We start from the raw sequence: 494531 nt of genomic DNA on the forward strand, positions 1-494531 counted from the left end.
AGCACAAGAGGAAACAATAGCTGCACTCGAAGGATGGACTCTGCCCTGACCCAGTGGTACTTCAGCCTGATTGCTGAGTGCAGAGTGGCAGGCACAGATATAGATACCTGGATAAAGGGGGCACAGAGTGGTCTAGAGAGACACTTGAGGAGTGGCTGGAAATGGAGACTTTGGGGAAAGAACTGAGAGAGTGGGCGACAGGATCCTGGTGCTGACTCCTTCCCCATACAACAGCAGCCATCTGGCTCAGGCAGGCCACTCTCCTGAGTGGCAGCAACATGACAGGACACAATAACCTGATGCCCAGGAGGGTCTCTATGGACCCTGTAGTGAATAAGCTTGATTTCTGAGTGCAGAGTAACTAGAGTAACAACTGAAGGTGATAGTCACGGACAGTAGATTCTTGGAATTTTCTAACAGACTGCCTAAGGTTAGACAAGATCAATGTCCGACATCATCAGAGGCAGACCCAGAAAGAAATACAAATGGTCTCCTACTATAGAAGTTCACAACACAAAGTCAAAAAGTCAAAACAGATCAAATTAAGAAGCAGAAGCAAAAAAAAGAAGAGTCTCACAAATAATGAGAAGAAAAAGAAACACTCCCCCCCAAAACGAAGGGAAAGGAGGAATCCTCAGAAAGAGAACTAAATGTCATAGAGGCAAGTAATCTATCAGATATTGAGTTCAAAACATTGGTTATAAGGAAACTTGGTGATATCGGTGAGCTCAGGGAGAATTACTCTGAGCTCAGAGTAATTCCAAAAACTATGGAGAAACTACAAGGAACTCATTGTAAACACTATCAGCATGAAAAAGGACATAAGAACTATCAACAAGAGGCAAGAAGAAATGAAGAATACAATTTCTGAATTGTAGAACACAGTAGAAGGAATCAAAAGCAGACCAGATGAAGCCCAGGATCGAATCAGTGACCTGGAGAACAAGGTAGGAAAAAAGCTCCCAAAGAGAGCAAGAACATGAAAAAAAAGACTGAAAAAGAATGCAGAGGTATTAAAGGAAACACAGGACAACATGAAACATAGTAATATCCATATAATGGGGATACCAGAAGGAGAAGAAGACAAGAAAGGGAGGGAAAACCTGTTTGAAAGAGTAATGATGGAAAACTTACCTAATTTGAGGAGAGAAGCATCACAAAACTCCAGGAAGTACAGAGGGTCCCATTCAAGAGGAACTCAAAGACATACACCTCAAGACACATCATAATTAAAATGACAAATATCAGAGACAAAGAGAGAATCTGAAAATCAGCAAGGGAGAAACACAAAATAATATACAAGGGAGCCCTAATAAGGCTAGCAGCTGACTTCTCAACAGAAACACTGCAAGCCAGAAGGGAATGGCAAGATATATTCCAAGTCATGAAAAGCAAAGACTACTCGAACCAGCAAGGCTCTCAGTTAAAATGGAAAGTGAAATAAGGAGTTTCCCAGTCTAAAGAAGGCTAAAAAAACACACCTTCACCAAACCAGCATTGTCAGGTATGCTAAAGGGACTGCTTTAAGATGATGAAGAAAAAGAGTGAGAAAGAGAGAAACACAGGTACAAAGGGAAAAAATGAATAAGTATCTATAAATAATAATTTTAAACGTAAATGGATTAAATGCTCCAAATATAAGACATAGAGTAGCTGAATGGATAAGAAAACATGACCCACACATATGCTGCCTACAAGAGACCTGACTCAAAACAAAGGACCCACACAGACTGAAAGTAAAGGGATGGAAAAAAAATATTCCAAGCAAATGGACAGGGGAAAAAAAAAGCTGGCATAGCAATACTTATATCAGACAAAATAGATTTCAAAAAAATGCCATAAAAAGAGACACAGAAGCACACTTCATAATACTCAAAGGAAGAATCCATCAAGAAGACATACACATTGTAAACTTATATGCACCCAACGTAAGAGCATCCAAACATACAAGGAAAATCTTGGAGGACTTCAAGAAAGATATAGAGAGCAGCACACTGATAGTAGGAATTTTAACACCCCACTGTCACAAATAGATAGATCATCCGAACAAAACATCAATAAGAATATTGTGGAACTGAATGACACAATAGATCAAATGCATGTAACTGACATATATAGAACCTTCCATTCCAAAGAAGCAAAATACACATTCTTTTCAAATGCACATGGAACATTTTCAAAGCTAGATCACATGATAAGACACAAAACAAGACTCAAAAATTCAGGACAATTGAAATCATAACAAGCATTTTCTCAGACCACAAGGGCTTGAAACTAGAAACCAACCTCAAGAAAAAAGCTCAAAAACATTCAAACTCATGGAGACTGAATGGCATGCTATTAAACAATGACTGGTTCAATAATGAGATCAAAAAAGAAAGCAAAAAGTTTCTGGAAACAAATGAAAATGAAAACACAACAGTCCAAAGCCTATGGGACCCAGCAAAGGCAGTCCTGAGAAGAAAGTTCATAGCAATATAGGCCAATCTAAAAAAGATAGAGACACTTCAAATAAACAACCTAACCCTAAATCTTCAAGAACCAGAGGAACAACAACAAGCAAAGCCCAGAGTGAATAGAAGGAAGGAAATAATAAAGATCAGAGAAGAATTAAACAACATAGAGACTAAAAGAACAATTCAAAGGATCAATAAATCCGGGAGCTGATTCTTTGAAAAGACAAACAAAATCAACAGCTTTTAAGCAGACTCATCAAGAGAAAAAGGGGAGAACCCTAATAAATAATATCAGAAATGAAAGAGGAAAAATTACAACTGATACCACAGAAATACAAAGGATCCTAAGAAATTACTATGAACAATTATATGTCCAGGAGTTTGAAAACCTGGATGAAAAAGACAAATTTCTAGAAAAATATCACCTTCCCACTCAGAATGAAGAAGCAGCAGAAAGCCTGAACAGACCAATAACAGCTGGTGAAATCGAAGCAGTAATCAAAAAAACTCCTGGCACACAAAAGCCCTGGACCAGACAGTTTCCCAGGAGAATTTTACAAAACATATAAGGAAGAGCTAACCCCTGTCCTTCTCAGACTAGTCCAAAAAATCCAAGAGGGAAGACTCCCAAACTCTTTTTATGAGGCCAGCATCATCCTAATCCCAAAACCAAATAAAGACACAACCAAGAAAGAAAACTACAGGCCAATATTGCTGTTGAAGATCGATGCTGAAATCCTCAACAAAATATTGGCAAACCGCAGCCAGCAATACATTAGAAAGATAATCCACCACGATCAAGTGAGTTTCATCCCAGGGATGCAAGGATGGTTCAACACTGGCAAATCAATAAATGTAAGACATCGCATAAATAAAAGGAAAGACAAAAATCACATGGTCATATCAATAGAGGCACAAAAAGAATTTGATAAGGTACCACACCCATTTGTGATAAAAACACTCAGCAATGTAGGAGAAAAGGGGGCATACCTCCACATAATAAAGGCCATGTATGAAAAACCTACAGCCAACATCCTACTCACCGGGCAAAAGCTAAAAGCTTTCCCCCTGAGATCGAGAACAAGACAAGGATGTCCACATTCACTGCTTCTATTCAACCTAGTATTGGAAGTCCTAGCCACAGTGATCAGACAATAAAAAGAATTAAAAGGTATCCAAATTGGAAAGGAGGAAGTAAAACTGCCATTGTTTGCAGATGACATGATAGTGTACCTAGAAAATCCCACAGACTCCAAAAAGAACTATTTGACCTAGTAAGTGAATTTGGCAAACAGCAGGATACAAAGTCAATATTCAGAAATTGAAGGCATTTCTGTACACCAAAAATGAAATATCAGAAGCAGAGATCAGGAAAAAAAAATCCTGTTTGCTATAGCAACAAGAAAAATAATGTACCTAAGAATAAACTTAACCTGGGAGGTAAAAGACCTGTACCCAGAAAACTATGCAACACTGAAAAAAGAAATAAAGGAAGACACAGATAAATGGAGGCATATACTGTGTTCACGAATTGGAAGAATTAACATCATCAAAATGTCCATACTACCCAAAATAATTTATAGATTCAATGCAATCCCTCTTAAAATACCAATGATGTATTTCATGGACACAGAAAAAAACTTTTAAAAAATTTATATGGAAACATAAATTACCCCAAGTGGCCACAGCAATTTTGAGAAAGAAAAACAAAGTAGGTGGGATCACAATACCTGACATCAAACTATATTACAAGGACACTGTAATCCAAGCAGTCTGGTACTGGCATAAGAACAGACACATAGATCAATGGAACAGAATAGAGAGTCCAGAAATAAACCCATGTTCCATGGTCAATTAATACTCGACAAAGGGGGCAGAAGCATAAAATGGAGTAAAAATAGCCTCTTCAACAGACAATGTTGGGAGAGCTGGACAGCTACATGAAAAAAAAATTGAAATTTGACCGTCAACTTACACCATACACAAATATAGACTCAAGATGGATAAAAGACTTAAATGTAAGTCACGACACCATAAAAGCCGTAGAGGAGAACATAGGCAGGAAATTCTCAAATATGCCAAGCAGTAATATTTTCACTGATATGTCCCCTAGAGCAAGGGACATAAAATAAAGAATAAACAATTGAGACTTCATCAAAATACAAAGCTTCTTCATGGCTAAAGAAAACATCAGCTATGAAAAGGGAGCCAACCGTATGGAAAAATATATTTGCCAATGATACTTCAGACAGGGGTTTGATCTCCAAAATATATAAAGACCTCACACATCTCCACTCCAGGAAGACAAATAGTCCAGTTAAAAAATGGGCAAAGGACCTGAACAGACACTTCTCCAAGGAGGACATACACAGGGCCCAGAGACACATGAAAGGATGATCATCATCACTAGCCATCAGAGAAATGCAAATTAAAACCACAATGAGATACTACTTCACACCAGTCAGAATGGCCATCATAAATAGATGAACAAACAACAGCAAGATTGTAGAGAAAAGGGAACCCTAGTACACTGTTGGTGGGAATGTAGACTGGTGCAGCCACTGTGGAAAACAGTGTGGGATTTCCTCAAAAAGCCAAAAATGGAACTGCCTTTTGACCCAGTGATTCAACTGCTGGGATTATACCCTAAGGATCCCAAAACACCAATGAAAAGAACCTATGCACCCCAATGTTCCTAGCAGCACAATTGGCAATGCCAAGTGCTAGAAACAACCTAAGTGTCCATCAATAAATGAATGCATCAAAAACCTATGGTACGTTTACACAATGGAATACTACGCAGCAGAAAGAAAGAGTGAGCTACTACCCTTCGCGACAGCATGGATGGAACTGGAGAGCACTATGCTAAGTGAAATAAGCCAGGCGGTGAAGGACAAATACCATATGATCTCGCCTATACGTGGAACCTAATCAGCAAAGCAAGCAGGCAAGGAAAATATGACCAGTAACATTGAAAGAAGAAACCAACAGGGATGGGAGGGAGGGAGGGAAGGAGGGTGGAGGGGAGAGGGGAGAGGAAAGGGAATGGGAAGGGTCATTTAAGGAACAGGTGTGAAGGACACATGGACGAATCAAGGTGGGGAAGGACTGAGTGGGGGGAGGTGGGGGTGGGTGGGGCAGGGGAGGTGGTGGTGGGTAAATGGAGACAAATGTATTGGAACAATAAAAAAATTTTTTTAATTACTTACATACAGTTATGCAGAGAAATCTCTTATAAGTTTTCAATTCCCTTATTTTCAAAGGGAATTTAAAGTCATTTTAAATTAATTTAACATAAAAACAAGTTATTCCCACTTGTCTTTCTTGTTTTGGATATGCGTGCTTTCTCATGCATGAGGCTCTCAACAGATAGATGTCAATGCTCAGGACAAGCTCAGAGATCACTTGCTGAAAATGACAGAGCTTTTTTCTTGGGTCTCTGGAAGACTGTGAGCAGCAAAATCCCCATGTCACTCCTTGCCCTCAAATTGAACTCCACATGAACAAAAAATAAACTATTGTGCTAAGCCACTGACATTTTTGGAGTTTACTTATTACTATACCTACTAATGTATGTATTTTCTTCTATTATTTTTATAATTTTATTTTTACAGTTAAAATCTATCTGGAGTTTGTTTTAAAATGAGAAGTGACATGGAAAGCCTTTTCTTTCTTTTTTTTTAGATATATGGTCAGTTATACCAAATCCTTTATTGAATGATAGTTTTTCTTTCTGATATAAAATACTATCTTTATCTTAAACTAAATTTTCATATTATTTGTCCATTCCTGAGGTTTTGATTTTTCTTCCTTTAGTTAGTCTGTTTATATACCAGAACCAAATGCTATTTGTCTTGATTGTTTTTTATCAAGTGTTTCGTGAGAGGTGTGTTTTTTCAGCCTATGATTTCAAGCCTCCCCTTACTTTGGGAATATTTTCTTCTAACTTTCTTGAGCTCTATTCTCTCTCCAGGTCCCTTTTTGCATTTCTAGCATTCTCTTTTTAGTTACTCTAAAGTGACCTTCATTTTTGCAGTGAAGTTTGTTAATTTCTGAGTTCTCTTTCTCTTTCATGATAGCCTGCTTCAGTTGTATCCAAGTGACATCCTGTCAGAAAATGAGGATTAGACTTTTGACAATGTTATTTCCTGAACTCCTTTCCACTGCAGGTCTTTTTTTTTCTGATTTCTCACCTTCATGTACTCTTTTGAGCTTCTCTTTCTTCTCATATTATGGTGATTTATTGTTGTAACGAATGTGTTGACTTCTATTCAAATGAAGGTCTAGTTTCTCACTCTCCAAAATGAATTCTACAGCACACTGCTTCCATGGCATATATAAAAGGATTATAAAGAAAAAAGTTCAGTGTTGTAATAAGTTTGGGAAATAATGAGTTAAAGGGAAAAAAAGCAAGTTACTACAGAAACACCAAATAAAAGATATTGAGCAATAGAAACTCTCATATATTTCAGGGGGTGGAGTGGCAAGTGTAAACTGGTTTTCTGGAAACTTTTTAGCAGTTTGCATACACCTGCAAATTCCACTTCTAGGTATAAATCCCTAGGAAAAATGCAAAACATATTTTCACAAAAAATCTAGTACAGAGGTGTTCACAGAAGCTTTGTTCAGGCAAAAACTGGAAACCCTAAATATTAATACTTAATAGAAGAAAAATAGGTAGGTTATAATAAGTATATTCTTACGTAAGAATACTCTTCAAGAATTAAAAGTAATGCACTACTGATACATGAACAAGAAGGATGAAATTTACAGCTGTATGCTTAGTGAAAGAAGCCATACACAAAAGATCACATGTTGTATAAGAATCCATTTATACGGAGCTTTAGAACAGGCACACTAACCTATTGTTACAGTCCTAAAGTAGTTCCTCTGGGTTGGGGAGATAATGGGAAAGTGCGGGGAACTTTCTGGGACAATGAAAATATCCTAAATTTTGATACAATTGTGGGTTATGAGTATTATCTCGTCATAATGCACTGAACTGCACACGTAAGATCTATAGTTACACTGAATGCAAATTACACAATAGAATTACTGCAAGACTTTTCAGAACCTTTAATAATCTATGACATATTATGAATGTCAAGAGGGGATGTAGCTCATAGGATTTCCTCACCTAATTTGAGCTTTTTTGGAGGGGATGTGGGCAGAGTGTGTTCACTTCCAAGTGCATGAACTAGAAGCAAAGGGCCATGTGAAGGCAGGAGCCACAGGATTCCTTGTGCCTCATGCCCTAGATCCCATGATTACTATGGAGCCAAGAGCCTGTGTCTTGCAGGGGCAGGTTCAGCCCATGCTGCTGGCTCCCTACCCACCCACTCCTCCAGCTTCTGCTAAGGCAACCTTAGGGTATCCATGAGCACAGTAGGCTATAATAGCCAAGAGCAGTAGAGAAGAAGATTCTGGCATGGCAGGAGCTGCCACTGCTAGGTCAAGACTCTCTCGTGCTTTCCCTCCATTCTGTGCAGGCCTCCTAGAGCCCTCACTAACTCAGCACACAGAGGCCATGTTAGATGCAGCTCCTGAGGCTGCTCAGAGCTGGGGACTCCCTAGGCTTTTGTGGGGAAACTAGTCCCCAGAATTGTCTGGGTGGGTCAAAGGCTATGCAGCACCAATGGGCTTCTAATTTTGCTTGTTTTCATCTGCTTCTTAGCTTCTAGAAACTTCTCAGAATGATTACTGTCAATGAAATGGTACCCTTTGCTGTTTTCCAGCACCGCTAAAGTGTTTTTATTTTCTCTTTCGTCTATGCAAATGGTGTAGAGCAGGTAATTTATGAATGAATCTGTGTGCGTGCGTGCGTGCGTGCGTGTGTGTGTGTGTGTGAGTGAGAGAGAGAGAGAGGTAGAGAGAGAGAGAGAGAGAGAGAGAGAGAGAGAAAGAATATCTGTGCAGCCTGAGCCAAGCAAAGGGAAGGGGCTGGAGAAGGTGGGTAGCAAGCATCCAGACAGGCAGTTGACAGTCTGCTCCATGAAAGGTGTTTGCTGCACACAACAATGACATTGCTGTGTGGTGGGGTTGACAGATGCTCTGTGGGAGATTAGGAAATAAGTCTGCAAATCCCCAGGGCTTTGATACCATCAGCAGCTAAGGGGCTTGTCTGATTTCCATTATAAATCTTCCATTCCTGGGGCTTAAAGTTCAGCTTCCAGAGGCACAGGTGTTGGAGGGCAGAGGGCCACAGCAAGGGCACTTTGCTTTACTTGTGGCCATTAATCTGACACCAATACCTGGTTTATCTTACAAGAGGAAGAGGGGTGATAGAAAACCCATCAAGTGGAAACCAGTTGACCCTGCTGTTTGCTCTCTAGCAAGTGGGAAGAGAAGAAAGAGCTTCTTAATCTTTCTTTTCAGTGCCCACATTTCTGGCCTCATTTGGAAGGATCTAGATTGTTTTCTCCTTGGACTTTGGGGGATTCTACTGGAGCCAGTAGATGACCAGCTTCCAGGCCATGTTTCTCTTATTTTCCCAGGAACAGTGCCAGCCTCTGCCCAAAAGTCAGGGCATGTTCCAGTGAGAAGAGTTAGTAGGGAATACTTAGCAGGGGTCAGGTAAGCATCTGGAAAAGCCCAGTGAGGACCAAGGCGGGATGGGTAGAAGTCCCAGAGACAGACCAGGCAGAGCTAGAGAGAAGGCCAGTGTGGACACAAAATGGAGAGATGGCCAGGTAGAGTGTGTGTTTGTGTGTGTGTGTGTGTGTGTGTGTGTGTGTGTGTGTGTGTGTGTGTATGTGTGTGTGAGAGAGAGAGAGAGAGAGAGAGAGAATGGAGGAGGAGTGGAATGAATTTTATCCAGCAAATTCCTTATCTCCATCCATCCACAACCCTAGCTGGAGCTGCAATGTTAATGTCTCTGGCAGGCCCTGGCTGTACTTCAGAGGCCTGTGGCAGCCATGGGAGTTTGCCAGTATACAACAAATTCCCAGTGGCAGATGGGGTAGAGTGGGGCAGAGAGCAGGTAGGGATATACTCCATGGTGTTGAGGTAGAGACGGGCAGACTGAAGCCTTGAAGGGTGAACAGAACCCTGACAGGCAGAGACAGAGTGGGCCTGTAAATGGGGAAGGCTATTCTGTCGGGGTGCCCAAGAGTTTGCTGAAGGGTGGGGACCTTACTAAAGAAAAGAGGCTCTACTAAACAGTGAGCTTGATTCCTGAGGGCAGGCCTGGAACCCAGTTTCTGGGGTTAGTGGCTCACCCTGTGAGGACACTTTTCTAAGAGTGGGCCTGTGTCCTCAAATCACCCCAGCTTGGGGAGAGCCAGAGGCAAGGCTAGGGAACCTATAGTCACAGCAATCATCAATGGCAGTGTGCCAGATGCCAGGTACACCACAGAAGCTCAGAGAGGGACCCATGCAGACACAGCTGGTCAGTTGCTGCAGCTTGGAGAGGAGAGGAACTAGCCCAGGATCACACAGGGAGTAAGTGTGTTTGAGGCCAGGTCCTTCTTGCTACATTATGGGGTCTTTAGGAAGGAAGCTCCTCCTGGACTCCTTAACAGGTAGGAGGGACCTAGGCACCAGTGCAGGAGGGAAAAAGATGTTGAGGTCTGGGGCCTGGTGCTCCTGAGGAATGTTGCTTAGTGCTGTTAATGAAGCTCTTTTCATTTCTCAAAGGAAAATCTAGACTCTTGTTGACTGTTACAGTAGTTCAGAGGAAAGAGTCATTTAAGCCCCATGTGAATGTGGAGCACACATCTATTTGGGGTAGGTCAGGGGCACCCTGGCTCAGCCTGGGAGAGCTGTCACTCTCCTACTTCCTAACCTTTGTGACCTTGGGCAAGTCATTGACCATCTCCATGCCCAAGTTTCCTCATTGGTGAAATGGGTAAAAGCTAGACCTGCTTCACAGGGTCTTCCTGAACATTGAATTCATTATGCAGATAAAGTACATGTAATGGTGTCTGGCTGAAGGAACGGGCTCACTGTGAGCTGTTCCTGCTATTGTAAGTAAGTATTATCAACCACAGTACATTCAGGGTAAGAAGAAACCATTCAGCTGTCAAGAAGTTTGTCCAAAATGGAGGGTGTCACCCTCCCTTTCTCTTTACCTGGTCCCTCCTGGGGCCTACTCGGGAGACCTGGGTGGCTGCCCAAGCCAGGAACTGTTAACTCTACCTCCTGAATATTTCTAGGATCTGGCCCTGCTCTTCCCTCTCCATGGCAATATGCCTCAGCCCCAGTTCAATTCCTCCCTACAAGTTTAAGGCAATATGCCTGGCCTCCCACATTGCCTTCTATGTTGTGCGCCCCGCTCTGCTCACCCAATTTACACAGCCATCACTGTGACTATTGTGCTACCTCCTTAGACCTACCTTCATCTCCACACCTAACCCAGGGGCTGGCTCATGTCAGCTTTGGTTGAACCAAAATGAATTTGTTACTAGTCAAAGGCTTCTTGGGCTGTAGATGTTAGGATGCCAGGGCCATGCTGTGTGAACTTGGGCTTGCTCCTTCCCTCTCTGGGTTGCAGTTTCCACATCTCTATAAGGAGGAAGCTGACAGGGTCTATAGCTATTCAGAGTTTCTGTAACTGCCTGACTGTCTGCACCAGGTATGGACAAAGAGCTTGGGGGTCTCAGCTGCCTTCAGACCACCTGCCTCTGCAGTCAGCTGTGACCACGAGAATCAGCAACTGTGCCCCCATGGACTAGACGACTGGTATTCTTGGGAAACAATGGAATGTTTGCAATTTAAAACTTCTTTCTTTTCCCAAGAGAAATGGAGAAACCTCATTAAGCCAAGACAAGAGAACTGGATTACGCCCCAGCAATGCCAAGTTGGGGCTGTCACTGGGCTCTGTGAGTGAAGCAGGCAGTTAAATTTCAGATATAAAAAAATAATCTTCTCCCTGCACTTTCCTGATCACTTTATTAGCACAAAAGAGAAATTTAAACCACAGATTCATGGCAAAAAAAAAAGTCCCCGTTTTCCTGCTAATTAAACCAAGAGAAGCCAGCTAGATCCAAGGACATCCAGCCCACTCAATTAATTGACATTTATAATAATCAGAAATGATCTCACTCAATTAAAATATTTCCACAAAATAGAATAAAGTACATTTGACTGGAAACTTTATTATGCCAAGGAATAGTGTTGCGAGGGGATCTGAAATGACAGCTGTAATACGGGCAACAGGCTCTGAGAAATGACAAGGACAGGGCAGGTGAAGCTCTGGCCCACGCCCCTTCTCAAGGGAGAGAGGGGATGCTTCTGGACACAGAGACCCCCTAATGAACATGCAGGTCCCACACCAGAGGTACTACCCACAGCTGCCTTCACCTTCGTCCCAATGCCCACTGCAGCATACTTCCCTGTCATCAGCTCATCATTGTGCCTGGCACTCCCTCAATAAAGCATCGAGATGGGATAGGGGTTTAAGGGGCAGGCTTGGATTCAGGGGCCTGAGCCCATTTCTGCCTCTGATGTGATGCATCACCTTGGGCAAGTAGGAGGTATTCGTCAGAGAAAAGACTGTTAGCAGGACTTTCTGAAATTTAGCTAGGAGATATTTGGAAAGCTAAAGTAACTGCCATTTTAAAAGCTACAGTTTCCTGACTCTCACGAGGTATTCAATAAATATTTGAATTCACAATGCCTCTTTCCAGCCAAAATCTCTTAATGGGTCCCTAGTTATGAAAACAAAAAGCAAATACTCACTTGGAGTTTGTTCTTTTGAGCTAACAATATTTGAGCACGTACTATTGCCAGGCAATGGGCTAAACACATTTGCTGCACTGTATTTTTTAATCTTTACAATGACTCTGTGAGGTGGAATCTTCATTAAAACCAAGGCTCAAAGAGTGCAGAAGACATAGTTACCTAGAGTTGGACCCTGAGTCCAAACCTGGGCAGTCAGACTTAGGCGGAGGGGCCCTTGGCAAGCTCAGAATAACTGGGAGACCCCGGGGAGGAGCCTTGATTGACTGAACTTGGGTGGTACTCCAGAGTCTGTCCTTTTGAAAAGCTCCCTTGTGAGTCTGGTGCTCTGACCTTGGATATCTAAAATCGCCACACCCACCCAGTCGACTGGGGTCACACCTTAGCCCACACCCCAGCTCTGCTGTGGCCTCAGAAAAAGAACATGATAAATTAAGCCCCTTTCCATTCAATTCAATGGCATCTATGATGTCTGAGATGTATACATTGAAACCAGCATTGAGTATAAGCTTTAAAAAGGCCTTGGTTAATTTGATAGGCATAAAACGAGTTGCCAACAATATGATCCTAATTTAAAAAGAAAAAAGACAGAGGAAAGTACACTTACAGACTATAGAGCAAGTGTTAGTTGTGCTCATTTCCAGATGGTGACCTAGTGGGTCAGTTTTATATTCCAGGCTTTCTACCATAAACATACATTACTTTTATAATCATAAAAAACTATTAAAATGGTTTTTAGATATGACATATTAGTTTTTCATTTCTCTTAAATATTTGGATTGTTTTGTGACTTGTCTCTTCCCATCTATCTATTGGCATTTTTTTACTTTTTTTTTTAAAAAGATTTTATTTATTTATTTATTTTTAGAGAGAAGGGAAGGGAGGGCAAAAGAGGGAGAGGAACATTGATATCTGAGAGAAACATCAATTGGTTGCCAGTTGCTCATGCCCAGCCAGGGATCAGCCCACAACCCAGGCAGGTTTCCTGACTGGGAATTGAACTAGTGACCTTTTGCTTTGCAGGATGATGCTCAATCAACTGAGCCATGCTGGTCAGGGCTTGGCATTTTATATTCTCAATGATTTATATAAGCTAACTAAGAATTTTAACCCTGTTATATTTGTTGAAATAATTTTCCTGGCTGATTTTTTATTTTCAATTTTGTTTTTAATGTTTTCAATGGACATTATTGTCCATATAATGTTTTCAATGACTATATTTATGTAGTCAGACGTAGCAATCTTTCCCTTTCAGGTGCCTTTCATTGCTTTTTAACCTAGAAAGTCCTTTATCAATGAGAGGTAAAACAGATACTGACTTAGCATCCTTTGTAGTTCTTAAGGTTTCTTTCCTTTTTTCTTTCCTTTGTGACATGTAGCTCTTTGACCTTGTTTGGATTTATTTTGTTTAACTGTGTGCAGATGAATTACTTTCTGAATAGCTAACCAATTTTACCAGCATATTTTATTGGCTAAGACTTTCTTAGTCATCCATACAGTGATGTCTTATCCCATATATTTATAGACATGTTTATAGATAATGTTTTGTTTTTAGCTTATGTTGAGCCCAAGAAAGAATACACCTGCCAAGAACTCCTTCAGGTTGATTGGGCCCAAAATCATAACCAGTGTCTAGTAGCCCTTGCTAACAAAGGCCTCTCATGCAGTGCATTTCAAAGAAAAGCTAAGGACTGAGCTGCCAGCCGCTTGTACTGTGCTTCAGCTGAGCCCACCCTGACAAAGGAGTTCCTGGTATTGTATTTTGACCAATGGGCTGAGACTTGCCCTGTCCAATGGAAACTGCAAAGCTAAGTGCTCCTTTGCATCTTACTGACCAATCAGAGCACCTCCATAATGACCAATCAAAATGTACAATTCCTACCAATCAGGACAGTACTATCTGCATTCCTCATTTACACAGAAATGAACCAATCAGGGACCAGGGTGGGACTTTATTAAAGCACACTTTCAGTTTCCACGGGAGGCTGCAGTCTCCCCAGTTTGCAAACTGTTCTCTTGAATAAACTTTCATCTTTTACTGTGCCCTTGACTGGGGACTCCTGCTGGCACTGGATGGAGAGAAGCGAGTTTTTGTTGACAGTCACTTACTCTGTTACAGAGATCATTTTTTCCCCTCATTCATGTATCACTGCTTTACTGATCACAGCTTTCTTGTATGTTTAAATAGCCTCTCAAGTTCAACAATGTCTGAGTTTCTTTTACATGCTCATTCTTCTAAGTGACTCTGAGAACCATTCTGTGAAGGTAAAAAAGAAAAAACAAAAAAAGACTCCACTGAGATTTTTAACTCAAATTTTATTAAAATATTTGAGAAGACATCATGGTCTTTCTATCCATGCTTGATGGCTCATCTCTCTATGCCTCTCCTTTTATAGTTTTTTGGAGAATTTTATAGTTTGTCACCTTTGTCTAGCCACACCTACAAGTATGTGATTGGATGCCCAGAGAAGTAGAAATAATAATAAATTTACATACATATATGTTACATAATACTATCATTGATAGTAGAGAAGCTGCCCTTTAAGAAGTGCTACAGCCATGATGTCTATGGGGTCAGCCTGTAGATGGGTTAAGTGCGAAGAGTATTTTCATAGCACTGCACATATGTACAGTTATATGTACAAGGTCTGTCCAGAAAGTACCCAGCCATGTACTATGAAAAATAGAAACATTTATTAAAGAAGATACAAGATACAAGAAACACTGTACATAGAACAATGATGACTCAGTCTCTTTCAAAGTAGGCACCTTGGGGCTTCACACAGTTCTCCTAGTCGCCACCAGCTGCCCCATCATATTTTTCTGAATCTCATCAATGTTCTGAAATCTCTACTCTTTCAAAGGTGATTTTTTTTTTGGGACAAGCCAGAATCACAGGGCACCAAATATGGGCTGTAGAGGGGCTGAGTCACCTGGGTGAGTTGATATTTCACCAAAAAACTGCACAAGATGTGATGCATGAGCGGTGTTGTCGTGATGAGGCTGCCAATCACCAGCTGCCCACAGCTTCAGCCTTCTGAATCATCTGAATAGTTTCTGTGGAGGAATGTTCAAGCTTAACACAAAATTTGATCCAGATTTGTTGCTCTACTCACTCGGTCACTGTGAATGCGATGGCCACACAATACACATGCTCACTCAATGGCGTCTACCGCCCCCACTGACTCATACAGTGAAGTGGTTACTGTTTATGCATGTGTATTTCAGTCCACTCTCCTTGGTTGCCAGGTTACATCAATGTTGCGCAAACTGTTCTCGTTATATTAACAATGGTTGGACTTTTTCCGGACAGACCTTGTATATGTTTTGTGTATACAAGGTGGGGTGGGAGGAGGCAAATCTGCTCTAGGGTCTCTTGAGTGGGAAGCTCCTGAAAGTGGCCAGTGCATCCCTTTCCTCAGCTGATGCCCTGTTCCTGGCCAGCTGGCCTCCAAGGAGCCTGGGCTCAGACTGCTCAGCTTTGCAAAACCCTCCCCCTCCCCACTCTGCCACCATCAGGAAGGCCTCCTTGACTGCCCTAGTCTGTCATGGTTGGAGGGAATATCTATAGGACATCTATTTATTGGCACAAAAATAGGCTAATAGACAAAAGCTTGTGAAGTGATGGGGAAGAATAAGCCAAACCAGGTTCAAACCTCAGCCCTGCCGCTTACTAGGTATGCAGTCTTGGGCAAGTTCATTATATATTCTGTTTCCATTTCCTCATCTGTAGAATGGGGGACATAGGGCTGTAGTAAGGATTAAATGTGGGGAAGCCTGCCCCAGGGCCTGGGTGCAGGAGCAGCCCTACTGTCCTTCTCTCCTGCTAATCTGAATGAGACTCCTAGGGGACAGAGGAGGACAGTGGGTGGAGCAACACAAGCCAAGACCTCCCTGACATGCTCACAGAACAGGGGCAGATAAGACACACACACCTGGCCAAGAACTGAATCTAAGAGGCACTAGGGATTTCAGATGGCTGAGGGAACATTTCCAGGCAAAGTCACACTCAAAATTTCTTTGCTGAATGGGGCCCTGAAGAACAGGGAGAAAAAAAATTCAGGATCAACATGGGCATAAAAAACTTTGAAGCATGTTTGAAGGGGCAGCAAGGAGGCCAGCTTGGTGGGTGGAGGCTGGCATGGAGGTCTGGTCAACAATGAACATGATCAGGGGGTGGGACTTAGGATCTGCAATTGGATTGTGTTCTCTGGTCACCAAGAAGCCACTGATGATATTGGGTAGCAGCAGGAGGGTGAGGAATGAAAGCTATGATCCTTAAGCCAGGAGGAGGAGCCAGACTGCCTAAGAACAAATCCTAGTTCCCTCACTAGGAATTTGGAGCAGACAAAACCTGCCTGGCTGTATTACTGTCAGTACAATGGGGATAATTCTAGAACCTACCTCATAGGATTGTTATGATGGTAAAATTAAGCTGATTCATGAGAAGCACCTCATGAAGCAGCCTGAGAAAGGGCTGGCTTTCTAGAGAAGACAATTCCTTCACTCTCCGTTATCCATGCATTCAACATTGCTCATTTTCCTGGGGCCTGGTGACTTGTCCTCCAGTAGATCCCTTGATGACTCACTCAGGCCCCTGATGAGCTTGCCCCACAGGGACACAGACATTCTGAGGGGATCCCTATGTCTCCAGCCCAGCTGGGACCCTCACTCATTCTGCAATTCTGCAAAAATTCTGGGCTGGCCTGAGGTTAGTTGGAGGTCTGGAGAGTAGGCAAAACCAGAGGTGCAAACACTGGACGGGGAGCCAGCAGGGCCTTGCCCTTCAAACATCATCCCTCCAAGACAACCTTTCCTTCAGAGGCCACTCTTCTCAGACTATGATCAGTTTTATCTGAACCCTCAAATGTTTTCTTCTTTCCCCACCTTCTCTCTGAATGTCTCAAGTGTGTTCTGCTTTTTTAACAACGCAGTCTAAAACATTTGCACAAACGTTACCTGATTCATCTTCCCAGCTGTCTACAAAGAGATTAGACAAGGCCTACATTCTACAGATTAGTGGAGTTCACAAAGGTTAAGAAATTTGCTCAAGATCCCTTCAAACCTGGTTTCTGGCTCCTGGAGGCAGGGAGTGGATGTGGCTAGCCCACACTGGTGGCCTTCCTGGCCCCGTGAGAGCTTCAGCATATGTAGAGTTATAGAGCATCCTTGGGCCCAGAGTGGGCTTCCAAAGAACGTAGCCTTTGTCTGCAGGATGTTTGTTTGGCGCAGCTGATGGGAAGACAATTTGTTCTAGACTTTGGCCTCATTTCTCTAAACCATTCCCCAGGCACTAGCAGTGGGCAGGAACCTTTGCTGCTTTCTCCCGTTCCAACTGGCAGCCTTTGTGTCCTCTCTGCCTGTCAGATTTGGGGCAGGGCTCCTGCTGGCTTTGACTATCACTGGGTTCCCAGCACATGGTACTTAAGACTGAAAGAACACACAGAAAAGGCCTTCTGTCCTTCATGGCTCTATAGCCACTTTAGAAAGCTCTTCCGTATTCTCCCCTGAGCTCCTACAGTACTCCCAGTATCCTGGCCACACATGGGTAGGTGGCATGGAGTGGAGGAAAGGCTAATGGATGAGAAGTCACACATGGTTCAAACTCTGGCTCTGATTATTTTGAGTGAAAAATGGGCATAATGGAGCCATCTTGTGGGTTGGTAGTGAGGATGAAGGGAGACCGTGGGGGAAATATGCACTGTTAGTGTTGCTCACTCAGCTATAGCCCAGGGGCTCTCTGGTGCAGTGCCCAGGCAGGCCACACACAGATGTTTGAGCAAGGCCAGCTTCTGGGACCTTCCAGAGCAGGCCCAGTGCAGAAAGGCTGAGGAGAAAGAAGAGTCTGAGGGGAAAGCTGAGCAACTCCAAGTACCAGGCGCAGCTGGAGGGAGCTCTGCAGAGTTGTGATGCTTCGAGATTGGGTTCTGTCCCCAGCATTAGGTGGCATCAGCAGGCCCAGGGGCATTGGGGCTGGAAAGACTGTGGCAGCAGGGCTGGGGTGGTTTCAAACATGCCTGTGGGTCTCTGGTAGAGTGTGGTGCAGGGAGAAAAGGCATTTGGGGTGAGGAGAGTGGAAAACGAGCCAGCCACAGGCTCAGAGAGTTTTATTGTCTTTGACTTCCTGTCCCTGGTTCCAGGACTCCTGCTCAAGTATAGGCTGGTGAGTGATAGGCAGAGAGCTGAGAGCTCTGCTCCCTTGATAAAGATGCAGAGTCCCTCTATTCCTGAGGCCTCTGGTAGCCTCCACTCTCTTACAGATTTCCCAGGAGTCCAGCACCTCTCCCAGCCCAGTTCTGATTTTCAAGCTGAGATGAGACTGGGGACCAGCACCACTATCTTCTGGTTGTTTCCATGAACCTTCCAGAGCATGTGCTGAGTCACATGGAATCTCCAGGAAGTCAGGCAACCTGTTTCCACTCAGAGGTTTGCAACTTTGAGAGAACTGGATTTTGGCAACTGACTCCTTCCTACCCCTGACCCAGTGTGAAATCCAATTTTATTTATTTATTTTTAGAGACAGGAAGAAGGGAGGGAGAAAGAGAGGAAGAGAAACATCAGTGTGAGGGAGAAATATCCATCGGTTGCTTCTCACATGCCTGCAACCCAGGCATGTGCCCTGACCAGGAATCGAACAGGCGACCTTTCAGTTTGCAGGCCTGCATTCAATCCACTGAACCACATTAGCCAGGGCTGAAATCCAATTTTTGTTTCAGCTGTAATTGCCTTTAGCCCCTCTTATTGACAGCTTGTGACCTGTCAACTGCAGTTCTTAGCTCGTAAGGCACCAATGATGTCCTTTCCCTCACAGAGCATAGGATCACATAAAAGGGAGAACTTTCTCAGCTTTGGAGAGCAGGCAAAGAGCTCCTGGAGCAGACAGTGAACACTCACGGCCTCAGGTTTGCGGATGGCTCCTCTTACCAGTTCATTACAGGTAGGAAAGAGCCACGTTCTCTGTGGCCTGGATTGGAAGAAGCCAGCCGCCAGGCACGGGGAAGCCAAAGGCCCTATCCAAATGTTAGTGGTCTATCACCTCTGGACCATCCAGAATCAAAGAGAAGCCACTGAGGGAATTTACAGGAATAGATCTCATGCTGGGTAAAATGATGGATGGGAAATAGGGTGATTTCTCTCCAGGCTTTCCAGTTATACCAAAGGACAAAGTGACCCTGCATTGGAAGAACTCAAACTGTCTTTCTGTGGTTTCTGATTAGAGCAACCTTGAACTGGTCTGATCAGGCAGGCCTATATCCCTTCAGGGCCCCAGGTTGGCTACTTGTGCCAACAGAGCCTTGGACAAGCCTATGGGACATGAGCAACCCAAGCCTAGTTTATCCCATCTCTGACTTGAGAACTCAGCCATGATTGCCTCTTTTTGGTTCCTTTCCCCCAGAAGCCAGTGTACTGTGCTCACAGCTAGGAAGGGCAAGTCCCCAGGCTCCTTCCCAGTGGGCAGGCTGAGGACCTGTGCAGGCAGAGCCTGTATCCCTGGGGGCTCTAAGGTTGTGTTGCTAACCTTTCCTCCCAGGCCCAAGCAACACAGAGAAAGCTTTGGAGCCCACACAGAAATGGGCTTTACTTCCTTATCAACACAGACCTCAAGTCTGGCTATCACTTTTCTGGAATGTGCCGTAAATAGCACGTCTGCCAAGTCCAGAGTGCTTGCTAGTGGAGAGGAGCAGAAACGCTGGGCTGGAGACAGTATCCACTGAAAGGGGCTTAGAACTCTATAGTCTGGTCTAAATTTAGAGTTTATATGTTTGCACTTTCATCCATTCTACTCTTAATAACGTGGCAGCTGTTGCTACCACTGCCAACTGCTGACTCTTCCTGAATAAGCCAGGTGGTCTCCTGTTACTGAAGTGTCTGCATTAATTAACTTGTCTGCCTTTTTGAGGACTCTGTGTATGACCATGTACTTTAAGCGTGTGAATTCTATAGCAGATTATGCTCAACAAGGCCCTGTTCATGCTCATACTGTCTGCACAGATTGGAGATTTCTACTGGGGTCAGCCACAGCCAGCTAACCAAGCCTCCAAACATACAATACAAATCCAGGAAGGCTGTATAGTTACTGGCCACCAGGGAGCAATCTCACACAGCAAACCTGCAGCCTTCTGAGCTCTGGGGAAAGCAGAAGGCTTTTATTTTTTCTTCTAGGACTAGTTTTCTCAGATTAGGGAAGGAATGAACAGAAAATATGTTTCAGATTAGCAGTTGATGAATATCCAAGAAGACATGAGTCCCGGGGGTAAGACATAACTGTCTGAAACTGAACCCGCCCCAGCATGTCAGTGTGGGAGAGGCACTGAAAGGACAAGTGCTAGTCTGGTTTTTGGAGTATTTTAAAATGAATTTATTTACACAGTAACATGCCACAGAGAACATAGCAAAGTACCACAGCAAACCAAAGGGTGGCGCTACCTGGTAAAAGAGGGGACCTTTCATTGGTAGATTTATACAACTCTAAAATACGCAAATAGAAAGGTGAGGCTTCAGGAAAGAGCAAGAGAAACAACATTTTCAAATATAAAGGGTGGTAGAGCCATCGAGAATCACAGAGATTGGAATGAGGAATGCCATGATTCAAAATAGTGAGACAGACATCTTGCTTCTGCCCTGATCTCACATAACAATGCCCTGCATATCAACAGAAAATCCCAACTCGGTGTGTCTGCACACAACACTCTTTAAACCTGGTAAGGGAAGGGATATACAAGTAGTATTTGGATCAAGTTGTCTGAAGCAGTGTGGTGTCTTTCAAAAATGCTACCCTAAAGCCTAGGGCTAGTTCAACATTCAAATTATCATGGCTGGAGACACACATACTTTCTACACACTATAAGGGCAAAGTGAATTTTCCGCAATATTTGTAGCAAAATATATGACTCTGTACTTCTGCTAGGTTAAAAAATTCCCAACCTCATTTGACTCCTGGAAACTTTCTTGATTTAAAGAAAACATGGGGGTGAGTGGGAACAATGTAATGAATGTCTGGAACGCAGGCCCCTGCAGCCCACCGGGGTGGTGAAAGCTTCTAGCAGGGGCTGATGCTAAAACCTACTCTAATTTCAAACAGCTGCAGAGAAGGTGTCTTTAGCAGCTGTATAGCACCTTGTACATTTTGGGCACTTAAAATACTAAATGATGGTCATGATGACTGGTAAACACCTCTGTAGGAAGGTTTATAAAAACTATTATAATTTGTTAAGAATTTTCCCCAGAGTTCTCTAAACAAACCCACTGAATCTACCACATCTTTTAAAAAATCCTCAGCCCTCAGTACCACATGGATATGATGTTTCCAAGCTGAAGTTTACACAATAGCCATAGTCATAACAAGGGGAGAGGAAATAGTTCCTTCTCCTTAAATACTGGGGAACTTGATAATTTGCCCAAAGACTTTCATCATCACATCTCCTTCTCCCTTTCCCCCCTCATACAAAAAAAAAATGGATTTGTTTAAAAAAAAAAAATACTTTTTTTGAGGTTGGATTATTTTATTAACCAAATACCTTGACATGGACTGTATATGAACTCCCCTCCATGGCTTCTGTTCTAGCCCAACATCGCCACTTCAGCAGCAGCAGGACAGAGGGCTTGCTTCCTTGGGTACAATCTCTGCCTGGGCTCCTGCACTGCAGCTCCTGTGCTTCTTGTGTGGCATCACTTAGGTCCATGGAGTGCCCACTTTTGGCACTGATATAAGCATGGACACCTGGACTTCTGTGCACACTTCAACGAGAGCAGCAATTCGATTTGCCTCAGCACAGCACTTTGGGCCTTTGAGAATATGAGCTACAATGAGGTTTTGTGGGTAGCCATCCTATTCACTCATTAAAGTGTACCAGAATTTTCAATCCTTATCAACTAGTGAGGGGAATAAAAACATGTCAGAGCTGGCCTAGGGAGTCAAGTTCCTCTTTCCCCTCTCCAAGTATATTCATACTTTAGTTACACATCTAGAATCATCTGGAATGTAGTGTAGTATCATAAGTCTATCCCAATTTCTAGGACTAGCCTGTATTTTTTCAGATCACTGCTGGTAAGATCTAGGGGAAAATCCTGGTTGCAGGTTGCCAGCAAAACCAAGTCAGGTTACTTCCCAGCACCAAAGTATTCTTAACAAAAATTTGGGAAGCTGAGTGGAATCTTTCTATGCCCTACTACTTAGTAGGTCCCAAAGATCTTTCGTGGAAATTTTGTAATGCTGAAAACTTGAAATACAATTTTAGGTAGCTCTACAAACAGAATTATGTTCACAAACTTATTGTGTGTGTGAAAGCAAAACTGACCTCCACTTAATTTGACAATGAAAAGCTACTCGGACTCTTAAAATCCCAACAAGAATATTTTACTTTTAGCCCCTCAATATCAGTAGTGTGGGCATTTGTGCCCCTTTCTGTACCTCACCTAGTTCATCTTCAGAGGGCAAAACTTGAAACCCACTGCCATACTCCTTCTTCCAATCTTAACTTAGCTTAGGGGCTGGTGGACCTCATTCATTATTCTTTTATTGTTGATTCCACAGGTTACAATTGTTCTTTTTCCCATCCTTCAGTTACTCTTCATGAGCTAGTGTGTGGGCTTTGCAGTACTATACCAAAGGGGCTCTTCTCAGGCAAGCATGGAAGAGATCTGGTAGTCCTAGTTCTCTTTGTGGAACATCTGATCCTCTTCCTTCCAAGACCAGATTATCACTCTACCAAGGCACTCCTATACATTCATTCTTGGTCTTGGCTACTCCAGCAATTGTCCTATTTCTCCAGCACCCAGATGAGTCAGAGAGATTGTTCTTGCTCATGTGGCTTAGGGAAAAGTTCCAACAGCAGCTTAATTGTTCAAACTCTCAAAATAAATGTAAGAAACCATAGTACAGACTTCAATAGAAAAGAAAAAAATTTCCAATCAATATTAAAAACAGTAACTCCAAGTTACTTGAGAAAACTTAAAGTGCTATACTAGTCACAGTCTAAACCCATACACACACACACACACGCCTGTCTTTGTCTAAGAATAGGGTTTCTTTTCAGTTGATGAATTCCAAGTTCCTACTACAATTAAAATAGAAATGTAATATATATATTTTTTTTTCTTGAGATATTAGATTGACTAAATTTCATTATTGTGGAAAGATATTCTTAGGACCACATGATGAGTACTTCTTGCCCAGACATAAGTTATTTTGTCTATTTATTTGGCTCTAACCTGTAACCCCACCTTCCCTCTCTCCCTCACATTCTTTGGCCAGAGAAAAATTAATGTAATCCCTGTCTCTGGAAAGCCTGAGGCCTATCTATGACTAGTTGGCATTTTTCTTTTACCCTTAACAAATCTGAATATAAAAACAGTACTAAACATACCTGATATGAAGGGGTGCTTGGTTTACCAGTGCTATATAATATATTGGTGGGAGTGGGTGCCCGTGCTTATAATATTACAGACTTAAAACGAAGAAGACTAGATCCAGGTCAAAAAGGAATGAAGGAAGGAAGGAAGGAAGGAGGGAGGGAGGGAGGAAGGAAAAGAATACCCAAGTAACAAATAGGGGGACCAGGAAACTTTCTTCATTAAGTGTAAAACCTCATTAAATAGTCAACATTCAAATTTACATGGGCAAGGCACAAGAGTGACATTGAGAAAGTGTCTCAATATGCAAACCATCAGGAAATGGGAGGGATGAGAGGGGGAGGCTGGTAAGGGAATGTGTTAGCTGACATGGTCAGTGGTCTGTGTGCTATTTCAGTGTATAATTAGGCAAGGAGTTATGTGCACATGGGCTATGCTAAGATGAACCAAACCAGTCTGTTAGGCAAGGCCCTGCCATGCCACAGAACACTGAGAGAAAGTGGGCTACTGGCCTGCAGTGCCATGCACACTCTGTGGCCATCCCTTGGGGCAGACCTCTGCACTCTGGCTAGAGGAGGCACTCTTTGTGGGCTACCCGGTTCTCTCCTTCTAGAGTCCTATATTGCTGGCCAGGAGGACAGGGACAGCCTCCAAATGAAGGCTCATATATCCCATTCTCAAAAAAAGAAAAAAAAAGGGACCATAAAATACATTCTTTTCTGTTCTTGATCCTCTTTGATACAGGTGAATCACATGAAAGGCTATTAACAATGTGAAAAACTAAGATATTTCCAAAGGCCACTTATGTGCTATCTAAGTAATACTGCAAAGCCAGTCCTGACTTTAAGAAACCCTGCATTGGGAGACGAGTCCCAAGGGCTTCCTTCCTGACTAGGTACAGAGAACATGTCTATCAACCCTGCCACGGATGGCTTCCCCGGAGGCCTGGACTCTCTGTACTTCCAGCACACATGTACACACACAGGCACAAATGTGTATGGACACTTACATTGTCCGAGTGACTTTTGGGATAGCAAGATTTAAGTAAACAGATACTCACAGTTTTGAATAAAATAAGCGCATACACACTCACACACCCCTATGGAAGGAACACTTGATTTTTAGCACAAATATGTGCCAAGGGAAGAAGGGGAGGATTTTTATAGATCTTGCTTCAGGTGAAGTTGCAACATAAACACTGTAATACACAGCTAAAAAATACATTAAAAAATTGCACATATATCCATAGGAAAGGAGCACAGACCTCACATATGGTGAAACAGCTTTCAGCCACTAACCTCAGCAATCAAAATTCTCTGTGAGCTGTCCTCCAGAGCTATTTCAGAGTCATAAGCAGCAATGTGCCAGGGCAGCTGAGAGGCAATTTCTCCAGCAAAGGTCAGCATCCTGAGGAGAAGGTCAGTAGTCTTATCCATGGCCTTCTCCCCTCTCCTGCCTCTGGCCATTATAATAGCCATCTGCGCCATGCCCTCCAAGGAGATCTTAAGAGCTCAACTGACAGCTGTTTCATTCAGGGCAGTTGTCTATAGCATTTGGTAGACTAGTTAATACTAGCTATTGATAGAAGAAAGCTGGCCAGTTATTGCTTGGGGGAAAAGTTGTCATCTGGGCACCACTATTCCTGGCTGCCAACTCTGACAGTAATCAAAGAATGGTACTTTAAATTTTGTTCCCCTGATGGTCCCTAGAGAACTGCACATGCAGGGAAAACAGCTCCTTCTGTACTGCCAGCTGTTTATAAGACCTAAACTGCATTCTGCCCCGGTGAGGCATGGGTGACACCACCTTGGGTCAGCTCTGCAATATGCCACAAGAGGCCAAGAAACACAGACTTCACTGGCAAGTGGGGACAGATTCAAGGTGAAGAAAAATTGGACAGTGGCAGCAGAGGGGAGACTGTTACAGCTACCATCCATGCAGTGCACCCAGTTATTGATAATTGAAATGAAAATGGGTCCATGACCCAAGGGATGGGATCTCTCCTTGTACTTCTACTATCTGCTGAAATAAGGAATATAGTCCCTGGAACCAAAACTGGGTGGACACTAAGGATAGCAGTTCTGCCTGGTAACAGGAAGAAAGCCTGTTGTGAGAGCTAAGTGGATGATGATAAGAATTGGTTAAATCTATCTCTGGCTAGTGAGAATAAGTACTTGGTGTGAAAAATCTGAAAATCAGAATTATGGAAGAACTGGACATAGGTCACAGAGTTCATACCGAAGAAGCTGTCCCTTCAAAAATGTTCATTTTCATTTTTTACCTGAATTTGTGGGACAGTTAGGGTGAAAGGTGTTCCAATGGAAGGCAACTGAATGTTTGTGCAGTCGAATTTCTGTGAAGTTAAGAGAGACTCAGCTTCTCACTTGATTTAGAGCTGTGGATAACCTTTCTGAGTAGACTTCTTTGTTCATGAACAGGGATGAACAGTTTGTCTCTCTTTTTTCCTTGAATTCTGTGTGAGTACTAGAATGGGGAAGTGTGTGGGTGACTTGAAGAAGGTGAAAATGAAGTAAAAGCAGGAACCAGGATACATTAACGGTGTTGCAGGATTTTCACAATAGAACTGAGGGAGTCTGGAGTAGCAAAAGCCAAATACTGAGCACAAAGCCAATCCTCAAGGCCGACCCTATCATCCCTGTCCAAGGACTTCTCAGCAAACTTGATCATCAGCAATGTTCGCTTGATGTCCAGCCAGTTTTGAAGCAGGGCATTCCTCTGCACTGGGCTGGGGGTGGTGCTAAAAGTCTGGAAGAGATCTTCCCGGGGACCCCAGAGCAGACACTGGAGGACACCTTTGGCATCTGAAATGAGGATCCGCTCAGAAGGGCTGGGGTTCAGGAGGCAGCTGGCCAGCTGCTGAAGGCCCCAGGAATAGGGGGAGCGGAGTGGGATTCGAGGCAGGTCTGCTCGAGTGTATTCTTTCTCCTTCAGCTCTGGGTTCTCATCAAAGGGGTTGGGCAGGTGTAGCATCTCATAGATGAGGATGCCTGTCTGGAACTCATCACACTTTTTGTACTGGGTGGCTGTTATGATCTCTGGGGCAAGGCGGGACTGGTCCCGGAGGATCTCAGAGTCCACCAGGTGGCTTTTCTGCTTGGCCTGAGAGAAGTTGCTTATTATCAGCTTCGTGAGATAAGATGAGGTGGGATTGGGTTCTGCAGGCCCAAGGCCATGGGTGGTTACCCTGGGCTGGTAGTGGACAAGCAGCAGATTCTCCAAACGCAGATCGCAGTGAGTAACGTGGTAGGGTTTGAGATGCTCAAGGCCGGAGCACAGCTGCAAGAGAAGCAGACACACTTGCCTCTCATATACATCGGGGCTTTTCCCATGCTGGGCCAGAGAGTCTTTCACAAAATCAGCCATGGTGAGATAGGGAACCTCTCTGGTGATGACCACAACGTGACTTCTCTGCTTCTTGCTAATAACTCCCTGACTTTCTTTCTGGGATGACTCTGCTTCAGAGCAGGGTTCTGGGCTTTTCCCATCACCTTCTTCTTTCATTTCTTCTTTCTCTTGCATTTCATCCTCTTCCTCTTCAGGGGCATCAGGATCCTCCCAGGGAAGCAGACGCTTAGGGACTTCAGCAAGGAAATGTCCACAGTCCTGCTGGATGTTAAAATGGACAGCCAGACTCTGCCGAACAGCCAAGCTGTGATAATACTGCTGAGATTCTTTAGCTTTGCTCTTACATATCTGAAAAAAGAAAACATATAACACAATTTAAAATACACACCCTTTTATAACCAGGCTTATGATGATGTGTAAAGAAGGACTGACGGGGAGGTGACTGGTTAGGAATAGAGTGTTATAATGAAGTCATCAGAAATGGTCTTGGTACTCTTGTGCTGAGTGACAGGAATAATGGCAGTAACCACTTCTTAAGGCTGTCTACATGCTAAGCACTTTAAGTGTATTATCTCTAGTTCTCACACTAACCCTTCAAAGAAGGCTGAGTATCTAAGAAATTTTTTTAAAAAGAGGGCAGGGCAGCCCAGGACTACCAGATAGTAAACCTAACTCTGTCCAACATCAAAGCTTGCTCTTTCCACTATACCCTGTCCCTCATCTAGAAAAGAAAACAACATAAGTAATTTTTTTTAACCGACTTTCTGTGGAGGTTTGCAGCCAAGGCTTAAAAAACAGCTCAATAAATGGCTCATAAAGTAGGCCAAGATACCTTATTTTATCACTTGTCAGGAGAGTGACATGCAATTGGCCAGGTAAACTGCAGGTTTACCTAACTTTTCAATGGATGCCATGTGATGGTTACAGCTTAGGCACTCATGATCATTGGCAAGATAGAGATAAAGGCTTCAGAGAATCACTGATCTGACCTAGAAAGAGCAAAACCAACATTTCAAAGACAGGATTCTGAGTTGTATCTTTTCTCTTAACAGACCCCATTTAAGGCCCAATATTCAGGCAATGAGGCCTTCTAAAACAAACTGTATTATGGGGTTATGGATCAAGGAAGAGTTTTCTGTTCAAAAACATTGGCTAGAGGTTCTACATACTAAATCAACTACTGTATTTCTAGTGTAAAGGGTTAAGAAAGCAAAAAATAAAATCACTGCTAAATGGATTATCCTCATGCTATGAGATAGAGAAGCTGACAATGGAGGACTCAGTCTGTAACACTAGGTTCATAGGTCATTGTAACCTAGTCAGGATGGCTCCTCTGCAACCTGTCCACTGAGGAACACATTTTCTACTCTCGCTCCTCAGCAGGAGTACATTACTTGCCATACTTCAGAGATAACAAGGCCTCCAGCAATAGGCACTCTGCAGGGCTTACACTGCTTGTTTATAGTAGTACTTTAGAAAAGAAGTAGATTTTTAAAAGATTCTCTAGTCATTTTTATTTAAAAAGAAAAAGGTACACATTCTTTGGAGGGTCCCCAGTTCTGAGAAGCAGCATACTCTTGTTTCCATTCAAACAGATACTAAAAAAAAACAAACCAACCCCAAAAACCCAAAGGCAAAGGAGTATCAGTGGATAGGAGCATCCCTCTATCACTTACTGTATTTATACACATTGATTATAGTTGGAGGCTTGAGCACTGACACAGAAATCCATCTTTTTCTCTCTCTCTTTGAAAACAAATTTTTTTCAAGTCTTCTACCATCTACCTAATCAGTTTTAGGGCATCATGAGCATTTCTTTTTTAAACAAACTTCTGAACTTGAAACAGAGATCTCCCCAGGCTGAATTCAAGTTCAAACACAATCTTGCAGAAAATATTATCTTTAGAAAGCTCTCAAAGCCTCAACATATGCAGTATAACATATAATCCTATATGTTCATCGGTCACAATGTGAATTCTTTCTGTACTGTACTACTGACAATATTTCATGATTTGTGTCACGAGGTATTTAAAAATCCTGTACTAGTCATTATTTCATTGTGTGGAGCTGGAGCTGGGGCACAGCACCATTAATTCCATTTATAGTTTTAATACTTTTCCCAATATCACATGGCCTGTTCAGCTCCTCAGTCCTGAAAAGTCAATCAAATAGCACTGAGTCTGGCTGAATAAAATTGTGTAGTTAAATTCTAGTTGTCACATGATAGAAAGGACACTCACCAAGGATTTAGGAAGCCTGGGATTTAGCTCTGCGACTAGCTGTGTAACCTTGGGCATTTCACTTAATTTCTCTGGGTTCCAGTCTCCCCAATAAAGGAGATAATATTAAGAATACTGAAACCTATTTCTTAGCGCAGTGGTGAGGATTAAATGAAATCAAGTATGTAGAGTATATCTGTAAATCTCAAAGCTATACAAATGTAAGACTGATAATGACAAAAACAAATAAGTTACAAACAAAAAGTACAAGACAGAAAAATGCATACTTCTTTTGAGTCCTGAGAGTCTCTTGCCCAGGCAGTGAGACCATGGGTTTGGTAGAAGGCAGCTAAAGTTCAACACCTGCATGCCAGGGTCAGCCCTGACAAACAAGTTAAGAACAGCAGTATGTTCTGATCTAAGACAGACCAATATAAGGCTTAGAGAGAAAGGACTATTTGCCAAATTTTAGTTTTCACTATGAAGTTACAGTTTGGGGGGTGGGGAACAAAACCCTGCCACATTGTGGTTTGGATTTAGAAACAAAGAAGATATTTTAATTGTGACTACTATTCAGTGATATTCTAACTGTATTTACACACACACACACACACACACACACACGTTTTTATAAGACTCCCCAGAGCTTTGTGAGTAGATAAGAACATGGATACTACAATAAGAATTCATGTTTAGCACCCCGGCTGGCATGGCTCAGAGGGTTGAGTGCTGGCCCGTGAACCAAAGGGTTGCCAGTTCAATTCCCAGCAGGGCACATGCCTGGGTTGCAGGCCAGATCCCCAGTAGAGAGTGTGCAAGAGGAAACCACACGTTGATGTTTCCCTCCCTCTCTCTCTAAAAATAAATAAATACATCTTTAAAAATAAAAGAACTTATGTTTAGTTTCACAGATCAACTTGAGATAAAGCTTCAGATAAAGACTTGAGATAAAGCTTCAAAGTCAGATAAAGCTTGAAAGCTTGAGATAAGGCTTCAAAGTCAGATAAAGACTTGAGATAAAGCTTCAGATAAAGATTTGAGATAAAGATAAAAGTGATTAATGAAGAAGGAATGATTAAACTGCTCAGCCATTGTGGATGCTCTAAAAGAAAATTAATCTGCCTAGAAAGCCAATCTGAGGAGATGACACTCCCTCATCTCTTCATTTTACAATATGTAGAAAGGCTGAAGAATAATGGGTCACTCTAGTTTTGAGGGCAATGGAAAAAGGGAGAAGACTGGAGTGTGAAAGTGGGAAACAAAATACTAGGGCTTTTAAGTGGCACATGATCATGAAAGCAGTTACAAGCAAAACACAGACCTATAGAGGGCTCCATAATAGGATTTCTCAATAGGATGTGGATCTCATCAATCTTTATTATGGAGCCTGCAATGATGTTAATTTAGGTAACAGTATTATATTATTCTATGAACTTTATAGAAGCTATTTTTCAAACATTAGTAACTTGACTCCTTTTGACTCAGGGGAGGGGGAATACACCTACCACCTTCCCTGAAGTCTGAAAGGCACCTGCCATGGGAGATGAAGTCATAGCCCTCTGTTTCTGCCCGGAGTCCTCTCAAAAATAGTCAGGTCAGTGAATAGTCTAAGATTGACAGCAGGACAGCGGGCAGAGGTAGGCAGAGGCAGATCCAGCAGTGACTTGGGAAGTCTGCTCACATACCCCAGGTCCCAGTGCTGATAAAAGCCAGTTTTGCAGAGCAGCTTGGCCCACCATGGGAGCAGCTAAGCATGAAGGAATCAGTCACAAGCTGCGTATCACGTGTAGCTTTGATAAAGCAGCTGAGGGCGAGACATGGACAGGACCTGACACTAGCTACCACCAGACTCAGACATCAGAGTAGTTTCCAAAGAGAGAAACCAGCAGGCAAGACATGAACTCTGCTGAGACAAATCCACTTGGTTCTTTTTTCATTATCTTAGCTATTTTTCTTTTTCATTATTTCTTTTTAAATTATTTTTCATGTATTTTTTTCCTTACTTTATTTTATTTTCTTTCTGGTGCTTTAATTTTTCTTTCATATCTCCTATTCTACCCTTATCTTTGATTCCTCCATTGTTCCCATCTTCTCTCCTTTTATTATTTTGTTACTTTTTCTGTTTTCCTCTTCCCTGTTTTTCTCTATCAGTTCTAGTATCACTGTATTTCGCCATGTATAATGCACACATTTTTTGCCCAAATTTTTGAGCGAAAAATAAGGATGCACATTATACATGGGCATAATGATTACTTACCATAGGCACAATAATACCATGTATAATGCACACAAAATGTAGGTGCATATTATACATGGCAAAATACAGTAGTTCTCTTCCTCTTCTCCTCTCACAATCACTTTGCTTTTCTTCAGTCTTCTCATACTGTTTTTCCTTTTCCCCTTTATCTACTATTCCATTTCTTTCCACTTTTATTATTCTCTGTCTTCTTGTTGTCAACATTGCTATTGTGGTTGAGGAGGGTTGCTTGTTTTAGTGTAGTTATTGTGTTGTTTTGCTTCATTCTACCAGTACCTATACAATGGCGTACAACATGCAGTCATGGTTGAGCCTCTTAGCCAGCCAGAGAGGAGTTCCCATCAACAAATGGACCAATAACAATCAGGACCCAAATACAAGAGGAGAGTCCACATAGCCCACACAAGGAACCTTCCCGGAGCATCCATATCAGGAGATTGAGGAGTCTGCACCACTCGGTCCCACAGGACTCCTAAGACATAAGGCCACTCCACAAGACATCAAAGCAGATTAATCTAATACACAGAAACAAACACAAAGAGACAACTAAAACAAGGCAATAATGAACCATCAAGTGAAAGAAAAGGAGGAATACCCAGAAAAAGAGCTATGAAATTGAGGCAAGCAATTTATCAGACATAGTATTGAAACTAATGGTTATAAGAATGCTCAAGGAACTTAATAGGAACATCAGAATGGAAAAAGGGACTTAGAAGCCTTGAATAAGAACTGGTTGGAAATGAAGAATGCAATATGAAGAATGGAGAACACCCTAGAAGGAATTAAAAGCAGGCTTGACAAAGCAGAGGACTAAATCAGCTAGCTGGAAAGCAAGGTAGAGCAACAAAATTAAAAAAGACTCAAAAGAACAAGAATAGTTTAAGGGAGCTTTGGGACAACATGGAATGTAAAACTGTCACCTTGTAGGGACACCAGAAGGAAAAGAGAAGGAGCACCAGCTAAAAAATCTGTTTGAAAAAATGACAGGAAACTTCCCTAACTTGGTGAAAGAAAAAGTCATGCAAGTCCAGGAAGCACAGAGGGTCACAATCAAGATGAATTCAAAGAGGCCCACTTCAAGACACATAAAAATCAAAATGGCAAAATTTACAGACAAAGAGAGAATCTTAAGGCAGCTAGTAACATACAAGGAAGCTCCAATAAGGCTATCAGCTGATTTCTCAACAGAAACATTACAAGCCCGAAGGGACTAACACAACATATTCCAAGTAATGAAAAACAAGGACTTACAACAAAACTACTCTAACCAGCAAGGCTCTCATTTAAAATGGGAGAAATTAGGAGCTTCCCAGAAAAAAAGAAGGCTAAAAAAATACATCGTCATCAAGCCAGCACTGCAAGAGATGTTAAAGGGACTGCTTTACGAAGAGAGAGAAATAGAGAGGAACACAGGTACAAGGGGAAATATGGCAATGAATAAGTACCTATCAATAATAACTTAAATATAAATGAATTAAATGCTCCAATCAAAAGACATAGGGTAGCTGAACGGATAAGAAAACATGACCTACATACATGCTGTCTACAAGGGACCTGCCCACCTCAAAACAAAAGATATACACAAGCTAAAAGTGAAGGGATGGAAAAAAAATATTCCATGCAAATGGACATGGAAAAAAGCTAGGGTAGCAATAGTTATATAAAACAAAATAGACTCCAAAACAAAGGACATAACAAGACAAAGAAGGTCACTACATAATACCTAAGGGAGTAGTCTAACAAGAGGATATAACTCTTGTAAACATATATGCACCCAATATAGGAGCAACTAAATCTATAAAGAAAGTATTGGAGGACTTTAAGAGAGAGATAATGCAACCCATTCATCATAGGGGATTTTACAACCTCACTGTCAACAAGGATAGGCCTACCAAACAAAAAATCAACAAGGATTTGAGCACTGAAGAACCCTCTACATCAAATGAACTTCATTGATATTTACAGAACATCTCACCCCAAAGAAGCAAAATATACATTCTTAAATGCACATAGATCATGTTAAAAGATAGACTACATGGCAGGTAACAAAACAAACTTAACAAATTCAAGAAAAATGAAATTATATCGAGCATCTTCTTGACTAACAATGGTTTGAAACTAGAGACCAATCTCAAGGAAAAAACTCAAAAACATTCAAATACTAGGAGGCTGTTATTAAATACTGAGTGGGTAAAAATGAGACCAAGGAAGAAATCAAAAAGTATCAGGAAACAAAGGAAAATGAACACACAACAACACAAAACCTATGAGACACAAGTGAAGGCAGTCCTGACAGGAAAATTCATAGCAATACAGGCCTACCGAAAAAAGACAGAAAAAAATCTCAAATAAACAACCTAACCCTACATCTAAAAGAACAGGAGGAACAATAAACCAGCAAAGCCCAGAGTGAGCAGAGAGGAAAGAAGTAATTAAGACCAGAGCAGAATCACATGACATAGAGACACCCTACTCCCCGACCCCAACAATTCAAAGGATTGATGTATCCAGGAGCTGGTTCTTTGAAAAGGTAAGCAAAACTGACAGACTATTAACCAGGCTCATCAAGAAAAAAAGGGAGAGGATCCAAATAAATAAAAGCAAAATGAAAGAGAAGTAACAACTGATACCACAGAAATACAAAGGATTGTAAGAAATTACTATGAACTAAATGCCAAGAAATTGGACACCCTGGGCAAAAATGGATAAATTTCTAGAAACATATAACCTTCCAAAACTGAATCAGGAAGATGCAGAAAACCTGAATAGACCAGTAACAACCACTGAAGTTGAAGCAGTAATCAAAAAACTCCTAGCACACAAAAGCCCTGGACCAGATAGCTTCACAGGTGAATTTTACCAAACACTCAAAGAAGAACTAACACTTATCCTTCTCAGACTATTCCAAAAAATTCAAGAAGAAGGAAGACTCCCAACTCTTTTTACAAGGCCAGTATTATCCTAAACCCTAAACCAGGTAAAGATGCAACAAAGAAAGAAAATTACAGACCAATATCTCTGATGAATATAGATGTTAAAATCCTCAACAAAATACTGGCAAACTGGATCTAGCAATATATTAACAAGATCATACATCATGTTCAAGCGAGATTTATTCCAGAGATGCAAGGATGGTACAATATTCACAAGTCAATAAATATGATACATCGCAAACATATGAAAGACAAAAATCACATGATCATATCAATAGATGCAGAAAAAGCATTTGATAAAATCCAGCACCCATTTATAATAAAAACACTAAGCAAAGTGGGACTACAGGGAGCATACTTCAGCATAATAAAGGCAATATAGGAAAAGCCTATGGCAACATATTCAATGGGCAAAAACTAAAAGCATTTTGCTTAAGATCAGGAACGAGACAAAAGTGTCTGCTTTCACCACTCTTATTCTACATAGCACTGGAATTTCCATCCACAGAGGTCAGACAAGAAGAAGAAATAAGAGGCATCCGAACTGGAAAGGAGGAAGTAAAACTGTCAGTTTTTCAAAGACAACATGATAACGTACACAGAGAACCCTACAGGTTCCACCAAAAAACTACTCGGCCTAGTAAGTGAATTTCACAAACTAGCAGGATATGAAGTCAATATTCAGAAATTGATGGCATTTTTGTATACTGACAATAAACTACCAAAAAGAGAAAGTAAGAAAAAAAAATCCCACTTACTATAGCAACAGCAACCAAAAAAAAATGAAGTTCCTGGGACTAAATTTAACCAAGGAGGCAAAAGACCTGTACTTGGAAAACTATGGAACACCAAAGAAAGAAACTGAGGAAGATACAAATAAATGGAAGCATATACCTGGTTCATGGAATGAAAGAATTAACATCATTAAAATGTTCATACTACCAAAGGAATCTACAGATTCAATGAAATTCCTACATAATACCAATGGCATACTTCACAGATCTAGAGCAAATATTCCAAAAATTTATATGGAACCAAAAGACTGCAAATAGCTCCAGCAATCTTGAGGAGAACAAAGTTGGAAGGCTCATGATACTGGATATCAAACTATACTACACGGCCACTGTAATCAAATCCGTCTGGTACTGGCATAAGAATATAGATCAATGGAACAGAATAGAGAGCCCAGAAATAAACCCATGTCTTTATGGTCTTTACTAAGTGGTACTGGGTGAACTGATCTGGTACATACAAAAAAATGAAACTAGACCACCAACTTGTACCATACACCAGAATAAACTCAAAATGGATAAAAGACTTAAGTATGATACATCAGATAGAGGTTTGATCTCCAAGATATATAAAGAACTCACTTGACTCCACTCCAAGAAGACAAACGATCCAATCAAAAAATGGGCAAAGGACCTGGGCAGATGCTTTTCCAAGGAAGAGATACAGAGGGCCCAGAGGCATTTGAAAGGATGCTCAGCATCACTAGCTATCAGAGAAATGCAGATCAAAACCACCATGAGGTACCACCTCATACCGGTCAGAATGGCCATCATAAACAGATCCACAAACAACAGGTGCTGGCGAGGCTGTGGACAAAAGGGAACCGTAGTACACTGTTGGTGGGAATGCAGACTGGTACAGCCACTGTGGAAGGCAGTGTGGAGTTTCCTCAAAAAGCTGAAAATGGAACTGCCTTTTGATCCAGTGATTCCCCTGCTGGGAATATACCCTAAGAAGACCAAAACGCCAATACAAAAGAACCTATGCACCCCAATGTTCATAGCAGCACAATTTACAATAGCCAAGTGTTGGAAGCAACCTAAGTGTCCATCAGTAGATGATTGGATCAAAAAAATTATGGTACATATACACAATGGAATACTACGCAGCAGAAAGGAAAAAAGAACTACTAAACTTCGCGACAGCATGGATGGAACTGGAGAACATTATGATAAGCGAAATAAGCCAGGGGGCGAAAGACAAATACCATATGATCTCACCTATAAGCGGAACCTAACCAACAATACAAAGATGCAAGGAAAATATGATCAGCAACACTGAAAGGAAAAGAAATCAACAGAGACAAGAGGGAAGGAGGGAGGGGCGGGCAGGGAAAGGGAAGGGAAGGGGAAAGTCAAGGAACATATAGCAAGAACTCATGGACAAAACCAAAGGGGAACAGCTGAGGGAGGGAAGGAGGAAGGGGGCAAGGGAAAGTGGTGGGGCGGAGGCAGAGACAAATGTATTTAAAAATAAAGAAAGAAAGAAAGAAAAAAAAAAAGACTTAAGTATAAGTTGGGATGCCATAAAAATCCTAGTGGAAAACATAGGCAGTAATATTTTAGGTATCTCACGTAGCAATATTTTTACCAATGGGCAAAATTTTTTTACTTAGGGCAAGGGAAATAAAGAAAAAAAAATAAACAAATGGGACTACATCAAATTAAAAAGCCTCTGCATGGCTAAAAAAACCATCATCAAAATGAAAAGGGCACCAACTGTATGAAAGAACATATTTGTCAACCATACACTGGACAAGGGTTTAATCTCCAAAATATATAAAGAAATCATACGACTCAACATCAGGAAGACAGACAATCCAATTAAAAAATGGGCAAAGGACCTGAATAGACAGACACTCCTCCAAGAAGGACATACAAAATCAGAGCAAAATTGCTCTCCCTTAGGCATAGGTTGAAGCACACAACACTGACACAGGCCTGATCTTAGTGGGTTAACAGAGCTTGACAATGATTCTTCACACAAAACCTGAAAAGTTTAATTTCAAATGTTCACTTCAGTACAGGGGCTTGTTTTCTGTGTTGTCAATGGCAACTATTCTACACTCCTTTGAGGCAAATTTGCCAACAGAAAACATTTATGTTTGTAATAATAATCTCAGCCTAGACAACTGATTTTACAAAGCTTTCATTATAAAGCCCTAACTCAAGCAACTGACAGGAGAAGATAGCACTATGTGTCCAATACTACTGACCATTTCAGAGTGCCCAGAATGCCCGGGACCTGAAAAGAAGATGCACATCTTATTATCCTTTCAGTACTGTGGAGAAGAACAGATACCCAGCAGTTTAAGGCAACAAAGTAGGAAGGTGTGGATGGAAAGGTAGACATTTGACAAAACAGGATACATGCCTATGAAATAAACCATTCATTGGAGTGGTACTGTCCATTTTCCTTTAGTTGACTTTCCTCCTAAAAGCTACTTGAAATGCTGGTGTTTGGAGAGAGTCTGCTCTCTGTCCTCTTTTCTCATTGATTCCCATCAGCAAGATCATGGCTTCCTTGATAATACTGCTGATTTCCACATCCATATCTGGGATTTAAACTCATAAATACAATGTTGGTACAGAATAAATTAAGTATTTAATACATAAATGTTGTCTGGGTCCATGTTGTAGGAATTTGCTATGAGATGTCAGATAGGCCAGGTAATTTATATATTGAACTGCTGCAAAAATGTTCACATGTCCAAGAAATCCATTTTAGAGTCTAAGAGAGAAACTCAAGCAGGCAGCTGTATAAGATTTTACTTGTGACTTGTACTTATCAAATCTTTTTACATTCCCACCCAGCATGTGGATTAAAAAAATAAGGTGTGTTCTTGAGCCAATAATTCAGGCTGACGTAATGACACCACAGATGCTCACACTAGACAAACTGAGGCACTGAGCAATTCAATAACTAGCTTAGGTCCCAGATTAGGAATTAAATTAATTTGAATCCCAATTTGTAATTCCCTGCTATGTCGTCTCACCTCATTAATAAAAGTAATGGCTCACTTTTCCCACTAGACAATTCATTTTGATTCCAGGTTTTCACGAGCACCCAAAGCTTCTCCTTTCTAAACAAGTTGAGACTCTTAAGTATTTCTATAGGCATTGAGCCCTGATATGAAATAGACATTGACCTAGAACCACTATGAGTATGTACAGTTGGCTGCTGATCAATTGCTTTCTGTGAAGTTTCAGTGTGAGCATATTTGTGTTGAATTATGAAAGTGGAAGTGGTTTTCCTTCTACATTTTTTTCCTTGTTACTAAGCCAATAATTGTCTGTGTCTATAGCTGAACTAGTTTTAAATTCCTACCAAATTCCTGCTAATGTTTCTTCATTTAGAATCTTGCTTTCTCAGTGTCCACCTAAGTAAGATAAGCAGAGTCAAATGCAATAAAAGGTGATGGTCTCCATATTTCACCTCTACTTCATTAAAAGCTTTTTAAAAGATTCTTGGCATAACTGGAAGAGAAGAAGCAACTGCTGTTATAGGAAAGTGTGTACCTTCACTGAGTTTCAAGTGCTCTAGCCTTGAGAACAAAGACCTGGACCACACTACCTCAAATTTGGAACTGCTGGAAAAATGTCAGGCCATGGCCATCTGGTTCAGTTGGTTAAAGCATTACCCTGCACACAAAAGGTTGCAGGTTGGATCCCTGGGTTGGGGTGTATATGGGAGGCAACTGATCAATGTTTCTCTCTCACATGGATGTTTCTCTCTTTCTCTCCTTGCCCCTTCCACTCTCTCAAAAATCAGTAAGCATATTCTTGGGTGAGAATTCAAAGTATATATACATATGAAAAAGTAAGTAAGAAATTTATACTTTTTGCTTATGTGAGATTTTCATCATCTCCTAAAAGTAATTCCATCCAAGTTTCTTACATGGTTCTATATAGCAATATTCGTTACATAATAATCTCATGAGAGCAGTGAAAAAAATAATGTCCCATTGAGACTAAGCCATAATTTTACCCACTATTCATCCTACTTATAGGCAAAAGAATGTCATTTGTCTAATTAGGGATAACACTGAAGCACAGTAGAGTCAGTTTACTGATGTAGTAGGACAGGTTCTATGTAGAAGTCAGGAGGCAGCCTGCTACGAAGTTAGGGATCCTATGCAGAAGTAATTGTTCCTCTCTGGCCCCAGTTTTCTCCTGTGTAGAATAAAGAAGGCCTGCCCTTCTAAAGTCTCTTTGAGGGTTATGTGCATGATTAGTGGCTACCCATATTCTTTAAAAGGGAGAAAAAGCAAGCTAAAGCAGGGAAGTAAATGGCTGCAGGCCAGCCAATATGTAGCACAGAAACAGATGGTCCTTTCTATTGGGTGGTGGCTCACCAAATAAAAGATATGAATAAGACAGAAATAGGAGGTGAAGGTTAAATATTGTCCGGGCATCAGTTTGGCCTTTTAAGTAGACTGCCCATTGCCTGCACAGCCTCCCCATTCCTTATTCCCACTATCTTGCTGCATCTAGTACGCTCTCCCACTATTACTGAGATTGTATTTTCTTAAAGCGTACCAGAGACTAAACTGTTACCCTCTCTTCATTCTGCTCAAGCCTTCTGCAACCTTGGACTCTCTGATCTGTGGGTCTTCAATTTTTGGTTCTTCCTTCCAAATTCTCCTAATTTAGGTCATTAGATGTGCAGGCCCTTCCCCAATTTGCAGGCTCTATGACTACAATCTCATACAGTCCCGCCTTTTGAACTAAATCAAGTCATGAGAGAACTGGGTAACTGTATTTCTAAACTTGACCTCTCTTCTCACACAAAACCTCTATTTCTATCTGGTTACAGTGCTTCTCTGGACTTGGCTGTCCCACTGCATGCTTCACAAAGAGCTCATCTTTCTAATGTGCATTTCAGTTAAATGGCATCATCACCCTCCTGGGCTTGTTCCTCCTTGAAATCTTAGCATTGCTGCCCTCATCTCACATCTAGCCACTCACCAGACGTGGTCTACCGCCTGCTTCAGCTCTTTCACCATCTGTCCCTTCTTTGCCGCTGTCCTATTTCAGGGTTTCATTATTATTTACCCAGATTATTCCAAGAGCATAATGACTGGCATTCCTGCTTCCAGTCTTTTTGGACTTTTCCACCATAGTTTTCTTCCAAAATCATGTTATAGCTCTTGTTTAAAAATTCCTAGTGGCTTCCCACAAAAAATAAAGTCTAACTTCTTAATGTTATCATTCAAGGCTTCTAAATTTGGTCCCAAATCTCTCCAGGGCCTATTTTCCAATATTCTCTACATAGACTGTATTCATCACATTGTGGAGTGAACACAAGAGCCCTAGCTGGTGTGGCTGAGTGGATTGAGTGCCAGCCTGTGGAACGAAAGGTTTCTGGTTGGATTCCTAGTCAGGGCAAATGCCTGGGTTGCGGGCCAGGTCTCCAGTTGGAGGCATAAGAAAGGCAACCGATCAATATTTCTCTTGTACATAGATGGTTTTCTCCCTCTTTTCCCCTCTCTCTAAAAATAAATAAATTCCTTAATAAAAAAAAGAAAAGTGGACACAAGAGATCCTTTTTTATTGGCCCGGAGATAAGTGCTAACAATGACTCCTTTCATTCATTACTTGTCATTCATCTTTATATCTCCGCATGCCTCTCTGAACCTTCATTATACTGTTTTAAGCGTATCCCTTATCCCTTTATGTTTCCCACTGTAATATAAGCTCATTACAAGGGCTGTGTACTATACATTTCTTTTTTTTAAAGTTTCATTTTTTTATTGTTCAAATACATTTGTTTCCACCTTCCCACCACCACTCCCCTCCCTCAATCTTTCCCCACTTTGGCTTTGTCCATGGATCCTTTATACATGTTTCTTGACTTGACCTTTCCCTTCCCTTTCCCCGCCTGCCCTTCCTCCTTCCCTCTTGACTCTGTTGGTTTCTTTTTCCTTGCAATGTTGCTGGTCATATTTTCCTTGCCTGCTTACTTTGCTGAATAGGTTCCACTGATAGGTGAGATCGTATGGTATTTGTCTTTCACCAGCTGGCTTATTTCACTTAGCATAATGCTCTCCAGTTCCATCCATGCTGTCGCGAAGGGTAGTAGCTCTTTCTTTTTCTTCTACTGCATTGTATTTCATTGTGTAAATGTACCGTAGTTTTTTGATCCACTCATTTACTGATGGGCACGCAGGTGGCTTCCAGCACTTGGCTATTGTAAATTGTGTTTCTATGAACATTGGGGTGCATAGGCTCTTCTGAATTGGTGTTTTGGGATTCTTAGGGTATAATCCTAGCAGTGGAATCACTGGGTCAAAAGGCAGTTCCATTTTTTAGCTTTTTTGAGGAAATCCCACACTGTTTTCCACAGTGGCTGCACCAGTCTGCATTCCCACCAACAGTGCACTAGGGTTCCCTTTTCTCCACAACCTCGCCAGCACCCGTTGTTTGTTGATTTATCTATCATGGCCATTCTGACCGGTGTGAAGTGGTATCTCATTGTGGTTTTAATTTGCATTTCTCTGATGGCTAGTGATGATGAGCATCCTTTCATGTGTCTCTGGGCCCTGTGTATGTCCTCCTTGGAGAAGTGTCTGTTCAGGTCCTTTGCCCATTTTTTAATTGGATTGTTTGTTTTCCACTCCATGGAGTCGTGTGAGCTCTTTATGTATTTTGGAGATCAAACCCCTGTCTGAGGTATCATTGGCAAATATATTTTCCCTTTTCATTTTGCTGATGTTTTCTCTAGCCATGAGGAAGATTCTTATTTTGATGACATCCCATTTGTTTATTCTTTACTTTATATCCCTTGCTCTAGGGGACGTATCTGTGAAAATATTGCTGCGTGGAATATCTGAATGTTTCCTGCCTGTGTTCTCCTCTAGTGGTCTTATGGTGCCGTGATTAATATTTAAGTCTTTTATTCATCTTGAGTTTATTTTTGTGTATGGTGTAAGTTCGTGGTCGAATTTCAATTTTTTGCATGTGGTTGACCAGCTCTCCCAACACCATTGTTAAAGAGGCTGTTTTTACTCCATTTTATGCTTCTGCCCCCTTTGTCGAGTATTAATTGACCATGGAACATGGGTTTATTTCTGGACTCTCTATTCTGTTCCATTGATCTATGCTCCTGTTCTTACGCCAGTACTAGACTGTTTTGATTACAGTGGCCTTGTAATATAGTTTGATGTCAAGTATTGTGATCCCACCTACTTTGTTTTTCTTTCTCAAAATTTTTGAGGCTATTCAGGGTCATTTATGGTTTCATATACATTTTTTAAATGTCTGTTCTATGTCTGTGAAATATGTCATTGGTGCTTTAAGAGGGATTGCATTGAATCTATAAATTATTTTGGGTAGTATGGACATTTTGATGATGATAATTCTTCCAACACATGAACACAGTATATGCCTCCATTTATTTGTGTCTTCCTTAATTTCTTTTCTCAGTGTTGTATAGTTTTCTGGGTACAGGTCTTTTACCTCCCAGGGTAAGTTTATTCCTAGGTACTTTATTTTTCTTGTTGGTATAGCAAAGGGGATGCTTTTTTCCTGATTTCTTCTTCTGATATTTCATTTTTGGTGTACAGAAATGCCTTCGATTTCTGAATATTGACTTTGTATCCTGCTGCTTTGCCAAATTCACTTATTTGGTCAAATAGTTTTTTGGTGGAGTCTGTGGGATTTTCTAGGTACACTATCATGTCATCTGCAAACAATGGCAGTTTTACTTCCTCCTTTCCGATTTGGATACCTTTTAATTCTTTTTATTGTCTGATCGCTGTGGCTAGGACTTCCAATACTAGGTTGAATAGAAGCGGTGAATGTGGACATCCTTGTCTTGTTCCCGATCTCAGGGGGGAAAGCTTTTAGCTTTTGCCCAGTGAGTAGGATGTTGGCTGTAGGTTTTTCATACATGGCCTTTATTATGTCGAGGTATGCCCCCTTTATTCCCACTCTACTGAGTGTTTTTATCATAAATGGGTGCTGTACCTTTTCAAATGCTTTTGCACATCTATTGATATGATTGTGTGGTTTTTGTCTTTCCTTTTGTTTATGTGATGTATTATGTTTATTGATTTGTCAATATTGAACGATCCTTGCATCCCTGGGATCAATCCCACTTGATCATGGTGGATTATCTTTTTAATGTATTGCTGGCTGCGGTTTGCCAATATGTTGTTGAGGGTTTTAGCTTCTATGTTCATCAGCGACATTGGCCTGTAGTTTTCCTTCTTTGTTGTGTCTTTATCTGTTTTAGGGATTAGGATGATGCTGGCCTCATGAAAAGTATTTGGGAGTCTTCCCTCCTCTTGGATTTTTGGAATAGTCTGAGAAGGACAGGGGTTAGCTCTTCCTTATATGTTTTGTAAAATTCTCCTCTGAAACCGTCTGGTCCAGGGCCTTTGTGTGCTGGGAGTTTTTTGATTACTGCTTCAATTTCACCAGCTGTTATCAGTCTATTCAGGGTTTCTGCTGCTTCTTATTCATTCAGTGTTGGGAGGATATATGTTTCTGGAAATTTGTCCATTTCATCGAGGTTTTGAAATTTCTTGGCACATAGCTGTTCATAGTAATTTCTTATAATCCTTTGAATTTCTGTGGTATCAGTTGTAATTTCTCCTGTTTCACTTCTGATATTATTTATTTGGGTCCTCTCCCTGTTTTTTCTTGATGCGTTTGCTTAAAGGCTTGTCAATTTTGCTTATCTTTTCAAAGAGCCAACTCCTGTCCTGGATTGGATGATCTTTGAATTGTTCTTTTAGTCTCTATGTCATGCATAGATCTGATCTGATTATTTCTTCTCTGATCTTGATTATTTTCTTTCTTCTGCTGGCTCTGGGCTTTGTTTGTTGTTGTTTCTCCAGTTCTTGAAGCTGTAGGGTTAGGTCATTTACTTGAAATGTTTTTATCTTTTTTAGGTAGGCCTGTAATGCTATGAACTTCCTTCTCAGGATTGCCTTTGCCATGTCCCATAGGTTTTGGAATGTTGTGTGTTTATTTTCATTTGTTTCCAGAAACATTTTGATTTCTTCTTTATCTCATCATTGAACCATTCATGGTTTAATAGCATGCTATTCAGTCTCCATGAGTTTGAATGTTTTTGAGTTTTTTTCATTGAGGTTAGTTTCTAGTTTCAAGCCCTTGTGGTCTGAGAAAATGCTTGTTATGATTTTGAGTTTCCTGAATTTGTTGAGGCTTGTTTTGTGTCCTATCACGTGGTCTGTCTTTGAGAATGTTCTGTGTACATTTGAAAAGAATGTGTATTTTTGCTTCTTTGGGATGAAAGGTTCTATAGATGCCAGTTACATGCATTCGACCTAATGCGTTGTTCAGTTTCACAATATCCTTGTTGATGTTTTGTTTGGACGATCTATCAATTTTTGACAGTGGGTTGTTAAAAGCCCCTGCTATCAGTGTGTTACTGTCTATATCTTTCTTGAAGTTCTCCAAGATTTTCCTTATATGTTTGGGTTCTCCTATGTTGAGTGCATATAGGTTTACAATGTGTATGTCTTCTTGATGGATTTTTCCTTTGAGTAGTATGAAGTGTCTCTTTTTATGGCCTTTGCTTTGGAATCTATTTTGTCTGATATAAGTATTACTATGCCAGCTTTTTTTTCCTGTCCATTTGCTTGGAATATTTTTTTCCATCCCTTTACTTTCAGTCTGTGTAGGTCTTTTTCTCTGATTCGGGTCTGTTGTAGGCAGAATATGTGTGGGCCATGTCTTCTTATCCATTCAGCTATCTTTTGTCTTTTGAAAGGGGCATATAATATATTTACATTTAAAGTTATTATTAATAGGTGCTTATTCATTTTTTCCCTTAGTACCTGTGATCCTCTCCTTTGTCACTCTTTTTTCTTCATCTTCTTAAATGAGTCCCTTTAGCGTATCTGGTCGTGCTGGTTTGGTGGAATTGTATTCTTTTAGCCATCTTTTGTCTAGGAGACTCTTTATTTTGCCCTTCATTTTAATTGAGAGCCTTGCTGGGTAGAGGAGTCTTGGTTGCAGGCCTTTGCTTTTCATGACTTGGAATATTTCTTGCCATTCCCTTCTGGCTTGTAGTGTTTCTTTTGAGAAGTCATGTGCTAGCCGTATCAGGGCTCCCTTGTTTGTTACTACCTTTTTCTCCTTGGCTTTCTTTAGGGTTCTCTGTTTGTCTTTGATAGTTGCCATTTTAATGATGATGTGTCTTGGAGTGGGCCTCATTGGGTTTCTCTTGAATGGGGCCCTGTGTGCTTCCTGGACTTGTGAGACTTTCTCTCTCCTCCAGTTGGGGAAGTTTTCCATCATTACTTTTTCAAACAGGTTCTCTAACCCTTGCTCCTCTTCTGGTATCCCTATTATATGGATATTATTACGTTTCAGGCTGTCCTGCATTTCCCTAAACGCCTCTGCATTCTTTTTGAGTCTTTTTTCCACTTCTTTCTCTTTCTGGGAGCTTTTTTCTACCTTGTCCTACAGCTCGCTGATTCGATCCTCTGCTTCATCGAGCCTGCTTTTGTTTCCTTCTACCGTGTTCTTCATTTCAGAAATTGTATTCTTCATTTCCTCTTGTCTCTTGTTGATGGTTTCTATGTCCTTTTTCTTGTTGATATAGTTTGCAGTAAGTTCCTCACCATTTCCCTGTAGTTTTTCATAATTCTCTTTGAGCTCACTGAGCTCATTGAGCCTCCTTAGAACCATTGCTTTGAATTTGATAGTTTACTTGACTCCTTTTCATTTAGTTGTCTCTGTAGGGATTCCTCCTTTCCCCTAGTTTGGGGGGTGTTTCTTTCCTTCCCGTTATTTGTGAGACTCTTCTTTTTGTGCTTCTGCTTCTTAAATTGATCTGCCTTGATTTCTTGACTCTGTGTTGTGAACTTCTATGTAGTAGGTGGGTCTTTTTTTCTTTTTCTTTTCTTTCTGAGTCTGCCTCTGATGATGTCAGATGTTGACCCTATCTGACCATATGCAGTCTGTTTGAGACTTCCAGGAATCTACTGTCTTTGTCTGTCTCCTGCAATTGTTAATCTAGTCATTCTGCCCTCAGCTGTCAGGCTTAGGCACCACATGGCGGAGCAGTGCCTCCTGAGAACAGAGCTATTGTTTCCTTTTGCTTGCTGCCTCTCTGGGCAAGATGGAGACTGAGGAATGGGGAAGGGTTCAGCACGGGGATCCCCCCAGCCACTCCCTCAGCTCTCTCCCCAATAGCCAGGGATCCATTATCTGCACCTGCTCCTCTGCACTTAACACCCAGGCCTGCATGCAGATCCTGGCCAGGGCAGAGTATCCTGAGGGCAGGGCTATTATTCCTTTTGCACTGCTTCCTCTCTGGGGCATGGCCTGCCTGACCAAGATGAAGACTGAGGAACGTGGAAGTCATCAGCACTGGGAACTCCCCCCGCCCCCACAACCCCGACTAACCCCTCAGTACTCTCCCCGATGCCTCCATCTCCAGTCTCTCCTCCAGCATCTCTAGGCAGCTCTGTGTCCCCTTTAGCTAGGGATCCACTATCTGTACCTCCCGTTCTGCACTCAGCACCCAGGCCTGCATGCAACTCCTGACCAGGGCATAGCTTCCTGAGGGCGAGGCTATTGTGTCCTTTATGCCTGAGCAAGACTGAAGCTGTGAGATGGGAAATGAGTCATCACCGGGGTCCCACTGGCCACCATCTCAATTCTCTCCTCAAAGCTCTCCTCACCAATCTTTCCTCAGGCTCCAGCCCACTCCATTCCCGGAGCCTCTGCCCAGAGACCAAGGAAGGTGACTGCCACTGCAAATTTTTGCGTTGGCCCTTTAAACATCTCTTTGTGTTTCCAGCTGCCTGTCTCTGGCAGAGAGCACCACTATGTTTTTGCACCTGTCTACTGTCTGTGTGCTTTTTTTCGGTTCTGATGCTGTAGGCTAGAGGTCCCTGCTTATGATTCAGACCCTGTTCTTCTTAGGGCGATCCAACTGGCTGTTTCATTATCCCTCTGGTGTTGGCACCTGTGGCCACCCAGCCCACCCTCTCGAGCCTCCACCGCACTTCTCATCCGTTAGGATGTGCAAAAGCCAATTTCATTGCCTGTCTGAGGCTCCAAGTCTCTTCTCTCACTATTGTTCTGTTGTTTTCCAGGTGTTTCATCCACAATTTAGCCACAATTCCAGTTTGGTCCTGGGAGGAGTTCAGTGTGACCTTCACTCATTCCTCTGCCATATTCCTCTGACTCCCTAGGCATTTCTGTAAACCTAAGAAGGCATAGGGACCAGGGTCTGGGATTCCAAGGATGCCAGATGGCCAGAGGAAATGCTGGACCAAAAAAAATGTGACCACCCCTTTACTCCTCATTCAAAAAGGCAGAGGTAACTGATCTAATCTCCTTTCTAACTGCCTGCTTAAACTACTGACCTGCTTGCACAGTTGACCAAGGTTTGACCTTCCTAGGGTGGGGCTAATGAGTAACACCACCTTCTTGGCCCCCACAGGGCAAGCCTGGACAGTTGCCAAGCAACCTTACAGAAAAAGAAGTAATGACCCCCACCCCATGAAAAATTCTACTCCCTGAACCTTTCACAAGCCTGTCCTTCTTTAAAAGCGCAACTTTTTGCAGAAGCCCACTTTGTCCCCAGCTTATAAAAGGGGCCAAGCAGAGCCATCCCCACAGCCAGTTGGAAGGATCTTCTTTTCCTGGGTGCTCCCTCCCTGTGCTGGAACATAAGCTTAATAAAATCTGTCTAGAAAATTTTTATGAGGTTTCCTCTAGATTTCTATCTTAAGGAACATTGCCAGTAATATTTCATGGTGACTCTGGTGGTACCCTTTATTTCCCTATAGCAGCAGAACACACAGGAAGAAGTTACAAGTTGGGCTCATCAAGCAGCCAAACCTGAACATTTGGTTCAGTATCAGTGTGATTGGTGAGTCTGTTTCTGACCCTCCCAGCCTCCTCCTCCTGCCCAGACAGATTTTGTTTCCTAGCCAGTGTGTTCTTTTCTGTCATATGATTGTTTTGTCTTGTTTTTCTGTCTGAAAGTGAGTTTGAGCCCCACTGCAGTTATAATGGTGGACAGACAGATTGCTTCCCTGTCTCACTCTGAATGTCTCAGGTTCAAATCCCATGGTTGGGCTTCAGTCCCGCCACAAAAGTTATGTTCTTTTGTGTTTTGTTTTGCTGGTAACAAAACTACACAGCTATCACAATGTTTTATACAGTAAACATCTGCTAAAAGGTCAAGAAATATTTATTGAATGTCCACCATGTACATATTAGATAGTATATAATGCTAAGAATATTAAATTAATAGTATAATAAGGATATAAAGATTAATAAGCTCGGTTCCTGCTATGGGGAAGCTCAAGTCTAATAGTGGGGAGAGGGTGCATGCTACTTTAATTGCATAATGGTAATACTGTATGACTATACAACTGTAGGATAATAGTGCAGTGATAGAGAAATCACTAGGTACTTAGTAGGTACACAGAAGGAGGTGCCAACATGTTCTCAGAATATCAGAGAAGAAATTCAGAGCTGGATTCTTTAAGAAAACATAGGAGCTTTCTAGGTACATGAAAAGAAAGTGGAGGAATAAATAACTACCACTTACTGAATGCTTACTTGGTGCCAAACTATGCTCTGAGCACTATATACATCACTATGTACACTGACTCCTGTGATATTTCACCACAGCTTTCAGAAGAATGAAGTATTTTCTCAATTTACAGATAAAGACACTGGGCTTAGAAAAGGCAAGTAACTGGGCCAATATAATAAAGCTAGTAAGTTGCTAAAGCACAAATTTAAACCCAGACCTTTCTGGATTAAAAACCCAAATTCTTAACCACTGTATTAAAAGTCCTCAATTTTTGTGTGCAGGAAGAACCTGGGGTTCTTATTAATAATGATGATACAGTTTCCTAGGCCTCACTTCCAGAGATGAGATGTAGCTGAGAAAACTACATTTTTAATGAGGACTCCTCAGGTGACTCTGAAATAGGTCACCTAGAGATGACAATGCTCTTCCCAGAAAAGCAGTCCAGATAGACGCTGAGTGTATGCAAAGCTGGGTAGCATGAAACAAAGCTATTTATAATTTGTGCTAGAGGATGGGACTACAGAGATGAATAACTAAGGATACCTGCTTTCACAAAGGTCAGTGTTAAATGGTTCAAAATCTCTAATTCTTTAGTTCTTTCATTTAAAAGATATCGTGGCATAATTTTTTAAAAACAAAAATCACCTATAATTAATCCCATTTTAACAAAGGAATTATTTGCATATTATCATTTTATAGGTCAATTTTTCCTAAAGTTATGCTTATACTATTCGGTTTTCTGCTATTTTCATGTGACATTTCACAAATTTCTTTTCATGATTCATATAGTCTTCATAATTACCATTTTTAATGGCTACAAAAATTCCTTGGGCTGATGAATCATGATTTATTAAATTGTTTCCTTAATATTAGTCACTTAGTTTGTATCCAATTTTTGGCAATGCTAAAATTCTTGAGAATGTTTAGTAGCTTTCTCTCATAATTGTAAGGAAAGGTGTTTACATTTTTGAAGTAATTAGAAAAAAATTTCTAAGTGCCAGTGCCTACTATTAAAGAAGAATAATAGTTAACGATCTAAAGAATGTTGAACAGTAATTTTCCATTATTGTTAAAAGCAATAACGCAGTATTTTATTATATTCTATGTGTAGTTAGAGATTACAAAAGCAGTTTCATTGCATAAACACATGCATTATAACAATCTTATAAGGGCAGGTAGGGCAGTTAGCATAATTCACATGAAAACTCAGAGAGGTTATATGATTTGCTTGGAAATACACAACAATAGATTCAGAATTTGGACCCATGTCAGCTGACTCCAAGTCTGCTTTTATTGATCTGTGTTGTCATATCTTCTGGTTAAAGATCAATAAAAATAATAAAGCTATTCTCACTGAACTAATGATTAAGTCATGGACAGAACTGTGTCTTCCCAAAAGTCGTGTGTGGAAGCCCTAACGCCTAATGTGATATAGTCTCTCCCCAACCCTAATCCTCAATCCCCTATATGAAGACACGGCTGTCTGCTAGCCAGTCTGTATATGAGCCAGGAAAAGATTCCTCTTTCCAGCCTGCAGAACTGGAAGAAAGTAAATTTCTGTTGTTTAAGCATTCTAGTCTATGGTATGTTGTTATGGCAGTCCAAGCAGACTAAGATTTGGTACTAAAAAGAGAGGTGCCACTGTGACAAATAACCAAGAATGCAGAAGAAGTAGCTTTGGAATTGAGTACAAGCTAGAAGTGTTTTGAGATGCATGACAGACTGTTGGTAGAAATATAAACATTAAGGATGATTCTGGAAACATCTCAAACAGAAGTGAGAAACATGTTATTAGAAACTGGAGAAAAGGTAACCTTTCTTATAAAATGACAAAGAATTTGGCTAAACTGTATTCTAGTATTTTGTGGAAGGTAGAACTTAGTGAGTGATTAAACTGGCTATTTAGCTGAAACATTTCTAAGCAAAGTATTGAAGGAGTGGCTTGTTTCCTCCTAACTGCTTATAGTAAAATGCAGGAGAGAGAAGAGTTAAAGCTTTAAGGAATTGTTAGGGAACCAGAACTTGAAGATTTGGGAAATTCTCAGCCCATCCATATTGCAGAAAATAAGAAAGCTGTTCTAAAGAGAACATTAAGGGTATGGCTGAACAATCATTTGATAAAGATTTCAGGGGTGTGACTCATGGACTCAATCAGCCGTATCAGCAGTCACGAATAGAGATGGAATTACACCAACAAAAGCACTGTCACTTTGAACTATAAGGACAGAGAAAGCAGAATGCAATGAAGGAAACTTGCAGGATTTCTTGGATCCTACAGGACTGGACTCTAGAGACATTCAGCTGTTAGAGTGCTTCCAGGAAAAGGAAGAATTACCTTGAAGGTGTTCCAGAGATCATCAGGGCTGAGCTACTGCCACCACAGGTCCAAGAGGCAAGCTTGTTTCCTCCTTGGTTTCAAAGGGTAGAGCTGCCTCTCTGGGTATGGAAGGACAGGATGACCCTGCCTAGTGCCTGAGGAGGCAAGCGGGTTAGGTCAGTCTGGCAGAGAGCCATGTGGACAGGGCCCTCATACAAGTAAAGAGTCAAAGGAGCAGGGTAGCCAGCAGAGCTATGGGGGTGATCTGCCAATTCCCTAAGTTCAGAATCAAAGAGAATTATTCTTAAACTTAATATCTGAAGGAATCTGCCTTGCTAAATTTTGGAAACATCACCCCTTCCTTTCTTGCAATTTCTCCCTTTTACAGAAGGATTGCCTGTCCTATGGCTGCCTACTATTGCATTTTGGAAGCACATACCTTGTTTAGTTTCAGGGATTCAAGCCAGAGAGAAAATTTGACTCAGGATGAATCATATTACTCAAAACAATCTACAGATTCAATGTTATCCCTATGAAAATATCAATAGCATTTTTCACATTTGAGAACAATCCTAAAATTTATATGAAACCACAAAAGACCCAGAACAACCAAAACGATCTTGAAGAAAGAGAAATAGTTGAAGGTATCACACGCCCTGATTTCAAATTATAGTATAAGGCAATAATAATCAAAACAGCAAGGTACTGGCATAAAAACAGACACATAAATCAATGGAACAGAATAGAGAGCCCGGAAATCAACCCATGCCTATATAAATTAATCTTTCTATGTCATAGTTCAATTAATCTATGACAAAGGAGGCAAGAATATATACAATGAAGTAAATATAATCCTTCAATAATTGGTGTTCAGAAAACTGAACAAATACATGAAAAAAACAAACATTGAAATGACCACTTTCTTAAACCATATACAAAAAAATAAAGCCAAAATGAATAAAAGATTTAAATTTTGAGACCTGAAACCATAAAACTCCAGAAGAAAACTCAGGTAATAAAGTCTTTGAATAAACTCTTTGACATTGGTCTTAGCAATATTTTTCTAGATATGTCTACTAGGTCAAAGACAACAAAAGCAAAAGTAAACAAATGTGACTGCATTAAACTAAAAAGATTTTGCACTGTAAAAAAGAAAGAAAGGAAGAAAGGAAGGAGAAAATCAAGGTGGCAGAGGAGTAAATGGAAGTCACAGTTACCTCCTCCCAGGATCTCTCTGGAATTACAATTAAATTGTGGAGGAATCACCTAGAACAAATAACTGAACAATAGTGAGAGAGGAGCCATATAACCTCGGACAGGCAGAGGAATCAGCTTTAGCACAACCTAACTGGTAAGGAGTGTGGCAGAAACTCGAGAAGGAGGGCAGGAAGCCCACAGGCAACAGCCCCAGAAGGATACTGAAACAGCCAGGTGGATCTTGCTGAGAAGAGCGGGATCTAAACCATAAGTGGGGATCTCCAGCCTACAGCCCCAGAGCCCAAAAAAGTACACAAATAACAGCCAGCTGTGAAAAGCAGCAAGGTTGCTTTCTCTAGAGACAGGCAGCTGGACGCCAAGAGTCTTTTAAAGGGCCATGCATAAATTTTTATTTGCAACCACTTACCCTGGTCTCCGGCAAAGGCGGGGGCAGAGTGGGCTAGAGATGCCTGAGGAGAGACTGGGGAAGGAGGCTTTGGGGAGAGAACTGAGAGAGTAGCCAGCTAGATCCTGCTGCTGACTCATCCCCCATACCGTAGCAGCCATCTTGCTCTGGCAGACCACTTCCCAGAGTGGCTGCAAGAGAGGATACAATAGCCCCATCCCAAGAAGGACTCTGCCCTGGCCTGGTGGTGCTAAAGCCTGACTGCTGAGTACAGAGTGGCAGCCACAGATAGTAGATCCCTGGCTAACGGGAGTGCAAGGTGGTCTAGAGACACTTGAGAACAGACTAGAGATGGAGGCTTTGGAGAGAGAAAGGAGAGAGCAGCCGGTGGGATCCCAGTGCTGACTCCTCCTAATATGGCAGCAGTCATCTTGCTCAGGCAGACCACTCCCCTGAGCAGCCGAGAGGATACAATAACCCAGCCCCCAGGAGGGTCTCTACCCCACCCTGTGGTAAATAAGCCTGACTGCTGTGTGCAGAATGACTAGATTAACAACTAAAGGAGACAGCCACAGACAGTAGATTTCTGAAAGTCTCAAACACAGTCTCAAACTGCCTAAGGTCAGACAGAGTCAACATCTAACATCATCAGAGGCAGATCCATAAAGAAAAAACAGCGGACTCCTACCATAGAAGTTCACACCACAAAGTCAGGAAGTCAAGACAGATCAATCTAAGAAGAGTCTCACAAATAATGGGAAGGTAAGAAACTGCCCCCAATCGAAAGGAACAGAGGAATCCCCAGAAAGAGAATTAAATGAAATAGAGGCAATTAAACTATCAGATACTGTGTTCAAAACAATGGTTCTAAGGAAGCTTAATGAGCTCAGTGCGCTCAGAGAGGATTACAAAAAACTACAGGGACACTAAGTGAAACTTACTGCAAACTATATCAGCATGGAAAAGGACATAGAAACTATTAGTGAGAGGCAGGAGGAAATGAAAAATACAATTTCTGAGTTGAAGAACACAATAGAAGGAATCGAAAGCAGGCTAGATGAAGCAGAGGAACAAATCTGCGAGCTGGAGGATAAGGTAAAAAAAAACTCCCAGAAAGAGCAAGAAAATGAAAAAAGACTCAGAAAGAATGAAGAGGCGTTTAGGGAAATGCAGGACATCCTGAAACGTAGTAACATCCATATAATAGGGATACCAGAAGGGGAAGAAGAAGGGATAGAAAACCTGTTTGAAAAAGTAATGATGGAAAACTTTCCCAATTGTAGGAGAGAAAAAGTCACACAAGTCCAGAAAGCACAGAGGGTCCCATTCAAGAGGAACCCAACGTGGACCACTCCAAGACACATCATTAAAATGGCAAATATCAAAGACAAAGAGAGAATCCTAAAGGCAGCAAAGGTGAAACAGGAAATATCATACAAGGGAGCCCCGGTATGCCTAGCAGCTGACTTCTCAACAGAAACACTGCAAGCCAGAAGGGAATGGCAAGAAATATTCCAACTAATGAAAAGCAAAGGCCTGCAACCAAGACTGCTCTACCCAGCAAAATAGAAGGCAAAATAAGGAGTTTCCCAGACTAAAGAAGGGCAAAAGAATACACCTCAACCAAATTAGCATTGCAAAATATGCTAAAGGGACTGCTTTAAGAAGATGAAGCAAAAGAGTCTATGAATACCCAGTTCCCTTTGCAGTCACCAATACTTGATATTACCAACATTTTTAATACTTATTAATCTGATTGTGACAATGATGTGTGAATTTAATTGTTACTTTATTATCTGTTAAAACTAAACCTGTTTTTGCATATTTCTTGCCTATTTCTATTATTTTTAAAAATCTTAAAATGACTTTTAGGTATTCTTTATCCATTTTTTAATTAAATGTTTGTAGAATTCCGCCCCCCCCCCCAAAAAAAAACAACTATTAACTCTTTTTTAAACATGTTGCAAATATTTTCCTATTCTATTACTTGTCCTTTAACTTATTTTTACTGTATAGTTTTAAATGTTTAATATATTCATATTGTCAATATTTTACTTTATATCTTCTGGGTTTGAAACATTTTACTTAAGGGTAAAAATCATATTATTTTGTATTTTCTCCTAAAACTCCTTAGATTTTACATACTGATTTTTAACCCGCCAGAATATTTTTTGTATAATGTGTGAAATAGGGCTCTCTATTTTTTTATTTCAAGTAATAGTGGTCCATGCACCTTATTTGTTGAATAAGCTTTATTTTCCAAATTGATTTGAAGTATCAATTTAATCATATATTACATTGTTAGGCAGATATATACGTTTGTTTCTAGAATGCTCATGTTATTTTATTGATCTACTTAATTATTTATGTGCTGGTGTCATGTTGTTTTAATGGCTGAGACTGTACAATGGATTTAAAATTTTTAGTATTTTATAATGGATTGACATTTAAAAAATAAATAAAATCCATCAGCATTTAAAAAAGAAAGGAAAAAAGAACTTTTACCTTTTGCAACAACATGGATGGAACTGGAGAATATTATGCTAAGTGAAATAAGCCAGCCAGTGAAAGATAAATACCATATGATCTTACCTACAAGTGGAATCTACTCAACAAAATAAACCACAGGCATGGAAACATGGAGCAAACTGAAAGTGACCAGAGTGGGGGGGAAGGAGGACAATGGTGGAAAGAAGGGGAAGGGGCTAAACAAAGTACATGTGTGAATGACCCATGGACATGGGGAACAGTGTGGGAATCGACTGTGGGAGTGGGGCAGGGATGTGTGGAAGAGGGAAAAGGGGGAAAAACTGAGACAACTGTAATAGAACAAACATGATTTTTAAAAAAAGGAAGAATGAAAGAAAAAAAGAGACAATCAACAAAACAAAAAGGTAACTCACTGAATGAAAGAAGATTATTTGCCAATGCTCTATCTGATAAAGGGTTGATATCTAAAATATATAAAGAGACCATACAGGTCAACACCAAAACAAACACACACACACACAAACAAACAAACTTGTTAAAAAGTGGGCCAAGGACCTGAATAAACATTTCTCCAAAGAGGACATACAGATGGCCAACAGACACATGAAAAGATGCTCCATAGCACTAATCATCAGGGAAATGCAAATCAAAACCACAATGAGATTCATCACTCTTATTCAGCACAGTACTTAAGCCCTAGCCACAGCAACCAGTGAAGAATGAAAGACATCCAAACTGGAAAATAAGAAGTAAAACTGTCATTTGTAGATGACATGATACTGTATATAGAGAAACCTAAAAATTCTACCAAAACCCTACTAGAACCAATAAATAAATTCAGTAAAGTAGGATACAAAATAAATATTCATAAATGGTTGTATTTTATATACCAATAATGAACTATCAGAAAGGGAAATTAAGAAAACTATTCCATTTACAAGTACATAAAAAAATAAATACCTCGGAATAAATTTAACAAAGGAGGCAATAAAAGACCTGTACTGAGAAAAATATATGACACTGAAGAAAAAAAAACTGAAAAAGATACAAATAAATGAAAGCATATACTGTGCTCATGGATCAGAAGAATTAACATCATTAAAATGTTCATATTATCCAAAGCAATCTATAGGTTCAGCACAATTCCTATCAAAATACCACTGGAGTTTTTCACAGAACTATAATAATCCAAAAATGTATACCTAACTATGAAGAACCCTGAACAGCCACAACAACGATGAGAAAGAAGAAAGAACAAAGCTGGAGGTAATACACTATCTGATATCAAACTATCCTACAAGGCTATTCATAACAGTATTCATAACAGCATGGTACTGGCATAAAAACAGACAAATAGATCAATGAAACAAATAGAGAGCTCAGAAGTAAACTCACACTTATGTGGTCAAGTAATCTACAACAAAGGAGGCAAGAATATAATGGGATAAAGACATTCTAATCAATAAATGGGGTCAGAGAAACTAGATAGATACATGCAAAAATGTTAAACTACACCACCTTCTTATACCATACACAAGAATAAACTCAACATGAATTAGAGACTTAAATATAAGACCAGAAACCATAAAACTCATAGGAGAAAATTAGGCAGTAAAGTTTTGACATTGGTCTTAGTAGTATTTTTCCTAATACATCTCCTGGGGCAAGGAAAACAAAAGAAAAAAATTTAAGAAATGGGACTATATCACACTGAAAATGAAAAGACGACCTACTGAATGGGATAACACATTGGCCAATAATACATCTGAAAAAGGATAAATATCCAAAGTCTATTAAAAACTCATACAACTCAACACCAAAAAAACAAACAATTCAATTAAAAAATGAGTCAAGGATCTCTTCTCCAAAAAGGCCAATATATGAGGTCTGTCTAGAATAAGTTCAACCATTGTTAATATAACAAGAATAATTTGTGCCACATCAATGTAAACTGGAAGCCAAGAAGAGTAGCCTGGAATGCCCATGCGTGAACACAGATGACTCTACTGTACTAGTCAGTGGGGGTGGGAGACTCCATTGAGAGAGCATGTATACTGTGTGGCTGTCACATTCACAATGACTGAGCGAGTAGAGCAATAAATCTGGATCAAATTTTGCATTAAGCTTGAACATTCCTCTGCAGAAACTATTCAGATGATTCAGATGCCACAGCTATGGCCAACTGGTGATTGGCAGCTTCATCATGACAATGTGCCCGTTCATCTACCACATCTCATGTAGAGTTTTTTGCAAAATATCAAATCACCCAGGTGACTCAGCCCCCCTACAGCCCAGATTTGGCACTCTGTAACTTCTGGCTTTTCCAAAAACTAAAATCACCTTTGAAATGGAAGAGATTTCAGACCACTGATGAGATTCAGGAAAATACAACAGGGCAGCTGATGGTGACTGGGAGAACTGTGTGAGGTCCCAAGGTGGCAACTTTGAAGGGGACTGAGGCATTATTGTCCTAGGTACAATGTTTCCTGTATCTTGTATCTTGTTCAATGTCTCTATTTTTCATAGTATACAGATGGATACTTTCTGGACAGACCTTGTATATATGAAAAGAAGCTCAATTGTCACTAATCATCAGAGAAATGCAAATTAGAACCACAATGAGACATTACCTCACACCTGTCAGAAAGGCTTTCATCAATAAATTAACAAAAAAACAAGTGTTAGTGGGGAAGTGGAGAAAAGAGACCCTCATGCACTGTTGGTGGAATTGTAAATTGGTATAGCCACTATGGGAAACAGTATGGAGGTTCCTAAAAAAATGAGAAACAGAACTACCCTACACAACCCAGCAATTCCACTTCTGGGTATATATCTGAAGAAATCTAAAACACTAATTCAAAAAAGACATATGCATCCCCGTGTTCACTGCAGCATTATTTGTAATTGCCAGGATAGAAGCAACCCAAGTGCTATCAATAGATGAATGGATAAAGAAGAAGTAGGACATAAATACAATGGATTATTACTCAGCCATAAAAAAGAATAACATACATGGACCTAGAGGGTATTATGCTAAGTGAAAAATCTCAGACAGAGAAAGACAACTACCCTATGATTTCACTTATATGTGGAATCAAAAAACAAAATACAAGAACAAACAAAACAGAAACAAACTCATAGGAAAACAAACTGATGGTTGACAGATGGGAGGGGAGTTGGGAGGATGGGCAAAATGGTGAAAGGGATTAAGAACTGCAAATTGCCAATTATAAAAAATAGTCACAGGGATATAAAATATAGCATAGGGAATATAATCAACACGACTACTAGAATATTGGTGTTATCACATCACTGAGTTGTGCCACCACATTAGTTAATCTTTAAACTTATACTTTCTTGTATTCTCATTAACATATCCCCTGACAACAGCAGACTGAACTCCTCTAGAAAAAGCAGAAATTCCAGGGCTAGCTAAGCCTGTAGGCAGAAATCAGTAAGAAACCCAAGGATCTTCACTGTGAAACCCATTTGTGCTGGAAAGATCCAAGATGGAGCCTAAAACTTCTTCAAGAGAACTTTGGATACCCTTCATTAGCATAGTAAAAATCACACCCATGGGTGGAGATTTAACATTAATATAGGACATGCAATGAGATGTTTGGCTAGGCATGTTCCAAGCATGTTTAGGAACTGCGCTTGTAAATCTCAAAACTCTCCACCCTTCTTCAGGAACCTGTACCCCTAAAACCACCTATCTCCCCGGCCCTACAACCTATAAGATTTTCCTAATTCCTCTGATTTGGGAAGAAGAGATCTTAGCTCAACCTTCTCTCTTCCTTGGCCAAAGAATAAAGTTTCTGACTTGCTTTATCAACTGTCTCATCCTATTGGTGTGAACACCACCAGGCAGAAGGACCAACTTTCGCAGTCTGTGATCCTCAGGAGTCAGTGAATATCACTTCATAAAGTATATAAAAGTCTAATCACTGTGTTTTACATCTGAAACTAGTATGATATTATATTTAACTATAACTAAAAAATAAATTTTAAAAAGAAAAACAGTTACCAGTTAGCCTATTGTAGATTCCATAGTATGGAAAGGATTATTTTTAAGAGGACAAGCAGTAAAAAGTTGTTTGTATGAGCCATCCACTAGCCTTTTGCTTAACTCTGCAAAAGAAGGGCACAGAGTGTCCTAGTATTTTCTTTCTCTATGGGTGTACTATCAGTTGGGTACTTTTAGAAAAGCCCAAGTGGTCTTCAAAGAGACATTTATGTTCACCATGTAGTGTAAAACACCTTTCCCAAATATGCCAACAACTCCCCATGTATAACCACTTCCACCTGTTGTTTGGAGATTATTTTTGCATCATTATAAACAAAGAAACCAATATCAGATGATTGACTTGGGAAAGAGACAAGATTGCATGGCAATAATACATAAAGTTAGTCAAGCCCTACTTTTCAATTGTTTTGAAATAACAGATTCCTCTTTCTGAAATAGGTACTTATCCTGCATTGGTAAGCTTGTATTGTAGCAATAAAGGCCCAAGATAGATGAAGCCCCATAACCCTAACTGACATAACAGCTCTTGAGTGCTATACAGACTCTCAAAATGCCTTTTCAGATTCAACAGTAATATATTAACTCAAATTCAGATTCTCTCTTTGTAGTTAACCCCTCAGTTTAATTTAAAAAGTGGAGGCTGGGGCACAGGGTTACTCTGCCAGTGCCACTAGACAGTTCCATGGTATAGGTGTGCAGATGACAGCAAGCTAAAGGTCTAATCCAAATATATGTTCTGTCCTGACAGGTAAAGCTAGTAATTTACCTTATCGGTTAACTTATTAAGACACCATCTGATGTTTCTAAGCCAAATTAACACATAGAAGTCATCTGGTATGTTAATTGCTTTTGAACAAGTGTATAGAATCAGTAAAAAGGGACTAAGGGAATGGAGAACCTTACCTAGAATATACATAGAGCTCTATGTGTTTTAAAAATCTCTCAATGCATTATTTCACTAGACCCTAACCTCAGTTCCACAAAGTAGATTATCACTGTAAACATCTGAAAGAGGGGAAAATTGAGGCTCACACACTATTTTTCTCTTAAAGTAACATTGGAAGAAAGCTAGGACAGTGAAAGAAATGAATACTTATCAGGGGCATTTTGTTCTCTTTAGCCAAATAGCATCATAGGTACTATTACTGTCCCTTTTTAAAGCTGAGGAAGTTGAGACTCAGAGTAGCAACTGGCGACAAAGCTAAGTGGCAGAGTCAAGATCTGAACCCAGATCCTTTGGACTGCAAAGACCATGTTTTATTTATTACATTTATGAAGTCTATAGCTTACTCTTATAGTAACTTGTAACTGGATAACTGGACAAGGATTCTTGATGCTGATTTTTAGCCCTCTTAAAGAAGCGGGTTGTTTGGGACGGGGAACATACACTTAAGAAATTAATACATGACATTATGAACAAAGTACAGGCTTTGGAGTCAGAGAGATTGGTATTTAAATACTGGCTCTACCAACTTCTAGCTGTGTGACCCTAAGCAAGTTAGCCTACCTCACTAAGCTTTATTTTCCTCATCTGCCAAATGGAGAAAAAAAGATCTTAACTTCACAAAGCTGATGTGAAAATTATGTTGTATAACAATAATATAGTTCCTGGACATTAACAAATATTGGTTAGCTTCCTATATAAACATATTTCTTGAGGAAGCAGAGGAGTTATAGAGCAGAGAAAGAAAAGAGTCTTATTTGCTAGGGAATACAGAAACATGGAGTGGAAGGCACATAGCAACAGACTTCATTTATACAGCGGTCTTTGCAAACAATCACGGCTCAAGGACTATCTACTTCAAGAAGATTTCTTTGACATTTCTTTCTTTCTTTCTTTTCTTTCTTTCTTTCTTTCTTTCTTTCTTTCTTTCTTTCTTTCTTTCTTTCTTTCTTTCCTTCCTTCCTTCCTTCCTTCCTTCCTTCCTTTCTTTTCTTCCTTCCTTCCTTCCTTCCTTCCTTCCTTCCTTCCTTCCTTCCTTCCTTCCTTCCTTCCTTCCTTCTCTCTCTCTCTCTCTCTCTCTTTCTTTCTTTCTTTTTAATTAATTTATTTTTAGAGAGAAGAGAGGGAAGGGGGGAGAGAGAGGGATAGAAACATCAATGTGCAATTGCCTCTCGCACACCCCCAACTGGGGACCTGGCCTGCAACCCAGGCACATGCCCTACACTGGGAATCAAACTGGCAAGTTTTTGGTTCACAGGCCAACACTCAATCCACTGAGCCACACCAGCCAGGGCTCTTTGACTTTTAGAGTCTGTCTTAAGGTCCTTCTAAATTCCCAAAGAATGGTGTTTACCTTTATCTTAGCATTCAGTAACATGTGGTATAAATCATTCTCTTTAAATGCCTGTTTCCTCCTCTGGATATAAGCAAGCCCCCTAGCTTATCACAGTATGTGGTATGAGGTAGATGCTCAATAATTTTTTTGCTGAATAAAAGAGTGAAGGAGAGAAGAACAACCCAATCCAAATAACAGTGTGCTCAGTAAGATTAAAATCAGATTTATAATATTTTCTTACCTTGACTGCATAGTTATTAAGTGGATCTTTTGCATATGAAGCTGTGTAGTAAACTGCATCACCTGCTTCACAACATGGCTTGTCACTGGTTAGTCTGAAGTCTGACCAGCTGTCAAGCCCAAAACGGAGCTTGTCTTTCTGCCCAGCCATGAAGAGGTCTTCACATTTAACAGTCAGTTTCTTTAAGGCGTCTGTATGGAGGCTTCGGATTTTTCCCACCACTTCTTCCCAATTCTCAAGTCCTCGATAAAGTGCATGTCGCTGTGGCTTCTGGATACCTCGTCCCTGTCTCCAAGAGGGAACACATCGACTGGACAGGGACTCCATGCTGCTGGAAAATCTATCCTTAATACTGAGAGTGGTTAAGCCGGAGATGCTGTTTGCTGCTGAGGGGATAGGTCGCTCCTTGTGCAAAGGTTTCTCCAAGGAGTCATAAGACTCAACGTCTAGTCCCTTGAGTTCATAACTGATGGAAGAGCCAGCACTGCTGGCATCCCAGTTGGGATCAATATCATAGGTGGGATTAGCCATGACACAAAGACTAGTTTCCAAGGATTTTTGCAGGTCTTTGGAGATTGGCTCGGTATTGGCTCTTATGATCATTTTCTTCGGCAGTGGTGGTGGTTTAATTTGGGAAGCATTAGGTGTTTCTTGGTCTGTTTTCCCACCACAGGTAATGCCATCATCCAAAGCCCCCTTTGTCTGCCGTGGATGCTTGGGAGGTATCATAGCTGCTCTAGATTGCCCTGAATTGTTTCAAAAGAAAGAAAGAAAAAAGAATAGGTAAAGTTTTCATTACTGTTATATAACTGAAACCTAAGCAAAAAGGAGTAAGGTGCCATAAGAATGTATTGGGTTGGCCAAAAAGTCTGTTTAGTTTTTTTTCTGTCAAATAAAAGATACATTTTTCATTTTCACCAGTAACTTTATTGATTTGAATATTTTGAGTATGTTGGCTACCTCCTGCTATTGGCTTCTAATGGGTAGAGGCCAGGGGTGCTGCTAAACATCTTCCAATGCATCAAACAGACCCACAGCAAAAAAGTATTTGGCCAAAATGTCAATAGTACCAAGACACTTCACAAACCACTTCTGACACTTTTGATAAGTCACAGCACCTTCTTCATATCCTGCACAAATCTTATTTCGTGTTTCAGTTATGTTTTTACCTTTCTTGAAATAATAAAGCATAATACACCAAAAATGCTGCGTATTTTCTTCCATCTTCAATATTAAAATGGATGCACAAAAATTCACCAATTTTGGTAAGTTTTTTTAAATGCATACATTGCATTTAAAAAATGATATGACAGCTGTCACAATACAATCTAACAAAGTTGTTTCAAATGAAGTTAGACAACTAAGCACTACTAGAACCATCATACGGAAAACAACTAAACAAACTTTTTGGCCAATTCATTAAGAAGTCAATGCCTTAATTCAAAATGATAGAAGAAAACATCCAGTGAACAAATAGTTAAATATTAAAGGTAGAACTCAATACTTGGTAGGAATAATAAATGTGAACAATGTCTCAGCATTTCTGTGCCAGAAGAACAGGGTGATGGGCTTTGTTTTCAAAAAGGAATCCAGATTCTCTACTCCCAACCCCAAGAGTACTGTATTTACCACACTAGAATACTAAGGAGTCACAGATACTAATATAATTGTGTTGTGACAGAGCAGAGATAACAGCATTTATGAGTAAAAAAACACTTGAGAGTATTACTAAAAACAATTAAAACTAGCAGTGAGTCCACTAGACAGGTGCTCAGAAGATACTATTCTGTTCTTTTAATTTTGTTCCAAAGTTACATTATATTCTAGATAGCACTTGTCATTTTCAACCTAACACACATGAATACAATTTCATAAACAATATTCTCTTATTTTACTACAGAGATGGATTTTGGTGCTGCTTAAACTGGTCTATGTATAAAATTCCTGTGATTGTAGTATATGTGAACAGACAACAGCTGTCCCAAATACCATTCACAAACTCTTATGTAATTGTTTTATTTTGTGGGGGCACATAGACTGTGATTTGAGAGATGGTACTTTTGAACATCTCTGACAAGCCCTACTTATAGAATCAATCACCTCTGCTTCCCTTCCAGTATTTATGCTTAGAAGAAGATAAAACACACATGTGTGTGATCAATGATAACTTTGGGACATATTGTATAATGGAGAAGGAGTATTTCTATTTTTTAAGACAAAAAAATACCATGAAACTTTTATAAAAGCTATTAAAATTAGTAATGTTACTGAGGCCCCCACTTAATAGCTCATCAGAGTTAGAGCATAGTGCTCTGCTATGGGTTGAATTATGTCCCCTCTCCCAAAATCCGTTGAGGTCCTAACACCTGTTACCTGTGAATGTGACCTTATTTGGAAGCAGTGTACTTTCCAAGGTAATCAAGTTAAAATGAGGTCCTTAGGGCGGGCCCTAATCCAATATGACTGGTGTCCTTATAAGAGCACAATGATACATGAAAGTGACAGACACACAGGGAGAACACCATGTGATGACAGAGTCATAGACTGGAGTAATGCAGCTGCAAACTAAGAATGCCAAGGGTTGATGGCCGCCACCAGATGCTAGGAAGAGATAAGGAAGCATTCTACATAGAGTCCCAGAGGGAACATGGTCTTGCTAACGTTATGATTTCAGACTCATGTGGAAGCATGAATTCTTCTTGTTCTAAGCCCCCCCAGTGTATTGTACTTTATATACTAATACCTGCTCCTGCTGATGGTCAGACAAAACAGAAGGCACTGATGGTCCTGAGGATGCTAATGAATAAAGATGGTGGTTGTTTTATTAAAAATATGTCCTTGTAGCAATGCCAAGGGTAAGCACCAATACAAACTGTGATTGTAATAACAACATATTCCACTTCCCATGTATACAACTTTGCTCAAGAATACCTAACAGTGTTTATTCTTGTATTATTAATTATTGTATTATTTTCCATACAAACAACTGTAAACTTACTTTTGCCCCACCCTGTATACAGCAAACCTTGGAACCTCATTTCTCCACCAATGACATGTAGCAATTTTTCAAAGAAGGATTAGAGCTACATTACACATAAATATAAACAAAAATATGTATATATAGACAGCATGTGAACAAGAGAAAGAATATGAGAATGCTAAGCTCTAAGAGGGCCTAGATGTTTGTTTTATTCATTGTTGTATTTTTATGTCAAGTGCAGGGCCTGAAGATAATAGAGGCTCAATAAATAGTTCTTCAGTGACTAAAGGAATAAATACTTAGGGCTTAAAAGAGAAAAAGTAGTAAATTTGTATAGGTACCTATAACAAGGGAAGATATTGAATTACTAATTTAAAAAATTCCCCAAAAGAAAAGTCCAGGCCATATGGCTTCGCTGAAGAATTCTACCAAACTTTAAAAGTATTAAAACCAATCCTTCACAAACTCTTCCAAAAAATAGAAGGGGAGGGAACATTTCCTAACTTGAAATCTATGCAGTCAATATCACTTACATACAAAAAACCAGACACCATTACAAGGAAACTAGAGACTAATATCCCTTACAAATACAGACACAAAAATCCTCATGAAATACTAGCAAAATGAATCCAGAAACATATAAAAAGGACTACATACCAGCAATTTTCAACCTTTTTCATTTCATGCCACACATGAACTTATTACTAAAATTCTGTGGCACACCAAAATATATATTTTGCAGATCTGACAAAACAAGGTATAATTCTGATTTTAAAAAATAATAATAGTAATTACCTATGATTTTTGCTCCAAAGTTACTTTTCAAAAGATCAGGTGTCTATATTTGTATTATATAAGGATTTCTGGTACCAAGAATTAACCAATCAGAAGCAACCTTATTATGCAACATGGCCAATAACATGAAACTTTATTATATGACCTATATATTTATGGTTCAAGACAGGGCATTCACACTGACTAGACCCATAATGTTGTGTTGGCTATTGCCATTTTTTTTTTTTTAATTTGACAGTCTAAGAGAAAAAAGTTCAGGGCCCCTGACTAAATAGTCAGTAATGTAGGTTTCAAAAATTATTGTGGCATACTAGCTGAAAATTGCTGCTATCCACAATGACAAAGTTGTATTTATCCTAGAAATGCAAGGTTGGTTTAACATCTGAAAATCAACATAATATACCATGTAAATGGAATAAAGGGAAAAAAGAATAACCCTCACAGGATCACTTCAATAGATGCAGAAAAAAACATTTGATAAAATCCAACATATTTTCACAATAGAAGATACTGAACAAACTGGGAAAATAAAGGAACACCCTCAATCTGATAAAGGGCACCTAGAAAAAAACCAAGAGCTAGTATCACAATTAATGGTAAAAGCCTGGATGTGTCCCATCTAAAATCAGGAACAAGACAAGGATTTCCATTCTTGTCACTTCTGTTCTACATTATATTAGAAGATCTAGTCAGGGAAATTAGGAAAGAAAAAATGGATAAACAGTGGAAAAAAGGAAAAACGATCTCTATTCACAGGTGACATAATCTTATATATATGAAAACTAAGAAATCCACAAAAAACTATCAGGATTAATATACCAGTTTAGCAAGGTTACAGGATACAGAATCAATATAAAAGTCAAGTGTATTTCTAAACACTAGCAAGGAGCAATATAATAATTAAATTAAGAAAACAATTCCATTTACAACATCATCAGAAAGAATAAAGTATTTAGAAATAAATTTAACAAAAAAAGTGTATAACTTTTATACCAAAAACTATCAAATGCTGCAAAAGAAAATTAAAGATCTAAAAAAACAGAAAGACATTTTAATGTTACAGATCAGAAACTTAATATGTTAAGATGATGAAAATACTAAGAAATTGACCTAAAAATTTATTGTAATCCCTATTAAAATCTCAGCTGGCTTTCTTGCAGAAATTGTCAGGATGATCCTAAAATTCACATGGAAATGCAAGAGCTCTAGAGTCACCCCTCCCTCCCCCCAAATCTTGAAATAAAGAACAAAGTTGAAGAACTCACATTTCCTGATTTCAAAACTTACCTCAAAACTAGAGTAATTAAGATTGAGAAGTGCTGGCATAAAAATAGAAACACGGTTGGATGAAACAAAATTCAGAGTCCAGAAATAAACCATTATGTTTATGGTCAGTCAATTTAGACCAGGACACCAAGACAATTTAGTAGGGAATAGTCTTTTCACCAAATTGTGCTGGGACAACTGGATATCTACATGCAAAAGAATAAAGCTAACCCTTATGACATGCTATACATAAAAATTAACTCAAAATGTATCAAAGATCTAAATATAAAGAACAAAAATTATAAAACTCTTAGAAGAAACAAATCTTTTTGACATTTAGGCAATTTTTTAGATAGGAACCTAAAAAGCACAAGCAAAAAAAAAAAAAAATTTAAACCAGAATTCATAAAATTAAAAACTTTTGTGCTTCAAAGGACAAGTTCAAGAAAGTCAAAAGACAACCCATACAATGGGAGAAAATATGTGTAAATTATATATCTGAAAAGACTTGTGTTCACAATTTATAAATAACTCTTACAATAAAAAAAAAAGAAACCCATTAAAAGTGGATAAAAGATTTGCATAAACATTTCTCCAAAGAAGACATACAAATGGCCAATAAACACACAGAAAAGATACTCGTCATTTCTCATTAGCATAAATGCAAACCAAAGCCATAAGACTCTGTTTCATATCTGCTAAACTAGTTATAATTAAAAAGATGAACAAATGCTGGCAAGGATATGGAGAAATTCAAACCTTCACACATTGCTAGTGGGAATCTGAAACTTGTAGACAAATGTTCATAGCAGCTTATTCATAACAGCCCAAAAGTGGAAACAACACAAATGTCTGTCAACTGATAGATAAACAAACTGTATAGTCATATAATCGAGTATTGTCCAGCCATAAAAGAAATGAAGTAGTGATACATGCTACTATCATCAGTATGAACCTTGTAAACATTAGGTAAAGTGAGAGAAGCCAGTCACAAAACACCATTTTTCATAAGACTCCACTTATATGAAATGTCCAGAAATATATAAATTCAGAGACCAAGAGTAGATTAGTGGTTGCCAGGGGCTAGGGGAAGGGGAGAAAAACGGAGAGTTGACTGCTGGTGAGTTTCAGGTGATCAAACGTTGTAGAATCAAATACAGGTAATGGTTTTAAAATTCTGTGAATATACTAAAACTCATTAAATTGTGCACTCTAAAAGGGTGTATTTTATGGTATATAAATTATATCTCGATTAAGCAAATCAACAATCCATTCTTAGAAACCACCATAAATTCCATTTTCAGTCACATCTTCCCATTCCTTTGTACCCTTAACATTCCAAGGATCTAACGGCTTAACTCCTGTGGTGGTGAGGGCTACCCCCAAGAGCCACCACAGCGCTAATTTGAACCAGCTACTGTGAGAAGTCAAAACTATAGCTTCTTTACAAATAACAGAAATATGCTTTGTAAGAAACTTTCATTTTCCAGTTGCTAAGATCTTTCAGATACGAAGTGCAATAAAGGTCAGAAGCAGTAAAATGCACCAGCACCTCTTTATTATCCTTGCCTGACTACTGTGCCAGCCTCCTGTTACCACTGTCTCCAGTTTTGCCTCCTTTGCCACAGTAGCCATTAGAAAGATTTTTCTTTTTCAAACACCAAAGTTGACCATGGCATCCCTTCATTTAAAAAAATTGTCCTTGACAATTTGAACTTGATCCCAAAGACAGAATTTTCTTTGCAAGGCTTTCATGACCTAGCCCTGGTTGTACCTATTTCTGTTGTAGCATTTCCCCTCCCACCTTAAAGTCAGAGCTAACAAACCACTTGCAGTTTCTTCAGTAGTTCTGGCTATTTCATGCTCCGTCTGTGTCTGTGCTCATGCTGACTTGCTCCCAGGAACGGCTTCCCTTTCCTCTTACCTTAAAATGTCCTGCCTCTGAAGAGTGTTTTTTTTAACTCCATTCCCCAAAATTGACCTCTCCTTCCTCAGCTATATCCTGTGAACACTAAACTCTTGGTTTGTGCCTCTGTCTTAATTCCCTATAGGATTGCTCATTGAGGGCAGAGATTTTCACTCATTTGTATACCCAGGACATCAAGCAAAAGTCTGGCTGAGGGAGGAATGGAGGGAGGGAAGTTAGAAGAAAGATGGAAGGAAGGAAGGGAGACAGGGAGGGAACAAACTAGAAACATGGACCTATTCTTCCCCCTTTCAATGTAGACATTAGAAGAGCCTTTATGGCGTGCCATTTTCTACCCATTTCTCCAAATTAGAACAAGAATAATCATGGACATGGAAAGAATGGAGGATTCCTAAAGTGTTTTTATTTTTATTACCTCAGAACTGGCAAGTGTCACAAGATCAAGGTCACTAGCAGCAGCTCTTTAATGCATATCAGAAGAAGTGGAAGAGGGCTGGTCATGCTCTTCCCACCACCTATAGAATAAAGTCCAAACTCTTCAGCAAGTCAGTCAAGGCTCTCAGTCTTATCTTCCATTATTTCTCATCAACCCTCCCACACAAATCACACCCTTCCTGTTCTTCTAATGTGCTTCATATTTTATTTATTTTTATATTTCTGCCTTAGTAAAGGGATTCAGCTCTAAGCCAAGCTCAAACAGCCCTTCTCCACTGAAGCCCTCCCTACTCTTTACTCCACAACTCTTGACTGGGAGCCATCACCTCTTCCCCTGTGTCCTCTCAACACTTTTTGTTCTATTATAGCATTTTTAGCCTTTGTAACATGTCTATGTAATTTTTTTAAAATATTTTTTCAGCACCTTGCATAGGGCAAGATATGTTGCAAGGATGGAATAAATGGCTGCTGGGCTAAAGGCTAAATAATGACCAGAGTTGGTCATTATTTCCAAACAAACACGGACAGCCAAGGAAATTCTAGTGCCAAGCAGCGGAATATGATCTCCTGGGAGGTAGGGAGGTTTCTACATGGGAATCAGACACTTCTGCATTCCAAATGATAGCATAAGCATTCCACAGTCCTTGCAAGTAGGTCAGGCCATTTTTCCAAAGCCTAAAAATGATTTGTGCTTTTATTTTTTCCCCTCCAAGAAAGACAAGTTCTACTAACTGAATTCCAATCATCTGGGTCAGTGTTTTAAAAGCTTGGTATTTTAGCTGTTTTTATTTTATACTTTTAATCCTGTACATTTCTCTCAAGCTTGGTTTTAAGCAGGCCTGATTTAACATCTCGTATTCTATATTTTCGTGGCATATCAGCTCTCTGAAAAGAAAAAACTAGACTGTGTTTTAAATTTGCTTTGCGACAGACTAAAAAAGTTCTTTGGGACAAATGTATTTGACTAAACCATACTCAAACCTTACTTTCTTCTCTTTTTGAGCCTCTAAATTCTACCACTTTACTTTCTCCTCACTTAAAAAGGTCTTTGGACATACAGATAAGGCCCTATATCACCTTCTGAAAAGAAACAATGAAAACTGTATTAAAAGGGAATAATTTAATGAATTTACTTCAAAGAAGCCAAAAGAGTATTTAAAACACCTCGGAAGGGAAATAATTAATAGGGGGCTCCTAAAACTTACAAGACTGGTTTAATAAATAGATAGTTAATAAGAAAAACATTATTTCTAAAGATGAACATTTTAAAGATGATAGCATATTGAAAAACTCAAAATAACTACATCATAGAGGCCTACTAGAAGATATTATTACTGAAGACACACTAGGGACAAGTCACAACAAATGTCTGCCTTAAGACCCGACAATTATTACAATCTTAGGGTGCCAGGGATTAAAGACAGTTAACAATGACCCATTTGAACAGGAGCAGTATGCTAATGAGTACAATTAGCTCTTTATTCCAAAAAGACAGGAATATCATGGGCCCCTGGTTTGTTTCCCTACCTCCAATTATCCCGTAGGTACCCAGAACGATCTTTTAAAAATCTTTTATGGCACATGATCAAGATCACAGATGGCAATTCTTCAGTGGCTCTCCATTTCCTATAGGTAAGACATACTTATTGTGATATATACATGCCTTGCTTCTCCACTCTGTCTCATTTTCTCCACTCTTGCCCCATTTGTTCTGTACTTAAACTACCCTGAATCAATTACCTGTAGTTAATTGAACATTCACTTCTCTATCAAACTCTTTTGTGCATACTCTTTCCTCTACCTGGAATGCCATCCCTTGCTTGTTAGCTGGCAAACAACTGCTCTTTTTCAAACTCTGCTCAAAACTTTAGTGACCCTCTCGTAGACTCCTCCAGGCAGAGGCTTTCATGAAACCTTTACATATCTGTATCACAAGCATTTATCACATGGGTTCCTTAGAGTCTATCCCCATGTCTGTCTTTCCCAAAGACCAGGAGTCCTTGAAGACAGCAATGCTATTTCCAGAGTCTCACATGGTTCCCAGCAGGTAGTCAGTGTTCAAAAAATGTTTGCTGAATGAAAGTATTAAAGACAAAATAAATAGAATATATCTTTCTATTTCAACTGCAATTTCAATCTTCATCCCTATTTTTTCCCAGGGCTTGTGACAGTGGGATACAGATGAGAGTGGGGAAAAGGAGGACTTAAAAGAAGACATGATCATCTTGAAACTGGGAAATAATACTGGAGTTTACAAATAAAGATACCACACAACACCACTGTGCACCAGCCTGGTCAGGTGAGTAGCCTCTCCCTGGCTCACTTTATCAATTCCTGGCAGCAGGTATCATCAGCGTTGAAGGAAGGGCCCTAATCTACCTGGGCATTATTACTGTGCTGGGACCCACCACAGTCAAATGTAAGCACCAATTGGGAAACCACAGGGGACATCAACTTCATGCCAAAAAGCAAAACAAAACTGAGCTCCAAAAACCACTTTAGGCTCAAACAAAGGGCTACACAAACTACTTTAAAGAATGACAGTGGTGTAGCAGCTGGTAGACTCAGTTTTTATAAGATCTCATTAGTGAAATCCTCTCTAAAAACAGACATTATTTATTTGGGGGTAAGTTATCTGTATAATTTGAATATTGTACTCTGCCAACTAATTCCAGTATACGGAAAAATATTTTTAAATCTGAATGCAACTAATTTAAAAGATGAGGACCATGGTTTCTTCTTAAATAGACACAATTACATTTTTTGAAATTACAACAAATGCTAAAACAAATGTTCAAAGCTATCAATCTCAGTTTTTTTTTAAACACCCAGATAATCTAATAATATGCAATTCTTTAATCTTTGGTTCAAATCATTAACTTCACATTGTATGGGATAAAGTCTGGCCCACAGAAGTTCCTCAATGATTACTGGTTGAGAAAAAGAACAAAGGGTACTGCAGTCTTCAGAATGATTTTTTAAAGCTGCTATTTGTAATGATGCTATTCCAACATCAAGGTCAGCAATGTAATGACATTCTTTTAAGTATATCCACTCTTGAAATTGAACACTAACAATCAGTACACTGTCAAAGGACATGCTAGAGACAGAAGACTGTCAGATGTTTTCTTTCAGTGTTTGAAGCGAGCAGCCTTAAGAAGATGTTCCAGGTAGATAGGATGAGAAATGTGAATGTGCAAAAAGAAAACTGAGGCAGAGCTTCTAAAACTCCGTAATTAGGAAACCCTTGGAGTAAGCCTCATATTAGGGAAAAAAAGCCAGGTGATTAACAGAACACATACCTGGGACATGAAATTTTCCTACATGAACTTTGCTGAGGAAAGCTTGATTTCCCTAACCTGGAATTAAGCTTACAAAGTTAAATGCAAAAATCAGCTTTGGCTCATTCATTCAAACATGTTCTTAGCACCTACTGCATGTTTTAGATAAGGGGCTAGGTTAGCAGGCATACAGAAAAAGGAGCAAGCCAAAAATCTGTTGACTATAGGGAGACTTGATAGTTCTTTATAAAAAGCAACATACAGAGTACTCAGTTACAGAGTGAGGGAGAGTTAACGCCAACTTATTTCCAACAGAGTAGAGTCATTGCAAGTTACTAATTAGCAAGCTGATAAAGCAGTCAGGTGTGCCACATAAAAAATTAGCAATATTCCTAGATATTTTGACACAGACATAAGAAACATGGGGAAAATGTGAAAATCTAATTTAAAAAAACATTCTATCACTTCTTTGGGAAATCATTTTAGGTGGCAGATACCCTGATAAATTCAGTGTGGGGTAGATAAAGATGTTATAGATGAGAGTATGTTCAGTAATTTCATACCACCATTACCCAGAGTGAAACAATCATTCTGTAAGAGGCAACCTTCTAAAGTACTTCTGAAGCTGCATAAAGACCAGAAGGACTTCTGTGCCCACATAAGAAAATGTAAATCCCTTAAAAATAACTGATTCCTTAAGCAGTACTGCCCAATGGAATAGTCTGTGATGATAAAAATGTTCTGTATCTGCATGTCCAATACAGTAGCTACTAGCCACACAAAGTTACTAAAGTGTTGCTAATGAGATTGAGGAACTAAATTTTTAATTATATTTTAATAAATTTAAATGTAAGTAACAAGATGTGGCTAGTGGTTACTGACCATATTAGTGCAGCTCTAGAATATAATAATCCAGTTATAAACAATACAGTTTGCTTTGTTTATTTTTAAGAACAAGAAAAAAGGGATCAGTCAGCAGCCTTTTGTGGGAAAGGCTGAATCACAACAGCTCTTATTAAACCACACTGCAGTAATAAGACTGTCTCAGGGGAGAGGTTTATGAAATATTCTGAAGTAGGGTAATCAGGCATATTCCAGTGGAGGTTTTTCTTTTCTTTTAACTGAATAATTGTCAGAACTAAGAAATAGGAACCACAAGACAAATCCAGTGATCCTTTGTTTTGCTATCATCAGTAGACTTTGGGGACTAGATCTGCCAGCTTCATTGCTCTTATTTGTCATCTCTCCTCTGGCCCCTGGAGTTCTGTAACCTGTATCATGTTTCACACCCTCAGTCAATAATTGTGCAGGAGGGGAGAAGATAGTGGTGACATAGGTGGGAGCTGACCTCATTTGCTCATGCACCCTACTGGGGCACTTAGCTGATCTTCCAGAAGACAAAGTGTGCAGCCAACAGAATCATAGCTGATGTGAAGTTTGGAAGCATAAGGGTGCAGAGGACTCTTCAAAATGGGCGGTAAGGAAGTTATAGGCAGATGGGGAAGGGGTCCCTCATTGGGGAAAGTCCCTGAATGTGGTGCCAGAAATGACCCTTTGCCTCAGGGAAAACATCGGAGGAGAGCAGGATCAGTGATAGGAGCCTAGTGGCTCCGTCCCCTCCCAGGAAGGGCAAATGGCAGACCTGTGCCAGGAGAGACTTCAACGAGCAAAGAAGCCGGTGGGGGTGGGGAGGAGAGGCACGCAGGCACACACACAGCTGGCTGTGCACCTGGGCGGTTGCCACCAGGACAGTACCAGAGTGTGGGGGATCCTGGAGGAGCTGGGAGGAGAGGTGGGCCGTGACTGGCGATGTCTGAGATAGACTCTGGACTTGCCTGAGTTGGAGTGTGTGGAAAGCTGGGCAGTGGCTTGGAGCAGAGGCAGCACCCAAAAAGAACTTTTTCTAAAGGGGAACTGATGCACACTGGGAAGGGACCGGTAAGGGCTGGGAAGGGGCCTGGCCATCAGGTGGGAGGACTATGGGCATAATTTGCTCCTGCTCAATGCACCTCACAGATTGATCAAAGGGGTATAAAGCAAGGTGGTTTATTGGCACCAGCCTGGTGCAACTGCGCAGAGTGGAGAGTGAGGGCTACACAGTGCTCTGAGGGCGTGGGCTGGAAATGGGCCACCTGCGATTACTGTAGCCCAGACCAAGCTCCCTTCCTTGCCCAGCCACAGGAAAGGAAAAATGCAGTCCAATCCCCCACCACCTGCAGGAGCTGAGAAGATCTGCAAAACCTGCCAGGCAGGCCTAACAAACCAAAAGACCAGCAGGGGTCTTTTTTTGTTTGTTTGTTTCTTTCCTTTCTTTTCCCAGAGTAAGGCAGTAAGACCTGGAGCTCAGACAAAACCTGACACAGATCCAGAAAGAAGTCAAAAGTTGAGCATCAACAGCTGAGACAAATTTCACCTTGCTCTTCACCAGAACTTCCATGTTTTTTTTTTTTAATTTCTGTTTTCTTTTCATTTATTTAGGGTTTTTTTTGTTTGTTTTGTTTTTCTCTCATATTGCATTTTCATTTTTCTTCTTTCACTTCACTCATGTTCCAAATAACTCACTACTCTTGCTCCTTTACTTTTTATTTAGATTATATACATTTTTATTATGTTATTGTGACTCCAAATCCCACAGAGCACCCTTCCCTGGTCTTATCCATTTCACCTCCTTCCTGAGCTTTATTACTGTTGTGGTAAACTTTATTTTTTCTCACACTACCAAGTTTCTATCCCTTACTCTCACTATTTCTCCTCCATCTAAGCTCACTATGTGCTCTTCTTTCTTAAGTTAGCTCACATTCATTTGCCCCTCTTATAAGAGTCTTATGTTTTTCCCACGTTTTACAAACAGTGGCTAGTTGGGCAAAATACCACCGTCATTGCTGTACTTCTCCAAAAGAACTCCTATTTGTTTGTACTTTAAATCCCATAGTACACTCTCCCCTTTTCTTACTCCATTTTGCCTTTCCCCTGGCCATGATCAGTTGAGTGAGGGATTTTATTTCTTTTTTTTTTTTTTTGTATTCCTTTTCTTCCCCCCACCCCACTATATCAACCTGGGCTTTACTCCTTGCCCTTATTGGTTGCTTCCTCCATCCTATCAAAATCATTCTTCTTTATGGTACACATGTCATATTCACTTTTCACTTTTCTACAGTATTCTTACTCTTGTTGCACCTTTATTAAACTTCTTTCAGCTGCTGTTTCTATCCACCTTGCTGTGGTTTTTCTGCAATTTTGCTCCCATTAATTAATTAATTACCTCTTCCATTTTACTTCAAACCTCATAGTATACAGTTCCCATTTCTTAACTCAGTGTTCCCATTGCCCTTTCATGTTTTACTTACTTTTGAAATTTTGTCTCTCCCTTTTTTTTTGTCTCTCCTTTTCTTCATCTTGATTCTATCCCTACTCTTATCAATTCTCTTCCATCTTACCACTCAATAACATTTACCCCTCTTTTAGTCATTTGATATTCCTGTTGTCATATATTGTAATATCCATAATCTCTCCTCACTTTTACTGACCTTTGTTCAACTGAGGCTGAGATTACTCATATGGTACCAGGGTTCTTTTGATGGCCAAATTTGGTTATCTAGTAATATTACTTTGTTATCCAATACCTGCACAACAGCATACAAGACAAGGTGGGAGATGTGAATACCAGTAAGCCCACTGGAGGGGAGAAGCCACCAACAAGTACAGCCCAACAAGAGGGCCCACACGAAGGGAAGAAAGGGCAAATGTAGAGCATCTAGACAAGGAGATCAAAGAGACTGCACAACTGAGTCCCACAGAATTCCTACCAGTGAAGTCCACCCAGCAAAGAGAGCTGGCAAAGCAGAAAATCCAGAGATGGAGAAATAAATAAACAAAAAGTCACCTAAAATTGGGAGACAAAGAAAGAGCTTCTACTAGAAAAGAAGAGAAGAATCCCCAGGAGAAGAGAAAAATAAAATTGAGGCAAGCAAACTATCGGATACAGAATTCAAAAAAATGGTTATAAGGATGCTCAAGGAACTCAGTGACAACTACAAGGAACTGAGTGGGAACTAAAACAGCATGAAAAAGGAAATACAAACTATAAACAAGAAACAGGAAGAAGTGAAAATACAATATTTGAAATAAAAAAATACACGAGAAGTAATCACAAGCAGTCTTGATGAAGCAGAGTACTGAATCACTGAGCTAGAAGACAAGGTAGAAAGAAATCCCCAGGGAGAGCAGCTGCATTAAAAACACACTCAAAAAGTATGAGGATAGCTTAAGGGAACTTCAGACAACATGAAATGTAATCACATTCAAATCCTCATAATACAAGGAGAAGAAGAGTAGAAAGGGAGAGAAACTTGTGTGAAAAAATAATGACAGAAAACCTCCCTATTCTGGAGAGGGGAAAAGCTATCCAAGTTTAGGAAGCACAGAAGGTCCTAATCAAGATGGACCAAGAGGCCTACTCCAAGACACACATCACAATTAAAATGTCAAATTTTATAAACAAAGAGATAATCTTAAGCAAAAAGGCCGAAACAGATAGTAACATACAAGGGAGCTCCAATAAGGCTAGTAGCTGAAATCTCAACAGAAACACTAAAAGCCAGAGGGAATAGCAAGAAATATTCCAAGTAATGAAAAGCAAAGGCATGCAACCAAGATTACTCTACTGAGCAAGGCTGTCATTTAAAATGAAATGTGAAATAAGGAGTTTCCCAGACAAAAGAAGGCTCACCTCCACCAAATAAGCACTGCAAGATATGCTAAAGGGACTGCTTTAAGAAGATGAAGGTATTGAGTGAGAGAAAGAGGAACACACGTACAAAGGGGGAAAGTGGAAATGAATAAGTACCTATCAATAATTACCTTAAATGTTAGTGGATTAAATGCTCCAATCAAAAGACATAGTGTAGCTGAATGGATAAGAAAACACGACCCACTCATATGATGCCTACAAGAGACCCATCTCAGCGCAAAATCCTACACAGGCTGAAAGTGAAAGGTTGGAAAAAAAATATTCCAAGCAAATGGACAGGAAAAAAAAGGTGCAGTAGCAATACTTATATCAGACAAAATAGATATCAAAACATAGGCCATAAGAAGAGACACAGAAGGATACTTTACAATACTCAAGTGAAGAATCCATCAGAAAGACATAAACATTGTAAACCTATATGCACCCAACATAGGAGCACTCAAACATACATATAAGGAAAATCTTGGAGGACTCCAAAGAAGATATAGACAGCAACACACTGAAAGTAGGGGATTTTAACACCCCACTGTAAACAATGGATAGATGTTCCAAACAAAGAATCAACCAGGTCATTGTGGCACTGAACGACACACTAGATCAAAAGGACTTAACTGATATATATGGGACCCTTCATACAAAAGAAGCAAAACACAGTCTTTTCAAATACACATGGAATATTTTCAAAGACAGGCCACATGACAGGACATAAAAACAGCTTCAACAAATTCAAGAAAATTGAAATCATAGCAAGCATTTTCTTGGACCACAAGGGCTTGAAACTAAAAACCAACCTCAAAGAAACAACTCAAAAACACTCAATGTCATGGAGACTGAATGGCATGCTATTAAGCAATGAATGGGTAAATAATAAGATCAAGGAAGAAATAAAAAAGTTACTAGATAAAAAAAGAAAATGAACACACAACAGTCTAATACCTATGGGACACAGAGAAGGCAGTCCTGAGATGGACGTTCATGATAATACAGGCCTACCTAAAAAAGATAAAAACATTTCAAATAAACAACATAACCCTCCATCTAAAAGAACTGGAGGAAAACAATGAAAAAAGCCCAGAGCAAGTAGAAGGAAGTAATTAATCAAGATCAGAGCAGAATTAAAAGACATAGAGACTAAAAGAACAACTCACAGGATCAACAAATCAAGGACCTGGTTCTTTGAAAAGATAAACAAAATCAACAAGCCTTTAACTAGACTCATCAGGAAAAAAAAGAGAGAGGATCCAAATAAATAATATCAGAAATGAAAAAGAAGAGATTTTAACTGATATCACGGAAATACAAAGGACTGTTAAGAAATTACTACGAACAACTATATGCCAAGAAATTTGAAAACCTGGGTGACATGGACAAATTCCTAGAAACACATAATCTTCCAAAACTAATCAAGAAGAAGCAGAAAGCCTGAACAGACTGATAACAGCTGATGAAACTGAAGCAGTAATAAAAAAAGTCCTGGCACACAAAGCCCTGGGCTGGATGGTATCACAGAAGAATTTTACAAAAATTATAGGAAGAGCTAACCCCTATCCTTCTTAAGACTATTCCAAAAAAATCCAAGAAGAAGGAAGACTCCCAAACTCTTTTTATGAGGGCAGCATTATCCTAATTCCAAAGCCATATAAAGACACAAGAAAGAAAGAAAACTACAGTTCAGTATCATTGATGAACATAGATGTTGAAATCCTCATAAAATATTGGCAAACCGCATCCGGCAATACATTAAAAAGATCATGCACCATGATCAAGTGGGATTCATCCCAGGGATGCAAGGATAGTACAAAATTCGCAAATCAATAAATGTAATACATCACATAAACAAAAGGAAAGACAAAAGTCACATGATCATATCAACAGATGTGGAAAAAGCATTTGATAAGGTACAGCAACTATTTATGATAAAAACACTCAGCAAAATAAGAATAAAGGGGGCATACCTCAACATAATAAAGGCCATATAGGAAAAACCTACAGCCAACATCATACTCAATGGGCAAAAACTAAAAGCTTTCCCAGTCAGATCGGGAACAAGACGAGGATGTCTGCTTTCACCACTTCCATTCAACATAGTACTAGAAGTCCTAGCTACAGCGGTCAGACAAGAAAAAAAAAAAAAAGGCATCCAAATTGGAAAGGAGGAAGAAAAACTATCATTCTTTGCAGATGACATGATAGTGTACATAGAAAACCCTATAGACTCCTCCAAAAAACTACTTGACCTAATAAGTGAATTTGGCAAAACAGCAGGATACAAAGCCAATATTCAGAAATCAAAGGCATTTTTGTACACCAATAACAAAATATCAGAAACAGTAATCAGGAGTAAAATCCCATTTGTTATAGCAACAAGAAAAACAAAAACCTAGGAATAAAGCCAACCAAGGCGCTAAAAGAGCTGTACTCAGAAAACTACACAAGACTGAAGAACAAAATTAAGGAAGACACAAATAAATGGAAGCATATACTGTGTTCATGCAGTGGAAGATTTAACATCGTCAAAATGTCCATACTACCCAAACAAATCTATTGATTCAATGCAATCCCTATTAAAATACCAATGACACATTTCACAGGTAGAGAACAAACATTTCAAAAATGTATGTGGAACCGTAAACAACCCCGAATAGCAGCAGCAATTTTGAGGATGAAGAACAGAGTAGGAGGGATCACAAGACCTGACATCAAACTATATCACAAAGTCACTGTAACCAAAACAGTCTGGTAAGAACAGACACATAGATCAATGGAACAAAATAGAGAGCCCAGAAATAAACTTATGTCTCTAGCATCAATTAATATTAGGCAAAGGGGCAGGAACATAAAATAGAGCAAAAATAGCCTCTTCAGTAAATGGTGTTGGGAGATCTGGACAGCTACATGGAAAAAAATGAAACCAGACCACCAACACAACATGTACCATACACAATAATAAACTCAAGATGGATAAAAGACTTAAATGTTAAGTCTTGACACCATAAAAGTCCTAGAGGAGAACATAGGCAGGAAACTCTCAGATATCCTATGCTGCAATATTTTCACCAATACGTCCCCTAGGGCAAGGGATATAAAGGAAAGAGTAAACAAATGGGACTACATCAAATAAAAAAGCTTCTGCACAGCTAAAGAAAACATCAGCAAAATGAAAAGGTAACCAATCGTATGGGAAGGCATATTTGCCAATGATACAACAGAAAAGGGTTTGATCTCCAAAATATGTAAAGAACTTATATGACGCCACTCCAGGAAGACAAAAAAAAAAAAAAAAAAATCTAATTAAAAAATGGGCAAAGGATCTGAACAGAAACTTCTGTAAAGAGGACTTACTGAGGGCCCAGAGACATATGAAAGGATGCTCAGCATCACTAGCCATCAGAAAGACGCAAATTAAAACCACAATGAGATAATCACTTCACACCATTCAAAATGGTCATCAAACACAAATCAACAAACGACAAGCGCTGACGGGGCTGTGGAGAAAAGGGAACCCTAGTGCACTGTTGGTGGGAATGCAGATTGGTGCAACCACTGTGGAAAACAGTATGGAATTTCCTCAAAAAACTAACAATGGAACTGCCTTTTGACTCAGCAATTCCACTGCTGTGAATATACCCTAAGAATCCTCAAACACCAATTCAAAAGAACCTTTGCACCCTAATATTCATAGCAGGACTATTTACAATAGCCAAGTGCTAGAAACAGCCTCAGTGTCCATCAGTAAATGAGTGGACCAAAAAACTGTGGTGCATTTATGCAGTGGAATACTACACAGCAGAAAAGTAAGGAGCTCCTACTCTTTGCAACAGCATGGATGGAACCAGAGAGTATCATGCTAGGTGAAATAACCCAGGCTGTGAAAGACAAATACCACATGATCTCACCTATCTGTGGAACCTAATCAACAAAACAAACAAATGAACAAAATATAAGCAGAGACTTGGAAATAAAGAACAAGCTGACCGTAACCAGAGGGGTTTGGGGAGGGGGATAATGGGGGAAAGAAGGGGAAGGGTCAAGTTAAGGAACGTGTATAAAAGACTCATGGAAAAAGCCAAAGAGGGAGTGGGAGGACTGAATGTGGGGGGTAGGGGTAGGGGATGTGTAGGGCAGGGGAGAGTAATGGGAGGGAAATGAAGAAAATTGTAATTGAACAAGTTTTAAAAAAAGAAAAGAAGAATTGTGCAGGAAGCCCAACAACTTTCTGGGTTTATACCCTGTTATTCTGTTTATTCAATGTTTCTACTAAGCATTTTAAATTAATTCTACTTTATTTTACATTTTAGGACTGGCACATCAAACATATTTAAGAAGAAAAAGCAATAATGTATTTTAGGGGAGAAATAAAACAACTTCACAATTATTAAGCACTTCTATGTGCCAGATAGTTCTGTCACCATCAGCCCTACAAAGCAGATGGGAAAACTAAAACTGAGGAATAGCAACTAGCTGACCCACAACCATGGAGGCAGGCAGTGACATAGCTATCATTTGAACCAAATTTGTGTGATTTTCCAAACCTGTCTTTTACCTACGATATACTACACTGCTTTCACTTAAGGAAAACCAGGTAACATTTTATGAGCACCACATACCTTTAAAAGTAAAGCTATAGGTAGAAAGAAAGCTATTTTTCTGATGGTACATCTATGACATAGGGTTTTGGTATTCTAAGTAATCATAACCTTTATTTTTTAAGTCTTAAATTTTGTGTCTCAAAATTGGTGACTTAAAAAAAAGGGATATTGCAGCAGGGAGATAGCTTCAGTCCTTCAATATTTTACAAGAATTTGGTGGTTTCAATCATTAGAGCCTAGTGGTTAAGATTGATTGGGTTCCAATTTTGGTTCAATCATTATTGGTTCTGTGATTTTGGACATGGCACTCTGACTCACTTTCCTCATCTGAAAAATGAGGATAATGATTCCTAAGGTTACTGTGAGGATTAAATGAGTTAAAATATGTAAAGCTCTTGGAATGTTAATGGAAGTAATGCTCTATGTTTTTTTCTAATTATTTACATAACTGAGAAGACAGTAAAATAATTAACTTTAACTGATGTTGGCTAATAGATAAGTTTTTAAGAAGCGGGCCATAAGATACCACACAATCAGCAAAAATTAGTATATGTTTTACCAAGGACATCATCAAACAAAACTCTGGTGCAGTAAGAATGTCTGAAATAGAATTCCTGATATATTATGCTGTCTGATGATATACAGTAAATAAACAATACATTTTAGATCTTATAATATGCCTCATAAAATAAGTTCAATAAGATGCTTGACTATAAAATCTATTTCAACTGGAAAATGGTATCCAAGATGGTTGCTTGGGTAAACTATAATATGCTCTTTCCCTACTCAAAAATCATATAAGGCTTCTAGAACTTAGCATGAAAGTCTTGTCCTTACAGAATATATCTTCAACTGTACTGGGGTTATTATGTTTGAGTGTCCCAAAACGACACTGTTCTACAGCATTACCTCAATCTTTTGACCTCCCTAAGGACTGCTTTATTTCCACATACACCACCTAATCTTAGAATGATTTTTCTTTACAATACCTGATAGAGGAAAAAGACAAAGAAGAAAGGAGATGACAAACTAGTAGAAGAAGGCTTTGATATTATATGCCTTCTTCACTGATTTCCAAACAGGTGTAAGAATTGGTCAGCGGGCCCTAAGAATCTTGCCAGTGCTGTGCATGTGGTAATCCAGGTTAGGCAACTCATCTCTCCTGACTCCATGGAAAGGAAGCACTGAGAAACCCTAACCCAGCCCCAAGCTTTGCTTTTCAGAAGGAAGGACACTTTGTGACACTCAAGGGAGGGAGACAGATCAGAAGTTGCTTGGCATTCAAGATAGAAGAATAAAGATTAGAAAATTAAAGAATCTTTGCATTGGTGGGCACCTTAGAGGTTAATTCACTTCAACATTTTTTTTTGCAGTGCAGGATTCTCCTTCACAGAATCTCTGAGAGGTGGTCCGTTAGCCTCCTCCCAAAGACCTTCAGTTATTGGGATCTTATTTTCTCGAGTCCTCTGGCTCTAAGCCAGAAATCTGGGATGTATATAAGATCCTTTACATCACTCATATCCAATTAGCCACTAAGCCTTATGTATTTACCTCTTAAATCTCTTAAATCTATCCACTGTTCCTCCTCCCACTATCTTAGTTGAGACCTCTTTTTTACATTCCTTTCTGTGGTCCTGAAAGAAGATCCAAGTACCTGATTACTTACTACCAAATACTTCACCTCTAATCCATCCTCACATGGCAGACTGCAGAGTAGATATTCTAAAACACAAATCCAGTCACTTCCAGTTGAGATGGTGCACTAAGGAAATGCTGTGCTCACCTCTTCCCATAACCACATTAAAATTACAACTTATACAATAACCACACTTGAGAAATACCTGAATATGAACTGAACTCCTACAACTAAAGATGTAAATAAGAAGCCTCACTGAGACTGGTAGGAGGGCCAGTGATGCAAAACATGCTGGTCCCACACCCATGTGTAGCAATTAAAAATCAGGAGGGACATCTTGGCTGTGGAGATCTCACAGCCCACACCAGGATCCCCACCCCAGAGCACCAGTGCCAGGAACAGGAGTCCCCAAAACATCTGGCTGTGAAAATCAGCAGGGACTCTGTCCAGGTGAGAAGGGGAACACTATATATCCAGGTGTCCTCTTAAAGGGCCTGAGCACAGACTCACTGCGCTCAGCCCCAATGAAGAGGCAGCACTCCAAAAGTGCCAGGGATGGGTATGTGGGAAGGAAGAGAATTACCTTGCTGCAGGGCAATGGTTGAAGAGGCACCTCTCTAGAGGACTAAAGGGCTGGGAGCCACCATTATTCCTTTGGTGAGGCCTCCCGTAACCCAGGGTGCATGTGCAAGTGGGCACCAAATCTAAGTTTTCCATTAAGTGGCTAACACAAGGTGCCCCACTCAAAACAGGCAAGGGCCCAAAGCTCTTTCGGTGTCTGTTCCTTCCAAGTGGCTGGCCCTGGCCCATGCCGCACAGTTTCCTAAAATCTCTCAAAGGTCCACAAATCCCAAACGAGCACTGGTTGGCCTTGGTGTGCCCTGTACCTCTTGCGAAGTGTCCCCATGCCTGGCTCTAGTCACAGCTGTTGTTTGTTCACAGCATAGCCTCTCCCAAGTGTCTCAGGCCCATCACAGGTGACTACCAACCACAGATCATTTTGTAGCTACCACCAGGTGGCCTGGGGCCAAGCACAGGTACCAAATTACCTGGAACTGCACCAGAGCCCCACCCACAATTCCCCAGAACCAACACATGTGGTGGCTGGCTTTGACCACACCAACACAATGCCCAATTAGTTCCATAAATGCCACACCCAAAGGACGGACTCAGCAGGCAATAGACATCTCTTAAATAAACTCTGTTCTGTGGGGTAAGCACCTGCACAGCAACTTATCTGCTGCAGTCACAACCAGTGAACATGAGGATCAATCTCACCCACATGCTAACAGCAATCGAGGCTCAACCACAACAAGAGGGCACACACAGCCCACACAAGGGACACTCCTGGAGCACCCAGCTCAGGAGACTGGGAAGACTACGCCTCTGGTCCCCATGGGACACCTACTACATAAGGCCACCATGCCAAGAGTGAAAGGCATACTAGATCTACCTAATACACAAAAACAAACACAGGGAGGCAACCAAAATGAGATGACCAAAAAACAGGTTCCAGGTGAAAGAACAGGATGAAACTCCAGAAAACCAATAAACTCACAAAAAGCATTTTGGAAAATATAACATCAAATTATGATTAAAAAAACTCTCAGCAACATTGGAATAGAGGAAGCATACCTCAACATAATAAAGGACATAAAAGGACAAACCCACAGCTAACATCTTACTTATCAGGGAAAAGCTAAAAGCATTTTCTGTAAGACCAGGAACAAGATAAGGATATCCACTTTTCCACTTATTCAACAAGCACTGGAAGTCCATAGCCACAACAATCAGACAAAAAACATAAATAAAGGGCATCCAAATTGTAAAGGGAGAAGTAAAATTGTCATTATTTGCAAAAGACATGATACAGAGAACCCTAAAACTATTAGAACTGGTAAATGAATTCAGTAAAGTAGCAATATGCAAAATTAATTTTCAGAAATAGGCTGAATTTTTATATTCCAATAATAAACTATCAGAAAGGGAAATTAAGAAAACAATCCCATTTATAATTGTATCACAATAATAATAAAATATCTGGAAATAAATTTAACCAAGGAGGTAAAAGACCTGTGCTGAAAAAATTACAAGACACTGAAGAAGTACAAGTAAATGGAAGCATATACCGTGTTCATGAGTAGAAGGAATTAATATTGTTAAACTGTCTATACTACCCAAAGCAATGTACAGATTCAGTGCTATCCCTATTAAAATAGCAATGGTATTTGTCACAGAGCTAGAATGAATAATCCTATTGTAGCCTGAAATTCATGATGTTGCCTACCACTCCAGTTCTCATTTTAGCCACACTGAATGGTTGCAGTATCACCTGTACCAAGCTGTTTCACATCCCCATTCTTTTGTTCATGTTGTTACCTCTGGTTGGCACACTCTATTTTCCCTCTTCAACCAGCTAATTCAGTTCAGAAATTTTCTCTAGGAAGGCCTCTTTTGACACCTTTACCTATGTATTATAAAAAAAAAATCTTCCATGTGTATCTCTGTTACTACTTACAGTAGAATCATCAAGTTCATCTCTTTCCCTCCAGGTGTGTCCCTCAAGGTAGGAACTATGTCACACCCTTAGAATATGTCACAGGACTCGTGGTAGCAGGTGGTTAGTACATGCCAAGAACGTAGAAGGACTTTTTATTATGTGAGTTAAAATATGTAACTAGATTGTCCACCTTTTGCTCCACGGGACAATAAAACCATCTTTCCAGGGAAATGTAGCATTTGGCAAATGCATGAAAAGGCAAAGTTTAAATACTACTTATATGACATTTGCACTTACCTAAGTTGCTGTATGTTGCACTACAGGAATTCAAGTCCATAGGATCTAAAATGTCTTCTTTTTCCTCTTCCTTTTCCAGTTCACATAGGGGCAATGCTGGTGTGCAACCTCCACCATCTTGCTTCACAACAACGGTTCTTGGATCCCAAGAAGAAAAATCCTCTGTCACTTCATGAGTCACATGACTGAAACAAATCAGACGACTGATTAAATGTCACACTGGCAATTAAAGGTCTTGCTAAAATTTAGATATATGGAAGGGATATACTTGCCATAAGTGTAAATAATTGGCCCTATAATCCAGCAATGGGTCATAAGCCACAACATGGTTGTCTGAATATAAGGCAGTCCTTCATGAAGCTGATATTTCTATTTATCTTGGTTCATACATATTAAGAATTCAGTTTTGTAGAGGAGGTATGGAGGCTCAGAAGGAAGTTTGAGAATTGGAGGTTAAGGACTGAAACTATTTTTTTAAATGTAGGAGGTGGCAATGGTGGTGTTAGAGGAAGCTGAATGCTTAACTGGTTATAAGACAAATATACTCAAATATTTAGCATATTTACTATACTATAGTACTATAATACTACAGTAAATGCCAAATACTTTACTATTTAGTATTTATTTAGTATATAGTATTTACTGCACACTAAAGTATTTACTAAGGTATTTAGCAAAGGATCAGAAATAAAGTTGAGGTTAAACTGTTTAATAAGAAAGTTAAGTCATTATTTTAGTAAGTAAAATGAGGTCAGGAAGGTCTTGTTGCCAGGAGGACAGAACATCGACTGTTTTTTATATGCATGCAAAAGGCAAGGCAAGTGAAAAAGAAAGTTCTGCATTCTAGTTACTCTTATTTATTATTAGCTAATTTGCTTATTAGCTATCTCTTCTAATCTTCCCCACTCCCACTCTGCCCAAACTGGTTATTTGTTGCTACAAAGTATAAGGGGATAGGATGGCCATTAAATACTGGAGGAGAAAACTGACTTAATTAGAAAATCTCATTGGGCTGGTCAATGAAATAAATTAAAAAATCAGGCTTCTTTAATGGTTTCTGGGTCCATTGAAAGTACTCCTAGGTGGTTAAACACTCACCAGCTCTTCTTCCTGGTTTTTATTTTTTATTTCTTTAATGGGCAAAGAGAAAGAAGGAGAGAAAACATATATTATTACATGTTATTTCTGGATTTTCAACTGGCAATGAGTTGTGGTGACATTTACAAGTTTCTTTAAAAAAGGTACTCTATTTGATCATGTGTCATCAGAACATCTGTCACTTAGGGGTCTGTAAGAGAAGGAGCACCTCCTTATCCATCTTTCCTAATGGAAATTATCCATGTACCTGAATAGAAAAATAAACCTTGAAGTCTTCTGGATATATAACTTCAAAAATATTCTTTCAAAGAAGGGAGAGCCAGAGGTCTCTCTACACTGGGAGTGAACAATGAGCTAGAGGTTGCATTATGGGATGCAGCTCTTGAGGATAGTAGTGAGGTGGGCAGGAATCACTCCATGAGCAGCCAACAGAAAATTTTTCATAAAGGAAACTGCACACAGTAAAGCATGCTGCCTCTTCTCAAAGGGCTGCCATTGGATCATCAACCCCACAGCAGTGCTCCAAACAGAGGTGATTTCTCCTTATATAAATGATCACAAAGTCAAGGGAACAAGGGGGCTCTACTTCCATACATTAGCAAAGAAAAAGCAAGTGACACTTCTGAGACCCTCTCAGACACTACTTAGTGTCAAGATTATTGATCGTTGAGTAGTTATTAAAATGCTTCAAGAGAGGAAAAGCAAAAAATATAAGCAATTTATGATGTCAAAGCTATAAAAGTATATAAAATATATTTTATGTATTTTAAGCACAAAATATTTTAAATATAATATGTATGATATATAAATATATTAAAAATATCAGCTCCACCTTGAGAGGAAACAAGTTAAACCTCTAGCCATTCTTTTTTTTTCAAGAGTCACCTTGAGAGGTTTTTATAAAGCTGTTTTTAGGCTCCTAATTTTTCCAGCTCTACTCTTGCCTATTCTCTTTCTTCCCCCAATCTCCTCATTATTACTAAAAGAAAGCTCTCTTTTCCATTTGTCAAAAAGGATTGCTGGTTCAGAAACCATGACTCTATCTTCACTTGTCTGTTTTCCTCCTGGAGGATGGGCTATTAAAAATGAGCCTTGGCCTACTGTGAAAACCACAGAAGAGTTGCTGCTATTAATCTGTGAGGAATTCCCTGGGCCTGAGTCCATGGATGTGAATCACAAAGCTCTGTGCTATTAAGGGCCTCCCAAAACAAAATATGGATGCTAAAAAAACAAGAAATATTAAAGACTCACCTACTGTACCCGCTCACACAATTCCCCATTAAAAGATATTTGACACGGCCTTCTGGAGTCTGTTAATCATATTTCAAAACTCAGATGAATCACAGTCCCACTGAGTTCCGGAGAATTACAGGTTGGGCAAGATATAAATGGCTCCAATTCTGCACCTTAGTATCACTCTCTGCACCTTGACCTTTACCTTAGGGGTTTGGTCTGGGAAATAAGCCAATTACCTTTGAGAAGCTAAGTAGAGTAAAAGCTAGTTTTATTAACTCTTTGAGAACAAGGGCAGCTCATCGTATATTCTACATAAGTATCATTTTCATAAGCCCATTTACAATAAGTGTACTGGTATATTGATTCTCCAATTAAAATAACTGTCAACTATAAAAAAAAACTTTACAAAGAAAGTTAAAAGTAAAATCACATGGGTTTGCAAATGGAGTATTTTACAGTGATGTAGTATCTAAAATGGAAGAGTTTTAAAACATGTATCAATGATACAGAATGTCTCATCTTGAGGGAAGAATAGCTCTTTGTATGACTGAAATGGTAAAAGAGATAGGAAAGGGAAAGCTTTTCAGAGTTCAGGTTTAAAGTGGTAATATGCTGTGACTAAAAAATAAAAAGGTGGTGGCGGGAAGGTGGAGACAAATGTATCTGAACAATAAAAATATATACATAAATTTTAAAAAATTAGAAAATAAAGAAAGAGGAATTGAGAAGAGCACCAGAGGACAACTCACCAGTACCGAAGGAGGAGACTTCAAAGTTCTCAAATCCCACACTTTTAATCTATTGGAAGGGAGAAAATTCCATTTTTTTCTGTCTCTTTAAGTATAAGACCCCCTGCCAAATGTGATATTTCTTAATCCTATCTTGTTTACAGGTCATCAACCTGATTTGGTTACACTTTCCATTTTTGACATTCTCAGATAGAAAAGTGTTGTGTCTACTGATGTCTATCTTAGTGTCTCCAATTTTCCACTAACCTTTCTATAGTCTTTAACTGAAACCTTCAAACTTCTTTGTAACCTGAGATTAATATTTAACTCAGATCTGATAAGTTCTTGCTAATATGTCTAATATAGTCTGGTCAAACAAAGGTAGCTCTGAACTGGTATGAATAAAGTAGCTAGATCTTGGAATGGAGAAGCTGGCAGCCATGTGCAACATCTTGAATAGACTCTAATTTTCAAACACTGCAGTTTTGCTTTTTCTTTTTTAATAGATCTGAATAGCAAAAGTATCTTCAAGAAACCAGATAGCAAGACAGCAAAGCAGATAAAAACACAGGCCACTGTAAATCACTGTTACCTTCATAATACTAAGAGAATTTAGTTTTAAAATCCTACAAAATACAAAGCCAGAATGGTCTCTGTGCAAATTAACAGAAAAGATAAATTAAACTTGGATGAAAGCAATAAAATAAGGATGTCCTTCTCAATAACAGAGGTACAGGAGTTCATTAAGATCACTATTTCAGCTTTGGTTCATTTCTAAAGAATGGGGTGAGATACTGATGTATTATTTCCTGAAAAGGCAAGATATTATTATAAGAACATACACATGAGCCTCTCCAATAGGATGGCCTAGAGAGGATATGGATCCTGGACTCTTTCTCAGAAGCACTAGAAAAGCACATCACTACATCTCTTCCCAGTTTCCTCTTATTTCCCTCAATGGTCTGCCTGCCCTTTGAGACAGAGGAGGGAGATGCTGAGATATGATTAAGTACATCTAATTCTCCAAAACCACTGTGGGCTCACTGAGGGAATGGGTGTGGGAAGGAAATGGGAACTAAAACTGTTCAGAACCTATTCCTACATCAAGCTGCACACTTGTCCAATTAATTTGTGAAAACACCTCAGAAGGTAGATTTTACAGAAGCAGAAACTGAGATTGAAAGAAGTAAAATGAATTGCCTTAGGTTACATGACTACTTATGTGGTAGAGTCAGGATCTGAATTTGATACTATCCAACTCTAACATGTATGTTCTTTCCACCGCACCGGCACCATTGGGCAGCTTGGTTTATTATAAAAACTTAACAATAAGTGCTTGATTATGAAGATGAAGAAGTAAAAGTACTTTGAAAACAATAAAGCTATTATGAAAAATGTGAGGTAAAGATTACAGATGTGTAATCCATTTTCCATTTTTGAAAAATTCTAAATAAACTCACTGTTTACATTGCTAAAGGGTTTATTTAAATATGAGCTGCTCTAATATAGAAAGATTGTTTGGCTCCTTGATAATAACCACATATTTGCCTGATAGTAACCACCACTATACCTCTCCATTTGCTCAGTGCTAGGTGCTAAGATTAAACATGTATCTCCTAACAATAACATTTTGAGTAATTTGTTATTTCCAAATAACAAGTAATAATGGCAGCCAAAACTTACATAATGCTTACTTATGTTTCTGTTGTAATCCGTGATTCTCAAAAGTAGCACTACTGACATTTTGGACCAAATAATTCTGTGTTGTAGAGGGCTGTCCTGTGTAGCAGGGTCACACCAGTACCTCTGGTCTCTAGCCAGTAAGTTTTGGAATCATTCCCAGCTTCCTCAGTTGTGACACTAATTGTCTCCACCTGGCCGAATATGCCCTGAGAAGCAAAACTCATCCCCCAACTGCCCCCATTTCTAAAGCTGCTACATAAATTCTTTTAAGTCTCACAACAACCTAATAGGGAGGTTATTATCCCTGTTTTACAAAGGAAGAAAATTATAGCCCAGAGAGGTTAAGTCATATGATTCATATAACACAGCTAGGAATGGCTGGAACTGAGATTCAAAGCCAGCAGTTCAGCTCTGCAGTTTGTGCTCTAAACAGTTACACTATTCTGCCTCTCTGTTTCTAGATGAGGAATCTGAGAATCAGGGCTCATGTGATTGCCCAACATGACACAGCTAGTAAGGTGGTAAAAGCAGGATTCAAATCCAGGTCTGAGTGACTTCTAAGTGTCTATATTCTAAAATTGTTATCAGATGTTAATGTACCTAAGAATTACTTTGGGAGTTTGGGAGATGGTGTCTCCAACCTCCAGGGACTGATTCTATAGGTCTGGGGTATGGCCCAGGAATCTACCTGTATACAAACACCAAAGTGTGGTCCTAGGGCCACACTCTGAGAAACTATTTTTCAACTGCCTCCTCCCCACAGAGAGAACAATACATATAAAAGGAGCAAGGTATAAAAAAATGAGTAAGAAAAATTTAAGGAAAGGAGCATCATTGCTCAGAAGTGATGAAGGGGAAAATAATTTAAGTAGTCATAAATGAGAGATAATGGCTATTTACAAAATGGTATTTTGGGATCAATCTTTACCTTGTGAGTTTTTCATTTTGGGCATACAATTATACAAATTCACAAAATGTTAGAAAATGAGAATTTGGTCTAGTATGACATTTATGATTTTTATTAGAAACGTGGGTGTACGAAGACCACTCTGAGAATGAGAAATAGAAGTCTTCCCACATACAGTACTGCCTCAGGTCTTTGTATCAACAGGGGACAGAGGCAGGCCCTATGACTGGAAAAGGTGCCACAAGAAGAGGGACAGGAGCACCTGTACCTTCTGTCTACCCTGCCAGGGGACTCTTCCTAAAATATCACTTTTGTTCTTCTCTTCCTCTGTTCCACATCATCCAGAGATCCTCACGACCACTTGCAGATCTTCCAGATCCATCACAATGAGGCTGCAAAGTGTACTTCCATAGTTCTTCCAGACTTTCTGAGACATAGTTCTTTAGCTCCCAACAAGCCAATGTATTTCTATACCATATCTCCATATCCCATAGACAAACCACATGTGACACCTTTGCTGTGCCTAATTTCCCTTCCTAGAGTCGCCTCCCTTCTTCTTTCTATCTATTCCAAAGTCAGCCAGCCATTATACACTATTCAAGTCTCACATTACCCAGGATGTCTTACTATCCACCGGCACTCTTCCTTCTCTGAACACCCATGGCAGATGTTATGGCATTTATATATCAAAGTCCTAACCCCCTAGTGTGGCTGTACTTGGATATGGGGACTCTAGGAAACAATTAAGATTAAATGAAATCAGAAGGATGGGGCCCTGATCAGACAGAATTAGTGTCCTTATAAGAATAGACACCAGAGAGCTTGGTCTTCTGGCTTTCACTCTGTCTCTCTTCCACCTTCCTTCTCTGCATACATTCACTGAGGAAAGTGAGGACATAGTGAGAAGGCAGCCATCTGCCAGATAGTTAGTGTCCTCACCAGAAACCGAGTCAACTGGAACCTTGATCTTGGACTTCTGGCCTTCATAACTGTGAGAAAATAAATTTCTGTTGTTTAAGCCACCCTATTTGTCGTATTCTGTTATGGCAGCCCAAGCTGACTCATACAGCAGGGACTGAGAATTGTAGGTGGGTTCTGGGCAACAAGGAACGCACTGGAGAACACCACCAGGATCTGTATCCAGACTCCCCACAGCAAAATTTCCTCTTGCAGCACCATGGAGGATGGAACTAGGACAGGTTCCAAAGTGGAGCATACAAGGAGCCAGGTGGGAAATTCCTTCCTCACTAGGAAGTCAGAGGAACAGGACGTCCTCCTGGATGCACAGTGAAGCTTTATCCATGTGCCAGCAGCATAAAAAGGCCAATGGCTGATTACGGAGACTATATCACTCCAGGGTAACTAGGAGTAGGGGTGAGGAGCTGATCAGTGCGCACTACGACCATCATTTTGTTCTTTTCAGGCAAGCCTTTCTCCCTGCAGTTAACAAATCATCATTACAGAGGCACCAGAAAGGATAACTGCTTGTCCTGGAATTAAACATTTGAATAGCACCTGATGACTCTAATCAATATTCTCCTTCAGTTATGTTAATTAATCACTGACTGAAACGATTGCCTAGGTCTGAACTCAGGCCTAGAAGTTAGAATGTCAAATTTAATTTCAGTTCTTCCACCAGTGCTAACCTGTCCATGTCTCCCTTTATTCTTCTGTAAAATAGGTGTAGTGACATTTACAGAAGCATATATTAATTAGTAAATTCACATAAAGTGCTTTTAAGAGCATGAACAACTATGCCAATGTTGAGTATTTACTGACTGCTTGACTGCGTGACAGGTCCATGAATTATATACTGCTATGGCACTTACTGGTCACATGCCTGCTTGTGCTCAGGATGACTTTTTATAAAAGACATCAACCAACAGACTCAACAATCATCACCTGTAGGGGGCCGTTTTGAGTGGTACAGGGGACTGTAGTCCTGTGCACGCTGGGGCCTGGAAGAGGCCCCATAAGTTTTGGCCGGAACACTGGAAATGTTGTTGATAGGCAGGACCTGATAATAGTTCCTAGGGCCCCCGGGGAAAACTAGAAGTAATTTATACTCCTTGAAGCATGCTTTGTTTCTCCCTCAAACTCTGTTCATCTTATACCAGATAATCAGCCTAAGGCTGGGAAAGAAATTTACAAAATTTCTGGACCTGGACCCAAATCCCATTTGGTGCCATAATGTTTGTTCATCTTGGACCCAAGCAATTTGGTGTGTTCCTGCCATTGTCTTCTTTAAACATCACCTACTCTCTGTAAACCTAAGATACTGATGTAATTAAATTACCTATACATTCCTGCTACCTATTCCCTATTTGTAACCCCCTCAATAAAAGCTATTGAGCACAGGGGCTGGGGGCATTCTCCTTGAGAGAGAATCACCTTCCCCTTTCCTTGACAGGCAAACAAATGGTGTCTGGAAGGACTCTTTCTTCCATCCACGGTGAATCCGAGGACTTTGTGGGCCAGAGTCCCCCAGAGCCACCAAGAATGAAACAAAAATCACTGCAGGGCCAAACATCTATGAAGTCAGAGTCTGGCTCTGCCACCTGCCTGCAAAGTAGCAATGAGAATATCCAAGATCTTCTCTGTTTTTCAATTTCCTATAAAATAAGAAAGATGCACTGTCATAGACATTGGAACAACTGAGATAATGTGAAAGTGTGGTAATAATTACACAATAAGATACTGGTATTTAACTTCAGATTCATTAGGCAGACAAGGAAACAATACTGATCCAATAAGTTGGGGAAGTCTCAGTTTGAGACTTCACTTCGGAGTATATTCATTATGAGACTCAAAACAAGCCAGCTTACTTCTCTGGTGTTTTATCACCTCTCAAAAGGGAAAGAAACATAAAGTTGTCTGAAGAGCATCCCATCATAGTACAAACAAAACAATTCTGTATCATTCTGTGATTAGCAAGAAGTGAGGACATTCTCTAAAAGAGGGTTATTAAAAAATTCAATAGTAAGGACTTTATGAACTCATCTAAACTTTAGGAACAAAACGTCAGCAGATGCAGATGTGATCTTTATAATGCTAACAGTCCAGAAGTTTCTTTACTGCGAAGAATGCAAAGAATGTGAACAGGAGAGCAAGAAGTGACTTTTAGCTTCTTTCTCCATTTTTACTTTTGTTTCTGAAAAGTAGAAATTTGATCTTCAGAGATTAGTTTTGTCCTAAGCATAAAAAATGACTTTGATAGGGTTCTCTTAGTAGAGATAATACAAATTAAGATATAACTGGAAAATAAGCATTTTAAAAATTCAAGCTTCTAACTTTCCAGAGAGAAGGACATCACATTTTATCATAGTCTGGGAAGTATTTGGACACTCTTTCTCCATACCATATGCGTATACACACATGTAAATAAAGGGACGCAGACTCTGGTTACTTTAGCAAATAGCAAATTTGTGTAGTGTTTCACTAGAAAGGCTATAGGCCAATAGCATGCCCGACAACTGCAGACAAATCAGCTATTATAACTTAGTCAAGGGATCAGCAATCTTTCCCTGTGAAGGGACAAATAGTAAATATTTTAGGCTTTACAGGCATATGGTATCTGTTGCAGCTACTTAGTTCTGCTGTTACAGTGAAAAAGAAGCCACAGACAGCATGTAAAGGAATTAGTGTGGCTGTTTTCCAATACAGCAGGTTGGACTTGGCCTGTAGGTCATAGTTTAACAAACTTGGAATGGATTTGAGGGCTCCAAGGACTGACTCCTTGATTACTGAGGAATTCACCTTAGTTCTAAGAACTATGAATATCAAAAGGTCTTGGAAAGGTAAAGGAAAGCTTATACAGATGAACAGCATTCGCAAGGGAACAAAATTGTGCCAAATCTAATCTGCCTGTCCAAAACAGAAACTGGCTGAGGTTTGGACAGAATCCCAGCAGTATGAGGCATAACTGGATGACTGAGATGTTTCTGGGAGTCCTTACATGGTATTCAGAAGTACATGCTGGGGTGGGTCTTTGCTAATTAAGAACATGATGTTGAGAGCTGGTAGAATTAGAAAGGCTAGCTAAAGTTTAAGAGGCCATTCCGAGGGTAAATGACATCCTTAACTTTGGCTGGGAGAGTTATAGTTACTTTGGGTGCGTAACAGTTATTTTCTTAGTCACTGACTAAGTTTCCTAACTGATTAAAAAAAATTTAACCAAAGTTTCAAGGACATGTATGTGATCTGCAAAAGTTATTGGCTGCCAATTATGAAATAAATATGATTTTAGTCAACAATCAAGAGTTCACCACCACAATTTATTGGAAATACTACTAGAAGGGTATATACTTCAGGGAGACAAAAACTGAATTCAGAAGTGGGGGGAATGATATTAAGAAGAAATAGTAAAAAAAGTAATAAACATGTGAATAAATCTAAAAAAGGATGATATAATGGGAACTGACTGAAGGTGGGAGGAGTTTCTTAAGAGAGGACAGTCAGTGAAGAATTTTCTGAGGAGGTGACATTTAAACCAAGAGCTGAATGACAAAGAGCCATCCATGCAAAGACAGGAAGGACACATTCCAAATAAATAGCTGATATACAGGGATTATGGCCCATGTGTTTTAAGAACAGAAAGGAAACTTGTACCTGAGACGTTCATGAGCAACTGGGTGAGTAGGAGATAGGTTAAACAGGTAGACAGAGGTCATTTTATATATGGAATGCCCTTCCCTGTGTTGAAACAATGGGATATACATATTAAAAAGGGTACTTGAAAGATTAAGATAATGGCAGAGTAGGTAGATGAAACACTCATCTCCTCCCAAGATCAAACTGGAACTACAACTAAAATATAGAACATTCAGCCTGAAAAACCAAATGAAGAGTAGCTTAAGGGAAATCTTCAGAACCAAGGATTTACAGAAGAAACCACTTCACAGCTGATAGGAAGGAAGAAGATGCAAAAAGGGCTGGCCCTACACCCACAAGTGGCATCTGAGATTCTGGAGGGGTACCTCAGTTCTCAAAGGTACCTGCTGAGAAGCATGGGGTCTCAACCCAAAGCTGGGCTCCCCAGCTCAGAGCATCAGAGCCAGGAAGAGGTGCCCACATAACATCTGGCTGTGAAAATCAGTGGGGATTCTGTCTGCCAGGAAGAGACAGAAGTCTGCTGGAGAAGCAGGCACCTTCTTAAAGGGCCAATGCACAAAATCTCATTTGCAGCCACTCACTCTGGGTTTCAGTGGAGGAGAGCAGAGCAGAACAGAGTCACATGAGGAGAGAATGGATTTTGTGGCTCTAAGGACAGAGCTGAAGTAAGAGCTTCCAGGGTCCCTGAGCTGAGTCCTTCTCCCACATTGCAGATGCCAGTTTTCTTGGGTGGAGTAATCCCCTCCATATGGCATCAGTCTGGGAGTATGGAGTAGCCCCACACTCTGGACTCCAGTAGCCCCACCCTGTAGAACTTGCTTCTTGCTGAGGAGTGAAGCTACTTGATTTAGAATGTAGAAGTCTGGGCAGACTCAGGGGGTGTCAGTGACTGAGCTGTGTGGCTTTGGGGCAGAAGCCATCCCCCCTACTATACCATGAACCTGACTGGAGACTTCCTGATGGGTAACCCACTAGCGCCAAACTTTGGAACCCTGACACTCCCACCCTCCTGACTCCTGGTGGTTCCACCCCACCTGTCTGGGCAAAATCTGGGACAGACTGAGTTATGTGGTTGTGGGGGAAGGGCCACACTCACACCTTCCCCCCAAGTTTGACAGGCACCTTGCTGTCATGGGAGATTGACTAGACCCACTCTACTGAATTCTGGCAGTCTCACCATCCATTCTCCTCAGTGGCCCTGCCCTGCTGAAATCAGGCTCTGGGCAGAATCTAGGACAGACTAGCACTGTGGCTCTAGGACAGGGGGCGGTTTTCCCTCACATACCCAACTGGTGCAGAGCCCTCCCAGCACGCAGCCAAATCTTGGTCTATTTGAGCCTGACCAACTCTGCTGGCATCACCCTGATGATTCCCTGGGACCCTGCCTTATCACAAAGGTATGGGAACCTCTGCGGCTGGGAACTAGTCGTGGTGTACCCTGGGATATTTGTTGAGTTGCCTCAGAATCAGCACTGGCACTGAATTTGAACCTGTTTCACTCTGGTGAACACCACTGGCTACTGCCAGGTAACTCCCTGAAAACCTACCTCATGCAGCTCCAGTACTGCCAGAGGCTCTTTCAGTGACTGAGCCTTGCAGGCAGCCTGCAAATGGAGGCACACACAAGTGGATCTCAGGGTGCTTTGGAACATTTGCTGACCTGTCCCTGGGCCCGGTGGTGGTAAAAGCCAGCCTTGGTGTTCAGCTTGGTCCTTTGCATGCACACCCAGGCCTAGCAGAGGCAGCCACAAACTGTGGATCACTTTGTAGCTCCAAACAGGTTGTCCAGGGCCAGTCATGGGCAGCATCTGACATTAGCCTGAAACAGAGCCCCTCCCAAAGGTTCCAGAAGCAACACACCAAGATGGCAGCTTCAGTCAACATAAGAGCAGAACCAATTAGTTCCATAAGCATCATATACTAAGGGAGATCTCTACAGGCACCAGACCCTGCTGAGGTGAATTCCATTTCTAGTGATCAGGACCCACACAGCAGCTTATAAACTGTGGTCAGGGTTGATCATCACATTCAGCAAGCCTGAGGGTGGACCCCATGCATGAACAAGCCAATAGCAATCAAAATTCAATTATAATAGCAGGGCCCACACAACACACATTAGGGACATTTCTGGGGTGCCCAGCTCAGGTGATCAAGGAGGCTGTGCCACTGGGTCCCACAGTACACCTACTATATAAGGCCACCCTACCAAGACTGAGAATCATAGAAGATTTAATACACAGAAACAAACACAAGAAGGCAGCCAAAATCATGAGACAAAGAAACAGGTCCCAAATCAAAGAACAGGAGAAAACTCCAGAAACAGAGCTAAGGGACATTGAGACAAGAAATTTATCAGATATAGAGTTCAAAAAAAAGTCATTATAAGGATGCTCAAGGAAGTTGGTGACCTCTACAGAGAACTTAGTGCAAACTACAACAGCATGAAAAATGACACGAAAACCATAAAAAAGAACCAGTCAGAAATGAAGAATACAATATGTGAAGTGAAGAATACACTAGAAAGAATAAACTGTAGTTTGGATGAAGCAGAGGACTGAATCAGCAATTTGAAAGACAAGGTAGCAGAAAACACCGAATCAGAGAAGGAAAAAGAAAGGAATTAAAAGAAAGAGGACAGTATAAGAAAAGTTTGGGACAATATGAAGCATAACAACATCCACATCATAAGGTACCAAGAGAAAAGGAGAGCAAGGGATTGAGAACCTATTTTTAAAAATAACTGAGAACTTCCCTAACCTGGTGAGGGAAAAAGGCACACAAATCCAAGAAGCACAGAGACTCACAAACAAGATGAACCCACGCAGACCCACTGCTAGATGCATCATAATTAAAGTGGCAAAGGTTAAAGACAAGAATAGAATCTTAAAACCTTCAAGAAAAAGACAGTTAATTACCTTTAAGGAAGCTCCCATCAGATTGACAGCTGATTTCTCAACAGAAACATTTCAGGCCAGAAGGAGTGGCATGAAATATTCAAAGTGATAAAAAACAAGGACCTGCAACCAAGACTGCTTTACCCAGCAAGGCTATCATTTACAAATGAAGGAGAAATAAAGAGCTTCCCACACAAGAAAAAGCTAAAGGAGTTTGTTATTGCCAACACAGTAATACAAGAAATGTTAAGGTGCCTTCTGCAAGAAGAGCAGGGAGCAAGAGCAGGAGAAGGAACAGCCACAGGAAAAGGAGCATGAGGAAGAAGACACAGGAGGAAGAGGAGGAGGAGGAGGAAGAACGAGGGGAAGGAGAAGGAAGAAGGAATGAAGAGGAAGAATAAAGAAATAAAACAGTTAAAAGAACAAAATGGCAATAAACACGTACCTATCAATAATCACTTTAAATGTAAAATAAATGGCGTAAATACGCCAATCAAAAGACATAGAGTAGCTGAATGGATAATGAAAAAATACCCATATATATGCCAACAAGAGGAAATGTTTACTCTAGTAAACATTTACGCACTCAATATAAAAGCATCTACATATATAAACCAAATCTTGATGGACAGAAGAGATTGTCAGTAATACAGTCATAGTAAGGGATTTTAACAACCCATTGATAGCAGTGCATAGATCTTCCAGACAGAAAATCAATAAGGAAATGCCAGCCTTAAATGACACACTAGATCAGATGGATGTAACTGATATCTTCAGAGCATTTCATCCCAAAGCAGCAGGATATACATTTTTTTCAAGTGCATATGAAACATATTTTAGGGTTGACCACATGCTAGTACACAAAGTAAGTCTCAATAAATTTAAGAAAATTGAAATCATTTCAAGCATCTTCTCTGTCCTTAATACTAGGAAACTAGAAATCAATCATGAGAAAAAAACTGAAGAACACACAAAGACATTGAGGCTAAATAACATGTTGCTAAACAATGAATGGGTTAATGATGAGATCAAGGAGGAACTCAAAAGATACTTTAAAACAAATGAAAATGAGAAAACAACAACCCAAAATCTATGGGACATAGAAAAAGCAGTCCTAAGAGGGAAATTCATAGCATTATATGACTATCTCAAGAAACAAGAAAAATCTCAAATAAATAACCGTACAATAAAAGGACTAGAAAAAGAGCAACAAAGCCCAAAGTATATAGAAGAAAGGAAGTAATAAAGATCAGAGCAGAAATAAATGAAGTAGAGTCTAAAAATATCAATACAAAAGATTAATGAAACCAAGAGCTGCTTCTTTCAGAAGATTGATGAACCTTTAACAAAATCAACAAGAGAAAAAGACAGAGGACACAAATAAATAAATCACAAATGAAAGAGAAGTAACAACTGACACAAAATACAGAAGATTGTAAGAAAATATTATGAACATCTATATACCAACAAATTGGACAATCTGGTCAAAAAGGATTAATTCCTAGAAACAATCTTCCAAATTGAATCAGGAAGAATCAAGAGAATCTGGGTAGACAGATAACACCTAGTGAAATCCAGCAAGCAGTAATCAAAAAACTCCCAACAAACAAAAGCCCTCAGCTGGATGGTTTCACAGGGAATTTTACTCCTCAAACATTGAAAAAGGAACTAACACCGATCCTTCTCAAACTATTCCAAAAAATTCAAGAGGAGGATACACTCCCAGGCTAATTTTGAGGCCAGTGTTATCCTAATTACAAAATCAGATAAAGAGACTACAAGGAAAAAAATTATAGGCCCATATCCCTGATGAATATAGATGCTAAAATCCTCAAGAAAATATTAGCAAACCAGATCCAGCAAGGTTTAAAAAGCTCATACACCATGAAAAAAAATCCCTTGGAGATGATACTAACTCTCTCAAGCAGGTAAGAGTACAAGATCTGGACTACAAGAACCTGTCACATAGCAGTATTACAGGAAGCTAATTACCTGGGACTGCTAGTGAAAATGGTGAAAATATGTGCAGTTGGAGGGGCCATAAATAGAAATATCCCTTTAAAAACAACACAGAAAACAAAATAAAAATTCTTTGTTTCTTAGTTCTCATACTAATGGCTAATGTTAAATGGCTAATTTCTAAGATTTCATTGTTAACTTCATTTCCTGAGGCCACTATTAATTCTTTAAATGGCTACTGAGCCTCCCATGTGCCAGCCACCCGGGATAAAATGTTAGGAAGCAAATCAATGGACTGTAGTTGCAATGGTGAGGGTTGATAAGAGCTGAAGTGAGATAGGAACTGAGTTTGAATGGAAAACAGTCAATCTTGGGAGAGTTTTCAGGATGAGTAGGATTTATTGACATAATATTCCTCATAAACTTTTATCTCTTTATTTACACTTTACACTGCCTTCTTCCACATTCCCCTTTGCCCACAAGAGAACTAACAAACTATTTAGAAGCAATGTTATGAGTTTCTTGGCAAAAGTCAGTGGAGCAACTTTAACTTTTTAAAACAATCTAAAACTTACAAAAATTTATGAGTACTTGTAGACAGAAATTTATTCCTGAATCATTTGAGAATAAGTCACTGCCACATGCGCCATCACATTCAAATATGTTCATGTGCATTTCATACAAACAAGGACATTCATTACACAACCACAATGCAACCATCAAAATCAAGAAGTTAACACTGATAGCCCTGGCTGGCTCGTTGGTTGGAACATCATCCCATAAACCAAAGGGTTTGGGTATCGATACCCAGTCACAGCACATTCCTAGTTTGTGGGTTCGGTCCCCAGTTGGGGCACATACAAAGGGCAACTGATTGATGTTTCTCTCACATCGATGTTTCTCTCTTCTCTCTCTGGAATATATCCTCAGGGGAAGATTTAAAAAAAGGTTAACACTGATATATTGCCAGCAACTCATTCTCAGACCCCATTTTAAGTTTCACTAATTGTTCCAATAATGTCTATTGACAGGATCGGTTTGAGAATCATGTGTTGCATTTAGTTGTCCCATCTCTTTAGTCTCCTTCCATCTGTAACAGTTCCTTGACTTTTATGAACTGGGCACTTTTGAGGATCACAGGTCAGTTATTTTGTAGCGTTATTCTCAAGTTGGTTGCGCTGATATTTTCTTGTGATCAAATTAAAACATCACAAATGTGAAGTTGTATTCTATTGCACGTTATCAAATAGCAAACATCTCTGCACCATCACAACTAATGTTAACTTTAATCGCTTGAACAAATTGGTATCTGCCAGATTTCTCCATTGCAACATTATTGTTTCTGTCCTATAATTAATAAGTAGTTTCTGGAAAGGCACTTTTAAAGTACATAAATCACCCTTCCATAAACAAATTAACTAACTAAGTACTGATTTAGAGAGATTAGATTGCCTAGGGAGATTAGATTAGAAGAGGCTAGAGGCCATCCAAGTGCACAGGCACCTGATGGTTACCAGTTTCACCATAGAGCAGGGGAAGTGCTTGCACTTCAGGCCTGAAAGAAAAGGACCAAGACCAAGAAGAATAAAGCCAAAAGGAAATCTGAAACTCAGCACCAGGGCTCTACTCCCCACTCTGAAAGTGATCCATCAGAACAGGAATAGGAGACTCTGGCATCTGATGATAAGCAGGAAGATCCCAATGATTATTGTAAATGAGGTTATCGTCTTGTGAAAATTGGAGATCTATTCAATGGGAAGTATCACGTGATCTGAAGGTGGGGTTGGGAATACTTTTCAACAGTATGGTTATCATGGGATATTCAGGGGAAGAGGTTTGTAGCCATGAAAGTAGTTAAAAGTGCTGAACATTATACTGAAACAGCACTAGATGAAATCTGGTTGCCAAAATCATTTCACAATTCAGACCCTAATGATCCAAATAGAGAAACGTTTTTTCAATTACTAGATGACTTTAAAATATCAGGAGATAACGGACCACCTATCTGCAAGGTGTTTGAAGTTTTGGGGCATCATCTGCTGAAGTGGATCGTCAAGTCCAATTATCAAGGGCTTCCGCTGCCTGGTGTCAAAAAAAATCATTCAGCAAGTGTGACAGGGTCTGGATTATTTATACAGCAAGTGCCGTATCATCCACACAGACATTAAATCAGAAAACATCTTGTCAGTGAACAAGCAGTACATCTGGAAGATGGCTGCAGAAACAACGGAATGGCAGCAGACTGCAGTCAGTACTGTGCCCCAGCCTAAATCAGCTGACAAAATTTCAAAGGAGAAGAAGAAGAAGAAGAAGAAGAAGAAATTAAAGCAGCAGCAGAAGCAGCACGCAGAATTACTAGAGAAGCAAATGCAGTAAATTGAGGAAATGAAGAAAGAGTTGGGCCCTGGGAAAAAAAGACCAAACAAGCAAGAAGAATGTGTCCTGTTGAAAGATCCTTGAAAGAGAACCCGCCCAATAAAATGACCCAAGAAAAACTTGAAGAGTCAAGTACTGTTGACCAGGATCAAACACTTATGGAACACTGAGTAGAGGGTGGTAGAGAAGAAATTAATTGCAATGAAGTAACTGAAATTGTTAATTACACTGAGAACAGTAATTAAGAAACACTGAGGCTTAAAGAGGATCTGCATAATGCTAATGACTGCGATGTCCAAAAAGGGAAGGAGGAAACTGGTTTCCTAACCTCCTAAAATGGAGACAGCGGCACATCTCAAGAAACAAACTCTTGTATACCTGTAACCTCTGAGATGTCAGATACCATGCTGTGCCAGTCTTCATCAAATGCAGACCTGTCATTCAGTAAACAGGACATCAAGCAACTTCAAGAAAGCATTCAGGCAGAGATATCCTGTCATGAACAAGACCAAGAACATGATGGAATACTGGACAACAAAGGAAAATCCACTGCTGGAAATTTTAACTCCCTTGATCCAAAAAATGCAGAGAAGCTCCAAGTGAAGATTGCTGATCTTGGAAATGCATGTTGGGTGCATAAACATTTCACTGAAGATAGTCAAACATGGCAGTACTGCTTCTCGGAACTTCTGACTGGATCTAGCTATAATAACCCCACTGTCACCTGGAGCATGGTATGCATGGCCTTTGAACTGGACACATGTGACTATTTGTTTGAACCTTATTCAGGGGAAGAGTACACTCAAGATGAAGATCACACTACACTGATCACAGAATTTCTGGGGAAGGTGTCTCACAAGCTCCCTGTGGCAGGAAAACATTCCAAGGAGTGTTTCACCAAAAAAGGTAACTTGAAACACACCACGAAGCTGAAATCCTGAGGGCTTTTTGAGGTACAAGTGCAGAAGTATGAGTGGTCTCAGGAGGAGGCAGCTGGCTTCACGAACTTCTTGCTGCCCATGTTGGAGCTGATCCTCTTGAAGAGAGCCAATGCCACTTACTGTCTTCAGCAACCCTGGCTCAACTCCTAAGCCCCAACCCAGCACTGCAGCAGACATCACATGCCGACTCTCCAGCCCTCCACCTCATTCCTTCAAGAATTACCCCCTTCCCTTTTCAGGGTGAAACTCTTCCTTCAACCGTTTCTAGGATTTTTCTTTGTTTTAGTTTTTTAATCCACCATGTTCATCTGGGTTTGCTTACTTGACCCCGTGGAGATTCTCCCTCAGCCATTGGGCATCTTAGGTGAATTTGGCCTTGATTTGGCTTTGCCAAAGACTAATGGACTAAAATGTGGAACAGCCTCTCACCCTATACCCTGTCTTTCCATTTGGGCATCCTTTAAATCATAAGCAGCCTTTTTAAAAAGCGCAATTAAGATGTATGAGCTCATCCTTTTATTCACTGACTCTAAGGGTCAAATTTTCTAGTGCATATTCTGCTACCAGTGTAAGCGTGAGAAGAGAGAAGGGGCTTACTTTTCTGTTTCCACAGAGACATTAAATGTGCTGTATCTAGGCTGCATCATCTTCCTGGATTGTTTCTGTTCTCCTTGTTCACATTTTTTTCCTGCAACTTTTAAACCATTGTCTTTTTTTAATGAGCTGTACAAACACCAAATCTGGGTACCATTTTAGCACTATTCAAAACACTGTCATGTTCTTTTCATCCTTTAATAATTCTAAGAGTCTTGAAACTTCAGTGTGACTTTTGATGGAAACAAAAACAGAACCGTTGACTAGTAATTTCTTCAGAACGACAGATGTTTTGCCAACAGTCTTTTCTTACATGTCTCTTGTTACCCTAACAGCAGAGTTACTTTGAATGGCTATTTGGGGTGGGTTTTTGTTTTTTTTTTTTTTAATTTTAAATCCCTGGCTGGCACTTGACTCATTTCACTTGCGTTTACTGCCTCATAACTAAAGAATTCAGGATGACTCTAGAAAGATCTGAACTTGAGAGATTTCCCATCTAAGAAGAAAATGTCCTAGAGTTGTTAATTTTTTTCGAAACAGTCCCCAAACTTTTATTTATAGCTTTAACATTGCCTTCCAAAATTTAGCTTTGAAGTAGATTCCCTCTGTGGCTTTGCCTTTTTCATTTTCTCAGAGGCTTTGGGTCTTAAATGAAATCCCAGGATAAAAGAACCAAGGGGAGAAAATGGCATGGTACTTGTTACAATTATTTTGAGGGGGTTTTTGGTTTTTTTTATTTTTGGTTGGTTGCTTTAAGATTAGCCATTCTCTGCTGCTATTTCCTTGTAACATGGACGTTTTTAACTGCAATTTTGAAAAGATTGAGGTATACCTGAGGCTTTTCTTTTCCTTCTTTTTTCAAAGAGAAAATTCTTTATGAATCTTATCTTAGGATGAATCTCTCTCAGGCTTGCCCTAGACTACATATTCCTTGGATCAGATCCAAAAGCAAAAGGGGCATGACAGAGGTCACAGCCAATTGTTCAGCTCAGACCAAGTGGGCCTTGGTGATACAGCATTCTCTGGAATTGCTACAAGACTCTGGGTCACAGAAGGCCAAGGAGGTAAACCTTGAAGCTCTACTAGCAAAGCTAACAATGGGACTTTTGTGTAGCCAGCTTTCTATATGAGAATTGGAATGTAGATTCTGTCATTTATCCACCAACACTGGCAACGGAAAAAGTGGTATAATTATGCAATCCATTTAACTCAAACATGTTACCCTGAGTATGGCCAGCCATTCACCAGATCCTTGAAATCAGACATGTTCCTATAGAAAGAATTTTAAGTGAGTCTGTCTATGCACCTATTAAGAATAAAGAGAATAAACAGATTGTATCAAACAATGGCAGAAAGAATCCTTCAGCAATTCTAATCCACTTTGGGTTTTCGAGGTTGGGGGGGAGGGGGTGTGTGTGTGTGTGTGTGTGTGTGTGTGTGTGTGTGAGCAGACTAGAACTGAATTGTTTTCTACACTGTAAAATCACAATTGTGGAATTACAGGAATTCTGGTGATGATATAACCAAAACACAAATAGAAGGTCTCATTTTAACAATTAACCTGAAAACAACTTCTGGTAAGAATCTATACCTTCATTTTGGAATCGTTTCTCATGAAATAAGGGCTTTCCCCATCATTTAAGGACCCAGATGAATTAGAAGCCATAAAAAGAGGCAGCTGTAGAATTTGATCTTCCAAGTACCACATGTATGTTTAATTGATTTAATCATAATGTTGTCAGGTTGCCATAATCTCACTAAAGGATTTCTACTTGTTGTCAGTTAAAAATAAAACCCTGAATACACTTTTATTCTTTCTACAAAAAAAAAAAAAGAAAGAAAAAGAAAAAAAAAAAAGAAAGAAGAGGCTAGAGATTAGGTAAGGGTAATCAATTAAGAAAATACTTTAGTAAACCACATGAGAGATCTAGGGCGGCAGACGCTGAGACAGAGACACGTAAGCAGATTTGGGATATATTTTGGAGGTAGAGTTAATAAGACTTGCTGATATTTTGGATGTAGAGGGTAAGAGAAAGAGAAAAATCAAGGATGACTCCTAGTTTTATGGCTTGAGCAACTGAATGGATGGTAGGACCATTTACCAAGAAAAGAAGCTTTAGGATGCAACAGATTTTGTACGGAAAAATCAAGAGTTTTGTTTTGGACATGTTTCATCTGAGATGTCCATTTGAGGTTTAAGTGGAGATACCAAGTGGATACTTTTATATGAATCATGGCAGAGAAGTCAGGGATGGAGACATAAATTTGGGAGTCATCAAAATATATATAATATTTAAAGTCTGATATCAGATGATGTTTAGCCAGGGGTTAGTCATTAAAGTTTAAAGAACTCTTTTTGATACATGGTTTAAAAAAAAAAAAGAACTTATCCTTTACAGATACAGACTGATATATTGACAAATAACATGTCTAGAATTTGCTTCAAAATAATGGGGGGGCGGGTACGGGTGTAAACAAAAAATGATTAGTCATAAATTGTCAACTGTTGAAGTGTGGGTCTGGAATAAACGTGTTTCATTTTACCAATCAGCCTACTTTTGTATATGTTTAAAGTTTCCTATCACAAAAATTTAAAATAAAATAAAAATAAATGAAAGGAATCATTTTAAGATGGTCTACACTAAGAGGTAGTCCTGCCCTGGCTGGGTAGCTCAGTTGATTGGAGCAAACACCAAAAGGCTGTGAGTTTGATCCCCAGTCAGGGCACAAACTTAGGTTGCAGGTTTGAGCCCCAGCCAGGGTGTCTATGGGAAGCAACCTATTGATGTTTCTCTCTCACATCAATGTCTCTCTCTCTTGCTCACTCTCTTTCTTTCTTTCCCCACCCCCTCCACCCATCCTCTATCTCTAAAAATCAAAAAACGTATCATTGCGTGAGGAATTAAAAGGTAGTCCTGTGTTACTGATTCCCCAGTCAGTATTATAAACGAAGCACTCAGAAAGAAAGCAAGCCAGAATAATGAAAGTTCATAAGGAAGAGAGTAAGATTAACTGACAGAAGTCACATATACAGGGCTTCTCCCTCAGTAAGGGGATATGATATTTACATTTAGGAAAGAACACTTGGCTGTTCTAAGAACAGATTGGAGGGGTAGATATTAAGCAAGGCTTATCTTAAAAGCTGGTGCTCTAGGCATAATTTGTAAAGACATCAACTTCTATTGTTAGATACTGTGCTAGATGCATTACAGGTATCTGTTTAGTCATCATAGTATATCCATAAGGTAAGCATTATTATCACTATTGTAAAGGTTGGCAAACCTTGGCTCATAGAGGTTAAGTCAAAAGTCACACAACTAGACAGAGAGCAGGATGACAGCTATGCGGGATGCAGGGTGAGGGGCCATTAGGGGGTTTAGGGATCGAGCAAAACAGAAAAAGGACTCACAGACATGGACAACAGTGTGGTATTGTAGGAGGGGAGGCCGGTATAATGGGGATAAATGGTAATGGAAAAAAAATACCCCTCCAAAAAGTGAGGGATCCATGATGGCAGAAAAAGTAGAAGTGACACTCATCTCTTCCCAGGATAATATCAATATTACAATTCAATTCTAAAACAATCAGCCTGGATAACAATCTGAAGACTAGCTAAGGATATAGAGAAGAGACCACACTAAGAATTGTAGGAGGTGCAAAGAGGTGAAAAGGGTTGGCCCTGCACCCATGTGTGGCAGTTGAGGTTCCAGAAGGGTAACTCAGCTGCAGAGATCCCACCATGAACAGTGAGGGGTCTCAACCCCACACCAGTCTCTCCAGTCCTGAGAACTGGCCCGGGAAAGGGAGCCCACATAACATCTGGCTATGAAAATCAGTGTGTTTTTGTACAGCAGGGAGACAGCAGTCCGCCAGAAACCCAGGTGCCCTCTTGAAGAGCCAACAGACAAAATCTCACTTGCAGACACTCACCCTGGGCTACAGATGGACAGAAGCTCGGAAAGGACTAGAGTCATACAGGTAGAGATTGAGTTATGTGGCTTCGGGAAGAGGGCTGGAGGAACAACCTCCAATGTCTCTGTGTTGTGTACCTCCCCCAGGCTGTCTACAGACACCATCTTTCCTGGGTCTCACACTCCCCTCCATAAGTACCAACCTGGCTGCACTAGCCAAACCCTGCCTACCCACTGAGGCCCCACCCTGCCAAACTAGCACATGACTGTGGGGTCTGCTGGCAGAGGCCAGCCTGGGACCATATTGCAGCCTTTCTTAAAATCCTCTTGAGAAATTCTAGGGAGGCTGGTGGGGGCAGAGTGCCAGAGACACACAGAAAGAGGCTTTAAGGCAAGAGACAACTTCCCATATGGCCAACAGCCGCCTCCATTAGTGCGCAGAACCTGCCTCCACACAACCAAATCTCATTCTGTTTAGCCTGATGAAATTTACTGGCTGCATCCTGACATCCCCCTGAGATGCTGCCCCACCTCAAAGACACGCAAACGAAACTGTGCAAGATGGCGGAGGAGTGAATGCAACCTACACTGACCTCCTCCCAGGACCAATCTAGAATTACAACTAAATTGTGGAGAAATCACCTGGAGCAAACATCTGAACAATAGCGAGAGAGAAGCCTTATAATCTTGGAAAGACAGAAAACTCAGCTTCAGGACAACCTGATTGGTAAAGAGTGTGGTGGAGACTTGAGAAGGCTGGCTGGGCACCCACAGGCAGCAGTGCCAGAGGGATATTTAAATGGCCAGTTGGATGCCCCTGAGAAGAGTGGAGTCTAAAACATAAGCGGGGACTCCCAGCCTACAGCACCAGAGCCCAAAAAGTACAGATAAGTCAGTTGCAAAAAGCGACAGGGTTGCTCTCTACCAGAGACAGACAGCTGGAGACAAAAGAGCCATTTAAAGGGCCAATGCATGAATGTTTATTTGCAGCCACTTACTCTGGGCTCCAGCAAAGCAGGGGGTAAGGGTGGGGGTGGGGCAGGCAAAGTGAGCTAGAGATGTCTGAGGAGAGACTGGGGAAGGAGGCTTTGGGGAGAGAACTGAGGGAGTAGCCGATGTGATCCCGATACTGAGTCATCCCCCATACGGCAGCAGTCATCTTGCTCAGGCAGGCCATTCCCTTGAGCAGCAGCAGCAGCTTGAGAGGAAACAACAGTCCTGCCCCGAGAAGAGACTTTGCCTTGGCTCTATGTTGCCTAAGCCAGACTGCTGAGTACAGAGTGGCAGTCACAGAAAATAGACATCTGGCTAAAGGGGTCACAGAATGGACTAGAGACACTATAGGAGAGACTGGAGATGGAGGCTTTGGGGAGACAATTGAGAGAGTAGCTGCCAGGACACCAGGGCTTAATCAACCTCAAACGGCAGCAGCCATCAGACTCCAGGAGACCACTCCCCTCCAAGCAGCAGCGGCCTGAGGGGAAACAATAGCCTTCACCTCAGAGGGATTCTGACTTGCCTGATGGTGCTTAAGCCTAACCACTAAGTGCAGAGTGACTAGATTAACAAACTGAAGGAGACAGACACAGAGAGTCGATTCCTGGAAGTCTACAAAAGAATGCCTAAGGTCAGACGGGGTCAACATCTAACATCATCAGAGGCAAATCCAGAAAGAAAAAACAGTTGTCAATACTAGAGGCCACCGAGACAAAATCCACTGTGGTCTTCTCCATGATTTGTGATATTTTCTTTACTATTAGCTTTTTAACATTCATTTCAGGTTCATAAAGTTTCTGCATATTAAGTCATTAGATTTTACACTAATAGTTTACTTCTCCCTTTTCTTGTAATAGTCTTAATCTCTTTACAACCTTATTAATACTGGTTTATTTGCTGTTGATAGTGGGACTGCAGAGAGGAGTTATTTTTGCAGATGTGTGTCTGTTTCCTGGGCTTTATCGTTTTGTTTGGGTGGCACCTGCACAAGAACACACAAGATGTGGTGGGAAGAGTGACCTTCAGTCAACCAACTGGAGGGAAGGACCCACCAAAGAATGACCAAACAACAATGAAAACCCAATTACTTCCAGAGAGCCAACAGAAATGGCATAAAAGGCATCCAAAAGGATCAAGTTCAGGAGACCAAGGTGGCTGCACCACTGAATCTCACAGGTCTCCTACCATAGAAGTTCACACCACAAAGTCAAGAAGTCTACAGAGATCAATTTAAGAAGCAGAAACCAAAAGGAAGAGCCTAAGAAATAATGAAAAGACAACGAAACAACCCCCAACTGAAAGGAAAGGAGGAATCTGAGGAAGAGAACTAAATGAAATAGAGACAAGTAAACAATGAGTTCAAAACAATGGTTATAAGGAAACTCAACAAGCTCAGTGAGCTCAAGGAGAACTACCAAAAACTACAGGGAAACCATGAGGAACGTACTGCAAAATGTATCAGCATGACAAGGGACACAGACATCAACAAGAAGCAAGAAGAAATGAAGAATACAATATCTGAATTGAAGAAAATAGTGAAAGGAATCAAAAGCAGGCTAGGTGAAGCACAGGATCGAATCAGCGAGCTGAAGGACAAGGTAGAAAAGAGTTCCCAGAAAGAACAAGAAAATGAAAAAAGACTAAAAAAGAATGAAGAGGCATTAGGGGAAATGCAGGGCAACATGAAACATAATAATATCCGTATAATAAGGATACCAGAAGGAGAAGAGTAGCAAGGGAGAGAATACCTGTTTGAAAAAGTAATGATGGAAAGCTTCCCTGATGTGAGGAGAGAAAAGTCCCACAAGTACAGGAAGCACAGAGGGTCCCATTCAAGAGGAACCCAGGGAGGCCCACTCCAAGACACATCAAAATTAAAATGGCAGATATCACAGACAAAGAGAATCTTAAAGGCAGTAAGGAAGAAACAGGAAGTAACATACAAGGTAGCTCTGATAAGGCGAGCAGCTGACTTCTCAACAGGAACACTAGAAGCCTGACGGAAATGGCAAGAAATGTTCCAAATAATGAAGAGAAAACACTTGCAACCAAGAGAGCTCTACCCAGCAGGCTCTTAATTAAAATGGATGGCGAAATAAGGAGTTTCCCAGACAAAAGAAGGCTACGAGAATATACCTCCACCAAATCAGCACTGCAAGATATGCTAAAGGAACTGCTTTAAAAAGATGAAAAACAAAGTGAGAGAGAGAGGAACACAGGTTCAAAGAGGAAAAGTGGCAATGAATAAATACCTAGCAATAATAACTTTCAATGTAAATGGTTTAAAGTCTCCAAACAAAAGACAGGGTAGCTGAATGGATTAGAAAACATGACCCTCACATATGCTGCCTACAAGAGACCCACCTCAGAACAAAGGACCTACCTACAGAGACTGAAAGTAAAGGGATGGAAAAAAATATTCCAAGCAAATGAACAGGAAAAAAAAAAGGTGGCGTAACAATACCTATATCAGACAAAATAGACTTCAAAGCAAAGGCCATAAAAGGAGACATAGAAGGACACTTCATAATACTCAAAGGAAGAACCCATCAAGAAGACATATACACTGTAAACCTATATGCACCCAATATAGGAAAATCTTGGAGGGCTTCAAGAAAGATATAGACAGCAAAACATTGAGAATAGGGGATTTTAACATTACACTATCAACAATGGATAGATCTTCCAAACACTATATCAACATGGATGCTGGGGAACTGAATGATGCCCTAGATCAAATGGACTTAACTGATATATATAGAACTTTTCATATGAAAGAACCAAAATACACATTTTTTTCAAGTGTGTATGAAACATTTTCAAAGATAGACCACATAATAGCACACAAAACAAGCCTCCGAAAGTTCAAATAAATTGAAATCATAACAAGCACCTTCTCAGACTACAAAAGCTTCAAACTGGAAACCAACCTCAAGGAGAAAACTCAAAAACATTCAAATTCATGGAGACTGAATAGCATGCTATGAATGGGGCAAAACAGAGAGCCCAGGAATAAATTGATGCTTACATGCTCAACTAATCAATTACAAAAAAGGCAAGAAGATATAATGGGATAAAGACAGTCTACTCAATAAAGTATTGGGAAAATTGCACAGATACATGCAAAAAAATGAAACTATACCACTTTCTTACACCATATTCAAGAATAAACTCAAAATAAGTTGAAGACTTAAATATACCACCTGAAACCATAAAACTTCTAGAAGAAAATATAGACCAGTGAAGTCTTTGACAATTCTCCTACGAATATTTTTTCTGATATATATCCTCGAGCAAGTGAAATTAAAGAAATAAAACAAACAAACAAGACTATATCCAACTCAAAAGATTTTACACAGTAAAGGAAACCATCAACAAATAGGAAAGACAACCTCCTGAATGGAAGGAAATATTTACCAATAATATTCCTGTAAGTGGTTAATATCCAAACATTATAAAAAGCTCAAAATATCCAATTAAAAGTGGGCAGAGGACCTGAGTAGAGTCATCTCCAAAAAGGACATAGAAACGATCAATAGACATATGAAAAGATGCACAATGTCACTAATCATCAGTGATGCAAATTAAAACCACAATGAGATATAACCTTTTATCAGTTACAGTGGCTATTATCAATAAATTAACAAATAAGTGTTGCCAAGGATGTGGAGAAAAGTGAACCCTCATGCACTATTGCTGGGAATTTAGATACAGCTACTGTGGAATATAGTATAGAGGTTCCTCAAAAAATTAAAAATGTAACTGCCTGTGACCTAGTAATCCCACTTAAGCGCATACATTTGAAGAAGCCCAAAACACTAATTTGAAAGAATATTTACGTACTCCTATGTTCACTGCAGTGTTATTTACAACAGGCAACATTTGGAAGCAACCCAAGCGCCCACCAGTAGACGACTGGGTAAAAGAGTGGTGGTCACACTGAACAGTGTGAAATACAATATAGTGAAATATTACTCAACCATAAAAAAAATTCTCACGATTTGTGACAGCATGGATGGACCTAGAGGTATTATGCTAAGTGAAATCAGTCAGTCGGAGAAAGATATATACCATATGATATCATTTATATGTGGAACCTAAAGAACAAAATAAACAGAATAGAAACAGACTCATAGATATAGGGAACAGACTGATGGTTGGCAGAGTAGAGTGGATTGGGGGCTGGGTGAAAAGGTGAAGGCATTAAAAACTACAAATTGATAGTTACAAAATAGTCATGAGGATATAAATTACAGCATAAAGAATATAGCCAGTAATATTGCAGTATTGAAATATAAGATGGGTCAATTTGTAAAGTATACGATTGTCTGACCTCTATGCTTTATACCTAAAACTAAAGCAAAATAGTGTTAAATGTAAAGTGTAGTTGAAAAATAAATTTAGACAAAAAGTCACACAACTTCAGGGGTCAATTAGAATTCAAATCTTTGATTCCAGTGCTTGCACTTTGCTCTATATATGCAAGTTCAACAGGTAGCGCTTCTAAAAATGTTAGTGAAGGAATTTCCACCTAGTTACACACCAGACTATTAAATTAATTTCTCTTGATCCAAACTGGCCAGATAGAAATGATGCCTATGCATACATCCCTGAACCAAAATTTCACTGGTATCCCTGTCACCAGTATTTGCACCTTCCAGTCCATTTTTAATAGTACTGACAGAAAAGATTGTATTAAAAAAAAACAAAACAAAAAAACCTCACAGTACTTTCCCTCTTAAAAATTGCTTCTGCTAGATAAATTGTTTCTACAAGATAAAGCCCAAACATTTCAATATATCATTCCAAGGCTCTTCATAGTCTGTCTCACTGTCTTCGCAACTCTAACTTTTTCTTCTCAGGATGCCTTTACACCCTGTTAAAAATTATTGATGTAGACAAAAAGGGGTCACATACTAAATCTGACAAGCTCAAGGGAAGCCTGAATGATAGCATTACAAACTCAGACCTACAGTAACCACATACGGTGGTCTGAAATTAAAAATTTTCTAATTAGAAGCAGGTCCATCTTCACCTTAATTGGGCCTGTCAATTGATTTTTTACATTTATGATATTCCTATGGAATGCCAGATTCTTTTCCTGGACCCTTCAAAGCACAGGCACTGCACCAGAGGGAGACAACAAATCCTCTCATTGTTATTGGGTTAATTGTTGGCTGTTAAAGATCCTGTACCCACCTATGTAAAAGAAGTATGTGTCTATCATTTTACTTTTTATCCGATCCCAGTGGATTTCAGGTAACCCACTTAAGTCTTCTCTTTTGATTGTAATGTATAAAATAAGAGGCAAAACTGCCATTTTCCGGAGCATTTTTTCCAATCCGTTAAGGTTTTGCTTCCCAGCAATTGTCAGTTTGGCTCAAGTAAATTCATCAAACTTCTCACAGGTTTGGATGTTTACATTGGCCACAATAAAAAAATGTTTATGCATTAGAAAGCTGTCAAGTTCATGGTAGTAAACAGGAATTTTCAAAAATTCTTATTTTTCCCTGAAACCTTTAATTTTACTGTCAGTTTTTTCCCTTGAAGTAACAGGCATAATTTATTTATTTATTTTTTTGGTATAGGAAACATCTGCCAAACCCCCAAGTGTGAGTAACCACAGTTGGTCTGTCAATTGTTCTTCTAAGGTAGTCCATGACAAAGGGGACTTTGTGAGTCAGATTTTGAAGTATTTTTCCTTAAGAAAACTATTACACTTCGGTATCTAGCATAAGGACTCTATGTGTACTTCCCATTACATCACACAGAATATTTAAACAGACATATATTCAATGGTTGAGATTTAATATAATTTACAACCTCATCAAGGACATTTTTTAATTAATTTTTTATTGTTCAAATACATTTGTCTCCATTTATGTGCCACCATTTTACTCTGTCCCACCCACCCCCAATTCCCCCCTTCACTGCTTCCCAACCTTGGCTTCATCCATGTTCTTCACCACAGTTCCTTGATCTGACTTTTCCCCTTCCTCTCCCCACTGCTCCCTCCTTCCTCCACTCCTGTCCCTGTCAGTTTCTTCTTTCTTTCAATGTTGGTAGTCATTTTCCCTGCCTGCTTGCTTTGTTGATTAGGTTCCACTTATAGGTGAGATCATATGTTATTGGTCTTTCACCAACTGGCTTATTTCACATAGTATAATGCTCTCCAGTTCCATCATGCTGTCACAAAGGGTAGTAGCTCTTTCTTTCTGCTGTGTGGTATTCCACTGAGTAAATGTAGCATAGTTTTTTGATCCACTCATTTACTGATGGGCACTAAGGCTGCTTCCAGTGCTTGGCTACTGTAAATTGCACTGCTATGAACAATAGGGTGCATACATTCTTTTGAATTCGTGTTTCAGGATTCTTAGGGTATAATTCCAGCAGTGGAATCTCTGGGTCAAAAAGCAGTTCCATTTTTAGCTTTCTGCAGAAATTCCAAACTGTTTTCCACAGTGGCTGCACCAGTCTGCATTCCCACCAACAGTGCACTAGGGTTCCTTTTTCTCTACAACCCTGCTAGCACTTGTTGTTTGATGATTTCTTTATGATGGCCATTCTGACTGGTGTGAGCTGGTATCTCATTGTGGTTTTAATTTGCATTTCTCTGGTGGCTAGTGATGCTGACCATCCTTTCATATGTCTCTGGGCCCTATGTATGTCCTCAGAGAAGTCTCTGTTCAGGTCCTTAGCCCACGTTTTAATTGGATTGTTTGTCTTCCTGGAGTGGAGTCACTGAGTACTTTATATGTTTTGGAGATCAAACCCCTGTCTGAGGTATCATTGGCAAATATATATTTCCCATACGGTTGGCGGCCTTTTCATTTTGCTGATGTTTTATTTAGCACTGCAGAAGCTTCCTCTTTTGATGACGTCCAATTTGTTTATTCTTCCCTTTATGTCCCTTGCTCTAGGGGACATATCAGTGAGAATATTACTGTGTGGGATATTTGAGAGTATCCTGACTATGCTCCTCTAGGACATTTAGGTGTTGTGACTTACATTTAAGTCTTTTACCATCTAGCGTTTATTTTTGTGTATGGTGTAATTTGATGGTCGAATTTCAATTTTTTGCATGCAGTTGCCCAGCTCTCCCAAAACCATTTGTTGAAGAGGTTATTTTTACTCCATTTTATGCTTCTGCCACATTTGTTGAATACTGACCATAGAAACATGGGTTTATTTCTGGGCTCTCTATTCTGTTCCATTGGTCTATGTGTTGTTTCTTATGCCAGCACAAGACTGTTTTGATTACAGTGGCCTTATGATATAGCTTGATGTCAGGTATTATGATCCCTCCTACTTTGTTCTTTCTCAAAATTGCTGCAGCTATTTGGGGGCATTTTGGTTCCATATAAATTATTTAAGAGTTTGTTCTATGTGTGTGAAATACATCACTGGTATTTTAATAGGAATTGTGTTAAATTGATATATTGCTTTGGGTGGTATGGACATTTTGATGTTAATTCTTCCAATCCAGGGACGTGGTATATGTTTCCACTTGTGTCTTCCTTAATTTTGTTCTTCAGTATTGTATACTTTTCTGAGTACAGTCCTTTTACCTCCTTTGTTGGCTTTATTCCTAGGTCTTCATTATTCTTGTTGCTATAGTAAATGGGATGTTTTTCCTGATTTCTGATTCAGATATTTCATTGTTGGTGTACAAAAATGCCTTCGATTTCTGAATATCGACTTTGCATTCCGCTGTTTTGCCAAATTCACTTATTAGGTCGAATAGTTTTTTGGTGGAGTCTATGGGGTTTTTTATATGCACTATCATGTCATCTGCAAACAATGACAGTTTTACTTCCTCCTTTCCAATTTGGATGCCATCTTTTCTTTTTCTTGTCTGATCAAGGTGGCTAGGACTTCCAATACTAGGTTGAATAGAAGTGGTGAAAGCGAACATCCATGTCTTGTTCCCCATCGTACTGGGAAAGGCTTTAGTTTTTGCCCATTGACTAGGATGTAAGCTGTAGGTTTTTCATATATGGCCTTTATTATGTTGAGGTATGCCACCTTTATTCCCCTTTTGCTGAGAAATTCTATCATAAATGGGTGCTGTACCTTATTAAAAGTTCTTTCCGCATCTATTGATATGATCATGTGGTTTTCATCTTTCCTTTTATGTGATGTATTACATTTATTGATTTGCAAATATTGAACCATCCTTGCATACCTGGGAAGAATCCTACTTGATCGCAGTGGATGACCTTTTTACTGTATTGCTGGATGCAGTTTGCCAATATTTTGTTGAGGATTTTAGTGTCTATATTCATCAGCAATATTGGCCTCTAGTTTTCTTTCTTGCTTGTGTTTTTATCTGGCTTTGGGATTAGGATAATGCTGGCCTGATAAAAAGAGTTTGGGAGTCTTCCTTCTTTCTGGATTTTTTGGAATAGTCTAAGAAGGACAGGAGTTAGCTTTTCCTTAAATGTTTCATAAAACACTCCTGTGAAACTGTCCAGTCAAGGGCTTTTGCGTGCAGGGACTTTTTTTATTACTGCTTCAGTTTCACCACCTGTTATCAATCTGTTCGGGTTTACTGCTTCATCTTCATTTAATGATGGAAGGTGATATTTTTCTATGATTTTGTCCAATTCATCCAGGTATTCAGATACCTTGGCATATAATTGTTCATAGTAAATTCTTACAACCCTTTGTATTTCTGAGGTATCAGTTGTAATTTCTGATATTATTTATTTGGGCCTTCTCCCTTTTTTTCTTGATGAGTCTTCTTCAAGACTTGTTGGTTTTGTTTATCTTTTCAAAGAACCAGCTCCTGGATTTATTGATCCTTGGAATTGATCCTTTTAGTCTCTATGTCATCCAATTATGCTCTGATCTTGATTATCTCCTTCCCTCCGCTTTCCCTGGCCTTGTTTCTTGTTGTTCTCCAGTTCTTGAAGCTGGAGGGTTAGGTCGTTTATTTGAAATGTTTCTATCATTTTAAGTAGACCTGTACTGCTATGACCTTCCCTCTCAGGACTGCCTTCGCTGTGTCCCATAGGTTGTGGACTGTTTGTGGGCTCATTTTCATTTGTTTCCAGAAACATTTTGATTTCTTCTTTGATCTCATTATTAAACCATTCATTGTTTAATACGATGCTATTCAGTCTCCATGAGTTTGAATATTTTTTGAGTTTTCTCCTTGAGGTTGATTTCTAGTTTGAAGCTTTTGTGGTCCAAGAAAATCCCTGTAATGATTTCGACTTTCTTGAATTAGTTGAGGCTTGTTTTGTGTCCAATCACATGGTCTATCTTTGAAAATGTTCCGTGTGCATTTGAAAAGAATGTGTATTTTGCTTCTTTGGGATGAAAGGTACTATATATGTCAGTTACATGCATTTGACCTAATGCACTGTTCACTTCCAGAATATACTTGTTGATGTTTTTTTTGAAGATCTATCCATTTTTGACAGTCAGGTGTTAAAATCCCTTACTTTGTGTGTTGCTGTCTATATCTTTCTTGATACCCTCCAAGACTTCCCTTATATATTTGGGTGCTCCTATGTTGGATGCATATAAGTTTACAATGTGTATGTATTCTAGATGGAGTCTTCCTATGAGTATTATAAACTGTACTTCTGGGTTTCTTTTTATGGCCTTTGTTTTGAAAGCTATTTTGTCTGATATAAGTATTGCTACGCCAGTTTCTTGTTTTCTGTCCTTTTGCTTGGAATATTTCTTCCATCCCTTTACTTTCAGTCTGTGTAGGTCCTTTGTTCTGAGGTGGGTCTCTTGTAGGCAGCATATGTGCAGGTCGTGTTTTCTCATCCATTAAGCTACCGTATGTCTTTTGATTGGGGCATTTAATCCATTTGCATTGAAAGTTATTATTGATAGGTACTTATCCTCTTTCTCACTCTTTTTCTTCATCTCCTTAAAGTAGTCCTTTTAGCGTATCTTGTAGTACTGGTGTGGTAGAGGTGTATCCTTTTAGCCTTTTTTTTTTTTTTTTTGGTCTGGGAAACTCCTTAATCCTCCCTCCATTTTAATTCAGAGCCTTGCTGGGTAATCTTGGCTGCAAGTCCTTGCTTTTCGTTACTTGGAATATTTTTTGCCATTCCCTTCTGGCTTGTAGTGTTTCTGTTTACAAGTCAGCTGCTAGCCTTATTCAGACTTCTTGTATGTTACTTTGTTTCTCCCTTGCTGCCTTTAGTATTCTCTCTTGTCTTTGGTATTTGCCATTTTAATTTTGATGTGTCTTGGAGTGGTCCACATTGGGTTCCTCTTGAATGGGATCCCTGTGCTTCCTGGCCTTGCGTGACTTTTTCTCTCCTCATATTAGGGAAGTTTTTCATCATTACTTTTTCAAACAGGTTTTCTCTCCCTTGCTACTCTTCTTCTGGTATCCCTATTATACGAGTATTATTATGGTTCATGTTTCCCTGCATGTCCCCTAATGCCTCTTTGTTCTTTTTGAGTCTTTTTTCATTTTCTTGCTCTTTCTGGGAGCTTGTCCTCCAGTTCGCCGATTCAATCCTGTGCTTCACCTAGCCTGCTTTTGATTCCTTTGAGAGTATCCTAACTTACATTTAAGTGGTTTACCATCTAGCATTTATTTTTGTGTATGGTGTAATTTGATGATCAAATACTCAGAAATTGTATTCTTCATTTCCTCTTGCCTCTTGTTGATAGTTTCTATGTCTTTTTTCATGCTGATATAGTTTGCAGTAAGTTACTAAGTTTCCCTGTAATTTTTGGTAATTCTCTTTGAGCTCACTGAGCTTTCTTACAACCATTGTTTTGAACTCAGTATCAGAGAGTTTACTTGCCTCTTTTATTTGCTTCTCTTTGTAGGGATTCCTCCTTTCCCTTCAATTGGGGAGTGTTTCTTTTTCTTCCTATTATTTGTGACATTCTTCTTTATTGCTTCTGCACCTTGAGTTGATCTGTCATGACTTCCTGCCTTTGTTGTGTGAACTTCTACGGCAGAAGATTGCATTTCTTATTCTTTCTGAATCTGCATCTGATTATGTCAGCTGTTGACCCCGTCTGATCTTAGGCAGTCTTTAAGAGACTTCTAGGAATCTACTGACTTTGTCTGTCTCCTCCCATTGTTAATCTAGTCATTCTGCCCTTAGCAGTCAGGCTTAGGCACTACAGGGTAGGGCAGAGCTCCTCCTGTGGGTGGGTTTATTGCATCCTTTCACATTGCTTTCACTCAGGGGAGCAGTCTGCCTAATCAAGATGACTGCTACCATATGAGGGAGGAGTCAGAATCTGGATTCCCCCAGCTACTCCCTCAGTTGTCTCCCCAACACCTCCATCTCTACACTTTCCTCAAGTTTCTCTAGATCACTCTGCATTCCCTTTAACCAGGGATCTACTATCTGTGACTGTCGCTCTGTACTCAGCACCTGAGCCTGTGCAACGCCTCCGGGGGTGGGGGTTATTGTGTCCTTTCACACTGCTGCCGTTCAGGGGAGTGGTCTTCCTGAGCAAGATGGAAGCTAAGGAATGGGGGCTGAGTCAGCACTGGAACCCCACCAGCCACTTTCTCAGTTCTTTCCCCAAAGCCTCCTTCCCCAGTCTCTACTCAGGTGGCTCTAGCTCACTCTGCCCCGACCTTTGCCAGATACCAGGCTAAGTGGCTGCCACTATACATTTTTGCATTGGCACCTTAAACAGCTCTTTGCATATCCAGCTTCTGGTGTCTGGAAGAGAGCACCCCTATGCTTTTCACATCTGGCTATTGTCTGTGTGCTTTTTGGGCTCTGGTGCTGTAGGCTGGAGATCCTCCCTTATGGTTTAGACTCTGCTGTTCTCAGGGGAGTCCAACTGGCCATTTCAATATCCCTCTGGTGCTGCTGCCTGTGCATGCCTAGCCCACCTTCTCGAGCCTCTACTGCACTCCTATGGCACTCCTTACCAGTTAGGTTGTGCTTAAGAAGCTGATTCCTCTGTCTGCCCGAGGTTTTAAAGCTCCTCTCTTGCTATTGTTCATTTGTTTTCCAGGTGATTTATTCACAATTTAGTTGTAATTCAAGACTGATCCTGGGAGGAGGTCAGTGTGAGTTGCATTCTCTCCTCTGCCATCTTGAAGTCTCCTCATTGAGGACATTCTTAAGTGAAACCAATGTTTTGGAGGTCTTGAAAGCTATTAGTACAATGTGGTGCCATGAGTTTGATCTGTGCTAAGGTGTAAGTAATTTTACCCATTCTTGTTTTCAAGTCTCAGTATTATTTTGCAAATGATGAATTTTGCATGGTAACTATTTGCATGAACCACATTTGAAGAACCACTGGTCTATTTATTATTCTTTTCTAGTCACCTGTCCTGTTTCTGTTTGCCATAATTATGTCTGTGACTTTGTATGTTATTCTTTTGGCCTATAATATCTTTTCCAACCAGCTGGCAGAGTCCTAGCTGTCTTTTAAGATCTGATTTGCATTTCATTTCTGAGAAGTCTCCTTTAAGCTGATTACATCATCCTGGTCTTCATTTTTTAGTGCCACTCCAACACCTACATTGGTTAAGCACTTGTCCAATTGAGGTAGAGGGGCTACTAATGCTTTCCTGCACCCAATATATGCTAGACCTTGTGCTAAGTTTTTGGCATGTTTTCTCATTATCCTCTAATTAATTCTACTTAACAGGCATCATTATAGCCACTGTACAAAGAAGGATCTGACAAGACAGCTGAAGGCACATCCAATTATTTCAGCAGTGTGATATTCTTTCCCCCATTTGTTCCTATGACACATATATGGTACTAATAAATATTCAATTTAGGTGGACTTAACAGTCAAATAACTGAACTTAGTGACAATCTAATCCCATTATGAACAGCTCCTCAGTCTCTCATCTTTCAGAGCCTAGGGTCTGGCCTGCAGTAGAGTACTTTTCATTCCTTGCATATAGTTTGGATTTAGAATCTTCATTTAGTATATAGAAAAACTTGTATTTTCACTTTTCTCAGCAGTATGTTTCCAGGCATGTGATGGTGACATAATGGTTACACTGCCATCAAGCCAGAAACACACATGTGAAATTTGATAGTAATGTTTTTTCTCTCAAAGTTGTTTCAAATAAATACAATAGTGTCTCCAAGTAAATGAGGTGATTACTGTAAAGGTAAATGGTGTATATTTTTCAACATGAGTAATCATGTTTTAATCTTCTTAAAAAGTTAAAAAACTATTTCGTAACACATTTTGTACTTAAAGGACATTATAAAATGTAAAAATTCCAATATGCCTCTAAGAAAATCTTAATACCTAAAAATTGCTTTATTTAGACTATAGTACATATCTTTAAAATGTTGGTGAGATCTATGGTTCGAAAAATGTGGCCCCAGGGTCAGCAGCATCAGCATCACTTGGGAACTTGTTAGAAATACAAATTATAAGGACCTACATCAGACCTACTGAATCAGAGTCTATGATGATGGAGCCCAGCAATCTGTGTTTTACCAGCCTTCCAGTTATTGTGATGCTGGATTACACTGGATAATCAATAGGGTAAACCAACTGCATCATTTGGATTCATAGATGTTACCTACAAAGAGGTGGTAAATTTTGGAAGATATGGCCCACTTATAATCAAACCTGTTAAAATACAAGCTGCCATATAGCAAGGGGTTCGCCATGCCAGGCATCTGCCATACCAAGGTTCTGGACCACCCTCAAGCCTATATACAGTGGCATGCAGCCAAAGTAGAGAGTCTTATTCCACAGAGAGAGGCCAATTCATTCCCTGGTTCTCCCTTCCAAGATGCAACTAAGTAATATGCCACAGGCATAGTTAATGAGGAGCAAAGCCATTTACTTATCTGCAAGAACTATCTGCCATTCCCTCAAAGGTAACTCCAACTATATGCTGCTAAAATCTCTTCTTTTCGAAGGAAAACACTAACCTGCAATATGTGTGTTTTATTACTACTGGAGTACAACATTGTATCACCTACTTTCAACCACCAATGACAAGGCTATTCTTTCCAAAAATACATTTACAACCACCATTTTACTTGCTTTGTTATTACATGGATTTAAAGAAAAACAGGAATTTGCTAGCATTTTGACAAAGATTTGGCATTATATAAAAAGCTTATTTTAGTAAAGAATATATACAAAGCTTCCTAGCATTTTGCTAGAAAAAGTGATGATGGCATTAACTTCACTTTTATTTATATTTTTCTGAAGAAAAGCTGGTGAGAGAATCTGCCCTTTTATCAGTTTGCTGTCTTTGCCAGAGAGAAGACCAAGCCTCACTGAGGAGGTTTACTCTAAGTCAATGGGAAGGAAGACTCAGAACCAGATGAATGGAATACTATGGTCATAGCTTTGATTAAGAATAAAAAGGACAGGGGATATAAGGCAATCATCCCATTTACTACAAACATGGGATACCAGCTCCTTGTTTTTATTAGTAGTTCAGCAATTTTGCTTACAATGTAAATGAGAAAGAAGAAACTTAGGCTTCTTAAACATAAATGTTTATTTGAATGATTACCAGTGAAAACAAAAATCTTGTTTGATCCTGTGTTCATCAACAATGCAATGTTATAGAAATAATACAAACTTCAGACTGAGGGAGATCAGGGTTTGAATTCTGACTGACAACTACTAATCTGTCCAATTCTTTTTTTTTTTTTTTTCTATTTAGAGAGGGGAATGGAGGGAGAAAGAGAGGGAGAGAAACATTAATGTGTGGTTGCATCTCGTGCGCCCCCTGCTGGGAACCTGGCCTGCAACCCAGGCATGTGCCCTACACTGGGAATCAAACTGGTGGACCTTTGATTCACAGGCTGGCACTCAATCCCTTAAACCACACAAGCTAGGGCTGAATATGGTCAATTCTTAACTTCTCAGATTTTTAGTTTCCTCATCTGAAGAGTACAACCAATTTGTAGGGCTGTTATAAGGACTCAAGATAAATATCTGGGATGTGCCTCACAGAGTCGGTGATCATTAAACAATTATTAAAATATAAAACTAAACTAATGCCTAGAGAACTGACGTGGGTATATAATCCGCCTGTCTGAATAGGATTTTACCTTTGGGTCTCAGTACCAATAATCAACTTCTATTTCACCTACATGTTAAATAACTATGAATTGCTTGCCACCCTCTCTTCCACAACACTTGGAAGAAGGACAGAAACAGCAAAGAAAAAAACAAATATTCCCTTAAAATAAAGTATGCCGTATAGAAATAACACCTGGTAAAAGCCAAAACCAGGTTTGCTTGAAGAGTTTTATTTCAGCTACAGTGAGGGAAAGAACAGAGCCACCATTTATTCATTTAATGCTCTTTCTTCTTCACACTATCCTAGCATTTCAAAGCAACATATTTATTGCGACTAAGGTGTTATGAATTTCTATGTTTACCAAATTCAGCACACTACTTTAGCTAAAGATCCAGAGCCATAAACCTTGTTCAGTGCAAGATCACTTTAATAATATTATAATCTTGGAATGCAGTTATAAAGACTGATGGCCACTAAATGCTACTTACAAACAAATTGGCTCTTATGCAGTCTTAAAGATATAAAAAAGTTAGCACCTAAAAATGTGTTGAAAGTTTCCCAAGAGATCCAAGATGGCAGAGGAGTAAGTGGAAGCTACATTAATCTCCTCCCAGAACCAATCTGGAATATCAACTACCTTGTAGAAAAATCATCCTGAACAACCAATTGAATGCTGGAGAGAAGCCTTATAACCAAAGACATAGAGAAGAAAACATCTCACCTTAACAAGACTAGAAGGGAGTGTGGGTTAGGCATTAAAGGGCTAGCTGGGTTCCCACAGGTGGCAGCTGACATTCCAGAGGGATGTTTCAACAGCCAGGGAGTATTCCCTGAGAAGTGTGGTGACTAAGCCCCAAGCTGGGCTTCCCAGCCTTCAGAACCAAAGCCAGAAAGGAACCCAGATAATATCCAGCTGTGAAAAGCAGCAGAGGTTCTCTCTGTCAGGGAGGGATGGCTGGAGACACGAAGAGCCTCCTAACGGGTCAAAACACAAAATTTCATTTGCAGGCATTTATCCGGGGCTCTGGCAGAGGAAGGGCAGAGTGGACTAGAGATGCTTCAGGAGAATCTGGGGTTGGTGGCTCTGGGGAGAGCACTGCAGAAGCCATCTTCTTTTAGCAGAGCACTGCCCTCCAAGTGGCATCAGCCTGAGGGAAAGCAATAGCCCCATCCACAGGGTTACACTGCACCACCATGTGGGGTTTAAGCCAAGCTGTAGATTACATCTTATTAGTTCAACAATTAAGGCGGAGAAATAGCCAAAATGGGAAGACAAAGAAACAGATCCCAAATGAAAGAATTATAGAACTCTCCAGAAGAAAAACTAGATGAAATGGAGGCAAGCAATTTATCAAATAGAGAGTTGAAAGTAATTATTATAAGGATACTCAACAGCATGAAAAAAGATATAGAAACCATTAAAAAAGATGAGTTACAAATAAAGAATGAAATATCTTAAATAAATAATGCACCAGAAGGAATAAACACTAGGTTAGATGAAGCAGAGGATCAAATCAGTGACTTGGAAGACAAGGTTAAAAAAAAACAACAAAAAAACACCCAAGCAGAGGAGCAAAAAGAAAATAGAATTTAAAAAAATGAGGAGAGTTTAAGAAACATTTTGGACAACATGAAGCATAAAAACGTACATATCATAGGAATACCAGAAGAGAGGGCAAGCAAGGGTTCAAGAACCTATCTGAGGCCCTGGCTGGTGTTGCTCAGTGGACTGAGTGCTGGCCTGCCAACCAAAGGGTCCCCAGTTCGATTCCCAGTCAGAGCACATACCTGGGTTGTGGGCCAGGTCCCAAGTAGGGGGCATGTGAGAGGCAACCATACACTGATGTTTCACTCCCTCTCTTTTCCTCTCCCTTCCCCTCTCTCTAAAAATAAATAAATAAAAATATAAGACAGAAAAATAACCTGTTTGCTTATAGGTCAGATCATATCGTATTTGTCTTTTGCCCTCTGGCTTATTTCGCTTAGCATTTAATGCTCTCTAGTTCCATCCATGCTGTTGCAAAGTGTAGTAGTTCTTTTTTTTCTTTTGCTGCATAGTATTCCATTGTGTAAATGTACCATAATTTTTTGATCCAATCATATAGCAAGGACTCACGGACAAAGCAAAAGTGGGGAAGGATTGAGGGAGAGAGAGGAGAAGGCGGGCAGGGGAAAGTGGTGGGGGGAAGGCAGAGACAAATGTATTTGGAAAAATAAATTAATTAATTTTAACAAAAAACCTGTTTGAAGAAATAATGACTGAAAACTTCCTTAATCTGGTAACGGAAAAAGACATGCAAGGCCAGGGAGTTCAAAGAGTCCCAAACAAATTAGACCCAAAGAGGCCCACACCAAGACACATCATAATTAAAATGACAAGGCTTTAAGACAAGGAGAGAATCCTAAAAGCCACAAGAGAAAATCAGATAGTTACCCACAAGGGAGAACCAATTAGACTGCCATCTGATTACTCAACAGAAACATTTCAGGTCAGAAGAAAGTGGCATGAAATATTCAGGGTGATGAAAAGCAATGACCTAACCAAGTCTACTTTACCCAGCAAGGTTATCATTTAAAAAGGAAGGAGAAATAAGGAGCTTCTCAGACAACAAAAAAATTAAAGGAATTTGTTAACATCAAACCAGTACTGCAGCAAATGTTAATGGGCTTCCTTTAAGAAGAAAAAAAAGAGAAAGAAAAGAAAAACAGAGGAAAACAGTCTAACCATAAAATGGCACTACATACTTATATCAATAATCAACTTAAATGTAAATGGCTTAAATGCTCAGACCCAAAGACAAAGAGTAGCTGAATGGATAAGAAAAAAAGATCCATTATATATGCTGCCTCCAAGAGACCCACCACAAAATCAAAAGATATACACTGACTAAAAGTAAAAGGATGGGAAAAGATGTTTCATGCAAATAGAGAAGAAAAAAAAAGCTGTGGTACCAGTACTTAAACAAAATAGACTTTAAAACCAAGGCTATAGTAAGAGACAAAGAAGGACACTACATAATGATAAAGGGAACAATCCAACAAGAGAATATAATCCTAGTAAACATTTACACAACCAACACAGGAGCACATAAATATGCCAAGCAAATCTTGATGGACATAAAGGGAGAGACTGACAGAAACACAGCCATAGTAAGGAGTTTTAATATCCCATTGACATCAATGGATAGAATTTCCAGGCTGAAAATCAACAAGGAAACAGTGGCCTCAAACAACACACTAGATCAAATGGATTTAAATTGGTATCATCAGAGCACTGCATCCCAACACAGTAGAATATACATACTTTTCAAGTGCACATGGAAAGTTTTCGAGGATAGACCACAAGTTAGGATACAAAACAAGTCTCAATAAATTTAAGACGACTGAAATCATATCAAGCATCTTTTTTAACCACAATGCTATGAAATTAGAAATCAATCACAAGAACACTGAAAAACAAGCAAAGACATGGAAGTTAAATAACGTGTTATTAAACAATGAATGGGTCAACAAAGAGATCAAGGAATAAATCAAAAGATACCTTGAAACAAATTAGAAATGAGGACACAACAATCCAAAATCTGTGGAACACTGGGAAGGCAATCCTAAGAGGGATTTTCATAGCATTACAGGTCTATCTCAAAAAAAAAAAAAAAAGGAAAAGGAAGGAAGGAAGGAAGGAAGGAAGGAAGGAAGGAAGGAAGGAAGGAAGGAAACAAAAAGAAAAGAACAAGCTCAAATAAACAATCTAATTTTACCCTTAAAGGAACTTGAAAAGAACAACAAACAAAGATGAAAGTGCACAGAAGGAAGAAAAGAATAAAGATCATAGCAGAAATAAATGAAATAGAGTTTTACAAAACAATACAAAAGATCAGTGAAATCAAGAGCTGATTCTTTCAAAAGATAAACAAGATTGACAAACCTTTAACTAGACTTACCAAGTAAAGAGGATGGACCTAAATAAATAAAATCAGATATGAAAGAGGAGAAATAACAACTGATAGCAAAGAAATACAAAAGATTCTAAGAAAATATTATGAACAACAATATGCCAACAAACTGGACAACATGGATGAAATGGATAAATTCCCAGGAACATACAATCTTCCAAAACTAAATCAGGAAGAATTGGAGAACCTGAATAGACAGATCACACCTAGTGAAATCACAGCAGTAATTAAAAAGCTCCCAACAAACAAAAGCCCTGGACCAGAAGGCCTCAAGGTGAATTTTACTAAATATTCTGAGAATAACTAACAGCACTCTCCTCAAACTATTTTATAAAATTCAAGAGGAGGGAAGGTTCCTAAATCATTTTACAAGGCCAGCATTATCCTAATTCCAAAACCAGATAAAGACACTACAAACAAAGAAAATTATAGGACAATATCCCTGATGAACACAGACAGTAAAATCCTCAACAAAATATCAGCAAACCAAATACAGTAATGCATCAAAAGATCACACTCCATGATCAAGTGGGATTTATTTCGGGAATGCAAAGTTGGCACATTGCAAATCAATAAAATTGGATTCACCACATAAACAAAATGAAGTATAAAAACAACATGATCATATCAACAGATGCAGAAAAAGCATTTGATAAAATCCAGCACCCTGAATGACAAACCCAGAACGGCTGGACTCCGACAGGTCTATGTCAGACTCACACTCTTGCTGGGAACCGTACCGCCTAGTTTTCAGGGACTGTAGCTTTGCCAATGGGCAAGAGGGCCCCAAAGTTGGAGCTAAGCAAGAAGGCCCTGGCAAAATAGGCTACTGAGGAGACAAAACCTGTACCTCCGGCAGGCGTGCAGCCCCTGCCTCCCTCACCTCACTCTGCTTGGCCCTGGAGGATGGCTGGTTACTCAAGGATGGATAAGACCCCTCGATGGCAGGTGCAACCTAAGACTGGCAGTTGCATAGGGGCCATCTAGGAAGCACTTGGGGGACACAGAGAAGTTGCAAAAGACCCTCACCCCTTGGCTTTGTCATGGCCAGAGTCCTCATTCTATCTGAAAGAAGTCTCCTCATCTCTTGGCTGCTCTGCTCCACCAGCCTGGCTTAGGCTTGAAACAATAGTAAAGGCAGGTACAGCCCTAAACTGGATCAGGCAGTTCCCAGGGACCATAGGGTATGGAAAAGGAATGCATTAAATCCTATGAAACTTACTTTGCTGAGTTAACGAGTTCTGATGTCTGGGGTCAAGCAGAGAATGTGATCAGTTTCCCAGGTTTCAGGGCCAAATGGGTACCAACCTGCCAACCAGACTCTGACCTGAGGCAAATCTCTATGTTCCTTCCAGTGTTATCTATGATCTCTCTTTTCTGTAAACATAGACTTTTGACATTGATTGATGAGCTTTGCATTCATGCTGTATATCCCTGCACATATCAGGGTTCTCAATAAAAGCCACTGCATGAGAAGGGCTCGGGGCATTCTCCACTAGAGGGAGTCGCCACCCTCTTTTCCTGGCAGACCGAGAAGTGTCTGGAATGACTTATTTTATTTCCTCCATCCACATCGACCCTCGGGGGAACTCTGCATGCGAGCTGGGACCCCCATCATCTGGTGCCTGAACCACCCCCATCAGACCCTAAAGCATTTCTGGGAGGTGTGGGTTTGCATGGGCTGCAGTTCCCACTGGAGCACTCTGGGTGTGTGGCTCACGTGGGTGGTCTTGCCTGACTGAGAATTGGACTGGCTGTTGTACTTGGGGATGGCCCTGTTTACCTGCTCGAGTTCAGAAAACTCTTGCAGTCTGGCCAATTAATTGGGCAGCGTTTAAGGCACAACACCGGGTAAAGCATGCTCCTTGGTGGTATTACCCATTGCCTATTTTTTCTCCTCAAGCTATTTCTATAGTCACTGAGATAATTGCTTTAGTTTTGCACACTGCTCGTGCATTGAATGCAACACATGATTCTTTAAGCGTGTTAAATGAGGAAGTGTATCAATTAAGAAAAGTAGCCTTGCAAAATCATATGGCCTTAGATATGCTTACTGTGTCCCCAGGTGGAGTGTGTGCCTAAGTAGGAGCTGAATACTGTGTATATGTTCCTGATGTCTATCATAATGTTAGTCAAGCTTTATGGGCATTAACTTCTGAGACCCGTGTCATTGAACGCCTGACAGGCGATACCTTGCAGGAATGGTGGGCATCTCTAACCACTGAAAGATGGCGGGTCTTTGCTGTCTTGGGCAGCAGCACTTGTGCTTTGCTTGCTTGCTGCTGTAGTGTTTACTGCTATTGTGGTTTATGGGTGCAGGGCCCTGCTGTCCTTGCCAAGGAAACTTCGCAGAAGATATCCTCGCGTAGATTGTACGGTGAGGAACCCAGAAGAGGTGGATTGCAGGGTAAACAGAGGCATTCTGGCTTCCTCACCCAGATATCTGGGGAACTAAGATAAGTAGTGTTCTCATAGACTTGAGACTGGGCCCAATAAGTATTCCCATGGCCTTGAGACTGGGTCCAGTAAGTATTCCCATAGCCTTGAGTGGGCTCGCAGACACAGAATCTTGCTGTGTTATACAACCTGTTGGCTCCCCGCCAGCTTTGTCTGTTTTTAGCATGTAAGGAGGTAGGGGCTCCCCACTAACACACGCAGCTTACAGCATGTGTGGATTTGCCCACCCTTGAATAAAAGCATGTCAAGCATGCCCACGGCTCCATGACTTTTCTTCCGTCTGTCAGAATCTCAAGTGAACCTGCCTGGCCTTGACAGGTTGCAAGACACTGATACATTTGACAAGGGGTTAACAACTAAAATTTATAAACTACTTACAAAACTCAAAACCAAAAGAACAAACAACTCAATTGAAACATGGGCAAAGGACCTGAATAGACACTTCTCCAAAGAGGACATACAGATGGCCAACAGACATATGAAAAGATGCTCAACATCACTAATCATCAGAGAAATGCAAATTAAAACCACAATGAGATACCATATCATACCTGTCAGAATGGCTATCATTAATAAACCAACAAACAAGTGCTGGTGAGAAAGGGGATCCCTTCTGCACTGTTGGTGGGAATGCAGATTAGTGCAGCCACTGTGGAAAGCACTATGGAGATACCTCAAAATTAAAAATGGATTGCCCTTTTGACCCAGAGATCCCACTTCTGGGAATATATCTGAAGGAACCCAAAATACTAATTCAAAAGGACAAAAGCATCCCTATGTTCACTCTAGATTATTTAACAATCACCAAGATATGGAAGCAGCCCAGGTGTCCAATAGTAGATATGTGGATGAAACAACTATGGGACATTTACACAATGGAATACTACGTGGCTGTAAAAAAAAAAGAAAAGAAAATTTTACCCTTTGTGACAGTATAGATGAACGTGGAGAACATTATGCTAAGTGAAGTAAGCCAGCCAGAAAAAGACAAATACGATATGATTTCACTCACACTTGGAATCTAATGAACAAACTGAACTAACAAGGAAAGTGGGGACAGACTCATAGATGGAGAACAGATGACAGCTAGTCGAGGAGGGAGGCGAGGGGGGAAGGGATTGAGCAAAAAGAAAAAAGACATCATGTACATGGATAACAGTGTGGTGATTGTTGGGGAGAGGAGGGTATAAGAAGACTACATGGTAATGGAAAAAATATAATAAAGATTAAATTTTTAAAAAGTTCCCACATTCTGCCAGTCTATTTTACATACCTGAGAATTGTTTTAGGAATCTGTAATGGAGAAGAATGACTCTTTTTCTTTTCCCGTGAATCCTGTAGTAACCCATCCTGTGTTCCACTCTTCTCCATGACTGCTGAGTGGTCTTCTCTGGCCTTATTCTGATCCACATTGAGCTGCCCTTCGGCAGGGTCACACCTGTACATGAAGATAATGGCTGGTTTCTCACTGGACTCTCCTTTTGCTTCTGTGAACCAATGATGGCGTTGAACTGGAGGAGGGGGTAGCATGTGGATGACTGTGCCATCCAAGCCCACCAGTTTCCCTTTCTCTCGTTCTTTCTCTTTATCATACTCCTCATCTGTTTTCCGGCGGCGGAAGAAGCTTTTAAATGATATCCAGCGTTTAGGTTTTGCATCAGCTGCACGTCTGCTGCCTTCAGAGTGCAAAACTGATTCAGCTTCTGTTGACCTGGTAGGGCTGGCTGACTTGGTCCAGTTGGTGAAATGCTTCTGCAAAAGGTTACTTGCATGGTAAGGGGAGGAAGTAGAGCGTGGTGGGGGAAAAGGAGGTGGTGGCTCACTTTCGGGATTAGTCACTAATTTGCAGGAGGAGGTGGTGACTGGCTTTGCCAGTGGATCTTTCTGTACTTCAGTGGTAAGATTTTCTGGGTTCTGAGGTGCTTCATGTCCACCACTGGACTGAGATGTAAAGAGAGATTTGGGCCGGACTGGTGTACTCTTAGCAGCATCGACATCTGGAGGAATTGCATAAAGCTTTTCCACACTGCAAGCTTTATGGCCTGACAGGGGCACTTCTGGAGGAGACTGTGGAGGTTGAATAGAAGCCACAATCTGAGAGAGCACTGTACTTGCTTTCTCCCTGTTGCTGCTGCCACTGACTACCATCTGAGACCCCTGAGTGCCTTCTGTTCTGGCAACAGGTTCTTGAGTGGTTCTCTGGATCTTTGTTGGGGAGCTGTGACTGGAACTATAGCTTCTCTGTGGTGAAGACTGACCTCTGTTGAGACCACTGTTAAACTCCTGGACCTTCTGAGCTACTGAGCCCCTTTTACTTTCTGCGCTATTTGAAAACCCTTTATCTTGGGGATAATCAATGGGGTTGCTAGTGGTGTCTTCAGACACTTTTCCTGTAGTTTCTATTTCTTCGTAAGTGTGGCTTACCATACTTGTGGTTTTTTCCTTCACTGGAAGTTCTCCACTTGTTCCGAGAAAACTTTTATAAATGGCTAGATTGTCATATGCATTTGGATTGATAACAATGGGAACTTTGATGGCATTTTTGGAACTCCGAGCATAAGTTGGTTCGTCATGGATGATAATTGGAAAAGGTGGCATACCAGCATTGTTGTAACTATTAAATTTTATTTCAGACAAATTCGGTGACTTAACAGGGATGGTTTTGGAGGAAACATTTGCAGCTATGGGTGAAGTAGGTGCTGATTTGTGACAGTTTTTCCTTGGAGGGACATTTGGTCCAGTTCCACCACTAATTAATTCTACCTTAGGTATCTTTTGTCTTGGACTGGTACTGGAAGTCCATACTTCTTGGTATCGAATTGCACTGGATTTTTGGAAACGGGCACCTATTTGACCTGATGTCGATATAGGTGGTGTCACTGGAGAGTTTGGAGCAGAAGATGAGCTTTTTGTCTTGCGGTTGTTACCAGGGCCCCCAAGGTGTTCGCTAGCCATGGCTGCTGACACGTCCACAATGGTATATGGCTTGCATAATGGCTGTTCGAGATTCACAACACGGTAGGGCTTGGCTTGCTCTTGTACAGGAATGAGGTTTATGATTACTGCTTGCCCAGCAATATCTGTAGAGGCTTTACTTCCTTGCTTTGCAGTTTGTACAGCAATCTTGCCATCCTTCTCTTCTAATCTGAGAGCAAGGACTGCTTTGTGAGTCTCTGGAATTTTTAATGAGCTTTTTAATGCTTGTGATGAATCCTCCTGACTCTTACCAGAGAGACTTTCACAATTGGGCTCACTATCTTTCATATCTTTAGAATCTGCTGGTTTACCAGGAGATACTCCCCCATTACAAATTTTCTGGGATAAACTACTGGCTGTCTCAGAGTGTGATTCTTCTGTTAAAGAAGAATCTGGTGATGTGGAGTCAGATGACACCATGCTCTGAGTACTTCCTGGTCCATAGACTACAGAATTCTCTTCATAACCATTTAGGATTTCATCGTAACTATCGTCATAGTCTACAGCACAGATTCTCTGCAGAGACTTATTTCGCAGAGGAACAGTATTCCATTTCTTGTCCACGCAGAATTGAACAGGAGACAAAGTATTTGCCCTAAAGTTAGCGAAGCGAGGTTGCCCTCTCATACGAATCTCCATGGCCAACAGCTCTTCATCACTTTCATCCCAGCTCTCACGCTCCTCCTCCATGTTACTGAAAAGTACATCTTCCTCACTCTCCTCACCACTAGAAAATTCTGGGTAACAGAACCGGCCCCCTTCATTGCTGATCACTTCTGTGCTCCCACTCAGAATAACGTGCTTGCCCTGAGTATCCTTTATCCCACCCATCATGCAACTTGGTGGAAGCTTTCTTTCCAATGACCGTTTATAGCAATCATTTATTCTTCCCAAGAATATTTCTCTGGAGTTGGTTTCATTTCCTCCAATCTGAGGGGTAGTATCCAAGCCTGCTATCTCCTTCAACACTTCGGTTAGTCCATTATTGTTATCTGATATCTTCTTTGCATTATCATTATTGCCACAAGGTTTAGAAATATGGCTAACTCCTTCAATATCATTTTCATTATTATTATTGAGTGGTTTCTTATTCAAAGCTGTCCTGTTTTGGTTCCTCCCTATAATGACAGGTTTGTTCTCACAGTGTCCTTGAATGCTAAACTCACCACATACACTTTGCCCATCTGCCACCATCATAGTGGGCTTCACAGCTATAGTGGGTTTTTTAGCCACAGGAGGCCGGAAATTTCCGGTGCTCCTGATACGGTGATTGTTACTGTGATTGGCATTAGTTTTCACATTGCCATGGGTGATGGGCGTCTTCTCAGGGTCTGGAGGGAGCTGGTGCAAGCTTTTAGGTTTAAAGCAGTTCTTGCATTCACCAGGTTTCCAAACGTGTTCAGTAAAGGTGTTACAAGCAGACATTTTAAAAAGCAGAACTTCACAGACAATGCTTTCCTTTCAGTGCATGGCAAAACTTTCATCTGTTAGTTTTCACCTCCCCTATGTATTGTAGCAGCTCTTGTTAAGTATCATCAATCTGTGGGGGGAGGGGGGAAAGAAGAAAATCTGAATGGATTATGAAAGCACTATGAGGCTTTTCATGATGAATGGCATAAAAAAATTGGCTCTGTTCCTTAAATTAAAATACTGAGATAAAAACTAATTGGAAAGTTTTTTATGCACTCTCGTTGAACCCTATCTAATCTTTTGTTTGATGTCTCTATGGTAATGATACTGTGACCTTGGAAATGCTTTTGAAACTGCTACCCCCACCAACCCGTCTGAGACTTCTTGGTCTATTGTGGGTTCCTCTTCTTCTACCCACCCTTTACATTTTAGATATCTCATAGACTCCTCAAACTCAATGCATTTAAAACTAACCTTCTGGCTATATCCCCTTTCTCAACTCTAAGAAACTATTCTACTCTAACCAGCCTTTCTCTACCCCCCAGGCCATCTTCTTCCTCTTTTATCCTAGTTCAATTAATGCCATCCACCTAGACAGCTAACCTTCAACCTTCAGACCATTCTTTTTTTAAACTTTTTTCTTTATTGATATGCAAACCATTCTTGACACCCTTCCCCTCAATCCTAACACCACATCCTACTAACTCCCTAAATTAGTCTTGCCAATTTTATCTATTACATTTTACTAGAACTCATTTTTGCCATTACCAAACACTATGAGTAATTAATTTGCCTAGATTACTGCAATAGGCTGTTAACTGATCTTCATGTCTGCAGTTTCGCCCCATTCCAATCCAAACTCTCTATCCTTGTTATTCGAAGTGGTGATCCTCAGTCAAGTAGTATCAGCCTCAGCTGGGAGCTTGCTAAAAAGGGAGTATCTTAGACTACTGGATCAGAATCTGTATTTTAATAAGATTCTCTGGTGATTCCACTGTTCTATACTACCATCATATTTAGCTTTATAAAATGCGAATATGACCATCTTCTTACCTAGCTTAACTATTCTGTGGCTCAATCTTACCTATCGCATTGGATACCAAATGCCACTTTGCAGACTGAAGGTTGCTAGCTAAATAAGAACTATCTGGGAAACCACCCTAGGCAAACCTAGTAAATCTCTGAGAGATGAACCTGGGGAATCTGATATTTAAATTTTAAAATAAGCTCTCCAGGTAATTCTCTGTGCATTGAGGTACTGGAATCTCTAGTTATAGGATGGAATACAAGTCCCTTAAGTTTTCATGATATTTCCTTCTAGTCTTATGTTTTGAAAATTAAACAGTCCTATCTTTATACCCTAAATCCCACTGGGCTACTTATTTTTCCTTGGTACTATCAAAGTCACTCAGACATATGTCCATTTACCAGCACTTTCATTTTTAATTGTTTCCTCACATAAAGAAGTTTTTACCTTCTTTAAGCCCTGGACTATATCTTATCATCTGTATATATCTAGCACACAGAGCTGAATAAACACTGGTCAATTAAAGTACTGGTTTTAAAGTTAATTTCCTTTTTGTTAAACAGTCTTGTGGCTCTCTTCTACTGTCTTAGGAACATAGCTGCAGACCTTTCCACAGGACATCATTAGTCTTACACTTCTACTTGGGATATTATAATGAAGTTGGCAGTAGGCACGTACATGCAAGAACTATTTTAATAGTTGAAAAGTTTAACTTCAATTTCTGTATGGCAGTAACAGAATCCTTGCTTTGGCCAGAAAACTAGCCTTTTGGTCGTTTCAGCACATTTACAAGGAAGGAAAAGCTCTTTTCTTCAGCAAATATATACAAAACTAAGTCCCTTATAAACAATACTCATAAAAAACTCTGCCCCAATAAAAGAAGTACAGACCTAAAGATCAAAGAATTCCAACAATCCAGTCCAAATCTAAATTCTTTATTTGATGAAGATCCTTAAATTGCTCTGTTCAATAAGGCTAAAATATACTTTTCAAGTGTTTGTTTAAAAACATGTATTTACTCTTTCAAGTATTCTAAAAGCTATACCCCTTAGTTGAGAAAATGATGCCCTGCCAGTCTGAGACCAGAACATTTTGCATAAGAAGAACAGCATAAAATTCGGCTAAAAAAAGGAAAGCCAGGCCCGATCATGCAGGGCTTTTTAGGCTTTTAAAGATTAGAGTTTATCCTAAGAGGCGTGTGAAGTCACTGGAGGGTTTTAAACAGGCAAAACAACATGATATAATTTGCATTTTTAAAAAGATAGCTATAACTAAAAAAAAAAAAAAAAAACAAGAAAAACATAAGTATATGTTTAACAAAATATGTAAATTCTAAAATCTATATGCAGAAAGGTACAAAACACTGATAGAAGATATCAAAGACCTAAATAAATGAATACATATACTACGTTCTCTTAACACTGTTACGATGTCACTTGTACTCAAAGTGTTCTGTAGATTTAACATAATTGCATCCAAAATTCAAGGAGAATTTGTTTTGTAGAAATCACAAGCTGATTCAAAAATTTATATGAAAAAGCAAAGGAACTAGAACAGCCAAAACAATTTGGAGGCAAAAAACGCTGGAAGAATTAGATTACCTGATTTCAATACTTAGCATAAAGCTACAGTAATCCTGACAATGTGGTGTTGGGCAAAGGATAAAAACATAGAATGGGGACATGGGATAAGCCAATTACAGCCAATTGGACAAATCTAGCCTGTTGCTTGTTTTTGTATGCTTTTAAAAGTTTTATATGGTTGAAAAAAATCAACAGAATAGTATTTTGTGACAATGAAAATTATATGAAATTCAAATTTCAGTACCCATAAATAAAGCTCTGCTGGAACACAGCCAAGCTCATTTCTTTACATATTTTCTATGGCAACTTTGTGCTACAATGAAGAGCTGAGTAGCTATGAATGACTGTATGCAGCTCTCTCATCACTTTGCAGAGCTTTTTAGCGCTGAAAATTGCAAAATTTCCACTGCTACATGTATAACCAGTGTGAAAACACATTTTTCAAAGATAAAAATAGTAAAATTTCATTACAGATATGCATTAATAAATGAACATTTGAATTGGATTTTGATGAAAAGAAACACTAATTTTGAACCCTTAATAAGCAAGATGTTATCCCTCCACCTCCCAATTCCATTCTTCTTATTAGCAGAACTGTGTTACAAAAATTGTACTCAATTATTATATTTTAAATTTTGTCAAAAAATTCATGGGGAGAGAAGAGGACCCGGCCAAGATGGAGGCACAGGCAGAGATGCTTCGTTTCCTTGCACAACCAAAAGAAAGATAACAACCAATTTAAAAACAAAAGACAACCAGTACTGCCATAAAATCAAACTGCATTAAAATCCAACAACCAAGGGCTTAAACAAACACTCATCCAGACTGGTAAGAGCGGAGGAGGTCCGGGCAGAGACGGCGGGTGGCTAGGCAGCAGCTGGCGGACCATGGCAGGCGATCCCATGTTCCTGTGTGGATAAGCCAGGAGGGACAACAGGGGAGCAACCCTGATAGCGAAATCTAGGGCCTCAGGACAGGAAACTAAAGACTCAAAACCCCTGACTGTAAAAATACGTGGGAGTTGCAGTGGCAAGAGAAACTCCCAGTCTCAAAGGAGAGACCATAGATAACAACTGAAGGAACACAAGAGATCTGCCTCAGGTCAGGTTCAATGAAGAATGTAAATATCCTTCCCAGTATGAGCTGGTTATCATGGCTTTTGAGGGAAGAACAAGCATGCTTAGAGGAACTTACTTCTATGCCTGATTGTCCCCGGGAACCGCCTGATCCAGTTTAGGGCTGTACCTGCCTTTAATATTGTTTCAAGCCTGAGCCAGATGGGCTGGGCAGAGCCAGGAAGAGATAAGGAGACTTCTTTCAGATAGAATGAGGATTCCGGCCATGTCCAAGCTGAGCCAAGGGGTATGGGCCTTTTTGCCCTTTCTCCATGTTCCCCAAGTCCTTGTCTGCTGCCCATATCGGCCGTGTCTGACTTAGGTTGTCCCGCCTCATGAGAGATCTTACCCGTCTTTGACTAAACAACCATCACAGGGCCAAGCAAGGTGATGTGAGGGAGGCAAGGGCTTCACCCCTGCCAGAGGGGCAGGTTTCATCTCCTCAGTGGCCTATTTCCCCCAGGGCTCCTTGATTAACCTCAACTTTGGAGCCCTCTTGCCTGTTGGCAGGGCAACAGTTCCTGAAACCAGACAGGGCGTTTCCCAACAAGGCAGTGAACTGAGGCAGTGGCTTTGGTGGGTGAACGAGGGAGAAGAGGATAATCTCCATAGAAAACTGTAAAATAACAGCCATTAAGTGTGATGACACAGAAGCCAAATGAAATTTCATTAAGAGGCTGAAGATAATGCTGCTGAGAGGTAACCGAGAATGAGGACTAAGTGTGCCCACAGGACTTTGATGTGAACTCACTGGTGATCTTGGCAGTGGTGGGGATAGAAAGCAGAGAGGGGTGAGGTGAAGAGTGAGGAATTAAGACAGTAACTGTAGATACTTTTTTTTGAGAAGTTTAAGGTGAAAAGTGGAAGAAAAAGCTGGGAGTATGGAGAAGTGTCTAAAAATTCCATATTTTTAAGATGGCAGAAACTATATGACATTGAATGCTAATACCAGAGGAAAGGCTGAAAGACAGGAAAAAGATGAATCACAAAACTTACAATGCTAAAAGTGAGCAGGACCCTAGGTCAATCTCTGTTTTATGGATGAGGGAAAACTGAGGCTCAGAAAGACCACACAGTGAATGAAGGACTACAGCTACCTACAGTATGGTTTTAAATACTTCTCTTCTTTATATATGATTTTTTTCTTTTGTTATGTATGTTCACTGTGAAAAATAAGAACAATATAAAGAAAATACAGATCATGTGTAACCCTATTACTCAGAAGTAACTTCTATTAATAATTGGGGCAGTTCCTGTCACCAAAAATTAAAAAAAAAAAAAATTGCAGTATTGCCTGTCTACTCAGCACTATGTCACTGAATATAAAAGAATAAGGAATCCTGGCCTAATGTCTTGTTAACCTAGTTAAATCCACACTATTTATAAATGTGTAGATAAATAGTAAAAAGAATTCCACCCTTTGACTGTAAGTTAATTCAGTCAAGAAATGGCTGTGAGTTGATTAGCAGCTATAACATTATCCACAGGAAGCCAAGTGAGGTTCACCGAGAACACAGTTTGTCAGTGGTAAGCACAACAGAAACCAATCAATAAATTTGAAACCTTGGATCAGACATTCTTTTACCAGTTCTGTGTACATCTGTATTCATGCTCCTATAAAACCAAGGGATGAACCAAGCAAACACTGTTAGCAAGCACCAGATGGAGCTGCTTTCTAAGCCACTAAAGTCTTAACCAGGATGGTTTCATTTTTCAACACTAATTGTGTTTGGAGAGAGAGATGTGAACTTTAAAAGTGTCAAAACAATTTTAACTTATAATAGCTCTTACAACGAGAAGCTGTACAGGATGTAGGTCTGTCCAAAGAGCCATCCTGGGCCTTTACTGCCTTTGTAAAATAACTTCAGTGGCAATAACTAGCAGCTTTGCCTGCTTAACACTGACCCCCCCCCCAAAAAAAAAAAACAGGAAACTCTAGTCATCAAAGTTATGCTTGAGGAAAAAAAACAATGTTTCCCAAGGCACTTACGGAAAAAGGAAAATATGACAGCCTAGCCTGGTGTGTTTTATTTATTTGCCAAAACACGTCTGATATGAAGCACTCAAATGGAATGTTTGATAAGAAAGCTCAGTCAGTCCTTGGATGAAATGGCAGATGGTAGAACTTAATGACTGAAGCTGCCCCTAGAAGCTAGACAGGATTCCATGATTTAAATCCAGTTTCATAGTTGACAGTTTAAAGACCAAAGCACTTCAAGCTATAGATGAACCTATTCAAAAGTTGCCTATTTCATTTCAAGTCATGACAGCTTTTTAAGAAGCTATTATTGGTTTTTACTTGCTGTACTGCTATGCAATGACAATAATTAGTTTGCTTCTAGCCCAACAGTTTAAAGCAGATTTGATACAAAATAATTAAACCCACACTGGATTTCAATCTTGGAATAAATAGGCTGACAGAAAGAGCTGGAGTTCCTTAAGCTGAATTCAGTTTCTGAGTCAAAGAGGGGGAGAGTGTGTAGGTGGTATATTAAATACTATATACAGAGCATTTCTTAAAGGCACCCAAGAAGAATCTGCTAATATAAAGGACGATGGGGAATGGACTGCAAAGCTCCTTTCCCAATCCTGTGACTCCTGGAGGCCATGGTTTCTCTTCACAAAATCTGTCACACTGCCAGAGAGGCAGAGTTAAGAGTCCTCAGTGCTGTACATGGCTTTTAAGGACACTCTGAGTAAGGAACTATCGACTATATGTCATCCTACACGGTCCATCTCCAGGATAGTACGGTAAAATTCACAAGTCAAGGTTCTCATTAGAATTTTGTAATGGAATATCTGGGTCACATATAAAAAAGGAAAGGAAAATGGAACAAGTATCCTCATGTCACTGTTCCCAACCTTTCCTCCTTCCACAGTGAAAAATGCTGACCCAATACCTCAACCAGTTGCCAATATCTTCAGCATATGACTAAGGCTGTGGAGAGAGGAAGCGAAAGCAAAGCTGCAGGAAAAGGTTTTATAGGAGATAAAACACAATGCTTACTTGGTGCATAAATGAAAATTCCATGAGTAAAAGGAACCTTTTTCATTTGAGATCTGACCGCCCCCCCCAAAAAAAATCAGTTTTTTGCTAACACAAGAATAGGCAAGAACTTAAGAAATAAGGTTCTCCTGACTATAGAAGAAACCAAAGTAAAACTTGCTTAATTTTGAAAACTTAACTGAAACTCTGGTAAAAAGAAGAAGCCATCCACATGCAATTGCTCTAACTACAAATTTTTCTTAACAATTTCCTGTTTCTGTCACATAATAGTCATCTCCAGACTTGCAACAGCAGATGCACACTAAAGCAGCAGTGCTTTGATCCCAACCCAATTGTTAAGTTCAAACTTTTTTATTAGCCAGCTAAATAATAATTATTATAAACTTGGCAATAACTAGTTATGAGATATTAAATTCCAAAATGTTCCCTGAACCCATCTCAGACCCCTACTTAAGAGGGTACATATCAGAGAGGAAGTTCAAATGTTATCTAATAACAGCCAAGGACTTCATAGTTTTTAACATTTATTTATTCTGTTCATAAACTGTTTCCTCTCCCTGGAATGTACAAGTATTTCCTCTAATGCTGTTCCACTTGGTAAAACTCTCTTTATCCTTGTGAGTTCAAACTGTATCTCTGTGATGAAACTTGACTCTATTCCCTAAATATCTTTATTATAATACCATGTCGTGTTGTAATTATGTAAGTCCCTAGAAGCAAGGGCTGTCTTTTCATCTCTATGTATCAAGGATTGGTTGGAATACAGAAGATACTATATAAATGCTTGCTGAATAATAATTAGTTACTGGGCTGCCCCAAAGATGTGTTTTTTGTGCATCAGAGTACTGAAGGAGTGAATATTCTGAGGCAAGTTAAGCTTGACCTTTTATCCAGCCAAGCTCCAGTCAGGAGCCACCCTTATTTAGAAGCATCCGGGAGGTTCCTGGTTATGAGTGAATGGTCAGATGCTACTAGAAGTTGCCTTCTTTGTCCTCCTTTCACTGCCCCTAACCGCTGAGCTATCAAATGAATAAAGCCAGACTGTGTGCTAATTGAGATGTGAAAAGATAGGAGCTCTCTGATTTAACAGTAATAAGAAAGGGGTCATTAGGGCAGTGTAAGATTCAAAGGTGAGAAAAAGAAGATAAAGGAGGGTAAAAAAGAAGTTAGAAAGGAAAGAGAAATAAGACAACAGTTAATTATTCTGAGAATAATCACACTTCAATGTTTATAGCAACATAATCAGAGGAAGCAATGATGTCATGTTACCACTCTTCATCATTTTTGGAGGTTTTATTGTCTTCCATGAAATGTACATTTTTAGGAGGCAAAATTTTTCCAATCACACTAACACTAGTTACAGAAAAAAGTAAACAATACATTCTATAAAACATGTATAATTTACACTTTTGAAATTTTTTTACTGTTATTCAATTACAATAGTCCCCATTTTCCCATTACTCTCATTTACCTTACCCCCCACCCCACCCCGACCACTTTCCACTTTCACTCCTTCCCCACCTTGTCTTTGTCCATGGCTCCTTTATACGTGTTCCTTGACTTGACCCTTCCCCTTCTTTCCCTGTTATGCCCCTCCCCCCTCACCTCTGGTCACTGTCACATTTAAAAGGGAAAATGTACTTCTAAATTAATGAGTCTAAATTATACAAAACTTCAAAGAAATACAGATTTATTGCTTTCAGAGAGGTAACCATAAACTAGTATAACAGTCTTTCCTGGTAGAGGTATTTGGAGGACCTGTTCTAATACATAAGAATTATTTTTTATAATAGTTGTAAATAAATAATGGCTTAAGAACACATTAAGATAGTATCCTTCAAACAGGGATCCAGGATGTATTTTCAAGGATCCATGAGTTCTCCAAAAGAGCTTCAACACTGAACTGAGCAAAGTTTACACCTAAAATAAATATAAACACATGCTGGACCACTGCAACAGCCACTTACTAACTAGGCACAGCAACAGGATTTGCAACATGATTACAAATGTACGGATGCATCTGTTTTTTTAATATAAGCTGGCATCAAACACCACTTTAAGTGTAAGGAATAATGAGGAAAGGAGGCTCACTTTAATATGTAAATGATACAGTCTCACTAATTTAAGAGCAAAATGACATCATAGTGCGCTCACTCTACATTGTACCAATCTTGGATTTTCAACATCCTAAAAAGAAATGTGGCAGAAGAAGAGAGCCAATGGCAGTGAAAGCTGCCAAGAAACCTGTGGAGCAGCAGTTGGCTTCATACTTATATTGCAAGCAACAATTCAATATCAACAGAAGATTATCTATCACATTAAAACAGTTAATTTACACATCTTTAGTTTTATAGGCTTTTTTTTGTGCTTAACTTTTAAATGCTTTGGTTTATAGCTAAATGAGAAATATAAACATAGGAATTCATACCTCCTTCTGTTTGTTCATATTTAAGTAAAATTATAATAGTTTTATTACTGAAAGACTGCAGTTTTTAATGAATTAGAAGAGTATATAAATTACTAAAATTTGAAAAGTAGTGCTTGAAACTAATATTCTCTTATGTCAGGTAAGGATTCCTCTTGTGATATTATTTATATTACTAATTTGCTAAACATCAGTTAAGTGAGTATAACAATCATCTACTTCACAGAGCTACCATTTAGATTAATTAACATAAAATATATAAGGATTACATTGACTCTACAGAAGATGCTGGGTAAATACAATTTAACAATACTAGTTCTTCTAACCCATTAATACAGGGTATCTTTCCAATTGTTCTATCTTCAATTCTTTCATCAAAGTCTTATAGTTTTCGATGTACAAATCTTTCACTTCCTTGGTTAAACACTAATTCCTGAATATTTTATTGTTTTTGGTTCTATTGTGAATAGGACTGTTTTCTTTATTTCATTTTGAGATATTTTGTTGTTAGTATACAGAAATGAAACTGATATCTGTATATTGATTTTATATCCTGCAACTTACTGAATTCATTGATTACTTCCAACATTTTTCTTGGTTGAATCTTTAGGATCTTCTATATATGAGATCATATTACCTACAAATAATGACAATTTTATTTCTTCCTTTCTGATTCAATTTAATCCCTATTCAAAATCCATTTTCACAGGAACAGAAGAAACAACTATAAAATTTGAATGGGACAACAAAAGACCCCGAATAGCCAAAGTAATCCTGAGGTGGAAAAGGGGACAATCTGATGATATACTTCCTGCTCTCAAACTGTACTACAAAACTACAGTAATTAAAACAGTATGGCAACTAGTACAAAAACTAGACAAAGCATAGTAATTACAGTCAACAATACTGTGTTATATTCTTCAAAGTTGGTAAAATCTTAAATGTTCTACCACACAAAAAGAATTACACGATGTGATAGAGGAGTTAGCTACCCCTAAGGTAGTAATCATGTTGCAATATAATGTATCAAATCAACATGTTGTAAACCTTGAATTTACACAATATTCTATCAGTTATATCTCAAAAATAAAATATATAAAGTGCCTAAACAGAGGCTGATTCATAATAAGCACATGATAAATATCAGTTCTTTTCTCCTTTATTAAATCTCTATATTTAATGGAGGACACATATCCATACTCCATCTTGACATACCAGTTGGGAAGTTGGAAAGCTATTTCTGTGGAAAGCACTGTTAATTTATGCTGGTAGGTTTCAAATATCATTGATAGTTTAATTAAAAATTTCAGCTAGCTTGTAAACCTGTCTATCATTTACTGTTTCTACAGGGATAATGTACTCCAAGTTCTGACCAACTGATTTGTGAATAAACTTTAAATTCCATTTTGGACTTGTAGTCTCCGTTAGTTTCATGAGAGGCTGTCAGACTGTATCAAGGAAGGAGTTGCTGAGTAATAAGGTAATGTGTTTTAAGAATTCAAATAGACACGCAAAGGACACATTGCCAGGAGCCCGGGTTGGAGGCAAAGCGGCGGGTTCAACTTTTATAATACCCGACCAGGTAAGGCCACAAACTAACACAGAGGCAGTAGGAATTAATGGGCAGGAGCTTATCTGAGAGGGCAAATAGACATTTATCAAACAGTGGGACATTGCAGGAGAGGGGTAGGGAGTAAATATGACCCTGGGGTTTCCCTAGATGAAAAACCACGATGATTTCCCCAGAGGCATAGTGAGAAATGTGGACAATTAACGTAGCAACAATTGCACTACTTTAACTGTAGAAGATAAGGAGAAAACTGACACCTGAATGAAACTAGCAGTCTAAAACCAAGTATGTGATTAAAAGTTCTTCCTAGTAAAAATATTTTAATTGCTATTTTCTTATATAAATTTGACTCTAAATCTTAAGGACAAATGGTTTGGTGAGAGCAATATAAGAGAGACAAGGTGCTGATATGGATGGTGAAGGGAAAGTAGGTAAAGTGACAATTGTCTAACTATCTTTGTTTTACTACATATAAAGGCAGAGAAATAAAACTTGAGCTGAGCCAGTGTAATGATGGGGCCAGTGCAGAGTTTGAAACATGGGAACCCCAGCAAGAAGGTTCACATACTCTAGATGTGCATGAACATATGCCAATAGGGTTCCACGGGCCTGTTCTCAAGGAAAGAGAAGAAGCTTAGACTCTTCTAAGAGTTAGAAGTTAGAAGAGTTAGAAGTGGGGAGTTAGTGGATAATATTTAAGGAGACCACAGTGTGTTGGAGGAGAAATTAAATTACCCTCAACAAAGGTATGTTGGGTCTTCATCGTCCTTAACAGTGAAAACACCTGCTTGTGGTCTGTATCACTGGATCATTACAGAGAGTCAATGCTTCTCTGAATGGAAAGTGACAGGAAGAATGCCAGGCATTCTTAAAGATGTGTTGTGTCCCTGGTCTTGTGTTTTCCAGAGAACTGGGTAGTGTTTCCATTCCCCTTAAAACCCACCAATTAACTCTCAGGAACTCAAATGAACAATATTCAAGGCCATTACCAATTAAATATGTCAGTTTATACAAGTTATTCAAACTCTCTAGGCCTCATGGTCCTTACCTTTTCGTTTAAATGACAAATAACAATTCTTTATACTGATAAAAGCAGTCAGAAAATAAAGATATGCAAACAAACAAAATCCTAACCCCAAAATCTTACTATATACCCTTCCAGGTCTTTTTCTTTTTTTACACCTATCAATATACAGATGTACTTAATGACATGAACACACTGTTTGGTAATATGAATACTTTTAAAGTGTTTTCCAAAATTGACTGTCGCTTCAAAAAATTATGTTAATATAAATTTGCGTTAAAAATGCTCATTTAAATCACTCAAATTTGACAGGAGAAATAAAGGTGCAGTCAGAGTCCTTTAATAACCTCAAACAGTTAACAATATTTCTCATAATAAATAAACAACTCTTTCCTATGGAAATAGTTATCTGGCAAGATTACCTATTCAGGGCACAGCTGAAAACTAAACAAAGTAGGAGAGAGCCTTAGTATCACAGGTATAGACTCTATTCTTGTTTAATACACAAATTTAATTTGGTCAACCTAAATCAGTTTTGTTGGTATTGTTTTTCCAGAAATAAAGGTCAATGCTTAATGTGTAATCTGAAGAATTATAACTGTCTTTCTCATGCTGCCCTTTATTTGTACATCTCCTATCCACTTTACTAGGACCCACTGAGATAACAATGTTAACTTATTTTGAGTGGTTAACATGTGTGTCCCACTGCTTTTTCAAAAAGGGGCCCAAAGGGTCCTTCTACTATTATCCTTTTAAAGACTCTCTTGCTAATGATCTCTTCTGTGATCTTGTCTATTTTCAAATATTTAAGGGTGGAATAACTTTCCAGAACCTACAGCTTTTATCCTGTCTTCTTAATCTCCAGACATCAGCTTCCAACTACCTACTAGACCTTTCCAAATAGAATTATCTTTCTTCCAAAATGTGCTCCGCCTTTTCCTGGGTACCATAATAATTATGGTAACACAAATTGGTATGCATTCAGACTGGACCAACTTTGAGCCCTCCTGGTTTTCCTCATGCTATCTCTAATCAATTGTCAGATTCTGTCTCTCCCCAGTCTGTCACCTTCCTTTGACAACCCTGGCCATATCCTGGGTTCTGGATTTCATTACTCGTTGTCTGAAGTACTAGTATAGTATCCTGCTGTCTCCCAAGTTCTCTAAATTACGAATCTTCATAAAATCATTTGTGGTTCCCAGTTTCCTATATAAGTATTTGTTACTCAGAATAAAATATAAAGCTTTTTTTTAATCTGACATTGTCTTATCATTTTTTAAATGTCTCCTACACCAATATAAAAACTGTTCAAAATTCTATGGAACTTTCGATTCTTCAGTTAAGTGCCAACTTCCTTGTGAAGTTGCAGATGTTCCTTTTAAAATTAACTGTTTCCTCCTTAAAATTCTCATTACATGGTGTTTATGTCTATCTGTACACAACTTCCTCACTCATTAGTCTTAGCTCCTTGAAAGCAGGAGACATTTCTAACTCAGTTTTGGTGCTGTATATTTCTTGAGCAGATGAAAAAAAAAAAATGATGCATTCTTTATTATCTGGGTTCACTGACCAAAGTAACTGAAAAGACACTTCTGTTCTTTTGACTACCTGACAGCAAAAGGGAAAAACGAAAAATACAAAAACCAAACTTAAGAACTCAGAAAGCATTTGTATGTGGGGCAAATAGGCCTACATCTCTTAAGGTCATCACTGCATTTTTCAGAATAGCACCATGATTGACATTGATATTAATTATAGCATGATTTCAAAAAGATTATGTTTTGTTTATCCTGTATTTAAGAAAGGAACAATAGAAGTGTGAAATGTATTTTGTAAAGATTTCCATACAAATGGCTTTATTATTTAAGTTTATTTAATTATAAAAATATCCAAACTTGGAAAAAAAAAAAAGATAGGAGAAAAAAAGCACTCCAAATCTTATTCTACATTTTAAAAAACTGTACGTCACATAGCACCAAATGATTATTCTAACTAAAAACCTTTTAGTGTTTAAAGAACTCAAGCTCACCCTGGCTGATGTGGCTCAGTGGATTGAGTGCTGGCCTGTGAAACAAACGGTTGCCAGTTCGATTCCCAGTCAAGTTACATGTCTAGGTTGCGGGCCAAGTCCCCAGGAGGGGACACTCGAGAGACTAACAAGCATTGATGTTTCTCTTCCTCTTTCTCCCTCCCTCCTCTCTCCAAAATGAAATAGATTAAAAAAAAAAAACAAAAAACCTCAAGCTCAGTTATCCAGAAAATTTGGCCAAATAGAAGGCATTCTAGTTCTAGAACATAGAGAGCTAAGATTTTACTGTATCACTATATAGTTATTCATCCACCTCTTCTGTTTTAATGTGTGACTGGAGAAATGATGGGGTGGGAAGATGAGGAAATGTGGAACAAAAAAAAGAAGATAAAAATGGAGAGTGAAGGTTCGCTGGTTTGATTCCCACTCAGGGCATATGCCTAGGTTGTGGGCTGCCTCCCTAGTAGGGGGCACATGAGAGGCAACCACACATTGATGTTTCTCTCCCCCTCTTTCTCTCTCTCTAAAAATAAATAAATAAAATCTTTTTTAAAAATGGAGAGTAAGAAGAAAGAGAACACAAAGGGTGGAAGGACAATCATGAGGGTTAGGAAGAACAGGAAAATAAAGCAAAAGCCCAATGTATGTGCAGACACCTTCCGAAAAAGGACAGCTCTTCCTTAATTTCCCATGTTGCGTCCCTTTGTTCTAATTGACTTCAGGCTGATATGTGCCCCCTTAGATGCACACTGAATTCCAAGTCTTCCTACACATATACTTTATACAACACAGCCCAGTTAAAAGGATTTTAATTGGTGTGAACCATTCCTTGCAATTTTAACATTTTAAAAATGAATAGTTTTGCTAAGTACCAGAGGGTGACATATGCTAATTAATCATTCAATAAATGAGCACATGGACATGAGTGCAACTATGAGACATGTTGCCAACACTACATCTTGAAGAAGCCTCCCCTTAAATGAGTGCCCATGAAAGATGTGAATTTACTGTGCAATACTCACAGAAGTTTCCCACAATTATTTGCAGCGGCAATAACATCATTCTTGCATTTTCCTCTAGATATTTTATGCTAAGCAGCCTGTGAACCCTGCTATTCTTTTATAATGTTTAACTTTTGTAAACACTAGTCAGTTAAACATCATATTTACATTTTTCTATTAAAGAGAAGATTTTACAAACTCATTAAGTTCATTTGTTAAATGGACAAACAGGTGAAGGATAGCTCAAGTGAAGTGCTTGATCAAATTCCCTTCCTCCCCAATTTTGTCTGTCAGGCAGTAAAAGCCTTACCATTGCTAGCTCAAGAAATAAAATAATGCCAATGAAAATTCTGCACGTGGGGTTGTCATGCTCTGATTTTCTTTAAATATTGCTGGCACTGGAGAGAAAGGTATAATCTATCAGTAGGTCTCAAAATATTACCAGGTACACTTTTTGAAAGAGAAGAAAATCCCAGAAACCATTTGCTTTATTAGCTCCTTGTACTCACTACTCTATTTTATATTTTCTTGGATCACCAGAATTCTAAATATATTCTAATTTCCCAAGTCCCTAGATTTACTGAGAAAAACTGGTTTCTGATTTGTTGATGGCACTGAAAACTGAGTGGCTGATTTAGGTAAGGAAGAAACCTGGACTTTGGAGAAGAAATGGGTATTGTGAGACACACATCTGGTACAGAGCAGGCACTGACAAATGTTAGTTTCCTTCCCAAAATCGTAACAAATGGTAGGGAAAATTTTTGTTTGCTCATTAAAAAATCAACCTGAAAGGAAACCTAACTGAAGTCTAAATATAATTACCTTTGAAAAAAATTTAGAAATTATAGTAGAAAGTGTGATTTTTGAGTGTACCTTTAAAATGAAAGACAATATACTTCATCTTCCAGAGTAAGCCTAGAAGACAGAATTTCAAGAAACCTGTGCTTAGTTATGATGTATGGCAATGGTTATTACTTAAAATAATAATATTACCCAAAATAATTCTTAGAGGAGGGTAAACCAGTAATAGAAATAAGAAATTATGGACTTAGAGACTAAAAAAGCTTCCCAAACGGCAAAGGTCATTTAAATTTGATTACTCTCCCTGTGCTCTTGCCAAAAAAAAAAAAAAAAAAAAAAAAAAGGGGGGGGGGGTGGAATTTATTAGTCAGGTAGAATTAATTTGGACATAATTAAAAGTAAAGAAAATAATGAACATTTTCATCAAGAGGTTTCTATGCAATGATTCAAAAAGGTGTTTGAAATTATCTGTTATTTTGATTTAATAATTTTGGAGAGGTTACTATTATTTGTCAAATTTTTGCTTCTACTTTATTTTCCTTTAAATAAAGAATATATTGGTAGAGAACTCACCAAACAGGTTCTTCTGGAGAGAAAGCAAAGATTTATACCAACCTAAGTAGACTAAGACAACTTTTGGGCTACTCTGAAAAATAATGTTGTTAAATTATGAAAGTAGTCGGTCAATACCCCACAAATACAGACAAAAAGACAGAAAACAAGATGCTTCTTTAACATAGATGGTGTGATTAGCTTAATATTAAACTACATGAAAGAGGGCATAGCACTCACTTTTATTTTATAGGTAGCTCTAACTAGAAGACTGCTATAAGCATGGAAAACTTCCACAGCTAAATTAATATAATGGTAAAATAATTTGAGTTTATAAAAAAGGTACATGAATTTTTCAATTTTTGGATTTAAAAATTTTAAATAGGATTCTGTTTTCCAAAAGTCAGTCAGTTTGATTGACTGACTTGGCAAAGGGAAGTTCTCTTTTCAACAAGTATCCATAACAAGGAGCCTGGGATAGTGTCAAGGGTGCTAGAGAAGAGTGTGCAGGGATAACACAGGATTTCTAACAAGGAACAGTTTTACATTTCCAATTGTGGCTTTCAATTTTTTTTTTCTCCCCAGAACTCTCATGGTGCTCTTCTGTGGCTCCACTCTCAGTGCAGGCCTGGCACCAGGTTGGGCTGGAAATGGCTCTGTGCTTATTTATGAAATAAGGGACAAGCCTCTGAGTACAGCTGTTCCCCTGAGATGTTAAATAAAGTTAGTGAGAAAAATCCAACGTTAAGCAAATTCTGCTATGCATCTGCTGACCAACTGCAATCTATTTTTTTTTTTTTATTCTTATAGCACCTATTTACTGGGCTACTACTGTTACTATGTATGTCATATCTCTAATTAATACAATAACCTTGAGGGGCAGCAATATTCATTTTAGTAAATGAGGAACTGAATAGATTAAGTTCCTTGATCAATGCTATACAGCTTTTAAGTAGTAAGCTAAAACAGACACCCAGTCCTTACTCATTTCAAAGTCCTATTCCATTCTATTAAAACATGCTATTTGTATATTTCACATGCTCTCTTTGCTGTGTTAAAAGACTCCTCTAGTTTCTGATCTCAGCACATCCCATTCCACTCTGTGCTTGACCATTTCCTTAGCTAGGGCCGTGAGTAGCTCTGGGAAAACAATATCCCATTTTTAGTATTGTTTCCATGGGACTTCTCAGGGTGACTATCACTAGACATTGTTAACTATAGTGTTCACCCTTCCTTTCATTCTTCTTCATTTACTTACTTACATTAACTAGAAGATCTATGAATTCTAGGCAATGTAATGTAGAGGAAAAACACTGTGTTTCCTGCCCAAGAAGGAAAACTAGAAAAATGACTCAAAAGTCAAACTGCTGTTTAGAATAATAGAAAACAAATAAGACAATCAAAAATAATAAATTATGGAACAAATTCTAATGCATGACATGTGCAAAAGTACTTGGTTTTGGTAAGATAGGAACATATAACTGTGAAAACTAACCTATTAATGAAAAACTGAAGTAATGGCTATAACAAACAAGTCATGAGCAATTATTAAATAATACATATCCTTTACCATCTCCATTACCATATTGTAGAGCAGCTATAAAATGTAAGTTCTATAAAGGGTTCCTTTTGTTAAAATACATTTTTGAAGAACTATCTTCTCTCCATTGCTTCTATTTTTTAAACAAGGAAAAAGTAAAGTATCTACAGACTAGCAGCTCGGCTTTTAGTACAGATTCAACTATTTACTCGCTAGCAGAGTAGACAGACTATACATGTTGAAAAAAGGTCTATAAAAAGAAAACAAATTGAAAGATTTAAAAAAAATTCTATTCTAAGATACTCCGTTATCCCTTATTTTTAATGTAAAATAAATTCATTTGTGACATATAAGAGATGATATAGAAAGTTCAAGATTTTTACAGACCCTCAACCACTATGTAAACACTAGCAAAAAGAGATATTCAAAGTACCTGATTAAGTATCTGCATCCATTTTACTCTTAGCTTATTTCTTCACCTTTCAGGAAAAGATGTGTTCTGTTTTTGTTTTGTTTTTTGTTTTTCAAGTACAAGAAACTATCAAGCAAGCCAATAGATGGCAAGGGCAGTGAATAAAGTCTAATTTGGGTTGAACTGAAGTTTGATTATCTGGAAACATGAAAGCAATTTACCTATATTAGCATTAAATGCCTAATACTGATGAAAATGTTACGAAAGTATGATCCAGTAGTAAGCTTTCTGTATTGAGACTTAAAAGACCACCCTCCACCCACCCCAGCTAAGTAGTTATATAGTACCCTGGCAAAGTTGCAGGATGCTTTCTGTCCAATGAGATGACAGTAACTAGTCCTCATTTCTATGAGATGCAAAGATGTCCATATCCTAATCCTCAGAACCTATAAAAACGTCACCCTATATAGCAAAAGGGACTTTGTAGATGTGATTAAATTAGGGCCTTATTGTGTATTGATTTGATATGCCTTCGAAGTCACTTGTTTATGATTTAAGTGAAGTTCCCTTAATCTACATTTATGGCAAAGACAAATGAAAAGTTGCCTTTAGAAGTTGTTTTGATGTAAGAATGAAGTTGTTTCATGATGTCATCATTTCATCCCTTGTCACTGATAAGCACTCAGTAGCTCAGCTACTGAGGGGCCCCACTGGGGGCTTATTCATAAGAACTTGTGGAGAAGCATTTATGGCAAGGGGACATTTAGATTATAAATACTCAGAGTTTGTGAAACTAGTCTAGAGTTTCAGTCTGGACAGGGTGATTCTGCTGATGGAAAAGAGGTCTCCAAAGATCTTTGGTGCATTAGCTAGCTGCTGCTACAGTAAAGGCAACACTATTATAGGCCATCGCAAAAGCTGTCAGTGGCAGTGGCACTCAGCAGGAGACCATCTTGCCCATCAACACCTGGCACCATCATTCCCAAGCCACAGGGGACTTCCATTTCTGTGCTAGCAGCTGGAAGTCAGTTCGCTGTTGGTTAAACCGTCTCTCCTCCCAAGTACTAACTCTTACAAAGTTCGCCTCAAACTAAATTTGGACTTTATTCCCTTCTTTCCCCCTGCCTGGAACAATAGTGTAATTAATTTATCATTGCACTAGAGTATGTTATTTCTTTACTGGCTTAGTAAGAGACATTATCCTCTATGCTACAGGCGTGTGAAATTCCCACAGTGAACCTGTGGCAAATAAATTGCTGGCAAAGACAAACTCAGTCTCTGAGCAACATTTGCCCGCACAGCAAAACATTTTGAGAACAGGAGATTATCTGAGTGAGCCCAATATAATAACAAGGGTCCTTGAAAGTGAAGGAGTGAGTTAGGAGTCAGAGTCTGAGTGATGTGACAGAGAAACACTTGATCAGCCATTGCTGGTTTGAAGATGGAAATGGGCCATAAAGGCTAGCCTCTAGAAGCTGAAAAGGACAAACAAAAGAGCAGCTTCGGAAGGAAGGCAGTCCTGCCCAGAAGTTGACTCTAGCCCATGGAGAGTAATTTCAGACTTCCCATCTCCAGAACTATAAGATAATAAATTTGTGTTGTTCTAAACTACTAAGTCTTTTGTAATTTCTTTCAGCAGCAACAGGAAACTAGTAACTAGAGACAATCTCAGCTCTGACACTTAGCCTAGCTATGTGCCCTTGGGCCAGTTAATTATGCTTCTCAGCTTTAGTTTCCTTAACTGTAAAATGGAGTTGACCAATAGCAACTCCTGGTTATTAATCAAATAGTGTAAGTGCTGAATGATGCTGAGTTAAGTAATAAAAAAATCTAGCTATTTGTTTACTAATTCTTATTCTACACTAAGGCAACATAATGCAACTCAGAGTTTCTATATATACAAGAACAATGAATTAATGCTTCTATCACTAAAGTTACTGGTAATATACCAATGTAGATGTCATGGTTTGTTCTGACAGACTGTAAGGTTGCAGTTCTTTTAGATTCCAAAGTTCCCAAAGGAAAGGAGCAATTTGTTGGAAACCCAGGTTATACAAACAGTATACAGTAAAGACTCTGCATTGATTATCCTTAGCTTTTTTTCTTCATTCTTCAGGAAAATATTCCTTTTATACCAGGAAACTTTTTAAAAAAAGATTTCATTAATTTTTCTTTAGAGGGAGGGGAGGGAGAAAGAGAGGGAGAGAAACACCAATGTGTAGTTGCCTCTTGCGCTCCCCTTTCTGGGGGCCTGGCCTGCAACCCAGACATATGCCCTGACTGGGAATTGAACCACAGACCCTTTGGTTCACAGGCCAGCACTCAATCCACTGAGCCACACCAGCCAGGGCTATACCTGAAAACTTTTGATGACCAAACATAACATTTAAGATAGGAAGACAGATCACTACAGTCCCACCTCTTTATATTTATTTTTAATCCTCACCTGAAGATATGTTGTGATTTTAGAAGAAGGGAAAGGGAGTGGTGGGGGAGAGAGGGAGAGAGAAAGAGAGACAGACAGACATGGATGTGAGACAGAAACATAGATCTGTTGCCTCCCATATGTGCCCTGACTAGAACCTGAACCAGTACACTTTTGGTGTACAGGACAACCAAGTCACCCAGCCAAGGCCCAACTCTTTATTAATGAAGACAAAATCATAATAAATAACTCATTTTGTTGCCAATACTCGGTTAATGTCAGGGGTGGGTTACTTCCTGGTTTTTCTACCTTTTGTTACAATAGGGATTAGCAAGCCATGGCCCGTGGGTCAAATCTGGTCTGCCACCCGCTTTTTGAAAATAAAGTTTTATTGAGACACAGGAACTCCCATTATTTACATATCGTCACAGATGCTTTTTTTGCTACAAAGGCAAAGATAAGTAAGTGCAACAGAGACTGGCTTACGAAACCTAATGTATTCAGGATCTGACCCTTATACAGGAAGTTCACTGATTCCTGTGATAGTGTATCACTTCTCAAAAATTAAGCACAGAAGCTTAATTTTTATTATAAAACGTTTGAAAACAATACATTTTTAAAAAGACCATTCACCAAAGTTTTAAGAATGTTACACACATAAAAGAATACAGTGACTTAATGTAGCATATACACTAACTTGAATAAAATTCTGTGTAGTGCAGGCTCCATGGCTCTACTAAGACACCATGGTGGTGAGTTCACTTTTGGCTAAATGATGATTTAATAGCAGCAAAATGACTAATCTCAGTATACACACGGCATGCAAAATAATATAATGACTTACTATTGCTGTAATTATTATTGAATAGGATAATGTATTTGATCATAACTATATTAAAAATTGATAACTAAAAATCATTTAAAACACTGTTTCCTTCATAAAGCATTTTATGACTATATACTAAATACCTAATCCAAGTGGGATTATAAGAGGTCTGTCTAGAAAAAGTCTAGTCATTGTTAATATAACGAGAATGGTTGGTACAGCATTGATGTAACCTGGCAGTCAAGGAGAGTGGACTAGAACGTGCATGTGTGAACAATGACAACTTCACTGTACTTGTCAGTGGGGGCAGAAGACACTGTTGAGTGAGCATGCGTCCCATGTGACCATCACATTCAAAATAATGAGTAGAGCAACGACTCTGCATCAAGTTTTGCATTAAGCTTGAACCAACCAAGATAATGTTATCCCAAAAGTCCTGTCAAAAGGTCACACTATAAATACAGATTTAAAAGTTATACATCTGGCTTTATATAAGAAGTGATGAGAAACATCTTTTTTTAAATTTAAATTGTTTTATTGTTTACGCTATTAGAGTCTGTCCCAGGTTTTTCCCCCTTACTCTCTTCTGTGCAATGACCCCACGTCTTCAGGCAAGCCCCACAACATTCATTATTCATATCCCTGGGTCATGCATATATATTCTTTGGCTACTCTATTCCCTATGCTGTACTTTATTTATAACATGAATATTCTGTTAATTACCAATTTGCACTTAATACCCTCTTTTGCCCATCCCCATAAGCCTTCTCCCATCTGGCAACCATCAAAACATTCTCTGTATCTATGATTCCCTTTCTGTTCTGCTTGTTTATTTTGTTTTTTTAGATTCAATTATCGACAGATATGTATTTATTGCCATTTTATCATTCATATTTTTGACCTTCTTCTTAAAGAAGACCTTTCAAGACTTCATATAATACTGTTTTGATGGTGATGAACTCCGTTAGCTTTTTCTTGTTGGGGAAGCTCTTTACCTGTCCTTCAATCTAAATGACAGCTTTGCTGGATAGAGTAATGTTGGTTGTAGGTCCTTGTTTTACATCACATTGAATATTTCTTGCCAATCAATTCTAACCTGCAAAGTTACTTTTGAGAAATCAGCTGACGGTCATGGTAGCTCCACTGTAGGTAAATTTTCTCTTGCTGCTCTTAAAATTTTCTTTGTATTTAACCTTTGGCATTTTATGATGTGTCTTGGTGTGGGCCTCTTTCGGTTCATCTCATTTGGGGCTCTGTGATTCCTGGACTTATGTGTCTATTTCCTTCACCAAGTTAGCGAAGTTTTCTGTCATTTCTTCAAATAGGTTTCCAATTTCTTGCTCACTTTCTCTCATTCTGGCACACCCAGAATGCGAATATTGGTATGCTTAAAGTTGTCCCAGAGGCTCCTTACACTATCCTCACTTTTTTGGATTCTTTTTTCTTCTTGCTGTTCTTATTGGGCATTTTGTGCTTCCTTATATTCCAAATCTCTGATTTAATTCTCGGCTTCATCCATTCTCCTACTGATTCCATGTAAATTGTTCTTCTTTTCAGTTCATGTATCCTTCATTTCTGACTGGTTTGTTTTTTTTATGGTTTCTATCTCCTTTTCTATGCTGTTGAAGTTCTGAGTTCACCTACTCTTCCTCTAAGTTCACTGAGCATCCTTAAAACCAGTGTTTTGAACTCTGCATCTGGTAGATTGCTTGTCCCATTCTGTTTAGTTCTTTTTCTGGAATTTTGTTGTTCTTTCATATGAGACATGTTTCTTTGTCTCCTCATTTTGACAAGCTCCCTGGGTTTGTTTCATGTACTATGTAGAACCACTACATCTCCCTCATCTGGTAGAGTGGCCTAATGTAGTAGGTGCCCTACAGGGTCCACCTGGCATAGCCTCTCCCGCCAGGCGAAGTGCACCCACTGTGTGAGCTGCATATACTTTCCTCTTGTAGTTGAGCCTTGATTGCTGTGTGCAGGTCAATGGGAGGGATTTACCCAGGCCAATCAGCTGCAAGGACTAGATGTGACCAATGACCACCAACCTCCAACCCCCATGGAGCATGAGCTATGCAGGGGACCACTCCACAAAGCAGGAGTTACTCAGCAGCACTTTGGTGCCCACTGAGTCTGCCCCTTGAGTGTGTTACTTGTGTAAGATGGTTGGGTGGTGGTGCTCTGACATGGTCCATAGCTGTCCAATGGGTGAGCAGGTTTTGGGGCCTCCCAGGAGGGATTAGGCCAAAGCCAGTCACCACCTATGTTCTGTCTGGGGCCACCCAGCAGAAGCTATAAAGCAATCTGCCGGTGTCTGCTATTTATATTGCGCTTGGAGGTGCCCAAGCAAGGCCAAGCTATAAACCAAAGCCATCGGCTACTAGTGATGAGCCTGGGTCCACTGTGTGAAAGGTAAGGGCATACTTAGGCCAGATGCTGTTAGTTTGAGAGAAGGAAAACCTGAAGCATGAGCCAAGACAAGCCATTCATAAGGAAAAGCCACTGGAAACAGCCTGGGTAGGCCCAAAAGTTGGATGGGGTAGAACCTCAGGGGATCACCAGGGTGGGGCAAACATTGTTAGTCAGACTGATGAAGTCTCTGCTATAGTGACACCCTGCTGGCTCTGTGGGGAGAGGACTCAAAAAAGGAACAACGGCTTCTGCCAGGCCTTTTGTCTTGAGAAAGTTGACACCCTGATGCCAGATACTTCAGTTCCTCTCCATATGCATCTGGTGCCTTTCAAACTGCTGCTCAGGCATTGGAGCTCAGAGGAAGTGAACCTAAGTCCATACATGGGCCCCTTAAGAGGAACTACATGGGACTCCAGTAGTTTCTGTCTTCCACAGCCTCAATCCTCACTGGTTTTTACTTTCAGAAGATATAAGGAACTATCTTCCTAGTATTGGACCCTGGGCTGGTGGGGCCTGGTGTGGAGCTGGGACCCCCTAGTTCCTAAGATATCACTCCTGATTTTTATCTGCCACACGTGAATATGGGGTCCTCCCTTTCTGCCCCTCCTACCAGTCTCAGTGTGGTTTCTTCAACCTTGTAGTTGTAGGACTTCTACTCAGCTCGATTTCTGATGATTCTGAATAATGGCTGTTCCACAGTTTAGTTATAATTTTGATGTGGCTATGCAAGGAGGCAACCCTTGTTTCCCTAAGCCACATCTTGACTAAAGTCTGAGATATATCAGAGAGTATTTCTAACTCTTTTGCACAACCTCAGACTTAGTTATTCGAGTTGTTTATACACCCAACATCCCTTACATAAGAGTCCATGTACTAACTCCTGGAGTTTAGCATTAGCCAAAATCATTTTTTCCATTTATCAGCAATGAGTAACTTTTTAAAGGAACACTTTATCTTGGAATCTTGGGAGAAATGGCAATTCTTTCATTAGCTAAAGGAAATTGTGAGAGATCAAAATAGCCTATGCTAAACGTATTTCCAAATCAGTACATCTGTAGTTATAAAAGACTGAAATCAAGTTAAATTGAACCTTCATTAAATTGAGTGATGTTCTATCCAATGCTTTTGAGAAAAGAAAATAGATAACAAGATATGAAATAGTCAGACTTTGGGGGAATCCAAGACTAAATCAGAAATTGTCCCTGCATCCAAAAAACAATTAGTTTAGTTGGGGAGTTGAAATGTACAAATAAAATTACAAAACAAAATGATAATAAGCACTGCAAGATAAAGTGTTTTACAGATAAAGTGTTTTAGGAGTTCAGAGAAAGAAAACATTGCTTCCAACAGAAAAAAGGGATTTATAAACAAAGAACATAAACCTGGGCTAAAGGATGAATAGGATTTATTTTTCCTTTTCTTTATTAATGCATTATTTAGAATAAAATCCACCAACTTTAAGTGTATAGTAGGATAATATTTGTTAATTGTATAAAATTGAGCAACTGCTACAGAAATGAAGGTATAGAATAGTCTCTCACTCAAAAAAGTTCCCTTGTTCCCCTTTGTACTTGATCCTTTCCCCTCTACTGGTACCAACAATCTGCTTTCAGTTACTATGTCTTTTCTAGAATTTCATATAAATGGAATCATACGGTAAGCAGTATTTATGCTAAATTTCACTCACTTAGCATAATGATTTTGATATTTATCCATGTTGTTCTATGGAGTACTATTTTGCCCCCCTCTTTTTTTTGTTAGTAGGGCTCCATAGAATGGATATACTAGAATTTGTTTAGTCACTCACCAGTTTTTGGTTGTTATAAAAAATGTTATGACATGTGAACATATTTCTAGGTGGGCATGTATTTTCATTTGGCTTGGATTAATACTTTTAAGTGGAATTGCTAGGTACAATAGTAAATGTATGTTAAACTTTATATGGCATATCCATATTGCTCTTCAAAGTGGATGTGGCAATTTGCATTCTCACCAGCAATGTCTGAGGATTCCAGCTGATTCACTACTTCAGCAACACTTGACAATGTTGGTCTTTTTCTTTATTAACATATTGTTCTGATAACGAGTGGTGCTGAGCATCTCTCCATGTGTTTGTTGACCATTCATGTATCATGAGGTGTCTGTTCAAATCATCTCTCCATTTTAAAACTGAATTGTTTCTCTTTTTGGGTTCTTTACATTTTCTGGACACAAGCCCTCTATCATATACCTATTTTGTAAACATTTTGTTCCAGTATGTAACTTGCCTTTTTGTTTTCCTAAGTGCCTTACAAAAAGCAATTCTAATCCTGTGAAGTACATTCTACCAATATTTGCTTTTAGTTTGTGCTTTTATGTTCTTTTAATGAAATCTTTGCCTAACCTATGTTAAAAAGATTTTCTCCTACAGTTTCCTCTAGAAATTTAATAGCTTTAACTTTAAATTTTGAATTTCGTATTTTTAAGGCAATGTTATGTATACTTTCAGGTGCAGATGAAGGTTCATTTTAGCCTACAAAGATGTCCACTTGTTTTGACACTATTTGCTAAGAGAACTTCTTCTCCATTGAAATAAACTGACACATCTGTAAAAAAAAAAAAATAACCAATTTGTCATATATATGTGGTTCTATTTATGTACTCTCTATGTGTTTATTGCCCTATGTGTTTATTCCTTTGCCAGTATCAGACTCTGTTTTCCATTGATCTGCTTCTCTTTATATTATCCCACACTGTTTTGATTACTGCAGACCATAGTAAGTGTTGAATTGAATACTGCAAGTCTCCTCTCTTTGCAACATCTTTTTTGCTCTGCAAGTCCCACCGAATTTCAATAAAATTTTACAATCAGCTTATCAATTATATCATCTATTCGACCCGTTTTTCTTGTGTAATGGATGCATTTCCCTCTAGGTACCACTTTGGCAGCACCCCACTAATTCCAGTATGAGATATTTTCATTATCAATTTAAAGTGTTTTCAAGTTATAATTTATTCATTGACCCAATGCTCATTTAGAAGTGTTTTGCTGATAATCTTATAATTATTGCTTTCTAATTCAATTTCATTGGGGTCAGGTAATAAGCTCTGTATGTTCCAATCTTTCTATGAGACTTGTTTTCTTGGCACAGATTGTAGTTTATTTTGGTTAACATATGTAAACTTGAAAAGACTATCTATTCTACCCCTGTTTGGCATAATGTTCTACAAATATCAAATAAGGCTAGGTGGTTAACAATCTATGTGTTTGCTGGATTTTCTTTTTCTTTTTTCTTTCTTTTTTTTTTCTTTTTAGTCTAGTTCCATCAGTTGAAGAAAGGATGGCATTAAAATCAACTATGAGCACTGGCTGGTATGGCTCAGTGGATTGAGTGCCGGCCTGCAAATCAAATGGTCATGGGTTCAATTCCCAGTCTAGGGCACATGCCTAGGTTGCAGGCTAGGCCCCTAGCAGGGGGCGTGCAAGGGGCAACCACAAATTAATGTTTCTCTCCCTCTCTTTCGCCATCCTTTCCCCTCTCTAAAAATAAATAAATAGATAACTTTAAAGAAAAATCAACTATAATTGTGAAATTGCCTAGTTTGGCATATATTTTGTCAATTTTTGCTTCATGCATTTTTGAAACACTGTTATTACATATATACATATTTATGATTTTGCCTCTGTTGAATACCAATTTAATTTTCCTGTTGGATTTTCAGCTATTATATCTTGCATTTCTATAATAGTTGTCTCTATGGATTACATTATGTATCCTTAAGCTTTCACAGTTCACTTACTGTGAATAATGGATCATATAAAAAAATGTTCGCTATCTTAAAAGCCTGTATGTCCCCAAACATTCATCATAAACCCCACAAAACAATTACGTACTTTTAGTTTTCAACAGTTAAACAGTCTATAAGGAAGTTAAGAAAAAAAAGGCAAAAGAGAGAGAAGTCTTTTACATTTGCCCAGATATTTAGAATACAAAAAGGGGGACCCCTGAAAAACTGGAATTTATTTATTAAAAACTGTATATTTACTTTTACAGGTTTAAACTTCAGTCACCTTCAAAGTACTGTCCATTTGATGCAATATGCCTAACGAGATATTTTTTCCACTGTTCAAAATAGTTTTGGAACTCATCAATTTTGATGCCTTTTAGTGCTTCTGCCATTTTTTGTTTCACCTCTTCCACACTGACAAAATGTTTCCCTTTGTGGACTTTTTTCATCCGGAGAAACAAAACAAAACAAAACAAAACAAAACAAAACAAAACTTGAAGTCGCTCAGGGTGAGATAGGGTAAATAGGAAGGGCTGGGCACAGGGGTTATGCCGTTTTTGGTCATAACTGCTGAACACTCAGTGCAGTGTGTGCAGGTACACTCACAAATCACCAGTCATGAAATGGGGATACCCACTGAGTCTTCAAAAAAAATTTAGTGAAGCTGAACACAGTCTTTCACAATAACACCAGCTAGTACACTGATACAGATGTTTTCCTGGAACACTCACATATGAGGGAAGCCTGTGCTGAAAGGGGCCTTTCTTCCAGAAGATAATTCTGGGTTTTTTGGGTCTGCCCTCTTATATGATGTTCTTTACTCTTAATATTCAAGTTTCCATTTACAATTAATTACTTTCTGTTTGAAGAACCTCCTTCAGTGTCTCTTGTAGTGCAGGCCCCTTAGTAGAATATTTTATCTAAATATGTATTTTGCCTTTATTCTTTTTTAATTGTGGTATAATAGATATAACATTATAGTAGTTTAAGGTATACAATGTAATGATTTGGTATTTGTATGTGCTATAAAATAATTATCATAGTAAGTACAGCCTTCATTCTTGCACAATATTTTTGGTGGGTAGAGAATTCTAGGTTGACAATTTATTTTCTTTCAGCACTTTAAAGATGATATTCTACTCTCTTTTGCCCATGCTTAGCTGTTTATTAGTCTGTGGGGTAATTTACACACCACTTAGGAGGGTACAAAAAAGTACAAGTTTCTCAAGGGTGTTAAAGCATACATAAAACATACCCAAAACATACAAAGAAACAAACATAAAAACAAACAAAACACATTAAAAACTTACATGACTTTTGTTTTTAAAGAAAGGCAATGCTATATTCAATAATTAATCTATAAGTACAAATAATTTTCCAGAGGATGTTCAGTACAGCATTATTAATGAAAGGGAAATGAGAGAGAACCTAAGTGTCCCTTCTGGGGATTGGTCTATTAAGAGTGTACAGCACTATGACAATATTATGCAGTTATTAAAATGGAGAGGGTTACTTAATGACATTGAAAAATGTTCACAAAATATACCTAGGTTTGGAAAGAATAGAACCTAGATACAGAATAATCCCAACTTTGCTCAATATAATGCATATAAACCCAATAAAAAGATTAAAAGCCTAATAACAAAATATTAAATGAAAAAAATATGTATTACAAATCTTTTACTACATTCAATACTTATTACTTGTTAAATCAGATAAAACTGCACTAAGTTACTAAAAAACAGTCACATATGCCCTTTACTCAATGCAATGCAGCCTAGATGTTCTAGCTCTGATGGTTACATATAGACAGACCACCTTCTCGGTCACTGCAGTTCTGAATGAGTCTGACAAAGACTGTTCTGAATATCACATGGTCAGTCACCTGAGAGGAATTACTCCAAATTGTTATGAGTATGGACACCCAAATGATAGTCCTCTATAACAAACCAATGCTAAAGTAGAAGTATATGTGTCCTAGACAAGATTTCTTCTCTTGAAGTGAAGGGCTAGTACATTAAAGAGGTTTTACATTAAATGTCTTCATCATATGTGTGCAGCCAGATGGATGGTAGTATGCAGATATACTGAAACATCAGCTGGCTGATTTCAATTAGCTTTGAAGAGAGACAAATGATAGTGAGGATCTATAATGGTAAGACAAGAGGTACTGAGAAAATATTTTCTTACATATGAATACCCCACCCCATCAGCAAGAGTTCCCAATTATATAATATAGCTAACAGGTTATCCTGGAATGCATGTGTTGTTGGAAAGAAACTCTGTTATGAAGCACCTAATTGGGCAAACATTTTATGTCCAAGGTAAGAAAATCAGCTAATGTAAGTGAGGAAAAGGAATTTTAAAAAATCCAATATAGACTATAAGCTTGTGTTTCAGAATGACTGAGTTTTGTGAGAAAATTTGGAAGCAAATAAAAATACTTCTGTGGTAAGCTACAGTACTTTTGGGCCAAATCAAACGCTCTGCTGAGATTAGTAACTAAACTAGTGTTGGCTTTTCCAGGCTTATCTGGCAATGCCAATTTTACATCATGTTCCTCAAGGTGTAAGCTGTGTTGCTCATGATGATTCTCCTCTGTACTACACTAAGAAAAAGGACAGGAAAGAGTCCTTGAGAATGCCACTATTTAGGCAAAATTTGACCTAAAAAATTCAGGTAAAGTCAGAATAGAATAAAATTAATTTCATCATTCAAACTAAGTTGAGAATCTAAAATCTGACCTTTCCCCTGAATCTCAGGGATTCTAATGGCCACTCAGGAAAGTATCTTGACTCGAACTGTCTCAAAAAATCTAATAATTTTTATTTATTTATTTAAAAAAATAAATTTATTGGGGTGACACTGGTTCACAAAACTATACAAGTTTCCGTGTACAACTCAATAAATCATCATCTGCACAAAGGATCATGCGCCCATTGCCCAAAGCAAAGTTTCTTTTTCCATTTATCACCCCTCAAATGATCTTTTTAAACATAAAGCCAAACAGAAACACAAAAATTTTAAAACATAATGTTAACATTTAATTTTCTTTAATAGAAAATAATCCACAAAATTTTTTCTCATTGTTAGCTCCATGCTAATGAAATGCCTGATGTTAAGAAATTAGTTTTTGGTGTCTTTTTCATTATATTCAGTGACTGGGATGCTAACTATTAATTTTTAAATGCATACTATACTGTAGGTGTACTATACCTGGACGTACAAACATTTCCAGGAAATGCAGAGTTCCAAACAACATGAACCCAAAGAGGCCCACAAAAGACACATCATGACTAAAATCCCAAAGGTTAAAGACAAACAGAGAATCTTCAAAGAAGCAACAGAAAAGCACTTAGTTACCCACAAGGGAGTTCCCTTAAGACTGTAAGCTGATTTCTTAACACAAACATGCAGGCCAAAAGAGACTGACATGAAATATTCCAGGTGATGAAAAGTAAAGATCTACAACCAACAACTACTCTCTTCCCAGCAAGGTTATCATTTAAAATGAAAGAAATACAGAGCTTCCCTGACAAGAAAGTAAAAGGAGTTCATCACCACCAAAACAGTATTAAGAAATGTTAATGTGTCTTTGTAAATAAAAAGTAAATAAATAAGAATAATAAAAAGACAAGACAACATACCTATCAATAATCACTTTAAATCAAAATGAATTAAAAGCTCAAATCAAAAGTTATAGGTTGCCTGAATGGAGAAGAAAATAAGACCCACACATACTATCTATAAGATATCCATTTCAGGTCAAAAGATGCAGAGTGAAAGTAAAGAGATAGAAAAAATTACTTCATGCAAATAAAATGAAAAATGGCTGGGGTAGCAATACTCATATCAGACAAAAGAGATATTAAAGACTATAACAAGAGGTAAGGACTCAACATAAGGAGAAAGGGATCTAGTCAACAAGATTTTTGCACCCAACATAGGAGCACCTAAATATATACAGCAAATACTGATAGGCATAAAGGGAGAGATCTACAGTAATACAGTATTTATGGGGAACTTTCACAACCCATTGACATTAATGGATAGATCATCCAGACAGAAAATCAAAAAGGAAACAGCAGTCTTAAGTGACACAATACACCAGATGGCTTTCATTGATATTTTCAGAGCATTTCACCCAAAAGCAGCAGTATATACTTAATTTTCCAAATCCATGTAACATTTTCCAAAATAGACCATATGTTAGGCTAAACAACAAGTCTCAATAAATTTAAGATAACTGACATTATATAAAGCATCTTCTCCAACCACAATAGTATGAAACTAGAAATCAATTACAAGAAAAAAGAAAATGAAAAACAAATAAATACATGGAGGCTAAATAATATCTTGCCAAACAATCAATGGGTTAACAACAGATGACTGAAGAAATAAAAAGATGCCCAGAGAGAAAAGAAAATAAAAACACAATGACCCAAAATCTACGGAATATAGCCAAAGCAGTTCTAAAAAATAAACCCACAGTGACACAGGCCTACCTCAAGGAAGCAAGCAAAAAAGATCTCAAATTAACAATCTAACCTTAAAACTAAAGGAACTAGAAACAGAACAAAAGCAAAGCTCAAAGTAGGTATAAGGAATGAAATAATAAAGACAAGAGTGGAAATAAACAAATTAGTCTAAAAAAAATACAAAAAATTAATGAAACCAAAAGCTGGTTCTTTGAAAAGATACACAAGATGGATAAAACTTTACACAGATCCATCAGGAAAAAAAGATAGAGGGCCCAAATAAAGTCAGAATTGAAAGAGAACAAACAACTGACACCACAGAAACACAAAGGATTATCCAAAAATACTATTAACAATAATATGCCAACAAACTGAACAGTCTAGAAGAAATGAGTAAGTTCCTAGGCACATACAATCTTCCAACTGAGTCAAGAAAAAACAGAAAATCTGAACATACCGATAGCTACTAATGAAATCAAATTAGTAATCAAAAACTCCCAACAAACAAAAGTCCTGGACCAGATGACCAGAGAGAAGAATTTTACCAGACATTTAAATAAGAACTAAAACCTATCCTCAAAACATTCCAAAACAGTCATGAGAAGGGAAGACTCCTAAGCTGATTTTACCAGGTGGGCATTACTCTCATTCCAGAACCAAACAAAGACATTCCAAAGAAAATTATAGACCAATATTCTTGATGGACATAGATGCCAAAATTCTCCACTAAATATTAACAAACCAAATTCAGGAATACATTTTAAAAATTATATACCATGAACAAGTAGGATTTATTCCTGAGATATAAGGTTGACTTAATATCCACAAATCAATAGCATGATAAACAGCAAAGCAAAATAAAAAATAAAAACCATATGACCATCTCAATAGACACTTAAAAAGCATTTGACAAAATCCAGCACCAAAAAACTCAGCGAAGTGGTTACACCGCAACATAATAAAGGCCATATATGAAACACCCACCGCTAACAGACTCTCAATGAGGAAAAGTCAAAATGTCTTCCTTAAAGATGGGAACAAGACAAAAATGTCCACTTTCAACACTTTATTCAACATAATATTGTAAGTCCTTGCCACAACAATCAGACAAGAAAAAGCAAAAAAAGGCATTCAAATTGGAAAAGCAGTAGTAAAACTGTCATTATTTGCAGGTGACATGATACAGAGAACCCTAATGATTCCACCAAAAAATAATTAAAACTGATAAATGAATTCAGTAAAGGAGCAGGATACAAAGTTAATACTCAGAAATCAGTTGCATTTTTATATACCAATTATGAATTACCAGTAAGAGAAACTTAGAAAACAATCCCGTTTATAATTGCATTAAAAAATAAAATACCTAGAAATAAATTTAACCAGAAAAATATTCATAAACTTAAAAAGACATTGAAGAAACTTTGGAAGATACAAATAAATGGAAGCATATACTGTGTTCATGAATAGGAAAAAATAATGTTGTTAAAATGTCCATATGCTCTAAAGCATTCTATAGATTTAATGCACCCTCTATCAAAATACCAATGGCATTTTTCACAGAACCAGAACAAATCATGCTAAATTTTATGTGGAACCACAAGACCCAGAATAGTCACAGCAATCTTGAAAAAGAAACACAAAGTTAGAGGTATCATGATGCCTGATATCAAACTATACTACAAGGCAACAGTAATCAAAACAGCATGGTACTGGCATAAAAACAAACACATAAACAGATAAAAATGGATCAATGGAACAGAATAAAGAGCCAGGAAATAAACCCATGCCTATATGGTCAATCAATATCTAACAACATCGGCAAGAGCAGAATGAATAAAGACAACAGTAAATGCTGTTGGGAAAAACGAAGGGATAAGAGCAAAGAAATAAAACTAGACCACTTTCTTACACCATATGCAAAAATAAACTTGAAACACTTAAATATAAGACCTAAAACCATAAAATTCCTAGAAAAAATCATAGAGAGTAAACCCTCTGACATTACTCATAGTAGTATTTTTTCCTGGTATATCTACTTGGTCAAGGGAAACAAACAAACAAACAAACAAAAACAATTAGGAGTATATCAAACTACAAAGTTTTTGCAGAGCAAAGAAAACCATCAACAATGAAAAGTCAATCTACCAACTGGGAGAAGATATTTCCCAATGACATATCAGATAAGGGGTTAATATCCAAAATTTATAAAGAACTTATACAAAAAAAAAAATAAAATACAAACAATTCAATTAAAAATGGATAGAAAATCCAAAGACATTTCCCCAAAGAGGACATACAGATGCCCAATGGATGAATGAAAAGATGCATAATGTCACTAATCATCAGAGAAATGCAAATTAAAACCACAATTAGATACCACCTAACACCTTGCAGAATGCCTATCATTAATAAATCAACAAACAACAAGTGGTTATGAAAATGTGGAGAAAATGTGCTGTTGGTGGGACTGCAAATGGCACAGCCGCTATGGAAAACAGTATGATGGTTCCTTAAAAAATTAAAAATGAAACTATCTTATGACACAGCAATGCCACTTCTGGGTATCTATCTGAAGAAATCCAAAACACTACTTCAAAAAATATATGCACCCCTATGTTCATTACAGCATTATATACAATAGCCAGGATAAGGAAGCAACCTAAGTGTCCATCAATAGACAATTAGATGAAGATTTGGTACCAATATACAATGAAATATTACTTGGCCATAAAAAAGAATAAAATCTTACAGTTTCTGTCACCATACATAGACCTGGATGGTATTATGCAAGTGAAATAAGTCAGTCAAGGAAAGACAAATCCTGTAAGATTTCACTTATTTGTGGCATCTAAAATAAATAAATAAATAAACAAGAAAGAAACAGACTCATAGATACAGAAAACAGACTGATGTTTGCCAGATGAAAGTAGGGTTAGGGGGATGGTTGAAAAAGGTGAAGGGATTAAGATGTGCAAATTGGTAGTTACAAAATAGTCACAGGAATGTAAAGTATGGCATAGAAAATATACTTGTAAATATTGTAATAACTATGTATGGTATCAAGGGTGTAATAGACTTATTGGAGGTTATCACTTCGTAAATTATACAAATATCTAACCACTATGCTGTACACCTGAAAGTAATAATTAAAATAGTTTAAAATAATAAATGTACACCTGAAACTAATAATAAAATAATATTGAATGTTAACTGTAATTGAAAAAGATAATTAAATAAGGGCAATAACTTGTTTTGAAAAAAACAAAACAAAATCCTGAAGTGTGCCCATAATAAAAGTGCTCCCTTCAAGGGGGGGAAATACAAAATGAAGACTCTCAGTCTGCATTCCAGATGGACTGACTCTGTCTGTTTGTAACATTAGTATGTTCAACATTTCTGCCAGAACACAGGTGCTGTGAAAACCACCTCTGAATTAATGCCAAAATGGAAAATAAAAAGACTCATATCAACATCTGCATCGCTGGGCCTATAGATTCTGTAAGTCTACCACTACTGGCCATCTGATCTACAAACGTGGTAGGAAAAACAGAAGAACCACTGAAAAATTTTATGAGGCTGCTGAGATAGGGAAAGGCTCCTTCAAGTGTGCCTGGAGCTTGGATAAATTGAAAGTTGAATGTGAGTATGGCAGCACCATTGTAAAAATTCAAGGCCAGCAAGTATTACATAACCATTCATTGATGCCCCAGGACACAGACTTTATTAAAAAAATGATTACAGGCACATCTCAGTGCTGTCCTGACTACTGATTATGGTGTTGGTGAATTTGAAGCAGGTATCTCCAAGAATGGACAAGCCCTGTGAGCATGCCCTTTTGACTTACACACTGGGTGTGAAACAACTGACGTTGGTGTTACGGATTCCACTGAGCAGCCCTACAGCCAGAATATACGAGGAAATTGTTAAGGAAGTCAGCATCCACATTAAGAAAACTGGCTACAACCCTAGCACTATAGTATTCATGCCAATTTCTGGTTGGAATGGTGACAACGTGCTAGAGCCAACCGCTAACATGCCTCGGTTTCAAGGGATGGAAAGTCACCCATAAAGACAGCAGTGCCAGTGGAACCTGCTGCTTGACGCTCTGGACTGTATCCTACAACCAACTCATCCAAATGGCAAGCCCCTGTGTCTACCTGGCTCATCCCCCCCACCCCAGGATATCTAATACAATTGGTGATATTGGTACTGTCCCTGTGGGCCAAGTGAAGTGTTGTTCTCACACCTGGTACAGTGGTCACCTTTGCTCCAATCAACATTACAACTGAAGTAAAGACTGCTGAAATGCACTATGAAGCTGTGAGTGAAGCTCTTGCTGGGTACAGTGTGGGCTTCACTGTCAAGAACGTGTCTGTCAAAGATGTTCCTCATGGCAATGTGGCTGATGACAGCAAAAATGACCCACCAGTGGAAGCGACTGGATCCACGGCTCAGGTAATTGTTCTGAACCATCCAGACCAAATCAGTGCTCGGTATACACCTGTTCTGGATTGTCACACAGCTCATACATACTGCCTGCAAATTTGCTGAACTGAAAGAAAAGAATGATAAGTCATTCTGGGAAAAAACTGGAAGATGGTTCTAAGTTTTTGAAATCTCGTGATGCCATCATTGTTGATATGGTTCCTGGCAAGCCCATGTGTGTTGAGAGCTTCTCTATCTTCCTCTGGTCCGTGCTGCTGGTTCATGACATGAGACAGACATTTGCTATGGGTGTCATAAAAGCAGTGGACAAGAAGGCAGAAGGAACTGGCAAAGTCACCAAGTCTCCCCAGAAAGCTCAGAAGGCTAAATGAATATTATCGCCAATACCTACCACCCCAGTCTTAATCACTGGTGGAAGAAGGGTCTGAGAACTGTTTGTCTCAACTGGCCATTTACCAGTAGAAGACTTGTTCAATGCATCGTAAAACCTTCAGAAGGAAAGGAAAATGTTTTGCAGACCATTTGTTTCTTTGTGTGAGTGGCAGTTTTGAAGTTATTACCTTTTAAAATCAGTACTTTTTAAAAAAAATTTTACAAGATTTTACATATTCATTTTTAGAGAGGAGAAGGGAGGGAGAAAGAGAGGGAGAGAAATAATGTGTGGTTGCATTTCGCATGCCCCCTGCTGGGGACCTGGCCTGCAACCCAGGCATGTGCCCTACACTGGGAATTAAACCAGCAACCCTTCGATTCGCAGGCCAGAGCTCAACCTGCTGAGTCACACTAGCTAGGGCTAAAATCAGTACTTTTAAGGGAACAGCTTGACCAAAAATCTGTCACAGAAATTTTGACACTTATTAAAACAAAGTTTAATGAGAGACCTGTGTGTTCTTTTGGTTAACAGTATTATTTCCTATAGTAACCTAGGTAAAAGACTTAAGTAAGAGTTGCCCATGATCTATTTCTGGTGTTAACATCTGCTGAAACTTTAGAATTTGATAATTCTGTTAATGCTTTTTCTAGGTCAAAACTTTGGGGTTTTTCACCTTGCCTTAGGGGGAGGAATAATCTGTTTACATAGTAAAAAGCAACAGGAGGGGGTCTGTTGGCACAACACTAAACAGGTTATGTGTACGCTAGTTTATAAAGGTCAAATTCTGTTGTTATATTAAGTTCACAAGTTGCATATAAAATTTTTTGTGTAGTTATATCAACATGAAGCAAATTTGTTGGTATGCCAAATTTTATGGAATGTGAATATTCACATTTATAAATACTGTACTGAGGTAATTTAGAGAACCTAATATGAGGCTTAAATAGTGTTGAGCACTGTCTTGCTACAGTTAATTATATTCAGATTCTAAGAAAAATAAGTGATACTGGAAGTATGAAAAAAATTAGTATGTTCATGAAAGCTTGAGAAGCAATGATTGTAAATATAATTAACTATAATAAATACTGACTAGGTAATGCTCAAAAGTGGTCTAAAGAGGTAGAAATGAGCCAACAGCCAATAATGCATCAAGGAAGAAAGATATTTTCAAACATGTCCATCATTTGATTAATTCTGAAAATTGTAAATAGTAGCATTTGCTTCACTAGTTAAGTGCACTTTTGCACCAATTGTGACGTCATTATTCCACGGTTTCAGTCCTACCTGGTGAGAATTTAGTTTAATCTCTCACCTTTTGCTCTTAGCTAACAACCAACCAGTCAGTTTTACCTTAGGCTGATCAGGGCCAAAGGGCCACAGAATAATCTGTGGGGATGAAATGCACTTATAAGCAAAAGTTTTCTTCAACCAAGTTCAAGGTTTTCCTATAATTTAATACAGTAGCAGGCAATATGGACATTACCCCCACAAAATGCAATTTTCCACATCAATAGTGGTCTCTAATACTATAGCTGAAGAAAAGGATTTATGGATTAATGTCAAGGAATAAGACCTTATAAAAAGATCCTACTTTTATTACACACCTAGCCACTACCCAAATCATTAACTAGTGGGGAGAGTGATAATGCATTTGATTGTAGAGAGAATACTTAACTAAATCCATTAGGTAACTGATGATAAAATTATTACCACTGTCTTGTTATATAAACTAAAACATAAAATGATGGATGGATCCCTCCTCTGACAGACAGTTAAAAACAATCTACTCATAGAATCTGAAAAGATGACAATGAGTTCATGTTAAAGAGAAAATAGCCTAATTTGAAAGATTTTTTTTAAACTTATTTTATTGGCACTAGCCAGGCAGCTCAGTTGGCTAGAGTGTTGTCCCAACAGGCCAAGGTTACAGGTTTAATCCCCACTCCAGGCACATACATGACTCAACCAATAAATGCATAAGTAAGGGGAACAACAAATCGATGTCTCTCTAATGAATAAATAAAATATTTAAAAAACATTATTATTTTCATTTGTTAGGTTTATAAAGCACTCATGTGCAACAACAATAAAGATGGCCTCTGAGTCAAAATCTTACTCAGATATATGTTAAGGGGAATTTTCTCAAGCCAATTTGAATGCTTCTCTTATTTTCTTCGGGTTATTCTGTATCACTTATAAGATATCTGAGTCAAAATTCTCAAAAAGCTTTAAAAAATAGGCAGTACATCATTTTTCTACTTTACCTTCAAAAATCTTTCTAACCAAAGAAAAAATAAATTCAGTCCAAGATATTGTGACAGTGTCTGGTTTCTCATTCTAGACTCTTCTACTTTAAAATCTTATGCAAGGAACATTCTTGTATCCCACAACAGAAAGGACAGAAAGAAATTGTTGTCACCTAGCTAATATCATAATGCAGGAAAGTAACAGTGATATAATTCAATGTTCAAATTACAATAAATTTTTCTTAACTGTATAGTTTTTACTAATATGGTGTTCTATCTGATGGTGTCTTCCTTCTTTGCTTCTTTTCTCCTTTAGCATAACTGCTTAAAAAAAAAAAAGACTGATTTGTCTAACTTACAGATAGTTGGTCTGCCTAATTTGAGTAAGCTCTAAAAAAATGCTGTTTTAGAAAGGTCCAATTAGTTCTAAACAAAGGCTTTCAGTTCTGTAAGCATGTCCTAGAGATACTTCCTACAGGGATAATCCAATATTCCCTGTAGTGCTGTAGTGTATAAAGGGGAAAAGGAAACTGCAAGTGAATGCTCACATTACCAGCTGGACTCCCCAGAGTTTATAACTTCTGACAGCACTCGCAAGAAATTTCCACTGAGCTGCTATTCCAGCACTTTCTAAGATTTGCTCAATTAATGCCATCTGTCAGGAGAGGGCTGTTTAAAAACATACATTCACTCTATCATGAAATCTGGAAAATATTTTCTCCATAGTGATTTTTGGTCTTGCCCATCTATGTCAACTTCCACAGTTGTACTTTTCACGTTTAGCTGGCTGGCAGCCTCTCAGCTGGCATCTACCTCTAAGCCCTCCCACTCTATTCATATTGTCACTAAAATAATGTTCCTCAATTAATTTCATCATGTAACTTGCCTGTCCAAAAATTACAGTGACTCCTATTTCTCAGCATATCAAACTCAAATTTCTTAGCTGGGGGCTTCAAAATCCTTCACACTTAAAATCAATTATCATCTCCACTTTATTTATGAGAAAATTGAAGAACTTTGAGATAACGTGCATACGGTCATGCAGTTAATAAAGGAGTTATGATTTCAGCCTAGGCAACCTAGTTCTAAAGGTTATACTCTCAAAGCATTATACTACATTGCCCATGTTAAGAATTTGGTTACAAAATTTAATTGTCAGTTAAATTGACCTGAGATGTTTCAAAAGAAATCTTTATTATTATCATTTACAAATTCACAGAGATCAACCTTCTAAGCATATAATGAGAGTTGCCAGTACAAAGAATTAGGCATCCATGTCCATTCATTGACAAAAAAAACACTGTTCCACGATTTTGTAACTAACATGTGAATGTTACCTTGCAATCTCTCATACAGGTCTCTGGATATTTCCCCAAATACATTATTCTTTGAAACAGTTAACTTCCTTTGTATGTTCACCCTTAGCCTATACATAGTAGATACTTAATATATTTCACTTATTCTTGTTACACTAGGATGGTTGTTCAGATAAACTATAATGTCAAGATTCCAGCTTCTGAGAGTCAAAGATTTCTGAGTGTATAAGGCGGTGAAAAAGATTTTCGTCTATTCATATCCTAATCTGTCATTTCTCTATTTCTTTGTCTAAAAACAGTTGCGGTATTAAATTTCCGTATATGGTCCAGAAATATGCTGTGGTACAATCTCAGCAGAAGATTACCATCCCCCTACCCCACAAATCAAATAGCTAAGCATAATGGAAAAAGTAATCCTAGAAATAAAAGAAGTAGAAAGGCTACAATAAGCATGCTGTTATATAATCTCCAGCACTTGAAATGTTTAAATTGGAAACATTTAATACATTACTGTTTTCTCTATAGATAAAACCAACCGAGTAAATAAAGGAGGAGACCCTTCCTTTCCAGGGCACTGTGATTGTACCTTTCATGAGAGAAAACAGCTAGCCCATAGCCTTGTTAAATGCTTGGCAAAGTTCATGTATATTACATTTCATGCTTAGCATTATGTTCTGAGTATGTAATCAATCCTTAACTAAGATGAGGAATCAATACTTTCTTTTAATTCTGTCAGGTAATGCTATGCAGACAGAAAGGTCTTAATAACCAGGAATAGAACAGTATCTCTCCACCTTTCTCTTAAAGTTTTCCACCACTACATTGTCAGTTAAATTGACCTGAGATGTTTCAAAAGAAATCTTTATTATTATCATTTACAAATTCACAGAGATCAACCTTATAAGCATATAATGAGAGTTGCCAGTACAAAGAATTAGGCATCCATGTCCATTCATTGACAAAAAAACACTGTTCCACGATTTTGTAACTAACAACTATGTCACAAGTTCATAATATACCAATATACCTATTTTTAAAATAAGACAATGGATAATGTTGGAACCAGAAATAACTGGCTATTCCAGATGATGATACTTATTTTCTTCACCATTATTTTCTAAGTTTTCCAAATACAAACTTGGAAGAAAGTTAAAAGCCCAAGGTGAATCTGTCTAACTGGTGCCAGTGAAACACCATATGTTACAGGTGAAAGTGGGGCTCTTATAGTATCCAAAAAAAATTTCCTGAGACCCACACAGGAGGATGCAGCTCTGTGGTTCAGTTTATTGATGATGAACAATTAAGAGGGTTCCCCTTCTGATTTCCCAATGTTCCATCTCTTTCCATTTCACCAAGGACAAAGTCCAATCTTGTCTTCGGTAGGATGCGGATAAAGGCCACTGCCCAGAATTTCTGCTCCATACTAAAGTACTATCCGGTCCAGCATCCAGCTAGCTTAGTGTGTTTCCATTTCAGGCTCCCTCTTGGAGACTGCATATGGAGTTGCATGGCCATGAGTCATATGGCTGCTAGGATCACATGGCCATGGAGAAAGGACACGCAAATGCATGGGCTGAGTGTGGGTTACGGGGATGAGGAGAGAGAGAGAGAAGAGGAGAGAGAGAGAGAGAAAGAGAGAGAAGGAAAGAGAGCAAGAGATTCTTTGTTCCTCTGGGATTATATTAGCTTGGCTGTAGGGCTTTCTCAATATGACCAATCAGTTTCCCCAACTTTCTGTGTGCTCTGGGTGGGTCCACTTCCCAACCAATTGCTTCTTTCCCCAGGCTAGACTAACCAGCACCTTCCCCTGTGTCATTTGACTTCTCCTTACACAAGTGCTCTCGTCCCCTACTCCCACCTGGAAATCTGGTACAGGAGAGGGGAAGGGAAGAGTGCTAATCCCCTTGGTGGAACAGATACTACAATCCCCTGGGATGTGAAGGCTTATTATGCTTCTCAGTTTATAAAACTGGATGTCTAGATCCCTTTACTCCATTTTTCTAGCTAAATATCAGTGGTAACATAATTAAAAGATAGCTGGAGGAAGTTCTGGATAAATATTCTTGTGGCTGCAGATGGAGTTACTATGAGAAAGACCTCACTCTTCCTATCTCAAGATGAAAACTGAGGAACTCCACACTATCATAATAATAATATCTATCTCTTATTGGATATCAAGCACTTCTTTTCTATTATCCACTTTGACCCCCCGAAATACCTTACAAAGTACTATCATTCCTATTGTATAGACAAGGAAATTGAGGTTCAGAGAGATTAAGTAATTCAGTCATAGACCTAGGTCTGGATTCATACGCCTAGATTCTGGCAGATTTGGACCCTGGACTCGGGTCTGTCTGACTCCAGAGTCTATGCTTCTTTTAGTTTTACTATATGGAAGTAGTTCTCAACCTTTAGTGCCTCTCACAATCTGTGATCTTTTGCAGAATACAGTTGTGTGGGTTAAATCTCCACAGATCCTAAACTAGCTGATCTGAGCTGGCACCTATTATCTTTATTTTTAAAAGTTGTTCATAGTCTTTGTGTTGCCCACTCACTTTTGGTCACTAGTAAATGCGGCATCAAAAAAGGAGTAAACTAAACACTTTGCTGACCATTCCTTCCTTGAATTGGTATCTTTGGTTTAGCAGCTGCATAAGCAAGAGTTTAAAAAGAAAAAAAAGTAGTTTAGGTGCTTCTGATGTACCTCAAAGTGTAATAGGCAGTTAGGCATGAACAGAACAAGAACTATAGGTCAGGTACAGAAGGTCACAAGGGCGAAAAGCCCAAGGTGCCTAGCCACAGGCAAAACTGGGAAAGCAAGGGCCTTACGCCCAGGGTAACCTTTCTCCCCTAGCATATAGCTAGCTGGTCATGTGTTTTAGACCCCCTGACTTTTCATATCACTGGTTATGGGGTTTTGACCCTCCCCTGATCTTTCCTCCCAGGCATGTCACTAGTCATATGGCAGACCCTTTAGAGGAGGAATGAAGAGGCCAGAGAATAGCTTCATTTGACTCCCATACAAGTGCCTGCATGACTACTCTCTTAAACACTAAGTCCTCAGGACTATGAGGTCCTGACCGGCATCAAATACTCTTGGTATTCTCAAACAAAGCCTCAGGTCCATTTACCACAGAGACAGGGGTTTGGTCAAACTAGAGATAACATCTAGGCCTCAGTTGTATTTCAGCTCCAGGCTCAGAAAAGCAGCAAGGCCAGGTGGGGTGATGCCATGGCTGCCTCAGGACCAGCTGAGGTGACTAATGACTCCCTGCCCTGGCGCCAACCAATCAGTGGAGAACAGACACTGAAAGAAACCACCCGGAAAACTGATGAATATTCTATTGACGTCTTCCCTGAAACCTCCCATAGGGTCCCCACTTTTTGCAAGTGAATAAAGGCCCTCAAGACAAATGACTTGGAGAGGCTCCTCTCCAATGCTCTCTCCCTCTCATCTGCCCCCATGCCTCTCCCATCCATCCCTCTTCAGCACACCTGTGCCTTTCCCTATCCCCTTCTTTCCCAGCATGCACTCTCTCTGAAGCATGCCAGAACTTTTCCCCATCTCCTTCCCACATATCTTTGCTTTCTTTCGCCTACATTCCAAGAGCCCTCCTTTTGCCTCTGTAACTTGTTTTATGAGCCCATGCAGCCCAGCTGGCTCACGTCTTCTATAGCTCATTTCTCCTACCCCTGTGATGTTCTAAATAAACTTTGCTTGTATTTGAGTCTTGGCTCTCAATTCTTTCCTGGCCAGAACTCAAGTGTCAAGTTTGCTGAACTGAGGTCCAGTTGCTGGTAACATTCTGGTGCTGTTTTGCCACTAACAAAAATAGTTGTAGTTATTGCTAGACTGGAAAAAACAACCATCAAGAAAACCTAGAAGTAATTTCTTTGTTTTCAGCAAATTTCCTTTTCTAACTATATATTTTGTAGGCATCCATTAAATCATCCAATTTTCTATCACTATGCAAATAACAAGCCTGGAGTAGTATAAGTGATAAAGAGGCCCATTTACTATAGAAGGAACACCAAACAAAAATTGACCATTTTCCATGAATAATCTACAAATTGTGCAACATACTGACATAAGTAGATAGAAAAGAAATGTTGCTCTAATATCTCAATATAGCACATATTTTGGATTACAGAAAGAATAAAGCCTCACAAATTGACAAAATAATTTCAAAAAGCTCTGGGCTTAATCTTCATTATCTTATAATTTACAGAAATAAAAATTAAATACTTTAGATACAACTGTTATAGTAGAATGAGTGGCCAGAGCGAAAATAAAGGCCGGGCTTTCACCATTGCAGTCTAACAAAGAACTTACTATAGGAGGCTAGGAGCAAAAGCTCACCTGCTGACCCAGTAACCCTGAGCCTGGTCCAATAAGGCTGCCAGATGTTTTGGACAACCAGTGAAACAAATCACAATAATGTAGGAGTATTGAAAGTCTGTGTGTAACATCTCCACTAGCTGGGAAAAGGAAACCTTGAGGCTGTGTAATTCATCCCAAGGCCTGGAAGGGAGAAGGGAAGGAGCTTCACAGAAAAAAACCCATAAGAGGACTTTAGTTAACTGCCTGCCTCCTGTCACGTATACAAAAATGAACAAATAGAGTCTCGAGCAAGATAAGGATTTGGGCTAACAGACCCACACCCGTACCTACATTTAGGTAGTCAAGTCTCCTCCAGAAAACTGGCACCACCTTTACCTGCCAATTAAAATGTAACTTCCTCACTCCCACCCTGCCCTACCTATGTAAGTCCTGAGAACAAAGGCCTCTCGTCTCTTTCTGCCACAAGGGCGGGGCGGGGGGAGGGTTAGGGGGGGACCCTGTGCACTAGGCCTCTGGCCAAAGGGGAGGCCTTTGGCCTCTCTTTTAGCCACCCAGCCTTTGGCCACTTGGCCTCTGCCAACCCTACTTTTGCCACCCGTGCTCTAGCCACCCTTGTTTTGTTTTCCTATTAGAACTTAGCATTAATAAACTTTGCTTGCATGCTAGTAAGCTCACTGGCTTGTAATTCTTTACTATGTCCGTGAGCAGAACTGAGTTTCTGGGAGTTTCTCTTGTAATACAACTATCTTTAAAATGTTTTATTGCTATGATTAAGTACTCATGAATAAGATGGCCCTGGTTTTAGATCCTCATTTGACAGTCAAAACCAGCTTGACTCTCCTCCAGGAGACTTGGTTCTGCCACAAGGGACTATACATGTATCTTCTCTATGATTTGGGATGTTAACAGCCCTAGAACGTTCAACCTTTTACTATCAGGCTACTCAGGTGATTCTCATTCCAGCAGCTCTTCAGAACCTACTTCTTCATTCTCAACCAGTCAACCCTCTAGAAATCCATTCTGAGAGTCTGGATTACTCAATAGAGATCAGCTGCCACGTCTCTAGGAATGAAAATAATTTCCAGGATCTCAAGTAAATTTAAAAAAATACAAAAGGCAGATCACTTCATTGGGATTTACCATCTCTCTGAACCTACAGAGACATCCTTATTCAAAGAACATGTAAAAGAATTTTTCTGGACTAGATAACAATTTTGTTTACAGTATACTTGCTATGTAAAAATGCCCTATCAGTCACAAAATGAAGAAAGGCATAACTCTGTTGTAACCAGGGAAAATCAAAGACTATCAAATTTCCTGATATTTATCGACTTTAAGAAAACTGCCATTTTCAAATAAAATTTATTCTCATATCAAACACTCTGATTAAGGGCAAAATACAGGTCGGGGCTCACCTATGCCTGTGCCAACCAGGAAACCCCAGGGCCAGCAAACCCAGTGGACAACTACAGACCACTTCAAAGTACCACCACCCTGCCCCTGCACAGCAGATCTGCCACGGATGGCAGAGGCTGGTGGTAAGGGGTCACATCCAATCCTTGAAGCTCACTGGCTTGAGTAAATTCAACCCACTGATCTGCCAACAGCAACCAAGGCTCACAAGAGGAAGGAGTATTTCAGCTCACACAAAGGGCACACCTCAAATGCCCAGCTTGGGTGATAGAGGGAGCTGTGCCACTGGGCCCTACACATCACATATTAGGCCATATTACAACACACGGAGTCAAAGCAGCTCTACCTAATACATAGAAACAAACACAGGGAGGCTGCCAAAATGAGGGGACAAAGAAACATGGCCCAAATGAAAGAACAGATGAAAACTCCAGAAAAAGAGCTAAACAAAATGGAGATAAGCAATCTATCAGATACAGAGTTTGAAACACTGGTTATAAGGATGCTCAAGGAACTTAGTGAGGCCTTCCAAAACAAAAAGGACCCAGTCAGAAACGAAGGACTCACTAATTGAAATACAGAACAACTTACAGAGAAGCAGCAGAGTGGATGAAGCTAAGAATCAAATCAATATCTGGAACATAAGGAAGCAGAACACCACCAATCAGAACAAGAAAAAAAAAAAAAAGAGAATACAAAAATGAGGACAGTATAAGCAGCATCCAGGACAACTTCAAGAGGACCAACATTTGCATCATAGGGGTGCCAGAAGGAGAAGAGAAAAAACAGTAAATTGGAAACCTATTTGAAAAAAATAATGAAAGAAAACTTCCTTAATTTGGTGAAGGAAATAGACATTCAAGCCCAGGAAGCACAGAGGGTCCCAATCAGGTTGGACCCAAAGTGCATCACACCGAGATACATCATAATTAAAATGCCAAGGTTTAAAGATAAAGGGAGACTCTTATAAGCAGCAAGAGAAAAGTAGAGAGTTACCTACAAAGAAGTTCCCCTGAGACTGTTAGTTGATTTCTCCAAAGAATCTTTGCAGACAAGAAGGGGCTGGCAAGAAGTATTCAAAGCAACAAAAAGCAAGGACCTACAATCAAGATTATTACTCTATCTAGCAAAGCTATCATTTAGAATGGAAGGGCAGATAAAGTGCTTCCAGGAGAAGGTAAAGCTAATGGAATTCATCATTATCAAGCCATTTATTACATGAAATGTTAAAGGGACTTACGAAAAATAAGACCAAAACTATGACCATTAAAATGACAACAAACTCACAACTATCAATGACTGAATCTAAAAAATAAAAACAAAATAAGCAAACAACCAGAACAGGAACAGAATCATAGGTATGGGATCATCTGGAGTGTTACAAAATGGGAAGGGGAAGGGAGAAAAAGGGGAAAATGGTGCAGAAATCAAGAAGCATAATTGGTAAGAACAAAACAGACAGTAAGATGTTAAGAATAGTATACGTAAGGGAGAAGCCAAAGAACTTACATTGTTCCTGTTACACGGGTGACCCATGGACATGAATTAAGTGGAGCAAGAATTGGTAGAAGGAAGGGAGGTTGTGAGTAGAAGGGAAAAAAATAGGACAACTGTAACAGCATAATCAATAAAGTATTCTGAAAATAATCCAGTGATCTTGTTAAAAAATTGGACAACATGATTAAATGGGATTTATACAACAATGCAAGGATGGTTCTGTATCTGTAAATCAATCACTTTAATGCACCACATTAAAAAAAAAAACAAGGAAAAACACATATATCATCTCAATAAACGCACAAAAGCCTTTGACAAAATTCAACACTGATTTAGGATACACACTATAGAAAAATGTAGATTAAAAAAAGCATATTAATAATAAACGCTGTACATAACACAGCGATAACAAACATCATACTTAATGGTGAAAACCTAAACACTTTCCAAGATTAGAAACAAAAACAAAACAAAACAAAAGGATGCTGACTAGCACCATTTTCTTCAACATGGTATTGGAAGTCCTTGACACAAGAGTCAGACAAGAAAAAAAAATAAAAGCCATCCACATTGGAAAGGAAGAAGTAAAACAGTCACTTTTTGCAAATGACCTAATACTCCTAAATACATGATCCCACTTCTGGGAATACATCCAAAGGAACCCAAAATACTAATTTGAAAGAACATAAGCATTCCTATGTTCACTGCAGTGTTCTTTACAATTGCCAAGATAAGGAAGCAGCCCAAGTGTCCATCATTAGATGAGGGTACAAAACAATTATGGGACTTTACACAATGGAATACTACTAAGCTGTAAAAAAGAAGAAAAATTTAACCCTTTGTGACAGTATGAATGGACCTGGAGAACATTATGCTAAGTTAAATAAGCCAGTCAGAGAAAAGACAAATACCATATGATTTCACTCATATATGTGAAATCTAATGAACAAACTGAACTAATAAGGAAAATAAGGACAGACTTATAGATGGACAGCTATGGAGAGGGGGTAGGGGTGGGAGGAATTGAGCAAAAAGAAAAAAGAACTCATGGACATCGACAACAGTGTGGTAACTGCTTGGAGGAGGGGCATATAAGGAGACTAAATGGTTATGGAAAAAATACAATAAAGATAGATATATAAATTAAATAAATAAATAAAAGGCTTAAAAAAAAGAACACAAGATATTGATGAAAGAAACATAAGACAACACAAATAAATAGAAAGGGCATACTATGTTCAGGTATTGGACAAATCAATAGTGCTAAAAATGTCCATGCTTCTGAAAGCAATCTACATGTTTAATGTAATTCCTATCAAAATAGAAATAACATTTTTCACAGAGCTAGAACATGTAACCCTGAAATTTATAAGAAACCACAAAGGTTGCAAACTGCTGAAGTAATCTTGAGAAAAAAAATACCTAAGTGGGAGTTATCATGCTCCCTGATTTCAAACTATTCTACAAAATGATATAATCACAACAGTATGGTACATGCACAAAAACACATGAATCGATGTATCCGAATATAGATGGAGCCCAGAAGTAAACCAACACCTATTTGGTACATTAGTTTAGAAGAGAGCTAAGAACATACAATGTGGATATGTTCTTATCCATACAAAAGGATATAACAGTCTCCTTTTTAATAAATAATGCTGGAAAAACTGGACAGATACATGAAAAAATAAATCTGGATCACTGCCTTACACCGTACAAAAAATTATTTCAAAATATATTAAAGATTCCATGAAGGAACTGAAAGCATAAAATTCCAGAAAACAACATACTTAGTAAACTCTCTGACATTGGTCTCAATAATATCTTTTTTGGATATGTCACCCTGGGAAAGGGCAATGAAAGCCAAAAAAACAGTAAACCAAAAACCAATAGGACTACATCAAACTAAAAATCTTTTGTGCTGAAAAAGAAACCATCAATAAAACAAAAACGCAACCGAATGAGAAAAGACATTTACAAATGATATATCTGATAAAGCGTTAATGAACATAAAAAACACCAAAGCAAAGAAAAAAACAGCAGATGATCCAATACATAGTCTGTCCAGAAAGTATCCATCCATGTACTACATAATTGGAGACATTTATTGAAGAAGATACAAGAAACATTGTACATGAGGACAATGATGCCTCAGTCCCCGTCAAGTAGGCACCTTGGGACCTCACACAGTTCTCCCAGTCGCTATCAGCTGCTCCATCATATTATCCTAAATCATTGATGGTTTGCAATCTCTTCCCTTTTAAAGGTGATTTTAGTTTTGTCAAAAGCTAGAAGTCGCGGAGTGCCAAATCTGGACTGTAGTGGGGCTGAGTCACCTGGATCATTTGATGTTGTGCCAAAACAGTCTGCACAAGACGTGATGCATGAGCAGTCACACTGTTGTGATGAAGCTGCCGATCATTAGTTGCCCATAGCTGCAGCCTTCTGAATCATCCAAATAATTCCCGTGGAGAAATGTTGAAGCTAACACAAAATTTGATGCAGATTCACTGCTCAACTCACTCAGTCATTTTGAACAGATGGCCACAGAGAATACATACTCACTTAATGGAGTCTACCATCCCCAATGACTAGTACAGTGAAGTCATCATTGTTCAGGCATCTTCATTCCAGTCCAATCTTCTTGGCTGCCAGGTTACATAAATGTTGCACAAACCATTCTTGTTATATTAATAATGGCTGCACTTTTTCCAGACAGACTGCTTAGTTTGCCATTTTTTATTATATTTCATTGTTTATGCTATGACACTTGTCTCAGCTTATCACCCTTTGCTCCCCCTCTACTCAGTACCCCCAACTCCCTCAGGCAAGCCCCACACTATTGTCCATGTCCTTGGGCCATGTTCTTTGGCTACTCTATTCCCTATGCTGTACTTTACATCCCCATGACTGTTCTATAACTACCAATTTGTACTCTTAATCCCTTCACCATTTTCCCTTCTCCTCCCAACCCCCTCACATCTGGCAATCATGAAAAGGTTCTCTGTATCTATGATTCTGTTTCTGTTCTGCTTGTTTACTTTTTTTTTTACAATTAATTATTGATTGATAGGCATTTATTGTCATTTTATAGTTCATATTTTTAATCTTCATAAACGCCTTTTAACAGTTCACATAATTCATATAATAAGATGTTCAACATCATTATTCATCTAGAAATGCAAATGAAAACGACAATGAGGTATCACCTCACACTTGCCAGAATGGCTATCATCAAAAAGGCAATAAAAAATAAGTTTTGGAGAAAGTGTAGAGAAATGAAAACCCTTATGCCCTTTTGATAGGATTGTAAATTGGTACAGTCACTATTTAAAAAAAGAAGGGAAGAGGTCCAAGATAGTAGCAGAGTAGGTGGACGTTACATTAACCTACTTGCAAGTCCAAACTTACAGAACAATTAATCTGAAGAACCAACTGCAGACTATCTAAACACAAGTCTCATAACCAAGGATTTACAGAAGAAGCCACATTTAGACTGGTACAAAGGGAAGAGATGTTAAAAAAATAATAATAATAAGCTGGCCCAAACTCACATGTGCCAGCTGAGAATTCAAGCGATATTTCATCTGTACAGGTTCCCCTTAAAAAGTGTGAGGACTTTTTTCCCCAGCCAGAATACGAGAGGTGGGAAGAAGAGTACACATAACATCTGGCTATGGAAATCAGTTGGACTTCTGTACTCAAATGAGAAACCAGAGTCTTCTAGAAACCCAGGTGGCCACTTAAAGGGCCAACACACAAAATCTTGTTCACAGTCACTCACCCTGGGCTCTGGCTGAGGGAGGGCGAATCAAAATGGACTGGAGACCATGAAAGGACAGACTGGGTTTTGAGGCTCCAGAGAGAAAGCTGAGCTGAAAAGACAGCCACTAGGATCCCTGTGCTGAGTCCCTTTCCCACACCAGCCACAAATGTCACCTTTCCAGGGTCAAAGACTCACCTCTATACTCCTGGTATCAACCTGGATACAGACTTCACTCTCTGTCAGCCCACCCTGTCAATTTCACATTCTGCAAAGGTGTCAGCTACCTGAGCCATTAGTGTAGACTTTCTTGGAAGGCTCTTGAGAGCAAACTCAGGGGGTATCAGAGACTGAATGTGTGGTACTGGTATGGAAGGCTATTTCACAACCTTAAACCCTCCCTCGTAAGCAGAGTGCCAAAGCAGTACAAGGCCCTTATGCCACATCCACTAGCCCTATCATCCTGAAACCCAGTGGCCCTACCCTGTCAAGCTCATGCTCTGCAAAACTGACAGCTGGCTGTGGCCAGCCTGGTCCTGTGGTGCAAATTCTGTTGGAACACTCTTGAGACATTCCAGGTAGGCTCAGGGAGAAACTAGTATGTGTGGCTCTAGGGCAGGGGCCATTTTTCTCTCACACGCCTGACCTGTACTGACACACCTGGGCTCGGCCCTCCCTTCCTAATAGCAATTGTTGGTCTATACAGCCTGACACACTCTGCTGACATCATTCTAACGACTTCCTGAGACCCTGCCCAACTACAGGGGTCAGCAGGCACCCAGAGGTTGACCTACGTGTACCCTTCAACTTTTCTCAGAATGGCCTCAGAACCAGCACAGGGACCAAGTTTAAATCTGTATCAATCTGGTAAACAGCACTCGCCCCTACCTGGTGACTCACTGAGGACCTAGAGGATGCAACTCACATTGTGCCATGGGCCCTTTCAGTGAATGAGCCTAAAAGGCAGCTAGCAGGCAGAGGCAGATCTCAGGGTTCCTTGGGCCTTTTGCTGGCCTCCCCATGGGGTCGGTGCTGGTAGAAGACAAACTTGGTGCATAGGTTGGGCCCTCCCATGCACGCACACACACACACACACCCAGCGGAGGCAACCACAAACTGGATGGCTCTGTAGCTTCAAACACGTACTCTGACCAGTCACAACCAGCACCTGACAATAACCTGCAATGGAGTTGCTAAGAAGAGGCCCCAGTGCCAACACACACAGTTGGAGGATTCAAACCACATCTGAGCACAACCCAATTACCTCCACAGGCAGCAAGCCCAAAAGAAGATCTCAGCAGATACCATACCTTGATGGGGCAAATTCCACTTAATGGGGTCAGGCCCCACACAGCACTGCTACATTGTCTCATAGTCAGCCAGCCAAAAGGGTTAACCCACCCACAAATAAGCCAACACAACTACCACAGAGGCATTCACAGAACCCGTACAGCAACACTCCTAAAGCACCTAGCTCAACTCATCAGGGAAGTTGCACTACTGAGCCGCACAAGAAACCTACCACATAAGGCCACCGTAAAAAGACAGTGAAGCATAGAAGATCCACCTAATAAACAGAAACACAAACAGACAGAAAGGAAAAATAGAAAGGCAAAGAAATATATTCCAAACAAAAGAACAAATAAAATTCTTCATAAAAAAAAAAAAAACTCAACGAAATAGAGGTTAACAATCTACCAGATACAGAGTTCAAAACAATGTTATAAGAATGTGAGAATACGGTGGAGGAGAGGGTGGAAGTCACACTGACCTCCTCCCAGGACCAAACTGGAAATGCAACCAAATTGTGGAGAAATCACCTGGAAAACAATGGAACGATAGCAAGAGAGGAGATTTGGAGCCTTGGACGACAGACAGTGGAATCGGCTTTTGCACATTCTAACGGGTGACAAGTGCGATGGAGGCTCGAGAGGGTGGGCTGGGTGCCCATGGGTGCCAGCACCAGAGGGATATGAAACAGCCGGTTGGATCCCCCTAAGAACAGGGTCTGAATCATAAGCAGGGACCTCTAGACTACAACATCTGAACACAAATAAGAACACAGACAAAGACAACTGCGAAAGCATAGTGGTGCTCTCTGCCACAGACAGGCAGCCAGAAAGGTAGAGACGTTTAGAGGGTCAACGCAAAAATTTGCAGTGGCAGCCACCTTCCTTGGTCTCTGGGCAGAGGAAGGAGCAGAGTGGGATGAAGCCTGAGGAAAGATTGGTGAGGAAAGCTTTGCGGAGAGAACTGAGAAGGTGGCCAGCAGGGCCCCAGTGATGACTCACCTCCCACTCCACAGCTTCCAGCTAGCTCAGGCATAAAAAAAACGACAACAGCTCTGCCCTCAGAACACTCTGCCTAGGAGTTGCTTGTAGGCCTGGGTACTAAGTGCAGAGCGGCCGGCAGACATAGTGGACCCCTAGCTAAAGGGGACACAGAGCTGCCTAGAGATGCACTTGAGGAGAGACGAGGGACTGAAGAGTTGGGGAGAGAACTGAGGGAGTAGCCAGGGGGTTCCCGGTGCTAACTACTGCCCCATTCCACAGTCTCCATCTTGGTCAGGCAGACCACACCCCTGAGTGGCAGCAGCCTGTAAGGACAGGATAGCCCCGCCATCAAAAGGCACTGCCCCACCCTATGATGCCTAAGCCTGACAGCTGAGGGCAGAGTGACTAGATTAACAACTGCAGGAGACAGACAAAAACAATAGATTCCTGGAAGTCTCAAACAGACTACCTAAGGGCAGACTGGGTCAAAAACTGACATCACCAATAGCAGACCCAGAAAGAAAAGAAAAACAAACAAAAAAAGTCCCGCCTACTTCCATAGAAGTTCACACCACAAAGTCAGGTAATCAACACAGACCAATTTAAGAAGCAGAAGCCAAAAAAAAAAAAAAAAAAAGAAGTAGAAGAAGAAGACTCTCAAAAATAATGGGAAGGAAAAGAAACACCCCCAAATGAAGGGAAAGGAGGAATCCCCACAGAGACAACTAAATGAAATAGAGGCAAGTAAACTAGCAGACACTGATTGAAAACAATGGCTCTAAGGAGGCTCATTGACCTCAGCGACCTCAAACAGAACTATGAGAAACTACAGGAAAACTACGAGGAGCTTACTGCAAATGATATCAACATGAAAAACGACATAGGAACTAAAAGCAAGAGACAAGAGGAAATGAAGAATACAATTTCTGAACTGAAGAACACAGTAGAAGGAATCAAAAGCAGGCTCGATGAAGCAGAGGATCAAATCAGTGAGCTGGAGGACAAGGTGGAAATAAGCTCCTAGAAAGAGCAAGAAAATGAAAAAAGACTCAGAAAGAATGAAGAGGCTTTTAGGGAAATGCAGGACAACATGAAACGTAGTAATATCCATATAATAGGGATACCAGGAGAAGAAGAGGAACAAGGGATAGAGAACCTGTTTGAAAAAGTAATGATGGAAAACTTCCCAGTTAGAGGAGAGAGAAAGTCTGACAAGTCGAGAAAGCACAAAGGGTCCCATTCAAGAGGAATCCAATGAGGCCCACTACAAGACAAATCATCATTATAATGGCCAATATCAAAGACAAATAGAGAATCCTAAACACAGCAAGGGATAAACAGGTAGTAACATACAAGAAAGCCCCAATACGGCAAGCAGCTGACTTCTCACCAGAAACACTACAAGCCAGAAGGGAATGGCAAGAAATATTCCAAGTCATGAAAAGCAAAGGACTACAACCTAGACTGCTCTACCCAGCAATACTCTCAATTAAAATGGAAGGTGAACTAAGGAGTTTCCCAGACAAAAGTAGACTAAAAGAATACATCTCCACCAAACCAGCACTACAAGATATGCTAAAGTAACTGCTTTAAGAAGATGAAGAAAAAGAGTGAGAAAGAGAACACAGGTACAAAGGGTAAAAAATGAGTAAGTACCAATCAATAATAACTTTAAATGTAAATGGACTAATTGCCCCAATGAAAAGACACAAGAGAGCTGAATATAATAAAAAAACATGACCCACACATATGCTGCCCACAGGAGACCCACCTCAGAACAAATGACCTACACAGATTGAAAGTAAAGGGTTGGAAAAAACTATTCCAAGCAAATGGACAGGAAAAAAAAAACAAGGGTAGGTAGTAATACTTATATCAGATGAAAAAGATTTCAAAACAAAGGCCATAAAAAGAGACACAGAGGCAAACTTTATAATACTCGAAGGAAGAATCCATCAAGAAAACAAAAACATCGTAAACCTATATGCACCCAACGTAGGAGCACCCAAATATATAAGGAAAATATATAAGGACTTCAGGAAAGATATAGAGAGCAGCACAGTGAAACTAGGGGATATTAACACCCCACTGTCAAAAGTGGATAGATCTTCCAAACAAAACATAAACAACAATATTGTGGAACTGAATGATGCATTAGATCAAATGGACTTCACTGACATATACAGAACCTTTCATCCCAAAGAGGCAATATACACATTCTTTTCAAACATGCACGGAACATTTTCAAAGATAAGACCACATGACAGGACACAAAACAAGTCTCAACAAATTCAGGAAAATTGAGATCATAACAAGCATTTTCTTAGACCACAAGGGCTTGAAACTGGAAACGAACCTCAAGGAAAACCCCCGAAAACTTTCAAACTCATGGAGACTGAATAGCACACTATTAAACAACGAATGGGTCAATAATGAGATAAGAAAAGAAATCAAAACATTTCTGGAGACAAATGGAAATGAACACAGAACAGCTCAAAACCTATGAGACACAACGAAGGCAGTCCTGAGAGGGAAAATCATAGCAACACAGGCCTACCTAAAACAGATGGAAATATTCAAATAAATGAACTAATCCTACAATGTCAAGAACTGAAGAAATAACAACAAACAAATCCCAGAGCAAGTAGAAGAAAGGAAACAATCAATATCGGAGCAGAACTGAATGACATACAGACTAAAAGAACATTTCAAAGGATTAATAAATCCAGGAGCTGGTTCTTCGAAAAGATAAACAACATCAACAAGCCTTTAATCAAACTCATCAAGAAAAAAGAGGGAGGACCCAAATAAATAGTATCAGAAATGAAAGAGGAGAAATTACAACTGATACTTCAGAAATACAAAGAATTGTAAGAAATTACTATGAGCAATTATATACCAAGGAATTTGAAAAACTCGATGAAATGGACAAATTTCTAGGAAAGTATACTCTTCCAACACTGAGTGAAGAAGCAGCAGAAAGCCTGAACAGACCTATAACAGCTGGGGAAATTGAAGCAGCAATCAAAAAACTCCCGGCACACAGAAACCCTGGACCACACAGTTTCACAGGAGAATTTTACAAAATATTTAAGGAAGAGCTAATCCCTGTCCTTCTCAGACTATTCCAAAAAATCCAAGAAGAGGGAAGACTCCCCAACTCTTTTTATGAGGCTGGCATCATCCTAATCCCAAAGCAAGATAAAGACACAACCAAGAAAGAAAACTACAGTCTAATATTGCTGATGAACATAGACGCTAAAATCCTAAACAAAATATTGGCAAACCACATCCAGCAATACATTAAAAAGATCATCCCTCATGATCAAGTAGGATTCATCCCAGGGATGCAAGGATGGTTCAATATACACAAACCAATAAATGTAATACATCACATAAACAAAAGGAAAGACAAAAACCACATGATCATCTCAATAGAAGTGGAAAAAGCATTCCATAAGGTACAGCACCCATTTATGATAAATATACTCTGCAAAATGGGAATAAAGGGGGCATATCTCAACATAATAAGGCTATATAGGAAAAACCTATAGCTAACATCATACTCAATGGGCAAATACTAAAAGCTTTCCCACTAAGATCGGGAAAAAGACAAGGATATCCGCTTTCACTGCTAGTATTCAACATAGTATTGGAAGTCCTACCCATAGTGATCAGACAAAAAAAAGAAACAAAAAGCATCCAAATGGGAAAGGAGGAAGTAAAACTATCATTGTTTGCAGATGACATGATAGTGTACAAAGAAAACCTATAGACTCCTCCAAAAAAAACTAGTCGACCTAATAATTGAATTTGGCAAAACAGCAGGATACAAAGTCAATATTCAAAAACTGAAGGCATTTTTGTACACCAACAATGAAATAGCAGAAGCAGAAATCAGGAAAAAAAAATCCCATTTGCTATAGCAACAAGAAAAATAAAGTACCCTGGAATAAATTAAACAAAGGAGGTAAAAGACCTGTACGCAGAAAACTATACAACACTGAAGAAAGAAATTAAGGAAGACACAAATAAACGGAAGCATGTACAGTGTTCATGGATTGGAAGACTTAACATCATCAAAATGTCCATAGTACCCAAAATAATTTATAGATGCAGTGCAAGTCCTCTTAAAATACCAATGATGTATTTCACATACAACAGACATTTCAAAAATTTGTATGGAATCTTAAATGACCCCGAATAGCCGGTGCAATTTTGAGAAAGAAAAACAAAGTAGGAAGGATCACAATACTGGACATCAAACTATATTACAAGGCCACCCTAATCAAAACAGTCTGGTACTGGCACAAGAACAGACACATAGATCAGTGGAACAGAATAGAAAGCCCATAAATAAACCCATGACTCTATGATCAATTAATATTTGACAAAGGGGGCAGAAGCATAAATTGTTGTAAAAATAGCCTCTTCAACAAATGGTGTTGGGAGAGCTGGACAGCTACATGCAAAAAATTGAAATTTGATCACCAACTTACGCCATACACAAAAATAAACTCAAGATGGATAAAAGATTTAAATATAAGTCAGGACACCATAAAAGTCCTAGAGAACATTGGCAGGAAACTCTCAAATATCCCACGTAGCAATATTTTCACAGTTATGTCCCCTAAAGAAAGGGACATAAAGGAAAGAATAAACAAATGGGATCTCATCAAAATAAGAAGCTTCTGCGTGGTTAAAGAAAACATCAGCAAAATGAAAAGGGAGCCCATTGTATGGGAAAATATATTTGCCAGTGATACCTCGGACAGGGGTTTGATCTCCAAAATCTATAAAGAATTCACACAACTCCACTACAAGAACACGAACAATCCAATTAAAAAATGGGCAAAGGACTTGGGCAGACACTTCTCCAAGGAAGAGATACAGAGAGCCCAGAGACATATGAAACGATGCCAGCATCACTAGCCATCATAGAAACGCAAATTAACACCACAACGAGATACCACTTTACACCAGTCAGAATGGCCATCATAAACAGATCAACAAACAATGGATGCTGGCGACGTTGTGGAGAAAAGGGAACCCTAGTACACTGTTGGTGGGAATGCAGACTGGTGCAGCCACTGTGGAAAACAGTTTGGAATTTCCTCAGAAAGCTAAAAATTGAACTACCTTTTGACCCAGAGATTCCACTGCTGAGATTATACCCTACGAATCCCAAAACGCCAATTCAAAAGACACTCTGCATCGCAATGTTCACAGCAGCACAATTTACAAAAGCCAAGTGTTGGAAGCAACCTAATGCCCATCAGTAAATGAGTGGATCAAAAAACTATGGTACATTTACACAATGTAATACTATACAGCAAAAGAAAGACAGAGCTTCTACCCTTCGCAACAGCATGGACGGCACTAGAGAGCCTTATGCTAAGTGAAATAAGCCAGGGGGTGAAAGACAAATACCGTATGATCTCACCTTTAAGTGGAACCTAACCAACAAAACAAATGAGCAAGGAAAATATGACCAGTTACACTGAAAGGAAAAAGAAACCAACAGAGTCAAGAGGGAAGGAGGGAGAGGGTGTAGGGGAAGGGAAAGGAAGGGTCAAGTCAAGGAACATGTATAAAGGATCCATGAACAAAGCCAAAGTGGGGAAAACTGTGGGAGGGAGGTGGGGGATGGGGGCAGGGGAAAGTGGTGGCAGGAAGGTGGAGACAAAAGATTTTAATAAAAAATAATACATACATACATACATACATACAGTTCCTCTCCTTTCAGAAATCCATAATCCATTCACTACTCTAATAAACATTTATAAAGTGCTTATTCTAAGCCAGGTACTGTGCAAGGCCCTGAGGGTACAAAAACAAAAAGTGGTTGCCAGTCACTCGGGGGAGGAAGGGATGGGGAAAAACTGCTTGGTGGATCTAGGGTTTCCTTTTGTGATGATGAAATGTTTTGCAACTAGATAGCAGTGGTAGTTGCACAACATCTGAATATGTATTAAATGCCAGTTGAATTGTTTACTTTAAAATAGTTAACTTTTTGTTATGTAAATATCACCTAAAAATAATCATAAAATAAACAAGAAAAATGGCCAAAAAAGAATGTTAAAGGTAATCAAAGAGAAAAATGGATGAATTCTGTGAGAACTTAAAGAGACAGCAAACACTTTAAAAAATGGAGAAGTCACAGAAAAGAAACAGTCAGAACGGTACAATACAGTATCCAATGTGAAGAATACATATGAAGGAATCAAAGCAGGTTAGAGAGAAGAATGAATCAGTGATCTGGAACACAAGTTAGCAGAAAACACCAAATCAGAGCAAAAAAAAAAGTTGTTTTAAACAAAATGAGTTAAAGTGACTTTTGAGACAACAGGAAGTATAACAACATTTGAGTTTTAGGGATATCAAAGGTGAAAAGGGAGTAGGGATTGAGAACCTAGTTAAAGAACTAGACTTCTGGCCAGGATGGAGGCATATAGGTAGATCCACTTTGCTTCCTTGCACAACAAAAGGGACAACAATAAATTTAAAAACAAAAAACAACCACAACTGCCAGAAAACCAAGCACCATGCAACTCTGACAACCAAAGAGTTAAAGAAGAACCATTCATCCAGACTGGTGGGAGGGGCAGAGATGGGCCCAGGTGCAAGAGGAAACACAGCAAGACAGCTGACTGGGTAGGCGAGGCAGTGGCTGGCAGATGGGGCAGTCCCATATTCACTTGCGAATAAACTAGGAGGAACAAATGGGGAGCAACACAGACCGAGCAACCCAGGGTTCCATCATGGGAAATTAAAGCCTCAAAACCTCTGGAGGTAAAAACCTGTGGGGGTTGTGGTGGCAGGAGAAACTACTAGCCTCACAGGAGAGTTTACTGGAGAGTCACAGGGTCGTAGAACATATACAAACCCACCCACCTGGGGATCAGCACCAAAAGGGCCTGATTTGCTTATGGGTAGCAGGGGAAGTGACTGAATGCGGGCTGAGAGCCAAGCAAGCAGCACTGCTCCCTCTCTGATCCCTCCAACATACAGCCCCACACAACACAGCCAAGTGGGTTGCCCTGCCATGGTGAAAACCTAGGTCTCCGTCCCTTACAACATAACAGGTGTGCCGAGACAAAGAAATAGGGCCCAAATGAAAGAACAGATCAAAACTCCAGAAAAAGAACTAGGCGACAAGGAGACAGCCAAAGTATCAGATGCAGAGTTCAAAACACTGGTAATCAGGATGCTCACAGAAATGATTGAGTGTGGATGCAAAATAGAGGAAGAAGCGAAGGCTATGCAAAGTGAAATAAAGAAAAATACACAGAGAACCAACAGTGAAGGGAAGGAAACCAGGACTCATATCAATGATTTGGAAAAGGAGGAAGAAATGAACATTCAACCAGAACTAAATGATGAAACAAGAATTCAAAAAAATGAGGGGAGGACTAGGAACCTCTGGGACAACTTTAAACGTTCCAACATCAGAATCATAGCGGTGCCAGAAGGAGAAGATAAAGAGCAAGAAATTGAAAACTTACTTGAAAAAGTAATGAAAGAACACTTCCCTAATCTAGTGAAGGAAATAGACATACAAGTCCAGGAAGCTCAGAGTCCCAATCAAGTTGGACCCAAGGAGGAATACACCAAGACACATCATAATTAAATTACCCAAGATTAAAGATAAGGAGAGAATCTTAAAAGCAGCAAGAAAAAAGGAGACAGTTACCTAGAAAGGAGTTCCCATAAGACTATCAGCTGATTTCTCAAAAGAAACCTTACAGGCAAGAAAGGGGCTGAAAAGAAGTATTCAAAGTCATGAAAGGCAAGGATTTATATCCAAGATTACTCTATCCAGAAAAGCTATCCTTTAGAATGACAGGGCAGATAAAGTGCTTCCCAGATAAAATAAAGTTCAAGGAGTTCACCATTACCAAGCCCTTATTATATGAAATGTTAAAGGGACTTATCTAAGAAAAAGAAGATGGAAACTATGAACAGCAAAATGACAACAAACTTATATAACTATCAACAACTGAACCTAAAAAACAAAACAAAGAAACAACTAGAACAGGAACAGAATCACAGAAATGGAGATCACATGGACGGTTATCAGCAGGGAGAGGGTGGGAAGACAAATGGGGTAAAAGGTACAGGGAGTAAGAAACATAATTGGTAGGTACAAAATAGACTGGGGGAGGTTAAGAAGAGTACAGGAAATGGAGGAGCTAAAGAGCTTATACGTATGAGCCATGGACATGAACTGGGTGGGTAGGGGATGGGGTGAATGCTGGAGGGAGGGGGATGCACGGCAGAGAGCGATAAAGGGGAGAAAAAAACGGGAGAACTGTAATAGCATAATCAATAAAATATACTTAAAAAAAGTAACTGAAGCAAACTTCCACTCACTGTAAAAGTCTTAACTGGTTCCCCGCCCCCCCGCTCAGCCAAAAAAAAAGGGCTAATGCAATCCTAGGCCCTTACGTACAAGATGGGAAAGTGGTCAAGTATGCCTATGTGCTATGCTTGCCACCAGCCTGATAAAATAAATGCCTCATTTAATGATGTGGGCAAAATCTACAACGTGACAGTTTATAGAGCATACAATTCAAGTATTTTTAATGTTACTAAAAAGAAACACCAGTCTCTGCCTGGCTGGTATGGCTCAGTGGATTGAGTGCCAGCCTGTGCACAAAAAGGTCACAGGTTTGACTTCCAGTAAGGGTACATGCCTGGGTTGCACGCCAGGTCCCTGGTAGGGAGTACACAAGAGGCAACCACACACTGATATTTCTCTTCCTCTCTTTCTCCCACCCTTCCCCTCTCTCTAAAAATAAATAAATAAATGAATAAATAAAATCTTTTTTAAAACCCAAAAACGATAGTTTCTGTGAGAATAACACAAACAGAGATCAGTAAACTTTAGTCAGTGTCTTGGACAGAAAGGCAGATGTCACTAAGGAGAACACAGCAATTAAGTCAACAGAAGAGGAAAAGGCAAGAATCACAAGACAATTATGAATCATATGTCTAGGGGCTTATTTTTGCCAGGGGCTTCACATACTTCCAATTAGTTTTACTTGGCATATTAATTATAAATAAAATACCAAAAGAGAATTTTCTAATGACAGGAATTTAATGATAATGTAAAATCTGATACTTTTACATTATTATTTTATAATTTAAATATTCAATAATGCATAACTATTTTGAAAGTCATCAATAAAATATACATTACATTAAAATCAAGTTATTCAGAACACTACTAAGGTAATGACAGAATCTTTAAAAATACACAAAGGAAAAGGTATATAGCTGAAAGAAGGATGAATATGTAGTTTTAATAGAAATTTTGAACTTACAAATGGTGACATACCAATCATTTTGGGCTACTTACTTGCACATAGAAAAATCATCTTTCAGTCATGCTATAGAAAGTTTCAGAGCTATCAAATTAAAAGAAGCTTAATTATCTAATTTCAAGTGTCCCATTAACCTAACATCATCTTTAGCAAAACAATGCTATTGCTACATTAGTTAGTGAAAAATTCTTGAAGGTGACAAAAATCTCAAAGAGCATCATGTGTTTATTTAGAACAAAATCAAGGAAGACCAGACTGATTTCTTTGGTTATTACTAAACTAGAAACTAGAAAAGACAAAAACAAAGGTAGTAATAAATTTTAATTTTAATAAAACGCTTTTAAAGCCTCACTAATCCTAATTTGAAACAACCATGTAAATTACCTTGGTTATCAGCACTACCATATGAATTTAAACTGAAAATGTATATAAAGAATAGTTTTGTGATAGCAACAGTACCTACCATTTATTGATCACCTATATAGCATACCAGACAGAAAGCAAGGTTAATTTTCACAGCAAACTTACAAGGCAGATAATATTATCCCTAATTTAGATGATGAATCGATGCTAGGAATAATCTTGCCAAGGTCAGCTAGCAGAGTAAAGACTGAAACCACTACTCCACAGATCCTGTGTTATACCTACTACCTGATGAAACAGCCTCAATGAAATTGAAGTTCCATGGTGTGCAAGCACTTCTAAATGGATTAGGACTACGGGTCCATCACCCCAACAGATGTTAATATCGGACTATCTAAGGAAAACAATATAATTTAGTAATTATATTTCTGACCTGATTTTGGAAATCAAAAATGATGTCAGTCAGGCTCTCAGAAAATTCTATCTTCATTAAATTCACTTCGATCTAAATGGTAAAATAAATAAATAAATAAATTACTAAACACTTAGATGCAAAGGTAGAAGAATGTTCAGGAGAAAAACAACAAACAATAGAATGTAAATAATTTTACACCTTTGGAATCTTGCATAAATGAAGTTCTAAATGGGATTTAGACATTCATAACAGAAAATCAAAATAAGAACCAAGACCCACAGTCATTATAAATAAAAAATATGAAATTCAATAATGATAGATGCAGTATAGAGTAAAAACTATAGTTTAATGTAAGGTTAAAATAGAGTGAATGATAAAATAATGAGAACTTGACTAAAAGAAAAGTACTGAAAAATAACTTTTCCCCAACTTTCGTGAACACCTATAACAAATTAAGAAGAAAATGTACTGCTGGTTTTAAAAAGACAGTAATCCTGAAAATCTCTCTTCCAAGAAAAATGACCAAAATAAAATGAAATGTAAAAAGTTACTACACACCTAAAATAGGCACACAAAAAAGTCTGATAGATGAGTAAAAGGTTTGGCTAAAAGAAGATGAAAAGTGAAAATGAGGGGGAAGAAAACCTAAGTTTAGAAAAGACTTTCTCCAAGTCCCTTCTCATGTAAATAGTACATGCTCTTGATGTTCTTTACTAAAAGCAAACTACTTAAAAATAAATTTCTCTGGTAGAAATCTCTTCATGATGTGCCCCAAGAAATAGCACATCTCTCTCAAGAGAAGGCCTAACAACCAAATGATATCTGCCTTCTGAGCAGCCTCTTCCCTGGACATATTTCCCAGGATACTTTTGAAGATCAATTTCTGTTTCTACTGGTTTACTGAATTGAATATTAATGTTTAGCCAGCATAATTAAAAAAATTAGAATCTTTTTGATACACTGGAATCCTGATGCAGTAAGGACACTTTATAGTGCAATTACAGTTTTAACTCAGAAAAGTGCAGGTATCCTTCACAAAAATGAAGCCATTTGAGAATTTTTTTTCAAAAGACTTTGCTACATGAGTTATTTTCTGCCTTTTTATTTTAAAGACAACATGCCTTTAACAAAACCTATATTTTTTAAACTCTCACCTTGTTTATGAGTGCCTGAAATAACCTCCTATATCTGACCTACTCTATCACTTCCTGATTCAAAAATCACCTTAAAGCCCAACTCCTTTACTTGGCCTAAAAAAAAAAATAGGCTTAGATTTTACACGTTAAGACTGTACCATAGCTGCCCTGGCCGATGGATGGTTCAGTTGGTTGGAACACTGTCCCATTCACCAAAGGATGGTAGGTTTGATCCCTAGTCAGGGCATATACTGGAGGTAACCGATTGATGTTTTTCAATCACACTAATGTTTCTCTTTCTCTCCTCCCACCCCAAAATCAATAAGCATATCCTCCAGTGAGGATTAAAGAAAGAAAGAAATTAAGACTGCATATAGCATATGTTTTCTAGAACAATGCCTCTGGTTGGCCAGGTTGAGACAAGGGTGACCTCCTCTTCCCATCATACCAAACAACAAAGCTGTATTTCAATATGCCACTACCTTAACATGAGTTTCAAAAGAAAAGCTTGCCTGCCTGTCCTATTTCCTAAAACTCAGAGCTTCTAAGGACTACACTGATTATATGTAGCAACACTATGCATATCTCATAAAAATTAAGCTAATAATTTATAGTTCCTTTCATGAAAATGGAAAGGAAAAAAAAAGCTAGGGTAACAATACTTACACCAGAGAAAATAGGCTTTAAACCAAAGGCCATAACAAGAGACAAAGAAGAACCTAACAGATCTACTTTTGGTATTTATTAAAAAAACCCAAAACACTAAATCAAAAAGACATGCATCCCTATGTTAATTATAGCATTATTTACAATAACCAAGATATAGAATCAACAGAAGTGTCTATCAATGGATGAATGGATAAAGAAGTGATGTATATACATGTATACAATGGAATATGACTCAGCCATAAAAAAGAATGAAATCTTGCCATCTGCAATAAGATGGATGGACCTAGAGGGTATTGTGCTGAGTGAAATAAGTCAGACAGAGAACTAAAAATGCCAGGTGAGTTTACTTATACGTAGACTCTAAAAAATAAAATAAATGAACAATCAGAACAGACAGAAACAGACGCACAGATACAGAAAACGTTTTGATGGTTGCCAGATGGGAGGAGGTTGGGGAAATGGGTGAAAAAGCTGAAGAGATTTAGAAGTCCAAATTTGGTACTTACAGAACAGTCATGGGAATGTACAGTATAGCACAGGGAATAATAGTCAATAATACTGTAATAATTATATACGAGTGTCAGATGAGTACTCAATTTATCAGGGTGATCACTTCATAAGTTACATAAATGTTACATAATGATGGGGTTGTGTTCCTGAAACTAATGTAATACTGTACATCAACTGTAATTTAAAAATTAAAAAATATTTTTAAAAAAGCATTAACTTGATTCAGAAGGTTAAATTCTAACAGTGACTTATAATTCTACCTCAACAATAAAAATATGTTACTGAAATCATAATAATTGTGATACAATGGGATTTCCTTTATTTACTTGAGGTATGTAGAAAATAAATTAAGTAACTCTAAATATCATAGTTAAAAAAAAACACAACCTAATTAGATTTGATATTTAGTACAAAAAAATAATACAAGTATACATAATACTACATTTTTGTTCTTTACTTTCACTCTTCCCCTGCTGCCAGCTACCTGTTTTAGATGTTCTTGTGCAGAGGAAATAACAACAATGTCATTTTCCTTCCCCAGGTTTTGGCAAACCTAAGTCAGCATGTCAGTTAAAAATAGAAACAGTGAAAAATATAACCTGACAAATAACTAGTTAAGTATTGAGTGCTCCCTCTTGAATAGCATGAAATTTTCTACTTATCATTTTTCAATGTACAAAAAAACTAAAACTCTGCACTGTAGATGAACAAAGATTATCTTCCAAATTAATAATACATTGCCAGCCTCTTTTATAAAGCATTCTCTGCGAGTAAAATTATGCCATTTTGGAAACACAGCTACTTGTGATAGAGGTCCTTAAAACTTGTGTATTTCAAACCACTGCTTTTATTTTTATATAAACACCTTGTGATTCTTTTGTAAATTAGCAGCCAATTCTGACACAGTCTTAAACAATTGCTTCCATCAAAAAGTCCCTTCACTAGATCCTCCACCAGATCCATTCAAAATCTCAAAACTGGCCTACATAAACTTTTACTGAGGCAATCACACCTCTTGGTTATATGTTATTATGGCTACTTGTGCTCTACAATGGCAGAATTGAGTAGTTGTGACAGAGATCAGGTGGTACACAAAACCTAAAAATATTTACTACCGGACCCTTTACAGGAAAAAAATTGCCAACACAAGAACTTTTTCAAAATAACCTGGATAAAATTACCTCATCATTATCTCTACTGTCTGTCTATGAAGGTGAGAGACTGCTTGTAGAACTTCTTAGAGCTTCTCAAATACTATTAACTTTTTAATATTTATAGTACTTGACACTCATGAATAAGATATTTTCTGAAATACTGAATAAAGCAGAGTTGACTCAGCAATTCAGAAGCAGCTAAAATCTTCTCAGACTCAAAATGCAAAATTTCTGTACCCAATACCATTCTAATTACTATTACTCAGCATTAAGTATGGCGTGGTCATAAGGAATGTAAGTTATGATAGAAGCCTATTTATGTACCATTATTTCTGCTAAAGAATTTCAAGTGGGGAAAAATGGCTATACGTAGCTAAAACAAATGCACTTCAAAGTTTTGTAAACAGAAAACAATGTTACATTTTCAATGATGCTGTTTCACTGTAAAACCATTTTTAATTTTCAAGGGAAAAATTCAAGAGCTAAACCTGATTAAGAAGTCATACATATACCTAAATATTCAATAACTATCTGGCTAATTAAAGGAGAAATATGTGGATGCTCAGGTTATTAACTTCACTTCAGTTATTTTTGTGTGTAAAAATTTTCATTTTCATTCTCCTTAGTTAAGGATGTAGACCGAACCCAGACACAACCCTAGGCCACTGCCATGGGAAAGCTATCTGGGGAATAATTGGGTGGCAATGCTGCTCAGTTTGCAAAGATGTACAAAAAAAAAAAAAAAATTACATTGTATGAAAACAATTCACAGAAAACTCTGAGGCTTGAAAAGCACATATATATGAAAAGAGAGAGGAGCAGTTACATCATTTTATTCTGGTGACAGGAGATGCATAACTGCCTTAGAAACATAACAGCATTTATAATTTCCAAAGGACTAAGCTTAGAGCAGTATGGTAATATGAATAAGGAAGAGCCTGGGTTTTGAAATGTATCATAAAGACCTAGTTTGAATCATGACTCTGTCACTTATTTCATGTGATACAAATTATTTAACCTCTCTAAGCCTGTCTCCTCCTAAGGGTAATGATAGTACTACTCTCATAGGATTATAAGGAGGGTCTGACCACTGGAATATAAAAATAATTAATTAATTAGTTAAGTAATTGCAACTAACATATACAGAGCCATAGGCCAGGCATATATTCCTAGCATACTTAAAGGGAAAGTATGACAAAAATATAGTTTATAGTAGGGGACCTGAATACCCCATTGACAGAAATGGATAGATCATCCAGACAGAAAGTCAGTAAGGAAACATTGGCTCTAAATGACACATTAGACCAAATAAACATAATATATAGAAAGCAGTCCATCCTAAAACAACAGAGTATACATTCTTCTCAACCGCACACAGAATATTCTCAAGGCTACACCATATGCTGGGGTACTAAACTAGTCTAATAAATTTCAGAAGACTAAAATCATACCAAGCATATTTTCCAACCAGAACAACATAAATCTGGAAATTGACCACAAGAAGAACATTGGAAAAATCACAAGAAAGTGAATATGAAACAACATGCTACTGAACCATTGGGTCAAAGAAAAAAAATAAAAGGCATCAAAAGATACAGAGATACAAATGAAAATATGACATATCAAAATTTGGGGGATGCAGCAAAAATGGTACTAAAATGGAAGTTTATACCTTTACAGGACTACCTGAAGAAGAAAAATCTCAAATAAACACAGTCTGACATTATACCTTAAAGAACAAACAAAGCCTAAAGTCAGTAGCAGAAAGAAAGTAATAAAAATTAGAGCTAAAGTAAATAAAATAGAGAAGAAATAGGAAAAAAATGATACAAAGATTTGGTTCTGTGAAATGAGAAGTAAAATTAGCAAACCTCTAGCTAGACTAAGGGGAAAAGAACACAAATAAATAAAATCAGAAATGAAAGAGAAGTTACAAGGGACACCACAGAAATACAAAGGACTATATAAGAACACCATGAAAGACCATACACCACCAATTTCTATAACCTAAAGAAATGGACAAATTCTTAGAACTATATAACCTTCTTAGATTGAACAATGAAGACTGGAAAACCTAAACAGACTGATCACTATTAAGAAAATTGAAACAGTAATGAAAAACCTCTCAAAACAAACAAAAATTTAGGATCAGGTAGTTTCACTAGCAAAGTCTACCAACCATTCACATTAGATTTAACAACTATCCTTCACAAACACTTGCAAAAAACTGAAGAGAGAATACTTCCTAATTCATTTTACAAGGCCAACACTGCCCTGACGCCAAGCCCAGGCATGGACAAAAATTAGAAGCCACTATTTCTGATGAACATAGATGCAAAAATCCTAACCAAAATACTAGGCCCACCTTTGTGTGGCTCAGTTGGTTGGGCATCTTCCTGCAAACTGTAAGGTCGCCAGTTTGATTCCCGGTCAGGGCCATGCCTGGGTTGCAGGTTCCCTCCCCAGTTTTGGGGCGCATATGGAAGGCAGCCAAATCAATGTTTCTCTCTGACCTCGATGTTTCTCTCCCCCTCTTTCTCCCTCCCTTACCCTCTCTCTAAAATCAAAAATTAAAATAAAAAAAATAAAATGTAAAAATACATTAAGAGGATAATACATCATGATCAAATAGAGGTCATTCAAGAAACACAAGAATGGTTCAACATACACAAATCAATCAATGTGTTACTATAGCAACAAAAGGTTAAAATCATAAACATTAATAGCGCAGAAAAAGATCTGACAAAATATAACCCCATTTTTATTAAAACAATAAAAAGGGTATAGAAGAAAAGTACCTCAACATTATAAAGCCCATATGTGAGAAACCCTCAGCTAATATCTTACTAAAAACTTCTATAAGATCAGGAACAAGACAAGGATATCTAATCTCACCACTGTTATTCAACATAGTACTACTGGAAGTCCTAGCTAGCGCGGTCAGGAAAGAGAAAGAAACAAAAGGCATTCAAACTGGAATGAAGAAGTAAGACTGGACAAACTGAGAATTTCTGGTCAAGATGGCAGAGTAGGTAAGGTCTGCTTGCCTCCTCCCAAGAAAACTTAAAAACTAAACTAAACTATTGAACTACCATCACTGAGAACCACCTGAAGACCAGCTGAACTGAAATCCTGTAACAATAGATATAAAAAAGAAGCTACATAGAGACTGGTAATAGGGGTGAATACACGAATGAGTAGGTCCCACACATACAGTGTGGCATTAAGAATCAGGAAGGCTATTTCTGCAGTAGAGATCTCCCTTGAGGAATGAAGAGTCACAGCCCCACAACAGGCTCCACAGCGAAGGTCACCAGTGCCAGGAAGAGGCGTCTCCATAACATTTGGCTGGGAAAATTGTCAGGGATTGCATACAAAAAAAACAAAGGGCTGTGTGAAGCCAAGACATGCTGCTCTTAAAGGCCAGCACACAGACTTAATGAACTTACAAATTCACTTGCACTAAGTTCCAGGGACACACAGGGAGGAAATAAATTGAGTAAGTTCAGGAAGAGAACTGAAAGGCAGGGGTGGGAAATTCTCCCTGGGGATGGAAGCAGTGGCAGGTGGCACTGTTCCTTTGTGAGCTCTCTTCAGTCTGCACTGTGATGTAAACTGACTGACGCTGTTTGCCCTGCCACAGTGATTCCTATAGACAATGCCCCACTGAGCTCAGCTTCCAGCAGCCTACCTCAGCTCCTGATGCAGACTATCTTAAAAACTCTCAAAGGTCCATAAACTACAAACAACAACGGTCAGCCTAGGTGTACCTTGTAGCTCTTGCTAAGCAGCCCCAAGTCCATGACAAGTGGCATCCCATCTCAACTTGCATTGTAATTCCCATCAGGAGGCCCCAAGACTGCATAAGAGACAGCCAGGCTTGGCCTGGAATGTAGTTTCAACTGAGAGGCCACAAGCCTGAATCGAGTGGCAGCTAGTCTCAGCTTGCATCATGGTACCCACCAAAGGGTTCCAGGGCTAACATGAGCAGACAACCTCAGTTCACAGCAAAGCCTCTCCCAAGTACTTCGAAGGCCAGCGCAAGTAGTGGCTAACTTTGACCTGAACTAAATACCCTAGAACAAACTCAATACACAGCTTCAGGCTACACCAACGCATCACATAACCAAAAACCGAACACCCGCAAGGCAGGCACCAGAGCCTCACTAAAGTGACTCCATCTCCATGGGGTCTACCTCACAATACAGCCTTGTCCGCTCTAGTTTGCCCTTGTAGCCAGTCAGTCTGAATACTACAGGAGGGCACACACAACCCACACAAGGAACAACCATGAAACACCAATGTCAGGTGACAAAGGAGATTTGTGCCACTGGGTGCCACAGGACACTATATAAGGCTACTCTGTGAAGACCAGGTGACACAGCAAACCTACCTAATACACAGACACAAACACAGGGAGTCAACTCACATAAGGCGACACAGAAACATGTCCCAAATGAAAGAACAAGATGTCCTGAGAAAAACAACTACACAAAATTAAGACAATTATCAAGCACAGAGTTTAAAACACTGGTTATAGGACACTCAATGAACTTAGAAGAAAAATAGGTTAACTCAGTGAAATTCTCAATAATTAGAAACCATAAAAAAGAATCATTAAGAAATGAAGAATTCAATAAATGAAATGAATAATACACTAAAATGTGTAAAGAATACACAAAAATGAAGAAAATCAAAGCAGATTAGATGAAACAGAGGACTGAATCAGCAATTTGAAAAACAAGGTAGTAGAATACACCCAATCAGAACGGCAAAAAGAAAACTGGGCTTTTAAAAATTGAGATTAAGGGACCTCTGGAACAACATCAAGGGTACCAACATTTGCATCAAGGGTACCAGAAAAAAGAGAGAGAGCAAGGGGTTGAAAACCTGTCTGCACCTGATCTTAGCCAAAAGGCCAAGAAGCAATGAGAACCTATCTGAAGAAATAATGACTGAAAACTGCAACCTGGCGAATGAAATGGACACACAAGTCCAGGATGTGCAGAGTCCCAAACACCAGGAACCCAAAGAGACCCACACTAAGACACATTATAATTAAAATGTAAAAAGTTAAAAGAGAAAGATTCTTGAAAGAGAAAAGCAGCTAGCTATATACAAGTGAAAGAACTCCAGTACAACTATTAGCTAATTTTTCAACAGAAACTTTGCAGGCAAGAAGAGAACTGCATAAAATATTCAAACTAATAAAAGGCAAAAACTTACAACCAAGATTATTCTACCCTGCAAGGTTATTATTTAGAATCAAATGAGAGGTAAAAATTTTCCCAGACAAAAAAGGCTGTAAGAGTTCAATACCACTAAACCATTATAACAGGAAATGTTAAAAGGACTGCAAGTAGAAAAGATAAAAAATATGAGTTAAAAATATAGGAACAAAAAGTGCTCATTGACAAAGGCAAACAGTATAAAAGCAGTGGCTCAACCAACTGTAAAGCTAGTACAAAGGCTGAAAGACAAAAATTAGCAAGATCATGTGCAATTACAATAAATTAAGGAATACACACAAAGACACACATACAAAAGCAGCAACAATTAATAACAAAACAGACTTTAGTCAGAGTCATCAAGAAAAAGAGAGGGCCCAAATAGATAAAATCAGAAATGAAAGAGTAGTGACAACCAACCAAAGAAATGCAAAAGATTAGAAGAAAACACTACAAACAATTATATGCCAACACTGAGGACAACCTGGAAGATAAAGATAGGCATTTTACTATTTGACCTTAGTCCTAACAATAATTTTTTAAATGTGTCTCTTCAGGCAAGGGAAAGAACAGAAAAAATAAACAAATGTGATTACATCAAACTAAATTGTTGTGTTTTTTTTTAAAGATTTATTTATTTATATTTAGAAAAGGGAAGGGAGACAACAACGTGTGGTTGCATCTTGCACCCCGTACTGGGGACCTGGCCTGCAACCCAGGCATGTGCCCTACACTGGGAATCGAGCCAGCGACCCTTTGGTTAGCAGACCTGTGCTCAATCCACTGAGCCACACCAGCTAGGGCCAAACTAAGAAGTTTTTATACAGTTAAAGAAACCATCAACAAAATGAAAAGACAACCTACTAAACAGGCAAAGACACAGCCGATAAGAGGTTAATGTCCAAACTTTATAAAAAACTCATACATGTTAACACCAAAATATCAAACAATCCAATCAAAAAACAAGCAGAGGACATGGATAAATATATCTCAAAAAAATACATATCAATGGTCAACAGACACATAAAAAAGATGCTCAACATCACTAATCATGAGGCAAATACATACCTAAAACCACAATGAGACATTGCCTCACACCTGTCAGAATGGCTATCATCAAAAAGACAACAAACAAGCATTAGCGAGGATGTGGAGAAAAGGGAAGTGACAGCACATTTGCTGAGACTGCAAATTAGTGCAATCACTATGGAAAACGATGTGGATTGTCTTCAAAAAATTAAAAATAGAACTGCTTTATGACCCAGTGATTCCACTTCTGGGTATGTATCCAAAGAAATCCAAACACTAATTTGAAAAGACATATTCATCCCTATGTTTACTGCAGCATTATTTAATAATAACCAGGATATGGAAGCAACCTAAGCATCCATAAATAGGTGAATGGATCAAGAAGATTGGTACACACAATGGAAAATTACTCAGCCATAAAAAGAATGAAATATTGCTATTTGTGACAACATGGATAGACCCAGAGGGTATTACACTAAGTAAAATAAGTAAAGAAGAGAAAGACATATGGTATGATTTCACTTATATGTGGAATCTAAAAAACAATATAAAGAAACAAACTCCCAGATACAAAGAACAAATAGATGGTTGCCAGATGGGAGGAGGGTTTAGAGGAGAAGTGAAAAAGGTAAAGGGATTAAAAACAGCAAAATGCCAGGTATAAAAATAGGTACAGTATGTAAAACATAGGGGAATACAGTTAATGACATTGTAGTTACTATGTATGGTGTCAGATGGGCACTTAGGCCTACTGGGGTCATCGTTTCACAGGTATACAAATGTTTAATAACTATGTTGTATACCTGAAACTAATATATTATTTCTCAACTGTAACCAAAAACTACATTTAATAAAACACCAAAAAAGTAACTGTCACTATTTACAGGTGCCATGATTCTACATACAGAAAACCATAAAGACTCCACAAAAACTATCAGAAACATTAAACAAACACAGTGAAGTTACAGGATACAAAATCAATATACCAAATCCATTGTATTCCTATATATTAACGATGAATTGTAAGAAAAAGAAATGAAGAAAACAATCCCATTTACAATTGCAACAAAAAGGATAAAACACCTAGAAATAAACAGAAAGGAAATATAGGACCTGTACAGTGAAAATCACAAGGTACTGATGAAAGAAACTGAAGAAGAAACAAAGAAATGGAAAGATATTCTTTGTTCATATTTTGAAAGAATTAACATTGTTAAAATGGCCACATTACCTAAAAAAAATACAGATTTAATGCAGTCACTAACAAAAACTATGGCATTTTTCACAGAAAGAGAACAAAACTGCTCAAATTCATATGGCATCACAAAAGACCCCCAAATAGTCAAAGCTATCCTGAGAAAAATAAAAAAAAAGCCAGAGGTATCACATTCCCTGACTCAAACTATGCTACAAAGCTACAATAATGAAACAGTACCAGGTTGATGGAAAAACAGCTAAACAGACCAATGAAACAGAATCAAGAACCCAGAAATAAACCCCCATATACATACGCTGGTATTTTTGATAAAGAAGTCAGAAACATACAATGGAGAAAGGAAAGCCTCTTAAATAAATGGTATTGGGGAAGCTGTAAAGCCGCACACAAAAGAATAAAACTATCTGACACCACATACAAAATTAACTCAAAATAAACTTAGACTTGACTATAAGACCTTAAACAAACAAAAAATTGAAAGCATAGATACAAAAACTCATGAACCTTGGTCTCAGAGGGGTTTTGTGAACTTTGTGCAAAGGCAAGGGAAATAAAAGCAAAAATAAATAGGACTACATCAAACTAAAAAGCTTCTGCACAGCAAAAGAAACCATCAACAAAACAAAAAGGCAACCAACCAAATGGGAGAAGGTATCTGCAAACAATACCTCCAAAAAGGGGCTAATATCCAAAATATATAAAGAACTCATACATCTCAACACCAACAAAAGATAATCCAATTAAAAAATGACAGAGGAACTCAATATGTACTTTTTAAGAAAGAAATATAGATGACCAACAGATATATTCACTCATTGTAACAGAAATGAAAATGAATAACACAGTGAGATATCACCTCACACCTGTTATAATGGCTATTATCAATAGGACAAGAAATGACAAGTGTTGTTGAGGGAATGGAGAAAAAGGAACTCTTATACACTGTTGGAGGGATTTCAAATTGGTGCAGCCGTTATGGTAAATAGTATGGAGGCTCTGCAAAAAAGTAGAAATAGAGTTACCATATCACCCAGCAACCCTTCTTCAGGGTATCTAGCAGAAAATATGTGAAAACAAGTATTCATAAATATATATGTACCCCTATGTTCATTGCAGTATTATTCACAATAACCAAGACATGGAAACAACCTATGTCCTTCAACCAATGACTGGATAAAGACGTGGTACTTATATATGAAGGAATGTTACTTAGCCATAAAAATGATGAAATACTGTCATTTGCAACAACATGGATCTTGAGAGTATCATGCTATATGAAATAAGTCAGACAGAAGAGGACAACATATGATATCATTCATATATGATATATGAAACAAAAAGCAACAAATGAATTAACAAAGCAAACTCAACAGATACAGACAACAGTATTGTGGTTACCAGAGGAAAAGAGAGTTGGGGGAAGAACAAAAAGGGTAAAGGGGAGGGTCAAAGTTATGGAAGGAGACTAGACTTCTGGTGGTGGGCACACAATGGAATATATAGATGTCGTATTATAAAGTTGTACACCTGAAATGAATGTTACCCTAAGAAATTTAATTAAAAATTTTTTTAAAAGCAAAAAAAGACAAGTCTAGGTTGTTAGACATGAGAAACTTATCAGAAATCAACAGATGGGGAGGAGTCTGTTCCAAAAGATTTGTAAAGAATCTATCTGAACAAGACATAGTCAACTGAGCAAAATGAAGACATAAATTAGTAAATATTCCTAGTGCTCTTCTGAACTGTTCCTGTGTTCTCAACACAGATTAAGTTTACAATAGACATTATCCCCCCCGCCTTTTTTAGTATTCTGCACAGGAAAACTGCCATTAAGACCTGATTACATTCCTGATAATCTTTTCTTTTTTTAAATTTTATTTATTTATTATTTTACATGTCAAAGTCCATTATAAAATATTAAAAACTTTAAATCCATTATAAAGTCTAAGCAATTAAAACATGATACCAGCACAGAATCAAGCAGATCAATGAAATAAAATGAGCATTCTAGAAACAAACATCTATATCTAACAATGTAATATATGAATAAATTGATATTTCAAATCGATAGGGAAAATAAGGCTTATTCAACAAATAAGGTGCATGGACCACTATTACTTGAAATAAAATAAATATAGAGCCCTATTTCACACATTATACAAAAAATATTCAGGTGTGTTAAAAATCAATATGTAAGGAGTTTTGGGGGAAAATACAAAATAATATATTTTTTACCATGAAGTAAAATATTCAAACCCAGAAGCTTTAAAGTAAAATATCAACAATATGACTATATTAAACATTTAAGACTATACAGTAATGTACACGTTAAAAAAAGTTAAAGGCCAAGTAACAGAATAGGAAAGTGTTTTGCAACACATCTAAAAAGGGTTAATAGTTTTTTTTTGGGGGGGGGGGTTTAGAGAAAAAAATCTACAAACATTTAATCAAAACATGGATAAAGAACACCAAAGTCATTTAAAGCGTTTTAAAAATAATAGAAATAGGCAAGAAATATACAAAAACAGGATTAGTTTCAACTAATACTAGAGGAACAATTAAAACGGCGTATCATTGTCACGATTAGATTAATAAGTATTAAAATATTGCTAATATCAAGTATTGGTGATTGTGAAAGGAACTAGGTATTCAGAGACTCTTTTTCTTCATTTTCTTAAAGCAGTCCCTTTAGCACATTTTGCAATGCTGGTTTGATGGAGGTGTATTCTTTTAGCCTCCCTTTGTCTAGAAACTCCTTATTTCGCCTTCCATTTTAATTGAGAGCCTTGCTGGGTCAAGCAGTCATGGTTGCAGGCCTTTGCTTCTTGCCATTCCCTTCTGGATTGCAGGGTTTCTGTTGAGAAGTCAGCTGCTAGCTATCCTGAGGCTCCCTTAAATGTTACTACCTGCCTCTCTTTTGCTTCCTTTAGGATTCTGTTTGTCTTCGATATTTTCCATTTTAATTATGATGTGTCTTGGAGTGGGCCTCATTGGGATCCTCTTGAATGGGACCCTCTGTGCTCCTGGACTTGTGTGACTTTTTCTCTCCTCCAATTTGGGAAGTTTTCCATCATTACCTTTTCAAACATGTTCTCCATCCCTTCCTCTTCTCCTTCTGGTATCCCTATTATATGGATGTTATTACGTTTCAGTTGGTCTGCATTTCCCTAAACGCCTCTTCATTCTTTTTGAGTCTTTTTTCATTTTCTTGCTCTTTCTGGGAGCTTTTTGCTACCTTGTCCTCCAGCTTGCTGATTCAACCCTCTGCTTCATCGAGCCTGCTTTTGATTCCTTCTACTGTGTTCTTCCATTCAGAAATTGTATTCATCATTTCCTCTTGCCTCTTACTGATAGTTCCGATGTCCTTTTTCATGCTGATATAGTTTGCAATAAGTTCCTCGTAGTTTCCCTGTAGTTTATTGTAATTCTAGGCTCACTGAGCTCATTGAGCTTCCTTAAAACCATTGTTCTGAACTCAATATCTGATGGTTTGACTCTATTTTATTTAGTTCTCTTTCTGGGGATTCCTCCTTTCCCTTCAATTGGGAGGTGTTTCTTTCGTCTTCCCATTATTTGTGGGACTCTTTTGCTTCTGCTTCTTAAATTGATCTGTCTTGACTTCCTGACTGTGGTGTGAAGTTCTATGGTAGGAGACTGCTGTTTTTTCTTTATGATCTGCCTCTGATGATGTCAGACGCTGACCTTGCTGATCTTAGGCAGTCTGTTCAAGACTTCCGGGAACCTGTCTGTGGCTGTCTCCTTCAGTTGTTAATCCAGTCACGCTGTACTCAGCAGTCAGGTTTACACCACAGGGTGGGGCAGAGTCCCTCCTGGTGGCAGGGTTATTGGGTCCTCTCACGCTGCTGCCACTCACAGGAGTGGTCTGCCTCAGCAAGATGGCCGCTGCCTGTAGGGGAGGAGTCAGCACTGGGATCCCGCTTCCTACTTTCTCAGTTCTCTCTCCAAAACCTTCTTCCCCAGTCTCTCCTAGGTGTCTCTGGCCTACTCTGCCCCGCCTTTGCCAGAGCCCAGGGTAAGTGACTGCAAATAAAAATTTATGCATTGACCCTTTAAAAGGCTCTTTGCGTCTCCAACCACTTGTCTCTGACAGAGAACAACTCTGCTGCTTTTCGCAGCTGGTTGTTACTTGTGTACTTTTTGGGGTCTGGTGCTGTAGGCTGGAGATCCCCGCTTATGGTTTGGGCCCCACTCTTCTCAGGGGGATCCAACTGGCTGTTTAAATATCCTTCTGGTGCTGCTGCCCATGGGCACCCCACCTACCTTCTCAAGTCTCTTCCGTACTGTTTACCAGTTAGGTTGTGCTAAATCTGATTCCTCTGTCTGTCCAAGGTTATAAGGCTCCTCTCTTGCTATTGTTTAGTTGTTCCAGGTGATTTCTCCACAATTTAATTGTAATTCCAGATTGCTCCTAGGAGGAGGTTAGTGTGACTTCCATTCATTCTTCCTCCATCTTGATTTTCCAAGGGTCTGTTTGATCATCTTTTCTACAAAAACATTTGCTCCCTTAAGTTACAAAATTCATTCTTCCTTTATTAAAAAAATCAACACACTTTTAAAATAATTATCATATACTTTATCATCCTCTCAGATGATTGGATATTCATTGCCCAGATGTAAATATAATTAGTTTGCTCCTAAAATTCCAAATGAAAGATAGAAGCTTCATACTATAGAAATTCACTCATACGAGGTTGCAAATGTGTTTTTTCAAACATATCTTAACTCTTCTTTAAGGCAAAACTGATTAGTTTGTTGTTCAAATTCAAAACAATAACATAAGGAAAGTGATTTCATTATGTGTTAACAGCTAATGTTTTCACCTCCTCTTAGGGCAACCCTAACTAATGGATATTTAGCTCCTCTTTTAGCAAAACTGAAATTTAATAGTTGAATAGGGAGCTAAGTCTTCAGTGACATACTCTAGCAGCAAAACTAAGGTTAAATAACTAAAATCAGAAGAAAAGAAACAGCACTGCCCAGGAAAATGTCTTCAAAAATTACTTGAAGAGCCTTATTGAAATTCTCTAAAATCAAAACAATTCTCTATTCCTATATTGTTAAAAAAAAAAAAAAAAAAGGATGAAGTTTGCTGAAGCAGCAGTGATCAAGAAAAAGGGACAATCTATGCATTTCAAAGGAAGACTTTGCAAAATTCCCAGATGGAGCCAATGAGTCAAAGGTGACAGTAGTTTGACGTTTGGGCAACCATGTGGATGAGGACCTCCCTAACAAACTCAAAAATCAGAGAAGTCGGTTGGTGGAGAAAGGAGGTAAGGCCAGTTTATCTTGTGGAAGTGAATGTTAGCAAGTGAGTATATTTAGCCTGTGTTAAGTATTTGCAACTGGATCATAGGTAAATTGAAGATGCCTGACTTGGGCCTCTTTCAGGGGTTTAAACACAGGAAAATGTTAAATAACTAAGGTAGTCGTCTTAGTTAAAAGCCTCAGAGTGACAGATATGACACACTAACATACAACTAATGAAATTCATATCTGAACCCTTAGTGTATTACAAATACTTTCTCAGATAGTTGCAGTCATTATTCAGTGTTTACCTCCTTGCCCCCAGGCTTAAACAACTTCCAAATAAAAGATAGGAGTATCACACTGGGATCTCATTTCTAGAGATATATATAAATTTAATACTATGGCATCAAACTCCAGAATGCTTATCTGCATTTTCTCTCCCTAAGTCAAAAAATATTTGCAATTAGCCTTCCCTGAACAATATCTAGATAAGCCCTCCCAGACAATATATCTTTAATACTTCATCTTGATTATTCTTTCTCTTAAGTATATATATTTCTATTTCTACATTTTTCTTTCCACTGACACTATCTTCATCCTCTCTTTCAGATATATTTGAATATTCAAATTCTGAATTTCCAAGTTAAAATGTGACACTACCAAAAAAATTAAAAACTCCCCATCAAACAAGACTGCCTTCTACGTATGAATCATTTCAGTCTTGCTTTCTACCTTTTAAAGTTGGTCCACATTTACCATTTAACCTCCTTCACACCTTCTTTTCACATAGTTACCTTCTTTTGCCTAGTCTCTTTGTTTAGCCATACCATTTATGTTTCTCTAGGAGTGAATCAACTCTGCCACTAAACAGCTGTGCAACCTCAGGTATTTAACCTTTCTGAGCCTCAGTTTTTGTATTCGTAAATGAGAGATGATACCACATATCAAGCAGGGATGTTTTCCAATTAAAGGAAAATAAATGTAACAAATCTGGGAATGGTGAGTCCTGAGCAGTATTTTATAAACTGCTGGTTATACATAAAAAAGTAATTACATTGTAACAGGTGGTCAGACCAAATCATTGGGAAACAGAGCGGGGACCCCAGAAACTCTACCAGAACCAGCACCTCCCCCCAAAAAGGGTAGGTGAAACCCCAAGGTGGCAGACTGAAAAAGCAGCCAGGGAGAGACTGCCTTCTTCAAAGGGAGGGGCTGCTGGAGAAGAGGGATCGCCTGGCAACTGAGCAGCAGGGCAGCTAGCAGGAAGAGGGGCAGGGCAGCAGAGTTGTGCTCCCCAGAGGTATCCCTGAGAGGGGTTGGGAAGCTCTGATGGCAGCCTGGGATGGAAACTGGAGCTGAGAGGTCCTTCCATATCCCCAAGGAAAACAAGCAATTAACACAACTGGTAACCCAGCTGGAGGGAGTCTATACCAAGGCTATAGGGAATAGGTGACACCTATCCCAGGCCAAGACCTGGTGCTCCTATGTGTGACTAGAGACTTTGCCGCCTTGTACAATATGGGGACCAGAAGAAGGGCAAGGAAAAACATGGCTGACATTAGTTGACACTGGTTGAAAGGTGGACATTTCCACAGCATACGGGATTTTGGGAGGGGACTGTAAAACAGAACAGTGGCAGAAGCCTCATTCTCTCTTTTGCTTCATGTTCCTGGTTGGAGAACACAGGTGGGACTGGCAGATGCTGGCCTGTGGAGGATTTAGGCCTTGCATAGGCACTAGCCCTTGGGACACTGTGCAACACACTGCATGGGTCCTGGGCTGCTTCCATTCTCTCGCCCTTAGAGTAGCACAGGGAGGTGTGAGCTGGAAACATTCCCGGGGCGCAGGCAGCCTCAGGCACTGGGGCCCCACAGATGGAGTGTCCCCTGCACAACCATCTGGAGTGAGCTGGCAGCACACCCCAGACCCCAGAAGAGAGTGTCAAGGCCATTGCAACACTGAAATACCCAAGTGTGCCCAAGAGAGAGCCTGAGGATGGAGACCAGTTCATGTAGCCACCATGAGCTCCAAAAGGACAGATAAGATAGAGCAAGGTGTCTGGATGCTGACCCTGGACCTGGGGGTGGCTGGTTTTCTGTGCTTTGTGAGACAGGTTGGCTCAGAGCAGGAACGCTGCTCCCAGCCACCTCAAACTGGGTACCCTATTTAAAGAAACCTTTTTTTCTTCCCCCCAAATCTTTGTGTTACCCTTATACACAGTGACAAACAGCCAGACTCCAGGCTGCTAGGTTACAATAGGCCATTAGAAAACTTGGCAACCAAAAGCACTGAATGTACTTCCTAAGTCTGGCCTCAATTCAAGGACAGAATACAAATTGCATTACTGCAATTCTACTGGAGAAGCTATCAAGTAGAGTGTGTAATAGATGTATGGGCTACAACATTTGGGCAGAAAGGAGCTGGACTACAGGACCAGGAGAGCCAACTCTCAAGGTTTACCATATTCCAGGATCCTTGTACACCCCTGAAGGTAGTAAAATCTTCACTGTAAAAGGAAGTTTATAGTATATGTCAAGCAGAGAGTTGCTACTTTTAGTCTTCCAGTTCCAAGCAGAAATCATGGTTAGTCCAAGTATGTATTTAATTGCTAATCTGAAACATGGAACAATGACCCTCATGATGGCAATGACAAATATATTAACTTTACAACTAATATTTGAGATTTACTACATGCCAAGCACTATGCTAAGTGTTTTATAGAAATTATTAATCCTTAAAATAATCCTATGAGGTAGATACTTTTATCCCATTTGACAAATTTTTTAAAAAATAAAGCTTGGCAGAACTGTGATTCAAACCCAGGTAATAATGAAAATTTCAAACATCCAATAGAACATCAAGTTATGTACTGACAATAAATTACCTAATTATTTTAGCAATCAGAGCTATTTGGATATCTGTATTAAAGGTGGAGCATGATATTCATTCAGTTGTGTAAGCAAAAGCAGGAAGGAGGCAGGAGAAGAAAGGGCTACATCCCACAGCAATTCTGTAACTTTCTTTTTTACTTTTTTTTTTTTTTTTTTTGGCAGCTAAGAGAAGTAACTTTCAAATACGAAAAATCATGACACTATCAAATTAAGCATCGCCTGCTGTGGAGATAATTAGAGTTCTCTGGATCAAAGGTTCTCCACCTGTTTTCCAACTGACACATGGTGATGGAAGAGGGCATTAGAAGCTGATGATATGCTACCATCATATGCTTGACACACCTCCAGGGACCTCCTTGGACTACACCTACACACCTCCTGCATAGGCCTATGTGAAATTCTCAGAACATCAGCTCAATGCCTCTCACCCTTCTCAGGAAAACACATGAGAATGAAAGTGAGTAAAAAGAAGTATGAATTTTCTCTGTATCAAAAAAAAAAAATTACTCACTTATTGATCACTGGTACTCTGTACCAGACATATTCTAAGTCCTTTGCCTATGTTAACCCTCAAATGACATTATGAATTAGGTACTATTTTATTCCCATTACATAGATGAAGTGAGACACAAGTAGTTTGCTGCAGATCACATATAAGGGAATGACACAAAGGACAGTACCAAGATTTCAACAAGGAGGTCTGGTTGCAGATCCCCAGCTCATAAACAACAGTACACTGCCTCTCAGCTTTCCTGGGACATGACCTAGTGGACAGCTGTTCTGGGGAATTCCAGGAATTCTCTGCATGATGTCACAACCAAAAAGATAAAAGTAAAAGTTTTGCCTTTGCAGGATACATCCAAAGGCTCCCTAAAACTGTGAGGATTCACTCCTCCACCAAGATTTTAATTTAGTGTCACAGGGACCTGAGATCCCAGCCCCACACACCCAGGAGAAGACTTCAGGTAGAGCCTCTCTTCTTATCCCTGGGTAAGATGAGCAATAGGAATCTTCTTAGTAATCCTGGCAAAAGACACTAGTTATGAGATAGCCTGGCCCCACAGTGCTACTCCTGGGCTACATATACTCAACAAATCTTTACACAAAGAAGAGGAGCACAACCTTGCTCTGAAACAAGATCTGTGCATTAAAGATTCACCAGTCTTCTGGGTAGGGTTGTTCACATGTCGTTCATTTAAGAATATTTACTGTTAGACTGCTATATGCCAGGTGCTATTAAAGTGCTGCAATATCGCTGTGAACAACAGTTCCTACATCCATGAAGCCTATATTCCAGTGGGATAGAAATATGGGTCTATATGGACCAATAAAGGTCAGCTCCAGATTCAAGAGGAAAGGGTGCTGGCACCATACTAAATTCAGGGTGAATAAAATGTAAAAAAATAAAAAGGGCATTATTTATTCCGAATGGTATCAATACTGGAATTTTTTCTTTTCTTTTTTTTTTTTAAACTCCATAGGCAAAGCTTTATTTCTTGGGGGAACAAAGACAGCTTAGTTGACATAGACACATGTGGTCTTCCTTGTTTAAAGAGAAATGAGTTTACAACAAGATACAAATGTTCAGTATACGAGGTCTGTCCAGAAGGTATCCAGCCATGTAATATGAAAAACAGAGACATTTATTGAAGAATATACAAGAAACATTGTACATAGGTCAATGATGCCTCAGTCTTTTTCAAAGTAGGCACCTTAGGACTTCACACAGTTCTCCCAATGGCCATCAGCTGCCCTGTTGTATTTTCCTAAATCACATTCTTTTTTTTTTTTAAATATACAAAAGTAGTGTTTATTTTTTTTAATTTATTTATTTTTAAATACATTTGTCTCTGCCTCCCCCCACCACTTTCCCTTGCCCCCTCCCACCTTCCCTCCCTCAGCTCTTCCCCTTTGGTTCTGTCCATGAGTCCTTGCTATATGTTCCTTGACTTTCCCCTTCCCTTCCCTTTCCCTGCCCCCCCCCTTCCCTCTTGTCTCTGTTGATTTCTTTTCCTTTCAGTGTCGCTGGTCATATTTTCCTTGCATCTTTGCATTGTTGGTTAGGTTCCGCTTACAGGTGAGATCATATGGTATTTGTCTTTCGCCCCCTGGCTTATTTCGCTTAGCATGATGCTCTCCAGTTCCATCCATGCTGTCGCAAAGTTTAGTACTTCTTTTTTTCTTTCTGCTGCGTAGTATTCCATTGTGTATATGTACCATAATTTTTTGATCCAATCATCTACTAATGGGCATTTAGGTTGCTTCCAACACTTGGCTATTGTAAAGTGTGCTGCTAAGAACATTGGGGTGCATAGGTTCTTTTGTATTGGCGTTTTGGTGTTCTCAGGGTATAGTCCCAGCAGGGGAATCGCTGGATCAAAAGGCAGTTCCATTTTCAGCTTTCTGAGGAAATTCCACACTGCTTTCCATAGTGGCTGCACCAGTCTGCATTCCCACCAACAGTGTACTAGGGTTCCCTTTTCTCCACAGCCTCGCCAGCACCTGTTGTTTGTGGATCTGTTTATGATGGCCATTCTGACCGGTGTGAGGTGGTACCTCATGGTGGTTTTGATCTGCATTTCTCTGATGGCTAGTGATGCTGAGCATCCTTTCAAATGCCTCTGGGCCCTCTGTATCTCCTCCTTAGAAAAGCATCTGCCCAGGTCCTTTGCCCATTTTTTGATTGGATCGTTTGTCTTCTTGGAGTCAAGTCGAGTGAGTTCTTTGTATATCTTGGAGATCAAACCTCTATCTGATGTATCATTAGCAAATATATTTTCCCATAGGGCTGGCTCCATTTTCATTTTGCTGATGTTTTCTTTAGCCGTGCAGAAGCTTCTTATTTTGATGAGGTCCCACTTGTTTATTCTTTCCTTTATGTCCCTTGCTTTAGGAGACATATCAGTGAAAAAATTGCTGCGTGGGATATCTGAGAGTTTCCTGCCAATGTTCTCCTCTAGGACTTTGATGGTGTTGCGACTTATATTTAAGTCTTTTATCCATCTTGAGTTTATTTTTGTGTATGGTGTCAGCTGATGATCCAATTTCAATTTTTTGCATGTAGCCGTCCAGCTCTCCCAACACCATTTGTTGAAGAGGCTGTTATTGCTCCATTTTATGCTTCTGCCCCCTTTGTCGAATATTAGATGTCCATAGAGACCTGGGCTTGTTTCTGGGCTTTCTATTCTGTTCCACTGGTCTATGGGTCTGTTCTTGTGCCAGTACCAGATTGTTTTGAGTATGGTGGCTTTGTAGTAGAGTTTGATGTCCGGTATTGTGATCCCTCCTACTTTGTGTTTCTTTCTCAAAATTGCTGCGGCTATTCGGGGTCGTTTATGGTTCCATATATATTTTTGAAATGTCTGTTCTATTTCTGTGAAATACGTCATTGGTATCTTAATAGGGATTGCATTGAATCTATAAATTGCTTTGGGTAGTATGGACTTTTTGAGGATATTAATTCTTCCAATCCATGAGCACGGTATATGCTTCCATTTATTTGTGTCTTCCTTAATTTCTCTTTTCAATGTTGTATAGTTTTCTGCATACAGGTCTTTTGTGTCTTTGGTTAAATTTATCCCTAGGTACTTTATCTTTTTTCGTGCTATATCGAATGGTATATTTTTTCTGAGTTCTTCTTCTTCTATTGCATTGCTGGTGTACAAAAACGCCTTTGATTTCTGAATGTTGACTTTGTATCCTGCTGTTTTGCCAAATTCACTTATTAGGTTGACGAGTTTTTTGGCAGAGTCTACAGGGTTCTCTATGTACACTATCATGTCATCTGCAAACAATGATAGTTTTAGTTCCTCCTTTCCTATTTGGATGCCTTTTATCTCTTTCTCTTGTCTGACCGCTGTGGCTCGGACTTCCAATACGATGTTGAAAAGAAGCGGTGAGAGCGGACATCCTTGTCGTGTTCCCAATCTTAGTGGGAAAGCTTTCAGTTTTTGCCCGTTGAGTATGATATTAGCTGTAGGTTTTTCATATATGGCCTTTATTACGTTGAGGAAAGCCCCATTTATTCCCATTTTGCTGAGTGTTTTGATCATAAATGGGTGCTGTACCTTGTCAAATGCTTTTTCTGCATCTATCGAGTTGATCATGTGGTTTTTGTCTTGTCTTTTATTTATGTGATGTATCACGTTTACTGATTTGCTTATATTGAACCATCCCTGCATCCCTGGGATGAATCCCACTTGATCGTGGTGGATAATCTTTTGAATGTATTGCTGGATGCGGTTTGCCAATATTTTGTTGAGGATTTTAGCATCTATGTTCATCAGCGAAATTGGCCTGTAGTTTTCTTTCTTCGTAGGGTCTTTATCTGGTTTTGGGATCAGGGTGATGCTGGCCTCATAGAAGGAGTCTGGGAGTCTTCCCTCCTCTTGGATTTTTTGGAATAGTCTGAGAAGGACAGGGGTTAGCTCTCCCTTAAATGTTTTGTAAAATTCTCCTGGGAAACCGTCTGGCCCTGGGCTTTTGTGTGCCGGGAGTTTCTTGATTACTGCTTCAATTTCCCCAGCTGTTATCGGTCTGTTCAAGCTTTCTGTTTCTTCCTCCTTCAGTGTTGGAAGATTATACTTTTCTAAAAATTTGTCCATTTCATCAAGATTTTCAAATTTCTTGGCATATAATTGCTCGTAATAGTTTCTGATGATCATTTGTATTTCTGTGGTATCCGTTGTTATTTCTCCTCTTTCATTTCTGATATTATTAATTTGGGTCCTCTCCCTTTTGTTCTTGATGAGTCTGCTTAAAGGCTTGTCAATTTTATTAATCTTTTCAAAGAACCAGCTTCTGGATTGGTTGATCCTCTGAATTGTTCTTTTTGTCTCTATGTCATTCAGTTCTGCTCTAATCTTGACTATTTCCTTCCTTCTCCTGGCTCTGGGACTTATTTGTTGTTGTTTCTCCATTTCTTGAAGTTGTAGTGTTAGGTCTTTTATTTGAAATGTTTCTATCTTTTTAAGGTAAGCCTGTATTGCTATGAACTTCCCTCTCAGGACCGCCTTTGCTGTGTCCCATAGGTTTTGGACAGTTGTCTGTTCATGTTCATTTGTTTCCAGAAATTTTTTGATTTCTTCTCTTATCTCATTATTGACCGATTCATTGTTTAATAGTGTACTGTTCAGTCTCCATGAGTTTGCAAGTTTTTGAAGTTTCTCTTTGAGGTTGATTTCGAGTTTCAAGGCCTTGTGGTCTGAGAAAAAGTTTGGTATTATTTCAATTTTCCTGAATTTGCTGAGGCTTGCTTTGTGTCCTATCATGTGGTCTATCTTTGAAAAACTGCCATGAGCATTTGAAAAGAGTGTGTATTTTTCTTCTTTGGGATGTAAGGTTCTATATATGTCAGTTAAGTCTCTTTGATTCAGTGTGTCATTCAGCGCCACGATATGTTTATTAATGTTTTGTTTGGAAGATCTGTCCATTTTTGACAGTGGGGTGTTGAAATCCCCTACTATCAGTGTGTTGCTGTCTATATCTTTTTTGAAGTCATCCAACAATTTCCTTATAAACTTGGGGGCTCCTATATTTGGGAGCATATAAGTTTTCAATGTTGACGTCTTCTTGATAGATTCTTCCTTTAAGTATGATAAGGTGCCCCTCTGGGTCTCTCTTTATGGCCTTTGCTTTGAAATCTACTTTATCTGATACAAGTATGGCAACGCCAGCCTTTTTCTCATGTCCATTTGCTTGGAATATTATTTTCCATCCCTTTACTTTCAATCTGTGTAGGTCTTTTGCTCTGAGGTGGGTCTCTTGTAGGCAGCATATGTGTGGGTCATGTTTTCTTATCCATTCAGCTACCCTGTGTCTTTTGATTGGGGCATTTCGTCCATTCACATTGAGAGATATTACTGATAGAAACTTACTCATCTTTTCTCTTTGTACTTGTGTTCCTCTCTGTCTCATTCTTTTCCTTCATCTGCCTAAACCAGTCCCCTTAGCATATCTTGGAGTGCTGGTTTGGTAGAGATGTATTCTTTTAGCTTTCTTTTGTCTGGGAAACTCCGTATTTCTCCTTCTATTTTAATGGAGAGCCTAGCTGGGTAGAGCAGCCTTGGCGGTAGGCCCTTGCTTTTCATGGCTTGGAATATTTGTTGCCATTCCCTTCTGGCTTGTAGTGTTTCTGTGGAGAAGTCAGCTCCTAGGCGTATCGGGGCCCCCTTGTATGTTACTTTCTCCTTCTCCCTTGCTGCCTTGAGGATTCTCTCTTTGTCTTTGACATTTGCCATTTTAATGATGATGTGTCTTGGAGTGGACCTCCTTGAGTCCCTCTTGAGTGGGGTCCTCTGTGCCTCCTGGATCCATGAGGGCCTTTCTCTCCTCAAATTAGGGAAATTTTCCATCATTACTTTTTCGAGGAGGTTCTCTATTCCTTGCTCCTCTTCTTCTCCTTCTGGTATCCCTATTATACGGATATTATTGCGTTTCAGGTTGTCCTGCATTTCCCTAAATGCTTCTTCATTCTTTTTGAGCCGTTTTTCCATTTCTTGTTCTTTCTGGGAGCTTTTTTCTACCTTGTCCTCCATCTCACTGATTCGATCCTCGGCTTCATCCAGCCTGCTTTGGATTCCTTCTACTGTGTTCTTCAATTCAGAAATGGTATTCTTCATATCCTCTTGTGTCTTCTTGATAGTTTCTATGTCCTTTTCCAGGCTGATATAGTTTGCGGTATGATCCTGATAGTTTCTCTGCAGTTTCTCATAGTTCTCTTTGAGCTGGCTGAGCTCATTGAGCTTCCTTAGAACCATTGTTTTGAATTCCATATCTGATAGTTCCCTTGCCTCTATTTCATTTAGCTCCTTGGTTAGGTAGGCCTGTTGAAATTGACAGGGATCACACTGAGACATTAATTGAGAACAATGAACATTATACCACACGGGAGAGTGCCAAGATACTCAAAATATCCAAATCAATAAAGTTACTCACGAAAATGAAAAATGTGTCTTTTATTTCAAGGCAAAAAACATAAATGTACTTTCTGGCCAACTCAATAATAAATACAAGGTAAAGGAGAACAAACAACAGCAAAATTATTATGGAAGAATTCTCTTTCCAGCAGAAAGTGGAATCTAAGGCCAGAGATGATTCACAGTACTTTGCTCTGACAGAGCAGCTCACATCCAAGAAGTTGAAAAACGGAGGGAAGAACACCAAACACAGACTAAAAACTGGTTATTCAAAAGAAATAATGCCGGAATATGAAGCATGATAAAGTATTACAGATACTCTAAACTCTCAGCTTACAGATGGTCTCAATCTCAGAATTGCAGAATTATCACCAAAGCACAAAAATATGGTCCAGCATATAACCCTATAATTGCCTTTGCCACATAACATTTATGTTCTCTTATTCTTGTATTTCCCCTCTGGGCACTGAGATGCAGGAGGGTCAGAACTACACTTCATTCATTTTTGTATACCTGAGCACCTAGCATCCAGCCTGTCACAAAGAAGACACTCAGAAAATGTTCCCTAAGCTGAACTACAAACAGCAAGTTTCTTCAATATGAAAATAAACATAGGGGCTACTGGAGGGAAACAGACCAAAAACTACTCATTATATATGGTTTGGCCAAAATTAGCTAATTAATTTAAATAACTTAAAGTTAATCCACCTGAAAAAAAAAAAAGAGAGAAACACTTACAAAATAATGTAAAAATAGCAAGAGAGCAAAACAACTCAAATTCCTGGTGATTCCTCGATGATCGTAAGTGCTCAGGTTGTAGATGTATTAATATCTATGCAATCTAAAGCCAATCTCTGCAGGTTTAACTGCCAGGTTATTTTCTACTCATAGCCCAAAGACTAACATGTATCATATACATGGCATTAATGTACTCATTCATTCGCTGTACTTTCATGTCTTTGTGACACTGGGCACAATGGGAGGTGCAGGAGATCTCACATTGAACAGGAAAACACAGAGCGGCTAAACTCATGGAGAGATGTTCTTCCTTTTCTCTCACATTTATCAAAGATCTATATAGTGTAAATATAAGCTGCTTCTATCCATCCCGTCTCACTGAAGAAAGCTGTAATGATTTTTGTTCTTCCCAACTACAAGTGGGAACTCAGTAATATACCATAACTAGGTTTCAGTTGCATTAAGTCATATACCTAGAATAATACAACACAATCTAACCATTTTTAAAAGAATTTGAAGCACTCTATGGATTAAGTAATTTTTGCTTCCACCCACAGTTTTGGTGAAAAATTTAATGTGTTCTGGCTACTTAGAAAATAGACTTAAGAAACCAAAGAATCCTTACTGTTTCCAGATTGAAAGCACTAAATTCATACTACAGGTCAATTGCAAGAACACTGTTTTTATTTTTTTTTTTAATGGAACAAACTTAAACTATATTATGCAGTGGTTAAAAACGGGTCAGAACTATACACACTGACATGAAAAGACATGTTTCATGTTGGGGTAAAGGACACAATGAAGAACAATGTATGCAATACCTTAGAAGTACACAAAATAAAACTACATACACACATGCAATATGAAAGCCCCAGAAAGATATCAATCTGACTGCAGCGACTACCTCTGGCAGGTATATAAATATAGGGAGATCTATACAGAAGGAATATGGCTCCTTTTTCTATATATTGTTATATATTGTTTCATTTCTTCTGAGGAATTATTCATCTATCACTTGTTGAATTAAAAACATTTTAAAGACACTATCTCCAGCCCTGACTGGTATGGCTCAGTTGGTTAAGCATCATCCCACAAAGCAAAAGATCACTGGTTCGGGTCACATGCCTGGGTTGCAGGTTCAGTCCCAGGTTGGGGCATGTGGGAGAGGTAACCTATTGATGTTTCTCTCTCACAGTGATGTTTCTTCCTTTCCCTCTCTCTAAAAATAAGTAAGTAAGTAAATTTTTTTAAAAAGGGGAACTGCCTCTAAAACAAGATAAACATCCACTATTTAACAGTTGTTCTTTAACATTCCAAACGCTACAGAAAAAACGTCATTTGAGTAGTTAAAATAACTGACATTTAGACCCAATAAAACACATACAATAAACGGCAAAATTTTAATTATAAAAGGAGTAGGTCAGAAGAAATCTTATACTTTCAAACTGCATATTCTAAGTCACTGAAACTAGTCTAGATACTATAAAAAGTGCTTTCATACATATCCTGTCCCATATATTAGAAATGTGTTTAACAGATTAACAGTTTACAATATCCTCAAACTGTAAACTACTATGCTTGTAAAAATAAGCAACTTTTTTTTCCTTATGGAAAAATTTTGCTATAGATACCATTTCCTTTCCTCCTAAGAGTTCAATAGCTAGCAATTGAAACAGTGGTTCAACTGTAGCTACTAAACCTGAAGAATATACAGCCTCCTTGATCTCTCAAAATTTTCCAAGAAATTCTGTCCCAAAGACTAGAAATTCAAGTATCACCCTGACAGTCAATCTGCACTGGCCACAATGTAATTATTAAGAGTGTGAAAAAGTACCTATGTAACTAAAATCATGTTCCTTTTCTTATGCTTCTTAAAAATTTCAACACAAAAATTGTAGCTCATGGTTCAACTAAATTCCCAAATCAGTTATAAACATATCTTTTTATTTTCCACAGATTATTAGCAATTTGAATTTCATCAGACGCTGACATGGAGAAACCAAAAATTACTGCAGAGCCTATTGTCAAAGCATGAGCTAACATTTGGTATATATTTAAGATGTCAGTTTACTTTCCCAGAAAGATTTTGCTGAGTTGGATTGGAATTTTAAGGGCCTAATAATAAAAATTATTCAGAACCAGATTATGACAAGTACCCATGAGATGAACATCTTGCTTTAATCAATTATTATTAGTATTTTCTAAGAATGAAAAGACACAAGATAAATAAGCAGCAAGATTAAAGAAAACGGAAAAGATTTCCATCTTCTTTCCCTTGTGCTCGAGCATAACACCAAACAGTAAAATTCAAAATAAAATAGAAATAAGAATAGAATTTTTCTAATATAATTGCTTTAAAAATGCCATCAGGGAGAAAAAAATGAAGAGAAGAGAAGCAAGTTCACTCTTCCCTTCATTTAATTGAGGTCAAACATTTTATTCAATCAATAAAAAGGTCACCCATTTTTCATTTGGCCAAGTGGTCTACACTGTCACTGTATATACTTCTTTTAGTAATATGTACTATATTTATTTATATAATTATAATATTTACAGTCATAAGGATAAAAAGGAAAAAAAATCAAGTTTGGTTATCTTTCTGTCACCAACTATTCAAACATGCTCACTGGTTTTGAGCATGATAGGGTGAAGACAGAAGTGGAGGAATAAAATGAAAACAGAAAACTGTGCCAACTACTCTTAGAGTGTATAGTTTAGTTAATGGTGTCCTAGTACAGTGACAATTTTCGACTTCTTCCTAAAGTTCCTCATTTACTCCCAGGAAACAACAACGCCTACCATCACACTGCATATGTTATTGTACATGAGGGTTCCTTACCTCATTCATGATAGATAAAAGGAAGCCACTTCAGTTAAAAAAAAAAAAAAAAAAGGCATCCTAAAAGATGAGAAATATCCAAATATTCAATTGCTACAGATGATTCAGTGAGTAGGCAATTACAGAAACATACAGCTGATGCTAGAAAAACCTAATGTTTTCATGCAGATCACACTGAAATGGTGTTCTAAGTGAACGTTATTTGCTCTTGCATTATGAATTTTTTCCACACTAAGCATTAATGAAGTCCTGCATTTTTTGTAGAGGAAAAAAACAGTTCCTCCCAACATTATACAAGTGTTTGTGTTTTTTTTAAATTCTTATTTGGAAGCATTTTCTGATTACTAGATTACAGTCCAGTAATTAAAATGTTGCTACTTTGCCTTCACAATTTTGACATTCAATGAGTTTGCATTTGTGTCTCGGACAGGCTGGTACAATGAAAACAGTCATGTCTATCTCCCAATGTAAAAGGAAATTAACTATTTAAACAGAGGAAAAGATATTTTAGTGCTAGGTATCTTTTAAAGCAACATGAAATACTTTATAGCTATACTTATTTACAGACAAGATCTGATCAATAAAATATTAACAAGAAGTAAGACTACAAACACAAGCAGCAATACTATTTCTTTTTCCTTTTTGACTCCTCCTGGAGGATATGTTTATTTTAGAGAGAAAGGGAAGGTGAAGAGAGAAAGAAACATCGATGTAAGAGAAACATCAGTCAGCTGCCTCCCATATGCACCCCACAGGTGATCAAACCCGCAACCGGAGGTATGTGCCCTGACCAGGATCAAACCTGCAAACCTTTTGTACAAGACGACACCTCAACCAACTGAGCCCCCCAGCCAGAAAGGCAATCCTATTTTTTTTATTTTAGGGGTAAATTTTTTTATCCTCACCTGAGGACATGCTTATTGATTTAAGAGAGAGAGGAAGGGAGGGAGGGAGGGAGAAACAGAGGGAAAAATAACATCAATGTGAGAGAAAAACACCAATTGGTTGCCTTTTGTAGGCACCCAGACTAGGGACCCAACCCACAACATAGGCATGTCTCTTGACTAAGAGCTGAACCCACGACCTTCCAACCTTCCAGTTTGAGGGACAACGCCCAACCAACTAAGCCACACTGACCAGGGTTATGTGGGTAGATGCTAATCATTAAAATTCTTGTATTACAGTAAAGAACTTAACAGTACAAACCAAGTACAATAAACAAAATGGTTTCCATTTGTAGCACCTGGAGTTTAGAAAGTTCTTTTACATTCACTCAGCCTTTGCCAAGTTGTCTTATTTTTAATGTTTTTAAATTGTATTTTTTGCATTACCATTTAATCCCCTTATATCCCCCTCCCCCCACAATCACCATCCTGTTTTCCATGTCTGTCAGTCCTTTTTCCTTTTACTTCAATCCCTCTACACCCTACCTTCCCCGCAGCCTTAGCTGTCATCCTTTTATCTATGAGTCTGTCTATTTTACACTCAGCCTTTAAATTCAATGTTTATTGGGTGTTAGTTTGTCAGACCCTATACAAAGTCCTGGAGACATAAGGATTAGTAGATACATCCTTTTAGTCTCCATTCATCCCATCCAATAATCAAAATCTCATTAAGAAAAAGTGCAGGATTATCTACATCTTACAGATGTTAGAGATGTTAAGAAATTTTTTGATCACAAACTAAAAGCACATCTTGTTCAATCCTCTTCCATTATATACCATATATTCCATTATATACCATGAATATATCATATATTCAGTTTATATCACTAACATTAGGGATCTTCCAGATCATGCCACATCTCTCTTACTGTGCCAAAAATTCATTTTAAGGACATAATGATTTTAATTGCTGCTGTTTCTTAAGAGTAATGACAAGGAGTATTACAAATACATGTGCAAGTTTGTGTCTCTATATAAATACATACTTATATATAATTCATATATGCATTTGCAATATGTATGGGTATATGTGTATTTTACTCACTTCATAAAAGTACTCTTTACAAAGAAGGATAAAATTTATGTTTCCAGATCTTAAACCACAACGTATGCTGGCAAACTCTTAATTACAAAAAATCCTTGGAATATGAAATTGATAATATTAACTATTCTGAGGATTACTACAACTTGTACACCCAACAGACCTTTAGACAACTACAAATTTAATATTATTGTGTGAAATGAAGGTCCATAAATATAGAAATATGTCATTTCCTTGATGTAAAGTTTTAAAATTTCATGACATGCCAAAATGAGTGCTCAGGATTCATGCTGTAACTTGGCTTTGCCATTTTCTTTCCATTATACTACCTCCTCCCTCCAGAGTACCTGCAAAGTGTTATTCTACTGCATCTTATGAGGGAAATTATATGCTCTAGCACAGTGCTAATACTAGCCACATGTGGCTACTGAACACTTGAAATGTGGTTACTCCAAATTGAGATACGCTGTAAGTGAAAAATATGCAGCAGATTTTATAGATATTAAGAAAAAAGATTGTATTTTAACCACCCCAAGTCAAGTCTCCCATACACAGATGATGTAATGGGCTGGCCAAAAAGTTCGATTTTTTCCCATAATATGGCTGTAGTAGTGCTTAGTTGTCTTGAACTCCATTTGAAACAATTTTGTTAGACTGTATTGTGACAGCTGTCATATCAGCATGCATTTTTTAAAAAAAAAACATCAAAATTAGTGAATTTTTGTACAGTCATTTTAATATTTAAGATAGAAAATAGGCAACATTTTTTGGCATATTATGTTTTATTACTTCTAGAAAAGCAAAAACACAACTGAAATGCAAAAAAAAGATTTGTACAGTGTATGGAGAAGGTGCTGTGACTAATCGAACATGTCAAAGTGGTTTGTGAAGTTTCGTGCAGATTTATCGCTGGACGATGCGCCATAGTTGGGCAGACCAGTTGAAGTAGATAGCGATCAAACAAAGACATTAATTGAGAACAATCAACGTTATACCACATGGGAGATAGCCAACATACTCAAAATATCCAAATCAATACAGTTATTGGTGAAAATGCAGAATTTGTCTTTTAAGAAAAAAAAGGAAATGGACTTTTTGGCCAACCTAATATAGACTTGTATGCTTGACCTATATAATTTTATTAACCAATGTCACCCAAATAAATTCAATTTAAAAAAATCATAAAATATCGTAATAATTTTTATATTGAGTATATGTTCCATTGATATTTTAGTTATACTAGAGCAAATGTCTCATTAAAATTAATTTCAACTGTATCTCTGTACATTTAAAAATGTGGCTATAAGAAAATTTGAAATTACATATGTGGTTTACATTATTTCTACTGTACAGCACTGCTATAATATAGAGATTACAAGAGATTTGAGACATACTGAGATGATCAAGGACATATTTAAATGCTATATCCTTTATTATTGCTGGTTCTCAGTCTATCAGAAAGTGAACACAGGGTGGGGAAGGAGCAGAACTTAAGTATCTAGAATATATTATCAGAAAAAAGCAGGATATGAGATTATTAAAAGGTGGAGCTGCTTCAAACATGCACATAAGTTACTCAAATTCAGGTTAGTAATATTAAAAGAGAAAGATACCAGTTCCTCTAAATGAAAAGTGTCTTTTACAATGAGCATGAATATACTGCCTCCTCAGCCAAATCTGCTCCTGCATGACTCTTGCAACATGACAAGCTTACTGCACTGACTATAACACATAAACTGTACCTCTACTAAATACATTATGTTGTCATATACATATTCTTAAATGTATATACACAAAAAAATGGGGGGTGGGGTGGAGCACCAAATTATTAGTTCTGGTTATGTCTGCATGGCAGAGTAACAGATTTTCTCCTTTTTACTTATTCTATATTTTTCCAATTTTTCTGCAATAAACCTTAACTTTAAGATGTATGGTATAATAGGTAATATCAAACTCCCTTAAGATCTGCAGCCAAAATGGACAGAGATTATTAGAGAGAAGTCATTCTATATAGTAGGACTCAGTTTCTTAGTCAAAAGCTAATCCATGAGGACCCAGACTATGCAGTCTCAGAGGAGAGAAAAGAGAGGGTCAGTGTACATGCAGCTACAAAATCCTTTAGTGGCTGTTTCACAAAATAATACAAAACAGATCCTTTTCTAGATGACAAGAATTCTTTCTACATTTTTGGAATGTAAAACTGAGAAATAGAACTACCAGTTCCAATTATAGTAGGATTCAAATTTTATCTGTATATATTCCATAAAAAAATACACTTGAAATAAATTTATGTCAATAATTAAAGATCAACTCCCTAAATTAGGAACTACTATGTTTATAAATCACTTCTCTGCTGTTGACCATGCAATTAACATAGTCACTGATACTATCACTCCACAGCTGCATTTGCATGGAAAAAAGTATACCATAAGAAACAATGAAAAAGGAGAATGGACCAAGTAGTACAAACGGGCAGTTACAAAATAGCCATGGGGATGTAAAGTACAGAAGAGGGAATATACTCAACAATACTGTAATAACTATGTATGATGCCAGATAGATACTAAACTTATTAGGCAGATCACTTTTTTTTAATTCATTATTTTATTGTTCAAATACAGTTGTCTCCATTTATCCTCCACCACTTTCCCATGACCCACCCACCCCCACCTCCCACCCTCCACCCTCCTCCACTTTGGCTTTGTCCATCGGTCCTTTATACATGTTCCTTGACTTGACCCTTCCCCTTCTTTTCCCATTACCCCCTCTCTCCTCCCCTCTCATTCCTGTCGGTTTGTTTTTTTCTTTCAACGTTCCTGGTTATATTTTTCTTCTTTGTTTGTTTTGTTGACTAGGTTTCACTTATAGGTGAGATCATATGGTCTTTGTCTTTCACTGCCTGGCTTATTTTACTTAGCATAATGCACTCCAGTTCAATCCATACTGTGACAAAGGGTAGGACCTCTTTCTTTCTGCTCCATAGTATTCCATTGTGTAAATGTACCACAGTTTCTTAATACACTCACTTAACTAACGGGCACTTAGGTTACTTCTAATAATTAGCTATTGTAAATTCTGCTGCTATGAACATGAGGGTGCACAGGTTCTTCTGGATTGGTGTTTCGGGATTCTTAGAGCATTACCCCGGCAGTGCAATTGCTGGGTCAAAGGCAGTTCAATTTATAGCTTTTTGAGAAAATTCCAAACTCTTTTCCACAGTGCCTGCACCAGTCTGCATTCCCACCAACAGTGTACTAGGATTCCCTTTCCTCCACAACCTTGCCAGCACTTCTTCGTTGATTTGTTTATGAAGACCATTCTGAGAGGTGTGAAGGGGTTTCTCAGTATGGTTTTAATTTGCATCTCTGTGATGCCTAGCGGTGCTGAGCATACTTTCATATGTCTCTGGGTTCCGTGTATGTCCTCCTTGGAAAAGGGTCCGTTCAGGTCCTTTGCCCATTTTTTAATTGGATTGTTTGTCTTCATGGAGTAGAGTCCTGTGACTTCTTTATATATTTTGGAGATCAAACCCTTGTCCAAGGCACCATTGGCAAATATATTTTCCCATGTGGTTGGTTCCCTTTTCATTTTGCTGATGTTTTCTTTAGTTGTGCAGAAGCTTCTTATTTTGATGAAGTCCCATTTGTTTATTCTTTCCGTTCCATCCCTTGTTCTAGGGGATACATCGGTGAAAATATTGCTGTATGCGATATCGGAGTTTCCTGCCTATGTTCTCCTCTAGGACTTTCATGGTGTCGCAACTTATATTTAAATCTTTTACCCATCGTTGAGTTTATTTTTGTGTGGTGTAAGTTTGTGGTCAAGTTTCTTTTTTTATGGCATGTAGCTGTCCAGAACTCACAATACCATTTGTTGAAGAAGCTATTTTTACTTCACCTAATGCTTCTGCCCCTCTTGTCAAATATTAATTGGCCATAAAGACATGGGTTTATTTCAGGGTTCTCTATTCTGTTCCATTAATGTATGTGTCTGTTCTTATCCCAGTACCAGATTGTTTTCATTACAGTGCCCTTGTAACATAGTTTCAAGTCAGGTATTATGATCCCCCCTACTTTGTTCTTTTTCAAAATTGCTGCAGCAATTCGGAGTCATTTATGGTTACATATAAAATTTTGAAATGTTTGTTCTATACCTGTGAAATACATCATTGGTATTTTAATAGGAAATGCAGTGAATCTATACATGGCTTCAGGTAGTATAGACATTGTGATGATGTTAATTCTTCCAATCCATGAACACATTATATGCTTCCATTTAATTGTGTCTTCCTTAAATTTCTTCCTTCAGTGTTTTGTAGTTCGGTGAGTATAAGTCATTTACCACCTTGGTTAGGGTTCTTTGCAGGTACTTTATTTTTCTTGTTCCTATAGCAAATGAGATTTTTTTCCCCTTATTTCCAATTCTAATTTTCATTGTTGGTGTATAAAAATGTCTTCATTTTCTGAATATTGACTTTGTATCCCAGTGTTTCACAAAATTCACTTACTAAGTTGAATAGTTTTTTGGTGGAGTCTAGAGGATTTTCTATGTATACTATGATGTAATCTGCAAACACTGACAGTTTTACCTCCTCCTTTCAAATTTGGATGCCTTTCACTTCTTTTTCTTCTCTGATCGCTGTGGCAAGGACTTCCAGCACTACAGTGAAAAGAAGTGGTGAAAGAGGACATCCTTCTCTTGTTCCCAGTGTTGGTGGGAAAGCATTTAGTTTTTGCCTATTGAGTGTGATCTTGGCTATAGCTTTTTCATACATGGTTTTTATTATGTTGAGGTATGCCCCATTTACTCCTACTTTGCTGAGTGTTTTTATCATAAATTGGTGCTGTACCTTATCAAAAGCTTTTTCCACATCTATTGATATGATCATGTGGTTTTTGTCTTTCCTTTTGATTATGCAATGTCTTACATTTGATTTGCAAATATTGAACCATCCATGCATCTCTGGGATGAATCCCACTTGATCGTGGTGGATGATCTTTAAATGTAATGCTGGATGCGGTTGGCAAATATTTTGTTGAGGTTTTAGCATCTATCTTCATCAGTGACATTGGCCTGTACTTTTATTTCTTGATTGTGTCTTTATCTGGTTTTGGGATTAGGATGATGCTGGCCTCATAAAAAGAGTTTGGGAGTCTTTCCTCTTCTTGGACTTTCTAGAATAGTCAGAAAGGGCAGGGGTTAGCTCTACCTTAAATGTTTTGTAAAATTCTCCTGTGAAACCAGCCGGTACAGGGCTTTTTGTGCTGGAAGTTTTTTGATTACTGCTTCGATTTCACCAGATGTTATCAGTCTGTTCAGGCTTACTGCTTCTTCTTCATTCAGTGTTGAAAGATGATATTTTTCTAGGATTTTGTCCATTTCACCCAGGTTTTCAAATTTCTTTGCATATAATTGTTCATAGTAATTTATTACAATCCTTTGTGTTTCTGTGGTATCAGTTGTTATTTCTCCTCTTTCATTTCTGGTATTATTTATTTGGGTCCTCTCCCTTTTTTGTCTTGATGAGTCTGCTAAAGGCTTGTCAATTTCATTTATCTTTTCAAAGAACCAGCTCCTGGATTGGTTGATCCTTTGAATTGTTCTTTTAGTCTCTATGTCATTCAATTCTGCTCTGATCTTGGTCATTTCCTTCCTTCTACTCGTTCTGGGCTTAGTTTCTTCTTGCTTCTCCAGTTCTTGAAGATGTACAGTTAAGCTGTTTATTCAAATTGTTTCTTTTTTAGGTAGGCCTATATCGTTATGAACTTCCCTCTCAGGACTGCCTTGGCTATGTCCAATAGGTTTTGGACTGTTGTGCGTTCATTTTCATATGTTTCCAGAAACTTTTTAACTTCTTTGATCTCATTATTTACCCTTTCATTGCTTAATAACATGCTATTCAGTCTCCATATGTTTGAATGGATTTTTTTTTCCTTAAGGTTGGTTTCTAATTTCAAGCCCTTGTGGTCCAAGAAAGTGCTTGTTATGGTTTCAATTTTCTTGAATGTGTAGAGTCTTGTTTTGTGTGCTATCATGCAGTTTATCTTTGAAAATGTCTCATGTGCATTTAAAAAGAATATGTATTTTTAAAGGAGATATATGTGTATCAGTTAAGTTCATTTGATCTAATGTGTCTAAATTAGTTCTTTGATCTAGTATCAGTTCCAGAATATTCTTGTTGATTTTTTTTTTTTTTGGAAGATCTACCCAGTGTTGACAGTGGGGTGTTAAAATCCCCTACTATCACTGTGTTGCTGTCTATATCTTTCTTGGAGTCCTCCAAGATTTTTCTTATATGTTTGGGTGCTCCTATGTTGGGTGCATAAAGTTTACAATGAGTATGTCTTCTTGATGGATTCTCCCTTTAAGTATTATGAAGTGTCCTTCTGTGTCTCTTATTATGGTCTTTGTTTTGAAGTCTATTTTGCCTGATATAAGTATTGGTACGCCAGCTTTTTTTTCCTGTCCATTTGCTTGGAATATTTTTTTCCATCCCTTTACTTTCAGTCTGTGTAAGTAGGCCCTTTGTTCTGAGGTAGGTCTCTTGTAGGCAACGTATGTGAAGGGCTGTTTTCTAATTCATTCAGCTACCCTATGTCTTTGGAATGAAGCATTTAATCCATTTACATTTAAGGTTATTATTGATAGGTACTTATTCATTTTATCCCTTTGCATCTGTGTTCCTCTCACTCTTTTTCTTCCTCTTCTTAAAGCAGTCCCTTTAGCATATCTTGCGATGCTGGTTTGGTGGAGATGTATTCTTTATCCTTCTTTTGTCTGGGAAACTCCTTACTTAGCCTTCCATTTTAATTGAGAGCCTTGCTGGGTAGAGCAGTCTTGGTTACAGGCCTTTGCTTTGTGCCATTGCCTTCTGGTTTGTAGCATTCCTGTTGATAATTCAGATGCTAGCCGTATCAGGGATCTCTTATATGTTACTACTTCTTTCTCCCTTGCTGTCTTTAGGATTCTCTGTCTTTGATACTTGCCATTTTAATTATGATGTGTCTTGGAGTGGGCTTCTTAGGGTTCCTCTTGAATGGGAACCTCTGTGCTTCCTGGACTTGTGTTACTTTTCTCTCCTCACATGAGGGAAGTTTTCCATCATTACCTTTTCAAATAGGTTCTCTATCCCTTCCTTGCTCCTCTTCTTCTCCTGCTGGTATCCCTATTATACAGATATTATTATGTTTCAGGTTGCCCTGCATTCCCCTGAATGCCTCTTCATTCTTTTGGAGTCTTTTTTCATTTTCTTGCTCTTTCTGGAAGTTTTTCTACCTTGTCCTCCAGCTGGCTGATTCAATCCTCTCTTTCATCTAGCCTGCTTTTGATTCCTTCTAATGTGTTATTCAATTTAGAAATTGTGTTCTTTGCTTCCTCTTGCCTCCTGTTGATAGTTCCTATGTCCTTTTTCATGCTGATATAGTTTGCAATAAGTTCCTTGTAGTTTCCCTATAGTTTTTGGTAATTCTCCCTGAGCTCACTGAGCTCATTGAGCTTCCTTATAACCATTGTTTGAACTCAATAACTGATAGTTTTAACTTGCCTCTATTTCATTTAGTTCTCTTTCTGGAGACTCCTCCTTTTCTTTCAGTTGGGGGTTGTTTCTCTGCCTTCCCATTAGTTGTGAGACTCTTCTGTTTTGCTTCTGCTTCTTACATTGATCTGCCTTGACTTCCCAACCTTGTGGTGTGAACTCCTAAGCTAGGAGACCTGTGAGATTCAGTGGTGCAGTCTCCTTGATCTCCTGTACTTGATGCTCTTTGGATGCCTTTTATGCAGTTTATGCTGGCTGTCTGGAGTAACTGGGTTTTGATTGTTGCCTGGTCTTTCTTTGGTAGTTCCTTCCCTCTAGCTGGTTGACTGAGGGTCACTCTGTCTACCACATCTTGCATGTTTTTGTGCAGGTGTTGCCCAAACAAAACCACAAAGCCCAGGAAACAAACCCACATCCCCAAAAATACTGTACCCTGCAATCCTACCAGCAACAGCAAATGAACCAGTATTAATATGGCTGTAAAGAGATTAATACTATTGTAAGAAAGGAGAGAAATAAACTATTAGTATAAAATCTAGTGATTCAGTACGGATAAACTTGATCGATCCAAAATGACTGTTAAAAAGCTATGTAGTAAAGAAAATATCGCAAGTCACAGAGAAGACTACAGTGGATTTCATCTCAGTAGCCTCTAGTATTTAACTTTTTTTTTTCTTTCTTTCTGGATCTGCCTCTGGTGACTTCAGATATTAACCCTGTTGGACCCTTAGGTAATCTGTTTAAGACTTCTAGGATCTACTGTCTGTGGCTGTCTCCTACAGTTGTTAATCTAGTCACTCTGTAGTGAGCACTCAGCTTTAGGCACCACAGGGTGGGTAGAGTCCCTCCTGGGGCGAGGGCTATTGTTTCTTCTCATGCTGCTGCTGCTCAAGGGAATGGTCAGGCTGAGCAAGATGGCTGCTGCCAAATGAGGGATCACTCAGCACCAGGATCCTGCCAGCTGCTCCCTCAGTTCTCTCCCCAAAGCCTCTTTCCCCAGTCTCTCCTCAAGCATCTCTAGGCCACTCTGTTCCCACCTTTTTCAGAGCCCACAGTAAGTGGCTGCAAGTAAGAATGTATGTGTTGGCCCTTTAAAAGACTCTTTGCATCTCCAGGCACCCGTCTCTGACAGAAAGCAACCCTGCCGCTTTTCAAAGCTGGCTGTTATCTGTGTACTTTTTGGGCTCTGGTGCTGCAGGCTGGGGGTCCCCACTTAAGGTTTAGACCCCACTCTTCTCAGGGGGATCCAACTGGCCGTTTAAATATCCATCTGGCACTGCTGCCTGTGGGCACCCAGTGAGCCTTCTCAAGTCTCTACCATACTCCCTACCAGTCAGGTTGTGCTACAGCTGATTCTTCTGTCTGTCCAAGGTCATAAGGCTCCTCTCTTGCTATTGTTCAGTTGTTTGTTCCAGGTGATTTCTCCGCAATTTAGTTGTAATTCCAGATTGGTCCTAGGAGGAAGTCATTGTGACTTCCATTCACTCCTCTGCCATCTTGCTGGCCCTCCATTTTTTATATTATTTAATGTCTAACTACTAGGCTATAACACCTGAAACTAAGATAATATAGAATGTTAACTGTAATTGAAAAAATTAAAATATAAAAAAAGGGAATATGAAAGACAAGTAATGCATGAGTTCACCTACATAAAAGTTATTTAAAATAGTCAAATTCACAAAATTAAAAAACAAGAATGGTGGTAACCAGGGACTGGGAGAGAAGGTAATGGGAAGTTATTAATCAATAGGCATAAAGTTCCAGCTAAATAAGATAAACAACCTCTGGAGATCTGCCACACATTGACCTGTAAGTAGACAATAATGTACTGTAGGCTTAAAATTTGTCAAGAGGACATATTGCAAGCTAAGTGTCTTGCCACAATAAAATAAAAATACAAAATAGAAGTTTCCAGGAAAAAAAAAAACAAAACATAAACTTGCTGTTATACTACGCAGAAGAAAAACAGTTACTAAACTACAGATTTCTCTTCACTCCCACTCTTCACTCTTATATTACACTAACCTCCTCAATGAATTATAAAAATCAACAACCTCTCTTAACTTGAAGATCAATAGTTGAACTAAGATCTGGCATCTACCTGAAATATTGAGTTGTGAGGTTTAACACCCAGTCCTCAATCCCCAATCCCCAATCCCCAATCCCCAAAAGACAAATGCTGAAAAACCGCCTAAGGATATTACTGCAACAACAATTTTTTCAAGTCAAGAAGAAAACTGGCATTAGGAAAATACTTTTTATTGCTTCTCCAGTGCTTTAAATCTTCTTCCACACAAACTCCCACAATTACTTACTTTATACCCAAATAAAATCTATAAAACTGTTCCACACCTAGGAAGAACAGTTTCTTAGCACTTGAAATATTCAACTCATTATTCCAAAATATTTAAGAGGTTAACCTCTTATAATAACAAAAGTAACTTAATCTATAAATACTTTGAAATTACAACTGGGAAACCTACTCTTGAACAATGGAAAGTGATCCTGTCACATAAAGAATTTACGGAGAGAGCCAAGAAGGCAGCAGAATAGGAAGATGTTACACTTACCTCCTCCAAGGACCAATCTGGACTTACAACTGAATCATGGGACAATCAGTCTGAATAACCAACTGTAGACTAGCTGAACAGAAAAGTCTTATAATCAAGGATTTAGAGAAGAAGCTACAACGAGACTGGAAGTAAAAGTGTAGATGTGAAAAGAGCTGGCCTACCAGGGAAACCCACCCAAGAGGCCCAGAACCAACACACCCAGAGGGGTTGACTTCGGACCACATCACAGCATGACCCAATCAGCCCCACACCTGGCACATCCAAAGGGAGATCCTGGAGGGCACCAGCCCCTACTAGGCAAATTCCACTTTGTGGGGTCAGCACCTGTACAACAGTTCACACACTGTGATCAGGGTCAGTCCTCACAGTCAGCAAGTCTAAAAGTCAACCTCATGAAAAAAGAGGCCATCAACAATCAAGACCCAACTACAACAGAAGGGCTAACCTAAACCATGCAAGGGACCTTTCAAAATCACCTTGCTCAGGAAATCATAAAGACTGCACTACTGAACCCCACAGGATACCTTCTACATAAGGCCAGCATACCAAAACTGGCAGACACAGCAGGTCTACATAATAGACAAAATTATAGAGAAACAGTCAAAATGAGGAGACAAAAAAAGGACAGTACATAATGATAAAGGAATCAATCCTAAAACAGAATATAACCCTTGTAAATATTTATGTACGCAACACAGGAGGGCCTAAATATAGAAATCAAATCTTAATGGACAAAAAAAAAAAAAAGAGATCGATAATAGTCATAGTAAGGGATTTTAACATCCCGTTGACATCATTGCATAGATCTTCCAGACGGAAAATCAACAAGGAAACAACAGCGTTAAATGACAAACTGAACCAGATGTACTTAATTGATATTTTCAGAGCATTTCACCCCAAGCAGCAGAATATAACATCTTTTCAAGTACACAGGAACATTCTCTAGAATAGATCACAGGTGAGGAGACAAAACATGTCTCCATACACTTAAAAAAATTAAACTCATATCCAGCATCTTCTCTAACCACAACAATAGAAAATAAATTACAAGAAAAAACTGAAAAAACATGAAAACACATGGAAGCTAAACAGCAAGTCACTAAATAGTGACTGGATTAACAATGAAATCAATAAAAAAATCAAAAAATACCTTGAAACAAATGAAAGTGAGAACACAACAACATAAAATCTATGGAACGCAGTAAAAGAAGTCCTAAGAGAAAAATTTTGTTTTTAGAGAGAAGGGAAGGGAGGTAAAAAGAGAAGGAGAGAAACATCAATGTGTGAAGAGACCACTGACTGGTTGCTTCTCATACGATCTCAAGAGGAAACCTGGCCTGCAACCCAGGCATGTGTCCTGACTGAGAATCAAACCAGCAACGTTTCAGTTTGTGGGATGATGCCCTACCAACTAAGCCACAGAAGTCAGGGCAATAAATTAAAAAAAAATTTTTTTTTGAAGAAAATAATTACAGACATCTATATGCCAACAGATTGGACAATGTGGAAGAAAGGGATAAATTTCTAGAAATATGTAAGCTTACAAAACTGAATAAAGAAGAAACAAAAAAAGTTAACAGACTGATTACCTCTAACAAAATGGAAGCACTAATCAAAAAAATACTCCAAAAAAAAACCCCAAAACAACAAAAGGCCTGGACCCAATGACTTCACAGGTGAATTTTACCGAGCAGTCAAAGAAGAAATTTTTCTCAAACTATTCCAAAAAATTTCAAGAGGGAAACTCCCAAGCTCATTTTTATGAGGCCAGCATTATCCTGATTCCCAAACCAGATAAAGACACTATAAAGAAAGAAAATATATGCCAATGTATCCCTGATGAACATAGATGAAAAATTCCTCAACGAAGTATTAGCAAACCAAATTCAGCAATACATTAAAAAGATCATACACCAGCATCAAGTAGGATGTCTTCCTGGAATGCAGTCAGTTCAGTATCCACAATTAACATGATAGACCACATAAACAAAATAAAGAATAAAATCATTTGATCATATCAATAGATGCTAAAAAATATTTAACAAAAATCTAGCACCTCTTTACGATAAACACTCCGAGCAAACTGGGACTAGAGGGAACATACTCAACATAATAAAGGCCATATATGACAAACCTACAGTTAATATCATATGTAATGGATTAGGAATAAAACAGGGGATATCTGCTTTCACCATTCTTACTCAACATAGTTCTAAAAGTTGTATCTATAGTGATCAGACATGAAAAAATAAAAGGCAGCCAAATTGGAAAAAGAAGTAAAACTATCATTATTTGCAGATGGCATGATACTATATATAGGAAAAAGTACTAGACTTGATAAATGAATTCAGTAAAGTAGCAGGATACAAAATAAATATTCAGAAATTGGTTGCATTTTTAGAAACCTATTAACGAATTATCTAAAAGGGAAACTAAGAAAACAGTCCCATTTACATTGCATCAAAAAAATACAATTGCATCAAAAAAAGGGAATAAATTTAACCAAAAAGGTAAAACACCTAAAATGAGAAAATTAGAAGACACCGAAAAAAAAAAAAAAACCCTGAAGAAGATACAAACAAAAGCATATACAGTGGTCATAAATAGAAAGAATTAACATCATTAAAATGTCCATAGTATCCAAAGCAATCTATATGCAATTCCTATCAAAATACCAATAGCATTTTTCACAGAACTAGAACAAATAATTCAAAAATTTACATAAAACCATGGAAGACTCCAAATAGCCACAGCAGTCATGAGAAAGAAGAATGATGTTGGAGGTATCATGCTACCTGATATAAACTAAATTACAAGGCCGTAATAATCAGGACAGCATAGTACTTGCTGGCAGAAAACAGACAAAGAACAATGGAAAAGAATAGAGCCCAGAAATAAACCCACACCTATATGATTAATTAATTTATGACAAAGGAGGCAAGAACACACAGTGAGGTAAAGACACTCTATTCAAAAATGGTGTTGGGAAAATTGGACAGATAAATGCAAAAACATAAAACTAGACCACCTTCTTACGCCATATATAGGAATAAACTCAAAATGTGTTAAAGATTTAATGTAAGACTTGAAACCATAAAACTCCTAGAAATAAACATAGACAGTAAGTTCTATGACAATGCTCTTAGTAATATTTTTTTCTGATATCTCTCCTCAGGCAAGGAAAGCAAAAGAAAAATTAACAAATAGGACTACATTAAACTAAAAAGTTTCTGCATAGCAAATAAACTATCAATAAAATGAAAAGGCAACCTACTGAATGAGAGAACATATTTGCCAATGATACACCAGATAAGGGGTTAATATTCAAAATTTATGAAGAATTTATAGAACTCAACACCAAAAAATTTAATTAAAAGATGAGCAGAGGACATGAATGAACATTTCTTGTAAGAGAACATACAGATGGCAAGAAAAAAAAAACATATGAAAAGATGCTCAGTGTCACTAATCATCAGAGAAATGCAAATTAAAACCACAATCAGATAGAACCTCTCATCTATCAGAATGGTTATTACCAATAAATCAAAAACAAGTGTTGGTGAGAATGGGGAGAAAAGGGAGCACTTATGCACTGTTGGTAGGAATGAAGACTGGTGCAACTACTATGGAAAATGGTATGGAGGGTCTTCAAAAAATTAAAAATAGAACTGCATTATGACCTCGCAATTCCACTTCTGGGTTTATATCCAAAGAAACCAAAAACACCAATTTGAAAGAATATATGCACCAATATATTCACAGCATTATTTATAATAGCCAAGATATGGAAGCAACCTAAGTGACCATCAATAGACAAGTGGATTGAAAAGCTTTGGTACATGTATACAATGGAGTATTACTCAGCCCTGAAAAAAAAATGAAATCCTCCAGTTTGTGACAGCATGGCTGGACCTCTACAGTGCTATGTTAAGTGAAATAAGTCAGTTAGAGAAAGACAAATACCATATGATTTCACTTATATGTGGAATCTAAAGAACAACAGAAATAAACAAAACAGAGACTGATGATGGCCAGGAGAGGCAGGGTTGTGTTACTGGGTGAAAAAGATAAAGGGATTGTGAAGTACAGATTGGAAATTACAAAGTAGTTACCAGGATGTAATGTACAGCATAGGGAATATAGTCAATATTGTAATAACTACGTATGGTGCCAGGTATACACTAGAAATAACAGGTGAACACTTTGTAAATTATGCTTGCCTAACCACTATGCTATACAACTGAAACTAATACAAAATAATATTTAATGTAAACTGTAATTAAAAAATATAATCCTTTTTTGTGGCTTCTCAGAGGCAGTCAGCTGCTTCAGGATGAAGCTGAACATCTCTTTCCCAGCCACTGGATGATAGAAACTCATTGAAGAGGATGATAAACACAAGATTTGTACCTTTTATGAGAAGCATGGCCACAGAAGTTACTGCTGATGCTCTGGGAGAAGAATGGATGGGTTATGCAGTTCAAATCAGTTGTGGGAACAAACAAGGTTTCCAAACAAAGCAGACTGTCTTCACCCATGGTCGTGTCTACCTGCTACCAAGTTGGGTCATTCCCTTTATAGACCAAGGAGGACTGGAGGAAAAAAAAGGAACAAACTGCTAAGAGACCTATACTGTCCTTAAAGCTTCTACCTCTGAGTCCAGTCAAAAATGAAAGTTTCAGAAGTAGATTGGAAAGATGGCAGAGGAGTGAAAGGGAGTCACGCTGACCTCCTCCCAAAACCAAACTGGAATTGCAACTAAATAATGGAGTAATCACCTGGAAAGCAGTGGAGCGATAGTGGGAGAGGAGCCTTGGTGCCGCGGACAGTGGATTCTACTCTCACACATCCCAACGGGTGAGAATTGCAGTGGAGGCTCGAGAGGGTGGGCTGGGTGCGCACAGGCACTGGCACCAGAGGGACATTGAAACGGCCAGTTAGCGTCCCCCCCGAGAAGAACGGGGTCTGAATCATAAACAGGAACCCCTAAACTACAGCAGCTAAAGCCGAGAAAATACAGACAAAACGCAACCCCAAAAAGCTTAGGGGTGTTCTCTGTCAGAGACAGGTGGCTGGGGATGCAAAAAGACATTTAAGGGGCAAACGCAAAAGTTGCAGCGGCAGCCACCCTCCTTGATCGCTGGGTAGAGGCGGCAGCAGGGTGGGCTGGTGCCTGGGAAAAGAATGGTGAGGAAAACTTTGAGAAGAGAACTGACACGGCGGCGGGTGGAGCCCGGATGATAACGCACTTCCCACTCTGCAGCTACCATCTCGCTCAGGCATAAGGGAATCAATTAACCTGCCTTTTGTGCGCTCCGCACACAGCTTGTACGCGAGTGAGCTACGGGGCTGAGTGCAGACTGGCTGGGAGAGCCTTGAGGAGAGACTGGAGACAGAGGCGTTGGGGAAAGAACGGGAGGAGGAACTGGGGAGTCCCGACTCCCTCCCCGTTCGGTAGTCTCCATTGTGGGCTGGAAAGGCGCTACCCCAAAGAGGCAGAAGCGGAGTGCGCATGAACCAGACTGCCTGCGATTGAAACGCAGTCCGCACAGGGGTTGGATCCTTGGCCAAAGGGGTCACAGAACTGCCCAGAGGCCCCTGAGGGGAGACTAGAAACGGAGGCATTGGGGAAAGAACGGGAGGAGGAACCGGAGAGTCCCAACTCCTTCTCCTTGCCGTAGTCTCCACTGCGCGGGAAGAGGCTACACCCCCAAAGAGCCAAAAGTTGAAAAGCAAACATAGACACCCCCAAAACACCCAGAGCAGGCGCGCACACTTGCGCCGAGTAACCGGCGAGGGTTGGCGAGCGTGTGTGTGACCCACGCGGGCTGGCGAACGCTTGCACCTGCCGGCAAGGCCTCACACAGACTGGCACCCATACGGCCTGCGAGGGAGTGCACAGAGGGGCAAGGGCAGGCGTAAATTGACCTACCCGCCGCGATTGCGGAGCAGCCCACAAAATAAGTAGAGCTGCCCAGAGTCCCTGGAGGAGAGACCAGAAACAGGATTAACCGGAGAGTCCTAGAGCTGATTTCCTCCCATTTCTGTAGTCCCCATTTGGCGAGGGCAAGCAACGCACCCAAAGAGCCAAAAGCGGGGAAAACACACAATAGAAGACCCTAAACTGACCAGTGCCGTGAAGCTCGCGTGCCAGGGAGGCCAGATGAGTACGGGAGGTCGCGAATAAGCCCCCTGGTCTGGGGAAAGCACATGCGAGACCAGGCAGGTGGGGGACCCTGCCGCGCTGGGAACGCACTCAAGGAGCCCGCGTGAGAGATCCCAAAAAATAGCCCAGCCCTGACCGAAGGGGTCACAGAGCTGCTCCAAGCAGGAGTCAGACACAGGCATTAGACTGCTGGAAGGCTCAAACAAACAATCCAAGGCCCTACAGGGTCAACAACTGACATCATCAGAGGCAAGCCCAGAAAGAAAAGTAAAGGACAAAAATACTTAACAGACTCTCACAAAAATGGGAAGAAAAAGAAGTTCTCATCCAATGAGTGGAAAAGGGGACTCCCCACAGAGAGAGCTAAATGAAATAGAGGCAAGGGAACTATCAGATATGGAATTCAAAACAATGGTTCTAAGGAAGCTCAATGAGCTCAGCCAGCTCAAAGAGAACTATGAGAAACTGCAGAGAAACTATCAGGATCATACCGCAAACTATATCAGCCTGGAAAAGGACATAGAAACTATCAAGAAGACACAAGAGGATATGAAGAATACCATTTCTGAATTGAAGAACACAGTAGAAGGAATCCAAAGCAGGCTGGATGAAGCCGAGGATCGAATCAGTGAGATGGAGGACAAGGTAGAAAAAAGCTCCCAGAAAGAACAAGAAATGGAAAAACGGCTCAAAAAGAATGAAGAAGCATTTAGGGAAATGCAGGACAACCTGAAACGCAATAATATCCGTATAATAGGGATACCAGAAGGAGAAGAAGAGGAGCAAGGAATAGAGAACCTCCTCGAAAAAGTAATGATGGAAAATTTCCCTAATTTGAGGAGAGAAAGGCCCTCATGGATCCAGGAGGCACAGAGGACCCCACTCAAGAGGGACTCAAGGAGGTCCACTCCAAGACACATCATCATTAAAATGGCAAATGTCAAAGACAAAGAGAGAATCCTCAAGGCAGCAAGGGAGAAGGAGAAAGTAACATACAAGGGGGCCCCGATACGCCTAGGAGCTGACTTCTCCACAGAAACACTACAAGCCAGAAGGGAATGGCAACAAATATTCCAAGCCATGAAAAGCAAGGGCCTACCGCCAAGGCTGCTCTACCCAGCTAGGCTCTCCATTAAAATAGAAGGAGAAATACGGAGTTTCCCAGACAAAAGAAAGCTAAAAGAATACATCTCTACCAAACCAGCACTCCAAGATATGCTAAGGGGACTGGTTTAGGCAGATGAAGGAAAAGAATGAGACAGAGAGGAACACAAGTACAAAGAGAAAAGATGAGTAAGTTTCTATCAGTAATATCTCTCAATGTGAATGGACGAAATGCCCCAATCAAAAGACACAGGGTAGCTGAATGGATAAGAAAACATGACCCACACATATGCTGCCTACAAGAGACCCACCTCAGAGCAAAAGACCTACACAGATTGAAAGTAAAGGGATGGAAAATAATATTCCAAGCAAATGGACATGAGAAAAAGGCTGGCGTTGCCATACTTGTATCAGATAAAGTAGATTTCAAAGCAAAGGCCATAAAGAGAGACCCAGAGGGGCACCTTATCATACTTAAAGGAAGAATCTATCAAGAAGACGTCAACATTGAAAACTTATATGCTCCCAAATATAGGAGCCCCCAAGTTTATAAGGAAATTGTTGGATGACTTCAAAAAAGATATAGACAGCAACACACTGATAGTAGGGGATTTCAACACCCCACTGTCAAAAATGGACAGATCTTCCAAACAAAACATTAATAAACATATCGTGGCGCTGAATGACACACTGAATCAAAGAGACTTAACTGACATATATAGAACCTTACATCCCAAAGAAGAAAAATACACACTCTTTTCAAATGCTCATGGCAGTTTTTCAAAGATAGACCACATGATAGGACACAAAGCAAGCCTCAGCAAATTCAGGAAAATTGAAATAATACCAAACTTTTTCTCAGACCACAAGGCCTTGAAACTCGAAATCAACCTCAAAGAGAAACTTCAAAAACTTGCAAACTCATGGAGACTGAACAGTACACTATTAAACAATGAATCGGTCAATAATGAGATAAGAGAAGAAATCAAAAAATTTCTGGAAACAAATGAACATGAACAGACAACTGTCCAAAACCTATGGGACACAGCAAAGGCGGTCCTGAGAGGGAAGTTCATAGCAATACAGGCTTACCTTAAAAAGATAGAAACATTTCAAATAAAAGACCTAACACTACAACTTCAAGAAATGGAGAAACAACAACAAATAAATCCCAGAGCCAGGAGAAGGAAGGAAATAGTCAAGATTAGAGCAGAACTGAATGACATAGAGACAAAAAGAACAATTCAGAGGATCAACCAATCCAGAAGCTGGTTCTTTGAAAAGATTAATAAAATTGACAAGCCTTTAAGCAGACTCATCAAGAACAAAAGGGAGAGGACCCAAATTAATAATATCAGAAATGAAAGAGGAGAAATAACAACGGATACCACAGAAATACAAATGATCATCAGAAACTATTACGAGCAATTATATGCCAAGAAATTTGAAAATCTTGATGAAATGGACAAATTTTTAGAAAAGTATAATCTTCCAACACTGAAGGAGGAAGAAACAGAAAGCTTGAACAGACCGATAACAGCTGGGGAAATTGAAGCAGTAATCAAGAAACTCCCGGCACACAAAAGCCCAGGGCCAGACGGTTTCCCAGGAGAATTTTACAAAACATTTAAGGGAGAGCTAACCCCTGTCCTTCTCAGACTATTCCAAAAAATCCAAGAGGAGGGAAGACTCCCAGACTCCTTCTATGAGGCCAGCATCACCCTGATCCCAAAACCAGATAAAGACCCTACGAAGAAAGAAAACTACAGGCCAATTTCGCTGATGAACATAGATGCTAAAATCCTCAACAAAATATTGGCAAACCGCATCCAGCAATACATTCAAAAGATTATCCACCACGATCAAGTGGGATTCATCCCAGGGATGCAGGGATGGTTCAATATAAGCAAATCAGTAAACGTGATACATCACATAAATAAAAGACAAGACAAAAACCACATGATCAACTCGATAGATGCAGAAAAAGCATTTGACAAGGTACAGCACCCATTTATGATCAAAACACTCAGCAAAATGGGAATAAATGGGGCTTTCCTCAACGTAATAAAGGCCATATATGAAAAACCTACAGCTAATATCATACTCAACGGGCAAAAACTGAAAGCTTTCCCACTAAGATTGGGAACACGACAAGGATGTCCGCTCTCACCGCTTCTTTTCAACATCGTATTGGAAGTCCGAGCCACAGCGGTCAGACAAGAGAAAGAGATAAAAGGCATCCAAATAGGAAAGGAGGAACTAAAACTATCATTGTTTGCAGATGACATGATAGTGTACATAGAGAACCCTGTAGACTCTGCCAAAAAACTCGTCAACCTAATAAGTGAATTTGGCAAAACAGCAGGATACAAAGTCAACATTCAGAAATCAAAGGCGTTTTTGTACACCAGCAATGCAATAGAAGAAGAAGAACTCAGAAAAAATATACCATTCGATATAGCACGAAAAAAGATAAAGTACCTAGGGATAAATTTAACCAAAGACACAAAAGACCTGTATGCAGAAAACTATACAACATTGAAAAGAGAAATTAAGGAAGACACAAATAAATGGAAGCATATACCGTGCTCATGGATTGGAAGAATTAATATCCTCAAAAAGTCCATACTACCCAAAGCAATTTATAGATTCAATGCAATCCCTATTAAGATACCAATGACGTATTTCACAGAAATAGAACAGACATTTCAAAAATATATATGGAACCATAAACGACCCCGAATAGCCGCAGCAATTTTGAGAAAGAAACACAAAGTAGGAGGGATCACAATACCGGACATCAAACTCTACTACAAAGCCACCATACTCAAAACAATCTGGTACTGGCACAAGAACAGACCCATAGACCAGTGGAACAGAATAGAAAGCCCAGAAACAAGCCCAGGTCTCTATGGACATCTAATATTCGACAAAGGGGGCAGAAGCATAAAATGGAGCAATAACAGCCTCTTCAACAAATGGTGTTGGGAGAGCTGGACGGCTACATGCAAAAAATTGAAATTGGATCATCAGCTGACACCATACACAAAAATAAACTCAAGATGGATAAAAGACTTAAATATAAGTCGCAACACCATCAAAGTCCTAGAGGAGAACATTGGCAGGAAACTCTCAGATATCCCACGCAGCAATTTTTTCACTGATATGTCTCCTAAAGCAAGGGACATAAAGGAAAGAATAAACAAGTGGGACCTCATCAAAATAAGAAGCTTCTGCACGGCTAAAGAAAACATCAGCAAAATGAAAATGGAGCCAGCCCTATGGGAAAATATATTTGCTAATGATACATCAGATAGAGGTTTGATCTCCAAGATATACAAAGAACTCACTCGACTTGACTCCAAGAAGACAAACGATCCAATCAAAAAATGGGCAAAGGACCTGGGCAGATGCTTTTCTAAGGAGGAGATACAGAGGGCCCAGAGGCATTTGAAAGGATGCTCAGCATCACTAGCCATCAGAGAAATGCAGATCAAAACCACCATGAGGTACCACCTCACACCGGTCAGAATGGCCATCATAAACAGATCCACAAACAACAGGTGCTGGCGAGGCTGTGGAGAAAAGGGAACCCTAGTACACTGTTGGTGGGAATGCAGACTGGTGCAGCCACTATGGAAAGCAGTGTGGAATTTCCTCAGAAAGCTGAAAATGGAACTGCCTTTTGATCCAGCGATTCCCCTGCTGGGACTATACCCTGAGAACACCAAAACGCCAATACAAAAGAACCTATGCACCCCAATGTTCTTAGCAGCACACTTTACAATAGCCAAGTGTTGGAAGCAACCTAAATGCCCATTAGTAGATGATTGGATCAAAAAATTATGGTACATATACACAATGGAATACTACGCAGCAGAAAGAAAAAAAGAAGTACTAAACTTTGCGACAGCATGGATGGAACTGGAGAGCATCATGCTAAGCGAAATAAGCCAGGGGGCGAAAGACAAATACCATATGATCTCACCTGTAAGCGGAACCTAACCAACAATGCAAAGATGCAAGGAAAATATGACCAGCGACACTGAAAGGAAAAGAAATCAACAGAGACAAGAGGGAAGGGGGGGTGCAGGGAACATATAGCAAGGACTCATGGACAAAACCAAAGGGGAAGAGCTGAGGGAGGGAAGGTGGGAGGGGGTAAGGGAAAGTGGTGGGGGAAGGCAGAGACAAATGTATTTAAAAAGTAAATAAATTTTAAAAAAATGAAAGTTTCATAAACTTTTTTTAAAAGGACTTATGAGAACACATAGTTTCCCTGTTCCTCCACCAACAAAGAAGCTTAGGGAGGTAGATGTAGGGAAAAGCTAGCAAAAGAGTCTACCTAATATGGATGAACCTGTAACTACACTGAAAAGCTAAAATCTTTCATTAATTTCAAAATGTAATATTTCTTTATATTTACTGCTGAATATCTAATTTATTCAACAAGCACATTATAGTTACTAATTACCAGACATTATTTTAAGCACTTTTCAAATATTAACTCATTAAAAATCTCTGAGGTAAGTATCATCATCCTTATTTTACAAATGAGAACATTAAGGTATAGAGTAATTTTTCCAAGATCACACAGCTAGTAAGCGGCAGAGGCGAGAACCTGTCCCAAGGCTGTCTGGGTCCAGAATCCATGCTCTTAACCACAAGGCAATTCTGACTCTCAAAAAGTAATATGCTCATGAAGCTCAGTGCCTGGCTTATACTTAAACATGTAACAAAAATCTACTAACCAAATTAAAAGGAAAAAAATGGACAACAAAAACTATTATTTATATTTCCAACACATCGTGATACTTCCCACACATCACTATATTGCCTATCAGTCTTTTTTCCTTCTTCACATAGGGGACTTTGTTTTTCCATTAATTACCACTCAGCAGACACAATTTTCTAGAAAATGAAACATTTAATCTATTAATCTCAGCATTTTTAAAATAATACTTAAAATTAATTGATATTTATTGTATGTCAAACACACTATATATTCTCATTTCATCTCAAACTAATAATGTACGTACAATTATCTCCATTTTACAAATGAGGAAAATGAAGGACAGTTAGGAAACTAAAGTTAGATCACACAGCTAGGAAGCAGTTGAGCCAGTATTCAAATTCAGGCAGTTTGGTTCCTCAAGTAGAATTGCTTACAGACTACTAGAGAATAGGATTATGAGCTATTTGAAAGTGATCATGTTATTACAGAGTAGCATTATTTGTTTGGTTTAGCCTAAAATGAGGGTGCTACTATACAGAGATTTATATATCTTTAGTAGAAGTATTCTTAAACAGCGAAATAACTCTTCATGCTTTATTTTCTAAAGGTCAAGTGTCTTACATAATCCCTTCACTCACAACCACCTGAGTATCTGTTACATACTAGGGAACGTGTTAATAAGACACAGTCTTTGCACTCAAGGCAGAGCCTTTTTTCACTCAGTATATTAATATGTTCAAGTGTCTCACAATAAATACAACACAGCAGTACATACAAATGGACAACAGCTTTGCCAACCATTCAGTGGTAGAACTGAGAATGGAATCCTGAGATTCTCTGTCCTCCATCCTATAAAGTAAATAAATCCCTATTTTTCTTACAGTTCCTAAACTGTCTCCTGCAACACCACCTCTATCAGCTGCCAATGAAAGACTATCCATTTTAGTGCAAAAAAAAAAACACAAAAGTTGAAATTAAAATATTTTACTGAAACTTCAGTTTACTAGGTTTTATGTTTAAATTACTTTTAAAGTTCTATTTGGCATTTTGGATAGCAAGTTAATAACCAAAAGATAAATGTGAATGTCTAAGACCATTCATGAAAGAAGCAGTCAAAAAATAAGGCTACCTCTGCTTGATTTTACATGGAAACGTTTTATTTTAAGCAGTCTTGAGTCCCACTGATTGTGGAAAGGTAGGAAACAAAAGTTAAAATGTCAAATGAAACAGAACTAGTTCACAGTGGCTTAACCGATAGACAAAGACCATAGGCACAGTTACCAAACCACAACCTCATAATGGCAGGGGACCAAGATCCGAAACAACCTAAGAATCCAAGGTCAACAGACAGATTACTACTGTGTGCATGAAAGAAACCTTGACAAGTTTCTTGACTGACATATGCTTACATCAGTATTTATATGTAGCTGGCACATTCTGAATTCATTTCTTATATCCATGTCCTCTAACAAGGCTCTCTGGTATATTTGTACCATTATTTAGTATTTGCATTCCACTGCTTTTTTTCAGTTTGCAACTTATAAAGAAAGGGAGCAATGTTAACTCCCAAAACAGCTTGGTTTCTTGCAAATAATAGGTACTGAATAAGTGTTTAAGGATAATTATGAAATTTACTCTATAGCCACACCCCAATCCTTATCATCTTACAGAATTGCTCTTCCTAATATCTCTGACTGGAATGCTACAGGGGTCATTCCTTCAACCTTTTCTTCATCTACACTTACTTCTCAGGAGATCTCCTCTATATGGAAAGCTTCCAAATGTATCAACCTGGGCCATTCTCCTACAAACTCCAGATTCACTTGTTCAATGGCTGATTTGACTATTAGCATGTATATTAAACATCTCAAAAACTTAGGCAGTGTAGAACAGAACTGAACTCTCCACAGAAACCTCTCTGACTACAGTCTTCCCAACTGTATTAATGACAACCCCATCCTTACAGTTGCTTAAAGTAAAAATCCTGGAGTCATTCTTGACTCTTCTCACATTCCACTTCCAAGCCAACAGCAAGCAAGCCTTGTTGAATCAAGATATCCAGTTAGTCAGAGATATCAGTATGAATGCATACCACCTTCTCCTCTTCCATTCACTCTAGTCCAGGGATGATGGCCTCTTAGGAGTTCCAGGAATACATCAAACACACCTCTGGTGTAGGACCAATGCAAAATGTTTCTGTGCCCTCGACCTCCTTCAAGATCCTCTTTAAAAGTGCACATACCCCTGACATTCCTGTCCCTCTTGCCTGCTTTATTTTTCTCTACAGAATTTATCTATCACCTTCCAATATGCTATAGCACTAACTCTTGTTAAACCATGGTCAGCACCAATTCAACACCAACAGGAATTCCCAATTTGGGATAAGCAAAGGTGTCCAACCTGCAGCCCGCCAGCTGCATGTGTGCCAGGATGGCTATGAATGCAGCCCAACACAAAATCGTAAATTTACTTAAAATATTATGAGATTTTGCGTATGTGTGTGTGTGCACACGCGTGTGTGTGATTACATGCCGCAATGTATTTAACGTGTGTGGCCCAAGACAACTCTTCTTCTTCCAGTCGGCCCAGAGATGCCAAAATGTTGGACACCTCTGGTGGACTGAAAAAGAAAACTAGTCACTACAAAACAGTTCAACTGTGATACAGCACAGTTGTGAAAACAGCACAGCTGTGAGGCAGCCCTGGGGCCAGGCCTCTTTCTGGCTAGACAGTTCTGCTTCTTGCCAGTGGGCTTTGCATTGGATTGGTCTGCTCTGGTCTGTGCCTGTCTGCTCCAGCCTGCACTGGTCTGCTCCACTGTGCTGAAAACGTCTCTGAGGGAGACATCTTCCAATGCATCAGATAACCCCGCTGCAAAAAATTATGTGGCCAAAATGTCAATAGTGCCAAGAAACTTTGCAAACCACTTTTGACACATTTGATTAGTCACAGTACCTTCTCCATACACTACACAAATCTTTTTTTGCATTTTAGTTGCGTTTTTACCTTTCTCTGAGGGAGACGTTTTCAGTGTTTCAGCTCAGCCAGGGAGATGCAGTCTTCAGACTTGGGTGGAAAGGGAATGTGTACTCTCAGCCAGGGGAACTGGCTTATACAAACAGAAGTCCCCAAATCCGTTCCCTGATTGGCCCGTCCTCATCCAAATGAGTACTCCAAATAGTCACGGTTTGATTGGTCCAATAGGAACTGTTCTGACCGGTGAGAATAAAGCTGCTCTGGTTCCTCAGGACTGTGCAGATCTGATTGGATAGAGAAAGCCTCAGTCCCATTGGTTGAAATAGGATTTCATGAACTCTTATAAGGACTGACTCAGATGGCAGAAACAGTGCAGGCAGCTATCGCAAGACAGGCTTCTCCCAGAAGTGCAGTTTGTATGAGGCCCCTGTGTAGAAATGGTTACTAGGATCTGTTTTGTTTTTGTTTTTGCTTTTTTTAGGGGGACGAGGTGGGTATTGTTTGTTTTTAACTTGAGCCCAGTTAACCACCAGAAGCACTTATTAGTCAGTGTCTTCTTTTTCAGGGTACACACTTTCTTATTTTGTTTAATGTCTGCCTTGCCCTTTGTAGAATGTAAGATCTATGAGGGCAGCGATATTTGTATTTGATTCACGACTGTAACCTCTGCACCTAGAACAATAACTTGCACATACTTAATGTTCAGCAAACATTTGTTAAATTAATGATACACCTATGAAAGCCTAAATGAAAGATCCTGGTGTCTTTCTACCACTTTCATCATAACTATTGGGTTAACCAAAAAGTTCGTTTAGTTTTTTTCTCTACCATGGCTCCAGTAGCGCTCAGCTCCAGTGGCTCCAGTTGAAATTGTTTCAACTTCATTTGAAACAATTGTTAGATTATATTATGATAGCTGGCATACCAGCATGCATTTAAAAAAAACTTAGCAAAATTGTTAATAAGTTTTATAAGCCATTTTAATATTGAAGGTAGAAGAAGATATGCAACATTTTCATGCTTTATTATTTCAAGAAAGGTAAAAACGCAACTAAAGGTAAAATGCAATAAAAGATTTGTGTAGTGTATGGAGAAGGTACTGTGACTGATCAAATGTGTCAAAAGTGGTTTGCAAAGTTTCCTGGAACTACTGACATTTTGGCCACATAAGTTTTTGCAGCGGGGTTATCTGATGCATTGGAAGATGTTTAGCAGCACCGGTGGCCTCCACCCAGCCAATAGAAACCAATAGCAGGAGATAGTCAACATACTAAAAATACCCAAATCAATAAAGTTATTGGTGAAAATGAAAAATGTGTCTTTTATTTTATGGTAAAAACTAAATGGACTTTTTGGCTAACCCAATACATTTTTCTCTGTATCTCCTTAAGAAAAATATGGTTTGGAGAAGAAAGAATGGGTTTTGGATCCTGACTCCATCACGTAATATTGTTTGTCTCTAGACATGTTATTTAACCTCTCTAATCCGCAGTTTCTTCATTTAAAGGAGAACGAAGAAGGAAAATGTATAAGATTAATAACCCTGTAGAAAGAAGGTAGAAAAGTATGTAGCATACATTAGTACTCCATAAATAAAAGCTATTATTATTGCTCCCTCCTCACAGGCAGGCTCTTCAGCTTCACACTAGCTTCTAGCCTTTCATGACCTTCATTTTCTTCCAACTGAATCACCCTTGCCAGGCTTCCCGCTCATGATCCAGCTGGACTCTACAGTTCTTCATATCAGGCATGATCTTGAATATCATTAATTCCCTTAACCAACTGTTCTTCAGACACCTCTACCAAGCAGGAATCTGCAAAGCGATGGATAACAGCCTGGGCCCTGGAACTGAATGAAGCACCAGTGTTTGAGCCCGAGTTGTTCATCTTATAATCAAGTACCTACCTGAGGAATTCCTGTAAGTTTCTTCAGTTACACCCAGGGTTATCACTGCCAGAGGAAAATCAAACCATGCAAATTGGAACCCCTACAAATCCAAGGTCTATAACTTCAAATGGATCCTCAATACTGCCTAATAATCCTTTTTTATTTTCCTAGCCATGAGTCTGTGTGTCTGGCACCCATACCTCTCTCCCACCCCATTCCCCTGAAAGCTGTCATAAATTCATACTCTTACAACTCCCTATTCAACCATGTTCCCTTTTACTCTTAGTAGATACTCAAAAATGATAGAAGACATGTCATCAACTCATTCTTCTTCCTCTCCCTGTCAGTTACAAGCTTACTTACCCTGCCTCCAACTTCACCTCCTTCCTTTCTGCTCACTGAAAAACTACCTCCTACCCAAGGCCAATTTCCCTACCAATGCTTTGGATCCCATCCCCTCCTATTGCCTCCAAATCCTCAGCTCCTTCAATCACCTCTTTTCCCCTCCCCCTCTCTCATCTCCCACTGTCCAATTTCTCCCCTCCATTGGTTCTTTCCAATCCCACATAAATATGCCCTAAACTCTCTTAATTTAAAAAGGGGGGAAGGGAGTGAACTTCTCTAAATCTCCTTCATCTCCTCCCTCTACCAATACTCTCTCTTCAGTGTTTTGTTAAATACGCGGAATCCCTCTCTATTAGCTACACTTCTAGCTTATTAGTCATTCTTCAACCCCTTCAAATGACATATTAATCATGTCTCAGCAACTTTATTCGGACTTTATCTTACTTTGCCTTTTCATGGCAGGATACTAGTCCTTGAAATACTCTCCCCCAGTTTCTGTGCCAAATCTCTCATAGTTCCTTTTTTTCATCTTTGCTCTACCTGGCTCAAATGGTTGGCTTCTCTTCAGTGGCTTGCCCCATTCAGTAGCTCACAAGAGAAATGTGGAAATCATCCTAAATCTTCAATCTTGTTCAACTCCATAATCTGATTATTTACCCTGTCCTGCTGATAATACTTCCTAAATCTCTTATACATGTAGCCCTTCTACATCAGTCATCATTTCTCACCATGAATGGCTTCCTAACCGGTCTTGTTTCAAGCTTGGCCCTTCTCTAATCCAGCATTCACTTCACAGCCAATATGACAGGTCTAAAACACAAATATGACTATCACAGCATAATTTTTCCCCACTAAATTTCACAGCCTTCAAGATAAAGTTAAGCTCCTTAGCTCAGTTCATAAGGCATCTATGAATTGGTTTCTTAATACTTCTTCAACCCTTGTTCTAAAACTATGCTGTATACCTGTGGCTATTGAGCACCTAGTACTTGAATTTGACTAATCCAAACTGAGACATGGTATAAATGTAAATACATACTAGATTCTAAGGATTTAGGATTAAAAAGCAAATACCAAATATCTCAATAATACTTTCTTACATTGGTTATATATTGATAATATTTTGGATATATCCAGTTAAATAAAATATATTAGTAAGATTAATCTCACTTTTTACTTTTATAATGTGGTTACTGAAAAAAAAGTTTTAAATACATATATGACTTAACATTTGACTCGTATTTTTACGGGACAGCACTGCTCAGAAATGTCTTTTCTTCTTCTGAATCTAAGTAACTCCTACCTATTTTTGAAGAGTAACACACATAACCCAGTAAAATGTATTTCAGGACATCTCCTGACCCCAAGACCCCAAGTCTTGATCAATTACCCCTCCTGCTCTCTGCTTCCATCCTTAAGCTTCTGCTATCCCTCTGTTACACAACACACCACACTGTAATTATAGGTTGTCAGCTACCTTCTCCTAAACTATAGCTCCTTGCAAAAAGGGATATCATACTCAGGGCCTACCACCCTGTCTACCACTTAAAAGGCACTCAAGATACTTGTCAAACAAATGTGAACTATCTATTCCTAGCCTGAAAGTTACTAGAATTTCTCCAAGGAAAACAAACCAATGAAAGAGCCTAGACTTTCTCAGAGGCTCTCTAGTAAGGAAAGGACTGGAGTGGTAGGGGGCAGTAGGAATTACAGTAGAGAACAGCAGTGAGAAACTAAAGCTAATCACACACATCCCTTACAGTGAAAATAAGGACTTGGCGGCAGTGAAAAGGAGCCATGAACTCATACTTGGCGTGCCAGGGGCCACAGTCTGGTTCCTAAATCACTTAATCCATCCAACAAGAGTACGATTTGGTAGGTTTTGACACAAACAGCTAGAGCCCAGCACCTGTTTCACTGAAACAGCACATCATTACAGTTAAAAACAATAAGTCTCTCATGAAAAAATGCCACTTTCATGATGCTTCTCCATGGAGCAATTTAGGAGAATTACATATGAAAAGTGCCAGAGCATGAATTTATGACTGATGCTTATTTGGCAAATGTGGTTGGCACTGCTTGATATTAAAAATCATGTATGCAAATAAGCAAATAAAAGTTTTTAAGCTCTCAAATTTAAATATTTACATCGCTATAAATGTACAAAGATAAATGTTTATATAAAACATTCCAGGAACAACTTTTTAATCTGATTGTTAGGAACTGCTATGAAGTGGCATTATTTCTTTACTGTCCTCAGGGTAGACTGATAACAATGAATTCTAACAGAATGTTAATGAGGTACAAAAATTATCAAGGAAGTTTCTCTGTACTATCACTGGATAAAAGGAATAGTTGTAGTATTCATAATAGGTCAAAGCTATCTTAACTTTTCCTTTCATCAAAACACTTTTCTTACCATCCTGGAACCCAGCCAAAGATAAATGTCAATCCTTAAAACAAGGGGTAGGGCATGTACAGGAAGGCCACACATGAAAAAGCCTTCAAGAAAATAATATGACATTTTTTCCCACCTAATATAGTCATGTTAGTCTCCAAAATAAAGACATGATAAGATAGTCCCTCCTCTTTCCCTCTGACAGCTATGGAAAGATGTTTGTCTTTCACATAGCTTATGCATTGGTCATAGCCAAAACTAACCAGTAATGGTATTGTATGAATTCTGCTTCCGTTGTTAAGTGTTACTTTCTGGGCTAAGACTACAACTCCATATACGAAGCCAAGAAAATGTAGCATACCTGCCACCATAGTTACTAGACATGTCACCACAGCATGCCAGGCACTTCAGAAAGTAATTAGGGTAGTCAGTGAATTGAGCTATCTAGATATGCTCTGAGATTACAGGAGAAGCCATCATGAAGCGGGTATCCAAGATTGCTCATGGGAAGTTTTACTCTGTGGAGAATTCACGTTTTTCACTACCACACTGTAGAGAGCAATATAAGGGTTCGCCGACATTTATCAGGAAAAAAGACGTTGTGGCTAAACCAAAATCAGTAACAGGCCCCAAACAGAATCCTCAAGGCAATCCTAATTTAGGTAAGAAGCTATTGATATACATCATCCAATAACCTAAAAAACAGCCTTTTCTGTAGGTCTCCAAAGATTTAATTCAACGTATACTCTCCCACATTTAACAATTTAGCAGGAGAAAAATGTATTGGGTTTTCTTTCTATAGCAAGGTCAATAAAGATGAAATCTAATTTTCCTTTAACTCAACGCCAGCCTTCCAATAACTCCATTCCACAGCTCTCAAATTCCTACACTTGGATCTCAAAAATAACGGATTGCAAGAAAGTAGCAAGTAAAAGTGGGAAGGCTCCTCTTTCTTGATGTTCTCAACAATCTTTAACGTCATCAAACCACAAAAAACTAAATCAAGCTCTCAGACTGGTGGTGCAGGCGACGGGGAGGGGGTAGTGTAGGGGGTTCAGACCGCAAGTCCTCAATGCGGGAGGTAAGAAAAGTTGCAAGAACGAGTAAGTCAAAGGGCAAAGAAGAAACAAACTGACCGACCGAACCACTCAAAATCTCCAAAGAACCGCGCAAACCCGCACGGAAGGGGCCTCAGAAGCCGCAGTCCTAAGTGAACAGTCAAAGAGCTACGGGATTTCGTCGCGGTGCTGCTGGAGAGGCTGCGTTGGGTTCTCCCGGGTTTGGACCAGCATGTCAGTGTAGACTTAGAGGAGCGAAAGAAGCCCTCCCTGCCCAGCCTCCCCCGCGTCCAGCTCCCTCAGCCTTAACTTTCCCCAGCAGCCTCCCGGCCGCACCCGGGGGCGTACCTCGGCGCCATATCCCAACTTTCCCTCCTCTGTGGGGCGCCGAGTTACCGGGGCCGCTGACGCCTCGGGAGGAGGAGGAGGAGGAAGAGGGAGCCACGACCACAGGGAGCGCGAGGGGTCGCGCGGTGCTGGCGGGCCCCCGGGGCCGAAGAGCCCGCACCTTACCAGCGGCCCGCCCAAGCCCCCGCGGCGGCGCTAGCCAGACGCCGCGCCGCGCCGCCCCGCCCCGCCCCGATTCCCCCAACTCAGCGCGCTCAGCCCCCGGCTATCCTATTCCCACAAGCCGCTGCGACAGAAGGGAATGAAGGGGACGCGGTAGCCCTACCACCGTTACCTGAAGGGCGCACACGGAGCCGCGGTGACCACCATCGCCGACCATCCCGTCCCCTTCCCTATCACCGCGGCCACGGCCGCCGAGCAACTGACACTTACTAGGGAATAGCTACTCGTCCCCGCCGAGTCCACCGCGCGCTCCCGGCCGCCCACAGCCAGCCTCCCTGCGCCAGCCGGTCTCCTTACAGCCCCGCCCATTCGCGCGCACTCGCCGCCTAGCTCCTGGAGAAACGAGCACGAGTGTGCACGGGCCCTGGGCACCCTACCTTTCACACTCAGTCTGGCAGAAGCAGTCATCGTGCCTCTCTCGCGTTCCTACCCCGCCAGGGCTTCGAGGGCTCTCAATTGACTCAGGAGGGCAAGACGACTAGAACTAGTGTGAAGGGAAATTTCGGTTCAAATAAGGTCCTGAAGAAAAGGGAAATAAGTTATTGGCCTATTTTGTGCCCGAGCCCCTCGGTCAGTCTGCCGTCGACTACAGAATTTGTGTATTCAAGGACGCCGGTATACAGTAATTGCCATTTTAAGTCGCAGTACTTCTTACAGGCCTTACCGATTAAAAAAAAAAAAAAAAAAAAAACACTACATCTCCCAGAAACCTCCGCGAAAGTCCCCTTCGATTGCGTAACTACGTAGGTCTTCTCCGCTTTTGAACAAAATAATCCCTTCACTTTACTTAAGGTTTCGGGCATAATATTTCATTTTTCGCCTCACCGAAAGAAACTTAAGTGTTATTGCGATAACACAAGTTGCCTATGAGAAGGTAGTTAAACGATTACGTAAACGGAAAAAAAGTGCATACAAATAAAGTACTGCGGAGGAATTTTTCTCAAGCTGTGAGACGCCGAGTAAGAGTGAATGCGATCGAGAGGGGCTCAGAGAATTGTCCTTTGTGCAGGGGACTTTCTTTAGCCCCAGGCCCCAGCCTGCCTCTGTCGTCAGCAGGTCAGTAAGCAAGACGACCTTGGGGGTGGTCACAGTGGAAGTGTCCTTCTGCCTCTTTTAATTAAGTTGTTAATTGGTTTGCCTCGGTTTGAGGCGGACTGAATGGAGGCGCCTTACTTCCGGCTGGGGGAGGGGAGGGGGCAGTTCTCAGGGAGGGGGAACATAACTCACTTCCTGTTGGAGTAGTATGGTGGTTTAGGGTGTTCTACCCACTTCCTGTGCCTATTAAGGCTTGAAAAGGGGATGCTTGGCGCTGTTTGCACAGACCATGTTTTAAAGATTTGGGGTTATGTTTTATGTGAAAAGTTTGGTGAGTACATTGATCCGTGGTGCTTATGTTCATCCTCCAGTCATAATTTATGTGAGGTTTGTTTTCAACGTGCATGGTGGAATATATTCTCGACAGTTTCTTAATGGCGTTCTTCAAGAATTCTAAACCCCTTGTTAAAATTCTCTGCAAGATGACACACTTTCTTGTGTGACTTATGATTGCCCACCTCTGCTCCTCACACGATCCACCGAATGAGATGTGTCTTTGACTTGACATGCTACAGAAACTCTGTAGTCATGATTTTATTACATTACTCATTGTTTTACATGAATTATGAGGCATATTCACCTTACCAGAATGAAAGTACTATATAGAAGTACTCAGATGCATGTTACCTTAACTAATAAGATTGACTATCTTAAATTCTTAGACCTGTTGATTTTATGCTCCAAGTTCTGCCCTGTGCCTGAGAACAAACTTCCTCAGTCTTAAAAATTCTTAAGGTAACATGTAGCATTTGTGAAAGTTACACTTTAGTACGTTTTCCTCTTTGTAACTTAATTAAATTCAGATAGATTCAAAAATGGTATCTGTTCTTTGCGGCTTTAAAGCATGGTGCAAGGATCAATAGCTTCAGCTCAGATTTTAAAGGGGGCGGGGATTGGCTCACAAAGGACAGAAGATGAATCAGAACTTTCTATTCTTCCTATATTCTCAGTGTTTGATAAGAAACGATATGTAAAGTGGTAAAAACAATCAACAATTTTGATACCTTGGCTTCTGTTTTTAAGTACCACAGTGCTGGGGTGAGCAGGCGTGTACTGAAGCATCAAGCAGTTTAGAGCTTAGGAAATCTAAACGTTAGTAATTTTAGAATATCAAGTGAACTGTAATGTCTTTCAAAGATTTTTAAAAGGATAAAGCCTGTGTATTTTTTCCTTTTGGATTGTTACCTAATCTGTCCTCAGACTTTGCAATTATTTTAATTCTAGTTCCTTTAAAAAGTTATTTGGTTTAGAGTTTATTAGAAAATATGTTTTAAACTAAATGTTACAGTAAAGAGAAAAATACATGTTTTAACCTTCTGAAGACATAAAATATCTCAGATGATAAAATCAATGTTATTCTTTTTAAACACTACAAAATTTCTCCAGTAATTGAAAATGCAAGACAAAATAATGTCTGTTATAAGGTTAGGGATATGTAGGCCACCTCAAGCAAATATCAATGGATTACAGAAAATGTGTTCACTTTCTTCTCTAATAGTGTAATAGAGAAGAAAAAAAATGATACAATCATTCTGACAAATTAAACTATAGTATTAAGAATTATTGAAGTAAAGATTGGTGTTAAATGAAAAAGATAATTAAGATACTGATTGAGATATATTGGTATTACCTTTGGAAACTGTCTTTAGAAAACAGAGGAGTTTTTTTTTAATTGGTTTCTATGCTCTTCCATGGAAGAAATGCAGTATAAAAGAAATAAAAATTGCTGCAACTGAAAGGCTAGAGCAGCTTGAAGAACTGTCTGTTCAGAAGAAAGCAATATGTAAAGCACGTATCTGAGAGAAGATAGTTTGTAATAAGTGGCAGTTATTCATTGTTTTCATCAAAAAAAAATTAGAAAAGCTTTTGAAAAATTGAAGAAAAGTGCATGGAACCTACTTTTTACTCAAAGTGTTTCTGCAAAGAGGCTTGCTATCTTCCAAAGGCTTTCTTTTTTTTTTCTTAATGCTCTTTGTTGTAGTTTTCTTTGCATGTTCCGCTGGGTTGACCAAAAAGTTCATTTAGTTTTTAGCATAAAATAAAAGACACATTTTTCATCTTCACGAATAACTTTATTGATTTGGATATTTTGAATATGGCGACTATCTCCTGCTATTGGCTTCTAGTAGGTAGAGGCCAGAGATGCCACATCTTCCAACTCATCGGACAACCACAGAGCAAAGAATTATCTGGCCAAAATGTCAATAGTACCAAGAAACTTCGCACACCACTTTTGACACATTTGATCAGTCACAGCACCTTCTCCATACACTTTACAAATCTTTTTTTTTTTTGCATTTCCATTGCATTTTTACCTTTCTTCAAATAGTAAAGCTTGATACACGTTGAACATGTTGCATATCTTCTTCCATCTTCAATATTATAATGGCTGCACAAAAATTCACCAATTTTAATCTTTTTTTTTTTTTTAGCACATGCTGATATGACACCTGTCATAATACAATCTAACAAAATTGTTTCAAATGAAGTTAAAGGCAGCTGAGCACTACTAGAGCCATGATAGGGAAAGAACTAAACAAAATTTTTGGCCAACCCAATAATGGAAACATACTATCAAAATTAGAAAAATGCTTTTGTAAGTGTAGTTTTGTTATCTCTGAATTAATGAATTTGAGATATTTCATTCCATTATTTGCCATCTATAATAGAGACCTTGTCTATTTTATAGAGTATTTAGATTAGATAGCCATTTTCTCTTCTAAAAGCAGTCAATTGGATACACTGCTCAGAGCAGTATGAAATACTAAAACAGTAAGTTAAAATTCTGGATTCCATCTCACTGGAATTTGATTAACCACAGAGTGCTAGATACCATATATAATGCAAAAGTGTCTTTTCATTCTTCTGTCTACTGTTCTTTTAAAGTCATGCTGATGTTTACAACTATTGCTTTTTTGTTGTTTTAGTAGTTTTTGCCATGAGGTCAAGTGTTAGAGTATCCTAACAACTTGAATGGCTTTTAAATTTACTTCTCTGCTGTCTTTATCTCTATTTCAAGGCCTTCAAGAGTATTCAGATGAGAATATCCCCCTTACATAACTGTTCATTATTTCAGCAGAAGTTTATTGACTGCATTCCGAGTGCTAGTTACTGTTCTAGTGACTTGGAATGCATCAGTGAGTACAAACAAATATCCAGACTCTCTTGAAGTTTACTCTGATTTCCAAATTAAAACCAGAATTTTGCTCCCTTGGTAGTCTCAAGTAATATTTGTAGTATGATCATTGTTCAAATTGGATCAGGAAGCAGCCCTAACCTTGATCTCTCTTGGTCTTGATCTTTAAGCCATTCTGAATCCACTTTTGAGTATTTCAGCCTAATTTTTCTCCAGACTATACAAGCCCATGTGTTAAATATTCAACCCTTTTCATTGACACATGCATGGTAGTCCTACCATAATAGAATCCTTGGTACAGTAAAAAGTGAAAGTGAACAATGGGGAAATTAAGGAATCCAGCACACCTAGGTACCAAACTGGTGTTGACATTTTACTAGCTAGCTTGACAACTTTGAACAATTTACTTGACCTATCTGAGCCTCAGTTGCCATAAACCTAAATGGGCTTGTTTGGTGGATCAAGGATATTATATCACCTAGCACCTATCACCCAATACAATACCTGGTATTGGGAGCTTAATGAAATCTATTATTTTCCCCTCAGTCTTGCTTCTGCTACTCTGGCTATTAAGATATGCCTACATGTCTGTTTTAAACCTTGCATTTTTCCAGAGGAATGGGGTACAGTACTAAGATTATTGAAATTCCATCTTCCCCTAACAACATGCTCACTTAGCTGTCAAGATTTTATTTTTAGTTCCTTGTGGGAAGGCAATATCATTAATTTCAGTGATCCCTTTAGAAAATATACATAATAGAAAAGTTTTAAGAAGAGGTTAAGGAGTCACTGGAGTAATTTGAATTGTTATAGGCAGACATTCCAGCCATTCTTCTAAACCTATTTAAATGCTAAGCCTAATATTCAGGGTCCTTCACAGTATGACCATATGTCTCGTTATCTATTTATACATTCTTAACTGAATTGGTTTTTGAGGAAAACATAAATTCTATACTGTATTCAGCCTTTCTGTCTTTGTTCATGCTATCCTCTGCCTAAAATATTTTCTCTTTTCCCAAAAATCCCTATCAAAATGCATCCTTCTTCAAAGAAGAAGGCCCTATCTCAAGTACCACCTTCAATTTCAAGAAGTATTTCCTAATGTCTGTCTTCTCTTTCCACTCTGTCAACTATATAGGCTCTGTTTGTTGACTCTGCACTGTGTGCTTTTGTTACGATACTTAATATCTGGTGCTGCTGCCGTTGTTGTTTTTGTCATTGTTATTGTGTAGAGTTTATGTACTGCCATAAAAAACTTCAGACTACATCTCTTTTCTGTGTCTCATGTCATACCTGGCACAATGCCATTCAAATCCTAAGTATTCAGTAAGTGTTTGTGGAGTAGAACTGGAACTTGGGATAAGTTGAAACTAATTAACGTTTTGTCCACTATTTACGCCAGATACGAAGCACAGTGACCAGCATGAAATAAATACTCAAATACCTATCAAATGAAATAGTGAATAAATCATTGCTTTCTCATTTGTAGGTATCTCAGGGTGTCATTATGTTCGTGAGCATATATTAAACATGTATTCTATGACCTGAACCATGAGAACTGATCCCTGCTCTCAAATAAATTGGAAGAAGTTGTAATTAATGTGTGTAGATTCTGAAGACTACAGGTGTTTGAGTGAAGGATGGCAAGGTCAGTATAGAGCTGTTTGCACTGAGAAAAATGCCAGGCTGTCTGAACTCAGAAACAATAGATTTGGATATGAAGAGATGCATAACATCCAATTCCACTCCTAAGTATACTCATATATACCCAGGATAATTGAAAATGCATCTACACAAAATTTTTTATGAGAATGTTTATAGCAGAATTATTCAAAATGGAAACAAACCCAAATGTCCATCAGTCGAATAAACAAAATGCACTATAGACATACAATGGAATATTATTCAGCAGGAAAAAGGAATGAGCCCTGAGTGGTGTGGCTCAGTGGGCTGAGTGTTGTGAAGGTCACCAATTCAAGTCTTGCTCAGGGCACATGCCTGGCTTGGGGGTGTGCAATAGTCAACCAGTTGATGTTTATCTCTCACATCTATGTTTATCTTCCGCTCTTTCTCTCTCCCTTCCTCTCTATAAGTAAATAAAGTCTTTTAAAAAGAAAAGAAAAAGGAATGAAGTAATGGTACATGCTATAATAAGGGTGAACTATGAACATGTTACACTGAAGTGAAAAGCCAGACACAAAAGGCCACGTACTGCATGATTTCATTTATATGAGATGTCTGGAATACTTGACCTAATATCCTTGACCTAATCAGAAAGAAATCTGAAGCTTTCTTCAAGATCCTAAGACGTCTTTCTCCTTTGTCAACATCCTTCTAGTCTAAACATTCACCTCATAGAGACAAAAAGCATTAGTGGTTGCCAGGGGCTGGGGATTGAGAGTGACTGCTAATGGGTATGGAGTTTCTTTTGGAAGTGATGAAAATGTTTTGGCATTAGTGGTGATGGTTGCACAACCTCGATAACTGAAATACCTTGTGTGGCAGTATACTAAAAAAAAAAAAAAAAAAAAAAAACCTGACTTGTAAGCAAAAAGGTGAAATTTGTAGTATGTGAATTATATATCAAAAAGAGGAGAAGGAGATATTTAAACTCAAATGGAAGTTTTTGGATAGGGCCAGAAGAAGGAAGCAGAACATATGAAAGCATGGAGGTGGTGGTTTTTCCATAGATCCTAGAGGGAAATATGAGTGGCTAGGTACAAGGCTAGAGGTATGTTGAGGAACAGGTGAGGATGAATGTGAAGGTTTTGGGCTACTTTTGTCTTAGTGAAGCAAGCAAAGAAATGAGTGTTTAGACTAAAAGGTTACTGACAAAGGAGGACATCTTAAGATCTTGAAGGAAGCTTCAAATCTCTTTTCAGTTAGGTCAAGGGTATAGGATGAGTTTATGGTCAAATTAGTTTCTGTCTGGCAATCAGCTGAGTTCAGAGGATGAAAGTATCATAAGGGAGTCTGTTAGCAGTCAACAATGAAGTTACTGAAGAAGATGGGAAGACAGAGACTAGACAGAGTTTGATTCTAAAACTATGCCCAGACAGTGAAAAATAGATAAATCGTAATGGAAAGGAACCAAGGACAGTAATTTGAAGAAGTTACACGAATAAAGGTCTTCATTTGAAAAAATACTTGAGTGCCTTTTATGTGCTAGGCACTATTAAATAAAACTATAGCTACTTTCCTTATATGAATTATTTCTTAGAATAATAAAGTCTTATGAGTGGGATATTGGTTCAAAGAGAGTGGGCATTTTGTAGTTCTCCGTACAATAGCTATATTATCTATTAATAGGCTGTACTAATTTCTGATGCCACCAGTAATATAAGAGTTTGTTGTTTTCACCAGCAAATTTTTTGACTAACTGAATAGGCCTAAAATTATTCTTCATTTTGAATTGGCATCTGTTGGAGCATGAAGGAATTCAAAGACTTTATAGTCCTATCAGGAAGGATATGGACATTTAAGGACCCTGAAAATCAAATTAACCTCTAATTCGAATAAACTCAAAAACCACTTTTATTCATTGGTGCTCTCCTTATTTTGTAATTGGTATTCACATTAGGCCATAATTACAATTCCCATTCAACTAACTTAATTCTAATAATTTAGTGTTGTAGGTATTAACTAACTTTATTTTTCATATGAGAAAATTGAGGTTTAGAGAGCTTAGGTCACTCACCAAAGTCACTTAACTGGTAAATGACAGAGACAGGATTTGAATGCCTCTCAGGCAGTGTTCATTGTAATACTCCATGAACCCTCAGTGTCACTGCTAAAATTTACTGGGGGTTAAAGGAAACTGGAAAAGAAATCTGAAATGAAACTTTGACAATCAGACACTTACTTACCTATGTACATAATGAAGCAGTTAACAGAATTTTTTCCTTTTTTTTTTTTCAACTTTTTTTTGGGGGGAGGGACTGTAGCACATAGACAAAAAGAGAAAGGACTTTCTTTAAGCCCACACTTTCAAAGTTCTTTCCTTTTTGCCTGATGAGCAGGTACATACTGCCCCAAAATCTATGATGGGAGCAAAGTAGGAGGAGAAAGGTAGTGGTAGGAAAACAATTGCCTTTGATTGTATATCATTTGATGGTAGAATAGCAGACAAATGGCCCAAAGTAACTTTTAAAATATTAACTTCAAGTCTAACAAGGTTAAGATAGTCAAAGTATACTAGACATTAGCAAAAGATGAGAAAGTCTTTCATTTTTATTAAAATAGTATACTCACTAATCAAATTTAAGATCAGGAATGTAAAATAAGAGATGCCATGCTTAAACAATGGCTTTTAACCTGGTAAAATATAATCCCAATATACAGATATGGCAATTAAGTCTCAAAATTATGGAACAAGTGACACAGTGCGTGTTAGACATAGTCCTCCTGCCTCAATGTATATTTTACTAAATTGACTGAAGTAAGTGAAAACAATCTATATGGTTGGTTTTATGATTTTTGTTGCAATGTTTTATAATTTTAACATGGTATCCTTAAAGGAGATCATTTCTGTGTATCTTAAAACTACAAAAATAAAGATCCACGCCCCAAAATGCAAAATGTTTGGTGGTAGGTTAGAATAGTAAGTGATACTGAGGATCAGGTTGAACCCTGATCTATCAGTCTATGTGTAAATTACACCTAAATAATATTTATCTGTTCCAAGATTGCATTGATGGGGGTGGGAGACACAGCTTTTGAAAATTATCATAGAAACATTATTCATGAAAGATTATGATATGTATATATGTGTATTTGTATTTAAGCAGCTGAATTTTCAACAAGTCCATTCCTAATTTTTTTAAGTCCCTACTCCTTTAAATGAAACTAATAACCCCTGCTTCACATGAAATGGTACTAGATACTCCACTGTTTTCTTACGTAGCCTCAAAATTTGTATCTTCCTTTTCTTTCACATTGTCACACTTCCTTCATATCTGTATTCCATAGCTTTATTTTCCTGTTCTCTTGACTCAAACTTTTCATATTTGTTGCTGGTGATATCACAATTACTACAACTCTTTGGAGAAAGAATATAGCTGTTGTATCAGCAATAATAAAATGTTCATAGTCTTGAATCAGTAATTCCACCAATAGGATTTTTATCTGAGGAAATACTTGAAATAAACAGTTAAAAGCACAAAATTTTAACAGCACTGGTATCTATACTTTTTTAAGAAAAAAATGGAACATTGTACATATACGGCAATAGAATAGTGGTTAAGCATGTTATTACCTGTCCATTCAGTAGGCTATTAGATAATTCATTTTTCACAATAGCTCCTTTTAAAACATGTTTAAACACGTTAAAAGAATGATGTTGCAAAAATGAAAAAACAAAAACTGATGTGATTAGCATATATTTCTGAAGCATCTGTATGTTTTGTATAATAATATCTGACATTTATTGAGCACTTACTGGTGACAGGCACAATACTAAAGCAATATTACAGAAATAGTATTGATACTAAGGAAAGTGCTCTAGAGTCAGATCCTAGCTCCATCACTTACTGGTATGGGATCTTTGAAAAGAAAATAGGAGGTAATATACTTTTATCCACTGTTAAATTATTAAATCCATATAGAGAACCTGGCACCACATAATAAACCCTCATTGCTTTTGTACTAGACATTTTATAGATTTATTTAATTTTCACATCCTCACAATTTTATGAGGTAGTGTTATTTTCATTTGGCTTAAAATAAAATTGAAGCTCAGAATGTTTAAATACCTAGGTTAAATTACTTGCCAGAGTCACACACCTAATAAGCAGCAGTTTGTTTGAGAACCCAAGGTATGACTTCCACTCCTGGCTCTGAGGGAATGGGTTGCTGCAGGCTAATGCTTTTACTGAGAACAACATGAAAAGACAGATTTCTAAAAAGAAATAAATAGTGAAACTTACTGAGACAACCAGCACCTTTTAAAAAACCAAAATTATGGAGCCAAGGGAATTTCAAAGTGAGCTGATGATATTCTGTGCTCCCCTTTTCTCTCTAGGAATTTGTTTAATTCATAGTGCAGGACAAGAAACTGAAACTTAGCAGAGGATTTCTGCTGATAACAGAGAAAACGGTATTCTCATGGGACAGGGTACAAAAAAACAATTGGAGTTTAGGGATTTCCAAGTGGTCAGGCTGCAGTAGCCAAGATTCTGGAATAGAAGGGAGGAACCAAGAAAAAAAAAAGATTCTAACTAATTTGCTGCACAGACTGAGAAGGTAAGAAGCTAATAGAAAACCCCTGAAAGTGGAATGAACTTTTTTATCCATCTCATGATCTTGAGAAGCAAAAATTAAAATTTAGGTCCCTCCAAGGAAGGGAAGACCTACAAACACCTCAGACCATCAAGTAGGATTCCCTAGAAGACTATACCCTTAAGTGGGGACAAAATAGGGGTAGAGAGCCTTACAAAAATTACCACGCAGCCTCAAGTCAGTTCATTTTCCATGCGAAATAAGATGATGATCTATCCTGCTTCTGCATTTCAGAAGATAGGGCGATTTCTCTCTTTGGAGGAAGTAATATCATCCAAAGCTTCTACTATTTTTTCATATAAGATTTACCATGCTAGCAAAAATTACCAGGCATTTGAACATAATAAGATCAATACAAAAATGTAGAAAACAGAAATTCATGATCCAGGTATTGGAATTATCAGATGTAGACTGCAATTAATATATTTAAGAAAATAGATGCCAAGATGGAGATTTTCACCAAAGAACTAGAATCCATTTTTTAAGTAATTTGGAAGTGCTAGAAAGTGAAAAATACAATGAATGAAATTAAGAACTTTTACAGATACTTTAACACAACAGAAGAGATCATTAGTAAAATGGAAGATAGAGCCTTAGAAAATAATCAGATTGAAGCACGGAGAGGAAAGAGGATGGAAATAAAAGCAATAGCATAACAGATTATGTGGAAGGCTGAATAATAGCACTTGACAGATGTCATTATCCTAATCCCCAGAAACTCTACATTTGTTATCCTATCTCAAAAAAGGACTTTGCTGATGTGACTAAATTAGGAATCTTGAAATGAGATTATTCTAGATTATCCAGATGTATCCTGTGTAATCACAAGAGTCTTAAGTAGGAGGCAAGAAGATCAAAAATATAGAAAGAAGAAATCAAGAGACACCAAAATTACAACCAAATTATCGAACAACCATCACTCAGAACCATAAGAAATTGAGTTAAATGGAAGTCTTGACAACTGCTGAATTAAAGAAACCAGGTCCATCCAGACTGGTACGAGGGGCAGAGATGTGGAACGGGCTGGTCCCACATCCACGTGTGGTAGATAAAAATTTAGGAGGGATATCTCAAGAGTGAGTAGGCCCAGCGCTACACCAGGCTCCCCAGCAGGGGATTCCAGTGCAAGGAAGATAGACCCCATAACTTCAGGCTGCGAAAACCCGTGAGGACTGAGTCAGTGGAAGAAACTTCTGGAGTCCCAAGCAGCTCCTCTAAAAGAACGCACACATACACTTACTCAGTCTCACTCCCTCTGAACTCCAGCACCAAGGTAACAAGCTGAGAGGCACCAGTGGCATACAGGGAGGAACTGAAGTTTCTGGCATCAAGGTGAGAGCTGGGGTACAGCTTTCTCCCAGACAGGCGGACAGAGGCCGTTGTCCCTTTTCTGAACACTCCTCCAACAGGGCCACAGAGACACACAACTAGCAGGTGTGTACCATATCAGAGACTCCATCAACCTGGCTAAAACTGTTTGCCCCACCCTGGAGATACCTTGAGTCTCCATCCCATCCAACTTACGGGCCCACCCAACCTGTTAACAGACTTTTCCATATGAATGGCTGCTCTTGGCTTATGCTTCACAACTTCCTGAATCCTCTCAAACAGGCAACAGCAGGTCTCAGTAAGCCCGCAGGCCCATACCTCTTCCTAAGTGGCCTCAGGCCTGGCATTAACAGCAGCCGGCCTAGATTCACAGCTTCGCTTTACCTGGTAATCTTCAAGCCCAGCACAAGGAGCAGCCATCTTAGATTGCTTTATAGACCAGGCATGGTGGCCCCAGAAAACATAGGTGGAGGCTAACATTGGCCTGCACCACCCAGGAAACTCCAGAGTCTCTACACCTGGTTGACAGCAGCAGACAAGTCAGAGCACCACCACCCTGCCTCTGCACAGTTGATCCTCCCCAGAGGACAGAGATTGGTGGTCAGTGGTCACAGCCAGTCCTTGCAGCTGACCACTCTGGGTAAATCCCTCCCATTGGCCTGCCAACAGCAGTCAAGCTCAACTACAAGAGGAGAGTGTCCTCAGCTCATACAAAGGGTGCACTTTGAATTCTCAGCTTTGGGGATAGGAGAAGCTGTATCCCTGGACCATACAGGACACCTACTGCATTAGACCACACTACAAGACACGGAATTGTAGCAGCTCTACCTGATACATAGAAGCAAACAGGGAGGCTGCCAAAATGAGATAAAGAAACATGGTCTGAATGAAAGACCAGATCAAAACACCTGAAAAACTAAGAAAAGAGGAGATAATCGATCTATCAGATGCAAGAGTTCAATATACTGGTTATAAGGATGCTCAAGAAACTTAGTGAGGACTTCAACAGTATAAAAGAGACAGCCAGTAACAAAGGATTCGCTAACTGAAATAAAGAACAATTTACAGGGAAATAGTAGTAGAGTGGATGAAGCCAGGAATCAAATCAATGATTTGGAACATAATGAAGCAAAAACAAACGATCAGAACAAGAAGAAGAAAAAAAGAATCCAAAAAACTGAGGATAGTGTAAGTAACCTCTGGAACAACATTACAACATTCGCTTCATATTCATGCCACAAGGAGAAGAGAAAGAACAAGAAATTGGAAACCTATTTGAAAAATTCATAAAAGAAAACTTCCCTAACAGCTGAAGGAAATAGACAGGCAACTTCAGGAAGCACCGAGTGTCTCAAACAAGATGAGTGCAAAGAGGCCTACTCCAAGGCACATCATAATTAAAATGCCAAAGGTTAAAGATAAAGAGAGAACCTTAAAAGCAGCAAGAGAAAAGCAATTAGTTACCTACAAGGGAACTCCCATAAGACAGTCAGCTGATTTCTCAGAAGAAACTGCACACTAGAAGGAAGTAGAAATATTCAAAGTCATGAAAATCTGGGAGCTATAGCCAAGATTGCTCTACTTGGCAAAGATATCCTTTAGAATCGAAGGACAGATTAAAAGCTTTCCATACAGAAAAAAACTAAAGAAGTTCATTATCACCAAACCATTATTATATAAAATATTAAAGGGACTTATTTAAGAAAAAGAAGATCAAAACTATGAACAATAAAATGGCAAAAAATACAAATCTATCAACAACTGAACCTAAAAAAACAAAACAAACAAGCAGAACAGAAACAAAACCATAGATGTGGAGATCATTTGGAGGATTATCAGCGGGGACAGGAAAGGGGAGAATGGGGGGAAAGGTGCAAGGATTAAGGAGTCAAAAATGGTAGGTACCAAATGGGGGAAGTTAAGAACAGTATAGGAAGTGAAGTAGCCAAAGAATTTACATGCATGACCCATGGGCATGAACTAAGTGAGCGGATTGCTGAAGGCAGTGGGAGTACTGGATGGAGGGGGGCAAAGTGGGAAAAATTGGGACAACCATAATAGCATAATCAAATGTATTTTTTTAAAAAGAAGTACAAATGGGCAGTTACAGAAGAGCCATAGGTCTGTAAAATACAATGTAGGAAATGGATTAGCCAGAGAACTTACCCACATGACCCATGGACATGAACAATGGTGCGGGGGTTGCCTGAAGGAGTAGGGGGTGGAAGAAGGGGGTGCTGTGTGGAGGGGAGGCAAAATCGGAAAAATTGGGACAACTGTAATAGCATAATCAACAAAATATAACAAAAAAATTAAGGACAGAAACAGGTCAAAGATGCTACATCTTAATCTCAAAGAGGGAGCAAGGGGTCACAAACTAGGGAATACAAGCAGTCCCTAGAAGCTGGAAAAGTCACAGAAATGGCTTCTCTTCTAGAGCCTTCAGAAGGAATTCAGCTCCATGGAGTCATTTTAGACTTCTACTACCCAGACTATAGTAAAATACATTTGTATTGATTTAAGCCAGTAATTGTATGGTAATTTGTTATAGCAGGAATATAAAAATATTACAGAAATATTCAGGAAATGATGAAAGAGTCTAATATACATGTAATTAGAGTCCCATAAAATGAGGAAAATTAGGAGAAACAATATTAGAAGAGTTAATGTGTTGTGATGTTAAATTAACCTTTGTTAAATAGGGCCCTGGGTTATCAGATGGTTCAACAAAAAAGCATCAGGGAATTGAAATTGAGAAGCTTCTTTTTCACAAGTCCTGGGAGAAGTACATCGCATGCCTCCGGGGACCACACCAGGAGGTCAAGGCAGGGTACTGAGAGAGCCATAGGACCTGCAACACATGCTGTTATCGGGGTCCATGGGTGGAATGCTTTGTGGTTCCCAGGCTATATCTAGACTAGTTGATTGACACTAAAAAGAATAGCGTTCTGGTGAGCTCTAAGTGGGGGTTATCTAAGGGACACACAAGGGGAAAGCCCTGGGAGATGGGGGAGATTGTTCACCACAAGGGACCTTGCAGAAGTCATATTGTTACTGGATCCAGAGGAGTTCTGCCTTAGGCCAGCCCGTAGTGTGTGGGTTCTTGACTTAGTGTAGGAAAGATTTCACAACACAAGTCCAAGTGTTTTTGAGAGTACATTTATTAAAGCTGGGAACAGTCAAACAGAAGGACTTTAGGTAAAAGAGGTAACAGGAGACAGCCCAAGCGGTGCTCTCCTTTGGCTCCCTAGAAACATTATAGGAAAGAAGTGAGCCATGGCAAAACTGCTGTTAGCTTACTGGCAAGTCAAAGGAAAGGAGGGCCTTGGAGACAGGATCAGAGGGTAAGCCCAGGATGAGCTGCCACTGCCCTCTGATCCCCTTGATTGTAAGTCTCATGGGGACCCTTAGAGTTTAGGAAGAAGTAAAAGTTCATGTCTGAGAAGTTCATTAGCCTTCCGGATGCATTTTGAATATGCTAATCCATCAAAATGAGTTTATGAAGGAGTTGGGATTATTCTTTGGTCCACTTTACTGTTTTCTCTTGGGTCTGTGTGGCTCTATTCAGGTTTTTTGTTATTTATTCCCCTGATTTATCCATTTTTCGGTTTAGCTGGCACAAATGGCATTAATTGGGTCTCTATTCTATTTCCCCCACCAAAGTGATTTAAGCTATGTATTCTGTGGCTAGGGAGGAGAAGTATAAACCATTTGCTCATGAGTGTTCTGGTTAGAGAAGATAAAATCTTGTGAGTCACCAGCTGACTGTAAGTTGTTCAAATGTTTTGGCTTTGTTTAAATTTCTAAGTTTCACTATTCCACTTGCCCAGGAATTCTAGCTTTTTACTGTCCAGAACTTCCACTTACTATCAGGAACTTAATTTACTTTTCACACTGCAACCTGTTATTTAGGGCATTTGCTTTGTCAATTTAAGGTCCCCAAAGGCTACTAGGCCAAAGAAAATGGATGCCAAGGCTGCAGTCCCACAGAGTAGCTTAGCTAATGACAGGACTTTGCAACACTTTTGAAAGACATCAAGGCATAGTTTTGAAAGCTGCCGTAAACCTAAAGGACAATAAATGCAAGGAGTACCAAACTAGGTACTTTACAGTAAAACTACGGAGGAAAAAAAAACATACCATATTCAAAGGAAAAATAAGACTATCTGACTTCTCAGCGGAAATAATGGGAGGCTGAAAACAATGGAATGGAATCTTTAAAGGTTTAAAGAAAATAACAGCCAATCTAGAATTTTGTCTCCAACAAAAAATATTGTTCTAAAGTACATTAGGCATACTTGCATTTCCAGGAAAATAAGACTTGCTTTTTTTTTTTTTTTAAGCACCTGAAAGTAATTTTTCAAGCAGAACTATGATCCTGTATGGAAAATTGCAAGTTCAAGGAAGGAACGGAGAGAAACAGAAAGGATAGATATATGGATAGAGCTAAATAAATACTGAGTGCACAAAACAAGAATAAGAATGTCTTGGGGGTTTGAATATACGTAGTATTAAATTGTATGATAACTAACACAAAAGGTGGGGTCAGTGTAAGTTGAGATGAAATATACTAAGATCATATCATTGCTTAGAAAATAAGAGTTACTAATGTTTCAGTAGACTAAAGTTGATGTTGTATATTATGATCTCTTGTATAACTATTAAAAGAACAATAGGTAAGCATATCTATGGAAAAATAGTATAGAAACAATGAAAAATTACTAAAGTAATCCAAAAGCAAACAAAAGGACATATTACAGGTAAGACAGAAACAATAACATCATAGGAAATAAATTTTATTAAAATGCAATTAAAACACAAAATTGCCATTTTTTTTTTAGAGAAAGAAAAACATTAATTTTTTTAGTGATTTTTAGAGGAAGGAAGAAAGCAAAAAAAAAAAAAATCAATTTGGACAATGCTTTAACCATTTGAGCTGCCCAGCCAGAACCAGAGATTTTTTTTTTTTTTTAATCCAACTGTGTAGTGCTTAAGAAACACACATAAATTATCACGACCTAGAAAGTTTGGAAGTAAAAGAATGGAAAGTACAATATATAGCTTGCAAACACTAGTAAAATGAAAAGTGGGATATATACTATATTAATATCAGTACACAAAATATGTGAATTCAAGAAGAATGACTAGAAATAAGGAAGAGCATTTCATAATTACAAAAGGATCATTCTGCCACAAAAATGTAAAAACTATAAATTTGTATCAAAAAATATTTTCAAGGTCACATTGAACTTCTGCCAAAATAGATTGTACAGTGGGCCATAAAGCAAGTCAAAAAATTTCACCTGGAATATATTATCTGACCACAGTACAATTAAGTATAAAATGGGTTATAAACCAATAACTAGCAAATCCCCATAAGTACATTTTTAATAACCTATTTATCAAAAAAAAAAAAAGAAAAGCCAATGGAAATTAGAACACACATACAGTAGAATAATGAAGGTACATTAAATCAAAATATATGTGAATCAGCTAAAGGTATTCTTTTTAGCAGTTGTTTTTTTTATTGTTCAATTAAAGTCCCCCTGACCCTGCCCACCACCCCCACCTCCCTGCTCTCACATTCAATCTGCACCCATTGTCCTAGCCCATGGACCCTTTATAAATGTCCCTTGACTTGCCCCTTCCCCTTCATTCCCCTGTTATACCCTTGCCCTGGCCCCTCTGGTCAGTGTCAGTTCTTTATTTCTATGTTTCTGGTTCTATTTTGCTCATTTGTTTTGTTGATTCGATTCCACTTACAGGTGAGATCATTTGTCTATCATCGTCTGGCTTATTTCACTTATCATATCATAATACTCTCCAGTTCCATCCATGCTTTGACGAAAGGTAGAAGTTCCTTCTTTCTGCTGAATAGTATTCCATTGTGTAAATGTACTACAGTTTTTTGAACTGCTCATTTATCGATGGGCACTTAGGCAGTTTCCAGCACTTGGCTATTGTGAATAACACTGCTACGAACATGGTGGTGCATAGATTCTTTTGAACTGATGTTTCAGTATTCTTAGGGTATAATCTCAGCAGTGGGATCACCGAATCAAAAGCTAGTTCCATCTTTAATTTTTTCAGGAAATTCCAAACTGTTTTCCAAAGTGGCTCCACCAGTCTGCATTCCCACCAACAGTGTTCTAGGGTTCTCTTCTTTCCACAACTTGGCCAGTACTTGTTTTTTCTTGATTTGTTAATGATGGCCTTTCCGACCAGTGTGAAGTGATATCTAACTGTGGTTTTAATTTGCGTATCTCTGATGGCTAGTGATGTTGAGCATTTTTTCATATGTCTGTGTATTCTCTGTATGTCGTCCTTGTATAAGTATCTGTTCAGGTCCTTTGCCCAATTTTTAATTGGATTGTTTGTTCTCCTGGTGTGGAGTTTTGTTGAGTTCTTTATTTATTTTGGAGATCAAACCTTTGTCCCATGTATCATTGGTAAATATGTTTTCCCATACATTTGGATCCCTTTTTTTAATGATGTTCTCTTTAGCCATGCAGAGTTTTTTAATTTAATGTTGTCCCATTTGTTTACTCTTTCCCTTAAATCTGTTGCCCGAGGGGAAAATATTGCTGCATGGGAAATCAGAGAATTTCCTGCCTATGTTCTTCTCTAGGACTTTATGGTGTCACAACTTATTTTTGTGTTTTTATCCATCTTGAGTTTATTTTTGTGTATCATGTAAGTTTCTTTTTCCTGCATGTAGCTGTCCAGATCTCCCAACACCATCTCTTGAAGTCTCTTTAGACTCCATTTCATGCTCCTGCCACCTTTGTCAAATATTAATTGTCGGTGCATAGATGGGTTTATTTCTAGGCCCTCTACTCTGATTCATTGATCTATGTGTCTCTTCTTATACTAGTACCAGACTGTTTTGCTTACACTGTAATATAGCTTTATATTAGGTATTGTGGTAGCGCCTACTTTGTTCTTTTTACTCATAATTGCTGAGGCTATTCATATCGTTTATGGTTTTATATAACTGTTTGAAATATTTGTTGTATATCTGTGAAATACGCCCTTGGTATTTTGATAGGGATTGTGTAGAATCTGTAAATTGCTTAGGGTAGTATAGACATTTTGACAATGTTAATTATTCCAATCCATGAACACAGTATATGCTTCCATTTATTTGTGTCTTCCTTAATTTCATTCTTTAGTGTTCTGTAGTCTTCTGAGTACAGGTCTTTTACCTTCTTCAGTTTATTCCTAGGTACTTTTTTTTTCTTGTTACTATAGTTAAATGGGGGTTGTTTCCCCTAATTTGTCTTTCTGATACTCCATTGTTGGTGGACAAAAATGTCTTCAATTTCTGAATATTGACTTTATATCCCGCTGTTTTGCCAAATTCACTGAATAGGTCAAGTAGTTTTTTAGAGGAGTCTGTATGATTTTCTATGAATACTATCACGTCATCTGCAAACAGTGACAGTTTTATTTCATCCTTTCTAATATGGATGTCTTTTACTTCTTTTTCTTTTATGATCACTGTGGTTAGAACTTCCAATATTATGTTTGAATGGAAGTGGTGAAAGCAGACATCCTTGTTTTGTTCCTGACTTATGGGGAAAGCTTTTAGTTTTTGCCTGTTGGCTGTAGGTTTCTCGTATATGGCCTTTATTATGTTGGGGTATGCTCCCTCTATTGCCAGTTTGCTGAGTGTTTTTATCATAAATGGGTGTTGTACCTTATCAAATTTTTTTTCCGCATCTATTGATATGATCATGTGGTTTTTGTCTTTCATTTTGTTTATGCAATATATTACATTTATTTATTTATGTATGATCATGTGGTTTTTGTCTTTCATTTTGTTTATGCAATATATTACATTTATTTATTTATGTATATTGTATGATCCTTGCATCCCTGGGATGAATCTGACTTGATCATGGTGGGTGATCTTTTTAATGTATTGCTGGATCCGGTTTGCAATACTCTGTTGAGGATTTTAGCATCTATGTTCATCAGCAATATTGGCCTATAGTTTTCTTTCTTTGTAGTGTCTTTATGTGGCTTTGGAATTAGGATAATGCTGGCCTCATAAAAAGAGCTTGGGAGTCCTCCGTCTTCCTGAATTTTTGGAATAGTTAGAGAAGGATTGGGGTTAGCTCTTCACTAAATGTTTGGTAAAATTCTCCTGTGAAACCATCTGAGCCAGGGCTTTTGTGTGCCGGGAGTTTTTTAATTACGGCTTCAGTTTCACCAGCTGTTATCAGTCTATTCAGGCTTTCTGCTTCTTAACTCAGTTTTGGAAGAGTATATGATTATAGAAATTTGTCCATTTCATGCAGGTTCAAATTTCTTGGCATATACTTGTTCATACTCATTTCTTACAATCCTTTGTATTTCTGTGGTATCAGTTGTAATTTCTACTCTTTCGTTTCTGATTTTATTTATTTGGGACCTCTCTATTTTTTTCTCAGTGAGTCTGGATAAAGGCTTGTTGATTTTGTTTATGTCTTCAAAGAACCAACTCCTGCATTTATTGATCCTGTCTATTGTTCTTGTACTCTCTATGTCATTTAATTTTGCTCTGATCTTGGTTATTTCCTTCCTTCTACTCGCTCTGGGCTTTGTTGTCGTTCCTTCAGTTCTTGTAGTTTATTCGAAATTTTTCAATTTTTTTTAGGTAGGCCTGTATTGCTATGAACTTCCCTCTCAGGACTGCCTTTGCTGTGTTCCATAGGTTTTGGGCTGTTGTGTGTTCATTTTCATTTGTTTCCAGAAACTTTTTGATTTCTTCCTTGATCTCGTTGATAACCCAATCATTGTTTAATAACATGTTATTCAGTCTCCATGACTTTGACTGCTTTTGAGTTTTTTCCTTGAGGTTAGTTTCTAGTTTCAAGACTTTGTGATCTGAGAAAATGCTTGATATGATTTCAGTATTCTTGAATCTGCCGAGGTTGTCTTGTGTGTTGTCATGTGGTGTATTTTTGAGAATGGTCATGTAGATTTGAAAAGTAATGTATATCTTCCTTCTTTGGGGTGAAAGGTTCTGTTTATGTCAATTAGGTCCATTTGATCTACGGTGTCATTCAGTGCCCCGATATCCTTGTTAATTTTTTGTTTGCAAGATCTATCCTTTTTTGACAATGGGGTGTTAAAATCCCCTATTATAAGGATGTTGCTGTCTATATCTTTCTTGAAGTTCTCCAAGATTTTCCTGATATATTTGAGTGCTTCCATATTTGGTGCATGTATGTTTACATGGGTTATATCTTCTTGATGTATGCTTAATTATTTGAAGTGTTTTTCTGGGTTTCTTTTTATGGCCTTTGTTTTGAAATCTATTTTGTCTAATATAAGTGTTGCTACCCTAGGTTGGGGTTTTTTGTTGGTGTTTTTTTTTGGGGGGGGGTGTCCATTGGAATATTTTTTTCCTAGGCCTTCATTTTCAGTCTTGTGTTAGTTCTGTGTTTGTTTGTTTCTGAGGTAGGTCTCTTGTAGACAGCCTATATGGAGGTCCTGTTTTCTCATCCATTTAGCTTATCTATGTCTTTTGATTGGAGCATTCAGTCCACTTACATTTAAGGATATTGATAGGTATTTATTCTTGCCATTTTTTTTTTCCCTCTGTAGCTGTGTTCCTCTCTCCCTCTCACTCTTTTCCTTAATGTTCTTAAAGCAGTCCCTTTAGCATGTCTTGCAATGCTGGTTTGGTGGAGGTGTATTCTTTTAGCCTTCTTTTGTCTGGGAAACTCCTTATTTTGTCTTCTATTTTAAATGACAACTTTTTGGGTAGAGTAGTCTCGGTTGCAGGCCTTTGCTTTTCATTACTTGGAATATTTCTTGTCATTCCCATCTTGCTTGTAGTGTTTCCATTGAGAAGTCAGCTGGTAGCTTTATTGGAGCACTCTTGTATGTTCCTCTCTGGTTCTCCCTTGCTGCCTTTAAGATTCTCTCTTTGCCTTTAATATTTGGGATTTTTATTATGGGGTGTCTTGACATAGGCTTTGGGTTCACCTTGAATGTGACCCTCTGTGCTTCCTGAACTTTTGTGAGTTATCCCCTCACCAAGTTAGGGAAGTTTTCTGTCATTTCTTCAGACAGTTTTTCTGTCCCTTGCTCCTTTTCTTCTTCTGATAATCCTATGATGCTAATGTTGTTAGGTTTTTTGTTGTCCTGAAGTTGCCTTAAATTATCCTTGTACTTTTGTAGTCTTTTTATGTTTTGTTTTGTTGCTCTGGCGGTATTTTTTTTCTACCTTGTCTTCTGGCTCACTGATTCAGTCCTCTCCTTCATCTAGCCACCTTTTATTTCCTTCTTGTCTATTTTTCACTTCAGATGTTCTTCATTTCTTCCTGGGTTTTGTTCATCAGTTCTATTTGTTTTCATGCTGCTTTAGTTCCCACTCAGTTTTTTGTAGTTACTGAGTTCCTTGAGTATCCTTATAACCATGTTGTTTGGATTCTGTGTCTGATAGATTGATTGCCTCAATTTTTCCGGGGATTTTTCCATTTCTTTTAATTGTTGGTTCTTTCTTTTTCTTGCCATTTTAGGTGACTCTTTGTGTTGCTGCATCTCAGGAGGCTCTGCTTTGCCTGCCTGCCTTTCTGGGGTGAACTTTTGTGGTAGTAGTTCAGTGGGACTCAGTTGTGCAGTCTCTTTGATCTCCTTGTTTGGATGCTCTAGGCTTGCCCTTTATTCAGTTTATGTGGACTCTCTAGTTTTATTTGGGCTTTACTTCTTGGCGGCTCATTCATTGGTGGATTCTCCCTTCCAGCTGGCTGACTGGTAATCAGAGCTCCTGCTGCATCTTGTGTGCTGTATACTATGAGGTTTCAAGTAAAACTTAATAGGTATTGAACCAACAAGAACTTGATTGCTGAAAAACCACAGCAGGGTCAATAACAACCAACGGTAAGCAAAGATTAATAAAGATGGAAATATTATAAGAATGTTATACCAAAGACAAAAATGAATATGAGGTATCTATAATAAAGAAAGATGAGTTGGGAGTATGGGTGAGGAAAACTAATAAGAGTAAGGAACAGAACCTAGGCTAATAAAAGGAAAAATAATTAAAATAAAATTCCTAACTCAACTGATCAAGAGCAGCAGTAAGGCAAAATGGAGTAAGATGGGGGGAGAGTGTCCTATGGGATTTAAAGTACAAACAAAGAGTGAACAAATAGAAATTCCATTGGAGAAGAACAACAATAACCATGATATCCTCAACTAACTAGTCACAGTTTATAAAGGTGGAAAGGAAATAAGACTATTATAAAAGGGGGGAAAGAATGTGAGCTGACTTAAGGAAGAATGCTTTTACAAGGATATATGGAGGAGAAATAGTAAGAGTAAGAAATAGGAATATGGTTTAGTGTGGGAGAAAATTAAGTTTATAACAACAATAAGAAAGGTCAGAAAGAACGCAATGGAATAAGATCAGGAAAGGGTACTATGTGGGATTTGAAATAACAATAATGTGAAAAATATATTTTTTCTGAATAAAAAGAATAAATAAAAAACGAGTAGTAAGTTAGTTGGAGTACGATTAAAGCGAAAGAAAAAATACTAAAAAGCTATGAAAGCTAAAAAAGACGAAAGAAAGAAAAAACATGCAAGTTTTGAGGAAGAACAAGGTGAAATTCATCTCAGCTGTTGGTGTTCGCCTTCTGACGTCTTTCTGGATCCATCTCTGGTTTTTTATTAGCTCAAGGTCCCAGGGTAGGTCATCGAACTTCTGGCAGCACCACTTGTATCTCCTTCACCTGCCTAGAGTCTAGATGGTTTCTGTTGCAACTGAGAGGGTGGGTCTTCTGTGTCTCCTCTGTGAGTCACTGTTCAGTCTTCTGGGAAAATTGTGGGTACATTCCCCTTGCCCCTACACCTCCTATCTTAGTCTGTCCCCGTTTATTTCCAATCATGTATAGCTTCTGATTAAATAGTTGTCATTTCATGGTGGGGGTCAGGTACAGTCTGATTTGTGTTGGAGTGTCAACTCTCCTGCTTGGTATATACAGCAGCTCTGTGCTAGATGAGGGTGGGTGTTGCCCTGATCCCCTGCCTGCACACTTTCTGAACTTCCTACTTTCATGGCCTCAGTGAAATAGAATCCTAGAACCCAGTTTATTTTGTCTTCCGGTGAGGAGTTCAAAATGGGCCCTTTTAGGCATTTGTCTTGCTGTCTTACTCTTGCCAAAATTCCCCCTGCAGAGTTGTTAAGCCTGCCCAGCCAGTTTTGATCTTACCCCGCTCTTGCAGGAGGTAGGGGCTGGGCTCAACATTCCCTTCCCAGAGATTCTGCCACAGACGGGAATCCAGTCTGGCCTCAAATAATTTCTGGTCCACAGTTCCCAGCCCACCGTCCTCACAGCACACTGTGGCCTGTACTCTCCACTCTGTATCACTTCACTGGGCTGGGGTCAGCTGGGGTCAAGAAACCACTTCACTGCACCCCTTTGATCTGTCCACCCGGCTGTACTGAGTGGAAGCAAATTGTGCCCACAATACTCCCTTCTTGTTGGCAGGGCAGCTGTGTGTGCAGGGTTCCTGCCCCAGCACACCACAGCTCCCCTTTAAAAAAAAAATCTCTCTGCATGCTGTCACTGCAGCACCAAGGCACTGTCTGGCTTTCTATATGTTCTACTTCTTGAAAAAGTCAAGTCTTATCTCCATAATGTCTAGCTGCTGCCTCTGCCTCCCCCAGATCCAGATGCAGACAATATCTCTCTCACTCTCTGGCACTCCCCTGATCAGCATTCTCTGTCACAGGTAGGGGATGCTCACAGCTCTGTGTGTGTGTGTGTGTGTGTGTGTGTGTGTGTGTGTGTGTGTGTTTAATGTCATTTTCCCCAACACCTTTTCATATCCAAGTTGCTCCCAGCTGCGTACCCACCCTGGGAGGCTAGGAAGCCGCTAGGCTGTTATCTCTGACCAGTCTCTCCACAGGTGATTGCCCAGTGGCTGCAGGTTCCATAGCAGCTGCGGCTGCTGGTACCACATCTGGGGACTTTCCCCATCCACCTATAAAACCTCCTTACTGCCTGCTTTGAAGCATCCTCTGTACTCTTTGGATTCCAAACTTTTTGTTTTTCGGAAGACCAGCTAAGCGTCCAAGTTGGGTAAAAGAACAAGTGGACTTGCCTCCCACCTACTTGGCTGCCGTCTTCTGATTCCAGCTGAAGTTATTCTTGATGTGAAAGTTATAGCCTAAAATTAATGTATACGAGAAAATAAAAAAGTAAAAAATCAGTGATCTAAAAGTCCATCTAAAGAAATTTGGGGGAAAAACAGCAAATTAAACCCAAAGTAGGAGGAAAGAAATTATAAAAAGTAGAAATGAAGAAAATATACAACACAATAGGTAATATCCACAGAACCAGATTTTGTTATTTGTAAAGATAAGTAAAATGCATAGCCCTCCAACAATTCTGATCGAGAAAGCGAACACAAACTAGCGGCACTAGATCATTTCTCCAGATGTTAAAATTATAAGATTTTTATGAACAATTTTATGCAAATTTGAAATCTTAGATGAAATGCACACATTGTTAAACACATTTTACCGTTAATCGACACATTAAGAAACAATACCTAAATCTTACTTTTATCTGTTAAAGAGTTTGAATCCATTATTTAGTTTTTGTTGTGTTTTTGTTTGTTTTTTTACAAAGGCAACTATTCTTTGATGATTACTGGTGGAATTCTTACAAGCATTTCAAGAAGTAACCCTTATCTTATTCAAACTCTTCCACAGAATACATCTCGTTTTTTGAGATCACCAAAGCCTCCAGTCCAAAGCCTTACAATGACATTTTTTATAGTAATATAATTTGTAGTAACATAATTACATTGTAAGTGATATAAGGAGTAATCCCAGAGTTGACCATTGTCTTTCCATGACCAGATGCATAAGTTACATGGAATTGGAGACTTGATAACAGCCTTCTGAGGGTTCAGACTTCCTTGTCCTTCACATAGGTTCATACCAGATCTTCATATTTCACTTACACTTGTTCTTTTAGTTCCTGTGATATATTTCCTTTTTTTTTTTTTTTTAAATCTTCACCTGAGGACATGATCAGAAAGAGGAAGGGAGGGAAAGAGAGGGAGAAACATTGATGTAAGCGATAAACATTGATCAGTTGCCTCTGGGGGACTGAACCAGCAAGCTAGGCATGTGCCCTGACTGAGAATCAAGCCCGTGACCTTTTTCGGAGTATAGGACTATGCTTCAAGCAGCTGAGCCAAACCCACCAGGGCTCTGTGACATATTTCAGTTGCCATCCTGTCTATCCTCAGGTGCTATCACCTTCTCTACCCACTCTTTTTTTTTTTTAAGGACACCTTTTATGGTCCTTATCTCTTCAAGAATAATGGGAATAGAGCATAGACTGACACAGCAACTAAATTCCTTACTGTGGCAGGACTCAGACTCACTGGTTATATAATTCTAAAGCCCAAGCTGCAAAGAACTAATCTTTGCCAGCTCCCATGGTTAATTATTCTGTAGGAAAATATAGAGAACTGGGAAACCTTACTTGGTTTCTTCAAGCTAAGTCTAGGGTACTTTTTCTCAGGTTCAGTCTTGCCCAGCTTTCCTTGCAGCTATGTCTAGAACCACAGCCAACTTTCTTCTGCTAGTGGAGATTACAGTTATGTACCTAAGTCCGCAATGCTGCCTTTTTTTTTCCCCCTGTACTTGAAAATATGCAAAAGGAAAATCTTCTAATTATTTGTTTTTCTTTGGTTTTAATGGACGAATTTCAAATCACAGTGGCAAAACAGGCCCAGGAAAAGAAGTAAATGGAACAAATGTAGAAAAATTGCCATTGTTAATGTAGTAGCCCCTCATCTACATATATTAAGTTAAACTTTATGAAATTGCCATTTTCAGTTTTGTCCGACAAAAACACTTTCATATGAAATTGTTTCTAAATCCTTTCTGAGAGGATAAAATAAAGCCCCTCTGCTTTTGCATCTGGCATATCCATTCTTCAAATCCTGCCTTTTTAAATAATTATTTATTTTCGATTCCAGTTGACGTACAATATGACATAGTTTCAGGAGTACAACCCCGTGATCAGACATATAATTTATGAAGAAACCACCCTGATAAATCTAGTGCTCATCTGACACCATACATAGTTATTACAATATTTCTGACTATATGCCCTATGCTGTACTTTACTTGCTCATACTATTTTGTACCTGCCAATCATCACCTTTTTCATTCATCCCCCCAACCCACCTCCCCACTTGGTGGAGAGTAACAGACTCTCTATATCTGTGAGTCTGTTACTGTTTTGTTTATTTTGTTCCTTAGATTGCACATATAAGTGAAAGAGTACGGTATTTGTTCTTCTCTGTTTTATTTAGCATAATATCCTGAGGTCCATCCCTGTTGTTGCAGATGGTAAGATTTTATTCTTTGGGCGGGGGGCGGGGGGGTGGTGCTGAGTAATATTCTTTTGTATATATATGTACTACATGTTCTTTATCCAGTCATCTACTGATGGGCACTTAGGTTGCTTCCATATCTTGGCTATTATAAATAATGCTACAGTGAACAGAGGGGTGCATATTATCTTTTTTTATTGAATTTATTGCAGTGACAGTGGTTAGTAAACTTACGCATGTTTCAGAAGCAAGTCTATAATATATCACCTGTGTATTGTATTTATGTTCAACACCTAAGTTTTTGTGCATCACCATTAATCCCCAATATCTTTTAAAATTACTGTTTTAGATTTGTCCAGATAAATACCCAGAAATGAAATTGCTGGGTTATAAGGTAGTTTTAGTTTTAGTTTTTTTGAGGAACTTTCATACTATTCTCAGTAGTGGCTGCACCAATCTACTTTCCCAACAGCAGTGCCCAAGGGTTCAATTTTCTCCATATCTTTGCCAACATTTGTTGTTTCTTGATAGCCATTCTGACAGGTATGAGGTGGTATCTCATTGTGGTTTTGATTTGCATTTCTCTGATGATTAGTAGTATTGTACATCTTTTCATATATCTGTCATCTGTATGCCCTCTTTGGAGAAATGTCCATTCAGGTCCTCTAAATAGATAGTTTTTGGTGTTAAATTCTATGGTTTTATTTTAAAATTAGAATATTAACTCCTATAGCCATGCTCTATTTATTACTATAGCCTTATAGTATAGCTTGATATCAGGTTGTTCCACCTTTGTACTTTTTTAAATGTCTGAGGTTCTTTAGTCAATATGAATTTCAGTATTACTTATTCTAGTTCTGCAAACAATGCTATCACTATTTTGATAGAGATGACTTGAATCTATTGATTGCTTGGGGTAGTATGGTCATTTTAATTTAATTCTTCTATCCATGAACACAGAATATGTTTTCATTTATTTGTATCTTCTTTGATTTCTTTCTTCAATGTCTTATAATAGTCCAAGTGCAGGTCTTTTATCATCTTGGTTAAATTTATTTCCTAGGTATTTCATTTTTTTGTTGTTGTTGTTGCAATTGTAAATGGGATTGTTTTCTTAATTTCTCTTTCTGGTAGTTTGTTATTGGTATATAAAATGCAGCCAATTTCTGAATATTAATTTTTTGTTTGCTACTTACTGAATTCATTTATCAGTTTTAATGGTTATTTAGTTTAATCATCAGGATTCTTTCTATATTGTATAATATCATCTGCAAATACAACATGACAGTTTTACTCCTTACTTTCTAATTTGGATGCCTTTAATTTATTTTTCTTGTCAGATTACTGTGGCTGGACTTCCAGTACAGAGTTGGATGAAAGTATTGAAAGTAGACATCTTTCTCTTAATCCTGATCTTAAAGGAAATGCTTTTAGCTTTTCCCCATTGAGTATGATGTTTTCTGTGCATCTGTCATACACAACCTTTATTATATGGAGATACATGTTCATTCTATTCGCACTTTGCTGAGAGTTTTTATCATAAATGGATGCTGACTTTTGTTGAATGCTTTTTCTGCCTCTGTTGATATGATCGTATGATTCTTATCTTTCATTTTGTTTCTGTAGTGTATCATATTAATTGATTTGCAGGTGTAGCTCCAATCTTGCATCCCAAGAATGAATCCCACTTAGTCCAAGTACTGCTGAATTCAGTTTGCTAATATATGATTGAGGATTTTTTTTTTTAATCAGGAATATTTGCCAATAATTTCCCTTTTTTCTAATGACTTTGTTTGGTTTTTGCAGTCACAGTAATGTTGGCCTCATAAAATGAGTTTGGCTGCTTCCCTTTTCTTGAATTTTTTGCAATAGTTTAAGAAAGATAAGTGTTAATTCCTTTTTGAATGTTTGGTAAAATTCACTGGTGAAGCCATCAGATCCCAGATTTTTGTTGGTTGTAAATATTTTTATTACTGATTTCATTTCATTCATAGCTCCCAGTCTGTTCAGATAATCTATTTTCTGTTTCTTCTTGAATCAGTCTTGGAAGTTTGTATGTATCTAGGAGTTTATCCATTTTTTCCATATTGCCACATTTTTTGGAATATAATTGTTCATAGTATTTTCTTAAAATCCTTTGTATTTCTGTGGTGTTGGTTTTAACTTCTCTTTCATTTTTTATTTTATTTGGGTCCTCTTTTTTTCTTTGATAAATTTGGTTAAAGATTTATCAATTTTGTTTTTTTAAAAAAACCAGTTCTTGGTTTCTTTTAACTTTTGTATTCTTTTGCTAGACTCTACTTCACTTATTTCTGCTCTGATCTTTTTAAGTTCTCTTCTGCTCATTTGAGCTTCCTTTGTGTTCTTTTTCTAGGTGTAAGGTTAAACAGTTTATTTCAGATTTTTCTTGTTTCATGTTGTAGGCCTATATTGCTGTGGATTCCCCTCTTAGAACTGCTTTTACTGTGTTCCATAGAGTTTGCGTTGTTGTGTTTTCATTTTCCTCTGTCTCAAGGTATCTTTGGATTTCTTCTCTGATCTCATTGTTTACCCATTTACATTTAGTACCATGTTGTTTAACCTCCATTATGTTTCTGTGTTTTTCATTTTTATTCTTGTAATTGATTTCTAGTTTCATACCATTGTGCTCATAAAGACACTTGATGTGATTTCAGTTTTCTTATTGAGACTCTTTTGGGGGTCTAACACAAGGTCTTGTTCTGAAAAATGTTACATGTGTTCTTGAAAAGAATGTATATTTTCCTTTTTATGAGTGAAATGTTCATATCTATTAAAACCATTTGTTCTAATGTGTCATTTAAAGCTGATAGGGGAACTCAAGAGTTAAAGATTCTGAGTTTTAGTTATAGTTGATAGGCTTAAGTGATTAATGCATGTGGAAAGCTATTATTCCAGGAACTGGAATACATGACCTACATGACTCAGGGACTTCGACAAGCAACTCAACCTTTGTGCCCCAGGGGGTCTTGTATTGATCAAGATGGTATCTGAGCCATTAGGTTCCAGAGAGGGAGAGTCCATTTGGCAGATAAAGAATTGTTGATGAGTACATAAATACTAGGAAAATCACCAAAAGATCACAACTCTTATCTGACTTACCATCTGATTACTTTTTTCCAAACCACTTACCTACCCTTTTCTTCTATAAAAAGGTTGGCTTGAGATAAGATATTAAGATATCTTTAGGATACATAACCTGCCATCTTCTCAGATCACCAGCATCAAATGAAGCACACATAAAAGTGCAACCTTTGTCTCTACTTATTGGTTCTGGTAGTGACAGGCAGTACAAATGCTGGCTTTTATAGTTTCATTTTCTGGCCACTCTGGTGGGATACCTTTTGGACTCTCTGTTGAGTCTGAGTATTTGCAGAGTTCCCAAAGGGAGTTCCGTTGCTTCCTGGACTAGGAATTTCAGGTGCAGATTTGGAGACTCCCTAGCAGCTGCCAAATGATTTCACTTGGGGACTCGCCTCCTATATTTGGCACTCCCCATCGCCTTCACTTTCAGTTGAATCGCTATCCTTTCTGACTCAACATTACAGTCCCATGTTACAGCCCCATGTTACAGCTTAGAATGTTCATCAGAAATGAAAATGCCCTATGTTTTATATGGTATCAGAATTACAGCCCAGGGTTATAACAGTCATCACGAATTAGGTGCCTCTGGTTTGTGTTACCAGGATTACAGTCCCAGATTTTGACTTAGAACAGTCATAAGGAATTAAGGTGCCTTCTGGTTTGTATGATATTACAGAGCTCTGTTTGTTCGAATGGGCAGGGGAGGCTCCTATCTGGGCAACAACATTTTGGGGCGATTCCTGCCTGACTGGTCAACCTATGCTTATGAACCTATTATTAAAAAGGAAATGTTTTTTTATTGACATACTGGTTTGCTTACATATAATCTGGACTCAGAAGAGTACTGGCCACTGAATGGGTCTATAAATTACTATGTAGTACTACAGTTAGAGGTGTTTTGTACAAGATCAGGAAAATGGGATGAAGTACCTTATGTACAGTCTTTTATGACTTTACATAGTAAAGATGCAGATGCAAGAGTAAAAGGAAATAGGTTAATGGCCCAGAGAAAAGGGAATTTATGGAATTTACCTGTGGTAGATAGCAGAAACTCAGAAGAGAGGGACCAGGAAGATAAGGATGTCATGACTCCTGCAAGGGTGGTGAGGGTTCCCAAGGCTCATCCAGTCCTGAGAGGTCCTCTTTCCCCAGCTTAAGGAGCTGAGATTAGCCTGAACAAGTCTCTCCATCCTGAACCTATCACATAACAAAATTTGGTGAAAGACAAGCCCCTGCTGGGGCAGGGAAATAAATATCCCCTGCGAAGACTTCTAGTGGGAATAGGGCCAGAGGGCCATCCCGCTGGATATTATTTTGGCAAGTATTCTGTTTTCTACGTGGAGGTGTTAAACTGCAAAAATTCAAATCCTTCTTACAGGGATGACCCTATTAAAGTGACTGAGTTAGGTTACATCAGTTTGTGCCATGCACCATTCAATTGGGCAGACATAAAAGTTTACCGAATATATTCCTTATGGGCAATGAGCAGAGGTTAGTGTTCCATAAGGCAAATGAAGAAGCTCAAAGATAGCACCAAAGAATCCAGATCAGGCTTCCAACTCTACTAAAGCCTACTAGAGCAGAAAGAAAATTTTTGGCTCACTGCTGAACGATTGGCCAGGTACCAACCAGTTCTTCTTGAAAATGCCATTGTCTCCCTCAAAACTAAGTTAAATCCTGCCTCCCTTCTCCTGGGGTCTGACTTGGCTATGTTAATGCATGACTGCACTGAAGTTTATTCTAGCAGAATTGATTTACAGAACCATCCTCTAAAAGAAGCAGACTGGGCCCTAAATGCAAATAGGAGTTATATGGAAAAGGAAACAGAAAGGCTAGATATGCAGTTTTGACTCTTCAAGGAATAGTAGAGGCCAATTTCTTACTGCCAGGGACCTCTACTCATAGAACTGAACTGACTGCATTGATGAGGGCACTGGAATTGTCACACAAAAAGAAAGTGAATGTGTATACCGAATCAAGATATGCCTTCCTAATTTTACATGGGCATAGTTCAATCTGGAAGGAAAAAGTACTATTAACCTCCAATAAAAAACAATGTTAAGCATGCCACAGAAAATTTTAAATTATTAGAAGCTGTTCAGGTACCTTTACAGATGGCACTTATACACTGCCCTGGGCATCAGGAAAAGAACACTGAAGTGTCAAGAGGAAACAATTTGGCCGATTGAGCAGCATAAGAAGGTGCTACAGGAACATTTATAATGCCTTTAGTACCATTTCTAGACTTGTAACAATTCCACCCTAAATGTTTGACTGCATACTTAAAGAAGGCTGAGAGCTGGGATTTGGATGAAGAAAGCCCCAGTAGTAAAGAGAGAAAGAATACGAAAGACATACTGCTTTCTGAACATTTTGTAGAGCCAGTCGTGAAACATTTGCATGAGGCCGCTCACTGTGGGAGGGTTTCATTAACTAGCTATATTAAACCATAGCTCACAAGTCCTGTAATGTCTAAGGCCATGTGGAAAACAATTGTGTGCTGTGTGCCAGAAGAATAACCCCAAGATAGATCCCATTCAGAAGAAAGAAGGGAAACAACACCAGGGACAGTTTGAGCACTAACAAATAGACTTTATCCAGATGCCGAGGGTCCGAGAATAGAAATATTTGTTAGTCTTTGTTGATACCTTTTCAGAATGGGTAGAAACCTATCCTACTAGAACTGAAAAATTCTCAGAGGTAGTGAAAACCCTGCTCACGGAAGTAGTTTCTCACTTTGGCCTACCCGGCAGCAACCAGAGCAATAATGGACCTGCTTTTATTTCAGAAATTACACAAGAAGTAATTAAACTTTTAGGAATCAGGTGGAGAGCCCACACAGCATGGAGACCTCAGGCTTCTTGAATAATAGAGAAGATGAATCACACCTTGAAGAAGAATATAGCTAAATTGTGTCAAGAAGCTCACCTCCATTGGGATCAAGTTTTACCTATTTCCCTGCTGGGGATAAGGGTGGCTTCTCAAAGTGGGATTCAGTTGAGCCCTTATGAAATTATGTACGGGCGACCATTTTAGGCTATGATTCAGGTGGGATACGAATGAGGTCTGTCCAGAAAATATTCAGCCACATACTATGAAAAATAGAGATGTTCATTGAAGAAAGTACAAGAAACTTTGTACATAGAACAATGATGCCTCAGTCCCCTTCAAAGTACGCACCTAGGGACCTCACAGAGTTCTCCCAGTGTCTCCCCGACTGTTCCAAACACTCTGTAAAATCTTTTTTTAGAATCGCCATCCACTTCCCTGTCATATTTTCCTGAATCTCATCAATGTTCTGAAATTTCTTCCCTTTCAAATGTAATTTAATTTTGGGGAAAAGCCAGAAGTTGCAGGGCACCAAATCTGGGCTGTCGTGGGCCTAAGTCACATGGGTGATTTGATGTTTCACCAAAAACCCTGCATGAGACGGATCCATGAGCAGGCACATTGTCGTGATGAAGCTGCCAATCACCAGTTGCCCATAGCTACAGCCATTTTAGTCATATTGCATCTCTCAACCAAAAAAGAACGTTGAGCTAGTACTCTTATTAATTGTTTGGCCTGGAGGGGTGTACTCATGATGGACAACACCTTTCCAATCAAAAAACACAGTTAACATGATTTCAATCTTGCAGTGACTTTGCCTCACCTTCTTTGGGCGTGGAGAACCAGACAGGCTTCCATTGCTGCAGCTGGGCTTTCATTTCCAGATCATAGCCATGGACCCATGATTCATCTCTTCACCTTCTTGAGGAAACCTTGTTTATTATTAGCAGTTTGAATCAAGCCTAATCAACTCGAGGATGATGTTCATTCTGCTCTGGTAGCAGAAGGCTGCAGAACGAATTTTGCCATGACACATTTCATGCCAAGATCCTATGTCAAAATCTCAGACACAGTAGTTCTTGGGATCCCCAGATGAGCTTCTAGTTCTCGCACTGTTAGTCACCAATCTTTGTTGATTGCAGTCCATACACATTCAACATCCTCACATGTTCTGTTTGTTGCAGGCCTTCCAAAATGTGGATCACTTTCAAGAAATTCTCTACTATTTTTGAAGTGTTTGTGCCACACCGTTATTTGTGCTGCACTCATTGCATCATTCTTAAAAGCCTTCTTAATCATCCAAATAGTTTCCACAGAGGAATGTTCAAGCTTAACACAAAATTTGATGCAGGTTCCTTGCTCTGCTCACTCAGTCTTTTGAATGTGACACCCACTCAGTACATATACGCCGTGGTACCATACCCCACTGACTAATACAGTGAAGTTGTCATTGTTCACACATGCGTATTCCATTGCACTTTCCTTGGCTGCCAGGTTACATCAGTGTTGTACAAACTGTTCTTATTATATTAACACTGGCTGGACTTTTCTGGATATCTCTCTTGTATTATGTATGTAGATCAAGAAGTGAAAGTAAAGAACTACGTACAACATGTGAGTCAGACATTAGCTGTGATTAATGACCTTGCTTGTATTAGAAATCTTCCCCCAGAGGTTCAGAACATTCTCTTGAGCCTGAGGATAAGGTGCTACTCAACACTTGAAAGACAAGATCCCCAGAGAGCCAACTATAAGAAAAGTGGGTTGGACCTTGGGGCGTACTCCTTACCGCCTCAACCACAGAGCAATTAGCAGCAGTAAAACCTTGAATTCATCACACCAGAGTTAAGAATGCAGTGCAAGAACAATGGACTGCCAAAACCCAAGAAGGTCTGGAGGTCATTTTTTCAAAACAGTGACTAATATTCTCTCCCATGTCATGGAGAACTTATACCTTTCAAACAAAATGAGACTATTTGGGTATATTTAGTAAAAGTATTCTAAATATCTCTGATTTTTGTCTTGCAGAAGGAACCTATGTTGAACAAACTTTTATTTTATATCTTGTAGACATTTATACTCCCCTGGAAAGCCTCCAAAATTATTAATATGATTGGGAACCTATAGTATCTCTAAAGGAGAGGCAAATGTTTTCTTTAAAAATTGTTAATGTAGCATCTGCTGGAGAGTGTGCAACCTGTGTCAACTTTAGTAAAAACTGTTTTATGTTTTTAGCAGACGAAGTACTGAATTGCAACACCACCACTAATGTATCTTATGCCTTCAGTCACATCAAATTTCCCACAGGATGGTTTCTAATACATGGAAGGACTGCTTTTTTCCTACATGCTCAACAGCAAAATGATTACTTCCGTATGAAACTAAACTCATAGAAATGAGATGATTAAAACTAAGAGTGGGGAGAGACTTCCAATCATGATGGAAGCATAGGCAGACATGCATGTACTCTTTGCACAACCATATCAAAATTACAACTAAAATATAGAACAACCACTGTGTAAGTGCCACTGGACTCTACAGGACACCTACTACATTAGGCCGCACCATCAAGACATGGAGTCAAAGCAGCTCTACCCAATACATGTAAACAAATACAGGGAGGATGCCAAAACAAGGAGACAAAGAAACATGGCCCAAATGAAAGAGCAGATCAAAACTCCAGAAAAAGAGCTAAACGAAATGGAGATACGCAAGCTAGCAGATGCAGAGTTCAAAACACTGTTTATAAGCATGTTGGAAGAATATAGTGAGGACCTCAGCAACATAAAAAATACCTAGTCAGAAACAAAGAATTCACGAATTGAAACAAGGAACAATTTGCAGGGAAACAGCAGTAGAGTTGATGAAGCCGAGAATCAAAATGATTTAGAACATAAGGAAGCAAAAAACAACCACGCAGCACAAAAAGAATTAAAAAGATTCCAAAAAAATGAGGATTGTATAAACAGCCTCTGGAACAACTTCAAGACATCCAACATTCACATCATAGGGGTGCCAGGAGAAGAGAAAAAGCAAGAATATGGTATCTGAGTCATTGTGTTCTAGGGAGGAAGAGTTCATGACGCAGGTAAAGAACTGTTGATCAGTTGATAAAGAAATACTAGGAAAATTGTTGCCAACTGCAACTCATCTGCTTAACCATTTTTCAAACCCCTTATGTACCCTTTCTTAAAAAAGGTCATTTGAGATGAGATATGATAAGATGGTCTTCAGGCTACATAACCCACCATCTTCTCAGATCACCGGCACCTGAATAAAGTGAACATAAAGATCAATGCTTGTTTCCCTGTACTGGTTATGATAGTGGTGGGCAGCACAATCACTGACTTTTCTGGTTTCATTCCTGCTATATATGTTTACTCTCCTTTGCCCTATAGGGATAATTTTGAATTGAGAGAGTAAGAAGCAAGAGAATGAATATATCACTAGGAATTATCTCTAAGACTCCTTTCAGCAATAAGATAGAAATGCCTCTAGAGGCATACTTCCTGGATAGGGGAGTAAGGAGGAGTCTGGTCAAAGGGAATTTTAGCTCTGTAATCAAAATAATGTTTTAATAAAAGATTATTAATGTATTGCACATGAAATTAAAACTTAAGTTTAGAAAGTCTGTGATTCTTGATGGTACGTTGCTATTTCTTTTAAGTAACCTAACCATATTACTGAATATTTGGCAGTTTAAGGTTGGAAGGTAATTACTTATCATTCCATCACCCTAACATTATGCATTATTGGTGTTTATCCTTTCAATGGTTTTTTTCTTATATAACTATTCTTTTAATACAGTATAATCTCTGTAATATACTTTCTTATAAATAGTTTAATGAAAATTTTGTAACTTAGCAAAAGAAAGCATTCACTCTTTTATTTGCAAATCAACATAAGGGGACAGTTATTTGAGGGACTTCGCTCAACATGGAGACATGGGTAAACATAGCTCACCTTCTCACAAAACCATAGCAAAAGTTATAACTAGACTACAAAACAAATATCATCCAGAATTGTCAGAAAATAGAGCTACAGCTCTATTTGGAACTCAGACAGCCAAGGAATTAAAGATGTCACATTCATCTAGACAGGTAGGAGGGGCAAAGACACGTGCACAGGCACGGAGATGCAAAACAGGCAGTCGTGCTCCCACGTATGATGGATAAAAGTTGGGAGGGATACCTTGGAAATGAGGGATCCCAGCCCCAACCAAACCTCCCAGCCCAGGGTTCCAGTGCCAGGAAGATAAGTCCCCATAACTTCTGGCTGTAAAAAATCAGTGGGGGTTGGGGTGGTGGAAGAAACTATGGGATTCTCTGGAGTTCCCTCTAAAAGGCCCACAGTGGACATAGGACTTAACAGAGACTTATTCCCTCTTAACTTCAGCACCAAGACAGCACTTGGAAGGGTACCAGTGGCATAAGGGAGAAATTGAGGTGTCTGGCATCACAGTAAGTGGCAGGTACAGCTTCCTTTGAGCAAAACTACAAAGGCCTTGCAGCAGCATTGTTCCATTTCTGAGCCCTCCCAGATACAGAGCTACAGAGCGGCTGCAACACATTGGAGACTCCATCAGCCTGGTTCACACAGGTTCCCCGACCTTGTGAATGCCTGAGGCTCCGCCCCATCCAACTTACCAGTGAGCCTTTCTGCAGTAGGCAACCCTACTGAGACAGGGAGTCAAAGCAGCTATACCTAATACACAGAAACAAACACAGGTAGGCTCCCAAAATGAGGAGACAATAATATATGGCCCAATTGAAAGAACAGAACAAAACTCCAGAAAAAGAACTACACAAAAGAGAAATAAGCAATCTATCAGATGCAGAGTTCAAAACACTGGTTATTAAGATGCTCAGGGAACTCATTGGGTACTTCAACAGCATAAAAAAGACCCAGGCAGAAATGAGGATTACACTAAGTGAAATAAAGAAAAATTTATAGGGAACTAACAGTGGTGTGGATAAAGGTGAGAATCAAATCAATTATTAGGAACATAAGAAAGGAAAAATGGTCCATCAAAACAGTAAGGAGAAAAGAGAATCTAAAAATACAAGGCTAAGGAGGTTCTGCTGTAACTTCAAACATATCAACATTCAAATCATAGGGGTGCTGGAAGAAGAGAAAGAGCAGGAGATTGAAACTTATTTGAGAAAAGTCATAAAAAGACAACTCCAACAATGCTCTCACTTAGAATTGAAAGGCAGATAAAGTGCATCCCAGACACGGTAAAGCTAAAGGAGTGCATCATAACCAGGCCATTATAATAATGAAATGGTAAAGGGACTTATTTAAGAAAAAGAAAATCAAAATTATGAACATTAAAATGGCAATAAATTCACAGCTATCAACAATAAAATCTAAAAAACTAAGCAAACAAGCAGAAGAGAAACAATCATAGATAAGGAGAGCATTTGGAGTTTTATCAGTTGGGAGGGGAGGAAGGGAGAATGGGGGAAAAGATGCAGGGATTAAGAAGTACAAACTGAGGGAGAAAGAGATGGCAGAGGAGTGAATGGGAGTCACGCGGACCTCCTCCCAACACCAAACTGAGATTGTGATTAAATAGTGGAGAAATCACCTAGAAAACAATGGAACAATAGGGACAGAGGAGCTTTGGAGCTGCAGACAGACAATGCAGTCAACTTTCACACATCCTAACGGGTTAGAAGTGCAGTGGAGGCCCGAGAGGGTGGGCTGGGCGCCCACGGGCACCAGCACCAAAGGAACATTGAAACAGCCAGTTGAATCCCCCTGAGAAGAACAGGGTCTGAATCATAAACAGGGACCCCTAGACTATAGCAGCTGAAACCAGGAAAACGCACAAAACGCAACCCCAAAAAGCTTAGGGGCGCTCGCTGCCAGAGATTGGCGGCTGGAGATGAAAGAGACATTTAAAGGGCCAACACAAAAATTTGCAGCGGCAGCCGCCTGCCTTGATCTCTGGTTAGAGGCGGCAGGAGAGAGGGCTGATGCCTGAGGAAAGATTGGCAAGGAAAACTTTATGAAGAGAACAGAGACGGTAGCCAGCGGAGCCCCAGTGATAACTCACCTCCCACTATGCAGCCACCACCTCGCCCGCACATAGGAGAATCAATTAATCTGCCTTTTGCGCACTGCGAACACAGCCTGTGGGCATGTGGGCTAGGGGCTGAGTGCAGACTGGCTGGAAGAAATAGAGGATCCCTGGCCAAAGGGGACACACAGCTGCATAGAGACCCTTGAGGAGAGACTGGAGACGGAGGGGTTGGGGAAACAACTGGAGGATTATCTGAGACCCCTGGAGCAGAGTCCCTCCCCATTCCATAGTCCCCATTTGCGCAGACAGGCCACGCCCGCAACGAGGCAGAACGGGCGGGGGAGCCAGAAGGTGCATGATTCCAATCAGCAGAAATAGTAGATCCCTAGCTGAAGGGGTCGCAGAGCTGCACAGAAACCCTTGGGGAGAGACTGGAGACAGGATTAACTGGAGAGTCCCGGAGCTGACTTCTTCCCATTTCCGTACTCTCCATTTTGTGCGGGCAGGCCACGCCCCAAAGAGCCAAAAGTGGGCAAAGGACGCAATAGAAGTCCCTAAACTGACGAGTGCCGGGGCGTGCCCGCCTCGCGTGAGGCGAGTGCGTGAGCTAAAGGGAGTGCGCTGGCCTCGCCGGTCCAGGGCACACGCCCAAGCTGGAGCGCAAGCAGACCAGGGCTGACAGGGGATCCTGCCCAGGCTGGCGAGCACGCTCAAGTGAGCCTGCGTGAAAGTGCAGAGCAATCCACAGAAATAGTGAATCCCTGGCCGAAGGGGTCACAGAGCTCCCCAAAGCAGGAGTCAGACACAGACAGTAGAGTCCTAGAAGGCTCAAGCTACCCAAGGTCAGATAGGGTCAACAACTGACATCATCAGAGGCAGACCCAGAAAGAAAAGAAAAAATAAATCAATAAAAAGACCCTCCTACTACCGTCGAAGTTGAATCCACAAAGTCAGGAAATCTAGACGGAGCAATTAAAGCAGAAATAAAAATTAATTAATTAACTAACTAAAAGACTCTAAGAAAAATAGGAAGAAAAAGAAGTTCCCCCCATATGAAGGAAAAGGAGGAATCCCCACAGAGAGAGCTAAATGAAATAGAGGCAAGGTAACTATCAGACATTGAATTCAAAACAATGGTTCTAAGGAAGCTCAATGAGCTCAGCCTGCTCAAAGATGACTATGAGAAACTGCAGAGAAACTATCAGGATCTTGCAGCAAACTATATCAACCTGGAAAAGGACACAGAAACTATCAAGAAGACACAAGAGGACATGAGGAATACCATTTCTGAATTGAACACAGAAGAAGGAATCAAAAGCAGGCTAGATGAAGCTGAGGATTGAATCAGCGAGCTGGAGGATAAGGTAGAAAAAAGCTCCCAGAAAGAACAAGAAATGGAAAAAAGACTCAAAAAGAACGAAGAGGCATTTAGGGAAATGCAGGACAACCTGAAACGCAATAATATCCACATAATAGGGATACCAGAAGGAGAAGAGGAGCAAGGAATAGAGAACCTCTTTGAAAAAGTAATGATGGAAAATTTCCCCAATTTGAGGAGAGAAAAGGTTCCATGGATGCAGGAAGCACGGAGGGCCCCAGTCAAGAGGGACCCAAGGAGACCCTCTCCAAGACACATCATCATTAAAATGGAAAATATCACAAACAAAGAGAGAATCCTGAAGGCAGCATGGGAGAAACAGGGAGTAACATACAAGGGAGCCCCGATACGGCTAAGAGCTGACTTCTGAACAGAAACACTACAAGCCAGAAGGGAATGGCAAGAAATATTCCAAGTAATGAAAAACAAGGGCCTACAACCAAGGCTGCTCTGCCCAGCAAGGCTCTCAATTAAAATAGAAGGGGAAATAAGGAGTTTCCCAGACAAAAGAATGCTAAAAGAATACGTCTCCCCCAAACCAGCACTACAAGATATGCTAACAGGACTGGTTTAATAAGATGAAGAAAAAGAGTGAGAAGAATAACACAGGTACAAAGAGAAGAAATGAATAGGTTTCTATCAGTAATAACTCTCAATGTAAATAGACTAAATGCCCCAATCAAAAGACACAGAATAGCTGAATGGATAAGAAAACCTGACCCACACATATGCTGCCTACAAGAGACCCACCTCAGAGCAAAAGATCTACACAGATTTAAAGTAAAGGGATGGAAAAAAATATTCCAAGCAAATGGCCAAGAGAAAAAAGCAGGGCTAGCAATACTTATATCAGACAAAATACATTTCAAAACAAAGGCCATAAAAATAGACCCAAAAGGACACTTTATAATACTTAAAGGAAGAACCTATCAAGAAGACATAAACAGTGTAAACTTATATTCACCCAACATAGGAGCACCCAAGTATATAAGGAAAATCTTCGACGACTTCAAAAAAGATATAGACAGCCTCACACTGATAGTAGGGGATTTCAACACTCCACTGTCAAAAATGTACAGATCTTCCAAACAAAACATCAACAAGGATATTGTGGAGCTGAATGACACACTGAATCAAATGGACTTAACTGACATATATAGAACCTTACATCCCAAAGAAGCAAAATACACATTCTTTTCAAACGCACATGGAACTTTTTCAAAGATAGACCACATGATAGGACACAAAGCAAGCCTCAGCAAGTTCAGGAAAATTGAAATAGTACCAAGCTTTTTCTTGGACCACAAGGGCTTGAAGCTGGAAATAAACCTCAAAGAGAAACTTCAAACACTTGCAAACTCATGGAGACTGAACAGTACACTATTAAACAATGAATGGGTCAATAATGAGATAAGAGAAGAAATCAAAAATTTCTGGAAACAAATGAAAATGAACATACAACAGTCCAAAACCTATGGGATACAGCAAAGGCAGTCCTGAGAGGGAAGTTCATAGCAATACAGGCTTACCTAAAAAAGATAGAAACATTTCAAATAAAAGACCTAACACTACAACATGCATACCACAGTTTATATTCTTTTTGTAATTTGTTTTAGTTATTTTGGACTTACAAATTGGCTGCCTTCAAAATATATCGAGAATATAGCCACTTCTTGCTACTACTACTCCCGTAATCCTCATCTTTCAGATGGATTATTGCAGTAGATTCCCAAATGACCTCTTTACTGCCACCCTTGAGCCACTCCACACTTAATTCTGTTCTCTAAACAACCAGCGGCATCCTATAAAAAAGTTTGGTTCCATGCCTTATCTACTTAAAACCTTCTAGTGATTTCTCACCTTAGAATAAAAGCCAAAATTTATCTTACTATGACTTACGTCAACCAGTGTTGGTTGGCACCAATTCAACATCAACTGGAACACCCAGTTTGGGGTGTGGTAAAGAAAACTTTATTCAGTGCAAACAGCTCAACTGACATACAGAATAGCTTTGAAACAGCAAGATTGTAGAATAGTACCTCTACGAGATAGGCCTGAGGCCGGGTGGCCCCTGTGCCAGGCCCCTCTCCAACTAGACAGCTATGCTCTGCTCCTTGACTATCTGCTCTGCTCTGTTCTGTGCCATATTGCTTTGGCTTGCACTGTTGTGCTCTGCCGTGCTCTGAGGAAACATCTTCGGTATTTCAGCTCAGTCAGGTAGATTCAGTCTTCAGTGGAAAGGAAAAGTGCACTCTCAGCTAGAGGGGAGCTGACTTACTTGGACAGAAGTTCTGCACCTATTCTTAATTGGTCCATCCTCATGCAAATGAGGACTCCAAATCTTTGCAGTTTGATTGGTCCAAAAAGCACTTCTGGTTGGTCAGAATGGAACCACTGTGATTGGTTGATGAAGATGTTAATGGGGATATAGTATAGCTGTGCTGTTGGTAGAAATTAAGCTCTTCCATGGGATCACAAGGAAAGCATTCTTAGGACCCACGCACCAGAGATTGTGGTGTATTAAGATGGCTTATTTGTGTGGAAGGTCACCCCTGAGTTTCCAGTGTTCCATCTTTGTCCATCCCCCCATGGAAAAAGCAAAGACATAAACTGGCCTTGTCCTTTGGCCTTGTCCTCAGCAGGGCCAAAACAAAAGCCGATGTACAGAGTTTCTCCTTGTTATTAAACCTTAGTATTTTGTAAGCCATACAGTCTGCCTGGGCCCTAGTAGCTGCCACACCCATGTGTCACATGCTCCAGAGGAAGAGAGAATGAAAACAAAATGGGGTGAGTGGGTCACAAGCATGAGAGAGAAAGAAATTTGTTTTGTTTCGCTGGGATTATGTTAGTTTGGGATTGAGATGGACCAGCTGCTTTTCAAAAGAACCAATCGACTTCTAAACTTTTACAGGCTTTTGGTAGGCCCACACCTTAGTTAGACTGACAGGGCCTCTTTGGTCAAGCGCCTCTGTCACCAGAGGGCAGAAGGGAGGAGTGTTAATTCCTTTGGCAGAGCAATGCTATAATCCTGAGGTGTGAAACGCTAGCTTCCTCGTGAAGCAAACAATTGGCTCATGCTCCCCAGCTTATTAAACTCAATGTCTGATTACCTTTGCTCTCTTTCCTTTATTAATATCTAGCCAACTCCCCTTGGTAACATCTGTGAAGCTCTGGTTGGATGGGGAAAGCCTCAGTCTTATTGATTGAAATAGAATTCCAGGAAATCCCTTATAAAGGCTGGCTCAGATGGCAGAAACACAGTGCAGAGGCAGGGAGTTCAGTGCAGGCTTCTCCCTGAAGTGCAGTTTGCATGAGAGGACCCTGTGTAGAAATGGCTGTCAGGCTCTGCTCTTCTAATATTGAGCTCAGTTAAGCGACCAGGAACTGTTCTCTATACATATCTTCTTTCTCAGGGTCCACACTTACTTATATGGTCTGGCCCCCTAGTTAAGCAGTAGAATATCATCTGTGTTTGCCCCTGGTTCAATCTAGCCACATTTGCCTCCAGTCACAACCAAGTATACACTTGACCTTTGAACAACACCGGTATGTTAGATGTACTGTATAATATATTCTTACAATAATGTAAGCTAAAGCGAAGAAAATGTTATTAAGGAAATCAAAAAACATTTACAGTATTTACATATATATACACACACACTTCCCATATAAGTAGACCTCTGCAGTTTAAACCCATGTTGTTCAAGGGTCAACTTTACTCCTTTGCACTGGTGCACTCAGTCCTCATATACATGCATAGCTCTATCTTCTTCAGGTCTCCTCAGTGAAGCCTTTTCTGTCCTCTAAATAAAATTCCAGACATACTGTTTGTGGCCTCTTTTATTGGCTTTTTTTTTTCCTTAGCACTTAATTACTATGTAACATTTATTCTACTTATCTTGTTTTTCTGTCTGTCCCAGTACTATGAGCTATGAGGGTAGGGATTTTTGTCTGTTTTCATCACTGCGGATCCCAGTATATGGAAAGTACCTAAAATGTTAAATAGATACTCAAAAAATACTTGTTAAATGAATGAGTCTGTTTTCCTGCTGCTTGGTTCCTAACTCTCCCAACATTTTTTAAAGTCAGTAATTGTCCTAAGTATAGGAACCTGGACTCTAGATTTTGGGAACAGAGAGCTATATTTTCTGCCCACTCCACCCCCAAACACACACACCTTTTTATGCCTTTCTCTTGAAGCAACCCTAAGCTTTGTACTGTATTTATCACCCCTGTTTTATCTTCACCTCCCCAAAAGTATAAGTACGCAATTAATTCCAAAATGCCTATCCTTATCTTTTCCACTCTCATCAAATACTATGGAGAAAGAGTTCTTAACGAATTTCACTTAACTAACCCCAGTTAACTGGCTGGTGGGATTAGCCAGTGTTCTTATTCTCTCTGTAAAATGTATGATAAATGACCACAGCCTGCCGAATGCTTTTAGCTAAATGTTCATAACTGGTAGAGTACTCCCTAGTAAGCATTTGTAGTTGCACTCGCTTTAGTTAAATTTTATGTGTATCAAATTAGTTGTATTCTTTCTTAAACCCATTTATATCCAGTGTATATTAATAATAAATCATGTAATTATATTAAATATGCTATATATGCTAATTTTTTAATTAACGAACTTTTTAGATTAGTTCTAAGTTTACAGTAAAATCAAGCAGCAAGTGCAGTGAGTTCCCATATATCCCTTGTTTTTATGCATGCACACCCTCCCCCACAATCAACATCTCCCACCAGAGTGGTACTTTTTTTTACGATCAGTAAACCTGCAATTGATACATAATCATTACCCATAGTCATAGTTTATATTAGGTTTTACTCTTGGTGTTGTGCATTCTGCGGGGTTTTACAAATGCATGATGTATATCTACCATTCTAGTCTCGAGCACAATAGACTGCCCTATAAATCCTCTCTGTTCTGCCTGTTCACCCCTGCCTTCTCTGAAACCACTGGCAACTGCTCATCTTTTTAATATCTCCACAGTTTTACCTTATCCAGGTTGTCATGTGTTTGGAATCATACAGTTTGTAGCCTTTTCAGATTGGTTCCTTTCGCTTAGTAATATGCATTTAAGGTTCCTCCATGACTTGTCATGACCTGATAATTCATTTCTTCTAGCACTGAGTCATATTCCATTACCTGAATACAGAGACCAGATATTCAGGTAATATTCCATTACCTGAATACAGGTAATTCCATTACCTGTATGTACGTCAGTTTATCTACTGAAGGACATCTTGGTTGTGTCCAAATTTTGACATCAATGAAGCTGTTTCAGACATCGTGTATGTAGGTTTCTGCGTGGACACAAGTATTCAACTCCTTTGCATAAATACCAAGGAATGTAATTGCTGTTAAGAAAGTGAGTAGTTTCATAAGAACTACCAAACGATCTTCCATAATGGCTGTTACCATTTTACATTCATTTTCCCCAGCAATGAATGAGAGTGTTCCTGTTGTGAACATTCACGCCACCATTTGGTGTTCTGAGTGTTTTGGATTTTAACCATTCTAGTAGCTGTAAAGTGATATCTCATTGTTTTAATTTCCAGTTCACTAATGGTACATGATATTGAACATCATTTCATATGCCTACTAGCCATCTGTATATCTCCTTTGGCGAAGAGTCTGTTAAAGTCTTTTGTTGATTTTTAAATTGGTTTATTCACTTTCTTGTTGAATTTTAAGAGTTCTTTGTATATTTAAATAGCAACTTTTTTTCATCAAATGTGTCTTATGCAAATACGTAACAGTTTTTTCTTCAGATGTATCTTCTCATTCTCTTGACATGTGTTTCCCAAAGGACAGGTTTTGCCTTTAATGAAGTCCAGCTGATCAATTCTTTTTTTCATGGATCATGCTTTTGGTGTTACAGCTAAAAAGTCATTGCCATACCCAAGATAATCTAGATTTTCTCCTGTGTTATCTTCTAGAAATTTTGCAGTTTTGAATTTTACATTTAGTTCTATGAGCCATTTTGAGTTATTTTATACAAAAGTTATAAGGTCTCTATATAGAGTCTGCTTTGTTTTGTTTTGTTTTGTTTTGTTTTGTTTTGTTTTTGCATGTGGATGTTCTGTTCCAGTACTATTTGTTAAAAAGATTGTCTTTATTTCATTGTATTACCTTTGCTCTTTTTTCAAAGATCAGCTGATTACATCTACATGGGTTTATTTCTGGTCTCTGTATTCAGTTCCATTGATCTTCTTGTCTTCTCTTTCACCAGTACCATACTGTTTTGATTATTGTAACTAAACACAAAGTCTTGGGGGTGTCAGTCCTCCCATTTAATATTAATAAAATATTAGTAATTTATGTCCTATTTATTCTTAGACTGAGTAGAGACTTACTGATTTTATTGATCTTTTCACAGAACCAACATTTCATTTTGTTGATTTTCCCTGTAGATTTCTTACTTTCAATCTCTGCTCTAGTTTTTATTCTTTAGCTTACTTTGTATTTAATTTACTCTTTTTTTTGTTAGTTTCCTAATGTGGAAGGTTATTGATTGTAGATTTTTTGTCTTTTCTAATATATTTATTCAGTGCTATAAATTTACCTGTAAGCACTGCTTTTACTGCATCCCACAAATTTTCCCAAGTTTTATTTTAATTTTTTTTAGTTTAAAATATTCTTAATTTCTCTTGGTTTCCTCCTGATTCATGTATTATTTAAAAATGTATTGTTAACAAACAAGTGCTGGCAAGGATGTGGACAAAAGGGAGCCCTAGTGCATTGTTGGTGGGAATACAGACTGGTGCAGCCACTGTGGAAGACAGTATAGAATTTCCTCAAAAACTTAAAAATGGAACCACCTTATGACGCAGCAATTCCGCTGCTGGGAATATACCCTAAGAATCCTGAAACACCAATTCAAAAGAATTTATGCAACCCTATGTTCATAGCACACTATTTACAATAGCTACATGTTGGAAACAGCTCAAGTGCCCATCAGTAGATGAGTGGATTAAAAAACTGGTATGTTTACACAACGGAATACTACACAGCAGAAGGAAAGAAGTCCTGCCATTTGCAACAGCATGAATAGAACTGGAGACTATTAATACTAAGTGAAATAAGCCAGTCAGCAAAAGACAAATACCATATGACCTCTCTGATAACTGGAATCTAATGAAAAAAAAATTAACTTGAAAAATAGAACCAGAGACATGGAACAGAGTGATAGGAAGGAAGGAGGATGGGGTGGCATGGTGGAAGGAAAGGGAAGAGACTAGTCACAGAACATGTATGAATGACTCATGGAAATGAGCAACAGAGAGGGGATTGACTGTGGGTGTGAGGGGTGGGCTGGTGGAGGGGGCAAAAGGAAAAATTGGGGCAACTGTAATAGAATAAACAATATAAATGAATGAATGAATGAATGAATGAATAAAGTGTATTGTTTAATCTCTAAGTATTTGGGATTTTCTAGCCTCCTCTCTGTTACCTATTTCTAGTTTAATTTCTTTGTGGTCTGAAAGCAGACATTGAATGATTTCTGTTCTTTTAAATTTGTTAAGGTGTGTTTTATGGCCCAGAATTTGATTTATCTTAGTGCTGTTCCATGTGAGCTTGAGAAGAATGTGTAATCTGCTGTTGTTTGAAATAGTCCTATAGATGTCAATTATATTCAGTTGATTTATGCTGTTATTGACCTTAACCATGTGCTCACTAATTCTCTACCTTCTGAATCTGTTCATTTCTCATAATGGGGTGGTCAAGTCTCCAACTGTAATAGTAGATTTATCTCTTTTTTCTACTTTTATGTTTTTGTCTCACATATTTTGGCACTGTTGTTAGACACATGCACATAAAGGATTATCATGTCTTTTTGGTGTATTAACCTCTATCATTATGTATCACTCCTCTTTATCTCAGATAACTTTCCTTGCTCTGAAGTTTGCTCTTTCTGAAGTTAATGTAGCCATTCCTACTTTCTTTCAATTGATGTTATATTATTCTCCATCCATTCTGTTACTTTTAATCTATGTTTCTTTATATTTAATGTAGATTTCTTATAGGAAGCATATGGTTGAAACTTTTTCAATCCACTCTGACCATCTCTATCTTTTAATTGGTGTATTTATACCGTTGACATTTAAGGTGACTATTGATATAATTGGATTAATATCTACTATATTTATTGCTATTTTTTATTTTTTCTATTTTTGACACTTCCACACTTTTTCTGCCTTATTTTGAGGGGAGGATTTAAGTGAGCATTTTATGTAATTCTATTTTCTCTCCTCTCTTACCATAGCAAATATATATATAATTTTTTTCTTTTACTTTTTTTAGTGGTTTGTTGCCCTGGAGTTTATAATATATATTTACAACTAATTGATATACACTTTCACATAACACTACATTGTTTAATGGGTTTCTTCTAGTGCCTTATAATAGCAAAATATTCCTAATCCTTCCCTCTCATCCATTGTATCATTGCTGCCATTCATTTCACATATACTAAATTCATGTGCATAAGCATACGTAATCAAATACATTGTCGCTATTACTTTGTACAAACTTTTTAGATGAGTTATGAATAAATAAAAAAGTTTTTATTTTACTTTCACTTTTTTATGCTCTAATGCCCTTCTTCTTTTAATGTAGATCCAAGTTCCAAACCTATATCATTTTTCTTCTCTCTGAAAAACTTTTTAATACTTATTGCAAGGTAGGTCTACTGGAAATAAGTTTTCTCAGTATTTGTTTATCTGAGGAAATCTTTTATTTCCCCCTCACTTTTGTAAGATAATTTCACAAGGTACAGAAATTAAGGTTATTGGGGGTTTTTCTCTGAACACTTTTAATATTTCACTCCATTCCCTACTTGTTCACATACTTTCTGAAGAGATGTCAGATACGTTTCTTATGTTTGCTCCACTATAAGTAAAGTATGTCTTTGGTCTGGCTTCTTTCAGCATTTTTTTCTTTATCTTTGATTTTGTTCCGTTTGAATATGATATTCTTATGTGTAGTTTTGGTATTTTGAGGGGAGTTTTTTGGTTTTTGGTTTTTCTGTGTTACTCTTTAGCATTCTTTAAGCTTCTTGGATCTGTGATTTGGTGTCTGATCTGGTATTAATTTGGAGATAGTCTTTGTCATTATTACTTCAAATATTGCTTCTGCCCCTATCTCTCCTCTCCTTCTGGTATTCTCATTACTTGTACATTAGTTACAGTCTTTGTAGATGTCCCACAGTTTAGGGGTAAATACGGGGTCTTTCCTCAGTCTTTTTTTTTTCCTCTTTGGTTTTCACTTTTAGATTTCTTTAGTCATATTCTCAAGCTTACAGAGTATTTCCTCGAGCATGTCCAGTTTACTAATGAGCCTATTAAAAGCATTCTTCATTTTTATTAATGTTTTTGATCTCCAGAGTTTCTTTTTGATTCATTTTTAGGATTTCCATCTTTCTACTTAACATTATATATCTGTTCCTACACATTGTCTGCTTTTTCCATGAAAGCTCTTAACATACGTCATAATCTTTTTTTAAAATTCTGGTCTGATAATATCAACATTCGTGCCATATCTTACTCTGGTTCTGATGCTTATTCGGTCTCTTCGAACTATGTTTTTTGTCTTTTAGCATGCCTTGTAATTTTTAGTTAAAAAGTTGACATGATGTAGTGGGTGAAAGGAAGAGTAGGACCTAGACCTTTAGTTATGTAATGGTAAAGTGTCAAGGAAGGAGAAGGATTCAGTAATCCTATGATTAAATAGGTTTTTTTGTGAGCCTGTGCCCATGGACTGTGAACTTCAAGGATGCTTCTCAGATTTTCCCCAATTTAGGTTGGACACGATGGCTCAAGGGGACTGGAGCTGATATTTTCTTAGCACTCCTAGAAGGTGTAGTAAGGATATGGGAAATTTGGATCTCTTAACGTATTGCTAAAAGGAATTAAAATGTTGCAGGTGCCTTGGAAAACAGTTTGGCAGTTCCTCAAAATATTAAAAAACATGCATATGACCCAACAATTCCATTCCTAGGTATATGCACAAGAGAATAGAAAACATCTATCTACACATGAACTTGTATACAAATGCCCATAAACAGCATTATTCAAAAAAATCCTAAAAGTGGAAAACAACCCAAGTTTATCAGCTGAATGAATAGATAAAATGTGGTATAGCCACAGAATGGCATTATTTTTCATTCATAAAAATAGATGAAACCCTGATACATACTGCAATGTATGAACCTTGAAAACATTGTGGTAACTTAAAGTAACCAGACACAAAAAACCATGTAGTACATGATTATATTTATATGAAATGTCCAGAATAAGTATATTTATAGAGACAGAAAGCTGATTAGTGGTTACCTAGTCTAGTGGAAGGAGTGACTGGTGACTGCTAATGTGTACTGAGTTTCTTTTTGGGGTGATGAAAATATTTCAAGTCAATTATGGTGTTGCTTGTACAACCTTGTAAATATATGAAAGATACTGAATTACGCACTTTAAAGGGGTGAATTCTATGGTGTGTGAATTATGTTTTAAAAAATAAAGCAATTTGCCTTAGCCAGGTGTCTTCAGTTGGAGCATCGTCCTATATGCCAAAAGGTTATGAGTTCAGTTCCTGAGCAGGGTACATACTAGGATGTGGTTTGACCCTCCCGTTAGGGCACAAATGGGAGGCAACCAATTGATCATCGATGTTTCTCTCTCTTCTTTCCGTCTCTAAAATCAGTCCTCACCAGATCCTCACCAAATATTCTCTGGTGAGGATTAAATAAATAAACAGAAATAAACCAACTTAGGATGGCATTTGGTATCAGTCTGGGGAGTATGAAGAGATGAGGCCAAGTGGGAGAGTCTGGATGAGTTGGGTTTCATTTGTTTGGAAAAGTCTGATGTGTCTGTTGGGAAATATCCTAAGAACACTTAGAGTAATGGCTGAAAGCATTGAGGGCCCTGCCTGCTGTGGTTGGATATCATAAATTTATAGTAGCACCCTTCATTTTATGATTTTTCTCCAAAATCATCTTGCATGAAAACTCAAGAGTTGATGTACATCTGGGGGATAAAAGGATAGTAGGGCTAAGGAATTGAGAATGTTGGGGAAAGATCTAAAGTGTAGCCATGGAACATAAGCAGGACAGAGAAGGGGAAATCAATGGTCAATTAATAGAGGTTTGTGTAGTTAAATGTCAGTTGTAGTACAAGTAATTGAGAAAGCTGAAATAAAAGATAGCGGTCAAAGATTTTTGAATTTGAGGTTGGTATAGCCAAGTGACATGACTTGTAAAGAAACTGAGAGTTTCCAGGTTGTAACATGGAAAATGAGGGTAGAATCCCACCTCTCAACTCTGAGGTATATGATTGGGGAGGGAATGTAGTTCATCTTTAAATGAGATGACTTAATAAAATGAGATTAACCTGTAGAGGAAGGAAAGGGCACATGAAAAGAGCCAACCCCCAAAAACAGAAATACAAACTATGCTTCCAGCACTGTCCAACACATTGGGAATAACGTAGTTTCATTGTTAGTATCACTGTATTGTTGGAAAAGGGTACTAGAACGATCTTAGTTGAGGAACATTTCTTAACCTCTACCTAACTTCCTTTGTTCTGGCTCTATATTGGCCAAAGCAGTGTTTTGACTATGATTTGGCTCCCCCTATTACTACAGGGAGAGAATGTGTTGATTGGCAAATACATATCTTATGTGCTTAATATAAATCTCATTACAATTTTTATAATCATCATTAAAATATCTTAAATTGGTACTCTGTTTTATACATCTTTTTTTTCTTTTCTTCTTCTTTAGTGAGTAGTTAGTGTTAGAGGGAATTTTTTGATTTCCAAAGCTGCAGTCCAGACCAGGGATCAAAGTGTAAGCCCCAAGGTATAATATGATTTTTCTAGCCCTCCAGTTGCATGATATACCTATTTTTGTGAACACCAGTGGAGAACCAAACTTGTATATTGCCTTGCCTTTGTACATATTTCTCTTCTTTCCCCTTCCAGAGCAGCATTCATTACATTTCATAAGTGCTTTGCATAAAATTTCAAAGTTTAGTGTGACCTGATAATGTCAGGCACAGGTGCACTGAAGGACTTTTGGCAATCAGTGGCTTGGTAGCCATGATTCAGTTTGAATCACCCCTTCCAGGACCATAGGAAAGCAGTCTCCCAGCATCCCAGTCATATTCTTGGGAATCATTTTATTTTCCAACCTATTAAACTAATTTATAGGCCTTTGAGTTTCAACCATTTCCTCATTTCCTTCTTTTGTTAACCTTGGCTACTAGCCTTCCACCCACTTTAATCTCATTGTTGAGACCTGACTGTTCAGTAACACCAGAAAAAATACATCTGAAGCCGTAAGGATTGAGTAAAACTTAAGATTAAAAATGAAAAAGGAAGAAATGTGTGTTCTCTGAACTTTCCTCTGTTTATATGATCTGTTTAGGAGTTAAGGTTTTGTAGTCCAGCAGCCTCCCCCTATTTCAAAAATATAGTAACTAGATATCTGAAGAAGGTTATGTTGTCATGGGGAATGAAAAGACACTTCCTCTGTCCTCTGCCAGATAACCTGTCTTCTTTTGAGGTGTGGGAGGGACACCACAGGCCTCAGATGCTGAATCTTGAGGCTCTTGAAGAGCCATTTTTTTGTAGGGATACTTAGAAAGAAGCCAGTAAAATGAGTCTTTTTAAGGTTTCGGGTTATATACCTGGCTAGCTGAATGTTTGCTCATGGTATACAGTTCAACTGTATGCCATTAATTAAGTACACTTGTGTCAAGATTGTTCCAGAAGACATCTAGAATGTTAGATCCCCCTGCAAACACCCCCCATCTTGAAGGAATTGAAAAGGGTTAGCAAACATCCATGCACATGGAGGAAACTCTTCAATCTGTGGCTCTGATCCTCTGTGTGCCGCCCATGCTTTACCCACCCTAATGGGCAGTTGATAAACAGAAGCACTTTTTTTCACATTAAGGTATTTATGGAACTTAGTTGGCTAAATAAACTTAGAAATGAAAATGAGAATATAATAAATAAATTATCAGTTTTGAAGTAATTATCCTATTGACTAATTAGAATATGGTTATAAGTGTCATCTGTATTTTCTTCCTCATTTCCACATCAGTGGGATGAATCCTATCTCTGCATGAACTGCTGTGCTTTCCCTTTTTTAAAAAATTATATTTTATTGATTATGCTATTACAGTTGTCCTGATTTTTCCCCCTTTACCCTCTTCCACCCAGTGTCCCCACTCCCTCAGGCAGTCCCCCCACCATTGTTCATGGGCCATGTGTGAAAGTTCTTTAGCTACTCCATTTCCTGTATACTGTACTTTACATCCCCATGGCTGTTCTGTAACTATCTTTTTGTACTATTTAATCATCTTACCTCTTTACCCATTCTTCTCTTTCCCTCTCCCCCCCTTCTGTCTGGCAACTATCTGGTAACTACTTTTCTCTTGCTGTTTTTAAGAGTCTCTCTTTATCTTTAACCTTTGGCCTTCTAGTTATGATGTGTCTTGGAGTGGGCCTCTGTGCTTCCTCGATTTGCATGTCTTGTTTCCTTCACCAAATTAGGAAAGTTTTCTTTCACTGTTTTTTCAGATTTCCAGTTTCTTGTTCTTTCCCTTCTCCTCCTTGTACCTCTATGATGTGAATGTTGGATCCCTTGAAGTTGTCCCAGAGGCTGTTTATATGATCCTCATTTTTTTTGGATTCATTTTTCTTCTTCTTGAGCTGCATGGTGGTTTTTTTGCTTTCTCATGTTCCAAATCATTGATTTGATTCTCAGCTTCATCAACTCTATTGTTGTTTCCCTGTAAATTATTTGTTGTTTCAATTAGTGTTTCTGACCAGGTCTTTTTCTATGCTGCTGAGCTATTTTGAACTCCGCTTCTGATAGATTGCTTATCTCCATTTCGTTTAGCTCTTTTTCTGGAGTTTTGATCTGTTCTTTCATTTGGGCTGTGTTTCTTTGTCTCCTTGTTTTGGCAGCCTCCCTATATTTGTTTCTATGTATTAGGTAGAGTTTCTTTGACTCCATGTCTTGATGGTGCGGCCTAGTGTAATAGGTGTCCTATAGGGTCCAGTGGCACAACCTCCCCTGTCCCCGAAGCTTAGTACTCAAGGTGCACCCTTTGTGTGGTCTGAGTACACCCTCCTCTTGTAGTTGAGCCTTGGTTGCTGTTGGCAGATCAATGGTAGAGATTTACCCAGGTCAGCTGCAACGACTGGCCGTGACCTCTTACCACGAGCCTCCACCATCAGTAGAGGATCATCTGTGCAGGGGCAGGGTGGTGTTGCTCCAGTGGTGTCTGTAGCTGTCCACTGGGTACACTTGCCTGGGGTTTCCCTGGTGGTGCAGGCCAAGGTCAGCCCCCACCCTGTGTTTTGCCCCAGGCACCCTGCCTAAGCTAAAAAGCAATCTGAGATGGCTGCTACTTGTGCTGGGTTTGGAGATTCACAAACAAAGCCAAGCTGTGAATCTAATCTGGCTAATGCTAGGGCTCACTGAAGCCAACTGTTGCTTGTTTGATAGGATTTAGGAGCCACAACCAGCCATTCTTATGGAAAAGCAGCTTGCTTAGGCCAGAGCCTCTGGGTATCTCCAAAGCGGGTCAAACCGTGTTAGCCAGGTTTATGCAGTCTCAGATATGGCACCAGCTGGCCACCTCTGTGTGGGGAGGGTTCATTTAGCAAAGGGATAATGGCCTCTGCTCACCTTGATGCCAGACACTCCAGTTTCTCCCTGTATACAAGCTGCTACCTCAGTGCTGGAGCTCAAAGGGAGTAAATCTGAGTAGGTGAGTCCTTGTGTGGGTTCTTGAAGAGGAACTGTTTGGGGCTCCAGAAGTTTTTTCCACCAAATCTATCCCAGCTGGGTTTCACAGCCAGAAGTTGAGGAGACTTATCTTCCTGGCACTGGAATCCTGGGCCAGGAGCCTGGTGTGGGTATGGGTCTCCTCGCTCCCGAGAGATTCCTCCCTAATTTTTATCCATGTGGGTGTGGGACCAGCCCATTATGCATTTATATCCCTCCTACCAGTCTGGATGGATGTGGTTTCTTTAATTCCATTAGTTGTCAGACTTCCATTCAACTCAATTTCGCAGTTGTCAGGTTTCCATTCAGCTTGATTTCTGACATTCCTGCGTAGTGGTGGTTCTATATTTTAGGTGTAATTTTGATGTGATTGTGCAAAGAGGCGATCCATGTCTGCCTATGCCGCCATTTTGACTGGAAGCCCTGTGTGCTTTCCCTTTGATTGTGAGTTCACTTAGGTTCCCTTGGCAGCGGTACCTGCTATAACTGGAGGGAGCTCCTGAGTGATCTCCTAATTTGCTTCTCTGTTTTTCCAATTAATGGAGCACTTTATTTCGTGAGTGGTTTGTAGCTCCACTTATATGGCTAATGTTTGGGGTCACATTTGACTGTTTTGTTTAAATATCACTTTCATGATGAATGGAAGGCTGCTGCTTTTAGCAATATGGTGTAAAGCTCTGAATGGTGAGCATGAAGGGAAAAAATCTTTCTTGTAATGATATGCTAAATGAAATTACTCTCTTTGTCACTTTGTCCTTTTTTCCTTTCAGTCTGATAAGCTCAAATTCTAGTCATTTATTTGTTTTTCTTTAATTTAGCTTAGTTTCTTGTACCTAGGTGCATCTGTTTCTGCTATCAGTCATCGTAGTGATGTAAAGCATTTTTTTCTGACATGGAAGTGTGGTTTCTTTAACTAAACCATATATGTATGCTTTCTGTCCTCCACTTCCTTTGCATCATTTCCTTTTAGAGTGCTCAGTTTGTCACCATTTAATCTAAGGATAATACATCTGGGTCTGAGAAGTGGTAATGCTATAATAACAGTATTGTTCTTTATGTAATAATACTCAAAACATTTACCATCTTAGCCTTTATCTGTTGATGAAGCACTTTCAGTTTAATCCTTCACAATAATCCTGTGGGTAAATCAGCAATTTTTTCTCAGAAAATGAGATTGTATCTCAAAGACGTTGAATAACTTGCTCAGGGTTGCAATACTGCTTATCAATTTTTACAGGAAATGAAGAATACTTTTGAAGATATTCTAAATAAACAAAAAAGGAATTTTCCATACTGTGTCTTCTGTTGTAAATTTAAAAATCTCAATTATTTTTAGTCTGTCCAGTTGATTAAGATCAGGGTTGAAACCTCATTCTTTAACCATAGAGTTTAAATTGATGTGTCCAAGTCAAGAAAATAAATATTGAAGTCAGTTTCTATTTTGCTGCTGATGTGATAAAGTTAAGGAAGACTGGCTCTTAAATTAGTAAAATGGAACTAGAACTAATTAAGCCATTAATTATTTTTTATTCTCTCTTCCTTTTAGAGAGATGGAAACTTTGACTAGTTCCACCCTGCCTCCCCTTTTTGCAGATGAAGATGGCTCCAAGGAGAGTAGTGATCTGGCTACAACAGGGTAAGTAACCACTTTGGGACACTGGGCCTCTGCCTAGACTTCAAGAAAGAGCTTCTGACAAAGCATAGGTGTTAAAGAGGAAGTTTTAAATCATAAGAACAGAAGGTAGGTTGTTGTGTTTTACAAAGGGAGTAATAGCCGTTGTAAGCTGCTTTGTAATCTGCATTCAGCTGTCACTTGCTGTCCTCTGGCTCCCATGAACAGCAATACGTGAGGTCTAGCAGACATCAGAGACTCAAGTTTAAAAGAATTACATAATCTCCTTTTAGGAAATATCTACCACAGGATTAGTTTTGGAAATCAAATGTATTTTCTGTTTAAATTACCAAAGATGCTAAAACAATTTTTCCCCCAAAGGTTAGATTTTTTTTAAATACGGTTCTTTCTTCAATATGCTTAGGAGCTTTAGCTCACTTCTCTCTGCTCCTTTTTCTTCTCCTCTCTCCTTTCTTTGCTATTTTTGGACAGATAAAGAAAGTAAAGGCACATAGAAAAGGGCTATCAGCAGTAGTCCTTCTTCCCATGAAAATAATGTTGTACTTGAATTTTTATCTTTTCCATTTAGAAGTTATTTGCCAAACAAATGTATTTACTAACAGATTGAAGTGTTAGCTAATCCCTAAGATGAATTATTTTAATACTCTTTACAGCTCCTTAAAAATAGACTACACTTTTTAATTGTTTCCTTCCTTCATATTTGTTTCTTACCTCATTGATAGTCGCCCCTCACCTTGCTATTCCATCTTGTTCTCCAAGACTTTGCTGAAGTCTGCCTATTGCTAAATCAAGTTCATTCCATGCAGAGTTTTCTGAGTTTCTACTATGTGCCAGAAACTGTTCTAGGCACCATATATTAAGAAGTGATCAAAACAAGCATAAATCCCAGTCCCTATGGAGCTCAAATCCTACCAGGGAAGTCAGACAACAGGACAAATAAGTAAAATATATACATACTATGTTGATAAGTACTATAGATTAAAAAATAAAGTTGGGTTTGGGGTTCAGTTCCAGATAAGATGGGCCAGAAGGGCTTTAATTAGAAATTGACTTGAATAAAGACCTAAAGGAAGTAACATAGCTAGCCTGCAGTTATCTCAGGAAAAACTATTCTAGGCAGAGGGAGGAATGACTGCTAAAATCCTTAGGTAGGTGTGTTCCTGCCTTTTAGAAATAGACAAGAGGCCAATGTGGCTGGAGCAAAGTAAACAAGGGGGAAAGGAGTAATCGAGGTCCACATCAATGCTTCTCAAACTGTAATGTGCATATGAAATGCCTAGAGAGCTTATTAAAATGTAGGTTCTAAGTTAGAAAGTTCAGTTAGGACAGGAGATTGCACATTTAATAAGCTGCCAGGTAATGGCTGTGCCGCTGGTGTAAGGCTCTTTCTTGAGTAGCAAGGAAGTAGATCTTATAGGATCTTAGAGGTCAAAGTGAGCACTTTTAACTGCTACTCTTAGTAAGATGAGAAAGCTTTGGAGGATTTTGAGCAGAATGATGTGATCTGACTGACTTTATGGTAGGATCCCTGTGGCTATTATGAATAAAGTGAAGGAAACAGGGGCTGAAGGAAGGAGACCAGTTAAGCTCCTGAAATAATTTAGGTGAAAGCCGATGACTTAAAGAACATCACTAGTGACTTTGACAAGAGTATTTTTGGTGGAGTCACAGGGGCAAAAACCTGAGAGTGGGTTTCAAAGATAATGGGAATGGAGGGTAGTGAGAAGTGTAGAATTCTAGATATATTTTGAGGGTAAACCAAACAGGATTAGTCTGAAAGACAAGATAAGGTGTAAGAAGGGAGAAAAAAGCAGTCAAAGACAACTCCAAGGTTGTGGCCTAAGAGAGTGGATGGGGAAACTAAGACATAGGGGATGGAATTTTAGTAACTCAATTTTGGAGATTTTAAACTTGAGATTGCTTATTAGATATCCATGCAGAGATGTCAAATAGGCAACTTGATAGTCAGGTTCTGAAGATAGAGGAGGTCTAGACTAGAAAGAGAAACTTGGGTGTCATCTGTATACATATAGCTAGCTTCAAAAGCATGAGACTGTATGAGATCACTGAAGAAATGATCACTGTGTAGATAGAAAAGAAGAGCTCTAATGCCTGAGCTTTGGGATATGCCGACATTTAGAAGCCAGGCTGAAGAGGAAGAGTCAGCAAAGACTAAAGAGGGTAGTTAAAGGGCAGCAGAAAAACCAGAGGTGTGTGGGGCCCCAGAAACCAAGTAAAATGCAAGGGGAGGACATCAACTGGTTCAAACACTTCTGGAAGATCAGATAAGGTGAAGACTGAGAAATGACACTGAACTTAGTGTGGAGGTCATTGGTGACTTTGACAAGAGTTTGTAAACACTGTCTCCTTTGGGTTGGGTTTAAGAGAGAACAAAAGGAGAGAAATTGAAGACAATTAAGTATAAACAGTTCTTTCCAGCAAAAAACAAAGTCAGTAAGTATAAGTAGTTCCATAAAAGGAAAAGAGAAAAATGAAGTGGGATCAAGAGAGTGGAGGGTGTATGTGTTGTTTTAAAAGTAATAATGCCATATTTGTGTGCTGACTGGGCCAGTTCAGTGGAGAGGGAAGAATTGGTGGCACCAGAGAGGGCAGAATTGCTGAAGACATCATGTCTCCGAGTAGGTTAGCAGGTGTGGGATCTAGGGCATATAAGGAAGGGTTTTTGGTTTTAGCTAAGAGCATGGACAATTCATTCATAGGAACTAAAGAGCCCTTTTTTCTCTTATTTTTTCAATCTTTATCCAGCTTGTCATTTCCACGGCTTTTAATGCCTTTGACCGCTCCCTTCTGATTCCTGTCCATTTCAGTCAGAGATTCGTAGGGCTGGTACTCTTTCTCAAACATAGTATTCTATTTTACTGAAATAAGCATGTGCAGGACTTAGCTTAAAAATTGATGACACAGTTGAAATGAGAATGACAGTAAAAGAACAAGTAGCCTAAGACCTCCAAAATGATTGGACTATTGGAAAACAAAGCTGCTGAGATCAGACTGGATCTCAATAGGCTCCTCTTTATGGAAACCTGATTGGCATTGAGTTCCTAGATTCTCTTAGCCCTTTTCAAAGGACCTCAAAAATGTAGGAACCCACTGCTTACGATCATCTATTATGTTTTCTAGAAAGGGTCAGAAAAGTATAGCTTCTTTCATTTTCAGGACAGTGTGCATGTGCTTTCATTCATTTCTTAGTGTACTGTAATCTGGTTTTTATTTCTATAATGTCACTAAAATTGCGAGCAAACTTTAGGTCTTCAAATTTAACAGATACTTTTTAGCCTATCTTACTTGGCATCTGCAACTTTTTACTTGGTTAATAACCCCTTTTTAAGTCTTCCTGACTTGGCTTCTGTAACACTATTCTGCCCTAAGTCTCTTAATGCCCTCTCTTTTCTTTCCCAGCTCTTCTAACACTTGATCCTAAAATGATAGTGTTCCATCTGAGTTCTGTCCTGATAGTTCTTCTCACTATCTTTCTGGAAAATATCTAGTAATGCCCTTTGTTTCCATTGGCTAATGCCTCTCAAATCTGCCTCATTTCTTTTCTTCACTTCTGTCCTCTCAGGGCATGTTTGCAGATGTCTGTGAGACAGCTCCACTTAATTATGCCTGAAATGATTCAAACTTACCATTTTTCTCATTTGTCTGTCAGTCTTTCTTTCTTTCTTACAATGTGCGCATGCACACACACACTCTCTTTGGTTGTTACCTGGGATCATAGTATATAATAACACAATCTGGAAACTGAGAATTACATTTGGCTCCTTTTTTTACTTAAGTATATTCAGTCATTAAGTTCTCTCCATTCTATCTCTTAAGTATCTCTTAGCTTTCTCTCCCTTATTCTCTATCCTACCTGTCATTGTCTCCCAGTCTGATGTAGTAGCATCATAATAAGGTTCTCCTTCTTCTATTATATCATGTTCTTTCTGCTTGTAATGACATCATTTACCTGATGAATGCCTATTCATCTTTCAAGGCCACCTCTGTAAAATCTCTATTAACATCCTCTCCACACATATAAAATGTATCATACCCTCTTACCATGCCTTTACAGTGCATTTTACAAGCCTGTATTTCATTGCTTATGTGCCTATAACCCTATGAAGTATACACATTCATCCAGACTAATGACTGTTACTTTTATATATCTTCCTTCACCTCTCTCACTCCTTCCCCCAGAAAACCTCAAACTCATGCCGCATGGTATTGTCTTTTTTTTTCATTTCTTTATCCATATGGGATAGTGTATCTTCATGTGAGATCTGGTTTGCTGACTCATCTGGAATAAATGGTGGGAACAGAAAAGAATATATCTGTCTAATTCATTAACATTTATATGTCAACTTACTGAACTTGATAATACCATATTTAAATGATCTGGTGGTCAATAAAAATTGTAATTCTAGAAGGAATAGCCTATGGAATGTACCATAAGACATTTCTTATGCCTTCAAGAACGTCCTTGTATGGGGGAAAACTGATTTTACAATTCCCATTCCTATTCTCCTTTTCCATTAATATTATTTTCCCTTTACATTGGAGATACATGAAAGGTAGCATATAAAAGTCAGGCTTTGTTGCATGATCAAAACTAAATTGTGAAGTCCGTATGTTGAGGGGAGAGGTAATATTTTGCGGGGAAAAAATATAGCTGTTTTTAGCAGTGTTCATGGAACTGATATGGTTGAATCAAGCACTGAAACCATTATTTAAATGCTGTGTAACTGCTGTAGAGATACCGTTTACATTCACACAGAATGATGTGGGAGAATTAAATCGAGGATTGGCCTATTATGCTTTTGCTAGCAGGCAAATTTGTCTTGAACCTTGATAAATGGGAGTGTTTGATGCTGCTGTTACTGAACTGTTGCGCTTCTGCCTGTTATTTTTAGGCTGACCCACCCAGAGATTCCATATAGTAGTGGAGCCACATCATCCACCAACAATCCAGAATTTGTGGAGGGTATCTCTCAAGGTCAGTTGCTTCAGAATGAGCCTTCAAACACAGCAGAAGGCAATGAGCAGAGGCATGAAGATGAGGTAAGCTGAAGTATCTCCTTCTGTTACTGATCTCTGAACCTTGTAAAGAAGCAGGCAGCTGGTAGCCATCATCTGGCTTTCTTACATTCTGCAGAATTTTCTGTTTTATGTTAAATATTTATTTTACCTAGAATCATATTAATGGTTTTAATGACATAAAGATAGGTAGACTCTTTTTTCTCCTAAGAAATTAATACCTACATAATATTAGATATTCAACAAATGCTTATTGAATGAGCAAATGAGTTATTTCATTAAATAAGTATTTAATGAGAAGTCCACATGCCCATGTTCAAGCCCGCACACATCTCCCCAAGTCTTGCAGCTTGTAGTCATATATGCACAGAGGATTCACACCTCTTACCAATCATTCCACCTTCCATAAGGGGTATATCTAATTCACACAAAGGTTGTATATAGGCCTACGTAGTTGTGCCCTTATTGGACTATCAGTGTTACTCACTGATGATTGATTACATTGTCTCTCTTTTAAGATACTCTTTTTTAGCCATAAAAGAGTACCAGCATTAATTTTTATCTTGTTTCTTATCTGAAAAGAGCTGATTTTTTTCATGTTGGCATTCTTAAAGGTAATGATGAATACTTAAACTTTCTCAAACGTCTTATACATTAGCTTTAATGTCATTTTACAAAAAAACAACTGATATGAAATGCACCATTCTCCTGGTGGTGAGGTATTACACCACTTTTTTAAGTATATTTTATTAATTATGCTATTATAGTTGTCCCATTTGTTTTCTCCCCTTCATCCCCCTCTGCCCTGCGTCCCTCTCCCACCAGCATTCTCCCCCTCTTAGTTCATATCCATGGGTGGTACATATAAGTTCTTTGGCTTCTCCATTTCCTATACTATTCTTAACCTCCCCGTGTCTATCTTGTACGTACCAATTATGCTTCTGAGTCCCTGTACCTTTTCCCTCACTCTCCCCCCACCCCTCCCTACTGATAACCCTCCATGTGATTTCCATTTCTGTGATTTTGTTCCTTTTCTAATTGTTTGCTTACTTCATTTTTGTTTTTGTTTTTTAGGGTCAGTTGTTGATAGTTGTGAGTTTGTTGTCATTTTCCTGTTCATATTTTCAGTCTTCTCTTTCTTAAATAAGTCCCTTTAACATTTCATGTAATAAGGGCTTGGTGATGAGGAACTCCTTGAACTTGATCTTACGTGGGAAGCATTTTATTTGCCTTTCCATTCTAAATGATAGCTTTGCTGGATAGAGTAATCTTGGAGAGTAGGTCCTTTCCTTTCAGGACTTTAAATACTTCTTTCCAGCCCCTTCGTGCCTGCAAGGTTGATAAGACTATCAACGATAGTCTTTTGGGAACTCCTTTGTAGGTAATTGTCTCCTTTTCTCTTGCTGCTTTGAAGATTCTCTCTTTTTCTTTAATCTTGGGTAATTTAATTATGATTTGTCTCGGTGTGTTCCTCCTTGGGTCCAACTTCTTTGGAACTCTGCGATTCCTGGACTTCCGTGTCTATTTCCTTCGCCTGATTAGGGAAGTTTTCCATCATTATTTTTTCAAATAAGTTTTCAGTTTCTCACTCTTCTCTTTCTGGCACCCCTATGATTCAGATGTTGGAACATTTAAAGTTGTCCCAGAGGTTCCTAAGCCTCTCCTCACTTTTTTTGAATTACTGTTTCTTCATTCTGTTCCTGTTGATTGTTTATTTCTTCCTTCTCTTCCAAATCATTGATTTGAGTCCCTTCCCTTCACTGTTGGTTCCCTGTATATTTTTCTTTATTTCACTTTGCATAGCCTCCACTTCTTCCTCTATTTTATATCTGTACTCAATCATTTTTGTGAGCATCCTGATTACCAGTGTTTTGAACTCTGCATCTGATAGGTTGGCTATCTCCTTAATGCTTAGTTCTTTTTCTGGAGTTTTAGTTTGTTCTTTCACTTGGGCCATATTTCTTTGTTTCCATGCACCTATTACCCTGTAAGGGGCGGAACCATAGCTATTCTCTAGGGCAGGGTAACCCCCTTCACTGCGTTGTGGCATTCTCCATGGGGGAGGGGTCAGAAAGGGAACAGTGCCACTTGCTTGGCTCCCGCCCAATTCAAGTCACTTCCCTCGCTTCCTACGAGTGAACTGTGGCCTTTCAATTACTGATTCCCAGGCGGATGGGTTTGTGTACCTTCTAGGACCCTGTGGGTCTCTCCAGTGAACTCTCCTATGAGGTTGAGAGTTTCTCCCACAGTTGCAAGCCCCGCAGGTTTTTCCAGCCAGAAGTTTTGAGGCTTTATTTCCCAGTGCTGGAACCCTGTGTTGAATGGTCTGTTCCCCTGCCACGCTCCACGCCCAGTTATTCCTCCCAGCTGTCTATCTCCACCCCTTCTACCAGTCTGGATGAATGTAATGTTTCTTCTTAAATTCCTTGGTTGTTGGACTTCCATACAGTTCTATGGCAGTGTGGTTCTTTTTTGTTTTTAAATGTGTTGTCCTCCTTTTGGTTGTACAAGGAAGCAAAGTATATCTACCTACACCTCTGCCTTAACTGGAAGTTGATTTTTAATTTTTTGCACCATTTTTTATGTACTTGGAAGAGTATAGTACTGTAAATAATATTTAGACATTTTTGTTCTATTTTGTTTATGTTTCTCTTCTCTGAAATAAGAATTCTTGTATCCATAAAACATTATTAACTGATAAGCTATATGTATACATAAAATTATGAAACAAAAATATGAATGTCTCTTGCATTTCATTTAAAAGGACAAGTAAAAGGGCTGTGGTAAAACATATATATTTTTTTTCTTAAACTGATTGATTGTAGGGGTTGGGGGTACTTTGATGTGAGAAAGACACATTGATCAGTTGCCTCATATGCACCCTGACTGGGACTAAACCTGCAACCCAGCCATTTGTCCTGACCAGGAATGGAACTCACGACCCTTCGGTTTATGGGACGATGCTCCAGCCAACTGAGCCACACCAGCCAGTGCCATTGGTTGATTTTTGTATGTGCCCTGACCTGGGATCGAACCCTCAAACCTTGACCTATCGGGACTGTGCTCTAACTAACTGAGCTACCCAGCCATGGCCAAGGTGATTTAATCTTTTGATTTTAAGTAATAACATATAAAGGACTCTGACTTTATAAAATAAACATCTGAAGGAACAAACCATCAAGCCAAAACATTAGACTTCATTTGGATATATTGTATCGCTTCTCAGCCTTTTAAGAGCATGTGGGTATATTATATTTACTGAAATTTTTCTAAGACTTAGATATTAATTTTAAAATTTACATGCTATCTACTATGGGAAATAAACTGGTCTTTGGGTGGTATCCATGAGAAACACCCTCATGAATAATTTTTAATCCCTGTGCTACAACTTGTCTCTTTATTTGCCCAGTGCATTTTAAATGTTGTTCTGATCTACCGTGATGATGTCTGCTTTTCTGGCTCAGTGCTGTGTATATGCTGCATTTCTCATTTAGAACATTCCCCTTTTGGGAGTCAGGTCTTGTTAAGTGTACATGAAGACCAAGCTTGAGTGATCATGACACCCCTTATTCTAATCTCTTGGGATTAGCATTAGACTATGCCCTAGTGCAACAATTTGTAGTGTGGTACATAAAAGGGTCTACAAGTAAACCACCTGGAGTCCCCTCTTGAAAACTGCATTGCAATTACTTGTACCTATGACAGATATGGAGAGGTTTGAATACCCAGTGCCTGAATGGCAAGAAAATGCACCTCTTAACCTGTTTTGTCTGTCAGTGTTTATTATTGCTATGTTATCTGGGGATGATCTTGTTGTTATTGTAATTTGGTTTTAGTTTTTATTTTATCTTGTGTTGTAGCAAAGAAGTAAACGAGGGGGGTGGTCCAAAGGAAGAAAGAGGAAGAAACCTCTTCGAGACAGCAATGCACCCAAATCCCCTCTTACAGGATATGTTCGGTTCATGAATGAGCGTCGAGAACAGCTTCGAGCAAAGAGACCAGAAGTCCCATTTCCAGAAATCACAAGGATGTTAGGCAATGAGTGGAGTAAACTGCCTCCTGAGGAAAAACAGGTAATTTTTTTTCTATTCCTGATCCTTAGCTTGGTTTTCATTATATCTCAAAAATATTCTCTGTCAGAAAAAGCAAAGAGTGTGAACAGGTGTCTTAAGTTTTGTCATGTGCCTGGCAAGATCCTTCACAGCCCCCTTCTCCAGCACAGCGGTTTTCATATTCTTTCAGGGTTAGCTACAGGGTGCGAGAGCAGGTGGTGCTCTCAACTAAAGCAGCTGCATTGGTATTTGATTTATAAGATTTTTGTGGTCATTCAATATTAAGAAATTTATCAGCTTAATTTATTACATCAAGTTCAGTGAAAAGTCATGAGTTAAATGAGAAAAGGTCCTTTGATAAAATTCTGTTCACAGATTTTCGTTTAAAAGATATTACTGCTTTAATAAAATTTTTAGAGTTCTGTCGAATTTAACCTATTGTGGAAAATCAAGAATACTTTAATTTTTTCTTTTCCAAAACAGAAACTAATCCTGTTATCAAACCGAAACAAATCTTTTTGTTAAGAGAGATTTGAGAGGAAATTAAGAAAAAGTGGCTGAAATGTCACAAAAGCAGAATGATTGTTGTGGGAGTGGCTTTGGGTTAAAAGTTCCCAGCATTCTCAGCATTTGAAAAATACCTCTATTTCTTTTATGTCTTACATTCTTTTATACCAAATTTAAAAATACTTTTGGGGATTAACTGAATTCAAAAAATTTCAAAGATCAGATTAATTTGCAATTTGAAGCTCTGTGTTTGTGGTAGCAAGCAAATAGAAAGCAGAGCATATCACCCATTGTTTTAGCTCTAATGTATAAAGTATAATGGGATTATGAGCTGTACATACAGGGTTACTCTTTTGATTATTTTTATCTCAAAATTAATGCATGCTTATTGTTTAAAATGTTTTCATCTTAACAATAACCTACAACCTTCAGACCAACTTAAAATGTTTTCAGACAGTACAGAATGTATAAAGAAAAAAGCAAAAGTAACAGTAGTTATGTGCAGGGATAATCACTGTTAGGTAGGTAGGTTAAGGGTTTGCATGCTTGTTTTTGTGTTTTTTAACTTTTGAAAATAATTTCAAAAGTTACAAACATAGAGTAGCACAAAGAACACCCAAATACCTTTCATCTGTATTCACCTATTAACACATTTTATCTCATTACTCTATTTGCATATGTGCTCATACTCTACAGTACAAGCTCACGTTGTGGGCTCACTCGCATGCACTTTCTTGCATGCATACACACACACACACATTCTCTCTCTCTCTCTCTCTCTCTCTCTCTCTCTCTCTCTCTCTTTTTCCGAATCATTTGAGGGGAAGTTATATACACCATGGCCCTAAATATTTCAGGGTGTATTTTCTAAAAATAGATATATTTTCTTACATAGCCATAATATAAATATCAACTTTGTAATTTTATGTTAACACAATAGTTTTGTCTAACCTACATCCATATTCCAGTTTTATCACTTGATATAACATCATTCCTCTGTAAAAAACTTCCCCTCCAGTTCAGATTCCAGGCTAAGGTCAGGTTTTGTGTTTAGTAGCCAAATCTCTAGATTCCTTTAATCTAGAATATTTTCACAACCTTCTTTGTCTTTTATGACATTAATATTTTTAAAAAATATATTCCCACCCACTTTCTCTTCCTTCTTACTTTTAGCAGAACGTTTCTCGTTTTCTTTCTGTCTGATGTTTCCTCATGATAAAATTGAGCTTATGCATTCTTAGAATACTGCACAGGTAGTGTGCCCTTCTTAGGTCACAGTGAACATGAACATGGGTCATGTCCATTTTGCTCACTCAATAAAGGGATTTTTTTTTTTAATTCTCCCTTAAAATTATTAAGTAGTCTATGAAGAGAACATGGAAATATCAAAATCGCCCCCCCTCCACTTAGCATTTACTGATAATTTTTGCCTGTTCTAATCTTCACCATAATGGTAAAATGATCACCTTTCAACCTTACTATTCCCTTCACACCTACCAGTTGGCTCTCAGCATTCAAAGCAAGATCCCTCCTCCTGTCCCCATTTATATATTTATTTGGTTGTTATTTATTATTGGTATAGGCAAATTTTTCCCCAGTGGTTTAGTATTTATTATTGTATTTAAGTACTTTGGTTCTTAAATTGTCACAGATTTGGCCAGTTGAGTGTCCCCTGCATTTGGCTCTTGTGTGCATTAAGGTTTTTAACATAATTTCTGACTCTAGTTTATGTTCATTTAGAAGCAATATTTTTATACTGTATTTCTTAAACCTAATCAATGAATGAAAATAACTAGGCATTAAGCAAAATTATGCTGTTAGATCAATGAACTTTGTTTAAATGATGAATAGCACAAGGTATATAGTTGCAAGCTCTCTCATGTTAAATTCATTTTAAGGGCCATAAGACGAAGTCGTTTTTTTAGGTCATTTTTAAAAATATTTTTTGTGTCTACTGTCTTTAGTATCCCACTCTTCTGGCTCTTAAAAGGCTAATTGATATATGAAATGCCCGCAAAATGGGTTGGGGATTAGAGAAAAAAAGTAGTATTTCATCCTCTCTCCTGGGAGTATTAAATGTGTCTATATGGTATTCAGTTATCTTGAGGACTATCTAGTGGCCATATTGAGTTCTGTATATAGGGTTAGAAATAACTGTAACTATCTTCTTGTTAATTTTTTATGAGACTTATTCCCCATGTACTTTTCTTTTCATATTCTAATTGTCCTCTTTGTTCTTCAACTAGCTCATTGATATTTTATCTAAATAAAATCTGTTTATTGAAAATTATTCCACATTTCTTTCCTAGCGCTATCTTGATGAAGCAGACAGAGATAAGGAGCGTTACATGAAGGAACTGGAGCAGTATCAGAAGACTGAAGCCTACAAGGTCTTCAGTAGGAAAACTCAAGACCGTCAGAAAGGCAAATCTCAAAGGCAAGGTATCAGAACCAGAACCAAATGTATTTGTAGTTTGTTGTGTATGATGAGTATGACAAAGCCTACTATTAGAGTGATAAATATATCTTCCTATCATTTCTCTATTATACTATGTTCATGTATAAATTCCAGTTGGTTTCCATATCCAGTATCAACAATTTGGCTTGTGCTCCAAGACCCCTTTTAGTTGACTATGCTTTTTTCTGATTTCCAGTTTAGGCATTTCCCTGCCTCTAAACAAGTCTTTACTAAACCACATAACTGCCTTGCTTTAACACCTCTAAGCTTTCATGTGCCATTTCTCCCAGCCTCAAATAATCATCTGTTTCATTCATACATTCATGAGTTCACGCATTCAAATAGGTATTGAGCACCTCCTGTTACAAATCAGGCTCTCACCTAGCCTTTAAGAAAGCAATGAGCAAGATAGACAAGAACCTGGTCTTCATGGGTCTTTTAGTTAGTCATTAAAATTGTTCCTTCCACCCTTAAAAGAATTGCTTTAACTTCCCCTTCTTCAGGAAGCACTGCGAGACACCTCACCCACAAGTAGCCTGTCTTTCCTTCGTCATTGCATCTTCTCACACTTGGGCTTCTTGCTTGCTAAATTATAATGTGCCAACAGCCTTTGGCATGTGTTGCCTGTTCACCTTCCTACTGTTTTCTCACCAATAGTAAGAACTGTGTCTGCTCTTTCTCTTTGTGTAATTGTAACCCATAAATATAGGGTCCCCTTTAAGTTTTGTTGACTAACTGATTAATATAAAGCCATGGGAAAAAAATATCATGTGTTGTAATAGCCTGCATATGTAACAGCAGGTTTTGTTGTTTGGCACAGTTGTTAGCTTGGGTTTAGTTATTGTTCTTTTTTATTTATCAGCTTAATATTCTCTTGTTCTTCCATATTTCTAGATACAGCCAGACAGGCCACTCATGATCATGAGGTAATTAGCTTTCTTTCTACATGTCATACATATATTTATAAAATGTTGTTGATTTGAAATGCTTTTGTACATTTTTTTAATGAATGGCAGAGTATTTCCTATCCCATAATTCAGATTGGGTGAGTTGCTCAAGGATTCATAGAATATTACAGATATTTATGTCATGAATATGCCCTTGAACTACAGCCCCTAACTCCAGTCTTTTCTTGTGCTCCAAGAATTTTATTGGCTTTAAATGCTAAAGATGGTTGGTGTTTGGAGTGAGATGTAGAAGTGAGGAGCAGCTGAAAGCTAAAAGTGGACCATAGTTTATCATCATCAAAGACCTTACTCTGACTCCCAAAAACAAGTTATTATTTAGGGAATCCACCATTTGGTTAAAGTGAACTATTCAGCTGCAGTGTCAGCAAAACACAAGTGATTATAGGCTGGTTCCTGTGCCTCCTGTCCTCACTGGCAAATATTTGTTTACTTGACCTTTCCCATCCGTTTGGTTCAGCCTCATCAATAGGAATTAGGCCTACATTCCTGTGTGTAAATTATAGGATTTAGGCCTGTGTATGTTGGCTATGCTGCACAGAGAGCTTGAAATATGTATATGTAGGCTATGATTAATAGAGTCATGAGCCACTTAATGGGGATACATTCGGAGACAGGTGTCATTAGGTGATTTTGTCATTGTACCAACATTATAGAGTACCCTCTACAAACTTGGAGGGTACAGCCTACTGCACATCTAGGCTGTATGTATACCGCCATTGTATATGCAGTCCATCATTCACTATTTCAGTTCACTGTTATATTGCATATCATTATATATGGTTGTAAGAAAATAACATTTGTAATTTCATTTCTTAAAATGCTCAGTAACTCCTCATTGCTTACCAGATCACATTCAAACTCAGCAATTAAGGTCTTCTGTGATTAAGTCCCAACATATTCCAACTCCCTTAGCTCCCATATTTCGTGTGTGTGTGTGTGTGTGTGTGTGTGTGTGTGTGTATGTGTGTATTTATGAAACTTAAATGCGTGTATTTTCAACTCTCTGTTTTCCAAGTGCCCCAGATCTTCTCTGCCTCATACCTATGCTTATATTATTTTTTTTCTTGGAAACATTTTCTTTTCCTTGACCATTTTTTCTATGCCCACCCGCCATCATCACATTCTGCCTCTCAAAATTCTAGTTAATCATTAAGTTTCATTTCCTCCATCAAGTTTGTCCTGTTTCCTCTAGTTTCTTTTAACCCTCCCAGCTCTCTGTATTTCTCTTATACATGTACCTGAACTGACCTGGTGTTGAGGTTATTCAGATGCTTCTATTACTCAGGTTTTTGTATTGCAACTTCTTGGAAGGTTTGCAGAGTCTAGTTTCCATCTAGGACTAACCCCCTATCTCCTAGCATGATGGCCTTGCATGGAAGAGACCTTCCATAAGTACTTCATTATTTTTAAACAAAACCTACTTGTTGAAATAACAGTGGCAATTTATACAAAAAGAATTTTCTGATGTCTTCTTTTCCACGTATTTGGTTTTTTACTAAATCAAGAAAACCGTTTCATTAAAGTAACAACTTATTTATCTGGGGGTTGTAGTTTTCACACCTAATTTGGTATTGGTGACCTTCAGAACATTAGGAAAACATTTAGATTCACAACTCACATAGATTTCTTTTAAATACATTTAATCATGAATTTGAAAGTGAGAAGTATGTAAAAATTAACATTTTGTTCTTCATATAAATCTGATGTAAATGTAGTTATATATGACATCTCTGTGCTCTAACTAGGATGAAATAGTATGAATTTTTTGCTTGGAAAACAATGTATGTTTTGTTTTGTTTTTTTACTTATATTTTTTAAATACATTTGTCTCTGCCTATTATTTTTTATTTTTAAATTACAGTTAACATATAATATATTAGTTTCCAGTGTACAACCCCATGATTACACATTTATATAACTTACAAAGTGATCTCTCCAATAAATTTAGTAGTCACCTGACATCATATATAGTTAACAATGCTATTGACTGTATTCCCTTTACTGTACTTTACGTCCCTGTGACGGTTCTAAATCCCTTCACCTTTTTCACCCCATTCCCCCAACTCTTTTCCCATCTGGCAGCTGACAAAATGTCCTCTGTATCTGTGAGTATGTTTCTGTTCTGCTTCTTCATTTATTTTGTTTTTTATATCCCACATGCAAGCAAAATCATCTGGCATTTGTCTTTTTCTAATTACTTCACTCAGCATCATACTCTCTAGGTGCATACACATTGTTGCAGACGGCAAGATTTCATTTTTCTTTTTTTCAGCTGAATAATGGTCTATTGTGTATAAGCTATTTCTCTTTTTTATCCATTCATCTGTTGATGAACACCCAGGCTGCTTCTATATCTTGTCCATTGTAAATAGTGCTACAATAAAGATATGAATGTATATGTCTTTTCAATTTAGTGTTTTGAGTTTTTTCGGATAAATACCCAAAAGCGGAGTTACTGGGTTTTTGTCTCCTGCTATAAACTTTGGTTTAAAGTCTGTTTTGTCTGGTATAAGTATTGTTACCCCAGCTTTTTTGTTTATTTGTTTCCCTTTTTATGAAATATCTTTTTCTATACCTTTACTTTCAGTCTGTGTGTGTCTTTTGATCTGAAGTGAACCTCTTGTATACAGCATATGTAAGAGTCATGTTATCCATTCTATCACCGTCTTTTTAAAAAGATATATAGTCTTTATTATATTTTTTCCATTACCATTTAGTCGATTCATACCTCCTACCCCCATCAGTGACCACACTGTTGTCTGTGTCCATGAGTCCTTTTTCCCTTTTACTTGATCCCACCACCCCCAACCTCCCCTCACCCCAACTAGCTGTCTGTTCTCCATCTATGAACCTGTCTATTTTGCTTCTTAGCTCAGTTTGTTCATTAGATTCCACATGAGTAAAATCATATGGTATTTGTCCTTGTCTGACACCATATGTCTTATGATTGAAATATTTACTATAATTGCATTTAAAGTAATTTGATAAATATGTATTTAATACCATTTTATTATTTATAATTTTTATCTTTTTATTTCTTTTTCTTCTTAAAGAGATTCTTTTAGCATTCCTTGCAACGCTGGCTTGGTAATGATTAACTCCTTTAGCTTTTTCTTCTCTGAGAAGCTGTATCTGTCCTTTGATTCTAAATGATAGCTGTGCTGAGTAATCTTGCTTATGAAGGTCCTTGTGTTTCATCACTTTATTTATTTCTTGCCAATTCCTTCTGGCCTGCAGAGTTTCTTTTGAGAAATACCTGAAAGTCTTATGGGAGCTCCTTTGTAGGTAACTAACTACTTTTCTCTTGCTTCTTTTAAGATTCTTTCTTTGTCTTTAACCTTTTGCAGTTTAATTATGATGTGTCTTGGTCTGGGCCTCTTTGGGTTCATCTTGGTTGGGACACTGCAGTTTTTGGAACTACATGTCTATTTCCTTTGCCAGGCTTTGGAAGTTTTTCATCATTATTTTTTCAAATGGGTTTTTAATTTCTTTCTGTCTCCTCCTTCCAGCACCCCCATGATGCAAATGTTGGTAGCCATAACGTTGTTAGAGGGTCCTTACACTATCGTCATTTTTTAAGTTCTTTTTTTTTTTCTGTTCTGATTGAGTGTTTTCTGCTTCCTTATCTTCCAAATCACTGCTTAGCTACTCTATTGTTAATTCCCTGTTAATATATTCTTCATTTCAGTTAGTGTATTCTACACTTTATTTTAATATTTTATTTGTTTTAATTTATTTCTTTTTTTTTTTAATTTTTCAAATACGTTTATCTCCCTTTACCTGCTGCCACTTTCCCCTGCCCCACCCACCCCCACATCCCCCCTTCATCCTTCCCCACCCTGGCTTTGTCCTTGTGTCCTTCACACCTGTTCCTTCATCTGACCCTTCCCCTTCTCCTCCCTACTAATCCCCTCTCTCCCTCCCATCCCTGTCAGTTTCTTTTTTCTTTTAATGTCCCTGGTCATACTTTTCTTGCCTGCTTGCTTTGCTAACTAGGTTCCACTTACAGGTGAGATCATACAATGTTTGTCTTTTATCACCTGACTTATTTCACTTAGCATAATGCTCTCCAGTTCCATTCATGCTGTCGCAAAGGGGAATAGCTCTCTCTCTCTTTCTGCTGCATAGTATTCCATTGTGTAAATGTACCAAAATTTTTTGATCCACTCATTTATTGATGGGCACTTAGGTTGCTTCCAGCACTTGGCTATTGTAAATCGTGCTATGAACATTGGGATGCATCGGTTCTTTTGAATTGGTGTTTTGGGATTCTTAGGGTATAATCCCAGCAGTGGAATAGCTGGATCAAAAAACAGTTCCATTTTTAGCTTTTTGATGGAATCCCACACTTTTTTCAACGGTAGCCACACCAGTCTGCATTCCCACAACCTTGTCAGCACTTGTTGTTTGTTGATTTATCTATGATGACCATTCTGACCGATGTGAAGTAGTATCTTTGTGGTTTTGATTTTTATCTCTCTGATGGCTAGTGATGCTGAACATCCTTTTATATGTCTCTGGGCCCTGTGTATGTCCTCCTCCGAGAAGTGTCTGTTCAGGTCCTTTGCCCATTTTTTAAATTGGATTGTTTGTCTTCCTGGAGTGGAGTTGTGTGAGTTCTTTATATATTTTGGAGATCAAACCCTTGTCTGAGGGATCATTGGCAAGTATCTTTTCCCATACAGTTGGTTCCCTTTTCATTTTGCTGATGTTTTCTTTAGCAGTGCAGCACCTTCTTATTTGCATGAAGGTTCCCATTTGTTTATTCTTTCCCTTATGTCCCTTGCTCTAGAGGACATATCTGTGAAAATATTGCTGCGTAGAATATCTGAGAGTTTTCTGCCTATGTTCTCCTCTTGGACCTTTATGGTGTTGCGACTTATATTTCAGTCTTTTATCCATCTTGAGTCTTACCCATCTATGGGGTATATTTGTGGTCAAATTTCTTTTTTTTTTGCATGTGGCTGTCCAGCTTTCCCAACACCATTTGTTGAAGAGGCTATTTTTACTCCATTTTGTGCTTCTGCCCCCTTTGTTTAACATTAATTGACCATAGAGGCATGGGTTTATTTCTGGGCTCTCTATTCTGTTCCATTGATCTGTGTGTCTATGCCAGTACCAGACTGTTTTGATTACAGTGACCTTGTAATATAGTTTGGTGTCAGGTAGTGTGATCCCTCCTACTTTGTTCTTCTTTCTCAAAATTGCTGCAGCTTTTAGGAGTCATTTATGGTTCTATATCTGTGAAATACATCATTGGTATTTTAATAAGGAGTGCATTGAATGTATATATTGCTTAGGGTAGTATGGACATTTTGATGATGTTAATTCTTCCAATCCATGAACACGGTCTGTGCTTCCATTTATTTGTGTCTGTCTTAATTTCTTTCTTCAGCATTGTGTAGTTTTCTCAGTATATCTCCTTTACCTTCTTAGTTAGGTTTATTCCTAGGTACTTTATTTTTCTTATTGCTCTATCAAATAGGATGTTTTTCCTGATTTCTGATCCTGATATTTCATTGGTGGTATACAAAAAAAGCCTTCGATTTCTGAATATAGACTTTGTGTCCTGCTGTTTTGCCAAATTCAAATACTAGGTCGATTAGCTTTTTCGTGGAGTCTGTAGGGTTTTCCATGTACACAACCATGTCATCTGCAAACAATTACAGTTTTACTTCCTCCTTTCCAGTTTGGATGCCTTTTATTTCTTTTTCTTCTCTGATCACTATGACTAGAACTTCCAGTACTATGTTGAATAGAAGTGATGAAAGTGAACAACCTTGTCTTGTTCCCGATCTTACTAGGAAAGCTTTTAGTTTTTGCCTGTTCAGTATGATGTTGGCTTTAGGTTTTTCATATAAGGGCTTTATCACATTGAGGTATGCCCCCTTTACTCTCACTTTGCTGAGTGTTTTTATCATGAATGGATGCTGTACATTATCAAATGCTTTTTGCCCGTCTATTGATGGGATCATGTGATTTTGGTCTTTCCTTTTGTTTATGTGATGTATTAAATTTATCGATTTGCCAGTGTTGAACCACCTTTGCATTCCTCAGATGAATCCCACTTGATCATGGTGGATAATCTTTTTAATGTATTGCTGGGTGCTGTTTGCCAATATTTTGTTGAGGTTTGTAGCATCTGTGTTCATCAGCATTATTGGCCTGTAGCTTTCTTTCTTGCCTGTTTCTTTATCTGGTTTTGGGAGTAGGATGATGCTGGCCTCAGAAAGAGTTTGGATGGCTTCCCTCTTCTGGGACTTTTTGGAAAAGCCTGTGAAGGACAGCGGTTAGCTCTTCCTTAAATGTTTTGTAAAATTCTTCTGTGAAACTGTGCACTCCAAAGCTTTTGTGTTCTGGAACTTTTTTGATTACTGCTTTGATTTCACAAGCTTATTGGTCTCTTCAGGTTTTCTGCTGCTTCTTCATTCTGTGTTGGAAAGTCATGTTTTTCTAGAAATTTGTCCATTTCATCAAGGTTTTCAAATTTCTTGTCATATAATTGTTCATAGTAATTTCTTACAACCCTTTGTATTTCTGTAATATCAATTGTAATTTCTCCTCTTTCCTTTCTGATTTTATTTATTTGGGCCCTCTTTCTTTTTTTCATGATGAATCTCCTTAAAGGCTTATTGATTTTGTTTATCTTTTCAAAGAACCTGCTCCTAGATTTATCGATCCTTTGAATTCTGCCTATAGTCTCTATGTCATGCACTTCTGCTCTGATCTTGATTATCTCCTTCCTTCTATTCTCTCTGAGAATATCTTTCTTTGTTGTTGTTCCTCCAGTTCTTGAAGATACAGGCTTAGTTTGTTTATTTGAAATGTTTCTATCTCTTTTTAGGCCTGTATTGCTGTGAACTTCCTTCTCAGGACAGGCTTTGCTGTGTCCCATAGGTTTTGGGCTGTTTTGTGTTCATTTCATTTGTTTCCAGGAAGTTTTGATTTCTTCTTTGATCTCATTATTGACCCATTCATTGTTTAATAGCATGCTATTCGGTCTCCATGAGTTTGAATATTTTTTACTTTTTTTCCTTGAGGTTCGTTTCTAATTTTAAGGCCTTATGGTCCAAGAAAATGCTTGATAGGATTTTGATTTTCCTGAATTTGTTGAGGCTTGTTTTGTTTCCTCTCATGTGATCTGTCTTTTAAAATATTCCATGTTCATTTGAAAAGAATATGTAGTTTGCCTTTCTGGGATAAAAGGTTCTATGTATATCAGTTAAGTCCATTTGATCTAATGTGTCACTCAGTTCCATGATATCCTTGTTGATATTTTTTTTTTTGGAAGATCTACCCAGTGTTGACAGTAGGGTGTTAAAATCCCCTGTTATCAGTGTGTTGCTCTCTATATCTTTCTTGAAGTCCTCCAAGATTTTTCTTATATGTTTGGGTGCTCCTATATTGGGTGCATATATACTTATAATGTGTTATGTCTCCTTGATGGATTCTTCCTTTGAGTATTATGAAGTCTCTTTCTGTGTCTTTTTATGGCCTTCGTTTCAAAATCTATTTTGTCTGACATAGGTATTCCTACCCCAGCTTTTCTTTCCTGTCCATTTGTTTGGATTATTTTTTTTCCATCCCTTTACTTTCAGTCTATGCAGGTCCTTTGTTCTGAGGTAGGTCTCTTTTAGGCAGCATATGTGTGTGTCATATTTTCTTTGCATTCAGGTCCCCTATGTCTTTTGATTGGAGCATTTAAACCACTTACATTAAAAATTTTTATAGATAGGTACTTATTCATTTTTTCCCTTTGTACCTGTGTTCCTCTCTCTCTCACTCTTTTTCTTCATCTTCTTAAAGCAGTCCCTCTAGCATATCTTGCAGTGCTGGTTTGGTGGAGGTGTATTCTTTTGTCCTTTTGTCTGGGAAACGCCTTATTTCACCTTCCATTTTAATGGAGAACCTTGCTGGGTAGAACAGTCTTGGCTGCAGACATTTGCCTTTCATGACTTGGAATATTTCTTGCCATTCCCCTCTGGCTTGTAGTGTTTCTGTTGAGAAGTCAACTGCTGGCCGTATCGCGGCTCCCTTAAATGTTACTACCTGTTTCTCCCTTGCTTCTTTTAGGATTCTCTGTTTGTCTCTGTTGTTTGCCATTTTAATGATGATGTGTCTTGGAGTGGGCCTCATTGGGTTCCTCTGGAATGGGACCCTCTGTGCTTCCTGGTCTTGCGTGACTTTTTCTCTCCTCCAGTTAGGGAAGTTTTCCCTCTCTACTTTTTCAAAAACATTTTCTATCCCTTGCTCCTCTTTTCTTTTGGTATTCCTATTATATGGATATTATTACATTTCAGGTTGCCCTGCATTCCTCTGAATGCCTCTTCATTCTTTTGGAGTCTTCATTTTCTTGCTCTTTCTGGGATCTTTTCTCTACCTTGTCCACCAGCTCGCTGATTTGGTCCCGTGCTTCATCTAGCCTGCTTTTGATTCCTTTTACTCTGCTCTTCAATTCAGAAACTGTATTCTCATTTCCTCTTCCCTCTTGTTGATAGTCCCTATGTCCTTTTTCGTGCTGATATAGTTTACAGTAAGTTCTTCGTAGTTTCCCTATAGTTTTCGGTAATTCTCTTTGAGCTCACTGAGCTCATTGAGCTTCCTTACTGAACTCATTGAGCTTCCTTATATCCATTGTTTTTGAACTCAGTATCTGATAGTTTACTTGCCTCTATTTCATTCAGTTGTCTTTCTGGGTATTCCTCCTTTCCTTTTCACTGGAGGTTGTTTCTTTGTCTTCCCATTGTCCTTGAGACTCTTTCTTTTTGCTTCTGCTTCTAAAATTGTTCTGTCTTGACTTTCGGACTTTGTGCTGTGAACTTCTATGGTAGGAGACCTGTGAGATTCAGTGATGCAGTCTCCTGGACCTCCTGGACATGATGCTTTTGGATACCTTTTATGAAGTTTATGTAGGCTCTCTGGAAGTAATTGGGTTTTGATTGTTGTTTAGTCGTTCTTTATTGGGTCCTTCCCTGTAGCTGGTTTACTGAGGGTCACTCTGCCCACCATGTCTTGTATGCTGTTGTTCAGGTGCTGCCCGAACAAAACCACAAAGTCCAGGAAACAAACCCCCATCTGCAGAAACAGCTGCCCCCTGCATTCCCACTATCAACAGCAAGTGAACTGGTGTTAATAAGGCCATAAAGAGATTAATACTATTATAAGAACGGAGAAAGATAAATATTAGTATAAAATCTAGTGGCTTAATATGCACAAACTTGATGTACCCAAAATGAACATTAAAAAACTATGTAGTAAAGAAAATATTGCAGATCGTGGAGACAACCGCAGTGGATTTCTTCTCAGTAGCCTCTATTATTTCCCGCTGTTTTTTCTTTCAGGATCTGCCTCTGGTGATGTCAGATGCTGACCCCATCTGACCCTAGGCAGTCTGTTCAAGACTTTTAGGAGTCTACTTCCTGTAACTGTCTAGTTCAGTTGTTAATCTAGTCACTGTGCACTTAGCAGTCACACTTAGGCACCATAGGGCAGGGCAGAGTCCCTCCTGGGGGTGGGACTATTGTGTCCTCTCGGCACTGCTGCCACTCCGGGGAGTGATGGGCCTGAGCCAGATGTCTGCTGCTGCATGGGGGACGAGTCAGCCCTGGGATCCCGGTAGCCATTGCTTCTGTTCTCTCCCCAAAGCCTCTGTCCCCAGTCCCTCCTGAGGTGTCTCTTGCCCAGTCTGCTCCCACCTTTGCTGGACCCCAGGGTAAGTGGATGCAAATAAAAATGTATGCATTGATACTTTAAACGTTTCTTCGCATCTCCAGCTGATGGTCTCTCACAGAGAGCAACCTTGCCACTTTTCGCAGCTGGCTGTTATCTGTGTGCTTTTTGAGCTCTGGTGCTGTAGGTTGGGCATCTTCTTTTATGGTTTAGACCCCACAGTTCTCAGGGGGATCCAACTGACCATTTAAATATCCGTCTGGCCCTGCTGCCCATGGGCACCCAGCCAGCCTTATCATGTCTCCACCATACTCCTTTCCTGCCACGTTGTGCTAAAGCTGATTCTTCTGTCTGTCTGAGGTTATAAGGCTTCTCTCTCGATATTGTTCAGTGGTTTGTTCCAGGTGCTTTCTTCATAACTTAATTGTAATTCCAGATTAGTCCTGGGAGGAAGTCAGTCAGTGTGACTTGCATTCACTCCTTTGCCATCTTGCTCCTTCCTGTGCTCTGTTTCTTGATAGTCTGCTTTGCACTGTGCTTTGGTCTACTCAGTTTTTGCCAGGTCACTTTGGTTGGTGCTGGTCTGCTCCGGTTTGTTCCAGCAAGATGTCTTCAGTGTTTAAGCTCAGTTAGTGAGATGCAGTTTTCAGTCTTTGGTGGAAAGGGAAAGTGCACTCTCAGCAAGAGGGTAGGTGGCTTGTATAGACAGAAGTCTGCACGCCTGGCCCCTGATTGGTTTGTCCTCATGCAAATGAGGACTCCAAATCCTTAGAGTTTGATTGTTCCACAAAGCAATTTCCTAATTGGTCAGAGCTTTGTAGCTCTGATTGGATGGAGAAAGTTTCAGTCCTATTGATGAGCATTGGACTTCACAACTCCTTTATAAGGTCTGGCTCAGATGGTAGAAACAGTGCAGGCAGGCACTTCAGTGCAGGCCTCTCCCTTAAGTGCAATTTGTGTGAGAGGTCCTTGTGTAAAAATGGCTGTTAGGTTCTGTTTTCTGAAATTTTAGCCCTGTTAACCACCAGGAGCCCTTCTTAGGTGTCTTCTTTCTCAGTGGTTACATTACACATAGATTCACTACATCATAACATCTTAGTATAACAGGAGTTCAGAAAAATAAAGTCCTATGAGTAAAAAGCAGGCATAGAAGACCCCAAGGAAAGAGTAACTGAATTAGAAGTTAAAGATGACCCAGGTTTTATGGGGACACCTCTGGGTGGGTAAAATGGAATGGGCTGAGTTATAATCAAGTTAATAAAAGAACAAGTATCTTGTACAGTGCCTAAAACATAACACGTGCTTATTTTCCTTTACTTTTTTTTATTAGGAGTAAAATGACAAATGCAACAGAATAGTCTTTGAATTCACTTCAAAAATACTAAGACCTCAAATCCTCTCAACTGACCCCCTCATTTTGTTCATGAGGAAAATCACTTGCTTAAGACAGGAAAGAGCTCCCCCAGAACCACCACTGAATTAGAAGCAGGAATGAGGCCCACGCCTCCGTATCCCAGTCTAGTGTTCTTGACAGCACATGCCACACTGTATGGAATAAACTAAACAGTGTTGAAAGTTAAAATGGGCCTGGTTGTCTGAGATGTCAGCAAAATTTGTTACCAGTTAAGACAGAAATGATTTTGTTTGTGTATGTAAGAAACCTCTGTATTTCTAAATGGAACTTGGATTCCTACGATACTGTTACCAAGGCAGGTACTGAAGAAAGCTAAAGAAATGGTTACCTGAAAGCCATTCAAGCTTTTTGCATAACAGCCTGGCACACAATACTAAGCACATTTCTTTTAAGCAAAGGGCACTTGAGAGAAGCACATCACAGACTATGAAATTCTAACTCTGAGCCTAGGTCACAGCAAAATAGGGTCAGTTCAGGAGGGTCTCTGTTCTCCTACCCTACGCACAATATATGGAAATAAAAATCAAAGGAAAGCGCATTCTTGCTCCTCTCAAAAGCCAGGAATCAGTGTAGTGTTTACTCTCAGTAAAGTGTCTACATCTCATGTGAGGACTAAGATAGAAACAATAATTTTGTTTCTCCTTTAATTTATGAGAAATGACAAAATGACACTCAAACTGAACAAATTAGACCCTGTCAGTGAAGAGGTAATGAAATCCTTATGATTTTAATCCCTTCAGTGACCTTTGGAGCAGCTTAAGTATATCTGAGCCCCCAGGAGGACCTCTTCATGCTGAATAATGTATGCAGTAATGGAAAAGTGCTGATGGTTTTTATTACCACTCTTCCATTAAGTAGAATTTCTCTGTTGCCATTCCGAGACTGAACAGTTTCATTTAATTGCTTTGGTGTTTCTTATTTTGCACTCTTAAGAATCTGTACCAAGGGCAGTGTGTTAATACACCTGCATGGTGCTGTTCTCTGCCCTTATGTGGTTAACTTGATTTGGATCTTTCTGGCAAAAAGAGAATAGAGTGAGTTAGCTGTCTGAGGAGACTCAATGCCTTTAGGGGCTCTTGGTACCATGGCAGGTATTTAGACTTATGACTAGGTAATTGGTCTCATAAAAGCTTGTGCAGTTAAGTAGGCAAATGAACAAGGTCAGATGATAAAGTTCTAAGACTTTATGCTAAGTCATTTATGGACTTATGTTTATATCTGTTATACCTTGGACATGTTGGAATTGTGTATCATAAATTTTCTGTTTACTTGCAGCAACTGAGTAACAGTTAAAGCATATGACAGACTAGCCAAGTCAAGAGAAAGCCACTGTGAAATATGTTTAAGATCCCTTCTAAAATCAGCCTTTCTTGCCCATACATTAATTAGTTCTCTTTGAAATTCTTTAGGAACTGGCTCTAGGTAAAGCTTTGCAGGTTGAAAACTTGGGGGTTCAATGATACTTTTGTTATTTTTCAGTTCTGGGAAACTTTGCCTTCTTTCTTTAAGAGGTAAAAGGGTAATTAAGTGCTCTGAAAGTTACCCCAGGTAAATACATCATTTTTCAGACTTCCATTTAGATGTCTCTTTCAATCAGCTGACATTGGTAGGAAGTTCACACACCCAACCCCTTTACAAGGTAGGCACCAGTAGGAAAACAGGAGCTTGGCTGTCAGAATTCCCTCATAGGCTGATAACTGCTTAGCTTTACTGCTGCACATCAAATCATATTTGTATTCCAATATAGAAGACTAGTGGTGGCAGAGTAGGAAAGATAGATTCTATCTCTAGCTTTTAACGTGTTTTTATAAGAATCATTTCTAGCCCTGGCTGGTGTGGTTGGGTGGATTGAGTGCCAGCCTGTAAACCAAAATGTGGTCAGTTCAATTGCCAGTCAAGGCACATGCCTGGCTTATGGGTCAGGTCCTGAGTTGTGGGCATGTGAGAGGCAACAGATTGCTGTATCGCTCGCACATAGATGTTTCTCTCCCTCCTTTTCCCTCTCTCTAAAAATAAATAAATAAAATCTTTTAAAAAAAAGATTTCTTGATTTCCTTTAACTGTTCTTTATTGTTGTAAAGATTTTGGAATCTTCAGATTTCACTAGCAATTTCTTCAGTTTGTATATCCCACTGTTCTCTTTACCATCTTATATTATGTAAGATTTTAAACACTGTGCCAAGACACTTCTAATTTGTATTCATAAAGCCTTCAACCTCAAATTCACTGTAGAAATGGCAGCCAGACATCTTGAAATTTACATTATTCTTAAGGATCATTGTGGAATGCATTTTACAGTAGTTTTATGAGAATTTTATTTTAAATTTTATTTTTAAAATCACCAAATTATTGGGGAATGACTTTTAAGCTTTGTTATTTTCTGTTTCACATAATCCTTGGCTTTTTCATTTTTAAAGCTTAGATATTTCTGATGTCATTATTTCATTTGTTTTTCCTATGTCTGAAGACAGTCTAAAAGAGCCCCAGTAATAATCTGCCCCTTATAAATTAGGAGTACTAATGAGCTACCATTGTTATTATTATTCATGCTTAGATCTCCACTAAAATTGTTTTGTTCACTCATATGAGAGAGCATTTTATATGCATAACCAACAGAAAACAACTGAAAAAAATACCTACAAATTTTCTTTCTTTATTTTTTCCTCATTTACTTTCACAGCCATATACTGGTGACTATTCAAAGCACAGAGTTGAGAAATAGCTTCCGAATTCTCCATTAGGGAAATTGGTGTGGATTTGTTTTAAGGTTTCTCATTGCACAACAGTTCTACACCTTAGATAATTGAATACTTAACCTACTTGAGCCCTATGAAAGTTTGTTTTCAATGAAAAAGTAAATACATATATTTCCTTTGCAGCTTAACTGGACTGATTCCTGCTAATGCTACTATTTCTTTAAGAAGATATAATCACTGTGCCTTCAACACTACCTATTTAATTTGGGTTCTATTTAAAAATTAACTGTTTTGTTACTTTTTTAAATTACAGTTTACATTCAGTACTCTACTAGTTTCAGGTGTACTGTATAGTGGATAGACATTTCTATAAGTTACAGAGTGATCCTCTGATAAGTCTAGCACCCCACCATACCATACATAGTTATTACAACATTCACAATATTCCCTATGTTTTACTTTAAATCCTCATAACTGTTTTGTAACTGCCAACTTGTACTTCTTTTTTTTAATTTTTTTGCATTTTTATTTTTTAATAATATATATTTTTTAAATTTATAAATCATGTTTATTCTATTACAGTTGTCTCCATTTTTACCCCTTTATCCTCCTCCACCCATCCCATCCCCACCCCCTACTCCCACAGTCAGTTGCCACTCTGTTGTCCATGTCCATGGGTCATTCGTACATGTTCTTTGTCTAGCCCCTTCCCCTTCTTTCCACCTTGTCCTCTATTCCCATCCCCTCTGGTCACTTTCAGTCTGCTCCATGCTTCCATGCCTGTGGTTTATTTTGTTCATTAGTTTATTTTGTTAGAGTCTACTTTAGAGGTGAGATCATTTGGTATTTGTCTTTCATCAACTGGCTTATTTCACATAGCTTAATATTCTCCAGTTCCATTCATGTTGTCACAAAAGGTAGGAGTTCCATCTCTCTCTCTCTCTCTCCCCCCCCCTCTCTCTCTCTCTCTCTTTCTTTCTCTTTCTTCCTTTCTTTCTCTCTTTCTTCCTTTTTCTTTCTTAAATGCAGATTGATTTTATTTATTTTTTTAAATATCAAAGTTAATTATAAAATACTAAAAAATTTAAAACAATTACAAAGTCTCAGTAATTAAACCAACATCACACTAGCACAGAAATAATCAAGTAGATCAATGAAATATAAGGAACATTCTAGAGACAAATGTATATATCTGTCTAACAATGTAATATATGATTAAGTTGATATTTCAAATCAATGGGTAAAATAAGGCTTATTCAACAAATGAGGCGCATGGACCACTATTACTTGAAATAAAACAAATATAGAGTCCTATTTCACACATTATACAAAAAGAATATTCAGGTGAGTTAAAAATCAGTATGTAGAATCTAAGGAGTTTTAGGAGAAAATACAAACTAATATTTTTCTTACCCTGAAGTATAATATTCAAACCCAGAAACTATAAAGTAAAATATTGACAATATGATTATATTAAACATTTAAGACTATACAGTAATGTACTTATAAAAAAAGTTAAAGGACAAGTAATGGAATAGGAAAGTATTTGTAACATACCTAAAAAAGGGTTAATAGTTTGTTTTGTGTTTAGGGGAAAAAACTTGTACAAGCATTTAATCAAACAATGGATAAAGAATACCAAAAAGTCATTTAAAGCTTTTTAAAAATAAGAGAAATAGGTAAGAAATATACAAAAACAGGTTTAGTTTCAACAAATAATAAAGGAACAATTAAAATAACACGTCATTGACACAATCAGATTAATACATATTAAAAAATATTGATAGTATCAAGTATTGGCAACTGTGAAAGGAACTGGGTATTCATAGACTCTTTTTCTTCATTTTCTTAAAGGAGTCCCTTTAGCATATTTCGCAGTGCTGGTTTGGTGGAGGTGTATTCTTTTGTCCTCCTTTTGTCTGGGAAACTCCTTATTTTGCCTTCCATTTTAATTGAGAACCTTGCTGGGTAGAGCAATCTTAGTTGCAGGCCTTTGCTTTTCATGACTTGGAATATTTCCTGCCATTCCCTTCTGGCTTGTAGTGTTTCTGTTTGAGAAGTCGACTGCTAGCCGTTATCAGGGCTCCCTTAAATGTTACTCCCTGTCTCTCTCTTGCTTCCTTTAGGATTCTCTGTTTGTCTTTGATATTTGCCATTTTAATGATGACGTGTCTTGGAGTGGGCCTCATTGGGTTCCCCTTGAATGGGATCCTCTGTGCTTCCTGGACTTATGTGGCTTTTTCTCTCGTCCAATTAGGGAAGTTTTCCATTATTACTTTTTCAAACAAGTTCTCTATCCCTTGTTCCTCTTCTCCTTCTGGTATCCCTATTGTACGAATATTACTACATTTCAGGTTGTCCTGCATTTCCCTAAATGCCCCTTCATTCTTTTGGAGTCCTTTTTTATTTTCTTGCTTTCTGAGAGCTTTTTTCTACCTTATCCGCCAGCTCGCTGATTCCAGTCCTCAGCTTCATCTAGACTGCTTTGGATTACTTCTACTGTGTTCTTCAATTCAGAAATTGTATTCCTCGTTTCTTTTTGTCTCTTATTGATAGTTTCTATGTCCTTTTTCATGCTGATATATTTTACAGTAAGTTCCTCATAGTTTCCCTGTAGTTTTTTTAATTCTCTCTGAGCTCACTGAGATCATTGAGCTTCCTTAGAACCGCTGTTTGGAACTCAGTATCTGATAGTTTACTTGCCTCTAGTGCATTTAGAGCAGTAAACTATCTTTCTGGGGATTCCTCCTTTCCCTTCGACTGGGGGATATTTCTTTGTTCTCTCGTTATTTGTGAAACTCTTCTTTTTTGCTCCTGCTTCTCAAGTTGATCTGTCCTGATTTCCTGACTTCGTGGTGTGAACTTCTATGGTAGGAGACCACTGTTTTCTCTGTCTGGATCTGCATCTAATGATGTCAGATATTGTCCCTCCCTGACCTTAGGCAGTCTGTTTGAGACTTCCAGGAATCTACTGTTTGTGGCTGTCTCCTTCAGCTGTTAATCTAGTCACTCTGCACTCAGCAGGCCACCTTAGACAGCTCAGGGCAGGGCAGAGTCCCTCCTGGGGGCGGGGTTATTGGGTCCTTTCACCTGCTGCTGTGGAGAGACTGGGCAGGAGGCAGCACTGGTATCCTGCCAGCTACTCTCTCTGTTCTCTCTCCTAAGCCTCCGTCCCCAGTCTGTCCTCAAGTGTCTTCAGACCTTTCTGCGCCCCCTTTCGCCCAAGATATACTGTCTGTGGCTGCCACTCTGCACTCAGCAGGCAGCTTAGACAGCACAGGGCAGGTGGAATCCCACCTGGGGGCAGGGCTATTGGGTCCTCTGACACTGCTGCCGCTCAGGGGGAGTGGTCTCTGCCTGAGAAAGATGGCTGCTGCATGGGGGGATAAGTCTGCATCGACATCCCGCCAGCTACTCTCTCAGTTCTCTCCTCATGGCCTCCTTCCCCAGTCTCTCCTCAGGTGTCTCTAGCCTACTCGGCCCCCGCCTTTGCCGGAGACCAGGGTAAGTGGCTGCAAATAAAAATTTATGCGTTGGCCCTTAAAACAGTTCTTTCTGTCTCCAGCTTCCTGTCTGGCAGAGAGCAACCCTGCTGCATTTCACAGCCAGCTGTTCTCTGTATTTTCTGGGCTCTGGTGCTATAGGCTAGAGATCCCCGCTTTTGGTTTATACCCCACTCTTCTCAGTGGGATCCAACTGGCCGTTTCAATATCCTTCTCGTGTTGCCACCCGTGGCACCCCGCCTGCCTTCTCGAGTTTGTACCACACTTTTTGCCAGTTAGATTGCGCTAAAGCCGATTCTTCTGTCTCCGAGGTTAGAAGGCTCCTCTCTCACTATTGTTCCATTGTTTGTTCCAGGTGATTTGTCCACAATTTAGTTGTAATTCCAAGTTGTTCCTGGGAGGAGGTCATTGTGACTTCCACTCACTCCTCCGCCATCTTGATTCTTGCCCAATTTGTACTGCTTGATTCCTTCACCTTTTTTCGCCCAGTGCTTGTAAACCTAATCCTCCTCCCATCTGTCAACCATTAGTTCTGTGTGTGTATGTGTGTGGGGTGGGTGTGTGTGTGTGTGTGTGTGTGTGTGTATGTCTCTTTCTTTTGTTTGTTCACTTATTTTATTTGATTATACATGTGAAATCATATGGGATTTGTTTTTCTCTCATTTCACTCAACATAATACCCTCTATGTCCATCCATGCTGTCGCAAATGGTAAGACTTCATTCCTTTTTATGGCTGAGTAATATTCCATTGTATATGTGTACCACATCTTCTTTATCCACTTGTCTGTTGATTGGCACTTGAGTTGCTTCCATATTTTGGCTATTGTATATAATGAATATAGGGGTTTATATATCTTTTTGAATTAATGTTTTGGATTTCTTTGGATATATTCCCAGAAGTGGGATTGTTGTGTTATATGGTAGTTCTATTTTTAATTTTTTCAGGAACCTCCATACTGTTTCCACATGGGGCTGCACCAGTGTAACAACAGTAAACTAGCGACCCCTTTTCTCTACATCCTTTCCAGCGCTTGTTTGTTGATCTAATGATGATAGTCTGGCAGGTGTGAGGTGGTACTTCATTGTGGTTTTAACTTGCATTTCCCTGATAATTAGTGGCATTTAATATCTTTTCATATGTCTCTGTGCCCTCTTTGAATAAATGTCTATTCAAGTCTTCTGTCCATTTTTTAATTGGATTGGGTTTGGGGTTTTTTTTAATTGGACAGAGGTTGGTGTTAAGTTGTTTAAATTAGAGGTTCTTTATAAATTTTGGATATTAACATCTTATCAGATGTGTCATTGGCAAATATCTTCTCCCAGTTGGTAGGTTGTCTTTTCATTTTGTTAATGGTTTCCTTTGCTATGCAAAATCTTTTTAGTTTGATGTAGTTTAGTCCCATTTTCTTTTTGTTTTATCTTGCCCATAGTGACATATCTCAAAAACGTATTACTAAGAACAGTGTTAGAGAATTTACTGCCTATATTTTCCTATAGGAGTTTTATGGTTTCAGGTCTTACGCTTAAGTATTTAATCCACTTGAAGTTTATTCTTTTGTGTAGTATAAGAAAGTACTGTAGTTGCAGTTTTTTTCATGTATCTGTCCAGTTTTCCTGACACCATATATTGACTACACTGCCTTTACCCCACCATATATTTTGCCTCCTTTATCATAGAGTAACCACATAAGCATGGGTTTGTTTGTGGCCTCTCTGTTTGTTCCTTTGATCTATTTGTCTATTTTATGCCAGCACCAGGTTGTTTTGATTATTATAGCCTTGTAGTATAGTTTGATATCTGATAGTATGGTGCCTCCAACTTTGTTCTTTCTCAAGATTGATGTGACTATTTGAATTCTTTTGTGGTCCCATATAAATTTTAGGATTATTTGTTCTAATACATGAAAAATACCATTGGTATTTTGGTAAGGATTGCATTGAATTTGTAGATTGCTTTGGGTAGTATGGACATTTTAACAATGTTAATTCTTTTTATACACGAGCATGGTATATGCTTCTATATATTTGTGTCATCTGTCTTCAGTTTCTTCAATGTCTTATATCTTTCCTAGTACAGCTCTTTTATCTCCTTGATTAAATTTATTCTTAGGTATTTTCTTTTTGTGCCATTGTAAATGGGATTGTGTACTGAATTTCTCTTTCTGATAGTTCATTACTGATGTATAAAAATGCCTATAAAAATGCAACCAACTTCTGAATATATATTTTGTATCCTACTCTGATTAATTAATTTATTAGTTCAAAGAGTTTTTGGTGGAGTCATACAAGGTTCTCTATGTATGATATCATGCCATCTGCAAAGAGTGACAAATTTACTTCTTCCTTTCCAATTTGGATGCTTTTATTTCTTTTTGTTGTCTGGTTGTTGTGGCTAGGACTTCCAATACTATGTTGAATGGAAGTGGTGAAAATGGACATCTATCTCTTGTTTCTTGTTACTGATCTTAAGGGAAATGGACTTAACCTTTCACCGTTGAGTTTGATGTCACCTGTTAGTAATACATGGCCTTTATAATGTTGAAGCATGTTTCTTCTAGTCCCACTTTGCTGTGAGTTTTTTTTTTTATCATAAATGAATGCTGGATTTTTGTCGAGTGCTCTTTAAGGATCTATTGGTAAGATTATATTATTTTTATTCTTCATTTTGTTTGTGTATCATGTTTATTGATTTCTGGATATTGAAACAACCTCGGAATATTATTAATCCCAGGAATAAATGCTACTTCATACTGGTGTTGGATCTTTTTAATGCATTGCTGAATTCAGTTTGTTGATATTTTATTGAGTATTTAGTGTCTATGTTCATCAGAGATATCAGTCTATAATTTTTTTGTAATGTCTTTGTCTTGTTTTGGAATCAGAGTAATGCTAGCCCCTCGTAAAATGAGGTTAGTAACGATAGGTGTTAATTCCTTCAAATGTTTAGTAAAATACACCTGTGAGGCCATCTGTCCCCAGGACATTCTTGTCTGTTGTGAGTTCTTTGATTATTGATTCTATTTTGTTAGTAGTTACTGTTAGCAATCTATTCAGTTTTCTGTTTCTTCTTAATTCAGTCTTGGAAGATTGGTTGCTTCTAGGCTCTTATCCATTTCTTCCTGGTTGTCCAATTTGTTGGCATATAACTGTTCATAGTATTCACTTATCATCCTTTGCATTTCTGTGGTGTCAGTTGCCATTTTTTAAATTTCATATATGATTTTATTTATTTAGGCTCTTACTGTTTCTCTTTATGAGTCACTTAAAGGGTTATTAATTTTGTTTGTATTTTCTAAGAACCAGATCTTGATTTCATTAAACTTTTTATTGCTTTTTTTAGACTCTGTTTAATTTATTTCTACTCTGGTCTTTATTATTTTCTTTTGCTCTACTCATTATGAATTGTGTTTGTTGTTTCTTTACTAGTTCCTTTAGGTATAAGATCAGATTGTTTATTTGAGATTTTTTTTTTGTTTTTGAGGTAGGCCTATATTGCTGCGAATTTTCCTCTTAGAGCTGCTTTGGCTGTGTCCCAGAGATTTGGGGTTGTGTTACTTTTATTTGTCTCAAGGAATCATTTGATATCTTTTTGGATCTTGTTAACTCTTTTACTGCTGGGTAGTATGTTACTTAGCCTTCATATGTTTCTGTGTTTATTAGTTGTCTTTTTTGCAACTGATTTTTAGTTTCATGGCATTGTGATCAGAGAAAATAATATGATATCAGTCTTCTTAAATTTACTGAGACTTGTTTTGTGGTTTAACATGTGGTCTGTCATGGGAAATGTTCCATGTTCACTTGAACAGAATGTATATTCTGCTGCTTTGGGTTGAAAAGTTCTACGAATGTCAGTTAAATCTATCTGATCTAGCATTTAAGGCTGATGTTTCCTCGTTGATATCCTGACTGGATGATCTATCCATTGATATCAGTGGGTAGTTAAAGTCTTCTGCTATGATTGTATTACTATCAATCTCTTTTTCTATCAGTTTTTGGTTTATATATTAGGTGTTCCTACATTAAGTGCTTAAGTGTTTATAAGGGCTATATCCTCTTTTTGGATTGATCCCTTTATCAATATTTAATGTCTTGGTCTCTTGTTACAGCCTTTGTTTTCAAGTCTGTTTTGTTTGACATAAGTATTGCTGCTGCAGTTATGTTTTTTTATTGTCATTTGCATGAAATATCTTGTTCTTTCCCTCCATGTCTGTGCATGTCTTCTCACCTGAAGTAAGTCTCTTGTAGGCAACATATGTTGGGCTTGTTTTCTTATCCATTCAGCCACCCTGTGTCTTTTAAGTTGAAGCATTTAGTCCATTTACTTCTAAAGTAATTATTGATAGGTATGTACAACGTCTGTCCAGAATGTATCCAGCCATGTAATGTGAAAACTAGAGAGAGTTATTGAAGATAACAAGAAACATTGTACATAGGACAATGACACCTCAGTCCCCTTCAAAGTGGGCACCTTGGAATCTCACACAGTTCTCCCAGTTGCCTTCAGCTGCCCCATCATATTTTCCTGAATTTCATTGATGGTCTAAAATCCCTTCCCTTTCAAAGGTGATTTTAGTTATGGGAAAAGCCAGAAGTCACAGGGCTCCAAATCTGGGCTGTAGGGGGATGGAGTCACCTGGGTGATTTGATGTTCTGCCATAACACTCTGCACAAGATATAATGTATGAGCAGACATATTGTTATGATGAAGGTGCCCGTCATTTGTTGCCCATAGGTGCAACCTCCTGAATCATCCAGATAGTTTCCATGGAGGAATGTTCAAGCTTAACGCAAAATTTCATGCAGAGTCATTGCTCTACTCACTCAGTTATTTTGAATGTGACAGCCACACAGTGCACATACTCAGTCAACAGCATCTACCACCCCCACTGACTGACTGGTACAGTGGAGTCATCATTGTTCACACACACACATACCAGTCCACTCTCCTTGGCCACCAGGTTACATAAATGTTGTGCAAACTATTCTTGTTATAACAATGGCTGGACTTTTTCCGGACAGTCTCGTAGTTTGCCATTTTTAATTATATTTTATTGTTTATGCTATAACAGTTTTCTCAGTTTTTCACCCTTTGCCCCCTCTACTCAGCACTCCCCCTCTTTAGGCAAACCCCACACTGTTGTCCATGTCCATGGGTCCTGCGTATATGTTCTTTGGCTACTCTGTTCCCTATGCTGTACTTTACATCCCCATGGCTATTCTCTGACTACCAATTTGTATTTTGTAATCCCCTCACCTTTTTTGCCCACCCTTCCAGCACCCCCATCTGGCAACCATGAAAACGTTCTCTCTATCTGTGATTGTTTCTATTCTGCTTGTTTGTTTACTTTTTTTAGAATCAATTGTTGATAGATACATATTTATTGCCAAGAAGACCCTTTAAATTTTCATATGATACTGATTGTCTCTCTTTAAGTAAGTTCTCAACCCATTGCTCTCTTCTTTTGGTACTCCTCTGCTGCTTATGTCATTGCACTTGGTTTTGTCCCAGAGTTCCCTTAAACTGTCCTATTTTTATTTTATTGTTTTTTGTTGCTGTTGTTCTGATAGGGTGTTTTCTGCCATCTTGTCTTTTAAAGTGCTGATTTGAACTTGCTTCATCTAACCTGTTTTTTCCCTCTAATATATTCTTTGTTTCTGACTGGATCTTTTCTATGGTTTTTTATCTCTTTGTGTAAGTTCTCACTGTGTTCATCTATTTTTACCTAAGTTCAGTGAACATCTTTATAATCAGTGTTTAGAACTCTGTAGCTGATAGATTACTCTTTCCTATTTGTTTTGTTCTTTTTCTGGAGATTTGTCCTATTCTTTCATTTGGGACATGTTTCTTTGTCTTCTCATTTTGTCTGCCTCCTTGTGTTTGCTTGTATCTATTAGGTAGATATGTTGTGTCTTTCAGCCTTGGCAGAGTGGCCTTATGTAATGGGTATGCTGTGGAGCCCAGCAGTACAGACCCCCTTGTTCACTTGAGTTGAGTGCTCCAGGGGTGTTGCTTATGTGAGTTGTGTGTGCCAGCCTGTTGTATTGGAGCACATCAGTGACTGGCATTGACCCTTAGCCTGACTGGCTATAAGGACTAGCCCTGACTACAGCAGATGAGCTGTTGTGCAAGATTGACCTCTTAGAGTTAGATTTCTGTATCAGAGCTCTACTGCCTGCTTGTCTACCCTTTTGTTGTGTCATTTTTGGAGCTAATTGAGGTGGCACTCTGGTGTGATCTGAGGCCAGCTGCCAGGTTTGTTGGTTCTGGGACCTCTTGAGAGGGGCTCCAGTGCAGTTCCTGGTGAGCTTCTCCCTGTGTCTGACCTAGAGCCACATGGCAGGAGCTACAACGTGATCTGAAATTGATAGCTCCCTGTGCTGGACTAGGAAATGCCTGGGAGAGGCCACATTACAAACTTAGGCTGACTGCCACTACTGTCAGGCTGGGAAACTACTTAGCATAGGTACAGGGCATGCTGAGGCCAACTGATGTTTGTCTGAGGTTTTGGACCTTTCAGAGATTTTTAGAGAAGCCCACAGCACTGGCCAAGACCAGCCACACACGAGGAACACCTGTTTTAAGGGGTTTGGACCTGTGTGCTATTTGGGTTCTTTGGGTTCTCAGATAATCCCTCGGGTTGGGTTAGTTTGATGGAGACTCAGATTTAGTGCCTGCCAACATCTGGATACTAAGTGGGAAAGGACTCAGCAAAGGAACATTGGCTTCTGCCAGCACTTCTATCTGGGAGAAAGCTGCCCCTCCAGCTGTTGCCCTGAAGCCGGACAATTCCGTTCCTCCCTGTATGTCCCTGACACTTTTGGAGCTTCAGAGTGAGTGATTTTGCGTAAATCCCTGTACAGGCTTCTTAAGAGAAACTGGGACTCCAGAAACCTCCATCTTACTTAGCCACAATCTGTGCTGATTTTTACAGTTAGAAGTTATGGGGACTTCTCTTCCCAGCTCTGGAGACCAGGGCTGGAGTGCCAGGTGTGGGGCTGGGACCCCTCAATCTATAAGGGGGACCTCCAAATCCAAGATATCCTATCCCTCCCAATTCTTAACTGTCACACATTAGTGTGGAACCTGTCTGTTACATGTCTCAGCCCCTCTTACCAGGCTTGATGTGCCTTCTTTATATTCTTAGTTACAGGACTTATATTCAGCTAGTCTTCAGGTGGTTCTCAAGGGCGGTTATTCTATAATTTAGTTTTAATTTGTTTGTGGTCATGGGAGGAGGCAAGCAGAGTGTTTACGTATTCTACCATCTTGACCATACTGTTTTGTTACTCTTGATTCACAGAAAGAAACAGAGGTAAAGGAGCGGTCTGTTTTTGACATCCCTATATTCACAGAAGAATTCCTGAACCACAGCAAAGGTGATTACTGAAGTATCTTTCTGTGTTCCTCAGGTGGTCTGTAATAGGGAATTTCGTTCTCAAGAGGAGTTCATTGCTCAAAAGCAATCAATGATAGTAGTATTCCAGATCCTAAGACTGATCGGGAAGTAAAAAATTGCTTGTATTTTACTCTCTAGTAAAGGTAGCTACTAAAGACCAGTAAAGGAAAGCTAGACCAGTGTTATCAAAACAGCTTTAGTCTCTGGATCAAAGCAAATAAATGTACCTCACTAATTCTGTTGCTTTCAGACTGTTAGCCTGGAGCCCTTTGTGCAAATGAAAGCTTACATTCGGTGTCCTAAATATAAAATAAGTGAGAGCAGAATTTAACCTCATTGTAGTAAAAATGGGAACCCAAAGCTGTGTTTGCACATTCTCCCAGTGTTCCCCTGTGAAACCCCTCAGGCTTTTAATTGTATAGTTTAAAAGAAAAAACAGCCCTGACTGGTGTGGCTCAGTTGGTTGAGCATCTTCCCATAAAGCAAAAAGTTGATTTTCCCCCAGTCAGCACATGCCTGAGTTGCAGGTTCGATCCCTGTCAGGGCGGCTGCAAGAGGCAACTGATGGATATTTCTCTCTCACACTGATATTTCTCTCCCTCTCTTTCTTCCTCCTTTCCCCTAGATAGATAGATAGATAGCTAGATAGGTAGATAGATAGATAAAATCTTTAAAAGAACAAACAAAAATACTGGGAATTGCAACTGTTCCTTGCAAACTTAAGTACAGAGTATGATCAGTTTTTAGAATTAAAATACCTCTGGGAAGGTATTGCTGAAATTGCTATCTGGAAGGCCATAATAAGAATAGGGAGATGAGGTAGGCTAGCTAATTAGAGAGAGCTAAGCTGAATGTCCTTGGAAAAGTCACTGGGACTCCGAGAGGAGTGCCCCATGTATTCTGTGTGTATGGGGGGGGCGTGTCCTCAGCTCGGGAGGCAGAGCTCCGCCAGCTTCGCAAATCCAACATGGAATTTGAGGAGAGGAATGCAGCCCTGCAGAAGCACGTGGAGAGCATGCGCACCGCAGTGGAGAAGCTGGAGGTGGATGTGATCCAGGAGCGCAGCCGCAGCACTGTCTTACAGCAGCACCTGGAGACCCTACGGCAGGTGCTGACCAGCAGCTTTGCCAGCATGCCCTTGCCTGGTAATGTCATCCTTACCTGAGCACTTCAGAAAATGAGAGGTGCTGTTTATGTTGGTATTAGTGTGGTGAGGCTGAAGTCTTCCCCCAAAGATGAAAATCAAAAATACAAGAGGTTTTTCCCTTCAGGGTCTTCTGTGGGTCTTTGTGTTTAATAATTCCTTGAAATCTAGGGTTCTCTGGTCACTTAAATTTTTTCCTATTGTATTTTAATATCATTTACTTTCTTATTAGGCTTAATTTGATATTCAGACAATGGAAACTGAATAATAATAAATCCTGATTTAGAGGGCTTTTCTTGTATGTATTTGCTTGCTCTGTAATTGAGTTTTAATGGGAAGGAAGAAGAAAATAAATACTAGTATTACTTATATATTCTTTCTTGTTGAGGTAAGTTACAGAAGAAAACTAGGAGAGTCTCTAACCTTTTTTATATGCAGCTAATCCATATTATACAGCATTTATATACCCATCTGTTTATGGAGGGGCATCCAACCTTTTGGCATCTCTAGGCCACACTGGAAGAAGAAGAGTTGTCTTGGGCCAATACACAAACACTAATGAAAACTGATAAGCAAAAAATAAGTTTTTAAGTAAATTTACGATTTTGTGTTGGGCCTCATTTGTAGCCATGATGGGCGACATGTGGCTCACAGGCCATGGGTTTGACTGCCCTGATAGAGTATGTAGATTTCACTACTTTGAGGTCTAAAAAAGTCTCTCCTCTGAAATTAAAATTTAGTCTGTGGAGCAGACCACATTAGAGTCATAATTTCTTTTGCTATGGATTCACTTAACTGTGTTTTGGTCAAACCAAACGGGGAAGATTTTCTTACTTTTTCTTATCTCACTTCAGGAAGTGGAGAGACACCTACACTGGACACCATTGACTCATACATGAACAGACTGCATAGTATTATTTTAGCTAATCCCCAAGACAATGAAAACTTCATAGCTACAGTTCGAGAAGTTGTGAACAGGCTTGATCGTTAAGGAATGGTGAGTGCTCACTGATAAAATACCAGAAGAGGAGGGGGACCCCCCCAAGAAAACAGGAATTTATTTATAAAAAATTGTGTATAGATTTTACATACTTAAACTTCAGTCACCCTCAAAGTACTCTCCATTTGATGCAATATACCTATTGAGATGTTTTTTCCACTACTCCAAACAGTTTTGAACTCGTCAATTTTGAGGCCTTTTAGTGCTTCTGCCATTTTTTGTTTCACCTCTTCCACATCAGCAAAACATTTCCGTTTGAGCATGTTTTTCATCCAGGAAACCAAAAAAAAAAACAAAAAGAGTCACTCAGGGCAACATCGGGTGAATAAGGAGGGTGGGGCACAGAGTCATGCTGTTTTTAGTCAAAAACTGCTGAACACTCAGCACAGTGAGGGCAGGTGTGCTTGTAAATCGCCCACCATGAAATAGGCAAGCATTGAGTCTTCAAAAAAATTCACTGAAACCGAACACAGCCTCTCACAACACCACCAGTTAGTATACTGATACAAATGGGTTCCTAGAACACACACCTAGTGGTAGAAGCCTGTACTGCAAGGAACCCACTCTCCAAAAGATAATTCCAGTTTTTTGGGGGGTCCCCCCTCATATATGCCATCATGACTTCAGAAATAAGATTGCATTACTCTTTTATCAATACTACTAAAACCCTGGAATAACACTAAATAAATAAGTTGGAGACATTAAGATTCCTGTTGTATCGTGAATAAATGTAGTAAATAGTGTTAGAAAACAGAATCAAAACGGTTTTTCTCATGTATGCCTCAGAGTGGTTTAATGGAAGGAGCATGACTTTTTTTGTGTGGTTGGACATTGGATATATATATCGTCATTCATTAGCTGTGTTCTCAAGTGCTAGCGTCTTCAAAGAGTTTTGAAGAATGAGTGAGGAACTTTGAAGAACCCACCCCCCAAAATGCACTTAAATACAAGGAAAAAATAAATATCACTTAATTTTTAAGATTCCTTTTTCCTGGAAAATATTAATAATAACTTAGAATAATAGTCAGTGAGACATTGCGTGTGTGTAAGCCTGCATAAGAAACTTTTCACTCACCACTGAATATCAGAGTAACTGTTACAAGTTAAATGTTAATATGGACTAAGCTTACAGTGAAACAGTTCCCTGATTAAATGGAATAAAAAACAGACTCTCAATAAGCAAAAAAGAGAGGAGAGAGAAAATCAGCTTTTTAAAAATATAGGCAACAAATTACTAGTAGTATGTGTTCTGTCCTTTTAGAGGAAACAAAAAGTACATTTCCAGAAGGGATCTGCCCATGTAAACATTTTGATACTAATGATCAGTCATCGGGTATCATTTCTTAAATAGAACTGACATTTTTTCATTCATATTCCTAGAGAAATGAAGTACCTTTTAGTATGCAATGCCACAAAAGTGACAGCTCTTTAGTCTACCGATTAAATTGTTCTATACCTACAGACATATGAACTATGGAAATCCTATGGTTGGACCATATGGTGTGGTGACTACCTGAATACTAAAATAAGTGGGCAGCAGGATACGCCCCTTAGAATGGCCAGTCATGGGGGAATCTTTTATATGTTTCCTGCAGGTACCTCTGTGAGCACAGTCATATTCATATTCTAGCATGGTTTGGACCTTGAGGAACATGTATAAGACTAAATAAAACCCATGATTCTTTATCTAATGAGGTAACATCTGCTAGCAGAGGCAAAAGCAATAGCCTATATCCTTCTTGACCATGACTTTGAATGATAACTGTACAAGGTAATTTTTATACTTCAGTCTAAGCCATCCTCTAATGGAGTAAGGATTACTGTTTTTCTAGTGAGTAGTCAGATGGAAGAGACTGTACTTATAAGAGATGACTGGGCTCCCTGCAGAATAAAGCACAAGCATTAGTGCTGCTGTTTATGAAGGGAACAGCTTGTAAATCCAGGCTTGGGATTTTCAGAAGCTCATTATCCTTCTCATTTTCACACAGTGTTTTCAATTAGCACTCTTATAGGCTTGAAAAGAGAGCTGGGAGGAGAAACAGTGTGGAAGATGGTGAAAGCACACAATAACTGATAACATGGTGTCACCTCACATAAATATAGGGCAGTTACTGCAAATTTTGAGCTAAAAGTGGTTTTCCATTTTAAGCATTTTGCCAATAAGATGATCCTAACACTTTACTAATCTTAGAGATAGAAATCATAGTATCTTTCTGGAGTGTCTTTGATAACCTAGAATTTTATCATAATCCTTGATTTCAAACTGCAAATACTTTGCCCTTGAAAAAAATAATACCTGAAAATGTGAATCATTTTATTACTGTAGATTTTTACATTCTAGTCATGCAATCATAATTAAGACTGGATATTTCCTCAGACCCTCAAAACTGTCAAACAAAACAAATATAAAGATTGTGATTAATACTGGCTTGGCCTTATTATACAGCTGTGTACAGACAGCTAGGCCCAATGTCCTTAGTATTCGTGGTACATTTATGTACTCTGACATAAGCTTAGCGAAAGTTTCATTGACTATCAGGAGCCAGTGAGTGAAGGGAAGCTAATGGTCTCCCATTTTAGAGGAGCACAATAGTGCTAGAAGGTAACTTAGAAATTCCAATACACAATACCCATGTAGATGAATGCAGAATCCAGGTCTAGAACACATTTCTCAAAAGACTGGTTCAATGGAGTTGCTAAAACATGGCTATAAGAAGGTGAGAGTGGATGTAAGGGGAAAGCACTAAAAATTTTAAGAATGAGAGCATTAAAATAAATAGGTAAAAAATTATAATCCAGTAATTAATGTTATAAAATTTCGGTCAGCCAATTAAAAAATTATTCTTACAGGTTTATAAAGGCAGAATTCCCCAGCTGGCATCTTTCTTTGTAGCTAACTTGTACCTAGAAAAAAAATGGCACTGGAAGGAAGACTTGAGGGTGATTTCATGTTGAGAGGTGACATTTTTATGTTGTTTGATTTCAGTCAAACCAAATGATAAATATTAGGCTGTTTGAGGGTTGGAAAAAAACTTAAGCGATTACATTTTTATCATTGTAACAAAATTAATTGATCATGTGCACATAATACATTCCTGCACATGCAGAAATCCTTAGATTTATACTTGAAGAAAATTGATTTTGATTGACCATTTATTCTTTGGACTAAAGTACTGGTTCTTCCATCATCAGATTTGTCCCTTATAGTTGCTTTTCTGTGTTCATCTGAACAATTTTCCTAAATTCCCATTCTCTCTCTCTCTTCCCCTCTCTCTCTCTTTCCCCCTCCCTGCCACCCTCCCTCCCTCTCCTACAGGTCTTAGAGCTCCGAGATGTTCTGTAAGTGGTTAGATTTGTGAGGAATGAGAAGCCATCTGTGGATATTTGAACTGAGTGGAGGCAGAAGAGTACAGATTACTCTGCTTATGCAGGAGCTATCAGCTATGTGTTAAATGCCTTCACCCCAGGAAGCCATATGAGGAGCAGCAAAAGGAATATTAAGAACATGTTTATGAACTTCCTTTGGAATCACCCTTGCGAAGTTTTGAGTGTGTGCAACCACTCTGCAAAGTCTTCAGTTTCCTATCTGCTTTTCTGGAACTGCATATATGCTGCTGACATCTTCTGCAGTAGAAAGGAAGACTTCTCATTGTTCTACTTCAGATTGGACCTTTTAATCAGTGACACTCTGGTTTTCTTATCTACCAGTCACTTTTTTAATGCATTTGGGAGTTATCTTTTTATTCCCTTTACCCCCACAAAATTACACATCTCCATTTTCTGACCTCTGGGCATTGTTGATCAGCAGGGCACTGAAGGAGAGTTTCTCTTACTGGACAGACCCAGTCTTCCACCATCTTTGCACTGCTGTGACCCCAGAGAAATGGGCTTCTTGTTGACAGTGGTCTGTGCAGGGTGCTGTTTCCTGTGCGACACAGTGCCTGGTGGGTGCCAGCCCTCACTCCAGCCCTTGTGGAGGCTTTGTGATTGCTGCCCCAAGGATAATACGCTTTCCTTCCTCCTCGGTACTGCATGCTGTTTTCTGAGCTTTGCTCTTGCACATACCCTGCATTCCAGCCCGAGCAAGGTTGTTCTGTTTCTATCTGTTGACAAATGTCTTGTGGAACTTTTTTTTTTTTTTTTTAAGGAAAAGATAATTGGTAAATAGGAGAGAACAGGAAAAGTAGTTTCTCTTTTGGCATTGAAAAGAAAACCTAAAGTTTATCACAAGTAAAAACTGACTCTGTCTGCTCCAGGTATACTGATTCATGGGTGTAGATACGTAGAGATGTCATCACAGGGGAATTCTCAAGTCCATTGTCTTCCTTCTGTAGCCACACTGTAGAATCTATGTCAAAAGGACAGACTTTTCTTTTTTCTCCCCCCTTAGTAAGTGAAATTATTTTTAAAAAACACACATACACAGAAAGGGAAGAGGGGCTTCTGATTCTTACCTAAGGGTTTGGTTTTGTCTTGATGCTCTACAGCACAAGGCTGGCATTTGCAGCTCTGACTTTTGGAACCAAAGCCAGGCATGCTGAGACCATTTTCCAGGCACCACACCACTAAAGCAGGTGGAAGTGTGGCCTCTTCACAACATGCTCACAGGTCAGGGTGCAAACCAGAAACCCCCTGTCACACTGCTGCACCATCCTGTCTTCCCACCATCTCCCTACCTGATTTCAATAGCTCAGAGGAAATAAAAGAACAACAAAAAACAGCCTTTGTAATTTTTTTTTTTTTTTTTAAGTAAAAGAGAGAGGAAGACGGGGAGAGAGAAACATTGATTTGTTGTTCCATTTATTGATGCATTCATTGGTTGATTCTTATATGTGCTGTGACCAGGCAAACCTGCAACCTTCGCGTATCAGGACTATGCTCTAACCAACTGAGCTACCCAGCCAAGGGAGGAAAAAACAGCCTTTTTTAATGTCTTATGTGAACACACTTCAAATTACCATGCACTGAAACCCACATTATCAGTATTTGGCAATTCTTTAGAGTAAGAGCCCATCATTATCTACTGCTACAAACCTAGACAACTCACCTGTTTTTTTCCTCTTATTTTCCTTTTCTCCTGATCTTACCTGTCACTGCTGGTCCTGACACTTCTTTCAGACTCCTTGCCTGCTAAGTCCAACCTAGAACACAGTTATAGCAGCAGGACATCCTAGCCAGTTCTGAAAATTTGTATCTGCCTTCTGCCAGATACTTTGTTTTTTCCTTCCTTCCTCCTGATCTTTCTCCCTTTCTCCCTTGTGTCAGTTTTGTGTGGCTTTGTTAGAGTGCTGTTGACCAGAAAAGGCTGTAATTGAGTCCAGAGGTCATCATTCTCCTAATTCTGGATAGGACATCTGACATGGCCTTGAAACATCTGCATATTGAGGAATGCATGAGATCTTGAAAGAGCCTACAGTCTGAAATCACTTTCCATAATAACCAGCCTCCTTTTGAAATGCTGGCACTATCAGGTCCCATAATGAAGGTCTGTGTTGTGTGTTCTCTCTGTTGCCCAACCAGGAGGTGGCAAATGAGATTACAAGCAAAAATGACATGTAATTCATGTTTCCCAATAAACTTGTAGATATTACTGCACTTATGTTCTTCTCAAGAAATAAGTTGTTGCCTATTCAGTGTCTCAGATTTCTTTTTATTAAAACACAAGGGGCAGCTGAGGAAAGTGAGACAAAAGTGTTTTATTTCTAACAAAATTAAAATTTTAGGGAAAAAATGTGTACATATGTTTGAAACTATTAAAATGCCAAGTTTTCCATATAAGTGTTTTTGTAATTAAACTTTTATATTTTCTTTGTTTTTTAAGAAGTCAATATGCTTGCTTGACATCTGCCGTATTAAAACTTTTATGTTGAATCCACCCTATTCAATTTTACTTGCTTTGTAATGAGAAAAAAAAAAGCCCTTCCTCTGTCTTTTTCACCTGAAAGACTTTGTCAGCGCTACATAAATTATCAAGTTTGTTGTGCTTTTAAAAGTAATGCATTTATTTTACTAACTGTTTATTCAAAATGTGGCTTAGCCTGTTTGAGAATTCAGCTCCTTTAATGTATAACAATACAATGAGTTGTAATTTTAACTTAACAGTAGCATTCTGGAGACAACTTGAATGAAGTCTGATGATTTTAAAGTCAATGACTTCAGTCCCCATGATAAGACAATCTTCAGTCTTCCATTGGCAAAAGAGATAAGTTGCCCCTAAATGGTTGCCCTTAAAAATAACCACTGCTTAACCATTCAAAATCATTTTTAAAGGAAATTTGCCACCTATTGCCACCATGCTTTTAAAATCCTAGGAGGGAGGTGACCTGGCTTCCCAAGCCTGCTGCTGTCCACACAGCCAGGTATGTGGCATTAGGTAAGACTTGCTGTGTTCCAACTCTGGTTTCCTCGTCTGATACAACACATGCCTCAGGAATTTTACACTGTTGTTAAAAAGGTAAAATTGGGTAACAGGATTGACCATACTTTGGAGGATAGGAAGATTTTGTTACATGAATGCCAAAAACTGCTGAGGAAATCAGCAAAAGGTTAAACAAGAAATGTATCTCAGAAAAGTATTCCATGCATTGGCAATCCAAGACCAATATAGAGCTCCTCTGCACTTCAACAATATTTCCATTCTTCAGGTCATTTCATGGTCCGAAATAGGCACTTGACCATCAGGCATCATTTGAAATCACTGGCAGCATGAAGAAGAGGGCAAGAGCAAAATGGGCAAACCTAGCTGAGTCAACACACCTAAAAGAGTCTTCCTGGAAATCACACTCAACACTGCTAGAACTCAGGTGACAACAGCTGGCTATAACAGAAGCCAAGAAATGTCATCTTTTCTTCGACATTACTGCCCCGAATAATGGTGGGTTTTAGTCAATAAGGAAAGAGAAAATGACTACAGGCAACTAACAGCTCAATTCATGACTCAAATTCAGGGCCCCATGCATGCAGTACGGCGAGGCATGCTGTATTAGCAGTATACATTGTCTTGCCCTTGCCTCTTGGCCATCTGGAAATGATACTGTATTTGGCACTTTTCCCCTCCAAACAGCCGAACACTAGCTTCAATCTGAGTCAGCATTTCCTATCCGCACCTTAGCTATCCATAACCTCTCAACAGCTGGTTGCCAGTCTTTTTTAGTAAAAGTCAGCATAAACAGGTGGTAATACTTCCCCCAGTTGTTTGTTCCCTTTTCTAACTGTTCGACATCTGCTAGCTTAGAACAACACCAGGATAACTTTTCCCTAAGGGTGGGGAAATTTATTGCTTGGTGGAAAAGTTCAGAGCAGCTTCATACCTTCTGAAAGAATTTCCTGCCTTAAAACTGCTAGTTCTGTGTCAAGGGCTTTTTCTTTGTTTTATTTATTTACTTTTTGACACATAGCCTGCACTCAGAAGTTTACTTCACCGTATCTACAGAAATAAACACTAGCTCACACAAACTCATGGAGACCAGGATTGAGAGTGAGAAAGACCAGGAGAAAATGTTAAGGTACATCCACTCATCCAGAAACCATTTCAGTTGAGTTTTTTTTTTTGAAATGTCTGCCTACAGTAAGAAACTTTTGTCAGAGGTAGAAATGTTAAGTTCTCTTAGCCTTGAAAAATACAGGCAATGGGAAATTAATACCAGGGCATATGCAAGTTGTCCACATAGAAGGATTTTTGTAAACCACCAGCAACACTTCAGTGGGAAGAAGTTTCAGATGTTTAAATAAGAATATAGAAGACAGTGTGGTGGTGGTCTCTTGTTTGATTCTCAAATTCTCAGCTGACACCTAAGAAGGGTCAGAGTTCTTGCCCTAACTGGCATGGCTCAGTGAGTGGGATACGGTCCCACAAACTGAAAGGCTGCTGATTCAATTCCTGGTCAGGGCACATGCCTGGGTTGCAGACCAGGTCCCTGGCTGGGGGCACGCAAGAGGCAACCGATCGATGTTTCTGTTCCTTCACCCCTTTCTCAATAAATATTTTTTTAATTTAAAAAAAGTTCCTTATCACCACCTTCTATGTCTCCAATTTACCATTTGGGACTGAACGTTTATAAAAGGTTCTGCCCCGAGGGTGTGACAGTCCACCCTCATGCATAAATAAGGCATGCATAAATAGTTGCAACACAGGGCAACTTGTATTAAGAGCTTTAATAGAGGTAAATAATTTTTGGAAAGTGTAAGAACTGCTTCAATCTCACCTGACAGCATGGATTTTCCAAAACTGCAAGAAGGTTTGCAATGGGGAATAGATCAGAGTCTTGGGAGATCAGCATCTTCACTAATAAGGACTTTATCTCAAATTTTAAATAAATTATAAAAATCTAGACTGATAACCATTAGAGTTTTCCTAGTAAAGGCTGAAGTAGCTGGAAGGTAAGAGTAGTTGGATTAATTTTAATTTAGATAAAAATGGTTTTTCAAAATGTGCTTTTGACTTAATAGTAGATCATGAAATCAGTAAGTTGGTCCAAATCATTTTAAAATTAAATTGGAAGAGAAACTATCAGAATATGCTACATATAATAAGGGTGTTAAATTGTAAAGCTTTTGTTTCCACTTTAGTTCATATGAAGTGTGCTGGATTACAATGTAAAATATATTTCTTGTCGTGGGATCAAAATTAAGACAGTCAATTTTCTCCCCTCTGAAATTGGATGGAATTGCTGGATTCCAGTTTGGGCTCTGCAGTTTTCTACTTGTGTGACCTTAGGCAAGTTGCTTAAACCACTCTGTGGCTTAGTTTCCTCATCTGTAAAAGGATTATGTATAGTTCCTACTGTATAGAGTTTCTATTGTATAGTTAATCCATGTAAAACTCTTATAATAGTGTCACAGAATATACACCTCAATATTAGCTATTATAATTTGCAAAAGACTCAAGGGAAAAGAATAATTAAACACATAGGCCAAGCACTCTGCTCTGCTTTTTATAGAAATGATGTCATTTAATTCCTGCACAATGTTACAGAGTAGGACTATTCTACCCATTGCACAGGAAGTAAATTAAGACTCAAAGGTGATAAGCAACTTGCACGGTTATACAGTTGGGAAGCAGCAAAGAAAGGACACTCAATTCTGACTCTACGTTCCACACAACCAAAGTGCCTTAGAGATATTTAATGAGACTGACATGAGTTCAAAGGAGCAGCATAGGATGGTAGGTCTGAGAACTGGAATTAGACCTAATCAGTCAATATTTGTGGAATGCCTTTCTAGTGCCAGGAGATATTCTAGGTCCCTGTACCGATGAAACATACCCTGCTGGAGGAAAAGAGACTAAACAAGTAGCCTAACGAAAGTCATCTCAGCTAGTTGTCAAGATGATGAAATGATGCAAACTAATATAGAGGAATTATCTCTATAAAAAATTAACTTGAAGAAAGTCCAGCTTGTTGGGAAGAGCCAGTCCTGTGAGGACTTGTGGGATCGGAAGACCTAAGTAGGAAGTGTGGTAAGTGTATTACAAGTGTAGCGTAAAGAGGTGCTACCCAAGTAAGTGACAAGATCTGATTTATATTGTCAAAGGATCACTGGCTGCTGTATACAGAATTGTGAAGAATCAGACCAGTTGTCACAGGAGTTTGGGTAATAAGTGACAGTAGCTTGACCTAGTATGGGGGCAGTGGGGACAGAAAAGAGCTGATGAATTAAGAATATATTTTGGAAGTATAATGGACAGAAGTTGCTGAAGGAGTATATTTGTAGATAATGAAAGAAAAAGAATCAAGAATGACTCCTGGGTATTTTGGCTTGAGCAACCAGGTGGTGGATAGAGTTGCCATTACTGAAGATAGCCTAGACTTAAGGGTAAAACGTGGAGGAACAATCAAGAATTGTTTTGAACTTGCTAAATTGGAGATTCAACCAGCAGATTAACCCCTGGGGAAGACACGCCTCTCTGCCATCCATTTTTAGGTTCCTTTCTGCTCTCAAATGCTGTGGTTCTGTGAGATTCTAACTTCAGTTCATTGTTCGCTAACACTTTTTCCATCCTCAGCGTGTGCACCCACACATGTAGATACAGTTATTTAAGCTGTTTGTTGAATTGAAAAATTAAGGAATGATCTCCTTTTTAATTCTTCAAGCTCCTTAAGAATATTTTCAAAAACTTTGCATCTGCATTTGTTTAAGTTCAGCATAAAGCAGCTAAAAAGGATATAAAAAGCAATTCTGGGATATAAAAATTATACCATCTCTTGACGATTAGAAAATCCTGGGGCAAGTAATGAATGTAAATCATCTGCTTGAAGGAGGCTGGCCAAAATATATTTGGAATCATTCAAGAAGGGTAATGTAAGAAGATATGGGTGATGCACCCAAAAGGTTTGTGGACTCAGCAAAAGGGTTTCTGTGGGGGGTGCTTTTGCTATCTTTAAGGACAAAGTAACTAAAGGCAGCTGAGTCCAGTGGAATGTAAGATAATAACCTATTTTGCTCTGGGCTGGTGGATTTTTTAAGTAAACATTTATCAAAAGAGGTTCTTGTTTTTTAAGGACATATGTGGTTATTATGTATTTCACTCATCTCAGGATATTGAATATTTTAGATTTATTCATTCATTCAAACACTTTCCAAGTACTTACTGTGTGTTTTTGATATAAAGTTAAGAACATCCCTGTCCTCAAGAAGCTCACAATATACAAAATAATGGACAATACTGCACTAGGATCTAATAACATCAAACAGCTGTAAGCAACATGTTCTGGAAAATACAAAGGAAGGACTCAATGGCTGTGCTTGGGGGAGGTCAGAAGGGGGCTTTATCAGAATAACAGTCTGTGCTAGACCTCAGAAAAAGCAGTTCTTTAAGAAAAACTAGAAATGGACCCAGAAATAGGAGTGCATTTTTGGTTTACTCAACAGTAATTTAGTGTGATTGGACTACAGGTCACATCTAGGGTATTGATGAAAAATCAAGATAATGAGGAAATTTGAAAATGGATTACAAATGGGTCTTAAATAGCATGCTAACGGGTTTATTTAGCTTTTATTTTACAGCTAAGGGAAAGGCATCAAGGCTGTTTTTGCAAGGCAATGACATCAAATGAAGAAAAGCTAGACCAAAAGTTCTTGACCTTTTTTCTACCATGAACCTTTCGGGCAATCTGATCAATCCTGTAGGCCCTTCTCAGAATAATGTTTTCATGTGCAGCAAATAAAATACGTAGGATTACAAAGCAAATCAAATATACTGAATTATGGCTATCAAAATACTAAGAATATATAAAAATAAATTATATATATATAAAATTTGGATTTAGTCATATATATAATGAATGTGTTTTATAGGAATAGCTGTGCTTCTAAAAGGATTAAACAACATGGCCTAGCAGGAGTTCTAATAACTACCATAATTTTAAAGTAATACTGATCATGAATGATATTTCAGCATCTGCAATGGCTATAATGTGATGTGAAAATATCTATGATTCTGTTGGTAGCCATGCCAGAGGTCCTGCCAGTACTACTGCAGCTGTTGCCAACATTGGTAATTTAAAGAAGTGCAAAGTTTCAGTTAGAGGTTTATGAAAATCAAGATGTAATTTTTCCCTCATCCATGTTTGTGGCCATTAGTCTTCATCAGACTCTTGAATTAAAGACAGTGTGGCAATGGACGGTTCAGAACTCTGTTAAAATTGTCAGGACAAAAGTTGAGAAAAGCCTGTAGATGGGGTGGTAAAGAAGCAAGTTGGAGAAAAGTTTAGGATCTTGACTCAGTATCTCCCAATCCTCAATGAGAATTCCTCAAGGAGAAATTTGAGTAATGTGGTCTGGCCAAGCACGTACACCAGGAAGGCAGCTCTCAATATTGCAATGTAGTTTCCTTAATCTGTTCAGCTAATGTTTATTACCATCTGGCAGGCAGGAGGACTACAGCAAAACAGACCTGGTTCTTGCTTTCATGGAGCCTACTGTACAGTGGAAGAACCATGATCATACAGAGCTAAGTAAATAGAATATTACCACTTGAGATCAAATACAAGAAAAGAGTGGTAGTAACTGTGGAGCATGTTGGCAGGGAGTAGGGACCTATATTATGGTGGGGTCAGGGAAGGCCTCTCCAAAGAAGTGACTTACAATGACTCTTGAAAATTGAGTAGGACTTAGGAAAAGAACCTGAAGGTCAGCTTTTGTGGTGCATTAGAGAAACTGAATGAAAATCAAGGAGTAGAGCCTAGAAGGTGAAGGGAGAGGCATATAGGAGACCATATGAGGTCTTACTGACCATCATAAGTATTTTGGATATGAAGTGCAGGAGAATCCACTGAAGGTTTCAAAGAGGAAAGTGGCTTTTAATTTGTGGTTTTTACAAATTTCCCTGCTGCTCTCTGAAGAGTAGGCTGTGGGGACCAAGCATTGAAATAACGGAGGTAGGTAGTGGTGTGACTGTATTCTCTGCAAGAGATGGGGAAGCTCTGATGAAGGCTGTAGCAGAGAAAAATGAAAGGGAGAAGAGGACAGAATAAAGCTATTTGGGTGGTAAAATGAACCAGATGATTGATGGGCTAGAGGTGGGAAGAAAGGAGGGAGAGCACAACTATGGGTGAAATTGGGCTTCAGACTGATGCACAAAGGTATCATTTATTGAGATAGGAAGCCTGGAGAAGGGTCATACTGGGGCAGGCAAGTGGCTAGAGATCGGAGATCCTTGTAGGCAAGTTCATTTGAGAGGTAGGGGTAGGTGTTAAGTAAGCATCTGGATTGTTGATTCTAAAGCTTAAAAGATAGGACTAGACTTAGGGTGACATTTATTAGATCCCAAGGAGGCTGTTTTTGTATATCCCTTTCAGATGCTGGCACTATTCTGTAGGCAGGAAGTCAGACCTTGCCAAACTCTACCATCCTGACTCAAGATTTCGCTGTTTGATCCTTAACCCTACTGATGGCCTGAGCAGACCATAGTGAATGGAGTGGCTGAGGGAGGAGACGTCAAACCACCTGAGGCAGTGGGTGAGGCTGCATTGCATGGATAGCCAAGCTAGAGCCTTGTGACCACTCCACCCTTATGTTTTGGGCCTGTTCCTGGAGAAGGATCCCTGACCCCAGACAGTAAGTGGAAAGAGGAAGTCTTGCAGTAAGCACCCGAAAGGCAGGTGAAAAGATTGTATAGGGGGAAAAGCCCTCCTGCCCCTTCTAGTACCTGATTGGAGGTGGAATGAGGGAAGGCAGACACATGCACAGGGAGGTCAGAATGGTGGAACCAGTGACCCACACAGGTTCCAGGTCACAGCCAGAGGCCTGAGAGTGGCCAAAAGAAAAGCTTAGCTGCTTGGATGACCACTCAGCAAATGGGACAGAAACTGGGGACGCTGATTCTGGTTTTGATCTGGCTGAGGGTGGCTGGGTTTCCAGAGGAAATGTGCTTTTGAGACAAGAGTCTGCTATTCTCCCAGATGGTGCAGCATTTGAATAGAGACCTCTTTCCTTTCTCACCAACCTCTGCCTCTGGACTTTGCCTATTGTTGGCAGAGGCAACTAAACCCCACTGTTGGCTCAGTAACAGAATTGGTGACCCAGATGCAACACCGTGAACCTTGGTGAGTCCAGGAGGGCTCAGGCTCAGGTTCCAGCTTCCTGTGTCAGGCCAACCCCAAGAGCAGGACTGAGGGATTTCTCAGTATCAGGAAATTTCCCTGCCCTTTTGCTCAAGGCATTGGCCACCTGAAACTACTGGCTGCGGGGAAGAAACAGGTCTGGAGAGAATACAGACTCTAAGACTGGGTGAGTCGAACCAGCATGCGCACTGAGTGCTGGGCTTCATGTCATTTGGGTCTGGTTAGGACCATTTGTGGTATCACTTGACAAGCCAACTCCTGCCATTTGGGCTGTATGCCATGTGGATGCTGTGCCATTCAGGCTTCTTGCAATTTGGGTTTCATGTCATTTGGGCTCTATGCCACTTGGGCATCACACCATTCAGGCTTTGGTGCCACTGGGGTCCAGTAAGGACCATTTGAGATTTTGGGCCACTATTGTGGTACTGGTTGGCAGAAAATAAGACTAAAACTTGCCTGTGAACACTTGTTTGAAATAATGGCATTGTGGATTCAAGTTTTGTTTATATGTTTCCACTTTGCCTATGTCTTGTGGTAGAGGTTTGGGTCTGTACATCCATGCCATCAGAGACTGTTCTGTTTTTGATTCCTAAAAGGAAACTTCGAAGCCAAATTTTAGCAGATTGGTCCATGTATAGCTATCATCCAATGTCTAAGAAGGAATTATTGTAACACTGCATAGCCTATGTATATTTTAGACTATGGGGGGAAATGGCCTCTAAATGGTTCCTAAATTACTACACCATAATGCATTTAGAAATATTTTGCCCGTTGTCAGGCAAATGGCACAAAACCCCTTATGTCCAGTCATTTAGGTCATTGCACAATAAGAATTCAGCAGGAAAAGGGGACCACTTAATGATACAGAAAAGGGAAGTGGCTTCAAAACTCCCCCCTGATAGTAAGACACATGTGAGTCTCATTAGTGCCCTGAATGCAGGGGACACCATCATTCCCACTGCTGGATACCCCTGAAATAGGACGCAGAGAGGCCAACAGCCCCACCTCTGTATGATGAATGAATGGCCTCCCCCTCAAAGATCCAGCAGGACACCCAACTTGGTGATAAACTACAGGTGCAATAAACCAGGAAGTCCAACCCACTGGCCAGTGCTGGGCCCATATTCCATTTTCTACTTCAGACTTACTGAATGAGAGGAATACCAACCCCTCATATTGGGAGGATCCTCAGAAAATGGCAAATCTTACCGCCTCCATTTTTGTCACTCATCATCCAAACTGGGCAGAGGTACAGGCTTTCCTTAACATCCTGCTAAGAGCAGATGAAAGGTGGCTCATTATAAGGCTAATGAAGAAGCTCGACATATCCACCAAGAGAATCCCAATGGGACCCCCCAGTCCAGCTGGGGCAATTTCCTTGACAGAGCCAACTAGGACCCAAATAGTGGGGACCTAGCTTTCCTAGAATGTTACAAAAGGTGAATATTGGAAGGGCTTAAGAAAAGGGTGCCTAAATAAAAGAGACTGAATATGATATAGGCCATTCAACTAAAACCAGGTGACAATCCTTCTGAATTTTGGAAAGGATCTATCAGGTCTTTAGAAAGCACACTGATGCTGAAACACAGGCACCAGAAAATGTCCGGATAGTAAACATGACTTTTATTGGGCAAAGTGCCCCAGATATCAGAAGGAAGTTCCAATATTTAGACGGGGCATTGCAAATAAATCCCCTCCCCCAGCTGGTGGATATATCCTTTAAAATTTTCCATGCCCAGGAAATAAGGAAGTTAAAACACACTATGGTTTTCTTAAAAACAATGCAGGGAAACCAGAAAGAGAGGCAGGACCCTAATGGAAGTAGGAAAGACCCATGGGGTGCCAATCAATGTTCCTATTGCAAGAAGGACCATTGGAGAAAGGACTGTCTGAAACTCAAAAGGAAAAATAGAAAGGATGGAAAGCCACTCTGAAATATTCTAGAAAAACAAGATTTTGATGACAAATGGGAAGCCCAAAGGCTCTTCTGGACATCTCTCGACCTATTACTATTTCCCCAAAGGAGTCCCAGGTACAGTTGGGAGTGGGGAGTAAGCTAATTGATTTCCTTGTAGATACGGGAGCTACATACTCAGTGCTAAATACAAAACTAACCTAGAAAAGTTCATCTGCAGTAACGGTTACTGGAGTGGCCAAACAATTACAAAAACAGGTGTTCATTCAAATTCTAGAACACCAGCTTGGGGATCCAAAGCTTATGCATACTTTTCTCTACATGCCAGAATGCCCCATTCCATTCCTAGACTGAGATTTCCTTTGTAAATTGTATGCACAAGTAACTTTTTCTTCTGAGAAGCAGAAATTATGTGTAGAAGTCCCATTGGAACATGCACCCAATTCCAGGCTCTCCTGGCTTGCCCAGAAGGACCCAGAGCCAGTATACCAAGTCTTACTAAAGACCTGGAAGACTCAAGACCCTGAACAGCAGTTAGCTAAGCAATAGACCAGTCCCTGTGATGCCCTATTAACAACACACTCTTCCCTAAAGCTCATGGGAATCAAGCCTTGCATCCACCACACAAAAATAAAAGCAAGTGCTGCCTGAAGGGGACTAAGATCTTGCTGCTGCAGTTGATACTGAAAGGGAAAGCTGGACCTGCACTCCTAAAGGAGATTTAAAATTCCTCTTTTGGAAAGGGACAGCAGCTCCCAAAGCTAAGTGTCCTTTTTTTTTTTTCCCATGCCCCAGGCAAGTGGCCTCCTCAGCAAATTTATTCTGCTGTGATGAAGGGGAAGTGCCACCCAAAGCCTTGTTCCACAATAAGGATTTGGCAAGAAATGGGATTAAAAACATATTTCAAGAACTTATGGAATGTTTGCAAATCTAAGGAATGCTAATTGCCTACTTTTAGCTGTCTGATACAGAGTTAGAATATGGTCCTTTCCACTGTTAAAAAGGACAAGAATATATACATATATATATTTTTTTTTTGCTTTATATTTTTCTCCCTACCTGATCCCTCAAGTATTTGGCAGTTCTTAATGAGCGAGTTATGGCAATACATTTCTTTGCATAAATCCAATAAGACTAGTTTCCAATTGTAGTTTTAGTAGCCAAGACATTGACTGGAATGCCTTGTCTAAAAAACATGCCTGGACTCTGGATGTCACCAGAAAGCCTAAAGGAACTGAGATTGACTTTTGAAGTTAATGAAAGCCCACTGCCAAAAATAGCCTGATACCTTGTTTGGCAATGTGGTTAATGACAGACTTTCCAGGTAATGAATGAAGATTGCTCTCCTGAAAGATGGCAAAGAAGGAATGTCTAGACATTTTGGGTACCTCAAGAACTTGAGGAATATAGGTATTGCAGGCAAAGCTGCATAACAATTGTGTGGCTTGGCTTCTGTGCCCTGAATGACTGACTAAAGTTCCATCTCAAGATTCCTTGTGTAAGTTCCAGCAAAGCAGATTTTAAAAGCCTACGTTATTAATCATTATTCTTATTATGTTTATGCAAACGATCAGACCAAATTAAAATGAGTTAATGCAGTCTCTTCGATGACAATGAGGGTGATCTTAAGGAGAAAAATCGTGAGTCAGTGAAAATCACAATGCCCAGCTGTGGCTAGTGGACTATAGTGCAGCTGTTGTCAAGGTTTCATTTTTACTTGGAAGCTGAAATGGTTTCTGAATTCCTCTAGTTGTCTTCAATCCTGCAAGCTAATGTTTCAATTTTCATTCTTCCCATCTTTGGACTGGGAATTATGGGGAACTGAACTTTTTTCTAATACTGTCTATATATTCCATACAGATTTTACCTCAGCACCGGATGACATTGCCATAGATGTTCTATTTAATTTGTCCAATTGTCACTGTTTAATATCATTTCAGCAAAAGCCTTGCAACTGAATGCCTTCTCAAATAAGTCTTACAGACTACAGACTGGCTTATGATTTGTTCTATGCATTAACAGTCCTGTTTCTTCCTTCTGTTTTCATAGGGTATACTCCTATAAGCTCATTTACCTGGTTGCTTGTTTATGCAGCACAGACCTCACTTTAGAAGCCCATCTGCATTGTCGCCTCCTGAAGTGAGACTCGGTGGTTTCACTGGACTGTGTGTTGGGTCTAGATGGTTGAGTTAGTGAAAAGTATAACAATGATGCCAACTTACCCAGCAACACCATCATTTGGACATTGTATATGCTGCATCCCAGGAAGAGCCAACTGACCTGAACTTTGCAAGATCTTTTCCCCTTGTGAAAAGGCATCCCTCCATTCCTGACCCTCCTTCCTTTCTTAAGAATCCCTGGACCCAGGGATAGGTGAGACTACATCTTTTGCCAGCAGGAAGTAATCACAGAAGAATGAGACCTTCATCCATTTGCCCTTGTAAGAATACAAGGTTCCAGAGTTTTGACGGGGGAATTGATATTGATGGCCTAGCCAGTCCATGAGGAAAGGAGGGGCAAAGGGAAGAGACCATGAATCACCCAAGGCAGCAAGTGAGGCCATGTTGCCAGAGTAACCAAGGTAGCACCTTATGAATTCTCCACCCTGATGCAATATGTCCTGCTCCTGGGGGCAGATCTCCCACTCCCAGACAAGACATGATAAGAAGAAGTCTTACAGTAAACACACACAAGGCTAGAGAGATAACTGTATAGGGGGAAAAGCCCTCCTGCCCCTTCTCATACCTGATTGGGGGTGGAACAGTGGGAAGGCAGACACACGCATGAAAGAGGTCAGAATGGCAGTGCCAGTGATACACAGGTTCCAGGTTGGGGCTGGAGGCCTGAGAGTAGCCAGGAGGAAAGCTGAGCTCTTTGGATGAACACTCAGCAAATGGAAGCTGAAACTCTGGATGCTGCTTTTGGATTTGGTCTGACTGAGGGTGGCTGGGTTTTCCTCCGGATTTCTGGAGGGGATGGGCTGTTAAGACAAGAGCCTGTCATTCTCCAAGATGGTGCAGCATTTGAATAAAGACCTCTTTTCTTTCTCACCAACCTCTGCCTCCAGAATTTGCCTATTAGTGGTGGTGGACAGCCAAACCCCATTTTTGTTTTGGAAACATTACTACGTACTTTGACTATTCTTTTTCCTGTCCTTGAATCCAGAACAGCATCTGGACCTAGGTGAAATTATTTTTTGGCTTAAACCAGGCACTCTCTAAATATGTTCAGAGCATTTAACATAACATATATTTTGTCAGCCAATGGTCTATGGCACTAATTCAGTGTCAACAGGAATCCCCCCAGTTTGGGATATAGTGAAGAGGAAACTTTATTTAGTGTAAAACAGCTCAACTGTGATAGAGTGTGTCTGTGAAAAGAGGATGGTTGTGAGACAGCTCTGGGGCTAGCCCTCTCCCTGGCTAGACAGCTCTGCTCTGATACTCAATGATCTGCTTTGTGCTGTGTTTTGCTCTGTTCTGTGCCCGTATGTTCTTGTCTGTGTTTGCCTGCTCTGTTCTGTGCCCCTATGTTCTTGTCTGTGTTTGCCTGCTCTGCTCTGCTCCAGGGAAATATTTTCAGTGTTTCACCTCAACCAGGAAACCACTCTTTTCAGTCTACGTTGGAAATGGATATTGCACTCCCCAAGCCAGAGGGAAGTTTGCTTATATAGACAGAAGCCCCTGGCCCGATCCCTGATCCTCTCAGTTTGACTGGTTCAAAAGGCACTGTCCTGATTCGTCAGAATGTAGCTCCTCTGATTTGTCAGTGAAGATGCTGATGGGGATATAGCTGTACATCTTCAATTGGATGAGGAAAGCATCAGTCCTTTGATTGAAATACAATTCCAAGATCTCCTTCATAAGGGTTGGTTCAGATGGCAGGAACACAGCGCAGGCAGACCCCTGGGTAGAAGTGGCTGCAAGGCTCTGTTTCTAAAAATTTGATCCCAGTTAGCCACCAGGAGCCCTTCTTAGTAAGGATCTTCTTTCTTGAGGTCCACAGTTTTATGCCTGGGATTTCAACAGGGGGAGCTTTGCACTTGTAAAGAAGATGCTAAACATCCTGATGGCTTACAGTGAAGTAATATGTTTATCATAGCCTGTTTTATAGAAAGTATGAGTGGAATATTTACTGATTGTTTACTAGAACTGGATGAGTGAATTGCAGGAACTACACATGCAAACATAGGGATATAGTTTATAGAAAAGCGGAAAATGTGATCGTGCAAAAAAGTGATTTGAGTGTAGCCTGAAGTCCATTTAGCCACAGCTAAATGGAGCCAAAATTAATCACATCTTGATCTGATACATAAGCCAAAGGATCCTTTCTAAAGATCATGCTTATTAAAGCATAAAGACTTTTCTTCAGGTTATACCATAATGAACTTCAGGCACTTAATGAGAGAGACACAAGTGCTATTGTTGTGGTAACCTTCAGCATCTGATCCAAAAATGAAGTAGGCCTTCTTGTTCTGAAAATGTCAACCAGATGGAGAGGATTCTCACACTTAGATGCTCAGGTGCAGGCAAAACTTAAATCTTCTGAGAAAGGGAGAAGTGTTTTTATTTGTTTGTTTATAATTAGATAATGATTTTACATGCATAGAGCAAGTTGCTGACTCCAGTCTGCAGGCCCAGAAGCTTCTAAAAGCAGTATAATAAAAAATAGCATTAAGGAACAAACCAGCCTAAGGAATTTGATGGAGTTTCCCAAAAGCCCCTGGAGGAATATACAGCATTCAGATTCTGTTACAATAGCTATCTCAGATAAGGGTAATTGCCTGGTCAAAAAAATATTACCAGCATGAAAGAAAAAGTGTCATCCCACCCTGTTCCTTGGTTTTAAGTCCCCAGAATTTCTCATCTAAGGATTTATGTTGTTTCAGCTCCTACTTTGGTATGCTGTAGGAAGTGCTAGGATACAAGACTGCCCCTCCTTCCCCCCCTGGGGCCCTCAGTAACTGGCCCAGTTCTGTAGACAGGATGCTGTCTCATGTCCTGGACCACTCTGCAAATTCCTGTCCCACTGGCTGTTTCTGGCTTCCTCTTGCAATCTCAAAAGTCTTAGGACAGCAGGGGCAGGAAAGGATCCAAGCAGTGCCTAAGGCTGAAATGATTTAGGTACCTGAGCTCCAGCTGGTTTACCACCAGCCCACTTTCTGGATAGAGCCCTCCAAAGGTCATTTTCTTAAACTTCTGACAGTGCGACACAGGCCGTTTCATTTTGTTCCTGAACATAAATATTAACTCTATGTGGTGGTACATTCTGCTCATAAAATAATATAACATTTCTCCCACACCGTATTAGATGGATGTATTGTTTGGCCAAGGGAAGTACAGATAACTGGCTTCTGCCAGGAAATGTGGACATTTAAATGCATTCAGCTTTCAGAAGTCTAGGGAGCAGTCTCAGAATAGCAACCAGGCCCCTTTCCTGGCTCCAGCTCTGCCCTCCTCCATCCAGTTTCTCCTTTCCCTGCTCCTTTGTTTACACTGGCGTTTCTAATCACCTATAATTTAGGAAGATACTTTCTTAAAATTAGATCTTGTTTCTCAAGGACTTGAAAGTGTGGGCATTGGCTCTCTTCAGGCAGTCCTGGAAGGACAGGACCAAACATTTTTAGCTTTCTTCCCCTGAGGGAAAGATCTGGGAAGTTCTGCTTTCTGTTTTCATTTTTGCCCTCCATGTAGGAAGAAAGGACACAAGTTTTAGACCAGAGGTGGTCCCTCTGAGCATTCCACCCAGACCAGACCCAGCCCAAGACTCATATGTACTGGCTGCTTTGGAGAGGCAAATTCCACATGCTCTTGAGGGGGAAGTAGAACTAATGAGAAAGTGGAATTCTTGATGTGTCTCCACACTCATGTGGGTGCCAGAACATTTCCCACAGAGAGATCCTCCTCCAGTGTTTCATAAGAGTGGTAGAGCCCACTGCCAGATGTGTGTGGGAGAGCCGCCTGTGACAGAAGCAATGTCAGGGGAACCAGTGCCCTCTGCTGTCCCAGCAAGGAAGTAGCATGATGTGAGGGAAGAATCAAGGGATTCATTCATTCATTCATGAAAACTGGAGGCACAGTCAAAATCCAGCACGGACCCATGCTGGTTTGGAGGGGCCTGTGTAGCTCCTTGCTATTCACATGTTGAGTTTTTAAGGTGCTGTATTCCCTCCGTCTAGCTGGTTCATTTTTATGTTTTGTAATTGTGAACAAGCTAGAAATAAAGAGAATTTATAATAAAACCCCAGCCTCCTACAGGATCCACTGTTCACTTTCCCAAGAAGGTGAGAAAGAGTGGTGCCTGTTTCTTTCCCTGAACCTGGCCAGTATGCCCAGGCTAGCAAAACAATGACTGCAGCTTGACCAAGAGGAGATCTGCTAGTTAGCAGCCCTTGGGCCACACTCTTGCTCAGGAATGCAATTTCTGGAGGCTGCTGGTGAAGAAGCAACTGCTCCCATTCAGGCACACTGGTACCTCCAAGAGGCCTCTAGAGTTGGCACAACTGAGAGACTAGCTCAGCTTATAAACTGAGACTGAGCTGCTACCAACTCTGGTATCCTGCCTGCACAACAGTGGGTTCTGGCCCACTGCAGGGCCGAGTTTGTTGCTGCTGCAAGGAGGAGTGGGCAGGCAGAGAGAGAGAGAGAGAGAGAGAGAGAGGAAGAGAGAAGAATGTGGTGGAAATATTCAGGTGGGAGTGGGGTAGGTGGGTGAACCAAACTTGGACATCCTTGCAGTTTTGCCAAAATGCACAAAACCATCTGTTTTTGTTTTCTGGCAGGTTTTTTCATTGTTTTGTTGTTGTTGTTGTTGGGGTGGGGTTTTTTTTGTTTTTTGGTTTGTTTGTTTTTTTTGTTTTGTTTTGTTTTTTGGTAAACCGATCTTCTCCCTTCTGAGAGAAGAAAAACCCAACCCACCAAACAAAACCCCTAACAACAATGCCCTTCTCTCTCTGGGACCAATTTCCAGACTGCACAGCAGTCTTGACAAGGTCAACAAGCTGGAGCTATAAATGGGAGATCTTTATCTATGTGGGAAATAGGAAAATCATTTGACTGATAAAAGGAAATACAATAACTAACATCTAAATTCCTGACTGCATTCCCCTGGGCCCAGCCTCTGTTGAGAAAGCACACAGGCAGGAATGCTTATGCTGCTCCAGCATGTTTTAAAATAGCACACAGCACACAGATCTTCTTACCTTCCAATAGAGTTGCTGCTGGTGCTTTCTTCTCCCTGCCCTGAAATTTTCTGTTTTGGAAGCATTAAGGCAACATATGTGGTATGTTTTACTCACAGGCTAGCTCCTGCTCAGCTGGTTTCAATCTAGGCACATCCAGAGCTCACTTTGAAAGTCCATTGTATCTAATGCCATGTTAACTTTGTTTATCCTCTGAGACTTGTGCAGAAATTTTACATGATGCAAAACTAGCAACTTGAACCTGAAGTGCTGTGCCTCTCTTCCCATCCTCACTCCAGTGGCCTCAGCCCCCAGGCAGGTCTGGCCCTGACTCCCAGCATTCGTCCAGCTTCAGTAGCCAAAGAAGGCCTACATGTGGCTGAAGACAGGAGACCTGGGATTCGCACCCACTGCTCCCCCTTGTTGGCATTGGTGCAAGTTGCGGGGAGGAGGGGAGGCAATTCTCTCCATCTCTTGGAGACTCATTTTTCTCATCTGTAAAATGGGGGTTTTAATCAGCCCTATGTACCTCAAAAGGCTGTGGACATACATCTCAGAGAGGAAAAACTTTTGACTGGGTTCTATGAAAATACTCTTTCTATTTTTCCAGATAGACTTCCGCATCACCCTGCAAACCATTAAATGCTTCCAGACTGCTACCTCTCCACTAAAAATGGAAGGGAGAGGGGATTGACTGTGTCCTCACTGTGCTGCTGAGATTTTCTAATCTGTTATTCCATCTACGTTTATTAGTGGGCATTCTACTCCCAGAATAAAGCTTTCTCTTCTCTTTTCATGATTTGTCACAGTGCCAGGCCTGTAAGTTGCTGAATAAAGAAAAAACTAGACGACCCCTTCTAGCTCAGAATCTCTGTGTCTGGATCAAAATAACTAAAGCACATGTGGATTCTAATAAACTACAAAGTTCTGTGTGAATTATGTCTTGCATTATTCTCACCTGATCCAAAAATTGGATTCTTAGGGACCTTCCAGAGTACCCACCACTCGAACACCACCTGGACTTGGCTCTCTCTCCAGGAACTGGGCTCACCTCCTGCATGTCTGAATCCCCAGGCCCCTTCTCTGGAGTTCCTGATGTTTCTCCAGCTCCCTCAGGCCTTCTTCATCTGGAATTCTACGGGATCCTTCATCTCAGTGTGTCCAGAGTGAAATACAGTCACCCCAAACCTGTATTTTTTCCTTTATCTGCCAGCTCAGTTAAGAACTCCACACACACTCAAATGAGAGAGCCTGAAATTATTTCACACACTTCTCCCTCAATCTTTACCCTGCTCTCTCTACACCATTCCCTCATCCCCTCATGCACAGAATGTCCCCCATAACCCCCACATTCAGCCATCCCCAGGACAGGCCTCTGTAAGTTTCAGCATTCAGCTCTCCTCTGGGCTCCCACAATAGCTCATTGGTTTTTCTTCTTTATTAAGGGCTACTTCAATAGTAGCCCTTAACTGGCCTTAGTACCTCTGGTATCCCATCGTCCCTTCCCCAAAATCCCCCCATCTGTCCTGCATACCACCGCAGGAGCAACCTTTCTAAATGCAAGTTTAATCTTACAAATAGCACTCCATTTTAAATAATAGTTGCTTTTACTTTTATTATCTTATTTAAGCCTTGTGATAATTCTATATAATAAATATTATCCTCTCCACTTTACAGGTAAAACTAGATTTGCTAGGTGAAAAGACCCAAGGCCACATAGCTATTACACTTTGCAAAATTAGGGTTTGAATTCAGGTCTGTCTTATACTGTAAAACCCATGTTCAAAGTATATAAGGTAGTCTGCTCAGTGTGTGGCACATAGCAGATGAGCCAATGTGTTTTCCCTTTATTCCCCCTTTTTACAAACTTCACTCTCTTTAGCAAAGTACAAAGGACTATTCCATCATGGCTGGCTTATATCTCCAAAAGTGTCTCTTCTAACTCCTGGTGCCACTTGTTACCACTGTCAGAAAAAAAAACTTTACCCTCAAGTTTCTTCTGGCTAGTCTAATAAAGAGATGTGAGACAGATTAGGTAGAGAAAATAACCAAATGTAATACATACATATGTATGGGAACCCCATACAAGACAAAGTCAGAGACCCCACATACAAGAGATTCAAACATGGAAAGGAAGACTGAGACATTCTGAGCTAGGGATGTGATAAGGTGCCTTGGGGGCTTTAAGCAGTCTTTGCAGGATGATGAGAAAAGCAGATATTTGGTAAATGAAAGTTATCCCTGCCATATAGGTGGGTCAAAAAGGTTATTAAGATAACCTCTTATCATGGACCAGGCTTCTAATTCAAGTTCTAGGTAGTTAAAGGAAAGGGCAAAAGTTTCTCTTGAGCTTGAAGCTAAAATTGCCTTTAGCTCAAAATGAAACCAGAAAAGCTGGTGTTGATGCTGCCTGTCACTCCCAGAACCAATAAGCAGAGACAGGGATTGAATCTTTATGGGCCCTTTATTCAGATGGCCAGCAGTCTGAGAAGATGGTGGGTTATGTACCCTAACAGACCATCTTACATTCCATTTCAAACCAACCCTTTTTTCTAAGGAGAAGAAAAGTGTAGGTAAGGGGTTTGGAATTCAGGGAAAAGGTCAATCAGATAAAAAGCTGCAGCATTCTTTCATCTGTTAACCAGTGATTCTTTATGGGTGTCCTGTGTGGTGGGCTTTAGCTATATCTTGGGAAGTGGATGTCTCATGCTGGAGTACAATGGCTCAGATACCATCTTGATTGCTTGTAGTTCTCCCCAGGGCACAAAAGGGGAATTTCTTGTGGTCTCCTGGGGTCAGAGTGGGTCATACTTTCAGTTCCTGAAACAATAGCTTTTTGCATATACTGATTACTAAGCTCATTGATTATTACCGAAAACTAAAATTTTCCAACTCATGAGTCCTCCATTATTCCCCCACTATTAGTCTAAACTATCATTTTTAAGAGATCAGTTTTATATGGAAGTATTCACTTTGCTGTTCAGCACTTTTTTAGCATTAGACTCTCTGGTAGGGGCTTAGGAGTACATTTAATTGCAGATCCACATAAGGGGGCACATTGTATGCAACAAAAAGCTATGATAAAGCACAAAACAATTTTTTGTACAGTGGACAAAACTTTCACACTTTTCATCTGGGCCTACATTAGTGACTTTTAAGGAAAACATTTCCCTGTCCTTTAGAGTTGCCACAGGTCCCCAATTACATATATCAAAGTAGGCTATTTTATTATTGATACACTTAAACACAGTATTAATTTTGAAGGCTTTCAGGGGAGTGTAGACAATTATAGACATGAAGTGAAAGTTTGTTCAACATAAGTTCCTCCTACAAGACAACAGTCAGAGATGTTTAGAACATTTTTTGCTAAATATGCCCAAATATTTTCATTTTGTTTGAAAGGAACAAGTTCTTCATAACAAGGGGTTAAACAAAAAGCAATAAAAAGAATATAAGTCATTGGCTTCAAAAGATGACTTTCAGGTTTTCCTGTGCTTCTGTAACAGTGTTCAGAACTAAGGCTACCTGAAGATCTAGGAAAAAACCCCCTAACTTGGCTTGGGGGATGGAGAAGCAAATGATGGCCATTGAGAATTACTTTGCATTACTATGCCAACTTGGCTAGCTTCATAGTTATGTTAGATAGCTGTACCAGCTGCATTCTGACCCAGGGAGATGGATGTGACTTTAACCTGTGTTGTAGCTGGGGGGCTTGCTGCATGGATGTGGCTCCCTCTGCATCACGGGGCCATGCCTGCCCTGACTAACAATGGCAGCCAGAGAAACACAAAAGATACCGGATGATAGGCAGTCACAGCACATTGTGAGAGGAGGGTCACACTGGAATATCCGGGCCAGGATTTAAACTAGGCGTAGCAGCCATTCACTCTCTTGGCCATTTGGGGAGCAAAAATGAGGGAGGAAGCATGCTGCCTGTAGTGAGGGATTTTTGCCATGTGGCTTGGAAGAACACAGGAGATCCTGTGTTCCCTGTGGCTTGGAAGAACACAGGAGATCCCTGAGGATGATGTAGCAACCATGAAGTTCTTTCCCACTCTCTCTCTCCATCTCTTGCTCTGTCATGCAGCTTGGGAAGGAGAGAGAAGGAGAAGAGGAATTGACCATGTGGTTTGAAAGAGTGCAGTGAGAAGGGAGAAGTAAGCAAGGAGCTATGTGGTTTATAGTGAGGAAGGATACCATGCAGCCTGGACTAATAAGAAAGGAGATGCTCCTGCTGTGGTCATGCCTGCTCTAGCTGACTCCAGAGCTGCAAAAGACTTCCTTGCAAGATCCTGACCTGCTGCATCTGGATTTTGCCTGGACTTTTAAGACCTGTGCCTTTCTTGAGTTTCACCATGATCCAGAGGAACATGGCACGTGCTTTTCTGGACTATTACACTGAGGCTGATAACAATGTCCCCCAGATCTTACAGGAGACAGCTGCTGTGAGAGGATGGTGACTCTGATCCAGAGCAAATGGAGAACTGTTTGCACAGCCAGCTTAAGATAAGAAAATGGGGATGCTTTGTATTGTAGTATGGTGGGAAACATGGGAAGTGCTGGGTCTCATGGGACAACAGGGCCCAGAGCATTAGTGCTCCCAGAGCCCCCAGGGTTGGAATATTGTAAACAAAATCCTGTTCCTTCCAGTATTAATTGTTGGGTCATATGCCAAAGTCACCACGTGAATGGGTCCTGGTCTGCTCAGTAACACTTCGGTGGTCCATTGTTTTTCCAGTGCTTTCTTTACCTGGGTGTGATGAATTCAAGGTTTTATCCCTGCAAACTTCACTGCAGTGATGAGGAGTATGTCCCAAGGTTCAATCCACTTTTCTTCTAGTTGGCTTTCTGGAGATGCTGTCTTCCAAGTCTTGAGTAGCACCTGGTTTTCAGGCTTAAAGGAATGTAGCAGATCTGTAGGGGAGAGGTCTTTAATACAAGCAAGGTCATTCCTTATAGGTCTGACTTAAGTGTTTTACACTTGTCTTTACCTTTGCTTCTTAATTTACATACATATCTCCCACCCCAATCATAGACTGAAATGGTCGCCTGTACACAATTTCATAAGAACTTAATTGAATCCCACTTTGAGGAGCCATCATTATCATGAGCAGGGTGATAGGTAACACTTGATCCCAATAAAGATGAATTTATTGACACAGTTTGGCTATATTTTTCTTCAAGGTGTGATTCATTTTCTTTACCTTTCCAGAAGCCTGAGGTCTCCATGCCACATGGAGTCTCCACTTGATTCCTAAAAATTTATAAACCTTCTATGTAATTTCTGAAACAAAAGCAGGTCCATTGTTGTTCTGGATGTTGCTGGATAGGCCAGAACAAGGAATTATTTTCTTCAGTAAGTCTTTCACTACCTTTGTGGATTTCTTAGTTCTAGTAGGATAGGCTTCTATTCATTCTGAAAAGGTGTCAACAAAGTCTAACAAATATTTCCACCCTCAAACCCTTAGCATCTGAGTAAAGTCTATTTGCCAGTTCTTAAATGGGCTTTGTCCTTGGTATTGTTTCCATTCTCTTTTTTTGATGGGATTTGTCTTGGAGTTGTTCTTCTAGCACAAAACACATCTAACAATTACTTTTCATATGACTTTGGAATTCCAGGATTTGTAAGCCACAGTTTAATATAGGTGGTTAATGAGTCCCTTCCATAGTGAGTGACTTCATGCAAATGCTTCACGACTGGCTCTACTAAATGTCTAGGAAGCAGTATAACTGCTTTCTTATTCTTCCTTCATTTACTATTAGCACTTTTTTCATCAAAGCCCCAGCTTTTAGCTTTCTTTAAGCCTGTAGTCAAATACTCAGGGTCAAATTGTGACAAGTCTAGAACAGGTACCAAAGGCATTATGAATGTTCCTTTAGCTGACTTTTTCACTGCTCAATTAGCCATATTGTCTTCTTTAGTCACTTCAGTGTCTTTTCTTTGATGCCCGGAACAGTGCTTAACTACCGCCTATAAAAAGGTACCTGAACAGCTTCTAATAATTTTAAAATTTCTGCTGTGATTTTAATTTTCTTTTTATTGAAGGTTAATAGTCCTTTTTCAATCCAGATTGAACCATGTGCATGCAAAATTAGGAAAGCATATCTCAAATGAGTATACATACTCACTTTCTTTTCATGAGACAATTCCAGTGCCCTCATCAATGCAATCAGTTCAGCTTTGTGGGCACAGATTCCCAGCAGCAAGGCCTTAGTCTTCACTACTTCTTCAAGAGTCACAGCTGCATACCCAGCCTTTCTGTTTCCTTTGCCCATATAACTGCTTTCATCTGCATATAGAGTCCAGTCGGCTTCTTCTAGAGGATGGTCCTGTAAATAAATTCTGCAAGAATAAACTTTATCAGTTATTTTAGCACAGTCATGTATTAGTATAGCCAAGTCAAGCTCCAGGAGAAGAGAGGTAGAATTTAACTTACAGTCTTGAGGGAGACATTGGGATTTAAAAAAAAAAAAAAAAAAAGGCTTGGTACCTGCCCATTCTTCCAGCAGTGAGCCACAAATTTCCCTTTTGCCCCAGTAGTCTCAACACTTGGTGAGATGCAGAAATGGTGATAGTCTTTCCCAAGGGAAACCTTTCAGTTTCCTGTAAGAGCTCACAGGTGGCTGTCACAGCTGTCAATTAGGCTGGCCACCCCTGGACAGTGTGATGTAGTTTATATGACAAGTATGCAATGAGTTGCAGAATGTCATGAAGCTTTTGGGTGAGGATTTCTAGGGCAGTGCCCTGCCTTTCATGAACATACACATTGAGAGGGATTTAGTAGGTTTGGAAGGCCCAAGGTTGGTGCAGAAGCCAGGTGCACCTTCAGGGACTCAAAAGCCCAAGTGCACTTCTTTGTCCATTCTAAAGGGATATATTCAGGTTCTTCCAGAGTTTTTCCAGTTTAACAGATCTGATGTAGAAAGTGGAGCATGTGCCCAATAATATCCAGTGGGCTCGCCCTCTGGCCCTATTTCTGCTGGAAGTCTTCACAAAGGGTATTTTCATATTTGGTTTTCTGACAGGTTTGAGATGATGAGACCAGCTCAGGCTCACTTTCCCCAGTTCCTTTAGCCAAGTAAGGAGGAAGATCCCCCAGGGCTGGAGGGACCGTGGAAACCCTGACCATGTTCGCAGCAGCTGTAATATTTAGATCTTCTTGGGCCCTCTCCTCTGAGATTCTGCCATTTTTCACAGGCAAGTTCCCTTTCCTCTGGACCATTAATCTATTTCCTTTTAACCATGAATCCTTATTGTGTAAACTCATGAAACTTTCTAGGAAGGGCACTTTGTCCCCCTTTCCTGATCTTTGACAAAATAACTCTAATTGAGGTATAATACAGTAATTTAAAGACTCAATCAGCAGCCAGCACTCTCCTGAATCTAGATTATACAATACATAAGCTAAATAGTATTACAATAAAAACCACTTTCTTTTAGTCATAGGATTATAAGCATAGGTTGACCAGTCAGCCAAAAACTCGCCCCAAAGTGCTATTTCCCAGAAAGGAGTTTTTCCCCTCCATTCTACCAGACAGAGCTCTCTAATATCACACAAACCCGAAGGCACCTTAATTAAACCAGAAGACACCTTTTTACCAGCTAGAGCTCTGTAAACCACAAGGCACCTTAATTCCTGATGATCTAAGTCATGACCCAGGACTATAACCTGAACCTGAAAATGCAGTGATTCAATCAAAAAGTAAAGACAGTGGGAGATGCCAAGAATTGGAGAAGGAGAGTCCCCAAGTGAAATCATTTGGAAGCTGCTAGGGAGTCTTCAAATCTGCACCCCAGGGCCTCCCGGTCCAGGCAGCCAACAGGACTCCCCATCAAATACCTAGATTTATTGGAGAGTCCCAAAGTCTGTACCAGAAATGAGTCTCCAGAACATGAAACCAGAAAAGCTGGTATTCGTGCTGCTTATCACTACCAGAACCAATAAGCAGAGACAGGGGTTGAATTTTATGGGTGCTTTATTCAGATGGCCAGCAATCTGAGAAGACGGTGGGTTATGTACCCTAACAGACCATCTTACATTCCATTTCAACCAACCCTTTTTATAGGGAGAAGAAAAGTGTAGGTAAAGAGTTTAGAATTCATGGAAAAGGTCAATCAGATAAAAAGCTGCAGCATTCTTTCATCTGTTGACCAGTGATTCTTTATCTGTGTCCTGGGAAATAGATGTCTCACGCTGGAATGCAAGAGCTCAGATACCATCTTGATTGCTTGCAGTCCTCCTGAGGCACAAAGGTGGGACTGACTGTGGTCTTCTGGAGTCAGGGTGGATTATGCCTTCAGTTCCTGAAACAATAGCTCTTTACATGCATTGATTACTAAGCTTATTGATTATTACCTAAAACTAAAATTTCCCACTCCTGAGTCCCCCATTAAAAACAATCTGTATACCACTGAGGCATATCTTTGGGTGGCTTGTTCTGAACCCTCACTGTTCCCTCCTCTGAAACTTCTGTGGAAAGTTCACATTCCAGAAGTTGGGCTGATAGACCACTTTATCATTAAACCAGTGTCAGTCTCGAGAAAACTTTAGTTCAGTTAAACATTTTTCTCATTTCAAGAGGTGGTGATGCCAGTGGGCTCCCAAAGTTAAGCCTATAGTGCAAGCAACCAGGTATTTAATAAGAGAAATTTATATGGAAGCAGAAGGAAATTGAAGCAGACTATAATCTTGGTTTGAGTTCTGAAGGCAGGCAGTCAAGAAGATTTCCAGATGTCTGTCTCGTTATGGGCAGTGAGACTTTGAAAGAGTTTCCTGGTCTGTACCTTGAATGTCTCTGGTAATCTTTCTGGTAATCAGCAGGCACTAAGGTTGTCTACATGATAGGGGACCTCAAGACTTAAAGATTTTTAGCTTTAGTTCTAGTTGATAGGCTTAAATGATTAATGCATGTGGAAAGCTGTTCCAGAAATTGAAATACATGACCTAAGTGACTCCAAGAGGTCAACAAGCAATTCGACCCTTGTGACCCAGAGGGTCAGCAAGCAATTGAGATGGTATCTAAGCCATTGTGTTCCAGGGAGGGGGAGTTCTGTGACACAGACAAATAAGTCTTGATCAGTTGATAAAGAAATACTAGGAAAATTGCCACAGGATTGTAACTCTTATCTGATTATTCCTTTTCCAAACCCCTTTACTACCCTTTTCTTCTCTTTATAAAAAGATCAGCTTGAGATGAGACATTAAGTAAGACAGCCTTTAGGGTATATAACCTGCTATCTTCTTAGGTAGCCAGCATTTGAATAAAAGTGTCCATAGAGAGTCAGTCTTGTCTCTACTTATTGGTTCTTGGAGGGACAGGCAGCATGAATACCTAGTTTTTGTTTCACAGAGACAAACCATTGTGGTGATTTCTCTGAAGTCTACATCAACTTTTTCCACTTTAGTCTTGGGAAAGAAGCAGGTGTGCTTCTGAATGATTTCAAGACAGATGAGAAAATGAACTTGTTAGTTCAGAAGGCTGCAGACAAATATTTAAGAAAACTAGAAAGCTACTGGATCCAGTCCAGTTTATAGATAGAAAAATTTAAAACTCAAAAGACAATGAACAGAACTAGAATCTAATACCCACAAAGGCATATTATGAGTTCTATCAAAACAATTTTTCTCTCCAAAATTCCCCCATCTTTACCAAAGATGCCCTATTTAAGACTAATTTATTTGCAAAATAAGTCTAGTTTTGGTAAACTTGTCCTGATTGTGTAACACCAGCAAGAAAGATAATTAACAACATAGGCGTTTAAATCTGCTTTGCTGGAACTTTTTTTCATAAGGGACCTTCAGACTGAACTCTAAAAGGAGTCTTCCAGCTGAGAAGCTAAACCACATACTTACAATCAGACTTTGCCTGCAATACCTATAGACTTGAGGTTGATTCCTCTCTTCTTGAGGTTCCCAATATATTCTGAGGTTCTTTCTTTACATCTCCTAGTAAGCAACCTTTGTTTCTTACCTGGAAAGACTGCTATGAACCATGTTGCAAAATACCATGCTGTTTTTCTAATAGGGTTTTTTATTGGCCTCCAAAGTCAATCTTTTTGTTGTTCTTTAATTTTCAAAGTGAATCTTAAATCCTAAAACCTTTCTGGTCATATCAGAGTCTATGTATTTGTCTCTCAAATCTGACATTCCAGAGAAGCTGGACTTTAACTGGACATTTGGACTGTGTAACATAGCTAGTTTCCAATTGTGTCCTGATATAAAGATAAAAGATTCTCATTGAACTTAGGCAAACAAAGAGATTGCTATGAAAATAAAAATACTCAATGAGAGTTTACAAAGACTGGCAGAATCAATTATAGAGAAAAAATAAATTATTTAATACTGCTTACAAAAGTGTAATTTACCAAATTGCTGTAAGTCGCAGGTAGTTTAAGAAAAAGGAAAAAAATTCCTATATCTGGAAAGCAAAAGATTTTTAAAATAAGCAATATTTCAAAAAAACATCATAAAATTTTAACTTCTCATTAGTTCATTCAGTCCTGTGTAATTAAATTTTTTTGGTTTGAATCCAATTTTCCTGTTAGTTCTCTGGATCTTGCCTGATAATTGAGGGTGATAGGATAGAGCCAGTGATAATTCCAAGAAATTAGCAAGGCTCATATAGTTTGCTCAGTGAAATACATGCCCCAATCACTAGAGATTTTGGAAGGTATACCTCAAGTGGGAAACACTTGCTAACAGTTTCTTTGCCATTGTAAGGTCATCAGTGTTATGGCAGGGGGAAGATTCAGTTCATCTAGAAAACATACACACAACAATGAGAATACATTGTTAACCCAAACCAGTGAAGTTGATTGAAGTCCAACCCCAGTGCACTATGGTGGGTGAAGGAACACCAAAACTGAGAAAATGCTAGGGAGCCAGAGAGAATCAAGTGGTCTTCTTGGTTTCCTATAGCCCCAAATATTCATGTAATTTGCAGTAACTGTTTACCCATTTTAATCTCTCTGATTTATGAACAGACTGTGGCCATGTTTCAGGAACATCAGGATGGAAAAACTCTAGCAAAAAGGGGTCATTTTTGCAAAAAACAGAATGAACTTCATCCACATGTGCCACAATCTGATCCTCAGGTTTAGTCATTTTAGTGTGTCCCTCAATTTTGACGACAGACATTCGATATCAAAATATCTCATATTTCCAGCAATTTCATGTATATTTCTGCAACTTATAACATATACAAATACAATATAATTATTATTCCTGTATTTGACAAACCTTTCCACGTAATTTTTTATATCAATAGACCTAATTAATTTAGTATTTCTCTTTGGTAAAGAGAGAAAGCAAATCTTTTGAGGTGTTCCACGTGCTCTTCTAGAATACCTCAAAGTCATTCTCAGGTCAGTATTACTTATAATTTAAATTTTGGGAGGTTCCTCAAAATATATCAAAAAGTTAGAACATTTGACTAAATAGTCATTATGAAACAATACTAAATTATCTGTTTAAGCAAAGTAGCAATAGAAGATTTCAAACACAAATACAGAAGTTTACATAACTGTTAGCAAAGCTTAGTTCTTACTATTGAGGAGATTCAAGTTTCTTAAGTAACCAAAGACCTAATAAAGACAACATAAAATTATTTTGATAAAACACGGAATCTTAGACTTCAGGCAGAAAACTGTTTCACAATATCCACAGCAGACTGATCACCCTTTTAGCTGAGAGAGGAAACCAAGCTCTAATTTTGAATCAGCTTACGTTTGATACTCAAATTCACTTGCTTGTTTAAATTTCAGTCCTACTCAACTTGACCACACATAAATTTTTTTTCTCAATATTCCTTTTTCCTAAACTTTCTGCAACTTTCTGTGTTTCTTTAAGTACACATACACGCTATTGTTCTCTCATCCATTCAGAAATAATCAGGGCAAAATTACTTTACTTCCCTTGACAAAAACACATTTCTATATCTCATACCCTTTTCTAAGCCAAAACATTCTATGTTTCTTTTATACACAGTCCTTTTCCCTATTATTTTTAATTTCTATAGTTTTGATTACATATATTAGAATTCGTAACCTTAAAAAACTTAATTTCTAGTGAAAAATAGGAAGTAAGCAATTGTGAACTGTTACACTAGTATTCTTTAGATTAATACATTAATAAACACATTTAATAGTTTCTTAAAATATATATATCTTTCATTGCACAATTTTTTTAATGTGGCACAAGACATATTTACTAGTGGACTCAAATATCTTTAGTTCCTCTATAATAAGCACAAAGTAGATAAACTTATATTTATAATTAGTGTTTAATTTTTTTATCGTATTTGGAAATGGCCTAGAATTCATTAAATATCTATTAATTTTTATATTTCTATATTAATTAATTTATTTTTATTGTATTTTACATTATCCTTTAGTCCTCTTTAGTCCTCTCCCCCCATTGCAATCACCACACTGTTGTCCATGTCCATGAGTCCTTTTTCCTTTCTGTATAATCCCTCCACCCCCTACCCTTCTCCCCTAGCTGTCATTTTGCTCTCTATGTATGAGACTGTCTCTATTTTGCCTGTTAGTTCAGTTTGTTCATTAGAGTCCACATATGAGTGAAATGATATGGTATGTGTCTTTCTCTGACTGGCTTATTTCGCTTAGCATAATGTTCTCCAGGTTCATCCATACTGTCATAAAGGGTAAAATTTTCTTCTTTTTTACAACTAAGTAGTATTCCATTGTGTAAATTTCCCATAGTTGTTTTATCCACTCATCTACTGATGCACACTCTGGCTGATTCCATATCTTGGCAACTGTAAATAATGCTGCAATGAACATAGGGATGCTTATGTTCTTTTGAACAGGTGTTTTGGGTTCCTTTGGATATAAACCCAGAAGTGGGATTGCTGGGTCAAAAGGCAGATCCATTTTAATTTTTCTGAGATGTCTCCATACTGCTTTCCACAGCAGCTGCATCAATCTACATTCTCACCAAGAGTGCAAAAGGGTTTCCCTTTCTCCACATCCGTGTCAGCACTTATTTTCTGATTTATTGATGAAAGTTATTCTGATCAGTGTGAGATGATATTTCATTGTGGTTTTAATTTGCATTTCTCTGATAATTAGTGATGTTGGGCATCTTTTCATATGTCTGTTGGCCATCTGCATGTCTTCTTTGGGAAAGTGTCTATTCAGGTCCTCTGCCTACCTTTTAATTGGGGTGCTTGTTTTTTTTTAAGTATTTAGTTTTGTAAGATCTTTATAAATTTTGGCTATTAATCCCTTATTGGCAGGATATAACCCCTTATATCACATGTATTGGCAAATATGTTCCTCCATTCTATGGGCTGTCTTTTTACTTTGTTGACATTTTCCTTTGCTGTGCAAACTCTTTTTAGCTTGATGTAGTCTCATTTGTTTATTTTTTTTTTCTTTTGTATCCCTTGCCTGGGGAGATACAGCTCATAAAATATTGCTACAAACTATGTCCGGGTTTTGCTGCCTGTTTTCTTCTAAGATTTTTATGGTTTTGAATCTATTGTTCAAGTCTTTAATCAATTTTGAATTCATTCTTGTGTGTGGTCTAAGGATAAATTACACTTGTCTGTCAAATTCTCCCAACACTATTTATTGAATAAACTATCTTTAGCTCATTGTTTGTGCTTGCCTCCTCTGTTGAATATTAATTGCCTACAAAGGTGTGTTTTATTTTGGGGATCTCTATTCTCTTCCACTGGTCTATGTGTCTGTTTTTATGCCAGTACTGCTGTTTTGATTACTATGGCCTTATAGTGTATTTTCATATTAGGTAGCATAATCCCTCCAGCTTTGTTCTTCTTTCTCAGGATTGCTGTTGCCATGCAGAGCATTTTGTGGTTTCATATAAATTTTTAAAATATTTGGTCTAGTTCTGTGAAATATGTCATTGGAATCATGAAGGGAATTGCCTTGAATCTACAGATTGCTTTGGACATTTTCATGTTGTTAATTCTTACTATCTATGAACATGGTATGTGCTTCCAATTATTTGTATGTTCTTCAGTTTCTTTCTTTAGTGTCATAATTTTCTGAGTTCAGGTCTTTTACATTCTTGGTTAGGGTTATTCCTAGGTATTTGATTCTTTTTGAAGCAATTATGAATGAGACTGTTTTCTTAATTTCCCTTTCTCTTAGTTCATTATTGGCATAAAAATGCTACTGAATCTCAATATTAATTTTGTATCCTGTTACTTTGCTGAATTCCTTTATCAGTTCTAGTAGCTTCTTGGTGGAATCTTTGGGATTCTCTATGTACAGTATCATGTCATCTGCAAATAAAGACAGTTTTACCTCTTCCTTTCCAATGTGGATGCCTTTTATTTCCTCTTCTTGTCTGATTGGCTGTGGCTAGGACTTCTAGTACTATGTTGCATAAGAGAGGTGAAAGCAGGCATCCCTGTCTTGTTCCCAGTCTTAATGGGAATTCTTGTAGATTTTTCCCATTGAGTATGATGCTGGCAGTGAGTTTGTCATATATGGCCCATATTATGTTTAGATGTGTTCCCTCTACTCCCACTGTGTTGAGAGTTCTTATCATAAATGGTTTTTGAGTATTAGCAAATGATTTTTCTACATCCATTTATATGATCATGTGGTTTTATGCTTTATTTTGTTTATGTGGTGAACCACACATTGATTTGCAAATGTTGTACCAACTGTGCGTCCCTGAAATAAATCCCATTTGATCATACTGGGTGATCTTTTTGATGCATTGCTGTATTTGGTTTGCTAATATTTTGTTGAGGATATTAGTGTCTGCATTCATCAGTGATATTGGCCTATAATTTCCTTTTTTTGTATTTTCTTTATCTGGTTTTGTAATTAAGATCATGCTGGCCTCATAAAATGAGCTTGGGAGGCTTCTCTCCTCTTGAATTGTTTGAAATAGTTTGAGAAGGAGAGGTGTTAGTTCTTCTCGGAATGTTTGGTAAAATTCACCTGTAAAGCAATCTGGTCCAGGCCTCTGATTGTTAGAAGGTTTTGGTTTAAAAAAAAGAAGATTTTATTTATTTATTTTTAGAGAAAGGGGAAAGGAGGGAGAGAGGGAGAGAAACATCAATGTATAGTTGCCTCTCACTCACTTCCTACTGGGGAACTGACCCTCAACCGAGGCAGGTGCCCTGACTGGGAATCCAACCTGTGACCCTTTGATTCACAGGCCAGCACTCAAACCTCTGAGCCACTCCAGGAAAGGAGGTTTTGTTTTGTTTTGTTTTGTTTTTAATTATTGTTTCAATTTTACTAGGTGTAATCTGTCTATTCAGATTCTCTGATTCCTCCTGGTTCAGTTTTGGAAGATCGTATGTTTCTAGGAATTTATCCATTTCACCCAGGTTGTCCAGTTTGTTGGCATATAGTTGTTCATAATATTTTCATACAATCCTTTGTATTTCCTTGTTATCAGCTTTTATTTCTACTCTTTCATCTGATTTTATTTATTTGGGTCTTCTTTCTTTTTTTCTTATGAGTCTGGTTAAAGTCTTGTCAATCTCCATCTTTTCAAAGAACCAGCTCTTGGATTCATTGATCTTTTGTATCATTTTTTAGATTCTATTTTCTTTATTTCTTCTCTGATCTTTATTATTGTCTCCCTTCTACTCACTTTAGGCTTTGTTTGTTGGTATTTTTCAAGTTACTTTAAGTGTAAAGTTAGATTGTTTATTTGTGCTCTTTCTTGGTTTTATTTTGTTTGTTTGTTTTTTGGTTTTGGTTTTTTTTTTAATTTTTGATAGACCTGTAATGCTGTGAATTGCCCTCTTAGGATTGCTTTTTCTGTCTTCCACAGATTTTGGGTTTTGCTTTCTCATTTTCATTTGTTTCAAGGTACCTTTTGATTTATTCCTTGATCTCTTATTTTGACCCATTCATTGTTTAATAATGTTACTTAGCTTCCATGCCTTTGTATAGTTTTAGGTGCTCTTATTGTGATTGATTTCTAGTTTCATAGAACTGTGGTCAGAGAAGATGCTTGGTATGATTTCAATCTTCTTGAATTTATTGAGCTTGTTTTGTGTCCTAACATGTGGTCTATCCTAGAAAACATTCCATGTGTATTTGAAATGTATGTATATTCTGTTGCTTTGGGTTGAAATGCTCTGAAGGTATCAGTTAAATCCATCTGATGTAGTGTGTTAAGGCCATTGTCTCCTTGTTTACTTTCTGTCAGGAAGATAAATCCACAACTGTGTTTCTGTTGACCTCTGCCCTTTTTTTAAAGATTTTTATTTATTTTTAGAGAGGGGAAGGAAAGGAAAGAGGGAGAGAAACATCAATGTGAGGTTGCATCTCACGCGCCCCCTACTGGGGACCAAGGCTGCAACCCAGGCATGTGCCCTGCACTGGAAATCAAACTGACAACCCTTTGGTTCACAGGCTGGTGCTTAATCCACTGAGCCACACCAGCCAGGGCTGATCTCTGCCTTTATGTCCATCAACATATGCTTTACATATTTAAGTGCACCTATCTTGGGTGCATAAATGTTTACTAGGATTATGTCCTTTTGTTGGGTTGTTTCTATTGTCATCATATAGTGTCTTCCCTTGTCTCTTACTATATCCTTGGTTTTAAGGTCTGTTTTGTTGGATATAAGTATTTTTACTCCTGCTTTTTTTTTTTCCTTTCCATTTGCTTGAAATATCTTTTTCCATCACTTTACTTTTAGTCTGTGTATATCTTTCAATGTGAAGTGGGTCTCTTGGAGACAGAATATATATGGGTCTTATTTTCTTATCCATTCAGCACCCTATGTCTTTTGGTTGGAGCGCCTAAGCCATTTACATTTCAGGTGATTATTGATAGATTATGTATTTAGTGCCATTTTATTGTTAGACTATTTTCCTCTGTTGTTTTTTTTTCTTCCTCTGTTTCTTCTACTTCTTCTTAAAGCAATCCCTTTAATGTTTGTTGAAGTGCCAATTTGGTTCTAATAAACTCCTTTAACTTTTTCATGTCTAGAAATCTCCTTATTTCTCCTTTGACTTTAAATGATAGTGTTGCTAGGTAAGGTAGCTTAGTTGTAGGTCCTTGATTTTCATCAACCTGAATATTTCACACCACTCCCTCCTGGCCTGAAATGTTTCTGTTGAGAAATCAGATGACAGTCTGATTTGTGGTTCCTTGTAGGTAACTACCTGCTTTTGTCTTGTAGCCGTAAGAACTCCCTCCTTGTCTTTAAGCCTTGTCATTTTAATTATGATATGTCTTGCGGTAGCCCTCTTTGGATCCAGTTTGTTTAGGACTCTCTGTGCTTCCTGGACTTGTGTGTCTTTTGACTTCACCAGATTGGGGAAGTTTTTGGTCATTATTTTTTCAAATACGTTCTCGATCTCTTGCTAACTGCCTTCTCCTTCTGGTATTCCAATGATGTGGATGTTGTTATGCTTTATACTGTCTCAAAGGATTTTAAGGTCTTTTAATTTTTTAAAATGCTTTTTTCTTTTTAATGCTCTGCTTGGGTGTTTTTTTCTACCTTGTCTTCCAAATCACTTATTCAGTCCTCTGTTTCATCTAACCTACTGTTTATTCCTTCTAGGGTATTGTTTATTTCAGATTTGCTTTATTTATTTCTGACTGGTCCTTTTTTATGGACCAGTCTTTTTCATGTTGTTGAGTATCCTTACTATCATTACTCTAAAGTCTATATATGATAAATTGCTTATCTCCATTTCACCTAGGTCTTCTTTTGGAAAATTCTCTTGTTTTTACAATTGGGGTCCTGTTTCTTTGTTTTCCCATTTTGTCTGCTTCTTTGTGTTGGTTTCTTTTCTTTTCTTTTTTTTTTTAATTAATTTATTTACTTTTTAAATACATTTGTCTCTGCCTTCCCCCCACCTCTTTCCCTTGCCCCCTCCCACCTTCCCTCCCTCAGCTCTTCCCCTTTGGTTTTGTCCATGAGTCCTTGCTATATGTTCCTTGACTTTCCCCTTCCCTTCCCTTTCCCTGCCCCCCCCCCTTCCCTCTTGTCTCTGTTGATTTCTTTTCCTTTCAGTGTTGCTGGTCATATTTTCCTTGCTTCTTTGCATTGTTGGTTAGGTTCCACTTATAGGTGAGATCATATGGTATTTGTCTTTCGCCCCCTGGCTTATTTCGCTTAGCATGATGCTCTCCAGTTCCATCCATGCTGTCGCAAAGTTTAGTACTTCTTTTTTTCTTTCTGCTGCGTAGTATTCCATTGTGTATATGTACCATAATTTTTTGATCCAATCATCTACTGATGGGCATTTAGGTTGCTTCCAACACTTGGCTATTGTAAAGTGTGCTGCTAAGAACATTGGGGTGCATAGGTTCTTTTGTATTGGCGTTTTGGTGTTCTCAGGGTATAGTCCCAGCAGGGGAATCGCTGGATCAAAAGGCAGTTCCATTTTCAGCTTTCTGAGGAAATTCCACACTGCTTTCCATAGTGGCTGCACCAGTCTGCATTCCCACCAACAGTGTACTAGGGTTCCCTTTTCTCCACAGCCTCGCCAGCACCTGTTGTTTGTGGATCTGTTTATGATGGCCATTCTGACCGGTGTGAGGTGGTACCTCATGGTGGTTTTGATCTGCATTTCTCTGATGGCTAGTGATGCTGAGCATCCTTTCAAATGCCTCTGGGCCCTCTGTATCTCCTCCTTAGAAAAGCATCTGCCCAGGTCCTTTGCCCATTTTTTGATTGGATCGTTTGTCTTCTTGGAGTCAAGTCGAGTGAGTTCTTTGTATATCTTGGAGATCAAACCTCTATCTGATGTATCATTAGCAAATATATTTTCCCAAATGGTTGGCTCCTTTTTCATTTTGCTGATGTTTTCTTTTGCCATGCAGAAGCTTCTTATTTTGATGAGGTCCCACTTGTTTATTCTTTCCTTTATGTCCCTTGCTTTAGGAGACATATCAGTGAAAAAATTGCTGCGTGGGATATCTGAGAGTTTCCTGCCAATGTTCTCCTCTAGGACTTTGATGGTGTTGCGACTTATATTTAAGTCTTTTATCCATCTTGAGTTTATTTTTGTGTATGGTGTCAGCTGATGATCCAATTTCAATTTTTTGCATGTAGCCATCCAGCTCTCCCAACACCATTTGTTGAAGAGGCTGTTATTGCTCCATTTTATACTTCTGCCCCCTTTGTCGAATATTAGATGCCCATAGAGACCTGGGCTTATTTCTGGGCTTTCTATTCTGTTCCACTGGTCTATGGGTCTGTTCTTGTGCCAGTACCAGATTGTTTTGAGTATAGTGGCTTTGTAGTAGAGTTTGATGTCCGGTATTGTGATCCCTCTTACTTTGTGTTTCTTTCTCAAAATTGCTGCGGCTATTCGAGGTCGTTTATGGTTCCATATAAATTTTTGAAATGTCTGTTCTATTTCTGTGAAATACGTCATTGGTTTCTATGTAATAGGTAGAGCAGCTAGGCTCTGGTTCAGGCCTAAGTCAAACCCTGCCTGTGACTGGCCTTGAGCAATGTGTATAGAGCTATCAGTGATCCACCACTGTGGCTCCCTCTGCTGGACCTGGGTTTGTGCAGAAAGAACCAGGCTGCTTGACTGAAAATTTAAATCTTCCTCTGGCCAGAAGGGCTCCTGGATAGTGCTACTGCAAGTGAATGAAGGCAGTGCAGAGAAACTGTCCTCATTAACTGTTTTCTGGGTGGTGTCCACTCTCTGGCCCTCTCTGACTATGTTCTCCTTAGCAGTTCATACCTGAGGCTAGACACCTCATTCCTGGGATAAACCCACAGTCTGATTAAGGAACCTGACATCACAGACCTGCCACTTTCAGACTGCAGCAGTTCTCCTGGGAGGAAGGAGAGAGGCTCATAGGGAATCTCCATGACCTTGAATCTAAAAGGTTCCCTAGAGGTCAGTGTGTGCTGGCAAGAGTGAGCCAGCAGCCATGTGCAGGGATGGCTCTCTGGTCCTCATGGGAGCAGGCCTCCCTGGACCAGTAGAATAAGCCTATTTGTGCCTTCACTACCTTCCCCCAAGAAAGATTCAATGAACTTGTTGTGAGAGTATTAAGGCTTTAGCCTTCAAGGAGAAGGGCTCTTGGCTCCAAGTTCTGTGGCCATATGGCCACATTTCTATGTCCATGTGTCCATATGGGCCGCTGCAGGCCCTGATTCGTGGCAGCATGAGCTGCTGCCAACAGCCTCCCTAGAGAGGTGGGTATGTGGGCCATTTGCCTGTGTCTTCTGAGAGACCCAAGAAGCAGTGCTTCAGAGGTGTGAGTGGGGGTGTGTAGGTCAGCAGGAAGAGATGCCCCAGAAAGATCTGAGCTTATGTAGGAGTGACAGTCCATCTGGCTGAGATCCAAAAACCCAAGGAAGATCAGTTCATACTCTCATTTCAAGCTCAGAACAGGCATCTTGTCCACTGTTGAGGTAGGAGACAGCATAGGAAGAACTCTGAGACTGCACTGCTGTTACTGGTCAACATCTAGCATCCTGGTTGCCAGGAAATGCCTTTTATCACTTAGGTAGAATGAATAGTATACCAATGCAAGGAGGATGAGGAAGACATGTCTGGCCCACTAACTCAGCAGTCCTGAGCCTGGTCCAATAATATTGCCAGGTGTTCCAACATCTCAAGAAACACTATGTCAGCAAGGATGGAGGGAAGTCCTTGAAATTCTCTGTAGCATTTCCACTACCTGGGAAAGAAAGCCTTGAAGCTGTGCTTTCTTCCTGAGGCCTGAAATGCAGGAGAGGGTCCACAGTGCCCAAAGAACTTTGGGTAACTGCCCCAACTTTACTTAACTGCCTCCTGTCACGTATCTGTTTTACAAGATGAAAAAATGAAGTCTGGAGCAAGATTAGGGTTAGGGCTAACAGACCCCAACACATACCTAAGTTTGGGTTGTCACACACCCCCAGGGAAGCTGGCACCACACTTACCCATTAATCAATATGTAACATTTTTACTTCCATCCCACCAACTCTATAGGTCCTCAGAACAAAGGACTCACTCTCTGGGTGCTCTTGGCACTCTGGGCGCTATTGGCTCTCTGGCCACATGGCCTCAGGCCTCCTTGGGGCTTGCTACCCTGGCCTTCAGCTGTCCTTACTTTTGCCGCCCTACTTTGCTCTGAACCTCTGCCTTTCACCACCCCCCCATCTTAACTAGGCCCATTCTCTTCCATAGGAATGAATCACTAATAAACTCTGATTGCACACGAATAGATTTGCTGATATGTAATTCTTTATATGTGTCAGCAAGAACCAGGTCTCTCCCGTCAACACCGTCACACAGCATGTCAGCAGCAAAGCTGAGACTAGATTGTGGCTTCCTGGTCCAGAGCTCACCACTGATTGCTTCAGCCACCCTCTGCAGTGCCTTTTCCTCCTGCTTCCCAGCCCCAGAAGAGGGTCCTGCTGTTGGTGTGAGAATCTTCCCAAGAGACTTTTGCATTTGAACAAGGATATGTGGGTAGGTAGGATCTTGTCTATGGCCCAAAGGGGGATTCTGACAGGTCTGGCTATGTGTCATGGCCATCAAGACTGTCAACAAGAGTTTCTTTGCATGAGGGTATTTTGCTATAGGAGAGCTGGAATGGCTTTTATAGCCCTACAAGAGAGCCACCTGGCTTGGAAGGCTGGGGCAGGGAGGTAGTCTGGGTCTAAGTGGGTGTGATTGGCCCTTGACCAATTTTGGATGCGTATCCAAGGCCTGTACAGAGAGGGATCATGGGCAAAAGAGACAAGAGCTTTGCAGTGCAGCTGATGGCTCTTTGAGTCCTGGGTGAAACTGAGTTCTAATGGGGAAAAAAGCCTTCACTTCTCTCCTCAGAGTTCAGCCCAGCTTTAGCGTAGTGGAGATAGTAGGGGAACTACTCTGTAACTTTGGGGGTGGGAATTTTCGCGGATCGTGAGAGACAGACCCCAGGGCAAAAGACATAAGGGGGCTGAAGAAGAAGAAGAATGTGGTGACAGTGACTAACAGACTGATTTGCTAGCTTGTGTGAAACACAAGAAATAACGAAGGCTGCAGGCACTAGAGGTCCTGTGTCAGCCCTAGTGCCATCAGTGTCACTCTCACAGCCAGGCAGCTCCTTCTCTGTGTCTGCTGAGCCTGGGTCCAGGGCTGAAGCAGACACAGCCACCCTAAGGAGTCTGGAGAAGGCAGTGCTTAACCCCCTAAAAGGAGCTGCTTATGGGGGGAGGTCAGGCCCTAACATGGCAAGGGAAGGTGAGGCCTTTTGCATAGGTCTTTTGAACTTGAGTCAGAAAGCCAGAGCCTGAACCCTGGGCTTCGCTTACTAGCTCTGTGAAATAGGTGAGTCTGGTTTTTCCTGTGGTCAAGTGGACATGAACGTTCTCCTTCACAGATGGCTGAGAAATTAGTGAGTTTCTGTCCACTTGAGGGACTCTTGCAGAGACTGTGCCACTCTAAAGGCTGTTTCTGGTATGACCCTCAGAGGCCTGGGGCAGAGGGAGCAGTGTTGTGGCTGCAGACGAGACTGGCAGCTCTGCCCATGCTTGGAGGAGAGCTGCCAGTGCACCCTCTGCTCACCCCATCCCTAGGGGACACATCAAACAGGTCAGCTGGCTCCCTCCTTCACTTCCACCTCTGTCAGACAGAAGCCACAAGCCAGAAGTCTGGCCAGGCCTTGGGAGAAAAGTCAGTGGGAAGGGGAGGAAAGGGTGCAGCAGACTGGCTGCACTATACTGCCCTGCTCCAGCCTGGCCTGCACTCACCAGGACCAGCCTGAGTCTCCTCAGGGCCTTGGAGCCAGGACTTTGAGCCTGGCTCAGTATGTGTGCCCAGCCTCACAAAAGAAAGACTTCAGTCTCCTTTTCTCTAAGACAGTATATTGTGCACTGCCTCCATTGTCCAGATGGGGACAGTGAGGCCCAGCCTGTTCCACCCTGCCCCTGGCACTAATTAACTGAAGGCAGAGCTTTTTGAGAGATGAGCAGGACGGGTAGGGAGATAGCTGGCGCCTCCCTCAGGGCCCCAGGCTACAACAAGATTCTGTTCTGGTCAAAGCTACCTTCCATTGGACTGCCTTGGGCTGAGGTGAGGGCTTCGAAGTCCCGGGATATTCCTTTCTGTTTATTGCTTTCTGTTTATTTTCTGCCTGGTTTCTGTAGGCATTGTGGTTTCTACTTGGAAGGACTGCAGTGGGAACTGAGCAGCCTGCTCTGAGGTCAGGCCTGTCTCTGTGGGAAAGTGCCTGAATTCTGTGCACTATGGGCTCAGCAATACCACCTCCAGCCACTGCCTCCACCTGGGCTGATTTAGAGTAGATGGGCAGATCCTCCAGGGTGTGAGCCAGAGTAATCTTCTAGTCCAGGCTCCTCACCCTCTATTTCACACATGAGGAAACTGAAGGCAGAGATGGGCAGGAATTTGTTCAAGGCCCCTCCTAGCTCTTGGTGGACCTGGAACTGGACCTAAACCAACTGGTTTCCAGCTCAGGGAGCTAGCTACCTGTGGGACTCGAAATCCCCTTATCCGTTTGGGTTTCACTGCAGTGGGGTGGACACCCAGGGTCACCTGCAGGCCTGAGTTTCCAGTGACTTCTCTCTAGAAGGGACCTGGCTTTCCTTCTTCATTGTGTCCTGGCCACGGCCCAGGCTCTGGGCAGAGTTCTCTCTGGGATCCCCTCAGTGGCCTGGCTGCTGAGGGAGCCCATCCCATCCCTGGGACACTGACCTGCTGCTGAGAAGGCTACAGCACTCCTCCCCAGGGTCTACCCCACTGTGCTATGTCCGGGATCCAGCACTTGGATTTGAATTCTAGCTCCCTCTCACTTGCCTGGCTGAGCAACCACAGGCAAATCACTAGCTCCTTGTACCTCGGTCTGTAAAATGGACTTATAATACCCCCACAGAGGATAATGGAAATAGAAGGGCTATGTGAGCTACAAAGTGCTCAGTGCGCATGTGAGAGTTGAGGCCATTGGTCACAGGCTTGCTCAAAGTAGCAGCTGGGAAGAGGTCCCTAATGAGGTCCCTACTGGCCTGGACACCTTGCTGTGAGGCTGTGGTGTTGCCCCAGAGAGCACGGTGAAGTTGCTAAGACCTCCCTGGGGAATTTTTGCTAGGGGGATCCTCTCTAGGGAGTCTTGAGGCAATGTGTTGGGAAGAAGGGTGGCCTGCTGGGTAGCCCATTTTGCAAGGTCCATTTTATTCCTGCCACCTGGGTGACCCATCTCTCAGAGAGAAATCCTGATTTTTATTCATCTACAGGACAAAGAAAGCAGAGCTGTCCTGCTAAGGTAGCCGTGAGAAGACAAGAATGGGAAGTCATTATCCCTCAGTCTCTCCTGCTGGGGAGTTTTGGTGGATGAGGAGGAAGAGGAAGTCCACAGGCCCTTGGTAGGGAGGTCTTTATAGCTCCTGTTCCATGCCACCTACCTCTTTAGTCCATTTAATGCCCTTCTCAAAAAATATTTTATTTATTTATCTTTAGAGAGAAGTGAAGGGAGGGAGAAAGAGAGGGAAAGAAACATCAACGTGCAAGAAAATCATTCATTGATTGCCTTTTGCACGCAACTGGAGACCAGGTCAGCAACCCAGGTATGTGCCCCGACCAGAACTGAACCAGCAACCTTTTGGTTCACAGGTGGTGTTCAGTCCACTTAGCCACACCAGCCAGGCCAATTTAATGTCTTTTCTTTGCTGTTTTTTAAAATAATTTTCCTCAGTTCAGGCCCCCAGGGCCTGCTTGACAAAAGAGAATCTCCCAGGGTCCCAGTCACAGCAGCTCCTGGACTTGGTGCTCCTGGCCCTGGCTGCGCTGTTCCCTAGAGAGGACAAAGCTTCAAAGTCAGGCTGATGCTGGTTGACCTTGAAAGCTTCCCCTGCCTCCCCTGACATGCCTCCACTCTCCCAGCTCGGTGAGCTCCATCACATTAAAAAGCTGTTAAAAGCATTCATCTGGTTCTATGCTACCAAGGCTCTGTGATCGATGGCAGCCTCAGTTCAGTGAAGGGCCCCTGCAGAGTATGCCCTGGGGACCAAGGCCTGAGAGCTTGCCTGGCATCTTCCCATCCTTTCACTCTCAATCAAAGAGAGCAGAGGAAGGAAGACAAAATAGAGTGGGGAGGTTGTGTGCTGTACATTATATGTATGTGAAAGGCACTCCCTGCAGTTGTGCTGTGAGCAGGGTCAACAATTACCCGGTGCCAGGCATTAGCCTAAGTGTTTTAGGTAGATGAACTCATTTAATCTTCACAGCAAGCCTATGAGGTGGAGGTATTATTAATCCCATTTCACAGCTGGTAAAATAAGGCACAGTCAGGTTAAGTAACTTATCCAAGGCCATACAGCTGATAAGTGACAGGGCCAGGAATTCAGGCTCCAGAACTCTCTCAGCCTCTGGTGCTAGTTGGGCTGCCACCTGGGAGGGAACAAGCTATACTTTTCCCTGACATCCTCACAGCAATCTTGAGAGAGAAATATAATCATGCTCATATTATAAATGAAAGAAGCATGCTCAGGAGCATTAAGACATGTCTCCAGGGTCACATAGCTAGTAAGCAGATGAAGAGATGTTCAACCCCAGAACTCACTGGCTTAAGTCTTACCTGCAGGGGTTTTTGACATCCACCTTCCCACTTTGTACAAGGCACATTGCCTGGACTGCGAGTGGCAATCTCCTCTGGGCTGTGGCTCACCCTCAACTCACAAGCACAGAAAGCTTCACCTATCTGGGGACTATGGGGGTGGCCTGAACTCTGGGCCTCAGAACTCTGGAGCTTTGATCTTGAGTTACTGTATGGCCAGAGGCAAGCCCTTTCCCTCCCTGGGTCTGCATTACCTTAAGTGGTCTGGGAACTGATTGATCAGATAGGTCAGATAATCAGAAATTTAGGGGTATGGCTGGGCTTCAAGCCCTTTATTAAATTCCAAACCAACCTCAGTGCAGGCTTCCATGGTGGGATCATGGGCCTCCAGAGTCTTTTGTCTGCTTGCTAATGGTTGTTAGTGCTCCTTCAGGGCCTGGCAACCTCAAGGCCCTCAGGAACCTGACTCTGCTGAAGATACTGGCCTGCCTCCTTTGGCCTGACCTCCCTGGGACACATCACAGAGAGAGCTAGGGTAAGGAGTAGTGGGAGGGGGCAGTTACCCAGAGCAGCTGAGAGGTCTTGTTCTACACCCTACTCTTCTAGGTATCCCAATGTTTCCTACATGGGGCTGTGATGAGCCCACAACTCCATCATTTGTATGGTCTTCAGATTAATCCAATAACAATTTTAATGCCAAGTTCAAGATGATTTTTTCCTTTCTCTCCATCACTGTTCCCACCTCTTCACCTATCACCCTTCTGCTCACTCTGCTCCAGTGAAACTACCTCCCTGCTGTTCTCCAGTGTACCAGGCCACTGCTGCCCATGGCCTTTGCACTGGAGACCCTCCCTGCTGTGCCCCTTCCCAGGGCCCATATGGTGGGTTCTCTTCTTCAGCAACCTTCAGTTTCTGCTCTTGACTTCCATCTTTTTTTTTTTTTTTTTTTTTTTTAGTTTTAAAAAGATTTTAATTGATTGATTTGAGAGACAAAGAGAGAGGGAAATATCAATTTGTTGTTCCACTCATTTATGCATTCATTGGTTGACTCTTGTATGTGTCCTGACTGGATATCAAACCGAACCCACAACATTGGCATGTTGGGTGATGCTCTAACCATCTGAGCTTCCAAGCCAAGGCCTTGAATTTCACTTTCTCACCAAGGCCTGCCCTGACCATTAAACTCCAAATCTTCCTCCTGGCCCTCCCCATCCTCCTTACCCATTCTTATCTTTACCTTCTGGCACTTTATAACTGAACTTATGTTGTTTTTCTCTTTGTCCTCAGTTAGAATATAAACTCTAGGAGGGCAAGGACTATTGTTTTGTTTAATATCTAATCCCTCCCCAGCACTTAAGACAATGCCTCAACACAGTGAAGGTGTTCAATAAATGTCTGTGGAATAAGTGAATGGATGAATGGATGAATGGATGGATTTCAGTATCTATGAAAGCAGAGTAACTATAAAGTTTGTTTAGGGCCATAGAATTGAGCCCCACAAGACACAAGTTGGAGCCTTACCTCTGTCCTGTCCTTACTGCATGATCTCGAGCAGGTCCCTTGACTCTAGGAGCTCCAGCTACTGTCTCTCACTGCAGGCCTGCTCTGTCCCCTCACAGGACTGCAGCTTCCAAAGAGATGGCTTTTAGAAAAGGGTTTGGCAGCTGGCTCGCCCATAGGACTGCCCTGCCATTTTCTGCCCCATGCAGTCTCCCACATCCTGGCTTTGTGACTTGGACACTTGACAGAGTCACCCAACCTCTCTAAGACTCACTTTCTCTAAAATGGGGGACAATGCAGATTCAGACCTCTGAACAGGTGGTATTGTGCCTAGGACTTGGTGAACACTCTGAATAATTTCAGTCATTTCAGATGATGCCTGATAAAAAGGAAGGAAAGGCTTTCACTACTCAGCTTTGGGCCATCAGACTGTTCATGGCCCTCCCTAATAAAGGAGAAAGGAGCTATCAGAGCAGAGGGAAGCAGAACTGGCAGTAATCTTGGAGGTCAGAAGGATGGCTGGTGACCCCCGAGAGGAAAGGAACTTGTCCAGAGCTGTCCTCACTCTGAGTTGGCCCTTTACTGAGCACCTTCTGGGTTGGCTCTGATTCTGTGTGTCTGTGCTGTCAAACTGCATTATCAGATCTTGAGCATCAGCACCCTGTGTAAAACCAGGATGGTTGTTGCCATGAGCTTGTCCGTGGATCAGTTTTCAGCGGCTGAGCCCTGGAGGGTGGCACACAGCTCCTTTGACATTCACAATCAGGTTAGAGATGGAGGACCCTCTTGGGGTTCAGACACATGGTTGGGAAGAAGACAGGTAGGGGAAGCAGAAAGAGTGCCATTTAATAAAGTATTCTCTAGCTCAGAGTGGCCATGGAGCACACAGATTGAGGTACAAACCAGGATTTGAATCTCTTTTCGTTGCCTCCAGAGTCCATGTCTTGTCCCAGTGGATGAAACATTGTCAGCTTTTTAATTTAGCGTTGAGCAACCACTGTCTGCACAATCTTGAGTCCGACAACCTAGGAGGACCCAGATTATTAAGGAGCAGAAAAACCACTAGAAACATCCAGGGCAGTAAAAATAATCATAACAGAGGAATGATAGTTGCTAACATTTTAGAAACACTTAATAGGGGCCAGCGTTATGCTAAACAGTTTTCATGGATTATAACATTTATGCTCTCAAATACTTTGGGGTATACATAGCAGTATACCTGTTATATTTGTTTTTGGTATCCAGAAGTGTATATCCATTTTTGAGAACAGAGACTTAGCAAGGTAGGTGTCTTGTCCTCAAAAGTGATGTCCTGCTGTGCCTCCACCCCTCACAACCTGGGTCTTGTCTGGGCCTGTGGTAACCTGGACAGGTATCACCTAGATCTGGGCTGAGGCAGAGTGAATAGATAGCTTGTGGGAAGATATCACACTGGATTATTCTAGAAGAATTTCACTCCCTGTGCCTTCTCTGGGCCTCAGTTTCCCACCTTTGGTCCTCTGACCTCTAATATCCTCAAGTCTATGATCTGAGCCATTCTCCCATTCCAGACGCTTAAGGCTGATTGAAAGGTTATGATATCAGCAGGAGCAAAGAATGACTTGATAGAAAAGAGAAAGGCTGCTTGGGTGAGGGGCATGGCACCAATAACGGCAAATGAGAAAAATACCCAGGTAGGAGCATGGTCTTCTACAGGTAAGCCCTTGTGATAGGGAGAGTAAGGGGAACAAGGGCCAGCCTTCCGCCCAGCCCCACCCTTAACAAGCCCCAGGAAACTGCAGGCCATCAGCCCTAAAGGCCAGCATAATAACAAATCAATCAAGACAGCAAAGAAACCCATGTTAGGAGAAGAAGCGCTGGCTACATCAGCCCTCTTTCTGGGCATCTTTATGAACCAGGGAGTTGGCCTTTCAGTGATTTGGGAGACTTTCATCCCAGGCTGACAATGGAGGAGGAGAGGTAAGAGTGGTTCCTCCCTTCTCTGCTCCATCCCTGCTGGGTGACACTTCCCCCTTCTCCTCCCCTCCCCTTTCTACCTCCCCTCTTTTACAGCCCCAGGGTGCTGTACAGTTATTAGTTTAGGTTCATTTAGAATCGACTTAGCAACCCCACGCCACTGGAACCTGAAACCTTAAAGCACGAGATGTCTGGCAAATGAAAATTCAATTGCTTTAATATAGAGACTATTTTTCTGCAGTCAAACTGGAGTCTCTTATTAAGAATCTGATGGAATTTCTAAACAGGAAGAGAGGACCCAAGGAGGGGGCATCACCTATCACATACCAACATTACTCTTGACATATTTATGGCTCCAATAAAATCTCCCACCTAGTATATTTTAAAATAAAATTGAAAATTTATCACTTTCCCCTAGTTGGTAGATGGCCAGCCTGAGATTATAGGCAGCAGGCAGACAACAGAGAGGTTAGGCCAGGCCCTGATTTAAATTTCTTTTTTCTGTTGTTTTTTTTTTTTCTTTCTTTATTGTTGTTCAAGTACAGTTTCTCTATTCTGCACCCCCCCACTCTCCCTAACCCACCCACCTCCACCTCCACCTCCCACCCTCAATCCTATCTCCCTTTGGCTTTGTCCATGGGCCCTTTGGTGACCCTTCCCCTTCTTTCTCCCTTATCTTCCCCCCATCCCTTCTGGTTACTGGCAGTTTGTTCTTTATTTCAATGTCTCTGGTTATATTTTCATTTGCTTGTTTGTTTTGTTGATTAGGTTCCACTTACTGTTGAGACCATATGGTATTTGTCTTTCACTGCCTGGTTTATTTCACTTAGCATAATATTCTCCAGTTCCATCCATGCTGTGGCAAACGGTAGGAGCTCTTTCTTTCTTTCTGCTGCGTAGTATTCCATTGTGTAAATGTACCACAGTTTCTTGATCCACTCACGTACTGATGGGCACTTAGGTTGTTCCCAGCACTTGGCTATTGTAAATTGTGCTGCTATGAACATTGGGGTGCATCGGTTCTTTTGAACTGGTGTTTCAGGATTCTTAGGGTATAATCCCAACATACACAAAATAAACTCAAGATGGATAAAAGACTTAAATATAAGTCACGACTATAAAGTCCTAGAGGAGAACATAAGCAGGAAAATCTCAGATATTCCATGCAGCAATATTTTCACCGATATGTCCCCTAGAGCAAGGGACATAAAGGAAAGAATACACCAATGGGACTACATCAAAATAAAAAGCTTCTGCATGGCTAAAGAAAACATAGTAAAAATGAAAAGGGAACCAACCATATGGGAAAATACATTTGCCAATGATCCCTCAGACAAGGGTTTTTGTCTCCAAAATATATAAAGAACTCACGCGACTCCACACCAGGAAGAAAAACAATCCAATTTAAAAAATGGGCAAAGTGCCTAAACAGACATTTCTCCAAGGAGGACATACAGAGGGCTCAGAGATACATGAAAAGATGCTCAACATCACTAGCCATCAAAGAGATGAAAATTAAAACCACAATGAGATACTACTTCACACTGGTCAGAATGGCCATCATAAATAAATTAGCAAACAACAGGTGCTGGCAAAGTTGTGGAGAAAAGGGAACCCTAGTGCACTGTTGGTGAGAATGCAATCTGTGCAGCCACTGTGGAAAGTAGTATGAAATTTCCTAAAAAAACAAACAAACAAAAAAAAAAAAACAACTAAAAATGGAACTTCATTTTGACCCACTAATTCCACTGTTGGGATTATACCCTAAGAATCCTAATTTAAATTTCAATGTCTTCCCCATTACAGCTGTCTGGGCTGGGAAATTACTACGCAGAAGCAGTCTGTGTGCGTCTCCTATTTCTCTGGACATCCTGCTTGGGACACCCACTGGGATGCACAGGCTTGATTTGTTTGTTCCCCTGGTTTGCAAGGTCTGGGTGAACCAGACATGGGAGACTTGGCAGAAAGCCCTGTCCAATGGAATAACAGTAGTCTAGACCTGGGACTCAGCATCATCCACATGCTTGATTGCCCCTCTGAAGCCCAGTGAACACCACTGGGAGTTTATTGCCAAGTCGTTCAGGAAGCCCCTTTGTTTATTAGGTTCAAAGATCAAGATCAGGGCTTAGACTCAGACGGGGTTCAGGGTTTAGTCTATAACCAGAATTAAAGTTCAGTCTAAAACTTAGGCCAGGATCAAGGCTCAATCTACAACTAAGGTAAGAGCTCAGACTCTGGCTAGGATCAAGGTTCAGTCCACTAACAAAGACAGGGATCAGACTGCATCATTACAGAAGTCAACTCATATCTCTGAGTTGCAGTTTCTTCTTCAGTCAAATGGGATGATAAGTATTGCCTTTCTTGTTTCACAAGCCTATTTAGAGGAACAAGAAGATCTTTCACTTCTATAGCATTTCATAGTTTATAAAATGCCTGCACATACTTTATTTCATTTGGTTCTTACAATAAGCCCTATTTTAAAGACAAGAATAGAATGAGAGGTTAAGAAGCTTATCCAAGGTCGCACAGCAGGGAAGTAGGGGTTAGGCCCAGCTCTCTCTGACTCCAATCGGTCCCCAGAACAGTCCCTAGCACAAACAAACAGTAATGGGGCTTCACTTGTCTACACAGTACTCATTCTTCTCTTTTTCTATGATAACGGAATGCTCCTTCTATTCTGGAGTGGGGGGAAATGTGTCCATCTGAAAGGCTACGTGTCCCAGCTTCCCATGAAGCCAGGAGTCACCAATGAGACATGGACAATGAGAACTGTTGGGTGGGACCCCGGGAAAGTTGTGTAATAAGAAGACAAAGGGAGAGCTCCACCTTTTCCCTTTCTTCTTCTTTGCTTCCTTACCCAGGATGCAGAAGATGGAACCCAGCAGTCATCCTGGACCATGAGGTGACACTGAAGATAGATAGGGAGCAGTGCTGAGGACCAAGCTGTAAGAGAGAAGGAGCTCCACAATGATGACACTGTGGGACCACCACACCAACCCTGGGCTGCTCACCTCTAGACATGCGAGAGTAAAAGACACAACTCATTTGTTCAGGCCATTGTTGTTGAGTCTCTGGTACCAGCAGGAAAGTGTAACTTCTACTTGATTCAAAATGTTACCCTGAAAAAGAGTATGGTCAAATAAGCTTGAAAAATATCAAGTTAAACAGAGCCTTTTTTGCAGGACTTCCCAGAGCCTTTAAAGCCTAACTAGTTTGGGGGAACTATCAAGCAGGGGATGTAGTATGCCACATTTTCCAACCTTGCTTTTCATAGAACCCTTTTGCCATGGCACAGTATATGTGTGTTAGGTGGTAGTGGTGTGTGTGGTGTGAGAGTTTGGAGTGTGTGAGGTGTATGTGCGGGTGTGTGAGAGTGTGTGTGTGACATGTATCAGTGTGTGTGGTTTTTGAATATGTGAGTATATGTGTGGGGGGGTGTAGCATGGGTGTGTGAAGTGTGTGTAGGGTGTGTGTGAGGACTGTGTGACTGTGAGGGGTATGTGGTGTGTGAGTGTGATGTGTTTTTGTGGTGTGTAAGGGATGTGTAGTATGTGTGAGTTGTGTGTGTGGTATGTGTGAGGTGTGTGAGGTATTGTGTTGTGTGTGAGGTATTGTGGTATATGTGAGGATCTGGCTGAGTCAAATACTTACCTGCTGCATTGGCTGCCTCTCATTCTGTTGCAGGTACCCATTGCAGGCTGCAAGATCTTGATAATGTCCTTTCAATGCCATTTTAAGAGACTCAGAAAACAGTGGCAGTAACAGAGGCACCTGCTGCCTGGATTGGTAATTACTGCATTTCTTGTTGGGGGAACAACTGTGTACTACCTTGCAAAGGGGTGAAGTCTCCCAACTGTCTTAAATACTCTAAGTGTCTGCTTTGGAGAGCATGGTCATAGTTGGGCAGTTAGTCACCAGCCTGTGTCAGGGAGGGAGAGTCAGGAGTCCCCAGTGTAACAGTCTTGGTGGAGGAAACTGGGAGAGGGTAGGGCATCTGGAGGTCAGAATCCCAGACTGAGAATGGCCACTCTTAGAAGAAAGAGGCCACTCTTTCTTCTACCCTGTTGTAGCCAAGTTCAGTCCATTATCAGACTTCAGTGTCTCTATCTGTGTAATGGGGAAGTGGATCAGGCCTCTAAGTTAAACTTGTCCAGAATTTTAAGGTTATACATTACAAGAAGATTGTAGGGAATTGAGAACAGAACAGAAAGACAACCAGCTGCCTCTCTTGCCAAGGAGTTTCTGAGGGTAGGAACTAAGCCTGCTGCTTCTTTCTAGCCCCTGAACCTAAGCCTAGCAGGACTCAGTGGAAGGACCCAGCCCAGCCAGAGGGAAGGCATGGCTATAGAGGAGATGGGGAGAGAGGGCAAGGAGAGAAAAAGAGAGGTGGGGAAAATATGGAAGCCTGAGGTCCTACCTGAAAAAAAAAGTTCAATATCAAAATTTTAACAAGATCCCCATAAATCAAGAAATGAATCTTGGACTCAGGAAGTGAAGGATCATTTTAATGGCAAATCCCCCTCTGCCTGCAAGGTCTTGTTTACAGAACGTGGAGATGAGTGCAGGTGCTTCCACACAGGAAACAGGAAGCTTTTCTTTTTAAACCCTCTGAAGATTAAAATGCAATGCAAATAAAACAACTTAGAAACAAGAATGAAAACAGGGTTTGATTTTCACAAAGGCCAATTCAGAAGCGTACTTCCTCTCCAGCCCAGGGTACCAGCATCTGTGTGTGATGTGAGGTAAATGCCCCAGTTGCGTGGCAGCCTGCCCAGGTCCTACCACGGTCAAGTGGGTCTGCACACACCTCTCTATGTGAACTCACTTTACATGTGTGTACACATACACACATTTATTCAGATCTACAGCAAAGTAATTTTGGATACATTGTTATGGAAGGTACAGTCTGTGCCAGAATCTGGATCCAAAAATTTAATTTACTCTGCACAATTGTTGAGTATATATTATGAACCATGAGCTGGGGTTAGCATGACAAATAAGATATAGCCCCTCAAGGAACTCAGAAGCCAGTTGGAGAGATAGATAAAGAAATAAATACCTTAGAGAACGCAACACTATGGGAGAACAAGAGATTAATATCTAGTGAAGCCTTGAAAAGTCAGGGAAGGCTTCCTGGAAGAGATGGCAGCAATGTTGGCCTGTAGTTTTCTTTCTTTCCAGTGTCTTTATCTGCTTTTGGGATAAGGATGATGCTGGCCTCAGAAAAAGAGTTTGGGAGTCCCTTTTCCTTGTGTGGTTTCTTTAAAAAAATATGTTGAGAAAAATAGTGGTTAGCTCTTCCTTAAATGCTATGTAGAATTCTGTGAAACCGTCTGACCCAGCGTTTTTATGTGTTGGGAGTTTTTTTATTACGGCTTCAATTTCACCAGCTGTGACTGGTCTATTCAGCCTTTGTGATTATTCTTGATTCAGTTTTCGAAAACTATACTTTTCTAGAAATTTGTCCATTTCACCCAGGTTTTCCAGGTTTTCAAATTTCTTGGCATATAGTTATTTGTAATAATTTCCTATAATCCTTTGTACTTCTGTGGTGTCAGTTGTAATTTCTCCACTTTGATTTCTAATTTTATTTATTTGGGTCCTCTCTCTTTTTTTCTTGATGAATCTCCTTAAAGTCTTGTCATTTTGTTTATCTTTTCAAAGAACCAGCTCCTGGATTTATTGAACCTTTGAATTGTTCTTTTAGTCTCTATGTCACACAATTCTGCTCTAATCTTCATTTTTCCTTCCTTCTACTTGCTCTGGGCTTTGTTTGTTTTTGTTTCTCCAGATGTTATAGATGTAGGGTTAGGCTGTTTATTTGAAATGTTTCTATCTTTTGAGGTAGGCCTGCATTGCTATGAACTTCCCTATCAGGACTGCCTTCTCTGTGTCCAATAGGTTTTGGACTGTTGTGTGTTCATTTCCATTTGTTTCCAAGAACTTTTGATTTCTTCTTTGATCTCATTATGACCCATGCATTGTTTGATAGCATGCTATTCAGTCTCCATGAGACTGAATATTTTTGAGTTTTTCCACTGAGGTTGGTTTCTAGTTTCAAGCCCTTGTGGTCAAAGAAAATGCTTGATATGATTTCAATTTTCTTGATCTTGTTGAGGCTTGTTTTGTGTCCTATCATGTGGTCTATCTTGGAAACTGTTCCACGTGCATTTGAAAAGAATGTGTATTTTACTTCTTTGGGATGAAAGATTCTATATGTATCAGTTAAGTCCATGTGACCTAGTGTGTTGTTCATTGCCACAATATCCTTGTTGATACTTTGTTTGGAAGATCTATACATTTTTGACAGTGGGATGTAAAAATCCCCTACTATCAGTGTGTTGCTGTCTGTATCTTTCTTGAAGTCCTCCAAGATTTTCCTTATATATTTGGGTGCTCCTATGTTGCATGCATATAGGTTTACAATGTGTATGTCTTTTTGATGGATTCTTCCTTTGAATATTATGAAGTGTCTTTCTGGGTCTCTTTTTATAGCCTTTGTTTTGAAATCTATTTTGTCTGATATAAGTATTGCTACCTGGCTTTTTTTATCCTGACCATTTGCTTGGAATATTTTTTCCTATCCCTTTACTTTCAGTCTGTGTAGGTCCTTTGTTCTGAGGTGGGTCTCTTCTAGGCAGCATATGTGCAGATCATATTTTCTAATCCATTCAACTACCCTATGTCTTTTGATTGGAGCATTTACTCTGTTTACATTTAAAGTTATTATTGATAGGTACTTATTAATTGCCATTCTTCCCCCTTGAACCTGTGTCCTTCTCTCTCACATTCTTTTTCTTCATCTCCTTAAAGCAGTCTGTAGCATTTCTAGCAATGCTGGTTTGGTGAAAGTGTATTCCTTTAGGCTTCTTTTGTCTGGGAAACTCCTTATTTCACCTTCTATCTTAACTGAGAGCCTTGCTGGGTAGAGCAGTCTTGGTTGTAGGCCTTTGTTTTTCATGACTTGGAATATTTTTTGCCATTCCCTTCTGGCTTGCAGTGTTTCTGTTGAGAAGTCAGCTGCTAGTCTTTTCAGAGCTACCTCGTATGTTACTTCCTATTTCTCCCTTGCTGACTTTAAGATTCTCTCTTTGTTTTTGATATCTGCCATTTTAATAACGATGTGTCTTGGAGTAGGTATCTTGGGTTCCTCTTGATCAGGGCCCTCTGTGCTTCCTGGACTTGTGTTACTTTTTCTCTCCTCCAATTGGGAAGTTTCCCATCATTACTTTTTCAGACAGGTTTTCTATCCCTTGCTCCTTTTCTCCTTCTGGTATCCCTATTATACAGATATTATTACATTTCAGGTTGTCCTGCATTTCCCTAAACACCTCTTCATTTTTTTTTTAAAATCTTTTTTCATGTTCTTGCTCTTTCTGGGAGCTTTTTTCTACCTTGCCCTCCCGCTCACTGATTCATTCCTCTGCTTCATCTAGCCTGCTTTTGATTTCTTTCACTGTGTTTTTCAATTCAGAGATTGTATTCCTCATTTCCTCTTGTCTCTTATTGATAGTGTCTATGTCCTTTTTCATGCTGATATAGTTTGCAATAAGATCCTCATAGTTTCACTGTAGTTTTTGATAATTCTCTTTGAGTTCACTGAGCTCATTGAGCTTCCTTAAAACCATTGTTTTGAACTCAGTCTCTGATAGTTTACGTGCCTCTATTGCATTTAGTTCTCTTTCTGGGGATTTCCCTTCAATTGGGGGGTTATTTCTTTGTCTTTCCATTATTTGTGAGACTCTTCTTTTTTGCTTCTGCTTCTCAAATTGATCTGTCTTGACTTCCTGACTTTGTGGTATGAACTTCTATGGCATGAGACCACTGTTTTTAATTTCTGGATCTGCATCTGATGATGTCAGATGTTGACCCCATCTGACCTTAGGCAGTCTATTCAAGACTTCCAGGCGTCTACTGTCCGTGACTGTCTCCTTCAGTTGTTAATCTAGTCACTCTGCACTCAGCAGTCAGGCTTAAGTATCACAGGGTGGGGCAGAGTCCCTCCTGGGGGCAGGGCTATTGTTTCCTCTCACGCTGCTGCCGCTCAGGGGAGTGGTCTGCCTGAGGCAGATGGCTGCTGCTCTATGGGGGATGAGTCAGTACCAGGATCCCACCAGCTATTCCCTCAGTTCTCTCTCAAAGCCTCCATTCCCAGTCTTTCCTCAGGCGTCTCCAGCCCACTCTGCCCCTGCCTTTGCTGGAGCCAGGGTAAGTGACTGCAAATAAAAATTTATGCATTGGCCCTTTAAACGGCTCTTTGCGTCTCCTACCGCCTACTGTCTCTGGAAGAAAGCAACCCTGCTGCTTTTTGCAGATGGCTGTTATCTGTGTACTTTTTGGGCTCTGGTGCTGTAGGCTGGGGATCCCTGCTTATGATTTAGACCCCACAATTCTTAGGGGTATCCAACTGACTGTTTAAATATCCCTCTGGCCTTGCTGCCCATGGGTGCCCAGCCAGCTTTCTTGAGTCTCCACTCTACTCCTTACCAGTCGGGTTGTGCTAAAGCTGATTCTTCTGTCTGTCCAATGTTATAAGGCTCCTCTATCACTACTGTTCAGTTGTTTGTTCCAGGTTCTTTCTCCACAATTTAGCTGTAGTTCCAGATTGGTCCTGGGAGGAGGTCAGTGCAACTTCCATTTACTCTTCTATCATCTTGGGAACTTCCTCTGTCTCTCTTCTTAAACCCAGGCAAGCTTCTAACTGCTTTGACTGCTGGAGTACAGTGTAAGTGACTCTCTGGGACTTCCAAGGTTGGGTCACAAAATGTAATGCAGCTTTCATTGTACTGTGTTTGCTGGGACATGCACTCTTGGAGCTCAGAACCACCATAATGGAAGTCCTACTGGGACAAAGACTACCATGTTGAAGAAGCTGCAGCCATATGAATGGGTCCCATGTAGGTGTTCCAGTCAACAGCCCCAGCCTAACTCTCTGCTCAGTCAGCATCTTTGCCAGACATGTGGGTGGATGAGCCTCCAGATGACTCTAGACCCCAGACATCAAGTCACTTCCAGAAACTGAGGCCCAAACCATCTCTTCTGCACCCTTTCTGAATGCCTGACCTACCAAATCCATGTATATAATAAAATGGCCACTCTACTGTGGTGGTTTGTTAAACAATAATAGTAATAACAGAACAGGCAGGAAGCAAACAGGCCAGGCTGTGGGCATTTGGCAGGGACAGGATGATGACAGGATTGAACGGTGGAATGGGGCCTCAAATGCCCAAGGAAGTGTGAATTTTACCTGCTGGCAGGTTAGGTGAAGGAGCTTAGTAGGCTTAGTAGGGGCTGATGCTTTGAAATTGGGGTTTGGAGAGGTGGCATATGTCAGAGACAGTTCTGAGGTGACCCCAAGGGCAATATCAGGGAGGTCCTGGTAGGACCAACATCAAGAGGTGAGGAGGGCTTTGGAGTGGTACAGTTTTATGTTTTAGCCCCAGTGCTTTCACTAAGCAGTGGCCTCGGAGCATCAGTTTGATGATCTGGCAAATGGGAATACAAAATTTCCCTCATAAATGCAAGGTGAATGTGACTTCCCTTCTTTTCATCAAAATTCCCCCTCTTTTATTTCTTACTATTTTAATAAGTGATGCTCACATGCATATAGACTTAATTGTTGATAAATACATTCAAGGACAAGGTTATTTGTGTTATTTTATAGACACAGAAAATTAAGGCCAGAGAGGCTAGGAGTGTCCAAGGTCTCGGTGAGCTGGAGCCTTTAGCATGCAGTTTTTTCTGCACATGCAAGTGGTTCTCCTGGATAGAGGCAGAGAAGAGGGGGGCAGGCTGGTGCTACAACAGGGCCTAGGGGCTGCACAGTGCTGCCAGTGTAAGATTAAGCATTTCTCCTTAGCTCTGCTCCAGCCCCAGCCTCCGCAATTGCTTGAGCTGTGGAGTCCCAGTCAAACTGTAGTCCTAGAGCCTGAGAGCAACTGTAAGGAGATTACAAAGGCAGAAGCCCAGCCCTCTCCATGCCTACTCCCACTCCAGATATCTGCCTCAGGGCAGGGTCAGATCGGCTACTGAATAGCTCCCACTGGGGTTTTCACACCTGTACCCATGTCTCCTGGGGTCCTTCTGCATTGGCAACCCTTACCCCCAAGCCCTTGAAACCCTAGATATGCCTCCTGTACCCCAGTAGCCTTCTCCTTCAGTCCTCCTCGGCATCTGCTTCCTTCTCCAAATGCATTGTTGTTGCCCCTAGCAACCGAGCTCCTGCCCTATCCTAGTCCTCCTCCGTCCTCTCTCTCCTCCTGCTTCCTCAATTCCATCTGACCCCCCTTCCCCTACCTGTGAGACAGTACCAAGGGCTGGAAGGCTCCCCTCAAACCCCATGCCAGCTGGGTGACTCAGACAAGCCTCCTGCCCTTTCTGGGTTGCTAATCAGCTGGTTATCGCAGTCAGTACTTTCTGCCTGCCTGAGGGACTGGGTTCTGCAGGCTCTGTGACCCAAGACATGTCCTGGAAGACTCTCAGTCAGGGATCTCAGGGCACCCCAGGCTTAGAGCTAACAGCTAGTACAGAGAAGAGAGTGGGCAAAGTAGTCCATAGGAGTTTCTCCCCATCAGAGCTGTCTGAGGTGGTGAAATCAGCAGAGCTGGAGGTGTTCAAGGAGAGGCCTTTCCAGCGATGGTGGTGTTGCTGCTGGTAAGGTACAGAACAGTGAGGGCCCTGCAAACCGAATCCGGGCAATCTGTAGCAGAAACTCGGGGGAAGGCTTGGCCTTTGTCTCCTCTAATTTTTCTTTTTATTCTCATTTCCCCACAAGCCCCTGAATTCTCAGAACCCTTTGGCAAAGCCCACTTGTTCCCTACTTGCCAGAGGCTCCACCTTTCTCAGCTGGGTCCTGAGAGGGTGGACAATAAATACTGAGGGGTTCTCAGGTACATCATCTATCCACAGGGCAAGCCCAGTGCTCAGCAGAGTTGTTTCTAAGGGGACACAAACAGGAGCCCAGCGGGGCAGAGCAATATGTACCCAACCATCCCCATTTCCATAGCCCTTTAATACTCAACTCCCTCCCACACTCCTCAGCTCACACTCATGGCTGACCTTTAATCCCTGGTCCCCTCATTACCTCCCTGGTCTCCTTCCATGGCCTGTATAACCTGTGGCCCAGCCATTCCAAAATTGCCACCTCCAAGGCCTGTTTTCACTCTTCTTTCCTTGCCTGAAATTCTCCTCTTTGCCTCTTTACTACAGTTCTGCTCAGAAGTCACCTCCTTCAGGAAGTCTTCCCTGGCTGCCCAGGATGCATTTACTGCTTCTGCTGGGCTCCCCAGCCCCTGTGCCTTCCTGTCTACAGGTCTCTTCCTCCACTGAGTGGTTACCATCTGTTTGCACATCTTCTCCTGAGTGAGTTCTTCAGGGGAGGTACTCTGTGCTAAATGAGATGATCATTCTAGCAATGCCCCTGCCTCTCTTTGGGGTTCAGTGTTCTTCATCTGTAACATGACGGGGACAAGGCAGTGGTCTTTGGGGGCACTTTCGGTTGGTAAGGGTGACTAGTCTAGGCTGTTAGAAGGAGACAGAACAGTCTGGATCATATTTGTCCAGCCCAGCCCCCTATCTCCCACCTGCTTTGAGTTTTAGGGCTGAGGCTTAAGGACTTGGTTTTGAGGGCCAAGTACTCACTGTATGGCCCTGGGTAGGTTCTGGCCCTCTCTGAAGCCTCAGTCACTCCTGGGCTAAATGCGGAGAACGATCATTGTGACCTGTCTATTCAGATTGCTTTGAGGCCTTGGGCAGTGTCCAGACCAGATTTCTCCATCAGGAACATCCAGAATCCAAGTTTGCTAAGGGACCATCTTGGCCAGACTGCTGCCCTATGGGCTCAGGGGTCCCTGGGGTTCTGCTGCCCTCCAGTGGCCAGAAGCCCCTGGGCACTTAGAACCTGTGACCTTCTGGTTAATTTAACTGGCATCTGCCCCACCCTGGGACAGAAAGAGATGCTGAAACCCAGAAAGTGAGAGGGACTTGTAGGAGTTAATGAAGCAAACGAGGGGCAGTGCCAGACCAAAACCTGTGCCTACTGGCTCCCTGAACTTCCAAGCTCAGGGTGGTGTTTGTCCTCTTTCATCCCACTGCCAGACCTGCCTCACCTGGGGACCACCCGCATAATGGGCTCCATCCTGCCGGCTGCTCTTAGCACTAGCCTCTACTGTCCCTCTGAGAAATGTGCCCCTCACCATCCCCCCGAGAGGCCCTTTCTGATTGGGAGCCTAGTAACAGGGGCTAGGAGGGGTGTCTAACACCCCTACTTCCTTGATTAATCAAATACTTAAAATAATGGCCCAGGCCACGATTGATGGACAGAGCAGAGCTAATTACCCTGGAGATTAAAATGACTGTTTCTGTTTAAAAAGGCTGCAAATGAGTTAATTATTTCCTTTGCTCACCTCTCTAACCTCGTTACACTTCTAAATGAATAGCAATATCGATCTTGGAACTGTTTTGGTGTTACACTGCCCAAGCAGGTTTAATTAGTGTTTGGAAATGCTGCATCACCTCTTTCTCTGACAGCCGAAATTAGCCTTGGGTTTTACTTACATTTCACAGCCCTGTCCTCCACACAGACAGAAGAACTAGACTTGGTGCAGCAATGCCATTTGCTCCTTAACTTTGGCCCTGCCCTGGCTCCCAGCTCCCTCCCCATCCAGAGCAGTGCTGACCAAACTCCTCACCTCTCACATCCCAGGAATATGTGTCAGGAAGGCCACTGGGGTCAGCTAGTTTAGCCTCTCTGGTCACAACTGAAGGCTGAGGGCTCACATACAACAAGGAAGGGCCCTGCATTGCCTGGCAAGGTGAGGGCAGGTCTAGGACCAGAAACTGTACTTGATTCCCAACTCCACACCTGGATGGCCCTCTAGCTGAAAAAATATTTCTTCTCCAGGTCCCCAAGAAGCTATCCCCAATTCCAGTTCCCTCCTGCCTCGACTTTCCTTAGGGTCATATGGAGCAAAGGCTGATAGGTCAAGAAAGGAACAGGGGCAGGACACCAGGTTCTCTACCCAGGATCTGTTGCCCATATACAATGACCTTGAACTGGTCTGCCTCTTGCTGAGCCAAGGCCTCTCTGAATCTGACAACCTGTTTTATGTCACTCCTTCCCACCTCCCCGAGTATGAGTCTTCAAGGGCAGGTGATTATGAGGTAGGCACCAGGTATAGTTCACAGGCCGGACATGGTCCATGGATCTAGAACCAATGGGTGGGTCTGCTCCCTCTTATTTAAAATAAAACCTTCCCTTGACTTTGGTTCCCTTTTGCCATGGCCAGACCTGCCCCAGTTCACCTTGAAACAGTTGTCTATACTCACTGTTCCTACTCCCTCACTGTGTTTGCTCTCTCCCCAGTAAAGCAATTCTCACTGAGCTAGCCTTCGAACTGCCAAACCCTATGAGCAATGTTCGAATGGCCTCCTGTGATACTGGACCTGCCTTAATGCCTCCTCCCTTCCCTCAGCTTCCACACTGCACTCACTCTGGCCTTCCTCAACCCATCCAACCTCACTCTCCTTTACAGGTATCTCCGCTCCTTTCCCCCTAAGTGATTTAAGAGCTAGGGTCCTCTCTCTCCTTCTCACTTTGAGTCTCCTGGTGAGCCCACCTCTCTCTTGGGTTTAGCCCAGTCCTCAATCTTGAGCTCCAGATCCAGCCAGGGAATGACATGATCAGATTTACACATTAGAAAGGCTGCCCTGGCTATAGTTGGGAGAGGGTCACAGAGGAGACAGGGAAATTTTTGAGGTGGCCCTTAAGTCTGAGCAAGGTCTGTGACAGAGGGGATTCAAGGGAAGAAGTGATCCAAAGGGAGGAAGGCTTTGCGGACTGATATCCTGGGGTAACTCCAGGATAATAACCAATTTTCATGGGTCATTAAAACACTGGATGCCTTTAGCTGAGACCGGTACTATCAGGGAGAATCAGGCTATGGGGAGTATTCAGTTTGTAGGATGAGTTTGTGAGGAACATTCAGAAAAGAAAGGGAGGCTCAAAGAAGATAGGTGACTTACCCAAACTCCTACAACCAGCTTGTGACCAGGCAACTCAGGGTACAAGTTTTCAGTGCTGCAAGGACCGTGGCAATGACTACATCCCCAGAAGCATAGCTTTCTCTTTGTTGTGATGCACTGCTCCAGGCAAGACAAACATGGAGGTTGTGGGAGAATGGCAAGCACTGCATTTAAGCCACTGAAGGCATTAGGAACCTGATTTACCAGTGATATCTGGGAAAAAGGCCACATGACTGCCTTATCAAAAAAAAAAAAAAAAAAAACGAAGATTGAGAATGAGACACTTCAAACTGATCCAACTTTAGTCAGACCAAACCCTGACTCTGCTTGCACGCTGAGCTCTGACCCTGCTTGTATTTGTATATTGAGAACTGACCCTTGTTCACATGAGGGTGTGAATGTTGCTGTTCAGTTTTGTTCCCATTCCCTGTGCTCTCTGTGTGGTGGGTGAAAGAGAGGGAGCTCGGTAGCAGCAGGAAGAACAGGCCTGTAGCAATGAAGGCATGATTCAACCCCCTTCAGTGAGCAGCCTCAGACAATCTCAGCCTTTGGGGGTTCATGGGTTGTGTTTGACTGCTGGACTTTCTGGTGATACATTGAAGATGCTGAAGGACTTAAAGTCACCCTGAAGGAGCCAGTGGCAAGGTCTTTGCTGTCACCATTGTGACATCAGGGGTCAGTGCTGAAAAACTGTCCTGTTACCTCAAGCTCTCTGAGTCCTCAGGACAGAGGGGCCTTTGAATGGAGCTGTTTCCAGCCCTGCTGTGCTGCTGTTTCCTAACCTAGTGTGACCCACTCAGCTCAACTTGGCCTACTGGACATAGATGAAACAGAATATTCCCTTGGTAAGTCCAGTGCGGTGGTTACGAGTTCCAGACTCTGGAGCCAGACTGTCTGGAATTCAAATCCTGGGGCAGCCCTTCTCCTCTGTGTGGTCCTGGGCAAGTTACTTCACCTCTCTATACCTCAGCCTCCTCATCTGCGAAATGGACCAATTGTGAGTATCATATTTTGCTGTGTGTATTGCACTTCTCTATATACGTCCACATTTTTGGCCCAAACATTCAGGAAAAAAAAACCTTTCATTTTAATTATTTAATCCAATTATTTATTTATTTATTTATTTATATTTAGATACCTGTTTTGGTTTTTTTTTTTTGTATTATAAAGGAATTTCAGCTTTCATTTTAAAATACATTATGGTACAAGAAATTATATGTAACAAATAATTACAAACCACAAGAAGAGATGCAAGATCTTTCTGGTACAACCCACATATAGTACGCATCCTTATTTTTCCCTCAAAAATTTGGGCAAAAAATTGCGCATTATACACAGCAAAATACGGCATGCCGCACTGCCCAAAGACCTCTGTGGTGGGTGTGTGTCCAGGTATGTGCACATGTAGGTGTGCCAGTGGCAAGGCCTGCTGTCTCTTCAGGGGTCCCACTCCTGGATCACATGCCAGAGACCCAAGCAGAACAGGACTCACCACAGAGGACACTGCTCACTGGGAGGGGCAGCCCCAGCTCCATGGAGGTGCTGCTGTGGTGGTGGTGACAGGTTCCTAAGTAAGGAGACCGCCAGGCTGGACCGTGTGTGGGCCTGCAGGCCCAGGAGGGTAGTGGTCTGTGGGGTTGGGGGATCACCCACTCAGCTTTCTGCCCCAGCCCCAAGGAGCTTCCTCCCTTACTGTGGCCCAAGGACCTTGACAACCTCCATCTTCAGACTGAGGAGGAGAGGCTAGAGGCCTCCAGGCAGGCATTGGAGCCATAGGATGCCTGTACCTCTCTGCACCTCCTTGTACCTCCTATCCCAGGCTTGCCTTCTCAGTATATTAATTCCTCTGGTACTCAGGACAATTAGAATTTAAATTGCCTTTGCAAAAGTCACAAAAATGTGATCAAAGAAAGAGGAACCTATTAGAGGGGCTGAGGTGGCCTCTCCTTCAGAGCCTCCCAGAGCTGCAGGGGTGGAGGACAGGCCTTGCAGAACCATCACCCTCTGCAGAGGGCCCTGCTATCCCCCAAAGTCTTTCCCAAGGCTTCCTGGTTCCCATCTCTGTGTGAAATGTGGGAGGAAGGGCAAATCTACACTCCCCTGTCTCATTTGTACCCTTCCCATAGTCCTATTTCCTACCATACCCCTTCCCCAGCCTGTACCCAACATGTCATTTTGCTATAGCTGTGCTTCAGATGGCCTGATCCTGTCCCTAATCAGCCATGTGACCTTCATTAAGCCACTCATCCCTCCAAATCTCAGTGGCCTCATCCATGAAATGGAGCTGAAACATTTTGCTTCCAAAAGACTAAAGGCTCCACATACAGAATGCCTGGCACCCCTCCCACCATGGAATCTTTGCTTTTCTGAGCACACTCATTTTTCTGCCTCAGCCAGGAAGTTGGCTCTGGGTGCTCATGCCAGCACCCCTGGCCCTGACTGTGGTCCACACATGGTCCACACCAGGGGTTCAGGAGAGAAACCCTGTCTACTTCTTCCTCTGGCTCCCTCAGCAGCCTACACAGGCCTGGACATGTAGGGGAAAGGGTCCACCTGCCAGATGGAGGGGTTGGCTATAAGAAGGTCCAAGTCTCTACCCATAGAGAACTTCACCCTCTGGCAGGCATGACCAGCCTCCACTTCAGGACTGAGGAGGACTGCTCTGGGCTTCCACATGCAGTAAGGGCCATGCTGGAGGGTCTCCAATGGCCCTGCTGACTCACATTTTTTATCTTGGATCAACTCAGTATTGTTGCGGCTGGAGGCAGCTGGATGGGGTTGCCTTGGCAGTATTAGGGTGTCTCCTGTAGGCCAACCCAGTCACCTAAGCCAGACTAGCTTGGCCCAGCTAGTGAGATTAGGAGCAGGGTAAACAACAAGAGCTCTGGAAGGGCTTGGTTTCCTGACCCCATCTCACCAGTTCTGAGAGGGTACATTGGCAGTTCCAGCCAGTTCCTGCCACCCACACTGGGGAGGCTGCCTCTGCAAACCAAGTGGCAGTGCCGTATTGCCTGACTAGCTCCAGGGGATAAGGGGGGATGAGGCACAAGTGCTTCCCTGCCCTGGTGGCCCTTCCTGAGAGACAGCCCACCGAGCAGCTCCAGCTGTTTCAGAAAGGGAGCTGTGTTCACTGAGCACCTCCCACGTGCCAACCCCAGGCAGACACGTGAGGTGTCTTACCTCCCAGAATCCTCCCAGGAGTGCTACATGTCTCCACTTCACCAGTGAGCAAACAGGCTCAGAGAGGTTGAACACCTTGCTCAAGGTCACACAGTGAGGAACTAATAGACTTAAACCAGGCTTTCCTGGTTCCAAAATATAGCTCAGGCCCAAGCCTGGCCAAATTGAAGGAATCCCATCAATTTGGAACTCAAAATCAGTGTTAGGGACACCACAGGATGTCACGTGGCTCTACTGGAGGGGGTGGACAGGGAACACAATAGGGAGTCTGTGTGGCTTTTGCTAGATATGGACAAGGCGTCAGTATCCTTGCTCTCTCTCACAGTGGCCCCCAAGGTCAGGAGATACCATCATTCCTCATCTAGAAGCAGGCACAGAGCCACAGTCATGGAGATTGCCTCGATAATCCAGCCTGATTACCAGGCTCGGTGGAACTTCATTTGGATAGTGAAGGAGGCAGCTCTGGGATGCAAACCTGGAGGTAGCCAATGAATGCCTGCTTTGATCTGGTATAAGCCAGGCTGTTGCCCCTGAGGAAGTTCCTATTAACATGGAGAGGCATGAGGAGCCAGAGACAATGTGTCCACTCAGGATCGTCAGAGAAGGTGAGGGAGGAAATGGAACCTGACAGGAACAACCGTGCCCCTGTCTTGGAGACCCTCCGGCAGAACAGACATGTCTAAGAGTAGAGTGGAGACTGGAGGTGTCCAGGGAGAGGATGGAGGGGCTGCTTGCACCTGAAGCACCCTCAGTGCCAGGGCTTCTTGCTCTGACCCTGAGTCTGGCCAGAGCTGGGTGAGGTCTGGCATTTGGCCAGTACCTGAAGCATGAGAAAGTCTCTCTAGGGCCATAAATCCCATGGTCCAGGAGAGCAGGCCCAAAAAGCTGTTGTGATAACACTTCTATAGGTAGAAGTAAGTGGCCATGGAGTTGGATAAAGCTGGCTTCCTGAAATGGGTTTCATGGCCTCCCTGCCTCATTTACCACCCAGCCAGCCTGGGACCTCCCCGGTACCTGCCTGTATGAAGGAGACCCATTCCTGGAGTCCAGGAACTTCTGACACACAGGAGAGCCAGCTCGCGCAGCCATGTCTGGGCCTGCAGGAACTGGAGGCCTCTTGGGCTGGGGTCCTGAAGCCACACCACTGCCTGCCTTGGTCCTCAGAAGAGGAACCTAAAGCCCAGAGACAGCAGGAGGATATGTGAGGCCTGGCCCAGTCTCTGGTTCCCAGATGATGCACCTAACATTCCTACTCTTAGGAGTCTGCTCAAGCCGGCTGCCTCTGAGGCCCTGCTGGCCTGGGCCTAGCCTGTTGCCTTTTTCCTACCATCTACCATGTTTTATGACCTTCTTGCAAGCTGCGGCCCCCTATGCCTTCCTTGCCTCCTGGAGCCTAGTCAGTGGTGACAGAGCAGGAGCCAGGGGCTTACCTCATTCTCATATAGGTAAGCCCATAAACACACGCGCGTGCACACACACACAAATGTTGGGTAGCAACATCCATGTGCCAACATTTCAGGTCATTTTAGGGTGGGACACTGTGCTTGGGGCATTTCATCTGCAGAATCCACTGATCTGGACATTGTCAGTTCTTTAGTTGGAACAAACAGAACATCAACAACATCAACATTACAATGAGGAAGTAATTCACAAAACATAAAATGTAAGCCTGAAGTCCCCAAAAGTGTCCTCTGGCCAACCTATTCTTCTTGATGATCTTGCCTTGGACTCTGGGCCCACAGGAGATCTCAGTCAATGAGCTTCTAGAAGGGCCGACCTTCCCCTACCTGGTTGCCCCACCTGGATCCTCAATAGGTCCATGGCCAAGCCAGAGAGCGGAACCTGCCCTGTTCCCTGGTGCTACTTCCTGGGACCCTTCTGGGTCACATCAGACTATGGGAAAAGTGAGTTGTGGGTGACCAATGACTATTCCTCAAACAATAAGGTCATGCCCAGCTCAAATATGTCCTTCAGCAAAATCATGTGGTGGTTCTGGGGCCTGCCAATTATCTCAGGTGAGCTGTTTGCATAGCCTCACCTGAAGGTCAGCCTCTGGGCCTGGGTCATCAGCAGCAGTCCAACCCCAGGCCACACTCTGCTCTGGAAGGCCTCTGCCCTGCCTTGGTCCTCTGAGGCCTTAAGGGCACAGTTACCCAGTGGATTCTCTTCTAGCATCAAGGCTGTCTGGTAGGTCTCACCCTGACACTGGTCCCTGCAGGCTCAGGCTCCAGCCAGGTTTTCCAAACCCTTCTCCCTCTGCCCCTCACATGCACAAACTCGAGTGTTGCTGATGTCATGTGTACCTTGCGCTTACTCTTCTCCTAGCCTCTGCTCAAGCTGGCTCCTCCTGGAGGCATTGCCCCCTCCATCTCCACCTCTGATCCTTGCCATCCTCAAGGCCTTCTCAGATATGCTGCACCCTGTAGTTTCACCCCTGGAGAAGGCCTGGCCCATGTGCTGCTAGATGTAGGGGTCCTGGGCTTTCCCTTTCGTTGGAAGGTTGATCTGGGATGATATACACAAAAGGCCCATTTGCCCTGTTGGGTCCTTAACAGCCTCATCAGTAAAATGAAGAGAACTTCCCTGCCCATTTTACTGACCCCCTCCATGCTGTGCCCCTGTCCCTGGTGGTCCTCAGGCCTTGAAAAGAGGAGTTCAGCATGGGAAGAGGGGGCAGCCCAGAGCAGAGCAAGTCTGTTATGTAAGGATGGACCTGGGCAGGGGAACTGCTGAGTCAGGCCCTGCTGGGGAGCAAACTGGAGGAACTAGAGTAGAGAAGATGGGCTGTCTTTGCTCTTAGAGCCTGTGAAAGGTGAGGGGTTTATAGGCAAAGGCAAGGAAGGGCAAGTCCTGTAGCCTGGGCCTGGTGAGCACATGGGGGCTCTGTGTGTGCGTGGTGTCTGTGTGTCTGTGTATATGCATAGTGCACTGTGCTGCTGTGAAATGTATCACATGCAAATGTGAGCATGGACATGTGCCCATGTGTATTTGTGTATATGTGTGAGCATGCATGTGTTTTTGTGTGTGATATATTTCTGTGTCTAATGAGTATGCATATATGTATGATGTGTATATGTGTGCAACAAGTATGTGTAACCAGTATGTATAGTGTTTAGGGTATGTGTAAGGAGTGTGCATGTGTGTATGTGAGATGCATGTCATTGGGCCTGTGAGCGTTGAGGTTCCTCCTTGTCTAACACTTTTGGCCCTAGACCTGCCCTCTAGGCCCCCACTGCCCACAGTTGTCCTGTACATGTGCAGACAGAGACCACCCACTGCCCCCTACATGGGTCACCTTTCTCCTGGAAAAGCAGCCCAGCTCCTCCCAATATCCCTGTCCTTCAGAATCCTGGATGAGCCTAGAACCTGGGGTCCATCACATTGCCTCCTCTGGATGTCCCATTTCTTAGTAAAGACTGCAACTTCCAGAACACAGGCCAGTGAGATGACCCTCCCTTCCCCCACTTTTGTCACTTATTCCAGATTCTGCACAACCTTTTCACTGCAACCTCCTTGTTGGAGAGAAATGGAGAGAGGGGGAAGAGAACTGTAATGACCTGCAACCAGCAGTCAAGAAGGCTCCCCAGGGAGGTCCTCCAATCCTGACTCAGAGTGGAACACATTCCAGGCCCATCTTCAGTAGCTTGGATCTGTCCCCATAGGGCCCACTGTCCTTCAAGTGACTGCCTGTTTCCTGTAGCTCCTCTGTAGGCCAGGCTTTCCACCTCATGGGCAACATGATGAATGGAGGAAAGAGAGAATATCAGCTGACTCCCCCACTTCCTACACCTGATAGGCCAGCTGCCTCCACTTTCAGGGGTATCCCTGAGCCTGGACTGAGAAGCAGGGCAGCCATCCCTGGGTCCAACTATGAGTGTCCAGGAGTTCCTCTAGGTTTTACTATCCCCTTTCCTATACCTGTTTCTCTAGGCTCTGAGACTGGTGAGGTTCTTCACCCATTATTCATTCAGTGGTACCTTGTCCTCCCCACAGTGTGGAACAGTAAGAAAGACCTTTGGATACCGGTCTGAGGGACAGAGGATGGAAGACTTAGGCCCTGGGAGTTTGGGGGCCTCTCTGTCCTGTAGGTGGGAGGCTGCAGATACTACACACACATATGTGCACAAGCACAAAACAGTGAAATGATGGGGAATGGGCCTGGTTGGGATCTGAGGCAGGGCAGATGTAGCCCTTGGTGAAGAATAGCACCAGGACACAGCATGCTAGGAACCCCATCCAGACTAGGGTCTGGGCAGAGGTGGAGGTCTGGCCCATCCTAGCCAGTGCTAATCCCAGGGGTTAGGGCTAAGGAGGGTGTACAGCTGAGCAGATGCCAAGAGAAGGGAGATGGAGAAGGTTCAGGAGAGATAGCCCGAGGAACAGTGTGTGGGGGAGAGAGACTGGTAGGGGCAGCAGCCATGTGCAGTCATCAGGAGGAGGAGGGGCTGCTCTTGGCCTGGCCAGGTGGGCTGAGCTGGACATCAAAGCTCAGAGTGTATTGTAAGAATGCTGGTCTCTCCCTCCTACAGAGACAGATAGATGTCTCTTTGATGGTAAGAAGAAAGGATGTTGTGCATTGCAGGCCGGGGAGTGGGGCAGGGAGAGCCAGTGTCTACTCCTTGTGGCCACCCAGTGAGTGGGAGAAACCATCACAAGTGTCATGTCCTCCATTTCCAATGGACTTTGAATCCATATCCACCACTGAAATGTTCATTTGCCAAGGGAACAGGCAGTTGCCCTGCAGTCCCAGTCATATGAGGGGTGGACCATTGGCCACTTCCTGGCACCTGAAGCCCAGTGGGGCCAAAGTTGGTCTGCTGAGCCTCTCAGTGGTGGGACAACCATGTGCTGAGTAGGCTCTATGCCCTCTAACCACTGCACATCTCCCAGCAGCCACCTCAATTAGGTGTGTCACCTAAGTAGGCCAAAGTGTGTGTATAAGCATTTGTTAGTTGTGGGTGCATTCGTGCTGTGTGTAAAATCTGCCCCTTTAGCCCCAGTGACCCTGTCACTCCAGCAAGAGCTAGGCATGCTTCCCTCCCAGTCCCTTGGCCTCTCTGACTCCACCCCCACCCTCGACTAGCAATTTTCCTGCCTGCCTTCCGAACCACCACATGCCATAGGATGCCTGAGTAAGAATTAGCAAAAGGCCTCTCTTCCTCTACATGCTCATGCTCTCAGATAACTGTCACACTAAATATATGCATCGATGATGAACTGGAGCTGTAAAGTGTAAACCTTGAACACTCTTACCTACCCCTCATCTAGGTGGCCCAAATCTGCCACGTTCTTCCACAAAGCTCTCTCTAATCACTCTTCCCTGGAGCCTCCACAGCCCCTGTTGCGAAGTGACCAGCTCTTGGTGAGAGCAGTGGTAGCCCTGGTGTCCTGTCTAAAAGCCAGGTTGGAGGGTGGAAGAGTGCCCCCTAGCAGAGGGCTCAGTTTCCTCCAAAGCCAGATTCTTGTAATCCCATCACACCTAGAAGGGGCATACTCTGAGGGACCCAGTCCCATCTCCACCAGTGCCTAAGATGCATTGGAGACCAGGCAGCAGCTGGGTCACTGGTAGAGCCAAGGCAGATTTTCAGTCCCCATGGGAAGAACCCTCGCCTGGCCAGCCATCTACATGAAGAAGAGGGTTGGGCTCATGGTTCCACCCTCAGAACCAGGTGGAAATGTCTTTAAAAGGTCCCTGGTGTAGTTTGACTAGCTCTGAAAGCCACAGGGCCCCTATGGCTTTTTTAATCCAGGCCCTTGGGAAAAGCCCCTTTCACATAGAACCCAAGCTTCCCCACCTATACCCATTCCACCAGCATGTGGGTGACAGCAAGACTCCAGAAAGGGAATAATTTTCCTCTGCCCACTCAAGACCACAAGTGCTTCTGGTAATTTCTGAGAGTTCCTGGGGTGTCTCACCTGCACTCACAGTTCTCTTACATTCTCTTGATACCACAGCCTGCAGAGCTCCTGATGGGATACCTCATGGCACCTTTCTGCCCTCACCCATCATGGGAAGGCAGATTCTGGTCCCATGACCTGCTTTCCTCTTGTCCTCACAGCTGTCCTTACTCCCCCTTCCTGGTGCCAGCATGCTTCTGGGCAGGTCTATGGGGATCTACAGTTCTCTGGTCCCAATCTGCTGTGCTCATGGGGCACCTGCCATTGTGCTATCAACCTCTTCCCCAGGTATCCATGAGACCAGGCTGTTCCAAAGACCCCTGGCTGCCCACCCCCAACTTCCTCCTATAAAATGATGTTTGCAAACCACAGCATCCACTCCTGCTTACCAGATATGCCTGGCCCTTCTGGGGTCAGACATCCTGGGTTAGAAATTCAGCAGAGGAGCCCCCTGCATATCCAAAGAATGTTCATATCGCCTTCCACTTGGGCCCAGGCACCATCAGCAACCTGGTGGAAAAGCTCAGCCAGCCCCCGTAGACTTGGCTCTGAACCCTTGGGAAGGAAAGTGGGAAATAAAACAGGTGAGGGAGACATGGAAAAATAAATTTCCAATCTAGATTGTGGTGGTGACAACCCAGCAGCCACTACTGTCACAAAAAAAATGAAAGTTCTGGCTTTGTTTTTTGTCCTCTTTCTAAATGATCTTGATGTTTTATTCCTGCCACCCCTCACCCCCGACTTTGACACAAAACTATTCTCTGCTAATGGCAGAATAATAAAAAAAAATTATTCCTCATAACTTGGGAGTGAGAGGCCAAGACAGGAGCCCAGGAGAGAGAGGAAGGAGAGGAAGAAAAGGTTATTATAAATGTGTCAGCCTTGTTTATGGCCCTTTATCAGCAAGGAGGAGAGGGGAGGGAGACACACTGTCAGTATACTCTTTAAAGCAGCCTGCCAGCTTGGTTAGGGAGTGTAAATAATTTTTATTTTCATCTGCATTTAGGTACTTTAAAATATACACCCACCAACCATTGTGGGGAGCCCGCCATGTCTATTGGGAAGAAACAGGGTGGAGGTGGCCTGCCTTCAGCCCCTTTGATGGGACTGTGCTTGACAATTAGGGCTTTCAAAATCAGCATTTGGTGATAAAGTCTTCCTTCCCAAGGAGCAGAGGGATAGCAAAGCAAGCCTTGGTGGCTGCCTCATTCCTGGGCTGATTGGCTGAGGCTAAGCTAATGAGCAGGATTTGGGAAGATGGATGGCACCCAGAGTCTTTCTAGATAGGGCCAAAGGCACAGGGTATTCTCGGTCAGTGCCTCAACCTCCCTGCACATCTGGATGCCACATATGCATCCCAGGTTAAAGACTGTTGTCTCACATCCTCAGGTTCAGGTTTCATTTTTGTTTTTATTCGCTTGTCAACATTTACTGAGCACCTACTGCGTGCCAGAATCATAAGGGTTCAAAGGCAAGGGACTAGATCATCTTACCTGACTGGTCCTTTAATCCCTCCTTCTTGGGTGCCTCCTGAGAGTAGTGTTTTGTCACCTCTAGTGGTAGCCCATTGCATTCAGGCTTGAAATGGTTGTCCTAAGGCAGTGTGGTACACTGGTTAAGAGCACACACTCCACAGCTGAGCCAGGGCTGTGAGATCCTGGAATAATAACTCCCAAGAGCTGAGCCTACATCCCTTCTTCTGTAAAATGGGGGTTATAGTGGTACTAATATAATTGGGCTACTGGTCAAAGTGGCAGTAAAGGTAAACATGGTACTTGGAACCTTCCACTACCGCATCAAAATTACAACTAAACTACAGAACAACCATCATTCAGAACTGCCTGAAACCTAGCTGAATAGAAGTCCTATGACTAAGGATATAAAGAAGCCTCATCGAGACTTGTAGGAAGGGTGAAGATGCAGAACAGGCTGATCCCTCACCCATGAGTGACTGTTAAAAATAGGGAGGGATATTTCAGCTGCAGAGGTCCCCCCTGAGGAGCGACAGGTCCCAGTCCCACACCAGAACCCCCAGCCCAGGGTTCCAGTGTCAGGAAGAGAAGTCCTCATAATTTCTGGCTGTAAAAATCAGTGAGGGTTGGCAAACTAAACACATCATCAAAAAACAAAAACAAAAACAAAAATGAAAAAACAAAACCCAGCAAGGATTGTGGCTGAGACAGAGAGCTACTGGAGTCCCAGGCAGTTCATCTTAAAGGGCCTGCACACAGACTTACTTGGACTCGCTCTCTCTGATCTCCAGCACTGAGGCAGGAGCTTGAAGGATACCAGGGACATACAGGGAGGAACTGAAGTGCCTTGTAACAGGGTAAGAGCTGGAGGGGCAACTTTCTTCCAGAGAGAAGTGGTGGCAGAGGCTATTATTCATTTTCTGAGCTTTTCTTCCTCAGAGTCAGCAGGCAGGTGCCATATCTGAGTTTCCATCAACATGGCTCACAATGTTCACCCTACCCTGGTGATTCCCTGAGACCATGACCCACCAAACTTGTGGGCCCACTCAATATGTTTCCAGTGGCTTTTCCATACAAATGGCCTATTTTGGCTTATTCCTCAGACTTTCCTAAAATCTCTCCAACAAGCAGCATCTGGCCTCTGTGTGCACCATACCTCTTGCTAAGTGGCCCCAGGCCTGGAACTAGAAGCAGCCAGCCTTTATTCACAGTTTGGCCTCTCCCAGGCATCTCCAAGCCCAGCACAAATAGTAGCCATCTGGAGATTTATTTGTCTCTGGGAAAAACAGAGGGAGCAGCTGACCTTGGCCTGTACCTCCCAGAAGGCCCCAGAGCCAGTATACTCAGTGGACAGCTTCAGACCACACTAAAGCACCACCCAACCACTTCCAAAGGAAACACACTCAAGGGACAGTTTCAGTGCACAACAGAGCCCCACTGATACATGTTCTGATCCATGGGATAGGCACCTGCACAACTGATCATCCACAGTGATCAGTGGTCAGTGGTCATAGCCAGTCCTTGCAGCCAATTGACCTGTGGGTAAATCCCTTCCCTTGATATGCCAACAGCAATCAAGATTCAACTATAACAGGAGGGTGTATATAGCCCAAATAGTGAGGGCAGGGCGGGGCGCTGCACTTGGAATACCCAGCTTGGGTGAACAGGGAGGCTGTGCCCCTGGACCCTACAGGACACCTACTACATTAGGCCACTCTACCAAGCCCAGGGGACATAATAACTCTACCTAATACGGAGAAACAAACACAGGGAGGCTACCAAAATGGGGAGACAAAGAAACATGTTCCAAATGAAAGAAGAGAACAAAACTCCAGAAAGAGAACTAAACAAAATGGAGACAAACAGTTCAAAACATTGGTTACAAGGATGTTCAGTGGACTTAGGAGAAAATACACAGGCTTCCAGTTACAATGACGGTGTAGGCAGACATGGCTCGCCTCTTTACACAACCACAACAAAATACAACTAAAATATAGAACAACCATCACTCAGAGCCACCAGAAATTGAATTGAATGGAGGTCTGACAACTATGGAATTAAAGAAACCACACCCATCCAGGCTGGTAGAAGGAGCACAGATGTGGAACGGGCTGGTCCCACATACATACATGGTGGCTAAAAATTTGGGAGGGATATTTTGGGAGTGAGGAGTCCCAGCACCACACTAGGCCTGCCAGCCCAGGGTACCAGTGCCAAGACAATAAGTCCCCACAACTTCTGGCTACAAATGCCAGCAGGAATTGAGTCGGTGGAAGAAACTTCTAGAGCCCCAAGCAGTTCCTCTTAAAGGACTTACACACAGACTTACCTACTCAGATTCACTCACTCTGGGCGCCGGTGCCAGGGTGGTGGCTGGAGAGGCACCAGTGGCATGCAGGGGAAGGCTGAGGTGTCTGGCATCAAGGAGAACAGAGGCCATTGTCCCTTTTCTGGGCCCTTCCCCCACAGACCTAGCAGACTTGTGCCATATCTAAGATTTCATCAAACTGGCTAACACTGTTTAACCTGCCTTGGAGATCCCCAGAGACTCTACCCAACTTATGGGCCCAACCAAGCTGCTTTTTCGTATGAATGGCTGGTCTTGGCTTCGCCTCACAGCTTCCAAGCAAGGAGCAACTGGCCTCAGTGAGCCCCAGGCCCAGAACTAGAAGCCTAGATTCACAGATTAGCTTCACCTGGAAATCTCCAAGCCCAGCACAAGTAGCAGCCATCTCAGATTGCTTTATAAATCAGGCAGAGTGGCCCTGGGCAAACACAGGTTGGGGCTGATCTTGGCCTGCACCACCCATGAAACCCCAGGGCCAGTGCACCCAGTGGACAGCTACAGACCGTGTTGGAGCACCACCACACTGTCCCTGCACAGCTGATCCTACATGGAAGGTGGAGGAGGGTGCTAAGTGGTGTTCTGTAGGCGTCCTGTAAGATCCAGTGGCACAGCCAATCCTTGTAGATGACTGGCCTGGGCAAATCCCTCCCATTGATCTACCAACTGCAATCAAGTCTCAACTACAAGAGAATGGTGTATTCAGCCCACACAGAGGGCCCACCTCAAGTACCCAGCTTGGGTGCCAGGGGAGGCTGTGTGACTGGATCTTACAGGACACCTACTACATTAGGCTGCACTACCAAGACATGGAGTCAAAACAGCTCTACCTAATACATACAAACAAACAAACACAGGAAGGCTGCCAAGATGAGGAGACAAAGAAACATGGCCCAAATGAAAGAACAGATCAAAATTCCAGAAAAAGCTGAATGAAATGGAGATAAGCAATTTATCAGATGCAGAGTTCAAAACACTGGTTATAAGGATGTTCAAGGAACTAAGTGAGGATCTTGACATCATATAAAAGATCAAGTCAGAAATGAAGTCTATACTAATTGAAATAAAGAACAATTTACAGGGAAACAATAGTAGAGTGGATGAAGCCAAGCATCAAATCAATGATTTGGAACATAAGGAAGAAAGAAAAAAAAAAAACAATCAGAACAACAAAAATAAAAGAGAATCCAAAAAAAAAAGAAGTTGGTGTAAGCAGCCTGTGGGACAACTTTAAGCAATCCAACACTTGCTTCACAGGGGTACCAGAAGGAGGGGAGAAAGAGCAAGAAATTGGAAATCTATTTGAAAAAATGATGGCAGAAAACTTTCCTAATTTGGTGAAGAAAATAAACATGCAAGTCCAGAAAGCACGAGGAGTCCCATACAAGATGGACGCAAAGAGGTCCACCCCAAGACACATCATAATTAAAATGCCAAAAGTTAGGCTTCCAACCAAGATGGAGGCATAGGTAGATACACTTTGTTTCCTCACACAACCAAAAGAAGGACAACAACCAATTTAAAAACCAAAAACAACCAGAACTGCCAGAAAATTGAACTGTATGAAGGTCCAACAACCAAGGAATTAAAGAAGAGGCATTCATCCAGACTGGTAGGAGGGAGCAGAGATGGGCAACCAGGGTGGAGAAGACAGCAAGGCGGCTCCTGAAGGACCAAGTGTGTGAGGTGGTGGCTAACAGACCAGGCGATCCCACATACGCATGCAGATAAACTACGAGGAACAACTGGGGAGTGAGACAGACTGCGCTATCCAGGGTTCCAGCATGGGGAAATAAAGCCTTGAAACCTCAAGCTGTAAAAATCTGTGGGTGTTGTGGTGGTGGGAGAAACTCCCAGCCTCACAGGAGAGTTCATTGGAGAGACCCGTGGGGTCCTAGAATGTACACAAACCCACCCCCCTGGGAATCAGCACCAAAAGGGCCCAATTTGCTTGTGGGCAGTGGGGGAAGTGGCCAAAAACAGGGCAAGAGCCAAGCGAGTGACATTGTTCCCTCTCTGGCCCCTCCCCCACAGACAGTGCCACAACGCAACAAAGTGGGTTACCCTGCCCTGGCGAATATCTCAGGCTCTACCCCTTACAATGTAACAGGTGAAAAAACAGACCAAAACTCCAGCAAAAGACCTAAGCGATGAGGCAATGGCAATCCTATCAGATGCAGAGTTCAAAACACTGGTAATCAGGATGCTCATGGAAATGGCTGAGTGTGGCCGCAAAATGGAGGAAAAAGTGAAGACTATGCAAAGTGAAAGAAAGAAAAATACACAGAGAACCAACAGTAAAGGGAAGGAAACTGGAACTCAAATCAATGATTTGGAACAGGAGGAAGAGATAAACATTCAACCGGAACAGATTTCAAAAAAATGAGGAGAGGCTTAGGAACCTCTGGAACAACTTTAAATGTTCCAACATCTGAATCACTGAGGTACCAGAAGGAGAAGAGGAAGAGCAAGAAGTAGAAAACTTACTTGAAAAAATAATAAAAGAGAACTTCCCCAGTCAGGCCAAGGAAATAGACTTCCAGGAGATCCAGGAAGCTCAGGGAGTCCCAAAGAATTTGGACCCAAGGAAGCACACACCAAGGCACACCATAATTACATTACTGGAGATTAAAGATAAGGAGACAATCTTAAAAGCAGCAAGAGAAAAGGAGACAGTTACCTACAAAGGAGTTCCCATGAGACTATCAGCTGATTTCTCAAAAGAAACCTTGCAGGCAAGAAGGGACTGGAAAGAAGTATTCAAAATCATGAAAGGCAAGGACCTACATCCATGATTACTCTATCCAGCAAAACTATCATTTAGAATGGAAGGGCAGATAAAGTGCTCCCTAGATAAAGTAAAGCTCAAGGGGTTCATCATCACCAAGCCCTTATTATATGAAATGTTAAAGGGGCTTATCTAAGAAAAAGAAGAAGATCAGTAAAATGACAACAAATTCACAACTATCAACAACTGAAGCTTAAAAACAAAAACTGAGCGAACAACTAGAACAGAAACAGAATCACAGAAATAGAGGTCAGTGGGGAGGGGTGGGGGGAGAATGGAAGGGAAGGTACAGGGAATAAGAAGCATAATTGGTAGGTACAAAATAGACAGGGGGAGGTTAAGAATAGCATAGGAAATGGAGAAGCCAAAGAACTCATATGTGTGACCCATGGACTTAAACTAAAGGTGGGGGAGAATGTGGGAGGGAGAGAGAGGGCAGGGCAGAGGGGAATAGAGGGGAAAAAAAATGGAACAACTGTAATAGCATAATCAATAATACATTCTTAAAAAATAAAAATTAAAGAAAGTAAAATATTAAAATGCTAAAGGTTAAAGATAAAGAGATTGGAGGGGGGTGTGGGAGCATGTATAAGAGATGAGGTGATTAAGAATTAGAAATAGGTAGTTACACAATAGCCATTGGGATGTACAGTACAGTATAGGAAAGGGAGTGACCAAAGAACTTACATGCATGACCCATGGATATGAACAAGGTAGGGATTTGCATGAGGTAGTGGTGGTTGCTAGGTGGAGGCGAGGCAGAGAAGGAAATATCAGGACAACTGTAATACCATAATTAATAAAATATAATTTTTTAAAAAAGAGTAGATGAACTTAGTGAGAACCTCAACAGCATAAAAAAATAAGGGGGGGGCATGGAAATTTAAAAAAATGATTTCCTGTTGGAAATGAAGGATACATTAACCAAAACGAAGAATAATTTACAGGAAATGAACTGTAGAGAAGATTAAGGCAAGAATCAAATCAGAGATTTGGGATATAAGGAAGCAAAAGACACCCAATTTGAACAGCCAAAAGAAAAAAGAATCCAAAGTGTTTGCATGATGGGGGTGCTGGAAGAAGAGACAGAGCAAGAAATTGAAAACTTATTTGAAAAAATAATGACAGAAAACTTCCTTAACCTGGTGAAGGAAATAGACATACAATCCAGGAAGTGCAGAGAATCCCAAACAAGATGATCCCAAAAAGGTCCACACCAAGACACATTGCAATTAAAATGCCAAAAGTTAAAAACAAAGAAAGAATCTTAAATGCAGCAAGAGAAAAGCAGTTAGTTACCTACAAGGGAGCTCCCATAAGACAGTCAGCTGATTTCTCAAAAGAAACTTGGAAGGCCACAAGGGATTGGCGAGAAACAATTCAAAGTAATATAAAGCAAGATTACTCTATCTAGCAAAGCTATCATTTAAAATTGATAGATAAAGAGCTCCAAGACAAGAAACAAACTAAAGGAGTTCATCGCCATCAAACCAGTATTACATAAAATGTTAAAGGAATGGAGCATAGAAAGGAAAGGTCATCAAGAAATATGTATAAAGGACCCATGGACCAAGGCAACAGGGCAAGAGGGAGAGAATTGAATGTGGGAAATGTGGATGGGTAGGGCGGGGGAGAGTAATGGGGAAAATGGGGACAACTGTAATTGAACAACAATTTAAAAAAGAAGAAATAAAGATGTAAAATATGAACAATAAAATGGCAATAAATACATATCTATCAATTGAATATAAAAAAACAAAATAAACAGAGAAGAACAGAAACAGACACATAGATACAGAAAACATTTTGATGGTTGCCAAACGGGGAGGGTAAGGGGATGGGTGAAAAAGGTGAAGAGTTTTAGAAATACAAACTGGTTGTTACAGAGTAGTCATGGGGATGTAAAGTACAGCATAGGGAATGTAGTCAATAATATTCTAATATCTATGTATGGTGTCAGATGGGTGTGAGATTTATTGGGATGATCACTTAGTATTGGGTTGACCAAAAAGTTTGCTTGGTTTTTCCATAAGATAGCTCTAGTAGTGCTTAGTTGTCCTCAACTTCATTTGAAACAATCTTGTTAGATTGTATTGTGACAGCTGTCATATCAGTGTGCATTTTATAAAAACATCAAAACTGATGAATTTTTGTGTAGCCACTTTAATATTGGAAGATGGAAGAAAATATGCAACATTTTTGCCATATTATGCTTTATTATTACAAGAAAGGTAAAAACACAACTGAAATTCAAGAAAAGATTTGTGCAGTGTATGGATAAGGTGCTGTGACTGGCCAAACTTGTCAAAAGTGGTCTGCAGTGTTTTGTATTGGAGATTTCTTTCTGGACAATGCTCCACCACTCTGTAGACTAGGTGAAGTTGATAGTGATCAAATTGAGACATTAAGAACTATCAATGTTTTACCATGCAGAAGATAGCCAACATAATCAAAATATCCAATCAATAAAGTTATTGGTGAAAATGAAAAATATGTTCTTTATTTTTTGGAAAAAACTAAATGGACTTTTTGGCCAACCCAATAAGTTACGTAGTGTCCAATCACAGGGATGTACACCTGAAACTAACATAATAATGTCTGTCAACTTTAACTGAAAAACAAAAAAAAAATGATTTAAAACTGGAAAAAATAGTGGTACTAATATCATATAGTTGTGGAGATTAAAATTAGATGATGAGCCATAGAGGCTTTGCTGCTGGACACACAGGGAGTGCACCCTACACATGTCACTCATCATGTTTTGTGTACAAAGAAGTACATATGAAACCCTGTCAATACCCTAGATGTCCATGTGTACCTGGCACAGAGGCTGGGATCATGGGAGGCTGAAGGAGCTAAGTTCTGTTTCCTAGGACCCACAGGTCAGTCTGGACAGAAGGACTGTTTCTGGGGCAGGCTCATCAAGGCAGCTCTGAAAGAAGGCAAGAAACTCTGAAGGAGTGGTAGGATGGTGTTGGGGAGGGAGAAGCCTGGCCTGACTGGAGAAGAGAGGGTGGCAAGTGGCCAGATGGCCTGAGGAGATATTGCACTAATACCTCATGGAAGCTGTGTACCAGTTATGTGGCCAGCACATTATTTGTCCCCTGTGCCTGGCGCTTCCAGCTCTTGTACCCATTGAGTGCCACTTCTGTCTGATAGATACAGGGAATACATTTTATGCCTTATGTGCTTCTCTAGACTCCTGTGATTGGACAAGACTGACTCTAGCAGACAGTGGGTACAGATGGCCTCTGAAAAGCAGATTAGTATAGAACTAAATTCCCAGATCTGCAACTGCTGGTCACAGGAGTGCAAGCCTCTTGATCCCTCCCAGTACCTTTCTTCTGACTGAAAGGACAAGTGATGTCAGGTGTCGAAGGGCAGTTGGATGCTTAGCTCTGAGTAGAGAGTTAAGCAAAGCTGGGCAGAACCAGACTTGGGATTTTATTTGACCCCACATTGGGTTGGTGGGCAGCAAGCAAGCCACAAAGTAAGAGAGAGAGACAGACAGACAGAGAGACAGGAGGGAGAACGAGTAGTCAGGAGCTCCGCACAAGCCTCCCACCTCTTGCCATACAGTCAACATCTCATGTCACAAACACATTGCTGCCTGCTCTGAGCCATGCCCTCAAGGTGCTCACAGCTCAAGAAGGAGAGAGATGGGTAAACAGACAAGGATAAGCCAGTATATGAAGTGGTGGTCTACAGTGGTCCAAAGGTGGGAAAGGGGCAGTGGGCATCAAGGAAGGAGGCACAGAGCAAGAGATACTTGAATGGGTTTCAGAAGAAGACTCAGCTTTCCAAGGAGAGCAGGTGGAGAGGACACTGCTTGTAGAGGGTACAGCATGAACAAAGGCCTGAAAGCACTGGCCAGAGGGATCACTGGGAAAAGTACAAAGTCATTATATAAGGCTGGATTTGTGCTTCCCAACATTGTTCTGAGGAACATTAGTTTTGGTATATCAATTACAAAAATGGCCCCGATCACCCATCATTTCCTGTATCGCTTTCCAGTGTCATTTTGTAGCTCTTTCCATCAAGATGTGAAGTTGGTTTCTCTATCCCTTGAATCTGGACTGGCCTCTGACTGGCTTTGGCCAATGGAATATGGTGGAAGTGATCATGTGCCACTTCCAAAGTGTTGGCCCCGAGAGCCCTTGTATGCTCCCACATGCTCTCTAAGAAACATGCTACCAACATGAGGACAAGCCCAGGCCAGTTTGCTGCCGGATGGGAGATCATATGGGAGAGAATAGAATCATCCCAAGCAAGGCCATCTTAGACCAGCCTGACCTTAGCCAGTCCCTTAGTTGAGTAGGCCCACCGGGGAAGCAGCCTCGCCTACCCTAGACCAGCTGGCGTCCAGACTTGTGAACATGATAAATGCTTTTTTATACCGCTAAGCTTTGTGGTTGCAAGTTAGCCATTATTTATTGTACTAAGAAACTGATACAGCTCCAAACTGGAAGCAACTCAAGATGTCCATTGATGCAGGTTGGAGGTATAAACAGTGATACAGCTGTACAATAGAGCACACTGCAGCCAGTAAGAAATGAGGTCTAGATACACATACTGGTCTGGCAGATGTGCATGAGTTATCCATGAGGGAAAAAAACAAGTGACTGATCGATATGTGCGCTGTGACCCTATTCTTGTTTTTCTGTTTTTAAAGTCTGTGTATAAAAATATACAGAATAAATACACCTAGGAAAAATTCAGCAATGATGCACAGCAAGCTATTCATAAGGGTTGTTTGTAGAGGAAACAGAGAGGAGTTTTATATTTTTTGTTTTCTTTCTTGTAGGTTTTTTTTTTAAGTGAAGATTATTTGGAAGAAAAAAAGTTGTTGTTTTCAATGACTATATTTGTTGAAATTGATGCCCAACTGTTCTCATAACTTATCCAGCTTTTTCTCTTCTTTCTGGCTCTGCTGCTTTGCTTCTGTTCCTGGTCAAAGCCCAACTCCCTCCTGCAACAAAAACCTGCATTGTGAACTCCGCCACACCTCCATATACCCCTCAATCACTCAAGCATTTACTACACATCTCTTACTCCTTTAGGTATTTACCTTCAAATATTAGAACAGGAAGATCCTTTGGGGATCAAGCCCCACCTTTGCGGTACAGATACAGGGACACTGAGGCACAGAAGGCTGCAGCTGAGCTGAAGCAAGATGCAGGTGTCTTGAGAACCCATGCACCGCAAGAAGCCCAGAGCAACCCCCATCCTCAGCCATGGCCCCCACTGGGTACCACTTCCCTCAGAGGAGGCCTCAAGGATCAAGGACAAGCTTCTCCTTCTTGGGAGATGGAGGAGGAGCCATGAGGGAGAGGAAAAGAGACAGAACCAAAGACAGGAACAAGAGGGTGGCGGTGAACATCAGTGCCAGCCTTGGTCCAGAGATTCTGTCAGCAGACAGATAACAAGCAAGAATGATAGGGCAAAGAGTGCAAAATGTCTCATGTTCATTGGTGCCATGAGCCACTGGAGAAGGAACATATCACAAAATTAAGCTGGCTTTTGTTTACCTTTGTGGAGGGGAGTATGAGAGGTTTCTGGTTGGTGGGGGGTGGATGTTGAGGAAGCTGTGCTAAGGGGATGGGCCTGTTTACCTGGGCAGCCAGAGGGGGCAATGAAATGAGGGCTCAGAGCTGGGGTTCTGGGACCCTTGGGCCTCCCACACCCCCATCTCCGGGTTTGCTGTGACTCGGAGAAGGGTGGTGGGAATGGGGACAGGAAAGGCATGCGGCTGAAACAGAGCTAAGAGGCCTCCTTGCTCTTACTGCTCTTTTACTGCTGTTTGTTTGTAGTTCCCTGCCACTACCCAAGTCACAGAAACACTTAGGTAATAGCTATAAAATTACAGACTTACAGCTAATTCAGGTATGCCTCTTGGCATAGCAACCATGTTTTAAGGAAAAATAAACAAGTCCTGAAATAAAAGTAGGCAGGAATACAAATCTGCAATGATGAGGCTCACACCCCAGTTCCCATGCAACAACCCATCCTCACCTCACTCTCCCCACCCACACACTAATGCACACCCAGGCCCAGGGATCCATAAGCCAGTCTTTCCCAGTCCCCGCAGGGCCACTGGAGGGGGCTCTTACCACAGCACTAATCCAGAACTAGGCCAGGTCTTTGTTTGTGCAGACCTGGGCTACACCCCTGTCCTGCCTCCCTTTCTTTGTAGGGTACCTCCTTCTTTTCTCCCTCAGCTAAGGAGGTTCTACCCACCAGTTCACCATTCATTGATTCATTCACTCCCATTCATTCATTCATTCATTCATTCATTCAACACATGTTTCTTTAGCACATACTTTGTTCTAGGAGGTGCTCTAGCAATGAGAAAACCCAGACATGAGTTCTTTTTTATCTGGCGTAAGAGACAGACATTAGATAACAAAATGCGTGACTACATGTATGAATCAGTGCTCTAAAGGAAAAGAACAGTGTGAAATGGGAGAGGAGAGGGAGGATTTGTTTTTGATTGTGGGTACAGGAAAGACTTCTGTTAGGGGAAAGGAAAAACCAAGTTGAGGTGAGGCCTGAAAGTGGGAATTTTCTGGGAGGAGAATAAAGACCCAGGTAGATATTTGAAACAGCATAAGCAAAGTCCATAAATGTGGAAGGCCAGTGTGCTGGGGGCAGTGTGATATGAACCGGCCTGAAGAGACCACATAGGTATGGCAGCCCACTCTAGGTAGCTCGGAAGAATTATAAGACTCTACAGAAGTGGGGAATGAGGTCTGATTTATGGTTTTGAAAGATCACCCTGCTTGGCTGAGAGAGGCTGGCAGAGGAATGAGAAGGATATGAGCAGCCAGAGGAGGCTGTTTCAGTTATCTTAGCGAGAGATGACAGTGGCTTGGGAAAGAACTGTGGCAATGTGGACAGGGAGAAAGGGGAGGGATGAGAGGGATCCCAAAAGCAGAGAGAACCTGGCTTTCCAGAGTGAAGAAGGAGCCAAGAGGGGCTGGTGAATAGAGGCACATTTTCCAAGATGGGGAGACTATGAGGGGCAGGTTTAGGACATGTATCTGAGGTATATAAAGATGGCACTTAAGGCCACAGGAAGGACAAGGTTGCCTAGAGGGAGAGAGAGAAGAAGAGAAGGCATTTGGACATGTGTGACTTTCAGATTGGACTCTGACCAAATACCTCTCCTTCTGATGTTAATAAAATAGGAATGAAGATACCAGCCACAATTTGTTGAGAGGATTAAACTATGAGAATTATCGAACATCAGCTCTGTTGCATCAGAGGCAGTCCTCCAACCCCCATACCACCCTTGGGACCTGCTCAAAGCCAAATGTCTGTGGTCTGGGAGTGGGTTGGGGGTGCTCCACATCACAGATGGGAACCCAGGGGAAGCCATGGAGCTCACCCCAGAGATGGGAGAGCTGAAAGTTGACAGCAGTGAAAGCAGGAAGGGAGGAAAAGGAGAAGAAATAGTGGAGTGGGTGGGGAGGACAGAAGAGACAGAAGGTAGGTGGGGTGTTGAGCTGGGGCAGCAAGCCTGGGCTGCAGAAACTAATTAGCACAGAACAATTTCCAGCTCAGCCTACATGCTACAGCCTGGAGTGCAAGAAAATGTGAGCATTTGAACTGTGCTGGAGGCAAGGATGCCATGCCCCTCCCTTGCCCTCCCCTCTTAAGAACCAGGGTAGGGGGTGACCTTGGGCCAAGAGGCAAGAGACTCTGCCTGTTCTCCAGGCTCCCTTTTTGAGGACTCAAGAACCTCTGAACGGAGGTTCTTGAGGTGCTGATTGAAGGTCCTGCCAGGCCAATTGGGCCCCAGATAACCCTTGGCCTAACTCCAGGCCTTTCTAGCCCCCAGGTCCACTGTGCTCCACTGCTTGTCCATCTGTGTGGGGGACATGTTTGCTCATGTGCACTTATGTTCCTGTGTGTAGATGAGTGCAAAGTATGCACGGACATGCATGCATGTGCTCATTGTGTTGCATGGGCTCGAACATGTTTGTGCACATGAGTGTGCATGTGCAGGTACAAGAGCATGAAAGGTAGGGCTGGACCCACAGCTGCAGTGTATATAGCAGCCTCCTAAGGACCAACTCAGTCTCCTTCCCCAGCCCGTTCCCAACCATCTTCCCTCTTTCCATGGCAGGGCTCTTCTGTCCTCAGGCTCCTGCAGCTGGAATTGCACTCACCGTCCTGGGGTTGGGCCACAGGCCTCCTCTGGAAGTCTCAGACTGACAACCAGCTGTCCTGGAAGAGGTGTGGGCTGCCCCTTGTCTGTCAGGCTGGTGGGCTATGCTGGGGATAGAGGCCTGACGGTCCCAAGACTGCTTGTACTCTGAGCCAAATGTCCACACTGGCCTGAGGCTGAGGGAGCTGTGTGCATCCGTAGGTGGACAGGGTTTGGTTCCTGCCTCCTTGACTCTTGGCGGAACTCTGGGAAAGAGAGGCTGCAGATCAAGTGACCTTCTCATAACCAAGAACATCTGGCTAAGGGAGGCCTTGCCATAGATTGTTGGATGAAATTTGACTTACACACAACAAAGTGTCTAAGTTCCAGGTCCAGCCCTACCACTGACATGTCCTTTGATGCTGGTCAGCTCTCTCCCTCAGGCCCTCAGTTTGCTCATCCATAAAACTGGGTGGGGGCAGACTGGATATACCCTGAGGGCCTGTCCAGCTCTAATGCTTTTTTGCATAGATGAGGCTAAGGCAAGTAGCCATTGGCCACTGAAGACCAGCGTAGTGGCATGGGTGCAGGCAGGAAATCCAGAAGCATTCCTAGGACCCTACCTGCCATGAATGCACTCACACAACCCTGCATTGCTCCATGACTGCAGTGTGGAGTGCCTCTCCCTAAAACATGTAGGTTTGCTTAACAACAGCATATGCACTGAACTCTGTGTCTTCCCAAGCACGAGGGCCCACAGAGACAGATGCAAAGCAATCTGAAGCTGAGACCTGTCACAGAAGCTGCTGCAGACAGCTAGCTCTTCTGACCTTGGCTAGTGGTCCCAGGAAGGGCCCACCTTTCCACCTTTCCATCTTCTCTATTGCACCTTATAGGACTCGAGAGACAGTGGCTCCAAGAACAGCTTCAAATTTTTATATGCTATTGTGAGAATGTCCTACCTTCACATGTTTCAGATATCAAAAAAATGGTATAGACTAAAAATCTCTCTTCCTGCTCTGCACTCTGTGAGGCCTGTTTTTAGTTTCCTGTGTGTTCTTTCAGGGTTTCATCTGCACATACAAATGAGCAGCTTCTGAATGGATGAAAAAAAATTGGGGGGGGGGAGTGGCTTTTGTGGTACAGCATGGTCCAGGCTGTCTCTCCTGCCCCACCTCAAGCCCAGAGCTGCAACTATGATGAACACAATGATGACCAGTCAGGTGCTTTCAATGTTTGAAACTGATGGATTTTCTCAGTCTGGAGTTGTAGCTTCCACAGAATCTGGCTTAATTAGCCAGAAAGTCAGTATTCCTATTGTGCTGGGACCTGTGGGCCTGGCTGCTGCTGCCATGTCAGCTTCTTGCCAGCAGCTCTCAGCAGCTCTGCCTTGAGGGCTGGTGGAGGAGGACACAGAGACTGAGCCTCAGGCTGGGCAGGAGTGCTCCGAAGACTCAGAAGGCTCAATGAGGGCGTTGAACAAGTCCATTCCCTCCCTGATCCTGTTACCTGATCTGAAAAATGAGAACTTGAGCTGTCAATGAGGTCCACTGCTGCCCAAGGCTCAAGAGGACCCTCCAAGGCTGAAGATTTTAAATGCAGGGTCAGGTCTTCTCTTTCTCCCTTCCAGCCTGCCACCTCCAGTAAACCCAGACACAGGAAAAGACTTGGGTTTGGGCTCTTTCTTCATCATATTGCAGCAGAATCAAGGCTCTGTTATCCTGGAAATGGTTGATTCCATGGGACAAATGGGGTCAGGACCTCTGGTCCTCATGTGAACTTGCTACTGCTTGATGGCTTCTTCATGTGGGCACTGGGTGGGACCAGGGTGGGAGCAGCTATTACAAAGCCGCTGGGGTCCCAGTCTGATCAGCAGTAAGAGCATGGCTGATGGGAAGTTGTGAAAACAGAGTTGACATTTCTACAACCCTGAGGTCAGAACCAAGGGCAGCACAGAGAGCTATTGAGCTTGGCTGTCATGGGGCGGGGTGAGGGGAGCTGGGACAGCTGGGGTGGAGTGGTTATGTGTGCAGCCAGGATGGAGCCAGGCAGGGGTCCACCTGGCCCCAGGGGAGCTGGGAGCAGGGCTCCTGACCCCTTCTAGCTTTTTGAAATATATATGTGTGTATGTATTTAATTTTATGGTTTTATGATCTTAAAAATGTTTAAACATATACATTCAAGTAATATAAATACAGGACTACATTTTTACCACAAAACTTGAACAATATACCAGCTATCACGCAGAAGATTTCTTTTCTCTACCAAGCACTGTTCACTGTTCATCATTGTTAAGTTTGGTATGTAGCTTGCAGACTTTCCCCCACACATTACATTTACACACTAAATATCTACAGGTACATAGACAATAACATGAGCTGGATCCTACTAGATATAGCTTATTCTGGAAACAACTTTTTCCCCTAAGCTCAGGGGGTCTTTTTGTCACTGGACTGGTACCATGCACGGGGTTGGGTCTCCCGGGCACAGTCCAGGACCTCTAGGCTCTTGACTTGCTCAGAGAAGGATTCAAGAATGAGATGAAGTAAGAGTGAAAGTTAGTTTTATTCAGGTACAGGAAGGAAGGGGCCAGGATGTGCATTCCTGGAAACAGGATCAGGGGTTGAGCTGCCTGCTGCTCCAATGGCTACAAGTCTCACTGGGCACTGCTGTGAAAGAAGCGAAAGTACACTTCCAAGCGGATGCAGGCAAACTGACTAGTGAGTTTCATGCTGGGCCAGTCAGTTCTTGGGATTTTCTGTGTTTTCAAGGATAGGTTGTTACTAAACTTTGTAGCACCAAATTCTGTCTCTGCTCTCTGGTTCCTAATATGGTCTGCTCTGAAAGTGTCATGGTGCTCGTCCCTGCACAGCCCCACTTCTACTTGTGGTGTCCGTTTTCATTATGATGGTATAGTAAGTTTTGGGGTCGGTCTCTGGTCAATTTTTCCTCCATCTTGGATTGATCTGATTTTAGCCAGTCCTTGTTGACTTCTGCGATCACCAGAGGGATTTCCTGCCATAAACTGTTTCCTTTTGATCATGGCGAAGGTGGGGGCTCTGGTGAGAGGACCTAGAGGCTTGTAGGCCTGTGGTGTTCACTTCTACCTCCTCATTCCACTCGCCAGGAGTTTTTTCTAACTTCTTTCTATACTACCTTACTCCTTTTAACTGCATCCAGGTATTTCTTACAAAGGTTGGGCCTTAATGCCCTTAACAATCCCCCTCTCGATGGGCATTCTGGTTGTCTCCAGGTTTTTGCTGTTATAGCAATGCTGAAACATCCCTGATGATCCTGCTCTCCTGGCCTAGCTCAAACCTCCCCGCAGTCCCCAGGTGCCCAGGGCGCACCTGGTCAAAGGAAAGTGTTTGATCCACAATGGATCTGAGGAGGAAGGCTGAAGGCATGCTTTCTCCTATAGGAGAAGCAGAATGCTGAGCCCAAGGGTGGACGTATGTATGGTGGCATTTCAGGCAGTGAGGTGGCATGGCAGAGTTAATAATGCCGCCCTTCATATTGCGGCCGGTGGTCCCTTCATGGTGTCACAAGAAAGACATTTCTGGGGACCCACATGTAGTAAGGTAAGGTTTGTTGAGAGAGAAATATTGCCCCCAGCTTCCTGGTGTTTCATTTCTGTCCATCCCAGTGTGGAAGAAGTCCAGCCTTATCCTCATTAAGCCCAGAAATAGGGGCAGGGTCCAGAAATTCTGTGCCATTGGTTCTTAGTTCAGTTCAGTCTCTGTTACCATCTGACTAGCTTAGCTTCTGTTTCCGGCTGCCCTCCAGCCAGCGCTGCATTGCCATACACAGTACCCAGGTTCTCACTTGGAACCTGCACAGCTGCTAGAGCCACATGGCTGCTAAAGAGAGAGAGCAAACAGGCAAACACGTGTTACCAAGCCAAAGAGAAAGAACTTGCCTTTGTTAGGCTCTGGTTATATTATCTCAGGCTTGGGGAGGACCAGGTGCTCTTTCAAACTAAGCAATCAACTTCCCAGTCCTTCTCCAGTTTGTGCTGGGCCCTCCCCTTAACCAATCCATTCCCCCCCCCCCGATTCAACGCCTCCCCCTTACGGTCACCATCTTGGCTGCTACTGCACATGCTACCAGCAGAGGAATTTCTCCTGCTATTTTTACTCCCTCCTCCTTAATCTGGCTAATGACCTGTAATGATCCTTCTTGCTTGCTTCGGGGATTAGGTCCCTAAAGCCTAGGATGCAGCGGTCCCCTGGGGAGCTAAGGAATGTTGCAGCTTCCTAGTGAACCGGGCTTATTGTCCTACTCAGCTCTCTAGTTTATTAAGTTTAATGTCTGATTTCCTTTGCTTCGTTCCTTTTATTAATATCTAGCTACCTATGCTAACAATATCACACCATGTCTCCCACTACCCCCTCTCTCCAGAGGGGGAAATGTGGAGTCTCTGTGAGTGGAGGCTGGGAATGGAGATGTTACTGGTTGCTGCAAACCAGAATAGTCAGAGAGGGGCTTGACTGGGATTTGATCAGTGTACCATTCAAGGTCATAAGCCAGGGTAAGAGTTGAGTGCCCACTTTCTCTGAGTGATTACTGTGTGCCAGGTGCTGTGCTGGGGGATTTGGACACAATTTTATTTCAATCCTGCATGGGAGCAATGATTCTGATCATAGCTACTGCAGCTCAGGTGAGATAGCTTGCCCCGGGTCACATAGTCACTCTGCCTGATTGCACAGTCCAAATCCTTCCATCTTCCTTTGTTGCCTCTCTTTGGCCCTTTGGTCTCCTTGTCTGATGATGCCAGATTTGGAACCCCACAGCCTCCTATCACCATGAAGCTGTCAAGTAAGGGGTCAGTGGTGACAGATGGACTAGAAGCCTCACCCAGGAGAACAGGGGTCACAGTGGGCTAGCCTGAACTCATCCCATCTTGTGGTCACCTGGTTAAATGAGAAGCAGACCCTGGAGTTTAGACAGGCATTCAGAGAGTCGGACAGGGCTCAGGTATGCCTGGACTAGTGGACTGAGACCCATTTTGGGGTCAAAGGGCAAGCAGAATATCCAGCACCCAACTGGCTAGGTATGCGAAGCCACAGCCTTCCTTGCTTCTCTCTTCAAGGCCCTCTGTGTTAGGGAAGGATTAGAACTTTATTAAGATTCTCAAAAGCATCTGCTATCTCAGAAAAGGTCCACCTCTGTGGACTAAAGCACCACCTCCAGAGGGTTCCTGGTACAGGGGAAGAAAGGTGGGGCCCCAGCCTGACCTAGCATCCAATCTGCATTTTGGGGCAGGACCTGAACCTGCTTGAGTCCTCTCAACACCTCCAGTTGGACTCCCCTTCCAGTCCTAAGAGAGAGCAGGGCATTCTGGGAGGCCAAGCTAGGGGTGCTGAGGACAGCTCTCAGAGCTGAGGAGTGCTCTCTTTGTCCAGGGGCTCCAGGGGACAAAGAATTGGAGAGCTGGCTCCTACCTTGGGGAGCAGGAGGTGCTGAAAGAAGTGAAGAGTAATACAAGGACAGAACACTCTCTCTTTTTTCCTCTAGTGGAACCTGGCAGGAAGAAAGCATCTACTGTGGAGAGCTGGGGTTCCGTGTAGAGTGCTGAACACCTCTGCTGCCCTGGTGATAGAGGGGCCCAAGACTGTGCTGATCCACACTGGAGAAGTATTCCAATGAGGGATAGACAAAGGAGTCCCACCTTGTCTTCAAAAAGTTTTTGCCAGGCCTGGTGGACAAAATCTAGACAAAGCCACAGGGTTTGGAGTCGGGTGCTACAGAGTTCAGGGAAGGAAGCAGCCCTGAGGTCTGGACCCATCAATGAATGAGGCCCTGACATTGGCAGATGATTTATAGTCAGAACAGGCCTCCTGAAGGAGACGGCATGAGACTGCACTGAGCACGTCTCCTAAGCATATGCTCCGGTGCCAGACACTCCTGTGTAACACTCCCCCCTTATTATCACTTATTGGATGGGCGACCATTAACAGCTGACTTTGCCTCTCTCTGCCACAGTCCCCTTGTCTATGAAATAGGAATAATAATAGATTCTAACCCAGAGAGCTGTGGTAAGAATTCCAATTGTTTATAATGGTGCCTGGCCCAAAGCAACTACTCAACAAAGATGAGTAATATTTTTGTGTGTGTGGTATTTTCATCAATGTGATCAGAGGATGAGAAGAATATAAGAAGATGGAGGTGATGAGTCAGTCCAGGTGGCAGTCACAAAGGAGACTCTATTACGCTGAGTACCAGGATCCAGTACAGATTTATAAGCAACTGGAATATCTAGTCCCAGGCTCCAGCACCCCTGCCAAACTTTGATCAAATTTTGCAGACTTTTAGCCCCAAATTCAGTGCTAACTAATCCCAAGCCAGAGACCAAGAGCATAAATGGTGGAAGCTAGGTACAGTGATGATTAGGAACAATATTTGGGGCCTGAGGGTAGGAAGGAAGTGAATGGATGGCCACCTACTTTGAACGTGCAGAAGGTCAATTCTTTTGGAAGGTGTTGAGTGGGTAGACCAGCCCGGGGGAATCGACAGCTTCTCAAGAGACAGAGCAGGTTTCTTTCCTGGCCTGGCCTTTATTTCTTCATCTGTATCATGGGAAGGGGGCAGGTGGACCAGGTAACCAGAAAGGACCAGCTCTCAGTGGCTGTCTCTGAGCTGGCAGTCCAGGGCAGAAGCCAGGTGTGGAGGGTTGACTAGAGGGCCTGGCCTTGGGGAAGGTCCTCCCAGAGAGAAGGGTGGCAGGATGGTGGGATAAGGCAGACTTTGTCCCTCCCTTCTTGCTGCCCAGTGGGTGACAGATCCTCCATTACCTGAAGGAGGCTGAGGCTGACGGACAAGAAGGCTCCAGAGCCAGGCTGTCAGCAAGTGCCCCCTAACACCTTTCTGTGAATAGTTTGCATAAAATTTGCACAAATCTGCATAATTTAGGAAGCAGCCAGTGCTCATCTTGGGCAGTTCAATTTGCTGCAATTTTATGAGCTTTGGAGTGGTGCTTTCTTCTCCTGCCCACTCCCCCTCCTGCTTCCCTTTTCTCTGAGTCTGGCCTGTTAGATCCTGCTGCCTCTGCCGATCTTTCCAGAGCTAAAAAATTGACCTCCCAGGCTTGCTTGAGTCCCCAGAGAGAGCCCTCTTGCAGCTGCTGAGTGTACTTGCTTGTTAGCTTGACATTGGTCCTGGTTCATCCGTCCAACAGGCCTTCATAAAGGAGGTTTGAGGATCCTGAGAAAGCTCTAGGCCATTCAATAAGAATGAGTCAAGTCAAAGTGACTGAATTCTTTTACTCGACAGGGCACTTGGGTACAGTTTCTATCTGGGTTCCTGCGAGGCTTTGCACCTGGTGCTGGTGAGGCCTGGATGGTCCCCAAGGCTCAAGGACAGGAGATGAACTATGAATGACTAATCAAACAGCTGTCCCCAAGGGGACTGATTCATAGATTACTATTAGTCCAGATAAATGGCCCTACAGCTGTGTCACAGGGCTTTGTCTCGCCCCTCTCAACAGTTTTATTCTTGGGTGAGATAAGTTCCTTTTGGGTACAAATGACACTAACTCAACTGCCATTGGCTTAAGCAAATGAAAAAAGAGAGAGAGGATTGATTAGCTAATGTAATTGAGAAATCCAAGGGTATATGGACTTCAGTTGGATCTGGAGACTCGGATGCTATTATGAGAACACTCTCTGCTCTGCTTTTCTTGGTGTTAGCTTAAATTGACTCCCTTGCTCTCACGGCCCCTGGAAGCTCCAGTGTTACATTCTATCACTTCTAAGTCCAGGAAAATCAGAGCTTCTTCCCACCAGTTCCAGACTTAGGTCTGCAATGCGGCCTTATTGGCTTAGCTTGGATCAAGTGCCCCAATCTGAACCATTCACGGTGATTAGAAGCATGTGTCCCTCTCATTGGTCAGGATCAGGTCACATGCCACCTAGGACTGAAGAAGAGATGGCTGCATTACAAGGGGGAGGTTCTTCGGGGGGAAATCAGGGACCCTTCCCAGAAAACAAGGAGGTGAGGGTACTGGGTAGGCTGACTCCAGCTGGACACTCAGCTCTCTCTGTGGATGTAGATGCCTACCCAAAGTGCAAGGAGCTAGAGATTGGGAAGAGGAGGCTTGTTAGGACTGGCTGAGACTATGGATTGGGAGCACAGAGAATACACCTCATACTCTGAATTTCTTTCCGATCATGAGCTAAGAGAGGACTTGGGTAGGATTTGAACCCAGCGCCACTGATACCTGGGCAATTGGTGAGGAAGCCATGACACCAGTGATTCCAGAACCCTGAGCTACCTGGCTGCTGAAAAACAAAGACAATGAGCATTGGGCAAAGGGACCACAATGGCCATCAGGTAAGGAACAGCAGGTACTGTCATTTAGTTCTGCTGGGAGGTAGGCAGGATTTCCTTCCAATGAATGTTGAGTGAGCACTAGCCCTTTAAAGCTAAGGAGGCTGAGAGGAAGAGAGTAATTATAGACAGAAGCCTCCAATTTAACATGATCCCTCATCACCTGTAGCTTTCCGCTCCATCCCAGTGCCAGGACTGCTAAGTCTGCCCTTCCATCTCAAACATGCTCAGCACTTTTCCTCCACACTCTTGTCCCTGTGCTGCCTGGGCCAGGATGAAGGCTATAGCTCAGGCCTGGAGTGGCCAGCCCTGCCCACAGTCTATGCTGAGCAAAGGGGAAGATCCTGCCAACTTTGCTGGGGTATGGCAGAGCCTGGGCTCCTACTCATGGGGACTCTGCCCTAGGGAAGGGCTAACACTTACCAAACACTCGTGATGAGTGAGGTGATGGACCAAGTGCTTTTACTTATTGAATCCTCAACAAGCTATGAATAGTTATGATTATCATCATCAATTTCCTCCTTGTTTTAAAAATGAGGATCCTGAGACCCAGAGCAGTTCACCTACTTGCTCAGGGGATACAACCAGCAAATAGCAGTGGGATTTGAACATTGAAGACTTGGGTTTTTGTATTGTACTGTGTCCCTTCCTCTCTGCGTACCTCAGTCCTACCACCTGTACAATGGGAAGAATATCACCCATGCTGCCAGAAGTATGGGGAGGATCAAATAAGATTATAGAAGATAGGGCTTGAGAAAGCGTCCTCTAAGCCAGAGCCCTGTCCTCACTGCCAGGGAAGAGCAGGGAAGGGGGAGGCTGCAGCCCTGGAAGACCTGGGCAGACTGAATGTGTGTGGAAGGTGGAGGAGGAAGGTGGGTCCTTAGGGGTGGAGAGTCGGCCTTAGCTGAGCCTTGATGTGGGTGCAGAGCAGCTACTGAGGCCGGAGGGACCCAGCCCATGCCAACCACCTGTGGAATATTTTAGCTGGAAGGGGTGGAGGGAAGAGGGTGGGATGAAGTGGAGCTAGGAGAGGGCTTCCTGCTGCACAGGACACAGAGCATGCTTGGGGCAGAGTAGGGCTCAGCTGGAGAAAGAAGAGGAACAATCACCTCACCTCTGGGTTGCAGGGTTCCTGTCAGGGGCTTCATTAACCATTGTCTCCTCAACAGGGTCCCTGCAGGACTGTTGTCATACCCACTTTACAGACAAGGATCTGCATGGTGAAGGTAACATTTCTGGAAAAGCTACTGTGGTTGAGACAGGTGCTAAAGTTGAACGAGCTGATGGCTATGAGCTGTATCATATCAGCTTGGATATGAGTTCAAGAATCTTTTCAAAATTCAGACATTTAATGGTGACAAATAAAAAGGCCTGTTTGTGATATTTTTTTAAAAGAATGCATAAATTACAAGAGTGATAAAAATGGAAGCTAGCTGCCATGTGTTCGCATCCACCTGTGCCAGCCCTTTGCATTCGTCATCTCCTTGAATCCTCCCAACACTCCTCATACAGTGAGAAAACTGAGGCACAAGAGGTTAAATAACTTCCCCAATGTCACTTGACCAGAGAGTAACCAAGCCAGGCCAGTTGGACCCTAGGTCCCACAGGTACACTCATTGTAGCTGCTACAGCAGGGAGGGTCTGCCTCAGGCCTGCTGTGGGCTATTTCATATAGAGGCTCATTTGGCTTTGACACTGGGATCCTGGCAGCAACGGGCCAAGGTCTTGGGCTGAGAAGGGAGCAGGGAGGGGATATATGAGCACCCGTCCTCTGTTCCAGGAGCCTGTGGACCCATCCTCTCTAGCCCCTACAAGGCCCCTTCATGGTCCCAAACCATCTGACAACACTCCCTGCCCCCTGTGACTGGCCCACATCAATGTCCCACTTGCAGCTTCCCAAGAGGTGACTTCAGAGGCCCAGCTTTGCCTCTCCTCTCTTCCCCCTTGTCCCTCCTGCCTGTCATTCCCTCAGCACATGAAATACTTTCTGACTGAAACTCTTTCTAAATCTACTTGGCACTCTCTCTTCCCATATTATCCCCCAACCCCTAATTCCCCACCATCCTGTGCCATTACCCACTTCAGTAGGGTCCCCCAGAGAATGTTATATATGAAATAATTTTGTGGAATCCAATAAAAATTTGATTCAGGGCAACATCATTACAGGAAAAGGAAATGATGGATCTTCCCTAGTGCAGAAAAAAGGTGAAGAAGGAAAACCCCATCAACCCACCAATATCCACCCCGTGTGCACCCCATCCTGTGTGCAAGCACCATCCCAATGCATACAGCACCCTGCACTTGCACACAGGCATGCATGCATACAGAGTTTGTGTATAGTGTTGAGTCCCTGGCACCCTCTAGGACTCAATTTTGCCTTCTGTATAATGGGCCCTTGACTGCTGAACACAAATCCCTACCAGCCAGGAGACTCCATAGTCTGATGTCTAGTCACATCTGTGTCAGTAGTCATGTCACCTGGTAGAGGAGATTCTTTGCTGCACACTGCTGACAGACGCCATCTCAGAGCATAAAGAATTGAACCTAATGCCCCAGCCCCCTCTGTGGTCCACCCCCAACATTTGTGGGGCCTGGGGCAATGGTGTAAGGGGGATCCCACATACCATACATCTAAATATTTTAAGTATAAATCAAGCTAACAAATGGTTAAATAAAACAGCAACCTGAGAGATTGGATTTAAGTCTAGAATTCTTGGGCAGAGCTGGCCCCTAGAATCTAGACCTAGGACCTGGCCTGCCCCTTCCCTCTCGCTCTGTCCCTGGCGCTGTCCTACCCTGAAAAGGCCCTTGCTCACATACATGGGGACAGATACCCTGCCTGCAAAGTCAAACTCTGTCCACACCCTACCCCCCGCATACAGCCCCTTGGACACCCCTCAGGCCTTGAGTGTGGACATTGCTGGCACAGCGTCCCCTTATAAGGGTTGGCCTAGAAAGAAGCCCCTCACGACAGAAAGTCCAAGGATAAGAAGAGCCTCTAAAGTGCAGGGTTCAGGGTAAAAACCCCTTACTTGAGTTTAGGAATGATGCTGACCACTCTCTTACTATGGGTAAGAGTGGAAAGAGAAGCAGGGTCATTCCCTGGCTTTAGCCTAGCTGTCTGCTCTTAGGCCCCTCTTTCCCCACACTGCCCCACGGAGGCTCCCTCTGTGGCTGGGCACGGCATGTGGGAGACCTTCAGCACACAAACGTGCCCTAAAGTGGGTAGGAAAGTTCTGTGCACCTGCCCAATGTATTGAGCTTGCTCATTCTGGAAAGTAGGTGGAAGCTGGCCATGGGGACACAGTAGGAGAGAGACATTCAGCTGGCCATTCAAATTAGGGAGAGGCCAGGGTTTTCTGAACAGGGGGGTCAGAGCAGCTATGCATGTGGCAGGAACTGTCACTGCTATGGTAGGTGTTGTGTAGATTCTGCTCCACGGATGCCCCAGGCTGCCAGAAATCCTGCATCAATGGTCTGGAAGACATTACCCACTGGTGCCCACTGCCCCACTGCAAGGAGGAGAATTTTGAATGCAACAAGGGAAGACACAGCCTAGGTCTGATTCATTTTCCCATCTACAAAATGGAGTAGTAACACTGGCCACATTGAGGTTACTGGAATAGTTACTGGGGTTCATCTTTGATACGAATAGAGCAGTGACAGAGGATAACCCCCTTTCCCTCCCTTCTCCAGCTCTGTCCCTGCTTCTGCTGGCCAAAACACAGGAAGCTACTTATCCCTCTGACATTCACCAAAACCGGTCCTTCTCCTCCTTCCAGATGACATCTGAGCCTCCATGTCTGGCTGGCAGAGCAGTCTTGAGGGCAGGGCTGGGAAGCTGCTTAGTCTGACCCTCTCCTCAGGTCCCCAGGGTCAGAAGTCTAGAGTCTCTGCCCTCCCCCAGGCTGATGGGGAAGGGGAGGCTGTGGAAGGAAAGGGAAATAGGGCCACAAGGAGTTCAGGGACACTCCCACTACATGGAGCCTCTCCTCTCCTTCACAGTCAGCCGCCCAGGGTAAGGAGACACTGACTCTGCACAGATCCCCTCAGCTTCTTGTGAGGTCAGAGTCCAGGATTGCTCAGTGTCCTGCATACCTATCACCCTCCTGTTTGGCCTTCTGGGCCCTAACACTGTGTCTTCCCTGACAATCAGGGTCCAGGATGAGAAGGGGGCAGGGCCTGCTCTATGTAGGCCCCAGGATCCTAGGGCAATGCCTTGATGCCTCTCCGCTCATGTATGCCCAGTGATGCCAGGCTAATGGCAGAAAGAAAGAGGAGGGCCTGCACCTCCTATGGCTGTCAGCCCTCATAATGTCCTTGGCTATGGCCAGATGGCCATCAGAATGGCTTTGGCTTTGTGAAAAATAACCACTCTTGCCTCTGTTCATGGGCCTGAGTCTCTCATAGGGACTGCATCTAAGGCAGTTCATGAAGTACCCTAAGCTCAGGAATGACCTATGGACAGTGAACAATGTTGCCGAAGAAGGAAGCAAATCTTTATGGAGTGTCTACTATATGGTAGGCACTGAGCTATTATTATCTCATCCGAAGTTCAAAATAACCCCGTAGGGGAGTTGGTATTGAGCCCATTTTATAAGTTAGGAGATTAAGGCTCTGAAGTCATATGACTTTCCAAAGTGTACTGTGTTATGGATGCCATGTGGTCTTGCCCATATCCCTTTCACCCCATGCATGCCTACCTCACAGCTTCCTACACAAACATTTGCAAGTCTTTGCTGAGAATTCTTTTTGGCCCAGGAGCTACTTCAGACCATGAATGGGCTACCCCAGCAATGTCAGGAGCTCTCACTCCTGGGAGCACCTCAACCAAGGACATGGGGTAGAATACTGTAGCTCCTCATCCCATCCTAGGACAAGTCTGAGGTGTGTTCTATTTAGTCATTAAGAGGTCCCCAGGAGAACTAGATCCCAGTTGCCCACCGCAGTTACCTATACTGGCTTCCTTTCCTTCTCCATCTCACTTCCCTTCTCCCCTCCAAGTTCTTCCTGAGGTCATTTTCCAAATGAACTAGTCACACACAGATCTTCGTCTCAGTGTCTGCTTCTGGGGGCACCCAGCCCAAGAGAGTCGCACAACAGTGCGTGCCAGCTGGAACTGGGTCCCTGGGGACTAGAAGACATTTTATATCCCACAAAGGCAAAGCTTGTGTTCTGATCTTATTCCTTCCTGCAGAGCTTCCTATTTCCCTCAGAACCTTGGTGGGGGCACTCACCAGGCTGCCAGTTCCCCCCTCTGCCCCCTACCAGGCTGAGTCCTAGGACAGCGGGGACTGGGAGCTGGCACAAGTGTGGCCCCAAGAAGATGCTCAGAACTGGCTCCTTGAGTGAATGAGGCTGCTGGCCATGCCCTGGAGGCTCGGAATGAGGGCTAGGTCAGTCCCAGAAGGATTTGGCTGGGATGAAGGGAACACCTTCTCCTTACCAGCCCAGGGATGCTGCTTCCTGCTGCTGCAATGAGATGTGATTCATGGAAACGATGACTTTCAGAGTATTGCTGCCATTCTCCTTTGCAATTTCAATGAAGAGGACTTTCTCCCAGAAGGAAGCCTTTTAGCCTTGTGACAAGATGGCCTTGGGGTCTGCCAGAAACACTCCCTCCAAGGGCCAGAAGCCTCGAGGGGGTGGACCCAGGTGTGCAGGATGTGAGGCACAAGTTGGGAGAGAGAGGCCTATGGGAAGGAGCAGCTGTGGTGGGGGAAGAGACTGAGGAGGGCTAAGGAGACTCAGGCTGGCTGCCCAGGAAGGCAGCTCCATGTTGAATCTGGGATCAAATGTAGAACAAGAGGCTGTAGTCCTTCCTCTAGGCCTGTTTTACCTTTAAGTCTATTGACCATGGGTAGGGGCCTTAGTCACTCTAAGTATAACCTGAAGGACCTGAACTAAATGCCATTTTGGAAAGAACACAAGGTTTGAAGTTTGTCTTCAAGTCCTAACTCTGCTATTTATTGGCTTGTAACCTTGGCTTTAGTTTTACAGTCTGCAAATGGGCATAATTACAACAACACTTGCTTTCAATGGCTGATGAGGGACAAAAACTTGGCACTTTCTAAGAACTGAGGACACAATAGTAAACAAAACAGACAAAAGTTCTTTATGCACTTGTGAAGTACAGGATTTAGTGGGAACACAGTCAATAAACCAGAAAAACAAATATATGTCTGTTAAATATGAATAAATGCTAAGGAGCAAAATAAATCAGGGAAGGAGAATAGAAAGTGTCACCAGTGGTGGTGGTAGGCCTGCAATTTTCGGGTGGCCACGGAGGGCGGAAGTGAGCAGGTGACATTTGAGTGAGATCTGGAGGAGGCAAAGAAGGAGGTGATATAGGGAAAAGCACATGAGGCAGAGGGAATAGCAAGTGTTCTCGGGTGGTGGTATGGCTGAGGTGAAGAGTCTGGGAGATGGTAAAGTAAGCGGGTGGAGAAGTAATGGTACTCACATGGTCATGGTAAGGACTGGCTTGCACTCTACGGAAGGACAGACACAGCCTGACTTGAGTTTTAACAAATCAGCCTGGCCGCTGTGGGGAGGTTAGGCCGGTGGAAGAACACAGCTTGCTACCACCTTGATGAGTTAGAGCCACATGAAATAATGCGGAAGTACCAGTGAACATTGCTGGTAGGGAGGTGGTTTTATGTCACACATGACTACGCCATCATGCTGTTAAACTGCCATTTGGTAAGAAAGTTATCTGCTTTCAATTATTTTCAAAAGGCTTCTTGAAACACTGAGAAAGTCTCTGGTTGGAAGTGGTGTGGCTTCAATACCTCTAACTCTTGCAAACTTCCTCCCCTAAAGCCCCAAATGACAGGACTCAGACTCAAGGACTCCTGGCTTCCGTGTCTAGTTAATATTTTAGCATGTGGTTTTGTTTTGTTTTGTTTTGTTTTGTTTTTTTATTGTATTTGGTTTTACATTTACCTCCTATTTGTGAACATAAGACTGGATTTCCTCTGAAGTTACTCACAGAAATTTTTTTTAATGACCTTCTCTAACTTAACTAAACAGGTAGGTTGGCTTAAAAAACATTAGGAGAATATGCTCTGGCAGCGTGGGTCAGCTGGTTGGACCATTGTCCTATAACCGAAAGGTTGCAGGTTTGATCCCAGTCCAGGCCCATGCAGGAGGCAAACAATCAATACTTTTCTCTTGTGTCCATGTTTCTCTCTCTCTTCCCCTTCTCTTAAAAAAAAAAAAAAAAAAAAAAAAAAAAAAAAGGCAGTGTAAAACTGTCCTCAGGTGAGGTAAAAATGTATATACAGGAGGGTGGACCCAAAATACCCCAGAATTTATTTGTAAAAAATTGTGTATTTATTCTCACATATGAAGTTTAAACTTCAATCAGCTTCAAAGTGCCTTCCATTTGATGCAGTACACCTATCGAGATGTTTTTTCCACTGCTCAAAACAGATTTTGAACTTGTCGATTTTGATGCCTTTTAGTGCTTCTGCCATTTTTTGTTTCACCTCTTCCACACTGGCAAAACATTTCCCTTTGATGACTTTTTTCATCTGGGGAAACAAACAAACAAAAAAAGTCATTCAGGGCGAGATCCAGTGAATAGGGAGGGTGGGGCAGAGGAGTCATGCTGTTTTTGGTCAAAAATTGCTGAACACTCAGTGCAGTGGGAGCAGGTGCACTCATAAATCACCCATCATGAAATGGGCAAACATTGAGTCTACAAAAAATTTCACTGAAGCCAAACGCAGCCTCTCACAAAAATGCCAGCTGATACACTGATACAGATAGGTTCCTAGAACACTCACCTAGTAGGGGAAGCCTGTACTACAAGGGGCCTGCCCTCCAAAAGGTAATTCCAGTTTTTTGGAGGGTCGTCCCTCATGTATTAGGAGAATAACACAGATAGTATAAAGGTTCAACAAAATTGTGGGGTGGAACCTGAGTGATTGCAATTTGGGAATCCCCTCTATAAGGGGAGAGCTTGTTTCAGCTGTGCACTACCCCGCACCTCCCTGAACACTGACGTGCGAAGGCCTGATGGCTCTGAGCAATGCCTCCACTGGCCAACCCTGCTCTCCCAACCCTCTTCCCATCCTGCTCTGGAGAGGCAAGGTGGACTGAGGGTTAAGAATTGGGAGATGGGGTGCCATGCAGGGCAGGGCTGACAGGAAGCAGGGACTGAACCCTCCCGTTGCCCCTTTGCAACAGAGGGACAATAGCCTTTGCCACCCCTTCCAAGGGAGGATCCTGAGATCCTGGTGGAGAAGGCTTTGGTCTGAAGCTTACAGGACCTGAGGGAGGAGGCTGAGGAGGAGTTTTAATTGCCATAATGGTCACACCCCCTGCCCCTCCAAGCTTCTTGTCATATTTTCTTAGCCTTTTTTAAAATCTCAATTTGCCCTTTCTTCACAGGTGGACAGTAGACAATCCTTAAAGGTTGGCAGCAACCAGAAGGGAGGTAGGCACAGAGGGGAGTGTCCTGTGGGGACATCGCTAGGAAGGACATTTGTTTTGGCCCCAGTGTAGCTGTCTTGTGGTCCAATCAAGAGAGGTGGGTCTGGGCAGCCACGCTCTCAATCTCCAGGTTGACTGGGGCCCTCTTGCCCTGCCCAGAACAAGTATGGTCCACACTAAACCAGCTTAGTCTGAGCTGGTCGTTGTCACAGCTGGGTTCCCATTGTGGCCATTCTCCTGCTCGTGCACTTGCACTTAATTTCTACAGCCTAAAGATTAGGATTCAGAGTGACCTTGTCAAGTGCCTCCTATGTCCCAAGCAAGATTCTCGTGCTTCCAAAGATATCATCCTTTTTGAAAGGCTTTTCCAGGATTCCAAAGCTGTTTTAGCATCTCCACTGGAGTTTTGGCTAGAAAAGATCCATTTGGCCTTGCCAGATGTTGCTGCCTGCCTACACTTGCTGTCCTGGCTGTTGTCCCTAGGCCCAGTCCTGCCCTCATGGTCAGAGTCCCAGTGTGATGTCCAGGCTCTGGTCCTGGATTCCCTGACCAGTCTCACCCAGGCTGTCCACATGCAGAAAGGACCAGAGAAATGGAGTACATCTAGCCTGTCCATCTGCCTTTAGCTGGCACTTAGGCCACCCAGCCTCCTGCACAGATATGTCCCCTTCGGCTCCTGTCCACCTGTGTGAGTTTCTTCTACACCTATGCCTCCAGCCAGGTCATCCTAGCCTTGGGTCTGCCATCAGTTTACTACATTTATCAAGGGTGTGAGGAGTGGGGATCAACATTAGGCAGATGTCCCAGCTCAGAAACTCCAGGATTAGCAGGCCTGGCCTCAACCACCTTGTCCCTTCCTCTGGACTCTTCCCCAGCCTCAGCAGCCCCAGTCGCTCCAAACCCTCCCCTGATGCCTCATGAGGTCCTCACCACTTGTTTATTCAAGGGCTGGGGTCATCTCAGCTGGTTATTGAGGTCCCATACGGCTCCCAAGACTTCCTATTCAGATTTTGCCAGATAGGTTGGGAAGAGTGTACTATTCCTTCTTGGACCTAGAATTTGATCTACAAGTCTAGGTTAGTGGGGAACAGAAGGTCAGAGAGGCTGTCCTGCCAGCTGTGCCCTCTTCTCTCTTGAAGAGGTGGGCGCCAGGGTTGCTAGTTTCTTCTGGGGACTGACTGAAAGGCTTCACTGCTCCCAAGGCCTCTCCCTCTGGAATAGCTAAGTGGCAGGATGTCCAATTACTAGGGTGTTCTGGAGCAGCCATTCCTGGATATCAGGAATGACAAGGAGAATTCCCAGGAACCCTCTAGCCTTAAGGAATTGGATCACAGCAAGACTCAAGCCCAAAGACCAAAAGGATGGGCAGTGGGGTTGTGGGATGGAAGAGGGGAGAAAACAGCAAACCTGGGAAACAACTGTGGCAGCTGGGGTATAAGCAGCAGCAGAGTTTTACCAGAACATTCCAGATCACAGGGTCAAGAGTTTAGACATCGACAAAAGTGTGTGTCAAGGACATGCAAAGGAAATAGGTCCCAACTCTGGTTCATCTACGTGGAAAATGCTAGATGGCCCTGGGTCAGGGCAAATCAGTTCAGACAAAGTTCTGCACACAGCAGCGACAGTGGGGGAAAAGGGTGGCCAGGAAGCACCTTAGTCCGATTTAGTTAAGAGCACTTCAGATGAGACACTTCAAAGGGACTGACGTTCTACACTTTAGTTTTGAACATTTTTGCAACTAGAATAACTGAAGTTGTAACAGTAATGGTAGGGAGTGAAAGATTCCAAGAACAAATTCCAAAAGTTCAAGGTGTGAGGATTTCCAGCACTTAAGGTCCCAGAGTCCCCACCTTGGAGGTAAGTGTCTGGGTAACCCTTCTTCCTGCGATAGAGTCAGGGCATGCAGGTTACCACAGATGTTTATGGTGTGGCTTTGAACTTCCAATATTCTGAAGGCCAAGCGTTGATTTGTTTGGGAAACATAGCCTCTGCTTTCTCAAGTGACAGGGCCATTCTTCTACGGGAGAACCAGCCGTAGGGTTGTTCTCCCTAAGGGAGATGATGGCAGCACCATTGTTGCCATGAGGAATGAGGACCAGCCCAGGTTGCCAAAGGAGAAGGGGCAGGAAGTGAGATGGGCCTGGCTCTGGGGACCACCTATTTTCTGCTCACCTGGGTCCACCCCTCTGGGGAGACAGAGCTCTCTTCTCCATTTCCAGAGGCCCTCCAGTCTCAGAGTGGCAGCTGCTGGAGGAGGAGAAAAGCAAAAGAAGGAGTTAGGTCTGAGTCTGGCTTCTCTTGCCTGGTAATGCTCCCCAACTTCCCTTACCTGTCTAGACCCCCAGGTCCAATTTCTCAGGGTCTGGCTCCTCTCTTCCCTTTCCTCAGATAATCCATGAGGTAGGGGATGTACTTGTTACCTTGCATTCCTCTCTGAGATGTTCCTACCACGGGTCCCCTCGTTAGAGTGAGTCCAAAGCAGGAATCCTATCTTCTCCTTTCTCATAGAATCTTAACTGAACACAGGATGTGACTGTCTAAGGCCACACTGTCCACAATGGGAGTCATCAACCACATGTGGCCACTGAGCTATTGAGATGAGACTCATCTGAATTAAGATGAGCTATAAGTGGGAACTATACACTGGATTTCAGAGAGTTAAAACAAGAAAGGAATATACAATAGCTCAATAATTTTTAATACTGATTATATGTTGAAATGATATTTCAGATACATTGGGTTAAATATACAGGGTCCGGCAGAAGTAATAGTTGCTTGAGTGTGGTTGGTAGGGTAATAATATGGGTTTTAATTTGAACATTTCACCTAAAATGTCATATGGTGTACTTGAGTGTGATATTGTTGTTACAGAATTGCATGTTTATGATTTTGTAATACAGGATTTTCTGCTAAAAAAAAAAAAGGTGTTATTTGTGCCAGGCCCTGTATTTAAAATTGATTTCACCTGTTTCTTTTTTAAATGTGATTACTAGAAACTTAAAATTCCATATGTGCCTTGCATCTGTGGCTCAGTATATTTCTGTTGGCCAGTGTTGGTCTAAGGGCAGGGTTTCAGATGTCCCTAAACAGTGCCTCTGCACAAGAAGACTGGGGACTCAAGGTGTTGATTGTGTGAGCCCCAGAGGCTTTAGCTTCCAGGCTGAGAGCTGGTTCTGTGTTTGTGAGGGGGCATGTAAAGAGTCATTGTGGCAAGTATGGGGTCTTCCCAGAAGGGGTCTGAAAGTTTTGCTGCCTCCTAGTAATGGGGGTTGTGGAGTCCATGTCTTCCAAGGAGTCCCATAACAGCAATGTCCCAATACCAGGGCCCTTAGTGCTTAAGGGATCTGCAGTAAGCACTGTTGGGTTCAAATCCGAGCTCCACCATTAACTACCTAGTGACACTGGGTGCTCCATGCCTCAGTTTGCTCATGTGGAATTAGTACTAGTAGTTCCCTCTTGCACTTGTTTTGAGAATTAAATGGGTTAATGCATGTAAAAGAGTCAGAATAATGTATGCACATAGTAAGTGCTCAGGACCCAGCAGCCAGTGGCATTGGTGCCCTAGTCTGGGCCTCTCAAAGGAGGGAGGAGACAGGAAGTGGGCAGACGGGGCAGGTGATGCTTGAGTCCAGATTTGCCATGGCCTTACTCTCCCAGTTTCCTCTGTCACGCAAAGGTAACCAGAACCCCGATGGCCCAGGGTAGTATTGGGAGTCCAGTGAGTATACTCTTGCCTTCTGATCCTCTTGCCCTTCAGATGCCCTGCCATCTACCCCAGTAAGCTATGTAGAAGATAGGAGTCCCACTCTGGCCTGGCTGGCTGGAGAAGGTAGCCTTGAGGCTAGGTGGAGTGGGGCAGACCAGGCTGATGAAGAGCTAATATCTGGAGGACCCAGGAACCTCTACTCCCAGTCCCTTGGAAAGCCTGGTCTCAACACTGCTGGAAATTCTTAAACTAAAATTTCAGTTTAATTGCATATCGATTAAGTGAGAAAAAAAGAAGGCACAGGGGCTAAAGGGAGCAGACTCTATGAGTACCTGATAGAATAGACCCGGCCTGGAACAGATGGGCAGCAGGCGGCTTTTAAACACACAGGGCTGGATTAACTTCTTTGCCCAAGCTGCCAGCACTCCTCCCATGCATCCACCACCCCAAAACCCTGGTCAGGCCTGGAGAAGCCCCATGACCTGCTTAAGATTACACCCAAGGTGAGTGGCAGATATGGCACTGGAACCTGGGTCCCCTGAACTGGCATGTCCCTGCACAGGGCATTACATTATAGAAGGCTCTGGGTAGATGGAGACCAGCTCTGTTCTGTCTGCCAGACTCACCACAACTCCACAATGAGAAGTGCCCAAAATAATACTATTCAACAAGTGACCAACTTCAGACTACACCATAGCACTATACAATTAGCTCCACAAATGATTCACCCAAAGAGTGGACTCAGCAGGCGACAGAGCCCCACTATAATGAATCCCATTTTGTGGGGTCAGCGCCTACACAACAGCTCATCCACTGTAGTCACAGCCAGTCAGCCTGAGTGTCAGTCCTACCCACTGATGGACCAACAGCAATCAAGACTCAACTAGAACAGGAGGGTGCACACCACCCACACAAGGGACACCCCTGGAGTACCCGGCACTATGCCAAAACTAATACATAGAAAAAATACAGGGAGGCAGCCAAAATGAGAAAACAAAGAAGCATGCTCCAACTGCAGGAACAGAACAAAATTTCAGAAAGAGAACTAAACAAGATGGAGGAAGTAATCTACCAGATAAGGAATTCAAAACAATGGTTATAAGGGTGCTCAAGGAACTTAGTGAGAACTTCGGCAGCATAAAAAAAAAGACATAGAAACCACTAAAACAGGACTAGTCATAAATGAAGAATACAATATCTGAAATGAAAAATATACCAGAAGAAATCAACAGTAATTAGATGAAGCAGAGGATCGAATTGGTGATTTGGAAGACAAGTTGGAAGAAAACACCCAATCAGAGCAGCGAAAACAAAAGAATTTTTTAAAAAGAGAATACTTTAAGGGAACTCTGAAACAATATCAAGCATAACAATATTTGTATCATAGAGGTGCCAGGAGAAGAGAGAGAGCAAGGAATTGAGAGCCTATTTGAAGAAATAATGACGGAAAGCTTTTCTAACCTGGTGAAGGAAATAGACATAGAGTCCAGGAAGCAGAGAGTCCCAAAAAGATAAACCCAAAGAGTCCCACACCAAGACACATCATGATTAAAATGCAAAGGCTAAAGACAATGAAAGAATCTTAAAAGCAAGAAAAAGACAGTTGGAACCTACAAATGAGCTCCTATAGATTTGTTCACTGAAACATTTCAGGCCAGAAGGATTGGCACAAAAATATTCAAAATGATAAAAAGCAAGGACCTATACAACCAACACTATTCCACCCAGCAAGGCTATCATTTAAAATTGAAGGAAAAAATAAAGAGCTTCCCAGACAAGAAAAAGCTAAAGAAGTTCATCACCAACAAAACATCAATAGTATTATAAGAAATGTTAAGCCCTGGCCAGGTAGCTCTGTTGGTTAGAGCATCATCTTGATACACCAATGTTGCAGATTCAGTCCCTGGTCAGGGCACATACAAGAATCAACCAATGACTGCATAAATAAGTGGAACAACAAAGTACTGTTTCTCTCAATCTCTCTCTCTCCTTTTTAAAAAAACAAATGTTGAAGAAACTTCAAGAACAATAAAGAAAAAACTAGAGGGAACATCATAAATATAAATAATAGTGGCAATAAATATGTACCTATCAAAAATCACTCTAAATGTAAGTGTATTAAATGTTCCACTCAAAAGACAGAGAGTAGCTGAATAGATAAAACGCAAGACCCATACATATGCTGTCTACAAGAGACCCACTTCAGATCAAAAGATACACACAGCCCTGGCCAAATGGCTCAGTTGGTTGGAGCATCATCCCATACACCAAAAGGCTGCAGGTTCAATTCCTGGTCAGGACACATACCTAGGTTGTGGGTTTGATCTCCAGTTGGGGCATGTATGGGAGGCAACTAATCGATGTTTCTCTCTTGCATCAATATTTCTCCCTATCTCTCTCCCTCTCTCCCTTCCTCTCTCTCTAAAAATTAATAAACATATTATCGGGTGAAGATAACTAACTAACTAAATAAATAAAAGACATACATAGACAAAGAAAAGGGATAGAAAAAGATATTTCATGCAAATGGAAACTTTTAAAAATCAGGAGTAGCAATACTTTGACAAAATATACTTCAAAGCAAAAGCTATAAGAGACAAAGAATAACACTACATAATGATAAAGAAATCAATCCAACAGGAGGATGTAAGCCACCTAAGTACTTATAAAATGAACATAGGGACACCTAAGTATATAAAGCAAACATTGATGGACATAAACGAAGAGATAGACACTAATACAGTCAGAGTAGAGAAAAAAAATATTTAAAGATTTTATTTATTTATTTTCCAAGAGAGGGGAAGGGAGGGAGAAAGAAACATTGATGTGTGAGAGATAAATGGATAGGTTGCCTCTCACATGCCCCCAACTGAGGACTTGGCCCACAACCCAGGCATGTGCCCTGACTGGGAATCAAACCATTGACCTTTCAGTTTGCAGGCTGCCACTCAATCCAGCCAGGACCAAAGAGAAGACATTTAACAGCTCATTGACATCAAGGGATAGATCTTCCAAACAGAAAATCAATAAGGAAGCAAAGGTCTTAAATGACAAATGAGAACAGACGGGTTCAATTGAAACTTTTTTGAGCATTTCACCCCAAGGTAGCAGAACATACATTCTAAGTGCATTTTCCAGGATAGGCCAGGTTAGGCCACAAAACAAGCCTCAAGAAATTTAAGAAGATTTAAATCATACCAAGCATCTTCTTTGACCACAATGGTATGAAACTAGAAATCTATCACAAGAAAAAAAAACAAACAGAAAAACACATAAACACACAGAGGCTAAACAACATGTTACTAAGTAAACAATGAATGGGTTAACAATGGGATCAAGGAAAAAGATCAAAAGATACCTTGAGACAAATGAAAATGAAAACAAAACAACCCTGACTATATAGGATACAGAGAAAGCAGTTCTAAGAGGGAAATTCATGGCAATACAAGCCTACCTCAAGAAATAAGAAATATCTCAAATAAACACTCAAACTTTACACCTGAAGGAACTAGACTAAGATAACCAACAAAGCCCAAAATGACTTGAAGGAAGGAAATAACAAAGATCAGAGCAGAAATATTTCAAAATAGAGTCTAAAAAATTATACAAAGGATCAATGAAACCAAGACCTGGTTCTTTGAAAAGATAAACAAGAGTAACAAACCTTTAACCAGACTCATTAAGAAAAACAGAGAGAGGACCTAAATAAATAAAATCAGAAATGAAAGAGGAGAAGTAACAAGTGATACCACAGAAATACAAAGAATTATAAGAAAATATCACAAACAATCATGTGCCAACAAATTGAACAATTTGGGAGAAATGGATACATTCCTAAAAAATACAATCTTCCAAGACTGAATCGAGAAGAAACAAAATCTGAACAGATCAATAACTACAAATGAAATCAAAGCAGTAATCAAAAACTCTTAACATGCAAAAGTCCTAGACAGGATGGCTTCACAGGTGAATTTTACCAAACATTCAAAGAATTAGCACCTATCTTTCTGAAACAATTTCAAAAAATTCAAGAGAAGGAAAGATTCCCAAGCTCATTTTACAAGGCCAGCATTATCCTGATTTCAAAACCAGATAAACATGCTGAAAGAAAGAAAAGAAGGAAGGAAGGAAGGAAGGAAGGAAGGAAGGAAGGAAGGAAGGAAGGAAGGAAGGAAGGAAGGAAGGAAGGAAGGAAGGAAGGAAGATGGAACTCCTACCTTTTGCGACAATATGGATGGAAGTGGAGAATATTATGCTAAGTGAAATAAGCCAGTTGGTGAAAGACAAATACCATATGATCTCACCTATAAGTGGAATCTATTCAACAAAATAAACTAACAAACAAAATAAACCACAGGCATGGAAACATAGAGCAGACTGAAAGTGACCAGAGGGGATGGGGAAAGAGGACAATGATGGAAAGGGGAAGGGACTAGACAAAGAACATGTATGAATGAGCCATGGACATGGACAATAGAGTGGGAATTGACTGTGGGAGCGGGGGGTGGGGGTGGGATGGGTGGAAGGGGCAAAGGGGAGAAAATCGAGACAACTGTAATAAACATGATTTAAAAATATAAAAAAAATTTAAAAAAAAGAAAACGAGGGCGAGGACCCAAATAAATAATATCAGAAATGAAAGAGGAGAAATTACAACTTATATCACAATAATAAAAAGGATTGTAAGAAATTACTATGAACAATGATATGCCAAGAAATTTGAAAACCTGGGTGAAATGGACAAAATTCTAGAAAAATATAACCTTCCACTACTGAATGAAGAAGAAGCAGAAAGCCTGCACAGACCAATAACAGCTGGTGAAAAGAAAGCAGTAATCAAAAAACTCCCAGCACACAAAACCTGGACTGGATGGTGTCAAAGGAGAATTTTACAAAGCATTTAAGGAAGAGCTAACCCCTGTCCTTCTCAGACTATTCCAAAAACTCCAAGAAAAGGGAACACTCCCAAACTCTTTTTATGAGGCCAGCATCATCCTAATCCCAAAACCAGATAAAGACACAAAAACCACACCCAGCAATACATTAAAAACATCATGCACCATGATCAAGTGGGATTCATCCCAAGGATGCAAGAATGGTGCAATATTAGCAAGTCAATAAATGTAATACATCATATAAAAGGAAAGACAAAAATCACATGATCATATAAATAGATGCAGAACACGCATTTGATAAGGTACAGCACCGAATTATGATAAAAACATTCAGCAAAGTGTGAGTAAAGGGGGCATACCTCAATGTAATAACGGCCATATATGAAAAACCTACAACCAACATCTCAACGGGCAAAAACTAAAAGCTTTCCCATTAAGATTGGGAATGAGAGAACGATGTCCGCTTTTACCACTTCTTTTCAACATAGTACTGGAAGTCCTAGCCATAGTGATCAAATGGGAAAAAGAAATAAAAGGCATCCAAATTGGAAAGGAGGAAGTAAAACTGTCATTGTTTGCAGATGACATGATAGTGTACATATAAAACCCTACAGACTCCAAGAAACTACTGGACCTAATAAGTGAATTTGGCAAAACAGCGGGATACAAAGTCAATATTCGGAAATCCAAGGCATTTTTGCACACCAACAATGAAATATCAGAATCAGAAATTGGGGAAAAATCCCATTTGCTAAAGCAACAAGGTAAATAAAGTACCTAGGAATAAATTTAACCAAGGAGGTAAAAGACCTGTACGCAGAAAACTATACAACACTGAAGAAAAAAATTAAGAAAGACACAAATAAATGGAAGCATATACCATGTTCATGGGTTGGAAAAATTAACATCATTAAAATGTCCATACTACCCAAAGCAATTTATAAATTCAATGCAATCCCTATTGAAATACCAATGACATATTTCACAGATATAGGACAGACATTTCAAAAATATATATGAAACCATAAATGACCCCGAATAGCCGCAGCAATTTTGAGAAAGAAAAACAAAGCAGGAGGCATCACAATACCAGACATAAAACTATATCACAAGGCCACTGTAACCAAAACAGCCTGATACTGGCATAAGAACAGACACATAGATCAGTGGAAGAGAATAGAGAGCCCAGAAATAAACCCATGTCTCTGAGGTCAATTAATGTTCAACAAAGGGGGCAGAAGCATAAAATGGAGTAAAAATAGCCTCTTCAACAGATGGTGTTGGGAGATCTGGACAGATACATGCAAAAAAATGAAACTCAACCACTAACTTACATCATACACAAAAATAAACTCAAAACTGATGAAAGGCTTAAATATAAGTTGCGACACCATAAAAGTCCTAGAGGAGAACATAGGCAGGAAATTCTCAGGTATTCCATGCAGCAATATTTTCACCAATATGTCCCCTAGAGCAAGGCACATAAAGGAAAGAATAAACAAATGGGACTTCATCAAAATAAGAGGCTTCTGCACGGCCAAAGAAAACATCAGCAAAATGAAAAGGGAACCAACAGTATAGGAAAATATATTTGCCAATGGTACCTCAGAGAAGGGTTTGATCTCCAAAATATATAAAGAACTCACACGACTCCACTCCAGGAAGACGAATAATCCAATTAAAAAATGGACAAAGGACTTGAATAGACACTTCTCCAAGGAGGACACTCAGAGGGCCCAGAGACATATGGAAGGATGCTCAGCATCACTAGCCATCAGAGAGATAAAAATTAAAACCACAATGAGATACCACTTCACACTGGTCAGAACGGCCATCATAAACAAATCAACAAAAAATAACTGCTGGTGAGGTTGTGGAGAAAAGGGAACCCTAGTGCACTGTTGGTGGGAATGCGGACCAGTGCAGCCACCGTAGAAAACAGTTTGGAATTTCCTCAAAAAACTAAAAATGGAACTGTGTTTTGACCCAGCAATTCCACTGCTGGGATTATACCCTAAGAATCCCAAAACACCAATTCAAAAGAACCCATGAACCCTCTATGTTCATAGGAGCTAATTTACAATAGCCAAGCTTTGGAAGCACCCTAAATGCCCAGCAGTAAATAAGTGGATCAAAAAACTGTGGTACATTTACACAATGGAATACTATGCAGCAGAAAGAAAGAAAGGGCTACTACCCTTCGTGACAGCATGGATGGAACTGGAGAGCATTATGTTAAGTGAAATAAGCCAGGCAGTGAAAGACAAAAACCATATGGTCTCACCTGTAAGTGGAACCTCATCAACAAAAAAACAAGCAAGCAAAATATAACCAGAGACATTGAAATGAAGAAGAAACTGACAGTAACCAGTGGGGAGGGAGATAATGCAGGAAAAGAAGGGGAAGGGTAGTCAGGGAACATGTATAAAGGACCCATGGACAAAGCCAAAGTGGGGAAGGACTGAGTGTGGGAGGTGGAGGTGGGTGGGGCAGGGGAAAGTGGTGGTGAGAAAACGGAGACAACTGTACTTGGACAATTAAAAAAAAAGATAACCTACCAAATTGAAAAAATATTCACAAATGAAATATCTGATAAGGGGTTAATATCCAAAATTTATAAAGAGCCCACATAACTAAACATCAAAAACAAACCAACCATCTAATTAAAAAGTGGGCTGAGGACCTGAATAGGCACTTCTCCAAAGAGAACATACAGATGGCCAGTAGACATATGAAAAGGTGTTCAATGCCACTAATCATCAGAAAAATGCAAATTAAAACCACAGTGAGATACATCCTCACACCTACCAGAATGGCTGTCATCAATAAATCCACAGACAAGTGTTAGCAAGGATGTGGGAAAAAAGGAACCCTCATGCACTGTTGGTGGGAAGGAATGGTGTGGTCACTATAGAAAACAGTATGGAAGTTCCTCAAAAAATTAAAAATGGAACTACCTTGTGACCCTGCAATTCCACTTCTGGCTATCTATCCTAAGAAACCCAAAACACCAATGTGAAGTAATATAGCCCTGGCCACGTAGCTTAGTTGGTTGGATCATTGTCCCATGCACTGAAGGGCTGCAGATTCCATTCCCAGTCAGGGCACATATCTGGGCTGCGGGTTCGGTCCCTCGGTCAGGGTGTGTATGCCAGGTGACCAATCAATATTTCTCTCTCACATCGATGTTCTCTTTCTCTCTCCCTCCCTCTCTCTCTAGAATCAACAAACGTATCCTTGAGGGAAGACTTTTTAAAAAAGAATATATACATGCCTATGTTCATTGTAGCATTATTTACAATAGCTAAGATTTGGAAGCAACCCAAGTGCCCATCAAGAGATGAATGGACAAAGAACAGGCAGTACATGTATACAATGGAGTCTTACTTGGCCACTAAAAAAATGAAACCTTACTATTTGCAACAGCATGGGTGGATCCAGAGGGTACTATGCTAATTGAAATAAGTCAAACAGAGAAAGACAAATACCATATGATTTCACTTATATGTGGAATATATAATACAAAGTAAATGAACGAACAAAATAGAAACAGATTCATAGATACAGAGAAAAAACTGATGGTTGCCACAGTGGAGAGGTTGGGAAGCTGGGTGAAAAAGGTACAAGGAGCAAGAAGTACAAATTTGTAGTTACCCAATTGCCATGAGGATGTAATATGCAGCGTAGGGAGTCAATCACATTGTAATAACTATGTATGGTGCCAGGGGGATACTAAACTTATCATGGGATCACTTTCTAAGTGATATAAATATAAATGTCTAACCACTATGCTGTATACCTGAAACTAATATAATATTGAATGTCAACTGTAATTAAACATTTTATTAAAATTTAAGGGAACAATATCACTGAGCGCACAAAGTCAGAAGGAAAGTGGAGTAAATCAGGGACCCTACTAGGAGGAGCAGGCTCTTTGGAGAGGCAGTGAGCTCCCCATCAGGATAGTGCATAAGTAGCAGCTGAACTGCCACCTGCCAAGGAGAGCCCCCTGCTCTGGGTAGGAGTTGTACATGACAAGCTTTCTTCGTTCTTGTCCACTGACAAGCAGACTGCTTCCCAACATCCTGTTTCCCTGGGAATTACAAGATCTTTGGCCTGAGTAAAATTTCTAGAGCTAGGAACATCTCAGGTGTCACAGGGACTCCTGACAAACACTTCTTATCTCCTCCGTTGCTTTATTTTCCTCCATGATAACTGTCACTTCCAAAGATTTAGCATATTTTACTTACCGTGTTTACCATCTTCTTCTCCCACTAGACCTGTACTGTTCAATGTGGTGGCCACTGGCCCCATATGGCTGTTTGTTTACTTTAAATGTAGCCAGTCCAAACTGAGATGCGCTGAGATGCCATCTCAGGAGCTTGCGCTATAAATATATTCTATATTTATAGAATACCCACCAGATTTGGAAAACTTAGTATGAAAAAAAGTGTAAAGTATCTCATTAATTCTAAAATATTGATAATATATTGAAGTGATAATTTGATGGATATATTGGCTGAAATAAATGATTTCACTCATTTTAGTTTACTTTCAGAATGTAGCTATCAAAATTTTTAAATTACTCATGTGACTCATATTAAATTTCTAATGGACAGTGATACACTTGACCTGGTGTTTGAAAACTGTGGCCAGCAGCCTGTTTTGTGCAGCTCATGAGCTAAGAATCATTAAATTCTTCAAGGGTTATATGAAAACAAAGACAACTGTGCAACAGAGGCTGCGTGTGGCCCACAACACATAGAATATTTACTTCTAGCCCTTTACAAAAAATGTTCACACTGTACTATAAGATTGACAAAGGAAGAAACTTTTGTCAGTTTTGTTCTTTTTCACTGAGTCTCCAATGCCTACAACAGAAGGAGCACTGCCAGGCATAAGTAGGTATTCAACAAGTATTTGACAAATGGATGGATGGATGGATGGATGAGCGGATGGATAGATGGATGGATGGACTGTGTTACCAAATCTTACATGGCTGCTTTTTGTTCCTGCCCTGGGTGCTGCCTTCCAGCTGGCCTGGCTGCCACCAAGAACAGAGAGGTATCTTTTCCTGTGTGCCTTGCTATACAGCTCAACATGGGGCCAATGGGATGGGGATACGGACAGGAATGACACACTCAGGCAGTGCACTGGGTCCTCCTACCGCTTTAGAGGTCAAAGCTACCTCTGTCCATTTCTGCTGTCAAGAGCCTTGGAGGCAGAAGAAGTAAACAGCATTCACCCACTTCTTGAATCAGAGAAATACAGAGTGGGTGGGCTTGTTCACGTGGGAGGCAGTATATTTTCAGGAAAGTGAAGACTGTGAAATCTCACCCAATTCCTAGCAAAGAAACATTTCATCATCCTGGGCCTCAGTTTTCCTCTCTGTAGGGTGGCTTAGGGTAAGAGCTGCTGTAGAGTATGAGTAGTGGTTAAGCAGAGTGCTTGGCACACAGAAGGCCCTCAATAAAGGGCAGTTCTAATTGATTACCTTCATTTAGGAGACAATTCCCTCATCAGGTGCCAGAGAAGGGAGAGGTCTGGATAGCCACGACTTGTTTTGTGTGGTCATGGTATCTGGCCTGAAGAGGCCTCAGTGCAGAGCTAGGTAAGTGGGGGTTCACTGAGTACCAGTGAGAGAGCCATTCTCCAGTCTGAAACCTCCCTCCCTTTTCTGTCCCCACCAGAGTTCCTGGGATGTGGCAGCAAGAGACTGGCAGGTTTCAGCCCTGGCTGGTGTGGCTCAGTGGACTGAGTACTGGCCTGTGAACCAAAGGGTCTCACTGGTTCGATTCCCAGTCAGGGCACATGCCTGGGTTGCAGGCCAAGTCCCCAGTAGGGGTCGCTTGAGAGGCAACCACGCATTGATGTTTCTCTAGGGAACATCAATCTGTCTTTCTCTCTTCCTTCCCCTCTGTGAAAATAAATAAACAAAATCTTTTAAAAAAGACACTGGCAGGTTTCAGGCTCTCCCTCCCTCCTTCTCTCTTTACTTCCTTCCTTTATTTATTTGTTATTTTTTATATGCGTTGTAATTAAGGAGACAGCCTGTAAAAATTAAGTGATTCTAATGATGCTGAGTAGGGTCTAGGGAGGGGTTGGGGAAGAGGCCAGTGGGAGCATGTGTCCTTGCTGCTTGCCGAACTCCACTGGCAGAAGTACCCGGAACCACCCCCTGACTGCCTGGCCTGGAAACCCAACTGAGGGAAGCACCTGCTGTGCACCAAGCCCTCGGGAAGACAGACAACTACACTGCTGGTAACAGTGGGACACTGGACCCCTGAGCCAGACCTTTGCCTCTTCTTGACTTGCTGAGGAACATCACTCTGGGGCAATTTTCCATGGGAAAAGTGGGGTTTCTTTTCAATTCATCCAAAACGATCACTCTTATGGCTAGCTCACCTATGGATCATTCTCTTAGGTTGTCCCAAAAAGACAGACCACCTCATCCAGCCAGGGACGGGGGATGGACAGGAAAGCCTTCCTGGAGGAGATAACTGGCACGGGGTTTTGAAGCCTGCTCAGGAGTTTAGCAGCCTGGGGCAAGACTAGGAAGAAAGCAGAGTTGGACTTCTAGTCAAAGGAAACAGCATGTGCAAAGGCTGCAGACAGGTTGTTGCTTGGTGTGTAAGGGATGAGTGTGTGTGTGTGTGTGTGTGTGTGTGTGTGTGTGTGTGTGTGTGTTGGGGGTGGGTGGGGGACTGCAGAGGTGGAACAATCCAGGTCAGGTGGCCTTAAATGCTGGCCTCAGGAGCTTGGGCGTCTTGGTCTTGGTCTGCAGATGATGGAAACCATCTGAAAGGGGGCACATTTTATAAGACCCCGAGGCTCAGGGGTGTACAGGCCTTGCCCAAGTTCCTCATACAAGGGATAGGGCTGGAGGGCAGGTGGTGACCTCTGCCTGTCCCTGATAACAGTGTTAATGACTTTAGTTCACTTTACCCCATTAGCAAGCCATTACTGAGCAGAAGCAGACCCCAGGAGTGGTGTGAGGTGTCTTGTGGGTGCTCCAGAGCCCTGCCTCCAGAGGAGACAGCCATTTGAGTCTCCCTGAACAGCCATCTGGGAGGCCAAGATATGTCTCCCTACTCCTGTCACATACCTGGGTTGCAGTGCCTGCCAGATGTCCTTCCTGGCCATCCAAGCCTTCATTTACAGAGTATATGGCAGATAAGGAGCTGGGCCATTGCTGCAGTCACTTGTGACCTAGCTCCAGTGTGGTCCATCTTGGGATCCAACCTAGGCCTTGGGGATGCAGTGGAAGTGGGGAGATGTCAGGATCAGCCCAGCTGATGCAAGTTTGTCTTCTCACCTGGAGAAAAAAAGCAAAAGTAGCAATAGCAGCAGCCTGAAAAAGAAATTCAGCCTAGCACCCAGAGGGAGCTCTCCCTTGAGCTCCTCGTGTGGCATAAGGTGGGGCTATAAGGCAGTGGCATAAGGCAGGCTGCCCATTAGAAGCCTCAGAACACAGGCTGACAGGGAGGATCCAAGAGCACAAGAAGACCCTAGCCTGGAACTGCTGCCTCAGCTCAGCCTCTAACAGAAATGATCACGCATATGCATGAGACCTCATGACTAGAAGTCCAGATTCTCCAAAGGGCTGGGCTTGGGACAAGGCAGGGTTTCTGGCCCCACCACCCCTATGGTTCAAGGGCCTTAGTGTATGTGTATGACAGCTATCAAAGCTACCGGAGCCAGAACCCGAGCTCCTGCCTTGGTTCTGTTTCTGCCTTTCACTATGACACTGCCCTGCATTAGGCCTCAGCTTTCCCATGTGCACAATAGTCATGAGTCTGTGCTTGCAGGCCTCTGGGTTTATGCTGAAGGTCAAAGCCAGGCAACAGCCATCACTTAGATTGGATCTCCCTGGAGTGACCTAAACACTCAGTGTAGGTCCCCAAGAAACAATGCCAAATATTAACCCTACTTTACAAATATAGAACTGTGGCCCAGAATGGTAGAGAGATCTGACCAAGGTTTCACTAGTGGGTACTAAGCCCTGCAGCTTGTCCTTGCCCTGGTTGACTTTAGGACACTGGACAGGGCTATTACTCCCCAACCGTGGCATCTATGCTGGTCCCTGTAACTTCACCAGGGCTTTTTGAGCCTTTTGTTTTTATGTCTGTAGTCAGGAGGCCTGCCAGCATGAAACTGACAAGAGGCACTGGCAGAGTGTGGGAACTGTCAGCAGAGCAGGGGCCTGTGAAATTAACATGATATCGAAAGCATCAATGTTTATTTACTGGAAATATCTGGACAGGATGCAAAGTAGGCCTGCAGCTGCTGCCTCAGGGGGTGAGGGTAAGGGCCATGCTGTTTCTCTCTTCATCAGCTAGAAGACCCTGCTAGCAGAATAAGCCAACCCCCTGGTTAAGACTCCTACTTTCTCTTCTTTACTGGCTGAGGAGGAAGTCCGCATGGAGAAGGTGCAGCTTCAATTGAGTTTATCCAAAAGTAATTGCCCTCCTGCCTCTGAGTTCCAGTGTTTGTGTCCAGAATCTGATGAGTAAGGGTGGGTCCCCAAGCCCCAGCTGATTGGGCCAGGTTGAGGTCACCTGACTAAAATTGGTCAATCAGTGTATCTCGTGGGAATTTAAAATCTGGGCAGAGATTAGTATAGGTACAGAAAACTGAGATTCAACTTTGTGCTGGCACCAGGCAGAGGCTGCCATCTTGGGGTGGTCAAGTTCAGCTAAGTGCACTTTAATGGGTGAGAGAGAACTTTGGTTGGCAGATCTGAGGAAAAGAATGAAGCAGATATGTAGAGGGGAGCAAATATGAGAGACATTCTAGCGCCTGGTAGAGACAGACACAGACAGGTTTTTAGTTTGGGACAGGAAAACCTGGCAGTTCATTTGGCAATTGTGTTTCTTCAAATTTCTCTGTAACTTTACATTGAAAGGTACCTTCTTAGGAAAAGAGCAGAAATCCACTGACACTGGCCCTAATACAGAAATATAAGAAATAGACCCTCAGATAAAGTATGGCATTAGCTGGGAAGGAGTGAAGGGGTAGTCAGTGGCGCATGGTATATGGAGGCAAAGCTGCTTACCATACTGTGCCCATAGTTGTTGGGACCCAGACCTGGAGCCAATTGAGATCCAGGCTCAGGGACCACTGAGAAAAGCAGAATCAAGAACACTTCCCACAGCTTGCCTCTGCTTCTCCCTCCATCCTCTGTGAACTAGAAACGTGGCTCCTGGGAACTCCCAGGCTGCTTTTTCCCAGGCCCAACTACAGCAAAAAAACTGATTTTAGTATTCTCTGGTTTCAACGTCAAACATTTTAGGGAAGGGCTCTAATTAGCTGCACTTGGCAGGAGCCAATTCTTGTCCACTCACAACAGCAGGGAGATGTGGTTATGGGTTGGCTTAACTTGGGTCAGATGTCCTCCCCTAGAGAGGGTTATCTCTGGGATGGTGTGTTCCATAAGTACAGAGTGTCCCTAGTCATACCTCATGGTTGGGGTGGGCAGCACCTCACACAAAGAAGACAGAACAGTTGATGTTTACTTTGTTCTTTGAGCAGGAAAATCTAGGTGTCAGAACTGTTCCCATCACCTACTTCTCTTTATGGGGACTACTTGGCCTTTATTAATGACAGCTGTGCAGTGCTGGACTGAAGGTTTATTTCTATTTCTTCCTTTGTTATGTGGAAGTGTCCATTGCACTTGGGCTGATTTCCCCCATGATTGTATTTTAGGGGCAGGGGTAGTGGGTAAAATTATCACCAGCTTTCTCAGTGATAAGAATCAGCAATGCTCCTCCACAGACATTCAGATTCAGTGGGCCTGGGAGTCAGAATTCTGGCTTTATCTTATCTTGGAGCTGGCTTAGGAATCACCCCCTTGGACAGTGAACCTCTCACCTGGCCTGAGATAAGACCAAGCTGGAGGGATGGATGACACCTGCAGCATGGACTCAGCCCAGCCACCAGGAAGTCTTTAGAGTGGTGGTCTGTACTTTGGCTGCATATTAGAATCACTGAGGGGACACTTGAAAATCCCATTACCCAGACAGCACCCCAGACAGCACCCCAGACCATTGAAATTAGAATATCTGGGAATGGAAATTAGGAAGTTTTAAAAGCTCCCTGGTGATTCCAATGTGCAGCCAGGGTTGAGAGCCACTGGTCTAGAGAAAGCCACCATTTTCCGTCCACTCATGCTCCTACTTAGAGACCCCACCCCTCCCAAGCCTGGAAGAGCAGCCTTCCCTAATCCTGCCCATCACAGTCTCTCTTGGGAATTTGGAACTGAACTCTGAGGCTGAGTGAGTTGCAGCAGGGAGTTGAAGCTGCCCTCTCAGGGTAGCTGTGCCCGCCAGGCACCCTCTGATTGGGTAGCAGAGGAAGCCACTCCCTCTGAAGAAGAGGACAGGTGATCTAAGCTGCTGTACAGCCAGAAGGTGAGTTAAGAGAGAGAAGAACCTTCTTGTGGCCAGCTTCCCTGAGATTCCCTTACAGAACCCCCTTATTAGAAGAGATATTCTTTACATGGGCTTTTGTTTCTTGCCATCAAATCGTTTTGGATACAGAGAGCACTACAAGCTAAAACTTATCCCAGCCCAAGAGCTCCATACCCCCAGCAGCCTCCATTGAACTGTCCTGGAGGGCCCAGTGAGGAACAGCAGCTGGCACCTGCTGGGCACACCCGACAAGCCAGGTGCTTTCTATGGTACTGTGTCCAAGCTTCCCCAAAGCCCTGGAAGGTAGGACCAAGTATCCAGGTTTTATGGACAACTACCGTTGTGCCCCAGGGCACCTGGCCGATTCGTATGGAGCAGAGACAGAACCCGGGGTGTGTCAGATCTCCTCAGTGGATCTCCAGGGAAGCCAATCATGCAGACCAGGGCAGAGTGGAGGTCCTACTGCGATGAGGCAGTAGGGGCTGCTGCTTGCCTTCCTCCTAGAGCAGGCATAGGGCATGAGAAGAAGAGGGCTGACCATGTGAATACAGCTGCACTCTGCCCTCTGCCCAGGCCCTGAGAGCCAGGGTCAGGGCCCTATAGTGGAGAGCTGTGGTTACTCTCACCATCACTGATGTTACACAAGCTACAGAGTGCTTTGTGAACCACAGAGTCTGTTCTGCCCATCCATGTGACTTCTCAAAATGCCTGGTACTCACTTCTCTGATCACAACTTTAAATGTGTATTATTTGAACTGGCTACTTGGAGTCTGTCTCCCCCTGACAGACTCCAAGTAGCCAGTAGAGCTTGGAGTCTAAGCTCTGAGAGGGCAGGAACTTTGCTAGTCTTGTTCCTTGTAACATCCCTGGTGACTGACCCAGTGCCTGTGAGAGTAGGTGCTCAACGAATATTTGGGCAAGAGGGAGCCAGAAAGAGAGGGAGTACTCTAATAGCAAGAACTATTACTCCATTTTACAGATGGGAAAGTGAAGCTCAGGGAGGGGAAGCTAATTGGCCAGCATCAGACAGAGTGACAGCTGAGCTGGGCTAGGCCCTGACCCAGAAGACAAAGCAGAAGTGAGATTTTAGGATGGCTGTAGGCATAAGTGACCCTGGAGAAATGTGTAACTGCAAATTGAGTGTGCATGAGAGTAGCAAGAAGACCCTGAACACAGCCCCTTCCTGTGGCCGAGACCCCTCTGTCTGGCAGGGAACAACTTCTCCTTCTAGCAGGAGCAATTGAAATGAATGATGGTGGCTGTCTCCAAGGGTGAGAACCATAGGCCCCACCCAGACTGGGCAGTAGGTGGGCCATGAGCCAGAGAAAGGGAAAAACCTGCAGAACCTCACTGCAGGGCCCATTAGATATTATGTTTGCTTTTAATGTTCCTAAAGAGAGAGACAGGTAAGCTTGTCCTTTCAATAGAATAAAAGACATTTATTATGGGTTGACACCATGAACTCTTAACTCCTACACCGATGTTAAAGAAGTGACAAGTCTACTCCTTGGACAGGGTACCTAGTACTGGAACAGGTCTGGCTGTGTGTCAGGGACAAACCCTCCACTGCTCACCACCTGTGAGCCACCTGGTCCAGGGCTCATGACTGTTTTGAATAAAGACTGGGGGCCGGAAGCTGTGTGAGAATATATATATATATATAAAAATATATATATAATGGGGAGTCCATAAGAATAATAATCATCAAAGCAAATAGTTATTAGTCACTTGCTCCCTATCAAACACACTGTTCCAAGTGCTTTTGCAGGCATGACCTAATTTAATCCTCACATGCTGCATGGGTAACTTGTTCAAAGTCATACAGCTGGTATACGGCAGAGCCAGGATTTAGACTCCAGTCATCTGGCTCCAGATCCCATGCTCTTAAGCACCTGCACTTGACCCCTTTGACCAGCTTCTCCTATTGGTATGCTTTGTGTTTTGATGTGATTCAAACCCTCAGAGTATGGCCTTGTGTAGCCCCAGTGTTGGCAAGCCCTAAACCAGGGGAATGATTCGGAATGGGGGAGGGGGCACAGACACAATGGTGGTGAGGAAAGGACTATTTGAAGAAGTGACCTATACCAGGCACTAAAGGTTGCCAGAAGAAAAGAAGTGAGAATGTGTGTGTGTGAGTGTGCATTGCCAGGGAAGAGGGGTAGGTGGCATTCAAAGCAGAAGGAAGAACATGTAGGGAGGCCTGGAGGGAATGTACCCTTCATTTGAGAAAAAGAAAGAAGGTCAACACAAGCTCTTCAGAATCCTGAGGAGAAAGGGGACCAGACTGGTTACAGAAGGAACCTTAAGCCAAGTTTCCTCACAGACCTGTGGCTCAGGCCACACAAGGCATCTTGGATTGGAATGCTCACTCGTTGCCTCTGGGGCACCCTTACTACACTTGCCCTCAGCCTAGCCCTGCCTCCTAACCCTGTAAGGATTAAGGACTCAGGTGGGCACAAGGATGTGTGTGGAGTGGAGGTAGGGAGGCGGAGGAGGTCCTTCTGACCATGCCCATCCTCTGTCCCTCACAGCTGGTAGCTGGTGGCTCGGCTGGTGAGTGGTCACTTAGGAGACATCACCAGGCAGCTGATCTCATTGCCCCGCTGGGGTGGCAGTGAGGCTCCAGACTGCTGTCAGGCTGTGCACGCATATGAGTGGGTTTAAGTGTGTGTGCAGGGTCCATGAGCACTGAGCACAGGGCCAGCCTTGTCATGCTGTGAACCCAGGAAGGAGGCTGTGGGATGGGAGGTGGCTGTGAACTTCTGGGAGGACCCAACTCTGTGTGCTGTGGGAGGTAGGAAGAGGAGGGAGGCTGTTCTGTGCGTACACATGGGTGAGAGTGTGGTGTTCACAAATGTGAATGACTGGTACCTGGGCATACAGTGACGGTGTTTGTTTGCCTAAGTGTGTGAAAAGATTTGTGTATTGACACACGAATCATTGCATGTATATGGGAGAATTTGTGAGGCTGTACAAATGTAAGCTCTTTCTTGTGCACATGTGCCCATTTGAGTAGGTGTGTGTGTGAGCAGAGAGGTGTGCATACTCTGCCTCTGCCTCCTCTGCTCTCATACATCAGATCTCTCCTCCCTAGAGGCTGAGATGTGTCCCTCTCATGCTCAGTTGCCCACCATAGCTCCCCATTACCTGGACAGTGCTCTACAGCAGTAGTCCCCAACCTTTCTGGCACCACTGGGCCTGGGTTCATGGAAGACAGTTTTTCCATGGATAGGGTAGGGGTGGAGAGACAGGAGGTGGAGCTCAGGTGGTAATGTGAGCGAAGCCTCACTCACTCGCCACCCCGCTAACCTCCTGCTGTGCAGCCCGGTTCCTAACAGGCCACAAACCTGTACCGGTCTGTGGCCTAGGGGCTGGGGACCCCTACTCTACAGAACACCTGCCTCAGCTTCCCCAATCCCCCAATGTACATTAGCCCTCCCTCCCACAGAAGCACCAAGAGCCAACAGGAGGAGGAATTCTTCCCTGGCACAGGGGAGATTTCAAGGGCAGGGATTCAAAGTAGATTTTTCTCATTCTAGGCCAGATGAACTGGAGCTGAGGGCCTGGGGACCCTTGAAAAGCTGGTACCTGCCTGTCATCTTCTCTCTGTATGTGAATGGTAACCTTCCCTTAGCTCCCCATTGCTATGCACCCACAGCTATGGGGTTACCTGGTGTTATTCCTTCATGTGCACTGCCACCCCATGCTCCTCTTTCCACAGTGTGTTTGGAACACTCTTTTTCATGGGGAAGCTCTACAGGCCAGCTGGGACTCAGGAACCTGGTCTCTCCAGCTCTTTGCTTCACCACAGAGCAATTCTCTCATTCACTACACCTCCAGCAGCCTCGTCCGCCTCTGGCAGTTCCCATCAATCTTGCAGTGCCCCTGTTCCCTTCAGCTGCCCTGCAGGAGAAAGGCGAACAGCTGTTCTCCTGGCTCCTGGCCATCCTGGTGCTAGCCCATGGCCAGGCAGTGCCACTCTGTGCCTCTGGCTGCAGGGCCTTCCACTAGTCCTCCCTCCCTGCCAGTGACCCCCTCCACCCAGACTCACCACACTTCAGGGGCCATTTTGCCTGGCTGAGCTCCTGGAGCCAGTGCGGCCTACCCCAGCTGTACAGAGAGGAAAATCAAAGCAGAGGGGCTTGGACTTGTCCCAAGTGGTAGAAGATTGGCAGACTCTCTGAGGAAGACACAGGAAGACACCAGAAAGGGGAACTCCAGGGTGCATATGGAGGGAGGGGCTGCTCTGCTGGCTGGGACTCTGGGTCCTTTGGCTGTCCTGGCTCCAGACTGAGCGGCACCTGCAGACGGGTCGGGGGACATAGGCAAAAGGTGGCCTGAGGGGCCAGGGCTCAGGCAAGGCAAAGGGCCTCTGTTCCAGGTAACTACATAGTCAGCACCCTGCATGGTGAGGAGCATTCCTGGGCCCAGGTGCAGGCCGGGCAGTCAGTGTTGTCTGCTGTAACTTTGCTTGACTCCAGCAGCCTTCTGGTGAGACAAGACACCAGTGAGGTCTGGGTGAGCCCTGACACTGAAGAGGGTGCAGAGGCCCAGTTGACACAGTCTTCTGTCAAGCCTTTGGGAAGGGTCAGCCCAGAAATGTTCAGGGACGGGTGCAAGGTCACACAATGAAGTGTTCCCACCTCCTGGAGCCGGGTGCTAGACAGAGCCCAGCAGGGACAGACACTTGGAAAACTTCCACCTGCCCCAGCTCTGGATGTTGCCCAGGGGTTGCCCGGAACCCCTTCCTACCCTGGGCTGTTCCCTGTGCCCTTGCAGTGTCCTGAGAGAGGCTCTGGGGCTGACAGGCAATGGAGGGGATGGGGCTTTGCTGTGCCTATCTCTCCCCTTTATGATGCCATATTTTTTAACAAGCTATGTAAATGTTTGCTTGTCAGAAAGCAAAGTCAGGGCCTCCAGTGGGCCCCTACTCTGGGGCTGGAAAGGCTTTCTGGATGACACAGGGGTTGCCCTGTCACCACCCCCCAGTTCAGCTGAGGCAGAGCTGGGTCTACCACTGACTCACTCATTTTGTGACCTTGGACCTGTCACTTCCCCTCTCTGAATCTGTTTTTTCATCTGCAAAACGGGAGCATACATTGACCACTCCATGCTTTCCAAGGTGCTGCAACTCACCTGTGCAACCTTGCACAATTGCTTAGCCTCTCTGAGACCTGTGTTGTTCACCATCAAAACAACAGTCATTCTCTGAACCCTGGGAAGTGGCAAGGGTGGATCAAGGGGAAGGGCCATGGGTCCTTTTCCTTGCCTGCTTTCTCTTTCCCCAGCTTGCTCCTCTCCCTGTCCCTCCAAACAACTTGCAGTTCCACCCCCAGGATTTATGTCAGTGTGTCTCAGCCCAGCAGGAAGTAGGTGTGTAGGGTGGAGCTAGTGGGGAGCACCAGAAGCGTCTGGCCCAGGTCTCTGCTGGATCCAGGGCATGGGTTGGCATGAGGACTGGGCTGTGAAGTAACTGGCAGGAGACTGGGGCTGAGGCTGAGACACTAAGGCATCTCTCAGTCTCTTCCAAAGGCCCTGGCCTGGCCTTCCCAGACACCAGTGGGCAGCTTGATGATAGGGCCTCAGCCAAGATATACGATGAACCATAATAGGTTTATGAGGAAGCTGTAAACCCCTTCAGTGTCTGAGCAGTGATCTCCCCCAGGGCAGTCAGAGCCAGGGCCACACTATGTGGCCACTGTGCTCAGACCCCTCCTCCGTAGTCCCCAGTTGCCCAACAGGGACCAGGGCCAGACTGCCAGGTCCTCAGAACAGGCAGCTGAGTCTTGTTATCACGCTCTGATCCCAGGGCCCCACAGAGATGCCAGGTGGACTGGGAACTGGGAGCAGGGAATTGACTGGTACAAGCTTTGATCATGACCCTGACGCAAGTGCTCACCCACTCCTGCCACAGCACAATCTCCGCCACCAGCTCATTCCATCCCACAAAGGAAGGAGACGGCAGGAGCTCATAGGACCATGCTCACTTTACAGATGGGAAGCCTGTGGTGGTTCAGAGTGAGAGGACCAATCTGGTGCTCTTTCTGCCATGAAATACTGGTGTCCTGAGAAGGAATCCTGGCCTCATCACTACCTAGTGGTGAACCCCAGGCAGGCACTTCTTCCTGAGCCTCAGTGTTCTCATTCAAAAGGGAGCATGTGAGAACCTCCTCACGGTAGGATTAAGAGAACATATGTAAAGTGTCTGGCCTTGTGCCTTGCATAGCTCTTGAAAGGCAGTAGCTTTTATTATTTTTGCTACATTACCCCGCTCCGCCTCCTGCTTCTGCTTCTGCTCAAAAGGACACTGCAAACTTGGGTTCAAGTCCTGGCTCTTTACTTAGATCGATCTGTAGGCCAGTCACCATCACTTCCTAAGCCCCCTACTCCTGGGTAAGCTTTGGAGGCCTGTGCACCAATGAGTGGTTCCTGAAAGGAACAGGCAGCACAGGGGTCCTTGTGGAGGTGGCTGCAATGCTCTTTTGCCCATGTGACTTGCCCTTTTGCCCATGTGACTTTGTAGCTCCTGGCCTAGGAGCTGCTATCTGTCCCCATCTTCTTAAATCTAGGGGAGGACTATGACTTGCCTTGACCAATAGAATGCAGTGAACATGAGGCTGTGTGACTTCCTGGCCTAGGGGTCACGAGACCTGGCAGTCTCCATTTTGCCATCGTGGGGCACTGAGGCACCATGAAGAAGTCCATAGAGGCCTCTGGAGAAACCGCGTGGACATGAAGAAGCCAGCTGGCCTCCAGACCTTCCAGCCTCCCCAGCTGAGCTGACAGACATTGCCGGGAGCCACTTTGGACCTTTCAGTCCTAGTCAAGTCTCCCTAATCAACACCACGCAGAGGAGAGATGAGTTATTCTTCCCAAGCCCTGCCCAGGTTGTAAAACTGAGAATAAATACATAATTGTTGGTTTAAACCACTAAATTTTGGGGTGATTGTAATGCAGCAATAGATAACTATTACAGTCCCTTCATCCTTTCTGTCCCATCTTCACCCAAACTTGGTTTGGATAAGGTCCAGCTGCTTGGCCTCAGCTGACTGGACAAGGGAATCAGCACCTGCCTTTGAGGCAGCCAATATCCGTTCGCTGACAGGTGGCTAGTAAGATTCCCCTCCCCCCTCTGGTAAATAGGAATGAAGAGAGCAGAGACTTCAGCAAGCCCAGCTGTGAAGAGGGCTGGAGCTGGGCTTTTGGAACAGGAGCTGGGGGTGACTTTCAGTGAGGCTGTCATGTCATTGGAGGAGAGCAAATTGGGGAAAAGCAGGAAAGGTGATAGACCATGAAACAAGGTTCTGGGGGGGGGTCTCAATAAATCACTAAACTCCAGCTGGTCTGTGCTGCTCTGCTCCTTGTATCTCATGAACCCAGACTTTAGACCCTAAAAGGCTCAAGGTCCTGGGGCTCCTAACACCAGCCAGGGCTCTGCGCTGCTCCTCTCACCCTTTCTAACTCTCTCAGACCTCCGTCTCCTCACAAACACACACGGGTGGTGGCTTTGTCCTCCAGGGCCCCAGGGCATGGCTCTCTCTCTTTCCTGGGCAGACAGCAGTGATGGCCTAATTACCTTCCATCTTCTCCTCAGCCCTGAGGCCTTTAGTGACAAAATAAAGGCCATGACCTGGTTTGGTTTCTAACCCAAACCCTTCCAGATTTTAAGGATCACCCCCTCTATCCCCCATACAGTCCCTAACCCTGTCAGTTCCTTGCTTGCCCATAATAATAGCATGCTGCTAGCCATGGTCATTATTGCACACCAAACAGGTGCCACGCCTGAGGTGGGATTTGAACTGAGGTTTGCCTGACTCCAAAGCCCATGCTCTTATTCACTACTCTGTTGTGTGACACTAGGCAGGTTACTTCCTGTCTGAGCCTCAGATTCTCACTTTTGAGGGGGTACAACAGGAACATGCTGGTGCTAGCTGCTCCCTCTAATACTCACTCTGCTGGGTGCCATCCTTGGCCAGGTCCACTTGCTTGTCCAGGGTAGGATCCCAGACTTATCACCTTTTCTTTAAAGAGAAGCCATGCCATCTCATGGAAGAATATGCCTGGAGGCTGCCTCTGGAATCCTACCTTTCCCCCAGGACCTTGCACCCGGGCTGAAACGTGAGCAGAGCAGCAACTCCCTAAAGAGCTTGAGGTGGCAGGACATGCTGACTCCACAACCTCATGGGGTTGGAGGAAGACCAGGGCCACTGGGACTCTGGAATATGGGGGGCCCAGGAAGGCTTTGCCCTCCCTGCCCGATCACCTCTGGGTTCCAGCTGCCAGCTGTGGGTGCCAGGGCAGGGCACAAGGAGGGGTGATCGTATCTGCTCCTCCTCTCTCCCCTCCAGAGGTTGTAAGGCCATGGAGGAGTCAGCCTCTCCAGCCTGGCTTTTCAGGCTGCTCCCCCTTATATATCTGGCAGGAATCTGAGCAGTTTTCATTACTCTCTTCCATGGATGCAGGTCCCCCAGCTAGGAAAAGACAGTACCAAAACCCAGGCCACGTAACTCCCAGCCCAGACTCTGCCCAGCCCCCAGGCTCCACTGCTTAGGCCAACCCAGTGCCTGACCCTGGACACTCATGTCCCCTCAAGCTGACTCTCTCCCCTATCTAAAAACAACCTTACAATTCTTGGTCCCCGAGTATCCTCAGGGGTCCAGTTCCCTCTCAGTAGGCAGGAATAAATTGGTCCCATAAATCCCCTGCTCCTACCAGAGTCCTGTGAAGCCCCAGGCACTCAGGCATCCCAGGGTGTTAAGGAGAAAACCACGACTGTCTCCTGCGGGGGGATAGTGCTGCCCAGGGTGCCTAGGACTGGGCAATGGAAAGACTCTCCTCTGGTCTCTCCAGGGGTGGACAGGCCTGTTGGGCCTCATATACCACTGGCCTCATTAGACACAGACCACCTCCAAGCCCCAGGATCTTCCTGTCCCTGTGCTCGCCAAAATGGTCTTCTGCCAGGTGGGGTTCCCCAGGCCTGGCTCTGAGAAGCCCTGAGCCAGGCTTAGAAGTCTGTGGGAAGTCTGCGACTCTGGGAGTCTGGAACTCCCAGGCCCTAGCCCAGTTGCTCAGTAGCTGTTTGACTGAATAAGCTACAGCCTCTTGGTCCTCAGCTTTTGCATCTGTACCAGGGTTGGACTCAACAGCAATCCTCATCCCCGCCACTGGTGGAACACTTCCTGAGTGCAAGGCATTACGGTCCCTTGCTCAACCTCCTAACAACCCAAAGTACAATAGTAAGACCATGTTTGTTACAAATGGGAAGATCGAGGTCTGAGAAGTTAAGCAACAATCCCAAACAGCTATAAGTGTTGGAATAGGAAGTCACTCAGACCTGACCTGGAACCTCAGAGACGTATGATCAGGTGACAAGGTGACCTGCCTGTCTCTTGGTACTTCTGTCATCCAGGGCAGCGGTCCCCAACGTTTTTGGAACCAGGGACTGATTTAGTGGAAGACAATTTTTCCATGGACTGGGGTGGGGAGGATGGTTTCAGGATGATTCAAGCACATTACTCTCAAGCTCACCTCCTGCTGTGTGGCCCAACTCCTAAGAGGCCCAGATTGGTACCGGTCTGCAGCCCGGAGGTGGGGGGGCCCCTGATCCTGGGCATCCCTTTCCAGGGCTGAATTTGGAGCGTCGAGGTTTGATGTGAATGGATGGGGCCACATCTGACCTTCCTGGTCAGCTCATGTGCAGGTGGGTCTTAATTCAGAACCCCTCACAGCCGAGGGTAGGTTCAGAGTATGACCTGGTGAAAGATGGCACAAAGTTGGGGTGGTGACCTGGCTCTGGGCAGTCCCAAGGTCAGCCCCAGAACTGCTTTCCCATCCCGAAAGACTGGGCACTCTACATGGGAAGTGGCATACAGCAGGCACTCAATAAATGCTTATGGAAAGACTTGATGTGCCTAGTCCCTGCACAGGCCCAAGCCAAAGCTACAGGGGTATTCTGCCTGGGGGGACCCCCGAACAGAGGTGGTTGAAGTCATCATGCTCCTGGGCCTTAGGACACACCCCTGTGGGTCTAAAGCCTAGTTAATCCAGTCAATGCCTTTAGCCAATGCCATGG

The 494531-nt window shown here is 40.5% G+C and overlaps 2 protein-coding genes, 1 non-coding gene and 2 pseudogenes across 11 annotated transcripts; 4 read left to right on the forward strand and 1 right to left on the reverse strand.

Moving 5' to 3' along the window:
• Positions 1-21616: 21616 nt before the first annotated feature.
• On the reverse strand, positions 21617-262667 carry PEAK1 (pseudopodium enriched atypical kinase 1). 7 transcript variants are annotated; one of them, XM_054592028.1, is made up of 6 exons: positions 262184-262279; positions 199496-199567; positions 132600-135842; positions 86003-86187; positions 61547-62292; positions 21617-27200 (listed from the first exon to the last, which is right to left on the reverse strand). In XM_054592028.1, the coding sequence occupies exons 3-6, from the start codon at positions 135725-135727 to the stop codon at positions 26040-26042; spliced, it is 5220 nt and encodes a 1739-aa protein (XP_054448003.1). In that variant the 5' UTR covers positions 135728-135842; positions 199496-199567; positions 262184-262279; the 3' UTR covers positions 21617-26039. The 7 variants fall into 7 exon arrangements, with proteins under 7 accessions (XP_054448003.1, XP_054448004.1, XP_054448002.1 ...); XM_054592029.1 differs by lacking the exons at positions 199496-199567; positions 262184-262279 and adding exons at positions 161452-162043; positions 256177-257444; XM_054592027.1 differs by lacking the exons at positions 199496-199567; positions 262184-262279 and adding an exon at positions 262616-262667.
• Positions 92981-104585, forward strand: LOC129085747 (SRSF protein kinase 1-like; annotated as a pseudogene).
• On the forward strand, positions 171112-172541 carry LOC129085614 (elongation factor 1-alpha 1-like; annotated as a pseudogene).
• LOC129085831 (small nucleolar RNA SNORA13) lies at positions 178619-178750 on the forward strand. The gene has a single exon (XR_008530765.1). It is a non-coding gene; the product is annotated as a small nucleolar RNA SNORA13 (small nucleolar RNA).
• Positions 262668-263167: 500 nt separating the features above from the next.
• On the forward strand, positions 263168-363976 carry HMG20A (high mobility group 20A). 3 transcript variants are annotated; one of them, XM_054592033.1, is made up of 10 exons: positions 263168-263461; positions 319294-319383; positions 324294-324441; positions 328278-328490; positions 331286-331418; positions 332329-332360; positions 356987-357062; positions 358012-358227; positions 359081-359223; positions 362543-363976. In XM_054592033.1, the coding sequence occupies exons 2-9, from the start codon at positions 319298-319300 to the stop codon at positions 359215-359217; spliced, it is 1041 nt and encodes a 346-aa protein (XP_054448008.1). In that variant the 5' UTR covers positions 263168-263461; positions 319294-319297; the 3' UTR covers positions 359218-359223; positions 362543-363976. The 3 variants fall into 3 exon arrangements, with proteins under 3 accessions (XP_054448008.1, XP_054448009.1, XP_054448010.1); XM_054592034.1 differs by lacking the exon at positions 263168-263461 and adding an exon at positions 263655-263771; XM_054592035.1 differs by lacking the exons at positions 263168-263461; positions 319294-319383 and having other exon boundaries at positions 324328-324441; positions 328366-328490.
• The last annotated feature ends 130555 nt before the right edge of the window (positions 363977-494531 follow it).

The sequence above is a fragment of the Pteronotus mesoamericanus genome, unplaced genomic scaffold, assembly GCF_021234165.1.
Source record: "Pteronotus mesoamericanus isolate MK-2021 breed Mesoamerican mustached bat unplaced genomic scaffold, CSHL_Meso_final scaffold_31, whole genome shotgun sequence".
NCBI classification, from domain to species: Eukaryota; Metazoa; Chordata; class Mammalia; order Chiroptera; family Mormoopidae; genus Pteronotus; species Pteronotus mesoamericanus.

What these genes read in the sequence shown, in the direction of transcription:
- PEAK1 (XM_054592027.1), bottom strand. Translation starts at nt 135,727, where the DNA reads ATGTCTGCTTGTAACACCTTTACTGAACACGTTTGGAAACCTGGTGAA. An exon ending in TGCAACATACAGCAACTTAG is followed by an intron (nt 62,293 to 86,002) that starts GTAAGTGCAAAT and finishes GAAACAATTCAG; the next exon opens with GGCAATCTAGAGCAGCTATG. An exon ending in TTAATAACTATGCAGTCAAG is followed by an intron (nt 27,201 to 61,546) that starts GTAAGAAAATAT and finishes TTCTTTTTTCAG; the next exon opens with ATATGTAAGAGCAAAGCTAA.
- HMG20A (XM_054592033.1), top strand. Translation starts at nt 319,298, where the DNA reads ATGGAAACTTTGACTAGTTCCACCCTGCCTCCCCTTTTTGCAGATGAA. An exon ending in AGGCCACTCATGATCATGAG is followed by an intron (nt 332,361 to 356,986) that starts GTAATTAGCTTT and finishes CTTGATTCACAG; the next exon opens with AAAGAAACAGAGGTAAAGGA. An exon ending in TGCCAGCATGCCCTTGCCTG is followed by an intron (nt 358,228 to 359,080) that starts GTAATGTCATCC and finishes ATCTCACTTCAG; the next exon opens with GAAGTGGAGAGACACCTACA.